General features: G+C 41.6%; 3 protein-coding genes across 5 annotated transcripts; all 3 read right to left on the bottom strand.

The window, feature by feature from the left end:
- Positions 1-30638: 30638 nt before the first annotated feature.
- LOC140200839 (interleukin-8-like) lies at positions 30639-32812 on the bottom strand. Its single transcript, XM_072264470.1, has 4 exons — positions 32679-32812; positions 32400-32529; positions 32224-32304; positions 30639-31193 (listed from the first exon to the last, which is right to left on the bottom strand). The coding sequence occupies exons 1-4, from the start codon at positions 32740-32742 to the stop codon at positions 31178-31180; spliced, it is 291 nt and encodes a 96-aa protein (XP_072120571.1). The 5' UTR covers positions 32743-32812; the 3' UTR covers positions 30639-31177.
- Positions 32813-112066: 79254 nt separating this feature from the next.
- On the bottom strand, positions 112067-119027 carry LOC140200838 (uncharacterized). Of its 3 annotated transcripts, XM_072264466.1 has the most exons (3): positions 118985-119027; positions 118715-118822; positions 112067-116801 (listed from the first exon to the last, which is right to left on the bottom strand). In XM_072264466.1, exon 3 carries the CDS (start codon positions 114356-114358, stop codon positions 113150-113152), a length of 1209 nt encoding a protein of 402 aa, XP_072120567.1. In that variant the 5' UTR covers positions 114359-116801; positions 118715-118822; positions 118985-119027; the 3' UTR covers positions 112067-113149. The 3 variants fall into 3 exon arrangements, with proteins under 3 accessions (XP_072120567.1, XP_072120568.1, XP_072120570.1); XM_072264467.1 differs by lacking the exon at positions 118985-119027 and having other exon boundaries at positions 118715-118839; XM_072264469.1 differs by lacking the exons at positions 118715-118822; positions 118985-119027 and adding an exon at positions 118387-118460.
- Positions 119028-151039: 32012 nt separating this feature from the next.
- On the bottom strand, positions 151040-430855 carry LOC140200468 (A disintegrin and metalloproteinase with thrombospondin motifs 2-like). Its single transcript, XM_072263823.1, has 22 exons — positions 430575-430855; positions 429878-430236; positions 365505-365664; positions 252778-252977; positions 234852-234935; positions 224417-224573; positions 222049-222154; positions 218443-218586; positions 214793-214925; positions 211616-211729; positions 209713-209858; positions 205477-205652; positions 185338-185471; positions 171479-171602; positions 169279-169359; positions 168182-168345; positions 165322-165481; positions 164147-164279; positions 159055-159262; positions 157761-157890; positions 156057-156152; positions 151040-153781 (listed from the first exon to the last, which is right to left on the bottom strand). The coding sequence occupies exons 1-22, from the start codon at positions 430645-430647 to the stop codon at positions 153327-153329; spliced, it is 3537 nt and encodes a 1178-aa protein (XP_072119924.1). The 5' UTR covers positions 430648-430855; the 3' UTR covers positions 151040-153326.
- Between the last annotated feature and the right edge of the window lie 106558 nt (positions 430856-537413).

Raw genomic sequence — 537413 nt, 5'->3', positions numbered from 1 at the left:
GTGGTGTGTTGCGTGCCTTAGCAAACCTGCTCTTTTTATCCCCCTGCTGGGGTATCACCTGTCCATCAAACTTCAAACGGTTCAGGTTCAAAGCAACCGGTCTGTCAGTGTTTCTTTTCCGTTAATCCCTCCCTCTCATTAGCATTTTGAATGTTTCTCCATTGTCTTTCTTATCTCTCATTAGCATCAATCGTCCGATAGCTTTGCCTGGCGTCACAATGAAGAGAGGTGAAAGAGAATGAGAGCACAAGAATAATTGTTATAGGGAATCCTGATGTAGGGTTTTGACCCAAAACCTGGGCAATGCCTTTCCTCCTGTAGATGCTGCTTGACTTGCTGAGTTTCTCCAGCAGATTGTTGGTCTGATCTTCTGCATCTGCAGTTTCTTGTGTCTCCAGTAGAATAACTGATTCTGCAAATAGCAAAAGCACATACAACTGCTTCAAAGACAAAGGGGTTGCAAAATGCAAGAGGAAAATGAACGTAATGTGATGAAGGAATAAATTGGAGTTCAATTTTGATTTTGGATTTTGAAATATTTGCATCTATATAATAAGATACTTTGGGGACAGGACATTACATATGCAACTTGTACATAGACGCTAGAGTTAGGTTTGTATAATATTTTTAATAATTTTGTACATGAAGCACTGTGTACATTGAATCATCACTGCCTCTGCTGGCCAGATTGACAGTCTGGCTGTTTTGCATTGCTGTCATTCCTGACTGAATTTATGTGCTACTGGTAAGCAGTCTTTGTCTTACACTCATTCATCACACGTGTACTAATGCAGCCATTCAGCATGTTAGATTTTCATCACGGACAATTCGGACAAACTTTAATGAATTTCTCTGCTGCTTTGTGATTAGCAGACACTGACACAAATCTTTAAGAATTAATATCCCTTAAATTTCTGCAACCAGCCTTTTGAATATTCACAATTACCTTCAATTTTCAATTCGTCATAGATCATTGCTTGTTTCATGATCAGCATACTGTTAAGTGGCATATGTTCACTATTCTGATGTTCATTCGGTAAGTACAAGATTGAGATGTTTTTTGGTTTTATTCAGTTTTTATTTTTCATTAGGTGTTTATTGCATGTGAGGTCACTTCTCAGAGCTCTGGTGCAGATATGTGCATCACCTGGGAACCTTCCCAGTGCCTTATCACAAATGGAAAATTTCATGTCACGCAAGTGCAAAAATTTTTTAGGTAAGGGATGGTCAACCTGTAAAACATTACAAGGAGAATGAGGCAGTCATAGATGAGAGCTACAGGGAGGTAGTCACACCTAGGCTGTCGGAAGCAGGTCATTGGGTGATAGTCAGAGGGGGGGAAAGCGAAGGTGAGCAGACAGGTAGTGCAGAGCACCCCTGTAGCCATTCCCCTGAATAATAAGTTTACCGTCCTGGATACTATTGGCAGGGACAACCTACCAGGTGTGAGCCACGGTGGCAGGGCCTCCGGCACTGAGTCTGACCCACTGGTGCAGAAGGGTGGGACGGAGAAGAGGAGAGCTGTCGTCATTGGAGACTCTATAGTCAGGGGAGCAGACAGGAGATTTTGTGGACGTGAGGACACCTGCATGGGTTGTTGCCTCCCAGGTGCCAGGGCCCGTGATGTCTCTGACCAGGTGCGCGACATCCTGGTATGAGAGGGAAAGCAACCAGAAGTCATACCTGTTGGTACCAATGACGTAGGCAGGAAGAGGGGTGAGGTCCTGAAGTGTGAGTTTCGGGAACTAGGCAAAAGGTTGAAGAACAGGACCGCAAGGGTGGCGTTCTCAGGATTGCTGTCAGTGCTACGTGACAGTGATGGTAAGAATTGGAGGAGATGGCAGTTGACTGCGTGGCTGAGGAGTTGGTGCAGGGAGCAGGGTTTTAGGTTTTTGGATCATTGGGATCTCTTCTGGGGAAGGTGGGACCTGTATTCAAGGGGGAGCAATATCCTTGCAGGTAGGTTTGCTAGCATAGTTCAGGAGGGTTTAAACTAATTTGCAAGGGGGATGGGACCCAGAGCGATAGAGCAGTGAAAGAAGTGCTTGGAGTAAAGCCAGATCTAACATATAGAGAGGCTTGAGGAAAGAGGAGCAGAATAAACGGTGTAAAGGTAGAAGGGCTGAAGTGTGTGTACCTCAATGCAAGAAGCATCAGGAACAAAGGTGGTGAACTGAGAGCTTGGATACATGCATAGAATTATGATGTAGTGGCCATTACAGAGACTTGGCTGGCACCAGGGCAGGAATGGATTCTCAATATTCCTGGATTTCAGTGCTTTAAAAGGGATTGGGCGGGGGAAGGGAGGAGGGGAGGCATTACTGGTCAGGGATACTATTACAGCTACGGAAAGGGTGGGTAATGTAGCAGGATCCTCTTTTGAGTCAGTATGGGTGGAAGTCAGGAACAGGAAGGGAGCAGTTACTCTATTGGGGGTATTCTATAGGCCCCCTGGTAGCTAGCAGCAGGGATACAGAGGAGCAGATTGGGAGGCAGATTTTGGAAAGGTGCAAAAATAACAGGGTTGTTATCATGGGTGACTTTAACTTCCCTAATATTGATTGGCACCTGATTATTTCCAAGGGTTTAGATGGGGCAGAGTATGTTAAGTGTATCCAGGACGGATTCCTGTCACAGTATGTGGACAGGCCGACTAGCGGGAATGCCATACTAGATCTAGTACGAGGTAATGAACCGGGTCAGGTCACAGATCTCTCAGTGGGTGAGCATCTGGGGACAGTGACCACCGCTCCCTGGCCTTTAGCATTATCATGGAAAAGGATAGAATCAGAGAGGACAGGAAATTTTTTAATTGGGGAAGGGCAAATTATGAGGCTATAAGGCTAGAACTTGCGGGTGTGAATTGGGATGATGTTTTTGCAGGGACTATGGACATGTGGTCAATGTTTCGAGATCTTTTGCAGGATGTTAGGGATAAGTTTATCCTGGTGAGGAAGATAATGGTAAGTTGAAGGAACCGTGAGTGACAAGTGAGGTGGAAAATCCAGTCAGGTGGAAGAAGGCAGCATACATGAGGTTTAGGAAGCAAGGATCAGATGGGTCTATTGAGGAATATAGCGAAGCAAGAAAAGAGCTTAAGAAAGGGCTGAGAAGAGCAAGAAGGGGGCATGAGAAGGCCTTGGTGAGTAGGGTAAAGGAAAACCCCAAGGCATTCTTCAATTATGTGAAGAAAAAAAGATGACAGGAGTGAAGGTAGGACCGACTGGAGATAAAGGTGGGAAGATGTGCCTGGAGGCTGTGGAAGTGAACGAGGTCCTCAATGAATACTTCTCTTCAGTATTCACCAATGAGAGGGAACTTGATGATGGTGAGGACAATGAGTGAATTGATGTTCTGGAGCATGTTGATATTAAGGGAGAGGAGGTGTTGGAGTTGTTAAAATACATTAGGACAGATAAGTCCCCAGGGGCCTGACGGAATATTCCCCAGGCTGCTCCGCGAGGCGAGGGAAGAGATTGCTGAGCCTCTGGCTAGGATTTTTATGTCCTCGTTGTCCACAGGAATGGTACCGGATGATTGGAGGGAGGCGAATGTTGTTCCCTTGTTCAAAAAAGGTAGCAGGGATAGTCTGGGTAATTATAGACCAGTGAGCCTTACATCTGTGGTGGGAAAGCTGTTGGAAAAGATTCTTAGAGGTAGTACCTCTGGGCATTTAGGGAATCATGGTCTGATCAGGGACAGTCAGCATGGCTTTGTGAAGGGCAGATCGTTTCTAACAAGCCTGATAGAGTTCTTTGAGGAGGTGACCAGGCATATAGATGACGGTAGTGCAGTGGATGTGATCTATATAGATTTTAGTAAGGCATTTGACAAGGTTCCACACGGTAGGCTTATTCAGAAAGTTAGAAGGCATGGGAAGCTTGGCCTGGTGGATTCAGAATTGGCTTGCCTGCAGAAGGCAGAGGGTCATGGTGGAGGGAGTACATTCAGACTGGAGGATTGTGATTAGTGGTGCCCCACAAGGATCTGTTCTGGGACCTCTAGTTTTCGTGATTTTATTAACAGCCTGGATGTGGAGGTAGAAGGGTGGGTTGGCAAATTTGCAGATGACACAAAGGTTGGTGGTGTTGTAGATAGTGTAGAGGATTGTTGAAGATTGCAGAGAGACATTGATAGGATGCAGAAGTGGGCTGAGAAGTGGCAGATGGAGTTCAACCTGGAGAAGTGTGAGGTGGTACACTTTGGAAGGACAAACTCCAAGGCAGAGTACAAAGTAAATGGCAGGATACTTGGTAGTGTGGAGGAGCAGAGGGATCTGGGAGTACATGTCCACAGATCCCTGAAAGTTGCCTCACAGGTGGATAGAGTAGTTAAGAAAGCTTATGGGGTGTTAGCTTTCATAAGTCAAGGGATAGAGTTTAAGAGTCGCGATGTATTGATGCAGATCTATAAAACTCTGGTTGGGCCACACTTGGAGTACTGTGTCCAGTTCTGGTCACCTCACTATAGGAAGGATGTGGAAGCATTGAAAAGGGTACAGAGGGGATTTACCAGGATGCCGCCTGGTTTAGAGAATATGCGTTATGATGTGATTAAGGGAGCTAGGGCTTTACTCTTTGGAGAGAAGGAGGATGAGAGGAGACATGATAGAGGTGTACAAGATAATAAGAGAAATAGATAGAGTGGATAGCCAGCGCCTCTTCCCCAGGGCACCACTGCTCAATACAAGAGGACATGGCTTTAAGGTAAGGGGTGAGAAGTTCAAGGGGGATTTTAGAGGAAGGTTTTTTACTCAGAGAGTGGTTGGTGCGTGGAATGCACTGCCTGAGTCAGTGGTGGAGGCAGATACACTAGTGAAATTTAAGAGACTACTAGAGAAGTATATGGAGGAATTTAAGGTGGGGGGGGGTTATATGGGAGGCAGGGTTTGAGGGTCGGTGCAACATTGTGGGCTGAAGGGCCTGTAATGTGCTGTACTATTCTATGTTCTATTACAAATGGTTTGGTCTTGGTAAAAGAACTGGAGGAGCAAAAGCAGGATTGGTGGTGGCAAGGATTTTGAACATTAAATGTAATATACAAAGTGCTGGAGAAACTCATTATAGAAATAAATAAACTGTCAATATTTTGAGCCAAGACCCTTTAGCAGGACTGGAAAAGGGAAGAAGCCAGGATAGGCAGCAGGGAGAGAGGAAGGCATACAATCTCAAAGGTGATTGGTGAAACCAGGTGGGTAGGGGAGGGAGAGTGAAGTAAGAAGCTGGGAGGTGATAGGTTGAAAAAGATAAAGGACTGGCCAAGGAGAAAATTGATAGAGGAGAGTGAACCATAAACCTTGAAGATTTAATGGCAATCAGTTTTGGGGGAGGGGGACCTCATTTTAAGTGAAATGAGTTAAGTGTCATCACGGTATTGGTGCACCTTCAAGCAAAGATTTAGATTAAAACATGTGGGAGTTGTACAGTTGGATCTGGATGGCAAGCATTGAAGGATAACGGTATGATAAACTTTAAATAAGCAGTGAAAGTTCAATGAAGGGTTCAGATCAAATAGAGAAACCTGGGAGGCAATGTGTTCAACAACCTCAGTAGAAAAACTGATGTGGAGAAAGTTCATTAGAAAGAAATTATTATAAAGAAGGTTGTGAATTTTGTGAGCACTGCATGCACCACCAAATGAGCTCATTTCTGTGACGATACTTAGTAACAAATATATTTTGAGATCTTTTTAGTAGAACAGTAGACAAGTAAATGGATTATAATAGAACAGAAGTACTCAATTTTGGTATACTCCAAAGGTACATTAAGTAATTTTTATTTTTCCCTATTTAAACTTGGCTTGAAAATTGTGCATTTGCAAATCCTAGTCTACTTAACAGTAGTTGTAAAAGACTAGAAAAGTAGCATTAATGGACTTTTTAATGTTACTACATGGTTCTTAATTAAATTTTTGATCTTCCGTTACACCAGCAAAAGAACCAATTCTAGCCCTTCCCGCTACAAAAGGAGAATGACCATGGGTGGTGGAGGGTGCTGGTCTGGAGTTGCCAGGTGCATTTCCAGCATTGTTCAGTACTTGAAGGTGTCATCAGGGTGTACAAGTACAGGATGAGAGAATAAAGTGGGGAGTGCAACTGGAAAGTTGCCAGTCCAAGTCAGCCAGCAAATTCAAGACATTTTACGTTCAGGCAGAAATCCTAAAATCCTGTCAGTACATTTTTTAAAAATGACTTAAATTGTTTTAAGTGGGCTTTCCTTGAAGTTTTAATAGCTTATTAATACTCATTTAGCATGTTAAAAGCTGCCCTCTTCCACAAGTTTATTTGCAACACATTGCAATAATTTAAAAAAACACAATGCAGAAATCTAATAAAACAGAAAATGCTGCAAGTATTTAGTGGGTCAGAATATGAAAAGGGATTAAATGCTTTGGGTTAATGGTCTTTCATCAGGGCTATGGAAAGTTAGAAAGTAAGCATGTTTTTATTTAAGTGAGAGTGAATGGTTGAGGTGGGGGGTGAGGAGGGAGCAAAGGGAATGCCTCCGATAAAGCCAAATCCAAGCAAGATGAATGTTGGCTGAAGGAGATGATGAAAGCCTGTTGATGGCAACCGATTTATCTGGAGAAGATGTAATAGAAAATGAAAAAGAATAGGAAAAGAAGCAAATGCAGTGCTGGAGATACAGATCACTTTAGTTTATGGAAAAATGAAAGAACAAGAGAATGCTGGAAAAGCTGAGCTTAGCAGATCAGGTCAGGCAATTTTTCACTCTCAGTGAAAAATGGAGTTAAAATTTCATGTTGATGACCTTCCATTAGATTAGTCAGGAGACACTATGCACAAGTTGTCATGGACACTATGAGGTTTCTTATTTAGGGAAGATCACATTATGAGTATTGAATGTAGTGTGCTAAAGTAAAAGATGTACCAGTGATTTGCTGTTTCATCATGTCACTGGATAGTGGTAAGGGGAGCAGATGTAGCAGTGGTATTGCATATACTGCAATTGTGTGGAAATGCTTTGTAAGACCAGCTAGTGCAAACTTAAGTTCAAATCAACATCCTTGTGGGAAGTTTGCTGATGCTATTGGGGAGAATTTAAGTTAACTCAAATGAAACGTGGAGTGGATGTACAGTTGGAGAGAAGTATTGTCAAATGTAAAAGGAAAATAGTCATTCCAGTAGGTAGAAAAGACTTGGGTGTGTGGAAGAATGTAAGGCTAAATTACATGTTTTAATGCTTTTTTTTAAAGGCAGATAAATAGAGTAATTAGAATTCAATATTGTTTCACAGATCTTTGTGAGAGTGTTTATATGTGAAATGTGTTGCCAGAGGAGATGGTAAAGATGCAATTGCCATGTTTAAGAGACATATAGAGAAGCACTAAATAGGCAAGGCATAGAAGGATATAGACCCAATATGAGAAAATAAAATTAGTATAGATGGGGAAAAAATGATCCGCGTGGACATTGCGGTGCAAAGGGGCTGTTTTGGTGCTGTACAATACTATGACTCTACTATTTCTGCTTCTAAATTTTATCCCGAGAAAAATAACACCCAGGGTGTTTTTGATGCATATTTTTCTGTATTAATGACTTTTGATACAAACACAATCCACTCCACTATTCAGCATATTTTCAAGAGGTGGTACCTTAAGAAGGCAGCGTCCATCACTAAAGGCTCTTACCATCCTGGAAATGCCCTCTCCTTGTTGCAACAGTAGGGTATCTGAACCTTTTGATACCCCCCTACTTACACTTCACTTCTTAATATCTGAATACATTGTGCTACTTGTCAAACTGTACACCCCCAACTTTATTTGAAATTCATTAAATAGCAGGATTTCACTTGTCCTGATGAAGAGCCCCAGCCTGAAATGTCGACTGCTCTTTCTCCACAGGTGCTGCCTGGCCTGCTGAGTTCTTCCAGCATATTGTGTGTGTTGCTAGGAGTTCACTTGGAATGTAGATGTAGCTACATCCAGTGGTGATAAATCTTTCACACATTATCTGGGAATAACATTAAATTTTGGAAATTCACTATGATGTCAAGTTCACTGCCATGGTGTTGACCAAAAAAATAATGACTAGCCTTGGTCATGGGCTTCTATTTTAGTCAAGTGAACTGATTTTAATCAAAAGATCTTTGCATACATTCACACAATCCGTCTATATTTTCTGAACATTTTCTATCATTCAGTGTAAATCGTTACCTTTATCTTTTGTCTGAGCATGAAGATAGTCCAAGTTAATTGTTGGAACAAATAAGTTGCAACCAAAACAAAGCCATAACCAGTGCACTCTAGTGTTCACCTTCTCATTTTACCAACAAACCAGTATTAAGAACATATGTCTAATTTGCCATCCTTACTAATCAAAAATGCTCTTGGTCATATTTGGTTTCCAAGTTGCATCTGGCTGGTGGTTGAAGCATGTAAACCTCTTCTATGAAATTTTCTGTGATATATTCACGTTGATATTATTTCCTAATAGCCAAAATTTCCTCACAGTGGCTCCCCCTTCTGCAAACAAGATCTGTGTTGCATTCTTGGAAAGTTATGTGCAAAATGTTTTGTTAGATATATGGAATGATGTCAGTAATAGTGAACTTTGAATCTGAGGGGTCTGAGATGAAGTTGCATACCAGGACTTGAGCAAGATTTGCTGAACAAGTATTGAGGAAGTGTTGCATAATTGTTGTTTCTGTTGAGGTTTTCTATTTGTTGAAACACAGTGGCAAATTCTCAAGAAGGAATTGACCACCAAAACCACTAAATGGCATTTATTGTGTGTTGCATCTTGCTGCTGCATTTGCCAGTTTAGCAACATTTAACACAGTTTAAAGAAATTGACTGAAGCGATTTAGAATATGTTGAGAACAGGATACAATATAAAGTTGACTTATTTCCATCGGTCACATTAATAAATGAGCTAAATCACATTTAGTTCAAAGTAAATTTATTTTTTTGTGGGCATACCCGATAAATCCAATAGCCATAATAGAATCAATGAAAGACCGCACCATCAGGGCAGCCAGCTGCAAAACACAACAAACTGCAAACAGGAAAAGAAAAAAGAAATAATAATAAACATAAGTAAGCAATACATACTGAGAACATGAGATGAAGGGTCCTTGAAAATGAGTCCATGGGTTGTGGGAACAGTTCAGTGATGGGGCAAATGAAGTTGCATGAAGTTATCCCTTTTGGTTGAGGAGACTGATGGCTCAGGGGCAAGAACTGTTCCTGAACCTGGTGGTGAGAGTTCTGAGGCTCCTGTACCACCTTCCTGATGACAGCAGTATGAGCTGGGTGGTGTGTCCCTGATGATGGACGCTGCTTTCGTGCAACAATGCTCCATGTAGATGTGCTCAATGGTGCAGAGAGCTTTACCAGTGATGGACAGGACTGTATCCACTTTTTTCTCAGGGTTTTCTGTTCAAAGGCATTGGTATTTCCATACCAGGCTATGGTGCAGCCAGTCAATATACTCTCCACCACACATCTATAGAAGTTTGTCGAAGTGTAGATGTGGAGCCAAATCTTCCCAAATTCCTAAGAAAGCAGAAGCGCTGCTGTGCTTTCTTTGCAATTGCACTTGTGTGTTGGGCCCAGGACAAGTCCTCTGAAATGATAACACAGGAATTTAAAACTGTTGACCTTCTCCATCTCTGATCCTCCGACGAGGATTGGTTCAATGACCTCTGGTTTCCTCTTCCTGAAGTCAACAATCAGCTCCTTGGTCTTGCTGACATTAAGAGGTTGTTGTTATGGCACCACTCAGAGAGATTTTCAATCTCCCTCCTATATGCTGCTTCATCACCATCTTTGATTTGGCCTACGGCAATGGCGTTGTCAGCAAACTTCAATATGGCGTTGGAGCTGTGCTTTGCCACACAGTCATAAGTACAAAGTGAGTAGGACGGGAGTGGGGTGGTGGGCTGGCTAGGCTACGGCCCTGTGGTGCATCTCTGCTGATCAGAATCAGTTTTATTATCACCAGCATGTGACATGAAATTTGAACTGCTGCTGCTAAGTTAACAATGTCAATGCAATGCATAATCTAGCAGAGAGAAAAATAAATAAATAAAATAAAACATAATAAATAAACAAGTAAATCAATTACGTATTTTGAATAGATTATTTAAAAATGTGCAAAAACAGAAATACTGTATATTTAAAAAGTGAGGTAGCATCCAAAGCTTCAAAGTCCATTTAGGAATCAGATGGCAGAGGGGAAGAAGCTGTTCCTGAATCGCTGAGTGTGTACCTTCAGGCTTCTGTATCTCCTACCTGATGGTTAACAGTGAGAAAAGGGCATGCCCTGGGTGCTAGAGGTCTTTAATAATGGACGCTGCCTTTCTGAGACACTGCTCCCTGAAGGTGTCCTGGGTACTTTATAGGCTAGTACCCAAGATGGAGCTGACTAGATTTACAACCTTTTGCAGCTTCTTTCGGTCCTGTGCAGTAGCCCCTCCATACCAGACAGTGATGCAGCCTGTCAGAATGCTCTCCATGGTACAACTATAGAAGGTTTTGAGTGTATTTGTTGAAATGCCAAATCGCTTCAAACTCCGAATAAAGTATAGCCGCTGTCTTGCCTTCTTTATGACTACATCAATATGTTGGGACCAGGTTAGATCCTCAGAGATCTTGACACCCAGGAACTTGAAGCTGCTCACCCTCTCCACTTCTGATCCCTCTATGAGGATTGGTACGTGTTCCTTCATCTTACCCTTCCTGAAGTCCACAATCAGCTCTTTCGTCTTACTGACATTGAGTGCCAGCTTGTTGCTGCGGCACCACTCCACTAGTTGGCATATCTCACTCCTGTACACCCTCTCGTTACCACCTAAGATTCTACCAACAGTGGTTGTATCGTCAGCAAATTTGTAGATAGTCTTTGAGCTCTGCCTAGCCACACAGTCATGTGCATACAAAAGATTAGAGCAGTGGGCTAAGTACACACCCCTGAGGTGCGCCACTGTTGATCGTCAGTGAGGAGGATATGTTATCACCAATCCACACAGACTGTAGTTTTCTGGTTAGGAAGTCGAGTATTCAATTGCAGAGGGAGGTACAGAGGCCCAGTTTCTACAACTTCTCAGTTAGGATTGTGGGAATGAAGGTATTAAATGCTGAGTAATAGTCGATGAACAATATCCTGACGTAGGTGTTTGTGTTGTCTAGGTGGTCTAAAGCCGTGTGAAGATCCATGGAGATTGTGCCATTGACCTATTGTGACGATAGGCAAAATGCAATGGGTCCACGTCCTTGCTGAGGCAGGAGTTCAGTCTAGTTATAACCAACCTCTCAGAGTATTTCATCACTGTTGATGTGAGTGCTACCAGGCGATAGTTGTTGAGGCAGCCCACATTGGAGACTGTGGAAGAGATGTTGCCAATCCAAACTGACTGCAAGTAAGGAAATCCAGGATCCAATTGCACAAAGAGGTATTGAGGCCAAGGCCTTAGAGTTTATGAATTGGTGTTGAGGGGATCATAGTAGTGAATGCCAAGCTGTAGTGAATAAAGAGCATCGTGATGTAGGCATCTTTGCTGTTCAGACGATCCACGGTTGAGTGAAGAGCCAGTGAGATGGCACCTGGTGTGGACTTGTTGTGCCAGTAGACAAATTGGAGCGGATCCAAATCACTTCGCAGGCACAGTATGTTTCATCACCTACCTCTCAAAACACTGCATCACTGTGGATGTAAATACTACTAGACTAGACAATAGTCACTGAGGCAGGTTACCACATTCTTCTTAGGTACTGGTATAATTGAAGCCTGCTTGAAGCAGGCGGGCACCTCAAACAGCTGAAGCGAGAGGTTAAAGATCTCAGTGAACTCTGCAGCCAGTTGGTCAGCATAAGTCTTCAGCACTTGGCCAGGTACCCTACCTGGGCCGGATGCTCTCTGTAGGTTCGCCCTCCTGAAAGTTACTGGCACGTCGGCCTCAGAGACTGAAATCACAGGATCATCCGGGGTTCTGTGATGGTTCCTCCATGTTTTAGTGATCAAAATGAGCTTAGAAGGCATTGACATCAAAGTTGCTGGTGAACGCAGCAGGCCAGGCAGCATCTCTAGAGGTCGGCCTGAAACGTCGACTGCACCTCTTCCTAGAGATGCTGCCTGGCCTGCTGCGTTCACCAGCAACTTTGATGTGTGTTGCTTGAATTTCCAGCATCTGCAGAATTCCTGTTGTTAGAAGGCATTGAACTCATCTGGAAGCAAAGACCTTTTGTCGCCTACGTCACTTGATTTAACTTTATAAAACAGGGGTCCCCAACCTTTTTTGCACTGCGGACCGGTTTAATATTGACAATATTCTTGCGGACCGGCCGACCGGGGAGTAGGGTTATGCAGGAACAAGAGTACCAGTCAAATGCGGTTTACCCAAAAGACTACAATGACCATGAAGCCTTGCGCGGGCAGCAATGCGCATGCGCGTCGTAACCTGCCGATTCCTCCCTCCCCCAAGCAAATCTTTTTTGGCGATTCTGTTCGTGGGGGTGGGTGTTAATCACTACCGGAATATAGGTGATAAGTGGGTAATACACTCAATTTTGTTTCTAAAAGGGTTTATCTAACGAATTTAATATTAAACACACAGCGCATATTTTCCTCGCATGGATATAATGCCAATTATCAGGGGAGCTTGAAGTGTTGAACGAACTTCCAGTAGAAGTGGCAGAAGCAGGTTCGATATGATCATTTAAAGAAAAATTGGATAGGTATATGGACAGGAAAGGAATGGAAGGTTATGGGCTGAGTGCAGGGACTAGGTGAGAGTAGCGTTCAGCACGGTCTAGAAGGGCCGAGATGGCCTGTTTCCGTGCCGTAATTGTTATATGGTTATATGGGTCACTTATAAGTCAATAGCATCATAACATTTTAAGTAATGTTTGGATATTAAACACACAGCACATATTTTCTCCGTATGAATATATAAAATCATTGCAACACACCAATATCGCTGAATCAGTGGGAGCCCTGGGCTTGTTTCCCTGCAACAACACCGTCCTATCGAGGGGTGATGGGAGACAGCGATACTCGAAGGGGGTTCCTGATGTCCAGTCTATTTAGTTTTCGTTGCATTCATTGCAGAAAACTCCGCTTCGTAGAAAAATGTTGGAAACGGAAGCAACATTTTCAGTGCTTTCGTGGCTATCTCAGGATAATTAGCCTTGACTTTGATCCAAAATGCCGACAGAGATGTTATGTCAAACATACTTTTCAGCCCGTCGTCATTTGCAAGCTCAAGGAGTTGATCACCTTCCCGCCCTGACACGGATGACGCGCGGGTCATGACCTCGCGTGTGTAATGGCTGATCAGTGGCCGTGACAGGGAATGAGGAACGGTGCAGCTGACCAAATCATATAGCTTCCTCGCGGCCCGGTAGCGCATGCTCTGCGGCCCGGTGGTTGGGGACCACTGTAAAAGAAGTGGTAGCATTCAAGCCCTGCCGCAACTGTCAAGCATCCTTCATTGATTGAAGTTTAGTCTGGTATTGTCACTTCACCAGTGAGTTGGCTTTCTGGAGATCGTACCTGGACCATTTGTAACTTTCTTGGTCGACAGACTTGAATGCCTCAGCAGGTTGTGGATCTCATGCAGATTCTTAAAAGCTGTAGGACAACATCCCTCATATTATAACTCTTCTGGTAACTACAGAGATTAATTGCTTTAGTTTAAGATTTACTCCTTCTTATGAAGTAAGTTGATCAAAGAGAAATTACCTGGTATTGAATATTTTAAGTCCAAAGTTACCATGGATGAAACGTGATTGTTTAGCCTGACTTTTTAAAGGCTCAGTTAGCAGCATCTCTAATTCCAAGAATTTTAAAAAATCATTTGACTTTTTATTTTCATTTCAGTGGCTTTTTCAGTGAATAGAAGATTAAAACATTTTCTGGCAAAGAAAGTGTGCATTGATAGTTGAAAGTATGCATAGAGAATCCTATAGTGCAAATGAAAATAGATGCCACATGTTCTCTATTGTATGATGTATAGCTAATTGATAGCAACTCATATACACAAGAAATTCTGCAGATGCTGGAAATCCAGAGTAACACATATAAAATGCTGGAGGAACACAGCAGGTTGGGCAGCATCTATGGAAAGGGATAAAGAGTTGACATTTCAGGCTGAGCGCCACCTTCAAGACCTGTCTGATATCAGCTCAGGGAGTTTGTACTGAATGCTGAATTGAAAATATATATTGAAAATGCTGCAAACATTCAACGAATCTGGCATCAGCCGTAAAATGAAAAACAGAGTTAAATTGAGGGTGTTTAAAGCTCAATTGCACTGAGCACAGGAAAGGTATGTTCCTGTTAGAAGGAAGGACAGGGATGGAAAGCTAAGAGAAGCTTGGATGTCCAGAGAGGCGATGAATTTAGTCAAAAAGGAAAAGTATGTAAAAGCTTCGGAAGGTAGGATCAAATGGAGCACATGAGGATTATAAAGAAGCCAGAAGTGAACTCAAGAAGGAAATTAGGAAAGTCAGGAGGAGCTATAAAAAGCCCTCGGCAAGTAGGATTAAGGTGAATTGCAAGGCATTCTATACATACATCAAGAGCAAGATAACTAGGGAAAGGGGAGAACTACTCAAGGATAAAGAGGGGAGCATTTGCTTGGATGTGGAGAATGTTAGTGAGGTCCATAGAGAGTATTTTACTTCAATATTTACTAAGGAAAAGGTCATGGAGATCAGTGCTGAGTGTATAAATACGTTAGGATAATTATAGTGCAAAGGGGAGGAAGTGTTGTGACCCCTAATGAGTAATAAAGTGGATAAGTCCCAAGGACCTGATGGGATTTACCACAGGTTATTGAAGGAGGCAAGAGATGAGATTGCTGGGCCCTTGACCAGTATCTTCATGTCCTCTCTAGCCACAGGTGTGGTCCCAGAGGTCTGGTGAGTGGCTGATGTTGTACCTCTATTTAAGAAGGAAACAAAGGAAAATCCTGGGAGCTCTAGATTGGAGAGTCTCATGTCAGTTGTAGGGAGAATTCTGGAGAAAATTTTTAGGGATAGGATATATGAGCATTTGGAGACCCATGGCTTAATCAGGGAGAGCCATCAGGTTATGCCTCACCAATCTGTGAGCTTTTTGACAAGGTGAAGTGAGAGATTGATGAGGGTAGGGCAGTGGATATTGTCTACATGGATTTTAGTAAGGCGTTTGGCAAAGTCCCTCATGGGAGGCTAATCCAGAAGATTGAGATGCATGGGATCCATGGTGATAGTGTAGAAGACTGGCAAAGAATACAGCATGATGTAGATCAGTAGCTGATGTGGGCAGAGAAATGGCAGATGGAGTTTAACCCAGATAAATGTGAAGTGTAGTACCTTGGTAGGGCAAATGGAAGGGGCCAGTACACTGTTAAGGGCATGATCCTTAACAGTGTTGCTGAGCACAAAGATCTTGGGGTCCAAGTTCATAGCTTCTTGAAAGTGGCTACACAGGTCAGTAAGGTGGTTAAGAAGGCTTATGGAATGCTTGCTTTTATTAGTCGAGGCACTGAGTTCAAAAGTTAAGAGGTTATGTTGCAACTTTATAAAACTCTTGTTAAACCACATCTGGAGTATTGCCTACAGTTCTGGTCACCCCACTGTTGGAAGGATGTTGAGGCTTTGGAGAGGGTGCAGAAGAGGTTTACTAGGATGCTGTCTGTTTTAAAGGGATGTGCTATTATGAGAGGCTGGATAAACTTGGATTGTCTTCTGTGGAGTGCCGAAGGCTGAGGGAAGATCTGATAGAGGTTTACAAGATTATGAGAGGCATAGATAGAGTGGATAGAGAGTACCTGTTTCCCAGGATTGAAATGTCTTATACCAGAGGAGATGCATTGGTTCAAAGGGGATGTGAGGGGTAAATTTCTTACTCAGTGAGTCACAGATGCCTGGAATGCACTACCGGGTATGGTGGTAAATACAAATACATTGGTGGCTTTAAAAAGATGTTTGGATCGGCAAATGGATGTAAGGAAGATGGAGGGATTAGTTTTTGGGAGTTTTTTGATTTTGTTTTTAGCTGGTTCGGTACAACTTTGTGGGCCCAAGGACCTGTTCCTGTGCTGTACTGTTCTATGTTCTATGGTAAATATATTGGTAAGTTGTTTTATTTTTATCACATGTACCGGGGTACAGTAAAAAACTTGCTTTGCAGATCAATTCATTACAATGATGCATTGAGGTGGTACAAGGTAAAACAATAACAGTGCAGAGGAGGTGTAATACAGATAGGCAGTAAAATATGAGGTCACAATGAGTACTGTGGAAATTTGAGACAGATTATGCTGCTTCTGCTAAATGCTACTGAGGTCATTCTTTTAAGATATATCAAACAGGCCTGGCTATACTAGTAGTGAGTGAAAACAGCTTTTATCAAAGGCAAGTAGAAATGGCCAGATCTGGCATAGGTAAAAAGAAGAAATGAGACACTTAAAGATAGAGAGTTTGAAATTAACTCCAGAAGGTTCTGATATGCCCTGGCTAAAGATAACGTTTTATTCCGCAAGCCTGTGTTGGGCTTCAGGGTAATACAGAAGGAGGTCACAGATTGGCGCAGAGTATTAAAATGGTAGGCAACCGGAAGGTCAGGTCCGTGCTTGTGGACTGAAAGCAATCATCCAGTCCCTGTTTGATTTCTCCAGTGTGGAGGAGACCACAATGTGAAGAGTGAAAGGAGTACACCAGATTGCAAGAAATGCAAAAGAACCACCACACTACCTGGCAAGACCATTCAGGTCCCCAGATATCAGGAAGGGAAAAGGTGAAAGAACTGATGTTACATCTCCGGTAGCTGCATGAGAAAGTGACAAGACATTTTATGGGGCCTGAAAAGGAAACCACTTATTTTGTTTGCTTTTATTTGACTTATTTGGGGTTTGTCCAGCATATCCCATAACCAGTCTCATTCAGTTAATGTATCTAACGTCTGAGCAATTATACTACTTAAGCTATTAATGGAAATCACAATTAGATACATGAAGGCTCCGAAACACAGATCTTACAGACTTCCAAATTTCTAGAGTTCATTTTGTTTTACCTAATAGTTTGCCTCTCTTATAAATTTTGCAGGGCACACGCTATATAGTTTGATTTCTAAAAAAGGGAAACTAAAGTACAATTTTAGAATATAGAACATAAAGCATTACAACACAGTACATGCTCTTCAGCCCATGATGTTGGGCCAATCTGTTAACCTACCCTAAAATCAATCAAAGCTTTTCCTTCTATATAACATTGCATTTTCTATCATCCATGTGTCTGAGAGTTTCCCAACTGCCCTTAATTTATTTGCCTCTACCACCACCCCTGGCAGGGCGTTCCATGCACTGACCACTCCCTGTGTGAAGAATTTACCTCTGACACCTCCCCCTATACTTTCCTCTGATTACCTTAAAATTATGCTCCCTGGTATTAGCCTTTTCTTCCTGGCAAAAAGCCTCTGGCTGTCCATTCTATCTGGTCCCCTTAACGTCTTATACACCTCTATCAGTTTTGAGTGATAAGTGATTCTATTTAGTTGTGGAACACATTAGCAATATTCTATATGAAATTTAAAACAAGAATTTCCTGCCCTATGGTCATCACTTGTACAAAATTTTGCTTCTTGATTGATTATCAAATGAGTACATGCAACAAAAGTCTTTGCTAATTTCAGACCACTAATTTATCATCAAAGTTGCTGGTGAACGCCGCAGGCCAGGCAGCATCTCTAGCAAGAGGTACAGTCGACATTTCGGGCTGAGACCCTTCGTCACGAAGGGTCTTGGCCCGAAATGTCGACTGTGCCTCTTCCTAGAGATGCTGCCTGGCCTGCTGTGTTCACCAGCAACCTTGATGTGTGTGGCTTGAATTTCCAGCATCTGCAGATTTCCTCGTGTTTGTACTAATTTATCATCATTTTTCTCTCATTTCCCAATAATTTGATTTAATACAACATTCAATAAGTGCCAAATTGAAAACATACACATTGACAAATTAGTAATCCACTGGAGAAAATCTTTGTGATAAAAAGAATCATTCCAGTATTTAATGAAAACAAAGTAACCTGCCTTAATGATGACTGCCCATTGGCTCTGACATTCACCATCAGAGACTGGTCCTCACACATAATAAATCCATCCTCCCGGACAAACTTGACCCACTGCAATTCACCTACTGTTGAAGCTGGTCTATGCCTGATGCCATCTCCCTGGACCTATACATATCTCCGAAGCATTTGGGCAGTAAAGACACCTATGTTGACCACAGGTCTGCCTTCAATACTATAATACCGTGCAAACTCATCACCATACTTCTAAACGTGGGTGTTCACCTCTTCCTTTGAATCATAGCTTGGTGTGGCAACCACTCTGCCAATGATCACATGAAACTGAAGAGAGTTGTGGGCACAGATCAGCCCGTCACAGGAACCAATCTCCCCTCCATGGACTCTGTCTACACTTCTTGCTGCCTCAGTAAAGCCCTGGTACAATCAAAGAACCTACATGCTCAGACATTACACTTTTCTCCCCTCTCCCATCGGGCAGAAGACACAAAAGCCTGGAAGCATGCACTACGGGTCAAGGGTAGCTTCAGTCCCACTGTTAATAGTCTATTGCATGTTTCTCAAGTATGATAAGATGGACTCCTGATCTCACAATCTACTTCATTGTGACCTTCCACCTTACCGTCTCCCTACACTGCACCACTTTATTCTGCACTCAGTTATTGTGTTATCTCAATGCACCGTTTTAATGAATTGATCTGTATGGACGAAATACAAGGTAAGTTTTTTTCACTGTACCTTAGTACGTATGACAATAGTAAACCAATTTACCAGTAAACAAAATCTTGACAATGAGTTGGTATTGTATTGCTATAAAAATAACACTATTGGCCCAAATGTAAAATGGCTTATTTTATCATGATATTAATATAATTAGTATGCTTTCTAACAAACATGAATCTTGCAACATCCACAGAGGAAAAAAACTTTGAAAAAGTTCATGCAGGTAGTGTTACCAACTATTTGGAGGAGCTCCAACATGCATAATGATTTATTTAGTTAAATTCTGCAGAATCTTTTTATGTTGTGCAGTATTCACATGGCAGGTTCTGACCCTTTTTGCCATTGTCTTTGTGCTGCAAAGATAATTTTATTTTAATTACTTATTGAACTGTAGATGAAGGTATGTGTAATCAAAATAATCCAGTCTATAGCAAAGGTATTTTCATGTTTATTTTAATTTTCAGCTTTGAATGCGAAGAGATTTTTGGAAAACTTATATCATCACCAGCTGCTTGGACAAATCATCTATTGACAAGTTGTCAATGCCTCTACAGGAATGAATTAGACTGTCCTGATTTTCTTTGGTGTTATTCAAATAAACAGCAATATACTGATTACAAAGGTCAGCTTTTGTAATTAATACACAACATTATTTAAATCTCATTAAAGCCTGCTAATGTTGTCAAGTCAGAAAGAAGCCAGTTTTGTAAAAATAACGTTACCAAGTGCAAATTAGTGGCAAGTGAGGCAATGCAGTGCTAACATACAGCAATATTTTATAAGAGACTTTACAAGAAGCTTTAAAATGTCAAATGATAGACTGAATATTGTATCTCTTAATATTATTCTTCCTAGTTTCACTTGCTAGTATCCACTTCACAATGTGATAGTGAGGTGAGCACATGAATAATTAATTGAAATTTATTTCCGTATTTCCTTATGTTATGGAAGGGGGCACTTCAGCCTATTAAGTTTATGGCAGCTCTCACTGCAATCCCATTCCCCACTCATTTTCCCTATAATCTTTACTCTGCATATTCCCACCCACTCCATCAACATCTGTTGCTCACTATACAGAAATGTTAAAATGTTGAAGTTTTGTTGAACAGAACTTTGTGATAATGTGGAGCTACTATAAATCATAACAGAACTTAATTGAGATGAAAGGCACTGTGGTGAATCTAATAGAACTGCAGCATCACAGTTCCAGAGACCCAGGTTCAACCGTGATGTTCACTGCTGTCAGTGAGGAACGTCATGTCCATAGGATCATAAGACATAGGAGCAGAAGTAGGGCATTTTGGCCCATTTGATCACGTGATTTATTTTCCCTTTTAGCCCCTTTTTTTGGCCTACCTTTGCGATCTTTACTCAGCAAGAACCTATCAACTTTTGCTGTAAATATATCCATGTCTTTCCTGTGACCACATTAGTTTCGCCAGATACTCCAGTTTCCTCCCACGTTCCAAGATAAGTGGGTTGGTAAATTATCCTTAGTGCGTAGAGGAGTGGGCACAAGCAATCACAGAGAGGAACATGATTGCTCTAAGTACCAGTACAGACATAATGGGTCAAAATGTCTCCGTTCTCTATCAAGGAAAATGAAAAATCTGAGAGTTTCAAGTGTATTGTTATGTAGAGGATATCAACTGGAAAAATTATGCTTTATCATTAGTTCTTAACTACATGAATTTCCACCTCAGTATTACAATTGCAATCATAATAGATGCTACTTTGGGTTATAAAATATCCAACATAGCTTTAAGTTTATCATTATCAGAATTCGATATTCAAAATGTTTTTGGAAAAAAAATTGCAATGATACTACTGACTGGATAATGTATTGCAAACCAATTTATTATACATTTACGCTTTATAAAAATGCTCATTTAAAAGATTAATTCAAGATCAGGATTTTTAATGTCATTTCCAGTACACAAGTGTAAAGGAGATCAAAACAGTTTTGTGCAAAAATCTGAACTCCAGTTTTGTAATTATTTTCAAAATCAAAACAGTGGAATGAAATGTAAAATTTCAAAAACGCATAACACTAAAATACCCCAGAATAACTGCTTGTAACCTGTAATAATTATTTACATCTTGCTTAACATTAATTTATTTTTAGTTAACCACAATGCAAATTGAATGCAAAAATATTGAATATGTTTAAATTGTAAAGTTTATAGATGATATATAGGGGCAAATGTGGGTTACTAGTGCTTTAAAACCAGTTGCTTTGGGCAGATGAGATTCATCAGGCCAGGTTGGCAGCTCATCTAGGAGAAGGAAAACTCTGATCGCAAACCTCTGCTGCCCTGCCGCTATTTCCTCGCATGGGAAAGCTTCAGGAGTAAACCCCCAAGAAAAAATCTGGAGCTGGAGTCACTAAGGTCGTCCTATGTTGAGTTCACTGCTGACTGGCATCTCCTGTGATGCCACTGCTGCGAAACTGGATCGGTCTCTGCCATTCCTTTGGATTCATCAGCTGTATGGAGAGAGGGAGCCTGCTGCAGACCAGTAGATTGCTCTCCATATTGCACCAAGCTGGCTTGCACACCGTCATGTAGACAGCTGGGACATGGTGTCTGTGGTCGAGCCTGGCCAACAGAGGGGTTCATAGATGATAGCTGGGGACAATGCTGCAACAAAAACTTAACTTGTAGTTAAGCACTTCACTGAAAAGAATTAAACCTTCTATTCATTGATAAAAATGTAGTAACATGCATTTTTGTTACATAAATTGTAATATATGTAATAAAAAGTTAAGAACATTAAACTATCTTGCCTTTACTTATTGGTGAAGAGTTAATAGCATATAATAAGAACATAAAGAGCAAAAGGATCAGCATCACAATCAGCTTTAATATCACTGGCATATGTCATGAACTTTGCGGCAGCAGTTCATTGCAATATATAATAATAAAAACTATACATTACAATAACAAGTATATATTTAAAAATAAGTAGTGCAAAAAAGAAGGAAAATTACTGAGGTGGTGTTTATGGTTTCAATGTCCACTCAGAAATTTGATGGTGGAGGGGAAGAAGCTGTTTCTGAAATGCTGAGTGTGTGTCTTCAGGCTCCTGTACCTCCTCCTTGATGGTAGTAGTGAGAAGAGGGCACGTCCTGGGTGATGGGGGTCCTTAATGATGGATGCCACCTTTTGACGGTGTCCTGGATGGTAGGGTGGCAAGTGCCAATGATGGAGCTAGCTGAGTTTACAGCTTTCTGCAGCTTTTTCTGATTCTGTGCAGTAGCCCCTCCATACCAGATGGTGATGTAACCAGTTAGAGTCTTCTCCACATTACATCTGTAGAAAGGCCCAATGAAATAAAGCTGCTTTTGTGCTTCCTTTGTAATTGCATCTATATGTTGGGCCCAGGATAGATTCTCAGAGATGTTGACACCCAGGAGCTTGAAACCATTCACCCTTTCCACTTCTGATCACTCAGTGAAGACTTGTATGTGTTCCCTCAACTATCCCTCACTGAAGTCCACAATCAGTTCCATTTTCCTACTGACAGTGAGTGCAAGGCTGTTACTGTGACACCACTGCAAGCAGGCTGAATAGCACTTGAAGACTGCCCAACTATTTATAACAATCATGACTAATCCTGTGCTGCAAGCTAACTTCCCACCCAATTCTGTGTTTTCGTATTCCTTACTGTCCAAGATCAATCAATCGCAGTCATGAATAAACAGTAAATAAACACCCACAATCTTCTGAAGAAGCCCAATGGCTTATCTCAGTTCTAATTCTGACACATTTGAAATAAAGGCAAGCAATACTATCTGCTTTCCAACGCACTAGACAGATCAGTAGTAATGAGGCCCTGACCCAACTTACAACTGTCAAACTATCAATCTACATAAAATGTTTTGATCACAAATATTTTCAATGACACAATGTTACAAAAGATGTTAAAAATTAGAGAAGAAACTTTAGGGAGTAAAATGCATATCCAATTAAAATAGATGTGAAAGTAATTGAATGAAAGTAAGCCAAATAATAATATCTTTAGCTTCATTTATTCCCAGCAACTGATTTCATGGATTTGTTTCAGTGGGCTGCACATATGCCAGGTACAAGATTTCAATCCACAGAAAACTAGGGAATCAGCAGAAGATCACTGTGAATCATGGACCCCAGGGTGAGTTCAACAAGGTAGTCCATATTATCTGAGGCTTTACTACTGTCAAGCGGAAGGCTGTGGAGAATTGCCCAGTTATGGCAAAAATCTATCATCAGATCCATTACATATTCTAGTGAAAACTTAGATCCATTCATTGTGAAATAAAATTATATAAAATTTACACATACAGATCTACATAAAATATCTGAACGAAATTATAGACCTCTTCCATTGTCCCCTGTAAATTTCCCTCACTCCATTGGCTCTGCTTTATTTACCCAAAGTTTCACTGAGTTTCAATTAATGCCACTCATAAGTAGTCTTTATTTCTTGCAGGTTGAATGAAGGTTTAGACTGGAGTCATATAATTGCTGTTTACAATTTAGATTCTTCTCCCATCTTCCCCAATGTGAGGTTCAGTGGTACATCTAGAAATAACACCTCCTCACAACTCCAGTGACCAGGGTTCAATCCTAACATCATATTCTTCCTGTGAACACGTGGGTTTTCTCTGGATGGTTTGATCTCTCCCCGCATCCTAAAGAGATGTGGCTAATTGGCCATTGTAAATTGCCTTCAGTGTGTGGGTGAGCAGTAAAGACGATGCGAATGTTTTGAGAATACAATGGGATTACTGCCGGATTAGCATAAATAGGTGCTTAATGGATTTATTGGGGCCTATTTCCATGCCTTGTGTCTCTATCACATCTACAATTACTAAAAAATTTGAAGTGTTTGGAAGTCACTGAGATTGCATTTTTAATTAGCAAATGCAAAAAAAACCACACAAAAGACCACATTAAAATCTTCCATTGCATCTCAAAATCTAAAAAGTGACTTCATTGCCAGAACATCAAAATTCATAAGACTAAAAAGACAGATGAGATTTTTGAAAGGAACCTAAGACATGAACCTGTTTATTCATTATCTGAAATCTTGTTGAGTTGCTTAAAAGTAAAAATCTGAAAGAATGGGATCTTTAGTATCAAATAAACATATGATCTGCATATACTCAACAATTTAAACCGTGATACTATAAAAATTATTGTATCATTAAAAAGATATTAATTTCATCACCACAATGTATTAAATTGAAGGAAATGCAAAGCTGTGTGTTCCAAGTGCAAGCATTTTCTGTTTATTCAATAGAATCAAAGTACAAATTAGAGCATATATTGACAATGAATGAATATTACTCATTATGAACATTTTCTTATGTAAGAATAAACCAAATGCCATGTACAGAATTTGCAAGCTATCTCTCAGAATATTATCTAGTACATAATCTTCACAGTTTAAACAAAGGAGCACAGATACGCATACGTGAAATTTTACTTGTGGTTTTCTGGAGATAAAATTGGGTGACATTCAGAGCTCTATTATACATTAGTACTGGTAGAGGGTAGAGAGAGGAAAGATAGATCAGCAGACTATGTGATTCTTCATGACCAGTGAATCTGTTTTTGCAAAAACACATTTAACATATAGCACAGTTGTTGTTTTTCAAAAAAATGTACATGGGGAAAAGCTATGGCAGATAAGTTCTTTGAGGAGAGAATTTGCTACTTTGGATCTGAGAAAGAAAAATCCAACCTTTTTTTCTTCTTGGAGGAAAACTTCTTGGGCTGAAGGGCCTGTATTGTGCTGTAGCTTTTCTATGTTTCCATGAAAACTGATTCCCACCTTCTTCAAAAGAGCAGCAGTTATTCTGGTGCCCAAGAAGATCAAGATAAGCTGCCTTAATGACCTTCACCCAGTAGCATTCACATCTACTGTAATGAAATGCTTTGCGAGGTATGTCTTTGCTGGAATTAACTTCTGCCTGAGCAAGGACCTTCATTCTCTGCAACTTGCCTACTGCCACAACAGGTCCACAGTGGACACAACCTCACTTGCTCTCCCCTCTGCTTTGGAGCATCTAGGCAACAGCAAAACATATATCAGGCTGCTGTTGGTATTAATTACAGATTGGCATTCAACACCATCATTGCCTCAGTACTAATAACCAAGCAGGAAATTTTTACCTCTGTACCTCCCTCTGCAACTGGATCTTCAAATTCCTTATTGGATGATAACAGTCAGTTTGGATCGGTAATTGCAATTCCTTTTTTGCATGCAATCAACATAAAACACCTCCACTGCTCTACCCTCTCTACACTTATGACTGTGAGGCTAAACGTGGCTCACACGCCAACTATAAAATTGGCAGTGCCTTCAGTATTGTTGGTAGAATCTCAGATAGTGACGAGGAACATAGAATAGTACAGCACATTACAGGCCCTTCAGCCCACAATGTTGTGCCGACCCTCAAACCCTGCCTCCCATATAACCCCCCACCTTAGATTCCTCCATATACCTGTCTACTAGTCTCTTAAACTTCACTGGTGTATCTGCCTCCACCACTGACTCAGGCAGTGCATTCCACGCACCAACCACTCTCTGAGTAAAAAGCCTTCCTCTAATATCCCCCTTGAACTTCCCACCCCTTACCTTAAAGCCATGTCCTCTTGTATTGAGCAGTGGTGCCCTGGGGAAGAGGCGCTGGCTATCCACTCTATCTATTCCTCTTAATATCTTGTACACCTCTATCGTGTCTCCTCTCATCCTACAGGAGTGGGATAGATCGAATGGTTGCAACAACCTTGCGCTCAACAACAGCAAGACCAAGGAACTGAGTGTATACTTCAGGAAGGGGAAGTTGGGATAACACACATCCGTTCTCATTAAGGAGTCACTGATGAACAGCCTCATGTTAGACATCGTTTGATTTTCTTTTCCATTAAAGTCAATGGGTAATATGTAATCGGGTGGTTGCATGACAAATGGCTAATTTTGTATCCCCATCAAACTTAGACTTCACTCCTCTCTGTTCAGACCAATTTCTGATTCTGCCTGTGTAATAGACTGAAATCTGTCTCTTTGTTGTGTTATGAATATGTGAAAAGGACTCATGCTTGGCTGCAAGGACACTTTCCTATTTGTTGGCCTGGGTGAGGAGATTAAGTGTAATATAGTCACAATTCTGATGTTACAACTTTGGGTGGCATGGCAGGCCCTGAAGTGGATGGAAAGGTAGGTTGAGGAATATACACTCAATGCCTACTTTATTAAATACAAGAATGCAACCCAATGCTCCTCAGCTGTTATAGCCTATCCACTTCAAGGTTCAACGTGTTGTGCTTTCAGAGATGCTCTTCTGCACACCACCGCTGTAACACATGGTTATTTCCCTTTCCTGTCAGCTTGGATGAGTTTTCCCATTCTCCAGTGATCTCTCTCATTAACAAGGCATTTTCACCCACAGGACTGCCACTCCCTGGATGCTTTTTGTTGTTTGCATCATTCTCTGTAAACTCTGGAGATTGCTGTGTTTGAAGATCCCAGGAGATCATATTCTGAGATACTCAAACCACATCCATCTGGCTCCAACAATCATTCCACGGTTAAAAGTCACTTCAATCGCATTTCTTCCCTATTCTGATCTTTGGTCTGAACAACAACTGAACTTCTTAACCATGTCAGCATGTTTTTATGCATTGAGTTGCTGTCACAGAATCAGCTGACTAGATATTTACATTAATGTGCAGGTGTACAGGTTTAACTAATAAAGTGGCCACGGGGTGTAGATTGGTTAAGTGAATGAACAAATATGTGGCAGATGGATAAATGTGAGGTCATCTGCTTTGGTGGAACAAGAGAAAGGCATCGTAGTTTCAAGTGATGAGAGATTGAAGTTGACGCTTTTCAGAGCAAGTTGGATGTCTTATACATAAATACAATTGAAATCAATTTACAAGACAGTCTGTATGTGGCACTTTAATGCAAGAAGGAAGCACTGAGATGAAAAATCAGCCGTGATCTTACTAAACGGCAGAGCAAGCATCTGTGGTTGGACGGTCTACCTCTACTTCTATTTCTTACATTTGTAAATAAATAATATTTTGTATCATCTTCATATTTGACTTCACAAAATTATTCAGTAGTAGTTAATTCTATTTTTAGAGACAAAGGAAAACATAATAATATTCAACACAAAAAGGTGCATTTCTAGATATCTCTAACTGAATGAAGCAAGTACTGGGAGGCTAAACAGACAGATTAAGTCCTTATTATCATTGTACAACTTTCCAATAAAAAGGTCATGGTTTTTTGTTCCCTTTTTCTTATTGACACAGTAAATAAAGTAGAAGTTTAGAATAGTTCGCACTAAAAAAGGCTATTTGGACTTTGAGTTGTATGGTTCCTATGCTGAGCAATCCAATCAGACCCACTTTCTCATTCTTTACTCATATTCCTGAAGTTTCAACATTGTTTAATGTCATTTCCAGTAGGCAAGTGTAAAGAGGAATGAAATCGTTGTTACTCTGGATGCAATGCAGCACAAAAAAGCACAAAAGGATAAAGAAGATAGTAATAATAATAAAAACACAATAAATATAAACACATAAGATAGCTTTTATACACAGATTGATTGTATCTCCATCGGGTGACACTAGGCATAGGAGAGTCTGTACATTATGTGATAAAGTAGTGGTGGTTGGGGTGTGGAGGGATTCAAGTTCTTGAATCCTGATCTTGAATATTCTTGCAGGTTTACAGAAAAACAAGCAGAATACTAGTAAAATAACCCAGTGACTTCTAAACCAGGTCAGAAATTGTTGGGAATTACCATAGAGTGATGTACTTGTACAGCACAGAAACAACCCGCCATGTCCATACAAACCATTTTATTTAGCTTTTTCTGTTTCACTTACCCCCACTTGGACCCATAAATTTCCAACTTGGTAGCTCGATTGTTTGTCTAGCTGCATGTTAAATGTTGTGAAAGTAATTGCCTACGCTATCTCCTCAGTCAGCGTGATCTGGGTTCCAACCACTCTCTGTAAAACTCCCCTCACCTCGTCTTCAACCTCCTGCCTCTCATCTTATACTCATACCCTCATATTTAAGTGAAAAATATTCTCATTCTCACTACCACACCAAGTGAAAAAGTATTCTCACTACCTACCTGATCTATTCCCCTCATGCCTACTCAATCTCTCCACATAATGGAAACGTTTTGGTCTAATTAACATGCTGGTGAATCTTTTTTCCAGCATAATCACATCTGGTGCAGTGACCAGATCTGGACACAGTCCTCCAGGTGTGGTCTTACCAGTGTTTAATAAAATTGTAATTTGCCATCTTTGCTCTATATTTTGTGCCATGGCTGAAAAGGCAAGACTTTTATAGACTTCCTTAAACACCCTGATTTGCTTTCTTTAATATGATATCATGCTATAGCCTAAGACAATCTACCTTGCTATCCACACCACCACCGATCCTTGTGGTACATGCTGGTCACACGCTTCCTAACAGGAAAACAACTCTGCACAACCAGCTTCTGCCTCTTATTACCAAGCTATTTCTGGACCCAAACCATCAGCTTCCCATGGGCTTTAGCCTACAATGAACCAGCCCACAGTGCAGGGCTTTCTTTACAGATCAGTGCAAACTGCTTGAGGTTCTTCAAATATATAATTGAAATTTGGGATTCTACACTAAATATGAAGTCTTGTAATGGAGCAAAAAGTTAAAGAATTTTGTAGCAACCAAGCTAAGGAATCTGCTTCCTGAACCCACACAACGTTAAACCTGTTGCAGGAATAACAATAAAGGAGCAGGATATAATTTACATTATTAAGTAATTGAATAATGTTAATCATTTTGTATTATAAAGTTTAAAAATAGGGCCTGTATCTGTTCTAAATTGTATTTTTTGTTTTATCAGTATTTAATAATTTTAATAATTAGAATAATTTTAACATAACATTAATTTTAATAACCATTGACTGTTGAATGTCATGAATGGGCTAATGTGTACCAGTTTGCCCCTGAAATCCGTTCCACTGGTTAATAAATTTTACAGACAGTGTACGTTATGGTATTATATGGTGTGTTTAGGGCTACTTTTGGGGCTGAATTTCCTCGGCATCAAAGTTATTGATAGGTTTAACAGTCAATTAAAGCGTGGCTTAGACAGCTGTAAAATGTTTTAGCTGTTTTGTGGGCAAGGTTGTTCTGGGATCGATCTTCCAGCCCCTGTGATGGGTCAGGGCATGAATAGATATCGGGAGAAGGCAGGAGATTGGGGGTGAAAGGAAAATTGGATCAGCCATGATGAAACAAACTTGATGGGCCAAATGGTCTAATTCTGCTCCTATATCTTCTGGTCTTATATAGCATTGGTAGTAACAATATGATTTTGTAATAATTTGGTCTGCATTTCTCACATAATTCAGTGGTCAGGTGGCAAGAAACCGGCTTATTTAAAAAAGTGAAATGGGATTAATTTTCTGGATGATATATTTTTGTGACAATATCCATAAAAAATCCTCCTTGTAATCTACAAGTGATCTATAGATCTATCAGGTAACTTGTTTTGAGTAATTAAACTTCTAAGTGTGATATTAGAAATTTCCCATTACATTTAAGACAAAACTTATCATGTATAATAATTGGATTTAAATTTATTATTAGCTTAATGCATAAATATATACTTTGCATGTTATATGTTTATATGATTGCCTTAAATTGAGCAATCCACCAGCTTTTGTACGGCATCTTTTATATCCTTTTCAGAAAAGCCCAAAGTTTTATAAAAAAAAAGCCCTTTGAAGTACAGCTACGTTTGCAACACAGAAAATGTAGTAGCCATGTGCACTGAACAAGCTTCCACAAACCACAGTGAGGTAGTGATCAGATGCTGTTTAGATCTTGTTTGAGAGATAGGTATCGGACAGAACACCGGGGATAACTGTCCTAATACTCATTGGAACTGTTCTACAGAGTCTCATTTGGGAAATGAGGCCTCAATTTAATGTTTCACCTGGAAAAAAAGATCTTTCCAGAAGGGAAGCACTTCCACAGAATGCAGTGCAACAGCCTAAACTTTTGTGTTTATATTCAATCATAAATTGCTCTGAATTTCATTACATGTTACACCTTGGAAGCAACACTTAAACATTTCTGAAATTGTTGTATTCCTGAGTACTTGCTTAACACATTTCCATTTTTATATTTAATAAGTATGTGAGAGAGAGAGTTACTGTTGTAATTGGAAAATATTGCCTGCTTAAGCACAACAGCTTCAGAAATAACAGAGATAAATAAACAGACCTTCTGCTTTTGCATATTGGTGTAATATTGCTCAGAACACAAGGAGAAACTATAAGTTTCTTTTGGAATACTGTTATGAAAGGGTTTAGCATCCTTTTATGAAGACAGATAAGACATTTTTTTAAAGAGTCAGCCAGTAAAAGATGCTTTCTGTACTTTTAACTCTCTGTCAGTACTGCTACCAAGAAAATAATTCTACACCTAAGGAGTGCTGGAACCCACGATTATATGAAAAAGGGTGAGAATGCTGCACTGTTTAACAATCTGCTTTTCTGCTGAGTTTTGTTTAGAACCTCCTATTGTTATTTTGGCATCAATGGGAAAATATTTTACTGGTAATTTATTTGTAGTCGCAAAGTAGATTTTATTTTCTGGAAGTTAGTGGTAAATCTGCCAAAACTTTCCCCCAGTAAGCTGCAAGAGCCCTCCTTTATTCTTGTTATTTCTTGTGCTGATTCAAATGATGCTGAATTAAGTTCTAAATAGAACTGTGGGACATTGTTACATCATTTTAATTTTCAAGGCACCTTAATGAATCCTGCATTTGTTATCTTTGACTGTTTAGGTATTTAATACAAGAATACAGCACAAACAATTATCAATATTATAATTGCAGCCTTTAATATAGATAAACATTACAACAATTCTGGACTTTGCATTATTTATTTGCGTACATAAACGGCAGATAAATTGATCTCATATAAAAGCATCACTGGTTGCCATGGGCAATGAAATATAAAAGCAGAAAATATCAAAACAAAAAAATCTTTTTAATATGAAATAAACAATAAATGGCAATAGTAACAAATATTTTTGTCAGTTTTTAAAATCAAAAATAGCTTATTTATTTTATAATCAGTATCAGTTCAGTTATGGAACCTCAAACGATAAAGTTTTAAAAATGGGACTAGAAACTGGGTTAATCTTCATTACAGTCCATATATGAAATGATAAGCTGACAGAGTTTTTCTCTGCCTTCTTACTACAGACATTCCAGTTTATTAAATGTATAAAGAAAATTTAAAGCACATAATAAAGCTTTGCTTCACTAATGATGCAGTGGTGAATTTTAAATTTGTGAATCATAGTCCTGTTCAGACAGCAACACGATCCATTGTTTGGTAGAGAGGTTGTTCAATGTCTTCCTTTCCTGTAAAAAAGTATTGTAATCAATATTTGTCTTAAGAAGGGTTGTTTCCTAGGATAGAGAGCATTTTGACTTTTCTGTTTTTATTAGTTCAGCTGAAAGGTTAGATATAAGCATTTTTATAAAGTAAATTTCATTCTTTGAGTTACTCAATTTAAAAATCACTAAAATAGCCTGAAGAGCCAGTTCTGAATCATTTCATAACTTAAACATAGGATCATAGAGCATGGATACAGCCAATCAGCCCTCCCATGTCCACTCTAACTAGTGGCCACCCATAATCTCTCACCCATTGTGAGAGTAAGCGCTCGGCACAGACTAGAAGGGCCGGAATGGCCTGTTTCCGTGCTGTAAGTGTTATATGGTTATAAGCATTAACCCTTTTTCCCATAGCTGGATGCTTGTCTAAATACTTCTTAAGTCCTGTCGGTAACTCTGATTCCACCACTTTCTCAGGTAGTGTGTCCAGGATCACAGCACCCTCAGAATAGAATTGTTCACTTCAGATCCTACCTGAACTTTCAATTCTCTATGGTTCCAAGTGAATTAAACAATTTTTTTGATTCAGTAAGAAAATCTGCAATAGCAATAAGTGAAAGAAAACAAATACAATTTGAAAAGTTTTCTGTTGAGTAACACTGCCAATGGAATCTGCCAATTTTTCTGAATGGAGCTGGGCTTGATTGAATTGTGCACAAATATAAACAGTTATGAAAAATCTGAACATGTTGCATGAACATCAATATGGACAGATGTGTAGACAGGCAAGGCAGAAAAGGATATGGACCTAACACATGTAATAGGGATGTATCACAGTGGGCATGAACAAGGTGGGCCCATAGGTGCTGTTTCTGTGCTCTATAATTCCAAACGCATCTAAAAGTAGGTTGGAAAAGTAAATTACATTTAAATTTCCCAAACTGTTTGTGTTGGATTAGCCTATTTCACCAAGAGTATGCTGACATAAATGACCAAAACTTTCCTGTTTTATATTAAACTTCAAGTGCTTAAATTTGCCGTATACAGTACTTACTTTCTCATAGAAGCAATAATTGCTTTCCCTAATTCAGCATTGGGGTTCAGGCAAACTCTTCTGCTATTTTCCAAATTGACACTAGAAAGAAATTAAGTGCAATTAAAATCAAAGCTATTTCTATATTAACCTCTGTTTCATAAATATTAAAATGTATTAGCAAGATGGTGACTTACATGATTTCAATGTTTGAACAAAAAGGTTGCCTAAAGAAAACTTTAATGTTGGTGACTTTCATGTTCTCCGTCAATGAGTCCATTGAGCTAATGCATTTGCAGCGTTTCTGTTTAGTTAGGCGAGGGAGAGCTGCAAAGAAAAATATAAGTTTTTAGAATTCAATCATTAATTTTGTAATTGACATTTATTTAAAATGCATCTGTATAATAATTCACATGATAGCAAATTTAGCGTTGTTCAGGAAATTTCAAGAAATCTCAATATTAAAGATATCTTACCGTCTGTAAATACAAGACAGAGAGCGATGAGTGAGAGCACAGTGACTGAGGTTTTGCTGAACATTCTGCTATTGATACAGATACTTCCCCTTCAGTGCAAGATGCTCCTAATGTGTAGAAGCGAAAAGAGAGAGACTTTATACAATGTGGTATGGGGCAGTAATGACATCACAGAGAAACAAGGGAGGAAATGGCTGAACTTCTGACCATACTTTTCCGATGCTGTCTGTGCAAAGATATGATGTCAGGTGACTAGAATACTGACAATCAAACGTGTATTTAAAAAGAAAGTGTTAAATATATGTGTTACAAGCCAATCAGCATAACATTGGTGGTAGACATCACAGGATAGTTCCAATTATGTTTTTTATTTGTTAAAGAGAAGCATGTTTAATTTCCTTGACTGAAATTTTAGTGAGGTAAACAGAGTTGTCATAAAGATAATATATTTATTGCAGTCTGCATAGATTTTAACACAGCACTTTACAAATTTTCATATGATAGAAAGGTAAGAAGAGCTCATAAGAAAGTGATGACTGCTTTTGTGATTCAAAGATTCCAAGTTCATTTATTATCAAAGAATATATCAAATATATGCCTTGAAATTTCTCTGCTTACAGGCAACCACAAAGCAAGAGACCTGAATAACCCAATTTTAAAAAGACCAAAAAATCACTACGCAGAAGAGAGAGAGAGAGAAAGAAAAACACACATGCAAGAAGTAGAAACAAGCCAACAGCATCCCGAATCTAGTGTTCCAGCGTGACCTCCACTACACTGGAGAGACCTGATGTAGATAGGGGGAATGCTTTGTCGAGCACCTTCGCTCTGTCCACAACAAGCAGGATTCCCTGATAGCCAACCATTTTAATTCCAATCCCCATTCCTATTCCAACATGCCAGTCCATGGCCTCCTCTGTTATCATGATGTGGCCACACTCAGGCTGGAGGAGCAGCATCTCCTATTTAGTCTGGGCAGCCGATTTATCTGACTTCTGATAAGTTTCTCATCGTTTCCTCTTCTCTTTTCTTTCAATCCCCATTCTCGCTCCCTTCTCAGCCCTTCACCTCACCTGCCCAGCACCTCCTTCTGTTGTATCTCCTCCTTCCCTTTCTCCCGTTGTCGACTCTCCTCTCCTACCGGATTCCTTCCTATTCAGCCCTTTACCTTTTTCACCTATCTTCTCCCAGCTTTTCACCTCATCCCCCTCCCCCACCCACCTACTTACCCCCACTGGGCTTCACCAATCACTTTCCAGCTTGTACTCCTCCCCTCCCCCACTTTCTTATCCTGGCTTCTTCTCCCTTCCTTTCCTGTACTGACCGAGGGTCTTGGCCAAAAGCATTGACTCCATTTCTTTCCAGCATTTTGTACTTGTTACTCTGGATTTCCAGCATCTGCAGAATCTGTAGACCTTATTTATCAAATTAACACTTTTCCTCCACTCTCTTTCAGCCATGGCAAACGTTTCTAAAGTGGTGAAATGCCTTGTGATTCTTTACAGATGTATCAAAACCACTTCTGTGTGGTTTTGATATATCTTGTTTAGGGCAAGCAAATAGTGATAGTATTAATGCTATATAAAATCGGGGTAAGATTGACTCCACAAGAAAATGGCCAAGTACCTGCTGTTACTTTCATTGATAAGTCCCATGTTTTCACAATTTTATATGTCGCTGCTGGCCAGAATATTTGGTCGGGATAAACAAATCAACAACACGACTGCAGGAGTAACACAGAAGTTGCATACTGTGGTATACAGCCCACTTCCAGACTAAGGTGTGTGGAATTTTTCTCAATCCCATGTTTGGTTGTAGGTCCAACAACACTCGGGAAGGTTGACACAAAACCCAAGGTAGACAAATGGAAAGTAAAATAGTTTTGTTCAGACATTGTGGTAAACTGTAACCATGGAACATACATTCATTTGTATCTGACTATTTCCTTTCCAGTTGCCATCTGCAAAAAAAGGTGTGAAAAGCTTTTGCTGCACAGAGCTAGCAATTTTTCTTTAAATATAAAGAGAGGCATCTCGATGAAAAGCTACATTTAAAATTGCTGTTATGAATGTAGCTGCATAGAAATGTACTCATAAAGCAGTATTTATGATATTAAAACAACATTTACACACTTTCTGAAAATTCACTCTTTTGGAAGAAATAGGAGAAACTATTTCAACATAATAGATGCCATAAACAACCAACAAATGAGACTGTTACAAAGGGGATTGCAGAGTCAACCTGCTGCAAAAACCACAATATGTTTTGCACCCACCCTATTCCCCTTTCTCTAATAAGCCTCCTTAAATCACCTCCACACTTCTCTAATGCTTTAGTAAGTACATAGTTCATGAAATCGGCCATAACGTCAGTAACAGACTCACAGAGTCATTAAGCCACAGAGGGAGAAGAGTGGAAACAGGCCTTTCTGCACACTAAATCTGTACCAACCAGTATCCATCCATTTACACTAATCCTATCTTAGTCCATTGCTTATTCTTCCCACATTCTCATCAGCATCTCACAGATTCCACCAAGGTCCAACTTATAATGGCACAAGTAGCTGACCAACCATCATATCTTTGAAGAAATCAGAGCACCCACCAGAAACCTATGCAATCACAGGAAGGATGTAGAAACTGCACAAAGACAACATCTGAGATCAGGATTGAACAACATCTGAGATCAGGATTGAACAACAATCTGAGTTCAAGGTTGATTTGTTTGTGATCAGGATTGGACATCTGAGATCAGAATCGAATAACATCTGAGATCAGGATTGGACAACATCTGAGATCAGGATTGAACAACATCTGAGATCAGGATTGAACAACATCTGAGATCAGGATTGGACATCTGAGATCAGGATTGAACAACATCTGAGATCAGGATTGGACATCTGAGATCAGGATTGAACAACAACTGAGATCAGGATTGGACATCTGAGATCAGGATTGGACAATATCTGAGATCAGGATTGAACAACATCTGAGATCAGGATTGGACAACATCTGAGATCAGGATTGAACAACAACTGAGATCAGGATTGAACATCTGAGATCAGAATTGGACAACATCTGAGATCAGAATTGAACATCTGAGATCAGGATTGAACAACATCTGAGATCAGGATTGAACAACAACTGAGATCAGGATTGAACAACAACTGAGATCAGGATTGGACATCTGAGATCAGGATTGAATAACATCTGAGATCAGAATCGAATAACATCTGAGATCAGGATTGAACAACTCTGAGATCAGGATTGAACAACTCTGAAATCGGGATTGAACAATGACTGTGATCAGGATAGACTATTTGAAATCAGGATTGAACAACAACTGAGATCAGGAATGAACAACTGAGATCAGGATTGAACATCTGAGATCAGGACTAAACATCTTCTGAGATCAGAATTGAACAACATCTGAGATCAGGACTGAACACCATCTGAGATCAGGATTAAACATCTGAGATCAGATTTGAACAACATCTGAGATCAGGATTGAACTACATCTGAGATCAGGATTGAACATCTGAGATCAGGATTGAACATCTGAGATCAGAATCGAACATCTGAGATCAGGATTGAACAACAACTGAGATCAGGATTGGACATCTGAGATCAGGATTGGACAATATTTGAGATCAAAATTGAACAACATCTGAGATCAGGATTGGACAACATCTGAGATCAGGATTGAACAACATCCGAGATCAGGATTGGACAACATCTGAGATCAGGATTGAACAACATCTGAGATCAGGATTGGATAACATCTGAGATCAGAATTGAACAACATCTGAGATCAGGATTGAACAACAACTGAGATCAGGATTGAACAACAACTGAGATCAGGATTGAACATCTGAGATCAGGATTGAACAACATCTGAGATCAGGATTGGACAACACTTGAGATTAGGACTGAACAACATCTGAGATCAGGATTGAACAACATCTGAGATCAGAATTGAACATTGGAGATCAGGATTGAATAACACCTGAGATCAGAATCGAATAACATCTGAGATCAGATTGAACATCGATGATCAGGATTGAACAACTCTGAGATCAGGATTGAACATCTGAGATCGGGATTGAACAATGACTGTGATCAGGATAGAATATTTGAAATCAGGATTGAACAACAACTGAGATCAGAAATGAACAACTGAGATCAGGATTGAACATCTGAGATCAGGACTGAACAACTTCTGAGATCAGAATTGAACAACATCTGAGATCAGGGCTGAACACCATTTGAGATCAGGATTAAACATCTGAGATCAGATTTGAACAACACCTGAGATCAGGAATGAACTACATCTGAGATCAGGATTGAACAACATCTGAGATCAGGATTGAACATCTGAGATTAGGATTGAACATCTCAGATCAGAATCGAACATCTGAGATCAGGATTGAACAACAACTGAGATCAGGATTGAACAACAACTGAGATCAGGATTGGACATCTGAGATCAGGATTGGACAATATCTGAGATCAGGGTTGAACAACATCTGAGATCAAAATTGAACATCTGAGATCAGGATTGAACATCTGAGATCGGGATTGAACAACATCTGAGATCAGGATTAAACATTTGAGATCAGGATAGAATATCTGAAATCAGGATTGAACATCTGAGATCAGGATTGAACATCTGAGATCAGGATTGAACATCTGAGATTAGGATAGAATATTTGAAATCAGGATTGAACATCTGAGATCAGGATTGAACATCTGAGATTAGGATAGAATATTTGAAATCAGGATTGAACATCTGAGATCAGGATTAAACATCTGAGATCAGGATTGGACATCTGAGATCAGGATTGAATATCTGAGATCAGGATTGAACATCTGAGATCAAAATTGAACAACATCCGAGATCAGGATTGAAGCCAGTTCCCTGGTGCTGTTTGTCAGTGCATGGTTGTGCAGTGATTATACAGTGACATGCAAAAGTTTGGGCACTGTTCTATTTTAACTTCATCAGTCTACAGGACTTGTTTCCAAAATTCATCAAGCTTGTTTAGATGTTCCTTTGAACCTTTTGAATATAATTTTTTGGCCGCAATGAGCAAAGGTATGTTTGGAGAAAAAAGGGTGCAGAATTTCATGAAAAGAATCCCTCTCCAACTGTTAAGCACGGGAGTAGATTGATCATGCTTTGGGCTTGTGTTGTAGCCAGTGGCATGGGGAACATTTACTGATAGAGGGAAGAATGAATTCAATTAAATACCAGCAAATTCTGGAAGCAAACATCACACCGTCTAAGTTCTTTGAGGACATAATGATTGCAGTGGGTAGAGGGGAACAGGTGGATGTTGTATATTTGGATTTCCAGAAGGCCTTCAATAAGGTGCTGCACAAGAGGCTTATAAATAAGATACGGATGCATGGAGTTGGAGGAAGTGTATTGGCATGGATAGTGGATTGGTTAACCGATAGAAGGCAGAGAGTTGGTATAAATGTGTATTTCTCCGGTTGGCAGTCTGTGTGAGTGGGGTGCTGCAGGCGTTGGTGCTGGACCCGCAGCTGTTTACCATTTACATTGATGATTTGGAAGAGGGGACTGAGTGTAGCACAGCAAAATTTGCTGATGACACTAAACTGAGTGGAAAAGCAAATTGTAGAGAGGATGTGAAGAGTCTGCAGAGGGATATAGATAGGTTAAGTGAGTGGGCCAAGCTCTGGCAGGTGGAATACAACATTGGTAAATGTGAGATCGTCCACTTTGGAAGGGATAACAGAAGAGCAGCTTATTATTTAAATGGTGAAAGATTGCAGCATGCTGTCGTGCAGAGGGACTTGGGAGTGCTTGTGCATGAATCGCAAAAAATTAGCTTGCGGGTACAACAGGTTATTAAGAAGGCAAACGGAATGTTGGCCTTCATTGCTAGAGGGATTGAATTCAAGAGCAGGGAGGTCATGCTGCAATTATACAGGGTACTGGTGAGGCTGCACCTGGAGTACTGTGTGCAGTTCTGGTCTTCATACTTGAGGAAGGATATACTGGCTTTGGAGACAGTGCAGAGGAGGTTCACCAGGTTGATTCCAGGGATGAAGGGGTTAACCTATGAGGAGAGATTGAGTCGCCTGGGACTATACTCCCTGGAGTTCAGAAGAATGACAGGGAATCTTATAGAAACATACAAAATTTTGAAAGGGATAGATAAGATAGTAGGAAACTTGTTTCCATGGGTAGGTGAGACTAGAACTAGGGGATATTGCCTCAAGATTCAGGGGAGAAGATTTAGGACGGAGATGAGGAGAAACTGTTTTTCCCAGAGAGTGGTGAATCTATGGAGTTCTCTGCCCAGGGAAGCAGTTGAGACTTCTTCACTAAATATATTTAAGAAACAGTTAGATAGGTTTTTACATAGTAAGAGAATTAAGGGTTATGGGGAAAAGGCAGGTAGATGGATCTGAGTTTACGGGCAGATCAGCCATGATCTTATTGAATGGCGGGGCAGGCTCGATGGACCAGATGGCCTCCTATTTCTTACGTTCTTATAAGCAGAAGGCTAAAGCATAGAGCCATAGAACACCACAGCACAGAAACAAGGCCTTCAGCCCATCTAGTCTGTGCCAAATCATTAAACTACCTAGTCCCGTTGACCTGCACTCAGACCATAGGCCTCTATACCCTTCTCATCCACATACCTGTCTAAATTTCTCTTAGGTGTTGAAATTGACCCACATCCACCTCTTGTGCTGGCAGCTCATTCCACACTCTCACCACCTTCTGAGTGAAGAAGTCCCCCTCCTGTTCCCCTTAAACATTTCACCTTTCACCCTTAATCCATGAACTCTAGTTGCATTCACAACCCATTGGAAAAAGCTTGCTTGCATTTACCCTCATAATTTTGAATACCTCTATCAGAGTGCTATATTTACAGAGAACATGCAGAGCAGGTAGAAAAAGTGCAATAGCTGTGGTGAGATAGTTTGAGAGATCAAGAGTTCATTTTTAGCAATCTATGAGGTTCATTCAAGAGTATGGACTTCAAAATCTACCTGGTCAGGGCCTTGCACCTTATTGTTAACCTGCACTGCCCTTTCTCTGTCACTGTAACACTCTATTCTGCATTCTGTTATTGCTGTTCCCTTGTACAACCTGGATGTACTAAAATGTGGTGAAGTTTTCTGTAGGGATGACATACAAAATAAAAGTTTTTCACTGAACCAGTAGTAAACCAATTCCCAATTATAACAGTGGGATAGAAACTGTCTTTGAATATGCTGGCTCATGTGCTCACACTTCTGGACATAAATCCGTGTTTAACAAGTTAAATCCATTTCATACTCTCTAGACACACATGGATGTACTGGCCCAGATTTGGCTATTATCAGATTCTGTATTGGTATCAACTAATGAGTAAAATTCCTCTTGCATATTTAGTTTTTCTTTAAATTTTAGTTTTGTAAATTGCAGGAAGTAAATGTTACTGTTGTGGTGATGGAATCTGGGATTTGTGACTTGAGTGAGCAGTTCAACTAACAGGATTATCTCCTTAATTGATTAAATCAATGATTTGAGAGAATAGTCTATATCTAGGATAGTGTAAACTTGAGTGCTGAATTAAATATTATATCAGGTATGGAAAGAAATAAACAAAGGAGAAATTGGATTAAAAATTGTGAAGAGACAAAAGAGAAATTATTAAAATCTTCCATCACTGGAAGTTAAGAAATGTAAATACTTTCATTGCCACCTGGGTTACTAAGCGCTAGTTAGTGCTTAAGGAAGTAGCCCAAGAAATAGTGGATGCATTAGTGATAATTTTTCAAAACTCTTTAGGTTCTGGACTAGTTCCTGAGGATTGGAGGAAGGCTAATGTAACCCCACTTTTTAAAAAAGGAGAGAGAGAGAAACCAGGGAATTATAGACCGGTTAGCCTAACATCGGTAGTGGGGAAACTGCTAGAGTCAGTTATCAAAGATGTGATAACAGCACATTTGGAAAGCGGTGAAATCATCGGACAAAGTCAGCATGGATTTGTGAAAGGAAAATCATGTCTGACGAAACTCATAGAAGTTTTTGAGGATGTAACTAGTAGAGTGGATAGGGGAAAACCAGTGGATGTGGTATATTTGGATTTTCAAAAGACTTTTGACAAGGTCCCACACAGGAGATTAGTGTGCAAACTTCCACAGCACACGGTATTGGGAGTAAGGTATTGATGTGGATAGAGAATTGGTTGGCAGACAGGAAGCAAAGAGTGGGAATAAACAGGACCTTTTCAGAATGGCAGGCAGTGACTAGTGGGGTACCGCAAGGCTCAGTGCTGGGACCCCAGTTGTTTACAATACATATTAATGACTTGGATGAGGGAATTAAATGCAGCATCTCCAAGTTTGCGGATGACTCGAAGCTGGGCGGCAGTGTTAGCTGTGAGGGGGATGCTAACAGGATGCAAGGTGACTTGGATAGGTTAGGTGAGTGGGCAAATTCATGGCAGATGCAATTTAATGTGGATAAATGTGAAGTTATCCACTTTGGTGGCAAAAACAGGAAAACAGATTATTATCTGAATGGTGGCCGATTAGGAAAGGGGGAGGTGCAACAGGACCTGGGTGTCATTATACACCAGTCATTGAAAGTGGGCATGCAGGTACAGCACACGGTGAAAAAGGCGAATGGTATGCTGGCATTCATAGCAAGAGGATTCGAGTACAGGAGCAGGGAGGTACTACTGCAGTTGTACAAGGCCTTGGTGAGACCACACCTGGAGTATTGTGTGCAGTTTTGGTCCCCTAATCTGAGGAAAGACATTCTTGGCATAGAGGGAGTACAAAAAAGGTTCACCAGATTGATTCCTGGGATGGCAAGCCTTTTATATGATGAAAGACTGGATGAACTAGGCTTATACTCGTTGGAATTTAGAAGATTGAGGGGGGATCTGATTGAAACGTATAAAATCCTAAAGGGATTGGACAGGCTAGATGCAGGAAGATTGTTCCTGATGTTGGGGAAGTCCAGAACGAGGGGTCACAGTTTGAGGATAAAGGGGAAGCCTTTTAGGACCGAGATTAGGAAAAACTTCTTCACACAGAGAGTGGTGAATCTGTGGAATTCTCTGCCACAGGAAACAGTTGAGGCCAGTTCATTGGCTATATTTAAGAGGGAGTTAGATATGGCCCTTGTGGCTAAAGGGATCAGGGGGTATGGAGGGAAGGCTGGTGCAGGGTTCTGAGTTGGATGATCAGCCATGATCATACTGAATGGCGGTGCAGGCTTGAAGGGCCGAATGGCCTACTCCTGCACCTATTTTCTATGTTTCTATGTTTCTATGTTTAACACTTTCATGCAATTGAAAAGATGCTTGAGCCAGTGACAAACTTTTACTTGCTGTGACATATTTAGTTAAAGTAACTACATGCTTAGTCGTGAGACAGCCAATAAGATACTTAATTTGCAAAAATTATCTTAAAGATTAACAATGCATTGACTCCTATCAATCATGTGAAAATATCAGTAAGAGCATTAATTGTTTAGTTGTTCAGCCTAAATGGATGACTTATTTGATTGCTAAAAATAAGGAAGTTTCTATTTACCTTAGGATGTGGTATTGGAACATAGTATTACTTTATGACTACCTCACTAATCACTACTTACATGATTATTTTAATCTTGCAGGTGGTTAGAATTTCCCCTAATCTGTGATGCCAATCAAAGATTGCTTTCTATTTCAGCTCTCACTATATTTCATTATCTTTCAATCCATTCTTTCTTTAAATCAAATTTACACAACCAATTTTAATGCTTTTCCAGCAATGTTTCAAACCATGGTTTATTCACTCATTGTATCTCCATTCTGAGGAACGCTGGGAGACATAAGAGAATGCAAATGCTAGAACGTGAAACAAAAAATAAGCAGCTAGAAGATCTCAGCAGGTCAAGCAGCATCTCTGGAGGCAAAGGGATAGTTGGTGTTTCAAGTTGGGTTTCTCTGTATCTAGATCTTGGACTGCTGGACAAAAAGACCACAGTCAATCCTTGTTGACGTTAAGATCTGTGGCTCAACGATTTTTGAAAGATCATTTCTAATGCCACCACAAACACCATCTCTTTCAGAAACCCAGGGTGCAGTCACTTATATACCTTTAGGTCTTTCCGTTTTTTCTCTCTTGTAATAGTAACTGTACCCACTTCTCTTCCTTCACACACTACAACATCAGGCATATTGCTAGTATCTTCCACTGTGAAGACTGATGCAAAATACTTATTTAGTTCATTAGCCATCTCCTTGTGCCCCGTCATTATTTCTCCTGCCTCATTTTCTAGTAGTCTTATATCCATTCTCATTTCTCTTTCACATTTAACACACTTGAAAAAACTTTTACTATCCACTTTGACATTATTTGCTAGCTTGCTTTCATATCACATCTCTTCCCTTCTAATGATTTTTTTAGTTGCTCTCTGTAGGTTTTCAAAAACTTCCCAATCCTCTATCTTCCCACTAATTTTTGCTTTGTTACATACTTTTCTTTTGCTTTTACAATAGCTTTGACTTCCCTTGTCAGCTGTGGTTGTACTATTTTACCATTTGAGTATTTCTTCTTTTTTGGAATACATATGTCCTGCACCTTCCTCATTTTCCCCAGAAACACACCCCATTGCTGCTCTGTTGACATTCTTGCCAACAGCTCCTTCCAATTTGCTTTGGCCATCTCCTCTCTCATACCTCTATAATTTCCCTTACTCCACTGAAATACTACAACATCAGACTTTACTTTCTCCCTATCAAATTTCAAGTTGAACTCAATCATATTGTGATCACTGGTTCCTAAGGGTTCTTTTACCTTAAGCTCCCTAATTGCTTCTGATTCGTTACATAACACCCAATCCAGTATAGCTGATCCCCTTTTAGGCTCAACAACAAACTGCTTTAAAAAGCCATCTCTTAGGCATTCAACAAACTCACTCTCTTGAGATCCATTACCAACCTGATTTTCCCAATTGACCTGCATGTTAAAATGTCCCATGACCATAACATTGCCCTTTGATATGCCTTTTCCATTTCCTGTTGTAATCTGTGATCCACCTCCCAGCCACTGTCGGGAGACCTGTGTATAACTGTCATCAACGTCCTTTTACCCTTGCAGTTTCTTAACTCAACCCATAAGGATTCAACATCTTCCTATCCTATGTCACATCTTTCTACAGATTTGACGCCATTCTGTACCGGTAGAACCATACCACCCCCTCTGCCTACCTTCCTATCCCTCCAATATAACGTGTAACCTTGGACGTTCAGCTCCAAACTACAACCATCCCTCAGTCACAATTCACTGAGGGCCACAACATCATACCTATCAATCTGTAATAGTGCAACAAGATCATCCACCTTATTTCTTATACTACGCGTATTTAGATACAACACCTTGAGTATGGTATTTGCTCTCCTTTCTGATTCTGCATCCCTAATGTTTTGATACTTATTATACTGCTGGCTGCAACTAAGTCCCAACACCTGCCTGCCCTTCCTGACAGTCCGACTGCATGCTATTTTTACTTTTTTACCATCCGTCCTATCTTGAGTCCTTTCACTCCGGTTCCCACCCCCTTAAACCCTCCCCAACAGCTCTAACAAACCTGCCCGCAAGAATATTGGTCCCCCTCTGGTTCAGGTGCATTTCTGAACAGGTCATACCTCCCCCAGAAGAGATCCCAGTAGTCCAGGAATCTGATGCCCTGCCCCCGCACCAGCTTCTCAGACACACATTTATCTGCCAGATCATCCTGTTTCTACCCTCACTGCTGTGTGACACCAGCAGCAATCCAGAAATTACTACCCAGGAGGTCCTGCTTCTCAGCTTTCTACCTAGTTCTCTAAGTTCCCTTTTCAGGACCTCTTTGCCTTTCCTTCCCATGTCATTGGTACCAATACGTACCAAGACATCTGGCTGCTCCCCCTCCCTCTCCAAAATGTGGACGCGATCTGAGACTTCCTGACCCTGGCACCTGGGAGGCAACATACCATCCGGGTGTGCCGTTCATGTCTGTTCCTCTCACTATTGAGTCACCTATCACTACTGCCCCCTTCTTCTTTCTCTTTCCCTTCTGCACCACCAACCCATGCTCAGTGCCTGTAACCCAGTCACCGTGACATTCTCCTGGGAAGTCATCCCCTACAAAAGTATTCAAAGCGGTATACTTATTTTTGAGGGGAATGGCCACAGGTGTGTGCCTTAGTTATGTGTTGTGTGAGAGTTATATGTATTGTGTTGTGTACTTTGGTCCAGAGGAACGTTGCTTTATTTGGCAGTAGATATGTACATGGTTGAATGACAAAAAACCTGAGCTTGAACTTGATAGCCTGCACCTCGTGCTGGTGGTATGTACTCTCATATTCTGTACCTTCTGTATGATTAAGTGGGGAGATAAAGAATGACAAAGGTAGGAGGGGTCCTTCTAAACAAGAACTCTCTACAGGACTCTGAAAGGGGAAGTGGTTGAGGAGATTACTCTGTTGAGAACCATCATGGGTCCACAGGGCTGAATGGACCTCTTCTATTTCATAAAAAAAATAAGTAAAATGCATTTCACAAATTGCTACCAAGACAAAGTATCAATAGTTTTAGATTGGATTTGAACTGTTGGTTAAACATAGTTCAATGGAATGCTTAGGATTCCACTGAAGCAGATTCCCAAATCCCTCCAGAGCAGAATCTACCACAATGGCCAATAAGATACCCAATTAAGAGACATAATTTGCGATAATGAGAGAAATAATTTTGGAGAACAGCAAACCATTTGTAATAGCCCTTTTTATAGCCTCCCATGGTTTAATCTTCCATCTGGTGTTTGTGGGGTAATACAGTGTGTATGGGGAAGATAGTGTGTATGAGGATACGCTGAGGAATTAGATACCCATAGTTATCACTGATCACCTTTCTGCCTTACGTCCAGTGTCCTCATTGATAGGCACCTGGGAACAATATGGTCCAAGCTCGTTCTATTACTCATAAAGGACTTGTACAGAAGTGGTGGCAAATAGCATTTATTTAGGGTTACATCAATTTTCATTGCACAGAGATACAAAAAGCAATGGTATGTGATGTCAGACCTGAACGTGCTGGCTCCATGCAGCCCATAGGAGACACCTTCCACTCATTTCTAACTCATGACCTGCAGCCCATTTAAACCCAGCTCCCATCCACAGTTCACTCATACAAACCGGCCAGCCTCAAACAGTCGCTCTGAGCCTTCAGTTACCTTGTTGCCTGTGGTGTTTGGTAGCTGTTCTCTTTTGTTTCGTGGCCCCTTGCAGTTTATGATTTTGCAGTTTGTTATGAGAGTTGTCTCTCTTACTGCCTGTTATGCCTCTGGTGTTTAGTGCAGCAATGAAGGTCCTTTATCTTTAGTGGTGTTCATCGTGCCAGTAGCTTCCTGTCAGTTTTCACTACTGTCAGTCATGCAAGTCCTGGCTGGAGACACAGAAATGCCATCACACTCAGATGTAGAAGATTCTCCATTGCTGTTTCTGTAACAATTTTGTTTTACCAGGCAGGGTTGTTAGCCCTGAGCTGAACCCCGAACCTGGAGGACCGGGGGACCACTATTAGTCTGGCCTCTACCCTGTGACCTGTTTGTCATGGGTGAGGTGACCCTACCAAGAGCCAAAGCATAAAGCCCTGACTCCAACCAACATTGGTCTCCAGTCACTGAGGCACACAAGCCTCCAAACTACAACAAGTTTGTGGTCCTCTTGGAGGATTAAGGTTGTCGCTCACTACTAAATTGTCTCCGCTGCTCTGCTTTTGGGTTAAGCCTCCTCTCTATCTCCTGACAGGATGAGTGAATCAGTGATTGACCCAACAGAATTTGCTTGCCTAAAGGAACTCACCCGACCACATAAGCACACGTCCAGCAGCAGCAGGAAACCATTGCCCATCTGCTCACCAATCTCAACCAACTCTCCATCTCATTACACCACCCCACACCAGTAAATCTCCTTCCTCAGAGCCCCAGATGCCCAGAGCTTGGGATCCTCAACCTGACGCTGCAACTTCCTGTCCCAGTGCGTCTTGCACTTCGAGCTCCAGCTATCTATTTTACAGACCAAGCTAAGATTACCTTCATCATCTCTCTCTCTCTCTTGACTGGGTGAGTTCTGACTTACATAGAAGCATAGAAAATAGGTGCAGGAGTAGGCCATTCGGCCCTTATGATCATGGCTGATCATCCAACTCAGAACACCGCCCCAGCCTTCCCTCCATACCCCCTGACCCCCGTAGCCACAAGGGCCATATCTAGCTCCCTCTTAAATATAGCCAATGAACTGGCCTCAACTGTTTCCTGTGGCAGAGAATTCCACAGATTCACCACTCTCTGTGTGAAGAAGTTTTTCCTAATCTCGGTCCTAAAAGGCTTCCCCTCTATCCTCAAACTGTGACCCCTTGTTCTGGACTTCCCCAACATCGGGAACAATCTTCCTGCATCTAGCCTGTCCAATCCCTTTAGGATCTTATACGTTTCAATCAGATCCCCCCTCAATCTTCTAAATTCCAACGAGTACAAGCCCAGTTCATCCAGTCTTTCTTCATATGAAAGTCCTGCCATCCCAGGAATCAATCTGGTGAACCTTCTCTGTACTCCCTCTATGGCAAGGATGTCTTTCCTCAGATTAGGGGACCAAAACTGCACACAATACTCCAGGTGTGGTCTCAGCAAGGCCTTGTACAACTGCAGTAGTACCTCCCTGCTCCTGTACTCGAATCCTCTTGCTATAAATGCCAGCATACCATTCGCCTTTTTCACCGCCTGCTGTACCTGCATGCCCACTTTCAATGACTGGTGTATAATGACACCCAGGTCCTGTTGCACCTCCCCCTTTCCTAATCGGCCACCATTCAGATAATAATCTGTTTTCCTGTTTTTGCCACCAAAGTGGATAACTTCACATTTATCCACATTAAATTGCATCTGCCATGAATTTGCCCACTCACCTAACCTACCCAAGTCACCCTGCATCCTCTTAGCATCCTCCTCACAGCTAACACTGCCACCCAGCTTCGTGTCATCCGCAAACTTGGAGATGCTGCATTTAATTCCCTCATCCAAGTCATTAATATATATTGTAAACAACTGGGGTCCCAGCACTGAGCCTTGCGGTGCTGAGACTTGGGCTGTTGCTAACTGGGACAATAAGACCCCCATTAGCAACATTATGAGGATTTCACTGCTGAGTTGTGTTGTGTTTTGGGAAGTTGAAGGGGGGCACCAGATCAAATACTTCACCTGTGTCAAGTCTTACGGTTCTGGATGACACCATGGAATTCAGAACCCTGGCGGCAATGTGCGGCTGCAATGCAGAAGCATTGCTGGGCCATTACCTCTTGGAATACTTGAAAAATAGCTGTCTACCTGGGAGATGCCCACTGACCTTGAAAGCCTTATCATTCTAGCCTTCTGTATGGACAAGCACCAGGAAGACTCCCAATTCCATTCCCAGAACCATTTCATGCTGCAGGTCCCTCCTCAGCAATGCCTCCAGACCCCAGGGAGCTAGGGAGACCTCCCTTAACACCTCAAGAGTGCTTGCATCGGTGAAGAAACATCTTGTATGCCTACTGCGGAGCAGCCGAGCTCAAATACCCTTTGTGTCAAGGAAACAGCACCACGTGTAGAGACGAGGGACTTTCTAATAGCAAGCTCTCCCCGGCTCCTTGTTCCAGCACCATAGTCTGACTCACTCTCTCTGTTCTCTTCCACACTCCGGCAGCTCTACGTGCATAGAAAGCTCTGGTGGATTCTGGCACAGCAGGGAATTTTCTGGACCAGGCTTTGTGTGTGCAGCTTGGACTTCCTACTATCACAGTCATTGACGGATGTCTTTTGGGGTCTGGGATGGTCAAAGTGTGCGCACAACCTGCGTACGTGAGAACTGGGAGTCCATCCAATCCCTCCTTATCGACTCAGCCAACACCCTCTCATCTTGGGACACTACGTTATCAGACGAGGATGGTGACCTGTGGATTGTTAGTTCTAGTTAAACACAGCAGCCTAGATTTATTAGAAGAGTTTAATTCATCAGGAGGCTAAAGGAGTTACGACCCACTCACGACCCTCACTTCACCTGGTTATCCAGTTCACTGTTGAGTTGGTCATCTACCTGGCTGCGAGCTCAGTTGACTTCACCTCACAAATCCAGAGGAAACCCTCAACCTCAAACTCCCACAGGAATACCACGAATTGGCCATTTCTTTCAGTAGGAGAGAAGTCAGCACCCTGCCACCTCACAGACCACACAACTGCATGATCGGCCTCCCCCAGGGCACCACCTCTCCCTGAAGCTGCTTGTTCTCCCTCACCCCTCTTGAGACCCAAGTCAGGAATGACTACATTGCCGAAGCACTAGGGCACAGCTTCATTCAACCATCCCAGCCCCAGCTGGTGCAAGATTCTTCTTTGTCAAAAAGAAAGATTTGTGTCCTCATCCTTACATCGACTACTGTGGACACAACAAAATCACCATTAAGAAACGCTACCTCTCTCCTTGATGAATTGTACATTTGAAACACTCTGGGGGGCTCAGATCTTCACCAAACTGGATCCACCTGGTACAACCTGATCCTCATCTACAGGGGAATGAGTGGAAGACGGCATTTATAACACCCACTGGCCACTATAAATGCCTGGTGGTGCCATTCAGACTTTTCAACAGACAAGCCACTTTCCAAGCCTTCATTAACAAAATCCTCCAAGACATACTCCACAGGTCTACCTCGATGACATCCTCATTTTCTCCAAGGACCCCAAGACCATGTCTGTCACGTCCGTACAGTCCTTCAACATCTCCTTGAAAACCAGCTGTATTGCAAGTTAGAAAAATGCCTATTCCTGGTTTATGTCCTTTTGCCCCAAGGCATAACAACAGACCCAGAGAAAGTGCACACCCTTGTTGAGTGGACCCAACCGCCCTCCCACGATCAGCTATAGTCCTTCTTGGGCTTCTCCAAGTTCACAACCATTTCATCCAAAACCACAGGCAAATTGGCACTCCCCTCAGCTCCCTCACTGTCACCTACCTCTCGGATAAGCTAGCCTGCTGCTGTGAACCACACTTCCGAGGAGCTCCAGAGTTGCTTCCCCACCCCCACCCCATTCTCCATCATCCGAACCCCTCTGGACCTTTTATGGTAGAGGTGGACACACCTGACATGGGCACCGGGACCATTCTCTCCCTGCAAGGACCAGATGTGTAGAAACACCGTTCTCATGCATTTCAATTTTACTTAACTCTACATGGCACCATTATGAATAGGAGACAGGGAGTCATGCCATTGTTGGTCTTGGAATAATGGAGACTTCGTGATAGGGAGACAGAGACCTTCCTGATCTGGAATGATCACCAGAGCCTTGTATCCATACAACAGATCCATCAACTCAAACCAAGTCAGGCTTACTGGGCCTTCTTCTTGGAGCGATTCAACTTCACCTTCTCTGACTGACCCAGCTCCAAGAACTAAGGTGGACACCCTGTCATGACAGTTTGACACAGCTGAAATGGAGACTGAGCCTCAGCCCCTTATTCCTTCCTCCCAGATCCTCATCCCCATCATCTGAGATTTTGAGAACCAGATCTGCCAGGCCCTATAGCACGAGCTACTCCAGCCAACAGCCCTGACAACCATATGTACATGCTGCTGGACATGCACTCTGAGGCATTCCAGTGGAACCACTCCTCATGTCCCTCTGGACCTCCAGGCACATGGCAGACTCTAGCTTTTCTGTGACTCCAGTGCTGTTGGTCAACCATGATCACAGTTGTACATCAGTTCATCGTTGCCTGCTCTCAATGTGCCCAGTCCAATTCCTCCAATCGTTGGCCGTCTGAGGTCCTACAGATCCAACTACCTTCCACATGCCCTCCCTCAAGCTTGTTGTCCATGGACAACTCATCCCACTTGAGGATGCACGTCCAGAACCTACGAGGGTAGAAGACGGTCCACAGTACATGGTTCACCAGTTGACAGACTTACATCATCGAGGATGGGCTGTATAGTACCTGGTTGACTAGAATGGATATGGAGAGGCTTTAGATGCAGTTCAGTTTCATCTTAAATCCATCGCTCATTGAGGAGTTCCACTGGACCCATCCAGGTTGCCTTGGGCCATTGGAATCTGGCCGTGGGGCTGGGGTGGTGGTGGATCCTGTCAGGTCTGCAAATGCAGGCTCCTACCAGTCTCTATCCCCTTAATAGGAGTCACTTGCCACTCATTTCTAGTTTATCACCTTCAGCCTATTTAATCCCTGCTCTCATCCACTGACTTTGTTCATTCATTAAACTAGCTGGCCTCAACAATTTGCTCCTAGCCTTTATTTACCTTGTTGCCTGTGGTGTTTAGTAGCTGTTTTCTCTTGTTTCGTGGTTCCTCATGGCTTACAATTTTCCAGTTTAATATTAAAGTTATCACTCACCACTAAATAGTCTCCACTGTTCTGCTTTTGGGTTAAGCCTTCTCTATGTTTCCTGATATGTGATGCAATATTTTGGTAACTTTCTGTTAACTTTGCCATAATTCAGAATTACAGCACATCCTGATCTTATTTACTATGTATGTAGATTTATTTAGGTCTGAAGCATGTTCGAAGGATGTTGCTGATTCAGTTTTATTGCTGAATATTCCTCCCCTTTATTTGAAATTAGTCCATTTGTTATCTTAAGGACTTTAATCAATGCATTTTCCAGATCTTCGAGTAATGCCCTGTTCTATTCACCTTTCTCAGCTTTTGCTCTGTTTAGCAAATAATGGCTGATGTCTGGAGCAATATGAGTCAAATTAAACAAATAATTTGAAGGAAATTGATTTTTTATTGTCAGCAGATGTGGTTTACAGGATTAGGTCACAGACTCTACCACTTCTGACATCCCTGATTCACAAGTAACCTTCCCACTATAAACCTTGTAGTGTATGTAATATTGGCTGTGAAAGATTGTTGGTCATGAGGTTGTTATTGCTTTTAGGATTGTGCCATGTGACCAGCTGCTCTATGGGCTACAACAATATTTATAGAAGATTTCAAAGGCAAGGTGAGAGGATCCCCTGAATAAAGAGGACACAACTCATTTTGAAGTCCTTGTGTTTCATCGTAGTCTGGTACTCCATTTAGTACTATCTCATTGATTTTTGATTCCTTGCAGTTCCCTTAGTCCTCTATTCTGAACTCTTACATGCACGTAACTCCCATATGTGGCATGTGCTTGTTACCTCAGGGAAAGCACTGGGCTGGGGAGAGTTGTGCAGCCAAAGAGAGCGGGATCTACAGCTTTGAAGACATCAGATGGTGATGTCCTTCATCACCACCATGGGCCAAATGGCCTAATTCTGCTTCTAAATCTTATGGTCTTATGGACTGTGGGATCTGGACAGTTGAAGGTAACACTACAGTCTTTGACAAAGACCCTCACTCCTCATCAGGTGCAGCCCTGAACTCTTTATCTCAGCAGTGAGCAGCTGCTCCAAATCACGCTGGGCGATGATTCAATGCTGGATGTGTGTTGGATTACCAACACAGCTACACTGGAGTAAAACATTGTGCCATATTTAATGCAGTAATAATAACTTCTAGTGCTGATTCCATTGGTGCTCTCTCTCCTCAACTGTATCCTGCCTGCCGACTGAGGTGTCAATGTATTTGTCTGCAGAGTTTGCTAATGGACTCAGCTGAACACTTGGAACCCATGTCTCAGATAATTAAATGACTAATTCAGAATTGTTTTAAGTACATTTGCAACAGCAAGTAAGATAATTTGGCAACTTTTACATTCCACATTGTTAGTTTTGCTACTGAAATTAATTCAAAGAAATTAAAGGTTTAGTTAAAACACGTAGCAGGAAAGACTTAATTACTCAGAATAATTGGAACAAGCTACCAAAAAAAAATATTCTCACTGCAACTCACAACTGTAGGAACAAATGTATCAAGTAGTGGTTAAACAGGAAATGCTGTAACAGAAGTTAAAGTTAGGGGCAAATTCACAGAATGGAATTTACAAAAATAGACCATAATATTATAGTTACTGGTACACCTAAGTTGACTGAAGTTTTTGAGGAGGTACTGTGTTTTTCATAAGACATTAGATACCAACTTCCAAATTCATGAATTCCCTAGAGCACAGGAGACGAGGGGAGATCTTATAGAAATATACAAAATTACAAGGGGTATACATGGAGTGAATGCAAGCAAGCTGTTTCCCCTCATGTTGGTGATACTAGAACTAGAGGTCTTAGGTTCAGGATGAAAGGTGAAATATTTAAGGGAAATATGAAGGAAAACTTCTTCGTTCAGAGGGTGATTCAATGGGGAACAAGCTGCCAGCAGAAGTGGTAGATGTGGTTTCAATTGCGACTTTTAAGAAAAGTTTGGATATGTGGAAGAGAGGTGTTTGGAGGGATATGGTCTGGGTGCAGGTAGATGGAAATAGACAGAAGATCAGGTTGATTCTTTTAATTAAATGTTGCAGTCGCATCAGAACAACATTCCACAAAATGAGATTTTCATTCTTCATTAAATGTTGCTCTGATGTGACTGTATCCAGATACAATTAAGAAATCTACAGAACATAATGTCCAAAAATAAATCATTCTCTAGGACCTGATGATTCACTTCCCAAAGTTATAAAATATGCATATAGTGACAACAGCGATTATCAAGTTCCGAAAGTCTCTGTATTCTGAAGTGGTTCCTGCAGAATGAAACAATAGGTCTACAGCAGACACAATCTCAATGACTCTTAAAATGGCCCTAGATCGCCTGGACAATATAAACACCTATGTCTGGATGCTGTTCTTTGACTAGAGCTCAGCATTTAGCACCGTCATTCCCACAACTCTCCGGGCCTCTGTACCTCCCTGTGCAATTGGATCCTCAACTTCTTAACTGGAGGACCACAATCTGCGTGGATTCGTGATAATATCTCCATCTTGCTGACAATCAACATTGGCACACCTCAGGGATGTGTGCTAAGCCCACTGTTCTACTCTCCTTATACCCATGACTGTGTGGCTAAATATAGCTTAAATGTCATCTTTAAATTTGCTGATGATACAACCATTGTTGGTAAAATCTCAGATGAGGATGAGAGGGCGTATAGGAGCGAGAAACTGTATACCAGCTAGTTGAATGGGGTCACAGCAACAACCTTGCGTTCAATGTCAGTAAGACCAAGAGCTGGCAATGGACTTCAGGAAGGGTAAGATGAGGGAACACACACCAATCCTCATAGAGGGATCAGAAATGGAGAGAGTAAGCAGTTTCAAATTCTTGGGTGTCAGATTCTCTGAGGATCTAACCTGGTCCCAACATATCAATGCAGCTATAAAGAAGGCAAGAGAGTGGCTATATTTTATTAGGAGTTTGAAGGGATTTGGTTTGTCACCTAAGACACTCAAAAACTTCTACAGATGTATAGTGGAGAGAATTCTGATAGGCTGAATCACTGTCTAGTATGGGGTGGGTGGGGGGGGGGTTACTGCACAGGATCGAGAGAAGCCACAGAAAGTTTTTAAATTAGTCAGCTTCGTCTTGGGTACGAGCCTCCATAGTATCCAAGACATCTTCAGGGCGCGGCGCCTCAGAAAGGTGGTGTCCATTATTAAGGATCCCTATCACCCAGAACATGTCCTCTTCTCACTGTTACCATCAGGAAGGAGGTACAGAAGCCTGAAGACACACAGTCAGCAATTCAGGAACAGTTTCTCTCCTCTGCCATCAAATTCCTAAATGGACATTGAACCCATGAACATTACCTCACTTTTATTAAAATATTATTTCTGTTTTTGCACTATTTTTAATTTAGCTATTTAATATACATATAGATATTTAATGTAATTATTAGTTTATTTTCTATTTTCTAATGTATTTCATTGTACTCCTGCCGCTGAGTTAACAAATATCACGACATACGCTGGTGATATTCGTCCTGATTCTGATTCTGAATGGAGGGTAGCAAATGTGACCCCACGATGTAGAAACAAAGGAGAAAGGAAACAGGGACTATTGATGTGAAAACAGTAACTGGAAAAATCCTGGAATCTATAATAAAGGCTATTTGTAAAAAATATCAAGATAAAGAAAACAATAATGACTAAAGTAAATATGGATTTATGAATGGGAGAAAATGTTTGACTGAACTATTAGAATTCTTGTGAATATCGGTCCAGATTCCATTTCCTTCACTTAGACCTCCCAAACGATTTGGGTACAGGCATTGAGATAGACTTAAAGGGACTAAAATAGTTTCTGTGTGATTTATTGTTTAAATGCATCAACTGAGCAGGATATTATACTATTACTAAAGAAAGACTATGGATAAAATTTGTTTTTTATTCTTATTGTGGTGATACTGCTTTCAAATGCCTGTTCCCCCTCTCCCCCAACACCCCAACTCTAGAACTCTCTTCATGAACTCACAATGTTTTTATCTCACTTTTTAAACACTCTTCAAACATACTTGGGTGGCTAATAGTCATCTGTCCTAATATTTATGATAACAGCAGATGAGTTTTGAACTGACACTGAAAACTGGCTCCCAAGGTCCACATCCCTGGAGTAGTTAGACTGACCACATGGTACAGAAGGATGACCATACCTAAGTATTTGTTTTTTTTTGATAATCCTCCCGTGAAATAGCTTACTACATATTACTATGCTAAAAGTTCTGTATAAATGCACATTGTAAGCATCCAATGTTACTAAAGGATTTTTGGCGATTTTAATCATACCTGCCCCACTGAAACTCTCAAGATCAATTATTTACTGTTTTAGTCTATCTGACTGAGAAGGCCTCAAAGATGAATGGCTCAGCCAGTGGGATCCTGTTCATAAAAGGTGAATCCAATTACCCATTTTACTAAAGTACTGTGAAGGAATTGGTAACAAATTTTCTAAAAGATGAAAACAACGTTCAGGGAACTGGCAAAGTCCTTTACATCAGGCTGTTTGTTAACTACAGTTCCATGTTCAAAACGATCATACCCTCAGTTCTAATTAAAAAGCTCCAAAACTTGGGCCTCTGAACCTTCCCCTGCAACTGGATCCCTGACTACCTCACCAGGAGATCACAGACTACACGGATGGAAAATAACATCTCCTCCTCACTGACGATCAACACTGGTGCACCTCAAGGATGTGTGCTTAGCCCACTGCTCTACTCTCTCTACATTTATGACTGTGTGGTTAGGCACAGCTGAAACACCATCTATAAATTTCCTGATGACACAACTGGCAGAATTTCAGGTGGTGACGAGGAAACGTACAGGAGCGAGATAGATCTTGCAGGAGCAACAACCTTGCAATCAACATCAGTTAACCAAGGGTTTGACTGTGGACTTCAGGAAGGGTAAGTTAAGGGAACACACACCAGCTCTCATTGAGAGATCAGAAGTGGAAATGGTGAGCAGTTTCAAGATCCTCAGAGTCAAAGTCTCTGAGAATCTATCCTGGGTTCAACATATTGATGCAATTACAAAGAAGACATGACAGCAGTTGTATTTCATTAGGAGTTTGAGGAGAATCAGTATGTCATCAAAGACACTCACAAATTTCTACTGATGTACTGTGGAGAGCATTCTATCTGGTTGCATCACCGTCTGAAGGAGGGGCCACTGCACAGGATTGGGAAAAAGCTGCAGAAAGTTTAATCTCATCCAACTCCACCATGGGCACTTTCCATCACCCAGGACACGCCCTCTTCTCATTGCTACCATCAAGGAGGAGGTATAGGAATCTGACGACACACACTCAACATTTCAGGAACAGCTTCTTCTGCTCTGCTGTCAGATTTCTGAATGGACGATGAGCCCATGATGTTTCCCCTCGCTTTTTGCAATACTTCTTTAATTTATTTATTTAATAGATACTTTGGTTTGTAATTTATAGTTTCATTACTATGTATTGCAATGTACTGCACCCACAAAACAACACATTTCACAACATATGCTGGTGATATTAAACCTGATTCTGATTTTAAATGTGTCTAGGATATCCACCCCTTCCTCTCTCTCTCTTGGGAAGTTAGGTCACTGTGTGAGGAAAATTTTCTTTGGGAGCATTTCTGCCATGTTTCCACCTGAAGTAAGCTTTTGTATTAATACAGTTGATTGTTTTCTGTGCTCAGGCAGGAAATATTCTCATTCTTGTAAGGTTAATTCAGACAGCTAGGTTAGCGCTGGTATGAAATATAAATCGGGTTCGAGCTGATTCCAGTTGAAAAAGGAAGTGAGATGCACTGGGGGAAGGAAAATGGAATCACGAGGAGAAGTGTAATAGTAATGGTCTTAAGTATACTTTACAAAGTACTGAAAACATGTTGAAATTATTGAAGAATCTTTGAATAGAACTAAAAATGATATTTTCGTGTTCCTTCAGATGTCCTTCTGAATTTAATTGCTTCAACTCTGGTATCATCTGCCAAGCACCAGAGTTCTGGAATTTCCTTCCCCAACTCTCCAGCTTCCACTCCACTCCTTAAACAAATCTTTTCTACCAAGCTTTTGATCATCTACACTTTAATGTGGCTTAGTGTCTAATTTTGTTTAAAACACTCCTGGGAGGCACTTCGGGAAGCTTTGAGAGTGTTACATGAATGAAGAATTTTGCAACTGTTGTGCTTTAGAGCGTTCAGATGTACAGTATAGAATGAGGTATTTACCGCTCGACATGTGAAAAATACCTAAAATGTTTGTTTGTGCAGAAGATAATAGGTTTTACCATGATGCTCTCTGTGATACTTAAAATAGATTCCAACAGAAAATTGAATTCCGATTGTCTGACAAATGTGGTTTTATCTATAATAATAACCAAAAATACTGGAAGTACAGAGCAAGGTAGGCAACATCTGTAAAAAGAGAAGGAGAATTAACATTTCAGAGTGAGCTGCCCTTAACGCAATTCGTCCCCCCACAGATGCTGCAGACGTGTGCATCTCTTAACAATAACTATAACCAAAAAAAACCCAGAACATTTCTAGCATTTTACTGCACTTTTTCACATTTTCTTGAATCTGCAGCATTTTATTTTTCTTTTTAATTTGTGGTTTTATCTGTTGTGGGTTTTGAGATCATAATCTGTTAGACTTTTATTCCTCACAGAAGTTTAATCTTTAATAGGAACTAGTTTGAGTAATTCTCAAAAATGGATGCAGGGAAGCAAAATGTCTGATAAGTTTGCACCCGTTGCTTCTGACTGAGAGAACAAGCTACCTGTTTGCTTTCTCCGACCATTTAATGCAACTGCAAGTGGCTGGTGCTTTCCTCACTGCAGGGTGGCTGCATCTATCAGGCATGAGTGTGCATGATGTCATTCACACCCTCTTAAAACCAACATGCATTTTAGAGAGGATGTCCTCTTTTGCTTATACCAGGTGTTGGAAACTGTGTCAAAATTTCTGTGGAGAACGGGGTTGAGACAGATAATAAATCAGCCATGATGGGATAGTGGAGTCGACTCAATGGGGCAAAATTCTACTCTTATGTTTTATGGTCTCACTTGTGCATACATCTACTTGTCCATCTGACAATAAACTTGACTTTGAATCAGAATGAGGTTTGATATCACTTGTATATGTTGTGAAATGTGTTGCCTTGCAGCAGCAGTATATTGCAATACATAACAATTACAATAATAAATAATAATAAATATCAAAATTAAGTAAGTAGTGCAAAAAAAAGAAAAAAATAGTGAGGTAGTGTACATAGGTTCATTGCCCATTCAGAAATCTGATAGCGGAGGGGAAGAAGCTATTCCTGAAACTTTGAGTGTGTGTCTTCAGGCTCCTACACTACCTCCTTGACGGTAGCAATGAGAAGAGGGCACATCCTGGATGATGGGCCCTTAATGACGCATGCCAACTTTTTGAGAGATCGCCTTTTGAAGGTGACCTCAATGCTGAAGATGCTAGTGCCCATGATGGAGCTGGCTGAGCTTACAACTTTCTGCAGCTTTTTCTGATCCTGTGCAGTGGTCTCTTCATACCAGTTGGTGATGCAACCAGTTAGAATGCTCTCCATGCTACCTCTGTAGAAGTTCTCAGAGTCCTTGGTGACATACATACCAATTCTCCTCAAACTCCTAATGAAATATAGCCACTGTCATGCCTCCTTTGTAATTGCATCAATATGTTGGGCTCTGGATAGATCTTCAGAGATGTTGATATCCAGGAACTTGAAGCTGTTCACCTTTTTCACTGCTGATCCCATGATGAGGTTTGATGTGTGTTCTTATGACTTCCCCTTCCTGAAGTCCACAATTCTTGGTCTTACTGGCGTTGACTGCAAGGAGTCAATATGTGGTGTAAAATAAGTGACAGAGTTTTTGATGCTGTACTGAATGCCTTGTAGTGGAGATGAAGATGAGGACATCTGATCTCCCTGAAGCAGAGGGACAACAACCCATTGACCCTGCAGGCTTCAAAGCAGCTACCGTTATTTTGGTGCCCAAGAAAATGTTGGGAAATGGCCTAAACAATTCCTACCCAGTGGCACTGACCGAAACAATCATTAAGTGCTTTGAGTGGCTGGTAGTGGATCATATAAAATCCCACCTTCCAGCTACAACGGACCCTTTCCAGTTCACCCACCGCTCAAACCAATGCCATAGCATTGATCCTCCAGTCCCTCCTCTTCCATCTAGAAAACGATGCCTCATGTTGTTCATTGACTTCACCTTGGTGTTTAACAGGATCATTCCACAGAGGCTGGTGGGTAAACTGTCATCGTTGGGACTCAACAGCTCTCGCAGTGACTGGATCTTGGACTTCTTGCCGGAAAGACCCCAGTCAGTCCAGGTTGGCAGCCACATCTCCATCGTGCTCCACATTGGTGCTACCCCACCCCCACCAACCCCAAGAGCTCTGTGCTCATTCCAGTGCTGGCTCACAATTGCACTGTCAGATCCAGCTCAAAGTACATCATCAAGTTTGCTGGTTGGCTTCATCAGCAACAATGATGAGTCGGTATACAGATAAAAGGTAGAGAGGTTTGTCAGATGGTGTGAGAACAACAACCTGAGTTTCAACATGGACAAGACGAAAGAGATGATGCAGTCTTCAGGCAGGCACAGATTGACCTCTCTCCACTGCATATTGACGACTCTGCTGTGCAGAGAGTGAAAAGCACAAAGTTCCATAGTGCACACATAATGGATGATCTAACCTGGACCCGCAACAACTCCTCATTACTCAAGAAGGCATAGTAATGCACCGGTCGTGCATGCAGCCTGGTACAGTCGTTCCGATCTATTCTTACTTTCTTCTTCTCACTTTCTAATTTACGTTATTTTTTGTATGTTTTTTTCTCACGGTAAAACGTCAAAGCTGCACCCTCTCTAACATGCTGGTAGAGAGAGTTTTATTTGGGTTTTCTTTAGCGCTGGAAATGGTTACATCCCGACACGCGGGACAGAAGCAAGGTCGCATTGTGTATTCCACGGACCAGCAAATACCGGCCAGTTTAGCGAACAGAGCGGCGGACACCCCTGCTGAAATCCGGAGGAAAACACACAGAGGATGCAGAGGGGGATCACAAAGCCGAGGAAAGAGGACCGGGTCGAGACAACAGAGACTTTTGGAGAATAGGAGTTCGGTGGGTAATACTGTTCCGGCTGACCGGAAGTGCACTGAGAGCAGTAAGCGTAAAGGAGTTGGGGGCTTACTGATCTGGTTAACAACCGATGGTGCAATCTGGGGCATGTTACGATCGAGGGACGTGTTTGCAGACTGGATATTGAACTTTTTACTGTTGGACTTCGGCCATATTCCACCATGATACAACACTTGGCGGCACCTCCCGTGGAGAGTCAGACACCCTGTGCCAATAGACTGGTCCTGGACTTATTTTCCATCTGGTATAGTTTGCATTTTGTTGTTCGATTGTTGGGGGTTTTTGTATTGCTATATTTATGTTCTATTCTTGGTTGGGGCGGCTGTAAGGAAACCAAATTTCCCTTGGGATTAATAAAGTATATCTATCTATCTAATGTTTACACTTCTGAAACACTGATTATCAAATTCCTAAAGTTAATATATCCTGAAGTGGCTCCTGTAGATTGGAGGGTAGTAAATATGACCCCACTATTTCACAAAGGAGAGAGAAAGAGAGCAGGGACTATTGACATGACAATAGTAATTGGGAAAATTGCTGGAATCTATAATAATTTGTAATAAATATCAAGATACAGAAATTAAGATTAGATTTATGAATGGGGAAAATATTTAACTAACCTATTAGAATTGCTGTGAATATCTGTTCAGATTCCATTTCCTTTAGGGAGGAAGAGGAGAGCCATCTGCAGTACCACCGATGCGGCAGAGAGGGCCTCAAGATGGCTGTGGCTCAAAAGAGGGGAGCCATGGAGTCATAAGTAGCTAGCCATCTGGACACAAGCTGGGGTCTGATCAGCCCCAGCTGGGTCACCTGGAGGAGGCTGTATGATGTTGAAAGACCCGAAACACCCGATGATTCCAGGAACACCACTGAAGGTGTGTCCAGAAGCATCAATAGATGTATGTACTCAGCAGATTCCATTTCCTTTACCTAGACCACCCAGGTATTACTGTTTTGGTTAACTGGTATAGGCAGTGGTCTGTGTTGCCATTACACTGCTGTGCTATCTCTGACACCATGACATTAAATTTTCCACCAGGTCTAGTAGCCATGGCTGCAGGACACCCATTGTGGTGTCTCATTATATGCTGATTATGCCTGTACCTTGCCTAAAAATTACACACAGTGCCTAATGATAGTAAATGTAAAATCGTGGGCAGGTGTTTCTTCATCATTACTGTCTTTTTCCCCCGCTCGGACAGGTTACACTTCTTGGTTATTTGAAATGAGAAAGACTCAAAAGTGATGTTGTCATTCAAGTGTGGGTGGGGAAAATAAGAAATATATCTTACACAATCTGCAGGTTGCAAACCAGAGGGAGTGTGATCAGAGGGGTGTTGGGATGCAGGGAAGATGATTATACATCAGCATACCTTCAGATTCAATAACTTCAGACTTGCCCCCAGCCTTATCAATACTTGTCCTGGTGATAGTCAGCGCCAGTTTCTTATCTAACATGGCAGTTAGGCCAAGCACATTTGCCTGCTCTCCTCTCATTATCTGCCACCTTGTCCTTCTAAACAGAGCAGGAGCCATTGTAGAGAACTGCACAATGTGTCTGAGTGCAGTGTACAACATGGTTGAATACTGAGCGGTGCACAGGCTGCGAGATTTGGGTATGCTTGTAGAAGAGCTCAGTTCATGAGGATGTGGTAGACAATGTGAATGTCTTGTATGAGTCTTCAATGTCAGAGGCTTTAGGTAGAGGTAATGAGATAAGCTGTCGCTGAAGCTAGTAATGCAGTTGGTTGAATATAGCAATTAAAATGTGTTTTCTGACCTTGGCCACATTGCAGTGGGTAACAGCTCCTTCCCTCAGGCTGTGAGACTAATAAATACCCTACCACTACTGAGGTCTCATCACTTGGACAGGGAGATGTTCAGTGTTTACTGTTTACCTGTGCTACAGACTAAATGGACTTTGAAATATTACCACAGGTAAGTTAATAAAATGTATTTTCTTTTATGTGCTATGTGTTATATGTTTTGTGGGTGCACTGCATCCAGGTGAACATTGTTTTGCTTGGTTGTATAAATGTACAATAAACACAAGCTTGAACTTGACAGTTGAGGTGGTCAATGCAGAAGATCTTTATGCAGTGAGACATAACGTTTCAATGACTCCATGTATGTTGTCAAAGTCAGTGAAAGCTTATTCAAATGCCATTGTCATCGGCTGCACCACCAATCTCAACCATAACCTCACAATTTAACTATCAAGATATTTATCAAACCAGATCTAGGGATGAGCATTCATATATTCTTCTGCACCTTCACATACTATGCATTGACATAGTCCTCAGATCTACAACTGTCCATACATCAGCTGGCGTTTCATTCAACTATGTACCAAAGAATTTCTGTCTCAGTGGTTCATCCTAATCACTACCATACATCCTTCTCTTTTACAATTTAAGGAGGATAATAACCAGGGACAGAAACAGCAAACTGATGGGGACAGAATACGCTGTGTATTTAATATTTCAATAATATTTGAGTAATTTTGTAAATATATTGTTTGATTAAACATTTGTTCTTGCTTATATACAGTAATTCATTATGGGCTATATGTAAAAGTACGTGAATGGCATACATCATTGTGCCACCACATCATAAGTGGGTGCCTCACTAAAGTAAAAAAGGAAGTAGACATGTTATCCCTGGCTCCCATGTCCTCTTTCTTCAAAAGGGCTTCCGCCATCAATGCTGCCCTCACCAGCATCTCTTCCATTCCACATATGCACTCACCCCATCCTCCCACCACCACACCAGGTCTTCACCTTCTACCCTGCTAGCTTCACACACACGCACGCGTGCGCACACACACACACACACACACACACACACACACACACACACACACACACACACACAGTACACTATATAATACTACTATATAGAATTTCACTACAGGCGAAATAATATCTGCTCCTAAACCTCCCAAACATTTTTTCCAGGTTAGGCGACACATGGAGAGTGTCATTCATACAGCTGGGGTCATCTATTGTATCTGGTGCTCCCAGTGTAGCCTCCTGTATGGGTTGAACATCGAGTTCTCAAACTTCTGGTAATTGCTCCCCCTCCACCTCTGCACCATTCCCCATTCCCGTTTCCCTTTGTCACCTTACCTGCCCATCACCTCCGTCTGGTGCTCCGTCTCCTTCCCTTTCTTCCAAGGGTCTATCCTCTGCTTTCAGATTTCCCCTTCTCCAGCCCTTTATCTCTTTCACCAATCAACTTCCCAGCTCTTTACTTCTCCACCCCAACCCCCTGTTTCACCTACCACCTACCACTTCTTTCTCCCCTCCCCCACCTTCTTACTCTGACTTCGCCTCTTCCTTTCCAGTCTCGATGGAGGCCCTCGGCCCAAAACATCGACTGTTTACCCTTTTCCATAGATGCTGCCTGGCCTGCTGAGTTTCTCCAGCATTTTGTGTGTGTATGTTGCTTTAGATTTCCAGCATCTGTAGATTTTCTCATGTTTCTGATGCTCTTCTTTTGATTAATATCTAGACTTATAAAACATAAGAGGTGATCAGGAAGTTTTAAAACAACCAGAGGCAACCACCTACCTGTTGAAGTGCAGAGAGATGTTCAAATTAAAAAGAAAGTGCAAGAAGTTTTCTTTTCTATAGAAGCGGATATAGGTGACCAAGTAAAAAAAAAGACAAAATCCGATGAAAGTCATGAGTTCATAAACAGTGAGTACCAGGTAATAATAATTAAAAACAGAAATGGCTGGCCACATTTGGAAAGATAGACATTTTCAATTGCACAACAGGTAACTGGATACTGTATACTGAATTAATTGAGCAGTATCTTGAAGCAAATGAAATATGCAATGAAAAATAAGTGCCAGTTTTTCTGAATGTAATAGATAGAAGAGCACACAGTTTGCTTAGAAGTTCAATCGCTCCAACTAAACCAGCCAAAATGAACTTTGCTGGTATTGTGAACATAATGTTGGAACATTTAGAACCAAAACCATTGTTGATTATAGAATCCTTAGCTTTCATAAGCAGAATCAAAATTCAGCTTATGTGACTAAATTGAGGAAATTATTTGGGCAATGCCAGTTCAATGTTGGGCTCAGTGATACACTGAGAGATCATTTAGTTTGTGGAATCTTCCAAGAAAGCATTCAAAAATGGCTGCTAACTGAAGCACAGCTCACGTTTCAAAGAGCAGTTGAAATCTCTGTATCAATGGAAACATTTGCTACTGATGCTACTGAGTTGCAGTCAGGAATGAAAGTGAGCGTGAACAAAATTGCAACAACCAAACAGAAACCTGCCTGGCTGAACAAATTGTGTTACCATTGTAACACGGGTTTACCCACACCAGACCAATGCAGATTTAAAGGTGAAACTTGCAGAAAATGCAATGAAGTACAAAGAGCATGAATGGACTGCACAGGGAAGAGAAAAAGATAAAAATGAGAATGACACAGGACTGAGTAGCCTTGAGGTTTACTATGTGAAAACCAGTAATAGACAATCAACACAAGAAAATCTGCAGATGCTGGAGGTCCAAAGCAACACACACAAAATGCTGGAGAGACTCAGCAGGCCAGACAGCATCTTTGGAAAAGAATAAATAGTCAACTTTTCGGGATGACACTTTTCTTCAGTCCTAAAAAGGGTCTTGGCCTGAAACATCGATAGTTTTCTTTTTTCTAAATACTGCCTGGCCTGCTGAGTTCCTCCAGCATTTTCTGTGTGTTGCAACAGACAATCAATATGGCTTACACCAGAGGTGAACAGCAAATTAATTCAAATGGAATTGGATATTTGACAAGATTCCACACGGAAGGTTAGTTAGGATGGTTCAATCATTAGATATTAATATTAAAGTAGTAAAATGGATTCAGCAGTGGCTGGATGGGAGACGCCAGAGAGTAGTGGTGGATAACTGTTTGTCAGATTGGAGGCGGGTGACTAGTGGTGAACCTCAGGGACCTGTACTGGGTCCAATGTTGTTTGTCATATACATTAATGATCTGGATGATGGGTGGTAAGTTGGATGAGTAAGTATGCAGATGATACTAAGATAGGTGGAGTTGTGGATAATGAAGTAGGTTTTCAAAGCTTGCAGAGAGATTTAGGCCAGTTAGAAGAGTGGGCTGAAAGGTGGCAGATGGAGTTTAATGCTGATAAATGTGAGATGCTACATTTTGGTAGGACTAATCAAAATAGGACATACATGGTAAATGGTAGGGCATTGAAGAATGCAGTAGAACAGAGGGATCTAGGAATAATGGTGCATAGTTCCCTGAAGATGGAATCTCATGTGGATAGGGTGATGAAGAAAGCTTTTGGTATGCTGGCCTTTGTAAATCAGAGCATTGAGTATAGGAGTTGGGATGTAATGTCAAAATTGTACAAGGCATTGGCGAGGCCAAATTTAGAGTATTGTGTACAGTTCTGGTCACCGAATTATAGGAAAGATGTCAACAAAATAGGGAGAGTACAGAGGAGATTTACTAGAATGTTACCTGGGTTTCATCACCTAAGTTACAGAGAAAGGTTGAACAAGTTGGGTCTTTATTCTTTGGAATCTAGAAGGTTGAAGGGGGACTTGATAGAGGTATTTAAAATTATGAGGGGGATAGATAGAGTTGATGTGGATAGGCTTTTTCCATTGAGAGTGGGGGAGATTGAAACAAGAGGACATGAGTTGAGAGTTAAAGGGCAAAAGTTTAGGGGTAACATGAGGGGGAACTTCTTTACTCAGAGAGTGGTAGCTGTGTGGAATGAGCTTCCAGCAGAAGTGGTTGAGGCAGGTTCGATGTTGTCATTTAAGGTTAAATTGGACAGCTATATGGACAGGAAAGGAATGGAGGGTTATGGGCTGAATGCGGGTCAGTGAGACTAGGTGAGAGTAAAAGCTCGGCACGGACTATAAGGGCCGAGATGGCCTGTTTCCGTGCTGTAATTGTTATATGGTTATATTTGCTCAGCTGTTTCAGTAATTACACAAAATGAGTTTGATTGGCATTTCAAAGATACTGAACTGAAGCCGGGAGATATTCAACTAAGAACTTATACTGGAGAAAAGATAACTCCTGTGGGAATGACATTTGTAACAGTGAAATACTCAAGTCACATTGTGGTAAAAACAAGAGGGCCAGCATTGTGGAGCAGTGATTGGCTGAGACAACTACAGCTTGATTCAAGACCCAACCACTGCCACCCAAAATATCTGGAATACGTAGCAGAAATTCTAGTTCAAAATGAAAGCATTGGCTCGAAGCTTTGTCTGATGGCCCATGATGCCAACAGCACCGTCCCTTCATCTTTAGAAATGTACTGTATTGTCCTGGCAGAGGATTCATGTGGATTTTGCCAGACCATTTCTGGGGACAAGTTTCTTCATCACCGTGGATGTAGCTATGAAGTGGCCAGAAGTGTTTCCAGTAGCCTCCACTACAGCCTCGCACATTGTGTGTGTTGTAGAGCCTCTTCTCAGGGATTGTGTTCCACAACATTTAGTTTAGTGACAATGGACACAGTTTGTTGTGGAACAGTTTCAGTTATGCTTGAAAATGAATGGAATAAGACATATTACTGTACTCTGCACCCATCCAGCTACAAATGGCTTTGCAAAAACTGTTAGTCCAGAGTTGAAAGAATACATTGCAAGCAATGTCAGCAGAACACACTACACTGACACTGAATCAGAAGCTTGCCAATTTCCTCCTTGCATATCACAATACAGCACACTCCACAACCGACAACTCACCTGCTATGCTGTTCCTGGGTCAACTTGCACTCACGCTTGGATCTGCTCAAACCCAATCTCAGAAAGCGTATGCAGGACAAACAGCTGAGACTAACTGAGGGCTCCTCAAACAAGGAGGTTCGATGTTTCAATCCTGGACAAACAGTCCTGGTGAGGGACTATAGAGGTGATCAAAAGTGAGTACTTGGAAAGATTAAGGACAGAATTGAACCACTCTCCTGCATACTGGAGATTACTTCTGATATCATTTGGAGACCATACATTGATTAACTGAGGAGAGCAGAGTCAGCTTATAGAGAAGAAAGGTGCCCAGAGCAGTCAGGACCACTTACTATGCAATGAAAATCTATATAGTAGTATTATATAGTATAATCTGTGTGTGTGTGTGTGTGTGTGTGTGTGTGTGTGTGTGTGTGTGTGTGTGTGTATGTACACAAACACAAAGTAGAGATGCATTCTCTGTTGGGTTGGAATTTATAGTTAAGCAGGGATGCCTGTTGTGTATTAAAATTTCAGTAATATATTGTATGAGTAGCATTATTTATTTATTTAAATAATTCATTACTTGTTATATGTAAAATTATATGAGTTGCATATGTCATTATGCCACCACATCATATGTGGTCTCTCACTAAAGTAAAAGTGGCGTAGACGCATTATCCTGGGCTCACATGGTTTTCTTTTCATGAATTTCTGGAGTTACAAAACATTTCAGATCGGCTGCCCAATCTTAGCACTATGGAGAAGTAAGTGTCCTGACTAACAGTACGGCGGAAGCAACAGATGATTGCAGCACTGTAACTGATTGTTCTTTGCACATACCATTCCGGCTTCCCACACTCTTCTTCTGATTTTCAAACTGCAGTGTAAACATGCACTTCTTGTTTTCTATCACTTCTGCCTCACCAACGATCTTCCCCACAGTCTCAGCTTTATGTTTCCTGCCTTTCAGTTAGTACAGGACTAAAACCTGGTCTGGCAATGGTGAGATACCAGGTTGTAATGAATTATTGTGGATCTGCCTGTCATCTCTCCCCAAATGACCTTGATAAAACTTGGAAAGAACAGAGTAAAGATTCAAGATGCTGAAGGAACCCAGCAGCTCCGGCAGCATTTATGCTGAGGGATAAGGAATTGATGTTTTGGGCTGAGACCCTTCATCAGGACTCCTGATGCTCAATGTGTCATGTTGAGGCCATACACCAATCCTGATGTAGGATATCAACCATCTCTTTGCTTTACCATGCTGCCTGACCCACTGAGATCCTTCCCCAGCATTTTTTTTGCTGCTTCACCACTACATCAGTGTTTGTGGGGAGTAGGAGTCCAGTAGGATCAGGGCATTGAGGGATTTTGGAGACGGAGCCATGAACCTCATCAAATTCTCCTCAGTTAGTCTCAAGCTAATTCATAGTTCCAATCTTTAATATCCCATCCCTCAAAGTACTGACTTTCAATGTCCCATGTGTGCCTCAGTGAAATTATATGCATGCAGCTTCTAAATTATCATTTTAGTAATTGAGCTGAGCTCCTTCACACATTAATGACGGAGGGCCCAGCACTCCAACAGCACCAGTGACTGCTTAGTATGATTCTGCATTGTAAAAACATTATCAGTAGACCTTGTTTACTGATACTTCTCACTTGTTCTTTGACTGTCACCTATCCTAATTTGCCTTGGTTGTAAGGATTAATGTAAAACAGACCTGTGGGATTACATTTGAAATATTCATTAATAATGCAAAGTTTTATGAAAATTATAGTAACTTAACAACTTGAGGCTTTCAGTGATGGAATATAATGGACAATGATATTGTATCACTTTCTGATCTACCAAGGCTGGTATGTAAATCACTCTACCTATAATAGGCTGAGTTGATCACAACGGTAGAGGTAATTACCTTCAGTACTATTGAAGAATAATTTAGCCACCTAATTCTGGTGATGATACTGTTTAAATAGAGAAATTGTGCAGCCACTGTTGGTGTTACCAGGCTCCTCTAGAATCTTTGTTCCTGTGGAAATCTCAGGATTGAAACACAACAGCATGAACTTGTGTTTCTTACTCATGTGATGCTCAAAAACACACCAGAAAAGTTTTGTCTTACCTTCTTAAATATAAGTTATAATTGCTGCCAAGCAGCCTCTTGTAATTGACAACTAGCTTTCTTAATGTTGAGTCTTTTTCCTTCAGATATTGTTCATATTTCGACAGTTAAAATGTCTTATTTAACTCTTTCTTCTTGGGTCTTTTATTTCACTTTATGAATTCCTTTCTTTGTTTTCATATGATATCAGCTGACAATCAATTTGCATTAAAAATAGCCATAAGCAATGTAATTATGAGACCACCTCCGCAACATATTTAATTCGCACCTTTATCTAATTATCTACTTATTTCCCTGACAGCATTATTTGCTGTGAACAAAAATAGAACCTCATTTAAAGTTGCCCACTCTAAGTCTCACAATGAACGCACGTTACGTTTTTTTTTCTTCTCGGACTTTTTGTGACAAGTTTTCTGTGTGATACGCTGTACATTTTGTCACCACAGTAATTTAGCTCCTGTTCCATTTCTCAGTTCCTGTCTCCAAAACCGCTTCTGAATTAATTGCATTGTCTGCTTTAATTAGTAAAGATGTGAATTGTGACTTGCTGTTGATTACTGTTCATGTTAACTTGTATGATTGCTCCCTTTAAAGGCATGGCTGTCTGCTAAAGTTTCTAGAGGATGTGCCATGAAAATATAAGAATATAACAGATCAAAGCAGAATTAAGCCATTTGGTTTCTCATGCAAGTTCCTTCATGTGATAAGGTCATGGTGATCTTTTACCCAAGCACCCCTTTCCTGCACTGACCTTTTATCCCATGGTTCCTACAATATTTGAAAATATAAGACCATAAGGCCAAAAGACATGGGAGCAGCATTAGGCCATTTAGCCCATCAAGTCTGCTCCACCATTCCATCATGGCTGATTCCAGATCCCACTCAACCCCATACATCTGCCTTCTCGCCATACCCTTTGATGCCTTGACCAATCAGGAAACTATCAACTTCTGCTTTAAATATACCCATGGACTTGGCCTTCACCGCAGCCTGTGGCAGAGCATTCCACAGATTCGCTATTCTCAGGCTAAAAAAATTCCTCCTTGCCTCTGTTCTAAAAGGTCGCCTCTCAATTTTGAGGCTGTGCCCTCTAGTTCTGGAATCTTCCACCATGGGAAGCATCCTCTCCACATCTACCTTACCTAGTTTTTTCTACATTTGTTAGATTTCGTCTGCATTCTTCTAAATTCTAGTGAGCACAGGCCCAAAGCTGCCAAACATGCCTCATATGTTAACCCCTTCATTCCCAGAATCATCCTTGAGAACCTCCTCTGGACTCTCTCCAATGACAAAACATCTTTTCTGAGATATGGAGTCTAAAATTGTTGACAATACTCCAAGTGTGGCCTGACCAGAGTCTTATAAAGCCTCAGCATTATCTCCTTGATTTTATATTCTATTCTCCTTGATACAAGTGCCAACGTTACAGTTGCCTTCTTTAACACTGACTCAACCTGTAAGTTAATCTTCTAGGAGTCTTGCAAGAAGACTCCTAAGTCTCTTTGTACCTCTGATGTTTGAATTTTCTCTCCACTTAGATAATATTCCACACTGTTGTTCCTTTAACCAAAATGTATTATCAGACATTTACCAACACTGATTTCCATCTGCCACTTTTTTGCCTATTCTTCCAATTTGTCTGAGTCCTGCTGCAATCACATTGCTTCCTCAGCACTACCTACCCCTCCACCTATCTTCGTATCATCCCCAAACTTTTCCACAAAGCCATCAATTCCATTATCTAAATCACTGGCAAATAATGTGGAAAGTTGCGGTCCCAATACTGACCCCTGAGGAACACCACTTGTCACTGGCAGCTAACCAGAAAAGGCCCCCTTTGTTCCCACTGGCAAAGTATACCCACATTTGTCTTGAGCATAATTGGGTATTGAATTCCAAAGATCCGCTAACATCTGGGTGAGAATTTTTTTTTTGTCATCTGTCTTGAATGTGGGACTATGACCCCTTGTACTAGAAATCCCAAAGAGAGGAAGCACTTTAATGCTGTCAATCCTTGTAAGAATTTTGTAAGTTTGAATGATATTACCCTTTGTAGTCCAAAACAGGCCTACTCTGCTCAGTCTTTCATTAAAAACCAAACCATTCAATCCCAGTACTCTACTGGGTGAATTTTTGTACTCTATCCATTACAAATGTCTTTTCTTCGGTAGAGAGATCTGAGTTGTCTTACCAAGGACCTGCATTAAGTTTATTTTAAATTTAAACTCTCTTGCAATAAATAGCGACAAACAATTTCCTTTCCGTGTATCTCTCTAGATCTGCATGTTTACTTTTCCAGGTTCACATAGGACACAGCCAAATTTTCTGTTTCTGATCGATTCTATAAATCTATCTGCCTTTTCTTTACCGTGTTTTGCTGATCTATCTCCAAGTGGGACTTCACTACTAAGCTTGTATGTGCTGTCTGTACTGGATGGACTCTGGTTATCACCAACAAAAACAAAATGCTGGAAATTCCAAGAAGTGAAATAATAACCTGCGCAGAGAGCAACTGATGTAACATTTTAAATTTACCAACTTTCTTCAGTAGTGGAGAAATGAGAAAACAGATGTGCCATAAATTGTAGAGGGAGGGAAGGGCAGAGAGAAGAAAAGAAATGTCTGTGAAAGAGTAGTGACCAAGATTTCCACATTGTGTAATGTTTTTAATCATCTTAGATTTTATTTAGAGATACAGCACAGTAATTGGCCCTTCTGGTCCAACAAGCCTGTCCTGCACAATGACACCCATGCGGCCAATGTCCCTACTAACCTGTACATCTTGGGATGTGCGAAGAAACCAGAGCACCTGGAGGAAACCCATGTAGTCACAGGGAGAATGTACAAACTCCTTACAGAGAGCGACAGAATTAAACCCAGGTCACTGTTGCTGTAATAGCATTAGGCCCAAATGTACAGTATTATGCACATGTACAAAAACAATCTGCAAAGCAAAGAAGGTTCCAAAAATACTGAAATGATAAGTTTTTAAATATCAAAAAAGTACTATAGAAGAACAGTAAACAGTAAAACAACTAAATAAAATTAATATTTGGTATGACCACCCTTCGCCTTTAAAACTGCATCAATTCTCTTAGGTACACTGTCATGCAGTTTTATAAGAAAATCGGCCGGTAGGTTGTTCCAAGCATCTTGGAGAACTTGCCACAGTTCTTCTGCAGACTTTGACTGTCTCACTTGCTTCTGTCTCTCCAGATCATTCCAGACAGCCTTAACGCTCTGAGGTCAGGGCTCTGTTGAGGACATGCCATCTGAAACCATATAAAAAATCTAGGGTGCCTAAGACTTTTGCACAGTACTGTATTTGGAACCATCAATTTAATAGATGAATAAAGATAATTAGAAAATTAACAAAAATAATAAAATTCCAGAATTGTGAGAGGCAGAAAAGAACAGCTGTTCACAATCCTAGCAAACCAAGCAGAATCTGTTGAGAGATAAAAAATTGAATTAAAGTGAATAAATCAGAGCTAGCCAGTTATGATTCGAACAGTAAAGGCTTGTTATCTTGCCTAGACAGTAGAGGAGATGCTGTTCCTTGAGCTTATTTTGGACTTTGTTAGAGAAGTGTATGAGGGCAGAAGGAGAGTGATCAGAGTTGAACTGGATGGAAGCCAAGAGAGGTGATCCTTGCAGACTGAACTGAGATGTTTTGCAAAGCAGACATCCAATCTGCACTTGTTTTCTCCTATGTGAACGAGACCAGTTTGTCGGCATTGAATGTATTGGGTAAGAGGGGAAGAACAATAAAGTAGACTTGTTGTCATTACCCATCTCTCTACCCTGCACTTTTGCCATATCTCTTCTCTTTAACTCTCTAGATCTCCTCTCAGCTGAAACCTTTTGTCACAATAACCCCCACCACCCAAAGAAATAAAACATTTTTAAGGCCTTACCGATAGCCCTAGATGTTTAATCTGCTGGGACATTAATCCTAGCCTAATTTAGATTGTCCAGTCCTAACGAACATCTTTCTCCTTCCCTGCTGTCGGTATCAGTCCCCCAGGAACTAAAATCCATTCATCTTCTACCAATTTATAAATCTCATTTTATCTTACTAACCCTGTACTAATCTGCTTATGAGCCAGAAGTTGGACATTAGCTAATGTAAGTCCTTTATTCAAAAACAGAAGGAGACAGAAACCAGGAAACTGCAGGCCAGTTATCTTAACATCTGTCACAGGCTAAATTTTAGCAGTTATTGCTAAGAATGTTATAATTAGTTCACTTGAATGTCAAGGTACCAGTTAACGGCTGTGAAAAGGCAACAAAGGCAGATAGCCCTTGAGCCTGTGAGAGTGGGGGCAAGGATGGCTCATGACAGATAACACGGCTACAGACCTAGGAACAAAATCTACGAAGAATAAAGAGAGCGCTGGACAAGAGACCACCAAAACACCAGCAGAAGTACTGGGACACAGGCATCAGGTGTGCAGCTGTGGGTGGGAGGAAGTAACATCAGAAAAGGGGTTGAAGATCCATCAAGGGAGTAAAGGGTGCTGGAGGGAGCAGGGGCAGGGGCCTTGCGTTGACCAGTCCTTCTTGTGAAATCAATCAACTAAATCGAGTGAAGCGCAGCAACCGGACACAAACCAAAGTTCGCAGAGCACCAGCACCCCGTCAATGAAGAGGTTAGTACAGAAATCCCAGCTGAGGGACCCAGCCAACTACCAACACCTCCTGAGGAGAGAAAGATCAAAGGGCACAGTCCGTTCGTGAAGTGGCCCAAAACTGCTAAGAAGAAAGAGTGGGAAGCCGTCAACAACGACTTGATGAAAATTTTAGAGCAATTAAACAGAACAGCAGAAAAGACATTGGATGCAATGGGAGACGTCATCTACTGCTGTGGGGAAGAGCGGTTTGGAGTCAGTGCAAGGAAAAGTGTAAAGACATCATTACCACCAAAAAAGTCCAGGAGGCCACAGGAGATTGAGCAACTGGTTCAAGAAAGGAGACAGCTGAGGAAACAATGGAAGGAAGCCCCAGATAGTGAGAGGGAAGGCCTAAACCAACTTCAAGCAGACATCAACAGCCAGCTGACAAAGTTGTGGAGAGCTGAGAGTCTAAGGAAGTTGCATAGAAAGAAAGAACAAACAAGAACACAGTTCTACAGAAACCCTTTTAAGTTCATTAAAGGTCTCTTTACACTGGAAAAAAAAGTGGAAATTTGAAAATATCAAAGCAGGAGCTGAAAGAGCACTCGGAAAAGATTCACACCAACTTGAAAAGACAGGATTATATGATCATTCCATCCAGCCATCCATCCAACATCCCGCCAGTTCAGCACCCCACCTACCGCCCGGATTCTGACCCTCCACAATGGAGAGAAGTGGAGAAGGCAGTCCGAAGGGCACGAGCGGCATCTGCTTCTGGGCCTAGTGGAGTACCATGGAGTCTTTATAAGAATGCATCGGATGTCTTGCAGTTTCTCTGGAGGCTCATGAGAGGTAGTGTGGCAGAATAATACCCAAAGCGTGGCGAAGGGCTGTCGGTGTCCTGATTCCAAAAGAAAAGGATGCAGAAAACATCAGTGAGTTTCGACCAATCTGCCTTCTGAACGTCGAGGGGAAAATCTTCTTCACTGCAATAGCTCAAAGGCTGGCCAGCAACTCGGAGAGAAATAAGTACATTGGTACATCTGTACAGAAAGCAGGAATTCCAGGCTTCTCCGGGTGTTTGGAACATACAAGCATGATATGGCACCAGATCAAGGAGCTAGGAAGGACAAAATAAATCTCTGTGTGATCTTCCTGGACCTCACCAATGCACTGGGCTCAATTCCCCATGCACTCCTCTGGGAAGAATTTGACTTCTTCCAGATACCAGAGTCCATCACAACACTGGTCAAGTTGGAACTTCAACACCTACAATTGTGCTTCACAACAGCAGATTTTGCCACAACATGGCACAGACTGGAAGTAGGCATTATGGCAAGTTGCACTAGATCACCCCTGGTCTTCACATTGGCAATGGAGGTCACTATCAGGGCTTCAAGATGGGTGTAGGAGGTGAAAGAACAAGTGCTGGACTTAGTCTTCCCCCTATCAGGGCATACATGGATGATATAACAGCACTGACCACTACTGCAGCCTGCACCAAGCGACTACTTGGAAAGCTGCAGGAAAACATCAAATGGGCCAGAATGAAAATCAAACCCAGCAAGTTACAAAGCATCTCCATAGTCAAGGGGTTGCTGAAAGATGAAGTTCTTCATCAGTGATGACCCAGTTCCAACAGTGTCTGAACAGCTTGTCAAAAGCCTGGGTAGATGATACAATGCACCCTCACGGACAAACAGCAGGTACAGCAACAAAAGCAACACATCGCCAGTGGCCTGGATAACATCAACAAGACCATGCTGCCCGGAAAACTGAAGCTCTGGTGCTTACAGTCTGAACTCCTACCCTGAGTGATGTGGCCACTCATTGTCTATGAGGTCCCATTAATAACCATGAAGGAGATCGAGCAAACCCTCATGTCGTTTGTAAAGAAGTGGCTCAGTGTCCCGAGGTGTATCAGTAACATCAGTCTCTATGGTAACGGAGTCCTTGAACTGCCTTTCACCGGCCTTACAGAGGAATTCAAGTGTTCTAAGGTGCATCTACAGATGACACTCAAGGACTCTCATGACAAGACCATCAGTAACTCTGCATGGAACTTATCAGCTGGGCAGAAATGGACCCCAGCTGATGCTCTGCAGCAAGCAATAGCAGCCCTTAGGCACAGAGACATTGAGGGGCTAGTCCAACAGGGCAGGGTTGGCAAGTGGACCCACCTGGCACAAGGCCACAATTCTAGCATGAGGTTGAGGAAGTGAGGCAACAAGAGGAGACAGACAGAAGTGCAAAAGGCTGTCTCCCTGGCTAAGCAGGGGCAATGGGTGTGGACGGAAAGCACTAAGAGGAGGAAAATCAGCTGGAAGAGATATGGGAGATGGAAGTAAACAGACTTATCTTTCTCATCAGAGCAACATATGCTGTGCTTCCCTCACAGAAAAACCTCCGCCAGTGGTTCAGTGAAGACCCAACTCGTTTCCTGTGCCCAATTCTGGCAACCCTCAAGCATATCCTGGCAAGCTGCGGAACCAGCCTCACACAAGGCAGATGCACGTGGCAACACAACCAGGTCTTGAAGAGTCTGCACCGGTAATCAGGACCATGAGGATAGCAGCAACTCCTTACTCCCTAGAATGACTAACACTCTGACCCCAGCAGCATTTATCCGGGAGGAAGGGAACAGACCAACTAATCTCTCTCCTCTGCCAGAAGCAGGACGGATGAACATAGCCTGTTACTGGAAAATGCTGGAGGATGTCAATGCTGGAGGGTAGGCCTCAAAATCCCCGGCCTTGCCTGCTTTTGGCGACCGAGAAGGAGGTCGAATCGTTCGGACAGAGATGGCGCTCAGTACTTGGTGTCGGAGAGCTGACCAGAGCTCGAAGTTTTCGGATGACTCAGAGTCGGATTGTGATCGGCATGGCGGGGAGAGTTTTTCTTCCTTCTCCCGTCTGCGTGAGATGTGGGATATTTGAGAAACTTTGAACTTTACTGTGCTCACGGACTTCTTCATCAAGTTATGGTATTGTTACACTGTTTGTAACTATATGTTATAATTGTGTGGTTTTGTCAGTTTTTTCAGTCTTGGTTTGTCCTGTGTTTTGTGATATCACACCGGAGGAAATAATGTATCATTTCTTAATGCATGCATTACTAAATGATAATAAAAGAGGACTATGTGTCTTCATAATCATAATCATAAACAACTCACCTTTCCATCGGAAATTGCTACCACCAACCTTAGGCCAGACTTGGTTCTCTGGTCCAATTCATTACAGATTGTCCCGTCCTCCCACGGCTAAAGCATAGTGCAAGTGGCTACGCTACGCAGATCCAGCAGCTGAGGCTCAGCAACGGGGCTGGAAAACCAGTTTGTCCTGTGGAACTGTGTTTAGGGGATTTTTTAGCCACACCCACATCAAATTGCTGAAGGAGCTAGGCGTCCATGGTCAGACTCTGTGGCAAACCATCAGAGGTGGCGGAAAGAAGCGGTCACTGGCTTTGGATCAAGTAAAGAGACCTCTCCTGGGCTCCAAGATAGCATCAAGAGAGTGGGAAGACACAACGGGGGGGGGGGGGGCAGGTGACCCTGGGATGCTAGAAGACATCATCGAGTCCTCCAGAGATGTAGTGGGCTATTGGATGAAACATAGAGGAAGGAGGGTTCTCTCTTAAAGACCCATGTGTGTCAACCCTGTGACACTCCCAACATCAAGGCAGTCTCGAGCAAGTGCTCACGATCCATTGGCACAAAGGATATTAACATCTTACCATGTGATTTTTTGATTATTTTTTGGTGACATATATGTACTTTGATTATAAATTTACTTTGAACAATAAGTAATCAGGCTAAGTTTACATGGTTTGGTGAAATGAAAACCATGTTTGATCAATTTATTGGAATTCTTTGAAGGAGGAACAAATTCGCTAGGTAAAAATTGTTTGGATGAGCACTATATTTAATTTTCCAGAAGGCATCTGATAAGGTGATGCATCAAAGGTTATTGTTTTTTTAAAGAAAAACATTTACTGTTTCAGATGTATTGGACTTTGGTGGATAGAAGGTTAGCAAGATGACAGAATACAAAGTGATCATAGAACAGAGAACATTACAGCACAGTACAAGCCTCAAGACGTTGTGCCAAACTTTTAACCTACTCTGAGATCAACCTAACCTTCCACTCCCCCCCCCACCCCGCATTACCCTCCATCATAAATGGCCACAGGTGGATTTCTTTCCAGTTTAGAAAATGTAATAAATGGATTGTGACAGAGGACTTTTGCTGGAGAAACAGTAATTTATAATCTATATAAGCTACTTGGATGAAGGCATCTGTGGCATTACTGATAAATTTGGTGATGACACAAAGATAGGTCTGGAATGGGGAGGTTATCTAATGAGAAGAGGTTGGACAGACTAGGTTTTTTTCTGCTGGGTCTTAAACAAGTGAAGTTCAAAGTTCTGAGGCCTAGTGGTTGCATACATGTCGGAGTGTGTTGGAGCAGGGCATAGAGAGCTGATCACTTAATTTACTCTGCACAATACTGTTCACTATTAACTGAGGACACAGAATGTCATTTATATTTTTAATTTGTTCTTCAGACAAATTTAAGTGAACCGGGGTTTTGAAGAATGAATAAAATTGTTTTGGCTAATTGTTTCCATAAATGAGTTATTGTGATGGTGAGAAAAAATATTCAGGATTTCCATTTATTGTTGATACTTCCAGTTTAGTGAAGGCAAAAGATTACAAATCATCATTGTGTCCATGTATTACATTGACACATGATACCTGTAATTTAAGTTTAGAACTCGACTTACAACAACCGGGCTCGTATGGAAACTTAGCTTGCTGCCGGCCTCGCTAACGGCTATGGGACTCAGTGGTCAGAAGGCCACCCTTCAAAAACAATAGGTGTCTAGGGTCAGTATGGTCTGAGGTTCAACCAAACAGAAATGTTGTGATGTTCTAATTAAAGAAACCTCAATTTGAGTGAAAGCTGTGTAAATACTGCCTATACACAATTGTCAGTGGGCAAGAAATATCATACACTGCATAAAATTATAAAGAAAGTATATTTACAAATTTCAGCTTTATCAAACAATTAATAGGAAAAAGAAAAGGAAAAGAAATAAAAGTGCCCATTACAGTTAACCCAGTCCAATTGTGTCCACTAAATTGGAGCTCATACTGGAGTCTTTAACTCACACACTTTCCCACACCACATTCTGAACTTGGCTCGAAATCCACCTCGAACAAATGGGTGCTCTCTCGGGAGTACTGGCCCTTCTTCCTTGAAGCCATCCATCTGCACAAAGCAGCTTGTGAAACAGGGATGGCATCCTCAGCCATCTTCCCTCCGATCCTCTCCACAGCTCCCGCCAAAAAGGCCCCAGACAACTGTCCTTCAGAAAACTCTTCCCCACAATCCTGATTGGTGGACTCACCTTCCCAAGTTGAATAATATATGAACTTATCTTGGCTGAAGCCAAAACACACCTTCCAGCATGGCACACTGCTTTTACAGAAAACTGCTAATAATGAAATACCTACAACATCTTAAGAATTTTAACCAGGGTATTACAATTGCTTTGCAAGTTATTCTGAGATTCAAAAAGAAGCCACATAAAAATATTTTAAACAATAGATGCATTAACAATATGAACAACACAATAAATCGTACAGGCAGAGGTAATGCACCGATGACCGCCTGCCAGCTACTATCAATGGGCACACCACTATGTTCTTGATATGTGCTAGTGCAGTTAAGTGTGGAGGTCAGGTAAGGTGTATTTGGCCTCCCCTGGACTTACCAGTGAGTTGGGGCATTCTGCTTCACCCAATCTGAGAGGCTGGATACAATTTGTATCTGCTGCTCAACTCTACTCCCTTGTAGCTGATGCATCTGGCCGGTCCCATTCATTCACTTGGGGTTATCGACCTTCCTGAGGAAGATAAACAGCCCACTTTATTTTAATCAATTTTTATCAGTTAATATTTACAGTATAAGTGATTTTACAATTATTATTTTAATTATTTGTTTTTCTAAGTTTCAAGATATCTTTTATAATCAGACATTTGGAAGCAGTAAAAACCTTCTGACAGCCATGGCTCTGAGGCCCCAGGAGCAGCACAGCTCTGTAATGTTAGTGTTGTCATGTGACTAGGTTAAATGATCACTTCGAAGTGTGAGCTGGGTTGACAAAGAACGAGCTGATTTTTACTTATTTGCATATTCTATGACATTCCTGTATTTTTCTATAGCACTCAGGCTGTGACTAGTCATCTTTTCAGTCGATTATCTTTACAAAACCTACTATATGCTGTCAAAAGATGAGTAGGACTTTGGTCCTGCTAAACTTGATTATAATTAATTATTTCTATTTCTTCTAATTGAGTTCTAGCTAGCAAACATGGTTGTAACAAAAAGAAAAAAAATGCAAACAAATTTGACTGTAGTCCACATTGCTATTAAAAATTGTTGACAGCTAGCCTATCACATGACTGTTAATTGACACAGAAGCTTTGCAGACTCACAGCATGTAATAAATTGTCTATATAGAGACAATTAGTTACAGAGGGAAGTGAACCACGAAAAAAGCATTGTGTTTCAAATCAAACAGCCTTTGAAAGCCAAACTTGTTAATACTATGGTAATATGTAAGTTTTTTCTCTGCTTTTGAAATTGCATTTATTGATGGTGATATGATTATAGATGTATATCGTAGATCATTGAAATTCCAATCATGTTCTGATATTTATTACTTAATTGGAAACAGCTAATATATTATGTATTAAATATAAGTTGAACTTTAGGAGGAGATATGTATTAAACTCCAAGTTATCACTATTATTTTTGCAACATTTTGGCAACACGCTTTGATGCCCAAAAAAGTGAAAGGTCACATAATGAATCTCAGGGAAGTATATGCTGACATATATGTACTTTGATAATAAATTTACTTTGAACGTTTAACTCTTGAAATATCTGGTGAAACAAACATGCACCTTTGCCGAGCTGTACGAGCTATGGCTGGACTATACATTTCATGCTATTTCCCTTTCCTGTGGTCAGGGATCCTATTGCTTGTACTCAATGCGAGTATCACTACTTGATGTGGTTTGCAAACTGCAGTTAACCACTGCATTATATGTTATTGTTTAAGGACTGAAGAAACATATCAGCATTAAGACAGTTTTTCAAAATTTGAGACAACTCAGAAAAACATCCTTTACAGAGCAGATTTCCTTTGAATTTTTGACATATTTATAAGAATTCAACGCAGAATCAGAAACAGCTAAAAACAGAACAAGTCCTAAATTAAACTGAAGTACAAACGTTGGTTTGAGCATAATTCTTCCAGCTGAGCAGTGAACATGTTCAATACTTTTCTTAAACTTGCACACAATTTGCTCTATGCATTCAGCATTCATGTTAGCAGTTTTCTATTCTGAGCTCCGCTTGGGGACTCCGGCAGCTTAGAAGTAATCTACTTTGAGATTTTAAAATCAGTAGAGCATATGAAACAGTGGCAGTAGTTACTCATTAACTCCTGGTGGTTGCCTTGAATGTACTCGCTAACCGAGTGTCTTGAATACAGTATTCACTACTCACTGGGTGAATATATTTCTGTTTACCTTTGTCATTAATAGCTGACCCTAATGGTGAGAATGTGCTAGTTCTAGACACCACAGCTAGAGGAAACATCAATACCACACCCCACAATAATTTTGTATGTTTCCTTCTTCTTCTAAACTCTAGGGACAATAGTGGAGCATTAGTGGATGTGAGACGTGCATCCAGTTGCAGCTTCTAACACTCTGAGTTAAAGAACAGAAGCTGGAACTGCATGAAATCATTCAGGAGGCTGAAGGGGTAACAGATAGGACATACAGAGAGGTAGTTACTCCCAAGGTGCAGGACACAGGAAAATGGGTGACAGCCAGGAAGGGGCAAGCTGTTAGAAAGCCAGTGCAGAGTACCCCTGTGGCCATCCCCCTCAACAACAGGTTGGATACTGTTGTGGGGGGGTGACCTAGCAGAGGAAAGTCACAGCGGTCAGGTCCCTGGCACTGAGTCTGACTCTGCAAATCATAAGGGCGGGGGTTGAAGCGACGAGCTGCGGTGATAGAGGATTCATTAATTATGGGAACAGAAAGGAGGTTCTGTGGACGAGAACGAGATTCACAGATGGTATGTTCCCTCCCGGGTGCTAGGGTCGGGGACATCACGGATCGAGTCCTCAGTGTTCTTAAGTGGGAGGATGAACAGCTAGAGATCGTGGTCCATGTAGGTACCAATGGTATTGGTAGGAAGAGTGACGAGGTTCTGCAAAGTGAATTCAGGGGGTTAGGTGCAGAGTCAAAGGGCAGGACCTCCAGGTCTGTGATCTCAGGATTGCTACTCATGTGACATGCTAGTGAGGCCAGAAGTAGGAAGATTATAGAGTTTAATACATGGTTAAGGAGTTGGGTTGGTGTAGGAGGGAGGGCTTAAAATTTTTGGATCATTGGACTCTCTTCCAGGGAAGATGGGACCTGTACAGAAGGGACGTTTGCACCTCTACTGGAGGGGGACTAATATCCTAGCGGGAAGGTTTGTTAATGCGGCACAGTAGGTTTTAAATGACAGTTGCAAGGAGATGGGAACCAGAGTGCCAGAAAGTTAGTGGAGACAGATACTGTTAAGACCTCAGATAAAGTCAGGAATCACAAGGTTGAACATGGTACGACTAGTGTCCCGAGCTGTATATAGTTCACTGCAAGAAGTATCGTAGGAAAGGCAAATGAGAGGGTGTGGATCAATTATAACATGATAGCCATTAGTGAGACATGGTTGCAGAAGGGGCAGGAATGGCTCCATTGTTTTAGAAGTGACAGAGAGGGAGGGAGTAAAGGAAGAGGGGTGGTGTTACTAGTCAGGGAAAATGTCATGGCAGTGCTCCGTCAGAACAGAACGGAGAACTTGACTAGTGAGGTGTTATGGATAGAACTGAGAAATAAGGAAGGTATGACCATGTTAATGGAGCTATATTACAGACCACCCAATGACTGAGGGATTTAGAGGAACAAATTTGCAGAGAGATCACAGACTGTTGCTAGAAACATAAGGTTATTATAGTAGACGATATTAACTTTCTACATATTGACCGGAACTCTCATATTGTAAAAGGAGTAAATCGGATAAAGTTTGTCAAATATGTTCAGGAAAGTTTCCTTAATCAGTATGTTGAAGTCCCAATGACAGAGTGTGCAATACTTGATCTGCTATTAGGGAATGAGACAGAGCAATTGATAGAAGTTTGTGTAGGGGAACACTTTGCATCTAGTGATCATAATGCCATTAGTTTCAAAGTAAATATGCAAAAAGAGAGATCTGGTCTGCGTGTTAAAATTCTAAATTGGAGAAAGGCCAATTTTGATGGTATCAGAAATGATTTGGCAAGTGTGGATTGGGACAGATTGTTTTCTGGCAAAGGTATACTTCATAAGTGAGAGGCCTTCAAAAGTGAAATTTTGAGTGTACAAAGCTTGTATGTGCCTATCAGAATAAAAGATAAAGATAACAGATGTAGGGAAACTTGGTTTTCAAGAGATATTGAGGCCCTGGTTGAGGAAAAAAAAGGAGTTGCACAGCAGGTATAGGCAAGTAGGAAAAATTTAGATACTTATGGAGTATAAGAAATACAAGAAAACACTTAAAGAAATCAGGAGGGCTAAAACATAGAAACATAGAAAATAGGTGCAGGAGTAGGCCATTAGGCCCTTTGAGCCTGCACCGCCATTTATTATGATCATGGCTGATCATCCAACTCAGAACACCGCCCCAGCCTTCCCTCCATACCCCCTGACCCCCGTAGCCACAAGGGCCATATCTAATTCCCTCTTAAATATAGCCAATGAACTGGCCTCAACTGTTTCCTGTGGCAGAGAATTCCACAGATTCACCACTCTCTGTGTGAAGAAGTTTTTCCTAATCTCGGTCCTAAAAGGCTTCCCCTCTATCCTCAAACTGTGGCCCCTCGTTCTGGACTTCCCCAACATCGGGAACAATCTTCCTGCATCTAGCCTGTCCAACCCCTTTAGGATCTTATACGTTTCAATCAGATCCCCCCTCAATCTTCTAAATTCCAACGAGTACAAGCCCAGTTCATCCAGTCTTTCTTCATATGAAAGTCCTGCCATCCCAGGAATCAATCTGGTGAACCTTCTTTGTACTCCCTCTATGGCAAGGATGTCTTTCCTCAGATTAGGGGACCAAAACTGCACACAATACTCCAGGTGTGGTCTCACCAAGGCCTTGTACAACTGCAGTAGTACCTCCCTGCTCCTGTACTCGAATCCTCTTGCTATGAATGCCAGCATACCATTCGCCTTTTTCACCGCCTGCTGTACCTGCATGCCCACTTTTAATGACTGGTGTATAATGACACCCAGGTCTCGTTGCACCTCCCCTTTTCCTAATCGGCCACCATTCAGATAATAATCTGTTTTCCTGTTTTTGCCACCAAAGTGGATAACTTCACATTTATCCACATTAAATTGCATCTGCCATGAATTTGCCCACTCACCCAACCTATCCAATTCACCCTGCATCCTCTTAGCATCCTCCTCACAGCTAACACTGCCACCCAGCTTCGTGTCATCCGCAAACTTGGAGATGCTGCATTTAATTCCCTCATCCAAGTCATTAATATATATTGTAAACAACTGGGGTCCCAGCACTGAGCCTTGCAGTACCCCACTAGTCACCGCCTGCCATTCTGAAAAGGTCCCGTTTATTCCCACTCTTTGCTTCCTGTCTGCTAACCAATTCTCCACCCACACCAATACCTTACCCCCAATACCATGTGCTTTAAGTTTGCACACTAATCTCCTGTGTGGGACCTTGTCAAAAGCCTTTTGAAAATCCAAATATACCACATCCACTGGTTCTCCCCTATCCACTCTACTAGTTACATCCTCAAAAAATTCTATGAGATTCGTCAGACATGATTTTCCAGAAGGCATGAGGTTGCCCTAGCAGTCAAGGCAAAGGAGAATCCTAAGGAATTCTACAGATATGTTAAGAGCAAAAGTGTTGCAAGGTACAAAATTCGTCCTCTGGAAGATCAGAATGTTAATCCATGATTGGAGCCAAAAGAGATGGGGGAAGGTCTTAAACAAATTTTTTGCATCTGTGTTTACTCAGGAGATGGACACAAAGTCTATAGAAGTGTGACAAAGTGGCATCAACTTCATGGAACACACACAAAATGCTGGAGGAACCTTTTTCTACAGTCCTGCTGAAGGGTCTCGGTCTGAAACATCGACTGTACTCTTTTCCACAGATGCTGCCTGGCCTGCTGAATTCCTCCAGCAATTTTTGTGTGCTGTTTGGATTTCTAGCATCTGCAGATTTTCTCTTGTTTGTGACCAACTTCACGGACCCAATACAGATTACAGAGGAGGAGGTGTTTGCTTTCCAGAGGCAGATTAGGGTAGATAAATCCTCAGGGCCTGAAAAGGTGTTTCCTCAGAGCCCGCAGGAAGCAAGTGCAGAAATTGCTGGGGCCCTAGCAGAGATATGTAAATCACCCTTGGTGACAGGTGAGGTACCAGTACATTGGAGGATAGCCAATGTTATTCCGTTGTTTAAGAAAGGCTGTAAAAATAAGCCTGGAAATTATAGGATGATGAGCCTGACATCAGTAATGGGAAAGTTATTGAAAGGTACTCTAACAGACTGGATATATAAGTATTTGAGTAGGCAGGGCCTGATTACAGATAGTCACCATGGCTTCATGCATGGTAGGTCATGTCTAACCAATCTTATAGAGTTTTTTGAGGAAGTTACCAGGAAAGTGGATGAAGGCAAGACGGTGGATGTTGTCTACTTGGACTTTAGCAAGGCATTTGACAAGGTCCGCAAGGGAGGTTGGTTAAGAAGGTTCAGTTGCTCGACATTTAAGATGAGGTAGTAAATTGAATTAGACATTGGCTTTGTGGGAAAACCAGAGGGTGGCAGTAGATGATTGTCTCTCTGACTGGAGGCCTGCGATTAGTGGAGTGCTGCAGGGATCGATGCTGGGTCCATTGTTGTTTGTTGTCTATATCAACAATCTGGATAATACTGTGGCTAAGTGGATCAGCCAAATTGCAGATGAAACCAAGATTGCGGGTGTAATGGACAGCGAGGAAGGCTACCATGGCTTGCAGCAGGAGCTGGACGAGCTGGAAATATGGGCTGAAAAATGGCAGATGGAATTCAATGCAGAGAAGTGTGAGCCATTGCACTTCAGTAGGATCAACCAGGGTACATCTTACACAGTGGATGGTAGGGCACTGAGGAATGTGGTGGAACAAAAGGGATATGGGAATACAGGTACATAATTTATTTAAAGTGGGATGTTATGTTGAAGTTGTATAAGACATTGGTGAGGGCTAATTTGGAGTATTGTGTGCAGTTTGGTCACCCACCTACAGGAAAGATGTAAATAAGGTTGAAGGAGGCCAGAGAAAATTTACAGGGATGCTGCCAGGTCTGGAGGACCTGAGTTATTAGGAGATGTCGAAGAGGTAGAACTTTATTACTTGGAAAGTAGAAGATTGAGAGGAGATTTGATACAGGTATACAAAATCATGAGGGGTATAGATCGGGTAAATGCAAGCAGGTGTTTTCTACTGACTACAACCAGGGATCATGGGTTAAGGGTGAAAGGTGAAAAGTTTAAGGGAAACATGAGGGGAAACTTCTTCACTCAGAGGGTGTTGAGAGTGTGGAACAAGCTGCCAGCTCAATTTCAACACTTAAGAGAAGTTTGGATATGTACATGGATGGTTGGGGTGTGGAGGGCTATGGTCCTGGTGCGGGTCAGTGGGAGTATACCGTTTAAACAGTTTGGCATGGAATAGATGGGCCGAAGAGCCTGTTTCTGCACTGTACTTTTCTATGACTCTATGAACTAGTGGAGACATGGGAGGCTGCAGTTGTGTGAATCTGGAGCATCACACAATCTGCTGGAAGGACTCCGGGGTTTAGCAGCATCAATGGGAGGAATGGAGTCTTGGTGCAGGCCCAAAGCATTAATCTTTTCCTTCCTCCCACTGACGATGCTCGGCTGGCTGAGTTATTCCAGTAGGCTGTGTGTTGCAGCATACTTAATCTCTTCTCCTATGACAGATCTGCCATTTGAAGAATCTGTCTGCTACCTAGCGTTTCAGCAGTCTGCTCAACTGAATAGAGAAGTTGCACAACAGCTCTTGAACAAGAAAAGTGGGCTGGCTATGTGAAGAATGGGATAACATTTAAATAGAATAATGCATCTGCATTTGAATTATTAGTGGATTTGGTTTGTAAGCCTGTGAGTGAAACTTAAACCTAACCTTCAAGATCTGAAGTGTGGCAGAGATATATAAAAAGACCTTCAGGAAGACAGATAACTGAGAGCAGTTGCCACTTTATTAGTTACATCTGTACGCCTACTTGTTAACATTTATGTGGCAGTAACTCAATGCATAAGAGCATGCAGACATGGTCAAGAGGTTCAGCTGTTGTTTAAACATCAGAATGGGGAAGAAGTGTGATCTAAGTGACTTTGACCATGGAATGATTGCTGGTGCCAGATAGGGTGGTTTGACCATCTCAGAAACTGCTGATCTCTTGAGGTTTTCATGCAAAATGGTCTCTAGAGTTTACAGGGAATGGTGTGATATACAACAAACCTCTAGTGAGTGGAAATACCTTGAGAGAGGTCTGAGGAAAATGGCCAGACTGGATGAGATTGCTGGCATTGTAAAATGATGTGCTAACCACTATATTACTGTGCTGCCCAAACTTTTTTGCTGCTTCATCAATGACATTTCTTACATCTTAAGAAAAAATCATAAGACATGGATTGGAAGGAGGCTATAGGAGATGGTCATAAATTGTAAAGGTTATATACAGAAACATTACGAAGGACAGAAGTCTGTGGAACAATCTCAAACAGCTTCAGAAAGATGAAAGCTATCAGGAAATGACCAAGAGTTTGTACATTTCCGTTGAAAGTATAACTATCATCAGTCACGTATATACAGAACTGCATTTAGAAAGATTAGAAGACTTCATTTTATTTGCCTTGGATCATTACTGGATTACATAATGTCATTTAAGTGTTCAAATGTCAGTAATTAATGCTGACAGTAACTCACTAGAGATGAAAAGTCATTTCTGGTAAAATTTGACCTGTATTAGACCCATAATGGTGTTGTGCATCTGCCAATAGTTTACATTCTGTCCAACATTTAGTAATAATGAGGCAAAAAATTGTACAGTAAATGATGGCTGATTAGAAATTACCTGTGCTCTGCTGATAGCCTGTCATGGTCTGGTCCGTGAAGTCTGCATTCCGGTTCACGGTCCGGTCCGTCGATCTGTATTCCAGGTTTTCCGGTTTTCCATTGTTCTGTTGGGTGCTCTAATTAAGGCACATGATTCTCGTTTGGGCAGACACATAAATATCTCCAGAGACCAGGGCTTGGTGGCTGGATTGTTCCTGTCTGAATCCCTTCTCTGCCCCTTCCTCCTGAAGCCTTGCCCTGAAGCCTTGCCCTGTGACCAGGGTCTGAAGCCTTGTTTTGCCTCACCTGTAACTCTCGCCTGCACTGCTGTCAAGTTCAACTGCTGGAGCAAGATAAGGAACTGTCTATCGTTGTTTTGAACTGTCTCTGTGTCCATACCTTTGCTAGGTAGGTCTGGCTGTTTGCCGCTACCTAGTGTTGGGAACTGTCTCTGTGTCCACGCCTTTGCTAGGTCGGTCTTACTGTTTGCTGCTACCTAGTGTCGGGAACTGTCTTGTGTTCAGCATTCTGTGTATGAGTCCCGGACCTACGTCCTGTTCCTAAGGAGGGGTCCCGGCTCTAGGCTCTGTGTTCCTGGCTCCCTCGACCAAGGCTTTGCGTTCCTGCCTCCCTTGACCAAGCAAGGCTTCGTGTTCTTGTCCTGTCCATGTGCCTTGCCCAGCCCAGGAGTACCTCGCCCAGCCCGGTGCTGGGGTTCCCTCGTCCTGTCGAAGCCACGTCCTAGAACCTCATCCTGTCAAAGCCACATCCTAGAACCTCATCCTGTCCAGGAGTTCCACGTTCTGTCCTTGCCAAGATCCTAGTCCTGAGTCCTAGCCTAGAACCAGGTTCCGGTTCTGAGTCAAGACCCAGGTTCTGGGTCCTTGTCCGGGCTCTGGTTCTGGAGTTCTGTGTCACTGTTCCAGACTCCTTGTTCCTAGTTCCTTGTCTGGGTTCTATGTTTCTTGTCCATGTCCTAGCCCAGGCCCTGCGTCCTAGTCTCGTCAGGGCCTGTGTCAGTGTCCGGCATCCTTTCTTCCCCACTTCCCTTGCTTGCTTAACTCTAGTCCTAGTCCTGTTCCTAGTATGTCAGTGTCTGTGTCTTGCATTTGGGTCCGCTCCCAGCGCCCCCCCCACCCCCGTATGACATAGCCATGTAAAGTTGCACAAAAAACAAATCGTGCCAACAGCAACAAGAACATCAAACCCCCTATGCACAAAAAAAATAAAAAATGCAAATGGCAACAAAAACATCAAACTGCAACCCCCCCCCCCACACAGAGAAAAACAAACGAACTATGCAAATGGCAACAAGAAAGAACAGGTGAAAACAAAGAATATAAAAACATAAAACCGAAAAAATCCAATCCATAAATTGCAGACCCAGAACTCCAGTATCATCATCTGAGAGCATCGAGGGAGGAAGACCATTTGAACAGGGCCATTCCTCGGAAGCACCGAGCGGGAGACAATCTCACACACACACACCCCCTGGCAGCAGGGAGAAAGAGGCTGGTAGGCAGCACAGAACACTCGCTCGCCTCAACGTCTCAATCTTCCTCAGCGCTTCAATCGGTGAGATCGGTGCAAGATGGAGTCAATCATGGACTGGGCTCCTGTCTCTGTGCTTCTAGGCCTCGAGGCTGCTTGCCTCCTGGAATCTTCTCAGAGAAGGCAAAGCGCCAGATTGCTCAATTGACCTTCAAACTATAGATTACTTTTAGCCATCAGTCTCAAGAGGGGCTTGGAATAGCATTGAAGGCATCAAGTCCATATGCCAACAGCACAGAAACGCCGAGAGTAAGCGATCTCCTGAGATACGCATCCATGAATCATTAAGCACCTCCTGTCTCACCTGTGGCAGAGACTCTGGTCCCAGCATAGGCCTTATTGATTATTTCAAGACCCACAGAACCTGACTGGAAGCAGACCATGGTTAGTCCCAGTGGAGTCCCTATGAAAAAGGAAGCTACCATTGAAAGAAGATTTATGAAGTGTTGCTGTTTAGTTTGCAGACAAAAGTCCAAACAAAATTACTTTGTTCTCAAATTTTTTACATATTATGATAAGAGGGACTCTTGGCCTCATAATCTACCTTGATATGTTCGTGCACCTACATACACTGCAGTCTCTCTACAGCCATTGCATTTTATTCTGCATTCTGTTATAGTTTTACCTTGTACTACCTCAGTGCACTGTGCAATGAGTCGATCTGAGTCGGGTATGCAAGACACGCTTTTCATTTTACCTCAGTACATGCGCAAATCACAAACCCACTCAATGTCCAATAATCTTTTCAGCTGAAAGCTTTGGATCTACTTGGTAACAGTTGCAACAGGGGCACAGTTCGCCCATGTTGTTTATTTACAGAAGCAGTATAATACCTGCAGCAAAAACTGCATGTTATATTCAGCAAACTGCTCTTGCTGAAATTTAATCTGAATCTTGTGGTGATCCTCAACCCGCTGTGAGCAAGTCGGTTATCACAAGAAGTAAGGTTACTGCTGCCACTGCAGTCATCTACTCGAGGCGATCGTATCTCTATCTCTAAACATGTGCATTACTGGACAGGATTTGATTTCGAAGATAAGCTTAGCTCTTACCTTAACTTGCTGATATCGATTTCAGTTGCTGGATTAACAAAATTTAGAACTTGAAGGGCTCTCAGTTTAAATCGTGCTAATTATATTTTGTATACTGTAGGAGCTCGCTTACTGCTTTGCTCAACCACTGCTGCGGAGATCTGTACTGTGAGGGTAGGGTCCTTCCACTGAATTTCTCTCCCGCCAATCAAGGGAGAAGTTGGCTTGGAGAAAACTGGACAGCCACTTAGAAAATCTGAACTGGATCAATTACAAGTTCTGTGTTTTTTGACTGCAAATAATAACTGCAGTTAAAATAAATAATAATGATTAATTCTCCAATGGTTACTAATTTGCAAATTGCTAAAACTTATTACAAAATTGAATATTTCTTCTGCCGTAAGATTTCATGAACCCTGCCTCATTATTCCTTTCTTTTGCACTATTTATTTTTCGTTTACTGAAGTTTTATCTCTTTGCACAATAATGCTGCCATGAAGCATTGAATTTCATGTCATGTAAGACAGTGGAAATAAACCAGAGAGGCCCGTGCCCGGCTGAGGGATCGTGATGCTGTATTTAGATCGGGAAATGCGACAGCTCTCAGAGAAGCAAGAACTCCGCTTTCCCGCTCTGTCAGGAGGGCGGGACGGGAGCATTCCCAGAGAGTTTACAGCCACTTCTGTGATACCAGAGACACGAAGTCCGTGTGGCAGAGAACTCAGAGGATTAGAGACTATAAGTCTACTCTGTGCGTTAGTCCCTGAGAGGCTGAACGTCTTCTCCTCCCGGTTTGATGCGCTGGCAAAGAAGCACCCCTCCCCCAGGGGAGCAGACACTCCATCTGGCTGAAGCTGAGGTGAGGAAGACCCTGGCCAGAGTCAACCCACGCAAAGTTGCGGGGCCCTATAATATACCAGTTTGAGTTCTGAAAGACTGTGCAGCCCAGCTGACGGATATATTCAACATCACTCTGGGAACGATCCATTGTCCCCTCGGTTTTCAAGGTGGCAACCATCATTCCAGTGCCAAGGTAGGCGACATTAACCTGCCTAAATGACTATCTTCCAGTGGCATTAACATCAACCTTTATAAAATGCTTTGAGCAGCTGGTCACGGAACACATTAAAGCCTTTCTCCCAGCTATTCTGGATCCTTTCCAATTGGCTTAGCGCTCATAATTGATCCACCGATGATGCAATGGCCTTCCCTCCATTCTGTCATGTCCCACCTGGAAAATGGGGTTTCATATGCCAGGTTGCTCTTTATAGACCTTAGTTTAACACTCAACACCATCATACCCCAGAAACTGGTGGGGAAACTGTCCTCACTGGGCCTCAACACCTCCCTCTGCAATTGAATACTAGAGTTCTTAATAGTAAGGCCACAGCCAGCCACGTGGGCGGCAACGTCTCTCATCCCATTACACTGAGCACTGGTGCTCCCCAAGGCTGTGTACTCAGCCCGCTGCTGTTCACACTGCTGATGCATGACTGTGTCGCAGGATCCCGCTCAAACCGTGTCAGCAATTTTGCAGATGACACAAGAGTGGTTGGCCTTATCAAGAACAATGGAGATGGAATATAGAGAGGAAGTGTAGTGGCTGGTGGATTGGTGAGAGAAGAACAACCTTAGCTGAATATGGAGAAGACAAAGGAAATCAATATGGACTTCAGGAAGGTGCAGTCAAATCATCACCCTCTGCAAATACACCGCTCCTCCATAGAGAGAGTTAAGTGCACCAAGTTCCTGGGAGTTCACATCACGGATGACCTCTCCTGGTCCCTTAATATCATCTGCCTGAACAAAGCGGCACATCAACGCCTCCACTTCCTAAGAAGATGGAGACAAGCAAGGTTTCCCCCATCCTACCTGCGTTTTACAGGAGCACCATTGAGAAGTGCTCAATGACAAGTTGTATCTCCATGCAGTCGAACATCGGACAGAAGTCCCTACAAAGGACTGTGGGAACAGCTGAGAGGATCTTAGGGGTCTCCTTACCAGCCGTCTGGAGCATTTATTAGGAGCGCTGCATACGCAGGACCATTAGTATTAGCAAGGATCCCAGCCATTCATCCAGCATCTTCTTTGCCTTTCCACCATCAGGAAGGAGACTACGATGCATAAAAACAAGAACGGTCAGGATGGGAAACAGTTTCTTCCCCCAGGCCATTAGGCTTCTGAACTCCCATAGGCATCATATTCGAAATGTCACTGGTTAATCGGTTCTGTACCTTACACTATTTAATATGTGTGATTCATCTGTAGATTAGATCCTTATCTTCTTAGGTTATTGTGTGTCATGTGTACTGCGGTGCTTTACACCCTGGTTTGGAGAAACGTTGTCTCGTTTCTACAGACATTACAGTGGCATGCAAAAGTTTGGGCACCCCAGTCAAAATTTCTGCTACTGTGAATAGCTAAGCAAATAAAAGATGAACTGATTTCCAAAAGGCATAAAGTTAAAGGTGACACATTTCTTTAATATTTAAGCAAGAGTACTTGTTTATTTCCATCTTTTACAGTTTCAAAATAACAAAAAAGGAAAAGGGCCCGAAGCAAAAGTTTGGGCACCCTACATGGTCAGTACTTAGTAATACCCCCTTTGGCAAGTATCACTGCTTGTAAATTTAAACGCAAACAACAGGAATTCTGCAGATGCTGGAAATTCAAGCAACACACATCAAAGTTGCTGGTGAACGCAGCAGGCCAGGCAGCATCTGTAGGAAGAGGTGCAGTCGACGTTTCAGGCCGAGACCCTTCGTCAGGACTAACTGAAGGAAGAGTGAGTAAGGGATTTGAAAGTTGGAGGGGGAGGGGGAGATCCAAAATGATAGGAGAAGACAGGAGGGGGAGGGATGGAGCCAAGAGCTGGACAGGTGATTGGCAAAAGGGGATACGAGAGGATCATGGGACAGGAGGTCCGGGAAGAAAGACAAGGGGGAGGACCCAGAGGATGGGCAAGAGGTATATTCAGAGGGACAGAGGGAGAAAAAGGAGAGTGAGAGAAAGAATGTGTGCATAAAAATAAGTAACAGATGGGGTACGAGGGGGAGGTGGGGCCTAGCGGAAGTTAGAGAAGTCGATGCTCATGCCATCAGGTTGGAGGCTACCCAGACAGAATATAAGGTGTTGTTTCTCCAACCTGAGTGTGGCTTCATCTTTACAGTAGAGGAGGCCGTGGATAGTCATGTCAGAATGGGAATGGGATGTGGAATTAAAATGTGTGGCCACTGGGAGATCCTGCTTTCTCTGGCGGACAGAGTGTAGATGTTCAGCAAAGCGGTCTCCCAGTCTGCGTCGGGTCTCGCCAATATATAAAAGGCCACATCGGGAGCACCGGACGCAGTATATCATGCCCTTACACTTCCTCCCTTACCACCATTCAGGGCCCCAAACAGTCCTTCCAGGTGAGGCAACACTTCACCTGTGAGTCGACTGGGGTGATATACTGCATTCTTCTGATGACTCTTCCATGAAGGTCATGTTTGTACAGGTGTCGCTGCACAGTAGAACAGTGCACCATCACACCAGAGTCTGTTAAATCTTCCTGAAGGTCTTTTGCAGTCAAACGGGGGTTTTGATTTGCCTTTCTAGCAATCCTACGGGCAGTTCCCTCGGAAAGTTTTCTTGGACTTCCAGACCTCAACTTGACCTCCACCGTTCCTGTTAACTGCCATTTCTTAATTACATTACGAACTAGGAAACGGCTACCTGAAAACACTTTGCTATCTTCTTATAGCCTTCTCCTGCTTTGTGGGCATCATTTATTTTAATTTTCAGAGTGCTAGGCAGCTGCTTAGAGGAGCCCATGGGAGCTGATTGTTGGGACAAGGTTTGAGGAGTCAGGGTATTTATAAAGCTTTGAAACTTGCATCACCTGGCTTTTCCTAACTATGATTATGAACAAGCTGTAGCCCTAACAAGCTAATTAACGTCTGACACCTTGGTAAAAGTTATCTGGGAGCTCAAATCTCTTGGGGTGCCCAAACTTTTGCATGGTGCTCTTTTCCTTTTTTTCACTCTTAAATTGTACAAAACAAAAATAATACACTAATCTTGCTTAAATGTTGAAAAGAATGTTTCATCTTTAACTTTATGACTTTTGGAGATCAGTTCATCTCCTACTCACTTAACTATTTATTCACAGTAACAGAAATTTTGACCAGGGTGCCCAAACATTTGCATGCCACTGTATATGGTTATATACGTTGTATACATATATACAGTTAAATGACAATAAACTTCACATGTCACTTATCATTCTGATAAAATCCAGTAAACTAAAATGTGCACTATAGGTTGTATCTTTTTAAATCAACAATATTACAGTACAGACATTTATTCAAGTTCAAGATTCGGTGTCATTGATAAGGTCAGCACTTTGTTTATCCCATCCCCAGCCACCTTGAACTGAATGACTTGCTTGACCATTTCTGAGTCGATCACTTTGGTGGCTGTGGAGTCCCATGTAGGTTTACAAGTAAGAATTGCAGAATAAAATAACTTTTATTTTAAAAGTTCCAAATTATTGTCTATACTTGAATTCCAGAGCTCCAAGTTTGTGATTTGAACTCATATTCCTGGAATACCATCTAGTACTATACCCCATGCCAAGATAGAAGGTTAGTTGAACTAATTTGCCTTGCCTTTCCCTCCACATCCCCCCCCACCGCACCCAATCACTGAGTAGGAACAGTGCTCCCAATCACTGTTGTTCCAATCCAGCCTGGCCAACTATCAAATGTATCAAATGGGAACTTGCTTCATAACAAGACAGTGAACCATACCTTGATCATGCTGAGAAGAAGAGTAGGCATTACTGAAAAATTTTATGAACCGGAAGTTAGGAGCATGCAAATCATTTAAATCTGGGAATTATACCGAAAGCTACTGAAAATTAAATACTGCAATTGGTCAACTGTGATAAATCTGTGACATTTTCTTAAACAACAGATGGTGGACCAGAAAAAACAGATTTAGGAAACAACAGGGGGGCCTTTTGTTCATTCCACTGGGGGCATTGGGCTGGGAAACAGGAACAAAATCAGAGCAACTTCGATTAGGCTACTGGAGGCATGGACTTTAAAGGGATAAAGAATAATGATGCTTCTTAAAGTGAGAGAGTGGGACATGTATAAATGATTGGAAATCACTCTACTATAATTTGATTAGGTGTTTTGCAGAGAGAATCCCAAAAAATACATCTTGAGAGGATACGCACATCGCCATACTGCAGGAAAATAAATTGCTGACCTGCAAAATTGCAAAAAATGGCAAACATAGAATTGGCAATGTCTCGAGGTTTCACGCAAAACATGCTTGCTCACACTTCAGTCTGGTGGAAGTGTGGTTGATAAGATATAATCAGCCACAGGACATGAGGCTGTATCTGATCACAATGCCATAAAAGGTCTGCTGAAACATTAACAGAGACGACTGAGTGTCTGAGATATGCAAACACAAGAAAATCTGCAGATGCTAGAGATTCAAGCAACACACACAAAATGCTGGTGGAACACAGCAGGCCAGTCAGCATCTATAGGAAGAAGTACAGTTGACGTTTCCGAAACATCAGCTGTAGTTCTTCCTATAGATGCTGCCTGACCCGCTGTGTTCCATCAGCATTTTGTGCGTGTTGAGTGTCTGAGATGTTTGCAGGCTGAATAGGGAAACTATCTCAAGCAACCTATCCTAGGTATTCACACAAAACAGCACATTCAGTGCCTGACTGGAACCCAGACATGAAACAATCATGCAGTTAATGACGTGGAATAATGACAATGCTGCTTTGCTGGGGTGGGATGGGGATATGGAAGAAAAAGGGACTGTAATCTGTAATTGTTTCTCAATGGTAGACATTATGGAGCCTTTATGTAGGAGGATGTTGGGACCAAATATCCTTGGTCAATTCCACAGTGAGTGGAGAGATACTGGAATGAAATTTGTCTCTGAAGAGGGTGATGTAATTGTAAGACTAAGGCAATGTTGTCCCAAGTCAGCTAGTGAAAGCCAGCTCTTTGATCATGGATATGGAGAAAGGGACACAGCAAAGCTTGATGCTTGATTTTAGTCCTGACGAAGGGTCTCGGCCCGAAACGTCGACTGTACCTCTTCCTAGAGATGCTGCCTGACCTGCTGCGTTCACCAGCAATTTTTATGTGTGTTGCCTGATTTTAGGGTAGATTTGTCAATAGACAATAGACAATAGGTGCAGGAGTAGGCCAATCAGCCCTTCGAGCCAGCACCGCCATTCACTGTGATCATGGCTGATCATCCACAATCAGTATCCAGTTCCTGCCTTATCCCCATAACCTTTGATTCCGCTATCTTTAAGAGCTCTATCCATCTCTTTCTTGAAAGCATCCAGAGACTTGGCCTCCACTGCCTTCTGGGGCAGAACATTCCACATATCCACCACTCTCTGGGTGAAAAAGTTTTTCTTCAACTCTGTTCTAAATGGCCTACCCTTTATTCTTAAACTGTGGCCTCTGGTTCTGGACTCACCCATCAGCGGGAACATGCTTCCTGCTTCCAGCGAGTCCAATCCCTTAATAATCTTATATGGTTCAATCAGATCCCCTCTCATCCTTCTAAATTCCAGTGTATACAAGCCTAGTTGCTCCAATCTTTCAACATATGACATTCCCGCCATCCCGGGAATTAACCTTGTGAACCTACGCTGCACTCCCTCAATAGCAAGAATGTCCTTCCTCAATTTTGGAGACCAAAACTGCACACAATACTCCAGCTGTGGTCTCACCAGGGCCCTGTACAGCTGCAGAAGGACCTCTTTGCTCCTATACTCAATTCCCCTTGTTATGATGGCCAGCATGCCATTAGCTTTCTTCACTGTCTGCTGTACCTGCATGCTTGCTTTCAGTGACTGATGTACAAGAATACCTAGATCTCGTTGTACTTCCCCTTTTCCTAACTTGACTCCATTTAGATAATAATCTGCCTTCCTGTTCTTACCACCAAAGTGGATAACCTCACATTTATCCACATTAAACTGCATCTGCCATGCATCCGCCCACTCACCCAGCCTGTCCAAATCACCCTGCATTCTCATAACATCCTCCACATTTCACACTGCCAGTCAGCTTTGTGTCATCTGCAAATTTGCTAATGTTACTTTTAATCCCTTCATCTAAATCATTAATGTATATTGTAAACAGCTGCGGTCCCAGCACTGAACCCTGCAGTACCCCACTGGTCACCGCCTGCCATTCCGAAAGAGACCCGTTAACCGCTACTCTTTGTTTCCTGTCAGCGGTCCAATTTTCAATCCATGTCAGTACTCTGCCCCCAATACCATGTGCCCTAATTTTGCCCACTAATCTCCTATGTGGGACCTTATCAAAGGCTTTCTGAAAGTCTAGGTACACTACATCCACTGGCTCTCCCTTGTCCATTTTCATAGTTACATCCTCAAAAAATTCCAGAAGATTAGTCAAGCACGATTTCCCCTTTGTAAATCCATGCTGACTTGGATCAATCCTGTTACTGCTATCCAGATGTGTTGTAATTTCATCTTTTATAATTGACTCCAGCATCTTTCCCACCACTGATGTCAGGCTAACCAGTCTATAATTCTCTGTTTTCTCTCTCCCTCCTTTCTTGAAAAGTGGGACAACATTAGCCACCCTCCAATCCACAGGAACTGATCCTGAATCTATAGAACATTGGAAAATGAGTGTGTCCACGATTTCTAAAGCCACCTCCTTAAGTACCCTGGGATGCAGACCATCAGGTCTCGGGGGCTTGTTGGCCTTCAGACCCAACAGTCCATGCAACACCATTTCCTGCCTAATATAAATTTCCTTCAGTTCATCCATTACGCTAGGTCCTTTGGCCACTATTATTTCTGGGAGATTGTTTGTGTCTTCCCTAGTGAAGACAGATCCAAAGTACCTGTTCAACTCGTCTGCCATTTCATTGTTCCCCATAATAAATTCATCTGTTTCTGTCTTCAAGGGCCCAATTTTGGTCTTAACTGTTTTTTTTCCTTTTCACATACCTAAAGAAGCTTTTACTATCCTCCTTTATATTCTTGGTTAGTTTACCTTCGTACCTCATTTTTTCTCTGTGTACTGCCTTTTTAATTTTCTTCTGTTGCTCTTTAAAAGTTTCCCAATCCTCCAGAAATTGCCCAGAAATATTAGACAAAATGAATTAATGAGCATTGAATGGGAAGAGAATGATGCGAATGAGAATCACAGATCAATGTGATCTGGTTGATCTATGTTTATCAATAGAACCTGTGTTTCTAAAGAACAAGAAAAACATTTAAAGATTAACTTACAGTGTGATCCTGATTACTGATGGCTATCTCTCAAAAGGGATTTGCAGCCCCATTGAAAAGCTCAGTGCAAGTGGGTAAAATTTGATCAAACTGTGCTCCAGGGCCTTTTTTCTCACCTTCTCTTCCACACCTACCATCTCTTTCTTCCAACTCATACCTCCCCACCCCCTCTAAACCCACACTCTATCCTCTTTACTCCCATCCACTCCTCCTCACTCTTCTCTTTCTCCCTCTCTCGCTAAAAAAATGTTTAAATTTGACAAATCAACAAACCGATATTGATACAGATCACGAGGAAATCTGCAGATGCTGGAAATTCAAGCAATACACACAAAATGCTGGTGGAACGCAGCAGGCCAGACAGCATCCATAGGAAGAGGTACAGTCGGCGTTTCGGGCCGAGACCCTTCGTCAGGACTAAGTGAAAGAAGAGATAGTAAGAGATTTGAAAGTGGGAGGGGGAGGGGGAGATCCGAAATGATAGGAGAAGACAGGAGGGGGAGGGATGGAGCCAAGAGCTGGAAAGTTGATCGGCAAAAGGGATACAAGGCTGGGGAAGGGAGCGGATCACGGAACAGGAGGCCTAGGGAGAAAGAAAGGGGGAGTGGAGCACCAGAGGAAGATGGAGAGCAGGCAAGAAGTTATAGTGAGAGGGACAGAGAGAGAGAAAAAAAGGGAAAAATAATAAATAAATAAATAAATAAATAAATAAGGGACGGTGTAAGAAGGGGAGGAGGGGCATTAATGGAAGTTAGAGAAGTCAATGTTTATGCCATCAGGTTGGAGGCTACCCAGGTACAATATGAGGTATTGATCCTCCAACTTGAGTGTGGCTTCATCTTGACAGTAGAGGAGGCCATGGGTAGACATATCAGAATGGGAATGGGATGTGGAATTAAAATGTGTGGCCACTGGGAGATCCTGCTTTCTCTGGTGGACAGAGCGTAGGTGTTCAGCGAAATGGTCTCCCAGTCTGCATCGGGTCTCACCAATCCAGTATATAGAAGGCCGCACCGGGAGTACTGGACGTAATATATCACACCAACCGACACACAGGTGAAGTGTTGCCTCACCTGGAAGGACTGTCAGGGGCCCTGAATGGTGGTGAGAGAGAAAGTGTAAGGGCAGGTGTAGCACTTGTTCTGCTTACAAGGATAAGTGCCTGAAGGGAGATTGGTGGGAAGGGATGGGGGGACGAATGGACAAGGGAGTCGCGTAGGGAGTGATCCCTGCGGAATGCAGAAAGGGGGGGGGAGGGAAAGATGTGCTTGGTGGTGGGATCCCATTGGAGGTGGCGGAAGTTAGGGAGAATTATACGTTGGACCTGGAGGCTGGTGGGGTGGTAGGTGAGGACAAGGGGAACCCTATCCTTAGTGGGGTGGCGGGAGGGTGGGTGACAGCAGATGTGCGTGAAATGGGAGAGATGCATTTGAGAGCAGAGTTGATGGTGGAGGAAGGGAAGCCCCTTTCTTTAAAAAAGGAAGACAGCTCCTTCATCCTGGAATGAAAGGCCTCATCCTGAGAGCTGATGCGGTGGAGATGGAGGAATTGTGAGAAGGGGATGGCATTTTTGGCAGGAGACAGGGTGGGAAGAGGAATAGTCCAGGTAGCTGTGAGAGTCCATAGGCTTATAGTAGACATCAGTAGATAAGCTGTCTCCAGAGATAGAGACAGAAAGATCAAGAAAGGGGAGGGAGGTGTCAGAAATGGACCAGGTAAACTTGAGGGCAGGGTGAAAGTTGGAGGCAAAGTTAATGAAGTCAACGAGCCCAGCATGCGTGCAGGAAGCAGCACCAATGCAGTCATTGATGTAGCGAAGGAAAAGTGGGGGACCAACACCAGTATAGGCTTGGAACATGGATTGTTCCACAAAGCCAACAAAAAGGCAGGCATAGCTGGGACCCATACGGGTGCCCATAGCTACACCTTTAGTTTGGAGGAAGTGGGAGGAGCCAAAGGAGAAATTATTAAGGATAAGGACTAATTCCACTAGACGGAGCAGAGTGGTGGTAGAGGGGAACTGGTTAGGTCTGGAATCCAAAAAGAAGCAGGAAGCTTTGAGACCTTCCTGAGGGGGATGGAAGTATATAGGGACTGGACATCCATGGTGAAAATAAAGCCGTGGGGGCCAGGGAACTTAAAATCATCGAAAAGTTTAAGAGCATGAGAAGTGTCATGAACATAGGTAGGAAGGGATTGAACAAGGGTGGATAAAACAGTGTCGAGCTATGCAGAACCGAGTTTGGTGGGGCAGGAGCAAGCTGAGACAATAGGTCTGCCAGGACAGGCAGGTTTGTGGATCTTGGGTAGGAGGTAGAAACGGGAAGTGTGAGGTGTGGGAACTATAAGGCTGGTAGCAGTGGATGGGAGATCCCCTGAGCGGATAAAGTCGGTGATGGTGTGGGAGACAATAGCCTGGTGCTCCTTGGTGGGGTCATGATCGAGGGGTAAATAAGAGGAGGTATCCACGAGTTGTCACTGTGCCTCGGCAAGTTAGAGGTCAGTACGCCAGACTACAACAGCACCCCACTTATCGGTGGGTTTAATAGTAATGTTGGGATTAGTGCAGAGGGAGTGGAGAGCAGAGCGTTCAGAAGGAGTGAGATTGGAATTGGAACAAGGTGTGGTGAAGTCGAGTTGGTTGATGTCCCGTCGGCAGTTAACAATAAAGAGATCCAGAGCAGGCAGAAGCCCAGAGCGGGGTGTCCATGAAGAGGAGGAGGGTTGAAGACGAGAGAAGGGGTCATTGGTGGGGGTGGGAGAGTCCTTGCTGAAGAAGTAGGCTCGAATACGGAGCCGGTAGAAGAAGAGTTTAGTGTCATGGCACACAGAGAACTCACTGAGGTGTGAGCGAAGGGGGTAGAAAGGCAAGGCCCTTACTGAGGACAGAGCACTCTGCCTCAGAGCGTTGAAGGTTGGAGGGGATGGTAAAGATCCGGCACGGATGAGAGTTGGGATCAGAGTGGGGAGGGGGGAGGCTGGGGGTGTCAGTGGAGAGGGAGGTTTGGGATGAGAGGAAGATGGAGCCTCTGAGGGCCCAGGAGCTAATGATGGAATCTGAGGGAGACGGGGTTGCAGAGTGGTGGTGGGAGAAGGGGAGACAGGAGTCACAATAGCAGCACATAAAGACCCGGCCTGGAGTTCAAGGCTGGAGTCGCATTTGGAGGTTGCGCAATCGCTTTGAAGGTGTCCATGGTCGTTGGAACCCGCATTGATGGTGCTGGAGTCCGGGTTTTGAATATGCCCTGGGTTGGTAGAGCCGCCGAGATTGACAGTGGGGGCTGCAGTCCGAAGTTCATGCCTGCTAGCGTTGGAGCCAGTAGGCTCTGGGGTCTGCAGATGGAAGATCTTGCGATCCTTGCCTAACATGACAAAGTCAAAGAAACGGCAATTACACGCTTGGATCCGACGGATCCTTCGCTATAGGAAGGATGTGGAAGCATTGGAAAGGGTACAGAGGATACTTACCAGGATGCTGCCTGGTTTAGAGAGTATGCATTATGATCAGAGATTAAGGGAGCTAGGGCTTTACTCTTTGGAGAGAAGGAGGATGAGAGGAGACATGATGGAGGTGTACAAGATATTAAGAGGAATAGATAGAGTGGATAGCCAGTGCCTCTTCCCCAGGGCACCACTGCTCAATACAAGAGGACATGGCTTTAAGGTAAGGGGTGGGAAGTTCAAGGGGGATATTAGAGGAAGGTTTTTTACTCAGAGAGTGGTTGGTGCATGGAATGCACTGCCTGAGTCAGTGGTGGAGGCAGATACACTAGTGAAACTTAAGAGACTTCTAGACAGGTATATGGAGGAATTTAAGGTGGGGGCTTATATGGGAGGCAGGGTTTAAGGGTCGGCACAACATTGTGGGCCGATGGACCTGTACTGTGCTGTACTATTCTATGTTCTATGTTCTATGAAATAACGGGCAGGTCCATTACAAGCGGCGAAGAAAGTGTTCCGGAGGTGTGGAAGGGGCTGGGATAGGGATGCCAGGTACCTCCTCATAGTGGAGAGTGTCGCCCTCAGAGCTCAATGGGAGAAACAACGGGAGGCAGAGTCAATAAAATGTGAGTACCTGGGATCCTCAGAAGGTCCAAATTGAGAGGCTCGAAAACGAATCCTGAAGCCAACTGGAGTAAGTTGACGGTGGAAACACGTTCCAAGGAAGGATATATGGCTGTAGTAGTGGGTCTGGGTCAAAATGTGGTCGAAAGGTTGAAGGGCTGAAGAAATTATAGATGGGGAGCAGTGAGAGAGGGTTTCACTAAACTCCCGTTGAAGAAAGGATTTAAACTTCTTCAGCTTAGGCATCACTGGAAGAGGCTTCGCTGTAGTTAATTTAAAAATGCAAACACGAGGAAATCTGCAGATGCTGAAAATTCAAGCAGCACACACAAAATGCTGGTGGAATGCAGCAGGCCAGACAGCATCCATAGGAAGAAACACAGTCGACGTTTTGGGCCGAGACCCTTCGTTAGGACTAACTGAAAGAAGAGATAGTAAGAGATTTGAAAGTGGGAGGGGGAGGGGAGATCCGAAATGATACATTCTGATATGTCTATCCATGGCCTCCTCTACTGTCAAGATGAAGCCACATTCAGGTTGGAAGAACAACACTTTTTTTCTGTCTGGTTAGCCTCCAACCTGATGGCATGAACACTGACTTCTCCAACTTCCGTTAATGCCCCTCCTCCCCTTCGTACCCCATCCATTATTTATTTATTTATTAATTATATATTTAGTTTTTCCTTTTTCTCTCTCTGTCCCTCTCACTATAACTCCTTGCCAGCTCTCCATCTTCCTCTGGTGCTCCCCTCCCCCTTTCTTTCTCCCTGGGCCTCCCGTCCCATGATCCTCTCCCTTCTCCAGCCTCGTATCCCTTTTGCCAATCAACTTTCCAGCTCTTAGCTCCATCCCTCCCCTCCTGTCTTTTCCTATCATTTCGGATCTCCCCCTCCCCCTCCCCCTCCCACTTTCAAATCTCTTACTATCTCTTCTTTCACTTAGTCCTGACGAAGGGTCTTGGCCCGAAACATCGACTGTGCTTCTTCCTATGGATACTGTCTGGCCTGCTGCGTTCCACCAGCATTTTGTGTGTGTTGATACAGATCACTTGTCTTAGGGTGCTGATGTCACAACTACAAACCCCATTTCCAGAAAAGTTGGGATATTTTCCAAAATGCAATAAAAACAAAAATCTGTGATATGTTAATTCACGTGAACCTTTATTTAACTGACAAAAGTACAAAGAAAAGATTTTCAATAGTTTTACTGACCAACTTAATTGTATTTCATAAATATACACAAATTTAGAATTTGATGGCTGCAACACACTCAACAAAAGTTGGGACAGAGTTAAAATAAGATTGAAAAGTGCCCAGAATATTCAAATATCAGTTCAAAAGGAACGTTTCTCAACTCAAGATTGCAGAGAATTTAGGTCTTTCAGCATCTACTGTACATAATATTGTGAAAAGATTCAGAGAATTCAGAGACATCTCAGTGCGTAAAGGGCAAGGTCGGAAACCACTGTTGAATGCATGTGATCTTCGAGCCCTCAGGCGGCACTGCCGAAGAAACCGTCATGCTACTGTGACAATTATAGCCACCTGGGTTCGGGAGTACTTCGGAAAACCACTGTTACTCAACATAGTCCGTCGCTGCATCCAGAAATGCAACTTGAAACTGTATTACGCAAGGAGGAAGCCATACATCAATTCTATGCAGAAATGCCAGCGAGTTCTCTGGGCCCAAGCTCATCTCAGGTGGACCGAAAGACTGTGGAACCGTGTGCTGTGGTCAGATGAGTCCACATGTCAGCTAGTTTTCGGAAAAAACGGGTGTCGAGTTCTCCGTGCCAAAGATGAAAATGACCATCCAGATTGTTATCAGCGAAAGGTGCAAAAGCCAGCATCTGTGCTGGTATGGGGGTGCATCAGTGCCCACGGCATGGGTGAGTTGCATGTATGTGAAGGTACCATTGACTCTGAGGTGTATATTAGGATTTTAGAGAGACATATGTTGCCATCAAGGCGACGTCTCTTCCCGGGACGTCCATGCTTATTTCAGCAGGACAATGCCAGACCACATTCTGCACGGGCTACAACAGTGTGGCTTTGTAGTCACAGAGTGCGTGTGCTTGACTGGCCTGCTGCCAGTCCAGATCTATCTCCTATTGAAAATGTATGGCGCATCATGAAGAGGAGAATCAGACAACGGAGACCACAGACTGTTGAGCAGCTGAAGTCTTATATCAAGCAAGAATGGACAAAATTTCCAATTGCAAATCTACTACAATTAGTATCCTCAGTTCCAAAACGATTAAGAAGTGTTATTAAAAGGAAAGGTGATGTAACACAATGGTAAACATGCCTCTGTCCCAACTTTTGTTGAGTGTTGCAGCCATCAAATTCTAAATTTGTGTATGTTTACAAAATACAATTAAGTTGGTCAGTAAAATCTTATTGGAAATCTTTTCTTTGTACTTTTGTCAGTTAAATAAAGGTTCACGTGAATTAACATATCACAGATTTTTGTTTTTATTGCATTTTGGAAAATATCCCAACTTTTCTGGAAATGGGGTTTGTTACATGCCACATAAAGTATGAGGAGGATGTCAGAATGGTTGAGTTAAACAGGGTGAGCAGCCCTGGTTCCATGGAAGAGAGAATGGAAATTGGAATATTAGGAAAGAATTAAATGCAACTGAAATTTGAATGAGACAACAGCAATGGTAGTGGTTTAACACCAATTTAAAATGTATATTCAGGAGGAGATATCACTGTGGTTACAAGAATGTCCAGGTACTAATTCAATGTTAAATTGACTGTAGAACAATGATAAAATGCAAAGTGAACTAGTATTCATAATATTCATGACAGCCCTCTTGAAGATGGAAGCTCTTGATGGTCTGGTTAAAATGAGATTTTTGGTGTTGAACAAGAGTCATGGTTGGCCAATTTATGTTGGATCAATAGGAAATATATGACGACATTTGTAGGCACATGTCTGTAAGTAAAGAAACTTTTTCGACCTCTTCAGCATTTTAAATGAAGATACCTCCTACACTGGGATAACCAAAAAATGATCATAAATACTTCAATTGAAGATCAAAGATGATGGTTTACTGTTCCAAACAGATCACAGATCAGAGAAAAAGTGGCCCCAGTACTCAGAGATCTCAATGCATGTAAATCTTTAACAATTTGCTTGTGTAATTTAGAACCTGTGATTGGTGAAATTTCCTTCCACGTAATGAAACCGTGATGTCATTTGGTGAGAATGTTGATTCCAGAACTGCAGGTTTCACCTGGTTACTTTGCTCAAATGAATTGGACAATACAGATGAACAGGTGATATTTATTTTATAAACCATCTTGGGACCAGAGTGGAAATCTTAAATATCCTCATGCATATGAGAGAAGGAAAAGCACAATTAAAGTAAACAGTGATCTGAATCAGTGGCATCAAAACAGAGCAGCCAAATTTAGAAAGATTCTTAAACAGGTATTGTTGGTTCCCCATCTGGGATATTGACAGAATGTTAGTGATGAGATACTGCCAAAGGCCAAATATCATTTACATTCATAAAGGTACAATATATCAAATTGGAATTTCTTTGGAGCTAACCACATCCTGCCACTGTATCTTTCTTGGTAACCAAGTTACAGTAACAGCATAGCTACATTGTTGACACACTGGAAGCTCTCAACCATTATATTCTGAGTCAGTTTGGGTCACTTGACAGCATTAGCATCTCCGCATCAGATGTTTGTGAATTTAGGTAACATGTTTTTTTTATATATCAGAAAGAATCTCTTAGTTTTCCAGGAAATGGGGCATTGCCAGAATTTTGAATTGAATTGCATTGACTTTATTTCTTACATCCTTCACATACATGAGGAGTAAAAATCTTTACGTTACATCTCCGATGCCTCCATTTCTAAAGTCAGTGATGCATGTCTCATCATAATTTAGTTTGTCAATGATCTTCATGCCATTATAAAGTTTAGGGTGTTGGGGAAGCAGAATACTCACTTCCATTCACAACCCCTCAGATAACGAGAGTCCTGTGTGTATGCAGCAAGGTTTGGACATGATTCAGGTATCGCCTGATGAAGTCAAAAGTCAAGTTTGTACCAACCAAGTGCTAGGCAGTGATCTTTTCCAACAAGAGGGAGCGTCATGACCAATGCATACTATCACCCATTATCAATATACACTCTGGCCAATTTATTAGGTATAGGAGGCTACTGAGTGTATCTCTGTATCTTTGTAGTCTTCTGCTGCTGTAGCCCATCGACTTCAATATTCGACATATTGTGTATTCAGAGATGCTGTTCTGCACACCACTGTTATAATGTGTGGTTATCTAGTTACTATTTAAGTTTCTGTCAGCTTGAACCAGTCTGGACATTCTCCTCTGACCTTTCTCATTAACAAGACGTTTTTGCCCACAGGCTGCCACTCACTGCACGTATTTTATTTTCACACTATTCTCTGGAAACTCAAAGGTAATCAGCAGTTTCTGAGATACTCAAACCACCCTGTCTGGCACCAGCAAGCATTCAACAGTCAGAGTCACTTAGATCTCATTTCTTCTCCATTCTGATGTTTGGTGTGAGCAGCAACTGAAACTCCTGACGTTGTTGGCATGTCTTTATGTTTCACCTACTGCCACGTGATCAGCTGATTAGATGTTTACATTAACAAGCAGGTATACAGTGGCTAAAGAGTATATTGATGTGATTGTTGCTGGAAATCCACTGTAACAGTCACAGATATACAATGATTAGAATGCAGAGAAAATTCACAAGGATGTTGCTGGGGGTGTGAGTGTTTAGAAGCACAGAAGAATGAGGGAAGTCTAGGAACATTAGGAACAGCAGATCGGCTGTCAGGGGTTCTGCACTCGATGAATCTCCCACTACCCCTACCCCTACCCCTATCTCTATCTCTCCATCTCCCTCTGTCAGAGAATGTGGTGTGGCAGACTTTCTCATTGCAAATCAGTGAGTTGTTTTGTTATGTCTCCCCTCTCGCTCTGAAAGGGTAACATCTCTCTGTCTCTTGATTTGGGAGAGTGAGAGCCTGCGGTATGTTGAGTTGTCAGGTGAATGATTAGTTTTTGTTGTTCTGCGGATCATGGTCTTTCTTGGGGGCTTTGCTATTTCTTGGTGGGTGGAGGGTGCTGATGCTTTTTGCTGAAATGAGTAGGGCAGGGGGAAGGATCATTGCTTTGCTGCTGCTTGTGCATGGGAAGGCGTAGGGAGGCTTTGGGGTTCTAACATTTTTACTGAAACTCATTCTTCGGGGCACTCTTTTGTTTTTGTGGATGTCTGTGAAGAACAAGAATAAGTTGTATATTGTATACATACATTTCTCTGATATTAAATGGAACTATTGAACTATTGACGATCGGGTTGGCATTGACTAGCTGGGCTGAATGGCTTGTTTCTGTGTTGTAGTACTTTATGGCTCTATGACTATATTAGGAGATGTGACAACTGATACAATTCTTGGCTCCCTATATCTTCTCTACCATTTGCTGAGTACTATATAAAGCAGGAGTAAGGTCTCAAACAACAGGAATTCTGCAGATGCTGGAAATTCAAGCAACACACATAAAAGTTGCTGGTGAATGCAGCAGGTCAGGCAGCATCTCTAGGAAGAGGTGCAGTCGACGTTTCAGGCCGAGATCCTTCGTCAGGACTGACTGAAGGAAGAGTGAGTGAAGAGTGAGTAAGGTCTCGACTGAAATGTCGACCACTTCTTTGCCTCCCACATATGCTGCCTGGCCTATGGAGTCCTCCAGCAGTTTATTTCTTGCTCCAACTTCCAGCATTGTTAGTGCCTTTGGTATCTCCAATAATGTTTTGTTGCACCAACACTCTTGGAGTTCCCTGCCAATCAGAATAAAGCTGTCCACCTGACTGACAACATTCTAAATGTTCAATCGCTTCACGAACAGTGCAATGCGCCAGCTACAGAGTAGACTGCAGCAGCCCAATGGTCCATTTTCTGTGGCACCTCTTCAAAGCTGCAACCTCTGTTATGCAGAAGGTCAAGGGCACTTTTGAAGGCAGGGTGTTGACATGGTTTAAAGGGAATTTATCTGAAATTTTGACGTCTTCCATGGTAGACTGGTCCAGAAGAATAAGGTCTATGGAATCCAATGTGCTTTGGCAAACTGGATCAAAATTGTTCAGTTGGTTATGTGGGCAGTGAGATGGCAGGTGACATTTAATCCAAATGGATGTGCTTTGGAAGACAGATAATGGTATAATATGCAGTGATTTGTTGGGCCTATAAGGTATTAAGGTAACAAGGAGATCTCATTGTACAACTCCTGTGATCTCTGAAGCTGACAGTGCTGGTGACAGACCGTGAACAGCATAGATAGAGTAGAATAGCAAGAATACCCCCCAACCCCCACCCCCACCCCCACCCAGTTGATCTAAGTTTAGGGGGAGGGGGAGGAGTAGGAGGTTTGGTACAGGATCTGAATGAGCAGTTTTTCTACTCAGAGAGCAGCTGAAATCTGGAATGCATTGTTTGAGAAGGTGCTGTAGATAGGTACAATCATAATATTCAAGAAACACCTAGATAAGCATTTCTAAGGCTAGAAAACTACAAATCAAGAGATGATACATGGGATTAGAAAGGCACTCAATAGTTGACGGGCCATTTCTAACCTGTATAAATCTATGAATTAATAAGTAACCTAAATTATATGACTTGAGGCAACAGGAATTTATTTGGAACACTTTAATTTGACCGATATGCTGATTAGAATATGCCCGTTCACCTAAGTGGAAATTTTTATTAATATGGTGGATATTTACAAAGCTCTCAACCAATGTAATAACTGTCTTGTTTCATAAAATTCCACAGTGTAATGAATAACAATGTTGCGCTTTATGAGAGATTCTCTAGAATATAGTTTATAGGGATGACCAGAATCATTGAACCAAAGGGAATATAGAACACAGAACTGAAGTTGGTAAGAAATTATCTTTGAGCTGAAATAATTTAGATTTACCATTCCTACTTCACAACCCACTAAAAGCTCTGACACAATGGGAAAACCAAGTTGGCCACCATTCCTGTCAACACACTATCGCATACTGTATTGAAAAGCCCAGACAGAGTGAATGTGGAGAGGATAATTCCAATCAACACACACAAAATGCTGGAGGAACTCAGCAGGTCAGGCAGCATCTATGGAAAAGAGTATAGTCAACATTTCAGGCCGAGTTCCTTCAGTGGCAGAATGTAGTACAAGAGGGCACAGCTTCAGAATTGAAGGACGTCCCTTTAGAACAGAGCTGAGGAATTTCTTTAGCCAGAGGGTGGTGAATCTGTGGGATTCATTGCCACAGACACCAAGTCATTGCATGTATTTAAAGCGGAGGTTTATAGATTCTTGGCTAGTAAGTGTGTGAAAAACTGTGGGCAGAAGACAGGAGAATGTGGTCGAAAGGAATAATGAACCAGCCACGATGGAATAGCACAGCAGACTTGATGGACCAAACGGCCCAATTCTGCTCCAATGTCTTGTCTAAATTAGTAAAAGTCTATTGTTTTGACAACAGCATTTTTCTTCACCTCTACTGATTGTTTGTGTCTACATTTTGTAGAATTGTTTGATATATTTCAAATGTAGACACTGTATGAATTGGATAAGGGCTTACAGGTGATAAGGTTACCATGTTCCTGCTGCCCTTTTCCTCCATGTGGTAGAAAGGGCTGATTTGGGGAGTACTGCTGGACTAGTCCAAGAGAGTAATTGCCATGTGTTTCGTAAGTTGTGAACACTCCAGCCACAGTGTACCGGTTTAGAAGGAAATGATTGTTTCGGTGGTGAATAGACTGATAATTGAACAGGTTGCTTTGTCTTAGCTGGCACCAACTTTCTACAGTTGTTGGAAGCTCACAATATTCCAGACAAATGGAAGTATATATTATAAAATAGGTTTGTGCTGGACATTTGAACAGCCAACTGACTCTTGTTGTACAGACCCAGTTAATGTACATGTAATGAGCTCTTCAGACCTGTGCAGTTGCCAGAGAGTGTTAGGCTCTGGTTCTCAGAGAACCTGAATTGGTTAATTGTTCAATATTTCAATAGTTCCATTAAATATCAGAGAATGTATACAATATACATCTTGAAATTCTTGTTCTTCACAGACATCCACAAACACAGAAGAGTGCCCCAAAGATTGAGTGACAGAATTAATGTTAGAATCTGAAAGCCCCCTCACACTCCCCACTTCCACACATAAGCAGCAGCAAAGCAATGACCCCCTCTCCCCACCCGTTCTCCCACTTACTTCAGCATCAGCACCATGCAAACAATGGCAACATTTCTAAGAAGAACCATAACAACAAAAACTAATCATTCACCCGACAATTCGACATACTGCAGGGCTTTTCTTTCCCTAATAAAGGGACAGAGAGGTGTCACCCTTTCACAACGAGAGGGAAGACACAAACTACATTCTTGGGATATCGTAAAACAGCCAGTTGATAAGCTGGGTGGGTCCCACCGCCGCAAAGAACTGAAGTTTGAATGTAGCTGTAGGTCAAGGTCTTTGACCGAGCCCCATCCACCTTGAAAAGGAAAAAGAGAGAAAGTAAGCTGTTTCCTCAGATCAGCTTGGAAGGGTCTGTCTGTCTGTATCTTGTTTTACGGCGGTCGGCATCCAGCTTAATGGTGCAATACCACCACCCTCTGCTCCGGAATGTGCACTAGACATACATTCTAAATCCCTTCACCCAATTGCACGCGCGCACACACACACATATATATATACAAACCTACACTTCACCCTCCCATCTTTGACCATTCTAGTATCCTATTCCTGTTTATTCGTCATATTCTATAAAAAACCCCTGTACCCCTTAAAAACGCTAAAAATACCCGGACTTGTGCTCTCTCACCCATGCCCAGCAACCCTTTTAATGTGAATTCCTGCAACCCCAACTCCCTTAATTTATTTCTCATCATCTCCCTCTGTATCCCATACTTCCTGTGTTACGTACCCCGTAACTGGGTTGCCAAACCAGCAGAAATGGATCATTCAGTTGGAGTCTGGATTACTAGAACTAAGAAAGTTTTATTAAAGAAACAAGCAACATAGTAATCGAAAGGATAATAAATGCAACAGTTCAGCAATGATAAACACACGTGCACAGAATTAAGATAACAGGATCAATCAAGCTCTATCGTTGTCTAGGGGTAAATGACCAATTTCAAAGTGACGCAAAGTTCAGTCCAATTTAGTTCAGTTTGCAGTAATCGTTGCCGTGGCGATGGACAATGTGGGGGGAAGGAGAGAGAGAACAAGAACGAATGATCATTCAAAACGGCTTCCACACAGACCTGCGATATTGCTCACAAGCAGCTTTCGGGCGAGTCCTTTGTGATGTCACCTGAGGTCACCGACTGTGACCCCTCCTCCAGATGCGGTCGATCCTCTGCAGTGAACCTGGCACCCAAGCAAGGGTGGACACACACTGGGTTCCCGCTGATCGTACCTTTCCACCCTGTGCGTCTATGGCTTGGTTCCGCAACCAGCCTTCCCAAACGACTCCCGCTGACTTGCGGGGGGGGGTCACCGCTTCCAGGGTCTTGTTACCTTGTGGTGTCGTGTGTCCTGCCTTAGTGAACCTGTCCCTTTTTATCCCCCTGCTGGGGTATTGCCTGTCCATCACTTCAAACAGTTCAGGGTTCAAAGGGGGAGCCGCTCTAGACAGCTCTCTCTCCCGTCCCTTCATTACAGATCTCCAAATGCTGCTCCATTGTCTTCCTTATCTCTCTCTTGAAGGCAGGTGGCAGACCAACTGCTGATCACACAGGACAGCTAACATCTTATCTATGTGTATTCTTGTCACACTTCCCCCCTTTAAGGATTTTTACCGGGGGGTAAAAATTACAAACATGAATACATTATTTGATACACACACAAGTATACATCTTTATCAGCTATTTGGCTAACACAGCGAGTTTGAAGTTGTCAACACCTTGACAGACAGTCAGCAATCACATTTTCCGTCCCTTTTATATGTGTTATTAATAATCCCTTAGACCAGGCTCCAACTCAGCAAACTTCATAGTGGCCAAAAACACTGATGAATTGCGATCAATGTAACCTCTCATTTGGTTTTGTCCCGGACCACAATAACAAGGGTCGTCCCATTCCGACTTAGTTTTCTCTCGCAAGGGCTTAGTGGGGGGGGGGGGTAGTGACCACAGAGTTATTGCAAACCTTCCTACAGTACCCCACCATCTCCAAGAACCTTCTGAGGGCCCTCTTGTCTGTCGGGGTTGGGAGGTCAGCGATAGCCCGCACTGTAGCTTGCATCGCTGCCAGCTGCCCCTGTGTCACCACAACTCCCAGGTAAGTGACCTTCGCGTGGCCGAACTCATTTTTTTCAAGGTTCACTATCAAGCTGGCTTCAGACAGCCGTATTAAATTGCCAATACACACCTCTGTGTTCGTCAGCCCTTTAGTCACTGAATTACTCATTCTATATGAGTGTTGTTTACTAGGCTGACCTATTGTAACAGACACCACCCAACGTCCCAGTTCTTTGCATCGCCTCGGGACAATCAAACACACGGGTGTGAGTCGTTTAATTACTTCTCCTAAAGAGTCGCTTTGTTCGGGGATTAAGGGAGAGACCTTATCAGCAGACCTGGCCAAAACAATAGCCTTCTCCCATCTGGTCGATACCATACGCATCTTTTCAAAGTGGTTTTTCTCTCTTATCGGGGGGACCCTAGCTTCATTGATTTCCACGCTAACCCCGACTAGGTTTGTTAGCATATCAAAAGCCTGTGACCGTCTCAGTTCGCGTCGGCCATAATCAATAACATCCTCCCCCCTGGGCAGCCGGTAAACCTCTTTCATGATTCCACCAACTGTTTCCTCCAGCACCGCAAAATGTCCACCGGGGGGTACCTTGTGGGCCAGGTTAAAAATCTCATCCTCATAACTCTTTTGCACCACCCCCCATTCCTCATCTGCGTGTACTGTACTTGATTTCCCTTTCTTCCTTAGCACTTCCTCCTCCACGCAATAGCCTACTAGTTCCCTTGTTAAGTCTGTGTCAGAGAGAGTTGTCTCTGCCAAAACCATCAGCCCCTCATCTCGCTCCTGCGCTTGCGCAAATTCCTTCCTGGCTACTGCTAAGTCTGTCTCAGCTCCCTCACTACCTCTTGTCTCACTACACTCCTTCTTTTCATTTTCTACCCCCGTCTCGTACAAGAGTGGCAGAAACGTCTCAGCTAAATTCACTACCGCGGTCCCGTGATGAACCTGTGAGTCCATGGGTGGAGCCTCAATGCTGGCAGGCTGACCTGTCAATCTCACGACTGGGAACACGATTCCCCCAGCGATGTCATTACCGAGCAAGACTTCCACGCCTTTCATCGGTAATTCGGACCTCACCCCGATCGTGACTAGTCCAGAGACCAGGTTGCTTTGTAAGTGTATCTGGTGCAAAGGGACTGACTCTGTCCCTTCCCCAACACCTTTGACCTTTACCTCCCCAGTCTGGGTCTCTGAGCTAAACTCTAATACACTCTTCAGTATTAGTGACTAACACGCTCCCGTGTCTCTCCAGATCCACACTGGAACTGGTTTTAACCCCTCCTTCACTGACACCAATCTGGCCGAGATAAACCTCTCGCGCCCTTCCTGAACTTTGGCAGACCTGTCCTTCCCTAGCGGTTCGTGTACCAGCTCGATACAGCCAGTCAAAATTGCCGTTTTCCCTTTTCCCGTCTCCTTCTTTGGGGCAAAGCACCTGGACGCAAAGTGTCCGACTTTCCCCCAATGATAACAGACGACCCCCGGAGACTTCCTGCCAGACTGCTCCCGGTCTACCTTATCCTTCTCACTAGTCCCCGGCTTACTTTCTGACTTTTCCGGCGGACTCTCCCCGCCGCCCTGACTACCCTTCTGGTAGCCTTTACTCGGGGCAAACTTCATTTTATGCGTCAACGCATACTCATCCGCTAACTTAGCAGTTGCGGCTAACGTGGCTGCCTCTTTCTCATCTAGGTAGGGTCTCATACCCTCAGGGACACAACCTTTAAACTGCTCAATCAGGATCAGCTGTAGCAGTCTGTCATAATCCCCCTCTACCCCCTTTGAGGTGCACCAACGCTCACAATATGTCTGCATCTCACGGGCAAACTCCAAATACGTGCGGTCCCACTGCTTCCTCGCATTCCAGAACCTCTGCCGGTATGCCTCCGGGACCAACTCATAAATCCTGAGGATGGCCTCTTTCACCACCTCATACCTCTGGGCATCTTCCGCGGACAAAGCCGAGTAAGCTTCTTGGGCTTTCCCTTTCAGTACACTCTGAAGCAAAACAGTCCACTTATCCCTCGGCCAGTCCTGACTTATAGCCACTTTTTCGAAATGGAGAAAATACCGATCCACATCGGTATCGTCAAATGGGGGAACCAGCCTAACCTCCTGGGTCGCCCGGAACCCTCCACCTTGGTTCGGCACGAGCCCCTGCTCTGCCCTTATCCTTAACTTCTCCAACTTGAATTCCCTTTCCCTCTGTTTCTCCTCTTGCTGCAACTGTCTCTCTCCCTCTCTTTCTCTTCCCGCTCCAACTGCCGTACCCGGAACTCGTGCTTGAGTCTCAGTTTTTCAGGCTGTACCTGTACCACGTCTCCAGCAGGTTTTTCAATAGACACCACCTCCAGCTCGCCTTGGGAAAACACACCTTTAGATACATAGTGCTCTACGATAGCTCTGTGTATCTCCTCTCTCCTCATTGTCGACTTCCCCTTAGCAAGATTCAACCGTTTGGCCACAGCTACCAATTCCGATTTCCTGGCATCCTCTAATGCCTCCAAGGTCGGCGCCTTTATAAATTCCTCAGCCTCCATTTCTGCTGTTTGTCTTTTCTTTCTTTCGGGAATTTTGACCCAATCAATTTACTCCGTCCCAAATTTAGCGTTCAAAATCCCGGACGAGCCCCCACTTATGTTACGTACCCCGTAACTGGGTTGCCAAACCAGCAGAAATGGATCACTCAGTTGGAGTCTGGATTACTAGAACTAAGAAAGTTTTATTAAAGAAACAAGCAACACAGTAATCGAAAGGATAATAAATGCAACAGTTCAGCAATGATAAACACACGTGCACAGAATTAAGATAACAGGATCAATCAAGCTCTATCGTTGTCTAGGGGTAAATGACCAATTTCAAAGTGACGCAAAGTTCAGTCCAATTTAGTTCAGTTCGCGGTAATCGTTGCCGTGGCGATGGACAATGTGGGGGGAAGGAGAGAGAGAACAAGAACGAATGATCATTCAAAACGGCTTCCACACACAGACCTGCGATATTGCTCACAAGCAGCTTTCGGGCGAGTCCTTTGTGATGTCACCTGAGGTCACCGACTGTGACCCCTCCTCCAGATGCGGTCGATCCTCTGCAGTGAACCTGGCACCCAAGCAAGGGTGGACACACACTGGGTTCCCGCTGATCGTACCTTTCCACCCTGTGCGTCTATGGCTTGGTTCCGCAACCAGCCTTCCCAAACGAGTCCCGCTGACTTGCGGGGGGGTCACCGCTTCCAGGGTCTTGTTACCTTGTGGTGTCGTGTGTCCTGCCTTAGTGAACCTGTCCCTTTTTATCCCCCTGCTGGGGTATCGCCTGTCCATCACTTCAAACAGTTCAGGGTTCAAAGGGGGAGCCGCTCTAGACAGCTCTCTCTCCCGTCCCTTCATTACAGATCTCCAAATGCTGCTCCATTATCTTCCTTATCTCTCTCTTGAAGACAGGTGGCAGACCAACTGCTGATCACACAGGACAGCTAACATCTTATCTATGTGTATTCTTGTCACACCTGCAACACAAAACTACATGTTCTACTGACTCCTCTTCCTGACATTCCTCACACAATCCTGTCTGGTGTTTCCCTATCATTTTCAATGTTTTGTTTAATGCACAATGCCCCAGCCCTTAACCTAGTCCACACAATTTCCTCTCTTCTGTTTCCATTACCTACCCTAGTAACTGCAACACTCTTTTGTATTTGATATAAATGCCTCCCTTTCCCCTCCATGTCCCATCTTTCTTGCCACATTCGGTTGACTTTTTCCCAGATTACACACTTAACCTCTGCTTTACTGATACTAATGTGCATTTCCACATTTTCTTTCTTTAACGTCCTCTTTGCCATCTCATCCACCCTCTCATTCCCCTTCACCCCTACATGTGCTGGAACCCATAGAAATTTTACCTGACCTCCCTGATTTGCAATTCTTGTAACTAACTGAAGGACTTCATAAAGTACATCTTGCCAACTGTTTGTGTGAAAAGACCTTAAACTTGCTAGAACTGAGGATGAATCTGAACATATCAATGCTTTGGCTTGTCTGGCTTTCTGCACCCATTGCAACGCAACCAACACTGCCAGCATCTCCACTGTAAACACCCCTAACTTATTAGATGTTCTTCTGCTGATTCCAATTTCTTTTGCTGGTATTACCACCCCAAACCCTGTCACCCCTGTTTCAGGTTCCTTCGCACCATCCGTATAAATGTGAGTATAATCACTATACTTTTCCATCATGTGACAGTTAAATGCATTTACCAAATCTGTTTTATATTTTTCTTTCCTTTTTACCTCTGACAAATGCCAATCTATGTCAGGCCATACAAGCTTCCATGGAGCTACAACCGGATAAACTACTGAAGGACTTATCCTCAGATCAAATACTCCACATTCTTTCGCAATATCATTCCCTACCCGACTAAAGGTATCCCTCTGAAACCTCCCATTTTCCCAGCACTCCTGCAACACTCCTTTAGTAGGGTGAGAATCATTGTGCCCCTGCAAGTTAGCCCAGTAGTTTGCCATCAGTTGCATCCTTCTTAGTTCCAAAGGCATTATTCCCATTTCTACCTGTAGGGCTGACACTGGTTAAAAGCCCCACTGCACACTCTCAAGGCCTGAGCCTGAATCACATCCAGTTTCCTTATAAGAGACCTAGCTGCTGATCCATATGCTATATTTCCATAATCCAACACAGATCTCACTAAAACCACATACATTCTCTTCAACGCTGAACAACTTGCTCCCCATTCCCTACCAGTCAAACATCTCATCACATTTATTACTTTTTTACATTTCTCCTCAACTTTCCTGATATGGTCTGCCCATGTTAATCGTGAATCAAATATAACTCCCAGAAATTTAAATGATGCAACCCTTTCTAATTCAACCCCATACATCCTTAACTTCTTCCCTACCTCAACCCTTTTCCTGGTAAAAAATACAGTTTGAGTTTTATCTACTGAAAATCTACATCCCCAATCATAACCCCACTCCACCACGTCATCAATTGCTTCTTGTAGTTTCCTGATTATATGGTCCATGTTCCTGCCTCTTTTCCACAAGGCCCCATCATCCGCAAACAGTGTCCTACCTATATCCACTGGTACCTTTGTGAAGACATCATTGAGCTCGGAAGGGTCGCAGTCGAGCACCATTGTAGCTCTGCCCCAATTGTTGTTTAACAAGACTCGTTAGCTGTTAAGAGTTCCACACATTTTTCTCAAATGACTCACTGTTTGTAATGCGGTCTCCTGGTGCTTGTGTTTAAGCTTATTAAGTTTTTTGGTAGACTCGGAGATTCTGTGTTACTTGTATTATTTAAACAGACGCCTGATTAGCGCTAATTGTCGGGTCCTAGTTCTGAGAATGTTACTTCTCCTGGTGTCACCTTGGAACTATTATGAATAAATTCTACTTACCTTTCCTCCACACTTGGGTTCCGATATTGCCGACACACTCCGCGACCGTGCAGTTGTGTATGTTACCAGAGTGCCAGTAAAACTACGTATTGTTGTGAATGCTTGAACCTGTATAACAGGGAAAAGAGTGGAGAAAATTGTGAGGAAAAGTAAGCAATATTTATAAATATTAAAGCATTTTTGGTATATGAGCCATTAGTTTGATCAAAAAGTGCTTTGAGTTAATGTGTAGGAACTATATACATAGTTTTTAAATACTACCCTAATTACTTGAAATAGGGTATTAAAGAGAATATCAAGCCCAATCCCCAGCCTCTCCCTGAAGTACAAACAGTAAAAGTGCTGATTTGTGTTTTTTTTAATGAATAGTAATAGTCAGAGATTGCTGAACTAATCAGCAATTTGCATAGTTTCATCTTGAATATTGCATGCCCTAGCTTGCCTGTGAGGACAGACTTAACCAACTATTTAATGACGTAGTCTACTATTCAAAATATCAAGCAGCATGGAATAGTTTTAGATGAGAAAAGATTAATTTTTAGGTAGTAAAGGTAGTAAATCTTCATCACTTAAAGTTAAATGTGATGTTAAACCCTAGCACATAATTACTGTATATTGCAACAGCAAGGAATTTGTGTAATTTTTAAGATAAACGTGTTTTGTTGTAAGGTCTCAACATTTAACTTGAATACTAGTCAAAAGAAAATATACCAACTCCCTAAAGATAGCAGCGACCCAGGTTCAAAGTGCTGTCCTTGAGAAGTTAGCATGTTTTCTTTTAACCAGTGTGTTCTCTCCGGTTTCCCCACTGCCCCTAATGTAGGGGAACTCCTACAAAATGTTGGAGGGGAAAAAGAGTTGGCGTTTTGGGTGAGACCATTCATTGGGACTGGAAAGGAAGGAAAGAAGGATGGAGGGGGGCGGTGGAGGGGAAGGAATACATGCTGGCAGGTAATAGGTGAAGGGGAAGGTGGGGAGATGGAAGAGGGAAAAGACTGAAAAGTAATCTGATAGAAGAGGACAGTAGACTATGGGAGAAAGGGAAGGAGAAGGGGCAACTGATGGAGGCGATGGGCAGGCGAGGAGAAGAGAAGGAGAAGAGTTGGGATATAAGGGAGGCAGAATGGAGAAAGGGAGAAGGGGGAGGGGATGAAATTGCTGGAAATTAGTGGAATTGCTGTTTATGCCATCGGTATGGAGGCTAACTAGTCAGAATATGAGGTGCCGCTCCTCCATACCTGAGTGTGGCCTCATCATGGCAGTAGAAAATGCCATGGGCCGACAAGTTGGAATGGGAATGGGAACTAAAAGTGGATGGCCACGGGGAAACCTTGACTCCAATGACAGATGGAGGGAAGGTGCATAATGAAGCCGTTCCCCTAAACTATGTCGTGTTTCACCAATGTAGAGGACACCGCAATGGGAGCACCAGATACAGTAGATGACAGACCTGCAGGGGAAGTGTTGCCTCACCTGGAAGGACTGCTTGGGGTCCTGAATGGTGGTGAGGGAGGAGGTGCAGGGGCAGGTGTGGCACTTGTCCCACTTGCAAAGATAAGCGCCAGGAGGGAGAAAAGTGGGGAGGAACAATTGGACGAGGGAGTCATGTAGGGACCAATCCCTGTGGAATGTGCAGACTGGGAGGAAGAGAAACTTGTGGTTAGTGGAAGGATCCCACTGTAGATGATGGAAGTTGTGGTGACTGATGTGCTGCATGCAAAGGCTCATGGAGTGGTAGGAAAGAGTAATAGTGAGAAGAGAGCATGTCCTGGGTGGTGAGCATCCTAATTGACAGATGCTGCCTTGTAGAGGCATTGCCTTTAGATGGAGCCCTCCATGCTGGCTGACTTTATAACTCCACAATGTACCTTTTTCTGATCCTGTGCAGTGGCCCCTCCAGAGACAAAGTGCCTACGCCATCTATACATCACTTGGCTAAGTGTGGCATTGGCATGCCTTGGTTACACTGAGGTTAATGTGCTTTATGAGGAAAATACTCGAATGACTGTGTTATATCTTGAACAAAAGCAATTAGCTTCAATGGAGGCCAGTAATTTCATTCCAGGATGTTACTGTAGGACTTACTCAGGGCTGTGTCCTACACCCAGCCATATTTAGCTGTTTCATCAGAGACCTTCCTTGCATCAAAAGGTTAGACAAAGGGATATTCCTTGATAATTGCAAAAACTTCAATTCCATTAGCATTTCCTACTCAGGAAGGACTGGAGAACTCCTAGGCATGGGCTGATAAGTGGCAACTAACATTCACATTACAGAATACCAGGCATTAGCCATCTCCAATAAGCAACAACCTAACCAACCAGCATTAGCCAGCTCCATCATAGGTCCCAGCCCCCATAGTATTCAAGATATCTTCAAGGAGCAGTGCCTTAGAAAGGTGGCGTCCATCATTAAGAACCCCGCCACCCAGGACATGCCCTCTTCTCATTGTTACTGTTGAGGAGGAGATACAGAAGCCTGAAGGCACACACTGAGTGATTCAGGAACAGCTTCTTCCCCTCTGCCATCTGATTCCTCAATGGACATTGAGCCCATGAACACTACCTCACTGTCTGTCTGTCTAGGTACCATATCCGATGTGGACGTTGGTGACCATGGTTTTCCATATGGATCTATGGTTTTATAGAAATATATTTATATTTATATAGAATATGGTTTTATATTGCTATATTTATACTCTATTCTTGGTTGGTGCAACTGTAACGAAACCCAATTTCCCTCGGGATCAATAAAGTATGTCTATCTATCTATCTATCCTTCGTTCTTTGGATAACCTCCATTTCCTCGATGTGTAACCACCTGGCTAGGCTTTTGATGTACATAAGCTGAGATCTTCCTCTAGGTTTGCTCCCCTCGATCTTTCCAGAGAGCGTGAGTTTTTCTAGCTCATCTTTCTTATGTTTCATCGACTACACAAAAGCTTTTGACACTGTCAGACAGCAAGGTCTTCTGGATATGAATATGGTTCAAGATCTTGACATAGATGGGAAAGATATACATTTCTTAAGAAACTTATACTGGGACCAGACAGCATCCATCAGAATACAAGCAGAAGTGAGTGAGTATGTGAATATCATGAGAGGAGTCAGGCAAAGTTGTGTCTTTTCGCCAGACTTATTCAACCTGTAAAGTGAAAGTATCTTGAGAAGTATCAAAGACATCAAAGGATTCACAATTGGAGGCCATAATATAAATAACATCAGATATGTTGATGACAGCGTACTAATAGCTGACTCAGAAACAAAACTTCAAGAACTACTCACTATAGTGGCAGCAGAAGGTAATCGCAGAGGCCTCTCAATCAACACCAAGAAGACAGAAAGCATGGTCCTCTCCAGAAAGACTATCTCACTACTTCATTTATTTCTGTTTCTTATGCACTACTCATTTTAACTTAACTATTTAATGGACAGATATACTTACTGCAATTCCATTTTTTTCTCTATATTTATCATGTATTTCATTGTACTGCTGCCGTAAATTTAACAAATTTCCTGACATATGCTGCTGATATTAAACCTGATTCTGTTTGATTTTCAACAGACTTACTGTGACTCATCGGTGGTTTCCTGGAGCCAGAGTCAAAAGTCAAAGTAAATTTATTATCAACGTACGTGTATGTCACCATATACTACCTTGATATCCATTTTCATCTACCTTGAGGTGGAATACTCACCTCTTGCCTGGATGAGTGAGGTCCAATGACTCTCAAGCAGATCAATGAATTCCAGGACAAAGCAGCTGACCTGACAGGACAAAACAGCCCCATAAACCACCCTGAAATTATGCTCATTTGGCTGTTGGCACATAGTAACTGCAGTGTGTGCGCTGTGGTTATTTGTCCAGCTAACTCTGAAAACACCTCCCAAAGCTGTAACCTCTCACATCAGGAAGGACAAGGGCAGTGGACACACAGGGACACTACCAGCACCTGCATTTTCCCTTCCTGACTTGGAAATAAATCACTGGTCCTTCATCATCGCTGTATCCATTCCTGGAACAACCCGCCCATAAGCAACATGGGAGGACCTTCACCAGAAAAACTTCAGCATCCAAGTTGCACCAAATTTCAGCACCAAAGATGGCAGCTCACCATCTTCTCAAGGGCAATGCAGCATGCAAAGTAAATTTGTACACAGGCATGTAGTTCCTAGAAAGTGGCAAAGTAGTTGTGAAGAAAGTGCTTGGCATAACACTTGCCTTAACTTACCAGGGGACTGAGTATGGGAATTGGTTTCACCTACTAACTGCACAAGTCATTGGTGAGACCACACTTGGAGCAATGTATGGTTCTGGTTGTCCAGCTATAGGAAAGGTTAAGCTGGATAGGGGCAGAAAAGATTAACAAGCATGTTACTGGGACTGGAGCTGGAGGGCTTGAGTTATAAGGAGAGGAGAGCCTTATTCCCTGGACATAAGAAGATTAGGGGTGACTATGTATATAGAGGTACATACAATCATGAGGAATGCAGCAAAGGTGAATAGTCACAGGCTTTTTCCCAGGATAGGGGAGCCTAAAACCAGAGGGCAGAGACTATAAGACCATAAGATATAGGAGCAGAATTAGGCCATTTGGCCGATCGAGTCTACTCCCCCATTTCATCATGGTTGATGCATTTCCCTTTCAGTGCCAGCCTCCTGCTTTCTCCTTGTATCCCTTCATGTGCTGACTAATGAAAACTCTATCAACCTCTGCCTTAAGGATACCCAATGACTTAACCTCTATACCGCCTGTGGCAACGAATTCCACAGATTCACCACTCTCTGGCCATAGAAATTCTTCCTCATCTCCATCCTAGGTGGAGGTCCCTCTATTTTGAGGCTGTGTCCTCTGGTCGTAGACTCCCCCACCATAGGAAACATCTTCTGCAAATTCACTCTATCGGGGCCTTTCAACATTTGATGGGTTTCAATGAGATCTGCCCTCATTCTTCTGAATTCCAGTGAGTACAGATCCAGAACCATCAAACGCTTCTCATATGACAAGCCTTTCAATTCTGGAATCATTTTCATGAATTGCCTCTGACTGTCTCGAATGTCAGCACATCCTTTCTTAAATAAGGGGCCCAAAACCACTCGCAGTACTCCAAGTGAGGCCTCATCGGTGCCTTATAAAACCTCAGCATTACACTTGTGTTGAGAGGAGAAAGATTTAAATGGGAGCTGAGGGGCACTTTTTTCACATAGAGCATGATAAGCATGTGATTGAGCTGCCGGGAGAAGTGGTAGTTGCAGGAGCAATTATGTTTAAAAGATATTTGGATGGTTATATGACTGGGGAAATTTAGAGAGATATTGGCTATATGGGGACAAATGGGATCAATAGGCTACTTGTCTAACATAGATGAGTTGTGTTGAAGAGCCTGTTTTCATATAGTATAGCTCTATGCTGGCCTAACAAGTGGTGTGAAGATCCTGAATGTGATATTAAAAAAAACACATGATTTGATCCAAATTACCGGTAAGCAAGTAGATAGGAAAATCAGAAACTTATTATGAAGCTTATAATTTTCTTCTTAGTCCTCTGTGCATTTGTCGCGCTCTTGTACTGAAGGGCTGAGATATGGAGCAGCATGCAGAACTGTCTGGGGTGTTTGGCCATTTTGCCTTTGCCAGCTTGTGACAAATATTTGGTGGTTTACTGTTCTCTTGCTATGTAACTGACTTCAGCTGGTGTCCTTCCATTTCAAGGCAATTGCCTCAAACCTGATTACATTAACATTATTCCGTGCTTGTGTAGTTTTTCATTGCCTCTATTGTGATTCTTTGTACCTACCATGAATGCCCACAAGAAAGTGAATCTCAAGGTAGTATATGGTGACTATATGTACTTTGGTAATAAATTTACTGTGAACTTTGCTTATATTAAATCTAAGAAAAATCTTCACACATCCAAAGAAAACTATGTGCTTGACAAAATTAGAATAAACTAAGTGGGCAGGTGAACATTAAACAACAAAATTAGAGTAACATAAGTAGGGTATGTGAAACCACAAAGTGACCAGCTGTCTTGTCACTGTTTTATTTTTAGGTATAAATAGGATGAACTGTGAGCTGGACTGGGGTTTCCCCCAATTAGTAAGATGGAGAGTATACTGAATATATTATCCTAATTATACTGAGTAATGAAGGAAGAATTTTGGAAAAGTATCACAAAATAAACCATTCCTTCCTTACAAAACATGATTGGGCAGGCACTTGAGAACAGGAATGTGGGGAAGGAGTGGGGCAATGGAACTGAGATGTTTGCGCCACCAGTTACTGGCAGACTCAGTAAACCAAATAGCCTCCTGGTTTCTTTTAAACAACTCTGTGATAGGATGAATTACAATTCATTTCCTTCTAAATTATTCCTTTTTAAAAAAGTGGATCATTACAACTTTCACAAATTTCAACTTAAGTACAAAAGTTGTAGGAAAAAATTGTTAGATGCAGATCACCAGAACTCTTTTCATTAATAATAATGCTTCCATATTATTAATATATTAAATTCTAGGAAGGGTATGGAGTGGAACTCACACAAAATGCTGGGGGATCTCAGCAGGCCCGGCAGCATCTATGGAAAAGAGTGCAGTTGACGTTTCGGGCCAAGACCCTTTGGCAGGACTGCCGAAGGATATGGAGAGGATCCACTGTAGACCAAATGGGAATGATTCCAGGAATAAATAAGAAAAGCTGGGAATGTTCTGCTTCGGGCAGTGAAAGCTTGTGTGGGGTACAGCTTTTCAAAAGTGCAGCCAAAGCCTTGAGAAATTGGATGTGCTCCTTTGTGTTATTCCATGATTCAATTTTAGGTAAGGACTATCTAGGACAGTGACAGTAAAACACTCTTCATGGGAGTAAACACACGAACCAAACTGCATTTAACAGCATTATTACACGAAATACACATAGATCAATGATTAGTTAGTCTGGAGGGTTGAAAGAGAAGACTTAACTTACGGAAATCCAAATACAGAATCTCCACAGGTCCACTCTGTCCTAGTTAGTTACTTAAAAATCAGTATATTTGCTAAGTATTAATTTCCATTCCATAAACCAGTGTTGAATTTACCCAGATTCTAGAATTATTCTTTCCTTTTTAAATTGTATATTACATTTAAAATTGCTCCAGAGTCTGAAGGATTGTGGAAGATGACCACCAGTGTAGATTATCCACCTTGGTGACCTGTGGTCCTTTAGCCTCATTAACCTCTCTAGCACAATTTTTGTTTTCTAATATGATACTGATTTCATTCAGTGTCCCATTCTCTCTTGGCCTTAATGTATCTGGGGGTGATCTGCATCTTGCTTTGTGAAGTAGAGTATATGCTTAATTGTTCTGATATTTGTTTGTTCCCAATTATAACTTCTGCTCTATCTGTAGGAGACCTCACTTTCATTAATCTTTTTTTCTCCTCATGAATTTATGGAAGCTTTTACATCAGTTTTTATGTTCCTGGCAAGGTTAATCTCATGCCCTCATCTTCCTTCTCTTAATCTTTTAGTTTTTGCACCTTTGTTGAATTCTCAGGTGCATTGCTTTATCTCACAATTTAATGCTTCCTCTGCGGATCTAGTTGCACCTTTAATTTCCTTCATAAACTTAAGTTGAGGCCTATTCCCCAGTTTATACTTGTGCCATACTTTGGCAAGTGTGAACCTTTTCTCACTGGATACCTCTCAGATACTGGGGATGAGTCACGCTGTAATGGCACCCTTCCACATCTACAAAGTTAAGTCTAGAGAGAGAAGGACTGCTGGCATTGAGTCTGGGCAAGATCCAGGAAAATCCATCCTAGCGTTTCATTGAAGTATTACATCAAAATAAAGTAAAAGCTTCCAATGGTTCTCAAGATCACTGGGACAGTATGGAACATTTTTAAAAGTGCCGTATACTGTAACAATGATCACTAACAAAATCAAAATGTCCTGTGCTTCTTATCAAGGCTAATGAAAAGGTTTTTGTTCCTTTTAAGATTGTTTTGCACACCTAATTTTCACTGATCTCCTGTCAGATTTTCACTTCTCTGTTCATCAAGAAGGTAGAACACTGCTGACGTGTAACCGTTGGCTCACTAATGTTTCCCAGATGCTCTTCCTGGGAACTTGCTGTTATCAGCATGTTTCCTGGAAATATGTAACATGCCTGCTGATGGTAAGCTGCCAATTTCTGGATCATAGAGTGCTTCTATTTAATCATCTTGATTTTCATTAATTTGTTTAAAAAAAGTGTTGGCTGTTTTACCTAGTTGTTTTATTTCTGAAGATTAATGACATTATTTTAATAACAAGTGATTGCTTTCTGTGGGACTCTTCAGATTCATAGAGATACCATTTTATTACTGTATATGCATCCTTTACATTACAAATAATGCAGAACCTCATAATCTGACCAGATAAATATATCCCAAAGTGACGATTGCACCTGTGTTTCTTATTTCTGGGTATTGTTAACATTCATTCAAATCAACTTGCAACACACTGATAGAGGATTGTCCATTTAGAAGAGAGATGAGCAGCAATTTCTTCCGCCAGAGGGTGGTGAATTTGTGGAATTCATTTCCATGGATGGTTGAGGAGGCCAAGTCACTGAATATATTTATTGCGGAGTTTGATGGGTCCTTGATTAGGCAGGGTGTTAAGGATTATTGGGAGAAGGCAGGAGAATTGGGTTGAGTGGGATAATAAATCAGCCACGATGGAATGGTGGAGCAGGTTTGTTGGGCTAAGTAGCCTAATTCTTCTTCTATATCTTATGGTCTTACACCAGCATTTTCCCAAGGGAGAATCTTTTCTCCAATTGTGTACCATTTCACAATGTTTTTTTTTGTGCTTGTGGTTTTTTTATTATAGACCACCCAATGGGGAGCGAGAATTGGAGGAGCAAATTTGTAAGGAGGTAGCAGATATTTGTAGTAAGCACAAGGTTGTGAATGTGGGAGATTTTAATTTTCCACACATAGACTGGAAAACCCATTCTGTAAAAAGGCTGGATGATTTGGAGTTTGTAAAATGTGTGCAAGATAGTTTTTTGCAGCAATACATAGAGGTACCAACTAGAGAAGGGGCAGTGTTGGATCCCCTGTAGGGAATGAGATGGGGCAGGTGACAGAGGTATGTGTTGGGGAGCACTTTGGGTCCAGTGATCACAATACCATTAGTTTCAATATAATTATGGAGAAGATAGGACTGGACCCAGGGTTGAGATTTTTGATTGGAGAAAGGCTAACTTTGAGGAGATGCGAAAGGATTTAGAAGGAATGGATTGGGAGAATTTATTTTATGGGAAGGATGTAATAGAGAAATGGAGGTCATTTAAAGGTGAAATTTTGAGAGTACAAAATCTTTATGTTCCTGTTAGGTTGAAAGGAAAGGTTAATAGTTTGAAAGAACCATGGTTTTCAAGGGATATTGTAAACTTGGTTTGGAAAAAGAGAGAGATCTACAATAAATATAGGCAGCTTGGAGTAAATGAGGTGCTCAAGAAATATAAAGAATGTAAAAAGAATCTTAAGAAAGAAATTAGAAAAGCTAAAAGAAGATATGAGGTTGCTTTGGCAAGTAAGGTGAAAATAAATCCAAAGGGTTTCTACAGTTATATTAATAGCAAAAGGATAGTGAGGGATAAAATTGGTCCCTTAGAGAATTAGAGTGGACGGCTATGTGCGGAGCCAAAAGAGATGGGGGAGATTTTGAACTCTTTCTTTTCTTTGGTATACACTAAGGAGAAGGATATTGAATTGTGTAAGATAAGGGAAACAAGTAAGTAGTTATGGAAACTATGATGATTAAAGAAGAGGAAGTACTGGTGCTTTTAAGGAATATAAATGTAGATAAGTCTCCGGGTCCGGACAAGATATTCCCTAGGACCTTGAGGGAAGTTAGTGTGAAAATAGCAGGGGCTCTGGCAGAAATATTTCAAATGTCATTAGAAACGGGGATGGTGCCAGAGGATTGGCATATTGCTCATGTTGTTCCATTGTTTAAAAAGGGTTCTAAGAGTAAACCTAGCAATTATCGGCCTGTGAGTTTGACGTCAGTGGGGGGTTATTTGATGGAAAGTATTCTTAGAGATGGTATATATAATTATATGGATAGACAGGGTCTGATTAGGAACAGTCAACATGGATTTGTGCATGGAAGGTCATGTTTGACAAATCTTATTGAATTTTTTGAAGAGGTTACTAGGAAAGTTGAGGAGGGTAAAGCGGTGGATATTGTCTATATGGACTTCAGTAAGGCCTTTGACAAGGTTCTACATGGAAGATTAGTTAGGAAGGTTCAATCGTTAGGTATTAATTTGGACGTAGTAAAATGGATTTAGCAGTGGCTGGATGGGAGACGCCAGAGAGTAGTGGTGGATAACTGTTTGTCAGATTGGAGGCCGGTGTCTAGTGGTGTGCCTCAGGGATCTGTACTGGGTCCAATGTTGTTTGTCACATATATTAATGATCTGGATGATGGGGTGGTAAATTGGATTAGTAAGTATGCAGATGATACTAAGATAGGTGGAGTTATGGATAATGACGTAGGTTTTTAAAGCTTGCAGAGAGATTTAGGCCAATTAGAAGAGTGGGCTGAAAGGTGGCAGATGGAGTTTAATGCTGATAAATGTGAGATACTACATTTTGGTAGGACTAATCAAAATAGGACATACATGGTAAATGGTAGGGCATTGAAGAATGCAGTAGAACAGAGGGATCTAGGAATAATGGTGCATAGTTCCCTGAAGGTGGAATCTCATGTGGATAGGGTGGTGAAGAAAGCTTTTGGTATGCTGGCCTTTATAAATCAGAGCACTGAGTATAGGAGTTGGGATGTAATGTCAAAATTGTACAAGGCATTGGTAAGGCCAAATTTGGAGTATTGTGTACAGTTCTGGTCACCGAATTATAGGTAAGATGTCAACAAAATAGAGAGAGTACAGAGAAGATTTACCTGAATGTTACCTGGATTTCATCTCCTAAGTTACAGAGAGAGGTTGAACAAGTTGGGTCTTTATTCTTTGGAGCGTAGAAGGTTGAGGGGGGACTTGATAGAGGTATTTAAAATTATGAGGGGGATAGATAGAGTTGACATGGATAGGCTTTTTCCATTGAGAGTGGGAGAGATTCAACAAGAGGACATGAGTCGAGAGTTAAAGGGCAAAAGTTTAGGGGTAACATGAGGGGGAACTTCTTTACTCAGAGAGTGGTAGCTGTGTGGAATGAGCTTTCAGTAGAAGTGGTTGAGGCAGGTTCAGTGTTGTCATTTAAAGTTAAATTGGATAGCTATGTGGACAGGAAAGGAATGGAGGGTTATGGGCTGAGTGCAGGTCGGTGGGACTAGGTGAGAGTAAGAGTTCGCATGGAGTAGAAGGGCCGAGATGGCCTGTTTCCGTGCTGTAATTGTTATATAGCTATATGTTATATGGTTATAAATAAAGGGAAATTCAAAATGATTACAAAACTGACCACAATAGTTGGAGAAGAATTGTTTCTGGGTAAATCTATGAACAGGCAGTATGAATTATCTTTTGGTAGGAAGTACGTAAACTAAACTAAACTATTATAACAAGAACCTAATAATCCCCACTTTAAGCAGACCCAATCACTTGGCCACCACAGTTATCTGTCGTAATGGATTCCATAGATTCCATAAGACCATAAGACATAGGAGCCGAAATAGGCCATCTGGCCCATCGCGTCTGCTCCACCATCAAATCATGGCTGATTCTTATTTTTTCTCCTCCTCAACCCCAGTTCCCAGCCTTCTCCCCTTAACATTTGATGCCATGTGCAATCAAGAACCTATCAACCTCTGCCTTAAATATACCCAACCACCTGGCCTCCGCAGCTGCATGTGGCAACAAATTCCACAAATTCACCACCCTTAGGCTAAAGAAATTTCTCCACATCTCTGTTTTGAAAGGGCACCCCTCTATCCTGCGCTGTGCCCTCTTGTCCAAGACTGTCCCACCATGAGAATCATTCTTTACATATCTACTCTGTCTGGGCCTTTCAACATTCGAAACGTTTCAATGAGATCCCACCGCATCCTTCTGAATTCCAGTGAGTACAGACCCAGAGCCATCAAACGTTCCTCGTATGATAACCCTTTCATTCCTGAAATCATCCTTGTGAACCTCTTCTGGACCCTCTCCAATTCCAGCACATCTTTTCTAAGATGAAGGGCCCAAAACTGTTCACAATACTCAAGGTGAGGCCTCACCAGTGCCTTATAAAGCCTCAGCATCACATCCTTGCTCTTGTATTCTGGACCTCTTGAAATGAATGCTGAAAATTGCATTTGCCTTCCTCACCACCAACTCAACCTACAAGTTAACCTTCAGGGTGTTCTGCACAAGGACTCCCAAGTCCCTTTGTATCCCAGATTTTCAGATTTTCTCCCTGTTTAGAAAATAGTCCACACATTAATTTCTACTACCAAAATGCATGACCATGCATTTTCCAACTTGTATTTCATTTACCACTTTCTTGCCCGTTCTCCTAATCTAAGTCCTTCTGCATCCTACCTGTTTCCTTAACAATACCTGCCCTTCCACCAATCTTCATATCATCTGCAAACTTGGCAGCAAAGCCATCTATTCTATCATCTAAATCATTTATATACAGCATAAAAAGAAGTGTTCTCAACACCAACCCCTGTGGAACACTACTGGTCACTGGCAGCCAACCATAAAAGGATCCTTTTATTCCCACTCGCTGCCTCCTATCAATCAGCCAATGCTCTAACCATGTTAGTAACCTTCCTGTAATACCATGGGCTCTTAACTTGGTAAGCAGCCTCATGTGTGGCAGCTTGTAAAAGGCCTTCTGAAAGTCCAAATATACAACATCCACTGCATCCCCTTTCTCTATCCTACTTGAAATTTCCTCAAAGAATTCCAACAGGTTCGTAGGCAGGATTTTCCCTGAAGGAAACCATGCTGTCGTTGTACTATCTTGTCCTGTATCACCAGGTATTCCATCACCTCATCCTTAACAATTGACTCTGACATCTTCCCAACTAGTGAGGTCAGGCTAACTGGTCTATAAATTCCTTTCTGCTGCCTTCCTCCTTTCTTAAAGAGAGGAGTGACATTTGCAATTTTTCAGTCCCCTGGCACTATGCTGGAATCCAATGATTCAGCACCCTCTGGCTAAAGAACTTCTTCCTCATATCTGTTCTAAATGGATATCCTTTCATTCTGAGGCTGTGCCTTCTGGTCCTTGTCTCTCCCATTACTGGAAACATCCCCTCTACGTCCACTCTATCCCTTCAATATTTGTTAGCTTTCAATGAGATCTCTGCTAAACTCTAGCTAGCTTAGGCCTGGAGCCATCAAATGCTCCTCATACATTAACCCTTTCATCCCTGGGATCATTCTTGTAAACGTCCTCTGGACACTCTCCAATGCCATAGACATGGGGTCCAATTCTTTCCATAGATATGGGGCCTAAAACTGCTCATAATGCAAATGTGGTCCAATCAACAACTCAGTATTACACCCTTGCTTTTACATTCTACTCCTTTTGAAATGCAAGTTAACCTTTAAGGAATCCTTCACTAGAATTTGCAAGACCCTTTGCACTTCTAGTTTCTGAATTCTCTCCCCTCATTTAGAAGATAGACTATGCCTTTATTCCTTCTACTGAAATGATAAACATATATTTCCCTATTTTGTATTCCATCTGCCACTTCTTTGCCCATTTTTCCAACCTATCCAAGTTCTCTGTAGTCTCCCTGCTTCCTCAACACTAGTGCCCCTCCATCTATCCTTATATCATCTGTGAACTTGGCGAGAAAGCCATCAATTTCATCATCCAGATCATTAAGATACAACCTGAAAAGTTGTGGACCCAACACCAACTCCTGTAGATACCACGGCAACCAACTAGAAAAGGCCTCCTTTATTCCCCGTCTTCGCCTTCTCTTTCCGCTGACACCATGGACTTCCGTCTACCTTGTTTAGCAGCCTCATAAGTGTCACCTTGTCAAAGATCTTCTTAAAATCCAAGTAAACAACATCTACTGATTCTCCTTTGTCAATATTGCCTGTTACTTCCCCAAAGGATCCCAGTCAGGCAAGATCTCTTCTTAAGGAAACTATGCTGACTTTGGTCTATTTTATCATGTATGTCCAAGTGCTCCCAAACCTCATCTTTAATAATTGACTCTAAAATCTTAACAACCACTGAAGGTGGTCTAAACAGCCTGTAATTTCTTCCCTTTTTAAAGAGTGGAGTGAAATTTGTCATTTAAAACTTATCTGGAACCATTCCTGACTCTAGTGATTCTTGAAAGATCACTATTACTGCTTCCATAATCTTTTTAGCTACCTTTTTCAGAACCTGGGATGACTTTTCCAGCTTCAGATCTTTCAGTTTCCAAAGCAGTTCTTCTTAGTTATAGTGACTACAATCAATTCAGCCCCCATAGTTCTGGTATGTTACAGGTGCCTACCACAGCAAAGACTAATGCAAAATACTTATTCAGCGCAGTCAGCATATCCTTCTTCCCTATTACTACTACTCCAGCATAGTTTTCCAGTAGGTGCTTCTCCCCTTATTGCTTTTTTAGTTGGTTTCTGTTAGTCTTTAAAAGCTTTCCAGACCTCTAACATTCCGCTAGTTTTTACAATATTTTACACCCTCTTTTGCTTTTATGCTGCATTAGCTTTCCTTGTCAACTACAGTTGCCTTGTCCCCACTTTAGAATGCTTCTTCTTCTTTGAGATGAGATGATCCTGCATCTTCCAAGTTACTTCCAGAAACTCCTAGTAATATTGAACCATGGAGGATGCATTATCAGACTTGATTTGGAGCATTGAGATGGTGACCCAATGCTTAGCAGCATTGGGATGTAACATCTAAGGAATCAGCCAGGTTAAATAAATGGTTAGAAAAGGGTCCCGGAGTTTCAGGAATACCAAAATGATGGAGACAAAGAGTACTGTGATTGACTGCAGGCAATCTGGATGTATCCAATGGATGAAATTTCCATTTGGTTTTAAATTCATAAACAATTGATGTGTTCTTTATAAACTTCCAATTCAGAAAATGTCCTTGAAAATAGTCTGCTGTTTTCAAGCACACTGGCCTTTGCGTAATATCTCTTCAGGATGCGTTTGTGCTGGAAATTGAGGACTCCACTGTGATAACAATAGAAAATGGTGGAAACACTTAATAAACCAGCAGAAGAGACACTGCTTCCGCTTGAAGATCTTCATGAGAACATTTTGTGTTTTAATTGTTGATTTTCACCATCTTCAGATCTTTGAATCTTTCATTGAGGCATTTAATGGGTCAATACATAGTGATCAGAGGATTAGGACTGAATCTTGGTGAAGTTGGGCCCAGACACTGGTTTGTTTGTGGAGGAGGTGGAGGGCAAGAACGTTTCGTGGAACTGGCAGACTTGCAGGAAAAAATGAAAGTAATGTAACTTACCATAGGCAGCACCATCAAAACCCAGTGTTCTTCAGGTTCTCAGCAAGGAACACTCCTGAGAAAACATAGACTTATTTCCCTGCCAAAACTACAGGAGGGAATAGACAGGGAATGGTATCGCTTCAGACAGATCTGGTCAGAAGCGCTTAGCATATTCTGACCAGATCAACCACAAGGCTAGGCGCTTGTCACTATGCTCTACTCACTTTACACTTATGACTGTGAAGCTAAGCACAACTCCATTGCCATATTTAAATTTGCTGATGACTCCATTGTCATTGGCCGAGTCAAAGGTAGTGATGAATCAGCATATAGGAGGGAGATTCAAAATCTGGCTGAGTGGTGCCATAACAACCACCTCACCTCCCAGTCAATGACAGGAAGACCAAAATGCTAAGTATTGACTTCAGGAGGAGGAAACTGGAGGTCCTTGAACCAGTCCTCAGCGTGGGATCAGAGGTGGAGAAGGTCAGCAACTTTGAATTCCTTGGAGTTATTATTTCAGAGGATCTGTCCTGGGCCCAGCACGTAAGTGCCATTACAAAGAGAGCCCTACAAGCACCTCTACTTCCTTAGAAGTTTGTGAAGATTTAGCATGACATCTAAAACTTTGACAAAATTCCATAGATGTGTGGTGGATAGTATATTGACTGGTTGCATAACAGCCTGGTATGGAAACACCAATGCTCTTGAATGGAAAATCCTACAAAAATAGTGGATACAGCCCAGTCCATCATGGGTATAGCCCTCTTCAGCATCCATCATCAAAGGCCCCCAGCTCCCAGGCCATGCTCTCTTTTCACTGTTGCCATCAGGAAGAAGGTACAGCAGCCTCAGGTTCCACACCACCAGGCTTAGGAACAGTTATTACCCCTCAACCATCAGGCTCATGAACCAGAAAGATAACTTCACTCACCCCATCACTGAACTCCCACAACCAACGGACTCTTCATTTCAAGATCTCAATATTTATTGCTTATTTGTGTATCATTGTTATCTTTATTATTTGCACAGTTTGTTGTCTTTTGCAAGTTGGCTGCTTGTCTGTGCTGTTAGCTGTGGTCCTTCATCGATTCTATTGTGTTTCTTGGATTTGCTGTGTATATGCACAAGGAAACGAATCTCAGGGATGTATGTGGAGACATACAGTTTATGTATATTGATGATAAATTTAATTTGAACTTTGGTTAAATTTTTGCAGTGACACAAAATGACCTAGAAATGATCGGTATCTGAAATAAAACTTTCTGAACTCAACTTTGAAGTTTGAAAGTCTGTTGCAAATTAAAGTAACTCTCAATGCCTGTGGGGAATCAGCTATTAATTCAGCTCAAGCTTGCTGATGCATGATTTGTAGGACCTCAGAAGAAGCAAAAGTGTTAGGTGAAATAATATCGAATGAAAGCTGGGAAATATAAACGGAAAACCCTGGAGATCCTCAAACAGCATCTGTGAAGAAAGGAATGGGGATAAGCCAAGAAATTCATCTGCCTTAGACAGATGATAACTCGCAGGTCAATGCATCAACTGTGTGAGCTAGTCCTGCCGCCAAATTCTGTTGCTCATGAGGCCCGCAATAATCTTGCATGTTTTACGTGCACAAAGGGTGCACATCCACTATTCCAAAGCAGTGCGAGGGGAAGAGGCAGAGGTTGAAATGTGATAGCGGGTGGGTGGACTGAGGTCACAGGCAGGCCAGGATATGGTCACGGTAGGCTTGATGATGATTTTATTTTGTTTGAAAATTCATTTTTACGTGAATTTTTTTAATTGCTGCATTGCAGTGGGACGCAGAGTTAAATGAAGAGTCCGTCTTTTTGTTTTTGAGAATGCCACTAACTCTCTTCTCCCAGGATCTGTCTGCGGTTCTACACATTACAGCAGTAGACTTCAAGATTGGCATGAAAGACTAAAATTGTACGCTGCATCTATATTTACTGATGGTGTTAAGTTTGGAAAACAGTAAATGAACTGGATGGGAAAGAATCCTGCAAAAGAACAGGGACAAATAAATTCTGCCAGTTGTGGAAGGATGTGATTATCAATTAGATCTGGGAATGACAAATAAAAATCACCTTCTGAATGATGAATGTACACACAGAATGTGGAGGGCATCAAGTGTCCATGAACATACAATGAATAAAATTTGCTTGTGTAAGCATTTTATCAGAGGGATAACATAGTCTTTTGTCCAAATAAAAGAGAGAAAGTAATGTTTTAGCTGCAAAGCAAACACAATCTGGTGTCTGTAGAGTCTTGGACTCAGTAAGGAATTGTTGGTCTTGAAATTTGAAATGGCACAGATCGACAAGAATTGTTCCAGACCTTTAATGGCTCCATTCCAAGACCGGTTCTATTATAACACCCTGCAGATGTCATATAGAAATGAAATGCTGGAATTCTTCAACAGATCAGGTAGCATTCATGGAGTTAACATTTTCAGGTTTGTACTACCCTAAGCTTAGTAGGTTGAAATAGCAATCTATCATAATGGTAAAATGGATTACACAATTTGACAGAAGAAATACAAAAAAAATTTTTCTGATGGACAAATTCAGAAAAACAATGACATGATTTTAAATGAGAATTATTTTTGATTGAACTTGTGTGTTTCAAACCAAAGGCTGTGGGTATCTGGGATATTTTTTAAATAGGGATATAGTGATGGCACAGAAAGAACTCTCAGAAAAAGGATGCATTGTGGAGCACCAGCATTGTTAGGCTGAATGGCTTCTTGTTGCATCTGGAGAACTTTAACCTGGGAATTCTGTGCACCAAGGAAATGCATGCTATGAATATGGTGCAGGTAGAGGATAGCGTGGCACAAGGGTGTACTGCTATTGTGTTTGTAGTATTGTCTAGTAATTCTGAAACCTGGACTGGGGGATGTTCAAAAACAAGCTCAGCAGCCGGATAATTTGAATTTACCTGAATAAATCAGTAGAGCAAAGCTTGCAAATATTTTATTCCTTCAACGCCAGCTAATATCATCCTACCACTTCAAATAGATTTTCTTGTCACTTTTGCTTTTTGATATTTGTTTTAACTTGATGTAGTAGTCAGGTGCCTGTCACTGATCAATACTGCCATCTTGTGGCTGCTTCTATATCACATTTTGGTTAGTCATTCTATCCATATTTTAATGATTACGACAAAATTGACGACAACAAAATATATCAAACAATTATACTTGGAAGAAATGAATTGAAAATAGCACAAAATTATGCAAGTGAGATGCACGTGGAATGAAAAATGTCAAGCAACCTGTGATTGTGTGAATCAGAGTAATAGATGTACAGTATGTAGCTAAAGGACCTTGCACGTCCTTCAGATAATATCATTTCCAATGAAATATTTTAAATGAAGTGTCAACATTTTCTTTGTTGCTGAATTATTGAAAGGATTGGATTCAAAGTTTAATAGACAAGCCTCCAATTTTGACAGCTACCAATGTAAAAAAAAGAATTAATGCTCTTAAGAATAAGTCTAATTAATGGTAGAAGTTACAAAAATATAGGATGACCTTTACTGGATCAAATACCCATTGAATAAACTCATAATCTTGTCTCTAAATGGAATTTTCTTATTGTCAAGAGATGTCAGTGACAATGAAGGCTTTCATTATCTATCTCTAATCACTCTTGAACTCAGGAGGGCGTTAAAAAGCAACCATGTTGGCCATTCTGAAGTTACACAAGGGGCAAGCTGTATTAGTATTAGGGCGGTGGATATTCTTCTCTGAAAGACATTAATAAAAGATATTTCAACAATAATCCTATAGTTTCATGTTTACCATTACTGAGACAAGCTGTTTTTGAAGAAAACCTCTTTATTTACAGTACTGTGCAAAAGTCTTACACACACACACAGTTATGGTGCCAAAGACTTTTACACAGTACTGTAGCACTGTGCTGCTGCTGCTTCATAACATATGTGAGTGATGATAAACCTGATTCTGATAGGGGTCTCGATTATGGACTGAGAATGGAATCATGGTTGGGAAAAGGGGAAGGGAGAGGGAAGCACCAGAGAAACAATCTGTAATGATCAATAAATCAAATGTTTGGAATCAGATGAGCTTGCCTGGTGTATCAGGGCTGGGTGTGTTCACTCCTGGCACTCATTCTCTGCCACCTGTCTCACACCCCTCCTTTGCTATTCCCAATGTCCTTTCTTCTCACCAGATTTACAAACTCACTCTCCGCTCCATGTGGTCAAATACAATACTATGCAAAAGTTTGAGGCACTCTGGCTATATACAAACTCCATTTCCCGAAAAGTTGGGATATTTTCCAAAATGCAATAAAAACAAAAATCCGTGGTATGTTAATTCACGTGAACCTTTATTTAACTGACAAAAAGTACAAAGAAAAGATTTTCAATAGTTTTACTGACCAACTTAATTGCATTTTGTAAATATACACAAATTTAGAATTTGATGGCTGCAACACACTCAACAAAAGTTGGGACAGAGTTAAAATAAGATTGAAAAGTGCACAGAATATTCAAGTAACACTGGTTTGGAAGACTCCACATTAAGCAGGCTAATTGGTAGCAGGTGAGGTATCATGTCTGGGTATAAAAGTAGCGTCCATCAAAGGCTCATTCTTTGCAGGAAAGGATGGGTCGTGGCTCGCCCCTTTGTGCCAAAATTCATGAGAGAATTGTTAGTCAGTTCAAAAGGAACATTTCTCAATGCGAGATTGCAGAGAATTTAGGTCTTTCAACATCTACAGTACATAATATTGTGAAAAGATTCAGAGAATTCAGAGACATCTCAGTGCGTAAAGGGCAAGGTCAGAAACCACTGTTGAATGCGCGTGATCTTCGAGCCCTCAGGCGGCACTGCCTAAGAAACCGTCATGCTACTGTGACAATTATAGCCACCTGGGCTCAGGAGTACTTTGGAAAACCATTGTCACTCAACACAGTCCGTCGCTGCATCCAGAAATGCAACTTGAAACTGTATTACGCAAGGAGGAAGCCATACATCAACTCTATGCAGAAACACCGGCGAGTTCTTTGGGCCCGAGCTAATCTCAGATGGACCAAAGGACTGTGGAACCGTGTGCTGTGGTCAGATGAGTCCACACTTCAGCTAGTTTTCGGAAAAAAGGGGCGTCGAGTTCTCCGTGCCAAAGATGAAAATGACCATCCAGATTGTTATCAGCGAAAGGTGCAAAAGCCAGCATCTGTGCTGGTATGGGGGTGCATCAGTGCCCACGGCATGGGTGAGTTGCATGTATCTGAAGGTACCATTGACTCTGAGGCGTATATTAGGATTTTAGAGGGACATATGTTGCCATCAAGGTGACGTCTCTTCCCGGGATGTCCATGCTTATTTCAGCAGGATAATGCCAGACCACATTCTGCACGGGCTACAACAGCGTGGCTTTGTTGACACAGAGTGCGTGTGTTTGACTGGCCTGCTGCCAGTCCAGATCTATCTCCTATTGAAAATGTATGGCACATCATGAAGTGGAGAATCAGACAACAGAGACCACGGACTGTTGAGCAGCTGAAGTCTTATATCAAGCAAGAATGGACAAAATTTCCAATTGCAAATCTACTTCAATTAGTATCCTCAGTTCCAAAATGATTATAAAGTGTTATTAAAAGGAAAGGTGATGTAACACAATGGTAAACATGCCTCTGTCCCAACTTTTGTTGAGCGTTGCAGCCATCAAATTCTAAATTTGTGTATGTTTACAAAATACAATTAAGTTGGTCAGTAAAATCTTATTGGAAATCTTTTCTTTGTACTTTTGTCAGTTAAATAAAGGTTCACGTGAATTAACATATCACAGATTTTTGTTTTTATTGCATTTTGGAAAATATCCCAACTTTTCTGGAAATGGGGTTTGTATATATATGCCTAAGTTTATTTGGAATTAAGTTCAATTAAAAGTAAAAGAGATGCATGTTATAACGTAAGTTGGAAATCTGAAGAACTGCTGGTTATCACCTCAATATTATCCTCCACAGAATATAAATAAAATAAATAAACAAATAAATATGTATAATTAATTATTTTCAAGATCAGTTATTTTCTTCTTCTCATTTATTACATCAATGTTTAAACCTGGATGAATAATTGCTGCAGTGTTTTATCTACTGTGTATAGTGGAGACTGTAATCTTCAAATGATAACACCATTTAAAAAAACTGAATCTGGGGAAAAGTAGGTCAAAGGAACCAGTAAAATAGGTAGGATGGACAAAATGTTGCACTTTATCAAGGCAAAAGCTTTATCAGCCTACATTTTGCATATAAATATTAAAATGCAGATTATTACTGGAGCTGAGACATATTATTGAAATGTGTTTGGAACAAGTTCATAAGTAATGCAGTAACTGAATCACATATTCACTTACAAAATCTACGTGGCCTACCCAAAAATCACTTTCACAGCTTCATTAGTGATCATTGCCATCTAGTGATATATTACAAAGCTACAAGTAAACTGAATATATAGTGTGTGTGTGTGTGTGTGTGTGTGTGTATATATATATATACACACACACACACACACACATATATATATATGTATATATATCATACTTTATTTTCTGTTCCAAAAATGGAAATAGGCTCTAGACAAAACTTTAGTACTCTCTGTTCTGACTGGAAGTAAGAAATTACGTTTGCAGTATTCTTGTTAATTATAGCAGCGCAGAAGCTCACTTGGTGAATAGTTGTATTTGAATGATTTTAAAATGTTGATGCCCTTCAGCATTACATTGAGAATGCAAGGAAAAAATGAAATTTGCTTTGACAGTGAGCATGGGTTTCACTCTGTTGCTGTAAAACTTGCTGCCACAGGTGGTAAAGGTATCCTCTTGATTGACACATTGCTGCTAGTCTCACATAAGAGCAATTCTGCCATTTTTGTTTCAGTGTTTGTGTGTGGTATTCAAACTGGCAATAAATACCTGGTTGCTTCATTTCTTCTCTCATCAATCATGATTAATTTACTCAGATTATTCCATTTACACTATTGTTCTGTTATAAAATCATTTAACATTATAATTTTATTAAACAATGCCTCCACGTTAATTGTCTCATTTATGTTTATTATGCAAAACTCTAAATGCTGGTGTGATTGTAAAGGTGATTTCTTTAAAAGCAGGCTTTCAATTCTCATGAATGATCAGTATTCTTCTCCTATGCACATATATATTTTATTGTGTCAAAGAATGACCTAGAGACATTAAACAGTACTGACATATCATTCCCTTGCTTCTTAAGATTATAATTAGTTTCTTCACTAAAACAGGCACAAAAACTTCCTCACACCTTGTACTTAGCTCCTTTTTAAAATTGGTTAAGATATTGAGACCCTTGCTCATCCATCAACTACCTCGAGTAATTTAATTGTACTACAAAAAGGTGTCATGTTTGCATGAAGTAAAGAAAGTGAGTTTCAGCCTCTCAATGTTTCAAATAATTTGTGAAGACCTATCAAGCACCTATCCTCTGACTGCAACGATGCCCGAAGTTGGATGATTTTCTCTAAAGCAGAGAATGCTGACAGTATCTATCATTAGTTTATACTCATATATTCTCATCCTCTTGATCCACACACAAATATTTTCCATTAATCTCTCCTGAAAAGCAAATGTAAGAAAACAACCCTGAAGCCTTTTAGAGTTCTCTCCACACCTATTGCAAAATTTGCAGTTTAGACATGGTGTTGTGCCTCAGAAGCAGGGACTCAAAGTCTTATCAATTCCTTCATTGTGGTAGTACTTCACTTTATATGTAGGCTGCCAAACTTTATGCTTGTATTACCTACTACAAATGTCACAACTTGATTTTTGTTACCATTATTATTTATAAAATCACATAGAGGTGAGCAAATAGTTGTTAGGACATCACCCCAAAGTCTACTCTAGAATCAGAAATTGTGTCCTTGCATCTTGAAATTGCAATCTAACCCAGGCAGCAACTTTCATTATACATTAGTTTCATCATTTTAGACATCAATATCTTCCTATTCCTGGTTGGCACTCCAGTATGGTACTGAAGATTAGTGACAGGTGTTATCTTTCAAATGAAACATAAATTGACTTGAACATAAATCTCATGGCATTGCATTCAAAAAGAGTAGTGCTGCGTTTTAGGGCGATCTCCCCAATGCCCTGGGTGATCTCTGTCTATTAAAACATTGAAAATTACTGTACAGTATAGGCCTTTCAGCCCACAATATTGTACTATCGTCTTAACCCACTCAATGATCAATGTAACCCTTCACTCCGACACACCCTCAATCTTTCAAACATCCATTTGTCCATGTAGGGGATTCTTAAATGCTCCTAATGTATCTGCTGGCAGCAAGTTCCATGAACTCACCATTTATCTCTGACATCACCTCTCTACTTTCTTTCAATCATCTTAAAATTGAGCCCTCTAATATTAGCCATTTCTGCTCTGGGAAGAAGTCCCTGACTATTCACTCAATCTATGCCTCTTATCATCTTGTGCACCTTTAATCACATTTCATCCTCCTTCTTTTCAAAGAGAAAAGCCCTACCTCACTCAGTCTATCCTCATAAGACACTCACTATTCCAGGCAGCATCTTGGTAAACCTCTTCTGCATATCGTTTGGGAACCTTACATATATAGGGAATTTCCTGGAAGAACTCGCACCATTGAGGGAGATTCAACCACTGCTAAATATTTTCTTTCAGCAGTCCTGCCTGATTTTGGGACAAAATTACATTGAGTGGTTGTTTCAGTTTTTGCAACTAAGATGTGGTCTGGACTTCTTCGAAACCAATGCTCAAATATTTCAGTAAGTGCTTACTCTCAAGTAATTGTATTTATTTATAAGAAGGTTGTTATCACTGTTTCATGAGCATTAGATATAGCAACCAACATTCTGCATTGTTAAACCAGAAACAGTCACGATTGAGGAATGGTAAAACTTAGATGAAGAGATTTATACTCAGGCAACAAGGAGACAAGGAGATTTATAGGGAAATGGTGATCTAGGCAGTTGAACACTTGCATGCAATTAAAATGACAGGTACCAGGGAGGAGTTTGCATCAGAGGACAGTCATTGAAATGGGGCCATTGGAGATGGAGGATGGGATGAGGTTGGAGGATTTTAATCATAAGACCATAAGATCATAATTCATAGCAGCAGAATCAGGCCATTCAGCCCACAGAGTCTGCTCCACCATTCCACCATGCCTTGCTCCCCCCACCCTGTAACCTTTGACTCCGTGACTAATCAAGAACCCTGCTTTAAATATTGCCAATGTCCTGGCCTCCACAGTCATCTGTGGCAATGAATTCTACAGATGCAACACCCTCTGGCTGAAGAAATTCTTCCTCATCTCTGTTCTAAATTGGCGTACCTCTATTCTGAGGCTTTGGCTTCTGGTCCTAGATTACCCCCGCCCCCGCCCCATAGGAAACAACCTCTTCACATTCACTTTGTCTAAGTCTTTCAATATTCGATAGGTTTCAATGAGATCTCCCCTCATTCTTCTAAGCTCCAGCAAAAACAGGCCCAGAGCCATCAATCAACCCTCATACATTAACACTTCCATTCCTAGAATCATTCTTGAGAACTTCCTTGGGAACCTCCACAATGCCAGCACGTCATTTCTTAAACAAAACTGCTCAGAATGCTCCAAGTGCAGTCTGACCAATGCCTTGTAAAGCCTCAGGCATTATATCCTTGCTTTTATATCTTCTTGAAATGAATGGGGCCATTGCATTTACCTTCCTTGAAACCAACTTCACCTTTAGGGAATCCTCCACGAGGACTCACAAGTTCTTTTGCACCTCTGAGTTTTGAATTTTCTCCCCATTTAAACAACAGTCTATGCCTTTATTCCTTCGAGCAAACTGCATGACCATACACTCCCCTATACTATATTCCATCTGCCACTTCTTTGCCCATTCTCCCAATCTGTCCAAGTCTTTCTGTAGATTCCCTAATTCCTCAGCACTACCTGCCCCTCAACCTATCTTCATGTCATCCACAAACTTGGCCACAAAGCCATCAATTTCATCAGCCAAATCGCTGACATATAATGTGAAAAGAAAAGGTTCCACCACTTGACTCCTGTGGAACACCACTAGTTATCGGCAGCCAACCAGAAAAGGACTCTTTTATTCTCACTCTTTGCTCCTTCCAGTCAGGCAATGTTCTATCCATGCTGGTATCTTTCCTCCAATACCATGGGCTCTTATTTTTGTTAAGCAACCTCATGTGTGGCACCTTGTTAAAAGCCTTCTGAAAATCAGAGTATACAATATCCACCGACTGGCTTTTGTCTATCTTGCTTGTTATTTCATCAAAGAATTCCAACAGATTTATCATGAAAGATTTTCCCTTAAGGAAACCATTTTGACTTTGGACTATTTTATCATGTGCCTCCAAGTATTCTGAAACCTCATCCTTAACAAAGGACTCCAACATCTTCCCAACCACTGAAGCTGACAGCGATGCAGGTGGATGCTTCCCTGGTATCATGGATTATTGATTACCTGACTGGCAGACCACAGTACGTGTGCTTGCAACACTGTGCATCCGACAGAGTGATCAGCAGCACTGGGGCTCCACAGGGGACTGTCTTGTCTCCCTTTCTCTTCACCATTTACACCTCGGACTTCAACTACTGCACAGAGTCTTGTCATCTTCAGAAGTTTTCAGATGACTTTGCCATAGTTGGATGCATCAGCAAGGGAGACGATGCTGAGTACAGGGCTACAGTAGGAAACTTTGTCACATTGTGTGAGCAGAATTACCTGCAGCTTACTGTGAAAAAGACTAAGGAGCTGGTGGTAGACCTGAGGAGAGCTAAGGTACCGGTGACCCCTGTTTCCATCCAGGGGGTCAGTGTGGACATGGTGGAGGATTACAAATACCTGGGGATACGAATTGACAATAAACTGGACTGGTCAAAGAACACTGAGGCTGTCTACAAGAAGGGTCAGAGCCGTCTCTATTTCCTGAGGAGACTGAGGTCCTTTAACATCTGCCGGGCAATGCTGAGGACATTCTACGAGTCTGTGGTGGCCAGTGCTATCAAGTTTGCTGTTGTGTGCTGGGGCAGCAGGCTGAGGGTGGCAGACACCAACAGAATCAACAAACTCATTCGTAAGGCCAGTGATGTTGTGGGGATGGAACTGGACTCTCTTACGGTGGTGTCTGAAAAGAGGATGCTGTCTAAGTTGCATGCCATCTTGGTCAATGTCTCCCATCCACTACATAATGTACTGGGTGGGCACAGGAGTACACTCAGCCAGAGACTCATTCCACCGAGATGCAGCACAGAGCGTCATAGGAAGACATTCCTGCCTGTGGTCATCAAACTTTACAACTCCTCCCTTGGAGGGTCAGACATCCTGAGCCAATAGGCTGGTCCTGGACTTACTTCATAATTTACTGGCATAACTTACATATTACTATTTATGGTTCTATTACTATTTATTATTTATGGAGCAACTGTAATGAAAACCAATTTCCCCAGGGATTAATAAAGTATGACTATGACTAAGTCAGACTAATTGGCCTATACTTTACTTTCTTCTGACTCACTGCCTTCTTAAAAAATGGACTGACCTTTGCAACTTTCCAGTCCTCCAGAACCATTCCAGAATCTAGTGATTCCTGAAACGTCATTACTAATACCACTGCTACCTCCTTCATAATTTATCCTTTATCTCCTTATGTCTTTTTCAGTTGCCTTCTGTTGGCGTTTAAAAGCTTCCCAATGCTCCAGCTTCCCACTAATTTTTGCTATAATATAGAAACATAGAAAACCTACAGCACAATACAGGCCTTTCGGCCCACAATGCTGTGCCGAACATGTACTTACTCTGGAAGTTACATAGTGTTACACATAGCCCACTATTTTTCTAAGGTCTATATACTCTCTCTTTTTCTTTTATGTTGTCTTGACTTCCTTTGTCACCCACGGTTACCTCATCCTCATTTTAGAATACTTATTTAGGATGTATCTATTCTGCCCCATCCAATTGCTCCCAGAAACTCCAGCCATTGCTGTTCTGCAAATACCCCTGCTAGTGTCACCTTCCAATCAACTTTGGCCAGCTGCTCTCTCATGCCTCTGTAATTCCCTTTACTCCACTGTAATACTGATACATTTATCTTCTCCTTGTCAAACTACATGGTGAATTCCATCATGTTATGATCCCTGCCTCCTATGGGTTCCCTTAACTTAATCCCCCTAATCAAATCTGATTCATTGCACAACACCCAATACAGAATTGCCTTTCCCTTAGTGGGCTCAACCACAAGCTGCTCTAAACAGCTTTTAAAAATTACCATCTCTTGGGATCCAGCACAGACCTGATTTTCCCAATAAACCTGCATATTTAAATCCCCCTTTTTACATACCTTTTCTATCACCCATGGTAGTTTGCATCCCATATCCTGGCTACTGTTCGGGGACCTATATGCAACTCCCATCAGGATCTTTTTGCATTTTCTTAACTCTGCCTACAAGGAGTCTATATCTTCTGATCCTATGCCATCTCTTTCTAAAGATTTGATTTCACTTTTACCCCTCTGTCTAGCTGCTTGTCCTATCAATACAATGTGTATTCTTGGATATTAAGCTCCCAACTATAATCTTCTTTCAGCCTTGACTCAGTGAAGTCCACCACATCATACCCGTCAACTCTAACTACCAGATCACCTACCTTATTCCATATACTATGTGCATTCAAATATAACACTTTCAGTCTTGTATTCATCACCCATTTCGATTTTGCACTGAGGCTACACCAACTCATCCTACTGACTGTAATTTTGCCCTGTCACTTGGCTGTCCTTCCTCACCGTCTCATTACACACTGCATCTACTTGTGTACCAGTTGCCCCATCTTCCACCTTATCACTCGGTTCCCATCCCCCTGCCAAATTAGATTAAGCCCTCCCCAACAGGTTGGCTGGTGGCGCGGTGACATCAGCGCCGGACTCCAGAACGGAGGTTCCCGGGTTCGAATCCAGTCGGGCCGCTCCCGAGTATGCTTTCCATCCATGCTGGGTTGAGTGTTGAGCTCACAACTTGACCCCGTAAAATAAAGAAAAATACTGCGAAATGTCTGTGCAAGGAGTGGCAGCCCACACAGCCTTCCAATCCATGCCTTGTAAGGCATGAAAATGCCCAACGCTAGCCTCTCAGGCCTGAGTCGGCATCATCATCATCTCCCCAACAGTTCTAGTCAACTTGCCCACAAGGATATTGACGCCCCTCAGGTTCAGGTGTATCTTGGCTTGGGCCAAAGATGGAACAGTGCCAAGCATTAGAAATAAATTGCATTTGTGACAAACTAAATTCTGAGTTGAACAGGAAAAAGAATAATTAGAAACATAGAAATACAGGCCCTTTGGCCCACAAAGCTGTGCCGAACATGTCCTTACCATAGAAATTACCTAGGGTTACCCATAGTCCTCTGTTTTTCTGAGCTCCATGTACCTGTCCAGGAGTCTCTTAAGAGACCCTATCATATCCACCTCCACCACCGTCGCAGGCAGCCCATTCCACGCACTCATCACTCTCTGCTTAAAAAACTTAACCCTGAAACTCCTCTGTACCTACTCCCAAGCACTGTGCCCTCTCGTGCTAGCCATTTCAGCCCTGGGAAAAAGCCTCTCACTAAACACACGATCAATGCCTCTCATCATTTTATACACCTCTATCAGGTCATCTCTCATCCTCCGTCGGTCCAAGGAGAAAAGGTCGAGTTCACTCAACCTTTTCTCATAAGGCATGCTCCCCAATCCAGGCAACATCCTTGTAAATCTCCTCTGCACCCTTTCTATCGCTTCCACACCCTTATAATAGTGAGGTGACCAGAACTGAGCACAGTACTCTAAGTGGGGTCTGACCAGGGTCCTATATAGCTGCAACATTTCCTCTTGGCTCCTAAATTCAATCCCACGATTGATGAAGGCCAATGCACCGTATGCCTTCTTAACCACAGAGTCAACCTGCGCAGCAGCTTTGAGGATCTTATGGACTCAGACCCCTAGATCCCTCTGATCCTCCACACTGCCAAGCGTCTTACTATTAATACTATATTCTGTCATCATATATGGTATTGAATGTAGTATTAAAATGAACCACCTCACACTTATCTGGGTTGAACTCCATCTGCTACTTCTCAGCCCAGTCTTGCAGCCAATCAATGTCCCGCTGTAACCTCTGACAACCCTTCACACTATCCACAACACCTCCAACCTTTGTGTCATCAGCAAATTAATCACCCATCCCTCCACTTCCTCATCAAGGTCATTTATAAAAACTACTAAGAACTTCATGCAGAATATGACCAGTCTACAACCACTCTTTGCCTTCTGTGGGCAAGCCAGTTCTGGATCTACAAAGCAATGTCCCCTTGGATCCCATGCCTCCTTAAGTTTCTCAATAAGCCTTGTATAGGGTACCTTATCAAATGCCTTGCTGAAATTCATATACACTACATCTACTGCTCTATCTTTATCAATGTGTTTAGTCACATCCTAAAAAAAGTTCAGTCAGGTTCGTAAGGCATGACCTGCCTTTCACAAAGCCATGCTGAATATTCCTAATCATATTATACCTCTCCAAATGTCCATAAATCCTGCCTCTCAGGATCTTCTCCATTAATTTACCAACCACTGAAGTAAGACTCACTGGTTTATAATTTCCTGGGCTATCTCTACTCCCTTTCTTGAATAATGGAACAACATCCGCAACCCTCCAATCCTCCAGAGTCTCTCCTGTCCCCACTTATGATGCAAAAATCATTGCCAGAGGCTCAGCAATGTAGCCTGGGGTACATCTCGTCTGATCCTGGTGACTTATCCAACTGTCAGAATTCAGTAATAATTCTGACACTTATAAAATTCAGAATGAGCATTCAGTTCCTATTCTTTCCCGTGTGTTATTTTTTACTCCCAATAAGTACAGCTTCATTTTAAATATCTATCCTGTTATTGTTTAGTTTGTAGGTAATTCACAGTAACTTTGCAGGACATGTCTTGGAAAATAAATGAAATCATTCCAGCACATCAATAAACAGTGAGTGAGCTACTGCATACGTTAGTGCTGAATCCATGAAAGAATTATTCCTGAAGTCCATTTTTTAATATTTGGAGAACCCAGTAGATTACAGGACTGAATATGTTTAATTTGGTCTGCCTTGTGAAACAATTTTTTCTGAATGTCATTTTTATGTTTCTGGTTACAACCTGATTCCCTGAAAGCTATGTGAAATCAGCCCTTTGTTATCTAAAAATGGAAAATGCTGGAATATTCATCAAGTCAGACAGCATCTGTGGAGAGAGAAACACAGCTTTTGGTCAACAGCTTTTCAACGGAATTGACACAGTCAGAAAATAAACATGTGTTAAGTTTTAGAAAGAAGGAAGGTGGAGAGAACAAAGGGAGTGTCTGTTATTTTTACAGAGACCAGAAGAATCCAGGCGTTGGCTGAAGGACAATGATGGCTTGTTAATTCTACTGACATATGTTGAAGAGGTGCTAATGGAAGGAGATGACTGAGGAGAAAGGAGAGAATAAGGAACAGTAACAATGCTGGAACTGGGAGATGCAGAAGTGTTAGTAAAATCTGAAATAAAAAGAACACAGTACTGCAAATATTTAGCAGATCATCTAAGAGAAATGAGTTAGTCTTACAGGTCAATGCCTTTGCCAGAATTGACTAGTTTCAATGTAATCAAGATAGACAAGTTATCTGAAATTCTTGAATTCCATCTTGAGTCCTGAGGGCTGACAGATGCCTCGATGAAAGAAGGCGTGTTTTTTTAAACTTATACTTGGTTTCATTGGAATAGTGCAGGAGATGAATGAACTCTTCGCGGGCTTTCAGCCGGGTACAGGTACAGTGTAGGAGACATGATATAGAGAATTTGGTGATTGAGTGGGATGAAGAATTAAAGCAACAGGAACTAGAAATTCAGGATCATCCTTGCAGAATGGAAAAAAATGTCACACAGTCTATGTTTGATTTCTCTGATGTAGCAAGAACTAACTTAAGTGGAGTTTCATGATAATGCTGTGGGAAGTGCAGAGAGAACAGGGAAGTCACAAAAAATGCTGAACTGGGAGGAGAGCGGAAGATGTGTCTGGTAATGAAATCCCATCAAACCTAATAGAAGTTACAGAGGATGATCCATGGAATAAGGAGGCTGCTAGTGTAGAAGATCAGGAAAAGCAGAATTTACTTTTTACTCTGATTGGAAGGAGAGGTGAAAGCAGAAGTGCAAGATGTGTCTGGTGCACTGTCAACTATGGTGCAGGGGAAGATCTCTTTGAATTTCTCATCTTTAAATTGGGTTCCATCACCCAGTTTAAACACCACAAACTGATCTCCAACTGACTAGAGAACCTACTGTTAATGCTCTGCTAATGACTTGAGTGCAAGTGGGTGAGAACTGTGTGAAATAGGCGTCAAATTTGCTGTGTTTCTGTGCAGCAAAGATAGGTTCAGCCAATTGCGTCTTTGGATTGACGTGAGATGTCTAGCCCTGAAATTAGTGGAAATTGCTGGTTACCACACGATGTCACAGGAGACTGCACTGTCTTCACACATCAATCTTAATTTGCAATTTCAGATGACCTCCCTCCTTCTCCAGTTTAAAATAAACAAACATTTATTTATTAATTCCAGTTCCTCTACTGAACCAGATAAATTTAACTTGAAAAAAAAATCTTATACTCACCGGCAAGATTTTATGAGACAACTTACCACCTGCTGAGTGTCCTTCAATCCCAATAAATTCCAATAAGCAAGAAGCTTTTATAATGAAGTACCAAATAAATGACAGGCACTGTAACATCGAGAAGGAACATTAACAAATCAGTTGCAGCTCTGAGACAAAAGGAACAAAATGCCACAAACGTTCAAGTTTAATAAATATTAAAATAAAGATTCTAACTCTTATATACAAATAATGTACAAAAGAGACTCTTCAGTGGGGCTGCTGTATTAATTGCAAGTGTAATTGGTGCAGGTGATGCTGTTCATACATACAGTGTAAAGGCCAGTAGTTAATGAGAAAATTAACATTGCAAAGAAGCACAATAAACCACAACTTATAAAGCGCTTTTACTTTTTAGAGTACAATGTCTGCATTGAGTATGCAACAGAACATTTATCTGTTAAAGATACTCAGTTTGTCAAGTTTTTTTTCTATCGGGAATCAGAGGGTTAAGAAAATATTATTGTGTAACCCATGAAATAGTCAGAAATGGCATTTTATGAAGCTGATTAGACCAATGGATTTCAGTGAGTGATTGAAGAGAGACCGGATTCAGTTTAGATTACGTCTATTTTTGAAGTGAATTGTGAGGAATTTCTGTTTTTCCAGTCCAATCTGACATTCATGCTGCTTTGAACTACAGAAAAGCACTTAAGACACCACCATGCAGTAAATATATGTGCAATCAGTATATTTCAGACAAAAATGGGTTTATTTTCAAGTGTGTCTTGTGTTCTAATGCAGAGTTTCATCCAGAAATACAGACCCAAATTTTGGAAAATCTTAGCATATCATATCTGTTTAGTAAAATCCCGTGGCTGCTCAATGCTCCTGAACTCCTGGAAAATTTGGATAATTATCTTAGTTGTTTTTTTTAGGAGGTTTATTAACCTGTATTCATCATTTTTACTCTGACATTAAATTTGTTTTCATAAAAATACAAATTAAATGTAGAATACAGATGGTTATAATTTTTCTTCATCTACCATGTGACTTAATTGTTTTTCAAATAATAGCCTAGCAGAGGAACAAAGCTAGGGAAAATATATGTTTTTTTTTGTTTTCTGATAATGATCATTTTGTCCTGAAACCAGTTTAGAAGCAGTGAAGATACCACAAAAGTATGAGTAACCTAGAGAGATCTAATGCGGCTTTTAACCTATGGAGGGTATGGCTAATCAGATAACTAAATTAGTCCTGAAGAAGGGTCTCAACCTGAAATATTGATTGCTTACTCTTTTCCACAGATACTGTCTGACCTGCTGAATTCCTCCAGCATTTTGTGTGTATTGCTTTGGATTTCCAGCATCTGCAGACTATTTTGTGTTTGCAACGAAATTGATAAGATGCTTTGACTATAGCCAGAAGAAATGTTCACATTGGTTTATAAAAAAAAGAAATAAATTGTGTAACTGTTTTCTAATTACTGAAATCTAGTTTCTCTTCATAAGATTAGAATAGGAGAAGTGTTAGCATATTATCAGCTCTGTGAAGCTAAATGGAGGAAAGGCTGAAAATGCAGATTAACTTTGTGATCTTTGTGGGCAAATTCAAATGAGAAATTTTTACTTTGTATGAAAATATGCTAATTATAATAGTTACAGCAGAATTGCCTTTCTGCTTTCGTCTCTCAGTAGGGTGCTATAGCTTATTGGAATAACCTATTTATACCAAAAATATTTAGTATTATGTAGAAAGTAGTGCAAATTATTATGTAAAAGCATCCATGTATAAATATCATGGATTTTTTACATATTTATTATGTTCTTCAATTTGTTCAGATTGAGAAATTTACATAATTTTAGCACCATATATTTTGAAAGTTAGGAATTCTAAAAAATTCTGCACCAAAAGGATACTCTGCACATATGCCATCAATGTTTACAATATAACATGTATCTTTTTTACTTCATATGTTCTCATAGTCACAATTTGAACCAGAATCAGAGATGTTCCTGCTGGGTACAAAAGACACAGGACCACCCATCTTGTGTGCCAGTAAAACAAAACGTAGGTTAAAAAAAATCTAAAGCACCATTAATCAGGAAATTTACTGCAATTTCCAAAAATAGTAATGCAAAAACAAGCTACAATGAAGAGGTTGGCAGTGAGAATACTCGGCCAGTATTTTTTTAAAAGAAAGTAATGAAGATTTTGTATGTGTTATTGGGAGGATGAGAGGGCACACGGGGATGTGCACTTGTTCTGTATGTGTTGTGTTGTGTTTGCTGCTTGGCAAAGCTGTGGGGCATATGCTTCATGCTCCATTTTACAAGAGAGATTACTAAAGATAGAAGTGTTTGCATTAGAAATGTATTGATGAATACAGTCTGCCATTCATTTCCAGTCCAGTTTCTGGTCATATCGTGGATGAGCCACTTTATGACATTTTCCTTTTGTTTTTCATTCCAAATGATCCATGCTCAAATCTCCACATGAGGTAAGCTGTTGTCCTTTACAGGTAAAACATCTTTGTCCGAGGAATTGTTCAGCATTTCCTTTATTTTCTGGTCAAGCAGAAACTGGAGTCTATGGTTGCTGACTATATTTGGTCGTCTTGGAATTATAATTTTGTGTCGCAGAGTTTTACTGTTACCACTTATTCCCTTGTGCATCTGCCCAACTGCATTTTTCTCAGGACTGTCTCGTGTTGTATTTAATTTGTGAGAGGTAACAACCCTCGGCATTCTTGTGGTCTCGGGTAACGTGGTTGGTATAGCACGCTTCAGGGAATCAGTAATATTGGCCTTATTTGTAATCTGTTGAGACAGTGAATTGCAGGACTTGCAACAAAGCTTGTTGTAGCCAGGAATAGAGCAATAGCGGAAAAGTGCATCCATACGGCAGAAAATTGACTTGTCCCCATGACATTTTGTTTCTGCGAAGATATTAAGATGAAAAGAAAATTAGAACTGTGAAGAAAATGGAATCATTATTTAATAGGTTTCATTTTATTTGTAGCTGATTTCTTTCAAAAGCTTTCTTTGTTGAATTAGTTGGTTTATTTATTCTTCTAGTATGTTGGTTTCTTAATAAGAAGATTAATTACATTATAAAAGTAATTAAATTAATACATATTATAACTTTCAAAGTATGCCAATATTTTGTATATTTCTCAATATGACATACTTTAACTGATCTGAAAATATTGTTTATAATTTTAAAATTAATTTTGTAATTGACCCAGTGATTTTGCTTCAGAATTTGATTCTTGTCAACAAATGAAACTAATGCATTCATCACTAAGTGCAGGTTGTTTAGTTTCATGAACATATTTTGAGATGGACATTTTCCTTTTCAATTTTAATTATTTTTTCCTGTTTCAATAATGCAAAAACTTCAGATTTATCACAAATATTTTGTTACCTGCTCCTCAGTTGCCAAAAAGAACATCCACTATTTTGTTAGAAAAATGCCTTTAACTTCCATAATATATAGGTTTGACTATTTTCTGTAATGCCTACAAAGTCACTCAATAGATGCCTCATTATTCAATGTTAATAATTGTTTTAAAACGGAGACTGTTCAACAGAAAAAATTAGAATGGGAACACTATTGGATTTTTTTTAGTGACTGGCTAGAAAAACTGAAAATAGACAATATTTTATTTCTTGACATAGGTTTTCATTTATTTGCAGTGACTAATGACAAACTGGAGTAACATAAGACCCCAGATCTCCATTGGTAAGAAAATGCATCTATACGTACAAGATCGCAGTTACTTTGGTAAACATTGCCACCATTCTTACAAAAAAAGTAGAAATGAATGAGAGAAACTGAAATGGCACATCTTCATGATTATATTTTTAATTATCAATAAATTATCCCTGATAAACCAAAGTGCATATTAATATAGTGCATGTTACTGAGTACCATAATTGCACTGTCAGTGACCACGGTTAACCTATTTAAAACCTTCTGACTTTAAATAAACAGAATTAATACTGGAGCGAATCTGTACAAACACCAATTAAGTCACACATAACACTTCCAGTGCAATAGCTGTGGCCCGTCAGTTTTCCTTGTTGATAAGACATCACATCCTAAAATTTCCACTAAAATTCTCACAAAAGTTGGTTATGTGATCACATGACAATGACACAGTCAAAGTGCTTTTAATTTCTCCCTCACAGACTAATTGCATTGTTTCTGGGCCTTTGTTCTCAGCAACTATAAGCTTTAAAATTTCTCGTCCAAAAATAACATTTAAAAGTGATTAACGTTATTGATGGATTTTTATGGAGCATTCCTAGAATTAGTAATTATTTACATCTACAGCCAAATATGGCAATAATTGTTGCTGTGCATCAGTAAAGATGGGAAGATGGGCTCAGTCCATAAAATAATTTTCTGGAGACTGCAGCTGTAGCAAAAGTTGTTAAATTCATCCTTAGATAAGGCATTTTTCTAAACAAAATAAATACTGAGGTACTGTATTATAATTTAGCTATGTCAAATGCGTGTAACTGACCAAATTAGCCAATTAACATACACATGGCAACATTCATTCACACAAAATAATCATCAAACATGCAACAGATGAAAATGAAACCATTCACTTGCTACCTAGAAACAGCTCAAAGAATTAAATTTCCCTAAGTATAATGAAATGCAACAAGACAATGTTAATGAGTAGAAAACTAACCCAGAGTGTAAGGAACGCAAGAGGAGGACAACTACTGTAATCACTTATCATTTAGGTTTAGAGCATTAATTACCATTCAGAAATTCTAACCAAGTAGAAGAGGTCTAGAAAGAAGGGAATATTAGCACGAGAAGATGTCAGTATTGTGATGTGATCACATTCACAATAAATTTCTCATTCTCCATTGAATTGAGACTGTTTCATTAGAGCCTGTTTTCAAGCAAACCAAACAAGCTGAAGACAGCTCCCATTCAGAGACTTGCAACATACTGTGGAATTCCTCCAGCGATTTTTGAAGTCCTTCTCTTTGGACTTCCACCACTAGTGCTGCACAAGCTCTAGAGAAGAGACAGGCTACGCACCAGGACCCAGCAGAAGAATTAGAACCAGGAAACAGATGCTGATCAGAGGAATACATTATGAAGAGAAAGGGACACGGAAAAGGGTACACTCCATGTAAGTAACTGCATGCATCTAAAACCAGGATCAGAGTTGTAATACGATTTACTTGTCGGAACTTTTTGAATAGGATATTGTGGATCTGGTCGTGAGAGCCATTGGATTCCAGACTTTCTTTTGGAGGAAGTTTGCTGAGAGGAGTTTTCTAGAAGGAATGAAAAATAAAGATCAATGTAATAATGGATATATAATCTGTTGATTGGCACACTGTAACACCACTTATTTTTAATTTAAATGCAAAATAAACAGAAAAAATAACTAATTTGGTAAAGGATCTGGAGTGACTATGCACTGTATTTTGGTTAAATAGTATTCTAGTCAGCTTTATTGCATTTCATGGGCTAGGGGTTGTATTTGAGCTAAAACAATGTGAAATATAGGTATGTGCTGGCTTTGTCTATTGCGTCCCCACAGAGATGCTCATTTATGAGGCAACATATGTGATAGAACAGGTTTTACTTGCTAGAGCAAATACAAAGGACCTTTAATTTGAATTATGGTTTGTTCTTGCATGGAAACAGACCCCATGGCTTACTGATTCCACCCTGATTATCAACCAGTCATTTACACCCAATTGCACTCTATTCTCCCCACACATTCCCATAGGCTTTCCACAAATTCAACCCTTCACCCACACAGTCACATGCATGCTATTTAACTTGGGGTGGAGGAGGAAACCAGATCACCCAGCACAAATCCACACAGGCACAGGAAAAATGTGCAAACTGCACACAGATGGTGCTGGGGGTTTGAACCAAAGCCGGCTCACAGAAACTGAGGCAGTAATTCTACCACCTGCACGATTTCGCAGCCCCAAGGTTCTTTCTCTTCAGAAAAGAAGTCTTAAAGTAATGAAAAGATTTGATGAAGGAGACGTAGAGATTATGTAGTAGGGACAATTAGTAGATGATTAAGAATCACAATAACAAATTGAGAACACTTTCACTCAGAGAATGGTGAGTATATGGATTTGCACAGAAGTGCAGGGCCCCCACTGGTGATCTTTTCGACAGAGTAATCTGGGCTGCAAACTGCAGCATCAGGCGGAGCACAGGAGTTTGAAGAGTAGAATGTAATGGTGGGTAGGGAGTGAAAGAGGAGCAAGTTGTGGAGGGTTAGGGATAATTGCATGGGCAGGGAGAGGCCAGGGGAATGACTGGGTTGGAGTTGGGGAGGGGATGAGCTGTCCACGGGTGCTGTAAGTGCAGAATAATTTACTATTAATACCGTCAAAATGTGTAATGCGGGTTATCTGACATTATTATGAATGTTCAGGGTCCAGTGCTCTGTGTACATAATGCATTATTTCATCAGCACATCCAGAAGCAAAATCTGCAAGTATATAGTGCACTCGATCACTAGTATCAAACAATGGAGTTTTTGATAACAGACACAATAAACATATAAAAATATAAAAACATATAAACATATAAGACAACTTCCATTTCCACAAGTTACTGAGCTGTACAATACAATTTCTAAATCTTTAGTCTCAAGAGGTATGGCAAACATTAAATAATGAAATAAAATTAAGTGTCGTCATACGTTGCTCCCTGACTGCAGAAGTTACAGGCTAGAAATAGAGCTAAACCTCTGTAACTTAAATTTTATTTTTGGCTTTTTTCTCCCAATAAGTCCTGATATTTATTGTAGAAACACTAGAATATGAAACATATTCTAATTCTAGATTTCTCTGAAGTTGAGTATCAATTGCCAATTTAAACTTGGACACAGGATTAATTGAGTGACTTACTATGACATGCTGGCATTCTACATATGCGTATGGTATCTGGCTTTTCTTCTTCACACTGTGCGACTATATTGTCCCTTGTCCGACATACGGCCAGTCTCTCTTGTATTCCATTTCCACAAGTTACTGAGCACTAACAAACAACAAATTGCACAGTTGTAAATGCAAACAGGAAAAGCTGAGACCTTGACACTTGCACTGCAAATAAATGCAAGCAATATCTGAGTAGAATAATTCAATGGAAATGGCATAAGGGCAGGAACACAAAGCTTTTGACCCACACATTTCTAATAACACAATATATTTCGAACATTAACAGTAGAAGGTTGGGATGGGTTCAGCACCAGATGAAATCCTACCAGGGAGTAATAACCAGTGGTCAGAATTCCTTGCAAATTAGAAAAAATATTAAAAATATGCACACTGCTGAAAATAGCTGAGAACAAAAATTATCAACCATCGGTGCTCTGCAGATTTTAGCTGCAATGTGAGATTGCTGCTATTCACCCTGTGGTTTAAAATAAGCTCAAATTTACAAAAGGAGTTGTTCTATTAGCCAAGGACAGTGGCCACTTGTGTCTGGTATGAGACCAATTAATTGCTGCCCGTCTTTCTCTTACCCAACACTGCCAGAAAATCTGTACCAGTTTGTGTTCATCCATAGTGCAGGGTGGTAGAAGACTCTAAACTGCCCACTGCATCACTGGCACCAGCCTACTGGCCATCAAGGACATATATGCAGAAAGATGCTGGAAAAAAGCCGGCAATATCATAAAGGATCCCACCCATCCTGTTCTAAGACTGTTTGTCTCACTCACATCAGGGAGGAGGCTACATAGCATCCGTGCCAGGATCACCAGACTCAAAAAATAGTTACTTTATCAAGCTGTAAGGCAGATCAATACCTCCACCTAGTAACCAAACCCGCCACGGATACTTCATCATTACCTGTCAGAGTCACTTTATATACAGACACTCTTATCTATTGTCACTTCATGTACATACGGTACAATCAATCTTATTCATTTATATCCATTGTCCTTCTATTATTGTGTTTTTTATCTTATCATGATTTTTTTAATGCTGCATCAGATCCGGAGTAACAATTATTTCATTCTCCTTTACACTTGTGTACTGGAAATGACATTAAAGAATCTCGAATCTTGAATAATCAGACTTTCAGGCAATATTCATGTCAGGTAGAGTAAGGTGATATCAAATTCCCAGAACGACTTGCTACGTTCTGATTTCCTAGAGTAATCTAATGCAAAAGAAAGAGTGAAACACCTAAGCATACCTGTGACCAAGCCCCTATACTCCACTGTGCAGGACAAAGCTCTCGATTACAGGGTTTTCTAGTCTCAGGCCGATCCCCATTGCAATATTTGCTGTGCATCGAGCGATTGGTTCCATCGTGAAGTGGTTGAACGCATCGCACAGTACGGATTTGATACCCAGACTTGCCACAGGTTTTGGTACATGCCTCCCACTGCCCTGTAATCCACCTGTAAACCACAAATATAAACCGTGTCAAAGTCGGCACTGTATTTTGTCAGCATAGCATTACACTTATTAAACTGAGCCCTCTTCAATAATTTGGAAAATAGCATTTTAAACATGTATCAAGTAAAATGGGGCTCAATGGTATTGCACCTCTGGTAACACAATTTCAAGGCGTTAAATCATCAAACTAATGGCAAACATAACTGTTTAAGTAATACATAATAGGCATGATGTTCCCCCAGGATGAGTGTGCTACAAAATTGCTTTCAAATGTTAATGATTTACAGGAAATAGAGGCAAAATTGTATTTCAAACACAATTCTTTCCAATTCCAGCAGCCTATAATTGAGCGAGAATTTCAAACAATTCTCACGTTTCTAAGCCAGGAACAAGAAACTAAGTCTGATTATTTTGAGAGAGATGCACAGCAGTATGATTTATTTGGAAGGTCCAAACCACAGAGATCGGTCTAGCATTGAACTATTTATCATCTATGTTTTGTATTCATGTACATTTTGACCCTCATGGGCTGCTGTTACACTTCCCCATGTGTTATGTACTGAACATAATGTGAGAGGGCATTCTGGGTAAATGTCTGTTTCTTACCTCTCTATCCCTCGTGTAGTTACTTGTGGCCATTTAGGGTCCCAGTAACCACAAACATAACAACTGGCGACAAGATGACACGTTCTCGCACCAAATTTATTGTTTTGCTCCCCTCAGCAAGGAAAGTCTGTGTGTTCCACTGTGTAATGTGGGTGAGCAAAGAGAAGACACTGCATACCACAAGAAAACAGTCACAGGAATCATGGTGAGTGAAGAATCCAACAGGAGAGCATGAGAATGGGATGGTTAATAAAACAAATGAGAGAGGGGGAAGGAGAGAGAAAGAGCGAAAGCGAGAGACCAGTAGGGCTAGCTAACTTTTCTGGAATGTGATTGTGTTTGAAAATGGTGACAATGTTTGGAAGTTTTGGGCTGTATGACAAAACGACAGAGCAACAGTGTTCATTTACTGAAAGATTTGAATATTGTGCACTGGCAAATCGATTTTCAGATATTTGTGTTCCAACTTTTCTGACTGTGATGGACACAAAAACATTTATAAGCCTTTTGAGGATGTGTTTAAAGTCTTAAAGAACCATTATTCCACACCTGAAACCCACTGGTTTCCTTGGCTGCGTAAGTCTAGGGTAAACACTCTCTAGTCCCAGCAAACTCGTGAGATTGAAAGGGCTCTCCCACTCAAACCCCGGTTTGTGTGGATGCTGTGTAATTTCCTACCCTGTTACAAATTAGTGCCATGAAATGACAGACAGCACACTGCACACAGTTAAAGGGATTATATTTATGAATCTAAAGGGTTAGTAAGGAAAAGCAAAATAATTGAACAGTCAAATGTGCACAAGTTGCAGCTCATCTTGAACTTCTCTGTCAGTCATGCGCTGGGCCATTGGTCTGCGTGAAAGCACACACTACCTTCTGAATGTCGCTCGCAATCTATCTCGTACAAACGGGTCTCCCACCAGATCGTATGCTACGACCGGTTCTCTCCAGCATCTTCTCTCTTCATCTCCCGCTGAATAAAAAAAAACCTAAGACCAACCTTAGTGTCCCTCACCAAGAAAACCTCCCCTTAATTGGATGGCACACATTCCACATCATCCCTTATCTTCAACAATAACCCAAACAGGCTGACAGCAGAACAGACGGCTCTTATAAAACTGCTAAATGAAATACCTAAAGCATAACAGTAAAGATGTGAACCAGGGCATTACATACCTAAACTATTGATTATTGTTAAGAGGTATGGACTTCATAAAAGGAATCAAGAAAGAGAGTCTATTTCACAGTTTGTGGTGGTGCTGAAGCAATTGTCTGAACACTGTGATTTTGGGCAGTCACTGAATGACACGTTACGTGATAGACTCGTATATGGTCTGCGTAGTGAGGCAATTCAGAAAGATTTGCTTACAGAAGACAGATTAATATTACAGAAGGCAGTTGTGATTAGTATATCTATGGAGGAGGCAGCTAAAGAAGCACAGCTATTAAGCACCTCTTCCCAAGTTCATAAAGTTTCTACTAACTTTAAGAATAAGACATCTATTGGCAATGTTATCATTGTGGCAGAACTGGGCATTCAGCAAAGGTATAAGGATTTAGATTGTTAAAGCTGTGACAAAAAGGGACATATTGAACACGCCAGTAAAAGTAAAAAGATACTGTCAACCAAAGCACTAATTTGGAGAAGTGACTTTTGGAAAAACGAAAAGAAACATGTGAACAAGATGGGGCATACCGAGGATGTACTGAGTGACTCTCACTCTGTGGTTGAAGAAGCTTTACAAGCTTTATCTGTTTCAGGACACAAAGATGGTTATTGGGTCACCCCATGGTTGGATGGGGCCACAGTGAAGATACAGATGGACACGGGTGCAGCAGTATCGCTGGTGTCAGACACAGGTTACAAGGAAAAATTGCAGCACCTTAACCCAGAAGGGGCAGGTTGAGTTTAAAGACTTACATTTGTGAGATAGTTCCAGTGAGGGGAGTAGTACGTTACAGTGGAGATTAACGAACAGAGAAAGAAACTTCCACTGTATGCTGTTAAAGGTAGTTATCTAGTGCTTCTGGGCTGCTCTTGGTTGCACTCCAAATAGCATGAAGTGCACTGGATTGGTGGGAGCATTGGTCTGTTACAGGGATTGAAGAAATATACAAAAGCATTCAATGGAGAACTGGGCAGTATGAAAGGAATCGCTGCTAAACTGGCTGTTAAGGCCGAAACAATACCCAAATGCCTGAAGGCAAGACCTGCTCCACACGCCCTCAAACTATAGATATAGGATGAACTAGAAAGACTGGTCCAGAGTAAGGTATTGGAACCAGTGTGTGCAAGTAAATGTGCAAATCCAGTGGTTCCTGAACTAAAAAGGGATGGGTCTTTAAGGCCTTGTGGAGACTTCAAGGTAACCAATAACTGTTCCTTCAGCTGAACAATACCTTCCTCCCCTCACTGATGACCTTTTGGCAGGATTGTCCGGATGACAGACACTTAGCAAGATTGACACATCATGTGTACTTGCAGATGCATGTGGAACCAGAGTCACAGGGAACTGTTGACCATAGTGACTCACAAAGGAACATTCAGACTTCCATTGGGTGTCATCTTGGCCTCCGCACTTTTCCAGCTAGCTATGGACCGGATCCTGAGTGGGTTGACAGGGGAATGCTATTTGGATGACTTACTCATCACTGGGAAAAATGAGCTTAGATGTAAAACTGCAAAGTCTCAGGGAATATCAGCTTGTAAGTGACAATGGCCCACCACTCCTCTCTGAAGAGTTCAAAGCATTTATGGAAGCAAACAGTATTCAGCACATCAAACTAGCACCATTTCATCCAGCCACTAATGGCCTTGATGGACAATTCATTCAAACAATGAAACAAGTCCTCAACACTTCAGAGGGAAGTGGATCCCTCAGACAGTGTCTTAGCAATTTCTTGCTGACATATCCCAACACAGCTCACATCACTACCGAAATGGCTCCAGCCACCACACTGATGAAAAGGCAGCTCTGCAGCCAACTTGACCTGCCTCGACCCCCAAACAAAAAACAGCCCCCTACTGAAAAACGCAGTACCCAAGCCAAGATCTATACACACACCACCAATAGATAAACTTTGGTGTCGTTCCAGGTTGTCGTACCCTCACAGGAACAGGTAGATTGAATTTCCAGTTTAGAAACTAACCCTCAGCACATGGGGCAGAATAATCCTCCGGGTGATGTCTGGGAATAGAGGCAGTCTACCCTCTTTCCCTAGTTTAGAAAAATCAATAATTTTTTTGCTGGCGAATTTGATGATTATTCCATTGAATGTTAATAGTTTAGCAGCTAGTCTGTGTATGGGAAGGGGAAGAAACCTTTAAAATAAGGGGGGAAGAGGCATATATCATGTATTCATGCAGATTTTGACCCTTTCAGGTTATTTTCAAACTACCCTGTGTGTCACGTACTGAACGTAATGTGAGAGGGCAGTCGAGGTGGATGACCAACAAGCAGAATGAACAGCTGTGCATTTGTTTCTCACCTCTCCATCCCTTGTGTGTGTTATTCACAGCCAGCAGGCTTTCCACTACAACAAGCACCACAACCTATACATCTATGACTTAGAAAAAGGGACTGAGTATACTGCTGACAGTAAAAAGATAGGTGGGTTACCTAGACATGAGGAGACCCAAAGGGATATAGAGAGGTTAAGTCAGTGAACTAGATATTGGCAGATGGAACATAATGTAGAAAAATGCAAGGTTGTTAATGTTGGAAGAAATAATGAAAAAACAAGTTATTATTTGAACAGTGAGGCATCAGAAGATTGGAGCTGAAAGAGACAGGGGAATCATAATGGAAACCAAATGATGCAGCAAGTAATTAGGAAGAATATTAGGTTATTTGCCTTTCTTGAAAGCATATATAAGTAGGTATATTTTGATGGAACTTCACAGAGTGCTCAAGAGACCACACCTGGAGCACAATACACCAATTCACTCTCTGTAGTTTAGTAAGGGTGTATTTGCATAGGAGGTAGAACAGATAATATTCACTTGGATTGATGAGGAGCTGGTACATGAGGAGAATTGAGTCTTTCATCGCTGGAGTTTAGAAGAATGAGAAATGATCCCATTGAGTGAGAAGGGACTGTTAACCAGAGCACAGTATTCAGCGAAGCAGTTTGTTTGATTGAAGCCTTCATATTAGCCCAAACTGAGTGACAAGAGCCATGGAGTAACTGGTTCTGGAAACGACATTTATACCCTGTCATCAATGACAGGACACAGGCCGGACACAGGCTGGAGGATCTGCATTTTTCTGGTAACTTACACAGGCTGCGAGCACTCATGCAGGTTGCACATCCTACGGATTGGCTTTGGCTTTTTACTTGCATCACAGAAACTTCGGTGAATCATCTTGGAGTCAGCCTTCCTGCGACAGCCATATCGCGTAAACTGAGAACCTAAGCAAAATCAATTATCTTTATCAGAATAAATGTCATAAATAGCTAACTTTCTTAGAATACTCAATCTTTTAGCTGTTGAGATTAAATATTTACCATCAACCTATTTAAATGGCGATGCAAATATAATTTTCAATAACTGACAACCTAGCAATGAAACTGAATGTGCCTCGATCGAATATTAGAATGTCTTTCATCTTAGAGTAAGATAATGGAAATGTTAATACAAGCTTGTTGAACCTTACTATTACAAATAATGATTAAAGTTTACTAGCTTATCATGCATTTTGCTCCACCAGTAATGCAAAGGCTTATTTCAATTTCAGGTTTGGCCTTGAAAAGATTTTAGTTTAGGTCCCTGGAAACTGAAGCTTTATTAAAATGATGTGCAATTGAAAACATGATCAGTTCCTATCTGATTACTGCTATAAAGTAAATCACCAGTGAATGAAAATGAATCTCAGGGTTATACAGTACATGGTGACCTATATATATTTCGATAATAAATTTTCTTTGAACTTTGAACTAATGTTAAAAGCTTGCACTAGTTTAAATTGTAGTGGCATTCAGAATGCTACGCTGAGGTTATCAAATTTTCCATGTTGAACTATCACCAATGGATACTCAATGCCACAAGGTCATTGAAAACTATCTCCAATAAACTAGAGTTATTCAAACACAAAGCTTTGCTGTAATATTTTGATTGGGGTGGGTCATAGCTAATTGTGCTCTTGTTATTACTTAATTTAAAGAATGTAGTTTGCAGTAACTAGTGACACATTCCTTTACAAATTATTAACTGTTAAATACATACACATATAATAATATGTGCAAGGATGTTTGTTTCAGTTTAAGCCTCATTTTCCTAAAGAAAGCCAACTTTTGCTATTAAGGGAATAATCTGTGACTACAAGAGTGTAAGCAAAATTAGCATTCAGTGAAGTCATGATCCAGAAGCAACTATACAATCATTTTCTTGCAAATAATAAAATCAATATCAGTCATTAATAATTGGTTCACTGAGGTTATGCTTGTGTATTACCTCCTCCACAATGTTTGGAACACTGGGACCATCTCTTCAAAGCCCATTCAAATGTAGCCATATCTTCTTGTAAAACTTCATTAGTCATAGTGGCCAAGTAGTCCTCATGAATTGTGTATTTATAAGTCAGAGATGGTTTGGTATCACCAACAGGCTTTGCCTATTTTGTTTTGTAAAGAAAGGCACAAACACGGTTTAGCAATAATAACAAAACCAAAATACCACTGAAACCTGAACTCTGGGAAAAATCATGATATTTCAGAAAACTCAGTAGTTAAGGAATAACTAAGAGTGAAAGTATTTCAAGTCAATCGGATCCTACGGGAGTCAAGTGCAGAAATTGCTGGGGTCCTAGCCAAGATATTTAAGACATCCTTAGCAACAGGAGAGGTACCAGAGGATTGGAGGATAGCCAATGTTGTTCCACTGTTTAAAAAAAGTCTTTAAACATAAACCAGAAAATTATAGGCCGATGAGTCTGGCATCAGTTGTGGGAAAGTTATTGGAAGGTATTGTAAGGGAACAGATATTTATGTATTTGGATAGACATGGACTGACTAAACATAGTCAGCATAGGTTCGTGCGTGGTAAGTCATATCTAACTAATCTTATAAAGATTTTCGAGGAAGTTGCCAGGGAAGTGGATGAAGGCAAGGCAGTCGATGTTGTCTACATGGACTTTTGTAAAGCATTTGATAAGGTCCCGCATGGGAGGCTGGTCAAGAAGGTTCAGTCACTCAGCATTCAGGATGAGGTAGTAAATTGGAATTAGACATTGGCTTTGTGGGAGAAGCCAGAGAGTGGCAGTAGATGGTTCTCTCTCAGACTGGAGGCCCGTGACTAATGGTGTGCCACAGGGATTGGTGCTGGGGCTTTTACTGTTTGCCATCTATATCAATGATCTGGATGATAACGTGGTTGACTGGATCAGCAAACTTGCAGATGAAACCAAGATTCGGAGAGTAGTGGACAGCGAAGAAAGGCTCTGCATCAGCTGGAAAAATAGCAGATGGAATTTAATGCAGACAAGTGCGAGGTTTTGCATTTTGATTGGACCAACCGGGGTAGGTCTTACACAGTAGGGCACTGAGGAGTGTGGTAGAACAAAGGGATCTGGGAATACAGTTACATAATTTGTTGAAAGTGGCATCACAGGGTCATAAAGAAAGCTTTGAGCACACTGGCCAGCATTAATCATAGTATTGAGTACAGGAGATGGGATGCTATGTTCAAGTTGTACAAGACATTGGTGAAGCCTAATTTGGAGAATCGTGTGCAGTTTTTGTCCTCTACCTACAGGAAAGGTGTTAATAAGATTGAAAGAGTACAGAGAAAATCTACAAGGATATTGCCAGGTCTTGAGGACTGGAGTTATAAGGAAATACTGAGTAGGTTAGGACTGTATTCTTTGGAATGTAGAAGATTGAGAGGAGATTTGATAGAGGTATACAAAATTATGAGGGGTACAGATAGGGTTAATGCAAGCAGGCTTTTTCCACTGAGGTTGGGTGGGACTGCAAACAGAGGTTTTGGGTTAAGGATGAAATGTGAAAAGTTTAAGGGGAACATGAAAGGAAACTTCTTTACTCAGAGGATTGTGAGAGCATGGAATGAGCTGTCAGCACAAGTGGTGCATGCAAGCTCGATTTCAGCGTTTAAGAGAAATTTGGATAGGTACATGGGTAGTAGGGGTGTGGAAGGTTAGGGTCCCGGTGCAGGTCGATGGGAGTAGGCAGTTTAAATGATTTTGGCATGGATTCAACAGGCATAAGGGCCTGTTTCTGTGATGTACTCCTCTATGTCTTAGCTCTAAGCTGACCATTATTTTTTGAAACATTGTACCAAGCTAAGCTGCTGAAACACGGAATAACAATTTACAATTATACATCTATGCAATTATATATATGAAAGAATAGGAATCCATAAATCTCTCAAGACTGGTTCATGCAAAGACACTCTTCTTTGAATTTCACTTGAATTTTATTTGATTTGTTTTCCTTCCTTAATACCATCTGGTTGAGAGGCATGACAAAAAGCTAAACAAATAAAGAGCTTTTAAGAAGGAGTAACAATTCAGTGGTTCCCAGAGTGGGTGATATCACTCCCTGAGGGTAGTGGGAGCTTCCAAGGGTGTGGTAGAGATGAAGGGGGCAGTGGAGGGGGCACTTGTTAGCAAGGGGTGCAGCTGAGGGATTACAGGCTTAATTTAAGAAATAAATTACTTATTATAAGCATTTGATTCTCAGTGCCTTATAATTGATTACAATGATCATGCAATGACCTCACCTCATGCTAAACCACCATTCTATAGACTTTGCTTAAAGTGCGTTATAATTGGTGATCAGCAACGCAACACTTCTGTATTTGGCTAACCATGTGAACTCTGGACTGAAGGAATCATGTTATTTCAGGCCCGGCTCTGTATTTTAATGGGGAGATAGAAGTACCACCCTGATGGAAAGTTTAGGAAGATCGGAGGATCCATGAGCATTTCTTCAGACAACACAAGGCCTGTGTCATCAAATAAGTGAATCAGAAGAGCAACGAGGAAAAGGACTGGGAGGAACCTACACAGGTCAAAATCTCTTTCAATCCTTGTGTTATTATAGCTTACTACACAACTCCCATTCAGCTAGCAACCATGCCCCTAACAAACCACTCGGTAATTAATTAACACTCAAGGGTATACCCAAAACCTTATCGGGTTTTTGACTACTTTTCCTAGATTTTCTCCCAGCTCCTATTAGTCTCCATATTTTAGCTCCCTCTAGTGAAATGCTGTGGAATGTTTCATTATGTTAATATTTCTATACAAACGTACATTCTGAGTCTCGGTATAGTTACTGGAACATAATCTTACCAGCACTACTATTCCATCACGGAGGGGTCCAACAGTTTGTAAAGACTCCTTGTCATCATCATTGGAATACTCCCAAATTATTCCCATTTCAATGAAGGTTTTAGAATCAGGAATATCGTTCTCCCCATTCAATATAAAATATCCTGTGGCTTGGTTCTTGATTGCTTGGTAATAAAAATAAACAATTATTACATTTATTGTAGTACACATTATAATTAGATTAACTTCTAATTATGAAATTATAAATTTTGAACAACAGTTATTAAATTTCCTTAGTAATAGCATTTGAATCATTATATTTTAAAGATACTAAACACAATGCACTTTGAAGCTGTCCTTCACCTGTTACAAGCGCACATTAAATAGAATAGAGTCCTTTCCAATCACAGTGATGTAAACGCCTTTTGACACTTATGAACTTGAGAGAGGTAGTAATTATGCAAAAACTGCATTTATTGAAACATAATTCTTTCTAAATATGAGGTCAACTCAAATCATCTTTCCCTCAATAAGAAGCTGAAGAGAGTCATGGATTCAACCCAATTCATCACAGGTACAACCCTCCTCAACATAAGCTGCATGTGCACGAGGCACCGCCTCAACAAGGCAACTTCCATTATCAAAGGTAGGCACAACACTGTGGGCCGAAGGGCCAGTACTATGCCATAATGTTCCATGTTCTGTCATCTGGACCTTGCCATCTTTTCCCAGTTACCATCAGGCAGGAGGTTCAGACGCCTAAAAACGCACACCGCCAGGTTCAAGAACTACTACTGCCCTTCAATCATTTGGTTCCTAAACCAACCATCACAACCCTAATCACTGCCTCAGTATGATCACTTCGAGCACCTTGCACAAAAATGGACTTTGGTGATTTATCTTTGTTCTAACTATAAACATTATGTATAATTAACTTTTTCTTATGAGTGCTGCTTATATCGTGTTATGTGCCTGTGATGTCGTTGCAAGTAAGCTTTTCGTTGCACTTCTGCATATTTGCACATATAACACTTATGCTTGCACATATAACAATTAAACTCAACTTTGACATTAGCGTTGTGCTTACGTGCTACAGCATTCCTTTGTAGAAGACTTACCAATGAAATGAGGAGATGCACTTAGCTCCTGAATAGACAGGTGACTTGCTCCAGCTGGAATTTCAAACATCTTCAGATAACCTGTCAGAGCAAAGTAGTGACAACATTTCGTTGGAACACACTGAAGAGCAACACACACAATGCTGGAAGAACTCAGTGGTCAGATGGCATCAATGGAGGGAAATAAATAGTTAATGTTCTGGGACAAGATCCTTCATCAGGATTGGAAAGGAAAGGGACAGGAGTCAGAATAAGGAGTGGGCAGGAATACAAGTTGGCAGGTGATACGTGAGACCAGGTGGGTGGGTGGGGAAAGGTGAATGAAGTAATAAGCTGGAGGGTGAAAGATAGAAGTAAAGAGCTGAAGAAATGGGAACCTTATAGAAGAGAACAATATACCATGGAAGAAAGGGAAGGAGAATGAAAACCAGAAGGACACGATGGACAGGTGAGGAGAAGGAGTGAGATGGTAACCAGAATGGGAATGGAAAAAGAGGAGTGGAGCAGGAAGTAATCACTGGATGTTAGAGAAATCAATATTCCAGCTATCGGGTTTGAGGCTACCCAGATGGAATATGGGGCATTGCTCCTCCAACCTGATTATGGTCTCATTGTGGTAGTAGTGGAGGATAGAACTTGGAAGTTGGATTGAAGCGGGTAGCCATCAAAAGGTCCCTCCTTCTGTAACGGACAGAGCAAAGGTGCCTGATGAAGTGATCCCCCAATCTACGTCAGATCTCACCGATCTGACGGTCACACCAGGAACTTTTGATATAATAGATGAACATACAAGACACACAACAGATTGTGACATGAAATAAAATGCCAAGGGATGATCAGCATGCTTGGGCTACTTTAGGTTCATTTAGAGAGGACCAATGTTTGCAGATAAAGCAAAATTCTGTGCAAAACATACAGGGGAAATTGAGAAAGAAACTTTGTTTTAATATACAGGTAACAGTATATTCCAGAGTCTGGAGTTCACTGCATGTAACGTCAGAGTTAATAAAGGATTTCAAAATACAACCTAGGCACCTGCAGGAAAATAATTTGCAGGGCTATTGGGAAAGACATTGAATAAGATTGCGGCTTTATGACTCAGTGGGCTGAATAGCCGATGAGATGATAGTTTTATAACTTGCTTTGAAGTTAATGTCCTCTTTCTTCACCATTTACATTATTATCACACAGTGATTGTCACAAGAACAAAACATAGGGGACATGATCATACACTCCTGTTGCTCTGTTCTACCATTCTGTAAATCATGGCTAATCTGATCTTTATCCTCATTTTCACTTTCCTACCTGATCCTCATAACTCTCAACATAAATAATTGAAAAATGTCAATTTCAGCATACTTAAGTGATTACCACACTCATGGCAAGATTCTTGTCTTTTTTACATTACTGTATAGATAATGCCCATTAGAGCCCCTGTCAGCCCATTGACATGCTGTGCCGGCCAAGCACACAGTTGTGTCAGCCCATTGATATACTGTGCTGGCCAAACTCACAGTTGTGTCAGCCCGTTGACATGCTGTGCTGGCCAAACACACAGTTGTGTCAGCCCATTGATATACTGTGCTGGCCAAACACACATTTGTTTTCCTGACTCATCCCATGCACATAATCTGTCAATAAATGAGTTCAGCAGTTGATTTGTGGAAGGTGAAATCGGTTGTTTTCACTAAAGGTTTCAATTTTTATTTCAACTCTGTTTCATGTTTGTGAATCGGGGGACTTAGATTTTATTATTGGATTGATTTTCCAATTCCAAGAACTGTTTCGGAGCTATTGTTTCCTAATCTTTCCCAGTACTGAGCTCCCTTCCTGTCTAACCATATTACCTTGCTTCGTAATGCAATGCAGCAACAGTTCCCCAAGGGAGAAGAGCTTAGATGGTCATGATGTGTGAGGAACTGCCCTTTATAACTGCTAGCTTCTAAGAAGAAGCAATTACAAGCCAGCCCTTGCGAGTACAGTCCTGAGCAGTTCCTGCCACCATGCACACGCAAAGTACTCTGATTGGCAGGATCCTAACACATTGATTTTATTAAGCCTTTTTATTAGAACTACTTTCAGTGCCAATAGAAGCTTTCCTGTTGTAGCCAGGAATGGAAATGTTGGCTTCTTTATCCACTATGGTATGGGATGGTGCGCTCCTTTTTATTTTTCTAAATTAATCATTAAATGCACTCACCTGATTTCTTCACCGCTCTAGAGAAAGTTCCCTTGATGACTTTGCAGTGAGAATTATCTCCACCGCATACTCCACACTTGTCTTCCTGTTTATTGGAACCCAGAACTTTATCACAGCCCACTTTCTGAAACAATGAAATAGTAATATTTCAAATCTTTTTGGCAATTCTTGTGTTTTGTCAATATATTCTTGATGAAAGTGTACAATAATATTATGTAAGTCCATTACTATTGTTTTGGCAAAAGTAGGCATTTTCTAATGTACTTTACATTCAAGCAATCCTATGAAATTACAGGTACCAAGAATCAGCAATATAATCCCATTAAGAAGATGGGGTAGGTGACTATCCTTGGACTGTGTCTCATTACTTAAATCTTTTAATTATTACATTATTTAAATGAATTACTGCATATACTGATCTGATCTACAGTATGTTACTTTACAATGATCTGAGTTGAAGCTGAAATCTAAAAGTAGTCCTTGAATCTGTTGTAATCAAAGTTGAATTTTCTGCTGGTTATTGAATCACTCAATGTGGATTACTCATCTCATTAGAGCCATGAAACATTCTAAGCAAATAAAATAATAAAATACATTAAGAACTAGCTTCCTGTAATTACTCTTCTCTTTTCCCTTCCCCATTCCGGTTCCCCTCTCACCCCTTCTCTTCTCACCTGCCCATCACTTCCCTCTGCTTCCCTTCCTTTCCTTTTCTCTACTGTCCAGTCTCCTCTCCTACCAGATTTCTTCTTCTTCTTCAACCATTTACCTCTTTCACCTGTCGCCTCCCAGTTTCTTACTTCATTCCCCCTCCCTTAGTTTCACCTATCGCTTGCCAGTTTGTATTCCTTCCCCTCCCCCAACCTTCTTATTCTGATTTCTGCCCCTTTCCTTTACAGTCCTGACGAAGGGCCTCGGCCCGAAATGTCAACGGTTTCTTTCCCTCCATAGACTTGCTGAGCTCCTCCAGCATTTTGTATGTGCTACTCCAACAATGCTGTTTAATCTTATTGTCCCATCGCCTTTAAACTGCAACATACAATAACAGAAGGCCAATCATTGTTACAAACCAAAAGCAAAAGGAAAGCACACAGATGGAGTATTTCAGTAGGTTGAGAAAATTCTAGGGAGGCAAAGGGATGGTCAATCTTTCAGGTTGTGACTTTGCATCAAGACATAAGCATTGATCATCCCTTACTCCATAGATGTGCCCGGTTTGTTGGGTTCTACTGGCAGTTTGTTTTCGCCTCAGATTCCAAAATCTTAAGCCTTCTGTATAATAATCCAACATTATGAGGGGACACCAGCAACATCATGGTGTTTTATTTATCTGTGGAAACAAGTCCAAGTTGGTATCAACTGTGAAAAAGACAATGAATTTCACAAGTATAGCAGGAGTGAAATACCCCATCAACAAGATCTAAAAGAGTCCTTTTAGCACCTATTTAAAAACAGGTAGCTTCAAATGATGCAGATGTGCTGGAAAGATTTGCAATTTGAATGTGGCGGTACTAAATGAATAGGTTTCTGTGGGACTGTGGACTTGCAGTCTGTCAGATAGAGAAGATCAATTTGATTGGATAAAGGAAAACTGAAATTTAAACTCATTAATAGAGAGAATAACAATAGAACAAAATTTGCTTGGCTTTACTGGAACTAAAGCCCACTTACATTTGTAAAGTGCAGGTTATGATGTTAAAATGGATAAATAATATAATTACATAGTACTAGACAACCGGGTGACCCGTTGGGGCACCCTTTGAGAGAAAGGTAGTGCAGTGTGATGTGATGTGGTTTGGAAATTAAAGAAGAAGAACTCAGTGAGTTAAAGAAGAAAGACGTGTAGCAAGACAAATATTGGTCCTCCTTGTTTAATGAAGGACACTTTTGATGACAACATTTCTGGTTGATCTGCCACCTTTCAAGAATACTCTTAACATTTTCATTTCTTTTTCATTTCTTTTTCCCTGGCTTAAAGCCACATACAGCTGACCATGTTGGAATACCGGTTTCTCCAGATAAGTCAACACATTCTCCATGGTTTGGCCTTGCGCCTTATGTGTAGTCATAGCAAAGCATGACTGTATCGGGAACTGGCTTTGCTGAAGGGGGACATCTTCTCCTTCTGATAAACTGACAGTCATCCTTGGGATCATGACAATGTCATTTTTGAACGCACCAATGTTTATCTTTGCTACGATGAGATTGTCGTGCAGTTCTTCCACCATCATTTGCGTTCCATTGCAAAGCCTTGGTGGATCCAAGTTCCTCAATGAAATGACCGGAGATCCCCTCTTCAATTCTCGTTTATGTGGTGACAATCCAGAGAGTTCGACCGAATCAAGGAATTCTGTTGGAAAATGAGTGGCGTTAGCTCCTTCACTTACGGCATTGAAGGAACAGTATTCTTTCATGATTCCAGGGAAGCATCTAATGCATGTGAAGTTTATTTTTCGCATCATTTCATGAAGAGGAACTAAAATAGAATTCTTCGAGAAGAGTTCTGCAGTATTGTCGAATGTCGGGTAGATGAAATCAATGCATTCTTCCATAGTTTTTACTGGCAGAATCATATCCTTAGGCAATTCAATTTCATTGTTTTCATTTTTCTCAGTCTTGTCTTCTCCAACATCCAATAAGAACTGAGAATATCGTCCTTCTCCCTCACTCAAACACGTTTCTCTTCAATTGAAACTTGATGAAGCTTCTCCATCAGTAGGATTTTTTTAATGCATGAATTCTCCACATCAGCATCATTTCCTCGTTTCACAACTGCTAGGAGCTGACGGAAATCGCCACAGCAAATGGTTAAAATACCCCCGAAGGCCTCATTCTTGCCGCATACATCACGAAGAATGTGTGCATGGAAGAAGGTCCACGGCTTCAAAGCTCTCCCTCCTTATCGTGGGGCACTCATCCCAGACAATAAGCTTCGCATTTTGGAGTAAATTTGCAGTATTGGTGTTTTCATTGATGTTACAAAGGGCAACCTCATTGACTTTGAGGGGTATTTTGAATGGTGAGTGCGCTGTCCTACCACCAGGTATCAATGTTGCTGCAATACCTGATGATGCTACAGCAATAGCAACACCTCCATCTCCCCTAACTTTAGTGAGGATCAAGTTGATGATAAATGTCTTGCCCATTCCTCCTGGTGCATCAATGAAAATCATTGAAGAGAGATTCCTCTCCAAGCAGTCGCGCACACATATTCTTACTTCTCTCTGCTCATTATTCAATAGGGGCTCCTTCTGTGAAACAAATTCCTGCTGTTCGTCTCTGTTGTATTGCAGTTCACGCAATAATTCCAGATTGCCAGCACTTTGAGGAATTGTACAGTTTTCTGGTGTTGGCAAGTTATATTCTTCAAATGTTTTGCCCAAGATCTCAAGTTTCTCTTGGAAATAGAGAAGAGCTTGTCCTTGATGCCTCTCATCGATCATGATGTTAGGATCATTGATAGTTCTCCTCTCCACTGGTAAGAAATCTTCAGACATTGCATTCTTGAACCGGTTCCATAGTTGCTGTGGATTGTTGATTTCAGTGTTTGTTAGCAAGACGACAAATAAATCTCTCACTGCTCTGGGCATTCTTGTTCTCGCTGCTTCTTCCATAGTTTGTTGCCAATGATCGTCAGCTTGCAACAATCCTCTCTCTCTCTCTCTGCAGACATCTTTGGATGATGGAAAGATATCTCCATCATGTGTTTTCAATGATTGGAAAGACACTGGTTCCTTTGTGTGATGAAGAAGAAGTCTCAAATAGTAGAGGGCACCACTTCGTGAAGAAACGGTATACACTCGACCCAAAACATTTTCTTCAAAAATGCCGGAGTACTCCTCCAACAACAGGAATTCTGCAGATACTGGGAATTCAAGCAACACACGTCAAAGTTGCTGGTGAACGCAGGAGGCCAGTCAACATCTCTAGGGAGAGGTACAGTCGACATTTCAGGCCGAGACCCTTCGTCAGGGCTAACTGAAGGAAGAGTTAGTAAGAGATTTGAAAGTGGGAGGGGGAGGGGGAGATCCGAAATGATAGGAGAAGACAGGAGGGGGAGGCCCATCCTCTGGTTCCCCACCGCCTTTAACTTCTCCCTGGGCCTCCTGTCCCATGATCCTCTCATATCCCCTTTGCCAATCACCTGCCCAGCTCTTGGCTCCATCCCTCCCCCTCCTGTCTTCTCCTATCATTTTTGATCTCCCCCTCCCCCTCCAACTTTCAAATCCCTTACTCACTCTTCCTTCAGTTAGTCCTGACGAAGGGTCTCGGCCTGAAACGTCAACTGCACCTCTTCCTACAGATGCTGCCTGGCCTGCTGCGTTCACCAGCAACTTTGATGTGGAGTACTCCTCCACTGTTTTCCCCATTCTCCCTCTTTCCCATCTCTTATTAGTCCACGTGTAGAATCTGGGAATATCCGCATAGTCCAGGGTTCTTGCAAATGGATCGCGAGTGCAAAGATCCATGAATTCCATTAAAGTGGTTCTTGACATATCATTATTCAGTAGTACAGCAGCATTATCTCGAAAGTATACTTGACGCTGTTGGGGAAGGTGCACTTGGAGGCGAACAACAGCTGGTTCCCTCTCATCAACTGGAAATCCAAGTATCAATCTGACAGCTTCAGGGGGCCCGATATATCTGCCTGTCAAATACTGTGTGATTTTGTCTTCTCTATTCACTCCAGAAATTACCCGATCACTCCCCTTCATGGTGTACTTGATCACGTATTTGATGGACTTGGCAGATGAGCATATTTCTACATTTAGATGACAGTTGAACAGCTTTAATAGTTGGGCACTATAGGGGACCACCGATTCAGAAGTTATAGTTCGACTTTGTGGCCCTACTTGATGACCTTTGAATCCTCCCATTTCCACAGACCGTCTCCTATACACAGGATATGAATCATCCCCACACCTTGTATGCTCAATAAATGGCTTCGGGTACCTCTTACTGCATGTACCATTTTGCCAGCATGGTGATTTAGTGGTGCAATATGGACCAATGTGCTTCAATACCAACTCATGCAGCTCTGGATCTTCATTTGGGTCTGGTACTTCTGCTTGAACAAATCTATCATAATCTTGTGGTCTTGGCTTGGATGCCTCATCGAGCCACAGCAGACAGTGCAAATGAGACAGACCCCGCTTTTGGTATTCAACACTTACAATGTAAGCGATACACCTACCAAAGAGACCATCTGTTCCAGTGAGGTACTTCACAAACAACTTTCTCTTCGTCAAACACTCTCGCGATTAAATCTGGCCGATCATTTGGTAGCTGATGCCAAAAAAGATGCTGTCGGATTTCGGGCCAGTTTGGATTGTATGTCATTGTAATGAACAATAAGGCATTACCATACTTCCGTATATACATCATGGCGTCCTGACATCATTCCATCGTGTATCTCAGTCCACTGACAAATGTTGAGGAAAGGATGATGCGCCTTCCGATGTTTCTGAAATCATCGTCGTCATTCAATGCATCAGTCAGGCCTCTGTATGTTGTGGATCTCAAGGCTGCTTGATTCATTTGGATGTAGCTCAACTTCTCGCCTTCAATCTTAGTAGCCGTATTGACCAAGTATTGTTGGAATAGACGTCCTCCTTTGAGAAGGTAATTAAACTCATTCTCATGGTTCATTATTTGATATGCATAATAACGCATTGCCGTCGGTTTCTTGTTGTTTGTCATTAGGATTTGATGATGCCAGACATCATCTCCAAGTGGAAAGAAAATTACGTATTGAAAGCTGTCATATGAGCAATGGGACTCTGAAATTATTTGCAAATCACCTCCCAGTTCTTTCAACATAATGTGCTGTGATCTTACTTCAGGTTCGGTGCTGTTCGGTATAATGACAGTGACTTTGTTGGCAATTTGTGCATTAAATCTTCTCTCATGTTCAAATGCCGGTCTCCAGTCAGGATCAATGACAATGGATGCCTCTGGCATGCCTCAAATTTGTTCTTTTGCAAGTTGAAGGGATGCAATGTACGGGTTTCGTTGTCATAGTAGGTTTTCCAATAATTCAACAATCTCACGTTGAATTCCATCATTCTGGAGTATCCCCATTCTCAATTCTACACTGTCTTGAAGATCCATGAAGTAAATTTGAAGGAATCGGGCTTGCTGGTTGGGGTCTGGCATTAAATGTCCGATGTAATGATGGATTTGGCCTTGAATAATCACAGAAGGATTCCATTAACTCCAAGTTGGAACAACTCCTTTGGCACCAAAGGATGTCGTTTGGAAGAGGCAATTGTATTGTCTGATGTTCTTCCTGAACGCGTTTGCAATGGGTGCATCATTGCTGTACAAATTGAGGAGTTCATTGGGTAGAGGCTGCAAATCGCCTATCCTGACCTTTCCCTTCATACAGCAGAAATGTGCGGTTTCTCCAGTGAATAGGAAGGCACGACAGTGAGGGCATACTCTGGTCATCAAACCAACATAGCAGAAATGTGACGGCATGCCAGTCGTGCACTTTGCCTTGCTCTTTCTCTGTCGAGGTATTGTCGTCGAAAGCGGCCACTGTCATCTTCAGCAAGTCTTGGAATAATTACTCTGTGCCGCATATTCTCGAGTTGATCTTTCCTTTTCTCCTCTGTCTCTTCCTCTCTCCTCCTTCTCTGTCTGTTTTTGTCATTCTGGAGACGCGCAGCCCCTTCATCCTTCATCTCTTCTACCATTTGTTCTTTCTGATCCTGGAGTCATGCGGCCCTGGCCTGATCGGATTCTTGTTCTCTCCTCCGTCTGTGCCTATTGTTGTCTTTCTCCTGACTCTTTGCTCCTGGAGTCGTGCGGCCCTGGCCTCATCTGATTGTTCTTCTCTCCCTCTCCTTGCCACTTCTCAACGACGTTTGGCATCATGTCTTGACCATAATGTCCCCCTTCTCTGTCCACGTGGCATAATTAGGCTATCCATATGTTTTTACCCTAATGCTTGATAGAAGATAGGAAGCAGTAACACGAAAGCTTCCAAGATGCTGTTGTTCCTTGATAATGTGGTTGGTGCTCTCCTAAATGGACGTGATAGCCTTGGCCTTTTGCCTGCAGTTGGTGTGGCTGCTGTGAGCATCGTGATTCGCTGCTGAGGCTGGCTGTGCGCAAGCGTCGGGCTGTGGCATCGCAGTCTCCATGGAAGGTGGAAGCAGCTGTGTGAGCATGGTGAGGTGTGGCTGAGGCTGGCCGTGCGCATGCGTCGGGCTGTGGCGTCGCGGTCTCCATGGAAGGTGGAAGCAGCTCTGTGAGCATCGTGATTCGCTGCTGAGGCTGGCTGTGTGCATGCGTCGGGCTGCGGCGTCCCGATTTCCATGATGGCCGATGGGGTCTCGGGTAAAAGGCAGCCTGTTGATTTTTGGCGAATGAGCAACTTTATACGAATATATAACCCTGAACTTTACCTGCATTCTGTAAGTTAGCGCATTTTAATTCAATTTAGCCAAAAAAAGTGCTGCTGTAATGCACCGTTTGCGCTAATTGAAAGTCACAAACAGACAAACAGACAGACAGAGCATGAGAGTTTTAGTAGTATACAGATTGTTCTCATCTTCAGCCACCTTTTCTTTATAAATGAGCACCGAGTAACAATGAACGTCAGTCTCCCACAGGAATTGAGAGGTTGAAATGGTTTTGCATGCATTCTGCCTTTTTTAATCCATAACATTGCACAAAACATAGTTTCCTGGTAAACTGTGTAAAACAGGTATGAGGGACAATGCAAATGAAAGTCTAATGAATATTTAATGAATATAATAACATTCCAAAAATCTGTCCTGCAGCTTTGCAGAAATCCCGATGATTCAGCGTTTGATTCAGCAGCTGATGTCTACACACTCTTTTAATTTACCCAATTTCGGTTACCCACTTTCTCTCTCACTCAGCTGGACTTTAGATCCTGCTCTCCCTTTCAACTGTCTGGGGCCTGACTTTCTCTGTTTGAATACTTCATCCGACCTTTTCCCTAGAAGTTATCAGAGGACCACTGCCAACAGCCCAGTATTGATTTATTTTTTGAGGTGTGAGCTGGCTGTGGAGGTGTGAGAGGTACCATCTGCTCACTAGCACGTATGTAGAACAGGTCCAAAGCCAACTTCACGATGGTCTCTGGCCTCTCTCAGCACTTCAAACCAACTTCATAATGTCTGGAATTTGGGGGAGAAACAATATTGTAGATGAAAAGATGTTTAACATCTTCTGACTTTTGAGTTTGATCGATTTGATTGTTAACAGATCAAACTCAGAATCTGAAAGATCTTTTATGGCTTGTTGGTCAACTGTTGCCTGGATTTGAGAGTTACTAGAATGATTTTACTTCTCTCTTTATTAATTAAAGCTGATGTGGCTTCTATCACATTCTCTTTAAAGTCAATAAACTCCTCTTCCTGCATCTGTTCTTCAGTAACTTTTAGTTACAGCTGGCAAAGTAGCTGACAAGATGTTGAATATACCTGACTCTACGTGAAGTATACACTCCAGACAATGAAAATCTACTAACCCCAAGTCTCAAGTAAGACTTTAAACTGACCAAATTAATTTGTTTTTCTCCACTGAAAATGGCTAAATAGTGCCTCTCTTTAAACTGAGATGGTGTAAATGGTGAGGACTGACCACTTAGTGGATGTAAGGATTAGTCTCTGGTTGTACTTATCTTTTTAAAATCAATAGAACCGAACAATGTACAAAGCTGATTACAACTAATAGGCAACAATCATTGATCTCAGCACAACGTAAGCTAGAAATTCTGTGTGCAGCAGTAGTTGCTGCAGACACAGCCCTTGCTATACAGAATATAATATCTGAGTGCTGAGAAAGGGGAATAACTCTCTCCCTGTCATATTTCTGACAGTTTGAGGTGGGGGTCAGTGGTTAAAATTCCACCTACAATGCTTTACTTTTGACAATCAACCCTGTATTTTCCTTGAAGAATTCCACTAGCTTAGTGAAATACATAATTCAAACAGAAAGCTAATGGATCTATTATGGAGCAGAATAAATATCCCATAAAGACTAAAATCTGTAACAAATAGTAACTGTTGATACTGTGGCGACCCACTTTCTGGCACACACGAACCGGCTCACAACAGCGCGCGCAGGCAGAGGGCCGGCCCCAAAAAGGGCGGCAGGCCATCTTCACCAGCAGGGGGAAAATCCCACACGCAGAAAGGGTCTGGGAATATGCATTCCCCACAGCAATCCCGCCCGGGGAGGGCGGGAACGGGAAGGCTTTAAAGCGGGCCACGAAGTTTGAATAAATCTCTTTCATCGCAACTCTAACTCACCGACCCTGTGTAGTTATTCTAGCACTGTGTGTAGCACATCGCTACAATTGGTGACCCCAACGGCCCAAACGATATTTGGACCAGAGGTGACCGACGCTGCATCTGTTCACGCAGTTTCGTTAAAACTGCCAAGCTTCTGGACGCTGCGACCCCAATTATGGTTCGAACAAGCAGAAGCACAATTCCACATTCGGCAGATAACCTTGGAGTCCACTCGCTACTACTACGTGCTGAGCTCCCTCGACCAGGAGACAGCTGCACAAGTTGAGGAGTTTATACAGTCGCCCCCGGAGAACGGCAAATACACAGCATTCAAAGCCCTGCTCATAAGGACTTTCGGACTCTCACGGCGCGAACGAGCACGCCGCTTAATGCACCTGGATGGTTTGGGAGACAGGCCGCCGTCGGCATTAATGAACGAGATGCTGGCCCTGGCTGAAGGACACAAACCCTGCCTCATGTTTGAGCAGGCATTCCTAGAGCAACTGCCCGAGGACATATGCCTGCTGCTGTCCGACGCAGATTTCAGCAACCCCCGGGAGGTGGCGGCCCGAGTAGATGTGCTGTGGAATGCCAGGAAAGAGAGAGGGGCATCCGTCGCACAGATCACCAAGCCGCGTGCCCAACGACAGACCAGACCAGGCCTGGCAGCAGAGCCTACAAAACCCGGCGACGGGAGTGAGGAGCCCAACGAACAATGGTGTTTCTACCACCAGCGGTGGGGCACAGAGGCCCGCCGCTGCAGACCACCCTGCAAATTCCCAGGAAACGCCAGGGCCAGCCGCCGCTGATGGCTACGGCGGCTGGCCATTAGGACAGCCTCCTGTACGTCTGGGACAAGCAGTCGGGACGCCACTTTTTGGTCGACACCGGAGCGGAGATCAGCGTCTTACCTCCAACGAGTTACGACACCCACAACAGAGAACCGGGACCCACCCTGAGGGCCACAAATGGCAGCACAATACGAACCTATGGCACCCGCACGGTGCGGCTACAGTTCAGCTCCAGCCGGTTCACGTGGGACTTCACACTGGCCGCCGTGGCCCAACCACTGCTGGGGGCAGATTTTCTACGAGCCCACAGCCTGCTGGTCAACCTGTAAGGGAAGCGATTAGTCCACGCCAAGACTTTTCAAACGTTCTCCCTGGGTGAAGCACAGTTGCCAGCCCCACACCTGGACTCCATCACGCTGACCGACGACGAATTCACCAGGGTCCTGGCGGATTTCCCATCAGTACTGACACCGCAGTTCACAGCAGCCATGCCCAGACACGGAGTACAGCACCACATCCCGACCCAGGGACCACCCCTCCACGCCCGTTCTCGAAGGCTTCCCCCGGACAAGCTCCGACTGGCGAAGGAGGAGTTCAAGAAGATGGAGGAATTAGGAATCGTACGACGGTCCGACAGCCCATGGGCCTCCCCGCTTCACATGGTGCCCAAGGCAAGGGGGGGCTGGAGACCATGCGGTGACTACCGCAGACTGAACGAGGCTACAACGCCAGACCACTACCCTGTGCCGCACATTCAAGACTTCGCAGCAAACCTACACGGCGCAAGGATCTTTTCCAAGGTAGACCTCGTCCGGGGATACCATCAAATCCCTGTACATCCGGACGACATCCCCAAAACAGCACTTATCACCCCGTTCGGACTTTTCGAATTCCTCCGAATGCCGTTTGGTCTAAGGAATGCCGCACAGACTTTCCAGCGGCTAATGGACGTGGTGGGACGCGACCTGGACTTTGCATTCATCTATTTGGATGACATCCTCATAGCCAGCAGTAGTCGGCAGGAGCATCTGTCCCACCTCCGCCAGCTCTACTCCCGCCTGAGCGAATTCGGCCTTACAATCAATCCAGCCAAATGCCAGTTTGAACTCGGCACCATCGACTTCCTGGGCCACAGGATTACTAAAGACGGGGCAACCCCGCCGCCCGCCAAGGTAGACGCGGTCCGCCACTTCCCCCAACCCAGCACAATCAAAGGCTTGCAGGAATTCGTGGGTATGGTGAATTTTTACCACCATTTCCTCCCCTCAGCAGCCCGAACCATGCGCCCCCGTTCACCCTGATGTCGGGTAAGGGCAAGGACATTACCTGGGACGAAGAGGCTGCAACCACTTTCGTTAAAACCAAAGAAGCCTTAGCAAACGCCGCGATGCTAGTGCACCCCAGAACGGACGTTCCTACTGCCCTCATGGTGGACGCATCCAACACAGCGGTCGGTGGAGTGCTGGAACAACTCATCGAGGGTCACTGGCAACCCCTGGCGTTCTTCAGCAAACACCTGCGACCACCCAAACTCAAATACAGTGCTTTCGACCGGGAGCTATTGGCACTATACCTGGCAATCCGGCATTTCAGGTACTTCTTAGAAGGTAGGCCCTTCACCGCGTTCACATACCACAAACCGCTTACCTTTGCGTTCACTAAGGTGTCCGACCCCTGGTCGTCCCACCAGCAGCGACATCTGTCCTACATCTCCGAGTACACGATGGACATCCGGCATGTCTCTGGAAAGAACAACGTCGTGGTGGACGCACTTTCCAGACCTACCATACAGGCCCTGTCCCAGGGGATGGACTATGCAGTGCTGGCAGAGGCACAGCAGGCAGACACTGAGATCCCCAGTTACAGGACTGCAGTCTCCAGTTTACAACTTCAAGACCTCCCCGTAGGCCCAGGTGAGAGGACCCTACTATGTGACGTAGCTACCGGCCAACCCCGCCCCGTCGTCCCAGCAGCCTGGCGCCGGTGGGTTTTCGAGTCCATTCACAACTTAGCGCACCTCTCCATCAGGACAACAGTCCGGCTGGTCTCCAACAGGTTTGTGTGGCATGGACTTCGTAAACAGGTCAGTGAATGGGCCAAAATGTGCATGCAGTGCCAAACAGCCAAGGTGCAGCGGCACACCAAGGCTCCGCCGCAGCGGTTCGAACCCATCCGCCGGAGGTTTGACCACATTCACGTGGATATCGTGGGGCCCCTGCCAGTGTCGTGAGGAGCGCGGTACCGCCTAACTATGATAGACCGGTTCACCAGATGGCCAGAGGCAGTCCCACTCACCGACACCACCTCTGAATCCTGCGCCCGAGCACTGATCGCAACCTGGGTAGCACGCTTCGGGGTACCGGCCCACATTACCTCCGACAGGGGTGCCCAGTTCATCTCCAGCCTGTGGTCGGCTATGGCCAGCCTTTTAGGATCTCAGCTACACCACACAACTGCCTACCACCCACAGTCGAACGGACTAGTGGAGCGCTTCCACCATCACCTGAAATCGGCTCTCATGGCCCGCCTGGAGGGGCCTAACTGGGTGGATGAACTTCCCTGGGTCCTGCTCGGAATCCGCACGGCGCCCAAGGAGGATCTGTACACCTCGTCGGCCGAGTTGGTGTACGGCGCGCCCCTGGTCGTCCCAGGAGAGTTCATACCAGCCCCAAGGGGGCAAGAGGAAGAACCCACAGCAGTCCTGGACAGACTACGGGAGAGGCTCGGTAACCTGGCCCCCATCCCCACTTCACAGCACGGACAGAGCCCGACCTGCGTACCCAAAGACCTACAGAACTGTAGGTTCCTTTTTGTACGACGGGGCAGACACCGGGCACCGCTACAGCGGCCCTACGAGGGACCGTTTAAGGTGATCAGGAACAACGGGTCCACGTTCGTGCTGGACATTGGGGGGAGAGAGGAGGTATTCACGGTGGACCAACTCAAACCGGCCCATGTGGACTTGGCGCACCAGGTCCAGGCTCAGGCACCGCGGCGCAGGGGCAGACCTCCCAAACAGAGGCCGATCCAGACTGTGGACATTGGGGGAGGTATCGCCGGTTCTGGGGGGGGGGGGTTATGTGGCGACCCACTTTCTGGCACACACGAACCGGCTCACAACAGCGCGCGCAGACAGAGGGCCGGCCCCAAAAAAGGCGCCAGGTCATCTTCACCAGCAGGGGGAAAATCCCGCACGCAGAAAGGGTCTGGGAATATGCATTCCCCACAGCAATCCCGCCCAGGGAGGGCGGGAACGGGAAGGCTTTAAAGCAGGCCGCGAAGTTTGAATAAATCTCTTTCATCGCAACTCTAACTCACCGACTCCGTGTGGTTACTCTAGCGCTGTGTGTAGCACACCGCTACAATACCTTATACCAAATAGAAACTGTTATAGGTGTTGACCTTGTCTCTGATCTGTACCAAAGGCAAAATTCTCTTCAGCTTAGTAAGATGTCAGATTTTCTTCATCTCTTGGTATGTAATGAGTTACAGTTACTAGTTGTGCATTATGCTCTGGAGAGAGGGGTATAGATTCACTTCGACCATATACAGAATAAATCCATTAGGAATTTTCATGTGTTTCCTTGCTTGTGGTAACAATATGTTCAAGAACTAAAACGCAACTGCTCAAAATAATTATCTTCAGCTTTATCAATGTTATGAAGCTACATTAGGGAATGGAGTTTTTGGTGAATTTTGTTGAAACAGTTGGATTGCATATTTAACATGAACCCTAGAAAAGTTTTCTAACTTCTATTATTTAATTCTACTTCAATGCAAAGTTTGGATCACTCACCACACAAGCACCTCGAACACAAATGTCATAGCGATTACTGTAGGAACAGCGAGTTCCATCGCGCACCATTTTCTTCATGTAGACAACTTCCCGAGTTTCTTTAGATTCACAGGTGAGGAAGCACCTCTGTTCGGCTGTTAGGAAATAATTATCATCTTATATTTAATTTATCCTTACTGCAATTTTTATCTTCTTTTGTTTTTATAACCACATCTTAGTTGGACTACAAATTAATTCCTATCTGGACTGTTCTTCATAGGATGATTAGGAACAATCAAATACTTCATTGTCAGAATACTTGGTTCAGACCTAAGATGGCACAGACAAAATTTCTGAAAAGATATGAAAATAGAGGACAAAATATTCAAATCTGTGAATCCTATTTATTTGATATGATGGGCACCATTTTAGTTCCAAAACAGCTGCAACATGTGGCCACATTTGTGGAGTGAGTTCACTGGATCGCAAATGTGTTTGTGCATATTATTGCAAGTAGCAGATCATGGCATCAGTCATTGCTGATCTGAAGCCAACATTTCTATTTCAAAATTCAATATTCCAATTAATTGTTGTTCCTGAATATGAGCGTGGCAGCAGTAAGTAGCCTCTACCAATGAGGTCGAAAGGACTGATTTTTAGCCAGTTGTCGATTGAGTTTGATTTGTTAGTGCTTCACTTCTATAAGCATCTGAACTTCTTTTCTCAAAAGTTCTTTAAAGTTGTTAATCTATGGAGAGTGGTGTGGCGGGTGTAGAAAAACTTTCTGCTACCTTTGTGGTCCTTGCGGAAACCAGTTGCTCCCAGACATTCACAGATTGGTTGGAACAGATTTTTGAATATAGCAGAGCTGAAGAGGAAACTGTGCTCAGTGAGGACTGGGATACACAGAGCCCATATTCACTCAGAGTATCCAGGGAACAATTCTTCCTCAAACTCAGTGGGGCATGGTGGGGAGACGTCTGCATTTCAGGAAGGAAGGATGCTCTGGAACCTAAGACTAGTGGCAGCAAAAACACACTTCCTCCACTGGCTCTGAGATGTTCCGACTAGCATTGATATCACTGGCCTTGCACAGTTTTGCCTACAGAGCTGAGCTGCAGTCACTGAACAATACAAATAGCACCATAAACACAAGAAACTCTGCAGATGCTGGAAATCCAAAGCAACACACTCAAAATGCTGGAGAAACTCAGCAGGTCAGGCAGCATCTATGGAAATGAATAAACAGTTAATGTTTTGGACTCTTCCCTGGAACAGAACAGTCCCAGATGCACACTGCAATCATTATTTAGCATGCAGAAGGAAGTTGCAATGCTACCAGATGCAGCAGCTGATAGTTAGTTCTGTATTGTGATCTTCATGTTGACCTTCTAGCCTGTCTATCCACTTGAGATCACATAAAAATGAGGGAAATAGGCATCAGTATTTATGAAGTCAAGTCTACCAAGGCTTGAACTTCCTTGAATCTGCAGGAGACCTTCTGCCTGTCCCACAGACTCTGCTCTGACCTCATAAAATCCCACACAGCAGTCATACTTCTGGATTGTTGGCAGGTTTCCAGCAGCATTTCCCAGCCCCTGGTTTGCTGCCTCTGCAAGGGCAGAAAAAAATAGTTCAAGCTCCTCCTGCAGTATTGTATAGCTGGCTTTGCTGGCAGAAGAAATGTTGCTTTAAAGTGATTATAAATCCCTTGTGTTCTTTTATATAATTAACCTGTCCTTTTGTTTCAGGATCCTTCTGCCTCCACTTCCTTAGCGCTGCTGCACATCGTTAATGGCAGTAAGGCTTCAATAACAAGAAACACACATCCTTTTTTAAACCTATAATTTTCAAATGCCTTCAAATGTGTGTAGTTGCTCTTGTTATTTGAATTAAACATCCCAGATGCCCAAGAACATAAACAGAGAAACAGAGCAATCTATGTCCGTTTTCCACAGGAAAGTGGAGTTGCGCCAGTAACTTTATTTTGAAGAATCAACTCTGGCTGTCCTGACTGAAATGTACAGCATTTTAACGGTGGCTTGAACTGGATTACGTTTTCAATGGATGGCATCTATTATGAGCCAGGAATTTCCGTGCGGGCAGAGAATGCTATTCCACTATTACTTTTTCTGAGACTGGTTGGGGCAGAACCTGAAGTACTTCAGTCTTACTGCCTCCATTGGAAGTTCTAGGATTCCTGTGGATGAGCCAATGTAACCAGAGATGAGCATGCTATAGTGTCATATAAAGATAATGTCAGTCATCTGATAGCAATGGAGGTACCAGGTTGATAGGGTGGTTAGGAAGACGTGGCATGTTTGCCTTCATTAGTTGAGGCACTGAGTTCAAAGGTCAGTATATTGCAGCTTTATAAAGCTCTAGTTAGGCTGCATCTGAAGAATTGCATACAATTCTGATCACCCCATTATAGGAAGGATTGAGGCTTTGGAGAGGATGCATAGGAATTTTAACAGGATATTAGAGGGCATGTGCTATAAAGAGAGGCTGGACAAACTTTGGGGATGTCTTCTCTGGAGCAGCAGAGGCTGAGAGGAAATCTGATAGAAGTTTATAAGATTATGAGAGGAATAGATAAGAGTAGACAGACAATATCTTTTTCCAAGGGTTGAAATGTCTAATGCCAGAGGGTATCCATTTAAGGTGAGGTGGGGTAATTTCAAAGGAGATGTGAGGGGTAAGTATTTATTTTTACACAGAGAGTGGTGAGTACCTGGAATGCATTGCCTGGGGTGGTGGTGGGGACAGAGACATTAGAGAATTTTAAGAGATGTTAGATAGGCACATGAATAAGAGGAAAGTGAAAGGATATGGACATTGCGAAGGCAGAAGAGATTAGTTTAGTTAGTCATTTGATTGCTAATTTAATTGACGTGTCAGAACATTGTGAGTTGAAACATCTGTTCCAGTGCTGTACTGTTCTAGGTTCTAAGATCTATAAGTATGCTAAGTATCAGACATCCAGTGATTCAGGAGCACTGGTGGAACAGTGTTAAAAGTTACTACATGGAGGATTAGCCTTACCAAACTTTAGATTTTATTATTGGGCAGTTAATTATTTCTCTTCTTGGATCCTTACTTCCTTTGTCTTTGAGTAAGTTAACTGATAATCTGGTAGTTAAACACACTATGAGGATTTGGATACAATTCCGAAAATATTTTGGCTTATTGAGATTTTCTCTTTCGAGCCCCATTTTTTCTAATTATTTTTTTAAACCCTCTATGATTGATGTGGCTTTTAAAGAATGGGATAGATTAGGTATTAAATGCTTTCAGCACTTGTTTGTAGAGGGAATCTTTTTTCATTTGAACAATTGTCAACTAAATATAGTTTACCCAAAACGCATTTTTTCGATATCTACAAATAAGAGATTTTTTACGGTCTCAAGTAAGTATATTTCCTAAAAGTCCTGATAAGAATTTACTAGATGTAATCTTTAATCTGAAACCTTCTTATAATGGATCTATATCTAATATTTATAATATGCTGTTGGGAATGAGAACTGTTCCTTTAGATAAAATTAAAAATCTTTGGGAACAAGATTTACAGACTTCAATCTCTGAGGAAACTTGGAATCAAATTTTTAAATTGGTCAACACTTCATCGTTATGTGCCCGTCACTCTCTCCTTCAATTTAAAGTGGTCCATAGGGCCCATATGACTAAGGATAAGTTGTCTCGTTTTTATTTAGATATATCTCTGTATTGTGATAAATATAATAATGGAGAAGCTTCACTCATTCATATGTTTTGGACATGTCTGAGTCTTGGAAAATATTGGAAAGTATTTCAAACCTTTTCCATACTTTTTAAAGTAAATTTCAAGCCTAATCCTTTGACTGCTTTACTTGGTATTGCAGGAGGAAAGGATATTATTTTGGAGCCATCTGATTTGCACATTCTGGCTTTTATGTCTCTTATGGCCAGAAGGACGCTCTTGCTTAAATGGAAAGATGTGGCCCCTCCTATTCACGCCCAATGGTTACATGATGTGATGTCACGTTTAAATTTAGAAAAGATTCGATGTTCAATTTTTGAATCTAATCAAGACCTTCAAACATTGTGGGGACCCTTTCTGAATTATTTTCAAAATCTTTGATTTGCTGTTAAAGCACTGATGATGAATAACAATCTTTTTTCATTTTTTTTCTATTAATCAGCTTTGGTCTTGGTAGTGGGTTAGATTTTTTTTTATATTAAAAAATATTATTTTTCAATGTTACCAACTAATTGATTTGTACGAATATAGGGTAAGGAGTCTTTGTATGCGATTTAGTTTAATGTATTGACATATATTTTTTTCCTGTACTCTGTATTCTTATATATAAATTAAAAATATTGGAAAGAGAAAAGTTACTACTACACTTTCACAGTGTGAAGTTCATTGTGGATCTTTTGAAACCTGGAGCTGTTGCCCACATTCAAAAGATGGTATCTCAATACCGTTCATTCTCCTATTACTCTGTTACAGATAGTGATGTGAGTGGGGAGTAGGGTAGCTGGGGGAGGTTTCACCCCGCTGTAAAATTCATGCTAGTGAACCCTTACAATTGTTTAAACATACATACACTGGCTCCCTGGAGTGAAGTATGCTTTCCACTGGCTTAAGCAATTAAAGTTGCCCTTATTTACTCCTCAGACACACAAGAATTACATCCTACATAGGGTACTGCCCTGTGTACCACCAACACAAGGCCCAAGGCAAATCCTGCAGTGAACTTCATCTATGTCTTACTGTGGGCCACCCACAAGAATCTCAGGACTTCCAGTGAAGGCAGAAAGGGACAAAGACCTTCAGGATGAGAAAGTGGCAATGCCTACAGAAGCATCAGGGCCATAATATTGCTATGCCATTGAAAACATAGACAAGTTCAGTCCACTGTCAAAATGTTTCTTACTTAAGTGACTGTTCCAAGGTCACATGGGTATCAGACATAGGAACAGAATTATGCCACTCATCCCATCGAGTGTTCCACCATTTCATTATAGCTGATATATTATCCCTCACAAACCCATTTTACTGTCTTCTCCCATAACCTTTGATGCCCTGACTAATCAAGAATCTGTCAACCACCGATTTAAATATACTCAATCACGTGACCTCCATGGCTGTCAGTGGCAATTAATTCCACATACTCACCAAACTCTGGCTAAAGAAATTCCTTCTCACCTCTATTCTAAATGGACATCCCTTTATTCTGAGGCTGTGTCCTCTGGTCCTGGACTCATCCACTATAGGAAACATCCTCTCTGTCTAGGCCTTGCAATATTCATTAGGTTTCAATGAGATCCCCCTCATTCTTCTAAACTCCAGCCAGTACAGGCCTAGAACCAAACACAACTCATGTTGATCCTTTCATTCCTGGTTCATTCTTGTGAACCTCCTCTAGACCTTCTCCAATGCTAGCACATCTTTTCTTAGATAAGGAGCCCAAAACTGCTCACAATACTCCAACTGCAGACTGACCAATGCCTTATAAAGCCTCAGCATCACATCCTTGCTCTTATATTCTAGTTCTCTCAAAATGAGTGCTAACATTACATTTCCCTTCCTTACCATTGACTCAACCTACAAGTTAACCTTTAGGGAATCCTGCACAAGGATGCCCAAGTCCCTTTGTACCTCTGATTTTTGAATTTTCTCCCCATTCAGAATATTGTCTATGCCTTTATTCCTGCCACCAAAGTGCATGACCATACACTTCCCTACACTATAGTCCATCTGCCATTCCTTCGCCCATTCTCGCGAACTGTCGAAATCCTGCGGAGTACTTGCCTTCTCAACACCACCTGCCCTCCACCTGTATATGTCTGCAGACTTGCCCACAAGGCCATCAATTCCAACATCCAAATTGTTGACAAATAACGTGACAAGAAGCGGTCCCAATACCAACCCCTGCAGAACGCCACTAGTCACCAGCAAATCTTCTATGCATGCTACTATCTTCCCTGTAATACCATGGGCTCCTATCATGTTAACCAGCCTCATGTGCGGCACCTTGTTAAAGGCCTTCTGAAAATCCCAGTAAACAACAACCATTGACTCTACTTTGTCCATCCTGCCTGTTATTTCCTCAAAGAATTACAAAAGATTTGTCAAGCAAAATTTCCCCTTAAGGGAACCATGTAGACTTTGGCCTAATTTATCATGCACCTCCACGTATCCTGAAACCTCATCCTTAATCATGGACTCCAATAACCTCCCAACCATTGAACTCAGGCTAACTGGCCTATAATTTCCTTTCTTCTGCCCTCCCCCCTTCTTAAAGAGTGGAGTAATGTTTGCAGTTTTCATGTCCTCTGGAACAAATCCAGAATCTAGAGATTCTGGAAAGATCATTATTGATGATCTCCTGGCACAATTAGGGATTGGTTGGTATGGTGCTGTGGGCATCACTGAGTCGTGGCTGAAAGAAGGCTTAATATGAAAGGATATACTTTGTATCAAAAGGACAGGCAGGAAGGCATAGGTGGTAGAACATAGAATAGTACAGCACAGTACAGGCCCTTCAGCCCAGAATGTTGTGCCGACCCTCAAACCCTGCCTCCCATATAATCCCCCACCTTAAATTCCTCCATATACCTGTCTAGTAGTCTTTTTAATTTCACTAGTGCATCTGCCTCCACCACTGACTCAGGCAGTGCATTCCACCCACAAACCACTCTCTGAATAAAAAGCCTTCCTCTGATATCCCCCTTGAACTTCCCACCCCTTACCTTAAAGCCATGTCCTCTTGTATTGAGCAGTGGTGCCCTGGGGAAGAGGCGCTGGCTGTCCACTCTATCTATTCCTCTTAATATCTTGTATACCTCTATCATGTCTCCTCTCATCCTCCTTCTCTCTAGAGAGTAAAGCCCTAGCTCCTTTAATCTCTGATCATAATGCATACTCTCTAAACCAGGCAGCATTCTGGTAAATCTCTTCTGTACCCTTTCCAATGCTTCCACATCCTTCCTATAGTGAGGCAACCAGAACTGGAACTGGTGTGACTCCATTGGTAAGAGATGGAATTACATCTTTAGAAAGAGGTGACATAGGGTCAGAGAATGTCAAATCTTTGTGCTTGGAGTTAAGAAACTTCAAGGGTAAAAAATACATTATGGGAATCATATATAGGCCTCCAAATAGAAGCTAAGATGTAGGGTTGAGATTGCAAAGGGACCTAGAAAAGGCATATAAAAAGGGTAATGTCATAATTGTAACAAGGGACTTCAATATGCAAGAGGATTGGGGAAATGAGATTGGTATCAGACCTCAAGAGAGGGAATTTTTTGAATGCCTATGAGATGGCTTTTTAGAGCAGCTTGTGCTTGAGCCTCCTTGGGCAAAGGCTATCTTAGATTGGGTGCTGTGTGATGACCCAGATTTCATTAGAGAGCTTAAGGTAAAGGAATCTTTAGGAGACAGTAACTGAATTCATACTGCAATTTGAGAGGGAGAAGTCTAAGTCACATGTATCAGTATTGCAATGGAATAAAGGGAATTACAAAGGCATGAGAGAGGATCTTCCCAGGTGGATTGGAGGAGGATACTGGTAGGGATGACGGCAGAACAGAGACAGCTGAAGTTTCTTGGAATAGTTTACAAGGTACAGGGTGGATATGTCCCACAGAAGAAGTAGTTTTCAACTGGCACGGGCAGGCAACTATGGCTGACAAGGGAGCTAAGGACTCCATAAAAGCCAAGGAAAGGGCTTATAAGATAGCAAGAGTGAGTGGGAAGTTGCATGATTGGGAAGCTTTTAAAATCCAACAAAAAGTAACTAAAAAAAGCTATCAGACGGGAAAAGATGAAATATGAGGGCCAACTAGCCAATAATATAAAGCAGGGTACTAAACATTTTTTCAGTTATATAACGAGTAAAGGGAGGTGGAAGTTGCTATTGGACCACTTCAAAATGATGCTGGTGAGGTAGTAATGGGGGACAAAGAAATGGCAGATGAACTTAATGGGCACTTTGTATCATTCTTCACTGTGGAAGACACTGGCAGTGTGCCAGAGGTCCATGAGTATCAGGGAGCAGGAGTGAGTGCCATTGCTATTACAAAGGAAAAAGTGCTAGGCAAACTCAAAAAAGGTCTCAAGGTGGATAAGGCACCAGGACCAGATGAACTACATCCCAGAGTCCTGAGAGAGTTTGCCGAAGAGATAATGGATGCATTGGTCATGATCTTTCAAGAACCACTTGATTCTGGTATGGTCCTGGAGGAATAGAAGATTGACAATGTCACTCTACTCTTTAAGAAGGGAAATTATAGGCCAGTTAGCCAAACCCCAGTGGTTGGGAAAGTATTAGTCTATTATTAAGGACGAGATTTCAGGGTACTTGGAGACTAATGATAAGCTAAGTCAAAGTCAGCATTGTTTCTGTAAACAGATATCTTGCCTGCCAAATCTGTTGGAGTCCTACAAGAAGTAGCAAGCAGGGTGGACGAAGGAGAGGAAGTAGATGTCATTTACTTAGATTTTCAGAAGGCATTTGATAAGGTGCCACACATGAGGCTACTTAACAAGATAAAATCCTATGGTGTTATAGGAAAGATACTGGCATGCATAGAGAAATGGCTGACAGGCAGGAGGCAGCAAGTGGGAATAAAGGGTGTCTTTTCTGGTTGGCTGCCAGTGACTAGTGGTGTTCTTCAGGGGTCAGTATTGGGACCACTAGTTTTCACATTGTTTGTCATGTTTTGGATCATGGAATTGATGGCTTTGTGGCAAAGTTTGTGGATGATACGAAAATAGGTGGAGGGGTAAATGCTGCTGAGGAAGCAATGTGATTGCAGCAGGACTTAGACAGATTGGAAGAATGGGCAAAAAAGTGGCAAATGGAATACAGTTTTGGGAAATGTATGATAATGTATTTTGGTAAAAGCAATAATAGTGCAGACTACTATCAAAATGGGGAGAAGGTTCAAACATCAGAGGTGCAGAGGGACTTAGGAGTCCTCGCACAAGACTCCCAGAAGGTTAATTTACAGGTTCAGTCAGTGGTAAAGAAGGAAAATGCAGTGTTGGCATTTATTTCAAGAGGAGTAGAATATAAAAGCAGGGAGATAATGCTGAGCTTTTAAAAATGCCAGTCAGGCTGCACTTGGAGTACTGTCAACAGATTTGGGCCCCATATCACAGAAAGGATATGTTGTTTTTGGAGAGAGACCAGAGGAGGTTCACAAGGATGATTCCAGGAATGAAGGGGTTAACATATGAGGCGTGTTTGTCAGCTTTGGGCCTGTACTCACTGGAATTAAGAAGACAGTGGGTAATCTCATTGAAACCTACTGAATGTTAAAAGGACTAGATAGGGTGGATGTGGAGAAGATGTTTGCTATGGTAGGGCACAGCCTCAAAATTGAGGGTTGACTTTTTAGAACAGAAACAAGGAGGATTTTTTTTTAGCCAGAGAGTAGTGAATCTGTGGGATGCTCTGCCACAGACTGCTGTGGAGGCCAAGTTCGTGGGTATATTTAAGGCAGAAGCTGATAGTCTCCTAATCAGTCTGGGCATCTATGGCGAGAAGGCAAATGTATGGGGTTGAGTGGGATCAGCCATGATGGAATGGCAGAGCTGAATTGATGGACTGAATGGCCTAATTCTGCTCCTATTATGATCTATTACCTCTACAATCTCTTTAGCTGCCTCTTTCAGCACCCTGGGATGTAGTCCATCTGGTTCAGGTGACTTCAGATCTTTCATCTTCCCAAGCACCTTTTCATTTGTAGCAGCAACTACCCTCACTTCTGCCCACTGACCCTCGAAGTTCTGTTATATTGCTAGTGTCTTTCATAGTAAGTACTTATCAAGTTCATCCATCTTTTTCCAGGAGTCCAACATCCACTCTCATCTTTCTTTAAATCTTCACATATCTGCAAAAACTTTTAGCCTCCTCATTGATGTTTTTGGCTAGCTTACTTTCATATTTAATCTTTTTTCTCTCCTTATGTTTTTTAAGTTGCCTTATGTTTTTTTTTTAGTTTCCTTGTGTAGTTCTTTTTAAAAAGTGTCCCAGTTCTCTAATTTTTGCTATACAGTATTATATGCTCACCCTTTTGCTTTTATGCTGTCTGTAACTACCGCTGTCAGCCACAGTTGACTCATCCTCCATTTAGAATAATTCTTCATCTTTGGGATGTATCTATCCCGCGCCTTCCGAATTGCCCCTGAATACCCCAGTCATTGCGGTTCTGCCATCATCCCTGGTAGTGTCCCCTTCCAATCAGCTCTGGCCAGCGCCTCTCTCGTGCCTCTGTAATTCACTTTACTCCACTGTAATATTGATACATCTAATTTTGTCTTCTCCCTCTCAAATTGCAACGTGAATTCTATCATATTATGATCACTGCCTCCTAAGCGTTCCTTTACCATAAATCCCCTAATCAAATTTGTTTCATTACATAATGTTACATCCAGTCCAGAATTGACATTTCCACAGTGGGCTAAACTTTGAGCTGCTCCATAAAGCTATCTTGTAAGCATTCTACAAATTCCCTCCTTTGGCATCTAGCGCCACTGATTTTCCCAATCTACCTGCATTTTGAAATCCCCTACAACTATTGTAACATTGCCCTTATTGCATGTCTTTCCTATTTCCCATTGAAATTTATATCCCACATCCTGGCTACTGGTCAGGGGCCTGTATATAACTCCCATTAGGGTCTTTTTACGCTTGCAGTCTCTTAACTCTACCCAGAAGGAACCCGCATCTTCCATCCTATGTCACCTCTTTCTAATTTGATGTCATTTCTTACCAACACAACCAAGCCATCACCTCTACCTACCTGCCTGTCCTTTCGATACAATGTGTCCTTGAATGTTAAGCTCCCATCTGTGATCTTCTTTTCGCCATGACTCAGTGATGCCCGCAAATTCATACCTGCCAATCTCTAACTGCTCCACAAATTCATCTACCTTATTCTGTATACTGCGTGAAAATGTAACATATTCAGTCCTGTATTCATCACCCTTTTCAATTCCCTCCCCCCCATGTTACACACCAACTCATCCCACTGTCTGAAGTTTTGCCCGATCAACTGTCTGTCCTTCCTCATGGTCTTGCTGCATACTGCATTGACTTGTATGCCAACTGCCCCGTTATCAGCCCTATAACTCCAGTTCCCGTCCCCATGCCAACTTAATTTAAGCCTTCCCAACAGCTCTAGCAAACCTGTTCGCAAGAATATTCAACCCCTTGGGTTCAGCTGTAACCCATTCTTTTTGTACAAATTATACCTTACCCAGAAGAAATCTCAATGATCCGGGAATCTGAACCCCTGTTCCCTGCACCACTCCCTCATCTCTATTATCATCCCAGTCCTGCCCTGATGAGCACATGGTATTGGGAGTAATCTAGAGATTACTACCTTTAAGGTCCTACTCTTCAGCCTCTTCCCTAGCTCCCTATACTCATTGCACAGGACCCCTTCCCCCTTTCTGCTTATGTCATTGGTGCCAACGTGCACCACAGCCTCTGGCTGCTTACCCTCCCTCCTGAGAATCTTCCGCAGCTGCTCTGAGACATCCTGGATCCTAGCACCCAGGAGATAACACACCATCTTGGCTTTTCTTTCATGGCTACAGAATCTGGTGTCTGTTCCTATAACTACTGAATCTCCTATCACCATTGCTCTGCCTGACTTTACCTTTCCCCGCTGAGCCTCAAGAGACAGCTACATTGCCACTGGCCTTGCTGCTGTTGCTGTGTCCTGCTAGGTCATCAGCCCAGCAATATCCAGAAGGATATATGTGTTTCTGACGGAAATAACCATGGGAGAACCCTGCACTGACTGCTTACTTCCCTTATTTCTCCTGTTATGGTAGGCTGGAACCCAACTTTTAAGAAATTATTTTCAATAACTTCCTTATGATTTCAGGAAGGAGATCACAGAACAAATTTAACTTTCTGCCACCCTGGATCCATGCTCTGGTGTTTCACCAGGGGTTTTGACTAGAAAAGAAGACTTTCTCTAACTAGTATTTCCACTGTGCTTAATAGAGAATTCTTTTTCTTTGAAGTTTACAACTGTGTTTTCAGTACATTGTATTTCATTACATTGAGTCTCATCAAACAGTATAACATATAAAAGTAAATAATTTTCACAGGAACAGAATGTTCTAACATCTGATTTAAACTGCTTGTGGATGAAAGTATATGGTGCTAGATGAAAATTATATCAAAACAAAGTTTTTTAAAAATTCTGTGACTAATGACTAACTCAAGCAACTGATGTGGCTACAGAGACAGCGTAGAAATCTGGGAGAGGTTGATTGCATGATATTTGTAATGGGGTTACTGTGTATGCTTTTCCACAATCCAACCCACATCAACTTCACAGAAAGAAGACCTTGAACTTTTAAATGCCGACAAATAGGATATAAAAACCATGACAATCAGAGCAGTCTCGGCTGTGGAATTATAGTGCAAAGGGAGCATTTGCAGGTGTGATGGGTGCATTTGCAAACTCATTTTTCAGACTACTGATAACCTTTCCTAAAGTTTAGTCACTTAGCTTTGCCATTTGTTGTCATTTTCTTTAAAGACTGTTGTAGTAGCCTTAGATGTTAGCGAGTTGTGCTTTAATTACTTCTTGATTTGTTTATGTTGTACTTTGCTTGGAACATGGTTTTCTTAATATTTTATCCTTTATTTCTGTGCTTTTATTATTTTAATTTTTTCACTTTTCTTTCCATAATTGGGATAAATGATACTGTGACTGTGTAGATTGTATGACAACTCAGAGCTGAATTATCCAAAGGACTTTCATTCTGACAAAGTTTCTTCAACTTGAAATGTTGAAGAAACTTCATCATTTCTCTATTTCTCTTGCTCCAGATGCTGTCAGACCCAGTGAACAGTTCCAACAGTTTCTTTATTTATCTCAGATTCCCAGCATCTGCAATTTAGCTTGATTTTCAGGCCTTTGCAGTATATAATGTTTCGGAATTTTGCCATTCTATTGAGTCTTGACTGCAAACTTCATTTTCAACTGGGACAGCTCTTTCCATGGTAGAGAAGGTTATTATTACCATTCTCTGTAAAGATCCTTTCAGGCTACCTTGGCTGATGACTAATATATCAATCAATCTTAGTGTAAGAGCAAAATCAAGAGAGCTTGGAAAGGGTCCAGAATCCTACTGTAAGGGTTCCTCTTTTTGGTGGTAGGGCAATCAGTTCAGTTAATGCACGAACTGTTTCAGGCCTTGGCTGCTGCAAATATTCAGCAAGTCAGGCTGCAACTTGCACTCATGTTTCATCAGACTGGTTCTTCAACTTGAAATGTGAACTCTTTCTCTCTTCCCATATAGATGTGGCTTGACCTATTGACTATTAGTAGTATTTTCTCTTTCTATTTTGGATTTCTAGCATCTGCAGTTATTTTTGATTTTCCAATGTGATGTAAACACAAGACGGTTTGCCCCACAGTCTGTGTGTGTGTGTGTGTGTGTGTGTGTGTGTGTGTGTGTTTTCATCCATTTCCTCAACAGAAGTAAGTTACTGGCTCCAGATAACACCCATTTGGCATGGAGCCATTTCTGCATCTGAACTTGCTGGAACGATACAACCTTGAACTTGCATGACACTGTCTTAGATGTCTGTGTCCTTAGATACAAGATAGATCACTCCACTGGTGCAGAAATGTGATGTGAATTTCTGTGTGTGTTGATCATAGATATATTGGAGCTTCTTATATGACAAGACACGAGAGCAGGTGGAGGAGACATGCATGATCTAAAGTTCTACCAAACACCCTCTAAGTCACTAAATTACTTCATATTGGCTGCCATTCCTTACAGACCCTCTGAATTGAAGACATTTAGAAAGCAGTAGGATGAGGCAACGAAGAAACTGGTTGCCCCTACCTAGGTCATGATGTGTGTCTTACACCATGGAGATACTTGTGTGATTCTAGGTACTGTGGTGTGAATGTTAGCTTCTGCAGGAAGCAGTATTCTCTAGGCATGCAAGCTACAGTCCTGCAGGGGAATAATAAACAGGAAGAAGATTTAAAATGTATACTTCTCTCTGCTTAAAACATGTGGTCTCAAAATGATTAACAGACTCTAAATGTGTGTAAGGTTAGGGGGACAAACTTCCTTTAAAGTTCAAAACACCCTCCTCCACAAATCCTTCCAGTGACTTCATCTATTCCCAATTTAACAATCTGAAGCACAATTTCATCAAGATGGATAATGGGCTTGGGATTAAGATCGTTATTTCTCACTGCTGTGTTGCCTGCAGCAATGAGCTGGAGTTGTGCGATTTAAAGGGTTTGCTGATGTTTTGCACTCCTGGGACAATCAGAGCTGCATCTGATTCAGCAACCAAAGGTAACAATTTTTGATCTATTCAATACAGGACATCTGGAGGAAGACACAGGTTCTCAGTCTACAAATAGAACACATTTCTTCCATTCCCCTCTTTTCATTTGCACATGTATTTGGAATGTCCTTCTAGTCATGAACCTACAATTAATTTCACTTTGTTAGTTTTGAGCTCTTCGCTCATGTCTTTCCTCTTCCAGTCCTCAAATGGAAATGCTCGTTGCTCTTTTTGTACACCTCCTTCAATCACAACTGCTCTGCCTTCTTGACATCCAGGCAGGCTCAGAACTTGAAGCCCCTTTCAATAAGCTCACAGCTGCCCTCTGTGCCCAGGTGCAAGCCAGAGCCCTGCTGTTGCTTCCTTTAGGATCAGCAATCCAACAGGCCACAATGCCGACTGAAAAGCTTGAGCATATAGATATTAAGAACGAGGATGTGCTGGAGCTTTTGGAAAGCATCTAGTTGGATAAGTCACTGGGACTGGACGAGATGTACCCCAGGCTACTGTGGGAGGCAAGGGAGGAGATTGCTGAGCCTCTGGCGATGACCTTTGCATCATCAATGAGGACAGGAGAGGTTCTGGAGGACTGGAGGGTTGCGGATGTTATTCCTTTACTCAAGAAAGGGAGTAGAGATAGCCCAGGAAACTATAGACCAGTGAGTCTTACTTTAGTGATTGGTAAATTGATAGAGAAGATTCTGAGAGGCAGGATTTATCAACATTTGGAGAGGCATAATATGATTAGGAATAGTCAGCATGGCTTTGTGAAAGGCAGGTCATGCCTTACGAGCCTGATTGAATTTTTTGAGGATGTGACTAAACACATTGATGAAGGTAGAGCAGTAGATGTAGTGTATATGGATTTCAGCAAGGCATTTGATAAGGTACCCCATACAAGGCTTATTGAGAAAGTAAGGAGGCATGGGATCCAAGGAGACCTTGCTTTGTGGATCCAGAACTGGCTTGCCCACAGAAGGCAAAGAGTGGTTGTAGATGGGTCATATTCTGCATGGAGGTCGGTCTCCAGTGGTGTGCCTCAGGGATCTGTTCTGGGACCCCTACTCCTTGTGATTTTTATAAATGACCTGGATGAGGAAATATGGGATGAGTTAGTAAATTTGCTGATGACACAAAGGTTGGGGGTGTTGATAGGGTGGAGGGCTGTCAGAGCGGGACATTGATAGGATGCAAAACTGGGCTGAGAAGTAGCAAGTGGAGTTCAACCCAGATAAGTGTGAGGTGGTTCATTTTGATAGGTCAAATATGACAGGATATAGTATTAATGGCAAGCATGGAAGGTCAGAGGAATCTTGGGGTCCGAGTCCATAAGACACTCAAAGCTGCTGCGCAGATTGACTCTGTGGTTAAGAAAGCATATGGTGCATTGGCCTTCATCAATCGTGGGACTGAGTTTAGAAGCTGAGAGGTAATGTTGCAGCTATATAGGACCCTGGTTTGACCCCACTTGGAGTACTGTGCTCAGTTCTGGTCGCCTCACTATAAGAAGGATGTGGAAACCATAGAAAGGGTGCAGAGGAGATTTACAAGGATGTTCCCTGGATTGGGTTTTAAGGTGCTTGGAAGTAGATACAGAGGAGATGTCAGGGGTAAGTTTTTTTAAGCAGAGAGTGGTGAGTACATGGAATGGGCTGCCGGTGACGGTGGTGGAGGTGGATACAATAGGGTCTTTTAAGAGACTCCTTGACAGGTACACGGAGCTCAGAAAAATAGAGGGCTATGGGTAACCCTAGGTAATTTATAAGGTAAGGACATGTTTGGCACAGCTTTGTGGGCTGAAAAGCTTGTATTGTGCTGTAGATTTTCTATGTTTCTAATTACAAGTGTTATAGACTTCAGGTGAGTAAGTTTAGAAACCATATAAGGTTGACTGTGCAGTGCTGTAGGATGAGTGTGGGATTTGGTAGGTGATCAGCCCATGGCCAGTTGTCCTTGAGCAGACAGTATGTACGCTCTCTGCTGTCTGCTCTCTGATAGATTGTAATGCCCAGCAAAAGACAGCAGTGTTACTGAGATGTGAATGTCTTGATAGGGAGCTGTGGTGTGGGAATAGTTAGCAGCAGTTGGAACTCTTTAAAGAGGTGCATTTGGCTTAGGGTCTGGTGGAAGTAAATTATAAACTGCAGTCTGTTGAAGCAACTATGCACAGTACTGGGAAAAACATGCTTTATGCTTTCCTGATACTTCATCACAGGCACTGCTGGACAGGAGTGCTGCTGGTTATGTCCTTTCTTGGTCGAACTATGAGTCCCTCCAGTCAGCATACCTTAAGGCGGAAGTTACTTGACAGCTATATATCCAGAGGCAAACCCTGGGAGAAGCTGGAAATGATCTGATTGGACAGAGAGTTCCTTAATTTTGTATGCACTTCTAAGGTCAGTGAGTGCAGTATCAAAAGCCCTCTCAACAATTACACCACAAACAAGAGAAAATCTGAGCAACATGCACAAAATGCTGGAGGAACTCAGCAGGCCAGGCAGCAACTGTGGGGGGAAAAAAATACAGTCAACGTTTCGGGCTGAAACCCTTCGGCAGGGCTGAACGTCGACTGTACTCTTCTCCTAGATGCTGCCTGGCCTGCTGAGTTCCTCCAGCATTTTGTGAGTGTTGCTGAACAATTACACCACTGACCTCACACACAGCTTCAACGCAGCATCTCTCCATCAGTCACCACCTAACAATCTCTATTAACAGAGTACACTCTGCTACTCTAATATTCATATGTTACTGTTACTGCTGCAGTTATGTGTACTCGTAAGAATGTGTGAGTCACACCTGTACACCACAGCTTACACACATTGAAGTCGGCTTACAGGGAGCATCTTTACATGGCAAGAGGGACTGCCCTTGAGACCAGCACAGCCCAATGTAGTATCAATAGCCTTTGTAAACTTGATGTCAATGGCATAATGGGAAACCATCTTAATAACCACGCACAAAGGAAGATAGCCGGGCTTCTTAGAGGTCAATGATCCCAGTCCTAGGACACCACCGCAGGTGTTCCTCAAGAACTCTTTTCTGGTTCCAATCATCTTCGGTTGCACATGAATAACCTTCTATCCTAAGGTGCGAAGTGTAGATGTTTGCTGATGATTACAGAACATTCAATTCCATTGGTGAATCCTCAGCAAACGAAAGAGCTGAGGCATTTACACAGCACGACCTTACCCATTTCCAGCAAGAGAGGACAGTAGCATCATAAGGTTCCCCACTATCAACATGCTGGTAGATGTGAGTGGGGGGAGGGTGATATGACCCAAACAGAAAAACTACATGAACATCATGGTTGCAAGAGAAGGCAAGACATTGCCTACTGCTAAATGCACTGTATTTGCTTTTCTCAGCTTCTTTGGCAGCACCCCCAAAAGCAATATCACCGAGGACATGGGCAGCATCTGTATCTGCATGTTTTTGTACAACACACTCCCCATTGATTTATCACTTGGAAACGTACTGTTAGTCCTTTATTGTGGTCTATATTACCAGAAGGACTTCAGCAGTTCAAGTTTGGCTCACCATCACATTTTCAAGGGCAATTTGGAAGGGGCAACGTATGTTGGCCTTGTCAGCAACACCCAAATCCTAAAACTGGGTGAGCGCAATAAACACCTGCAGCCAGGGCCCAGGGGATGAGAAGCCCAGATGCCCGTGTTCAATTTACAAATGAATTCAGCAGTTGAAGACTCAGCTGAGAAAGGCTGAGGGACATTCAGGATAAAATATTTGGTTACATCGATTTCTCTTTCTGGTAAAATAATTTTCCCCTCCCTCGACCCGTCTTCTTCTATTCTCCACTCAAGCCTCTTAGCTCTTCTCACCCACCTATCACCTCCATTTGGGTCCCCTCCTCCTTCTGTTTCTCCTATGGTCCACTCTCCTCTCCTATCAGATTCCTTCCTCTGCAGCCCTTTATCTGGTTTCACCTGTCATCTTTGAGCTATCCTCCTTCCCCTCTCCAGACCTGTTTACTCTAGCAGCTTCCCCTTTTCTTTCCAGTCCTGATGAAGGGTTTTGGGCCGGAACATCGACTGTTTATTCATTTCCATGGATGTTGCTTGACCTGCTGAGTTCCTCCAGCATTTTGTGGGTGTTGCTTTGGATTTCCAGCATCTGCAGAATTTCTTGTGTTTCTAAAATACTTGGTACATTGGCTTCTGAGCAATGTCTGGACACAATGTCAGGGAGCATGGAGTCTAATTTCAACCTCAGAAAGATCTTTTCATAGAGACCATTTTGTTCAGCATTGAAAGTGTTTGGCTACTCTATGAGCCATGATGCAGCAGTTGACAGCTCAGCTCCACTGCACTGGAAGCTCAAACTTCTGTTGCCATGGCTCCACATGCAAATATTCACAGGAGTTACAGCAGTTCAACAATCTGCCCTCGATGCCAGCTAAACTGAAGCAAAACCCAGCAGAAACCGTTCAACAACTAAACTGCAGTTCATAATTTCAAGACTCTACCTGCTGCCAAACTTGATCAACTGTGCAGTTTACGCAGCGTGACGGTTGCACCAAGGTGGTTCAGTTTGCAATACTGACATCAATTCTGTGACTGTCAATGTTAGAATCAGCCTCCTCTGCTTACTTCCAGCAGGCACTGCCTGCACTAATGTCTTTCCGAATTCTCCAGTCAGCATGATCCCTGTTACAAATGTGTGCACGGACATACATTTGTATTTGGCTCTTGAAGTGATTTATTGTAGACAATATTTACAAATAAAACGTTCTTAATTTATGTTGTTTGACAGCTACCATTATTATTAAAATTCCAACCAGAAAGTCCTTGAATGGTCAGGATTATCAGTAGAAATTATGGCAGAATTATTGGTGTTTGATGTTATTACTTAGTGAAATTGACACAAACATTATTTAATGTTAAACTGTCAGTGATTCAGACTACTTTCATGGGCTGTACTCTGCTGGTTTCTCTGAGTGGTAAAAGAAAATTCTTAAAGTACGTGAATTTTAGATATTTATGAACAAGGTGTTAACTGCCCTGAAAGTCTTTTGTTTTATTGTGAAATATTTAAAATGTTAATTAAGAACTCTGTTATTTTCTTCCTGGCTTGCAGTGAGAATTATTTAATGTAATTGGCTGCTCTACCAACTTGATGACATCACAGCTGCAGGAAGCCCAAGGTCCTTCCAACTCCTGTCTGAAAATGACAGGTCAGAAATGGGGAGGTTCACACTTCAGCGAGAATGCTGGAGCTTCACTGGTGAGTGCAATTTCTGAGCCATCCGCTCAAAATGTTTAATGTTATATTGTAGTTTAAAGATAAGTTTTAAATTCACTCCGGCCTGACATAACTCACGTACATTGACATACTGGGTCATAATGCAGTTTATCAGCACATGCCTGTAGTTTCGTTGGTTTCCTCTCATATTTGGATGTTTGTAGCATTATCTGGGGAGCAGACATTCACCATCTCCTTTACAGGTAGTCTCTAGACCTCTCAAAATGAATGGTGTGTTTCTGGCCCAGCGCTCTATCGAAACATGCGAATCGCAACGTTTACTGCCTTAGCAGGCAGGTTCTGGCTTTTCCAAGTGACAAGTGGACACTCCAAATGCCCTTATAGTGAGCCTGCACCAGAAGTTACCACGTCCAAAATCGCCTGGGCTGAGGAACGCTGGAGCAAATGATAAAGATAGCTGCCTACTGATTTTTAGGAATCGATTTTATACTAGTAGTTCATTAAGTTCATTAAGTATCTCATTTGTTATGCTTAATATTATTAGCTGAACAAGCTTTATATATCAACCACTGGATAAAAATAAAAAATAAAACAGCTTTCTTACGGTCGCGGTGCTCGTGCGGCAACCATTCATGCTTGTAGTTGTTATATTCAAAGTTGTTATTTTGTTGCCGGCACTGTTGTTCTCTAAAGTCTTCAAAATGCTCTGGGCAGTCTTCTGTATTACAAAGTTGATACTCATAGCTCGATCCTGAGCACTCTCGGCCGCCATTGGAAGGTCTGGGAGGAAAAAGGTGAATAGTTTATCTTGAAGGTAATTATTTCATCAAATTAGAGTCATAATGAATGATTGAAGAAATTAAACATACTCTATTATTAATAATGATGCTTAAATCACTCCCTTAGGTAAAACATCGGGCAGGTTGGGCTCGTCAGCCTTGGACAGCAGCCCACCTAGGAGAAGGAAAACTCTGCTGCCTTACGGCCAAACCCACCCATGGGAAATGCTCTGGGAGTAAACCTGGAGGAAGAAATCCAGAGCCGGGGTCCCTAAGGCAGCTTGATGTTGTTTACTACTTCACTCTGGCAACCTCTGTGACGACACTGCTGCCAAGCTCTTTCAGAGCTTGCACTTCCCTTGGACTACATCATGACGTGGAGAGGGGGAGCCCACTGCACGGGCAACAGCCGATTCTTCAAATCTTCCCACCCTGGAGAGGACACAGTCCACCAGAGGCGCAAACCCATGATCCCCCAGGATCGACGGCTGCCTACTACTAGGGAAAACAAGACCTCAACTTATTACTTAGATTGTTATGTTGCAGAGTTAATGGCTGAGAGTGTTCAATTACTCAACATTAACAGTAACAAGTGAGGAAAAAAGACTATTGACGTATTTTGCACTGTATGTAAATCTGCCATTAATGAGAAGAGCATTATTTCTGAAAAATGTTTTGAGCAAGACATAATCTCTGCTTTGGAAAACTATATTTTGTTTTTTGTCTAAAGTACTCTCAGCAATTCAGCAACATCAATACTGCAGACAGTTGCCAACCAGTGTGGCATCTTGCAGATACACGATGCACGCTTGAATTCTTATTGGCCAAGGTTTTATAACATGGTACTCACTGCCTGCACTCAGTGTCACCATTCCCCACCGCCAAGAACTCCAGAGCTTTCCATGCAGGACAAAACAGTTCTGGAGCTGAGTGGTAAGGCTTTATCAGCATTGCATGGGCCTTGAACTCAGTCATAAGGTCATACAGGTGAGTCAAACTAAGTTCCACCTAACAATCTCCTCTGGAATTCTTTGATACATGGCAATCACCACACCTCCAGCCTTGCCAGATGACAAAGCAGTCAAGCTTTTATTTCCATTTCTTTCAATTGCCCTTAACATTCAGAAACATTTAAAAACTATTATAAATATTAACTATTATAAATTATGACCATATCTTATTCTTAATTTTCTTTTTTACAACTACATAGTTATCATTGAAGTGATCGGGCTCATAGATTCAGTGTCAGATCTAAACCGGAGCTGAATCCAAAAGCAGACTCCCTGCTGAAGTGCTGGGAAATTCTACCACGCTTCTGCTCCACCCCATGCATTATCTAGAGGAAGCATACAGCTGGAATTTATTGGCAAACCTCAGTCAGCAAGATAAGGACTTAAACATTAGTATGGGAATTATGAATCTTGCTACTGTAAATGTCTCCTGGAAAATGACCCACTGAAGCTGTTAAAGACGTAAGCCGTCAAATTTACTTTCTAAGTGTCTGCAAAATCAGCGTGTCTCGGCTACTTAGCAACTACTGTGGTCAAGTTTCTTTCTATTTGACAGAAAATTACAGGCAGCATTTTGTTTTGTAACTGAGACAGAAGTTTGTTTTATTTTATTTAGATAGCACGGTAACAGTCCCTTCAGGCCCAATTACATCCATGTGACTGATTGATTAACCTGCCAGTTACATCCATGTGACTGATTGATTAACCTCCCAACTTTACATCCATGTGACTGATTAACCTCCCAGTTACATCCATGTGACTGATTAACCTTCCAGTTACATCCGTGTGACTGATTAACCTCCCAGTTACATCCGTGTGACTGATTAACCTCCCAGTTACATCCCTATGACTGATTAACCTTCCAGTTACATCCGTGTGACTGATTAACCTCCCAGTTACATCCGTGTGACTGATTAACCTCCCAGTTACATCCATGTGACTGAGTAACCTTCCAGTTACATCCATGTGAGTGATTGATTAACCTCCCAACTTTACATCCATGTGATTGATTAACCTCCCAGTTACATCCATGTGACTGAGTAACCTTCCAGTTACATCCGTGTGACTGAGTAACCTCCCAGTTACATCCGTGTGATTGATTAACCTCCCAGTTACATCCGTGTGACTGATTAACCTCCCAGTTACATCCGTGTGACTGATTAACCTCCCAGTTACATCCGTGTGACTGATTAACCTCCCAGTTACATCCCTGTGACTGATTAACCTCCCAGTTACATCCGTGTGACTGATTAACCTCCCAGTTACATCCGTGTGACTGATTAACCTCCCAGTTACATCCGTGTGATTGATTAACCTCCCAGTTACATCCGTGTGACTGATTAACCTCCCAGTTACATCCGTGTGATTGATTAACCTCCCAGTTACATCCCTGTGACTGATTAACCTCCCAGTTACATCCGTGTGACTGATTAACCTCCCAGTTACATCCGTGTGACTGATTAACCTCCCAGTTACATCCGTGTGACTGATTAACCTCCCAGTTACATCCGTGTGATTGATTAACCTCCCAGTTACATCCGTGTGACTGATTAACCTCCCAGTTACATCCGTGTGATTGATTAACCTCCCAGTTACATCCCTGTGACTGATTAACCTCCCAGTTACATCCGTGTGACTGATTAACCTCCCAGTTACATCCGTGTGATTGATTAACCTCCCAGTTACATCCATGTGATTGATTAACCTCCCAGTTACATCTGTGGAAGGTGGTAGGAAACTGCAGCAGCCGGAGCAAACACTCATGACCACGGAGAGAACAAAAAACTTCTTACTGACTGCTACAGCATACAAGAATTCAGCTTAATTAGCCAACACGTACCAAATTACACTCTTATCTGCTCTGTAATATTTTGAGAGTCTTTGTATTGCTTCTATTTTCTGTTGTCATACAAGTTCAATAATCTTATTTCTGAGATATGTTGGCGTTTGCTTTAAGTTGTAAGATGTGTGTAAAGGATTTATTAATCTAACTTATATTTATCTTTCTGATCAATATTTGGCAGTGTAATTTCTCCATCGTTCATCAGGTAAGTTTCCAGCTCAGTGTTTGGACACTAGCTTCATGTTATGCTGGTAAGAAAAGGTGGAAAGACACCCCACCACTTCCCTCCGACCTCCCAACACCGGATAGACTGGATCTACTTGTGTCCAACATTTCCATGTGCCTTGCAGTAATTGTGGTAGCTGTCATCCTCTCTCATGTGACCACCATGACAGCAAATAAATGTGTTGCATCTAGTGCCACAACGAGCCATGAAATTAGATGAGGCCCCATCAGGATTCATAAATGTTTTGTTTTCGTGCTATTTCAGGTTGCAAACTATCCCAAAAGCTGTTCATCACAGCCAATTTTGTGACTTTTTTTTACTGTGAGCTTAATTGGATATTAGTGCTGATAGAGTATTGTGTCCACTCTAAATGATTGCAGAAAAAAAAATTGAACATTTGGCTCATTCTGAAGTTACATTGAAATTCCTTAATCATTTACAGAGATTTTTCTAATTTTAGCCAAATTGTGACTGAAATGCCAGTGAAACATGATCTAGGCCACCCGGTCCTTAACTTATCAAGTGGAATATCTCAGAAGATCCATCTCATTTTGGTTTTTATTCTATTCTTGACAGTTTTTTATTGCTTGTGGTATCATACTGATGGGAAATAGGCTCTCGTGATCAATTAAACATTTGGACTGCAGTAATACTATTTCAGAGGTTAATCCTGGCAGGAAGCTGATCATTTGACAATAATTCATGAAAATAATAAATGGGTAAGTATTTTAAATTTCTAATTGCCTGAAAATAGCTCTAAGATCACAGACAAATTCAGATGTTTAACTATTTCATATAACCATTTCTATTGCATGCATTTTATGGATTACATCAAAAAGGGCTGCTGGCAGCAATTCCAGAATGCATGGTACATGCTCTATATTATTAAGTTGTATGTTACCAGATGGTCCAGTCTTCGCCCTTCAAATATCCTCAATAGCAATAAAATGAAACAAGTTATTTGTATCAAAAACCTACTTACAATGGGTTATCACACTGTCGGGTGCGGAAACGGACACCAATTCCACAGGTTCGAGAGCAAGAGCCAAAACGGCTCCATGACCCCCAATTTCCATCATGCCGTAGTATGTCGGGAGTTAGCCAAATGCAGTGACCTTTAAAGCAATGCTGTAAAAGAAAAAGTAATCACATAACTTAGGCATAACTATTCACTTCTCCAATTTTGATCCACATCTTGGAGACAGAAGAGACTGCAGATGATGAAATCTGGAGCAACATACAATCTGCTGGAAGAAGTCAGCAGGTTGAACAGGTCGGTGGGGGGCATGGGGAGGAAATAAATATATTCTTCAGCTGTGATGATACTTTATACTTGATAGTGCAATCTCAGATGGCCAGTGTTGTTAGACACAGTTCAGATTTATGGTCTGCACGACGGGGGCATTGTATATCACTGCAAGTGGCCAGTGCAAGTAACACAAAGACTAGACACACCTTGAAAATAGTTAAATTGGGGAGTCTGACACTAATTTGATTAGATATGCTGTTGTGATATACACTAAATGATAACTTGGATACTGAATATTGATCATGGTTTTTCACTAATAATCTTTATCGAAACATAATATTTGTATTGATCATAAACCAGTTGACTTTATCATGGGGCAGTGTTATTGATCATAGAACCCCTCAACACATTACAAGCTCTTCAGTCCACGATGTTGTGCCAACTTTTTAACGTACTCTATGATCAATCTTACCCCTCCTTGTACATAGCCCTCCACTTTCCTACCATTATATGCCTATTTAAGAGTTTGTTATATGTCTCATCTGCCTCTACCATTGCAGGTCGTTCCATGAACCCACCACTCTCTGTGTAAAAAAAAAACTTGGCAGCAGCCTCTATTGACCAACAAAAATAGTGCTCACTGCTCAAGAGTGAACATAGCAGTGAACGTGGATATTTCCTCAGAACGGAATTTCAGACTGTCACAATGAAAGGCACCTTAGGCATCCAGTTCATTTCAAAACTCACACATTCACTCACATTCACGGCCGGCTTTGTTTGTCTGATGAAGCTATTCCTCTTGTTGATTACTCCATTTCTATGGACAAAATGTCATTGTCTGCATGCCTGCAGTTTCCTGTAATGTGCTTCTGTTAGCAGGACTTCCCCTCTGGGAGCAACAAATCTCCAAATCTCCCTCTACTTGTTATGCTGAATAAATAGAAATACACCAAAGTGTCCCACTGACACCACTTTCAGCAATTGTCAATCCTCAGTGTAGACAGTCTCATACTCTAAGTGAATACATACTCTGGATGTGAATAATAACAATAGCTATTTGCTAGGAAAAGAGAAAAATAGACAACAAAAATGTAGAATGAATCTTGAATATTAAGATGGTAATCTCACCTCAGGGTGCAGAAACAGTTGCAAATTGAAAGGTTTGCTTTTCCACCTCATGACCCCAAATCTCCTTGAGGACATTCTTGCACATAATTACATTTCTCTTCCTAATACAATTTTAGTAGATTATGTTGGTGGTGAAGATAATGAAGAGCAAATCTCATTTTAATGTAAACATGAGCCATGTTGATTACATGAGGAACATAAAGTCCAACCATGGCATAAAAACTCAGAAAATGATAGTACTAAGCAAGTATTTGACCCCTGTAGTCTTTTGGGCAGAGCTCTCCACTGAAGCTTGTTATCCCTATGGAAACTGAATGTTTATATTGGCTTCAATGTTAAATTTTCCAGCGTTTCACATCCTTTCACACTGCTAATGAAATGCAGCAGTGTGATACCCATCATGGACTTGCAATTGGCAGGAAAAGAACCCACAGCTAGATATAAAGGCAGACCCTCCATCTTGTAACTGTGTACGTGAATTTCTAATTCTTAACACAAGTCAACCAACCTTGCCAAGAGCACACATTGTCCCATCTAATGGAGGTCCTTTCTTAGTTTTGCAGAAGTATGGATTATCAGGATGGCTGCACCACAGCTGCTTGCAGGGGTCAAAGGTGCGGAACTGAAACCACGAAAATACAATAGTTTTAACAAATAATGCACTTACTCCAATATGCTGTCATATAATGAAAATAGTACACAACATACTGAAAACAAATTTAGAATCAGTTAAAGGAAGATTAACTGAAATTTTTATAATAACTAAAACAAAATGAGGTGTGGGTTGTTGGCAGGATGGCTTTGAATATCTCAGGTGCTGCAGCAGCTTCACATCCAAATGCTCAGCCACATGCCTCGTCGATGGTGAAAGAGAGTTAGAAAGTGCGTCATTTTACACACAATATCCAGCCTCTGACATGTTCCAGGAGGCAGTGTATTTAGGTCACAGGTCCCAGATCTAAAATGCTGACTGCTCGTCCTTCCAGAGACACTGCCAACCCTGCTGAGCGTGATCGGTTCCATCGAGTTTCCAATCAAATAATGGTCAACAGGATGCCTTTGGTGTGGGAATCAGTAATGGCAAAGTCATCAAATGACAATGGGATCAAATTTCCTTTTGTTGGAGATAACAATTGCTGGGCACTAATGTGACATGATAGTTAATTGCCAATAATCAGCCAATCCTGAGTGTCGTCCCTATATTGCTCCCTGCAGTCAGTCATCAACTGCTTCACTCTGACTAGCTGCAAATAGAAATGCACTGATTGGTTCCTTGGAAAGGATGTTGGATGGAGGAGAGAGGTGTACAATGTGAGATGGAGAGAGGTGGTTAAATTCCTTCTTACGTATCAATTTTCAAAAGAAATCAGTATACAAAAAAGATTATTTTTGTTATATTTAGGATTCCTCCTCAAGCATAAACCTGTCATTAGCTAATTGCCAGCAATTTCCAAACTGTGTTCTGTTTTGCATCATGTGAAATCACAGCAATTCCTCAGCACATATGCTGGGAATCTAGTCAAGGACTAACTCCAGAATCTGCTGTCAGGAAGAAAGTATAGGAGCCTCAGGACTCACACCACCAGGTTCAGGAACAGTTACTACCCCTCAACCATCAGGATCCTGAACCAGAGGGAAAACTTCATTTCACTCATCTTCACTTGCCCCATCACTGAACTGTTCCCACAACCTACGGACTCACTTTCAAATTTCACCTCGTTCTCGATATTTATTGCTGATTTATTTATTTATTTTTTTTCTTTCTTTTTGTATTTGCATTGTTTGTTGTGTTTTGCACACCGGTTGTACAGTTGTACAATTGGTGGTGTAGTGGTTGCTGCAGTCTTTCACTGATTCTATTGTGGTTATTGAATTTATTGAGTATGACCACAAGAAAGTGAATCCCAGGGTTGTATATGGTGACATATGAAGTATGTATACTTAGATTACATATTGACTTCAAACTTTGAATGGTGTTCTTGTTATAGTTTTTTTTCCTCCCAGTAACGTTACATAAAACCACTCAAATAAGCAACTCATCATCATCTTTAAGCGCTGTGTTGTAAGACATGGGCGATCATAGTCTTATGAGTGAAGTAACAGAGCAGAATTAGGTAGAAAAAGGTTTATCTTGATTTTTGTCGATGTTCACCCAATTTACAATTTGGAAATAAATCAGCTCCTGTATGTTTGCAGAGGACTAGTTTATTATTATCACATGGATTTACAAAGCTACAATTTACAAAACAGCATTAGCTTGACTATGTAACCTACAAGTGTACAAAGAAAATAAACTAATAGAATACTGTTTAAAACAAGGTTGCATGGGACATTTGGAATAAATATCATGAAACCGGATTGCTATTGTCAAAAGGCAGTTAACTTGGTACTCTGCAAATTGAGAGGGAGAATTTTCATCCTATTTAGCTGCTGACTTAAAGCTGTAAAATACTAAAATGCTTTAAAAAACTTGTTTTCAGTAGTTTTTAAAAATGAGCAATAATGAAGCATCAAAACAAACCAAATTAAAATTTAAGCATATAGTTATGTACAATATAACATATGTAATATAATGTTCTGTAATGATTGCTAAATATATGCACAGTATATCCACATAATTTTTATATGAATTTTTTCTAACAGAAGAAATATAGTAGAATTCCTTGGTTTTTTTTGGCAGAGATTACTATAATAATGCTGAAATGCACTCTATTTATGTGAATGTTATCAGCCCATGTCTTGCTTCACCACTCATGGTTGCCATTGCCACACAGTTACTGGGTGGCCAGGCTTGCTGGCCGACACCATCCATGAACAGAAAGTCCCTCGAGTTATGCAAATTGGCCATGTGAGTGCGCCTGAACAATTCTGCTTACAACATTCATCTGGAAACCCATGATGGCTACAAAGTTGTGCACTTAGCTTAGCCTAGCCATCTTCCTCAGCTGTCAGTCTTTTCAATGCTTCTGAATATTCAAATATAGAAACAAGAAAATATCAAAATTGAAAATTTCACGCTAAATGATTAAGTATGGATAACATGCATATCTTTCAAATATTTAAAGCATTAAGGTAAATACAAGTCATAAAATTGTAATTTACCTTGGTCCCTCAGAAGTACACAACTGCCATGTAAGTTATGGGGCTAACAAATCAGGTGATATAGGATGCAAGAGCATATCACCCAGCAGAGGTAATGGTTCTCTGCAGGAAACTGTTGCTTTGCTACTGTCCTCTATATGTGGAGTCTAGCAGCAGAGTGCAGTTTGAAATTGTATTCAGAACCTGGTCAGTGAGATCAGACCTTTAGTATTTTGCATTTTGTCCTGAGATTCAGCAACAGCTTCTTCCACTCTACCATCTGATTTCTAAATGGACAGTGAACCCATGAACACCACCTTACTACTTCTATTGTTTTTAATTTCTGGCTTTGCATTATTTAACTAAACTATTTAAAATGCATATATATGCTTTCTGTGACTCAGATTTTTGTCCGGTATTTATCATGTATTGCATGGTACTGCAGCCGCAAAGTTAAAAAATTTCACTACATACCCGTGATATTAAACCTGATTCTGATCTCACATGGGTAAAAATGTGGCAACCCAGCAAAATGCAAGCCTTTGCATTTTATGCACCTTCTTAAATGATACAGTGACTGGGAAATGACTCTGGTCACACTTACTGCTGTGCACATCATATAGCCCACTCCAAAGTCAAAACGACATTGTTCATTCATAGAGTAGTTAATGCCAGGAAGTTGTGGAAGCAAAGGCCAATCATGTTCAAATGGATTGTCACGAAGACAGTCGTAAGAACTGCAAAGAAAAGTATATTTTCAAACAAAATATTTTCATCTAGAAAAAATGATGCAAAATATCTAAATGACTTTGTATGAATTACACCTCAGTAGAAATAACCACATTTTCCATTGTCTGTCTTCACCCACTGTGTCCTGACACACTTTCTTAGGTCAGGTCATTGAGAATCAACCACTCAGAAGATACCTTCTAACTATTGGAAATCATTGGTTATGGCCAAGCAAAAACCTCAGGAGTCCTGCATTGGAAGTAAAGTTAAAGGATCTACATGCCATTACAATCTGAGCTACATTAATCTCAGGCCTTGGTACATGTTGTAATGGATTTAAGGTAAAATAAACATTTTTGTTTTCCAGGTTGACATTTAATGCATTAGAAGTGTGAGGGGATTGAACTTTCTTCTGTTACAACGAATTTACTGTGACAAGCCTTTTCTCAGCTTGTCTGACTATATCACACTGGATGAGCTCACAGCAACAAAGCTGCCTGTCATTAAGTTGCTATGGAAACTGTTTAATATGGAAGTACATTATTGATTGTAGACCCTTCAGTGGATCCCTTATACTATGATGTCAATATTTTTTTATTTATTGGATAAATGCTGCTGAAAATTTTTCCAAATAAAATTCTCATTCTTTATTTTTATTTTATTCTTCCAAATAAAATTCTCAAAGGGCAAAACAGAATTATAAATAGACAAATAGCAAGGGCTTAAATAGCTGCTCCGAAATACTCACTTATTTTAAAATCCCTTCTTGATTTCACCCCTTCTGACCTCTAAAACCTTCTCCTGCCCTATAACTTTTCAAGATCTCTGCACACTTCAGTCTCTGAGTTGATTTTATTGACCCCTCAAACTAGCAGTTTTCTTTTTAATGAGAATCCTAATTGCACACAGGCACGGTATTTCAGGGAGTGACTTCTGGAGCTCAGCTGCAATGGACAGCAATAGATTCTGGATCACTGTGGATGATGTTGTGCTCTTATTCAATGCATTTTCATATCCCACATCAAGTTCAAGTGCAGTTTGTTGTCATTCAACTGTACACACGTGCAGTATACTGCCAACCAGACCAAGGTGCACAACACAGTACATACAGCTCACACACGCAACACATGAAGTAATATTACCACAAATAAATTAACAAATAAAAAGATGTATTTATGACACAAGTTAAACAGTAAACAGTATAACACTACTGGTGCTTCATACATGACATAACCGGGTGGTGGCATGGAGTTCAGTAGTCTTACAGCCTGGGGAACAAGCTGTTTCCATCCTAACAGTTTTTGACTTAATGCTACAGTACTCCCGCATGATGGTAGAGGATCGAAGAAATTGTTGAATGGATGGGAGCGATCACTGATACTGCTAAGAGCCCTGTGTATGCAGTGCACAGTGCTCCTGATATTTTAAAAAATTTATTCACTTATGGGGTGTGGGTGTCACCAGCTAAGCCCGAATTTATTGCCCATTCCTAGTTGCCCTTGAGAAGGCGGTGATGAGCTGCCTTCTTGAACTGCTGCAGTCTCTGTTGGGTCGAAGAGAGACCCTGATGATCTTCTCAGCAGTCCTTGCAATCCTCTGTAGGGATTTGTGGTCAGATGCCTTGCAGTTCCCGTACCAGACCCTTAATAGTGCTCCTGTAAAAATTGGTTAGATTGGAGACGTGGGAAGGAGGGGAGCCTCACTCGCTTCAATCTCCTCAGAAAGTGGAGACGTTGCTGTGATTTCACAACCAAAGGGGTGGTGTTGAGATTGCCTGTTATGTGCACTTCCAGAACTTCTCTCTCATTTCAGAACTTTTTTCTGTATTGTTGCATCCAGATGGTTCGAACTCAATGCACTGTGTGATGATCTGATCTGAATGAACACTGTGCAAGACAAGCTTTTCACTGTATCTTGGTGCATGTGACAATAGTAAACCAATTCTAATACCAAGCATACTCCCCTTGGCTACTCTCACAAGTCACCTTGTTCTTATATCTTTCTTACTTCAAATACACATAAAATTCCATCTGGCCAGCCCTTGGCAAGGGAGTTATAATAACCAGAGGAAGAAGAGGGGGACAGATAATCTCGGCCATCATCACTTTCTCCGATCTCCACCTCAGATTTGTAAGAGGTAGAGCATAATCTGGAGGTTGCTCTAGAAGTTGGTCTTTTGGCACTAACGCAGTGTTGTGGATCACCTTAACTCAGTGGAAGTTATGTGAGAATTGAGAACTATGAAGATCAAAGCATCTGTTGTCAACTGAAGCTGACACACAGTAGTTGCCATCAGTACAAAATTCTGTCCTGACATTTGCAAGTTCTCTTAATTTTCACTATGCAGCATAGCATTATGAAGCGAGTTCTTAAATGGATATCACAGAAAAAGCAACACTGCTGCCGAATAAATGGATGCTACATTGATGTGAGACATTGATGGGATTGAAGAAACTTGAATGGCCGGCTTTCTTCCTGCATTATTGTTGTGCAAGTGGCCTAGGGAGAGAACATTCAGTTGCAGGCATTTTCTCCTGGATTGAGGCATGGTGATCTGTGCAATGCAATCTATGAATGGATACATTTTGAAGAAACCTATAATGCAATGCAAATAAATACAGTATCTATTCGATCTGCTCTCGAGGCACAAAGTAGATGATATTTTCTCTCCGTAAAATGGAGCTTTGTGGTCTCTCTAATTAAACAGTGAACAGCAAACTGAAATGTGGTCAAGACTTGGAAATGGTCCTGAGAGTGGCTATGATCTTGACCATGTGTCCAAGGCACAAACATAAGGTTATATTTAAAGTCGTAGAAGGTTAAAGATCTCAGCGATTTCCATGAATGTCGTTTGAGAGTTGGCCATTGGAAATAGCTTGGTTTTAGGAAAAATGAAGCAAGTTAAAGTTGCATTTTCTGTGAGAAAGTAAAAACCAAAGATTTTATCAGTGAGATGGAAAGTCTCACAGCAAATAATTTTCATGTATTGCATTTATTTTGACATGATTTGTGAAGTTTTATAATAGACAAAATATGGAACTCACTGAAGAATCAGAAGCTAGATTTCCCAATGGATACTGGGATAGAAAGAAACATACACAAAGCTGCCTTATGCCAGATGGCCTGTTTTCGGCAGCATGGTGCCACTTGCTTCAGAGCTGTGTGAATGTATTTCTAACCCAGGGTTGACAAAAAGGAAATCATCAGACAAGAGTGATCAGGGGAAAAGGGTAGTTCCGTGCCAATTTCTCAGTGGAGAATATCAGAATGCTCCAGCTTTGTCTCTTTGTAGAGTCCTTTTGGAAGACAGCTGAAGTAAAATGGATGTCTGGATACCTGCAGTTATTTCTCAGTTGTGCAATGGAAATCAGATCTATCTATAATACTTTTGAATACAGAAACAATAAAATATCTCTTACAAAGAACATAAATGAAAAGCTAGGCATCTTTCAACTCGGAGAACTTCATATCATTCACTTGCATGCCAATCAAACTATCGATCAAAGTTTAAACTCTCCCACTCACTGTAGGTATCGGCTCAGTTCCTGTTGACTACACCGTGACCAATGGAATCGATGAAATGCAGCTTGAACCAAGGGTGCCATGATACTTCCCATTTTGATCTCATCTCCACAATGATTCCCTTGGCCATCATGTTCCATGCCCAACCTAATAATGAAGAAGAAATGAAAAGCATTGACCATATTACATTTGAATACAAGAATTGGCTCTCTCTCTGTCTGTCTGTCTGTCTCTCTCTCTCTATACACACACACACACACTTCTGTACACTGGTACTTGAGCACAAAACAAAGTATGAAAAGAGACCCTGAATCTAGGATAGTGTTGTCATCATTTGGTGGCTATCTAGTTTGGTATTTTGGTATACTTGTTTAATTTTTTTGTTTTTTTTCCCTCTTTGTCTTTGTTTAGTAACTGCAAAGATAGTTGTGATACTCACCATTCCTTTAGGAACAGCTAGTGAGTGTGGGAGGGGTGAATTTACAAATGAAAAAGTACCTGGCCTTTACCTATTTTTGCCAATTTTTCAGATTTTCTGCAAGTGCTTAATGGTGAGGAAGGGACTCCTAAAATTGATGTCAAAGGGTAAATAAATACTGGAAGGAGGAAATGATGGTGTGGGATGAAAGCTTGGTAGGTGAAGAGCCAGTGAGAAAATCTTAATGTCAAAGCATGGAATAGGTTTTCTTACAAGGGAAGGATTATTGTAGTCCCAAATAATTGCATAATGTCTGATGACGTTGCGTCACCCTGAACATCTTCTCCATTGGAAGCTGATTTTATTGCATTGAATAGGAGGTGCTATACAGGTGACCAGATGAATGAACTGATGGGACATATTTATGTCTTTGGGCACACATGTTAAATGCAAGATACAGAAGCCTATCCATGTTATGCTCCAGTTCTTAAAGTTGGTTCAGTTGTCTTCAATTCTGGTGGCACGTATCGTGCACATTTGCAGCTAAAAGTGTTTAATGTATGCCACAGAGGACAAACTTATATCCCACTACCTGATTGTATAAAATGTGGCAATATAAAATTGCTTAACAAAACTATCTATTTATATAAAACTGATGCAAGAAATGTCTCTCATACTGTAGCACTTATACAGTTTTCCTGTATCAAGTCACAATTTAGTTCTTTCACTCTATCGGAGAGACCTGATAAAAGTATACAACATCATGCGAGTTATAGATAGAGTTATAGGGGACTACAGCTGTGAAACAGGCCCTTTGGCCCATCTAGTTTGTGCTAAACTAAAAAAAAAATTAATCAATCAAACCATGGTCACTCAGGGAGGATTTTTAAATCAGCTGAATGGCACTCATGGCTAGAATGTTGTTGACACTCAGACTAGTAAGTGGTTAACACAGTCCTTATTGACAGGTGTAAAATGAATGATTTGGCATGCAATAAGATGCACATTCTTCCATAAAGCAGTCGGAAGTGGATCAAATCAAAGCTCAATGTCTCTGTCACATTCAGCAATGTATACAGGCGGAAATAACAAAGCTCATCAGAGGAGGCGGCCCCCACCACTCAAAGTTGGCCATGACTGCGTATCATCGTCTTTATTGGCTTGTAAATCAAATGTATTGGTTGTTAAGTATTTGATGACATGAAAAGTCTTTGGAAAATGTGTCTCATTTCCTCCTATGTTGCTCAGAGGGAGGATAGATTAGAGTGTGAGATGTACTGTTCAGGCAACAGTTCCATCCATATGTGAGTGCCACATTGGCTGATATTTAACGTTCACCAGAAAAATGATAACTACTCTGTCTATGCTAGAACTTGCTTGCAGATTAGCTGTCAGCTACAGATGGCAAAGCTCTGCCACTGGCACTCTGCTGACCCACAGGAAGCTGAAGCAGTTAAATGCAGCCCTTTGCAGATTGGCTTGCTGGGGTGCAAATACCTTCAGGGCCTGCCGTCTGTCCAACACCCACCGTTCGTCTTGGAATACCAAGACTAAAATATTGTCGTTCAAGTCCATTTTTAAACAATGCTTAGCTTAAAGAGCAGAAGAGAATTGTTGCCAAATCTGTTTCTGCAAATAAATTTATGATGGTAATGTTAATAAAAGCAATACTGCACCACGTGTCCTGCAAATGTTGAGGAAATACAAATCTTCTGTCACTTTAAGAACTTCTTTCTCAATAGAGCCTCTCTTACTTCCACTAGAAATGCTTCCAAAGGAAAGAGAGTTCTACTGAAACCTCTGTAAATATTGTGTAATGATCTTTTCGGGGTGGGTGATCTGTTACTTTTTGTGAGTGGGAGGGTGTTGGGGATTTGGGATTTGATGCTCGAGCTGCTGTGTGGGCAATCTGTTAGTTTTTTATGCCAGGAGGGGTGAGAGGTTTGGGGTTTGTGAGTTTTGTTTCTTTTTCTTCCTCATGTGGGGATGGTTAATGGCTTTTCTTTCAACAACCCCCCCCCCCCAATGGTTTTTCTGCATTTCATGGCTATCTGGAGAAGATGAATGTCAGAGGTGCACCAAACATGGATGCTTTGACAATAAAATGAACCTTTGAACATTCTAGTACATTTTTACAAGTTATCTAGTGCTTACAGAGGCTCGCCAATGACTGGTAAGCATGACTCTCTTTAATATAGTTCCCAAATCACCTCAGAAAAGCATATTAGATCATGACTCTCCCTTCACTTTATGGTAGAGTCCAAAATAAATAACCTAGTTCAATCTTTCTTATTTTACATATATACATATGGAGCATTAAATTATCACTAAAACACCCAGCAACAATATACTTACAGATTAGCCTGCACCCTTCATGGAGTAGATATATTAGCACCATATAAGACAACAAGATTCAGAGCAGAATTGGGTCATTTGGCCAAGAGTCTGCTCCATCATTTGATCATGGCCGATCCATTTTCCCCTTCAGCCCCAATCTCCTGCCTTCTCCCTGTATTCCTTCATGCCCTGACTAATCAAGAATATATCAACCTCTGCCTTAACTATACCCAATGACTTGGCCTCCACAGCTGCCTGTTGCAACAAATTCCACAGATTCACCACCCTCTGGCTATGTAGTAGAGAACCTCACAAATCACTACAACACTTCTGTCAGCTGCAAATTCACTTTTGATAAAAATTTCCTAAAGCCTTCTTTTCACCATTATCTCTTCCTCCTTAAAAACTCAGCTATCTGTGCCCTATCCTTTATCAAGTTTCATCTGCTTGTCACTGCGACTGGCTCATTTCAAAACATCAAATCCTTGTGTTTATTTCCATTTCTAGTTTTGGAACTTGCTCCAGCCTTTCTTCTCACACATTTTCCAATCTCCTGTCTCTGATCTTCCATTCAAATTCTATCTTTCATTCTATTGCTCATGGTACAGTTTGTAATATATCCCCCTCTTTGGGATAACTTCCTACACTTGCCCACCTTCCCATCACCCGTAAATGTCATCTGAAACACACCCTGTTATTGATCCAAGTTTCATTCCTGTTTCCGAACTGACCTGGTAGAACATTTTCTACTGGAGCAAATTTCTGTACTAACACTTATCTCTGTTAATCTTGACAGTATGCTTTGTTTATAAGCATTTTCCATTTGTGGTGGAACAGCAAGAATGAAGACTTACACATGTCCAGTCTCGTGAGCAATTACAAATGCAGATGAAAAGCCATCCTCATGATTCAGTGTGCAACTTCGCACTGGATGGCACATACCTGTAACTGGAGCATAACCTGTAAAGGTAGGAAACTATAAATACCATACAGGCACAGAAAAATGATAATATTATTTCTTTTTAGCCATGTCAATAATAATTAAAACCTTCTCTTAAGATTATACAGATCCATGTTACTTTTTTCCCAGTTGACAGTTATATTCAGATTGTCCAAAGGTCTTTTACACTTCATACTCCTTAACTTGTAAAATAATCCGTGTTATATAAGATGGCAGTTGTCACGAGAGAACTGAAAACAAATACAGAGGAATCATGGAGATACAAAAAAATGAAGAAGCTGGAATCTGGAGCAAAAAAAATAACAGTTAAATGAACTTATAACCAATTATCATGTTAAGCAGCTTAAAATATACAAGATCATGATTATGTACTGATAAAGCAACAAACTTTAAAATCTGGATTCTCTCTAACACAAACAAAATGCTGGAGGAACTCAGCAGGTCAGGCAGCATCTATGGAGAGGAATGAAGTGCCGATGTTTTGGGCTGAGACTTCATAAGACGAAGAGTCCTGAAACATCAGCTTTTTATTCCTCTCCATTGATCCTGGCCTGCTGATTTCCTCCAGAATTTTGTGTGCGTTGCTTCAGATTTCTAGCATCTGCAGAATCTTGTGTGTTTTAGATCCTCCTCTATCAATCTTAGAATCTTACAATAGGCAAACTTTGTGCAGCTCAGTTATTCAACTTTTATATTTCCCAGCAACCTTATAATTTATAAACTTGCAGTATGCTGACAGTGGGCATGGCTGTAGCAGCCTCTCCAGATTCAATCAAAGGTGTACTTGTTTGTCTTTTACATCTTTTTTTCATAATTGCAAGACACTGCTGCATATTGAGAAACATCAAATACAGCAGGTCTACCCCACTGGCGAGTCGCTCGATAGTGGAGGAGCTGGACTTATTGTGCACTATGCTGTTGCCTGCTACTGGAGGGTGCTGGAATTGGTGCACAGAAGCAGTGCCCGTCTAAAAAATGGTGCAAGTGATTGTCTTGGATGTTTCTCTTGTGATCAGAAGACCCTGTTGGGCATCGGTAATGTAGAATACTGCAAGCCTGATTCACTGGTTCACTGGCGAGACCGACAGCGGGGGAGCTGTGTGACCTTGGCTGTGGCGCGGACCAGGACCTCGTGCTCTGGGGTCGCCTCTTGCAGGCACCCTGGGGCGGTGTGGTGCCGCGTCCAAGCTGGGTTAGGGGCTGGCCCCTCTTATTAGTGCTGCCCTCAAGTGTTCGCTCGGTGGAAGACAAGTTGGATTGCATTTGTCTGCAGCTGCACTAGCGTGTGATGATTGGACTGTTGCAGGCTTGTTCTTGCCAACAACATCCCATGCACCATCATGGCACTCGGGGACTTGGGCTACATTGTTCTTTGTGTGACTGTATGTTTACTGCTATCGTAATTATTTGTGCTACATGTGCCTTGTCCTGTGTGTGACTTCTTGCAACTTGGCCCCAAAGGAATGCTGTTTCATTTGACTGTATTCCTGTGTAACCATGTATGGTAGAATGATAATTAAACTTGAACTTGAGCCCCTTATTCTTCCAAATCATTTGACAATTTTTTTTTTGTGAATGGACTTGGCAAATGAATGAACAGAGGCCTAGACATTTCTTATGGTCTGGATGTTTTTGATAAGCATTCAATAGGCAGCAAAGTGTCAACTTGCCTGCCAGTTTCTCAAATATTTTCGGAAATGGAGGTGGCCACTAACCATATCAGTATTTTTACCCCGAATGCCATATTTTTAATCAACATATTTAATGGCATCTTTAGCTTTCAATGCCATTAAAGTAAACCTGGTGTACACGAACCCAGCCTTTGTAATGTCAGACTGCCACTTGATGTATGTTCTTCTAAGAATAGATTGGAATATAGGGCTGGGAATGGCAGACCGCATTGATAAAAAGAGTCATTGCTAACCTCTCAATCCTGATTACCTCTTACACCTCACACTCACCTCCACATTCTCAATACATCTACATTGTTCCCTTCCATCTGCCACTCTCAAACAGAATGGCTGGCAGGTTGCCTGTGGATGACCTACCAGACCTTTAGAAGCAATATCAAATGGCCTTCATTTTCCACACCTAATACTCCTTCTCAGCAGATTTTCCATCATTCTACCTTTCACTTGTCAACTAGCAGCTAGAAATGGAATACTAATAACTTTAAAGAGAATTATTTATCAATATGATATTGTACACTATATCTGAGCAAAGAAATAGAAACTATTGCCAGTCAAAATTGAGTACAATACCTTGCATTCCCGATGGACCGAAATCTTGCCTTGTTAGATAGATAGCGTGGTCATGATATTCTGCGTGACTTATATCAGACTTCCGCTGGGAATAGGCCCATCTGCACACATTCTCCAGACTTTGAGAGGGATTTCCAACTTCAATCAGGCTAATGGACTTTGAAAAATAATGACTTTCTTAAAACTTTGGTGCAAATTCAATAGCCTTCATCACAAGAACATTTATAATTTTTAACAAAAATACAGTTGAAAATAAGGCATTATTACAAAATACTTTCTGAGCCTATAATTAGGAATTTGTCTTTCATTTTCATGAGATACTTTTCAGTGAGCTTAGATACATTTAATATATTAATTTATTTTCCATAGTTTTGCGTGCACAGCTTTTTCAGCTTGTCTTCCAAGCCCATTGCTCTCAGTTTCTCTCTGTCACTGATTAGTGTTCCAGTCAGCCTGACTCCTGCTTTCTCTCATACAGATTCCAGACATCTTGGCACTGGAGTTACACTGTGGAATACTAACACAAGAATACTTGAAATTCTTCTCTTGTCTTTTTCAGTGCAGATCTTAAACCAAAGGGCTAAATTTTCATTTTCAGTTGATGGCAGTAATTAGAGTAGATTCTCTGCCCAATGTAGAATTTAACGGACTAAGCTATTGCTCCTGGTCTGGAACTTTGCCTGCTTGCTGTGGGTATCAGAAATTGGCATACTGTATATCCTGCTTGGACTTTGAGCCATAACTTAAATAATTGGAAGATCATAGGCAGTGTGTGCCTGAAATTCTCATAAGTGTCTCCTTGGCCTAAATTCCTCACTTGCAGAATAAAGTTGGAAAATTAGAACTTTAATTCTTTTGAAAACGCTTGCTGTTGGAAGCTTTGAAGAACTTATGATTTTATAATACTGAGACCACCCAAAGGGTAATGACAAGTTGACAGAAGTGGGGTGGTTTGAAGGAATGATTCAATAAAGAGCCAAGTGCATCTACTTGGGGGCGGGCATGTCAACAGCAATTATGCGTTAAAATACAGACAGGCAGCTGAGTTATCAGTCACCACAACACATATGCAGATAAAGTAAGAAGTTTTAAAACGGTTCTAATAGCTCCCATTGAACCCTTGCTCTTCATATAAACTCCTCAATGCAAAAATTCTAAATGTAACATATGAGTCACAGGTACAGATATTTCAAAGCTTTTCCATGCATTATGTACACTCCATGCATGCATCCCCTGACCACCATTATATTGTTGCCGATATCCAACATTTATGGATTTATGGAGCTTTGCATTAAAGGATTATGTGCAATTTTCTTCAGTGACCTTGGTTTTCAGTTTGGTGCTACAAAGTATCTATGTCTTCCCTCAGCTTCCTGTGTCTACCATTATCGGGATCTGCCTCAGATCTACGACCATAACAGCAAACTAACAATGCTATTCTGTTTTCTCGCCTTTCCATTCCAGTCCTGATGAAGGGTCTAGGCCCAAAATTCTGACTGTTTATTCCTCTCCATAAACGCTGCACAACCTGCTGAGTTCCTCCAATATTTTGCGTGATTGGCTCTGGATTTCCAGCATCTGCTGAATCGCTTGTGTTTACAACCAAAGCTATAGTCTGAATTGATAAAGCAGAACCTTGCTAGAGGCAGAAGAAGGACATTGCCACGGAATAGTGAGTGCAGGGCACCATGCTCCCAAGAGTTGGTGTATGCTCATGCCACTCCTTGCCCACGTGGTCACAAAACTCCTATCTTCCTATCTATAGGCCCACATCAAGAGACCAGCCATCCCCATTTCAAACCCCTGCACAAGTAGATCGATACAGATTGTTGACAGATGATAGATTTCTGTTAGGCAAAAATGTACGGGCTTCAGCGGGATAGTTAGCTTTGATACAAATTAATCATAATCTAACTGAATAATTGATTTGGTTTAAATGGCTGGCTATGTTTCAAAGATCCCAAACGATACTCCTCCATATTTTCAGGCCACTCTTTGTTCATTCACCTCATCTCATCAGTCACAACGGGTCCAACTGGAAGTAGAAAGTAAGCTTCAGGAACTGCTCAAGAGTAAAGATGGGATGGCCCAAAGCCTTCAATAGAACACACTTTAAAACAGATTTGGCTTCCTTGCTTAGATTCTGACCCATTTTATATGAGAAATCCAGACTGATAAGGAGCCAGAGGCTTAGTAACATCTTCTCTAGCACATAACATAGAGTAAATGGCCACAAGAAGTTTAATTCCTCATCATGAGGCAATGGAGGACTGAAATTAAAGGCCTCCACACCTTCTCCATCTTCTTGACAGAGAAAGAATGTTTCTACAGGGTAAATTCCCTGAAATTTGCCCACACAACCACAAATATAGTAACAATTTATCTGTCAGATCTTTATGGAACCTTTAGAAAGTCCAATGATCTGGCCAAAGTGAACTGATTGTTTCCTCGTGCACTTCACCAGTGCAGATCCCTGAAACAAAGTCAAGCAAGTTGAGGGGCCACTGATGGTGGGGAATGGATTACCTGGGAAAAGGAGTAGAGGGAGGGGTGTGATGAAAACAAAATGGAGACAGGGCAGTAGTCAGCTGCCGTCTGTCTGTAGTACTGGGAGACTGGTACTATGTTTATTGGTCAGGAGTGGTGGAGTGGTGGAGTGGGGGTTTGGGTTGGTGAATCAGGGATGGGGGGGCTGTAATAACAAATCAGGGGTGAGCAGGATGCATAATCGTTCAGAAGACTGCGGCAGACAGCTGCAATTGTCAGTCAGTAGTTCTGAGGTGCATTTGAAATTTGGGAGGTGTCATCTCAGGCTCAGGGTTAGGGCAGGCAAAGGTTGGGGGGTGGTGTTGTTGGCACAGGTGAGAGTTTGGAGGAAGATTTGGTCTAATGGCCTGCTACCACTTGTGTTGAAAGGAGTGGGTGCCCAAAAGAAAGTTGGATAAGCAAGTAACTTGAAGACCCACCTGGGCCAGTTTCTCAGTGCAGAGTTTGAGACCTGCTCAGGAAGGTTACCTTTAAGCCACGTGGAAGCTGGCTATACAGGCAATTCTACAAGAACAGCCTGTGGATGGCGTAGGCCACTCAAACTGGGTGTGGAATCCAGCTACGGGTCGTTCATCATTGGACACCACTGCACGCCGGCGGTTCTCCACATATGATGCTTCAGAGCCAAGGGGGACCTGGAACGGAAATCACAGATTTCGCGATCCATGCTGCAAGTCCCTGCTTTTCATTCACCTCCTACTTTTCATTGGAATGGGATCAAACAGCAAGCACGGCACTAGATGATCCAATTTCGAGGCATGCATCCTAAAACTCCAAACGTATTTACAGAAGAAATTCCACAGATGTTCATCTCCTTATTTGTGGTAAACTTTTACAAGCACAGTGTTGCAAGTAAAGGATTGAAGGATGTTCTACTATTTATTCCCCTCTCTTACATTTCCTTGGTGCACCAGAAATTATTTTAGAGTCATAGTCATAGAGCACAGAAACAGGCCCTTCAGCCCATCTAGTCCATGCCAAATTATTATTCTGTCCACACCTTGTTCATACCCCTCCATCCATGTGCTTATCCGAACTTCTCTTAAATGTTGCAATCAAAACTGCATGCACCACTTCTGTTGGCACAAAGTGTGCCCAGGGAATACTCCTACCCCAGCGCAACCAACACCGCCTTGCTGTAGTACTAGCATTGCCTTAATAAGCTGCAGCAGCTTGAAACATTTTTAAAGATATAATGTATAGTTCATTGAAATTGGAGATGTATTTGAAATATTTACCGATAGAATTTTGGAATGAGCAAAAGTAGCTATGTTTATATTTTCTCCTTTTCTCTGCTTTCTGTTCAGAATAAGATGGAGAATTAGGAACTCTGTAGCTCTCTTCTTGGAGAATAATTTGTCTACAGTTCAGTTCTGGTAACAGACATACTGTACAATCCTCAATTCATGATCATCATTACATCAACCTAAGATATCTGGTTCCAAAAAACTTTGCCATGGTACGGGATGATCATTAAACTCCTAAGGGGATAAAGGCTTTCCAGCTTAGCTGGTGAAAGCTCAAAAATTGTTCAGCCTGTTACAACCCAAAAAAGCTCAAGAGATCATCCATTTGGCTTCATTCTGCAGGCTTTGAATCAATTTGGGAAAGGAGATTCACAATGACTGAAAGTGTAATATGAAATGATCCAAAACACCAGCTGGAAGACTTCCTGAACCTCTTTCATGGAAATAACTGGGAGGCTGTCCATATGCCAGTTTCAATTTTAGACTGCTGAGAGCTAAACTTTTGGATTTTGAAATCATACCTTGGCTTCACCATGAAAAACATCTCTTTTTTTTGATTCTGAATACTGGTAATGGTGAAAAAAAACTGGGGCAAAAAGGTATATTGGTTCTTTATACCAAGATTTCCATTAGATGTTGATTTCAAGCTCATCCGAAGAGAACATTTTTGAAAATCCCAATAGCATCATTCAATTATTTTCACTGGTTTTAGATAAAATCCGAGTACAGATATCCACTGGCAAGGCCAGTTTTTACCTCATCAGCAACAAAAGAATTTAGAATTTCTCTTACTCTTCCATTTTATTGCATCTTTTTACTATGCTTATCTATTAATTGTTGATGTTTGTTTCCATAAATTATGAATGGATAACTCAGATTTCTTTTCTGGAAATTCAAATGCACACAATATGTGAGCTGGGCGAGCTTTTAGCAAGGAGGCCCATCTAGCTTCTATCAATGACCATTTGAAGTACTGGTACCGAAAGCAACTGGACATCCATGGGAAAGAAAATTTGCCCCAGTATTGTGGTCTAAAGTCAAATTCTCTTTGTGCCTGTGACTGAGGAAAGGTGTATGGAGGTGTAAGGGGTGGTGGGTGATGCCTGGAGGTTTAATGCTCTGACAAAGGGTTGGGAAGAAACATTGGAATCATGCGCTGTATGGGGGGTGTACTTGACAAGTGTTGCTATCCAGTGCACCTTTGAAAGGACCTTTGATGTTCCCAGTGGCGAGTGCTCCTTATACAGCATTAAGATTTGAATGCACAGGAACATAAGAAGATGCAGCAAGTAATAGACTCAGCCCAATACATCAGTGTGACATCCATCCCCATCAGTGGAAGTACCTACAGGAGACACTGTCTCAGCATAGGCAACATGTCCTGCTGAAGGGTCTCAGCCCAAAAAGTCGACTGTATATTCATTTCCAATTGGCATGCCGACTGACCTGCTGAATTCCCCCAGCATTTTGTGTGTGTTGATCTGCCCTCCAGGCCATGGCACCTGCCCACCACTACCATGGGGCAGAAGGTACAGAAGCCTTAAGTTCCACACCACCACGTTCAAAAACAGCAACCTCCCTTCAACTATTTAGTTCCTGAATCAACCACCTCAGTATAGCACCATCATGAGCATTTTGAACCACAATGCATTTTGTTTTGTTTGGTTCTAATTGTGTTATTTCTTAGATAATTTATGCTAAATTTTCTTATGTCTCTGATAGTACATACCTGTGAGGTTGCTGCAAGTAACTTTTTCATTGGACCCGCGCATACATGTACTTGTGTAGATAATAATAAATGTGGCTTGAACAAAGATACTGTAATGTGGGGAATGACATGACTCCTTGCATTGCTAATGTGAAAGCTATGTCAGGGTAACTATAATGATTCAGACCCACAGTGCCAAGTTCAAACACTGGAGAAATGTGAAATAACTGGAGCCATCAATATCGTGATTTACTGCAGGAAACATTAACTGCAAACCCGAGAAAACAATTAGAGCTTTGCGCTTGAATTTTAGGTGCTTCAGTTTCTAACAAAAATGCAAAATTTGAACAGTCGAATACTTCCTAGTCATTCAAAGAGACATTGACTGTAATTAAGCACTTAAAGAACATCAACAGAGTCTGTTACAAATTCTGCCAATATAAACATTCACTAGATACAAAATATTTAATGAGGCATAACAAAGGATTTCGCATAGAGTCAGTAAACATAGTTAAAATTAATTTTGGCAGCTGTGGTAAAGTTAAGAAATACAGGTTTAAAACTGCTTTTGTTCAGTGCCATATACAAGCAGATAAACATTGTCAGAGTGGGACACTAAAGTTAATCTTTATCTTTCCTTTACTGCACTGATTTCCAAGTCAAATTGTACACATCTGAAAACTTGACTGAATTACCCTTGCATATGATTTTCACCTCAAATGTATAGGCATTGCTTGAGAAATTAGCTCAAGTTGCTCAAGGAATGTCATGTTTGGACACCCTTGGTTTTAATAGCATTGGTTTGGCAGATCCCAGTGCATTGCTGTCACCTAACGCGACTTTCAGACCCCTGACCTTGGACTCCATTCTGATTAATACTTCAGTTCAAAATCCAACTCCCAACTAAGCCCCTGCCTTGACTCCTGATACTTGACTCCTCTACCCGCGTCTCTCTAGGTTCAGTCCCAGAGTTACCCAAGACTTTTCTTCATAACTAGCAACAACCCATAATGCCCCTGTCCAGCTCCGTCATGAGTACATTTCTAGGCCACGTAATAACAACAACTCATTAGACACAATCATACTGCTCGCACTGTCACACAACATATCTGCCCTTGCACCAAGCCTCTGCTAATGACCTAGTACACTTGTTCTACATCAACACCAGGACAATTGCATGACAGAGCCATTTCCTGCCAGGATTGCTGCACACAGCAGCCATCGAAAGGGTAGTATTCTGACAGCTAAGGTCAGCTCTTCCAGTTACACTATGCCGACAGTTTCAGCCAGGCAGACTTCTGGGCAGCCTCTTGCAAACACACCCGTGGAGCTCCAGTGGTCCATGAGCTGCCTACATTCACAGCACCAAGCAGCCAACTGAAGATTCTCCTGGGGTTTCCAGGTGGAGTTTATGGAGTCTGGACTGAGCCTCGTGTTAGGTAGCTTACAGTCAGGAGACAGGGGAAGGGTGGGGTTGAGAGGGAACAGGAGGGGGAAGGATCTGAGAGGGAGGATCCTCTAGTTGGTCGTTCATCTGTGGGATCTTTCTGCCACACTGATGCGCACAACAGGTCCCCCTGTGCCTATCACGGCACTTGCCTACCCGAGGCTGCTGCCATCAGCCAGCTGCACCCACCCCCATCACCTCCTCCCACCCTGTTGGTAAGCATGTTTTTTTTCCCCTTCAGGAATGAAGATGGGTATCGGGGAGAGTTGGTGGAGATCAGTGGCGGGGACAGGAGGAGTTAGTGCTGAGTGTCACAGCAGAGGGCGAGAGGAGGAGTTCCCATACTGAGATAGAAGGAGAGGTGCAAGGAAGTTGGGTGTATGAGAGAGGAAGCTGGGAATACGAGTTGCAGGAAGGGGGACAGAGTGAGTGTGGGAGAAGTCTGGGAGGGTGGTTCAGTGGACACCTAAGTAGAGACAGATCCAGGTGAAAAGGTTCGGTGCGGAGACGAAGAGCAGGAAATGCACAAATGCACATGCTTATTTGTATCTTGGTGTATACATGGTGACAGATGCCTTTCTGTGTACGTTCATGCAGCACAGCGTAGCACCCCCCCCCCAATCAGCCTAGACCCAGACCTTGCTCTGACAACCCCATGCTACAGCTGGTTTGCAACGGCTGCTCTGTGGCATAAAGATAATTTCCACTCCCCACTGAGACATGGAATTCCATGATTTTCTCAGAAAATCGAATGACCACAGACCTTGCATCATGTTCTTATCATAGCTCAGAAACACCTACACTGACATCTCAAAGCATGGGCAGGCAGCTCAGTGAACAAGCAAACGTTCCCTGGAAAGACTGACCAGAGACAAACACAACTGCCCTGGGCTGCAAAGTGCCACCAAGAATTAATTAGTCTGCTGTCTCAGTAACCCTGATGACTCTCTGGCTTAACATAGAATTACACATGACAATTAGCTGATGCATCCCAACACTGGAAAATATGGTTTAGGCCAAAGAGGACTTCTATTCTGACCTCAAATAAAAAACAGGGTTTACGTTTTTGAGAAAGACAAGCTGATCCGCATTGGTGACAGTGACTTCATTTCCATGTTCTGGAATTCCATGGTTAGCAAGGAGAGAGTAGGAAAGGTTAAATATAACGGTGCCCTGCTCCAACAAAATGCTGGGCTTTGTCACAGTGAACACCTTAGTCCACCATAAAGATGAGCACGAGCTTACTGTAAAACTCCATGATCAAGTTTCTGACACCTAGCAGAATATGTCATCATCCAGGTGAGGAAACAGAAAAACGTTCACAACGTTCACACTTATACAGATACTGGTGATTGATAGACTTGACTGTCGCCTCACCTACTGTTACCTGCATCAAAACACAAAATACAGGAGGAACTCAGTAGGTCGGGCAGCTTCTATGAAAATGAGTCGGCATTTCAGGCTGAGACTCTTCATCAGGACTGGAAAGGAAGACAGCAGAATAAAAAGGTGGAGGGAGGGGAAGGAGAACATGCTAGAAGATGATAGGTGAAGCCAGATGGGCAGGAAAGATAAAGGGCTGGAGAAGGAGGAATCTGATATGAAAGGAGAGTGGACTATGAGAGCAAGGGAAGAAGGAGCAATAAGGGGTGAGGACAGGCAAGTAGTCAGGGGCCAGACTGGGGAAGGGGGAGGGGAAAAGAAAAAAAGAAAGAAAGAAAAAAATCACCAGAAGGAGAAATCGATAATCATGACATCAGGTTGGAGACAACTTAGACAGAATATGAGGTGTTGCCCCTTCACCCTGAGAGCGGCCTCATCGTGGCAGAAGGACTGACAAGTCAGAACGGGAATGGGGATAGGAATTAAAATGGCTGGCCACCGGGACATATTGACAACTGCATTGGTGCTGTTTCATGCACCCATACTAAGTCTGTCAATTTCATCAACTTTGCTTAAAACTTCCACCCTGCCCTTAAATTCATTTTTGACTTATCTTTCCCCTTTCTCGATTTCTCTACTTCCATCTCTGGAGACAAATTGTCTACCAACATCTTTTACAACCCGCAGTTATCTTGACTATACCTCTTCCCACCCTGTCTCCTGTGAAAATACTATTCCCTTTTCTCAGTTTCTTTGTCTATATTGGATTTGTTCCCAGAATGATGCTTTCCTTTCCAGGACATCAGATAGAGGGGTAGAGTTCCTCTTGTCCTCACCTACCTCCCATGAGCCTCCACATCCAACATATTATTCTCTGCAGCTTCTATCATCTTCAACAGGATCCTACAACCAAACACATCTTTACTTCTTCCCCCTCCCCCCACTCTCCACTTTCCACAGGGATTGCTCCCTCTGTGATTCCCCTTCCCATCTATTACCCCCCACCAATCTCCCTCTTGGCACATATGCCTGCAAGTGACAGAAATGCTACATCTGCCCATTCACCTCCCTCATCTCCATTCACGGCCCCAGACAGTCCTTCCACCTGAGGCAGCAAATTCAGCTGTGAATCTGCTGGGGTTGTCTATTGTATTCTGTGCTCCCAATGTGGCCTCCTCTATATTGGTGAGACCGAACATAAATTGGGGAATTGCTTGGTCAAGCACCTCCACTCCATCTGCCAAAAGCAAAATTTCCCGGTAGCCAACCATTTCAATTCCTATCCCATCCCGACATGTTGGCCCCTGGCCTCCTCTTCTGCCAGGAAGAGTGCATTCTCAGGGTAGAACAGCAACATGTCATATTCCATCTAGGTTGTCTCCAGACTGGTGGCATGAACATTGATTTCTCCTTCTGGTAATTTATCTTTCTCCTTTTTTTTCCTTTTCCCCTCACCTTCCGCTTTTCTGCCATTCCCCTCTCTGGTCTCTTACCTCTTCTCCTCACCTGCCTATCACCTCCCCCCGGTGCCCCTCCTTCTTGCCTTTCTCCCATGGTCCACTCTCCTTTCCTATCAGATTCTTTCTCCTCCAGCCCTTTACCTTTCCCTTTACCTGGCTTTACCTATCACCTTTAGCTTGTCCTTCTTCCTCTCCCCCCCCCCCACCTTTTCATTCTGGCCGTGTCCCCCTCCTTTCCAGTCCCAATGAAGGGTTTTGGCCTGAAACATAGACTTTTCATAGATGCGGCCTGACCTGCTGAATTGTGTGTGCTGCTCTGGATTTTGAGCATCTGCAAAATTTCTCCTTGCTGCTAATTTGCTTCACCATGGTCCCAAAGCAATGGCAGTAAAAGAAACCTTGCCACAAGAATATAATAATAATCGGCTCAAGGCTAACTCTTTGTAGGCAACTGCTCTCAAATGGCTACCAACAGGAGCCTAGAGCATCCTCAATGTCTGGACTCCTCTGTGAACAGAAACTTCGGAATTACTGTATGTTTGAAAGAAAGTCCCTGATTTGAAGCAACCATAAAGCATACAGAACATTTTTACTTTACCGAAGGCTACATTATGTACTCAGACAGAAATAGATTTTCTATTACCTTTTCATAACCCAGCATGATCATTCTCACCACCACAACATTGACATGTGCTCCCAGAGACTCATCATGGTAAATCTCATTAACCTACAAGAAAATAAAAACAGATTTGACAGGAGCTATTAGACAACAATAAATTGTTTATATGAAAGCACTTCATACACAAAAATTCCTATCTAAAGATCAGATTTCATTTTCAGCTATTCCTTCTGGATCCAAAAGAGAACAACAATCTAAAAATTATCACATCATTATCCCATTACAATTCCTAAAGGAAATTAATAAAATATAAACTACCCCACTCAATAACAATAACATGCTCATAATAATCAATAAGCAATATCCTGAAAGGTCATTAAATAGAAATTTTGCTAAATGAATAATCAAAAGAAATGCACTCTCATTAATAGTCGTCTTCATCGTACTGTGAATTTGTCCAATTATCTTGAGGGTCACTATAACATTTAAAGAGTACTGTTATTTAATATTTCCATAGTGTCAAAAATGAATGATATCCTACAGTCTTAAGTTTGTCTAAAAAGGAGCCTACAACCCATGAAAAAGTGGCTTTGACTTTCTGGTGTCAGTAAACTGAGAAAATGGAGTTAAAACCACCTCTGTTCTATGAAACCAAGAGTTGTGTAGGGAAGAAGTCATTATTATAATTAACTTTAGTTGACACATTTGACAACTTTGGTGTCAAAATTGAGTTAAGCATTGGGCTATATATTGGTGTCAAAGCTAATTTTGATTATTTCCACTCTTTAAGATTACTCAATACTAATATTGCATCCAGCTTACCTACAGCTGACATCCTTGATTTCTGCTTGATAAATCCAATAATACGCCCAGGGCTTTTATTTCCTTTGCTTATTCTCTGCAAACCTGAAGAAATCCAAAACTCCAGTGCTTTTGCCTGACCTCACACTAAGATCTCTGCTTGCTAACCTATACTAAGATTCACACTAAGATTCACCAAAGATCTCTGCTTGCTAACCTATAACGACTCCCATAATGACTCTTCGCAGTTCAACTATTCATACATATTTTAGCATCTTGCCTTCCTGAGCCAAATAATTCATTTCAGACTTAAACTCCCCAAGATATCTGAGTTTCTCTCATCGTGGACTATTGGCTATCCCAAAATGTAATCGTCCCCTATTTTTTTTCAGACATCTCATCAGTCACCGGCTCCTGAGCTCTGAGATTCCTTCCCTTCTTGGCTCACTTTCCTAGCCCTAACCCCGCGTGACTTCCCCTCAGTATGCTTGATAACTCTTCCACAGAACTCTTGAAATACTTTAGCATGGTAATAGCATTGAATATATGGAAGTTGTTGTTCTGATTTAAAAAGCTGTGTGTAACTCAAAATGTTTGTAGTCTTTCCACTTTCACATTGTTTCACAGTGATTAAGGTAAAGCACAATTTTATTCATTACCTACTTAGCACTTTCTAATGTCATTCTTTTCAAAATATCAAGAGAATGAAGGCAAATTTTAAATTAATATCTGTATGGTCTGGAGTCAAGCAATAGGGACTGATTGATAATGCCAGCCACGTCTACAGCACATTGGATTATCTGCAGACTTAAAGAGCAGCTGCTTTTCATTAAATGGCAAAACCAGTTGGAAGCTAAGAACTGTACAATAAAATTATAGTGCATTAGGGACTTTTCATACTGTGTACAGAAATAAGTCATTTTTTCAACTATATATTAAAAAATCAGATTTAAGCTTACCAATCTGTGACCTTTCCAAATAATATGACCTTTCCAAATAATATTTAAATGTGGCAGATTTCTTCAGATCTAAAATTAAAATTGTACTTACCTACTAAATCATACAAAAAAGAACCTTAAGTGTTCTGCTCATATCATATTGTACTGTTTGCTAAGATAAGCGCCACAAGCGATCTTTAATCAATTGCAATAGAAACATGGGCAATTCTATAAAACTTCAAAAATGTGCTAAGGTGGGTTAGGATCACTGATTCTGATGTAACTTTGTCAATAATTCACCTCATTGCAAATGTTGCTGTTTAAAATGCGTTCATAACCGTTTTTGGATAAGGAACAGCAAACTAAAACAAAATTTTGGCTTATATACAGGAAACACACCTTTTGCCTAAAATATTGAGCATACTGAGTATCCAGGAGATATGTAGGAATGCAAATAATGATCTCATCTCACTAAACCACAGGGGAAGCCAAAAGATTCGTTTTCACAGTAAGGAGAAAACTAGAAAGATAATGACTAGTCTAGATAACAGAACACAATAAAACACAAGTGTATTTATGTTAAACATATTACTTCTGTACATCTTAAGGAACCTATCTCTCAATGTTTTTTTGACAGCTAGGTAGCTCAAGCAATAATTATGGCCGCAAACTTTTAGTTCTGAAATATTATAATGGGGAGATTTCTGGCTTTTATTCCTCAACACTCCTAGAAACAAACTGCTGCTTTATTTATTTCATTACAATACTGAATGTGTTTCAAGAGTGCTTTGTCAGTTGTTAAATGTTTTGTGAGTTTGCAAAACCAAAATCAGGTAATTTCTTTCCTTTTACAGACACCTTTTTTTTTAAATTCTAGGAAGTAGGTTAGAAGGTCCAGGGAATTCTAATCTGGCCACTCATTCTGAACCTAACAGAACACAAAATATATTGGCTTAGGGGATGTTTTTAAAAAAAATCAGAAGTCCTTGAGATCAGATCAGATTCTGATTCGAAGTGTTTAGTGAAAGACAGATTTGGTTTAATTTTATCTTTGGGAATTCTTTAAGAAGGAATTCTTTAAACCTGGTAACTTCTCCAGTAATTTTTTTTCACTATTTAAGTTGTTTAGTCTCATGTCCCTGATTTGCTATTATTTCAAATATATTCTTTATGGGCCAGTGGGATGGGTGGGTGGTGAAAGGGCAGGCGATGGTCAGCTGGCACAGAAGTATGTCGTTTACAAGATGAAATGTCAGTTAGCAGATCCGTGCTCAGTGGTCATTTTCCTGATCGCAGTCAACTGTTGGGAAGTTAAGGATCCAGTGGCAGAGGATAGTGTTGAGTCCCAGGTCTCAGAGTTCAGTTATGAATTTGCTTAGAGTTATAGTATTGAAGGTGGAGCTGTAGTCACTAAACAATAGTCTAACGTAGGTGCCTTTATTATCCAGAGATGAAAGCAGAGCCAAGAATATGGTGTCCACTGTAGATCTAATTCTGGTAGGCAAATTGGAAAGGGTTGGGATGCAGGAGTTAATGAGTATCATGACCAGCCTCTCAAATGGCAGATGACACAACCATTGACTGTAGTTATTAACGCACATTTTCTTGTTTTACTTCGATACTAGTTTGATAGTGATGTTATTAGAGCTTCTTAAACCTATCCTCTTATTATTTAAAAGTATCTTCCGCATGTAGTCTTCATCACTTTAACAATCCCTTGGTTTTAACTAAGCTGAGAGTCACAAAAGGTGCAATGATGTTTTGAATTGTTCTCAAATTCACATTGTCTATACCTTGCTGCAATAATAATAACTGTGATGCTATAGTCCTTTAGCTTAAAACCAGCTTTCAATAGTGGTTTATGTTCAAGGCCACTGTAAATTCTCCTGACATTTCTATGTCCTTTCACAGTTATTCTCCTGAGGCTCTCGGTCCTCTTCTAGGTCAGCGCCAATCTTTGTTTTTGTCAGCAATTGACAGCTTGTGCAAGGAGGACTTTGATGAAAAGTACACTGCATCACTTTGCTTTTACCAAATCTATTGTCCTTTTTAATCACAGTTTTCGATGTTCTCTAATTTATTTCCATCTAATGTACTCAGTTTCCATATAAAATCTGCATTTAAAAAATAAAAAATCTGTTGACAGTAAATTTCCTCTCTCCATTATATTCAAGATTTCTTCAGAAACTGGAAAAATATTAGTGATGGAGCAATATTAGTTGATTAAGCAATTAGCGTAAACTATTGAAACGATACATTTCGGACTCTGACACAGGTTGTTATTGCGATACAGTGGAGGCACTTCTTACCTAAAGACATGTTCCATAACCAGCTACTAGCTATCAGTTTATCATCTGGATGTGAGGCTTTATTAAATCTCAAGGGAAATGAACTAGTCACTCCTAAGTACTAATGTTATAATTTAAAGAAACCAAGTGACCCTTCCTAAATTAAAAGCATTTCATTGGATTTGAAAAGCCAGGTAGCTTTGAAAATGTGTGTATTTAAAATACAGGTTTTTACTTCCAATATTTTTATTAGAACCTTACATAAAATACAATCGAATCAAGGCTGTAAGAATGGGAGTATCAAATAGCAGTGATCCATCTTTGGATTATATACCAGGATCCTAAACTGGGAAGTTGGAAATCAATGAAAATTAATAGTCACATCAGGCATATCCCTGCTACAAACCATGAAATATACATTAGCCAAGCAGCATACAGGGATAATTTTATAAAAGGAACTGACAAAGTATTTAGTAATTTCAATATTGTGTATATTTTATGTCATAATTGGAGATTCAGATTTAGTTTTGGGCTTACATAGAAAACATAGAAAATAGGTGCAGGAGTAGGCCATTCGGCCCTTCGAGCCTGCACCACCATTTATTATGATCATGGCTGATCATCCAACTCAGAACCCCGCCCCAGCCTTCCCTCCATACCCCCTGACCCCCGTAGCCACAAGGGCCATATCTAACTCCCTCTTAAATATAGCCAATGAACTGGCCTCAACTGTTTCCTGTGGCAGAGAATTCCACAGATTCACCACTCTCTGTGTGAAGAAGTTTTTCCTAATCTGGGTCCTAAAAGGCTTCCCCTCTATCCTCAAACTGTGGCCCCTTGTTCTGGACTTCCCCAACATTCGGGAACAATCTTCCTGCATTTAGCCTGTCCAATCCCTTTAGGATCTTATACGTTTCAATCAGATCCCCCCCTCAATCTTCTAAATCCCAATGAGTACAAGCCCAGTTGATCCAGTCTTTCTTCATATGAAAGTCCTGCCATCCCAGGAATCAATCTGGTGAACCTTCTTTGTACTCCCTCTATGGCAAGGATGTCTTTCCTCAGATTAGGGGACCAAAACTGCACACAATACTCCAGGTGTGGTCTCACCAAGGTCTTGTACAACTGCAGTAGTACCTCCCTGCTCCTGTACTCGAATCCTCTCGCTATAAATGCCAGCATACCATTCGCCTTTTTCACTGCCTGCTGTACCTGCATGCTCACTTTCAATGACTGGTGTATAATGACACCCAGGTTTCGTTGCACCTCCCCTTTTCCTAATCGGCCACCATTCAGATAATAATCTGTTTTCCTGTTTTTGCCACCAAAGTGGATAACTTCACATTTATCCACATTAAATTGCATCTGCCATGAATTTGCCCACTCACCTAACCTACCCAAGTCACCCTGCATCCTCTTAGCATCCTCCTCACAGCTAACACTGCCACCCAGCTTCGTGTCATCCGCAAACTTGGAGATGCTGCATTTAATTCCCTCATCCAAGTCATTAATATATATTGTAAACAACTGGGGTCCCAGCACTGAGCCTTGCGGTACCCCACTAGTCACCGCCTGCCATTCTGAAAAGGTCCCGTTTATTCCCACTCTTTGCTTCCTGTCTGCTAACCAACTCTCCACCCACACCAATACCTTACCCCCAATACCGTGTGCTTTAAGTTTGCACACTAATCTCCTGTGTGGGACCTTGTCAAAAGCCTTCTGAAAATCCAAATATACCACATCCACTGGTTCTCCCCTATACACTCTACTAGTTACATCCTCAAAAAATTCTATGAGATTCGTCAGACATGATTTTCCTTTCACAAATCCATGCTGACTTTGTCCGATCATTTCACCGCTTTCCAAATGTGCTGTTATCACATCCTTGATAACTGACTCCAGCAGTTTCCCCACCACCGACGTTAGGCTAACCGGTCTATAATTCCCCGGTTTCTCTCTCCCTCCTTTTTTAAAAAGTGGAGTTACACTAGCCACCCTCCAATCCTCAGGAACTAGTCCAGAATCTAACGAGTTTTGAAAAATTATCACTAATGCATCCACTATTTCTTGGGCTACTTCCTTAAGCACCCTGGGATGCAGACCATCTGGCCCTGGGGATTTATCTGCCTTCAATCCCTTCAATTTACCTAACACCACTTCCCTACTAACATGTATTTCGCTCAGTTCCTCCATCTCACTGAACCCTCTGTCCCCTACTATTTCTGGAAGATTATTTATGTCCTCCTTAGTGAAGACAGAACCAAAGTAATTATTCAATTGGTCTGCCATGTCCTTGCTCCCCATAATCAATTCACCTGTTTCTGTCTGCAGGGGACCTACATTTGTCTTTACCAGTCTTTTCCTTTTTATATATCTATAAAAGCTTTTACAGTCCGTTTTTATGTTTCCTGCCAGTTTTCTCTCATAATCTTTTTTCCCCTTCCTAATTAAGCCCTTTGTCCTCCTCTGCTGAACTCTGAATTTCTCCCAGTCCTCAGGTGAGCCACTTTCTCTGGCTAATTTGTATGCTTCTTCTTTGGAATTGATACTATCCCTAATTTCTCTTGTCAGCCACGGGTGCACTACCTTCCTTGATTTATTCTTTTGCCAAACTGGGATGAACAATTGTTGTAGTTCTTCCATGCAACCTTTAAATGCTTGCCATTGCATATCCACCGTCAATCCTTTAAGTGTCATTTGCCAGTCTATCTTAGCTAATTCACGTCTCATACCTTCAAAGTTACCCCTCTTTAAGTTCAGAATCTTTGTTTCTGAATTAACTATGTCACTCTCCATCCTAATGAAGAATTCCACCATATTATGGTCACTCTTACCCAAGGGGCCTCTCACGACAAGATTGCTAATTAACCATTCCTCATTGCTCAAAACCCAGTCCAGAATAGCCTGCTCTCTAGTTGGTTCCTCGACATGTTGGTTCAAAAAACCATCCCGCATACATTCCAAGAAATCCTCTTCCTCAGTACCTTTACCAATTTGGTTCACCCAATCTACATGTAGATTGAAGTCACCCATTATAACTGCTGTTCCTTTATTGCACACATTTCTAATTTCCTGTTTAATACCATCTCCGACCTCACTACTACTGTTAGGTGGCCTATACACAACTCCCACCAGCGTCTTCTGCCCCTTAGTGTTAAGCAGCTCTACCCATATCGATTCCACATCTTCCCGGCTTATGTCCTTCCTTTCTATTGCGTTAATCTCTTCTTTAACCAGCAATGCCACCCCACCTCCCCTTCCTTCATGTCTATCCCTCCTGAATATTGAATATCCCTGAACGTTGAGCTCCCATCCCTGGTCACCCTGGAGCCATGTCTCTGTGATCCCAACTATATCATAATCATTAATAACAATCTGCACTTTCAATTCATCCACCTTATTACGAATGCTCCTTGCATTGACACACAAAGCCTTCAGGCGCTCTTTTACAACTCTCTTAGCCCTTATACAATTATGCTGAAAAGTGTATTCCTCATTTACTGTATTCCTCAGAAGATAGAGAATGACTTCGCACAATTTGAGATCATAAATAAAAATAAATAATGAGCTGGTTTTGGTAAATCTGATAATACAGCTAAATGTCAACAGCAACAAATACAGCATCATCAAGATAGGTGCATTTAATAATTGAACTTATTCTCTCCTGTTTTGCTACATTAGTCAGATTTTGTAGCTTTATGCAAAGGACTGATAGTTATTGAGACATGAAAAATATGGCAAGGTCCAAGACTGTGTTAACAATATCGTAAACTCTTAGCTTTGACCAGGCTGTCACATGGGGCTAAGCATTTCCCAGGAGGGAGGGTGGGAAACTTCTAGTCACTCACAGCCACTGTCAAGCAGTTGACGGTCAGTTTCTGAACAACATCAGCAAAAGTTTGTAAACAGCTGTTCCTGATTACTTTCAAATGCAACAAGAACACCACAGAAGATAGGTAATAAATTCACATGAGTCTTTAAGGTAGAATGCCATTCCTCAGGATCTTATCATACACACTAACCTGAAGTGAGCCTGATTACTGTACTACCATTCAGGCTTTAAAAATTATGTGATATGCAAGACCTGCAAAATGCATGGGAACCAATAGTATAATTATTTTAAGTACTACGTACGAGTATTAATTATATTAATTTATCTTATATTTCATTTTAAGTCATTTCAGTGTGATGGCCACACAAGATCATTTCTACTCCACCTACCATTAGCCAAACATCTTGAGACACAGAGGGAAGTCAGCTGTTGAGGCCAGACTGAAGAAATATGGCATTAAATTTAATTAACAGTTCAGACAAATTTCATAAGGCAGTAATCTCTGAAATTTTACTAGGTCTGGCCTGAAATAAGAATCATACGTTGCGGTTGTGAGCTTTGGCTTTTCCATCATCATCTCAAACTGGCTTATGTGCAGACAGCTGACTTGCCTGCATTTCAACCAATACTCCAAATCTCCCAGAGGCAAGTAGCATTGTTTTATGCTCAATAAACCAATCTACAGGCACTGATGCTCTCAAGAGTCTTTTAGATCAAAATTTCCTGCATGCACATTGGAGCAGAATGCAAATTAATCATCCACAGTGAATAAGAATTAAAATATAACTTTTACAAGTTCAGAATGGTGCAGCAGCAGCAAGCTAAGAGGGCAGTAGGTGACTGAGGAAATAATTCTGTCATAAAATTGACTGGATGTCAGAAAGAGCAGTTTCAGGGATCCCTTCTGAATTTGGAATGACCAGTCCTGAATGTTAGTAAAGAGGGTAACTATTAGACCATAGATTCCTAAAGTATATTCACTCAAAATTATGAAGGAAAATTCAGCACGCACTTGCTCTAAATATAGCATAATTGGTGAGTTCCAGACTAATAGTCAAATGTCTGGATTATTCATTTAGAGGTATGGGCTCAAATCCCATCATGTCAGCTGGAAAACCTAGATAATAAATCTTAAAAGTATGGTTATACCAGTAATAGATGTAGGAAGTGATAGGATTGATATAAAAATATGCCTGATGTACCTCTCCTCACTGGGAAGCAAATTTGTCACCATGACCTGATTTGATCCATGTGTGACTCAGACTCACCAATATAATGGCCTCTTAGCTAAAATAACACAGCAAGCCACATAGTTCAAAGGAAAGTTACTGACAGGTAATATGATATCCATCTGCAGTGAATGAATTGTGGCATTTGTTGTAAATGAAGCTTCAGTCCACTCTCCTATTGTGCAGCTTTGGGCCCACATCTTTGCATGGGTATCATGTAGTTCAAACTGCTCCTAGCTAATATCAATAGGTTACACAGTGGCATGCAAAAGTTTGGGCACCCCTGGGCAAAATTTCTGTTACTGTGAATAGTTAGGTGAGTAGAAGATGAACTGATTTCCAAAAGTCATAAAGTTAAAGATGAAACATTCTTTTCAACATTTTAAGCAAGATTAGTATATTATTTTTGTTTTGTACAATTTTAGAGTGAAAGAAAGGAAAGGAGCACCATGCAAAAGCTTTGGGCACCCCAAGAGATTTGAGCTCTCAGATAACTTTTACCAAGGTCTCAGACATTAATTAGCTTGTTAGGGCTATGGCTTGTTCATAGTCATCGTTAGGAAAGGCCAGGTGATGCAAATTTCAAAGCTTTATAAATACCCTGACCCCTCAAACCTTGTCCCAACAATCAGCAGCCATGGACTCCTCTAAGCAGCTGCCTAGCACTCTGAAATTTAAAATAAATGATGCCCACGAAGCAGGAGAAGGCTATAAGAAGATAGCAAAGTGTTTTCAGGTAGCCGTTTCCTCAATTCGTAATTAAGAAATGGCAGTTAACAGGAATGGTGGAGGTCAAGTTGAGGTCTGGAAGACCAAGAAAACTTTCCGAGAGAACTGCTCGTAGGATTGCTAGAAAGGCAAATCAAAACCCCCGTTTGACTGCAAAAGACCTTCAGGAAAATATAGCAGACTCTGGAGTGGTGGTGCACTGTTCTACTGTGCAGCAACACCTGCACAAATATGACCTTCATGGAACAGTCATCAGAAGAAAACTTTTCCTGCGTCCTCACCACAAAATTCAGCGTTTGCAAAGGAACATCTAAACAAGCCTGATGCATTTTGGAAACAAGTCTTGTGGACTGATGAAGTTAAAATAGAACTGTTTGGCCGTAATGAGCAAAGGTACTGTATGTTTGGAGAAAAAAGGGTGCAGGATTTCATGAAAAGAACACCTCTCCAACTGACAAAGCACAGGGGTGGATCGATCATGCTTTGGGCTTGTGTTGCAGCCAGTGGCACTGGGAACATTTCACTGGTAGAGGGAAGAATGAATTCAATTAAATACCAGCAAATTCTGGAAGTAAACATCACACCATCTGTAAAAAAGCTGAAGATGAAAAGAGGTTGACTTCTACAACAGGATAATGATCCTAAACACACCACAAAATCCACAATGGACTATCTCAAGAGGCGCAAGCTGAAGGTTTTGCCATGGCCCTCACAGTCCCCTGACCTAAACATCATCGAGAATCTGTGGATAGACCTCAAAAGAGCAGAGCATGCAAGACGGCCCAAGAATCTCACGGAACTAGAAGACTTTTGCAAGGAAGAATGGGTGAAAATTCCCCAAACAAGAATTGAAAGACTCTTAGCTGGATACAGAAAGCGTTTACAAGCTGTGATACTTGCCAAAGGGGGTGTTACTAAGTACTGACCATGCAGGGTGCCCAAACTTTTGCTTTGGGCCCTTTTCCTTTTTTGTTATTTTGAAACTGTAAAAGATGGAAATAAAAAAGTAATCTTGCTTAAAATATTAAAGAAATGTGGCACCTTTAACTTTATGCCTTTGGAAGTCAGGTCATCTTTTACTCGCTTAGCTATTCACAGTAACAGAAATTTTGACCGGGGTTCCCAAACTTTTGCATACCACTGTATCTGTCAATGTTTGAAGATATCTGCAGGCCATTCTCACTTCAAGCATATTCTGCAGATGCTGGAAATCTTGAGCCACACACACAAAATGTTGGAGGAATTCAGCAAGTCAGATAGTGTCTATGGAGTGGAATAAACTGTTGATGTTTCAGGCTGAGACACTTCATCTGGGTATTTCTACATATTTCTGTTTGCATTCTATATTTTTCAGCGAAGGTGCTGATCACCACAATACATTGATATCATCCATCAAGCAGCTTGCTTGCTCCTCTGATATCTTTATTTCTTTGTTGATAAAGATAGCAAAGGGCATCAGGCCAAGCGGTGCAGTGACTAACCTCCTTCACGTAACCTTTACTATTCCATCTCTGAAAATGCATTGACTTGCTATCCAGCCAAAGGTGCTGTTGTCCATCTCATAGGATGTAACATTGCTCATCAACATTTCATAAAACACTTCCTAAAAAATTGAAATGCACCATCTTCTTTGGACTTCAACAATGTGACAACCCTGTGATGCTCTCAAGCAACCCCTCACCTTCTGCAACAAGGAGATAGGCTACAAAAGAATGCAAGCTCCACAGCTTCAGTTAAATGATTAATAGTATTTACTCGCTAAATTTGGAGCCAATATTCATTGTTAAGAGCAAACATGACAGTGTTATAAAATGTGCTGAATGTCCAGTCAAAAAAACAAACCTATTAATGCTGAAGGGAAGTAAAATATCAGTATGAGGAAGAAGACAACAGCAGAGAATGGATTAGTTCAGGTCATTCATGCTGTACTTTACAATGAATAAAGCTTCTGCAGTACAAGAAGAAAAAGCAGATTTCATTTGTAAAGCATTTGGCCTCAGGTTGTTCTAAAACACTTTACAACCAACAAATTACTTTTGAAGCGTGGTCTCTGTTGGATTGGCAAACATCGAAGTGGATGGTTGAGGGAAATGTTTTGGTTCCTATTTAAAATATGGCAGTCAATTTTGCGTCGGAAGACAAGTGGTCAAATACTCTGCTTCATCAGCTGAAAAATAAGTATAAGCCTGAACGTTAGAACTCCTTAATCTTCTTTGAGTCAAGGCCATTGTAACAGGCAAGCTCACAGTGTAAGATTTTATCCTCCAACATCTCAAAACACTCAATTCTGCACTGAGGTGTTTAAATCATGTGATGGTGCTTAAATTCACAAACTTGGTTAGGAAACAATCATTGAACCAAAGAAATAAACAAGGTGGACACTGATATTCCTGGATGTAATTCAATAAGCTTGTCCTTTGAAGAAGGTGCCGGAATTTGGAGAAAATTCAAATTAGAAATTCCAAAAGGAGACAGTCAAGATGTGAGAGTCAGTCTCCCCCTTTCCTACTACCCATTACTTGCTTTCAGACTGCCTGCAGCCATCCCAGCCTATCCCATGATCTCCACTCAGCATCACCATTTTAACTTTAATGTGAGCCAGATATGTTAGGAAAATGTATCCATGGGTCTCAGAGAATTCAAGGAGGAAATTTCATTAATTAACCTAAGAATGCAGGCCGCAGTTCCCAATAGGAAATTGTTCACGTCGCTATATTATTTTTTGTCTCATCTCTACTATCCTTCTCCCACCCTAGTCAGAGCAGCAGGGTAATCTTTGAATTTTAATTTCCTTGAGGCAGGTACCACTAACATTCTCCTGTATATCTTTTACCCTGATTATTGTTATTACATGTGTAATTTAGATTAAGTTAAGACTTATGTAACTGGGAATTCCTTTTCTATAAAACGTCTAGCAGGAGAAATGGAATCTTTAGCTTTTGCTCCACATCTTTTTGATTAAACTGATAAAAGGTGAGTCACAGCATATTGTCTTTTTGGCAATATGTCTTTTGTCTTTTTACTAATGGTACAAATGCATAGTCTGACTGTGCTTTTCATTAAAGCTTGGAAGATCTCCAGTTAAACCACATTCCCAAGCAATTATAACTTTATCTGTCGGGTGCACTAATGACTATGCCGATAGCACTCATCAAAACAAAGTCCTGATGAAGTGTCTTGGCCCAAAACTTTAATAACTGTTTATCCATCTCCATAGCCTCACTTGCAGAGTTCCTCCAGCATTTTGTGTGTGTTGCTCAAGATAATAGTCAAAGTGGTGATCAAGCAGTTCTGCTATCAACCAAGGTTGGTAACCATACTGCTGTGAGAAACTAAGAATAATACAATGCAAATAAATTAAACACAAATCTTCTATTATAGCTGTCATTTCTTTAAACATGATTTTGCCTAAAACAGTATTTGATCTCCTAAGGTGCATTAAGACATGCCTACATTTAGTTCAAGTGGTTAACTGATCTCCCCCACACACAAAAAATGTGGTCTTAAGACCATAAGACATAGGAGCAGAATTAGGCCATTCGACCCATCACATATACTCTGCCATTCTATCATGGCTGATTTCTCATCCCTCTCAACCTCATTTTCCTGGCTTCTCTCCCTTTAACCTTTGATGCCCTGACTAATCAAGAACCTATCAACCTTTGCTTGAAATATTCACAATGACTTGGTCTCCACAGACATCCATGATAATGAATTCCACAGATTCACCACCCTCAGGCAAAAGGAATTCCTCTGTATTTCTGTTCTAAATGGACGTCCTTCTATTCTGAGGCTGTGCCATCTGGTCCTAGACTCCCCTAATATAGGAAACATCCTTTCCAATTCCACTCTATCTAGGCCTTCCAATATTCGCTAGGTTTTACTGGTCACCCTTATTTTTCTAAACTCCAGTGAGTACAGGCCCAGAACCATCAAAGTCTCCTCATACTTTAATCCTTTCATTCCTGGAATAATTCTCATGAACCTCCTCCGGACCCACCCCAATGCAAGCACATCTTTTCTTAGATAAGGAGCCCAAAACTGCTCACAATATTCTAAGTGCAGTTTGACCAATGACTTATAAAGCCTCAGCATTACATCTTTGCTCTTAAATTCTAGTCCTCTAAAAATGAATGCTAACACCGCATTTGCCTTCTTTACTTTCAAGTTAACCTTTTGGGAATCCTGCACAAGGACTTCCAAGTTCCATTACACCTCTGATTTTTGAATTTTCTCCCCATTTAGAAAATAGTCTACATCTTTATTCCTTCTACCAAAGTGCATGACCATACACTTTCCTCCACTATATTCCATTTGCCACTTCTTTGCCCATTCTCCCAATCTGTGCAAGCCCTTCTGCAGGCTCCCCACTTCCTCAATACTACCTGCCTCTTTATCAATCTTTGTATCATCTGCAAACTTGGTCACAAGGCCATGAATTCTGCCATCCTAATCACTGACGTATAGCGTGAGAAGAAGCGATCCCAATACCAACCCCTGCTGGACACAACTAGTCACCAGTAGCCAACCAGAATAGATACCCTTCATTCTGACTCTTTGCCTCCTGCCTGTGAATGGAACTTCTAACCATGCTAGTATCTGTCCTGTAATACCAAAGCCTCTTATCTTGTTAAGCAGACTCATGTGCAGCATTTGGTCAAAGACCTTCTGAAAATCTAAGGAAACAACATCCATAGGATAGACAAACATCATCTTTGTCTCTCCTGCCTGTTATTTCCTCAAGGAACTCCAGCAGATTTGTCATGCTGACTTTGGTCTATTTTATCGTGTGCCTCCAAATACCCCCAAAACCTCATCCTTAGTAATGGATTCCAACATCTTTCCAATCACCAAATGGCTTTGGGCTGATTGACACCAAGGACCAAACCCTAAAATGGGACCTGATGAACTCCTACCAAGCCTCTAGCTAACTTTGCACACCTCCAATTGGTTTATTGTGCAGCACTTAGGAAAGGTTGCCAGTCCTTAAAAGTACATTCCTCACAGCTGCCATATATGTTGCTGTCACATTGGGGATAGAACTTAGTGAGAAGAAGGAAGTCTCTCCCACAATTGTTCAAAGTCCCAATGAATGAAATAGAAACAGCTAGAAATACTCAGTAGACCAGGCAGAAATTTTGAGTTAACATTTCAGATTGATGACATTTGATTTAGAATGAGGCAAAATTACAAAAAAAAAACTTGTATTAAGCTGCAAAGAAGGAAAAAGTTGGGGGCAACAAAGGGAATATCTGTGATAGGATGAATGTCTTGCAAATGGTGGCAACTTTGGCTGATAGGTGGTGGTGGTGATTAGCCTTTGGGAGAGCAAAGTACCGTAGATGGAGATGAATAAGGATAAAGACGAGAGGAACAAAACAATGCTGGAACTGGAGACTGCTGAACGCTGCAGCAGCTGGAGATCCAAAATAAAAGAGAAAGCCTGGCATCTTTAGAGAAAGAAACAGAGTCGAAGTTGCAAACTAATGATTTCTCGCATCTACAATTTTTTGATTTTCAATACATGTCAGGAGAACTGTCCTGAGTTCCACCAGAACAGCCTGGCACAGGATGCCTCCCCACACAATGTTATTTTGTTCAATTAAGCAGTGTTTTATTATCACCTACAATTCGAGAAAGTAAAACGAACAGCATCGTTTGCGGCTGCAAAAAGTAGCCTCATTGGGAACCAGCGAAGCCTGCAAGAATGAGAAGTAAAACAACAGAACCCAATGTTTGGACAATGATTTAAGCGCCAGGGTGAATCGAAGCAGCGGGATACAGGGCCCAGAGTGTATCAAAGTGACGGAACTCGAAGTCTGGATGATGATTTAAGTGATGGGCCAGACTGAAAAAGTCAGAGTGTCAGGGCCAGAGGCAAGGGGCGGGTCGGTTCAGCTTGCTGCTCAGCTCTGCACTGAACTGAGGCTGTGGCTTCATGTCTGTGGACACACTCTCTTTCGTGGACTTCAGTTCTAAATGCTCAATGCTTGCTTTTATTGTTTGTATGATTTATTTTTTTTCTTTCTGCACTTTGGGTGTTGGACAGTTTTTTTTTAAATGGGTTCTTTTGGGTTTCTTTGTTTAGTGACTATCTGTAAGGAGACCGATCTCAGGGTTGTATAATGTATATATACTCTGACAATCAATGTACTTAAAACTAATTGGAACAGGGATTCATTCATTTATGTTATATTCAACATCTGTGGATTTGCACAGCTGTACGTAAGAGGGTTTTATGGATCATATGGGTTCCCAAGCTGATAAACAAACTATGTTGAAGTGAAGAATTACTTTGCATAAGGGAATTTCACTTGCAGTGAGATTTACAAAAGTTATTTTCATGACCTGTGCCTTATAGCGCCACATTGCTAATGCCTTCCTGATTTTGCTCAGCTGAGAAACAAGGCCATGGGAGCTGAGCAGAGAGTTTTCCAGTCATTTTCTTCCTCCTATTCATGAGGCCCAGCACTCCTTATTCCTCTTCTTATACTGGCTAATGTGTCTACTCTGTTAGATTGTGCAGAATAGAGCACAAGACAGGAGAACATCTACACTGGCTTGTTAGGTACCCCATGGTGCCCCTACACGGATGAAACCAAATCTCATTTTAGGGAGACCAATGATGCTTTTCATTTAATACCTATTTCAATTTAAAACCTTTTAGCTTTTGTCTTGCTGTGTTCCAGGAGGCCATGGTGAAATTATGCCTTGATGTCAAGGGCAGTCATTGTCACCTAACCTCCAGAATGGTCTTTGGTCCAAGTTTGAATCATGGCGGTGATGAAGAGAGGCCTTGGCTCTGCATCTCATCCTAGTTAAATAGCAAGTATTCCTAGCACGAATGACCATCTCTAACAGGGGTGACTCTAACCACCCAGCAAGTGACACATCTCCTGATACCTCAAAGTTTTTCCACCATCTACAAGACTCAAGTTGAGAGTGTGATGTAACACTTACCGAGGAGTGCATTGTGCTTCTTTGTTGCTTTCACTGCTCTTTAAAGGAAAACTCCACTGCCATTGAAAATTCTAAATGAAACACACTTAGAAATTAGGCCTGTTCAAGCCCCTGCTGAAGGTTACAGAGTGTGCTAAAACAGCAAATTTCTCCTCACCAAAATCTAACAGATGAATTCATATCTACATAAGCACAGAGACTTACCTGATGCTGCAGTGAGCAGAAAATTAGGATACGTGGCAGCAGCCACTTGGGAAGATCCTGTAGAGAGGAAGTTTAAAACCAACGTAACTTTGACTTTAATGTAGCGACCAGTCCAGGCATGAAAGTGCAGCCAAAGGACTTACTGCTTACAGCTTTGGGAGACCTGACACAACAAATATGTTGTTTATTGGAGAGGTTCATTAGTATGCAGCATCTCTCAATATCCTGTGGGATAAGATGTTACTAACGGACACACTTTTGTCTCATGTCACAAGGTCCTTCGCCCATCATGTGTGGCTATATCTGTTATCTGAACAACTCCTGTAATAGATGCTGAGAGTGCTGTCAACACTGAGGCATCTTTTCAATGAGCAACTCAGCTACGAAGTGCAAAAGAAAACACTACCTGCTATTTTAACACACCTGTGTACTTTGGTAGGAGTCTGAATGTCCCAAACAATTTCTAAGGGTGTTCTGTCCAATCTCCCAGTGCCAGCATTGTGTTCTGATAAGAGAGATAATAGCAACAAAGAAACACAACATATTCGAAGATATACTGGGATGGTTCCACATAACAGGCTGCACCTTTAATCTCCATTTTATAATGTTAAAGGTGGAAGTGAAATATGCATGGGTATTAACATCAGTTCTTCATATGAAACCAAACTAACATGGACACCAATAAGCTTTGTGCATGAGAATGCCTGGTTCAATTTCCCAATTTCGCACAAAATAACCACTAACAGATATACTTTAACTCAACTTTTGAATTACTTGCTTATAGAAAATACATGCTAATTGATCCACTTTCTACACAATTGCTTCCAAAAAATGATTTTATCTTCTATGCAATAGATTCCATTGTGTCCCTACCTGAACTACAGAACTTGTATTTGACATTCTTCATTCCTATAACTATTGAGGAGTTGACAATAAATGCTCAGTTAAGAAATTAGCAAATGCACTTACTATATTCATTAGGGTCAGGAGATACTCCTGCACGTGGTCCTTGTCATGGAATCGCACCACTGTGTCATCAACTCCAAGAAGAACTTCGATGTTATAGTCATCATCTCTATCATGTCTTCGCACCCGCTTGGTTCTGTTCACCTGTTGCTCAACACCTTTGTGTAAGGCTTCAAGATCACGCAGTCCACTCAGCTCAGGGTCTGCCAGGCAGAAGGCAACGTAGAAAGTCAACATCTGGACAAATGCCTCTTAATAGTGTTATTACTAATAGTACCAAATAACGATAGTTTTAAGTTCAGTATTAACATTAGCAATGGATTGATTCCATCAAGGGTTATGCATTTCCTTCAAAAGTTTATTTGTGCAGATTAACGAGGGTTGCTACTGTTGAGAAGGAAATGTCTTTCTGTTCAGATTTTCCTGAGTCCATCTTACGGAATTCGGATAAGCCTCTGATTACTGTCTCAGCTGCATTTTGCCTGACCCGGGAGGGAGGGAGAGAAAGACAGTTCACTTTATCTCCATTTGCAGAATAACTAAGGGGAGGTGGGTGAGAATAGATGCAAGTTAACCCTTAGCCATCAGGCTCTTGAACCAAAGGGGAACCAAAGTTCACTCAACTTTACTTACCTCATCACTGAGCTATTCCCACAACCTATGGACTCACTATCAAGGACTCTTCATCTCATTTTCTCAATATTTATTGTTTATTTCTTTATTATTATTGGTTCTTCTTTTTGTATTTGCACAGTTTGTTGTCTTCTGCTCTCTGGTTGAACACCCTAGTTGGGCAGTCTTTCATTGATTCTGTTATTGTTATTATTTATTGATATGCCCACAAGAAAATGAATCTCAGGGTTGTATATGATGACATACATGTACTTTGATCATAAAATTTACTTCAAACTTTGAAAGAGGATTAAAGGGAGGTTCAGAAAATATTTCATTTGATTAGTGTTAGAGATCTGGAAATCGCTGCTTAGATTGTGATGGAAACAGATACCCTCAGTGTGGTTAAAAGGGACCTGGAAGAGCACTAGAACCATGAACCGCAGAGTTGCTGAGAAGTCAAATTAAATTGAAATCTATATTTGTCTGCACATAGTGGGCTGCAATGCGCTGACGGTGAGTTTCAGATCATCAGCAAGGTGGCACATCCCCCCTGTATCTTACGAGCATCATTTAAAATGTGTCCCTAGAGCTATCCATCAATATAAGCAATTTACTTGAACTGAGCTCCTCTTGTATACATCTATGAAGTCTCCTCTCAACAGTCTTCAAAGGAAATAACTACAGTTTCTCCACTCTAAACCTCCTAAATCTTATCTACTCTATATCTTGTCTAGGAACTTCACATCCTGCCTGGAGTGTGGTAATTAGAATTGTGTACAATAGTCCCCAACCAGTGTTTCCATAAACTTCCTTAATAACATCCTTGCTCTTCTACTGTATACCATAAACACAAGAGATTCTGTAGATCCTGGAAATCCAGAACAACACACACAAAATGTTGGAGGAACTCAGCAGGTCAGGCAGTATCTATGGAAATGAACGAACAGTCAGTGTTTTGGGCTGAGACCCTTCATCAGGTCTCTATGAATTCATGAATTCTACTGTAAGCCTCTACTTATGAAGCGCAGAATTCCATTTCCTTTATTAAGATATGCTGCTGTTTGCAAAGGTGTACGTAATTTATACCCATATCTTTTGTGCTCCTTTTAGGACTGTACTTCAACCTACATTGCTTTTCTTTGGTCATTCTGGCAAAGTGGATCAACATGAATGAGAAACTCTGAAAGTTCATTCTGTCTTGCCTTGAGCATGAAGCCAGTATCAGCAGAAGAAAAGCAAATTCTATTGGAGATAAAGAAATAAAACAGTCTCATTTACATAGCACCTGCTCTGTCACTTTCAGGACATCTCCAGGTAGTTTGAAATATCAGTATTGTGATAATAGGATGGAACAGAATGTAGAAGAATTGGCAGCCACCTGCACAATTCAGTGAGAATGACAATATCATAGAGTCATAGCACAATACATGGATAGACACCCTTCAACCAAAGAGTCCATGCAACTATTCTGGTCCCACTTTCTTCTAAGCCCTGCCCCTGCATGTACCTATCCAAGTGCTACTTAAATATTAGTATCGTACCTTCCTCAGTCACTTCCTCTGGCAACTCGTTCCATATACTCATCACCCTCTGCATGAAAAAGTTGCCCTCTCAAGTCCTTTTTAAATCTTACTCCTCTGATCCTAAATCTACAGTATGAACCCCCCCCCCCCCACATTTGGACACTCCTGCCCTGGGGAGTGTTGGGCACGTGGCCAAGTGGTTAAGGTGTTCATCTAGTGATTTGAAAGTCGCTAGTTCGAGCCTTAGCTGTGGCAGCGTGTTTGTGTCCTTGAGCAAGGCACTTAATCACACATTGCTCTAGTGTCTGTGCGAGGAGTGGTGCCCCACACAGACTTCCAATCTGCGTCTTGTAAGGCATGAAAACACCCAACGCAGGCCTCTCATGGTCTGAGTCGATGTTCCCTCCCCGTTCCCTCCCCTTCCCCCCCTCCCGCCCTGGGGAAAAGACCATCTCTCTCCACCTCATCGATGCTTGCTATCATTTTATAGACTTCTACAATGCCACCACACATTCTCCTCTCCTCTAAGGAATAAAGACCTACCTGAGCCAACCTCACCTGATAACTCAAGCCCTCTAGTCCTAGGAACATTCTCATAAATCAGTTTTTGCAATTTTTTTCCAGCTTACCATGACATTCCTAAAACAGGGTGACCAAAACTGTAGTCAATATTCCAAGTGTGGCCTCACCAGTGACTTCTAGAAGAGCAACATAATGCCACATCTCATGTATTCAATGACCTGACTGAAAGGCCAGTATGATAATTGCCATTCCTATGATGCTGCTTTCAATGATCGATGCATTGGTACTCTTAGGTTCCTCTGTTCCTACCATTCACAGTACAAGTTCTACGCTGGTTTGATTTTCCAAAATGCACTCTCACACCAATCTGTTTTGATTTTTTTGAAATCCATTTGCTACTCGTTGGTCCACTTCCCTAATTGATCAAGGTCCCCCTTAATCTCTGATAACCTTCTTCACTATCAACAATTCCTCCTAATTTTGTGACATCTGAAAACTTATTGGTCTACAGCACACCACTATTCATTGACCTCCATTTTGAGAAGCAACGTACAGCTGCCACCCTCTGCTTTCTACCTCCAAGCCGTTTTGAATTCACCTGACCAGCTCTCCCTGGAATTCATGGGTCCTAACCTTCCAGACTAGCCTAGAATGCAAGCAGTAGTTGAAGGCTTAATAAAGCCCAAATAAACAACATCCTCATCGCCTATCCTTAATCTACTGTACTTTTTTAGTTACCTCTTCATAAAAATAAACTCTAAAAGGTTTGTCAAACAGAAATTTCCACATGCAAATCCATGCTGATGCCTCTGTCAATCCGAATGCTGACAGACCCCATCCCTCAGAATTCTTCGTGGTAACTTCCCCACTACTGATGTCAGACTGACCAGCCTGTAGTTTTCTGGCTTGTTCTCACTATTGTTCTTAAACAGCAGAACATTAATTATGTTCCAATCTTAAGTAACTTCACCAGCAGCCAACGATGAAGCAAATATCTCCACGAGGGCCTCCACATTTTATTCTCTTGCTTCCCATGGAGTCCAAGAATACACTCAGTCAGGCACTGAGGATTTATCCACCTTAATGCACTATAAGGTTGTAGATTCCTCCTCCCTGGTAATATGGATGTTCTCCAATACATCTCTACTATTTCCCCCATCCCATGACCAACCACGACTTTCTTCTCAATAAACACCAAAGAGAAATATTCGTTAAGAATCCCACCTATCTCCCGTGGCTCACAACATATTCAGCCCTGCTGATCTCTAATAAATCCTACTCTCCCCCTAACCATCCTGTTACTCTTAATGTACCTGTGGTACCTCTTGGGACTTTCTTTAACCTTACCAGCCTGAACCATTTCCTACTTCTCTTTGCTCTCCTGATTTTCCTCTTAAGAGTATTCTTGATTTTTTATAGTCATCAAGCTTCTGGCTCGTCCCCAACCTCCTCAACCTTCCATTTTTTTTCTTGACCATTGCTTCAATATCTCTCATCATCCAAGGCTCTCTAAACTTGACGATGTCCCTTCACCCTAACAGAACCGTGCTGCTCCTGAACTCCTGCTATCACACTCTTAAAATTCTCCCACTTACTATCCATTCCTTTCACTTCAAATGGGCTCACCCAATCCATCTCTGCTAGATCCTGCCTAATTTCCCCAGAGAGAAGAGATCCTGTAGATGCTAGAAACCTTGGGGAAGACACACAAGATGCTAGAGGAACTCAGCAAGTCAGGCAGCAACTTGGAGGGGCATAAACAGTCGATGTTTCAGACTAAAACCCTTCATCAAGGGTCCCGATGAAGGATCTTTGCCCAAAATGTCAACTGTTATTTCCCCAGAATTAGGCCTGCTCCAGTTTAGGACACTAACCTGTGGACCTGTCAGTTAGGTTTTGTATTTCCAGAAACCAATTGAAAGAAACACACAGGAGCTGGGATACTTGCCTACTTAGTTTTTTTCAGCATGACGCTCATATGACATGGTGGCATAATGACATATGCCATTCATGTACATCTTACATATAACCGACAATGAACTAAGTGAACAAACAAGGAATGGCTAATCAAGCAATACGTTTACAATATTAATCAAATATTACTGAAACACTCTACGTTCCTTCCTGCTTAGTGATAAACTCCAACTCAATATAGAATACATCTCAATTCAAATATGTAGCATATTACTCTCCAGTCATCATATATAACATTTTTCCTGATGGTGGGGTGGGGGTCACTCTGTGACTGTAAAACAATCTCAGGTCCTGGGGCCTCCTCCCTGCTGCTTGTAGTAGTTGATCCTGGGATTGCAGGAAGTGGTTCTGACAGCTCTGGACTCTTTTCTTCCCTAATAATTAACACTGCTCTCCTCAACTGATCGATGTGCTGTCTCTGGATGACACCAGATGTAATCTCCAATATGTAGGAAGCTGGTCCAGTTCTGTCTTTAATCTTTCCAAGTACCAACTTTTCATCATCTCTGTAGTTTCTTTGCCAGGACTGCTTGTCCAGAAGTGAAACATCAAACTTGCTTGTTTGAGGAGCCCTAAATTTGTCTCAGCTGTTTGTCCTACATACTCCTTCTCAGATTGGGTTCGCAGAGGTCCAAGAGTGAGCGCAGGGGATGACCCAGGAACAGCATAGCTGGTGAGTCATTGGCTGGGGTGTGTGCCACATTGCAATATGCAAGGAAGAAATTGGAAAACTTCTGATTCAGTGTCAGTGTAGTGTGTTCTGTTGACATTTCTTGCAGTATGTTCTTTAGACTCTGGACGAACCTTTCCTCCAAGCCATTTCTAGCTGGGTGGTATGATTAGATTTATGATTTCCTGTACCGGAGATAAAAATTCACCACCCTTGCTGAAAAATAATGTACATAATGAAGCTGTCTTATCAAAAACTAAAATGTACATTGTTCTTTCCTAAATGTCAATTTCATTCAAAGAAACCACAATTATAAACCCATTATTACTTCACAATGCACTGTTTCTTTTTTTATTCTATGTACAAAAGCTCAGTCACTAATTGAACACTACACGATAATCAGGCTTCATAAGCTATTTACAGTTTCAAATTAAAATATGATAGTTACTATATATAACATATTCAAGCTCCTAAGGGGACAACCATTTTTGGAAAACCCCCCCCATTGTGCCCAAAGATACTGCGTGTCCCTTTTCCAAGGACTCCCAGGCACAGATGTTAGGCATTGTCTCTTTCTTACTTTTGTAAGTTTTTAGCTTATACTTTCAAAGTGCTTTCATTTCTGAGTATCTAAATTTCCTTTTGCACTGATCTGATGGTGTGTGTGTGTGTGTGTGTGTGTGTGTGTGTGTATGTCCAGTCATACCTCCAAGAGCACTTAAACCTTGTCGTAGGGTTTGGAGGATTTAGAGAGCCATTTTGGCTGGAATCAGGACCTTGTGCTTTGGCTCTTGGTAGGGTCACCCATGGCAAACAGGTCAAAGGGTAGAAACTAGACGTAGAGTTGTCCACCGATCCTCCAGGTTAGAGGGTTCATCTCAAGGCTAACAATCCTGAATGGTCAAAAACCAATTGTTACAGAAACAGCAATGAAGAATCTATACAGACAGAGATAGAGGTCCTTTATGCTGCTCTAAATGCCAGTGGCATAATGGGGAGTGGGTAAATAAGTAATCCAGAGTCATAGGCAAACACATGGCAGGCTTCACTCACAACACAGCACTGATACAGTAACGAAGAGTGTAAATGGGTACAACAGTCTCAGCACAAAATGGGTGAAACAAATGTCTGATTAAAACAAGACAATCTCAAAAATCAATTGCATTTATTGAGAACTTTACATTGGATAAATCATCTCAAAGCACTTCACAGGAGCATGATCAAACTAAACTAAATACCGGGTCACATAAAGCATTAGGGTAGAGGAAGTTTTAAGGAGCTTGATTGCATTATGAAATTTTAAATTCCATATCCCAAAGACCTTGGCATTTCAGAACAGCAAGGAGGCAAACATTTAATTTAGAAAATGCAAATGTAAATGGCAAAAAATACATCAAATTACATTATTCCCTGTGCAATGCCTACAGTGTAAATTAGACCATATTGTTCTGGGAACATACATCATTAGAAATTTCCAGAACAATGAAGGAAATAAGGTCTTTGTGTAATGCCAGACTTGAATCCCACTGAGGTAAACAAGAGAAAATCTGCAGATGCTGGAAATTCGAGCAACACACAAAATGCTGGAGGAACTTAGCAGGCCAAGCAGCTTCTATGGAAAAAAAGTACAGTTGATATTTCAGGGCAAGACTCTTTGGCAGGACCCCACTAAAGGAACATTTTTTCCTTCAAGTCCTTGTATACAGAGAGCACCCCCACCTCTCCCACTTCTATAAACAAACCTCTGGTAACTTTCACATCAGTCTAATCCTTCATAGACTACTGATTCAAACCCCACCCATCCACCCCAGGATGGAAACCTGTGATCCCTAATACCCCAGAAAGTAACCCCAATGTCCAGTCACTCATCACATCTCTTGCCTAGACCCTGACATGTTGCCACTCCCTACTGCAGGCCTCATACCTGATAAGAAAATCCCCACCCAGATTCAACTTGTTCAAAAGATCCTCTCCCAGATCCTTTGACTGATCAATGGTTTAGATGATTCCAATGCTTCCCTCCCTCATGGCCCTCCATGCTTTTTATTGATTCAATCGATCCATCTCCCAATCTTTTCCCTGATCTACTATCCCACCACTAACCCTGATCCTGTCTTACTGTCCCAAATCCAAGGCCATAATTCTGATCAATAATCTAAGCCTGCACCATCCTACCCCCATCTTCCTCCGCCTCCACGTGGCTGATGATTTGCTTGGCAATCTGATTCCAGGCAGAGATCAGGCCTAGGACCTCTCTCCAACCTCCCCTATCCTGGGGTCCCAATCTTGGTCTGGAATGGCAGATTTTCATTGAGAAAATTGATGGTATTCAGTGGTGCCCAATTTCAGACCCAATGAACTCTGTCACAGCAGGCCGACGTCAGAAAGAGCTGGTGCTGTGTGCACACCGGCAGTGTACAACCATCAGGATGTGCAAAGATTTGTGCTGTAGTTCTTCTTTCTGTGGATTTATAAACTCACATCCTTTTTCCCAAGGCAGCCGCTTTCAATATTTCACAACAGAGCACAGCAGTATAAGATACTGTACTTGTTTTACTATCTTGTTACTTTCCTGAGAGAATAGTTATGTAGGAAAAAATCCATGTAAATGCAATTAGAGATATATTCATCAGGCCTCCTTTTCACAACTTGCAGTTATACAGGTTGACCACCACAAATCTGGAATGATTGGGAACTTGTGCAGTGCCAGTTACTGATTCCCAGATTTGAAATGGTCGACCTGTATTACTAAGATATCACCATCATTAAATGCAAACTTCACCGACTTCACCAAAGTCACTTTATGATTTCGCTTGACTCTATATCTGGAATGACGACATTAATTAGAAAAGAAACTATAAAACCAAAGGCACTATGGTCAACGAGTAAGAGAATTCTGAATAGATACTCTGAAGAGAACCAAAGACCAGGTGACAGGAGGGAGATACAAGGGCATATTCCTGGACAACTTTAGCATTCTAAGTATTGATGTAGGCTTTGCCGTACAGTATATAGAACTAAAAATAAATTATGCATGAGTTCATAAATGATTAGTGCTAAATAATAAAGTCCATCATGGGCTCAGAATAATCCCCTTCAAAAAAAAAGTCCTGGGAAAGTCGCTTCAGTAAAATTGGAAAGTAATTCAACTGTAACGCGAAAACGCATTCCTTACTATTGCGCAATTGATTTAAACTTTTAATTTCTGTTAATTTATTTAACAACAGTTAATCAATATTTTTAAGTTAGAAGTTGTTTTTGATTTCAGAAAGTAGAATTGGTTAAAGAAATTATGTTCTTACTGTTATATAGTATCTCATAACAGTAAGTGAACAGATGATTGAATCATGTACCCCAGAGGAAAATTGTTGGGCTTTTCAAGCTACAGTTCACCTTAGTCCTACTGACCTTATAAATAAGGGAATATTGAGTGAATGATTGATATTCTACAGTGGTAACAAAGAAACCGATTCATCTGTAGCAGCCATTAACAGAGAGAAAACTCTTCAGAATAGCCTATGGCAGCTTATCCACTTATAACAGAAGCTAAGCTGTTGTTGAAAGAAATCACTCAATTAGAAAAACTATTAACACATAGTAAATTATTAAGGACATAATTAAAAGTCACTGGCACAATATATTTTTGGAATGCTTCAGGATGAGCATTTCCAAAAGAGCTGGCATATTCTCATTTGAAAAGTTGGTATCTTTCTACTGAAATATTTAAAGTAAGATATTTTAAATTAAAATTCTCTAAAATTAAAGAAATGTTCACAGATGAAAAAATATCAAGGGGGTATCTTTCCCTTTGCTTTTCTTGGTAGTGGGGTAGTCGTGGGGGATAGCCAAGCAATGCCACATAATATGGGAATGTCACTAAGATTTGAAATCAAATATCTTAAAAATTTCATAATAAATAAATCATCTGAGTGTACCTGGTAAAATAGTAAGACTGTCGTTTGAAATGATTAATACACTGAGTCATTCCATAGTTAATCAATACCATTGTACATGGCTCAGTAAGATATTATTAAGGTTTCACTCCTGAAACAACTTGTTAGGGTTTTTTAAGGTGGTTAACTGTCAATTGGAAATTTAGTTGAATAAAAGTCGGTTCTCCTTGATCCAGGGATTTAAACAGGAAACGCTTTGATCTAAACAGCTCACACAAAAGCTATATTTTGAAAGTAACATGTCTGTTATAAATATCTTGAATATAAAACGGTAAAGTGTAGTTAGAATGTGAATGAAATTCCTGGTGAGTGTGTACCTCTTATGAGATCAGGGGGTTCCCAACCTGGGGTTCGTGGACCCCTTACTTAATGGTATTGGTCCATGATATAACAACGTTGAGAATGTCTGCATTAGATCGACTGAATAGAAAGACTTTAATTGCACTTCAATACTCAATAGATATGGAAAAGAAACACCTATTTAAAAAGAACAGAATGTGATATTTCATATATAATAATTGTTCAGATAGAATATTTACCTGACGTTTAATCACATAGCACCGGTTATTTCAGTTCTATGCAATTGAAATTCAACTTAATTCCGAGTAAGTTGTTAACTTATCCAATTTAAATCATGCCAGTTGTGAAATTTAGTTGGGCACTTAAGGCACATTCTGCTTGTGACTCCAATGTGATCTCTACATCAGGATGCAAGTGATGAATCAATTCCTGGTACAATTTTAGGACATCAGTAGTAGGATGTATGGTTTTAATAAACAGTGCTGACCTGGGAAACTTTCAAGTAAAGCATCTACCTAGCTTGTCACCTCTCATTCCCTTGTTAGACTTGCCACAGGATCAATGACTCCATTTGTTTCAATATGGAGGAATGGCTGCAAGGGAGGGAATGTTAGATAATACAGTACATAATATCTTTAAATTAATCGAGTTTAAGCAACTGTTTTTAATTGTTTAAAATGGCTTTGTGTTTTAACCTTTGCTTTAATTAAGAAATTTAAATACTCTGAAAAGGTTTCAGATAATTCTCAATAGGTTTTGAATGTTTCCAAATGCTAAAGGCTTGCAAGGACATTTATAATTCAGCTGTGACAGCTGACTCACCCAGAGGCTATGTACAGCCAGCTATTAAGGGTTTTAAGATTGTTTTCAGCTGGTCAATGAGCGAATGAGCGGGTGCTTGTTCTGGTCTCCCTCCATCACCACACACACACACACACACACACACCCACCCACCCTAAACCTGCGTAACGGCATTCTATCTCACCACGACAAGGTTCTACCCTCAAAAATCAGATAGTTTGAAGGGCGATGGTGTAGGTAACAGAGAGGGGCATGCAGGAACACAAAATATGATTTTTATGTGGAGCAGGAAGAGTCCAAGCAGATCACTGCTTGCTTTAAACAAAACTGATAGTGATGTATAATTTTCACAGAAAGGATTGAAGCAAAGGATACGTTGGCATAAAGTGCTTAAGCATTGGGCTTAACAGCAACAGCGGGCTAGTAGCTGGGATAACTACAGGGCATCCTAAACAATCCTATGAGCACATAGGTTCCTACTCCTTGCACAAAAAATACCAGAGGAATGCTACACTTTAAAGGTCTCCTGCCATGCATACTAACTCTAATTGCAGAAAACTGTGTAAATACCCGTCAAATTGTTTACCCATGGAGATTAGATAAAATAAAATCTGGTGAAATGGTCATATGTAAAGACCAGGAAACATTTTAGACCGCTTCTATCCATTCTTGGTATCCTTTTAATAATAGGGTAGCATAATTGAAATCTACCTTCAACGATAGATGGATCACCTTTGTATTCTCTGAAAACAGTACAGAATTTGTCATATTAGGGAAATGAGAGTATGAAGCAACCATGTGACATGCAGCTAATAAATTCTGTAAAGAAACTTCACACTATAGATATGAAAATAGTTGAAAGTAAGAGTACTCAGCAGTGAATTCTTTAACAATTTGAAACTGTCATCTAAAATTAGATATTATAGGTAAAAAATTTAACACAATAAATTAATGATTACTTTTCTTTTCATGTCAGCACAGAAATTGTACCTAGGCTCAACTAGTCCATGCTGAGCAAGATGCCCATCTAATTGAGTCCCAGATTTAACCCAAATCTATCTAAACCTTTACCAGCCACATACCTTTCCAAATATCTGCTTAATGTTGTTACTGTAACTACTTCAACCATTTCATCCCACAGCTTGCTCCTGTTAAGTTTTATAACTCCAAAAACTAATCAAAAGAAAGACACAGGAGCCGGGGATGACTCGTGTACTTAGTTTCATTTCTTTAGTAAGGCATGCACATGTGATATGGTGGCATGATTACGTATGCCATTTACGTACTTTTACATATAATCTATTATGAATTATGCAAAGACTACTTAATCAAATATATTTGCAATATTACTCAAACATTACTGAAAAATTAAATACACTACACTCCTTCCTGCATTGCTATAAACTCCAACTCAATATAGAATGCATATTACTTCAAATTCTGTATTTAATGTATTGCTGTTATGTATTCTATATAATAGAACTACTACATAGCCATCCACAGCACAGCAAGTTTTAAATTGGCCCATTCAGGCCTAAAGATTTAATTGCTGTGGAGGATTCCTTACTCCCGTGGGATAATATTTTTCCTGAGGGTCATTCTGGCTGTAAAACAATCTCAGGTTCTGGGGCCTGCTCCATCATGATTGTAGGAGTTGACTCTGGAACTGCAGGAAGTGGTTCTGTCAGCTCTGGGTTCCTTTCTTCCTTAACATTTATCTTTGCTCTCCTCAACTGATCAATGTCCTGCCTTCAGATGACATCAGACACAATCTCCACTTTGCAGGAGAGTGGTCCAGTTCCATCTTAGTTTTTCCAAGGACCCACTTTTGATCACCTCTGTAATCCCTCTCCAGGACTGCTTGTCCAGGGACAAGCAGTGAAGCTCCTTGTTTGAGGAGCCCTAAATTTCTCTCAGCTGTTGGTCCTGCACACTCCTTCTGAGATTGGATTTAATGAGATCAAAGTATGAGCACAAGGGAGGACCCAGGAACAACTTAGCTGGTAAATTGCAAGTTGTGGAGTGTGCAGCGTTGGAATATGCAAGGAGGAAATTCGTGGTCACCAGATTTAGTGTCTATGTGGTGTGTTCTGCTGACATTGTTCACAGCGCGTTCTTTAGACTCTAGACAAACCTTCCTGCCAAGCCATTCGTTATGGTGTAAATCCAATACGTCTTATTCCATCCATTTTTTTTAGATTATGAAGACACGCAGTCCCCCTTTATTGTCATTTAGTAATGCATGCATTAAGAAATGATACAATATTTCCTCCGGTGTGATATCACAAAACACAGGACAGACCAAGACTGAAAAAAACTAACAAAACCACATACAGGTTTCCCCCGCCATCTGAAGGTACAGCGTTCCTATGAAATGGTTCATAAGCCGAAATGTCGTAAAGCGAAGAAGCAATTACCATTTATTTATATGGGAAAATTTTGTGAGCATTCGCATACCCAAAAATAACCTACCAAATCATGCCAAATAACACATAAAACCTAAAATAACAGTAACATATAGTAAAAGCAGGAGTGATATGATAAATACACAGCCTATATAAAGTAGAAATACTTCTCTACAACGATTGCCTGCACAGATCTCCGTAGCGAAAATCTCACGCAAACGCTCTCGGCAGAAGATCTCATGCAAGCGCTGTTGGCATAAATGGGCTCTCCAGTAACCTTTAAACTATGAAGCTGCCAAATCTACCAAATAACATGTAAAAATACACAGCCTATTGCATCGCCTCTGACCTGGGCCGACAATTACGTGCTAGGCGGCACCTAATTAATTAGCATGTTTATTTCGGTTTTTTTCTTAAAGACGTGCTGTGTGCCTCCCGGCTACCGCTGCATTCTCCGCGAATCGGTACAGTATCTGTCCGGGGCCCAGGGGTTGGGGTGGTGGGACACGGGGGTGTCATCTCATCATCGATCAGGGCAGGCAGCTCATCTTCTCCTATGACTGCCTGCTTCGATGTCAAAGGTCAAGGTTCGTCGTCTACTGTGGCTGATGTGGAAGGCTTGCTTGACTGCTGAGCCTCGCGCATTTTTCTATCATACAGTTCTTTGTAAGCACTCAAACTATCCTGCAAATATCCCCTAAACCTACATACCCTTTCAAAATTAAAGTTGTACTTTATTATTGCAGTGAAAATCTCACGCAGTTGCTTCACTTTCGCTACTGCATTTGGTTTCGATTGTTATCCTTTCCTCTTCCAATTGCATCAGCTCTTCATCTATCAGTTCTTGGTCATGGGTTGCCAAAACCTCTTCAACATCATCTTCATGGATAAATGTGAGGTTATCCACTTTGGTGGCAAAAACAGGAAAACAGATTATTATCTGAATGGTGGCCGATTAGGAAAAGGGGAGGTGCAATGAGACCTGGGTGTCATTATACACCAGTCATTGAAAGTGGGCATGCAGGTACAGCAGGTGGTGAAAGACTGGATCGACTAGGCTTATACTCGTTGGAATTTAGAAGATTGAGGGGGGATCTTATTGAAACATATAAAATCCTAAAGGGATTGGACAGGCTAGATGCAGGAAGATTGTTCCCGATTTTGGGGAAGTCCAGAACGAGGGGTCACAGTTTGAGGATAAAGGGGAAGCCTTTTAGGACCGAGATGAGGAAAAACTTCTTCACACAGGGAGTGGTAAATCTGTGGAATTCTCTGCCACAGGAAACAGTTGAGGCCAGTTCATTGGCTATATTTAAGAGGGAGTTAGATATGGCCCTTGTGGCTAAAGGGATCGGGGGTATGGGGGGAAGGCTGTTACAGGGTTCTGAGTTGGATGATCAGCCATGATCATACTGAATGGTAGTGCAGGCTCGAAGGGCCGAATGGCCTACTCCTGCACCTATTTTCTATGTTTCTATGTTTTGATGTCAGCTTCCACAAGCCAAACTCACTTTGTCCTTGCTTCGTTCACCATGATCGAAACGCTTAATTATGTCTAGTTTTACGCTAAGTGTAACACCCTTACAAGCTCTTTCAGGCTTTTCCGACACCTTAGAACACATCTTGCTAACGGCTGCTCAATGCAACGTGTTAAAGCAATGCCGTTCCGAATCCAGGGGAGAGCGGCTGCTTGGTGCACGCGCTGCCTTTCTTCGTAACAGTGAAAACACCTTCTGAAAGCGAAAACAGGGTACTAATGTAGGTGCTTCGTAACAGTGAGGTTTCGTAAAGCGAACGTTTGAAAAGCGGGGGACACCTGTAATTATAACATATAGTTACAACAGTGCAACAATACCATAACTTGCTGAAGAAGTCCATGAGCACAGTAAAAGTTCAAAGTCTCTCAAATGTCCCACATCTCACGCAGACGGAGAGAAGGAAGAAAAACCCTCCCTGCTATACCCGACCGCGGTCCAACTCTGAGTCATCCGAAAACTTCGAGCTCCGATCAGCTCTCTGACACCAAGTACTGATCGCCATCTCTATCCGAACGATTTGACCTCCTTCTCGGTCGCCAAAAGCAGGCAAGGCCGGGGATTTTGAGGCCTTCCCTCCAGAAGATTCCCGACAGTGCAGTAACGACAGCAGCGAACGAGCGTTTCAGAAATTTTTCCAGATATTCCTCTGTGCTTTTATGTCTAAATCTAATACGTCTTATTCCATCCATTTTCAGGAATAAGTGAAACTGTTCTACAACAAACTGTTGTCCGTGGTCACTGAATGTATTCTGGAACACCAGTCCTTGAGAAGAGGCTTCTCAGCACATCAACAGTGCACGGGGCTGTAGTGGAGGCTATTGGGAACACTTCCGGCCACTTTGTGGCTGCATCCTCCACTACTAAAAAACTTTTGCCCATGAATGATGCGGCAAAATTCACGTGAATCTTTTGTCAGGCCGTTGCCAGGAATGGAGAGGAGCTGCTCATGGCACCTTCTGGACTTGTTGGCCTGAACTTGCAGCTTGATCTGCTGGTCCAGTCCAGGCCACCAAAGCTTCAAGCCAATGCTTCCAATTTGACCACACCTAGATGACCAGCATGTAGCCACTTCAACACTTCAGCTCTCAGCTTGGATGGTACAACAACTCTAAATCCCCACACAAGGAAGCCCCCTTCAAGGGCAAGCTTATCCTGACTCTGGTAAAAAAAAGGGGAGAACTGGATTTTCTGTTGCACGTTCCAACCATTCTGGGTTGGCATACAGACCTGAGACAGTGTGGAGTCTTTCCTGGATTCTGTTTCGATCATCTCTGCCATAACAGGGAGACGTTTGATTTGCATTAGGGAGAATACATCAAGTGGAGTGTCCTCTTTTCCGAATTTTTCAGGCATTTCCTTTTCTAAGGGCAAACAGGACAAGCCATCAACATTGCCATAACTAGTTGTCATCTTGAATTGTGTCTTCCAAGAAGCAGAGCCCATCTGTGCACTCACGCTGCTGCTGCTCGTGGAACACCCTCTGTGGATCAAAAATGGACAGTAGTGGTTGATGATCAGGAATGAGGGTAAATTCTCTCCCATACAAGTACTGGTTGAAAGGTTTTACACACAAACCAGACTCAAGGCTTCTCTGTCAACCTGTGTATGGTTTTTCTTTAAGTGGTAAGGGAACGTGGTGCAAAGGCAGTGGGGCGTTCACTTCCATCACTCATAACATGTGACATTGCTGCACCTACACCATAAGGCAAGGAATCACAGGCAAGCTTCACTGGACAATGTGGATCATAATGTGTGAGCACAGTGTCCGACGTCACAATTTCCTTTCTCTTTTGGAAAGCATCCTCACGCTAATTTGTTCATTGCCATTTCATCCCAGTCTGCAGTAATGACTTCAGGTACTGGAGCACAGTAGGCAGGTTTGGCAGGAACCTGTTACAATAACAAATATAGTATAATTAATAAATCCTCCAAAGGACCGCAACTGTGACCTGTCCTGGAGGCATCCACCACTGCTTGAATTTTGTCAGCACATTTACAAGACATAATTCTTGTATGTCAATGGCGTGACCACAGTAAATGATGCTTGGTTAAGAATTCACACTTGTTGCATTGTGCTTTGAGCCCATAATTGTCTAATCTTTTTAACACTGTCTTGAGATTTTGGAGATGTTTCTCATTATTCTCACCAGTAAAAATGATGTCATCCAAGTAACACTGTGTGCCTGGGCAGCCTTGCATCACTTGGTCCATAGCTATCCACCAGATTGCAAGCACAGATGCTTTAAGGAAACGGGGTTCTAAACCCCCAATACCGGCTATCTTGCTGACAAATGTGCAGTCTCTGGTGAATAAGATTGATGATCTTAGAGCTAGGCTGCTGAATCAGAGGGACATTAGGATTGCGTGTGTCCTTTGTTTCATGGAATCCTGGTTAACCCCTTCCGTACCAAGGATTCAGATTGATGGGTTTACTATACACTGTCAGGATCGATCTATAGAGTCTCTCAGAAACAGAGGTGGAGGAGTGTGCCTCATGATCAACTCTTCTTGGTGCACAAATACATCAGTGCTGTCCCAATTCTGCTCACCAGGGAAAGGGACTGATGAAGCGAGGAGCGAGCTTGCAGGAATCCACCTTGAGGGGCAGGTCCCGTGTTGAAAGCCACACATGCTGTCCCTGGCGGTAACGTGGGGCCTTGGAGTGATGGCGGTCAGCTTGACGCTTGATCCTGGCAGAGGCACGAAGAAGGGCAGAGCAAGTGCGCCTCCACGTCCGCTGACAATAGCGGATGTATGCCTCGGCAGATGGAATGTCAACCTCCTCCTCCTCCTGGGCAGGAAACAGTGGAGGTTGGTAGCCAAGCTGTAATCGATAAAACACCCCTCTGTACCAGAATCGACCAAGATGGAGACTGCTCGCCGTTGGATGCCCCACTCCAGAGAAACAGGTATGAGAGTGAGTGGTGTCGAGGAGGGCCAGACAGGGGTCATGCTTACCAGTACTCCTCATCCTACTGGTGAGTGTTTGGCTTTTACTGGGCAGGTGGAGATGAAATGGCCTGGTTAGCCACAGTACAGACAGGAGCGGGTGCTGATTCTCCTTTGTCTTTCAGTCAGCGTCAGGCGGGTACGGTCAACATGCATAGCCTCGGGCTCTGGAACGGGAATTGTAGATGGGGCAAACGGCAGGGCAATGTAGACTGACAAGGAGCTTGGAACTCACCCAGTGCCCCCAGGGACCCTCTGGAACCCCTCCCTCTGCAGCACTGCTGAAGGCGAACATCAATACAGAGGGCCAAATCCACCAGGGCTTCAAAGGTGACAGGAAGGTCCTGGGTGACCAGCTCATCTTTGATGTCTTCGGACAGACCGTTCAGGAAGGTGTCGTACTGTGCCTCTGAGTTCCAGCTGCTGGAGGTGGTTAGGGTCTGGAACTCTATGGTGTGATCTGACACAAACCTGCACCCCTGGCACATGTGCAGCATTTCATGGGCAGCCTCTCTCCCATGTTCGGAGCAATCAAACACTTTTCTCATCTCCTCAGAAAATAACTGAAAATTACTACAGAAAGGGGAGCCTGCCTCCCAGACAGCTGTCCGCATTCTCTCGCCCAACCAGACAGTTGGGTGATGACGTAGGCTACCTTGGCTCGATCAGTCGGGAATGTTGTTGGTTGCAATTCAAAAATGAGGGTGCACTGGGAAAGAAAAGAGCGGCAGGTACCGGGTTCACCTGAGTACTTTTCTGGAGGAGGCAGACGGGGGTCTTGGACAGGAGGAGCATGTGAGAACGCAGAGGGTGGGGTGGAAGATGCAGTCGCAGAATGTTGATGGACGCTCTGGGCCAGCTGGAGTGACTGAGTCTCGGCCACAAGATTGGTTACATTGGCAGAAAGCGACTCCACTGCCCTAAACACAGACTCCAGCTGGTTCTGGTGTCTCCCCAGCATCACTCCCTGTTGTTCCAGGGCAATTCTCAGACAACCGAGGTCTGTTGGATCCATTGTGGCCAGATTGTACTGTCAGGACGCTGCAGCAGGGATCCAGTCGCAGACCTAGTACTGTGCACACAGTGATACTGATTGAGTAACAAATCCCGAGGTGCAAACGAAGTCAGTGTCAAAGTTCAGGCAGAGATCAAAACATCCAGAGAAATCCAAAAACCAGAATCAGTGAACAGGTAGAGTCGATATTCAAACGGACAGAGTTCAGATACAAATGCTGGAAAGACTCAGGAAAACTCACTTGCACAATCTGGCAACAAACAGGTGAAAACACAGGGCTGAAATACACTGAGCAATAAACAGAGAGGCAGATGATAGGTGGAGCACAATGAGACACAGGGGCAGCAATACAGGTAATGATGGGAAACAGATGAGAGACGGAGTACTCAGTAATACAGGGGTCGGAGTAGAGCAGGAGTGGGGACAGAAGCACATGACAATACAAAACCACAGACTGACAGTTATGGAGAACCAGACAAAAAGACAGATTTCAGCTGGAGGTACTGAAAACTTCATTAGGAGTTTGAAGAGTTTGGTATGTCAACAAATACACTCAAAAACATGTACTGTGGAGAGCATTCTGAGAGGCTGCATCACTGTCTGGTATGGGGGGTTGGTCTACTGCACATGACCGAAAGAATCTGCAGAGGGTCATAAATTCAGTCAACTCCACCTTGGATACTAGCCTACAAAGTACCCAGGACATCTTTAGGGAGTGGTGTCTCAGAAAGGCAGCATCCATTATTAAGGACCTCCAGTACCCAAGGCATGCCCTCTTCTCACTGTTACCATCAGGTAGGAGGTACAGAAGCCTGAAGGCACACACTTAGCGATTCAGGAACAGCTTCTTCCCCTCTGCCATCCGATTCCTAAATGGACGTTGAACCCTTGAACAGTACCTCACTTTTTTAATATATATTATTTCTGTTTTTTGCATGATTTTAATCTATTCAATATACATATACAGTAATTGATTTATTATTATTACTATTTGATTTATTTCTTCTGTATTATGTATTGCATTGAACCGCTACTGCTAAGTTAACAAATTTCACGACACATGCCAGTGACAATAACCTGATTCTGATTCTGACTTCAAAAATTAGCCTATTATAGTGATAAAGTCCTTTCTGAGCGTTTATTGTAAGAAACACTTTGAACTGTTCCATCTCCATCTGTGGATAAACCTGAGCTACGTCCACTTTGCTTAAGTGTTTCCCTCCAGAGAGATTTGCAAAGATATCCTCCATCCTGGGCAGAGAGTATTGATCTACTTTCAGTACTGAAAATTACCACAGATCCTGACAGACCTGTCCATCTTGGCTACTGGGAACACTAGCATTGCCCATTTCTACTTTTATTTTTAGTTATTATTATTATTATCATCACCCAATGCTCACTGCTGATGAACATGTGAATTTAATCCATTTCCTGTCTTTTTTTTACCTCAAACGTCTCTGACCTCTTCCAAAGAAACGTGCTCTGCTTTGTTTCTTTTCCTAAAACTCGGACATCTCTCTCCCCTTCCGAAGAAATTGTGCTGTGCTTCAACTGGTAGGTAGTCGTTTCACGCTCATTTTAAAACTTCCTTATTACCACAATTATGTTTTGTAACTTCAAAAAGTAAACCATGCGAGCTGGGGAGATTCGTGTCCTTAATTTCTTTTCTTAATGAGCTGTGTACATATGACATGGTGGGTAATGAGGTTTGCCATTCACATACTTCTTACATATAACCCATAATGAATTATGTAACTAAACAAAGAATGCTTAACGAAACAACATATTTACAATATTATTCAAATATTACTGAAATATTAAATACAGTACAGTCCCATATACATATCATCCTCGGATTAAATCTTTTCCTACTAACCTAATCTTCCCCTCTGTCATTTACCAACTTAAATACTTTGATGATTTGATATTAAATTGGGAAATAAATATCTGTATGAGTAAGGGATCATAATGGATATCTGAAATCTAAAGCAACACACACAAACTGCTGGAGGACTCTTAAATCTAATTTTACATAATTTTGGAGTGCTGTTTTTGATTTTCCAATTACTTTTAATTATCCCTTAATGATCAAAATTACTGAACGTATCAATTCAGGAGCATTGTTGGGAAGTGAAAATTCCTTGGTATGGGAATTAAATGATTGAAATGTATAATATATCCATCACATTAGATTAAATGTATAAAATTCCAATTACTTGAGAGGAAGTGAAATTGTTAAATGGTTTTGCGAAGAGCATAATTTAGTGCTGATCTTAAATCTGACCCATTTCCAGACCCCACAACTTCCTCAGTGTAATATACTACAGACTGAAACATTCTCTGCCGACCAAGGATAACAACAATGGCTGTGTTTGCAGGTATTCCTGGGCTTCTCTGGGAATTCTAACTAGCTCAACACTGAAAGCTCCAACAAGAATCACATCTGCTAAAACTCATCTAGTTCCTAACCTGAGATTCAAACAAAGAAAAGAGTAAACAACCACGGAGAAATTGATTACCTTTTCTTTAAAGAAAACTGCCCTTTGCCCTCAGTAGGAAATGTAAATCCTGTTTGCCATTTTTCTTCAGTCCTTTCACTGCTCTACATCTCCCCTAACTTCTAATTCACATAAGTGGAATATCCTAGACACACCAAACTTGGGACTTGAGGTGAGGTCAAGAAGAGGGCAAGTTACCATGCAAGATCACCATTCAAATACTCCACAGACTTCACTAACTTCTAAATATCATTTGTTTATATTACTAAATTTGAAAACTTTGGTTTTAGTGCAGACTCACTGCATCATTACTTTAACTACATTTTGTGAGTAGCAGGATTTATGTTTTGTAAAGTTCACGACCATCCATCAACAAGATTCTCCCTGAGGATTTTCCCTGTGACTGGTTACAAAACACAATACATTTCCCTGAAGTATACTGTAGATTGTATTGATCAAGCTCTGCCAATAGTAGCGAAAATAGGACTGTGAAACTAATAATACAATCCTTTGATTTATACAATAACTGAAAGTAAACCTCACTGAGTAGAACCCAGTGTCAGGACAAATGACAAGTTTCTGCTTACTTGGGCTGGAACTACTAAACACTAAACACATACACCCAGTGGCCACTTTATTTGGTACCTTCTAAGAAAGTGGCCACTGGGCGTACGTTTGTGGTCTTCTGCTGTTGTAGCTCATCCAGTTCAAGATTAGACGCGTTATGCATTCTGAGGTGCTCTCTAAATACCACTGTTGTAACACATGGTTATTTGAGCTTCTGTTGCCTTCCTGTCAGCTTGAACCAGTTTGGCCATTCTCCTCCGACCTCCCTATTAACAAGGTGTTTACACCCACAAAACTGCTGCTCGCTGGCTGTTTTTTGTTTTGTGCACCATTCTGAATTGACTTTACTTCTTACATTCTTCACTTACTTAAGGACTAAAAATCTCTATATTATGTCTCAGTCTAAATGTACAATGTGCAATGAATAGTAATTTGTAATAAATAGTATGTACAACAGGACAATCAATATAGCATAGAAATATAATTGTATCAGCGTGAATTAATCAGTCTGATGGGCTGGTGGAAGAAGCTGTCCCAGAGACTTTTGGTCCTGGCTTTAATGCTGTGGCACCGTTTCCCAGATGGTAACAGCTGGAACGATTTGTGGTTAGGGCGACTCGGGTCCCTAATGATCCTTTGGGTCCTTTTTACGCACCTATCTCTGTAAATGTCCTGAATATTGGGAAGTTCACATCTACAGATGTGCTGGGCTGTCCACACCACTCTCTGCAGAGTCCTGTGATTGAGGGAAGTACAGGCAGTGAGACAGCCAGTCAGTGTGCTCTCATTGGTGCCCCTGCAGGAGTCCTTAGGATTTGGGGACTTATACCAAACTTCTTGAACCGTTTGAGGTGAAAGAGGTGCTATTGTGCTTTTTACACCACGTAGCCAGTAGGTACAGATTACGAGAGATCCTCGGTGATGTGTATGCCAAGGAACTTAAAGCTGTTCACCCTCTCAACCCCAGATCCATTGATGTCTCCATTCATCCTGTAGTCCACACCCAACTCCTTTGTTTTTGCAACTTTGAGGGAAAGGTTGTTTTCTTGACACCACTGTATAAACTCCTGTGTTCTCTGTAAATACCCAGGAGATCAGCAGTTTCTGAGATACTCAAACCACCCCACATGGCAGCAACAATCATTCCACAGTCAAAGTCATTTAGATCACATGTCTTCCACCTTTTCATGTTAGGTCTGAACAACAACCGAACCTCTTGACCATGCCTGCATGCTTTTCTGCATTGAGTTGCTGCAACATGATTGGCTGATTAGATACTTGCATTAACAAGCAGGGGTACAGATGTACCTAATAAAGTGGCCACTGAGGGTAAAAGAACAGCAGGGAAAAGCACACACTTCAGCCACTCCTGCATTGCCTGATATTGATAGAAATGAGTCACGCATGACCAGAAATAATTTCAGACAATTTTATTTTTGTTCTGTATATTCACACTCAGATTGTTCATAAGCTTCAATATTAAAGATTGCTGCTGGTTACATTAAGTTCTTTAAATTCACCAACATCAGTATTCACAGTTCGAAACTTTTTCTGCAGCAGCTTGAAATTGACAAAGCTGTGCTCAATTGGACAGGCATAACTTATCTATTGCTCTACCTTTGTTAAACTGCCAGGCTAAACAGGAACACACATCAAAGTTGCTGGTGAACGCAGCAGGCCAGGCAGCATCTCTAGGAAGAGGTACAGTCGACGTTTCAGGCCGAGACCCTTCGTCAGGGGTCTCGGCCTGAAACGTCGACTGTACCTCTTCCTAGAGATGCTGCCTGGCCTGCTGCATTCACCAGCAACTTTGATGTGTGTTGCTTGAATTTCCAGCAACTGCAGAATTCCTGTTGTTTGAGGCTAAACAGGAATAGCCCCACTGGATGAAAATATAGTCAAGTCCAATAATCACACTGGAATCCATCACAAGCCATTTGTTTATGCTTTAAGTGTTGGAGGAGCCATGTCTAAGCAGTTTTGAACTGTCAGCTAGAGGAGATCTGTTCTATAATTGTTTGTAACATAACTCTGGGAAATCTATTACACAGATAGACAACAGATTTCTCACTTGGAATACTCCCTCTCTAGAATTTAGGGTAAAATACACTATTGTAATGTGACTGAAGAGAAATTTCTATCTTATAATTTAGTACCTTATTAGGTAAACAAGAACTTACATAAAGAATGTATTATTAATTACTTTAATATGCTTTGGTAATTTTGTAAAATTGTAAATCCCATTAATCAAGCCTTAGGTATACCACCGGTGGACTAAGAAGAGACACTGCAAATGCATGCCAGCCTTTAACTAGGCAGAAGACCAGGCCTGAATATTTCATCCTATAAGCCTGAATACTTGTGCTGACTTCCAGCATTAACGTGTGCACCACACATTCACTATACAACATTACTGGTAGATTAATTTAGTTATTTCTGAATCCTCTTGAAGGCAGAATACATTCTGTCTGCAAAGAACAAAGGAGTGTTCATTTGAGCAAAAATTTGGTCTGCTGCTACTTTGAAGGCCTTATTTTGTCAGTATAGAGGAGGTCAAATCAGAGCCAAACCGATGACATTAATACAAGCTCATCATCTTCTGCTTCCCTAAGCCTTCTAAGGGCACCATGCATGCAACTGTGTGTCCAAGCTAAGACAAAAGCAGAAAATGCTGGGAAACAACAGCAGGTCAGGCAGCATTTGCGGAAAGCAAAAGTCAAACCTTTGGGTAAACAATCCTCAGTTTTGATCTTCATTTTGTGTCTTGGGTTTAGATGAGTCTCTCTTTATTAAGGCCATATTAGCTGCAACTTTTGCCTTCAGTAAAGTGGACTCTTAAAAATTGCCTTAATATCAATGATAAAAAATATGGCACTCTGGGAAAATAACAGGGTTAGTGCAAATTCACAGCATTTTCACCAAGAACAGTCAAGTCCACTAAGGTCACCAGGCAGGTTTAAAGCAGGTAATATACCAAGTGTGCTTAGCCCACTTTTCTACTCTCTCTATGCTTACAAACGTGTGGCTAGGCACAGCTCAAATGCCGTTATAAACTTGCCAGTCTTGTTGGCAGAATTTCAGATGGTGACAAGGAGGCGTACAGGAGTGAGATAGATCAGCTGGATCAGTAGTTTTGCACATCCACAGTTCTACCTCCAATGGCAACAAGAACAAGGAATTAGTTGTGGATTTCAGGAAGGGGAAGGTGGGAGAATATGAGAAATTGAGGGAAAAGTTTGCTGTACCACTTGGTGATTATCTTTGTGTTCTCACTGACCGCAGGAGTAGTACCAGAAGACTGGAGAGTGGCAAATGTTATTCCTTTGTTCAAGAAAGGTAACAAGGATAATCGGAATCAGGTTTATTATCATCGGCATATGTCAGGAAATTTATTAACTTAGTAGCAGCAGGGCAATGCAATACATGATAAATATTGAAAAAAATCTATTACAGTAAGTATATACATGCACATTAAATAGTTAAATTAAAAATAGTGCAAAAAATAGAAATAATAAGAAATTGAGATAATGTTCATGGGTTCAACATCCATTTATATTTCAGATGGCAGAGGGGAAGAAGCTGTTCCTGAATCACTGAGTGTGTGCCTTCAGGCTTCTGTACCTCCTTCCTGACAGTAACAATGAGAAGAGGGCATGTCCTGGGTGATGGGCGATAATCCTGGAAATTATGGACCAGGGAGTCTGACATCAGTGGTGGGCAAACTACTGGAACAGATTCTTGGAGACAGGATTTACGAGGATTTGGAGAAGCATGGTCTCATTAGGTATAGTCAACATAGCTTTGTGAGGGGCCTGATTCAAGGAGGTGACAAAATAAAATTGAGGAAGATAGATCAGTGGATGTGGTGAATATGGATTTAAGTAAGGGATTCAATAAGATTCCCTATGGTAGGATCATTCAGAAAGTCAGGAAGCATGGGATCCAGGGAAATGGCTGTGTGGATTCAAAACTGGCTTGCCCACAGAAGGCAGAGGATGATAGTAGATAGAGCAAATGCTGCCTGGAGGTCTGTGACTAGCGGTGTTCTGCAGGAATCAGTTCTGAAACTCCTGCTCTTTGTGATTTCTCGCTTTACACTTGTAACTGTGGTAAGCACAGCTCCAATGCCGTATTCAAGCTTTCTGATGATATCACTGTTATGGGGAGAATCAAAAGTGGTGACGAATCAGCATACAGGAGGGAGATTGAAAATCTGGCTGAGTGGTGCCATAACAATAACCTCTTACTCAATGTCAACAAGACCGAGGAGCTGATTATTGATTTCAGAAGAAGGAAACAAGAGGTCCATAGCCTGGTCCTCATCAGAAGATCAGGGGTAGACAGGGTCAGCAACTTTAATTTCCTCTGTGTTATCATTTTGAAGGACCTGTCCTGGGCCCAGCACACAAGAGCAATAATGAAGAAAGCACAGCAGCACCTCTACTTCCTTAGGAGTTTGTGAAGAATTGGCATGACAGCTAAAACTTTGACAAACATCTATAGATGTATAGTGGTGAGTATATAGACTGGCTGCATCACAGCCTGGTATGGAAGCACCAATGCCCTTGAATGGAAAATTCTATGAAAAGTAGTGGATATGGCCCTATGCATCATGGGTAATGCCCTTTCACCATTGAACACATCTACATGAAGCGTTGCCACAGGAAAGCAGCATTAGTAGAGATCTGTTTACACTTTGACACGAAAGAGTCTTTTACTGTTGATCAGTGTCAAAACAGCCAGATTAACTCCTCTGTGATTCAATGTTGTAAAACAATGAAACATGAGAATGTGAATACTTTTTATAGGCACTGTATGTTCTGTGTAACACACATCAGTCTTCATCAAGTAGTCAGCAGTAGAAAGTGGGAGCAACTTCAAGTTTCTGGGCACCAACGTCTCAGGGGATCTATCCTGGCTCCAACATATTGATGCAATCATGAAGGAGGCATGCCAGTGTCTATACTTCATTAGGACTTTCAGGAGATATGAGATGTCACCAAAGACACTAGCAAATTTTTACAGGTGTACCGTGAAAAAGCATTCTGACTGGTTGCATCACCATCTGGTATGGACACTCCAGCGCACAGGATTGAAGAGGTTGTAGACCCAGCCAGATGCATCATGGGCACAACCTGAGGACATCTTCATAAGGTGGTGTCTCAAGAAGCCAGCATTCAACATTAAGTACCCTCGCCACCTGAGATGTGCCCTCTTCTCATAACTACCATCAGGGAGCCTGAAGATGAACACTCTATGCACTAGGAACAGCTTCTTCCTCTCTGCCATCAGATTGCTGAACAGATAATGAACCCATGCACACCATCTCACTATTCAGTTACACTATTTATACATTTTTTAAATATATAAATAAATTTATGTCTTGCACCATATTGCTGTGACAAAAGTAATTTCACGATATATGTCAGTGATAATAAACCTGATTCTGAAGGAAAACTTGGTAATAGAGCAGAGATTGATAGAAAGAAAAACTCTGTATAGTCTTCAGAGGATTCATCATTGGCAGTACCCAGTAGCTAGTTAGTTACTTGGATTCTGAAACCATATTAAGTACCTCTGGATGCAAAACTAAACATCAGGATAGTGAGTGATGATGGGAAGTAGCAGTGCCTAATAAATTAGCAAAGACAACACGGAAAGTCCTATCACTTACAAATTAATAGAACAAGATTGATGAAAGTGAGTGCTGTGTATCAGAAAGCTCTGAAAATGATTTGGGTATGTGAAGCACCTTCAATAACTCCAAAAGACTGAGGTTGGGTAAAATACTGAAAGGCTTTTTTTCGCTGTACAATACGATCTCCACGTTGAGTGTCTGCCCCTGGACTGAGGGGGAGGGGCAAGGTGAAACACCTTTATACAGGACTCTGTGGGAGGAGCCACAGGAGCAGTCAGCAGAGGGGTGTGTCCAGACAGTTAACCCAGTTACAACATGTATATATATATATATATATGGTTTACCATATTCACCCCTCCTTTTTTAAAAAGAGTCCCGCGGGGTAAAGTGACTGACAATATTTACAACAAGTATATTTACAGGTCAAGTCTATCAGGCGGTCGAGTCCGTCGCTGTGATCTACGTAGCACCAGTGGTGATTGCGTTGGCGATGGCGCTTGTGCTGGTTCCGGCCTGACTTGAGGTGCCAGCACATTAGGCGTTGTTAATCCCTCGTGTGTGTGCATCGCACCCGGTATGGGAGTGTCGTGTGGTGTCTGTGTAGGGTTTAGAGTGCGCAGTGTCTCATGGGTACATACATCGGTGGGTACGGGGTCAATAGTCACCACAGAGTGTTCAGGGTAGGGGCCCGGTGCTCCTGCGGGCACCAGGTTGCGGATGGAGACCGTGTCCTCCGGCCCATCAGATAAAACCACATAGGTGTACTGAGGGTTCACATGAGGTAAGTGAACCCTCTCGACCATCGGGGAGTATTTATTGCTCTTTGCATGTTTCCGGAGGAGCACTGGCCCCGAGGATGTCAGCCAAGTTGGTAGGGTGGTTCCAGTGGTCGACTTTCTGGGAAAAGAAAAGAGCCGCTCATGAGGGGTGGCATTGGTGGCCGTGCATAACAGGGAGCAGATGGAGTGGAGTGCCTCGGGAAGGACCTCATGCCAGCGGGAGACCAGCAGTCCCTTTGACCTGAGGGCTAAGAGTGTGGCTTTCCACACCGTGGCATTCTCCTTCACCTGTCCATTCCCCCGGGGATTATAGCTCACGGTCCTACTAGTTGCAATACCCCTAGCCAGTAGATATTGGCGCAGCTCGTCACTCATAAACGAGGACCCTCTGTCACTGTGGATATAGCATGGGTATCTGAACAGTGTGAAGAGCTTGTGCAGGGCTTTTATAACTGACGTGGTAGTGGTGTCGGGGCAGGGGATGGCGAAGGGGAACCGTGAGTACTCGTCGAAAACATTAAGAACGTATACATTGCGGTCGGTGGAGGGAAGGGGGCCCTTAAGGTCAACACTCAGTCGCTCAAAGGGGCGGGTGACCTTGATTAGTTGTGCCTTTTCGGGTTGGTAGAAGTGCAGTTTGCACTCTGCGCAGACTTGGCAGTCCCTGGTCATCGTCCTGATCTCCTCAAGGGAGTAAGGCAGATTTCGGGCTTTCACAAAGTGGAAAAGCCGGGTGACCCCCGGGTGGCAAAGATCTACATGTAGGGCGTATAGCTGGTCGATCTGCACGCTGGCGCATGTTCCCCGGGATAGGGCATCGGAGGGCTTGTTGAGCTTCCCAGGCCTGTACATGATGACATAGTTGTAGGTGGAGAGTTCGATTCTCCATCTCAGAATTTTATCGTTTTTGATTTTGCTCCGCTGTTGGTTACTAAACATGAATGCGACTGGGCGCTGGTCAGTCAGCAGGGTGACCTCTTTGCCAGCGAGATAGTGCCTCCAGTGCCTAATAGCTTCCACTATGTCCTGGGCCTCTTTCTCCACTGTGGAGTGTCGAATTTCAGGGCCTTGAAGGGTACGGGAGAAGAATGCCACTGGTCTTCCCATCTGGTTGAGGGTAGCAGCCAGCGCAAAGTTGGAGGCGTCACTCTCTACTTGGAAGGGAATGGCCTCATCCACCACATGTATTGCTGCTTTGGCAATGTCCCCTTTGATGCGGCTGAAGTTCCACGCAGGCCTCGGCTGAGAGGGGGAATGTGGTGGACTTGACCAGGGGCGGGCCTCGTCTGCGTAGCTAGAGACCCATTGGGCGTAATATGAAATGAAGCCCAGGCACCTTTTGAGGGCTCTGAGGGTGTTGGGAAGAGGGAGTTCCAACAGGGGGCGCATACGGTCGGAGTCAGGGCCAATGACTCCATTCTCCACGACACACCCAAGGATAGCAAGTCGGGTGGTCCCAAATACACACTTGTCCTTGTTATAGGCGAGATTGAAAGCTTTGGCCGCTTGGAGAAATTTTTGGAGGTTGTTGTCGTGATCCTGCCGGTCGTGACCGCAGGTGGTGATGTTATCCAGATATGGGAACGTGGCCTTCAGTTGGCACTGGTCCACCATCCGGTCCATTGCCCTCTGAAAGACAGGTACACCATTCGTGACACCGAAGGGGACGCGCAGGAAGTGATAAAGCCTGCCGTCCGCCTCGAAGGCGGTGTAAGGGCAGTCCTCCCAGCGGATGGGGAGCGAATTTTAGGTCTATGGTCGAGTACACCTTGTACTGTGCTATCTGATTGACCACATCCGTGATGCGGGGTAGAGGGTACGCATCGAGCTGTGTGAACCTATTGATGGTCTGGCTATAGTCCACGACCATCCTATTTTTCTCTCTGTTCCGAACAACGACCACCTGCTCCCTCCAAAGACTTGTGCTTGCCTCAATGACCCCCTCCCTGAGCAGCCGCTGCACCTCCGACTTAATGAAGGCTCTGTACCCCGCGCTGTACCTCCTGCTTTTAGTTGCCACAGGTTTACAGTCATGGGTCAGGTTGGCGAACAGCGGTGGGGGAGGGATCCTGAGGGTGGAGAGGCCGCAAGTGGTGTCGGTAGTGCGGCAGTTGGCATGGTGTTGGGTGGGATGTGCAGGTCGGTGTGTGTGTGTGCTCAGTAGTGGGGTATGTGACATATCTCTACAAAACTGGGGATTTACAACAGTAATTGATGGGAGGGGCCCATCATACTCCATTGTCGCGCTTTTCAGGTGGCTCTGGAAGTCGAGCCCCAATAGCACAGGGGCACACAGCTGAGGCATGACCAGTAACGTAAAGTCTCGATATTCTGTGCCCTGCCCCACTGGCGTCGCTACACAACCCCCCCCCCCCGGATGTTTGTTGTATGCGACCTGGAAGCCATGGTGACCCTCTGACTTACCGGCCATATCACGAGTCCGCAATGCTGCACCGTGTCCGGGTGGATAAAACTCTCCGTGCTGCCTGTGTCAAACAGGCAGCTTGTCCTGTGCCCCTCCACCAGGATGTCCATCATTGACCTTGCGAGCTGGTGGGGAGCGCTTTGGTCGAGGGTCAATGAGGCCAGGGTGGAGTCGCTGTCTTGGTCCGGCGCGGTGGGGTGCCCCGTGAGCACCCGTTGGTCGTAGGCGGTGGGAGGTGGCGCTGACCAAGATGGGCGCCCCCATGTCTCACACGTGGTGGCAGCGTGCAGGAAAGATGGCGGCAGGGAAGATGGCGGCCCCCACGTCTCGCATGCGGCACTGCTCGATCCTGCTCGCGGTTTTGACTTACAGACCTTGGCAAAGTGGCCCTTCTTTCTGCAGCTGGAGCAGGTAGCTTGTCGGGCCGGGCAGCGTTTCCGGAGGTGCTTCTCCAGTCCGCAGAAGTAGCACTTTGCGGACTCGCAACTGGCGGCAGCCGAGGTCAATTCTCCGGGGGGTTGTGGGGACTTGCGACTGGCGGCAGCCGAGGTGGATTCGCCGGCGGGTTGCGGGCTCTGCGGCGCCCACGAGGCCATCGGGGGATCGCGTGCCTGGAGAGCCTTGGAGTTATGCAGAGCAGCCTCCAACGTATCAGCCAGCTCGATTGCCGAACTTAGGGTAAGATCGGCTTTTCTCAGCAGCCGCTGGTGCACGTACACTGACCTGGTCCCCGTGACGAAGGCATCTCTCACTAGGAGCTCTGCATGCTGCACCGCCGTCAGCTCCTGGCAATTGTAGGCCTGCACGAGCGTCTGTAGTGCCCGGACAAACTCAGCACTCGATTCCCCGGGCCGCTGTTGCCGTGTTGCTAAGTGGTGCCGAGCATAGACGCTGTTTACCGGCCACAGGTATTGTCTTTTGAGTGCACTCATCGCGCCGTCGTAGCTCGGCTGGTCTCTGATCAGCAAATAGACCCGTGGACTGACCCTGGAGAGCAGAACTCTGCGCTTCGCTACGGGGTCGATCGCTTTAATCTCCTCTAGATACGATTCGAAGCAGGCCAGCCAGAGTTCGAAAGCGTTTCCAGCTTCTGGTGTTCGTGGATCGAGGTCTAATTTGTCTGGTGTAAGTGCGTGTTCCATGCTTTAACATGTAGAGCGAATAAAATTGAAGCACCTTCAATAACTCCAAAAGACTGAGGTTTGGTAAAATACTGAAAGGCTTTTATTCGCTGTACAATACGACCTCCACGACCTCCGCGGTGAGTGTCTGCTCCCGGACTGAGGGGGAGGGGCAAGGCGAAACACCTTTATACAGAACTCTGTGGGAGGAGCCACAGGAGCAGTCAGCAGAGGGGTGTGTCCAGACAGTTAACTCAGTCACAACATATATATATGGTTTCCCACAGTATGTTAGAAGATTGACACCAAGAAAGCCATTCAATCCAAAGCAGTAATTAACTCAGCGGACGCTGAAGTATATCGGCAATCATTTTCATTTTAGTACCCAAATTCTGAAAGTGCATTGCCTGGTGGAAATGGTGATAATTCACAGACTCAGAAAATCAACCTTGTAAACTGAGGCTGTCACATTGAAGCTGTACATTCCAGAGATCAGATTACAACTTGGATGTAACGCTTACTTCCAGCCATCACACAACGTGAATTATATCAACACCCTGGAGGTGGTGCCGAGAAAGGCCAGAGCACACTACCACAGGGTGAAAACTCTGCACCAAGCACAGATGCTTGCTTGACTTCCAATGTGGCAAAAATTTATGAATCAGTGTTAGATACCGTTTTTTTGCCCCTTGGAAATGTTAAAGCTGGAAATAGAGGTCAGGATAGTTGTACTAACCTAATTTGAATGGAATTGACCAAGAGAGATGATCCTGGAGGCATATGCAAAATTTAGTAAAGTTTAATCCTAAAATTTAAAGTTAAAATGTAACTGCCGTGAAAGGCAATCATAACAAAACCTAGTAGAATTGCTCTGGGACTTTGGTGCAAATCATAGTGAAGAATGAAGCACAAAGTCAAGGAGCACAATGGAGGACGCAAGGTTTTATAGTTACTGCTGAATACAGGTGCCTCAGTACTCACACTACCACGTTCAAGAACAGTTACTACCCCTCAACCATCAGGCTCTTGTACGAAAGGGGATAACTACACTCATTTAAAGACTCTTATCTTGTTATTTCATGGTCATTGTTTATTGCTATTTATTATCTGCATTAGCACAGTTTATTTACAGTTTACAGTTCCAGTTCTATAGATTTGCCAAGTATGCCCACAGAAAAAGAATCTCAGGGTTGTATGTGGTGACATGTAGAGTGGCTTGCAAAAGTTTGGGCACCCCTGGTCAAAATTTCTGTTAGTGTGAATAGTTAAGTGAGTAGAAGATGAGGGAGGGAGGGACGGAACGCCGACTCAGACCATGAGAGGCCTGCGTCGGGCATTTTCATGCCTTACAAGGCGCATATTGGAAGTCTAGTCTACGTGGGGCGCCACTCCTTGCACAGACTAGAGCAATGAGTGATTAAGTGCCTTGCTCAAGGACACAAACACGCTGCCACAGCTGAGGCTCAAACTAGCGACCTTGAGGTAATTAGATGAATGCCTTAACCACTTGGCCACGTGCCCAAGTAGAAGATGAACTGATCTCTAAAAGTCATAAAGTTAAAGATGAAACATTCTTTTCAATATCTTAAGCAAGATTAGTGTATTATTTTTCTTTTGTACAACTTTAGAGTGGGAAAAAAAAGGAAAGGAGCACCATGCAAAAGTTTGGGCACCCCAAGAGATTTGAGCTCTCAGGTAACTTTTACCAAGGTCTCAGACCTTAATTAGCTTGTTAGGGCTATAGCTTGTTCACAATCATCATTAGGAAAAGCCAGGTGATGCAAATTTCAAAGCTTTATAAATACCCTGACTCCTTCAACCTTGTCCCAACAATCAGCAGCCATGGGCTCCTCTAAGCAGCTGCTTAGCACTCTGAAAATTAAAATAAATGATGCCCACAAAGCAGGAGAAGACTAAAAGAAGACAGCAAAGCGTTTTCAGGTAGCTGTTTCCTTAGTTCGTAATCTAATTAAGAAATGGCAGTTAACAGGAATGGTGGAGGGTCAAGTTGAGGTCTGGAAGACCAAGAAAACTTTCCGAGAGAACTGCTTGTAGGATTGCTAGAAAGGCAAATCAAAACCCCTGTTTGACTGCAAAAGACCTTCAGGAAGATTTAGCAGACTCTGGAGTGATGGTGCACTGTTCTACTGTGCAGCGACACCTGCACAATATGACCTTCATAGAAGAGTCATCAGAAGAAAACCTTTCCTGCGTCCTCACCACAAAATTCAGCATTTGCAAAGGAACATCTAAACAAGCCTGATGCATTTTGGAAATAAGTCCTGTGGACTGATGAAGTTAAAATAGAACTTTTTGACCGTAATGATCAAAGGTACTGTATGTTTGGAGAAAAAGGGGTGCAGAATTTCATGAAAAGAACACCTCTCCAACTGTTAAGCACGGGGGTGGATTGATCATGCTTTGGGCTTGTGTTGCAGCCAGTGGCATGGGGAACATTTCAGTGGTAGAGGGAAGAATGAATTCAATTAAATACCAGCAAATTCTGGAAGCAAACATCACACCGTCTGTAAAAAAAAAACTGAAGATGAAAAGAGGATGGCTTCTACAACAGGATAATGATCCTAAACACACCTCAAAATCCACAATGGACTACCTCAAGAGGTGCAAGCTGAAGGTTTTGCCATGGCCCTCACAGTCCCCTGACCTAAACATCATCGAGAATCTGTGCATAGACCTCAAAAGAGCAGTGCATGCAAGACAGCCCAAGAATCTCACAGAACTAGAAGCCTTTTGCAAGGAAGAATGGGCAAAAATCCCCCAAACAAGAACTGAAAGACTCTCAGCTGTGACACTTGTCAAAGGGGGTGTTACTAAGTACTGACCATGCAGGGTGCCCAAACTTTTGCTTCAGGCCCTTTTCCATTTTTTGTTATTTTGAAACTATAAAGGGTGGAAATAAAAAAGTAATCTTGCTTAAAATATTAAAGAAATGTGTCATCTTTAACTTTATGCCTTTTGGAAATCAGGTCCTCTTTTACTCGCTTAGCTATTCACAGTAACAGAAATTTTGACCGGGGTGCCCAAACTTTTGCATGCCACTGAATGTACTCTGATAATAAATTTAACTTTGAACTTTGAATAGTCAGGGCCTACCTTTGTGACCAGCAATTTTCAAAGTTAAAAGTACACCCTGAGAGATTCTCATGGACAAAAATTTGCAGCACAAATAATGGTGAGCATATTGATCCTTGCCATTCTCAGCAAATTAAACCACCAGCAATTTCTACTGTGCATACACAGCATTTAAAAATAGAAGCTCCTGTCACTGATACAATATTCCTCCACTTGCTCTGTTGGCCTGCAGTGGATGAGTTCCAGAAGCATCTGTACACACAACCTGCCGGCAGTGTGGAAGTTAAACTGGGATCTCAAGGCATTCATGGTGATATGCTCCACCAGTCAACCATCTGATACTTAAAATGGCACTTAAATTGTCAAACCAAACATGTACGTATTGGTTATGGCCTTCTATACCATGATGAGCTCTGGATACAAGTAGTCAAGAGCGGAAAGATACCTGGGCATGATATTGACAGCAGGTTATCACATAATGAATTAGGACATTGTAAGTATGCTTACAATAGAAAAATACAGATATGAACAATGATTTGGACCCATAATTTCTTGGACAGCTGGAAGAAATGTTAAATGTGTAAAGTAGGCCAATTAATTTTTTTTGAGAATCTGGCATTGGCAAATTGAAACATGCACAAAGCAGAGGGATACTCTTTGCATGCTTAACCCACTCAAAGTCTTTTCTTCCTCTTCCTTCACTGCAGCAGTTAGATCATGAAACTACATTTCACATCCCAAGATCAAAAGTGCACTCAGTCTCCAAACAAAGAAACTCAGGGAAGAGCCATGGTCAGGGTCAGCTTATCAGTTGGTGGGAATTGATAAGAATCTCAGGTTGAGATATGGCTGAGGTCATCTCCAGTATCACAAATGTGTCAACTATAACTTTCACCATTTCTTTCAGTACCCTGGGATGCATTCCATCAGGACCATGGGACTTGTCTACAATATTTTAAAGAATTGGCTTTGGCCTATGTTATTATGTGCATACAAGTACCCCAAAACCTCATCCTTAATAATGGACTCCACCATTTTCACAACCATTGAAGTGAGGCTAACTGGCCAATAATTTCCTTTCTTCTTCCTCCCTCCCTTCTTAAAGAGTGGAGTGACCGTTTTGAGACCCAAGTTTTCTCATCACGACCTCTTTAGTGACAGCAATTGTATCACCTCCCATAACATTCACCTCTGTAGGAGCACAATGGATGTGATTCACACCATATTTCCACCTTATACAACTATGATGACTTGAGAACAAGTCAAGAAGCAGTATCAATCACCATACAGAGCCTTCCAGCCTTTGAACTTTACAAAAGACCATTGAGTATCCCTCTCAAATCTGGGTGCTGCAGAAATTCATCTCCGTTATACCAGTATCATAATATGATACAGACCTCATCTTAAGACAGCGTCAAGTCATGAAAGGCTGCATTATCGTCCAAACATCTCTCTCAATCTTTGAATGCTGAAGATGTACACCAATACTTTATCAACAACATCCTCCAAATCCTCTGACAGGATGATAGCAACATCAACCTTCCTTTCTGATACTGAGGCCCTAACTTCATCTAGACAGCCAAATACCCAATACCACAATGATGGAAATTACCTCAAGAACTTTGGAAATTATTTAAGTATGTTTTAAGCACCCTAGGAAAATGTATCATCCTCATCGATTAGCTAGAGTTATTTGCTCACAATGACTCAATATGAAGAAATATTTGTTGGCATATGAAAATCCAGATCTCTTTCATAGGGGACATGTGGAAGCACACTGTAAAAGTAAATGATATAAAGAGCTTATCTTCTTCCAACCCATCTGCTGCATTTAGCAATTCCTGCCCCACTTGTGGTAGTGTCTGCAGGTTACACATTGACCTGATCAGCCACCGCAGAAATGGAGTGAAAACATGTCATCCATGACCCTAAGAACCTGCTACAAATGAAGACAGGTTTCTACCTTCCAATTATACTGCCTGTGTTCTCACCAGTTTTGTTTTTATCTTTGTGAATGGAAACAAAGCAGGACTTCAGAAACCAGATAGTACTGCTTAGTCAATATGTGCAAACTCAGCACTTTCAGTCCTATTTTTGAATAATGGATAGAAAACTCAGAAACAATTTTGGCATAACTAGGCTGACTTCAGTTCCTTGATGACAACTCGGTTCATTTCTGGCCTTGATAAAACAGAACAAGTTTTTGCCTGAGATAAATCTTGCAGCTTCCAATTTGGATATGCATTTCCGCTATGCCATTGTGAGCAACCAAAGATCTGCATTTCAACTAGCATAATAACATATCCCTTGGGAAGCTGAATGGTCTGAAGGTAGTATGGACTAGACCCTATGTGATATGAAAGAGGTAGATAAAGAGATTGTGGAGCATTAGTAATGATCTTTCAAGAGTCACCAAATTCTGGAATGGTTCCAGAGGACTGGAAAATTGCAAATGTCACTCCTCTCTTTAAAAAGGGAGAGAGGCAGAAGAAAGAAAATTATAGACCGGTTGGCCTTACTTCAGTGTTTGGGAAGATGGTGAAGTCCATTATTAAAGATGAGGTTTTGAGTACTTAGAGGCGCATGATGAAGTAGGCCAAAGTCAGCATGGTTTTGTTAAGGGAAAACTTTGCTTGACAGAAGTGTTGGATTTCTTTGAGGAAATAACAGGCAGGATAGACAAAGGAGAGCCAGTGGATGTCGTTCACTTGGATTTTCAGAAGACTTTGACAAGGTGCCTCACATGAGTCTGCTTAACAAGATAAGAGCCCATGGTACTACAGGAAAGATACTACCATGGATAGAAGATTGGATGTTTGGCAGAAGGCAGAGTCGGAATAAAGGGGGCCTATTTTGGCTGGCACCAGCAAAGATCGCGACCAAAGTTTACATCCTTTGGACAGTTCACGGAACTACTTCTTTCGCATCTTTTGCTGCTTCTTTTTCTTTCAAATGTGATTCTGCTGCTGTTGGAGCCTGTGGTCTACATTGCGATGTTGTGTCTTCAGGCCAATTGAGCGATCCGGTGCTTTGCTGGCTCCAAGGGAGTTTGGTGAGACCAGGAAGCCAAGAAGCCTGGAGACGGGTGTGAGCGCACGTTCGACTCCATATCTCACTGATCTCGCTGAATGAAGCATCGGGAAAGATTGAACTCAGCAAGGACAAGAGTGGATGGTGAGCGGGTGTACAGTGCCACCTACCTGGGGGTGACTGTTCATACTCTCATTCTGCCTTGTTGCTCCTGGAGGAAGGCACCTGCATTCAGTCAGTCTGTCTCACCCTCTCGCTTGATGCTGCCGGAGACTTGGGTCCTAGGTAGGGTTTGATCGATGAAGTTTGAGGAATGGATATGGTAGTTCACATTGTTGATGTGTTTCTGATTTACAGTGCTTCTTTTTGTTGCTATATTGTGTGACTTTGATCAGGGTGGAGTGTCTCTGCGGTTTGCAGTCAACAAATCACACAGCGCTTGATTGAACTGAAGTGAGCTGAACTGAATATGCCTGCTCTGTTTTGATGATGTCTTTGGGGTTTAATGTATTATATTCTGTGTTCTTTACAATTTTTTGTGCAATTTGTTTTTTTTTTACACATTGGGGGTCTGATGTTTTCCTTGAATGGTTTCAATGGCTTTCGTTGTTTCATGGCTGTCTGTGGGAAGACGAATCTCAGGGTTATATACTGCATACATAGTTTGATAATTAACACAATTGAATCCTGATCTCGAGTCTTGTTACTAATGGTGTTCTGCAAGGCTTGAGCAATACAGACACGGGCTCTAAGTTAGTTTCTAGGAAGTTTTTTTTCCTTTTAGTATATAGTCAGTGTACTGAGAATGGGTCTAGAAGTAGTGGTATGTTCTTTGTGAGAGATGTGTGAACTCTGGGAGACCTCCAGTCTCGCTGATAACTACATCTCCATGAAGTGCACGTATCTGCAGCTCCTTAGAGACCGTGATAAGGGACTGGAGCTGCACCTCAGTGACCTTTGGCTCAAATGGGAAAATGAGGAGATGATAGATAGGAGTTACAGGGAGGTAGTCACCCCTGAGTTGCAGGAGGCAGGTACCTAGTTAGCTGTCAGGAGAGGGAAAGGAATCCGGCAGCTAGTGCAGAATACCTCTGTTACAATCCCCTCAGTAACAAGTATATTGCTTCGGATACTGTCTGAGGAGGGAGGAAACAACCTACTAGAGGGAAGCTGCAGCAACCTGGTCTCTGGCACTGAGTCTGCCCTGTGGCTCAGAAAGGAAAGGAGGAGAGGAGGAGGAGGAGGAGAGTGCAGTAGTGATAGGGATTCCATAATTAGTGGTGCGGAAAGCAGACTCTGTGGACATGAAAGATACACCCAGATAAAACATAGAACATAGAATAGTACAGCACAGTACAGGCCCTTCTGCCCATATTGTTGTGCCGACTCTCAAACCCTGCCTCTCATATAACCCCCCCCACCTTAAATTCCTCCACATACCTGTCTAGTAGTCTCTTAAATTTCACTAGTGTATCTGCCTCCACCACCGACTCAGGCAGTGCATTCCACGCACCAACCACTCTCTGAGTAAAAAGCTTCCTCTAATATCCCCCTTGAACTTCCCATCCCTTAGCTTAAAGACATGTCCCCTTGTATTGAGCAGTGGTGCCCTGGGGAAGAGGCGCTGGCTATCCACTCTATCTATTCCTCTTAATATCTTGTACACCTCTATCATGTCTCCTCTCATCCTCCTTCTCTCCAAAGAGTAAAGCCCTAGCTCCCTAGATGGTATGTTGCCTCCCAGGTGCCAGGGTCAGGGTCTTGGATTGGGTCCACAGCATTCTAAAGGGGAAGGGTAAACATCAGGGAGTTGTAGTACATATTGGTACCAATGACATAGGTAGGAAAAGGGATGAAATCCTGAAGAGAGAATATAGGGAGTTAGGTAGAAAGCTGAAAAGCAGGACCTCCAGGGTAGTAATCGCTTGATTGCTACTTGTGCCATGTGCCAACAAGGGTAAGAATAGGATGACTTGGCAGATGTATATGTGGCTGAAGTATTGGTGCAGGGGGCATTGTTTCAGATTTTTGGATCATTGGAATCTCTTCTGGGGAAGGTATGACCTGTACAAAAAGGACATCCTGAAGGGGGCCAATTTCCTTGCGGGCATGTGTCTTGAGCTGTTGAGTAGGGTTTAAATTAATTTGGTGGGGGATGGGAACCGGAGTGGTAGGGAGGAGAAAGGGGCAGCTGCTATACTGTGAGGAAGGACAGGCAGGCGATAGAGCAAAATTGTAGTCAGTGGGATGAGTTAAATCTAAAAGGTTGATGAATCCAGGACTGAAAGGGCTGAATAGGGTTATATTTAAGTGCACGCAGAATAAGGTAGATGATCTGGTAGCGCAGTTAGAGATTGGCAGGTATGATGCTGTGGGCATCACTGAGTCATGGCTGAAAGGAGATCATAGTTGGAAGCTTAACATCCAAGGATACACATTGCATCAAAAGGACAGGCAGGTAGGCAGAAGGGTTGGGGTGGCTCCATTAGTAAAAAAAATGAAATCGAAGTCTTAAAAAGAGGTGATATAGGATCAGAAGATGAGCAATCCACATGGGTAGAACCAAGAAACTGCAAGGATAAAAAGTTCTTGCTGTGAGTTATGTACAGGTCTCCTAACAGCAGCCAAGATGTGGGCTACGAATTGCAGCAGGAGATAGAAAAGGCATGTAAAAAACGGCAATGTTGCAATAATCTTAGGGGATCTCAATATGTAGATAGATTGGGAAAATTGCTGAATTACAAGAGAGGGAATTTGTAGAATGCCCAAAAGATGGCATTTCATAGCAGCTTGTTCTTCAGCGCAACTGGGGAATGGCAGTTCTGGATTGGGTGTTATGTAATGACATAGATTTGATTAGGGAGTTTAAGGTAAAGGAACCCTTAGGAGAGAATGATTCCAATACAATAATTCACCTTGCAGTTTGAAAAGTAAAAACTAAAATTGGATGTATCAGTATTATAGTGGCGTAAAGGGAATTACAGAGGCATTAGGGAAGAGATGGCCAAAATTGATTGGAAGAGGACACTAACAAGGATATCAGCAGAACGGCAATGGATAGTGTTTCTGGGTGAAATTCAGAAAGTGCAGGACATATACATCCCAAAGATGAAAGAAGTATTCTAAAGGGAGGTATTTGTGGCTGACATGAAAGCTAAAGAGACAGTACATAATATAGGAAAAATTAGTGGAAAGTTAGAGCATTGGGAAACTTTTAGAAATGAACAGAAGGCAACTAAAAAAGCAATAAAGAGAGAAAAGATGAAACATAAGGTAAGCTCAGCAATAATATAAAAGGGGATACAAAACTTTATTTTAGATATATAAAGATTAAAACAGAGATGAGATTGGATATTGGACCACTGGAAAATTACTTTGGGAAACTAGTAATGGGGGACAAAGAAATGGCAGATGAACTGAATAAGAATTTTACATCAGATTTCACTGTGGAAGACACAAGCAAAATGGTAGAGATGTGAGAATGTCAGGAGCAGAAATGAGTGGTATAGCTACTACTAAGGTGAAAGTGCTTGGGAAGCTGAAAGTTCTAAAGGTATATAAGTCAGCTAGACTAGATGGACTAGATCCCAGGGTTTTGAAATACATAGCTGAAGAGATTGTAGAGGCATTAGTAATGTTAGAATTCGGAGATTTCCTGGTGGTGGCTGATGGAGTAACAACAACCTGCCATTGCTCCAACTTTAATTATCTTACTATTTCCCACCTGTCTTGAAACTTCTTTTTTTAAGTGTGATATTCTTTCATTATGGCTGGAAGGAGTGTCAGAGGTACTAAAGAGGATGATTTTCCTGCCTCTTTGGATCCCACTATGGAATTGCTGCAAAGTCATACACGAGAAGCCTCTGAGAAGTTTCAACAATTCAGCACTGAATTTAAACAAATAGATGGTAAATTTTACTCTATCCAACAAACTCCTAATGAACACGATAAATGTACTAAAAATAATGAGGAAAATTTTTTGTTTCTGGAAATGGAAGTGGATGAATTGCAGAAGCTTTGTGAAAAGCAATCGAAGTCCAACGAAAAGTTGAGACAGAAGATTATTGACCTAGAAAATAGAAGTAGAAGGAACAACTTATGGGTACTAGGTCTTAAAGAATTAATCGAAGGTAACCATCCTATGGAGTTTTTGCAAACTTTTAGCAAGAATTATTTCCAGAGACTTTGAAGTCTGCACCTATGATCGAACAAGTTCAGAGATCTCCTGCGTTTAGATATCCTAATGCTCAGAAACCAAGATCAGTTATAATCTGCTTTCATGAATTTAAAACAAAGGAACTCTTAATTCGCGAATCTCGTCGAAGAGGCATAATTGACTATAATGGTTGCAAGATTAGAACTGTTGAAAATTATTCACCTGAGGTTATGCAGGAACGTGTTAAATTCAAAGAAGTTATGTCTGAGTTTTTTAATATGGGTTTCAAGCCTTCCCTTCGCTACCCAGCCTGACTCAGAATCACACTTAAGAATGGTTCTTTCGAATGGTTCCACTCGACTACTGAGGCACAAAAGTTTTAAAATCTGAAGGTTAAATCCGAAGGCTAACCATTTAGTTTCTCCTTACATGAAGACACAAGATTAAATGAGAAACTTTTAATTTGCAAATCCCATCGAAGGGGCATGTCTGGTTATAGGGTGGAATATTAAGATTCTTGAAGGCTATTCGCTTGAGGTTATGCAGGAGTGTGCTAAATTTAAACAAGCTCTGTTGGAATTTTTTTTAACAAGGGTTTTAATCTGTCCCTTGGCTAACCAGTTTGACTGAGAATCTCATTAAAGATGGATCCTTCGAATGGCTTTGTTTGAATGTTGAAGCACAAAGATTTTTTAAATTTGAAAGCTAATTGCTTAGTCTATTTTTCCATGAAGATATAAGATTAATGTTTAATGTCTATCTGTATGAATAATTGTATCTTTTACTTTTGGTAAACCTTTGTAACTAATTTCCTTTTGTATTTTTAATACTATTTTTTGATATACGAGAGCTGAATCTCTTGTCTGGGTATTGTTTAGTCTAGGTTGGAATATAAATAACTTTGAAACTAATTGGAGCAATCACCAAGATTTTGCGGGGGGGTGGGGTTGTCAGTAGTTTGTAGATGCCGACTTTCTATTGGTTGGTTTTCCTTCTTTGGGAGGTGGGCAGGGTTATAGTTTTTTTCCCCCTAGAAGCTGTTTTCAAATTTTTAGCCAACTTGTTGCTTGGTTACCATTTCTCAAATTTTGTGGCTTGTTTTTTAACTTACATTTTAACCCTTCCTTTAAATAATATTAAAAATGGACCAAACTATTAATTTACTCAGTTTTAACGTGAAAGGGTTAAATCACCCTGTTAAACGCAAGAAGATTTTTGCTTATATTAAGAAATTTAAGATCCCTTTTTTTTAACAAGAAACTCACATACGCAAATGTGATAATCTATGGTTTTTTAGCCGTTGGAATGGACTTTGTTTTCACTCTTCCTTTCAGGCCAAATCTAGAGGAGTTTTGATTCTTATAGATAATACACTTTCCTTTGTCCAACACAAAGTAGTGTCTGATACTAATGGACGTTTTGTTATAGTCTCAAGAAAACTAGATAATAAGTTAATAGTATTTGCCAATGTGTATGCCCCAAATGTAGATGACCCAGGATTCTTTGACCGCTTTTTTTCGTTTTTACCAGATCTGAATCTTTATTCTTTGGTGATGGGAGGAGATTTTAGATGTTGGCTAGACCCAATCTTAGACCGATCATCTTCTAAACCAGTGTCTCTTAGTAAATCAGCTTTGTTTATTCAATCCTTTTTATTGAAGGGTGGTATAGTTGATGTTTGGCGTTTCTTACATCCCTTAGATAGGGAATATTCATTTTTCTCCCCCATGTTCATCACACATATTCCAGGATTGATTATTTTTTTTAATTGATAGTCAAATGATCTTATCAGTTTGTTCCTATGAATATAAAGAGATTGCTGTTTCAGACCATGCTCCTATATTTTTATCTTTAAAACTCCCTGGTCTTCCTCAAACCAACAGATTCTGGCATTTTAATACAACTTTGTTATCTGATAAGGAATTTTAAAAATTTCTAGAGGAGCATATTATTTTGTTTTTTGAAGAGAATAAAAAGGAAGAGACTTCTAATCTTATTGTACGGGATACTTTCAAGGCCTATAGTAGAGGACAAATTATTTCTTATACTGCGAGTGTTAAGAATACAACTAATAAAGAAAGAAGTAAATTAGCCAATCAATTAAAACAATTAGATCAAAAATATGCTATAGCTCCAGATCCTGTTTTATATAAAAGACATGTTGAAGTTAAAACCAAATATGATCTTCTATTAACATATCCAATTGAAGCTCAACTTCTGAAAGATAAAACTCAATTTTACATTCATGGAGATAAATCAGGCAAAGTATTGGCCAACCAATTAAAAACTTCTGTAGTTAAACGACAAATTAAAGAAGTTTGCAAAACTAATGGTGATAGGACAAATGATTACTCTGAAATAAATGATACCTTTAGAGAATTCTATTCTAAACTTTATAGTTCTGACTCCCCTAAAGATAATACTGTAATGAACAACTTTTTTAGATCAATTAAATATCCCTGCACTTTCTGCAGGTAATTGTAAAAAGATGGATCAACCCATTTCTTATGAGAAAATCACCGAGACTATATGTTCATTACACTCGGGGAAGGCTCTGGGTCCAGATGGATTTTCTGGAGAATTTTATAAGGCTTTTTCTTCATTAATTATACCGCAGTTACACCTAGTCTTTTTGGACTCTTTCAAATTGGGTAGTTTGCCTCAATCTTTTTATGAAGCTTCTATTTTGCTTATCCTAAAAAAGAACATGGGCCCAGCTGAATGCTCTTCATATAGGCCAATTTCATTACTTGATGTAGATACTAAAATTCTTTCTAAAGCTCTGGCTCGTAGGATTGAAAATATTTTACCTTCTATTATTTCTGATGATCAGACTGGATTTATTAAAAACTGACATTCCCATTTTAATATACGCCGTGTGTTAAATGTTATTTAATCTCCTTCTCGGGAGGTATCGGAATGTGTGATATCCTTAGATGTAGAGAAGGCCTTCGATCAGGTTGAATGGAATTATTTATTTAAAACCTTAGAAAAATTTAATTTTGGACCAGATTTTATTCAACGGATTAAATTACTTTATTAATCTCCTTCTGCTCGAGTTCTTACTAATTTTCAAAATTCCAAACAATTTAAACTTCACCGTGGAACTAGACAAGGCTGTCCGTTGAGTCCTTTGCTTTTTGATCTAGCTTTAGAACCCCTTTCCATTGCTTTTCGAGAATCTAATGATATCTGTGGTATTTTAAGGAGAGGTATCATCCACAAAATATCACTTTACGCTGATCGCTTTTTATCTCTAATGTTGAGATTTTGTTACTTTGTATACTTTCTTTACTCTCCCATTTTAGCCAGTTTTCAGGATATAAATTTAACCTACATAAGAATGAGTTATTTCCTTTAAATAATTTGGTTCCAATTAATACTAATCTTCCTTTTAAAATTGTAAGGAATCAATTTACTTTTTTGGGTGTAACAATCACTAAGAATTACAAATACCTGTTTAAAGAAAACTTTCTTACTTTATTGAACCATGTAAAAAAGATATTATTAAATTGGTCACCTCTTTCAATATCATTGATTGGACGAATTAATTTCTATTAAAATGAATATTCAACCTAAATTTATATATCTTTTTTATGCTTTACCTGTTTTTATTCCTAAATCCTTTTTTGACTCTCTTGAATCTATTTTATCCTCCTATATATGGAAAAATAAACGTCCTCATTTACAACAACTTATATTCCGTCTGGGTAGCCTCCAACCTGATGGCATGAACATCGACTTCTTTAACTTCCGCTAATGCCCCACCTCCCCCTCGTACCCCATCTGTTACTTATTTTTATACATACATTCTTTCTCTCACTCTCCTTTTTCTCTCTCTGTCCCTCTGAATATACCCCTCGCCCATCCTCTGGGTTCCCCCGCCCCCCCCTTGTCTTTCTTCCCGGACCTCCTGTCCCATGATCCTCTCGTATCCCTTTTGCCTATCACCTGTCCAGCTCTTGGCTCCATCCCTCCCCATCCTGTCTTCTTCTATCATTTTTGATCTCCCCCTCCCCCTCCAACTTTCAAATCTCTTACTCACTCTTCCTTCAGTTAGTCCTGATGAAGGGTCTCGGCCTGAAACGTTGACTGCACCTCTTCCTAGAGATGCTGCCTGGCCTGCTGCATTCACCAGCAACTTTGATGTGTGGTTGTCGTTTAAATAAAGTTCATCTTCAAAAACTTAAAAAGTCTGGAGGTTTAGCTTTACCTAATTTTAGGATTTATTACTGGGCAGTTAATATACGATATCTTACGTTTTGGATATATTATATTAATCATTTAGACTGTCACCCGGTATGGGTTTCTTTAGAAGCTAATTCTGTTAATAAATTTTCTATTATTTCTCTTCTTCGATCCTCACTTCCTTTATTTGTAAGTAAACTAACTGATAATTTAATAGTTAAACATACTCTGAGGATCTGGATATAATTTAGAAAACATTTTGGTTTATTGAGATTTCCCCTTTCTAGTCCCATTTATTCTAATTTTTTTAAACCCTCCATGACTGATTTAGTTTTTAAAGAATGGGACAGGTTGGGTATTAAATGTTTTTGGGATCTATTGGTTGGAGGAAATTTTTTTTCATTTGAGCAATTGTCAGCTAAATATAGCCTACCCAAAACTCACTTTTTTAGATATCTACAAATTAGAGACTTTCTAAGACCTTAATTATGCACATTTCCTATAAGCTCAGATAAGAACTTACTAGATGTAATTTTTAATTTGACACCTTCTCATAATGGTTCAACATCTAATATTTATGGTATTTTACTGGAGACGAGGAATGTTCCTTTAGACAAAATTAAAAATCTCTGGGAACAAGATTTACAGACATCAATATCTGGTGAAACTTCGAATTAAATTTTTAAACTGGTTAATATGTCATCGCTATGTGCTCGCCATTCCTTCATACAATTTAAGATGGTACATAGAGTCCATATGACTAAAGATAAGCTATGCAGACATGAGGAAATCTGCAGATGCTGGAAATTCAAGCAACACACACACAAAATGCTGGTGAACGCAGCAGGCCAGGCAGCATTTATAGGAAGAGGTACAGTAGGAAGATAAGCTATCTCACTTTTATTTGGATATATCTCCCTACTGTGACAGATGCAATAATGGAGAAGCTTCATTAATTCATATGTTTTGGACTTGTCCATGTCTTGAAAAATATTGGAAGCAAGTTGCAAATGTCACAACACTCTATGTATGAGGCAGAAGAAAGGAAATTAAGGCCAATTAGCCTGACTTCCGTGACTGGAAAGATGTGAAGCTCATAAGACCACATGACATAGGAGCAGAACCAGGCCATTTGCCCATTCAAGTGCACTCTGCCATTTCATCATGGCTGATCCATTTTCCTCTCAACCCCATCCTCCTGCCTTCTCCAGGTAACCATTCATGCCCTGGCTAATCAAGAACTTACCAATCTCCACCTTAAACACAACCAATGATCTGGCTTCCACAATCACCTGTGGCAATGAATTCTACAGATTCACCACTCTCCGGTTAAAGAAATTCCTCCTCATCCCTGTTCCCAATGAGGGTCCCTTTATTCTGAGGTTGTGCCCTAGACTCCCCCACCACAGAAATCATCCTCTCCACATCCACTCTATTGAGGTATTTCAACATTCGATAGGTTTCAATTAGATCCCCCCTCCCCCCCAATCTTTTAGATTCCAGTGAGTAAAGGCACAGAGCCATCAATCGCTCACCATATGCCTCAAGTCTTCCATCCCGAGAATCATTCTCATGTTCTTCTCAACCCTCTCCAACGTCAGAACATCCTTTCTTAGATAAGGGGCCCAAAAGTGCTCACAATGCTCCAAGAAGGGTTTCGCTAGTACCTTGTAAGGCCTCAACCTTGCTTACATCCTTGCTTTTATATTCTAGTCCCCTTGAAGTGAATGCTAACATTGCATTTGCCTTCCTCACCACTGATTCAACCTGAAAATTAACCTTTAAGGAACCTTGCACGAGGATTCCCAAGCCCCTTTGCATCTTGGATTTTTACATTTTCTCTTCATTTAGAAAATTGTCTATGCTTTTATTTCATCTACCAAAGTACATGACCATATATTTCCTGACATAGTATTCCATTTGCTGCTTTTTTGTCCATTCTCCTATTCTGTCTAAGTCTTTCTGTAGCCTCTCTACTTCTTCAAAACTACCTTTCCCCTCACCTACCATCATAGCATCCACAGACTTTGCCACAAAGCCATCAATTCTGTCATCCCAATCACTGACAGACAACATAAAAAGAAGTTCTCCCAACACCAAATCCTGCGGAACATCATTATTCACCAACAGGCAATCAGAAAAGGCTCCCTTTATTCCCACTATTTGCCTCCTGCTAATCAGCCAATCCTCCATTCATATTAGTATCCTTCTTGTAATACCACGGGGTCTTATCTTATTAAGCAGCCTCATGTGCAGCATCTTGTCAAAGGCCTTCTGAAAATCCAAGTACACAATGTCCACCAATTCTCCTTTGTCCATCCTGCTTGTTATTTCTTAAAAGAACTCTAACAGATTTGTCAGAAAAGATTTTCCCTTAAGGAAACCATACTGATTTTGGCCTATTTTATCAAGTGCGTCCACTTACCCCAAAACCACATCCTTAACAATCAACTCCAAAATTCTTCCCAACCACTGAGGTCAGGCTAATGGCCTATAATTTCCTTTCTTCCGCCTCCTTCCCTTCTTGAAGAGTGGAGTGACAATTGCAAATTTCCAGTCCTCCAGAACCATTCTAGAATCTAGTAATTTTTGAACTAGCATTACTAATGCCTCCACAATTTCTTCAGCTAACTATTTCAGAACCTTGCAGTGTACTCCATCTAGACCAGGTGACTTATTTACCTTCAGACCTTCCAGTTTCCCAAGCACCTTTTCCCTAGTAATAACAACTGCACACACTTCTGTCCCTGACACTCTCGAACTTCTGATATACTGCTAGTGTCTTCCATAGTAGACTGAATACAAAATACTTATTCAGCTTGTCCGCCATTTCCTTGTCCCCCATTACTACCTCTTCAGCATCATTTTCCAGCGGTCTGATATCTCACCTCTTTTACTCTTTATATATCTGAAGAAACTTTTGGTATCCTCTTTAATATTATTGGCCAGCTTCCTTTCCTAATCCATCTTTTCCTTCTCTATGACTTTTAAAAATTGCCTTCTGTTAGTTTTTAAAAGCTTCCCAATCCTTTAACTTCCTATTAATTTTCACTTTGTTTTATAAGCTTTCTTTGGCTTTTATGTTGGTCTTGACTTCCCTTGTCATCCTACATCATCCTGCCTTTAGTATACTATTTCTCCTTTGGGATGCATCTATCCTGCTTCTTCTGAATTGCTCCCAGGAATTCCAAACATTGTTGCCCTGCCATCATCCCTGCTAGTGTCCCCTTCAAATCAATTTTGGTGAGCTCCTCCTTCATGCCCCTGATATCCCTTTACTCCAATGTATTACTGAAATATCAGACTTTAGCTCTCCTTCTCAAATTGCAGGGTGAATTCTATCATATTATGTTCACATCCCTGAGGGTTCCTTTACCTTAAGCTTTCTAATCAATTCCAGTTCATTTGCACAACACCCAACCCAGAATAGCTGATACCCTAGTGGGCTCAACCATGAGCTGTTCAAAAAGAGTCATTTTGCAGGCATTCTACAGATTCCCCCTCTGGGGAGCCAGCACCAACCTGATATTCCCAATCTACTTGCATATTGAAAATTCCCCATGACTATCGTAACATTGTCCTTTTAACATGCCTTTTCTATATCCTGTTGCAACTTGTAGCTCACATGTTTGCTACTGTTCAGCGGTCTGTATACAACTCCCATCAGTGTCTTTTTACTCATCCAGTTTCTTAACTCCACCCCCTTCTTTCTAAGGATTAGATTTCATTATTCACCAGAGCCACCCCATCCCCTCTGCCCACCTGCCCGTCCTTTTGAGATAATGTCTATCCTTGGAGGTTAAGCTCCCAGCTATAATTTTCTATCAGCCACAAGTCAGTATAAAACCTTCAATCCGATATCCAACATCCTTTTTGATCTTATCCCCTTTTTACAATGCAACTCATCCCACTGACTGAAATTTTGCCTTGTCATCTGCCTGTCCTTCCTGACAGACTCACTGCACCCACCCCCCCCCCGCCAAATTAGTTTAAACCCTCCCCAACAGCTCCAACTAACCTGCCAGCAAGGATATTGGTACAGGTCATACCTTCCCTAGAAGAGATCCCAATGATCCAGACAGCTGAAACCCTGCTCCTGTACTAGTATCACAGCCACACATTCATCTGACAAATTATCCTATTCTTACCCTCGCTGGTGTGTGGCACAGGCAGCAATCCAGAAATAGCTACCCTGGAAGTCCTTCTTTTCAGCTTTCTACCTAGTTCCCTAAGTTCTCTCTTCAGGACCTCCTTGTTTTCCTACCCATGTCATTAGTGTCAATATGTACCTAGACATCTAGCTGCTCACCCTCCCCATTTAGAATGGCATGGACCCAATCTGAGACGTCCCTGACCCTGGCACCTGGGAGGCAACATACCATTCGTGTATCTCTATCACATCCACAGAATCCCCTGTCCACTCCTCCAACGATGGAATCCCCTTTCACTACAGCAGTCCTCTTCTCCCCACTTCTTCCCTTGAGCCACAGTGCCAGACTCAATGTCAGAGACCCAGTCAGTGCAGCTTTCTTCCACCCCCCTGCACTAGCTGCCTATTCCCTTTCCCTCTCCTGACAGTTACCAAGGTACCTGCCTCCTGTAACTTAGAGGTGGATACTTTCCTGTAGCTCCTATCTATCATCTCCTCAGTTTCCCGAATAAGTCGATGATCATCCAGCTGCTGCTCCAGTTCCTTAACATGCTCTCTGAGGAGCTACAGTTCAGTGCACTTGGTGCAGATGTGGTTATCTGGGAGGCTGGAGGTTGTCCAGAATTCTCACATCTCACACAAAGAACACAACACAACTCCTGGAGTTATTTGACTTTGCTAGGGCGTGATGCCTCCTGTGCTGATTCGACTGCAACTGTGTCGCCAAAATTTTGCAAAAACTCCTTTATTTAAATCTCGCTCCTTGACTTTCATGAGTCCTCTTTGAATGCAATTTGAATGCAATTGCGCTGAATTGGAGTCTATTAATAAGGACCTAAATGGGGTATCTAGCCTGACAAATCTGTTGGAATTCTTTGAGGAAATAACAGGCAGGATGTTTTTTATTTGGATTTTCAGAAGGCTTTTGAGAAGGTTCCACATGAGGCAGCTTACAAGATAAGAGCTCATGATATTATAGGAAAGGTACCAGCGTAGATAGAAGATTGGCTAACTGGCAGGAGGCAAAGAGTGGGAATAAAGGGGGCCTTTTCCAGTTCTCTGCTGATGATTTGTGGTGTACCACGGGGTTTGGTGTCGGGACAGCTTCTTTTTACATTATATGTCAATAATTTGATTGAAAGCATTGATGACTTTGTGGCCACGATTGCAGCCAATATGAAGACAAATAGTGGGCAGGTAGTGTTGAGCAAATGGGTGTCTGCAGAAGGATTTAGACAGATTGAGAATATGGGCAAAGAGATAGCAGATAGAATATAGTGTAGGGAAGCACATAGTCATGCACTTTGAAAGAAGGAATAAAGGTGTGGACTATTTTTTTAAATGGGAAGAAAATTCAAAAATCGGAGGTGCAAAGGGACATGGGAGTTCTCTTGCAGGCTGAGTCAGTGGTAAGGAAAGCAAATGCAATATTAGCACTTATTTCGAGGGGACTAGAATACAAAAGCAAGGATGTAATGCTGAGGTTTTATAAGGCATTGGTCAGACTAGACTTGGAGCAGGTTTGACCCCTTATCTAAGAAAAGATGTGCTAACATTGGAGAAGGTCCAGAGGGAGTTCACAAGAATGATCCCAGAAATGAAAGGATTAACATACATTTGATGGCTCTGTGCCTATACTGTCTGGAGTTTAGAAGAACAAGAGGGGATCTCATTTAAGATTGAAAGGCATAGACAGAATGGATGTGGAGAGGATGATTCTCATAGTGGAGGAGTCTAGGACCAGAGGGCACAACCTCAGAGTTGAGGGATGTCCACTTAGAACAGAGATGAGGAAAAATTTCTTTAAGCAGAAAATGGTGAATTTGTGGAATTTATTGCCACTGACGGCTGTGCAGGCCATGTCAACAATGTTGATGGGGGTAATAAATCAGTCATGATGGGAAAGCAGAGCAGACTCAATGGGTCAAGTGGCCTAATTCTTCTCCTATGTCTTATGGTCTTAATGACATGTTGTTGCCCTTTAAGACTGTTGCTTACATAAATTTTACACCCGAGCCCAGAGTCCTTCAGGGCACAGTCTTTTTTTTAAGTGCCAATATCATGTTCAAATGGGAGTATCTAAATCACCTGAACTACCTGTCCCTTTGAACAGCTTTTGCCCCTCTTGACATATCCAAAGAAGTAGATACGTTTATATCTTCCAATTAGACAAAAGATCTTGGTTACAAGCTTCTGAAAACACCTGTCAATCACGTTTAAGAGTTTAACTTCTTGGGATGAAAATATGTTTCACTCTGTTAGTCCCTTCAATACTCCCTCAAGTATTAACGCAAAATGATTCAATAAAATTGTCCTGATATTTGAATTCAAAGGATAAAAGTTTGGCAAGGATAACAATACAAGCAGCTTTTGTCTTTTTAATGAAACCACATGATATGCTGACTGATTTGCTGTTTGCGTAAAGAATTGTTCTTGCAAATTAGCAAAAAACTGGCAAATTTTACATGCAGAAGTGGAAGAGCTACTCCCGATGCCTTAGCAATACTTCATGGAACAAATTCTCATAATCAAGTTTCAGAGCATTAAAACAATCATTTTTTCAGAATCACATTCTAAAACTTAATATTTGCATGAGATCGAGTTAATATTCTCCAAGTTTAACTCGCACCAATCAGTAGATGCTGACTCAAAACTAAATTATTGTGCCATCATATTTATGTGTGTGAACCATTCACATTTACTTCCACTGAAGCAAATGAAACTGTGGCCAAGAAAATCCTCTGTGTTACACTGGGCAAATTACCCTACAAGAGGTGTGATGGAAATCCCATTTATGCATGTTAAACTGCGTCTCTGATGCCTTTCCAATAACAGAGCGGGAGGAACCCAGAGGAATAGTGTAACAATATTTTCTCAATGGATGCAAGAACAGTTAGAATTTTTATTTTTACTTCCTAGGACGCTGACAGTATAGGCCAATATTATTTTCAAATGTTGGAGGAACTCAACATGTTATACAGCATCTGCAAAAACAAATAAACAATCGACGTTTCAGAACAAAACCCTTCATCAGGACTGGAAAGGAAGTGGGAAGATGCCAGAATAAAAAAGATGGGTTGAGGGGAAGGAGGACAAGCTAGAAGATGTTAGTTGAAGCCAGATGAGTGGGGAAGGTAAAGGGCTGGAGAAGGAATCCGATAGGAGAGGAGAGTGGACCATGGAAGAAAGGGAAGAAGGAGGGGCACCAAGGGGAGGTAATAGGTAGTTGAGGAGAAGAAGTAAAAGGCCAGAGTGGGGAACAGAAGAAAGGGGGGGGGGAATCAAAAAAGAGAAAGAAAAATTACCAGGAGAAATCAATGTTCATGCCATCAAGTTGGAAGCTTCCTAGGAAGAATATGAGGTGTTGCTCCTCCACTCTGAGAGTGGTCTCATCATGACAGAAGAGGAGGCCATGGCCCAACGTGTTAGAACAGGAATGGGATAGGAATTAAAATGGTTGTCCACCAAGAAATTCAGGTTTTGGCAGATGGAGCAGAGGAGAACGACGAAGCAGCCCCTAGTTTACATCAGGTCTCACCGTTGTACCGGAGGCTGCATCAGGAGCACGAGATACAATAAGGGTGACCCCAAAAGATTTGCAGGTGAAGTGTTGCCTCCCCTGGAAGGACTGTTTGGGGCCCTGAGTAGAGGTGAGGGAGGAGGTGAATAGGCAAGTGCAGCATTCCTCTCACTTGCAGGGATAAGGGTCTGGAGAGAGTTTAGCGAGGAGGGTCGAATGGAAAAGGGAACCATGGAATGAGTGATCCCTGTGGAAAATGGAGGAGGGGGAGCAAAGATGTGTTTTCTGGTAGGATTCCATTGAAGGTGGCAGAAGTTTTAACAATATAAGGAACTCTATCCCTGATGTCCATGAAATGGAAGAGATGTGGTTGAGGGCAGCATCAATGCTGGAAAAGGGAAATTCCATCATTGAAGAAAGAGGGCATCTCTGATATCCCGGAAAGGAAAGCCTCTTCTCGGGAACAGATGCGGCGGAGACAAAGGAACTGAGGAAAGGGGCTAGCACTTTTACAGGAGACAGAGTGGGAAAAGGTATAGTCAAGATAGCTGTGCGAATTGGCAGGTTTATAAAACATGTTGGTAGACAGTTTGTCTCTAGAGGTGGAGACAGATTGAGAAAAGGGAGAAAGAGATGTCAGAAATCGACCGAGTGATTTTAAGGGTAGGGTGGAAGTTAGAGGTAAGGTTGAGGAAATTGACAAGCTCAGCATGGATGAATGAAGCGGCACCCATGCAGTTGTCAGTGTAGCGCAGAAAGAGTTGGGGTGTATTACCAAAGACGGTTCCACATAGCCAACAAAAAGGCAGACATAGCTGGGGCCCATGCAGATCCCACAGCTACATGGCTACAGCTTGAGCTTGTAGAAAGTGAGAGGAGCTGAAGGAGAACTTGTTGAGGGTGAGGAGCTGTTCTGCCAGACAGAGGAGGGTGGTGGTGGAGGGAGACTGGTTGGGTCTTTTGTAAAAAATAAGTGACGAGCTCAAAGGCCATCCTGATGTGCGAATAGAAGTGTATAGGGACTGGACATCCATGATGAAAATGAGGCGGTCAGGGCCAGGGAACTGAAAGTTGCTGAGATCGAGAACATGTGAAATGTCATGGGTGTAGGTGGGAAGTAAAGGAACACTTTCATCCCTTAGCAGTCATTTTAAACACTGGACACATGACATACCATAAGCTTTTAACTGCTAGTTAATTTTCTTCACAGCACCAGTGAATATAACTGAGACCTACTACATATTATAAGAACAGTTAATTTACCCTGCAAACATTTCCCTTTACACAATTACACAGAAAAATCCATCCACAAAAGTCATCTTGCTGAAAATACGCTGCAGGAGGTGATGCAATGGTTTTTCCCTGGATAGGTAGAGTTACGTCATGTAGTCACAGAGTGAATCAGTTTACTATTTAACATAAGGAGACTTGGCATCCAGGATAAGGTATCACATTTTTTTTAATATTTTAAACATGCTATTAAAATAATTAGATTTCAATCTAGGAATGATTTTCCATTTGACTTTTAGCTGCATTTGTGTTGCTTTTATTTCTTCAACAAATTAAACTGTTAAAATGCTTTTGCTGGTTTAAAAAACTGTCTTAAAATTACCTACCTTTAAAAAACATTTGGGGAAAAAGTAATCATTTATAAATGGCATAGATTGCGTCATCTCTCTCCAATCACTCCAAAATAAAGCCACATGGAACATAAATATTCATCTCCTGCCTTGTCATATATAACATTTAACCAACAGAAGGAAGCCCAAGTAATTATTCCCACATGGCAGTGTTTCACCTCAGCAGAAAAATCTCAATCAGTGGAACAGTTTCTGATATTTACCCTACAATATTGGTTGTTCAAAACTAATCTTTAATTACTGTACAATGAATAAAATGTTACTTTCTATATTTAACAAATGGGATTGCAGAAATGTTACCAATGTTCCATACTTAATGTAATTCCATCTCGTTTTTCTGCACAACTGAAAACAAATTCAGGTGGTAGCCAACATTGACACTGAAAATACTTTGGGCAAACTCAATATTTTATTGTTTTTTATTGATGAAAGTAAATGGCTGAATAAATGAAGGTACCAGGAGTGCATTTTCCTAATTAAGGATTCATTAAGTTCTTAACCTGATGGCGTGACTTACCTTTGCAATTGACGTTTGGGTAACCGAAACTCAAATAAACTCTTCTCCACAAACATTGCCCTAAAAGCTAGTCAATACAGTTGTTTACATCTGGGCAGGCCCAGCCATGCTAGCATGACACTATTACACCTCGAGGTGTTCCGGAGTTCAGAGTTCAATTCTGGAGCCTTCTGTAAGGAGTTTATACGTTCTCCTCGTGAACTGAGAGTTTCCTCCAGCTGCTCCAGTCTCCTCCCACCGTCCAAAGGCGTGCCGGTTAGTAGTTTAATTGGTCATTGTGAATTCTCCTGTGATTAGGCTTGTGTGGGTTGCTGGGCTGTGTGGCCTATTGGGCCGGAAGGGCCTGTTCTGTGCTTTATCTCAAAATAAAGATAAATAGTTGTTCACACAAAGTTGGGTGTCCTTTGATATAGGGTCTCCTGAAAAACCAAGCAAGGTTCTAACTGTTCAAGCTTTCTACATATGTCAGTTGGTTGTAATATCCTTGTTCACACAGGGAGAAGGATGGTCTATGTGCCAAAGTGATAACAGTTTACCTCCGTCTGCAGATGCAGGGGTACAGTTACTAATGAATGGAAAGTAATCCCAGGTGGAAAAACTTGATAAGATATTGTATTACACCCTCTCAGAAATCCCATTATGATAGTAACCCCACTGCTTGCTGGAGAAATTGTGGAAATCAAAATGCAAACCATTATTATATTTTCTGGGAATGCCCTGTTATCAAAGACTACTGGAGTGGGATACATAATGCCCTACAAAACATCTTTAAATGTGAAATACCCTTAGAGAGTAAGACCATATATTTTGGGTATATACCTCGAGAATGGTTGAAAAGGGATAAATATTTAATGAATGTACTGCTGGTGGCTGGGAAAAAGACCCTTACCAGGAAATGGTTATTACAGGAGAGCCCAACTTTAAATGTATGGATGGAAATTACAATGGACATTTACAAAATGGAGAAGATAACAGCGTCTGTTAATCATAAGTTGGAACAATTTTACTCATACTGGAAAAAATGGTTTAACTACATAACACCTCATAGGCCTGATTTTATTCTCACAAGTCAATGAATATGTTGTAAAAAAAAATCACTCCCTACTTTGTACATAGTTTTCTTCTTTCGATCGTTCTTTCTTTCCTCTCCTTTCTATAAGTGTATACCTCAGATAAGTATTATGTGGAGATTTGTGACAAATATGATTATATGATATATATGTACAGTATCTGAAATACATCTGATAGAAATGTTTGTTTGATGATGAAATTCAATAGAGAATAAATTACAAAGAAAGGAAAGTAATCCCTTGCTAAGCAGCCGAACGTGCCAATCTCTCTGAATCTAAATATTATATGGAAGATTCCTTCAGTTGATATCCAGCTGTAATGTGATGGAAGTGAGAGAGAGTTAGGGTAGGAATTTAAAAAAAACACAAAAAAATGTATTCAATGCAATCAAACATGAGCAGAAAATAAAATGAGGAACAATACTTAACATTGATATTCTATTTCCTTGATAAGGAATAGAAGAAAACATGAAGCTTACTGCTACCTGGTAAGCATAGGCACCCATTGCACATGGTTGTGATTTACAACAGGAAATGGAGCCTGGACATCTCCACCCTTCCCAGAAAACTCTGATGCAGAGCTGAGCTCATGGAGTTCCAACAAAATAAAATCCTTGCCAGTTTTCAACTCCGAATCATTAATTTACACCAGCCGAACAGCCAGCAGATGTTCAGGTCACAGTATGTTTCTATTACACAAAAATAAAGATTTATATGACATATAGAGAAAGCACTTTGATTAGAGAAATATTTATGCAAAATAAACGAAAGAATAATTTGGTTGTTTATTCATTCATGATTGTGTGCGCCAGCAGCGAAAGGAATTCCACGCGAATCTCTAATTGTTCCTGACAAGACCCATTTTGTTTTTGAACAGCTGCTATGTGGTGACTGTATCCCCACAGTTTTTGTTTACTTACTTTATACTTTATTGTCGCTAAACAATTGATACTAGAACCTACAATCATCACAGCAATATTTGATTCTGTGCTTCGTGCTCCTTGGAGTACAAATCGATAGTAAATATTAAAAATTTAAATTACAAATCATAAATAGAAAATAGAAAAGGGAAAGTAAGGTAGTGCAAAAAAACTGAGAGGCAGGTCCAGATATTTGGAGGGTACGGCCCAGATCCGGGTAGTAGTAGGTTTTAGCATTTTTGATAGATGAATTACACCAATTTTCCAAGGCAGGATGATGTGCAACTTGCAGCTGGTGGTATTCCCATTCTTGTGTGAACTACATGTGCAAAACTCTACTGATCCACTCAAATGAGAGTACTCTGCTCGCAGTCCTAATTTACCTGAGAATGACGAAAAGGCTTGGGAGAGCCATTTGCAGCAGAATATGCAGTCAAATCTGTTTTATTTTGTTTAGCAACCTCATTTACAAGACTGGTTAATTCAAGGCTCTGGTGAAAGATGATTTAGGGACATTTCTCGTGCAATATTCAACGCCAGTAATGATGTAGAATATCAAGGGACTGTGATTAGAAATGCATGTGGCTGAAGTGGTGTTTTGAATTGATGAAATTCAGTGTATATTACAAGTATATTGATTTCAACTTTAAAAATTATTTGCACATTATTATTTCAGCTGCATTATGGTTTGAGCCACAGTCGGTATCTCTGGAGAATCCGGACATTGTTGATGTCCATATTTCTAAAGGAACAGTCTTTCCATTCCATAGTGAATGCAAGCAGGTTTTTTCCACTGAGGCAAGGGGAGAAAAAAACCAGAGGACATGGGTTAAGGGTGAGGGGGGAAAAGTTTAAAGGGAACATTAGGGGGAGCTTCTTCCCACAGAGAGTGGTGGGAGTATGGAATGAGCTGCCAGACGAGGTGGTAAATGCGGGTTCTTTTTTAACATTTAAGAATAAATTGGACAGATACATGGATGGGAGGTGTATGGAGGGATATGGTCCGTATGCAGGTCAGTGGGACTAGGCAGAAAATGGTTCGGCACAGCCAAGAAGGGCCAAAGGGCCTGTTTCTGTGCTGTAGTTTCTATGGTTTCTATGGTTACCAATACAAGAGAAAAACGGTGCTCTCCCGTACTTTACAACTTGAATTAGCATTGACGTGCGAAGTAAGTATTACATGTTTTGTGATTTGAGAAAGTAGTTGATTCCTTGTTGACTAAATGTGAATTGATTTGCCAAAGTGCGCAGTTGCAGAACCATGACACCTCTTGACCTGAAATTCCTGCAGCAAAGCTCTGAGAATTCTCTCCTTCATCTGGGTGCAGTTTGTCAAAACTGATGAAAATAAATAATTCCTTGAACATTAAAATGTACTCTCCTCTGCACGAACACCAGTACTGGGAGTTTAGTCATTTTAAATGAATTTGAGATTAGCCCAGTCATAAACAAGAGAAAATCTGCAGATGCTGGAAATCCAAGCAACATGCAAAAATGCTGGAGGAGCTCAGCAAGCCAGGCAGCATCTATGGAAATGAGTAACCAGTCAACATTTCGGGCCACGTCCCTTCATTGGGACAATGGGAGTCCTGATGAAGGGTCTTGGCCCGAAACGTCCGTTTACTCCTTTCTGTAGATGCTGCCTGGCTTGCTGAGTTCCTCCAGCATTTTGTGTGTGTGTTGCTTGAGAATAGCTCACCTGATTTTCTCTTTGGCACCTCTGCAATCTTACCATACTGCGCAGTTACGCTGTACTAATCACACTTTCGGCCTACTGCAGGTGACACCATTTGACCCCAGATATGTAATTGTCAGATTGTGTTGCTGTCCTAAGGGGCGAAATGCCTGGAGATGTGACTTTACTTCAGTAAATTCTCTAGTTTGGCACATTCACTGATATCACTAAAGAGGGCAAATCATATACCGCAATTGAGAAATTTATCAATTCATTCTAGGTTGCAATCATACCAATATTGCTTGCTTTATCTGCCTGCCCAAATCCAAGTTCAATCCCCATTTCAAACCCTCCCTTCACCTCAGGTTTCCAAATGTACTGTTTCCATTATAAGAATTACTTGATTTAATCAGTATCCATCTTCAAATTTCCAAGGGTAAATCATTTTGAAGGGAGGGGAAAGAACTCTGGAGTTTATCAGCACCCTGAAAAGTTCTTACTTCAGTAAATGTCTGCTGAGCATGTAATTGTTTGGAAGTTCTATGGATGGTCATATGCCATAGAGAGGCTTTATGGAGAAGTCAGAAGAGCACATTGTTCCCTGAGTTAGTTTTGTATGTACCCCTGTAAGAATGGCTCCTTTTGCGAATCCTTTAGACCCAGTCAGTTTCCAATGGCATGCTGAGATGAAAATTTTGGTCAATTTTATTCAGAGTTGGTTCAGGGTAGAATGAAATGCTTCCTCAGCTGCAGATTGGATGGGCTATATCAGTGTTATAAAGTTAGAGATTCTGTTGCTTATTTCAGTTCAGAAACAATAGAAATTTGAACTGCAGGTTCTTGCTACATGCAAGTGCTGCTACAAGTACCAAAATGGCTCCAAAGTGGTGTTCATTACCTATGCAAAGAGCTTGCAGAATCTACAGTTTTATAAGAGTGATGAAGACAGGCCTTGATAGCTATTTGACTAATCACTACCTAATTCACTCTGTTAGCATTGACTTGATTCTACAACATGAGTGACAACAGGAACTCTGCCATTGAAAAATCAATGCTGAACCCTGCAAGGATAGGTTTTCTTGGACAGCACCTCACACCAGCAGTCACAGTGAGTCCCTGGTGTATTCATTGCCCTGGTTTACCATAATTATCACTGTCAAAAAAAGCAACAGTTTCTGACCACAGATAAGTAGCATGGATTGGTGAGAATGATCAGGTGATCTAGGGACTGATCAAGGGCAAGGCTTTCTTGGATTAGACAGTTACCAGGTATAAAAGGGATAAAAATAGTTCTAGCGGTACCTAAAAGCTAAGATCCAGCAGAAATCCAATGACTTAGAGAACGGATGATGTGTGCAAATAAGCACAAGACATACAAAAACAAATTGACAGCCATTCTATGTGCAAATTCTATCAGGGCATAAGGGCTTCAATCTAAAATAACTGTCTTAATTCAAAATAATGTAACCTGTGAGACGTGTTGGTTATTCTAATTTGAAAAACAACCTTAAAAAAAAGGCAGTAAACCAGAACTAGAATTTAAAGAATTAAAGCTTACAACGGAACAGTGGATAGAATTTAAGTCAGTCAAGTGTGGTGTGTTGCCTTTTGGGAAATTTAACTGGAGGAAGATGCATACATGTAACTACTGAGTCAGTACTATGAGCAGGTTCTGGACCTCTTTAAGGCAGGCAGTCCGACAAGGTAGTTTAAGGTTATAACAAATTTTATTAACAAACAGAAGTTTTGTTAATAACATTGTACATACAGAGGTAAGTTAGATTTCAAATAAAATATAGCCCCTGAGTTATCATCAGGCCAAATAAGGTGTGTTAGGTAAAGTTACTACACCAAAGTAATACAGCGCATCAGTACTGCAGGTTCACCTGGAGATTTAGAGCTAGCCAAACAAATACTGTACCACAAACTCAAGTTAAACAAAAAGCACTAAATAGAAGGCTAAAGCAGTGGCTCACACAAAGACCTACACCATCCTGCAATTTACAAAGAGTACTGCATAAATAACATACCGCATGCAGGCACACATGGTCGCTAAAATAAATCAACCAAAAGCACAGGCAATGCTGCTGCTTGCCTCCCCTTGTGGACTAGACAATGGCCACGCACGTGTGGGAGAACGCTTCTGAGGCCACCTGTGGAGGAAGGTCCCACACTATTTTCCCTCCCGCCAGAAACAACAGGCACAACTCTCTGTTCTACCTGACTACATATCCTAAATGGCAGGGCCCTGGAGAGTGTTGTATAACAGGTAGACTCAATGGTACAAGTACATCGTTCCTTGAAAATGGTGACACAGCTGGACAGGGTGCCCAGTTTGCCCTCATTGGTCAGGTACTGAGTACAAGAGTTAGGATGTCATGTTACAGGTGTACAAGAAGATGGTGAGCCTGCAGTGGAGTATTGTGTGCAGTTCCTATTTATAGGAAGGATATAATTAAACTGGAAAGGATGCAGGAAAGATTCACAGGAATGTTGCTGGGACTGGAAGGATGTTTTTAAGGAAAGACTGGATAGGCTGTTGTTGTTTTCCACAGAGTGTAGTAGGCTGAGGGGTAACCTCATAGAGAAGTACAGGAAATCATAAGGGGGAGTAGATGGTGAATGGTCATAGTCTTTCCCCCAGGGTAGAGGAGTCTAAAACTAGAGGGCACGGGTTTAAGATGAAAGAGGAAAGAGTTAAAGGAGACCTGAGGGATATACTCTTCACACACAGGGTGGGTGGATGGAACAAGTTGCCAGAGGAAGTGGTAAAAGCAGACACACACGTTCAGACATTGAGCCAGAGTTTGCAGATGATGCTTACATATGTGCATGTTTGGAGAGCCAGCTCCAAAGCAACATGGTTTATTCACCAGCAAAAAAAAACAAACAAAAATTAAATCATGCTGTGTAATTAGGCACAACTCAAAAATTGCAAAGGCTCAACATCTTTCAATTTCATCATAACTGAAGGAAGAAATTATGATAATGATCTTCGTGAATGTGTAACTCATAGCAGTTTGAATAGCATTTAAAAATAACAAGTACAGCTGAGAGAGTTAATCGGCAGTTAAGTGTGGGAAGCAGGATACTGATTTCTGTTACATGGATGCAACTCCACCCCAACTCATCCACCACACACACACACACACACACACACACACACACACACACACACATACACCCCAATCCAAACAATGCAAAAAAACATACTGGTCTTTATGATGTGAAATGTTATTGTTCCCCCTTCAAATCTACCAAATCATGGTCTATCGCATAAAAATTCACAATTTTAAGCCTACAGCTACACGTCAAAAAGTCTGAAAATTAACCTTTGAGAAGTTTGTTTTCCATGAATGCCATATCTTGAAAATCTTTATATTTACAATACAGTAGTTCCACAAAGAGTAGGAAGTGAGGAAGTGCACCCAACACCTTCTGAGAATTTCTTTCCCATTTGTAACTATGCTATCATGTATTAGAACTTTCCCTTCAACTGTTTTTTTTAAACTCTGAGATAGCCTCAAAGCCAAAGCAAGTAAGCTTTATTCAGAATTGGTCAGATGCAGTTTCCAAGATTTCCCATTTGTTTGGTAAATACTTGTTTAAATTTCTCTTGTGGCTACTGCAGTCCTGACTGAGGATTGTAGCTTGGCTGGGTTACAACCCAGTTGCAGTTTCAGGGAAGCAACTGTGTGAGTGGTGGAGGAAGGGCTTTATCTGATGGCAGCAGCTTAGGTTATTCTGTGGTTTTAATGAAACTCAGGTCATCCAAGTATAATGTCCTGGTTCATATTTTTACTGTTATGTTGTATGTATTTCAGTTTATGCTGTTCTGTGACAGCCGCTTGTTTTCAGCTTATGGTTGGGTTATTGTTGAAGATAAGAGATGAGGAGAAATGTGCGCCATCCAATTAGGATGGTCAAATTGAAGGGGAGGTTTCTCTGGTGACGGACACTAAGGTTGGGCTTGATGTTTTTGTTCAAGAGGAGATGAAGAGAGAAGACACTGGGGAGAACCTGTCGTAGCATACGATCCGGTGGGAGACCCGTTTGTTCGAGATGGATAGCTAGTGATGTTCGGCAGGTGGCGTGTGCTTTCATGCTGACCGATGGCCCAGCGCATGACTGACACAGAAGTTCAAGATGAGCTCCAACTTGTGCACGTTTGACTGTTTCATTAGAATGCACCCTTTTCTTTTTGTTATTCTTTACTGACCCTTTATTTAAGATTCATAAATATAATTCCTTTAATTGTATGCAGTGTGCTATCTGTTATTTCATGGTAATAATTTGTAACAGGGTAGCAAATGACACAGCATCCACACAAACTGGGGTTTGGGGTGGAATCGAGCGCACCTCAATCTCATGAGTTTGGCGGGGCCGGAGGCTGTCTTCCCTAGATTTACGCAGCCAAGGAAACCAGGGTGTTTCAGAAGGGTTATTAAATAATCTGAACCATCATTTTTGCCTTCTCCTATTCTACTAACACATGAAATTACTTAACTACACACAATGATATTTATCTCCAAAATTCAAAGTTTACAAAATAAGGCCAAGTTTCAATAGAAATTGGTCTCCCTCCTGAAGGGCAAGAGTTTGAAATGGATTTGTCTCTGCAATCATTGTTAATGGGCAACATGATACAATCTCCACTCTAGACAAGGATAATGAAAACTGACTTCACTAACAAAGATAAATGTAAGGCAGTTTACAGAAACAAGTGATTTTTTTAAATAGTAATGTAGACACTTGTATGGGCAGAAGAATAGAATCACCAAAAGATCGGTGGAAGATAGGTTGTAGTCGAGGGTCAATGCAGCCCATTGTCCTGGAATGGGGAACAAGGGGAGCCCTAAGGAGGAATCATCACTTGTAAATACTTAACAAAGTCATACCTGGGGCAGGTTCTGAATGCCAGATTCCACAGTCTGGGATGGACAAGCTGTCAAGTATAAGTAAAAACAAGGCAAATCTGCATAGCATTTGTGAAGTCTGCTTGTTCCTGAGTGGCTTGTGGAGAAATACTTACCTTCCCTGATGAATCAAGTCACCAGTCAAGCAGAAAGGTTCGCGAAGATTGGTGGCTTATTTTTAGGTAAAGAGAATCAAGGGATATGGAATTAATGCAGCAAAGTGTGACTGGAATAGAGGATTAACCATTAATTGGCTGAAGGGCTGAATACTGTCACTTAATGACTGTTGTTCTAAAACTTGACAAAGGATTGAAAACAACGCACCTCCTTACAACTTGCTATTGATTGTTTCTACTATTTCCACCCCTCTTAACTCCACATTAATGTTCATTATGTCACAATTTTTCCAGTTAAGAACTGTGGTAAACCATATATATATATGTTGTAACTGGGTTAACTGTCTGGACACGCCCCTCTGCTGACTGCCCCTGTGGCTCCTCCCACGGACCCCTGAATAAAGATGATTTCGCCTTGCTCCTCCTCCTCAGTCCAGGGGCAGACACTCAGCATGGAAGTCATATTTTATGGCGAATAAAAGCCTTTCAGTATTTACCCTACTTCAGTCTTTTGGAGTAATTGAAGGTGCATCAAAAATATTTCCCACAAAATGAGTTCCCTCAGCTGAACCTGAAAGCCAACCACCTGCCAAACATAGGAACATTCCTCATCATTCATTGTATTAAGATGATATCAATTTGTTTAACTCCTGAGAGTATGTACAGAGAATAAAATAGATATTTTCAAAACATATTAAACTTCTTAAATAGAGAAACATCGATTTTTTTCATTCACTAAGGCACTCAGCAACACAAATTATTTTTATTCTTTATTTCAATCATGACTGAATAATATTTCACTATTGTAAATACTTTACTGTTAGTAGATCTAGGTATAAATCAATAAATTATCTGACTTCAGTTTTATGAAAGTAAGTTGCATTTTAAGTTCTTTGTCTCATTTGATCCTGTGGTTTTCCTAATTTGCTCTGTTCTTTTGGGAGATACTGGAAGGGAGGTGACAATAGACCTGTATATCCGCATTAACCTCTTAGACACTCTCTTCTTTCTTGTCGACTGCTCGAGACAGTGCATCAGCAGCAAACATACATTTTCCTGGTATGTAGATCATCTTCACATCATATTTCTTCAGCCTTATCAACATGTGCTGTATACACACGAGACAGTCATTCAGTGGTTTGGACATAATTGAGACCAGTGATTTATGGTCTGTCTCCACTTCCAAATCTTGTCTGTTGATATACTGATGGAACCTTTCGCATGCACATGTGCAGCCAAGATGCTCTTTCACTATTTGTGCATAGTTGGCTTCCGCACTCGTTTAAAGCCCTTGATGTATTGGCCACAGGTTGCTATGTGTCATCGTGCAGTTGCAGTAGTACTGCTCCAAGGCCATACCAGGCCTCATCAGCTGAGGTTCTAGTACCCTTTTCCAGATCATAAAACTTCAGCATGGGCTCTTCAGTTGGGATTCTGTTAAGTGTCTAGAAACACTCTTCCTGCTCATGAATCCAAATCCACTCATTTTGCTGCTCAAGGAGTGACTTGAGTGGTGCTAACACAGTAGACAGTCGAGGGATGAGCTTAGCCAGGTAACTCACCATTCCAAAGAGATGTCTCAGCTCTTCTGTTTAGGGTCTCACCATGTTTTCAGTGGCTACCATTTATCATGGGTCAGGCTTCACTCCCTCTTCAGATATGACATCTCCTATGAAAGTCAGTATCTTAACACCAAATTCATACTTTTTTTAATTTAATTTCAAATTGACATTCCATGTCACATCAAACACCTGTCTCAGTCATGAATCATGTTCATTCTTGGTGGATCCACCCCCCCAGATGATGATGTCATCCATCATGGTCTCAACATGAGGTATGTGCACAAATATCATGTGGATGATAGACTTCTGGTGTGGACAGAATCCCACACAGTAGCTGAAGAAAACACTATCTTACCTGTGGTGTATGAAAAGTACACTGTCTTGAGCTTGCCTCAAGTTTCATCTGTCAAAACCCAGATGGTGCATTGAGCTTGCGAAACCACTGGCACCAGCAAACCAAGACATGATCTCCTCCTATGTTGGTAATTTAAAATGCTTTCTCTTGGTGGCTTTATTGCACATTGCAACATTTGCAAAATTGTTCTTTTCCCACAGCTGCAGGACTTTTCATAAGCAGAATATATCTTTGGAATGTGACTATCTCCACATTTGCTGTTGGATACTTCCTCTTTGCTTTACTGTTGCTTTGGCAAATGCCTTGTGCGCTGCTCCTCTGCACTGTTGTGTCTACCCTGTGCAACTCCTTAGCCTGTGCTCGAGTGGTCTCTACTGCCCTACACATATTCACAGCTTTTTCCAGCATCAGATCTTTTTCATGCAGCAGTCTTTCTCTGAATCCATTATCTGGAATTCTGCACACTATTCTATCTCTAACTAGTGAGTTTCCCAAATCTCCAAATTCACAGGACTTACTCAGTATTGGTCGAAGTTACCACTCTGTTTCTGGTCACAAGGAAAAAGATAAACTTGGTGTTTTTACTTGGGACAAAATATTCCTCAAATTGTGTCATTAGAATGCCTAATGTCAAGGATGTCTTATCAATTTGAAAGCTGTTATAGATGTCCAAAGCATCTTTCTTCATCAATTACATGCAAAAAAATATAGACACTTTCAATTTTTCATCGGTCCCTTCCACTTCCGAGCAGCTGAATATACTGTATATTGAATTGCTGTTTGAAGTGCTTCCAGTTATCAGTCAGATAGCTAGTGAACTGCATAGGTGCAGGAGGACTTGGCCTATCCATAACAGGAACTCTCGGCCTCTCACCTGAATCTCTCTTGGTGAATCCGGTGACTGTCGAACTTTGGGAACAGTGTGCTCTCTCACCTCAAATGGCAGCTTCTCATTGTCAAAACTAGCGCCCAACTTCACTTGCTGCCAGCACCTTACATTCCTACACAATCTCTTTCTCAGTTGCACACCATATTCATCTGCTCTTCACATTTAGACCTCATGCCATCTTCTGGCACCATGTTATGTTTGTTCTTAATAAAGACAAACTTGGCATGGGTTTATATTAGAACACTTTATTGCAGAAATGCTGCCCAACCCCGTGCACACACAAACAGATCACCATTGTAGCTTTCGGTTCCGGGTTAACCTGTCACATCGCCCACTGGGCAAATTCGTTTTTTATGCACAAATAACAGCACACTAATTTACAGCAAAGTCTGGAAGCTTGACTTGCTGGAATAAATCAAATTCCACTTTGTCTTTACTATCTCAATTATCCAATAATTCACATTATTTACCACCCCCTTCTGCTGAACTGATTTTTTTTGGTAAAAAGACAAGATGGGCCTCTCCCGTTCTCGTCTTTCCTCAGTTATGAATACACATTCACTGATTTCAGTAACCCTGTTTCATTCTTATTCTTCAATGTGCTCATGTAAAGAAAAAAATAAAACATACAAAAAAAAACAAATTATAAACATGAACAATCCAAAAGAAAAAAAGTTAAAATTGGTAAATAGTGGTTATTGTACCAATGAAAGCTTTCTAAAATATATAAAATAACATAAGTTTTATGGCAGAGCAAAATTCATAAGGACAAGAAAATCTGAGGCAGAAGATCAAAGTGAAAGATTTATTTTGCTGAAAATTGTGTGAAGTTCATGCAGGTGTGGAAAAGATAGATAATAGACATTGATACTGACAGGACATTAAAAATTGAAATGCCTGAATAAGACAATAGGGCCAGAGGTGATTCATCAAAAGTACAGTGATGTCAAAAATAAGCACGGAAGCAAGGAAGGTGTCGACTGCATTTTGCACAGTTCATACATTGTTGTACAGGAGAACCAACTATTTTCTAAAGTGTATTCTCTTTTAAGTTAAATTTGTACTAATTCTGAACCATTACTTTTCATCATTATCCGGAGTACATCAAAGGTGTTACTGCCCTTTTCAGTTCTGACTTTCCTCTCTAATTTATTTTGTAAGCAAATTTTAAAAACGTATTTTAGATTCCAAATCTGTCGACAGTGCGAACAGCATTAATCCTTGTAAGATCTCACTTTGCACCACACTAAATTATTCTCCTTTATTTCTACTCACTACCTGTTAGTTATTCATTCTGCTCCTCTTTCAGTGTCTTCTTTATCTGTCTATTCTGCAGCCGGTGTTCAAAGGCTTTTGAGAATTCCAGATATATCACATCTATTTCATTAACCTCGCCTCATCAATGAGACTGATCAGGCAAAGCTTTTTATTTGGAAATTCATGATTTTTGTTGTTAAACTAATCGCCTCCAGGATATGTTCAATCCTCCCTGTTAAATATAAGCATAACGTTAGCTATTGTACAATTCACCCATTCCAATTAATAAATATGCTTAATAGCATTTCTACCCTCAATTTCCTAGAATCCTTCAAACTATGAGGCGGAAACAGCTTAAACCAGGAGCATTAAATGCTTTGGGTTTGGGTTTATTATTTTCTCTTCTTTTTAAGTGCAGATTTAAAAAAAAATTATCTTCTTGCCAACACGAGGAAATCTGCAGATGCTGGAATTTCAAGCAACACACATAAAAGTTGCTGGTGAATGCAGCAGGCCAGGCAGCATCTCTAGGAAGAGGTACAGTCAACGTTTCCGGCCGAGACCCTGACGAAGCAACTTTTATCTCTTCTTGCCGAAGTTGTTTGCTTCAAAGTGAACAAGTACAAGTCAATTTGCCAACTTTTGCTGAATTCCTTTCTGCTGCAAGATAGCTCACCAGAGGGGCTCTCATTCACGGCTGCAGAAGTTGATGACTCCCTTTCTAATAAAATATTTCCTTTGTCATATTTGTGTTTGGTTTTCCCACCACCTCTAAACATAGCCACAATCTGAACAGGACCCCGAGACACAGCCTGTATTGTGACTGTATGATACATTTAACATAAAGGTGACAAATGTATCATACATCATGGGCAAGGCCTTAAGGTCCTTCTTCTCAACCCCTTTCTAAATTACTGTAATCCCTGACAGTCCTTCTTGAATCTGTTCTTTTCAAAGAAAACTCTGGTCTGTTTAGGTCTATCAGAAATTCCTCCCACACTCCTATGGCATTGGGCTGCCATTGACTCTGTCCCTAATTGAAGACATAAAAACATGGGAAACCTACGGCTCAATACAGGCCATTTGGCCCACAAAGCTGTGCCGGATACGTCCTTACCTTAGAAATTATCTAAGGTTACCCATAGCACTCTATTTTTCTAAGCTCCATGTACCTATTGACCTTTTCTGCCAATTCGGGAACCTGGAAGAGTTTAGTCCATGCCAGGCTTACACATCTCAGAGTCAAGATTTAGTAAACCTGACATGATGGTCATTGTGAGCCTCTTGATGACAACTCTCAAGTGAATGCTGTACAGCAAAATTTACAGAATTTAAGGACAATAAAGAAAGTTGCACTAGTATTCAGTATTTGCATATCTCTTTTTAGCTCCAAAATGAGCACTGGATGAACAGCAAATGTGTGAACCAAATATTCTGGAACTGGCAGCATTTTCTACAGTATTCCGCCTTTTCTATATTTTCTTGGACTCTCTTGATTTTATAAACCTGCCGGTAAAGTGCTAGTTTAGTTTTGTTTTCTGTTCACGAGCATGCCCATTTTACTGCTGTCCTGGTGTTCTTTTACACTTGTGTTCTGCTTCTCTGATGTTTGCATTTGCTACACAACTTCATAACTTACTGCTGCCTGTGCTTTCAAAGCACAATTTCTCACAAAGTTATTGTGGACTTTCAGTAAGCATCTGTTTTTAGAAGTGTAGATTTTTTTAATGGTTTTTCTTGTAACAGTTTGGATTATATTCAAAAATATATTTTAAATGAATCTATTACATTAAAAACACTCTGTGACAGTAGTCAGGAAAAAAACATGCTAGTGGTTCAAGACGATGAGGGTCAATCTTATGTTAGCTTTTATCATAAGAGGATTTGAATACGTGACTAAGAATCTCTTACTGCAATTGTCTTGGACCTTTGTAAGACTGCAAGTGGAGTACTGTGTACGGATTTGACCTCCTTATTTAAGAAAGAATGTATCAACCTTAAAAGGAGAGCAGTGAAGTATTATCAGACTAGATCCGGAGATGGTGGATTCGCAATTTCAGGAGACATTGAACAGATTGGAACTGTATTCTGTAAAACTTACATGAATGAAAGGATTTCTCATTGAAACCCACAAAATTCTCAAAGGGCAAAGAAAGGAGGGAGAGAGAAAACAGGCACTTATAGACCAGTTAGTCTGACATCAGTGGTGGGGAAGATGCTGGAATCAATTATAAAAGATGAAATAGCGGCATATTTGGATAGCAGTGGCAGGATAGGTCCGAGTCAGCATGGATTTACGAAGGGGAAATCATGCTTGACTAATCTTCTGGAGTTTTTTGAGAATGTAACTATGAAAGTAGACATGAGAAAGCCAGTGGATGTAGTGTACCTGGACTTTCAGAAAGCCTTTGATAAGGTCCCACATAGGAGGTTAGTGTGCAAAATTAGAGCAAATGGTATTGAGGGTAGGGTACTGACATGGATAGAAAATTGGTTGGCAGACAGGAAACAAAGAGTAGGGATTAATGGGTCCTTTTCAGAATGGCAGGCAGTGACTAGTGGGGTACCGCAAAGCTTGGTGCTGGGACTGCAGCTATTTACAATATATATTAATGATTTAGATGAAGGGATTAAAGGTAACATTAGCAAATTTGCAGATGACACAAAGCTGGGTGGCAGTGTGAAATGTGAGGAGGATGTTATGAGAATGCAGGGTGACTTGGACAGGCTGGGTGAGTGGCAGATGCATGGCAGATGCAGTTTAGTGTGGATAAATGTGAGGTTATCCACTTTGGTGGCAAGAACGGGAAGGCAGATTACTATCTGAATGGTGTCAAGTTAAGAAAAGGGGAAGTACAACGAGATCTAGGTATCCTTATTCATCAGTCACTGAAAGTAAGCATGCAAGGTACAGCAGGCAGTGAAGAAAGCTAATGGCATGTTGGCCTTCATAACAAGGGGAGTTGAGTATAGGAGCAAAGAGGTCCTTCTGCAGTTGTACAGGGCCCTGGTGAGACCACACCTGGAGTATTGTATACAGTTTTGGTCTCCGAATTTGAGGAAGGACATTCTAGCTATTGAGGGAGTGCAGCGTAGGTTCACGAGGTTAATTCCCAGGATGGCGGAACTGTCATATGTTGAAAGATTGGAGCGACTGGGGTTGTATACACTGGAATTTAGAAAGATGAGAGGGGATCTGATTGAAACATATAAGATTATTAAGGGATTGGGCACACTAGAGGCAGGAAACATGTTCCCGATGTTGGGAGAGTCCAGAACCAGAGGCCACAGTTTAAGAATAAGGGCTAGACAATTTAGAACGGAGTTGAGGAAAATTTTTTTCACACAGAGGGTTGTGGTTCTGTGGAATGCTCTGCCTCAGAAGGCAATGGAGGCCAATTCTCTGGATTCTTTCAAGAAAGAGTTAGATAAAGCAGGGTGAAGGGATATGGGGAGAAGACAGGAAAAGGGTACTGATTGTGGATGATCAGCCATTATCACAGTGAATGGTGGTGCTGGCTCAAAGGGCTGAATGGCTTACTCCTGCACCTATTGTCTATTGGCTCGACAGGCTAAATGCAGAGAGGATGGTTTCCCTGGCTGAGGTGTCTAGGATCAGGGCACACTTTCAGAGTAAGAGCTTAGATAACAATGGCAGAGCATATTTGAAGGGCCAACTCCTCCCTCTGGAACATAGAACACAGAGAGCACAGTAGAGGAAAATGCCTTTTAGCCCACCATGCCTGTGCTGACCATGATGGCAATCTAAACTAAAGCCACTCTCCTGCACATGGCCTGTACCCCTGTAACCTTCTACTCCCTGCCTTTTCATGTACCCGCCTAAACGCCTCATAAAGCATTGTTATAATATCCGCTCCTGTCACCTGTCTGGCAGCACGTTCCCACTCTCTGAGTGAAAACAACTGCCTCATAACCTCTTCTAATCCCTCTCACCCTAAATGTATGCCTTCATCTATTTGACATTTCTACCCACCAAGAGAAATCCAAACAATTCCACCACTCTTTATAGCACACACACACACACACACACACACCGATCCAGTAAACATGATGGTGAACCTCCTCTGCATCTTTTCCAGAGCCTTTACATCCTTCTTATGGTGTTGCAACCAGAACTGCAAGTGTGGCCTCATCAATTTTTTGTTTACGGTTGGAACGCGATTTTCTAATTATTTTTATACTCATTGGCCTGGCGAATGAAGGCAAGCATATGCCTACTTTGCTGACCTATCCACAGTGTTGACACTTCCAGGGGACTATGGGCTTGCGCCCAAATGTCCCTGTGTAATCAGTGCATCCGAGGGTCCTGCCATTTATGCCATATTTGCATTTGACCTCACAAAAACAAAGGAGCTGGTTGTGGACTATAGGAGGAATGGAGACAGGCTAACCCCTATTGACATCAATAGATCTGGGGTTGAGAGGGTGAACAGTTTTAAGTTCCTCGGCATACACATCACTGAGGATCTCACATGGTCTGTACATACCGGCTGTGTGGTGAAAAAGGCACAACAGCAACCTCTTTGACCTTAGACGGTTGAAGAAGTTTGGTATGGGCCCCCAAGTCCTAAGAACTTTCTATAGGGGCACAATTGAGAGCATCCCGACTGGCTGCATCACTGACTGGTATGGGAAATGTACTTCCCTCAATCACAGGACTCTGCAGGGAGTGGTGTGGACAGCCCAGCACATCTGTAGTTGAGAACTTCCCATGATTCAGGACACTTACAAAGACAGGTGTGTAAAAAGGGCCTGAAGGATCATTGGGGACCTGAGTCACTCCAACTACAAACTGTTCCAGCTACTACCATCCTGGAAACGGTACCGCAGCATTAAAGCCAGGACCAACAGGCTCCAGGACAGCTTCTTCCACCAGGCCATCAGACTGATTAATTCATGCTGATACAATTGTACTTCTATGTTACATTAACTGTCCTATTGTACATACTATTTATTATAAATTACTATAAATTGCACATTGCACATTTAGATGGAGACGTAACGTAAAGAGTTTGTAAGTAATGCAAGGATGTAAGTAATAAAGTCAATTCAATTCAAGTGTATCATTATATTTTTGATCTAATCCTGTACTTCCATATTATCAGTCACAATAAATACCCTGCTATCTAGAATGACACAGCAGTACTGTAGGCATGATTAAAGGCACTAATAATTAGTAATAATTGATAACATACTAGTAAAACACTATACTTGATATGATAACTAGCAGGTTTTTTAAATTCCAGATTATCTGGGTATTCCATTTATAAATCACAGATAACACAAAAAGGACCTGGGCATTTGTGGCTACTGCAGTCAGTGTGAAAATCTACCAATAATATTCAAGCTGATATTCAGTCCCACCTGGTCCCTCGACACCACCTTTTTAGCCAAGTCAGCACAGCAGCACCTCCACTTCCTGAAGAGCCTGCGGCAAGCAAGGCTCTCCCCCCACCCTCAATGTCACCACATCCTACCAAAGCACTGTCAAGAGTGTCCCAACCAGCTGCATCACCGCCTAGTACAGGAATTGCAATGCATCAGATTGTTAAAACCTGCAACAGATAGTAAGGAGCAGCAACTTTGATGTGTGTTAACAGATAGTGAGGACTGCTGAAAACATCATTGGGGTCATTCTCTCTCCCCCCCCCTCCCATTCAAGACGTATATCAAAAGTGCTGCATACACAAGGTGCACAGCATTATCAAAGACTATCCCTACATCCTTCCAAAATCTTTTTGGCCCCCTGCCATCAGGCAGAAGGTACCACAGCACAAGACCATTGTTTCTATTATCGTTCTTGACTTACTAAGTATGCCCACAAGGAAAGAAATCTCCGGGTTGTATACAGTGACATATTTGTACTTGGATAATAAATTTATTTTGAACTTTGAACACTTTGATTGATATAAATGCTAACTGATATGAAGATGCTGAAACTTGAAGCATAAATTCAGGGATAATATATCATTTATACTGAGAAATCATATCTTAGCCCCTTTGCTAGGTTAACCAGCTGCACTAACCTTGACCCCATGAATTTCAATGATTTCATGGAATTTTGTAGGACTGGGAGTAATTAAACAAAAAAGGAGATAAATTATTTATGAACACTATTTCAGTATTCTTCAAAATTTTAATTGATTGTGCATTATAAATATTTTTTAAAATTACTTCATTTTAATAGTTTTCAAAATAACTCACTGTCAAAAGCATTCAAGGATATTTGAAGCCTCATGCAGCTTTTACAGCGAACATTCATTCCTTCTGAAGGCATTGCTACAGCTCAGGGAACATGCCTCTGAAGTCTGGGACACCAGGTCAGTGGGATAGGTCTCTGCATCTGGACAAGACAAGTTCAGTAGCGTGGTGACCTGGGCAGTATGTCCATGCCAGCCCAAGAGCCCAAGGTGTTTAGTTATGTAAAACCACAAATGGACATTTATCAGGAAAGTCTTCATGTTTCCATATCATATCACCTAAATTCACAACGTCCTACAACCAAGTATAGCAATTATTCAGGACATTTTCAACAACAGTACTTTATTTTAGAAGAATAGTGAAATTATTAGGCTGGTACCACATAGAAACATTATCAAACAAAATGGATATGGAATTGTGTGGGGAGTTATTAGGTCAGAAGGCCAAAAATGTGGTGAAAGAGCTACAATTTAAGGAAAACCTTAAATGCTTAAAAGAGGATTTAAAAACGGAGAGGTTTAGGAAGAGAATTTTCAAGCTTGGAGTTCTGGCAGCAGAGGATATGAATGCTGATGGTGGAGCAATTTAGGTCAGAGATGTCCAAAATTGGAGGAATGCTTGTATTTCAAAGGGTCGCTGGGCTGGAGACAGAAAGAAAACAATAAACAAACTTCTGTGAAAGATGAAATCCAGACAGCTGCTTCGGGCAGCCCTTCACCTTATGAAACATTTACTGAAGTCCAGTAACAGAGCAATATACATGATCTAACAATTAATAATTTTTGATAAAATCAGATAGAATCTTGGAAAATGCACGGATCACGTAATTGCACAAGGCTTTTGGCTTGCAAACAGTGTTTGGTATTTGAAATTCATTTTGCACTGCATGTATATAAAGCAGATGCAGGTCAAATTGTTAGCTGGCATTGCTACTTAATAATTATCAAGGTATAATATACCTTGAACAGGGTAGTAACATTGATCCAAATGGATTTTCACATGGCTTTCCAGGTAAAAGAATTAACAAAATTATATCTATTGCCCAACTCTTAAACATAAGAGGGAAACTAAAACCTGTCATAACTCTGCTGAATATTCTAAACCTTTTAAGTAGGAAAATAAAAGTGTCAAACTAAATTTATTATTAAAGTACATATGTCACCATATACACCCTGAGATTAATTTCCTTGTGGCCATTCAAAGGAATCAATGAAAAACTATAACATGAGGAAATCTGCAGATGCTGGAATTTCAAGCAACACGCACGAAAAATGCTGGTGAACACAGCAGGCCAGGCAGCATCTATAGGAAGAGGTACAGTCGATGTTTCGGGCAGAGACCCTTCGTCAGGACCAACTGAAAGAAGAAATAGTAAGAGATTTGAAAGTGGGAGGGGGAGGGGGAGATCCGAAATGATAGGAGAAGACAGGAGAGGGAGAGATGGAGCTAAGAGCTGGAAAGTTGATTGGCAAAAGGGATATGAGGTTGGAGAAGGGAGCGGGTCATGGGACGGGAGGTGTAAGGAGAAAGAAAGGGGGAGAGGGGAAGCCCAGAGGATGGGCAAGGAGTATAGTGAGAGGGGCAGAAGGAGAAAAGAGAGAGAGAGAGAGAGAGAGAAAATTATTAATAATAAATAAATAATGCATGGGGTATGAAGGGGAGGTGGGGCATTAACGAAAGTTAGAGAAGTCAATGTTGGGGCATTTTTGGAAGTTAGAGAAGTCACTGTTCATTAACGAAAGTTAGAGAAGTCAATCCATGGGCTCCTCTACTGTAAAGATGAAGCCACACTCAGTTTGGAGGAACAACACCTTATATTCCATCTGGGTAGCCTCCAACCTGATGGCATGAACATTGACTTCTCTAACTTCCGTTAATGCCCCATCTCCCCTTCATACCCCATCCGTTACTTATTTATTTATTATTAATTTTTTTTTCCTCTCTCCATTTTCTCCCTCTGTCCCTCTCACTATACTCCTTGCCCATCCTCTGGGCTTCCCCCCTCCCCCTTTCTTTCTCCCTAGGCCTCCCGTCCCATGACCCTCTCCCTTCTCCAGCCTCATATCCCTTTTGCCAATCTACTTTCCAGCTCTTAGCTCCATCCCTCCCCCTCCTGTCTTCTCCTATCATTTTGAATCTCCCCCTCCCCCTCCCCCTCCCACTTTCAAATCTCTTACTATCTCTTCTTTCAGTTAGTCCTGATGAAGGGTCTGGGCCTGAAACGTCGACTGTACCTGTTCCTATAAATGAAAAACTATACACAAGGACAGTCAACTAACGAACGGGCAAACAACGACATATTGTGCAAGTACAAAGAGAAAAACAGATTGATAGTAATAGTAAGTAAGTAATAAATAAATAATCTTTAGAACTTGTTGTAGGGTCCTCAAAAGTGAGTCCACAGGTATGGAATCAGTTCAGTGTTGGGATGAATGAAGCTCCTATTGTTCAGGAGCCTGAGGATTGAAGGGTAATAATTGTTCGTGAACCTGGTGGTGGGGAACCTAAGGCTCCTGTACCTCCTTCCTGATGGCAGCAGTGAGAAGAGAGCATGGTCTGGATGGTCCGGGTCCCTGATGATGGATGCTGCTGCTGCTTTCCTGTGATAACGCTCCATGTATATGTGCTCAATGGGGGGGGGGGGGGGGGGGAGGACCGTATCTGTGATGGACTGGGCCATATTCTCTACATTGTGCAGGATTTTCTATTCCAGGGCATTGGCGTTTCCATATCAGGTTGTGATGCAGCCAGTCAATATACTCTCCATCACACACTTATAGAAGTTTGTCAAGGTTTTGGATGTCATACCGAATCTTCGCAAACTCTTAAGGAAGTAAGGGTGCTGCCGTACTTTCCTTGTGATTGCATTTACATGCTTGGCCCCTGGCAGTACCTCCAAAATAAAAACACCAAGGAATTTGAAGTTGCTGACCCTCTCCACCTCTCATCCCCCAATGAGGACTAGCTCATGGACTTCTGGTTTCCTCCTCCTGAAGTTAATAATCAATTCCTTGGTCTTGCTGACATTAGGTAAGAGGTTGTTGTTGTGGCACCACTCAGCCAAATTTGCAACCTCCCTTTTATATGCTGATTCACCGCCACCTTTGATTCAGCCTACAACAGTGGAGCTGCCAGCTCACTTAAATACGGCGTTGGAGTTGTGCTTAGATGTTCACATGGCCAAAAAGAACACTACATAAATACAATATAAAAGCAATGGAACTCTGTTAATGTACTGGCAAAAACGTATCCCTCAGGTAATAAACCTGAAGCAGGCCAACTCATTAGTATTCATGGCACTTACTGTTGATGTGTGAATTTTAGCTGCTGTGTTTGTTTATATAACAAAAGTGATAACTAATTAAAATACATGAAATATTTTGGGCACCTTGAGGAAATAAAAAGTAATGTAAGCAAGTTCCTTTGACTTCTCTTCAGTATATGGTTGCATGGAAGAAGGTAACGTAATAATAATCTGACTTAAACACGAGGAAATCTGCAGATGCTGGAATTTCAAGCAACGCACATAAAAGTTGCTGGTGAACGCAGCAGGCCAGGCAGCATCTCTCGGAAGAGGTACAGTCAACGTTTTGGGCCGAGACCCTTCGTCAGGACTAACTGAAGGAAGAGTTAGTAAGAGATTTGAAAGTGGGAGGGGGAGGGGGAGATCCGAAATGATAGGAGAAGACAGGAGAGGGAGGGATGGAGACAAGAGCTGGACGGTTGATTGACAAAAGGGATATGAGAGGATCATGAGAGGCCTAGGGAGAAAGAAAAGGGGGAGGGGGGAAGCCCAGAGGATGGGCAAGGGGTTTAGTGAGAGGGACAGGGAGAAAAAGGAGAGAGAGAAAAAAAGAATGTATGTATATAAATAAATAAATAACAGATGGGGTACAAGGGGGAAGTGGGGCACCAGCGGAAGTTAGAGAAGTCAATGTTTGTGCCAACAGGTTGGAGGCTACCCAGACGGAATATAAGGTGTTGTTCCTCCAACCTGAGTGTGGCTTCATCTTTACAGTAGAGGAGGCCGTGGATAGACATATCAGAATGGGAATGGGACGTGGAATTAAAATGTGTGGCCACTGGAAGATCCTGCTTTCTCTGGTGGACAGATCATTTTCAATAATCCGACTTAATACATTTTCAAAGATACTGGCATTTGAGCCTGTGTTGCTGCACCCATAATTTAAGGCTACATGGCAGATTCTTGTGCTGGGGAAGCCAAATGGCCAATAAATACTCAAGTCTTCCCAATGTATAAGGTTTGGCCTTATTGGTTTATAACTTTGTATTCTACAACTAGAGATGTACTGGGTTCAGGGCACAGCATATATACTACACTCTGCTCTGTGACACGGCCAGCCAATAAGCTGAATGTTTACTGCTGCACTCAGATTGTGGTTGGCATGGCAGGGAGAGTTTTTCTTCCTTCTCCCGTCTGCGTGAGATGTGGGACATTTGAGAAACTTTGAACTTTACTGTGCTCACGGACTTTCTTCATCAAGTTATGGTATTGTGCACTGTTTGTAACTATATGTATAATTATGTGGTTTTGTCAGTTTTTTCAGTCTTGGTTTGTCCTGTGTTTTGTGATATCACATCGGAGGAAATAATGTATCATTCCTTAATGCATGCATTACTAAATGACAATAAAAGGGGGCTACGTGCCTTCATAATCTGAAAATCAATTATTCTGTAATCCTTTCAAATAAACTTTCACTTCTCACACACAAAAGCCAAAACTATAAAGATGCTACATTCTGAAATTAAAACATTGAATGCTGAAAATATCCAGCAGACTAGATCAGCGCCTGTCGTGAATCGAACAAAATTAATGTTTTATGTCAATGGCCCAATTAAAGAACTGGAAATTTTAAAGGATAAATCATGCTTTAAGTTCCAAGAAAGTGCAGAGTGGAGAGTACAAAAGGGATTGCAGGCAGGAATGATTAAATGGCACAGGAGACAATGCTCCTTGGCATGCAGGAAGCATTACGTAGGTTACTAGGAGATTTAGTCTACAGAAAGAGTAAATGGGAGTAGCAGGATCATTATCTGAAATTATCAAGGCATGGAAATGTAGAGGAACTGAACTTCCACAGTGAAAATTAGAGTACTGGGACCAGAAACCTGATCAAGTGCTGAAGGATATTGAAGAGTTGTGGAAATAAAGAGACTGCCCAAGTGACAGGAAGAACTGAGATAAGTTAAAGAGGAATTGGATGGATGAACATTATGGCTCACCAGGGCAATCCTCTAGTTTGTGCATCTCAAGATAACAGTGAAATTGGATTCTGCTTTGTTATGGGGTTGGGTTTGGGGAACTATGTTAAATTACAGTCTGGGGAAGAATGATTTTATATTCAGTGAGGAGGGGTTTATAGATGTATCATGAAGCTAGCCTTCTGCCTCCAACCGCAGAGGGTCGATTCCCGAAACAACAGATAATCCCACTCAGCAGAGCTGATGACAATTTGCACTTGACTGAGGTTCAAAGTAAATTTATTATCAAAGAACATGTATGTTACCATGTACTACCTTGTGATTCATTTTCTTACAGGCATTTACAGGGGAATGAATGTGACACTGTGGTTAAATTACTAGGTTTCTATTTTAGAAGCTTGTACTAATAATCCAGGGACTAAATGCCCAGGACACAAGGACAACTCATCAAACCCTCCTCAAAAATTCCCATTGCAACTAGTGCCTATTACATGTACCCAAGAAGGAACTTCAATCGAACTTTACCACGTCTAACAGTACAATCCTCCCACACTGAGGTTCCAGCCTAGGTAAGGTATTTGAGTCTCTTAAACCATGACCTTTGGATTTAGAATTGTGTTGTTACTAAGTCATGGCTGAATTAAAACAATTGTTTGATTAATAATTAAACATATCTTCAAAGTAGAGGTTGAGCTTTAAACATCTTCAGCTGAGTTTAGGAGTAGGATGGTTAACTCATTACAGCGGCAGACTGAGGTCTCCACCATTGATCCAGAAAGACCCAAGTTTCAATGGCACAGTGGCAGCTCAGGAATTCAAATTCAAGCAAGCAAATACAAACGTAAATCGATATGCCAATGTCAATGATGGTAACCACAAAGCCACATAGTGGCTGTAAAAATCTCCAGTTTACAAATGCCCTTCAGGGTGGAAAATCCTGTCTGGATTATAAAATTTCCCCAAACCCACCTATGTGGTTCAACTTCAAGTGTAACCTGGGATGCACAATGATTCCAGCACCACCAGAAATGTCCACATCTCATTACCGAGTAAATAGAAGTTTTTTTTATAAATGAAGCTCAGGTCAGTGGTGGAATATAGTAATTGTATGTGTCAAGCAATAATCTATAGACAAATGCTGCAGCTATTCTCTGAAAGCATAAATGTCAAGTGCAAAAAATTGACTTCCATTTATATTGTGCATTTCTAAACCTTAGCAGTTCCCATCATGCCCTGCAGCCAAAACACTTTGAAGTGTATTCACACTTGAAATACTGCAGCTTTGTAATTAATAGAGGGGAACACATATTAAACCCATATTGATTACTTTTGGTGAAACTGTTATTTCCTTATTGAACTGTTCCTCTACAAAAAAAAATGACATCAGTTATTTCAAACAGCATTGGCAAAGAGCCAGACTGCAGCTTGCCTGTCAGTGTAGACACCAAACGCAATGAGATGAACAATGTGTGGGGGGAGAAAGGAACTAAGAAATCAAGGTCAAAATTTTCTTTAAAATTCTAACACAAAACTTTGACATTAAACAGTAACAGGTAACAGATGATAGCACTCACTAAATCTGCATACTGTCTGGAAGATCTCACAATCACCACTAGAACTGTCATTACTGTTAATAAACACCTAATGGATTTTAACTCAGTAAATTGGAGCAAAACTGTAGGGTTTGGTGAGCAAACCATTAAAACTCAACTTTTAGACCGTAAGACCACAAGACATAGGAGCACAATTAGGCTATTTGGCCCATCGAGTCTGCTCAACCATTCAATCATGGCTGATCCTTTTAGCCCTCCTCAACCCCAATTCCCGGCCTTCTCCCCATAAGCTTTGTTGCCATGTCCAATCAAGAATCTATCAATCTCTGCCTTAAATACACCCAACGACCTGGTCTCCATAGCTGCCTATGGTAACAAATTCCACAAATTCACCGCCCTCTGGCTAAAGAAATTTCTCCACATCTCTGTTGTAAATGGACGCCCCTCTATTCCGAGGCTGTGCGTTCTTGTCCTAGACTCCCCCACCATGGGAAACATCCTTTCCACATCTACTCTGTCTAGGCCTTTCAACATTCAAAAGATTTCAATGAGACCCCACCCCGCCCACCATCCTTCTAAATTCCAGCAAGTACAGACACAGAGACTTCAAACATTCCTCCAATGATAACCCTTTCATACCCAGAATCATCCTTGTGAAATGCCTCAGGACCCTCTCCAAGGCCAGCGCATTTTTTCTTAGATGAGGAGCCCAAACCTATGCCTTATAAAGCCTCAGCATTACATCCCTGCTCTTGTATTCTAGACCTCTAGAAATGAATGATAATATTGCATTTGCCTTCCTCACCAACGACTGAACCTGCAAGTTAACCTTCAGGGTGTTCTACACAAGGACTCCCAAGTCCCTCTGCATCTCAGATTTTTGGATTTTCTCCCTAATTAGAAAGTAGTCACCACATTTATCTCTTCTACCAAAGTGCATGACCATGCATTTTCAAATATTATATTTCATTTGCCACTTTCTTGCCCATCCTCCTAATCTATCCAAGTCCTTCTGCAGCCTACCTGTTTCCTCAACACTATCTACCCCTCCACTAATCTTCATATCATCTGAAATCTTGGCAAGAAAGCCATCTGTTCCATTATCTAAACCATTGATATTCAGCATAAAAAGAAGTGGTCCCAACACCGACCCCTGCAGTACACCAGTCATTGGCAGCCAACCAGTTTTACTGGAGATTCTTCTGTTCAAATCAACATTTTAGTTCAAAAGCTGAAAGTAAATTTTGGAAACTGAAGTAGAAAACCTCAGTTTATTAAAGAAGAACGACGCATAGCAAAGCAAATATAGCTCCTCCTCGTTTAACAAAGGACACTTTTGATGGCATCATTTCTGGTTTATCTGCCACCCTTGTGCCTCTCGTTGTCATTCTGGAGACGTGCAGTCTCTTCATCTCTTCTGCTATTTGTTCTTTGTCTCTGATCCTGGAGTCGTGCATTTCTCAGCTCCTTTGTCTCTTTCTCTCTCCTCCTCCTGTGCCTGTTTTTGTCATTCTGGAGACATGCAGCCCTTTCATCCTCCGTCTCTTCATCTCTTCTGCTGTTTGTTATTCGTCTCTGAACCTGGAGATGTGCATGCCTCTCCTCCTCTGTCTCTTCTTCTCTCATCTTTCTTTGTCCTGACTCTTTGATCCTGGAGTCGTGCGGCCCTGCCTCATCTGATTCTTGTTCTCTCCCTCTCATTGCTGCTTCCTGATGATGTTTGGCGTCATCTCTTGACCATAATGTCCCCCTTCCCTTTCCATGCGGCATAATTAGGCTGACCATTTTTTTTTACCCTAATACTGGATAGAAGATACGAAGCACTAACACCAAAGGATGCTGATTATTCTTGATGATGTGGTTGGCGCTCTCCTAAATGGACGTGATATAGTCATCGCTGTCCTTTGACTGCAGCAAAGGGGTTTATGGTTGTCTCAAGGTACATCATTACAATAAGATGTAATTATCTCTTACTGATGGATGGCAATTAGATCTGTCCCAATCCTGCACATGCTGATGGTGATTAGCAGAATGCGACCCCTCGAAATAGAGCTGCCCAGCCCTTTTGCTCCGGTAGGTGTTGCTGCTGAGGCTGCCCGTGTGCACGCATCGGGCTGTCGCGTCCCGATTTCCATGATGGCCGATCAGATCTCGGGTGGAAGCCAGCCTGTTGATTTTTGGCGAATGAGCAATTTTATACGAATATATAACCCTGAACTTTGCCTGCATTTTGTAAGTTAGCGCATTTTAATTCGATTTAGCCAAAAAAAGTGCTGCTATAATACACCGTTTGCGCTAAACTGTTCTCCACCGTTTGTGGAGGTCACCAACAGACAGACAGAGCATGAGAGTTTTAGTAGTATATATATCACCATATACAACTCATTCTTTTTCTTGTGGGCCTCCTCAATAAATCTGTAACAGAATAATAACCATAACAAAATCAATGAAAAACTATACAACTTGGGCATTCAACCAGTGTGCAGAAGACAACAAACTGTGCAAATACAAAACGAAAGAGAAAACAGAAATAACAAATACATAAAGAAATAGGCAATAAATATCGAGAGCATGAGATGAAGAGTCCTTGAAAGTGAGTCCATAGGACGTGGGAACATTTCAGTGATGGGACAAGTGAAGTTGAGTGAGGTTATCTACTTGGGTTCAAGAGCCCAATGGTTGAGGGGTAATAACTATTCCTGAACCTGGTGGTGTGGGTACTGAGGCTTCTGTAGCACCCTCCTGAGAAAAGAGAATGAGCTGGGCCTGTGACGTTTCATGTAGATATGCATCATGGTGTAGAGAGCTTTACTCGTGATGGACTGAGCCATATCCAATGCTTATTGTAGGATTTTCCATTCAAAGGCATTGGTGTTTCTATACCAGGCTGTGATGTAGCCAGTCAATATACTCTCCATTACCCATCAATAGAAGTTTGTCAAAGTTTTAGATGTCAGGCCGAATCTTTGCAAACTCCTAAGGCCGTAGAGGCGCTGCTGTGCTTTCTTTGTAGTTGCCTTACATGCTGGGTGCAGGACAGGTCCTTTGAAGTGATAACGGCAAGGAATATTAAGTTGCTGGCCATCTCTATCTCTGATTTCTCCCAAAAGGACTGGCTCATGGACTTCTGGTTTCTTCCTCCAGAAGTCAATAATCAGCTTCCTGGTCTTGCTGATATTGAGTGCAAGGTTGTTGTTGTGACACCACTCAGCCAGATTTTCATTCTCCCTCCTGTATGCTGATTCCTCACCACCTTTGATTCAGTCTACGACGGTGGCCTTGTCAGCAAACTTGAATTTGGCATTGGAGCTGTGCTTAGCTACACAGTCAGAAGTGGAAAGTGCGTAGAGCAGGGTGCTAAACACACAACCTTGTGGTGCACTGTGCTGATAGAGATTGTGGAGGAGACGTTGTTGCCAACTGAACTGAATGGGATCTGCAAGTGAAGAAATCAAGGATCAAATTATGCAAGGATGTATTGAGGACAAGGTCTTGAAGCTTACTGTATAGTTTTGAGGGGATTGTGAAGCATCAGCCCCAGAGACTGAAACTAACGGATTATCGGGTGCTGTGGGAGTTCATGATGGTTCCTCAGTGCTTTGATGGTCAAAGCGAGCATAGAAGGCTTTGAGCTCATCTGGAAGCGAAGCCCTGTTGTTGCCGATGTCACTTGATTTCATTTCATAACAGGTGATAGTACTCAAGCCAGGCCACAAATATTGAGGATCCTTCGTTGATTCAAGTTGAGTCCAGAATGGCCATTTTGCCCACGAGTTGGCTTTCCGGAAATTGAACCTGGATCTCTTGTAACTTTCTTGGTCACCAGACTTGAAAGCCTCTGATTTGACCCTCTGAAGATTGCCGACTCATGGTTCATCCAGGGCTTCTGGTTAGGGAAGACGCCGAATGATTTTGTGGGAACACACTCGCCTATAACTGTTCCCTGACAACCATGGTGTATTCATTCAGATCCACATATGAGTCCTTGAACGCGGCCCAGTCCACTGACTCGATCAATCCCATAGTCACTCCTCTGCCTCTTGCAACCATCTCTTCCCTTCCACCGTCAGATTTCTGAATGCACAATAAACTCATGTTCATTACCACAGTATTTTTTCTCTCTTTTTGTATGACATTTAAATTAGTTTTTATAATATATTTCTATTTGTAATTATAGTATTTTTAATTGTGTATTGCAATGTACTGCTGCCACAAAACAACAAGTTCCACAATGGTATCAAACCTGAATCTAATTCTGATTCTGGCCATCAGTTTCACACAATCAATAAAAATTGATGAGAAACATTATGAAATATAATTGTGGCTCCTAGCAGTTAATGTGGAAAAACACAATTTAATTTACATGAGTAGTTTCTATACTAAAACGTCTTGAAGATATTAACAGTGTATAAGTTTATAAATGTACAAAATATATTGGTAATTAAATCATTGTGAGAATATTTAATTTGCAGATACAACAGGTTTTTTGTGCTGTGATAACCTGTACTTTGCAGCTAAAGTAACAGCAAATCAAAAGAAAATCAAAAATACACAGATGTTAGAAAACTAAAATTAAAACACAAAATGCTGTAAACAGTTAGCAGGTGAAGAAGCATCCTTGGAAAGAGAAACAGTCTCTCAGGTCGATGGCTGGAAGAGTGTAAAGATGAATTGGAACTTGCAAAGATGAACAGAGTAAACAAAGGAGATATCTGCATGAGGGTGAAGACTAAGGTTTTCCAAGTGACTCAGTGCTTTCAAATGCAGTCTGCATAATCAATGAATGAGGTCAGTCAGTGTGAGAATGTGCTGGAGCTGAGAGATGCAGAATTTAGCAATTCTTTGAAATCTGACACCAAACAGGACACTAGAAATAGCCAGCAGACTCAATATTTAATTCAGCAATCTAGACAACCAGCCTTTTTCTGCTTGTATCAGAACAGGCCAATTCTGAGGCAAGTCATCCACCTGCGATATTATCAATGTTTTGCTCTCTCCACAGATGCTGCCTGACTTGCTGAGTATTTCGTGCAAATCTCTGGAGTTGATCAGGTCGGTGTAAATTAGACAGTAATTACACACACATGCACACCATTAAAGACTAAAATCATGAATTAATTATGAGCTTCCCTGCTTTGTGATGAAGTGACTAAGGACTGAAATATATGAAGTTGTCGGGTACGCACTAACTTTGACAGAAGAATGTGCTACTTGCCCATTCCAGTGCTCATGTATTTTTAATAGCATAAAAACTCTTCATTCCTGTCAAACTCTCTGGCCCCAGCAAAAATCAAAATGTTTGGTTGATCGCCTCGAAAATACTCTGCTCAATGTCACCTTCAAATACAGGTTCAGTGTCTCTGAAGATCACAGCTCTTCAAATGTGATGAAGGCTTCTACCTCTATCACCTTCTCAAGCAAAGAATTTCAGACAGGCACAGAGTCGGCAGATGCTGGAACCTGGAGCAAAAGACAAATTGCTAGAGGAACTCAGCAGGTCGAGAAGCACCTGTGTGGGGAAAGGATCTGTCGGCGTTTCAGGTTGAGACTATGTATTTGGACGGAAAGTGGAAAGGAAAGGTGGCCAATATAAGGAGGGGATTGGACAGGCTGAGACAGGGGCCAGAAGGTGCGAGGAGGACCAAGGAGGAATGAAGGATGATGAACAAACGGGAGTCAGGTTGGGGAGAGCGGTGGAGTTCAGAGACAGAGGAAGTGGATTATGGATGAAAGTTGATAAAAAGACAGATGGAACTAGGTGGGAGGAAGGGAGGGTGAAGGAGACAAATGCTGGAGAGTAATAAGCAGGAGCACACTATTCTCTGTCACTATTATTGTTGTATTTGTATTATCCGGGTCATCAATCCGGGTATTCCCTAACCAGAAACCTTGGATGAATTATGAGGTCAAGTCCCTTTTGAAGGCTAGAGCTGTGGCTTTTAGGTCGGGGGATACCAGTCGCTACACAGAATCCAGGCGTGAACTCCGGAAAGCCATTAAGGGCGCCAAGAGGCAATATCAAGCCAAGCTGGAAGCCCAGGCTAACCACAAGGATGCCAGTAGACTATGGCAGGGTCTAAATGAGATCACTGGGTGCAAAGAAAAGGCTGGGAATATCAATAACTGTGGAGCTTCTCTTCCTGATGAACTTAACATATTCTACGCAAGATTCGAACAGAAGAGGAGCATCCCGCTCCCTCCGGATGAACCGGACCTGGTGGCATCGAGATTCATCGTCAGCGAGGAGGACATTAGAAGGGCCTCCCTGAAGATAAATCCAAGGAAGGCGACAGGCCCAGAAGGCGTCCTGGGACGGGTTCTCCGGGCCTGTACAAGCGAGCTAGCTGGAGTGTTTGCTGACATCTTCATCTGCTCCTTGCTTCAGTCTAAGATCCCCTCATGTTTTAAGAAGGCAACGATAATCCCAGTGCTGAAGAAGAGCAAGGAGGCATGCCTGAATGACTATCGACCTGTGGCTCTGACATCAATTGCTACAAAGTGCTTCGAGCGATTGGTTATGGCACACATCAACCACAGTCTACCGGTTAACCTCGATGCTTTGCAATTCGCCTACCAGAGCAACAGGTCAACGGCAGTTGCCATCTCTCTGGCCCTACATTCCTCCTTAGAACACCTGAAGAATAAAGTCGCTTACGTAAGGCTCCTTTTCATTGACTACAGCTCTGCCTTTAATACCATCATTCCAAATAAACTGATTCCTAAGCTCCGGAACCTGGGCCTTAGCACTCAGATCTGCAGCTGGATCTTCAACTTCCTCACAGACAGGACCCAGGATGTAAAAATAGTGAACAAGCTCTCCTCTACAATCACTCTGAGCACCGGTGCCCCACAAGGCTGTGTACTCAGCCCCCTGCTGTACTCACTGTACACCCATGATTGTGCAGCCAAGCTTCCATTGAACTCAATATTTGTTTGCTGATGACACCACAATTGTAGGCTGTATCTTGGGTAATGATGAGTTTGAGTACAGAGAGGAAATTAAGAACCTGGTGGCATGGTGCAAAGACAATAACCTATCCCTCAACGTCAGCAAGACAAAGGAATTGGTTGTTGACTTCAGAAGGAGTAGCGGACCGCACGACCCCATTTACATCGGTGGTACGCAAGTGGAACAGGTCAAAAGCTTTAAGTTCCTCGGGGTCAGTATCACAAATGACCTGACTTGGTCCACTGCCAAGAAGGCCCACCAGCGCCTTTACTTCCTGAGAAAACTAAAGAAATTTGGCCTGTTCCCTAAAACCCTCACTAATTTTTAGAGATGTACCGTAGAAAGCATTCTTCTAGGGTGCATCTCAACCTGGTACGGAAGTTGTCCTGTCCAAGACCGGAAGAAGCTGCAGAAGATCGTGAACATGGCGCAGCACATCACACAAACCAATCTTCCGTCCTTGGACTCACTTTACACCGCACACTGTCGGAGCAGTGCTGTCAGGATGATCAAGGTCACTACCCACCCAGCCAACACACTTTTCATCCCTCTTCCCTCTTCCCTCCAGGAGAAGGTTCAGGAGCTTGAAGACTCATACGGTCCGATTTGGGTACAGCTTCTTTCCAACTGTGATAAGACTGCTGAACGGATCCTGACCCGGATCTGCGCCGTACCCTCCAAATATCCGTACCTGCCTCTCAGTTTTTTTGCACTACCTTACTTTCCATTTTTCTATTTTCTATTTATGATTTATAATTTAAGTTTTTAATATTTACTATCGATTTGTAATCCAGGGAGCAGGAAGTGCAGAATTAAATATCGCTGTGATGATTGTACGTTCTAGTATCAATTGTTTGGTGACAATAAAGTATAACGTATCATGAATGCTGTTTACTTTGCAAGCTTCATGGGAGGAAGGAATTTCTTTGCACCCTGGTGGATATGGCGGTGAACTAATCTAGACCTCGAAGGAGGGAAGGCGATAATGGCAACCATTAGGTCAAAGTTCAAAGGGAGATGGAAACAGAAGAGGGCCAAAAATGTGAGTTGGGGGCCAGGGAGGGATCCATTTTCAAACAACTTTTACCTCCTGTACTCCCCTCTCTCACTTCTTCCAATTCACCTCTGGAGATCCTTCCCACAGCCCCCCTTCAGTCCCCAATCATTTATTTCTGTCCCCCTCCCAGTTCCATCCACACGTTTCACCAACCAGATTTCTCCCTCTGTCTGGTTACACCCACCCCTCATAATCGCTTTAATAGAAAACCTTCCATTCTTATATACAGACTGCAACATTGTTAACTCCATCAACTCAACCCACTTCCACCCTCCCCTCATCTGGCCTGATTTTAACTGCCACCTTTGTCTTCCCTTGCCTGCTTCCACCCATCACCCACCTGCCTGGCTCCTCCAACTCCAACACCCTCACCTACCTGGCTGGCTCCAACTGCCCATCACCCTCCTCGGTCCACCTACTTCCTCCTCCCTCTCCCCCTCTCCCCATCCTGATGTCTCTCTCTCTCCATTCCCAGCTTTGATGCAGGGTCTTGACCCAACATACTGATAATTTCTCTCCCCAACAGAATCTGCACAACCTGCTGAGTTCCTTTTTCCCATAGACTTTCAGACTCCTTCCACAATATGGCTGAAAACACTTTTCATCACCTCTCCTCTAAACCGAAGGTTTCCAACATTTTTTATGCCACGGACCACTACATTAATGGAGGGGTCCATGGACTCCTGATTGGGAACCATTGCTCTAGACCTTCTAACTACTTTAAATCTCTACCTCCCCTCCCAATTTCTGAACCCTCTGCTTATTAGGCCTTCCTATTTACTCTAAGCTCCAAATAGCTTTACGCACCTCAAATAAATCTCTTTCTCAGCCTCCTCTGTTCCAAAGAAAACAGTCCCAGTCTATTTAATATTTTCTCATGGCTTCAATTTTACAGCCATTTATAAATCTCCTCTGCATCTTCAATAGAGTAATAACATCCTTCTGTCAAGGGGTAACCAGAACCATTCACAATACTCAAGCTGCAGTCGAAGTAGTGCTATACGTAAGGATCTGTGATGTCAGAATCAGAGTTACAATCAGGTTTAATATCACCGCATACGTTGTGAAATTTGTTAACTTTGTGGCAGCAGTACAATGCGATACATGTGTAAGGGGTTTCTTCTTTTATGTCACTGCGCAGGCTAATTAAAATGGCTCCTTTGTTATGTTAACTGCTGAGAAAGTCCTTCCGCGAGCAGTTTGTTTGGATTATGTTATTGATAAGAGAGCGAACGAACCAATTGGGATAGGTGTTATTCTTTCTAGTGTGTCTGTAAGTTATGGGTTTTGGAGCAGAAGGCACGAGAGAGTGAGAGAGGATGGACAAGGTGCTGTGAGTCGGCTAACGAGGTCGGACCCCGAGCAGGACTCCGAGGTCCAGGGTGTTCGGTGAGGAGAGGAGATGGAGACGGACTTGTGTGGAGCATCTGGTTGACCACCATTGTTGGTCCCGGGCAGCAGGTCGAGGTGGTCTGAGGGGATCGCAGGGTGAAGGAAGAAAGTCCCGAGCTCCAACTCTTTGTGCACGAAGAGATCGAACTTTGATAAGTGTGGCACCTTTTATCTTGCTTTTATATTTTAACTCTATTAATTATATAGTTCCAGTAATATCTATAAACTGTAATTCATTTAATCGTATCTGGTGTATTGTCTGTTATTTGGGCGGGGTGGGGTACATCACACAGCATCCACACAATCTTATTACCAAGTTTTGGTGGGGCCGAGGGCTGTTTCCCTAGACGACAGCGAGCTGTGCAACCCTGAGGCTTGCCGGGGGGGCTACACATGGTAAATGAACAAAAAAAAAGGATTACTTTAAGTATGTAGTTGTACGTTATTAAATAGTTCAATTAAGATTAGTGCACAAGCAGAAATGAGGTTGTGTTCATGGATCAATGCCCATTTAGAAATCGATGGCAGAGGGGAAGAAGCTGTTCTTGAATCACTGAGTGTGTGCCTTCAGGCTTCTGTACCTCCCTCCTGACAGTAACAATGAGAAGAGGGGAGGGCACGTCTTGGGTGATGGGGGTCCTTGATGATGGACGCCAACTTTTTGAGGCACCGCTCCTTTAAGATCTCTTGGACGCTACCCATGATAGAGGTCCAATATTCCTTTACATCTCCACATACTCAATATATTCCCATTTATTAAATATTTCCTTGTCCTGCTGCATCTTCAAAATCCAAACATCAGGTCACAGATTTTTCTGGATTAAATTTAAATTTATTTTTCCCTCCAACTGACCAAGCATCATTGTCCTCCAAACAAGAGAAAATTTGTAGATCCAGGCAACACACACAATGCTGGAGGAACTCACAGGCCAGGCAGCGTCTATGGAAAAAAGTACAGCTGGCGGTTCAGGCTGAGTCCCTTCAGCAGGATAGTCCTTCTACAGTCTCAAGCTCTCCTCCTCATGATTAACCAAATGGCCAATTGTGTACTCTCTCATACAAGTCTAAACAATTTATGTATATAGTACAAAAAGTAAGCAACCTAATACTGAGCCTTGTGGAACCCTACTAGTAAAAGTGTAGACTCTCATCCTTTCAGATTTATAATCAATATTATAGTCAACTTTAAAGTAATTAAAACCCTAATTGTTTGAAAACCCTTCCTTTTTTATTCTCCTAACCTTACTTTGCTCTCTTTTTATTTTGGATTCTTCCCTAACATTGAACTACATTTTAATTTTAATTTCTGAATTTGTACTGCACCCTTTGTTAGTCATTCATCATGCTGGTTGGTTTTCCTTGTTCACCACAGTCCCACAAGCCCTATAGAGGGCGCCGTACCAAAATATTGTTCCAATCACAGCCAACTTCAGGATTCAAGATTGTTTATTGTCATTCTTCAGTACACAAATGTAAAGGAGAATGAAACAATTGTTACTCCCGATCTGATGCAGCATAAAGAACACAATAAGCATAAAATGTATAATAAATATGAATGCAAAAATATAAAAGCAGTCCAGTAAAAAGCAATAAAAAGCAAACTCCAGTGCTAGTCCTCACAGAAAATCTGTGGATACGTGTGAGTGCAATGACTGGCCGGTGCCTTTTATTTGCTTCTTCAAAATCTGGCTCCATGCCCACTTTCTGAGAAGGAACCTAACAAATGGAAACAACATTGCAGGAGTCCTTCGTTGCCCACCATTGTGTTATGCTTGCTTGGATCCTATATAGTAATGACTATGAACAAGAATAACTACTTCGTCATAGAAAAGCATTTTATTCTGACCAGATAATTTCATGGTGCTTTTCAACTGCACAACATTATATTAATACATCAAATTTATAGCAAGGTTAATGACCATTATGAATGTGATACTACAAATAAAATTCATATTATAAAATAACTCTAATTAGTAATCTGCTGTAAGCATCCGATGAGCAAAATTTACAACTGCAATCCAATTCTTGATTTCCTCAAAGAACTTGCAAAAAGACCAAAGCTACTGAATCACTAATACACATCCCTACAGCATGAGCTTGTTGGACCAGAAGGACCTGTTACCATGTCATATCTCTAAATAAACAAATAAACAAATAAATAAAATACAACGGAACCTACTAAAATAATTCTCCCAGCCCTAGTGCAAAGATCAAGGAGTTGTTCTTTATTAAATATTATCTCACCTATAAACACCAAAAAGTAACACTGAATGTGGTTTTCATCATTTCATCGATATATCAATAATCAATAATGCTTGTCAATATAAAGGATGATAACAAACTATCATGAAGCAAGGGTCAATATTAAGTGCTGTTATGTTTCAGCTCAAACATAACACATCAAAATGCAGAATAATCCTCCCTCTGCCCCCTCCAGAAACATGCCACAGCACTAGCCACCAAACAGCACTTTCAACTACAATATGACAATTTCAGTTTTCCATATCCAGCATCCTAGTATTTCACCGATTGAAGAAAAATAAAAAAAACATTATACATCCTAAAAATTTTAAATTAAAACAGAAAATGCTGGGAATATCCAATGAACCTGCACTTGCTGAGAGCTTTTCCTCCATGGTACTTTTGTGAAGAAGGGAAATTCACAAACGGAACCAAGGAATTTAGTCATAGTACTGCCCTGTTAGCCCTTGTCATCTGGAGACCATTAATAGCAGTTGAAGTGAATTAGTCCTAGTGTAATAACCATCTCCAATAAGAATGAGTCTAACCAACTATTCTTCATATTCAATGGTATTACCATCATACAGTCTCCCATTATCCACATTCTGGAGGTCAGCATTGACTGGAAAGTCAATTGGTCTTAAAAACTGTGACTACAAAAGTAAGCCAAGGACTGGGTGTCCAGTGGCATGTGAATGCTTGCCTGGCGTCATTGTGTTGCATTGTTTTTACAAGCCTGGAATTTGCTCCATACTGGTTTTGCAACTAAAAACAGCATTAGAGATCAAAGCAATGCCGTTTGTAAAAGTTGTATAAAGAGCAAGATGTTCAATTAAAAAATTCACAGGAAAGTACTGTTGGTGTCAAAAAGAATTTAATGACATAAGAAACGGGAGCAGATTGGCCATTTGAGCCTATTCCACCATTCAACAAGATCTCCTTAGTGCCATTATCCAGAACTATCTCCATTGAGAATGAGAAGATGCCGTTCCCATTCATCTTACAGAGGAGACAAGCAACTCAGATGCTAACTTTCAGATATTTACATTTAACTTGTCACCTCCACTCCAAGTTACTGCCCAATATATGCATCAAAACAAAGAATGCTGTTAACCATATCAATATCATTCTGAAGGTGTTCCTAGAAATTCAATTCCTAACCATGTTTTATTCAGCATTATGCAATTGAATATAGATTTTTTTAGCATGAAATACAATAACTACTTCCAAACAATTACTTTGTATTACTCCAGAACTTTGATCAGGCATTTCCTGGCCTGAGACATTCTTGTGAACCTGAGAAAATTTCCTCACTGGGACACACATGATGACGTCACTGTCTCTGCAAAGTTCCTTTTGGAGCATAACAGGGGAACTTGGACTACATTGAACTGCAGGTGCCTATCACTGGGCACACTGGGACAATGGGGACTGCCTGACACAGTAATACAGTGCCAAGTGTGGTGGGGATGATAAGAACTGACACATGCAGGTTTACCATGTTAGGGGTGGGTTACAAGTCCCAAATATTCCCTTTGATCTCCACCAACACCAAGTGCCAAAATCACATTCCCAAACCCTTTTCATTGTTTCAGGCCAATCACTCACTCCTGGTCCCTAGTGTAGATGGTGAAAGGCTTTAATAAACCAGATCGGATTTTAAGATACATTGGTAGTATTTTTTATCATTATTAGTAACTATTTCTTTTTAAAATTTCATTTATTAAATTAATTCAAATTCTACAGCTACCTTGAAAGATTGTTAGTCTAGTCCCCAGATAACTAGTCCAGTGAGTTAACCATGCACTAGCAATGTTCTACGCTGAATGGAGCTACAGTACGTTATGCTGGGGCGAGATGGGGATTAGGGCTGAGTTTATCGTGGGCAGGGCTAGATGTGTGAGATCAGGATCAGAAAAGTAGCACAGTGTAGTGGTGGCTGGAAGGGTTGTGTATGCAGAAGAGGAGTCTAGGTAATGGGGAAGATCAGGAGTGAAAGACTGGCACCTGCTGATGTGGAAGAATCAACAACGGCCAATGTGTATCTCCAGACACATCAGTCTGGTTGACCCTAAAATAGCCTTGGATATGGCCTATCAAGCCACAAAGTACAAAGATTATTAGAGATCAACAGCAAATGTTGGCTAGTCAAAAAATGTTTGTTTAAAAAAGGCCAGTATGGGAATGAGATTGTTATGAGCGAACATGGAATTGACAGGTTGAATGGCCTCCATTTACTCATCAGGAAATATGGGACTCCTGAGCTTCACCATGGCAGAGAATGCCCAGCAACACATTTTTAGCAAAAGACTAATGACCAGCATCGTCATCAGTGCCCTAACGCTGTGTTCTATAAGAAAACAATGCCACATTTCAGGCTTGGACACCTGTATGATAACAGATCCAAGAGTTCTGGAGGGAATGTTGTGCTTGAGATTGCAAAGGAAGCTTTAATAGAAGGAAACCAGATAAGCTGGCACCAATGGAATGCCATATGCATAATGAAGCAAATAAAATGCTTCTGTGCTGATTCATTAAACGCTGAACATAAACACAAGAGATTGTACAGATGCAGGAAATGCAGAACAACACACACAAAATGCTGGGGGAATCAAGACCTTATGAAGGGTCTTGAACCAGAATGTTGACTGTTTATTTCTCTCCATAGATGCTTCCTGGACTGTTGAGTATTTAGTGTGTGAATGCTTAATACCTATGGCATCTGTGACAATTTCATTGCTGAGATGGTAAAGCAGACCAACCACTCATTACAGGGCTCATCTGATTTTCATCTCAATCACTACTCTTTTGATGGAAGGCTGAGCACATTGCCTCCCAGGCGTCAAAATGAAAATGATCCCCTCTGTGTCAGCAGCAATCATCTCCACATTCTAGCTACTTTCTCTCTTCAGAAAGCATTCAAACCTCTCATTTCTTTCCTTTGGGACTATCTTAAATTAGTGGCAGCTTGTTACCATCTTAGTTAGTAATATTTACTTTATAAACCACATTAGCATTCTAATGTGCCACAGTAGTCTATAATTTAATGTGTTCCACTGAAGAACATTACTCTCCAAGTTTCTGCATGGCTAACCCTTTATTGTGAGAACATGCTAATAAATTAACACTGGAACTTAAATGAGCTGTGTATTTAACAGACAAGGTACCTTTCTCCTAACAAAATCATAGGATTTACACAAGAAAGTCTGCAGATGCTGGAAATCCAGAGCAACATACACAAAATGCTGGAGGAATTCATAGGATTTACAGTAGGTTTCTCCATTTTCATTCTTTCTGATAGAGATTAATCCCATGTTCTAATCGCTTACTTACCTGAAGATTCTCAGTTTTCTCTTTGCATATCATCAGTTCTATAATGTGGTTCAGATTAAAAGTTTGTAGTTTAACATGAAATATGAGCCAAAATCATTAATTTCTTGACAGTCTTCACTTTGAAGCATTCACTTAAAACTTATGCCTTATTACAGCCGCTCAAAGTATTTATTTCTAAATTATTCTGCAAAGGATCACTGTCAATGCTTAAACAGCTGAAAAGATATTTTGCCTTCACAATTCACTCTCTACTCTTCTTTCATCCTAAGTTGTTTTCTACAAATTTTCGCATTAGTACATTTCATAGCCACCCACTTGTTTGTTTATTTTATTTAAAATAATATGTTTCCTCTTTAGGTTTCTCCTAACTCGGGGGCCTGGAATTCCTTCTGAGAGTAGAAGATGGACAGATCAGAAAGCAGTGACGAGAATACTGAGCAGATTTTATCTTTTCTGAAATCCCCTTCTGCTTCATTAATTTCCTGGATTCCAATGAGGGTGGGAGGAAAGATTCCATCCCTTGGTCTCTGCATGAAACAGGAGGGCAAAAGGAAGTTCCCACATTAGCTATTGAACTGCTGTCTTTTATGCATTTAGAACACTACAGTGACAAATCCTCTAGTTTAGAGAAAATATTATTCATTCTCAGAATATGGGTTCACTGATAGAGCCAGATTTTCTTGCCCACCCCTAATTACGTTTGAGATGCGCTTTCTTCTTGGGTTGCTGTATTCCTTCTAGTGGTCCTTCCGTGCTAATACTGAGACTGTTCCAGGACTTAAATCTAGAAGAAATTCTGGCAACATCTTTCCCAGTCAGAATGAGATGCGACTTGGGAGTGGAATCTGCAGGTAGTGCTGTTTACATACATAAGTAAACACACAAGAGTCTCTGGCCACTTTGATCTTCAAGCCTGTCCCATCATTTACAATAATGATGGCTGATGTGCTCCAGACTCAAACTGCTAATCTGTGCCAGTTCCAGGTGGCGTTCAAATCTCCAGTCTTTCAATAATTTACCTACGGCCTCTTTAAATGCCTACAGTAATCTAGTCTGCACAACTCTATAAACCAATGAATTCCAAAGATTCCCATGAAGGTATGCCCATGGAAAATAATTTCAAATAACTGCTTCTTATCTTGTGTCCCATCATTCAAGGTTCCTCTACCAGTAGCAATATCTTAACATCTACCCTGTTTTGTCCCTTCGGATCTGGGCTGCTTCAATTAGATTACCTTATATTCTTCTACACTCCCAAATATTTAAGATGTTTGTGATAAATTAATCCTCCCATTCTAACATTAGTGTGATTTTTTTTCAGGACTACCTCCAATGCTCAACTATCCTTTCTTTAGAAATGGATGCCTCACTACCACCCTGTGCTATTATAGAGGTACTTCTCTACTTTTTAACTCCAAACCCAAGCAATAAGCTGCACCTGCATTCTAACTTTTTGTGTTACATGTACGAGAACACGTATTCACTTCTATAGTCCACTCATTTGCAGCCTTAATCTTCTAAATTCCAGAGAGTATAAGCCTAGTCGATCTAGTCTTTCATCATATGAAAGTCCTGCCATCCCAGGAATCAATCTGCTGAACCTTCTCTGTACTCCCTCTATGGCAAGAATGTCTTTCCTCAGATTAGGGGACCAAAACTGCACACAATACTCCAGGTGTGGTCTCACCAAGGCCTTGTACAACTGCAGTAGTACCTCCCTGCTCCTGTACTCGAATCCTCTTGCTATGAATGCCAACATACCATTCGCCTTTTTCACTGCCTGCTGTACCTGCATGCCCACTTTCGATGACTGGTGTACAATGACACCCAGGTCTCGTTGCACCTCCCCTTTTCCTAATCGGCTACCATTCAGATAATAACCTGTTTTCCTGTTCTTGCCACCAAAGTGGATAACCTCACATTTATCCACATTAAATTGCATTTGCCATGAATTTGCCCACTCACCTAACCTATCCAAGTCACCCTGCATCCTCTTAGCATCCTCCTCACAGCTAACACTGCCGCCCAGCTACGTGTCATCTGCAAACTTGGAGATGCTGCATTTAATTCCCTTGTCTAAGTCATTAATATATATTGTAAACAACTGGGGTCCCAGCACTGAGCCTTACGGTACCCCACTAGTCACTGCCTGCCATTCTAAAAAGGTCCCGTTTATTCCCACTCTTTGCTTCCTGTCTGCCAACCAATTCGCTATCCACATCAATACCATACCCCTAATACCGTGTGCTTTAAGTTTGCACACTAATCTCCTGTGTGGGACCTTGTCAAAAGCCTTTTGAAAATCCAAATATACCACATCCACTGGTTCTCCCCTATCCACTCTATTAGTTACATGCTGAAAAAATTCTATGAGATTCGTCAGACATGATTTTCCTTTCACAAATCCATGCTGACTTTGTCTGATCATTTCACCACTTTCCAAATGTGCTGTTATCACATCCTTGATAACTGACTCCAGCAGTTTCCCCACCACCGACGTTAGGCTAACCGGTCTATAATTCCCCGGTTTCTCTCTCCCTCCTTTTTTAGAAAGCGGGGTTACATTAACCACCCTCCAATCCTCAGGAACTAATCCAGAATCTAAAGAGTTTTGAAAAATTATCACTAATGCATCCACTATTTCTTGGGCTAATTTCCTATATTAAATGTAAGTTTTTGCATACTCAGTCAGCCCATCTGTATCCTGTTACTGAACTGCCATATCTCCCATGCACCTGCTGCCTTTGTCCTTCATGGTGGAACATGTCACCTGTTTAGCAGATAGCCACAATGCACTAGATGTTCACTCCAGTGAACTGTTTGCCAGTGCTCTAAAGTTATAACATTTACTTTCAATTTTAAAAGTTCAACTGCCCTCTCCAGCATATAATCTATCATGAAAAAAGAACAGCTTACTGATCTGTTACTTCACTGGGTAACTAATTCCAGGGAGATGTAATCCAGCAACCCACAGATCAAAGTTCACTCAAAATGGAAAAGGCCTTGCTAAATTCAATATTTGCATTGATAGCTGATCAAGTTTAGGAATTCACAGGGAAGGGACTTCGTATAAGAACAAAAAGTATTTGAAATGAACTATCAAAATTTGGAAAATGTACCTTCACCTCACCTCAAACTCAATGTCAGCAATACTAAGGAATTGATTGTGGATTTCAGATAGAGGAAGTTGAGAGAACACACAGAGTCTTCACTGAGGGGTCAATAGTTAAAACAGTAAGCAGTTTCAACTTCCTGGATGTTAACATCTCAGAGCATCTATCTTGGGCTCAAAATATCCTTGCAATCATGAAGAAGGCGTGCCATGGCTCTACTTCATTAGGAGTTTGAAGAGATTAGGTATGTCACAAAAGACTTGCAAATTTCTACAGATTTCAATGGAGAACATTCTGACTGGCTGCATCACAGGCTCGTATGGAGCGTCTAATGCACAGCATCATAAGAGCCTGGAGAGGGCTGTAGACTTTGCCAGTTCCATCACAGGCACAACCCTCCCAGCCACTGACATCTTCCAGAGGTGGTGCTTCAAGAAGGTGGCATCCATCATTAAAAACCTTCCCTCTCCGGAACATGCCCTCTTCATGTTACTACCAGGGGTACAGGAGCCTGAAGACACACACTTCAATTCAGAAGCAGCTTCTTCCCCTCTGCCATCAGATCTTTGAACAGTCAATGAACCCAAATTCAAGTTTATTGTTATCTGACTGTACGTACATACATGCAAACAAAGCAATGTTCCCCCAGACCACAGTGCACCCATGAAACATATACACAGCACATAAAATAAAATATTATATTTTATTAACTTGTTTAGAGTAATTTAAAAAGCAGGTAGTGTACAGCACAGATAAACAGTAAACAGCTCATTGTCCTAGTGACTAGATCTCTGTGGTGGCAGGGTATTTATTAGTGTCAGAACCTGAGGGAAGAAGATTTACCCTCCTAGTCCTGATGCCTCTGTACTTCCTTCCTGGCAGTAGTGGATCAAAGAGATTGTGGGATGGATGGCAGGGATTCTCAACAATGCTCTGGGTCCTTCACCAACAAACTCTTGGTAAACTAGGGGGAGCGAGACCCCAGTGATTACCTCAGCGGTTTTTACTGTCCTATGTAGCGTTACGTAACCAGCAACAACGAATATCAATCGGGTCAGATTATATAAAAGCAATCACACATTTATTAAACACGGATAAGCAATTTAAAAAAATGAAAACCTTAACCGGAAGTTAACCGCTATGCGGCCATTCAACAAGTCGCCACTCGGTACTGGTTCTTAAAGTGATAAATGCGAAAATAGTTCTTAAAGCGGTAATGTCAAATACAGTTCTTAAAATGGTAAATTCGAAAGTCCAACAGATTTATACATTCAATTGGGAGAGACGTCTCTGGAGAAGGATTTCCTGCTGGTTCTGTCCAAAGGATTCACGATGAAGTAAATAAGTGGCTTAAAACAACTGACCTTTATTTCTAGAGAGCAAACCTTGCATGAACTTCCTTGTTCTTTTGGCAGGAGTTACCTTCGATGCAGGTCTCTTCAACGAAGACTTAATAAGGTCGATCCTTTATTAAACTGCCGAGCGTTACCAACTTCTCTTAACCCTTCAGATCCTGTACTTCGATAAAGTCTTCACTCTCCAATACTACTGAAAAGGTACATCAACAAATCTGGCAAAAATGGGTAAACTGCCAGTCCAGCACTATTGTACCTTACAATAGAACGTAAAGCTCCGTTTTAAAAATGAAACTGCGTCATAAAGCAAATACGTAACGGAACGGAGACTCTGACTAACGTTCTAGCTGGAAAACTAATCTGCATCACCAGGGGTCTTCTCTTTTATACCCGTGGTGATCATGTCATCACGTGACCTCACATCGGCGGGAAAATTACATCAGGTGACCTCCAAAAGACCATTACATCATTCTCACAAGAAAGTCACAAGATCTCCTTGAGGTATGTAACAGTAGGGTCTTGTGTTCTGATGCTTCATAGCTTCCACACCACACAATGATGCAGCCAGACAGGACACACTCATGGAGCCTTGCACATCCATGAACGACACTGTCACATTCTTTGTCTATTGCACTTTTAACTCATTGTTGTAACCTATAGTAATCTTTATATCTCACACTATACTGTTGCTGCAAAACAACAAATTTCATGACATATGTCAGTAGTAATAAACCTCACTCCAATTCCGTCCTCATCTGCTGTTTGTGACAACTTCCTGTGAACTATTGCGTTTCTCTCTGTTGTAACACTGAATACATTAATGTACTTCATTGGATATAAGGCATTTTGGAACATCCTGAAGACACAGAATACATACAATTTACCATGTAAAGTCAAGCTAATCAACCCAACCATATAATACCATCACTCATTGTCCAGTTGAATAGCAACTTACTTTTACCATTTACACATGACCTCTTTACCTTCTCTGTATCTAATTTAACTTGAACTTTCACAGAATTTTCACCTCAATCATATTCAATGGTAGGGAATACTATTAGCACCCACAACTCTCTTGTGTGTAGAGGTTTTGCCTTCCTACTATTCTAAGCCTCTTGCATCTTAAACTTATGAACCTTGTTCATGATTCTCACCATTTGGAAACAAGTGTGCCAGGCTCACAATTCAATACAGTCCCAGAACAGTAGATGGTCTTTTGGTTGTCTCTAGATTGGTGCCTGTTTGTGTGGGTGTAATAATTCACACTTTATATAAAGAGTAAGGAAGTTTTTTTCTGCTACCTTGACCAACTGTATCCCTCAACAAATCTCCCTTAAAAAGTGGATTAACTGGTGATATATCACTGCATTATCTAAAACTGTGATGTATGCAGCCTAATTGCTGCAGTTCCCCATTGTGACTACTGAAGTGTGCATGAAAAGTGCCAATGAAAAAATAACAAAACCTAAGAACTTCCACATTTCGAACTATTCGTGTTTAGTGATGAGTGGATTATATAAGACCATAAGACAAAGGAGCAGAAGCCAGTCATTCGGTCCATCAAGTCTGCTCCACCATTTTATCATGAGCTGATCCATTTTCCCATTTAGTCCCCACTCCCCCGCCTCCTCACCATAACCTTTGATGCTCTGGCTACTCAGATACCTATCAATCTCTGCCTTAAATACACCCAATGACTTGGCCTCCACTGCCGCCCGTGGCAACAAATTCCATAGATTCACCACCCTCTGACTAAAAAAATTTCTTCGCATTTCTGTTCTGAATGGGCGCCCTTCAATCCTTAAGTCATGTCCTCTCGTACTAGAGTTCCCCACCATGGGAAACAATTTTGCCACATCCACTCTGTCCATGCCTTTCAACATTCAAAATGTTTCTATGAGGTCTCTCCTCATTCTTCTAAGCTCTAAGGAATACAGTCCAAGAGTGGACAAATGTTCCTCATATGTTAACCCTCTCATTCCCAGAATCATTCTAGTGAATCTTCTCTGTACCCTCTCCAACGTCAGCACATCCTTTCTTAAATAAGGAGCCCAAAACTGCACACAGTACTCCAAGTGAGGTCTCACCAGCACCTTATAGAGCCTCAACATCACATCCCTGCTCCTATATTCTATTCCGCTAGAAATGAATGCCAACAATGCATTCACCTTCTTCACCACCAATTCGACCTGGAGGTTAACCTTAAGGGTATCCTGCACAAGGACTCCCAAGTCCCATTGCATCTCAGAACTTTGAATTCTCTCCCCATTTAAATAATATTCTGCCCGTTTATTTCTTCTGCCAAAGTGCATAACCATACACTTTCCAACATTATATTTCATTTGCCACTTCTTTGCCCATTCTCCCAATCTATCCAAGTCTCTCTGCAGGCTCTCTGTTTCCTTAGCACTACCGGCCCCTCCACCTATCTTTGTATCATCAGCAAACTTAGTCACAAAGCCATCTATTCCATAATCCAAATCGTTGATGTACAACATAAAAAGAAGCGTCCCCAACACTGACCCCTGTGGAACACCGGCAGCCAACCAGAAAGGATCCCTTTATTCCCACACTCTGTTTCCTGCCAATCAGCCTACACTCTATCCACGTATGTAACTTACCCGTAATTCTATGGGCTCTTATCTTGTTAAGCAGCCTCATGTGTGGCACCTTGTCAAAGGCCTTCTGAAAATCCAAATATACAACATCTACTGCATCTGCCTTGTCTAGCCTACTTGTAATTTCCTCAAAAATTTGCAATTGGTTTGCTAGGCAGGATTTTCCTTTACAGAAACCATTGTCATATGCCTCCAGGTACTCCGTAACCTCATCCTTGACAATCGACTCCTACAACTTCCCAACCACTGATGTCAAGCTAACAGGTCTATAACCGGTCTATATCAGGAGCTAGAATAAACCTTTCTTTAATCTGCTGCATAAAAATATTTTTTTAGAAATATTAAAATATCACCTTACCAGATACATAGCACAACATTATAGAGGAGTTTTCCCATTAGCAGAATCATGGCAGGTAGTCAAGATCAGTCAGGTAATTTAACTGTTAATCAGCTTTGCACCTTCAGAGAAGACATATTCCGATTTAGCTCATTCTAGATTACGAAGAAATATTAAACCTGACCAGTTGCTATGGTGACAATATGTTATTTTCAGTAAATTAGTGTTATTCCATCAGGTTGGTCATATTTCACAAGGACTTGCAACTGAATTTCCCTTTCAGAGCTGTGCCAGTGCATATTCAATCTCCAAAAAACGTAAAGTCATTCTATAGCTATCATTGCAAATATTTAGAAGCTCTGGCAATAGTTCAGTTAACTGCAGAGGAATTCCAAGTCTTAAGCTAGAAGACTCAGTATTATTTTTTGATATTACAGCTGAGCTGATTATAGTTTCTTAAACTCAATTTAATTTAACAATCACTTTGGAAAGATGGTTCACGTAGCTTGAAACTGTGTGAAACTATATTCATAATTTTTAATTTAAAAGTCTGTAATCCTTATTGAATGGCGGGCAAACTTTTCATGCCTGAAGTGTGACCGAATGAATAATACAAAGGGCTAAAGAATGCAACTGAATTTTTATACAGTGGATTACGGACACACCAGGACCAATACATTTTGACCCAATTAAGCGACTGCCCCAATTTGCTGAAGTTTCATGGAAATAGTTAGAAAGGTATAAAAAAGACAAACTACCATTTAACTACCATTAATAAATTATGCATTTAAATGAAATGCCGAACAAAGCAGGACACCATCAATACCACTAGAGTACTATAAAACTGTGTACTGGTTCCTATTAGTTATCAACAGAGGAATATTCTTCTGATTGACTGTAAATGAACAAAATCAATGCAGACACCTAGTGCAGATAGTGAACTGGCATCAAATAGTGCTTTTAGTGACTACAGTCTCCAAATCATCATTTTTATTGTAACATTTAAGATGACTTTTGATACCTTCAAATTTTTCATAATTCCTAACTTGGAGAAGTAGTGAAATAATTTCATTTTCACTCCTGGCCAGTTTTGGCATCTCCAAGCCTGAATGCTTAAAATCACAGTGAGCAAAACAGTTCTGAATTGTCTTACTGATTATTCCTCGTCAACTATCAGCCACAGCTTTTTGAACGCAAACACACAAGTGACGCCATTTGAAAAGTATTCACTCTAAGAATGGTGTCATGTCTAACGGCCACATGACGTACATGCAATTGACACTAGTTAGAAAATGTTCAGCAACAGTTTCCTGCCCCAATTAAGAGGCATAGTGTCTCAGAAAAATAGGGGAATCACGGCTATTTTCTCAAGCAAAAGAAAATCTGATGTTGGAAGTCCAAGCAACACACACAAAATGTTGGAGGAACTCAGCTGGCCAGACAGCATCTACAGAAAAGAGTATAGTCAACGTTTCAGACCAAGACCCTTCATCAGGAGCAGAGGAAAAAAAAGATGAGGAGTCAGTTAGAAGGTGGGGGAAGGGAGGGAGAAACACAAGGTGACAAGTGAAACGGTAGGGGGGGGTGAAGTAAAGAGCTGGGAAGTTGATTGGTGAAAGAGATACAGGGCTGGAGAAGAGGGAATCTAATAGGAGAGGACAGAAGACCATGGAAGGAAAAAAAGGGGGAGGAGCACCAGAGGGAGGTGATGGGCAGGTAAGAAGATAAGGTGAGAGAGGGAAAAGGGGAATGGGGAATGATGAGGGGGGAGGGGGGCATTGCCAGAAGTTCGAGAAATCGATGTTCACTAGGTTGGGGGCTACCCAGACAGAATATGATGCATTGCTCCTCCAACCTGAGTGTGACCTCATAGCAACAGTACAAGAAGCCATAGACTGACATGGCGGAATAGGAATGGGAAGTGGAAGTAAAATGGGTGACCAGTAGGAGATCCTGCTTTTTCTGGCAGGATGAGTGTAGGTGCTCAGCAAAAGCAGTCTCCCAATCTACATCGGGTCTCACGGATATACAGGAGGCCATATGGGGAGCACCAGACACAGTAGATAACCCCAACAGTCTCAGAAGTGAAGTGTCGCCTCACCTGGAAGAACTGTTTAGGGCACTGAACGGCAGCGAGGGAGGAAGTACAGGGGCAGGTGTAGCACTTGTTCCACTTGCAAGGGTAAGTGCCAGGAGGGAGATCATTGGAGAGGAACGAATGGACAAGGGAGTCACATAGGGAGCAATCCTTGCAGAAAGCAGAAAGTCAGGCGGAGTGGAGGGTAGGGAGATGTGCTTGGTGGTGGGATCCCATTGGAGATGGCACTGTTGGAGATGAAATTTTCTCAATTTGTTTTTGTTCTTTACAAGTCATCCCAAATAAGCAGCTGCTCTGATTAAACAATGGCCCAATTTACAGTGATCCACTGTATTCAAATCTAAACTAAAGGACTGAGCAATTAAATAAAATCAGTAAATTCAAAAGCTAATATCATTATGCATCAATTTACCATCTGACCTTCTGAATACTCAATCACTTTTAATCTATGGGAAAGAATTTTTTTCGGATGAATCTTTAAATGTTTACTTATCTGTCTATAATTCTAGCATTTCCTCTTTTTAATTTATGTTTCCAGTATTTGTAGTTTTGTGCTCATGATAATTCAATGGATAAATTTTCACAAATGCAATATTTAAGAAATTGGAAGTGTTTTTTCTTTAGGTATGTATTTTATCTTTGTTATCTCAACTATAAGGTTATGGTTTTCGGCAAACCTACGGTTTCTGATACGTTTGGTTGGTCAAAGGCAACTATAATCACCTCTACACAACAGAGGGTCCATTTGAAGGGTAAAGAGAGATTTTTGTCTCTTATCCCACAAAGTTTGATATAGCTAATACCACCATTCTTGCTGATCCACATTTGCTCCCAGATCCCTAATGCCTCAATTGGTTTTGACCCCTCTAGCTCCGCACTCTATTCTAACACAAACATCAAAACTATGACCCTCATGCTCTCCTGCCCCTTCACTTCTATCTCACCTGCTTGGCTAACATTTATTGACTTTCCCTAATTGTACTTCAGTGGATTGATTAGCTGATCAATTTCAGGGGCCACTTAAGAGTCACCTTTGTTTTGGTCTGAAGACACATACATGTCAACCTAATAAGGTTTTAAAAGAACAGATGGATTTTTATAACAAATCAGTATTTCTAAGTTGCCATTCCTAGTGTTAGCTTTTGAATTCCTTTTTTTGTTTAATTACATGAACTTATCTTTCTGTGTGCTCATAGATGGATTTAAATATTTCCTTCTGATTAGCACTCAAGGCTAGTAACATTAAGCACTATGCCATAGTATCAATGGATGAGTTATGATTCAGTCCAACTAAAGAGAGACCAAACAATATTTCCTTTTCCTTCCATAGACTTCCATACAACCTTTAATTCCTTTTTGGCTGAACTAAAGTTTAGGATTCTAGTTGACCTTAACTTCTAGATTCTATTGGTTTCAAAACTGAACTTATTTCCTCATCTTTACAAAGACAGCGTACTTTCACCTTAACAATGTCATCCATTCCTAACTTCCATCAACCTCTAAGCTGATAAAATCTTTGCTACCTCTGTAGGCTTTTGAACAAACTCTCCAATATGTTTTATTTGCCCACCCCTCTCCCTTCACTGCTTACATTTGCCACCATCCATAAACTTCAGTACATTGAAAACCATGACATGCAAATACCCCAGTAATTATCTAGTGCCAGTTGCTCATGGCCCTCATCTTTTGCTTGATTACCGGATACAAAATGCCACAAACAATGTTTTGATTCATTCTATACTTCACCTCCTTAGCATTAGCTTTAAAATGCTGTTGTCCTGATGAAGGGCCTCAGTCCAAAATATTGACTGTTTACTTTTTTCCATCAACACTGCCTGGCCTGCTGAGTTCCTCCAGCATTGTGCGTGTTGCTTTGGATTTCCGGCATCTGCAGATTTGCTCATGTCTGAATTCCTCGTAAAGTCTTTCTATTTGCTCATTCTCTTCCTGTACAACCCTACTTCCTCTCTGAAGCCTTTGCTGAAGATTCACTTACTTCAAACAGCCTTTCACATCCATCCATACTGATACACCATAAATATCCACCCTTCGTTTCAGACATTTCAAATGGTTCACGGCAGTGGGATGAGCCAGTAAATTGGGAAAAAGTGAACTCTCGTTGCCTCTCTCTGGGAAATTCTAGGGATTCCTTTGTGCGTCTGAAAATCCCATTAGATGACATTCTCAACAACTGCTTTTGCATTAATCCGATGTGCTGGTTTCCCCATGAAAGATCAAACAGAGGACCGCCACTGAATGTATAGTCTACACAAAAGTTCTCATGTCTTAGGGGCATCTTCATCAAACTGGTTTCTATCCTGACCTCCAGTAACATCTATGTAGAGGTTACGTGATACCTCCTTGGTGGCATGGCTCTTCCCTGAGCACTCCATTTTTGTTACACTTTCCAGAAGGTACACAGGGTTGTTGGTAAATTACCCTCTGTAAATTGTCCCTAATATCTAAGTGGGTGGTGAAATCAGGTGAGAATATGGGGAGAATAAAATGGGAAAATGATGTGAATGGTAGACGGATGGTCATTACTGAGTCAAAGGTCCCAGTTTCATGCTGTACTCTAACTTGCCCCCACCACTACACCCCGGTTTCAGTTCTGCTCCGTGTGTGCTCTGAACATTCAACTCGAGATTTTGTGGTAAATTCATTGAAGAGGTAATTAAACGACTGAAAATTTTATTAGTACACATCAAAACACAATAATGACTGCAGTTTAGTTGGGAAGTATTTCTCAACATCCTGGAGAAAGGTAGCATACACGCAATTTTCTTTAATAAACCAGAAATGTTATAAACATATGCACTTTCTAGTAGTTTTTTCACCATTACTATCACTGAGATAAGAAAATGTCACCAACACTTTCATGTGGCTACTCATTTCAATTGGTGGAATGATACAGTTGTCATTAAATGAAAAAGAAACATATAACTGAGTTTAAACGAAGTAATTCAGTAATCTGCTTCAATATAAATTGTAGTGTTAATGTGAGTTCTGTAAAAATTTCTTTGAAACAAGTAAATTGTGAAATGCACTTATTCACTGAAATAAATTCACACACTCTTCTACCTACCTTGAATATTCTAATCTGGTGTTCCTATATACAGAAATACCAACAGGCAAAATGTTGCAGATACATACACAATAATCAGAAAGATAGATGCTTACAAAAAGGTTTATGACTGCCACGTGTTTATGCTCTACAAGATCCACTTAAAATGAAAAGTGAAACCTTATTGAAAACCAGAGTCTTCATGTGAATTGTACAAAGTGTGCAATTTTCACTCTGGCTCTTTCATACTAATACAACAAGATTCAAATATGAGAGGAGCATTCAGATAGGCATATGAATATGCAGGAAACGGTAGGATATAGAAACTGTGTAAGCAAAAGGTATTAGTGCAGTTGGGCATTTCTTTTACTAATTTAATTAGTTTAGTACAACATTGTGTTTAGCACAGCATTCTAATTGCAAACGCTCAGTCAATGCCTAGAGTATACTAGAAAAGCAGAAATAGGTTTTCATGATAAGATCATAAACCATAAGATGTAGGAGCAGAATTAGGCCAGTCAGCCCACTGAGTCTGCTCTGCCATTCCATTATCCTTCTCAACCCCATTTTCCTGCCTTCTCGCTGTAACCTTCGACATCCTGACAAATCAAGAACCTATCAATCTCTGCTTTAAATATCCTAGATCTGTCTAGGCCTTTCAATATTCAATAGGTTTCAATGAAATCCCCCCTCCCCCCATTCTTTTAAACTCCAGTGAGTACAGGCCAAAGCTATCAAATTCTCCTCATATATTAGCCTTTTCATTTCCTGATTCATTCTCATGAACCTCCTCTGGATCCTCTCCAAAGCCACTACATCTTTTCTTAGATGCACAGCCTAAAACTTCTCACAACATTCCAACTGATACATTTGGCTTTATCTTCTCCCTCTCAAACTGCAGAGTGAATACTAGCAAATTATGATCATGGTCTCTCAAGGGTTCCTTTACCTTAAACTCCATAATCCAATCTGGTTCATTACACAAAATACCCAGTCCAGAATTACCTTTTACCTAGTGGGCTCAACCACAAGCTACTCTAAAATCCACCTTGTAGATATTCTATAAATTTCCTCTCTTGGGATCCAGCACCAACCTGATTTTTACAATTTACCTGCATATTGAAATCCCCCATGACTATCACAACTTTGCCCTTTTTACATGCCTTTTCTATTTCCACATTGAAATTTATATCCCACATCCTAGCTACTGTTTGGGGTCTGTATATAACTCCCATCAGGGTTTTTTCAGCCTTGCAGTTTCTGAACTCTATCCACAAGGACGCTACACCTTCTGATCCTATGCCACCTCTTTCTAATGATTCGATTTCATTATTTAACCAATAAAACCACCCCACCCACTCTGTCTACCTGCCTGCACTATCAATACAAGTTCCTTGGATATTAAGCTCCCAACTATGATCTTCTTTCAGCCATGTCTCAGTGATGCCCAAACATACCTGACAATCTCTAACTGTGCTACAAGGTCATCTACCTTATTCCACACATTCTGTGCCTTTAGTCCTGTATTCATCGATTTTGCCCCCATGTTACACTTCATCTCATCACAGTGACTGCGATTTTGCCCTACCATCCGCACAGTCTCACTACATGTCATATCAACTAGTATACCAACTGCCCATCATCATCCCCATCACTCTGGCTCCTGCCCCCCTACCCAAAGCTCTAGCAATCCTGCCTGCAAGGATATTGGACTCCCTTGGGTTCAGGTGTAACCCATCTCTTTTTGTACAGGTCACACCTTGGCTCCCTGACTCCTTGTTACAGCCAGAGGTAGTAGTAAGGATAAGCTCCCACTATCTATTAAATGCTCTCAATGGCATGCATCTCAAATAGCCTCTGACAACCAAGTCCAGCTCCTAGCCTTTATATATGGCTTAGCCACTAAGCTGTGCTGAACAATATCTATTGACTGGAGAAGGGTCAAGAGTGGGTTACTGGCCCCTTAAAACCTGTCACTTCAGACAGATGGGGCTCCCCAACCATGGTTGGCAGCTCATCTAGAAGAAAACTCTGATCTCAATCCTCTGTTGCTTTGTGACTACTGTATACCCATTCATGGGGAAGGCTTTGGGAGAAACCCTGAGGAAAGCTCTTAAGATTGAAACCCGAAGGCAGTCCTATGTTGAGTTCAACAGTGATGGGAAACTTCTGCGATGTGGCTGGTGCCAAACTGTACCAGTCTCTGCCGTTCCTTTGGATTCATCAGCATCAGGGAGAGGGGTGCCTGCTACATGGTACTGGGAGTAATCCTGAGATCACTACCTTGGAGGTCCTGTTCTTTTGTTTATTCCCCAACTCCGTATACACACTGTGTAGGGCTTCTTCCCCCTTTCTATCTATGACATTGGTGACAATGTTCACCAGAGCCTCTGGCTGCTCACCCTCCCTCTTGAGAATCTTCTACAGCTGCTTTGAGACACCCTGGACCCTAGCACCTGGGAGACAACACATCATCCTGGCTTCTCTTTCACAGCCACAGAATCTGCGTCTGTCCCCCTAACTATCGAGTCTCCTGTCACTACCACTGTGCTTGACTTTACCCTTCCCTGTTGAGCCTCAGAGCTGGCCACAGTGACACTGACCTGGCTGTTGCTAGGATGCCCTGATAGATCACCCCCCCCACCCCCCCAGCAGAATCCAAAGGGGTATAAGAGAATGGCCACAGGGGAACCCTGTACTGACCGCTTAATCATCTCCCATCTTACTTCTCCTGGTGTTCACCCATTTACTTAACATCTGGAGCCTCCACTCTGGTGTGCTCACCTCAGTAAAAGACTCCCTTATGAAGTTTTCAGCCTCCCGGATGGTCCTGAGTACATGCAGCTCCAGCTTTACTTCCTGTCAGTCAGGAGCTGAAGTTGGGTGCACTTTCTGCAGATATAGTCATGGTGGAGACCATTAGGTACCCTGAAATCCCACGTCTCACAGGAGCAGCATTCCACTACCTGAACTACCATCCTGCTTACAGTTGTTATAACTCTGACTTCTCAAATTTAAGTTTTAGCCTGTGCTTGTTCTCGCCCAACCCTGTTGAGCCAAAGCCTGACCACTCTAATACTGCCCACTCACACAATGGCCACTCTGCTCAAGCCCCACTTCTTTTTATTTGTCATTGCTAATTGACCCCAGTTTCTATTAATCGAAACAATCTTCCACTCTGTAGATAAGTTTTGATAGTCCCAACTCGCTTTTTAAAACTGGTGCATGAAGTCCACAAGGAACTGTCTCCAACTCACTCCATGATCTCACGTTCCACAGGCACGATGCAAAGCTTCAAGAGCAATTGCTTGAGCAGGTCCCAAGCCAGCACTTCAAAATCAACTCATCCAGACCCTTTTTAAAGAAGGCTCACATTTTTGGGTAAGAAGTTAAAATAGAATCCCTGTGATAAAAAAATCATAAAGCAATAGTTCAGTGAAGATCAGGGTTTTATCCCTGGCTAATAATTAACATTGCTAATAAACATTTCATATACAATATATATTGTCATTTGTTTTCTGTGGGAATATTCAATGAACAATATGGCTGCTAGATTTCCTGCACCATAAGATGAATTTTTTTAAAGAAATTCATTGCTGTTGGAATAGCTGAGATCAGAAAAAATATTATAAAATCACAACTTATTTTTGCCTTTTAACAGCAAGGTACAAACAAAACTCGAAAACTCTTATTTCCCAAGTAGAATTAAGCTTTGCCATGTAGCACATCTCAAATGGTACAGCAATTAAGCTATATTAAACCTCCCCTTCATTCAAATTCTTTTAAAAGGAAATAATCTTTGGAGAAAATAATCTTATATTTACTGACCTTTTAAAAGGACATCATTGATTGATGCAGGAAGTGGTTTTTTGGTAGCTGACCTCCGATATACCACATGAACTCTCCCATTTTCTTCCTCCTCCTCCACTTTGTTTCTCTCTAGTGGTTCAATAAAGAATTCATCCTTGTCTGTCCGAATCATGCCAGCCTGAAGTGACAGGACCAGAGATTATACACTCTTAATTGCCGGAAAAATGCTCACGCAGATCCGCTACCCTTGTGAAGCATTCACATACTGTACATATGCCCACAGGACTTTTGTCGTTTTAGAATAGCTGAAGTTAAATACTTTATGAGAAATAATACAACTGCTATCCTTCTGACTGACATTAATAGCAACATTAAAGCAAGAACACATTTTCATTATAGATGCCATCCCATCCCAAAGAGCACAGAAAAGTTGATGGACAGCTTTGAAAAATTGCTGACCATCTGCAAGTGAAAGTCATTGCTGAGCAGACCCATGGCCAAGGCCATTGATTGAAAGTGACTGAAGAACTTTTACTCCTTCACATCATATCAGTTTTCAGGACTTTTGTTATCAATAAGACACATATTCAGCTTGTTTCATCATAGGAACTGAAACACTATTGTCTTCATGTATGACAATGAAGCTTTATAGAAAATTCACCGGAATATGCTCATCTTATGACAAAAGCTGCATTTAAAGTCAGTGTTAAATCAGTTACATTAATGGTGAAAAAAAAACAGAAAGAAATGCCATTTTGATAGCGATTGACCTAATTTTCAGAGCTATTCATTTTGAAACAGGGAAGATACAATACAATAAACACGGGGCCAGAAATCCTAAAAGATAAACAAATAGTGTAGTGAAAGTTTTGTATGAGGCCCTCCTCAGACAGTGATTTTTGTTCTCATGCATTCCAAAGCGTGAGTCATATGGAGCAGTACTCATTCTACCAAATAAGTAATCTGAATATTGAAAGAAAGAAGTCTTGAAATTATTGTGGCTTTCTGATATCTACTAATGCCTGCAGTTCCAATATAATGATTAGTGATTACATTGTGTTATTGCTTCTGCTGAAAATGAGTTTCTAAGTCCTGTACTGAAACATCATTAAATCAGAATCAGGTTTATTATCACCGGCACGCGTTGTGAAATTTATTAACTTAGTAGCAACAGTTCAATGCAATACATAATATAGAAGAAAAATAAATAAGTTACAGTATATGTATATTGAATAGATTAAACCTATTTAATCTATCCAATTAAATAGAGAAAATCTAATCCCCTTCTATATTAGGCCAAACAACTATTGTCAATTGATGGTTGTTTCACACTCCCTCACCCTCAGCAGCTACTTGCTTACCTTCTCGTCTCCTCCAGAACATATCTATAGGGCATTTTAGGGCTCACGACTAAAGGTTTTACAATGGCACAAAGGCTTCAAATACAGCCTGTATTGGGACACACAACAGAGATGTATTTTTCACAGGTATAATGTTGAGGCTTTTAATCAAATTCGGATTAAATTTGGGGGGGTGGCTTTCTTAATGCATAATCCTATAATTTCTTTGCTGACGATAAAGCAAAGTAGCTTCAAGTGTGTGCCAAATAACAATATCAAAAACACTATATTTGAGCTCCACCGTTTTGCCGTGAGTTCAGTGAAAATTATATGGTATTGTCTGCCGTTCGTTGAATGGTGTGAAGTTTCTGTAGATACAAAATATTGATATTTGTTATTTAAAGTCCAAGTGCCCTTGCAATTATGCGAATTTTGTTCAATACTGTCCATCTGGAAGGAAGGAAATTGCCTTTTAAACTCACAGGGAGCATCGGCCATCAAGTTTTTGCTGTTGATGTTTCTGTAGCAGGCAACTTCTTTTTTACGAGGTCGAGTTGCTAGCTCGACGCTTAACCCAGCACGGATGGAAAGCGTGCCTGGGGAGCCGGCTGGGTTTGAACCTGGGAGCCTTCGCTCCGAAGTCCGGCGCTGATGCCACTACGCCACCAGCCATCTACTACACTGTTAACTATTGTAAATCTAAGAATTAATTGCTCAGATATTAATTGCTGGTGATAATTTTAAAAGAACTAAAATTTTAACATGCTCTTAAAACTTTATGTTTTTATCTTTTTACCCTATCTGCTAATCCAATCTTCCTCTCCTGTTTATTTTTGGTTCTAACCACAACAACATTGGATTCACTCACAATGATTTAATCTAAGTTCTGAGTCTTTCTGTTTTTTTTATTTAACAATTCTTCAATCTTGCAGTTTAATCTTAAGTCACAGCCTCTTGGCCCATTAACCATGGATGCAATGGCAAGTTGAGGAAATGGATCCAAATACACCGCATTTAGTTTAAGAAGCATTTTGATTATATATATATATATATATATATACACACACACATACATACACACAAACAACAAGGGTATTATCAACACATCATTATTCAGATTACAGTTTCCACCATAAAGTCAGACTCTCCAGCCTGTTTGACTCTAAACTGTGTTATAATAAGAGGGCAGTTAATCATGTGATACAAGTGGTGCCAACACATGCCATATATGTTTTATTTCTCCTTTAATCTTCATATCCAAAATAACTGTCCAATTTCTGTGGTACTATGCTTTGGAATATGTTGGGTAATTGCTGGTTGCAGTTCTCCTGAGCTTGTTGTCAACTTGAGGTGCTTTCATTCTCATGCTTACAATGCATCCATTAATATCCCCATTTCTACTTCTGTCAAGCCCCTTTGGTTGTCTTCCTGACCTGTCGCTGGTTCTTCTGGTGGGAAGTGGCCTCATTATCTCATATGACCCGATACCTGTCGTATATTGAGTCACCACTGCCTTCTAGTGTCAGTCTAACATGGAACTGTTCTTCCAGATCTTTGTTGTGACACTCGTTAGCACCTTTGTGATTATCGAGAGCCTGTCCCTTTCACTGGCTGCCTCCATTTGTTTTCCTGCCCTACTCTGCACTTGCAGTTTCCCTGCTCTGTGAACTTTCATCAGAGTGTCGCATGGCCAAAGCAACTTATTCCATTCAAGCTTCAAGGTGCAGTTAAATTTAATGAGTCACATGTTATCTACAAACAACTAGTTCACATGAAACCGGTTAGGACAAACTCTCTCAAAATGGTGAACCCTAAAACAAAGAGATATGATATAGATTTCACTGCAATTACTCACTGTTCTCAAGCCAAACTGACACTGGTTGTTACTGCATCTGTATTTTGTATGTTGAAGCCTCAACGAGCTAAAGCCACAAGATCATCACTCAGACTCTGTCCACTCAAATGACAGCCACTGTGATGATGGCTGCTGTAACTGCCCCTGCCTTTTTTTAAAGCTTGCTCTTCCTAATCAATCTCAAACACAGATTGGTCGCTGGTCAAAGCTGTTATGCTGCCGCGACCCACTGCTGCCTTTTCTACTCGGGCAGCAGACCCAAGTGAAATCTCCTCCTCTCAAAACTTCCAGTGTCTAGATTGGTGTCTGCTCAAGGCTCTGTTACACTGCTGCAACCTGCTGCTCCCTTTTCTACCCAGGCAGTGGACCTGAGCCAAATCCCCTCCTTTCAAAACTCCTGATGCGAGGATTGGTCGCTGGTCAAAGTGGTGTGCAGAAGAGCATTTCTGAATGCACAACACATTGGACTTTGAAGTGGATGGGCTACAGCAGCAGAAGATCACACCGGCTTCCACTCCTGTACCTAATAAAGTGGACATTCAGTATATCTAGCCTGGCCCTGAGTATCTCTGCAACTTTACACGACTGTAAGCCTTTTTCTAGCATTATCGTGTGGTAATTGTTCCCTCAGGCTACTCTCCAAGAATGTATAAATCGATTCATTCTGATGAGTGTTTCATTCAAATCTATGCAACTGCAATTGTCTGCTCAGTCTTAGCTCTGTTTGAAAAAAAAAAACACACAAACGTTTGTCCCTGATCCTGGTTTGTACAAATGACTGGTAACATTCAACGGATTCATTTCTAGAAGAATGTAATTTGCTCGCACTGCAGGAAATGCATTCTCCAGATTTCAGTATGGTTGATTCAAATCCCTCTCCTTGTGACCAATAATATATAATATCATCATCACTTCGGTTTGCTCTTGTTTATCCACCATAGTGCCTTTGGAAGGCAGACTCTATAAGGTGCATGAAGATAAAATGAGTTTTGTAAGCGGAGTCTGATAGGTCCATTCATTTATCATGACATGGGCCAAAAGGATGCACTATGTTTAAGAAAATATAGGACAGTGAGGGGACCTATGCTTTGTGATGCATTGTTCCCACCCAAATAGATCGCTGTCAGGTAGCTTGATAGACACTAGGGAAGTTTAAACAAACAACCAGACCAGAATCACCCACCTTTCTCTAAGAGAAATATCATGGCAAGGGAGAAGTGAATGATTAATGTCTTCTTACCTGAGAAGACAAAACAAGTAAGGAAGAATATGGATAAAGTAGGTCATTCCCTTCATATGGGCAGGTGTAGTGATCAATTAGGTACAGCAATACATTGGCACCACTGCAGGGTCTGATGTGGATGCCCTGGCGGAGAGGGTGGGACAATCAACTAACAGTACATACTAAACCTTCTTGGGAGAAAGTTAGCCAGCAAGTTGAGCTAATTTAGAAATGGTTGCATGTCAGTGAGATTGAAAACATTGGAATACCAAGAGTAGTGGTGAAATTGCATGGAAAGATGATATTCCTAGAGGTGCAAGTTGGTGACATGAAAGAAGATTTTAAAGATCATGGATTTGCATGCTCACAAGAGCTACCCATGTGTTTTTTTTTCAAACAGCAGGACAACAAGTAAAAGAAACATTGCATTACCATGGTAGTGAAATAATTGGGCAGAGTGTGTCGATCGCAGAGGTGGCTGGAAAAGCAAATCCGTGGAACAAGCATCATGTGAGCCAGGAAAAGATAATATGGTCCAATTTGGACATCAGCCTATTTTTTTAAACTGTCTAGGCAGTATTTTTTTGGACAGCAATGTTGCATTTTCAGAATAATTAAAATACCCAAAGTACTGACAGCAAGCAGATTGAAGGAAGATTATAAAGTATCTGCAAGCTTCCCTATGTTTATGAGTTTGTAAAGTTTGTTTGGACAGTACGGAATTCTGATCTGCCACTGCATTGATCCACCGATAAGCTGAAAGATACAAAAGTCACCCCAAACTGTTATATGGAGGTCATTTCAATTATGTCAATTCACATCATGGCAATTGATGAGATTGCACAAGTCCTGGGAAAGAGTTTAATGTCTGCAGAGCTATCATTAATAGAGTTACTGAAAGATTTGAGTCTAGCTCAGACTGTCCTAGGTGACATGAGGAACCATATATGGCACTCTGATTAAAACATTCCAGAGATTCTATCTCAGTTTTATAGTCTTTAATTTCAACCATCCTCCTCCTCACCCCCACCCCCTTAATTTTGTGTGTAAAGTATGTTTTTATTGTTTTTTTTAATTAACTTTATATAAAACATAAACCAAAGAGCAAAATTAAAACATCATCATTCTGGTCCAGAGTGCATGCCAGTTTCTGCAATGTCCACGTGTCCTGGATTGTCTTCAGTAATCCAGCAGATATCATACCAGGAACATAAGAAGTAGAAAAGATTCAGGGTCTAAAAGAAGTCATGATGGCTGAGCAGAGGCATAAATGTTGAAGAGCCTTAAATAGGTATAAAAGAGATGGTTACATTTAGTTTGCAGCATTTTGTGATTATGTGTGTAAATGTGTGGTGTTACAATTGGTGTGCAATGTTGTTAGTCATGCATAGATAATGTAATAATTACGCATGATTTGGAGAAATAATTTATGGCGATTTTCTACAATGTAAGTGGAAAGGTAATTAGGTTTAGCTTAAGAGTTTATGGTCAATAGGACACAGAAATTTGTAAATTTATACCTTACTAAAATTTCTATATGTAGGTTGTTGGTGGTTTGCATGTATTTAGCTTGTATAGGTGATGCAATGTGTGTGCCATGTGGTATGTCTTTTGATACATTGTTGTAGCAGATTCTACGAGCAATTGAGTTTCAACTGTCTTCAATAAAGGATATTTTAGTGGTAGCTTTATTCATGTTACTTGCCTCAGTGAACAGTAGCACACCAATGCTTAAATGTTGTCCAATCTTGCTGCACTTAAGATTGAATTCACTTCATCAAAGGATAGGAAAGGAATGTCACTAAACATGTGATTCCATGTTAAAGTAACAACTTGGATTAGACTCACTGCTCCAAGGCATTGCTTAAGTAACAGACAAGTGAACAAGTTCAGCTGTAAAATTAAAAAGGACTTTTGCATATTTTTCCCATATTCTGTCCTCTTTGGGGCAATAGATTTTCTTACTATTTAGGGATTATGCCATAAAACTCAATACCCATAAACAAATTCACTTCTTGCTATTACTTCACCAGAAGCAAGCAAAACAAGCAGGAAGGGAACTTATCTGTGATTTTCAATGGCGTGCTCACATTAAGAGAAACTCTATGGTATTACTTTGCTTTGATCTACTACCTGTGCTGGAGCCTACTCTTACAGTAACCATTACTATTCTAATTCCTAACCATCATTTACGTAGGGCATGTTTGTTTTATTTAAAGCTCAACATACAGTATCTTCTCCTAATACAGCAGACCACACCCCACCCATTCCCTCGGCCCACACTAAAAACATCCTCCTGACCACCAAAACACCAATTCAAGTACGAAGTAAATTTATTATCAAAGGACAATATGTCACCATATACAATCCTGAGAGTGGTTTTCTTGTGGGCATACAGAGTAAATCTGAAAAGCACAAGAGAATCAATGAAAGACCACACCCAACAGGATAGACACAGAACCAATGTGCAAATGACAGGAAACTGTGCAAATACTAAATAAATAAATAAGCAAGCAAGCAAGCAATAAATATTGAGAACCTGAAATGCATAGTCCTTGAAAATGTGGGAACAGTTCAGATATGGAGTGAGTTTAGTTATCACTCAACCTGATGGTTGTGGCTCTTGAACCAAAGGGAACGGTTCTTGAACTTGGTGGTGTGGACCCTGAGGCTCCTGTACCTTCTTCCTGATGGTAGCAGCAAGTAAAGAGCATGGCCTGGGTGGTGGGGGTCCTCAGTGGCAGACTACAGAAAAGGCAAGACCTGGACTATGCAAGACCATTTAGTAGCACACAACCTGTAGCTCGTGCGGTATCCAGTTTCTCAGTTCAGCGAGCATTCATTAGCCTAGCATGATCTTGCTTAGTGTTATGTTTTCTAACTCCAGCACCTAATTGAAAGAAAAACACAGAAGCTGTTTTGCCTACTTCATTTTACTTTCCTTTAGTGAGGTGATCAGAGGTGATCACATATGACACAGTGGTGTAGTGTCATAGGCCATTCACGTACATGGTACACAAAACCCATAATAGATTATATAAACAACAAAGAATGCTTAATCAAACAATATTTACGATATTACTCAAATGGTACTAAAATATTAAACACACTACACCCGTCCCTGCTTAGCTATAAATTCCAGCTCAATATGAAATGCATTTCAACTCAAATATCTAACGTATTGCTCTCTAGTCATTGTCGGAGCCATGTATTCTGTGTTGCGCAATTTTTAATTTATTTTTTCTTTTCAAACCTTTTTATTATTATTATTATCCAAAATTAACAAGAGTACATAGAAGTAGGCAACACTTACAATGTCTCAAGAAAAAGAACATTGTTTTAAAGATTGAAAAAATTTTGGTGACAAAAAAAAGAAAAAAACCCCTACTAAGAAAGAAAAGGTCAGGGAAAAAAAACCCATTAGGTGTACAACCCCGGAGCCAGGCGTCATACAAAAGCTTCTAAAAATAAACATCAAACCGCCAGCAAGAAAAAAAAATACCAAAAATTTACAATTAGATCATGGAGGAAATCTATCAATTAACTCAAATGATAGTAACGAGCAAATGAATCCCATCTTTTCTCAAACATAGGTTCAAAAGTTCACCTTCTAATTTTCTCCAAACTAAGACATAGCATCACTTGAGAGAACCATTGTGACAAAGTGGGAGCTGATGTATCCTTCCACTTCAACAAAATGGCCCTCCTAGCTATCAATGTAACAAATGCAATAACATGTTGGCCAGACAAAAAGATACCGCGGATATTTTGAGGAATTATTCCAAAAAGCACAGTTAATTTGTAGGTTGTAAATTAATTTTAAGTGCTTTAGAAATTGTAGAAAAAACTGACTTCCAGAACTGTTCCAGTATAGAAAAGGATCAAAACATGTGTGTCAGTATGGTTGTCTCAGTTTTACATCTATCACAATAACGATCAACATCAGGAAACAGTTTAGACAATCTCTCCTTCATCAAATAGTAACGATGTGCAATTTTAAATTGAATCAGTGAATAACTAGCACAGATCGAAGAAGAGTTAACCAACTTCAGAATCCGCATCCAGTCTTCTGACATAAAGGTCAAATTAATTTCCTTTTCCCAATCCTGTTTAATCTTAAATAAAGGACGCTTATCCCATTGTAATAGTAAATTTTAAATTCTTCCAATGGAACCCTTCATGAAAGGGTTCATACTCGTAATAGTATCTAACAGGTCGGCATCCAATATTATGTTTCTTAACATAAGTCACATGAGTGGGTGTGGTAAAAGCAAAGGGAATAAGTTTCATATTCTTGTTATTTTGTGGCAGTTTGTAGCGTGGGACCAGTGGAGGTCACATCTTTGCTGACCACTGAGATAATACTTAATATCACTTCAAGATTGTACGTTGCTAATAAAGGATCGAATTCAGGTTTCAAGTTTTGGAGCAATTATATATAATACAACTACTATATAGACATCCAGAACAAAGTAATTTTTTTAAATTGTCCTATTCAGTCCTAAAGATTTAATCATTGTTGAGGATTTCTCACTCTTGTGGAATAATGTCTTTCCTAACAAGGGGAATCACACTGCTTGGCAGGTGAGGCTTGTGGCTGTGAAACAATCTCAGGTCCTGGAGCCTCCTCTGTGGTGGTTGTAGGAGTTGACTCTTGGACTGCAGAAAGTAGCTCCCACGTCTCTAGATACCTTACTTTAGACACGTTGGCATCCTGAACAGTGCATGGCAAGCTACTTGTCTGTGCCTAGATGATCAGCACGTTACTCCTCCAGCACTTTAGCTCTCAGCTTGGATGGTACAACAACTCTCAATTACCACAGAAGGTGACCCCTGTCAAGGGTAAGTTCATCCCGGCAAGGTAAATATGGAATTTCTGCTGCATATTCCAGCCATTTTGGAATGCTATGTAGACCTGACACAGAGAAGGGTCTTTTCTGGTTTACCGTTGGATCACCTCTGCCATAACACAGAGACTTTTGATTTGCATTATGTCAAGAGGTGTGTCTTCTTTTCTAATTTTTTCAGGCATTTCCTTTAACAAGGGTAAACAGGACAATCCATCAGCATTCACAAGATTAGTTATCCCATTGAATTCAATTGTGTATTTGTGTCCTCAAAGAAACAGACCTCGTCTCTGCTTTTGTGCTGTTGCTCTTAGTGGAACACCCTTCTGAGGACTGAATAGGGACACCAGTGGTTGGTAATTAGCAATAAGGATAAACTCTCTCCCATACAAGTACTGGTTGAAAAGTTTTACACAACAAACTAGACTCAATGTCTCTGTCAATCTGCGCATATTTTTTCTCTGCAGATGTAAGGGAACGTGATGCAAAGAATATTCACCTCCATCACTCATAACATATGATATGACTGGAGCTATGGGGTGTCACAAGCAAGCTTCACTGGATGATGTGGAGTATAATGTGTGAGTACAGTGTCTGATGTCACCATTTCATTTTTGAAAGCCACTTCATACTGTTGTCCATTGCCATTTCTTCCTGCTATGCAATAATGAGTTCAAGGGGTGGAGCACAGTAGCCAGGTTTGGCAGGAACCTGTCATAGTAATTGACAAATCCTAAAAAGGACCACAACTCTGGCATGCCCTTTGGCCTTGGACCATCCATCACTGCTTTAATTTTTGTCAGCACTTATGTAAATCTTGTGCGTCAATGGTGTGACCACACTAAGTGATGCTTGCTTTAAAGAATTCAAATTTGTTGCATCATGCTCTGAGTCCATATCTTCTCATCTTTTTTAGCAACTGTCTTGAGGTTTTGGAGATGTTCTTTGTCATCTTCACTGGTAACAATGATGTCATCTAGGTATAGATGACATTCCAAAAACAAGCCTATTATAGTGATAAAACCCTTTCTGAGTGTTTATGGTGAGAAACACTTCAGCCTCTTCTTCCATCTCCATCAGTAGGTAAGCCACTTTGCTAAATGTTTTCCTCCAGAAAGGTATGCAAAGATATCCTCTCTCCTGGGCAGAGGGTATTGATCTACTTTAAGTATTGGGTTGATGGTGACCACAGATCCTGACAGACCCATTCTTCTTGGCTGCTGGGACGACTGGCATTGCCCATGAGCTCCACTCAACTTTGGAAAGAGTTCCTTCAGCCTCCATGCAATCCAGCTCACGGTAGTATAAAGAGCCGACAGGCTTTGTAAAACTTGAGTGTGGCATTTTCATTTAACACTATTTCACCCTTGATATGTTTGAGTTTTCCAGTGCCATCCTTCAACACTGCTGTGGCATCATCAAGTACCTTTCTTAATTCAACTACAGTTGACACTATTGCAGCAGATGTGGCATACAAATGGTGGATGGATCTCTAATCAAGTTGTAGTTGTCTCAGCCAATCACAGCCCTACAATTCTCACTCTCCAGTTTCTACCACATAAAAGCCCAATGTATCTTGTTTGTTGTATTTCACTGTTATGAATTTCATTCCCACAGGAGTTATCTTTCCTCTGGTACAAGTGCTGGCTTCAGTTCAGGATATTTGAAATGCCGTTCAAATTCATTCTGTGTAATGACTGAAACAGCCAAGCCAGTGTTCAATTCCATTTGAATTAATTTACCATTCACACCTGGTGTAAGCCATATCGCTCGTCTCTTTTTCTCCATGGATGTTCGGTCCCTTGACACTTCAGTTCACCATCAAGAAGGCCCTGATGTTTTCTGTTTCTTTCTCAATAAAAGAACCATCCAGTTCCCATCCACCACCATCCTCAACAATTTCTCTTTTGGTTCCTCCTACTTTCTCTGTACTCGAGAGATAGCTATGGGCATCCCAGCTATGCTTGCCTTTTCGTTAGCTAAGTAGAATAGTCCATGTTCCAATCCTTCCCCAATAAGGCTCCCCAACTCTTTCTCCACTAAACTGATGACTGCATTGGTGCTGAGCTCATCAATTTCATCGATTTTGCATCCAACTGTTGCCTTGCCCTGAAATACATTTGGTCTATTTCTGACCCCTCCTTCGCCTTTCTTGATCTCTCTATCTTCATCTCCAGAGATAAACTGTCAACTGACTTTTTTTTTTAATAGAACTTCTAATTCCTGTGACTATCTTGATGCTTCCTCTTCCCACCCTGCCTCCTGTAAAAATGCTATTTGTTTTTCTCAGTTCCTTCTCCTCCTTTGCATCTTTCCCAGGATGAGGCTGTCCTTTCCAGGTCATCAGAGATGTTCTCCTTCTTCAAAGAACTGGGCTTCCCTTCTTCCACCATTGATACTGCCCTCACCCGCATCTCCTCCATTTCACGAGCATCCACGCTCACCCCATCTTCCTGCCACCTTACTCGTGATGGAGTTCCTCCCGTCTTCACCTACCACCCATGAGACTCTGCACCCAGCACATTATTCTCTGGAACTATTGCATTTGCAAAGGGATCCTACCACTAAACTCAGCTTTACCTCCCACCCACCACTTTCCACAGGGATTGCTCCCTCCATGATTCCCTTGTCTATTCATCCCTCCCCACTAACCTCCCTCCTGATATTTATCCCTGTAAACAGCAAAAAATGTTACATCTGCCCATTCACATCCTCCCTTGTCTCCATTCAGGGCCCCAAACAGTCCTTCCAGTTGAGGAAACACTTCACCTGTGAATCTGCTGGGATCATCTATTGTATCCAGTACTACCAATACAGCCTCCTCTATATTGGTGAGACCCATCATAAATTGGGGCACCACTTCATTGAGAACCTCCACTCCATCTGCTAAAAGTGGAAATTCCTGGTGGCCCAACATTTTAATTCCGATACCCGTTCCCATTGCAACATGTCAGTCCATAGCCTTCTCTTGTACCACAATGAGGCCACTTCTGGATGGAGAAGGAACACTTTATATTCTATCTGGGTAGCTTCCAACCTGATGGCATGAGTATTGATCTGTTCTTCCTGTAGAAAAAAATTTCACTCCCTCTCCCTTCTTCTTTCCAACTCTGTTCTCTTATCTCTCCTCACCAGCTTATCGCCTCTCCTCAGGCTCCTCCTCCTTCCCTTTCTCCTATGGTCCGCTCTCCTCTCCTATCAGATTCCTTCTTCTCCAGCCCTTTACCTTTCCCACCCATCTGGCTTCACCTTCTAGCTATCCTCCTTCTCCTCCCCCTATCTTTTAACTCTGGTGTCTTCCCCTTCCTTTTCAGTCCTGAAGAGTCGTGGCCCAGAAATATTGACTGTTTTTTCATTGTCATGGAGACTGCCTGATTGCTTGAGTTCCTCCTGGCATTTTGTGTATAATGCTTGTCTCATTTGTTTTCACAATGTAAATCTTAAGGCTACTCAGTCCTGTGTCACTCTCCTCATTATGTGATTTTACATCAACCACATGGAGATCAGTGCTCTTTTTGAAACTGTAACTTGACTTTTTATCTTCCCTGTGTGGTTCATTTATTTTTGTCTGCCCAACATGTTATTTGTATGTGTCTTACCTTGTTGCATTTTCTGCAAGTTTCATATTTATAGCTACATTGGCTTGGGGTATGTGAACCCCTGGCATAATGGTAACATAATTTGTTCAGCCAAGCAGGTATTTGCTTAGACATTGCAATTTTGTTCATGCTCACTTTCAGTCAAAGCTCAAAGTTCAAAGTAAATTTTAATTATCACTTTTTTGCCCATTCTCCTAATCTGTCCAAGTCCTTCTGCAGACTCCCTACTTCTTCCATATTACCTACGCATCTACACATTGTATCATCCACAGACTTGGCCACAGGCCATAAAGTCATTAATTCCATCATCCCAATCTTTGACATACAATGTAAAGAGCAGTCCCAACGCTGACTCCTACAGAACATCACTAGTCACCTGCAGCCAATCAGAAAAGGCTCCATCTGCTCCTGTTCTTTGTCTTCTGTCTGTTATCCAATGCTCTATCCATGCTAGTATCTTTCTTGTAATACTATGGGATCTTATCTTGTTTCTCAGTCTCATGCGCAGCATCTTGTCAAAGACCTTCTGAAAATCCAAGTACACAACATCTACTGATTCTCCCTTGTCTCTCCTGCTTATTAATTCCTCAAAGAACTCAAACAAACTTGTCAGGCAAGATTATCCCTTAAAGAAACCACACTAACTTTGGACTGATGCAAAATATTTATTCAGTTTGTCCACCACTCTGAGGTAGCCAGCAATTTCTATATTTTTTAAATTATTATTGTTATTATCACCTGGTACTCTGTTTTTAAGAAACTAAATTTCATCTGTTCTCTGCTTTAAAAAAAAACTTGAACATCTGTCTCCCCTTCTAAATAAAATACGCTGCGCTTTTTTTTAAAAAAAGCTCAAAGGTCTGTCTCTCCCTATTCTGAAGAAAAACATGCTGCTCTATTATTAAAAAACTCAAATGTCTTTCAACAGGTAGATAGTCGTCTCAGGTTCGTTTAAAAACTACCTCATCCCACTATGTTGTAACTGCAAAAACTGACTGAAAGAAACACACAGGAGCCAGGATATGTTTTGTCTTCTTAGTTTTACTTTCCTTCAGCGTGGCACACACATATGACATGGTGGCGTAGTGATGTATGACATTCACATACTTCTTACATACAACCCATAATGAATTATGTAAACAAAGAATGCTAAATATTTTATTACCAAAATATTAAGTACACTACACTTAACATACCAGTTCTTATGAAACCAATTTCTAGACATATTTGTTTTCTTATTTCACTGATACTGAAGAACAAAAGGTATTAAGTATTTGATTGGTGAGGACAATGCTGAAGATATCATTTTATTGTGTTGGTATGATTACCAGAGTCAACCAGTAGCCAGAAGTAATAAAATTATCCTTAGATTAGAGGTCGAATCAGGTCATTCATTTTATTTTAAAATATTTCAGTAGAATTGCGGACAATTGAGACAGCCAGTGTATTGATTTTATTGGTGACTATAACCAATTACATCGCAATATTTGGTCTAACACTGGGGAATCCATGTTCAACCTCTGAAACTCTTTTTACTTATCAGGGTGCAAACCACATATAATAATCACATTCTCTAGTCCCCAAGGAATAATTTAGGGTTAAGCTCACATTTCCAGCACATATGTTCACCAGACGCCAGTTATTGAAAAATCCCGTATTAAATAGGATGCATCATGATTCTTTATCATAGTACTTGAATTAAATATCAAACTGAAAATAATACAGAACCACAAAAGATTTTGCACCAAAAATTCCAATGCACCCAACCTTCAGTTATAAAACATTTGCACTCTAAAAGCTGTATAACTCCAACCATTTTTGCTTTAATTTTTCTTTGGACAGAAGACAAACTCTATAAACCAAGCTAGAGAAGACTGATGTTATGCCAAATGAAACATATGGTTTATATGAAGCAGCAGCTTTCCGACCACATCATATGCTTTGAAGGATTTGAGAGTGGGGGAATGTGGAGAGAAAACAAGGTTTATTTGTACATACAGTACATGACAGGAGTACTGCTGTTGTGGGATTTTTCAGTCTTCACTGTGTGACAGCAGCAAAAGAGCAAGAGTTGGTCACTGTCACAGTGAGATTATTTGGCAACCAGTGTCAAATACCTACTTATAAACTGAAGCTGGACGGCCCATGATTTCAAAACGGGCGAGACTCGGCTATTAGAAAAAAAGTTTGCCAAATTCTACTGTGGTGATAAGCAATGTAGTGGAGAGGGGACATGTTTTCATACTGTATAAACATCTTATAAATCACAATTGAAAAGAATTTTGCATAATTTTGCCAAGTATTTTTAATACCAACTTTCCTAAATTTACAACAAAAGATGTTTTCAATTATTTTGTTTTCAAAGTGCTAGTCAGCCAAACCACAATACTGATAATATTACACATCATAATTTTACAAAGCCAAGTACTGGATCATAATTTTACAAATAAAAGTCCTGGAAGGGGAGAAAAAAACCTCTGCAGCCCATTAGAATTCATATTTTAAAGCCCTAATGCATAAAAGAACATGTGCTGAACTACAAATGTAGAAACTCTATTGATTTCTTTTTTGTTCTTTTATTTTGAAATCACATTTTTGTGGAATCACAAGCAAATTTTATCTAAAATTGATCAGCCATGCACACCATTCCAGAAGTTTGTCTTCAGCATATATGAGTCATATACACAGAGATCATCAAACATACACAATAACGTCAAACGGGAAGCAAGACACATTTATTTATACTTGCACAATTGAGGTCCATGATTCACAAGGAAGCAAGCCTTCACTGGAGGACTAAAACCAGTTTCATTATTAGTTAAAATGGGACCTTGCCACATTGGCTGCCAAGAAGTCCCAAGTGTCTGTCAATTTACAAGTGTGACTTTCTTTCAGCATTTTCTTTACATTGGTTCCCAGAACCTCATTCCACACCAGAACTGCCTTAAAGCTCTTTTACATGGACAGCAGAGCCACCCAGCTCACAAGACCAACACCAATCGACCACTTAGTTGTACATTTGACACTTGCACATCTCATTATCTTGTTGGCACATCAAAACCAAAGCCTCATGCCTCTAAGCTTCATCCCCTCATGCTTCATCCTTCAAATGTCCATCCTACATGCCCCTTCCCTACACCTCACTGAATCATCCCTCAAACTTTCATCCTTCACTTCTCATCCCTTAACCTTTCAACCTTCAACTCTCCATGACATATGCCCATCCCTCATTATACCACACACATCAAGCAGAATTAGGCCATTTGGCCCATAGAGTCTGCTCAGCCATTTGATCATGGCCGATTTATTTTCCCTCTCGACTCCATTCTCCTGCCTTCTCCCGATAAGCTTTGGCACTCTTACCACACTGGCTGTAAACCATTTCTGACAATCCTGAAAAGAACATCAAGAGTTCTACATAAATGCACGCCTCTTTTTCGAGGAGGTCAGAATCAGCTCTCTCCTCGTTAATTCTCCCAATACCCCATCCTTCAGCCCTCCATCGCTCAAAGCCCATTTATTTATCCTCCTGACCAAATAGACATCTGCTGACCCTCTACTCACTGATCTTTCATCCCCCAAAGACCAATTCTTCAAACCTCCATCTCACCTATTGGCTAACTGCTCAGTCCTCCATCCCACAATGTCACATCCTTTAACCTTCCATCCCATAATACCCTATCTCTTTATTATCCAACTATCAATCATCCATGTCATGTTGCCTTTGTGAGGGACCATTCTGGGGTTATGACATTATGGAGAGCATACTTATTTATTTATTCAGATACAGTGCGGAATAGGCCCTTCTGGCACTTAAGCCGTGCCGCCCAGCAACCCTCAATTTAACCCTACCTAATCACGGGACAATGTATAGTGACCAATCAACCTACACTGGTACAACTTTGGACAATGGGAGGAAATGGAGCACCCAGAGGAAACCCATGCAGTCAGAAGGAGAACGTACAAACCCCTTACAGTCAGCGGCAGAATCTAAACCCGGGTCACTGGTATTGTAGAGCATTACGCAAACTGCTGTGCCATCCCAATTGAGGAAATAAAAATGAGCACAACTTAACTTCCAACTAACACTTTGTGACTAGTGAAACTAATCATTCAGGTCCTGCCCCATTGAAACTACATCGGGAAAGACAATAGATCTGAAGCTGGGGAGAGTTCTTGCTATTAGTGTATTTTAAATGTGTATCCCTGCCACACAAGGCAGTTCAAGACCGGTCTATTTTGTTGTACATTCATGGAACCATCCCTCAACACTGACAAAAGGGTATATCTTGGATGTCTAGTGTTTGACTCCCAGGGTTTTAAAACAGACACCAGTACTAAACATTCAAAGGGGTTCTGCTAGTTGGGATGTGCTACCATCATACATTTGTAATTTATTTAGGGATACAGCCCTGCCAGCCCTTCAATCTACACCGCCCCAGAAACCCCCGACAAACCTGTTATACCTAACCTAGTCATGGGAAAATTCACAATGACCAAACCGGACTATGTTACAAAGTTTAAAGGTAAGTAGGTGGTTATAGCAATTGTAACTATAATTACGTGTTTGTTGTCATCCTTGTGTTAAAGTAGTACAACGCAGCCCGTCAGGAGAGTGATATTCCGCCGTACTCTCCTGGACTCTCTCTCCCTCTCCTGAAAATTTTCGGTGTGAGTAAAGACTTTGATATTTCCCAGTTACATCTTCCATCTGGCTCAGCTTTAGTCAGTCACAAAACCCTATTTTTAAACTTTCATAGAAACATAAAAGTATATGAATTGAGAACAGAAATAATCCGGTTGGTCTCTCATAACTATGTCTCTGCACCCCAAACCACATTCTTCCATTACCATTTCCTACCTCCACAATGCACCACTTCTAGTGTCCCATTCCTCCGTCCTTCATAATCTGATAATTCACTTACCCAGTGTCCTACCCCTTGAGGGCCCATTTTCTAAAGCGCCAATTTAGGCCGAGTCAGCACAAGCTCTACCCAGCTTTAGATCCTTTCAATCCTCCTTGCCAGTATTTTACGCCTTTCGAGTGCATGCCTGTTCTGATTCACATGATGCCTTAGGCCTAGTGCGCTTCAGAAGTTTGATGCCTGACAACTTTGCACATATTATCACGAAACAGTACAGTACCTCTGAAATATGCCTTTCGTAGCACAAGAGGTTTTCTCAGCCCACTGTTTTTCTTAGGGACAGAGGAGAATTGAGTAGAAGACAGCCAGACTACAAAATGATCGTCAGCATACTCTGAATCAATTATAGGGCATTTCTACACTTGTAATAAATTCCTTTCTAGCATCAAAATAGAAGGCTTATTGATTGCAATAGCTGAGTAGAAATCCAGAATGCAGAATGACCAAAAGGGTACCAGTCTTAACCTTTCAGACATCTACCAGCAACATCACCATGGATGCAGAGGAGAACAACTGCTCAACTAACATGAAACTTGATTTGTAAGAGAATTTAAAATGTTTTATCAAGGAAAGCCAATTCTGATTTATGAATAAGGTTTCCTGATTTAATGGGGCCTGTTGCATAGTGTGTATGATTGGAGAGATAAGAGCAATCTAATACAAACTGCAGAAATAAACTTTTATATGTTATCTGATCAAGAACAGCCAGACCAACAAATAAAGTCATCCAGTCAAAAAAACTCACAGGCAGGAAGATAATCAACCCCAGGGCAGAGCTCAAATGGTTTTGCGTGATGTGTGTCAAGCTTCGTTGCATCATAACAAATATCAGATAATATACAATTTTTTGTTTTTAATGAATGTGAAATTTCAGCAAATGGTTCATTACGGAAGTTTATATCAAAAATAAAATGGCATTAAATGACATCATTTTACAGTTTTAAAATTCCTAATTAGAAATTAGTAATTAATAATCATTAAGCTTCCACTAAGAAGGGGGGGGGGGAGAGAATGGAGAATAGTAGTTACGGAAGCATTTCCTCCCTCAGAATCCTTTCAGTACGCAGTGACCAATTTTAAAAAAGCATCATTAGTGTCTCCTTGACAGAAACATAGAGGTTAAATTTCAACTTTGCTCATGGTTTCCTCACTGGTAACACATCTCAAAAAAGAAATGGACATATGCTCTGATAATCTGAACATTAATTTTCACCCAAAAGATGAGACTTTAACTATAATTATATAGAGATGAGATTATAATTAACTTTGCTGGATTCAAAATAGATCCGGTAAGGTTTGCATTTGAAGCTTGGAAATTAAGTTTTAGATTTCCCCTGTCACACAATCACAATTGAAACTACACTACTTGCAAACTAGCATGGAGCAACTTATAGTCCATATAGTCCATCCATATTGATTTAGAGATGCAGTGTGGAATACAGCCTCCTGGCCCTTCGAGCCATGCTGCCCAGCAACACCCTATTTAACCCCAGCCTAATCATGGGGGAAATTACCATGACTATTTAACTACCTAACCTGTAGGTCTTTGGACTGTGGGAGAGAACCAGAGTGCCTGGAGAAAACCCACGCATACTGTGGGGAGGACGCACAAACTCCTTACAGAGGACGCCGGGATTGAACTCTAAATTCCGAATCCCCAGACTGTAATATTGTCGCACTAACCACTACACTACTGTGATTTCCATGGTGCGGTCGCCAATACTTCCTACAGCTTTAACATAGTGACTCGTGCTAAAGAACACCAGAAACAAAGTGGCTCGAATCCAGGAGGTGCTTCCCCAATGCCCCAGGACTGTCTGTGCTGTGTGTTGCAATATTCCATAGCCATATTCCTCTCGGGAGCGTGGAGGCTGCCTCTATCAGGAAGCCAAGGCATCACTGAAGACAGATTGCAATTCATAAAAGGGGATATGCATTCCAGTCATAAAACTTGTACCAAGTTCAGAAAGATAAAGCTGAAAAAGTCAATGAAAGATGTGAATCTCAGGTTTATGATTGACATTAGAGAAAAGGAGGAACTCCTTTATTCCCCGGCAGCAAGGAACTTGTGTCAAAAACATCAATGCCAGGAGCACGGCCAAACGGAGACCACTGCAGAGACCATAAGACTTAGGAGCAGAATTAGGCCATTCAGCCAATCAAGTCTGCTCTGCCATTCCAGCATGGCTGAAACAAAAATGAATATTCCAAGTAGAATAATCAAAATTTTCATCTTCGTATTCTAGTGTCCAATATATCCAATTATTGGCAGCTGAGTTTTTGCTACCAAGATCCCCCTGTCTCTTTTTGCTTCAGGTTACATAAAGCCTCAGGAGAGACAAAGGCTACATCAGTAAACCCAGACAGAAAATCCAGAGTGGAGCCCGTAAGGTGGTTGGACGTCATTGAGCGTCCTTCTGTCAGCTCCTGCAACCAAGCTGGTGCCAAACGCATTGCTTCATAAGCTTTCCTTTGGACAACACTGGTGAGGCCACAAGGGGGATCTTGATGACTGGGCATCTCAGGCTTGTGATAATGATCATCATCACCCATTGTTCTTTGAGACAGACAGACATCAACCACATAAAGCTGTACAGTCATAGAGCACTACAGCACAGAAACAGACCCTTCAGCCCATCTAGCCAGTGCTAACTAATCTTCTGCCTAGTCCTACCTACCTGCATCCAAACCCTATCTCTCCAAATCCCTCCCTCTATGTACCCATCTAATCTTCTCTTAAGTTATTATTGAGCCTGCAGCGACCATATCTGCTGACAGCCCCTTCCACATTCATTTATTTATTGAGATACAGCACAGAACAAGCCTTTCCGGCCCTTCAAGCCATGCCACACAGCTACCCTCAATTTAACCCTTCTCTAATCATGGGACAATTTACAATGATTAATTAATCTATCAACCGGTATGTCTTTGACCAATGGGAGGAAACTGGAAGAAACCTACATGGTCACGGGGAGAATGTACAACCTGCTTACAGACAGCAAGGGGAAATGAACTTGGGTCGCTGGTACATTAAAGTGTACTAACCACTATGCTAGTGTGCCGCCCCATTCACACCACTCTGAGTGAATAAGCTTTTCTTTAGATTCTACTTAAATATTCCACCTTTCACCCTAAACCTTTGACCTCCAATTCCAGTCTCAACCAGCCATAGGGGAAAAAACCCGCATGCATTCACACTATCCAATCCCTCAATTCTACAAAATCCTTCTGTTCTCCAGAGAATAAAGTCCTAATCTATTCAACCTTTCCCTATCACTCAGGTTCACAAGTCCTGGCAATATCCTTGTAAATTTTCTCTGTACTCTTCCAAACTTATTGATATTTTTCCTATAGGTAGGTGACAGGAACTGCACATAATACTCCAAATTTGGCCTCGCCAACATCTTCTACAACTTCAACATAATACTGCAACTCCTATACTAAGTACGCTGATTTATGAAGATCAATGTGTCAAAAGCTCTCTTCACAACCCTATCTACCTCTTTCAAGGAATTATGGATCTGTATTTCCCAGGTCCCCTTGTTCTTGTGCACACTGCAGAGTTCTACCATTCAATGTGAAAGTCTTACGCTAGTTGGTCCTCCCAAAGTGCAACACCTCACACTTGTCTGTGTTAAATTCCATTTGCCAGTTTCACTCCAAGATCACAACGCAAGCTTTGACACCCTTGCTCACTGTCTACTACACTCAAAATCTTGGTGTCATCTGCAAATTTGCTGATCCAGTTTACCACAATATCATCTAAATTATAAATATAGATGATAAACAGCAACCAGCACCAATCCTTAGGGTCACACCACCAGTCAGAAATACAACCCTCTACTACCACTCTTCGGCTTCTCCTGCTAAGCTGATTGGCTCCTTCATCCTGAATGCCAAGCTACTTAACCTTCTGGATCAGCCTCCCATCTGGGACTTGGTCAAAGGCCTTGCTAAAGTCCATGTAGACAATATCCACTGGGGAATGTCATCAACCATCCTGGTTAAGGTAGAGCAGTAGATGCAGTGTGTATGGATTTTAGAAAAGATATTCACAAGGTTCCCTATGGTAGGCTCATTCAGAATGTTAGGACGCATGGAGCTGGAGGCATCTTGCCCACAGGAGGCAGAGAGGTGGCAGTAGATGGAGCGTATTCTGCCTGGAGGTCGTGACCAGTGGTGTTCTGCAGTGATCTGCTCTTTGTGATTCTTATAAATGAATTGGATGAAGAAGGGGAGGGGTGGGTTATTATGTTTGCAGATGACAGGAAGGTTAGTGCTGCAGTGGACAATGCAGAAGGTTGTCACAGGTTAAAATGGGGTATCGATAGGATTCAGAGCCGGGGTAAAGTGTGGCAAACAGAATTCAATCCAAAAAATTGTGAAGTGATACATCATGGAAGGCCAAGCTTGAAGGCAGAGTACAGAGTTAATGACAGTGTGGAGGAATAGCAGGAACTTGGGGTCTTTGCCCATGGATCTTTCTAAGTTGCTGCGCAAGCTGATGGGTGATTAGGAAGGCATATAGTGTGTTGGCCATCATTAGGTGGGGACTGATTGTGTGAAAACTTTAGAGAGGGTGCAGAGGGGATATACCAGCAACCTGCCTGGGTTAGAGAGCATGTTTTATGAGGAAATCATGGCTTTTCTCTTTGGAGGGAAGGAGGATCAGCGGTGACTTGACAGAGCTTTATAAGATGACAAGAGGTATTGATAGAATAGATAGCCATAGACTTTTCCCCCCAGGGCATCAACAACTAATCAATGCAACTATAGTGGGTGGAGGGGGGGGGGGAATGTCAGAAGTAGGTTTTTTTTTTTACAAAGAGAGTGGCAAGTTCAGATTCTGATTCTTCAGTGTGTGCCAGTGGCCCGCCTGGGGTAATGGTATAGATGGATATACTTAAAGAGATTTAAGAGGCTCTTAAATAAGTATATGGCTAAAAGAAAAATGCATGGCTAACTGGGAGGGGGTGCGCGAGAAGGGTTAGATTAATCTTGAAGTAGGTTAAAAGGTCAGCAGAACATTCTGGGCCGAAGTTTCTGTACTGTGTTGTGTAGTTCTACGTACTATATTCCATGTAACCTCTTCTAAAGATTGGTTAGATTTGGCAGACCACACACGAAGTCGAGTTGACTATACCTAAATTAGGCTCTTGCCTTTCTAAATGCTTATATATCCTGTCCCATAGAATACTGACCAGTAATTTACCCATGACTGACATCAGGCTTAACAGGTCTATAATTTGCCAGTTCATTATTCTGAGAATGATCTTACATATCAAATTTTGTTTGATTACTCCCCTCTGAAAACTATTTGATATTTTACCATGTTAAAAGACTGATGTGAATTTAAATGGTTGTTTCCAGCTCTGACATATTTTGTTATCGTGGCTGCACCACTCAAAGCCTCATTAGTTGCAACACACGTACACAACTATAAATGATGCTCTACTGTACCTAGATTGCATATTTAGTGAGAAAATTATTAGAAACTTGCACCCCACTGCATCTTTGCAGTCAAAATACAACTCAGGCTATTGCTAATGTCCTTTGGTTTGCTTCGATCCCTCTGTTTTCAAAAAATGCATTAGCATTTAAATAATGGTGCATCAAGTATATCAACACTAATGCACTCAATTACCTATTCTAAATATTAAATGTGTAAATTAACAGCAAATAAATGCTGTTTAAGCATTTAAAAGTAATCGCTCTGCATGCTGTCTCCACGTTGCAATTTTAGGCAGTATTTCAGTTTAGATCACATTTGCACCCAGCATCTGGCTCAGGCAACAGGATTACTGGGACCTTACAAGGCTCCAGGAAGATGCACTTCAGCTGCAGTCTAATTTTGTGGTTTGCACAGAGCCCCAGCCAGGTTTTTGGCAGCCAAGGTATTTGGCAACCGGAGCTAAGCTACAAAACTGCACCTTGTGCTGCCTCCTCCTTCTCGTCAAGAAGTGAGGAAAAATGGTGCAAAGCTGAACTTCACAACATGCTAAAGACCACCTACCACCTGGTCAGCCTGAAGACAAGCACAGCTCAGACAACAGAGGTTGCGATTGCGGTGGGGTGGGGGCGGGGGGGGGGGCTAGTCAATGGAGACTTCTGTCTCTGTTTCCTTATTAAATCCTAGACTATACATGGTACTTCGGGCATGGTTAGCCTGAATTACTTGCCAACATAGTTTAACCCAACAATATCAGTAGGATCAAAGTCAAAGGGTCCTCTTTCCTAAAGAAAACAAGCACCTGTGAAGTTCCTGCCACTTGAAATATTGATAATCACTGGTGATGAATATCTTTGAAGGTAGGAGAAAAGGTATCTGTGCTATTTGAGAAATTAGGGATCATTAGAAATATTAGAGATAAAAACATTTATAATTTGAGTACAGGTGTTCAAACATGAAGGCAACAACCATTAGGACCAAAATATTGGCATTTTATATTTTAACAGTATGATTAAAATAGCACAGTGATTCAAATAACTAACTAAAAATAAGCAACTCACAATTATTACAGTATTTTTCTACCATATAGCCACTGTTGAAGGACCAATATAATTTTTCCCACTTGTGATTTTGTTAAATCCTTGTTTTATGTATCTCCAGCCAAATCAATTACTTACTACAATCTCATCATTTATTAACAGAATCAAGTAGCCGAATGATCAGTTACAGCCTTATCTCTATAATGGCTATCAGATCACACCTACTTATTTCTATTCGAGCTGACAACTCATTTATCATGTAATGAATGTTGCATCCCTTCAGATAAAGAGCTTTCAAGTTTTTCATTTATTATTACTCTGATACTCTATACTTCCTGATTCACTCTGGTTTTCCTCACCTCTATCATTGCCTGCATTATCGCCTTCCCTTTTTGCTTGCATTCCTAAATATGGTTTTATCTGAATTCCGTTCTTCCACTTCGTATCTTTTCTCCATTCTGAATCAACATTCAGGTATCCATTCCCTTGCCAGGCTAGTTTAACACTACTTCAAATAAGTCTTTATAGGGTTCAGCAAGGACACAATTCTGTTGCAGCAGAACATAGTACCTATATTTACACAATGTACCATGGTGTAAATGAACCCTCAGTCCAGGGCAAGAAAGGTGTTGAAACTGGACAGGTTTCTGCAAATCCATATTCACTCAATCAGCTGCTCTTATTTGAACAACCAGGGTTTTTAACCCTTAGCTCAGCTGATGTCTTAATCAAAGTTAGGTATCAAATATTATGGATAACTATTAATCAATGCAGAACTAATAGAATCATAGCATAGGCTGTAATTATCCACTGCCCGGCAGAAGGAGCTCCGTACACAGGGAACAAAATGACCCAAAAAAAAACAAGTCCAATACAGTCCAATAATAAAAAAAGAAACTCCAACAAAAGCATTCAATTCATACCACACCTCACCCATGACCTGTCAACTTTCAGAAAAAAATTTAGAACAATAAAGTTCTTGTACAACATAAAGTGAACATTGCTGACAGGAAAACAGATATACTATTTATGAATGAGCAACAACAGACTGTACTATTGACTTACAGTAAATCTCACAGCCAAACTTCACTGTTAGCTACAATTCTTTCTCTACTGCGACTGACAGAGAGTTGAGATTATTTTTTTTAAATTGCATGTTGGAACTAAAGGGGGTAAATAATGGCCAAAATTGAAAAGCGGAGAAATTTGTCAACACTTAGTTATAGTTCGCTGAAAGTGACGTCATAGGCGGTGAAGGGATCTGGTGCTTTGCTGTCTCCAAGAGGGCTCAGTGAGGTTTTGAGTGAAGTGAGCAGCCTAGAAGCTAAGAAGCCTGGAGACGGGGCGCGAGCCCATGATTGACCTCTTTTCTCACCAAGATACCTGATTAAAGCATCGAGGAAGATTGAAATCAACAAGGATGAGAGCAGAAGGTGGGCAGATGTTCAGCGCCATCTACCTGTGTGATCCCTTTCCCTTCAGTCAGTCAGGTGTTCAGCACCATCTACCTGTGTGATCCCTTTCCAGTCAGTCAGTCAGGTGTTCAGCACTATCTACCTGTATAATCCCTTTCGAAGTCCTGACGAAGGGTTTCAGCCCAAAACGTCGACTGTACCTCTTCCTAGAGATGCTGCCCCGCCTTCTGCATTCACCATCAACTTTTATGTGTGTTGCTTGATCCCCTTCCAATCAGTCAGTCAGGTGTTCAGTACCAGCTACCTGTGTGATCCCTTTTCGGTCAGTCAGTCAGGTGTTCAGCACTATCTACCTGTGTGATCAGGTGTTGAGCACCAGCTACCTGTGTGATCCCTTTCCCTTCAGTCAGTCAGGTGCTCAGCACCATCTACCTGTGTGATCCCTTTTCAGTCAGTCAGTCAGGTGTTCAGCACCATCTACTTGTGTGATCCCTTTCCCTGCATCCTCTCCCTCACCCCCACTCTGCCTTGATGCTGCTGGAGCCCTGTGTCTTGGGCAAGGTATAATTAATGCAGTTTGGGGACTGGACTCTGTAGTTCACATTACGATCTGTTTCTGCTTTCTGGTCTCTCCTTTTTTTTGTTGCTATTTTGTGCGATTTTGATCAGAGCGGTCTGGCTCTGCGGCCTGCAGATAACGAAACACACAGCACTAGACTGAACGCGACGGAGCTGAACTGTATATGCCTGGACTTCTTCGATAACTTTGGGGTTTGGATTTTTATATTCTGTGTTTTTCACTCATTTTGTTTTTGCAGTCTGTACAATTTGTTCCTTTATTTGTGCATTGGGCTTTAATGTTTTCCTTTGAACGGGTTCCATGGTTTTCTTTGTTTCATGGCTGTCTGTGGGAAGACAAATCTCAGGGTTGTATACTGCATACATACAGGCAACCGTTAGTCTTGTGAAACCATAGATTTGCGCCTTGGAAGGTTTCCAGGGCGCAGGCCTGGGCAAGGCTATATGGAAGACCGGCAGTTGCCCATGCTGCAAGTCTCCCCTCTCCACGCCACCGATGTTGTCCAAGGGAAGGGCATTAGGACCCATACAGCTTGGCACCAGTGTTGTCACAGAGCAATGTGTGGTTAAGTGCCTTGCTCAAGGACACAACACGGTGCCTCAGCTGAGGTTCGAATTAGCGACCTTCAGGTAACTAGATCGACGCCTTAACCACTTGGCCACATGCCAACACTGCGTACATAAGTTGATATTAAATGTAATTTGAATCTTTGAAATAGCCATTTAGCACACTGGACTTTATCAGTCAATATTTGAGTATAGGAGTCAGAACATCATGTTGTAGTTGTACAAGATGGTGAGACTACACTTGGCAAGTATGGTGTACAGTTTTGTTTACCCAATCATAGGAAAGGCATCATTAAAAGGGAAACTGTGCACAGATTTATGAGAATGCTTCAAAGATTCAACAGCCCATGTAACAGAGAGAGGCAAGTTAGTACATTGTTCCTTGTAATGCAGGAGATTGAGAAGTGATCTTATAGAAGTGTATGAAATCACGACAAGCACGGATAGCATGAAATCATATAGTTATATTCCCAGGGTAAGAGAACAAAATCTAGAGGACATAGGTTTATGGAGCGAGGTGAAAGATTTAAATGGACCTCTTGCCTCCAGAGACGTGTGGTTGCTATTGTGGCTGGAGCTCTGCCTGGAACAATTTGTCCTACTGACCCTCCAGCATGAACAGCAGCAAGGCATCCATATTTAACCAAAACAGCAGCCTTCATCTTACCAAATGCGGAAATGATTTGTCTCCCCAAAAATTCCATAACAGTCAAATGTCAAGTACAATGAAGCCTGCTCCATCTCATTCTCCATAAAGACATTAAAGCTGTCTTTAGAAAAATGCAGAAATGTGGCTTTGGCTATCGATTGAAGCTGGTTTCCTGCAGATATATCAAATGTTATGTTAATACCAATTGCACAGCCCTATCGAACAGGACAGGCATCATACGAGCATCACGAAAGAATTGACAACACATGCACTTGCCCATACTGAGTATGTACGGAGTGTGTAAAATTTCACTAAAATAGTGTCAGATAGTCCATAATGCATGTATACTTAAAACACCAAATATAAGCACATTGAAATCTATACACTGAAAAGATACAGTAATTTCCACATTGAACTGAACGAATCTTAAAACCTTTGGGATTTGAATATTTGAGATATTTTAAGATTAGAAATTAAAGCCTAACAAAAAACTGAAATGTCAGATTCTTCTTTCGGTCTACTTACATAGAAACATAGAAAACCTACAGCACAATACAGGCCCCTCGGCCCACAAAGTTGTGCCGAACATGTCCCTACCTTAGAAATTACTAGACTTCCCCATAGCCCTCTATTTTTCTAAGCTCCATGTACCTATCTAAAAGTCTCTTAAAAGACTCTATCGTATCCACCTCCACTACCGTTGCTGGCAGCCTATTCCACTCACTCAACACTCCCTGACATCTCCTCTGTACCTACTCCCCAGCACCTTAAACCTGTGTCCTCTTGTGGCAACCATTTCAGCCCTGGGAAAAAGCCTTTGACTATCCACACGATCAATGCCTCTCATCATCTTATACACCTCTATCAGGTCACCTCTCATCCTTCATCGCTCCAAGGAGAAAAAGCCAAGTTCACTCAACCTGTTTTCATAAGGTATGCTCCCCAATCCAGGTAACATCCTTGTAAATCACCTCTGCACCCTTTCTATGGCTTCCACATCCTTCCTGTAGTGAGGCGACCAGAACTGAGCACAGTACTCCAAGTGGGGTCTGATCAGGGTCCTATATAGCTGCAACATTACCTCTCGGCTCCTAAATTAAATTCCACGATTAATGAAGGCCAATACACCGTACGCATTCTTAACTGCATAGTCAACCTGAGCAGCTGCTTTGAGCATCCTATGGACTCGGACCCCAAGATCCCTCTGATCCTCCACATTGCCAAGAGTCTTACCATTAATACTATATTCTGCCATCATATTCGACCTACCAAAATGAACCACTTCACACTCATCTGGGTTGAACTCCATCTGCCACTTCTCAGCCCAGTTTTGCATCCTATCAATGTCCCACTGTAACCTCTGACAGCCCTCCACACTATCCACAATACCTCCAACCTTTGTGTCATCAGCAAACTTACTAACCCATCCCTCTACTTCCTCATCCAGGTCATTTATAAAAATCACAAAGAGTAAGGGTCCTAGATCAGATCCCTGAGGCACACCACTGGTCACCAACCTCCATGCAGAATATGACCCATCTACAACCACTCTTTGCCTTCTGTGAGCAAGCCAGTTCTGGGTCCACAAAGCAACGTCCCCTTGGATCCCATGCCTCTTTACTTTCTCAATAAGCCTTGCATGGGGTACCTTATCAAATGCCTTGCTGAAATCCATATACACTACATCTACTGCTCTGCCTTCATCAATGTGTTTGGTCACATCCTCAAAAAATTCAATCAGGTTCATAAGGCACAACCTGCCCTTGACAAAGCCATGCTGACTATTCCTAATCATATCACACCTCCCCAAATGTTCGTAAGTCCTGCCTCTCAGGATCTTCTCCATCAACTTACCAAACACTGAAGTAAGACTCACTGGTCTATAACTTCCTGGGCTAACTCCACTCCCTTTCTTGAATAAAGGAACAACATCCACAACCCTCCAATCCTCCGGAACGTCTCCCATCCCCATTGATGATTCAAAGATCATCGCCAGAGGCTTAGCAATCTCCGCCCTCACCCCCCACAGTAGCCTGGGGTACATCTCATCTGGTCCTGGCAAATTATACAACTTGATGCTTTCCAAAAGCTCCAGCACATCCTCTTTCTTAATATCTACATGCTCAAGCTTTTCAGTTTGCTGCAAGTCATTACTACAATCACCAAGATTCTTTTCCAGAGTGAATACTGAAGTAAAGTATTCATTAAGTACCTCTGCTATTTCCTCCGGTTCCATACACACTTTCCCACTGTCACACTTGATATGTCCTATTCTTTCACGTCTTATCCTCTTGCTCTTCACATACCTGTAAAATGCCTTGGGGTTTTCCTTAATCCTGCCCGCCAAGGACTTCTCATGGCCCCTTCTGGCTCTCCTAATTTCCTTTTTAAGCTCCTTCCTGTTAGCCTTATAATCTTCTGGGTCTCTATCATTACCTAGCTCTCTGAACCTTTTGTAAGCTTTTCTTTTTTTTCTTGACTAGATTTATTATAGCCTTTGTACACCACAGTTCCTGTACCTGACCATAACTTCCCTGTCTCATTGGAACGTACCTATGCAGAACTCCACACAAATATCCCCTGAACGTTTGCCACATTTCTTCCGTACTTTTCCCTGAGAACGTCTGTTCCCAATTTAAGCTTCCAGTTTCCTGCCTGATAGCCTCATAATTCCCCTTACTCCAATTAAACGCTTTTCTAACTTGTCTGTTCCTATCTCTCTCCAATGCTATTGTTTTTTTTTGGGCGTGTGCGTGCGCGTGTGTCTGCGCATCTGTGCGATGTTGGTGGGACAATGTCTTTTTCATGCCTTTACAAGGCGCAGAGCGAGAGAGAGAGAGACTGTGTGGCATGCCATTCCTCACACAGGCATTTCGCAGTATTTTTCCCTTTATTTTACGAGGTTGAGTTGTGATCTTGACACTCAACCTGGCACGGATGGAAAGTGTACTTGGGAGCAGCCCCGACTCGATTCGAACCCGGGAACCTTCGTTCCGGAGTCCGGCGCTGATGTCATTGTGACACCAGCCGGCCTCTCCAATGCTATTGTAAAGGAGATAGAATTATGATCGCTATCTCCAAAATGCTCTGCCACTGAGAGATCTGACACCTGACCAGGTTCATTTCCCAATACCAGATCAAGTACAGTCTCTCCTCTTGTGGGCTTATCTACATACTGTGTCAAGAAACTTTCCTGAACACACCTAACAATCTCCACCCCATCTAAACCCCTTGCTCTAGGGAAATGCCAGTCGATATTTGGGAAATTAAAATCTCCCATCACAACAACTCTATTATTATTACACCTTTCCAGGATCTGTTTCCCTATCTGCTCCTCGATATCCTTGTTACTATTGGGCGGCCTATAAAAAACACCCAGTAAAGATATTGACCCCTTCCTGTTCCTAAACTCCATCCACGGTGACTCTGAAGACAATCCCTCCATGACGTCCACCTTTTCTATAGGCGTGACACTATCTCTGATCAACAGTGCCATGCCTCCACCTCTTTTGCCTCCCTCCCTGTCCTTTCTGAAACATCTAAGACCCAGCACTTGAAGTAACCATTCCTGTCCCTGAGCCATCCAAGTCTCTGTAATGGCCAGCACATCATAGCCCCAAGTACTGATCCATGCTCTAAACTTATCCGCATTGTTCACAATACTTCTTGCGTTAAAATAGACACATCTCAAACTGTCCATCTGAGCGCGTCCCTTCTCTATCACCTGCATATCCTCCCCCACACACTGTCTCCAAGCTTTCTCTATTTGTGAGCCAACCACCTTTTCCCCAGTCTCTTCAGTTCGGTTCCCACCCCCCAACAATTCTAGTTTAAACTCTCCCCAGTAGCCTTTGCAAACCTCCCCGCCAGGATATTGGTCCCCCTGGGATTCAAGTGCAACCTGTCCTTTTTGTACAAGTCACAAAAGAGGTCCCAATGATCCAGAAATCTGAATCCCTTCTGTCTGCTCCAGTCCCTCAGCTATGCATTTATCCTCCACCTCAATCTATTCCTATACTCACTGACTCGTGGCACAGGCAGTAACCTCGAGATGACTACCTTTGCCGTCCTGCTTCTCAACTTCCTTCCTAACTCCCTGTAGTCTGTTTTCAGAACCTCCTCCCTTTTCCTACCTATGTCATTGGTACCAATATGTACCATGACCTCTGGCTGTTCTCCCTCCCACTGCAGAATACCTTGGATGTGATCTGAAACATCCTGGACCCTGGCACCTGGGAGGCATCTGAGTTTCTTTCCTGCATCCACAGAATCATCTGTCTGACTCCCTAACTATAGAGTCCCCTATCACTGCTGCCGCCTTCTTCCTTTCCCTACCCTTCTGAGCCACAGGGCCGGACTCTGTGCCAGAGGCACGGCCACTGTTGCTTCCCCCAGTAGGCTGTCCCCCCCAACAGTACTCAAACAGGAGTACTTATTGTCAAGGGGTACTCTCTAGTACCTGACTCTTCCCCTTTCCCCTCCTGACTCTTACTCACTCGTCTGTCTCCCGTGGCCCCGGTGTGATCACCTGCCTGTAACACCTTTCTATCACTTCCTCGCTCTCCCTGATCAGTGGAAAGTCATTGAGCTGCATCTCCAGTTCCCTAACGTGGTCCCTTAGGTGCTGCAGCTCGATACACCGGGTACAGATATGGCCGTCCGGGAGGCTGGGAGACTCCGGGACCTCCCACATCTGACACCGAGCACAGAGAACTGGCCTCTCATACATACTACTTCCTTTCCGCAATTAACACAGGTAAACCTACCTCACCTCATCCCGTTACCGCCTTAGCCCGTTGAGCCAAAGCCCTATCACTCTGCTACCTCTCACTCTGCTGCCCGCTGGATATGGCAGTCTTCTTTTTAAATCTTTCCCACTCTACTGGCTGACGTCTCGTGCCTGCGCAGTCTTGCCTCTCTTTACCCCGAGTAGCAAAACTGCCTTCGCTCCGGAAATCCTTAGCCGTTCACCCGCAGCCTTCTTGCTCCGAATCTTCTTCCAATCTGCACCAACACAAATAGTGTTTGCAATATGGCCTCCTCAACCCTGGAGAAATCAAATGCAGATTGTTTGGTTTCTTTGTGAGCACCTGTGCTCAGTGCTCTGGGTGATCCTGAGTTGCTGTTACCTGCCATGTTCTCAATCCCACTCCCTTTCCAATCGGTCTCCTTCCCATAACTACAGTGTGGGCTAACATAAACAAATACAACATCCATCTAGGCACTTCACAGCCTTCTGGTATGAATGAATTTCAGATAAGGTGCTCAATCATCGTTTACCAAGTTGCACTGAGTTGAATTCATCGTTATATGCACACATATTACATGGATAGGTGTAATGAAAATCTTACTTGCAGCAGCATTACAGGCACATAGCTGTAGAGGTACAAATTTCAGAAGACGAATACAAATTAAATGTAAATTATACAAGAAAAGGACCTACTATCATTGTTGTTAAGCTTTTGCACCTCTCTCATGCCATTTCTTTAAAATCCCTCACTGGAGGTCAGTTTTCAAGCTCTTTATCATCTGATGTGTCTTACTCTTTCTCCATTTAATTTTTTTGTATTACCACTCACTCCTTTTCCTAGTTCTGCTTTGGAAGCTACAAACTCTCCACCCTTCCCCAAGTACTAAAGGAGGATTGTGAAACTGAAACATTAACCGGTTTCTCTATCCACGGATGCTGTTCAACAGCCTGAATTTCGTGTGTTTCTGCTTTCTGTTTCCAATAAATTGCACACTTAGACAGAGACATAATGTAAAGATGTTTACTCCTCATGTATATGAAGGATGTAAGTAATAATGTCAATTCAATTCCAGCATCTGCAGTTTTCATGATTTTGATTAATAATGACAGAAAAACAGTGGAATAAAACTTTAATTTTCAAATAAGCTCTGGCACAATTACAGCAGAAAATAAAATTCTTTTGCTCTTCTTCATCCTCCCTGTCTGGTGAACACTTCTATATTTAGGTCTTTTTTCAGATTTACTTCAATTAGGACTTTGATAGTTCAATTACACAGTGTGAAAGTGTCTAGCTCAAGTGCCAGTTTAATATATCAGGAAGGACATTCTATTTGAACTATAATTGATTGTTTTTGTCCTCTTTGAATGAGGACTAGGGAGCATCTTCTATTTCAGCAATTACTATCAGCTTCTAACAACCTTACGTCACGTTCAGTTGCCAACAGGCCTCAACTTAAATCTGGAATGCATCCCTACTTCCGCAACATTACACCAGGAGTCTTTTTAATACAGTTGAGTACTCCTGATCCGAAATTACATGTAACATGCTGTAACGTTTCAGTGCTAATTCTCTGTAGCAGCAATGTTTAGGTTATGACCAGAGATAACAGGGTTTGGAATGCTGGGGCTATCCAACCAGAGAAATGTTCTTTCTTGTGAGTCTGGAAGAGAGATTTTCGCAGTCTTTTGCTGGGGAGTGATGAGAAGAGAAGATGTGAATGGAGAGAGTTGGTTGACCGCTGGACGAAGTGGATTTGGAGTGAGGGTCTGAAAGTCAGCGACGATCGGAGGAGGTCGATGGTGGACGACCGGCTTATCAGTGAGCTCCATCCTTGCGCAATACACCATTTCATGAATGGGCCCTTTTCCTTTTTTTTTTGTTTTCTTTACTAATCATATAGTCAAAGTAAGAATTATAAAGCTCAATTGTTTAATCGCATATTGTGTACTGTTTATTATTTCAGGGTACTGATTTGTAACAGGAGACACATCACGCAGCATCTACCCATACGAGATTTCTTAAGTCTGGCTGGGCCAGGGACTATCACCCCCTATATTAAGCCGCTAGCTGAAGCGAGTGTTACATACAAAACCTGGAAACCTCAAATTTGAATTTTTTTAAGCACCGGCATGCTGTCACAATGGAAAATTGCACAAGGCGCTGGGAAGGTTCGCAGGCAATGTGCATCTCTCTGTGCACCACAGACACTTCTGAGAAGTGACCTCACATATGAAATGAACAGAAGTTAATGAAAAGTAGAAAAACAGTGAATCAAGTGAAAAATTAAGATCTCAAATATGTATTGAAAGAGTGGATTCATCAGCGGAGTGAACATATGCCGCTTAATGCTATGCTGATCATAAAATAAGCAAAGATCTATCTTGCCAATCTGAAAATTGAAGGTAGTTGTGAATATTCAGTAGGCTGGTTGCAGAAACTTTAAAAAAAAGACATAGCATTATATTTTTAAAGGTTTAAAAATTTTTAAAGATAAAGCATCTGCTGATCATGAAGATCAGAGAAATTCATTGATGAGTTTGTGAAGATCAATACTGATGAAAATGCAACACGAGAACAAGTTTACTGAGAAATGATTCAGAAGTACCATGATACAATAGAAACTCTGAATAACTATTTATGAGTAATGCCCAGACAGAGTGGTAAGCATCTTGAAAAGTATATATAGCAGCTAACTGCCAGTGAAGGAGCAAACTGAAAGATCACATGGAGTTGGTGTTTGAAATAACAGGCGATTTACTAAAATCTGGTGCACACCAGAAAACCAGCTAAGACTGAGCATGAATTTGATAGATCTTTCACATTCTCAGTTGACGTGATTACCAGTGAAACTACCTTTTGACAACAGAATGGTGGTTACAGAAAGACTTAAGTAACAGACTAGGTCCTGATTACAGAATAAAATGATTATCCACATGTCCAACAACAAATCCAATTTTCTGTTAAAATAAAGGGCATACACTATAACATAATTAGTGAAATTCCTGAAACTTGGGTTTTGTCACTTCTGCGTTCCATATTTTTACTTTTGTCTATGGTTCCCTGTTAGCACGTTAGTACAATCTACATTCCTATTTACCAGTTACTAATCCTCACTATTCTTTCCTCTGCAGCAGCCAGTATTTAGGATTTCTCCTCAAGCATAAACCTGTCATTAGCTAATTGCCAGCAATTTCCAAACTGTGCTCTATTTTGCATCGTGTGAAATCACAGCAACTCCTCAGCACATATGCTGGGAATCTATTCAAGGACCGACTCTAGAATCTGCCATCAGGAAGATAGTACAGGAGCCTCAGGGCTCACACCACCAGGTTCAGGAATAGTTATTTACTCTCAACCATCAGGCTCCTAAGCTAAAGGGGATAACTTCATTCAACCCATCACTGAACTGTTCCACAACCTATGGAGTCTTTTTCAAGGACTTTGGATCTCATGCTCTCAATATTAATTGCTTACTTATTGATCATTATTTTAATTCCTTTTCTTTTCTATTTGCACATGGTTGTTTGTTTGCCCTGTTGTGTGTGATCTTTCATTGACTTTATTATGGTTCTTGCAGTTACTGAGTATGCCTGCAATAATTATTTATCTATTTATTTAATTATTATTATTTCCTGTTTTTGTACTTGCAGCTTGTTGCCCTTTGCCCATTGGTTAGGGGCAGTCTTTCATTGATTGTTATGTTTCTTGTATTTACTGTGAATGTCCCCAAGAAAATAAATCTCATTGTACAGTTATATGTACGTTGATAATAAATTTACTTCTGCAATACGTTTTGAATCATTTAAGCTTATTTGATGTTTAATTTTTTTAACGTAAAATAGTTTTATAATGTTAAATAAGACCATAAGATATAGGAGCAGAATTAGGCCATTTGGCCCAGCGAGTCTCCTCTGCCATCAATCATGGCTGATTCTTTGTTTTTCCTCCTCAGTCCCACACCCGGCCTTCTCCCCATAACCTTTGATGCCGTGTTCAATCACAAACCTATCAAGCTCTGCCTTAAGTACACCCAATGACCATAGCTGCCTGTGGTAATAAATTCCACAAAGCGACCTCCCACTGGCTAAAGAAATTTCTCCACGTCTCCGTTTTAAATGGATATCTCTCTATCCTGAGGCTGTGCCCTCTTGACCTGGACTCCCCCACCATGGAAAACAGCTTTCCACATCTACTCTGTCTAGGCCTTTCAACATACGAAAGGTTTCAATGAGATCCCCCCTTATCCTTCTAAATTCCAGTGAGTATAGACCCAGAGCCATCAAACGTTCCTCATATGATAACCCTTTCATTCCTGGAATCATCTTTGTGAACCTCCTGTGGACCCTCACCAATGCCAGCACATCTTTTCTTTGATGAGGGGCCCAAAACTGTTCACAATACCCAAGGTGAGTCCTCACCAGTGCCTTATAAAGCCTCAGCATCACATCCCTGCTCTTGTAGTCGAGACCTCTTGAAATGAATGCTAACATTGCATTTGCCTTCCTCTCCACCAACTCAACCTGCAAGTTAACCTTTAGGGTGTTCTGCACAAGGACTCCCAAATCCCTTTGCACTTCAGATTTTTGGATTTTCTCCCCATTTAGAAAATAGTCCACACATTTATTTATTCTACCAAAGTGCATGACCATGCATTTTCCAACAATGTATTTCATTTGCCACTTTCTTGCCCATTCTCCTAATCTGTCTAGGTCCTCATCTGTCAAGGTAACATGTCTGAACGACTGGCGTCCTGTCGCACCAGGCCATCAGACTGATTAACTCATGCTGATACAATTGTGTTTCTATGTTATATTGACTGTCCTGTTGTACATACTATTTATTACAAATTGCTATAAATTGCACATTGCACATTTAGATGGAGACATAACACAAAGATTTTTATTCATGTATATGAACGATGTAAATAATAAAGTCAATTCAATTCAATGCAATTCTGCAGACTACCCATTTCCTCAACACTACCTGCCCTCCACCAATCTTTGTATCATCCGCAAAGTTGGCAACAAAGCCATCTATTCCATTATCTAAATCATTGATATACAGCATAAAAAGAAGTGGCCCCAACTCTGACCCCTGCAGAACACCACTAGTCACTAGTAGCCAACCAGTAAAGGATTCTTTTATTCCCATTCATTGACTCCTGTCAATCAGCCAGTGCTCTAACCATGCCAATACGTTTCCTGGAATACCATGTGCTCTTAACTTGTCAAAGGCCTTCCGAAAACCCAAATATACAACATCCACTGCATCCCCTTTATCTATCCTACATGTAATCTCCTCAAAGAATTCCAACAGGTTCATCAGGCAAGAATTTCCCATAAGGAAACCAAGCTGACTTTGTTTTATCTTGTTCTGTGTTACCAAGTACTCCATAACCTCACCCTTAACTATTGACTCCAGCACCTCAACCACTTAGGTCAGGCTAACTGGTCTATAATTTCTTTTCTGCTGCCTTCCTCCTCTCTTAAAGAGTGGGGTGGTATTTGCAATTTTTCAGCCCTCTGGCACTATGCAAGAATCCAATCATTTTTGAAAGATCATTACCGCTACCCCTTTTAGACCCACAGAGTGCAGTTCATCTGGCCAAGGTGACTTATGTACCCTTAGGTCTTTCAGCTTTTTGAACACCTTCTCCCTTGTAATAGTAACTACACTCATTTCTCTTCCCTTGCATCCTTCAACATCTGGCATACTGCTTGTGTATTCCACAGTGAAGCCTGATGCAAAATACTCGTTTAGTTCATCTGCTATCTCCTTGACCCCCATTATTATTTCTCTGGCCTCATTTTCTAGTGGTCCTATATCCACTATCATCTCTCTTTTTTTTTAATACACACTTGAAAAGGCTTTTACTATCCACTTTGATATTGTTTAAAACATAGAACATAGAATAGTACAGCACAGTACAGGTCCTTCGGCCCACACTGTTGTGCCGACCCTCAAACCCTGCCTCCCATATAAGCCCCCACCTTAGATTCCTCCATATACCTGTCTAGTAGTCTCTTAAACTTCACTAGTGTATCTGCCTCCACCACTGACTCAGGCAGTGCATTCCACGCACCAACCACTCTCTGAGTAAAAAACCTTCCTCTAATATCCCCCTTGAACTTCCCACCCCTTACCTTAAAACTACGTCCTCTTGTATTGAGCAGTGGTGCCCTGGGGAAGAGGCGCTAGCTATCCACTCTATCTATTCCTCTTATTATCTTGTACACCTCTATCACGTCTCCTCTCATCCTCCTTCTCTCCAGAGAGTAAAGCCCTAGCTCCCTTAATCTCTGATCATAATGCATACTTTCTAAACCAGGCAACATCCTGGTAAATCTCCTCTGTACCCTTTCCAATGCTTCCACATCCTTCCTATAGTGAGGTGACCAGAACTGGACACAGTCCTCCAAGTGTGGCCCAACCAGAGTTTTATAGAGCTGCATCATTACATCACGACTCTTAAACTCTATCCCTTGACTTATGAAAGCTAACACCCCATAAGCTTTCTTAACTACCCTATCCACCTGTGAGGCAACTTTCAGGGATCTGTGGACATGTACCCCCAGATCCCTCTGCTCCTCCACACTACCAAGTATCCTGCCATTTACTTTGTACCCTGCCTTGGAGTTTGTCCTTCCAAAGTGCACCACCTCACACTTCTCCAGGTTGAACTCCATCTGCTACTTCTCAGCCCACTTCTGCATCCTATCAATGTCTCCCTGCAATCTTTGACAATCTTCTACACTAGCTACAACACCACCAACCTTTGTGTCGTCTGCAAACTTGCCAACCCACCCTTCTACCCTCACATCCAGGTTGTTAATAAAAATCACGAAAAGTAGAGGTCCCAGAACAGATCCTTGTGGGACACCACTAGTCACAATCTCCTCCAATCCGAATGTACTCCCTCCACCACCACCCTCTGCCTTCTGCAGGCAAGCCAATTCTGAATCCACCTGGCCGAACTTCCCTGGATCCCATGCCTTCTAACTTTCTGAATAAGTCTACTGCGTGGAACCTTGTCAAATGCCTTACTAAAATCCATATAGATCACATCCACTGCACTACCCTCATCTATATGCCTAGTCACCTCCTCAAAGAACTCTATCAGGCTTGTTAGACACGATCTGCCCTTCACAAAGTCATGCTGACTGTCCCTGATCAGACCATGATTGTCTAAATGCCTATAGATCCTATCTTTAAGAATCTTTTCCAACAGCTTTCCCACCACAGACATAAGGCTCACTGGTCTATAATTACCCGGACTATTCCTACTACCTTTTTTGAACAAGGGGACAACATTCGCCTCCCTCCAATCCTCCAGTACCATTCCTATGGTCAACGAGGACATAAAGATCCTAGCCAGAGGCTCAGCAATCTCTTCTCTCGCCTTGTGGAGCAGCCTGGGGAATATTCCGTCAGGCCCCGGGGACTTATCTGTCCTAATGTATTTTAACAACTCCAACACCACCTCTCCCTTAATATCAGCATGCTCCAGGACATCAACCACACTCATATTGTCCTCACCATCATCAAGTTCCCTCTCATTGGTGAATACCGAAGAGAAGTATTCATTGAGAACCTCGCTCAGTTCCACAGCCTCCAGGCACATCTTCCCACTTTTATCTCTAATCGGTCCTACCTTCACTCCTGTCATTCTTTTTTTCTTCACATAATTGAAGAATGCCTTGGGGTTTTCCTTTACCCTACTCACCAAGGCCTTCTCATGTCCCCTTCTTGCTCTTCTCAGCCCCTTTCTTGCTTCCCTATATTCCTCAATAGACCCATCTGATCCATGCTTCCTAAACCTCATGTATGCTGCCTTCTTCCTCCTGACTAGATTTTCCACCTCATTTGTCACCCATGGTTCCTTCACCCTACCATTCTTTATCTTCCTCACCGGGACAAATTTATCCCTCACATCCCGCAAGAGATCTCTAAACATCGACCACATGTCCATAGTACATTTCCCTGCAAAAACATCATCCCAATTCACACCCGCAAGTTCCAGCCTTATAGCCTCATAATTTGCCTTTCCCCAATTAAAAATTTTCCTGTCCTCTTTGATTCTATCCTTTTCCATGATAATTATAAAGGCCAGGGAGCGGTGGTCACTGTCCCCCAGATGCTCACCCACTGAGAGATCTGTGACCTGACAGGGTTCATTACCTAGTACTAGATCTAGTATGGCATTCCCCCGGTCGGCCTGTCCACATACTGTGACAGGAATCCGTTCTGGACACACTTAACAAACTCTGCCCCATCTAAACCCTTGGAACTAATCAGGTGCCAATCAATATTAGGGAAGTTAAAGTCACCCATGATAACAACCCTGTTATTTTTGCAGCTTTCCAAAATCTGCCTCCCAATCTGCTCCTCTGTATCTCTGCTGCTACCAGGGGGCTTACAGAATACCCCCAACAGAGTAACTGCTCCCTTCCTGTTCCTGAATTCCACCCATATTGACTCAAAAGAGGATCCTGCTACATTACCCACCCTTTCCGTAGCTGTAATAGTATCCCTGACCAGTAATGCCACCCCTCCTCCCCTCTTTCCACCCTCTCTATCCCTTTTAAAGCACTGAAATCCAGGAATATCGAGAATCCATTCCTGCCCTGGTGCCAGCCAAGTCTCTGTAATGGCCACTAGATCATAATTCCATGTATGTATCCAAGCTCTCAGTTCATCACCTTTGTTCCTGATGCTTCTTGCATTGAGGTACACACACTTCAGCCCTTCTACCTTACTGTCTTTACACCGTTTATTCTGTTTCTCTTTCCTCAAAGCCTCTCTGTATGTTAGATCTGGCTTTACTAGCTTGCTTTCATACCTCATCCTTGCCCTTGTAATGATTCTTTTAGTTGCTCTCTGTAGGGTTCTAAAATCTTCCCAATCCTCTGTTTTCCCACTAATTTTTGCACTAATTGTTGTATGCCCTCTTTTTTGCTTTTTCATTAGCTTTGATTTCTTTTGTTAGCCACAGCTGCACTATTTTGCCCTTTGAGTATTTGTTTTTGGAAACCATCTATCCTGAACTTTCCTCATTTTTCCCAGAGACTCATGCCATTGCTGCTCTGTTGTTATCCCTACCAGTATCTCCTTCCAATTTTCTTTGTCCAACTCCTCTCTCGTACCACTGCAATTTCCTTTACTGCACTGAAATACTGCTATGTCAGATCTTACTTTCTCCCTATCACAGTGTGATCACTACCTCCTAAGGGATCCCTTACCTTAAGCTCCAAATAGTTTTGGAATGTTTTGAGAGTTTCTTAATGAACAATACATCACTGTGCATTGACAGGCTTGACAACCTGCAGAGTCATGGGTTATCAAGTTTTTCTGCATTTTCCTGGGAGAAGTTTGTTCTGTTGCTCCACTTAAGACATAACAAGATTTACTATTGGAAGATTCTGACACAGTTCAGGGCTTCTTCGCTGAGATTGCAGCCAAAACCTTGCAGCAAACTGAGTGTAGGAAGATCTTCTTTCAGAAGTTAGCAGTGAGTGTGAGTACTTAATACATAAATGTCAAACCTCATTTTAAGAGGATCACACAGAAAACACTGGAAGAACTCAGCAAGTCAGGCAGCATCTTTGGAGAGGAATAAACAGTCAATATTTTGGGTTGAGACCCTTCATCAGGACTGGACAGAGACCAGTCCTGATGAAGGGTCTTGGATTGAAATGTCATCTGCTTATACATCTCCATAGATGCTGCCTGTCCTGCTGATTCCCTTCAGCATTTTACAGGTACGTGTCGCTTAACGTTCATGATACGTCTTGTGAAATCGGACATTATGTGATTTGGATGTTGTGCGAACATCATACTTAGCAAACCTATATGGTGTAGTGTAGTGTACCTGTATTGACTAAATCCATGTCATTAGCAATTTCTCCATATCCGATATAGATCCCTCTCACATTTTCGTGAGCCTTGTAGTTTTCAGTGAAGCCGATCCTTTAACAGCTTTGAGAATCTTTTCTTTGTTTTTCAGGATCGTCGTGACTGTCGAGTGTGGCATGCCTAAATCCTGAGCAATAGCATTCACTGGTTCTCCACCTTCATATTGTTTAATAACCTTTTGTTTCACCTCCGAATCAATACTTTTCCTTTGCCTCTTGCTGCTGCTATCACTAGGAGTGGTTTTGCTGCGTTTGGAAGCCATGATGCACTTTACGGTAATATTTTCGAAAGAAAATTAAACAGAGAGATAATGCTACTACACTCAAGAGACGTGCGATACACAAGATTGGTTACGTCCGCTACGTCATGTTCTCCGATCAGGACTACGAACGTATATGCGATCGGACGTTAAGCGGCACACAGCTGCATGTGCATCACTCTGGATTTCTAGCATCTGCAGAACCTCGCGTTTAAAATATCACTTTGAATTGTGCTGGTCTACAGTAATGTAGGGTACAGTTAATGAACAATCAGAGAGCTCGGTTTACTTAAGTAACCTTGAAAAGAAATGCTCGTTGGAAAGTTGCGATTCTCTTCACTTGGTTCCAAGTTACCTTTCTGAGAAAAACTCAAATGGTTAGAAAGCAGTGAGCTGAGGGGTAGCAAGATGCACAACCAGGGAAAAGAAGGGACTATCAATATGCCATCACTTTGAAATGAGATAGTTATAGTAAACAATGGAGTCTCTGTACATCCTCCCCATGGACTGCATGGGTTTTCTTCAGGTTCTCCAGTTTCCTCCCACAGTCCAAACACCAGGTAGGTTAATTTGTCATTGTAGATTGTCCCGTGATTTAGGTTAGGGTTAATCAGGTTTGCAGGGGTGGCATGGCTCAACGAGCCTACTCAGAGATAGATAGAGATAAATATATAGATAGATAGATAGATAGATAGGTTCCAACCTTCTCCCCTCAAAACTGATTCCCCTTGAATACTGACATAAAGTAACTAACGCTTCTTCTACTCTCTAAACATGATGCAAAATAGAAAATATTTAAATGAAGAACATGGGGTATCAGATGCAGAACCAAAATACCTTCCCCCAATATTTCACCTCTAAAAGGAACATGTGCTTCCCATTATCTGCCTGTATAGACAGGATTTGATCATGATCTCATTGTAAAGAGCAACCAAGGAAAGGACAAAGGTTTACCATTGCAAAAAGACTGGAAGATTCAAACAGCCACTCTGTTCTGTGGCATTCAGAGTTTGCACAAACCTAGCATCAGAATTTATCTGCTGAATAATATTTATATGGGTAACAATATCAAAATGGGAAAAAGAAATGAATAAAACAGTAACCCAAAAAAATGGCAGCAAGTATGTTATTATTCTCTAGACAGGCTTCAATTCAATTGTAATTCTTCCGCAGCCGCACTCTGATTAATACCATTCTTTATTTCTAATCATATCTTTCCACTCTAATTAAGAAAGCAGCATTTCATTTGTGCATGAGGAATGTTCTCATGTTTTCTTCTGGCAGCTCAGACAAGCTTCTGTGCAACCATTTAAAGTATTTTTGCTGTTGCAGCAAATCATCCTTGTTTATGCTAACAGAAAATACAGTACATACCAAAGTAACAGGCCTGACATTAGGAAAGAGCCAACAGCAATGTTATTACATACCTAATGCTTATAAATCAATCAGAAAGCAAAAATAGTAACGTCACAGTAGCATTAGTGTATAAGCTAATTTGGTATTTGTCAAATCCTTGACTAATGAACTCACAGTTTGAAGACTTTTTGCTGCCATATATCATCCAAATCTCACTTGATGGTGCTTCTGATCATATCAGCAACAATCCCCTGTAACCCTACAACCAATAACACAGCAATTTCTTGCTCTGACCGCCCAGGAAGCAACAGGCTTGGAATCACCGCACTAGTATCTTAATACAGTTAAAACAATCTCAACTGTGATAAAAAGGAAAGAGCAATCATTTTACCATGACTCTCTTTTCTTAATGCTCATCTTTCATACCTGATTATTAATATGCTCCTCAAAGCTTAAATATCTGATACAATAAATCATGTTACAAATTCTGTTTTCAATGCTAAAGAACCTAAACTATAATGTATGCACCTTACACACTCTATATTCCTCAAGACATTCAATCGATCCCAGTTTCCTACACCTGCCTATGTTTCTTTCTCATTTCATGAGCAAACCTTCAATATTTTTGTCATTCAAGGCTCTCTGGATTTTGTCATCTTTGTCTAACCCTCTTTCCCAAACTTGCTGATGCTGAACGCTCACTAACTCTCTTTTCAAAGCAATACCTTTTCCAGTTTTTAATTCATATTCAGTCAACACACAGGTCTCACAGTTCAGCATCTTAACAAACAGAAAACAAGAATCTTGACACAATAAAACGGTCTAGCTGAAAACTATTCACATGTACTTATCTTTGGCCCTTTCCAAGGGAAATATTTTGATAAGAAATGATTTCCATTTTCTTCTACCCGCCCCTTACCACTCCCAATATGCCTAAGAAAATCAGCCACTTAATATAGTGGCACTGATTCAAAAGTCTGAGTGGCCTAGTCCCATCTTTCATCTTTCTAGCAGAGATGCTTGTACTTTTCTCTGACTCTATGGCTGCAGGTCAATGGGAGTGGGAAGTTTAAATGGTTCAGCATGGACTGGATGGGTCGAAGGGCCTGTTTCTGAGCTGTACTTGGTCTCTATTTTATCATGAGAGGTGTTGCTGTTTTTCAGTGGGCAGTTTGCCTTTTTTGATTCCTTGCCTGTCAGAAATAGCAGAGGGGGCAAATTATAATTTGTCGTGGGATGGATTCAAAGGTGCTCACAGCAAGGTCAGATTGACAGCAAAGGAGTTCTTCAACGTGTTATTTCCAGCAGGCTCTGACTACTTTTGTGCCCTTGATAAATTCACCTTTGTTCCTGGCTTATACAGTAATGGACGTTGGGTACTTAGGTTGGAGATTGTCTTGACAGCACTTGAGTCTGCACATCATGGCTATCAGTCAGTAATGACATTTCTTGCACCTTTTCCATCCACCATCTATTTTAGGTTATGGGTTTTCACTTCAACCTCAACCTTCGGGTGGCTTCTTTTCCCCAAGACCTAATTTCTAATTCCAGCATGCCTTGCTTTATTCCTCAATATTCTGGTTATCCTCAAAAATGAGCTTGTATTTTCAGGTACAGAAGCCATGAATCTCCTCAAATGCTAATCATATGGGAGTTCAGGGCAGCTGAGATGCTATGCACAGCCTGGCTGCTCCAGTTGGCTGGGGATTGTTTGGTTGTTGGCAGAGAAGAGCTTTCTTTGAGGCCTTCAGCATTTACTTGCAGCAACATCTCTGTTGCCACTGGTTTGACGTCAAGCTGATAGAGATACTGGAGTGGGTCAGGCAATAGTACTGGCATACGTCACAGCTCAGCTTGGGTGCTGAGGACATCTTGTAGTCAAGTGCTACATTGCTACATTTCTGCTTGTTGCCAAGGAATCTAGTGCTTATTGCTCTTGTAAAGCAGGGTATTAGTTATGACAAGAGTGCACTGCAGGCATATTATCAGGATAATCATTCCCACCAAGTAGCCTCCCCCTTTATAAATAACATCTTGCTATAAGATTGTGTTTTTTCTAATACTGATCCTGTAACCAGTTGTGTGCGATAGGCCTGAAGAATCAAACCTCTCTTTAACTATATGGCATTGTTATTAGCACATTCATTTTTAGACTGAATGATCTTTCTCATTCATAATTATTTTGGGATTCTTTGAAATAACGGGCTGACTAGATGGTACCCAAGTTAACAGTGAACCTTAGTTGGTCTAAAACATTTATTATAATATCAGAGGGGGTTGTCATCACTAATTGAAATATTTTTCATCCATGGAAAAAAAAAGATTGCGTGTAGCTTTTGTCTCAAGAATGGAAACTACCTGTTAGCAACACATACACCTCTCTACAAACTGTGCTCTACTTCCTTGTCTATATGGAGCTTAGTCTACCATTATCTGTATAGATCTAAATAGAAAAATTCAGAAATTAAAATAGAAAATGCAGGAAACACATAACAGATCAAGCAACATCCATAGAATGAGAAACATTTAATGTTTATTTTTATTCCCTGTTTCAACCTAATGAATCAACATCTGAAAAAAACGATATGAAGTCCAGTTGTGTTCTGTTACCTACACTCTTTGTTGCCGTGCAAGTGTTATTTCCTGTAAAACAGACAAACTCAAATATGGCAGCGTTGACTATGGCTATTCTAACATTGGTGAATCACATCTGCATCATGCAATCAAACAACAAAAACATTTCAACTGATGTGTTAATGAACTTTACAAGTACTATAAAATCCCATTTAGATTTTCAAAAGTAATTGTGTATTCCACCTCCACCAGGCCCTTCTAACAATAATTAAATGCTGAAAATATTTTTGTGAATTGAAAACACAAGAAAAACAATTCATTTATGGTCATTGAGTTATTTGGAATAAAAACAGGCTCTTAAGCCCACTGTGAAGGCAGGGGAATGGAGATGAGAGAGAAAATAAAGCAGCCATGATTGAATGGTAGAGCAGAGTTGATAGGCTGAATGGCCTAATTCTGCTGTTATGTCTTACGGCAAAATGGACTTCTGCTCTCTCCATAAATGCTGTCAACTAGCTGTAAATTTCCAATATCTTGGGTTAATGTTTCCAATTTCCATCTTCACAATTTATTTTAATTTTGCTCCAGTGTTATTGTGTCAACTGTGAATAGACTGGATGTTTACTTGGCAACATGAAGCAAAGATCTCATTTTAGCATATACGCAAGAAAATCGTGTTGTTTCCTGCCAATATGTTTTTTTTAAAGCACTTTCCAAATTCTGACTTCAAAAGACATCAGACTTTGTTATTGTTTGTTTTCAATTAATTTCCATAGTTATCTAATTAACTATGGTCTCTGGTTGGTAGAGTTAAACTAGATAATATAGATGCAGCATAACATCCACCCCACAAGCCTCCACATCCAGCACATCATTCTTTGCAACCTCTACCATCTTTAATAGGAGCCTACCACCAAACACATCTTCACGTCTCCCTCTCCCACTCTTTGCTTTCTGCAGGGGTTGCTCCGTGACTTCCTTGTCCATTTGTCCCTCCCCTCCTGGCACTTATCTCTGCAAATGGGATTGCTTTGAGTCCGTGGACTGGACAATATTCAGGGATTCATTTTCAAGTCTGAATAAATGCACCGCAGTTGTCAGAGACGACTTCAAGATCTGTGTAAGTGTGCGCCTTCGAGAACATACCGGACATACCCAAAAAAAAAGCCATGGATGAACCAGGAGATCTGTAGTTTGCTAGATCTGCGGCATTCAAGACTGGTGATCCAGAACTACAGTACACAGTAAGTCCAGGTACGACCTATGGAAGGTTATTATAAGAGCAAAAAACAATTCCAGTTAAGGTTAGAAACGAGATCTGATGCACGTCAGCTCTGGCAGGGTGTGCAGGCCATTACTTCCTACAAAGAGAAACCTAACATCATGAATGGCAGTGATGCTCCACTCCCAGATAAGCTCAATGCTTCTAACGCATGCTTTGAAAAAGAGAATAAAACTATACCAGTTCGAGTCCCTACAGCATCTGGTGATTCTGTGACCTCTGTCTTGGAAGACAATATCAGAAGGTCTTTCACGGGGATGAACCCTTGTCGGGCCCCGAAAACCTGTGCTAACCAGCTGACTAGAGTGTTCATGAACATCCTCAATCTTTCACTGCGGTAGTCAGAGGTTTCCACCTGCTTTATAAGGGTGACAATCATACCAGTGCCCAAGAAGAGCTACCTCAATGACTATTGCCCTGTGGCACTCTCATCTACTGTGATGAAGTGCTTTGAGAGGCTGGTCATTTCCAGGCCAGCTCCTGCCCAAGCGAGAGCCTGGACCCACTGAAATGCACCTATTACCACAATAGGTCTACAGCAGATGCAATCTTACTGGCACTCCACGTGGCCTTGGATTACCTGGACAATAGTAATACATACAGCAGGCTACTGTTTATTGACTATAGCTCAGCGTTCAACACAATCATACCCTCAGTTCTAATCAACAAGCTCCAAAACGTGGGTCTCTGTAACTGAATCATTGGCTTCCACACCAGGAGAACACAATCTGTACAGATCGGAAATAATGTCCTCCTCACTGACAATCAACACAGGCACACCTCAAAGGTGCACGCTCAGCCCACTGTTCTACTCCCTATACAATACACCCACAATTGTGTGGCTAGGCACAGCTCAAACACCAGCTATAAATTTGCCAAAGACACAATAATTGTTGGCAGAATTTCAGATGGTGATGAGGTGGTGTACAGGAGTGAGATAGTTCAGTTGGTTGAGTGGTGTCACAATAACACTTTGCACTCAGCATCAGTAAGACCAAGGAATTGATTGTGGACTTCAGGAAGGGGAAGTCGATGGAATAGATACCAGCTTCATTGAGGGATCAGAAGTGGAAAGGATGGGCAGTTTCAAGTTCCTGGGTGTTAACATCTCTGAAGATCTATCCTGGGCCCAACATGTTGATACAATCACAAAGAAGGCACAACAATGCTATATTTCGTTAGGAGTTTGAGGAGATTTGTTATGTCACCAAAGACTCTCGCAAATCTCTACAGATGTACAGTGCATTCTAACTGGTTGCATCACCATCTGGTATGGAGGGACCACTGCACAGGATCTGAAACTTGTAAAATCAGCCAGCTCGATCATGGCACTTGCCTCTCCAGCATCCAGGCCACATTCAAAAGGTGGTATCCATCATTAACGACCCCCGTCATCCAGGACATGCCCTCTTCTCATTGCAACCTTCAAGGAGGTGGTACAGCAGCCTGAAGACACACACTCAGTGTTTCAGGAACAGCTGTACACACACTGTACTTGCTATTATAATTTATATTTATTACATATTGCATTGTACTAGTGCCACAAAGCAACAAATTTTTCAACGTGCCGGTGATAATAAAACTGATTCTGAGGTGCTACACCTGCCCATCCACCTCCTCCCTCACCACCATTTAGGCCCCCAAACAGTTGTTCCAGGTGAGGCAGCACTTCACCCAAGAGTTTGTTGGGATCATCTATTGTATCCATTTTCACCATTGTGGCCCCCTCACCATCGGTGAAACCTGATGTAGATTGGGAGACTACTTTGTCAAGCACCTTTACTACATCTGCAACACGCAAGATTTTCCAGTGGTAAACCATTTTAATTCTACTCCCATTCCCATTGCAACTTGTTGGTCCATGGCTGCCTCCACTACCACAATGAGGCCATTCCTAGGTTAACAGCTCATATTCTATCTGGGTAGCCTCCAACCTGAAAATTGCTTTCTCTAACTTCTGGTCATTTCTTCCCCTCCCTCTTCTTTCTTTCTCTATTCCCCATTCTGGCTCCCTTCTTGCCCCTTTTCTCCTCACCTGTCTATCATATTCCTCTAGAATCCCTCTTCATTCCTCTTCTCTGATGCTCCACTGTCCTATCCTACTAGATTTCTTCTTATTCAGACCTTTAGCTTTTCGACCTATCACCTCCCAGCGTCTCACTTCATCCTGAATCCCCATCCACCTAATTTCCCCCTCACCTAGCTTCACCTATCAACCTGCCACCTTGTACTCTCACCATCTTATTCTGGCTCCCTGCCCCTTCCTTTCCAGTGCTGACAAAGGGTCTTGGCCCAAAACCGAGTTATTGAGTTCCTCCAGCATTTTGTGTGTATTACCCTGGATTTCCAGCAACTGCAGAATCTTTTGTGTTGATAATATTAATGCAGCGGACATAGAATATAGTACATAGAACAGGCCATTGGGCACACAGTGTTGTGCTGAACCAGCTAAAAAGCGAATCAAAAACACCCAAACACTAACACCTACACCATGCCCATATCCCTCCATCGTCCGCCATGCATCCACGTGCCTATCCAAACGTCTCTCAAAAGCCTCTAATGTATTTGCCTCTACCACCACACCAGACAGCGCAGTCCAGGCATCCACCACTCTCCGAGTAAAAAAAAACTTATCCTTCACATCCCCTTTGAACCTACTCCCTCTCACCTTGAATGCAAGCCCTCTGGTATTAGACATTTCAACCCTGGGAAACAAACACACTCTGCCCACTCGATCTATACCTCTCATAATCAAGAACAGAACAGGAAGGACTTGCAGCGGTTGGTGAGGGTAGCAGAGCGGGTTATTGGCACAACATTACCCTCTCTCAGAGACATTTATACTGGCAGACTTCAAAAGAAGGCTACTTGTATTTCAAAGGATCCCACTCATCCTGGACATCACCTGTTTTCCCCTCTACCTTCTGGGAAGAGATACAGAGCATTAAGGACGAAATCAAAGAGACTCCTTAACAGCTTCTACCCACAAGCAGTGAAATGTATAACACTCCCTTCCCTTCTCCTGCCCCCCTCCTAAGACGGCGGCAGCTAAATGCATCACACTTCCAGGAATGGCAGGTGTGCAATAGTCCTACCCCACCCCCCATCCATATATTATTAATTTTGGACTGCACTCCTGAGGTTTTAGAGTTTATTTTATGTATATATTCTTTGTCATGCTGCAAAACATTGAGCTGCTAAACTGTATTTCATTGCTCCACAACAATGACAATAAAGATTTATTCTATTCTATCTTGTATACCTCTATCAGAGCTCCTCTCAACCTCCAGCACTCCAGAGAAAACAACCCGTTTATCTAGCCCCTTGTGATAGCACAACCAGGCAGCACCTTAGCAAACCTCTTCTGCACCTTCTATCCATTCTATCCTGTATTGAAATTCACTTCCATTTATTTTAGTGACTGGGAAGGAATTTCTAAGAAATCACAACATAATCAGAAACCAAACCTTCTGAGACACGTGAATCTGAAACATCAGCTCCTGGATAGAGGTAAAAAATATATTTAATGAAAAATGTATCAAATATTAGGCATCAGAATCCTGTGACAATGGGACTCATTCTACTGAAGGAAGGATCAGATAAATGTATAGCAATTGGACAGAGCAGTGACCATTATTCTTAATGACGTGCCAGAAGTTTCAATTAATTTGCTAGAGCATCAAACAAAAAAAAACAGAATTGAGTATAAAGAGGATTGGGAGCGGTGGACTTGGAAATAATAAATTATGTAACGTTATAGAAAACACAAATGTTAAAACTGGGTTTACAACTTATCTGTGTGACTTCATGACTAGGACACCAAACAACAGAAAGATAGAGGAGCTTATAAAGAAGTTTGAGAGTACAGAAACTATGGAGCAGTTATAATTAGAGGCATTTTGAGCACAAGAAAGCTTCTGGAATCAATAACTCAGAAGAAAATTAGCAGCCACTCAGATAAGCTTGAATTTCCACGTCAAAGGCAGGACATGAAAGTGCCATTTTTGTTTGACCGAAAAAAATAAGTTTTTAAGATAACAGATAGGAAGCTTATGGGCAATTTATCTTTTCTGCAAATACTCTTCCAGAAACATTTGATTAACTATTGGATATTCAGCTTGTTAGCAAAATTGAAGGAAATGCATGTCAAAAATAGCAGCAGTATGGATGCAACATTGCAAAACAGTATAGACAGGGAAACAGACATAGCTTTTTTTTAAACAATGGGTGGTGGTAAAGGAAAATCATTGCATCTTATTGTGTATTTTGAGCATGCACTACAGAATGAATGTCAGGCAAAAATATATTCAGGACTGAGGGAATTTTCCTGAATCGATGTGAAGAGCTGCTAATATAGCCCTCTGTACCCTTCTTACTGTACTGCATTCTGTGACCACCAGTATCAAATAAGATGGTCACTGAAAGCACGTTTATGGTCTTGTGTGGCTGTATCCCGTCCACTTTAAGGTTTGATGGGTTGTGTGCTCAGAGTAGCTCTTCTGCACACTACTGTTGTAATGAATGGTTATTTGAGTTCTTATCAACTTCCTGTCAGTTTGAACCATTCTCCTCTGACCTCTCTCATTAACAAGGCATTTTTTGCCCACAGAACACCCACTCACTGGATGTATCTTTGTTTATTGCACCATTCTAGTAAACTCTAGAGACTTGCCTGAGTGAAAATCAATTACTTAAAACTAAGAGTCAATTTTATATACATGATGATAAATCAGGTAAGTTATTGGCAGACCAACTGAAAGCTGCTTCGGGTAAATGTTTGATTAGTAAAGTTTCTAAACGGGATGGTACCTTGACGGTTGATCATGACGGAATTAATAAATCTTTTCAAGAATTTTTATCTCTCTATCTCAATTGGAATTTCCTGAAGAGTCTACCATGATGCATGAATTTTTAAGGAAATTGAACATTCCGAAATTACCATTTAATGAACGCTTAGAACTAGATGCATCCATTACAGAAAATGATATTAAGAAAGCAATTTTTACGATGAATTCTGGAAAAGCACCAGGTTTGGATGGATTTACAGTAGAATTTTATAAATCTTTTTCAAATTTACTTTCACCATGGCTATGTAAAATTTTTAAGGATGCCTTACTTGTAGGTAAATTACCACAATCCTTTTATGAAGCATCCATTTCTTTAATTCCTAAAAAAGATAAAGATCTTACTGATTGGGCATCATATCGACCTATATCTTTGTTGAATGTAGATTCCAAAATTTTTCTAAAATAATAGGAAATAGATTGGAAAAGGTACTGCCACAAATTATTTCTGATGATCAGACAGGATTTATTTAAAATCGTTTTTCATATTTCAATGTTAGGAGGTTAACGAACATTGTATATACTCCTTCACCTAAAGTTCCGGAATGTGTTATTTCACTCGACGCTGAGAAGGTGTTTGACGGAGTTGAATGGAAATATTTATCTAATGTGCTTGAGAGATTCAATTTTAGCCCAAAATTTATTTCTTGGATTGAACTGATATATCATTCACCTTTGGCTTCCATATTTACCAATAATCAGAGATCCCCCTTTTTTAGGCTTTTCAGAGATACTAGACAGGTTTGTCCGTTATGTCCTTTGTTACTTGATATAGCTTTGGAACCCTTGGCAATTGCCTTTTGTGATTCACCCAATATATTTGGAATTACTCGTGGGAATAAGACGCATAAGGTATCATAGTATGCAGATGACCTGTTACTATTTATCTCTAACCAAGAGAAATCCATCCCGGCAGTTTTATCACTACTAGCTCAGTTTAGTAGTTTTTCAGGTTATAAACTAAATCTTAATAAGAGTGACCTTTTATCATTAAATATGCAAGTTCCCATTTATAGACAATTACCATTTAAATTAATTACTGATTATTTCACTTATTTAGGTGTCAAAATTACTAAAAAAAATAAAGATCTATTTAAAGTTAACTTTTTACCTTTAATTGACCATGTTAAACATTTGCTTACTAAATGGTCCCCACTGTCCTCATCATTGATTGGTTGAATTAATGTTATTAAAATGACTGTTTTACCTAAATTTCTGTATTTATTTCAAATGGTACCAATTTTTATCTCTAAATCCTTTTTTGATATTATTGATTCTAAAACTTCTTCATATATATGGCAGAATAAAAATCCTAGATTGAGTAAGAAATATCTACAGAAATCAAAAAAGGATGGCAGCTTAGCATTGCCGAATTTTAGATTTCATTATTGGGCAATTAATATCTGATATTTAATGTTTTGGATGCAAGATTGGGATGAAACTCATTGTCCACGATGGGTGAACCTGGAGGGTGAGTCTGTGCAGGGGTTCTCATTAGCTTCTATTTTAGGAGCTTCACTCCCCTTTGCAATAACCAAACTGAATAAACAAATAATTAATCCAATAGTTAAACATACAATACGAATATGGTTTCAATTTCACAAATTTTTTGGATTGAACAAATTTATTTTATCTAGTCCTATTATATCTAATTTTTTCTTTCAACTTTCTAGAATTGATCAAGTTTTTTCCTTATGGAAAACGAGGGGAATAGCATGCTTTCGTGATTTATCCATGGATAATTGTTTCATGTCGTTTCAACAATTATCTAATAAATATAAGTTGCCTAGCTCACATTTTTTTGAGATATCTGCAGATTAGAAGTTTTTTGAATATTATTTTACCTAATTTTCCAAAATTTTATCCAACTAATATTACAGAAAAAAATTTAGGTTCAAATCCCTATCAGAAGCACTTAATAGCAGTTTTGTATGATTTAATTACGAAAATACATCTAGGTACATCTGATAAAAATAAAAAAATGAATGGGAAAGAGAACTTCAGGTATCTTTACCTATAGAGAAGTGGGAGAAAATTCTTCAACTAGTTAATACTTCCTCAATGTGTGTTAAACATACCGGCTCATATGTCTAAGGACAAATTAGCTCGTTTTTACCGACATATGAATCCTGTGTGTGACAGATGTAATTCTAAGGTGGCCTCTCTGACACATATGTTTTGGTCTTGCCCTCTTTTAGATAAATATTGGAAAGATACTTTTGATATTATTTCAACAGTTTTGCATATTACTTTAAAACTTCACCCTATTACTGCAATTTTTGGATTACCAGTGACACATGTTGGTCATTTATCCTTTCCAGCTTGGCGTTTGATTGTGTTTGTTACACTAATAGCTAAAAGATCCATTTTACTTAAATGGAAAGATTCTGATCCTCCTACTTCTTTTCAATGGTTTTCTCAAACTATATTATGTTTAAACCTGGAAAAAATTAGGAGTGGTATGGTTGATTCTTCAATTAAATTTGAAGAAACCTGGAGACCATTTATTTAACACTTTCATATGATGTAAGTTGTCCTTTTCAGAACCCTTTTGTAAAATAATCTTTAGTTTATCTATAGAGGAGCGGAGTTAGTGACAAATAATGTTCTTATCCGAGGGAATAGGACATCCCAATCCTCATTTTATATTCTTTTAGTTTAGGGGGTTCTTTATAAAACTCTTTTTTCATGTTCAATTACTCAGAAATTGGGAGGCTTGAATTATATATTTTACTCGAATTATGTTTGTATATGTTAACCATTATATGTTAACCGATCTCTTTGTATCTTTATGTATAATTAATCTGAAATCTAATAACAAGATTGAAAAAGTAAGAGATTTGCATGTGAAAATCCCAGGAGATCAGCCATTTCTGAAATACTCAAACCACTTCATCTGGCACCAACGATCAAAGTCACTTCCCCATTCTGGTGTTTGGTCTGTTGAATTAGACTGCACTGTTGTTATTTTCCTTATAGTTTAACTTTTTTATGCTTGTTTATATTCTTAAAGTTACCCAAGTACATGTAATTGTTCAGGGGGTTTTCTACAGCTCCAGTTACATTTGTAACTGTAGTTGTGGGTATCATATTACTTGAATGTAGGCTATCTTACTGTAACAGAACTCAAGTAACAGAATTTGAATGGAATGTCTGTTATCTATGGAAATCCAGTGGAATTAGCAAACTGGTAAAAGAGGGCTAAACTATGCTGGTTCAGTCTTTTTTCCCCCTTGGGCTTTTCCCTGTCTCTCTCCCCCGCCCACCCCCCCCCACCCTTACATTTGGCTTCCTGCATTCAACTTCTTTGTTCTTGTAATGCTTAATAAACAAATATAAGCAACAAATTCTATGTCTCATTCTTGACTTTTGAAGAACCTCAGATCAAAAACGTCAGTACCAACAGGTCCTAACAACAACCGGACCTCTTGACTATGTCTGCATGCTTTTACACACTGAGTTGCTGCCACATGAATGGCTGATTAGATATTTGGCCACTGAGTGTATACACAGCACAGTGAAGTTCCCTGACACATGTACAATCATGTTGATGATCTCCCAATTCCCTTAATGATGAAATTTAGCACTGATGAACCTTTATTAGCCAATGATTACAAATGGCTGCCTACCATATTTGCAAAATAACCTGAGACTATCTCTTTTCTCTCTATTCCTCATGATTGGCTTTGACTTGCTTATGCTCCTATGCTTAGGCGAACTTTGAAGTGACAAATGAGGCCAACATTGGAACAGTCAGAGATGGGACAGAATATAGCTGATGGGATAGGTACATGGGCAGTTTATGAGGGAACCTAACAGCACTTCTGAATGCTCCCAATGAACAAACGTAGTTCTCAGTGCCATCCCAAAAGCTTTTCCTAGTGTGATGAGCAAGCAATTCCCAGGGGTTCACAATCTGCTGCATTTATGTAAGGCAGCTTTCAACATATTCTTGAATCTTTTCCTTTTTTCTACTTGGGAACCTCTTTCTGCCTGATCTCTTGACTAGCACTGTTACAATAGAGCTAGAGCTTATGGGTTCTAGTCTGATACAAGATTCTTGAGCACGTAATTCATTGCAGCACTTCAAGTTTCTTTATGAGTGGCAGCTGGCCAAATCAGAAATCATTGGCCAAATGAGACCTACAGCTTAAACCTTTTGGTACAGCTGCATAGGTATCTTGAGGGCCATTATGTGCATTCTGAGAATGCACTTTAATGACCTTCTCCAGAGTCTAATTAGCAGCTCTAGAGTCACAAAGGGGGATATTTTGTTTTTTAAATATACAGCAAATGTGGCATTGTCAACCACAATTCAAAAGTGGCCAATAATTGTCCACTCTTTGATGGCGCAAACTGACCTTTCAGGTTGCACAATGGAATCCACTAGGAGGAATTTATTTCCTGTTTACCAGTACTTGCATTGATCCTAGGCTGAAAGAAATCCCTGCTAACAAAACCTGGACAGGTTTTCTTTGATACAAGATTTATATGGCTTTGAGACCTGGTCTATCTACAGCAGGCATCACAAGGCACTGGAAAGATATTACCAATACTATCTATCCAAGGTCATTAATATTCACCAGAAGGATAAGCAAACCAACATCAGTTTCTTTTCCCTGGTCCAGATATTCCTGTATTTTATCAGCACTTCATCCAATATCCCTTTGTGTGTCTTATCCAGGAGCTTCACATTTTCAGGCAAAAAAGTCACAGATTGGATTCAACACAAATGTAGTTTTATACACGCACACCCACATTCTATCTGAGCCCAAACACTGCCTGTGCTACATTTGATGCTGTCTTCATTGAGCTCCCAGAGTCCAGGGTTCTCTACTCTTCTTGAAGGCTGCTTTGTGTGAAGCCAGTGCCGTCAACTAAGCCTTCCCTGCTCCCTGTCACTACTGATGGTGAGGACATGGATGTGGTGAGGGCCTACAAGTACCTGGGGGTGCACCTAGATGACAGACTTGAGTGGAGCACCAACACAGAGGCTGTGTACAAGAAGGGCTAGAGTCACCCCTACTTCCTGTGGAGACCGAGGTCTTTTGGAGTATGCAGGCCTCTCCTTCACATGTTCTACCAGTCTGCTGTGGCAAGTACAATCTTCTATGCGATGGTGTGCTGAGGCAATGGCATCAACACGGGTGATGCCAATAAGCTCAATAAACCGATTAGAAAGGCCGGCCTTGTTATAGGAGTCAAACTGGACACACTGGACGTTGTGGTAGAACGAAGGACCCTACGAAAATCCTGGCAATTCTGGACAACGTTGCTCACCCTTTGCATGCCACTTCGGCTGAACAGAGGAGCACTTTTTGTAATAGACTATGACAACTGCACTGCTCCAAAGAGCACTACATGAAGTCGCTCCTACCCTCAGCCGTTAGGTTCTATAATGAGTCAACCTATAGCTGGGGAAGTGATGATCCCTCCTGTTAGACTGCTTGAAGCAACTTATTTTTTTATATTCTTTCTTACTTCTCTTCTAATATTTGTATATCTGTAACTTGTAATGCCACTGCGACACTGTCATTTCTTTTGGTATCAAAGAAGTATCTATCTATCTAATCCCTTGGTTAGAGTCCTCAAAAAAGGCCTTTGCTGGCTACCGTCAAAGTTCTTCACTGCTGACCATCATTGCAGATAGGGGGTAATTATTACCTCTGCTGACACCTTTCTGAAACTTCTCTTGATTCAACAAATCAGATAGTGAAGTGATAGGCCACCATTAGTCACTTCGAAGGATAATATGGTTGGGGTGGGGGGGAACGTTGAATGGAACTCTCCAAATGCAGTAGGAGCGGGAACCCAAGCTCACTTCAATCTGTCTCTCTCTTGCTTCTCTGTCCATGGACTGCATATCATGTCAAATATTCATTCACTAATTGACAGGCCTGCTCAGTTATGTGCTCAAGAATCTTATGCAAGATAACCTTCTAGCTCAGTTGTAAGAATACTAGTCAAGAGTTATACTGTACAGGGAATGTCACTGATCTTGCTTTCAATGTGCATAGCAGCCATGTTAAATTGATTTTCTTTTTAAGAGAATTGTAGAATCTGAGGCTCAGAAGAACTTTATACAATATAATCACAGTAAAATTATTAATTAAAAAAATGATAGGCATTATTGCACACCTGAGCTGAATGTAGCTTACCCAGTTGTTCAATACAGTGAATTAGTCTAACCTGATTTGACAGGATAACAAAGTGTTAACTGTGCCTGAAGTTTCTTTACAAATTTCAGTTGCAAATACATGACCTGTTTTCATATTGTTGAGTAGAAGCAAAGCTGCTACTGCAGCAACAATGTCAAAAGCAGCGTCTGGTCACCGGGGAAACAATGGCTGCTTTCTAGCTCTTCCCTTTGAATGCAAAGATTTATAAAGATATTAAGATCAAGGAATTGGAATCAGGTTAATGATCAATTCAGGATAAGACGATCAATGGAAATATTATGATCATAGAGCTATAAAAAAGTGCAGCATAGAAACAGGTCCTTCTGCTCATCTACTCCATATCAACCCATTTAATCTGCCTATTCCCATTGACCTGAACCCAGATCATAACCCTCCATACCCTTACTATCCACGTAGCTATCCAAATTTTGCTTAAATGTTGAAATCAAGATCGCAAGCACCACTTGTGCTGGCAGCTCCTTCCACAATCTCAAACTTCCAAATGAAGAAGTTTCCCCTCATAGTCCCCTTAATCTTTTCACCTTTCACCCTTAACCCATAACCTCTAGTAATAGTCCCACCTATCCTTAGTGGAAGAAACCTGCTTGCATTTATCCTATCTGTACCCCTCAATTTTGTATACCTCTATCAAATCTCCCCTCAGTCTTCTATGTTTTAAGGAATAAAGTCCTAACCTATTCAATCTTTCTTCATAACTCAGGTCCTCCAGCCCCGGCAACTTCCTTATAAATTTCCTCTGTACTCTTTTAAACTTATTTACATCTTTCCTGTAGGTAGGTGACGAAAACTGCACACAATACTTCAAATTAGGCCTCCCCAATGTCTTATACAACTTCAACATAACATCCCATGTCCTGTACTCAATACATTCATTTATGAAGGCTAATGTGCCAAGAGCTTTCCTTACAACACTATCCACCTGTGCCACTACTTTCAATGAATTATGGACCTGTATTCCTAGGTCCCTTTGTTCTACCACACTCCTCAGTGTCCTACCATTCACAGTGCAAGACCTACCCTGGCTGGTCTCACCAAAGTGTACATCTCACACTAGTCTGCATTAAATTCCATCTGCCATTTTTCAGCTCATTTTTCCAGCTGGTTCAGATCCACTGCAAGTTCTGATAGTCTTCCATGCTGTCCGCTACACCCCCAATGTTGCTGTCATCCACAAATTTGCTGATCCAGTTGACTACATTACCATTCAAATCATATTAATAATTATCTAGTCACCTCAGTGTTTGTCCAGGAATTTTATTACAGAAATTCAGAAAATATAAATTGGAGTTGTACAATACATATTTGTTATTGGTAATATAGAATACAAATCTAATTATCTGAGTTTCTGATAACAAGAATAAGTTGCCTTTCTTGCTTGTAATATTAATAAGATATGCAAGTTCAGATAGAAAGTACATGTTCTGCAGTATATTAAGTCTTCAGGGCAAGCAAGAACAAATCATTTTGATGCAAAATAATATCACTGCTGCAGAAAGCAAGGAAATGGACAAAGCATGACCGCCAACCAATATTTAAAGTTTACGAAAACTTGACCTGCACCACCAATACTCTCTCCCCACCCAATAGTCTTCTAAGTGTAACTCACTGCTAACATAACTAGTGCAATGCCAAATATTGATATACAATGTACAACAAAAATAGCAGATAACTGAAGTGGTAATTTTGTTAAAATTACAACAATTTGAATGTAAGCAATACTATTTTTGTTCAATTAATGCTCTGGTTATTCCAAGGGAATCATTTTCTTCAACCCAATTGTAACATTTACCTTTTGACAGAAGCTTCCCTCTTCAACCTGGTGCATGATTGCAAAATGCCAATTTTAGCATAGTGTAGTCAGGTTTTTAAAAAAAAATTTAAGATACAGCACAGTAATAGACCTTTAGCCCATGCCAACCAATTTCATCAATGTGACCGATTAACATATTAACCCGTATAGCTTTAGGATGTGGGGGGAACAGCAGAGCACCTGGAGGAAACGCATGCGGTCATGGGAAGAACGTACAAACTCCTTGCAGACAGCAGTGGGAACTGAACCCATGTCTTTAAACGCAAACAACAGGAATTCTGCAGATGCTGGAAATTCAAGCAACACACATAAAAGTTGCTGGTGAACACAGCAGGCCAGGCAGCATCTCTAGGAAGAGGTACAGTCGACGTTTCAGGCCGAGACCCTTCGTCAGGACTAACTGAAGGAAGAGTGAGTCTGTTGCGTTGTAAATGGTCTTACGCTGACCGCTACGCTACTGCGCCACCCTTAAAGAGCTTCATGAGAGAAACTAAAAATGGACTTCTTGTGCTTGCTTGAGTTTCCTTTCCTTTCCACTTATATTGAAAGGTTATCTTTAACTAACTGCTTCACCCGCCAAGCTTGCTGTCTGATATACTATATGTTTCCAGCTTCCTCCATTCTTATTTCACATCTGCTTTGTTTCATAAATAAAGTGTAAGATTTAATGGTGTCTACAATAATTTGTAAGCGGACTAGGAAGTACTGTATATCGAATACAAAGTGTTTTGAAATGCTATCAAAATGAATAAAGCACGATGTGACATTCCCATTTTAATACTTTTGCCGCAAGAGCCTTGATACTTATGAGCTGTCAAATTGTTTATTTTTCAAGGATTTTGCCAGAAGGACGAAAACTATTTATTAATGGACATTTGGCTAATAAGGCATGGTTGCTTACAAACCTAGTTCTTGTAATATTTGTAGTCTTAATTGCAGTTTACCATATTTTGAACTTGTCTGGAATGATTAAACAAAAGACCTCATCAAATTTAGCACACCAGGACTGATGGGATGCAGTTTCCTGTGTGGGCTGTGCAAACCCATTTCATCCACTGATGAGTGAAGTGAGCTGGCTGACATGCAATGCATGCAATGACATCTTTCAGTTTGATCACAGATCTCAATCTTTGAGATGCGACTTCGATGGTCCTGGTGGAAGAGATCAGGAGGAGGAGAGTTACCCTGAAAGTGGAGAAGGAATCCATCTCCCACTTTTCCTCTTTCCCTACAATAACTGGTACTGCTTTGCCTCACCTCATGCTCTTCTCATATTCCTCCTGGAGACCAAACAAGATGCTTTGACCATTTTTCCCTTCTACTTTTCAGTACTGCATCAATGGGCAGTAAAGTGGATCAGGACAGGATATTTATTCTGATTGTGTGGGATCCTCAGACAACTTCTAAATCAAATGCTCAAATGTTAGTGAAGTCTCACCTAAATGTTTCCAAAATCCCCTTCAATGCTTCTGCATCAAATATACAACAAAAGGTTATAAAATACAAAGAATTATTTAAATCTCAGTGTCTGCAATGACTTGTGAATGCTAACATTACCATTTACCATTTGGTGAAGGCAAAAGAACAAGACTTATTTTTATTGGCTACTACCAGACAATTAAATATTAACCTGCCACATATAAAGCCCCCGGTCACAGTTCCAGCTTCAATCTTCTCCCAAGGTAGTTTTATGATAAATGTAATATTCTACATAGCAACTCAGAATAATACTTCCCTTGTTAGAGAGGAAATTACAAATTGATTCTATCACAAGCATCAAAGAGAAGTTCCAGATATTGAAAGTATGCTTTAAAGGGATAAACATGGCACAAATTTACAATTTTTCCATCAGTCATAAAATGTTATAAACATAGCTGAAATTGTTCCAAGTTTGATCATTATCACATTCATCATATGTTCTCTTTCAGAATGTTTCATTCCTCCTCAACAAAGATTCTTAAACCAAGGGCTATGTCTACTACTTCTTAGTCTGATACAAAACCACACCTTTCAACTCATTAACACTCGCTCTCTCTCTCTCTATATATATATATATATATATATATATATATATATATATATATATATATATATATATATATATATATATATATATATATATACACACACACATACATACACACACACACATACACACAAGACATTTGTTTGGATCTAAAGATATATGTTAGAATAAATTTAATCTCTCAGATTTTGCAATTTAGCTTCAACTTTAACACCGTGAAATTTGCAATACCTTTCAGTGTTAAAATTGAAACGAAGATTTCAGTTGGTATCTATGCAACCATACGAAAGCCACATGCATATTGTATATTTTGAAATCACAGTTTAATTCAAACATAGCCCAATTTTGATATGTAATTATACTATCTCCAATCTTCATTGTTGGAAATGGTTTAAGGAAGTATTGCCACATAATCATACTGCTGTGGTTAAGCTATAAGAACCGGTGGTCCAGAAGGCTGGAATCAAAATCCAGAGATGATACATGTGGATTTTCAATTCAGTTAATTAAATAAATCAAAGTTTTTAAAAAAACTAATTTAGGCAATTCTGATCATAAAATAACTAGACTGCATAAGCCCATTTGGCTTCAATCATGTCTTTCAGGGTAGTTTCTGACTTGACTTGTATGTCACTATATGTAGTTGGCTCATAATTGTCCTCTGAAGTAGTCTTGCAAGTCTTTGTTTAATACCTACCACGTTAATATAGAATAAAGAGTACCTTTCCTAGCAGAACAAGTATACACAGGAAATAAGTACTGCCTTACCAGCAACACCAAAACCCTGAGAAATTAATAAATAAAAACACAACTCCACAGACGGATATGGTCCAGACACTTATTTCCTGAGAAGCACAAGGTGCAGTGATACAGTGTTATATGCAGATATTACTAATAGACAGCCAAGGGAGTAATCCAGAGGTGACAAATTTAGACATGATCATAGATTATCAAGAGAGCTAAAGTGGTAGATTTAAATAGATCTTGTGAACAGAGAAAAGAGTAACAAATGCCAGACAGAGAAAAAGACTCAAAATGCTACTTCAGAACAAAGATCCGAACAGCTGGAACAAGATACTGAAAATATGGAGTTTATTTGTTGTGTTCTTAATGTTTGATGTTAGATGAATAGTGAAATCTTAAAGTTTATTTTTCTAAATGCACCATTAACTTTGTCTAACATGGCAAGAAAGTCAAGTACTGAAAGGGGAAAAATGCAAAGAAGTGCCAACAACAAAATAATTCTGGCAAAGAGCGTGTGGTTTACTGAGCTGAGGGGGTGACAGACACCATTTCAGTGCATTCATAAAGCTGAAGAATTTTCGGAAGAGCATATCACCCAGAGAGGGTGTGACCATCTGTCAGATTGGCAGGCATAGACAGGAACCCCTCAGTCCTGGTACTGTATTCACAAAATGGTATTTAAATACTGTATGCCATTAGATGATAAATATGTTCTCCATTAAATACCAAGACAGCTAAAGTAAATTAAAGTCCTTTCAATAGCTATCAATTGAGAATAAAAATAATTCTTTTATCATAGTTTGATAGTATAAGCATATCCTCGGCCATAATATATTTTCTATGAATAAGTGATCCACTACCTATTAAGTTGAATATGAAGTTAAATATCGTTTAATGCTGGCAGTGGGGGAAGTTTGAATGTACCAACACCTATACCGCTGGAAAACATTCAACATACAATTTGGATATCTTCCGGAGTTTTAACAGCAACCAAATAATATCCTAACCGGCGTTTTAAATGATCTATCTTGCCCATCACGCAGGTTGAATTTTATGCTGCAAAATAGATTGAGGATTCGGTGCCGAAGGGGTTAATGTTTGAGTGAGTGGACCCGCTCGTTGAAGGCGTGTCGGAATGTTGCTTACCAGCCCATCGCAGTTGCTGATGGCGACCGAAGTCCCCGGTATATCAGTGATATCGCCGGAGTAAACGCAGTCCCCACGCAGAGGCTCCTTGCGAGTGACATTGGTGTCTTGCCACTCCACTGTCGCCCCAGGTGCCACCAGCTTCGAATTCAGCTTCAGCCGGAGGTGAAATTTCTGCCCGAACACAGTGACATTATAGTATAACTGTCCGTCAGCTGGAGCTTGCTGAGAACTCCCGCTATGCCTTTTCCACCGTCTTTTGCCAGATGCTGACACAGCGAGGGACAGAAACCTGCCCTGAACATCTGAGCTGCGTGGAATCACCAACTCGTAGCTCGTTAATTTCTCCTGAAGTAACTCTGCAACAAACAGAAACCGTGAAACCTCTGGACTACATGTGTGATTAAACTATCAACACGAGTGCATTAGTTCAGTCATTATTTTACAGTAGCTTTAGAGTTTGCAACGGCACAGCCTCATTGTTACAGTACTTCTCCAATAGATAATTCGATTATGATGCGTAAAAATATATATTTTGTTACCGGGGTATATACATTTCTCGGTAACAAAAGATCCGAAGCCCACAGACACAAAATTACACTGTCCGCGCGAAATCCCAATGGAAATCCCGGAGCGTTCCCTCTTATAAAACTATATATGAACGGACATAAAAGCAAGCCAAACCGCCCAAACATACCGGCTACATAAAGGCCTTCAGCTCGAATAAAGAATATAAAGACAAAGTAAAATGTTCCACGGAAGTAATCCATTGCACACTTCAAAGTGTCAGAAACTTGTCCGGTTTTCTCTTTAAAGTTAAGAGGCTACTGTGGACTGCGGCTTTGCGTTGTGCCAGCACATCGGGGCTGCCAGCGAAGGTGCGGACAGCGCTGCTCACTGCCTTACTCAGCTGGTCCTCACTTCGTGTCACTGAATCGGAGACAGCGAACCAGGGGCCAGGAGGTTGGGAAAATTATTGAAAACACGGGACGTATTTCATGAAGTCACTGTGATTGGCAGAACGTTGCCACTGCACAGAAGAAAGAAACTTGCGGGAGGAGACTGTTTAGTTTCACCACGTGTACAAGTGGATCTTGCGAAGGAGGGAGCGCAAGATTGGGATGATCCTGTGTTAGAAGTTGATCATTCCGTTTCTTTTGCATTCCGATTACTGAGCAATGGCTCCCTCTAGGTTCCAATAGCACCTCATCCAAAAGCTGCAAAGAATTACAGAACGCTACATTACCGCACAAATCCGAAATCTAGAGGCTCGCCCAAGACATCAAATACAGAAATGAAAAATGCCCGGTGAAAACCATCAAAACCCTCACAAGACTGCCATACTTCTTTAGAAACAACGAGCTAAACGTCTGTAATCCTGTGAAGTAAGTAGAAAATCTCAAAACTAGTCTAGCCTGGAATGGGTTTCCGAATAACAGGAAATCTGCAGATGCTGGAAATTCAAGCAACACATATAAAAGTTGCTGGTGAACGCAGCAGGCCAGGCAGCATCTCTAGGAAGAGGTGCAGTCGACGTTTCAGGCCGAGACCCTTCGTCAGGACTAACTGAAGGAAGAGTGAGTAATGGATTTGAAGGTTGGAGGAGGAGGGGGAGATCCAAAATGATAGGAGAAGACAGGAGGGGGAGGGATGGAGCCAAGAGCTGGACAGGTGATTGGCAAAAGGGGATACGAGAGGATCATGGGACAGGAGGTCCAGGAAGAAAGACGGGGGGGGGGGGGGGGGGGGAACTCAGAGGATGGGCAAGGGGTATATTCAGATGGACAGAGGGAGAAAAAGGAGAGTGAGAGAAAGAATGTGTGTATAAAAATAAGTAACAGATGGGGTACGAGGGGGAGGTGGGGCATTAGCAGAAGTTAGAGAAGTCGATGTTCATGCCATCAGGTTGGAGGCTACCCAGACGGAATATAAGGTGTTGTTCCTCCAACCTGAGTGTGGCTTCATCTTTACAGTAGAGGAGGCCGTGGATAGACATGTCAGAATGGGAATGAGATGTGGAATTAAAATGTGTGGCCACTGGGAGATCCTGCTTTCTCTGGCGGACAGAGCGTAGGTGTTCAGCAAAGCGGTCTCCCAGTCTGCGTGGGTCTCGCCAATATATAAAAGGCCACATCGGGAGCACCGGACGCAGTATATCACCCCAGCCAACTCACAGGTGAAGTGTTGCCTCACCTGGAAGGACTGTTTAGGGCCCTGAGTGGTGGTAAGGGAGGAAGTGTAAGGGCATGTGTTGCACTTTTCCGCTTACACGGATAAGTGCCAGGAGGGAGATCAGTGGGGAGGGATGGGGGGGACGAATGGACAAGGGAGTCGCGTAGGGAGCGATCCCTGCGGAATGCAGAGAGACGGGGGGAGGGAAAGATGTGCTTAGTGGTGAGATCCCGTTGGAGGTGGCAGAAGTTACGGAGAATAATATGTTGGACCCGGAGGCTGGTGGGGTGGTAGGTGAGGACCAGGGGAACCCTATTCCTAGTGGGGTGGCGAGAGGATAGAGTGAGAGCAGATGTACGTGAAATGGGGGAGATGCGTTTAAGAGCAGAGTTGATAGTGGAGGAAGGGAAGCCCCTTTCTTTAAAAAAGGAAGACATCTCCCTCGTCCTAGAATGAAAAGCCTCATCCTGAGAGCAGATGCGGCAGAGACAGAGGAACTGTGAGAAGGGGATGGTGTTTTTGCAAGAGACAGGGTGAGAAGAGGAATAGTCCAGATAGCTGTGAGAGTCAATAGGCTTATAGTAGACATCAGTGGATACTCTTAATAATTTCTCCTTTGGCTCCTCCCACTTCCTCCAAACTAAAGGTGTAGCTATGGGCACCCGTATGGGTCCTAGCTATGCCTGCCTTTTTGTTGGCTTTGTGGAACAATCTATGTTCCGTGCCTGTTCTGGTATCTGTCCCCCACTTTTCCTTCGCTACATCGACGACTGCATTGCCGCTGCTTCCTGCACGCATGCAGAACTCGTTGACTTTATTAACTTTGCCTCCAACTTTCACCCTGCCCTCAAGTTTACCTGGTCCATTTCCGACACCTCCCTCCCCTTTCTAGATCTTTCTGTCTCTGTCTCTGGAGACAGCTTATCCATTGATGTCTACTATAAGCCTACTGACTCTCACAACTATCTGGACTATTCCTCTTCTCACCCTGTCTCTTGCAAAAACGCCATCCCCTTCTCGCAATTCCTCCGTCTCCGCCGCATCTGCTCTCAGGATGAGGCTTTTCATTCTAGGACGAGGGAGATGTCTTCCTTTTTTAAAGAAAGGGGCTTCCCTTCCTCCACTATCAACTCTGCTCTTAAACGCATCTCCCCCATTTCACGTACATCGGCTCCCACTCCATCCTCCCGCCACCCCACTAGGAATAGGGTTCCCCTGGTCCTCACCTACCACCCCACCAGCCTCCGGGTCCAACATATTATTCTCCGTAACTTCTGCCACCTCCAACGGGATCCCACCACTAAGCACATCTTTCCCTCCCCCCTTCTCCCTGCATTCCGCAGGGATTGCTCCCTACGAGACTCCCTTGTCCATTCGTCCCCCCCATCCCTCCCCACTGATCTCCCTCCTGGCACTTATCCGTGTAAGCGGAACAAGTGCTACACATGCCCTTACACTTACTCCCTTACCACCATTCAGGGCCCCAAACAGTCCTTCCAGGTGAGGCAACACTTCACCTGTGAGTCGGCTGGGGTGATACACTGCGTCCGGTGCTCCCGGTGTGGCCTTTTGTATATTGGCAAGACCCAACGCAGACTGGGAGACCACTTTGCTGAACACCTACGCTCTGTCCGCCAGAGAAAGCAGGATCTCCCAGTGGTCACACATTTTAATTCCACACCTCATTCCCATTCTGACATGTCTATCCACGGCCTCCTCTGCTATAAAGATGAAGCCACACTCGGGTTGGAGGAACAACACCTTATATTCTGTCTGGGTAGCCTCCAACCTGATGGCATGAGCATCGACTTCTCTAACGTCCGCTAATGCCCCACCTCCCCCTCGTACCCCATCTGTTACTTATTTTTATGCACACATTCTTTCTCTCACTCTCCTTTTTCTCCCTCTGTCCCTCTCAATGTACCCTTTGCCCATCCTCTGGGTTCCCCCCCCCCTTGTCTTTCTTCCCGGACCTCCTGTCCCATGATCCTCTCGTATCCCTTTTGCCAATCAACTGTCCAGCTCTTGGCTCCGTCCCTCCCCCTCCTGTCTTCTCCTATCAATTTGGATCTCCCCCTCCCCCTCCAACTTTCAAATCCCTTACTCACTCTTCCTTCAGTTAGTCCTGTCGAAGGGTCTCGACCTGAAACATCGACTGCACCTCTTGCTAGAGATGCTGCCTGGCCTGCTGCGTTCACCAGCAACTTTTATGTGTGTTGCATGGATTTCTGATTGAAATGTTCATTTCTAAACTGGATTGTTAGGTATATATTGGAAAACAAGTACATTATAAGAGAAAAATAAAGCAAAATACTTGTGGATGCAGACAAAAATAATTGTAAATACTTAGTATGTCAGGCAGTAGCTGAAGAAATAGACGGTTCACATTTCAAGCCATCTACTGCCAGGTCAAACCACTCTCAGGTTGGAGGAACAGCATCTCATATTTAGTCTGGGTAGCCTCCAATCTGATGGTAGGAATATCTATTTCTTTAACTTCTGGTCATTTCTACACCCCCACCCCACCACCACTCTCTTTTTGCCATTCCCTATTCTGGCCCCCCTCTTACCCTTTCCCTTCTCCTCACCTTCCTATCATTTCCATCTGGTGCCCCTCCTTCTTGCTTTCCTCCCGTGCACCACTCTCCTCTCCCATCAAATCCCTCCTTCAGCCCTTTACCTTTTCCATCTAGCAACTCCCAGCTCTTCATTTCATCTGCCCTCCCCTCCCCTCTAACCTACCTAACCCTTCACCTATCACCTGCCAGCGTGATATGTCTTCCCCTTCCCCCACCATTTTATTCTGGCTTTTCTCCATCCTTTCCAGTCCTGATGAAGGGTCTTGGTATGAAATGTTGCCTGTATATTCCACTCCATAGATGCTGCCTGACCTGCTAAGTTCCTCCAACTTTGTGTGTGTGTGTCTGTTACTCTGAACTTGCTGCATCTGCAGTATCTCTTGTGTTATATTTCAGGTTCTTACCTTTTAGACCAGGGCAGAAAAGGACTGCTCTTCTTTATGCTGTGTTATAGGCATATTTACAGTAATCCAAATTTGCAGAAGGAGCCTCTGAGTTAAATCTCTCTCTTATTTGTCTAATAATGCAATAAGAATATCTGGGCATAATTCTGTGAGTCTATCCAAGATTACTGCTGATGTTCATTACAGAATGAATTACCATTACCATGAAATGTTCATCATAATAACTCAGAGGCCAGTATGCTAACATTTTTTAAATCACTTAAGATAATACTGAGGGGTTTTATTATGACAGACCATACTCCTCAGCTGAATGGCTATGCAAACATATCTGGGACAATTAATTTTTTGACCATATTAAGACATTGAAGACAGTGTGAATAGGAAAGATTATTAACTCTAGGTCGAAAACCAGAGAAAAAGGATTATCTATTTGAAATTGCCATCAAGAGAGTGAGGAGAGAGATTATGAGAAACAACTGTTGTGTAGAAGCTTGGCAGAGTATGAAATATCTCAGCATGGGGAGTAGGTGAGCTCGGGACCTGTTTATATTAATGGGGAAATTAGATAAACAACTGAAGCAGAGGAAGGCACAGAGCTGCAGACAGAAAATTGGATTGTGGAATTAAAAGTTAGTAGTTTCTGAGATACAGGCAAAATGGGCATGATTGATAGAGCGGTATCTCGATAGCTGTACTCTTTACTATTAACAGCAAGCTGAACACAACAAAACTGTTGATAGGGGTAATGTTATAACAAAAAACAAATGGTGGAAGAACTCAGTAAGTCAAACAGCATCTGTAGAAGCAAAAGGTGTAGGGCTACATTTCAGTTCAAGATCCTATATGAGGACACATCCTGATGAATGGTCTTAATGTTTCAATCTACTGAATTCTTCCAGCAATCTGATTTTGTTTTATAATCCCAAGAGCTGCTACAGATATGCTAAGAGCAGAAGGACAGCAAAGGATAAAATTGGTTCTCTTGAAGATCAGAGTGGTCATTTATGCATGGAGAGATCTTAAATGGATTTTTTTGCATATATATATTTACTCTGGAGACAAACACAGAGTCTATAGAAGTGAAGCAAAACAGCAGTGAGGTCATGGTCTCTATGCAGATTACAGAGGAGGTGTTTGATGTCTTGAGGCAAATAGGGTGCACAAATCACCAGGGCATTCAAGGTGTTCCGTTGGACCTTGTGAGGCCGCTAGTGCAGAAATTACAGGGGCCCTAACAGAGATATTTAAAATGTCCTTAGCAATGGGTAAGGTGCCAGAGGATTGGAGGATAGCCAAAGTCATTCTGCTGTTGAAGAAAGGCCCTAAAAATAAACCGTGAAATTATAGGCTGGGCTTGACATCAGTAGTGGGAAAGTTATTGGAAGATAATCTAAGGGACATGGTATTTAAGTATTTGGACAAACAGGGACGGATTAAGTGTAGTCAACACAGCTTTGTGTCTGGTAGGCCATGTCTAACCAATTATATAGAGTTTTTCAAGGAAGTTACCAGGAAAGTTTACGAGGGCCAGGCAGAGGACATTGGCTACATAGACGTTAGCAAGGCCTTTGATGAGGTCCCACATGGGAAGTTGATCAGGCTTGACATTCAGGATGAGGTAGTAAATTGGATTAGATATAGGCTTTGTGGTAGAAACCAGAGAGTGGGAGTAGATGGTTGCCTCTCTGACTGGAAACCTGTGACTAATGGTATGCCGCAGGGAATGGTACTGGGTCCATTGCTGTTTGTCATCTATATCAATGATCTGGAAATAATGTGGTAAAATGGATGAGCACATTTGCAGATGACACCAAGATTGGGACATAGTAGACTGCAAGGAAGGCCAACAAAGCTTGCAGTGGGGTCTGGACCAGCTGGAAAAATGGCAGATGGGATCTAATGCAGACAAGTTTGAGATGTTGCGCTTCGGGAGGGCAAACCAGGGTAGGTGGTGTCACAAGTAGACAGAGGCATAAAGAGAGCTTTAGGAAAATTGGCCTTTGTAAATAAAAGTTATGGATACAGGAATTGTAATGTTATGTTGAAGTTGTATAAGATATTGCTGAGGCCTAATTTGGAGTATTGTTGTTCTGGTCACTTATCTACATGAAAGATGCAAATAAGATTGAAAGAATGTGGAGAAAATTTACAAAAATTTTGCTGGACTTGAGGACCAGAGTTATAGGGAAAGGTTAAATAGGTTAAAATTTTATTCCCTAGAGCATAGTAGAATGATGGGAGATTTGACAGAGGTATACAAAATGATGAGGGGTGTACTGTAGATAGGGTAAATGCAAACAGGCTTTTTCGACTGAGGTTGGGTTAGACTACAACTAGAGGTCATAGGTTAAGGTTGAACAATGAAATGTTTAAGGGGAACATGAGGGGAAACTTCTTCACTCCGAGGTTGATGAGAGTGTAAAAGGAGCTGCTAGAAGAAATGGTGGATTCGGGTTTGATTTCAACAGTTAAGAGAAATTTGGATAGATACATGGATGGAAGAAATATGGAAGGCTATGGTCTGGATGCAAGTCAATAGGACTAGGCAGATTAATAGTTTGGCATGGACTAGATGGGCTGAAGGGCCTGTTTCTGGGCTTTAGTGTTCTATGACTCTATGAGGCTATTCAAGCATCTGCAGTCCCTTTTACCTTCAAAGAATGTTACAGCTTCTCCTTCCCTTACCGAAGTTCAAAGTTGAAGGTATATTTATTATCAAATTATACTACCTTGAGATTCATTTTTGCAGGCATAACAAAATGCAATAGAATTTATGAAAAACTATACATAAAGACTGACAAACAATCAATGTGCAAAAGAAGACAAACTGCAAATAAAATAATGCTCAGAACATGAATTGTAAAGAGTCCTTGAGAGTGAGTCTGTGTGTCATAAAATCAATTCGGAGTTGTGTTGAGTGAAGCTATCCACACCGGTTCAGGAGCCTGATGGTTGTAGGCTAATAACTGTTGTTGAACCTAGTGGTGTGGGACCCAAGGCTTCTGTACATCCTACCTGACGGTAATAGTAAGAAGAGAGTATGGCCTGGATGGTGGGGGTCTTTGACAATGGTTACCGTTTTCTTCCAGCAAAGCTCCATGTAAATATACTCCATGGTGGGAGGGTTTTGACTGTGATGCACTGAGCTATATCCACCACTTTCTGTAGTCTTTTCCGTTCCATACCAGGTCCTGATTCAGTTAGTTAAGATACTTTCCACTGCACATCCATAGAAGTCTGACAAAGTTTGAGATAACATGTCGGAGCTATGCAAATTTCTAAGAAAGTAGAACTGCTGCTGTGCGTTCTTTGTGACGACACTTAGATGCCGGTCCCAGGACAGATCGTCTGATATGTTAGCACCAAGGTATTTAATCATCTGCATTTTCATTCCCCTAATGAGAACTGGCACATAAACCTCCAGCTTCTTCCTCTGTAGTCAATTATACACTTCTTTGTTTTCCTGATGAAGAGTATGAGGTTGTTGTTCTGGCGCCCTCAACCAGATTTTCAATCTTCCTCCTACATGCCGATTCATCGCCACCATTGATTCTGCCAACAGTAGTGTCATGGGCGATCTTAAATATGGCATTGGAGTTGCGCCTAAACATATAGTCATAGGTATAAAGTCAGTAAGGCAGGGGGCCAAGCGCACAGCCTTGTGGTGCAGCTGTGCTGATGGTGAGTGTGGTGGAGATGTGTAACATTCAATCAGGTTCACAGGTCTGGCAAGTGAGGCAGGAAATGCACTGACTTCGAATAGCTATAGTAATAATTTATTTACCAAACATTTGCGTTCCCCAAGTTACAGACAATATAGAGCTGAATATTCAACAAACATACGCACATTCATGAACATACTTAGTTAAAAGTTCATGTAGAGTATCCCTTCTCAATCGTCTTCTGCATCCTTGCTGTAAATGAAGGAAGAAGAGAGCAAACCCCTTCTACATGCTTTTTTATATACACTGGATATTTGAAACTGGACACTAGGTTGCCATCCAATGGGAAAAGCAGCCGCAGTTTCTAAACTAACCAATCACGATGGAAGCGACTTTCAACAATCAGAATAAGGCACCCTCCCCCCCCCCCCCCCACAGGATAAGATGTTGCTGATTCGTACTAACTGGCCTCTGCAAGTGAGGAAATCTGGGATCCAGTTGCACAGGGAGATATCGGGGCCCAGGTTAGTAGAGCTTAGTGATTAGTTTTGTGGGGATGATAGCGTTAAACACTAAGCTGCAGTCATTGAAGAGCATCCTGATGTATATTTCTTCATTGTCCAGGTGTTCCAGAGCTGAGTAAAGAAACGATGAAATGGTGTTTGGTGTTGACCTGTTGTGACTGTAAGCAAATTGGAGTGGATACAGATCATTCCTCAGGTGAGAATTAATATGCTTCATGACCAACCTCTCAAAACGCATCATCACAATGGATGTAAATGCTACTGGATGATGCTGAACCCACCCAAGTCTACCAGACGGAAGGCCAGACCTTGTGCGAGGTATTACAAAAGAACACATTCTACAACAGACATTTCTAAATCTTTTATATTACTACTTCAATCATGTAATGACAAAGCAGTAGTAGGATTCTTAGTGGAATCAGTCAATCCCAAATGTGATTATTTCTTGTTCTTCTCATAGCGATCCATTTAATTAAAACTTCATGTGGGTTTTTATCTGAAAATAATATTGATAGTGCCACTGGCTTAACAAAACTAAGCATTTTAAGGAACATTATAATAATTATAGAATTTTACTTGTATGATGTTGACATTAACGATGAATCATATTTCTTACTTGAAATTCTTTCCATCAGAATAATGATAGGTTTAAGACCCTTCTGAAAACAGCATCTCTATTTCATAGTCCATAAAGTAAGTGCATTCTGTAGGATGCAAGTATGAAACATAAAGACCTTTACTGAATGTTGTATACAAGCTTTGACACTGGAATTTACACTATATTATAGTTATACAGTTAATGCTCATTAGATAATGACATCATAGAACCATACAGCCATAGAACACTACAGCACAGAAAACAGGCCATTCGACCCTTCTAGTCTGTGCCAAAACTTTATTCTGCTAGTCCCATTGACCTGCACCCAGTCCATAACCCTCCAGACCTCTCCCATCCAGGTATCTAGCCAATTTATTCTTAAAACTTAAGAGTGAGCCCACATTTACCACATCAGATGGCAGCTCGTTCCACACTCCCACCACACTCTGAGTGAAGAAGTTCCCCCTAATGTTCCCCCTAAATCTTTCCCCTTTCACCCTAAAGCCATGTCCTCTCGTATTTATCTCTCCTAATCTAAGTGGAAAGAGCCTACTCACATTTACTCTGTCTATACCCCTCATAATTTTGTAAATCTTTATCAAATCCCTCCTCATTCTTCTACGCTCCAAGGAATAAAGTCCTAACCTGTTCAATCTTGCCCTGTAACTCAACTGCTGAAGACCCGGCAACATCCTAGTAAATCTTCTCTACACTCTTTCAATCTACTGATATCCTTCCTATAGTTAGGTGACTAGAACTGCACACAATACTCCAAATTTGGCCTCACCAATGTCTTATACAACTTCACCACAACATCCCAACTCCTATACTCAATACTTGAGTTATGAATGCCAGGATGCCAAAAGCCTTCTTTACAACCCTGTATATTGTCTGCATTAAATTCCATCTGCCATTTTCTGGTCCATTTTTCCCAGTTGGTCCAGATCCCTCTGCAAGCTTTGGAAGCCTTCCTCACTGTCCACAATGCCTCCAACCTTAGTGTCATCAGCAAACTTGCTGATACAATTTACCCCGTTATCATCTAGATCATTGATATAGACAACAACAACAATGGTCCCAGCACAGATCAATGAGGCACACCACTAGTCACAGGCCTCCAGTCTGAGAAGCAATCATCCACTACCACTCTCTGTCTTCTCCCACACAGCCAATTTTGAATTCAGTTTGCTGTAGTTCAATTCTGTGCTGTAGTGTTCTATGGCTGTATGGCTCCATGGATATCTAGTGTCTAAACCTTCTGAACTAACCTCCCATGTGGGATCTTGTCAAAGGCCTTACTAAAGCCCATGTAGGCAACATCCACAGCCTTTCCTTCATCTACTTTCTTGGTAACCTCCTCAAAAAACTCTACAAGATTCGTTAAACATGATCTACCATGCACAAGGCCATGTTGACTATCCTTAATCAGCCCTTGACTGTCCAAATACTTGTATATCCAATCTCTCAGAACACCTTCCAATAATTTACCCACTACTGATGTGAAGCTCACTGGCCTGTAATTACCTGGTTTACTTTTAGAGCCTTTTTTAAACTACAGAACAACATGAGCTACCCTCCAATCCTCTGGCACCGCACCCATGGCTAAGGACATTTTAAATATTTCTGCCAGGGCCCTTGCAATTTCTACCCTAGTATCTCTCAAGGTCCGAGGAAATATCATGTCAGGCCCAGAGGATTTATCTACCTTTATTAGTCATAGTCATAGTCATAGTCATACTTTATTGATCCCGGTGGAAATTGGTTTTCGTTACAGTTGCACCATAAATAATAAATAGTAATAGAACCATAACTAGTTAAATAGTAATATGTAAATGATGCCAGTAAATTATGAAATAAGTCCAGGACCAGCCTGTCGGCTCAGGGAGTCTGACCCTCCAAGGGAGGAGTTGTAAAGTTTGATGGCCACAGGCAGGAATGACTTCCTATGACGCTCAGTGCTGCATCTCGGAGGAATGAGTCTCTGGCTGAATGTACTTCTGTGCCCACCTAGTACATTATGTAGTGTATGGGAGACATTGACCAAGATGGCATGCAACTTAGACAGCATCCTCTTTACAGGCACCACCCTGAGAGAGTCCAGTTCCATCCCCACAACATCACTGGCCTTACGAATGAGCTTGTTGATTCTGTTGGTGTCTGCTACCCTCAGCCTGCTGCTCCAGCACACAACAGCAAACATGATAGCACTGGCCACCACAGACTCGTAGAACATCCTCAGCATCGTCCGGCAGATGTTAAAGGACCTCAGTCTCCTCAGGAAATAGAGATGGCTCTGACCCTTCTTGTAGACAGCCTCGCTGTAAGGCAGCAAGCACCTCCACCTGTTTAATCTCTATATGTTCCATGACACTACTGCCTGTTTCCCTTCCTTCCATATACACTATGCCAGTTTCCTGAGTAAATACTGATACAAAAGAACTGTTTAAAATCTCCCCCATCTCGTGATGCTCCACACATAGACAACCACTCTGATCTTCTAGGGGTCCAATTTTGTCCCTTACTATCCTTTTACTCTTAATAGAATAGAGTAGAATATCTTTATTGTCATTGTTGTGGAGCAATGAAACACAGTTTAGCAGCTCAACGTTTTGCAGCATGACAAAGAATATATACATAAAATAAACTCTAAAACCTCAGGAGTGCAGTCCAAAATTAATAATATATGGATGGGGGGGGCGGGGTAGGACTATTGCACACCTGCCATTCCTGGAAGTGTGATGCATTTAGCTGCCGCCGTCTTAGGAGGGGGGCAGGAGAAGGGAAGGGGGTGTTATACATTTCACTGCTTGTGGGTAGAAGCTGTTAAGGAGTCTCTTTGTTTTCGTCAATGCTCTGTATCTCTTTCCAGAAGGTAGAGGGGAAAACAGGTGATGTCCAGGATGAGTGGGATCCTTTGAAATACAAGTAGCCTTCTTTTGAAGTCTGCCAGTATAAATGTCTCTGAGGGAGGGTAATGTTGTGCCAATAACCCGCTCTGCTACCCTCACCACCCACTGCAAGTCCTTCCTGTTCTGATCTGTGCAGCTGGCAAACCACACTGCACAGCAATACGTCAGGAGGCTCTTAATACACTTGTAGAAACCCTTCGGGCTTACCCTCACATTATCTGCCTTCCTGATTTCCTTCTTTAGTATTTTCTTACATTTTCTATACTCTTCAAGTACCTCATTTGCTCTTTGTTGCCTATACTTGCTATACACCTCTCTCTTTTTCTTAACCAGATCGCCAATATTCCTTGAAAACCAAGGTTCCCTATGCCTTTAATCCTGGCAGGAACATGCAAACTCTGCACTCCCAAAATTTCACCTTTGAAGGCCTTCCACTTACTGAACACATTCTTGCCAGAAAACAACCTATCCCAACCCACTCTTCCTAGACCCTTTCTCATTTCCACAAAATTGGCCTTTCTCCAATTTAGAACCTCAACTCGAGGACCAGACCTATCCTTATCCATAATTAACTTGAAACTAATGACATTATGGTTACTGGACCCAAAAACATCAGTAGCTGAAAATGTTTTTTCCAACTAGAATTTACTTTTTCCCTCAATTAATTGGATCGCATTAACAAAAATAATTTTTATATACAACCTTGCAAAGAACGTGAAAAGCTGGGAAATGGGCATTTGAAATATATAGGCAGCTTAAGTAATTCCAATGTAAGGAATCTGATGGTAATCACACGCCAACTCACAATGTAATTGCATAATTTAACCCTATATTCTGGCATTTAGTCAAATCCATTTTTTTAATTGTGCAGCAGTTTGTATCCATTTGAGTAAGTCTGCTGGGCAGCTTACACAAATATCATAAGTGCACAAAAATTCTCAATTGTCTATACCTATGCCATGTTTGATATGCTAAATGAAAACATCCATCTGGTTTGCCAGCTTGAACTCAAGTCACAATGGTGCAAATAACTTAGCCATGTTGCCCGGTTTGATGCAAGCCCGTTGTCTAACATTTGGCTCATGCATATGCAAACATCTCATCGTCCTGTTTTGCAAACCATATCTCCTAGTCTGTGGCCCAGCCTGTTTTTTTGGCAAAAGTGTGCATTTAACTACAATTTACTGCTTGCAATTTACAATCCACATTAAGAACTGAAGACTGTTTCTCGTTTGAACTGATCACTGCTATACTGTATTCACCTAAGTCCAGAATACACCCTAACATTACCTCCTCTTGGCCCAGGACAGAAATCTGTCCCAGAAAGGCCAAACTTTAAAGAGGATCTAAAAATGGGCAGCAAGAATCCCTTCCCCTGTTGTTAACCTATCATGTCCCTATGTGCATCTACAGCTACACTATCATCCCTAATTACAAGACTAAGCTGAGATGGCAATAAAACGTTCCAGAAATTTGATTACCTCTTCTTGGATACTTTTGTCACCTCAATGTCAACCATTCTTTAAATGCAACTTTGCCAGTTGTGGGCTTGTTGTCTCCTTCCCTGCTGGCTCGATACAGTTAAATCACATCCTTATCTTCTCCCCTTTATTCTCTGAGAGCTAAGACTCAGCAGTGGCTATCAGTACTTACTCTGTGGATAGGTTCACAGCAAGGTAACTTTGTTTCAGGCTCACAGGCAATAGTTCATATTCCCTGCCATGACAGTACATTATCAGAATGATCTTGACAACCACCCTTTTTGATCGATCTACTGAAGGGTTTGGGATGGTCCGTATTGGAATGGGGACCTTGCCCTGACGGCACCCTGTCACAGACTGTCCTTTTGATCGCTGGCTCAACTACTAAAAAGGCCCAGCCTATTTGTGTTCACTTCCCATTCAGCTGGACTGGCTGCCTTCCGGCACTGTGTGCCATTTCTTCTCTCTTTCTCGCCATGGAGGTTGTAGAACTTGACGTCTCTGCCTTGACTTGGATCTATACAGCTAATCACTGACCTCCAAGAACCAGCCTTCATTACAAACTATAGTTACCGTTATACTTAAAACTTTATTCACGGCTCGCTTTGTCCTGTCGTCGGCACACTCATTCCCTTTCTGTCACTCACTCTCCCCTTTCTGGAGGTCTTTACTTTAAAAGCTGATACCTCTGCAGGCAGCTGCACTGCTTTTAACACTTCCCAAGCATGTTTGGCCCTTACCCTTATGTGTTCCTGACAGGATTCATACTCACTGTCCCACCTCCTATCCCTGCTTGGGGCTGCCGTCTATCTGTAAGCCATGTTGTCCGCTCTGGGGATCATACATGTTTGCTATCCCCATGTTGTCCATGTTTTTTCTTCCTTTCCTGAGTCTATGCTAGCAGCAGCTTTACTTGGACAGTTGTGTAACCCAAACATCCACAGGAAGCTGCACTCTCTCAATCTCAAGCACCTGAGGCTGACTTCTCTCTGCCCTCCAAGTTTCACCCCATGCACTGGTAATGTAAACCTCCTGCCCAGTCGTGGGAATGGGTAGATCAGTTATCGAGAGTGAAGACCCCATGTCCATTAACATAATGCTTTGCTGGTCTCCTAATAAACCTTTTTTGTATATATATATATATATATATATATATATATATATATATATATATATATATATATATATCCGTGTGTGACCAGCACTGCCAATGACTGTTTGTCTGACCTCAATGCTGACCTCACCAGCTCTATAATGTAGTCAGACAGAGAAGACACTGCTCTCATTTCTGCTTGTTTTGGTGAGTGATTCTCACACACTATTCTCCTTTCAGAGCACTGCCTCCAAGCATGGCCCAATAGGCCACAGATATAACAACTCATCTCTTTTACCCTTCGGTCTCCATTCTGGCATTCCCTTGCTTGGTGCTCTGGTTGTGGCACACAAAGCAAGGCCTCTGTGTCTTTGCAGCAGCTACTTTATGACTTCTCTCCCCCTCCTCTCGTCTATCTCCCTGGCCCATGATACTATCTCACTGCTATTCCCAAATCTAAAACTTCCTGGTGGCCTGAGCTCAGGCCTTCCTTTGGTATTTTCAGGAAGACTGGGTCATCTCTCCCTGGATCATTCAACCCTGAGTATTCCTCATTGGTTTGACATCCATGCTCTGCTAATTCATGGCAGGCTCATCAGTTTTCTGATCTACAGACATTATCATCACCGCGTTACTCTCACCCCTAGTCACCACCTCACTACCCCCTCAAAACAGCGATATCTCCTTTCATTACTTGCATTTGTGGTGGTTACCCATGTACCATCCTTCACTCCTGGGTCCATACTGTCCCACATATTCCTTGGGCATTTCACTTCTACTCACACATGCATATCTTTTGGGTGCTCTGGTGAATTTACATCACTCTTTCAAGCTTGCACCAGAATTTTGAATTCCCACAAGTGAATTTTATTAAGGTTCAGCTGGTGAGAATACTTATCTTTTCCCCTGGTGTGAAGGGCTTATGAACAGTAGTAATCAGGGTCAAGGGCTAGCTGGGGTCATCGGGATTCACAACCTGCAGTATCTGACCTCAGTAGGTGCCGTCCCAACAGATATACCTGGGTATAACCTCTCCCTCCAATACCTCCACACTAATTCCCATACTAAGCAAAACAAAATAAGGGATGGATAAAAATTATACAGTACATACTTAAAACCACAGAGTATGTACTCTGCAATCTTCCACTTATGAGCTGCTGAATTCATGCCTGTGGTATTCGCTTCCATTTAAAACTCTGTTACCCAAAGTTTCAAACACTTACACACAAACAAGAATATTTCTATACAGTACCTAACTTTTAAATCTAGCACTGTGTTCTTCGCTTCTTTGTGATCCCATAGTTATTGACCTGAACAGATCTTAACGTGGCTCCTGGAAATGGTTAGTTGTTGATTGATTTTGTTGCATTACGTCAGTGTGGGCATTTGTAATATTGAAGAAGGATGAGAATTCCTGTATGTTGGTTTTTGTGTAATTGTTCAGGCTCATGGTAACAATACCACCCCCCACCCACACATTCAAAAGGATGGACTATCCCTTTACTGCTAATGTGAGAAGATTGCTGATTACAGTTCTCTTTTGGAAAGTGAAGAGAGAAAGAGAGTGTGGCAAGGCGTATTACTTTCAGACTGAAATTTTGGAGCTATGTTTCTAAATGTCTGATGGTATATATCCGTATTTTTCCCTTTTGTCATTTTTGTTATTTTTTTCACTAAATATTTTTGCACTTTTTCTAAAGGTTTTCCACCTTTTGGCACACAATAAACACACTTGCACTGAATTTGCTACTGCAGTCTGTTGTCTGTGTTTTTAAAGTCCACACCTTCATAAGGGCACATGACCCTACCAAAACCCAATGGTGTGACAGTACTATTCTTTAAAATAGTGCTTAAGTCACTGTCCATACTGCATGTCACAAACATATCCTAGACGAGCCCCCAAAATGTTGTCACTGAAGATACAGTGAAGTTCAAAGTACATTTATTATCAAAATATGTATACATTATACAACAAACAACAGGAATTCTGCAGATGCTGGAAATTCAAGCAACACACATAAGAGTTGCTGGTGAACGCAGCAGGCCAGGCAGCATCTCTAGGAAGAGGTACAGTCGACGTTTCAGGCCGAGACCCTTCGTTAGTCCTGACGTTAGGCCTGAAACGTCGACTACACCTCTTCCTAGAGATGCTGCCTGGCCTGCTGCGTTCACCAGCAACTTTTATGTGTGTTGCTTGATACATTATACAACCTTGAGATTCATCTCCTTATAGGCAGCCACAAAACAAACTCAAAAGAACCCATTAAAAAAGAAGACAATCAAACACCCAACATGCAAAGAGAGAGAAAATAAAACAAGCAAAAATGAAAGCAAGCAAACAGCGCACAGAATGAAAGTGAGTCTACGTACCCGAAGCCAGGGTACACTGCAGCCTGAGCAGGCCACAGCACATTTCAGTGCAGAGCCGAGTAAACATCGTGGAGCAGCAAGCAGAACTGGCCCAACTCCAACCTCCGGTCCTGACAGTCAGACCCAGCCTTTAAATCATCCAAACATCGTGTCATTTTTCACTCTAGGACCTGGACCCTGTCGATTCAATACACTCCAGGCTCCAAATCATCCTGGGGCTTAGATCGATCAAACGTTAACTTTCTCACTCTCTTGAACGAGCCATGCCTTTGCTTGCCTCAACTCCACCTCACCTCCATTGTTTGCTGTGATCATTTACCAGAAAGAAGTGTTATTAATAAAAGTATTTTGCTGTATTCTTTGTGTTGTTTGCTACCGATAAGTTGTCACTGGGCTTCACCAGCACCACCTTAAACCTGGTGATATAGAAGTCTTTATTCAGCATAACAAGCATGCATCATTCTGGAGACACTCTTGGTAGAAGCTCACAAACCCAAAGGTACATCACATTTTTATGCCCTTAGATCAAAGGAAATAAGGTGAGCTTTTAACTTCAATTTACTGCTTGCAATTCACAATCCACATTAAGAACTGAAGACTGCTTCATGTTTGAATTAATATCTGCTATATTCTCATAATTCCACAATACTCCCTAACAGTGATAAAGAGGATGGCTTTACCTTAACATCAATGCTAAGCCAAATGAAGAACAAATCAGAGAGGACTGTTTCATACCAAGAAAATCACTTCCTTGAAAGGTTGTCTTTGCACAATCAAATTGGGCCTTCAAGATGGAGATAAAGTTTTGCTGGTGAAAGGATCAAAGGGTTTGCAGCAGAGATAGATAAGTGGAGGTGCTGATCAGCCATAATCCAATTGAAAGCAACAGCAAGCTGAAGGGCTAAATAGTCTGTCTTGTTCCTAATATAATAATGTTTCAATTCCTGAAGCATTCAAAAAGTAAGAATTTTACTCAAGGACAAGCTGAATTTAATAAACTTAATGAGAATTTGAATCATTTTACAGTGCTCTTTGTGTTCTCTGTAGGAACAGGCAAGATCCAAGAGGTCTGGAGAATAGTTATTGTCGTTCCTTGGTTTCAAACAGGGAGCCTTGCCATTATTGGAAATTATTGTAGAGGTCTCTTAGGGATTGGCCATACTCACATACAGAAAAGCACAAACTTGTTAGGGAAAGTTAGCATGGCTTTGTGCAGGGGAGGTCACATTTTATAAATTTGACTGAGTGTTTTCAAGAGGTAGCAAGCATGATGGATGAGGACAGAGGAGTGGATATTATCTACATGGACACCTCATGGTAGGCTGATCCAGGAGATTAAGATACTGTACATAGGATCCAAAAGATTTGGTAAAATGGATCGAAACTGCCTTGGCTAGAGAAGACAGAGAGTAGTGGTGGAAGGTTGTTTTTCTGATTGAAGGTCTGTGGCTAGTGCTGTTCTGCAGAGTTCAGTGCTGGGATTTCTGTTTGTGAGATACAAAGACAAAAGTGTAGACGGGCTGATGGGCAATTCTGCAGACAACACAAAAGCTGGTGGAATTATTGACAAAGGATATAGATCGGTTGGAAATATGGACAGAGGAATAGTACGTGGTGTTAAATGCATACAAGTATGAGAAGTTGCACTTTGGCAGCCAAATATAAAAGAAAAATATGCATTAAATGGCAGGACCATTCAGAGTATGGATGTACATAGGGATCCAGGGATGCAATTCCATAGCTCTTCGGGAAAGTGGCAGGACCAGTACATAGAAGTAAAGAAGGTGTGCAGCAGATAAGCCTTTATTGTCTGGTTCATTGGGTTGGCAAGTCATGTTGCAGCTGCATAAAGCTTTGGTTACCACACACAAAATGCTGGAGAAACTCAGCAGGCCAGGCAGCATCTAGGAAAAGAGTACAGCCTATGTTTCAGGCCGAAACGTTAACTATACTCTTCCGAGAGGCTTCCTGGCCTGCTGAGTTCCTCCAGCATTTTGTGTGCGATGCTCGGATTTCCAGCATCTGCAGATTTTCTCTTGTTTGTGTAAAGCTTTGGTTAGGCCATATTCGGAGTACTCTGTGCAGTTTTGATTGCCATAATATGGGAAGAGTGTTGAGGTTTTGAACAAGGGTGCAGATAAAGTTCACCAGGGGACTGCTTTGTCAAGCACCTCTGCACCATCTGTCAGAAGTGGCCAAACAGTTTAATTCCCATTCCAACATGTCAGTCATGGTCTCCTGTTGTGCCACAATGAGGCCACCCTCACGGTGGAGGAGCAACACCTTATATTCCATTGGGATAGCCTCCAACCTGATAGCATGAATGTTGATTTTTAACCTTCCAGTTAAAGAAAATTCCCTCCCTCCTCCCCTCTTCTATTCCCCACTCTAGCCCCTTACCTCTTCTCACCCTGCCTATTACCTCCGCTTGGCGTCCTTCCTCCTTCCCTTTCTCCTGTGGTCCTCTCCCCTCTCCTATCAGATTCCTTCATCTCCAGCCCTTTACCTTTCCTACCCAGCTGGCTTCACCTATCACCTTTGAGCTGTCCTCCTTCCCTTTCCCCCACTCTTTACAGTTATGGTCACTCTATTGTAGGAAAGACATGGTTCACCTGGAAGGAGCACAGAGATGATTTTTGTTGGTTTCCAGGACCATGTTATAGGGACAAGATGGCCAGACTAGGTCTTTATTCCTTATAATGTAGAAAAATGAGGGGTAGCATTATATAAAAGTGTTTAAAATAATAAGAGGCATGGAGAAAGGGGATAGTAAGAGTATTTCCCCCAGGGTAGGAGAGTCCAAAACAAAGGAGTATAGGTTTCAGATGAGAGGGGAAGACTTAAAAGGTACCTTTGGGGGGGGGGGGGTTGCGGTAGCTTTCCCACGCTGAGGATGGCAAGTACTGTATATAGAATGAGGTGCCAGAGGAAGTGGTTGAGGCAGATACAATACAGGTTGTATCATTTAAATGACAAAATTTGAACACCAAAATGAAAATTTAAAGTGAGACCTTAATGGATTGGGAATCGTTTTAGGTCGGTGAGCATAGAGCAAATGGACAAGTGATACTGATTAGGATACAAAGAGCACACAAGTCAATAAGCTACAGGTTATTGGGAATAGAAGTATGGAGTCAGCTAAGGGAGCGATGGAGAAGACGCTCTAGAGGTAACAAAAGAAGGGGCTGAGTGAAAGCATTTGATTGTCTGAGGTAGCACAGGAATGAGTGATGTTACCATAACATAGAAGCAGCAGGTCTTTGTGATGGTGCAGGTTTGGGGCTGTAGGCCCAGTTCAGTATGAAACAATATGCAAAGAGTGGGAACAGTCTACTTCAGTCTGGAAATGTGGCTAGAAGGCGAAGAGTCAGGAAACAATTTATAACAGAATGTCATGCCTTTCCAAGAATGTCACCTTGATCAGTGTTGTGCTGAATTGCTCACTTGGCTGCCATTTCTGCTGCAGAGATTGTGTCTAAACACAAGGAGCAGTGTGACTGTATCAAGAAGCTCTCAGGCTGCAACATATGTATTTCTCACACAACACTCAAATTCATCCAGTTTTGCATCATCAATGTATAAGTAGACTTTGCAGGAATCAGTCACCAAAATGTCATCACGCCTTTAAAGCTGCTGAAACAGCAACTATTGATGTTTCCTAATAGAACGATATATCAATCCCTGGATATCCAGATCTTCTATATCAGACATAGGGCAACATCTTCACTTACTGCTGCAAGCTGACATCAATGCAGATCCCTTTGGTCCAGTAAGATCTTGTTAGTAATCTCTATCTAAGTGGAGAAGTCCCAAAGCAACAGCAGAGTCTGTTTTCTGATATTCTATAAAATGAAAGAATAATGACATGGTAAGTACACATTATATTTAAAACCAGCATTTCTTTTATTGCCTGCTAAACATTGCAAGATTGTGTGGATGAGGATGAACTGTCAATAAAGCAATGTGGAGCACATTATGAAATAGTATGTATTGTGCAACTTGAGAATGTGCAGATGTCGAGTGGAGGAATGTGTTTTCATTTTATTCAAGACAGTTGGTGGGGATCATTGGAGTTTATGGGTGCCCTTAGCCAAAGTCTTGTGTGAGGGATTAGTTGTGTGTTAAAATTCAGGATACACAACCTAGAGAGACCAATGTCCAGTGCAGTATCTTTTACTACTTCCCACATTATTGTGTGTGAGAGAATAGAGTCAGATCAGGAAGCAAGCAAAGATGGTGTCCTGCATGATGAAAAAAAACTAAGGTGCAAGACTTTATAAAAGACTTTGTCAGGGAACCAGCTTGTGCTTCATTTTTTTCTGTCTACCACCTTAAGGAGGCCCAGCAAAGCCTGTCTGAACTGATCTAGTGAATGGAGGAAGGGATAGTGAGTCAGTAAAATCTACCAGGATAGATATTTGCTGGATGACGTTCTGATGCTGTAGAGAGACTGGAGTCTGAAGTTGCACGCTGTTTGCAAAGAGATGATTTCAAAGGGGAGGTCAGTTGCCAGTGACATACACCGTTTCTATTTTCAAGTAACAGTATTGTTGGACAGGAATATTTAAGTTACTTTACACATGTGCAAATTTGAATGATATGACTTTTCAGCAAAGTAATAGCAGAATAAATGATGCAGAGAAAATTAACTACTTTAGAAACCACTCCCATGACGGACAATTTTTAAAAAAACGATAATAAAATGCAATTTATATTTGAAGTTTGTTCCACTTTTACTTTTATTTTTAAAGAAAATATAATTACAATTAACACTCAGTGGCCACTAGACTGTATGGTCATGGTCTTATGCTGCTGTAGCCCATCCACTTGATGGTTCGATGTATTGTGCATTCAAGGGTGCTCCTCTGCACACCACTGTTGTAACTCCTGGTTATTTGAGTTACTGTTGCCTTCCTGTCAGTTTGAATCAATCTGGTCATTCTCCTCGGACTTCTCTCATTAGGCATTTTCAGCCACAGAACTGCCACTTACAGGATTTTTGTTTGTTTTTCACAACATTTTCTGTAAACTCTAGAGACAGTTGTGCATGAAAATCCCAGGACATTAGCAGCTTTTGAGATACTCAAACCACCCTGTCTGGCACCAACAAATATTCCACAGTCAAAGTCATTTAGATCACATTTCTTCCCCCATTCTGATGTTTGGTCTGAACATATCTGAACCTCTTGACCAAGTCTGCATGCTTTCATGCATTGAGTTGCTGCCATATGATTGGCTGATTAGATATTTGCATTAATGAGGTGTACAGGTGTACCTAATAAAGAGGCCACTAAGTGTAGTCTTTTCCTAATGAATGCCAGACTTGTAGATACAGGTCACTGCTCTTCCCTGTCTTTGCTTTATGCTATCCAACAGCCACCATTATCACCACCCTTATAACTACCTGCATATGAGAGTGCACACACACACACGTGTGTATATGTATACATATGAAACTGCAGTGTATATATTTGAAACTGCAAGGATATACAGTAGCTGGAAAAAGAAAAGCATCTTTAACTTTTACAACCACTGCAAATTTTATTTTGAAATGCTTTTCATATTTTTGGAATCTATGATTTATTTTCTTTTACAGATTTGTTTAAACAATATTAGCAGAGAAAATACCTAGTCAATCACATTAAAAGCTCTAGAAATGTAGAATTTGATGGCCTGTATTAAAATATTGACACAATGCTTATGAATAGATTATTGGCAAGCCAAAGTTTTGCACACTGGTGTAACATTTCTCTGTCTGATATTTCAGGGTATATATTAACTGATTTAAAACAAGTAGGTAACACCTTCAGCAGAGAGTGTAAAACATTTGCATTCTGTTATCTCAGAGCATAATTTCAAGGCCAGTACTTTTTTTTGTTGTTCACCAATACTGTGCATTTCCTAAATTTGAGCATTGAAGGCTGCTGGTCCCTGCCTAACCTCAAAATTGAGATAAAGTCAGACAAACATCAGAAGATGAGATTTTTAAGTTCTCAGTATTCACAGAGTAAAGGACAAGACAGTTTAAATCAGAAAATAAAGGAATAACAAACAATTATTCTAAGAGGATTGAAGTCAATAGAAGTAAATAGATTTCAATATCAGGAAAGATAACTGGATAAGCGGTGCTTCAAAAAGGTGACGTCCATTATTAAGAACCCCAATCACCTAGAACATGCCCTCTTCTCATTGTTACCATCAGGAAGGAGGTACAGAAGGTACAGAAGCCTGAAGGCACACATTCAGTGATTCAGGAACAGCTTCTTCTCCTCTGCCATCCGATTCCTAAATGGACATTAAACCGATGAACTCTACTTAACTTTTTTTAATATATATTATTTCTGTCTTCACGCTATTTTAATCTATTCAATACACTTACCGTAATTGATTTACTTATTTATTTTCTTTTTTTGTCTTTCTATATTATCATGTATTGCATTGAACTGCTGCTGCTAAGTTAATAAATTTCACGACACATGTCAGTGATAATAAACCTGAATCTGATCCTGATTTTGATTCAGGAAACCCATGAATAAACAAATGACAAATTCATCAACTTTACTAATATGGTTACTGATTAAAATCGGAAGTTCTTGTCAGTATCCATCATCCTCAGACAGATTATATCAGCAGTGTGTGGTGCCTTTACAGTCCGTCATGTACCCACATCTGGTGGCCTGATTCCCTGGAGAAACTTGCAGCCTTCAGGGTCTTGCACACAAATTCAGGACACAGCTGCAAGTCTGACAGGCTTGTGGCAGCGAGCACAAAAAGCAGCTTTGAAATCTTCTGGCTGCTTTTCTCCAGGTTCTTCAATTTGACAGAGTTCAAATGCAAGATATCCCTTGGGCTTCCTTACTCTAGGAGAAGGTTTCACTGCAAATGTACACCTATTGAAGAGATGAAGGAAAAGAGAACTTACTGTAGCTGCTGGTGTTGCAGTTCCAAAAATAACACTACAGGACTACTTCACAATTTTCTCACATTTCTTGGGAGAATGTGGAATGCACTTTCTTCCCAGTTAACTGTTATCAGCACGGTAATGACACACTTCTATTTTTCATGGTTAGTCATAGTTCAAATGTTTTACTGCCAGTCATTAAATACTGATTGAACTAATTATTACAAAACGGGTCTGGATAAAAATCATCCAAGATTTGTGCAATGTTATGTATACAAATCACTAAAGTCTCCCTGTGAGAGAAACACCTTTTCATTAGTCTGACATCTGGATTGTTACATACGTACAAAAAAACAGTTACTGTTGAGTCCTATTAAAGGTTAAGTTTTATTGACTATAATGCAGTCATATAAACAGTTTGGTATTTTTCTGCGTGCTTTGCACTGCAATGATTATTAAAGTGACTTAAAGGATGAGTAGCAAATTTTGACATAAGACATAGTAGCAGAATTAGGCCATTCTTCCCATCAAGTCTGCTCTCCATTCTATCATGGCTGATTTATTATCCCTCTCAACCCGATTCTCCTGCTTTAGCATAACCTTTGACATCCTGACTAATCAATAACCTATCAACCTCCACATTAAAGATACACAATGACTTGGCCTCTACAGCTGCCGGTGGCAATAAATTCCATAGTTTCACCACTCTCTGACTGAAGAAATTCCTCCTCATCTCTGTTCTAAAAGGACATCCCTCTATTCTGAGGCTGTGTCCTCTGGTCCTAGACTCCCCCACTATTGGAAACATCCTCTCCACATCCAATCTGTCTAGGCCTATCTATTTATTCCATGAATTGTCTGGCAAAAAGCATGCTAAAATATTTTCATAAATAATTGGACATAATATTGTGATAAATTTAATAAAATACTGAGAATTGAAAATGATAAACACAGGTACATTTTATCTTCTTTTCATATTACAGTCAAGCAGTAAGGAAACTCGGCCATCAGCCCAATTAATCCATGCTAACCAAGATACCCAGCTAAGCTATGCTCTGTTGACATTTGGCCCACATTCCTCCAAATTTTCATATCCAAGTACCCACTCAAGAGCCTTTTATAATGTTGTTAAGAGATCTGCTTCAACAACTTCCTATGACAGCTCATTCCATGTACAGACCATCTCCCCCTTCTTGCCTTAAGCCAATTCCCTCTAGTTCTTGAATCCCCGATCTGGGGAAGAGACTGAGTGCATTCACGCTATCTGTGTGGCTTAGGAAGGGGAAGTCGGGAGAACACGCACGTATCCTCACTGAGGGGATCTCTGGTGGCAAGGGTGAGCAACTTCAAGTTCCTGGGCACCAACATCTCAGAGGATCTATTCTAGGTCTAACACATTGATGCAAACGTGAAGAAGGAGCCTCACTAGGAGCTTGAGGAGATTTTGCATGCCACCGAAGACTCGTGCAAATTTCTGCAGATGTATGGTGGAGAGCATTTTGACTGGTTGCATCAGTGCGTGACATGGGGGTTCCAGTGCACAGGATCGCAAGAGGCTGGAGGTGGTTGTATACTCAGACAGCTCCATCATGGGCACAACCCTCCCATCATCTTCAAGAAGCAGAGCCTCAAGAAGGATGCAGCTATCCTCACCATATAGGAATGCTCTCTTCTCATTACTACCATCAAGGAAGACGTTCAGGAATCTGAAAATGCACACTTAACAGCTTCTTCCCTTCCATCATCAGATTTCTGGATTGTGCATAAACCTGTGAACACAACCTCATTATTCCACTTTTTCACTACTTACTTCTGTAACTTGGAGTAATATTATGTCTTTCTTGGTTATTGGTTGCTTGTCTGTCAAATCTGACGATAACAGATAGATTTCTGCATTCTTCTTCATGTGAACTGCACAAGCAAATCTGCGTGGGAGAGTTTGTAAAGTGGAAAACTCTGCGCTGGGACAGTTCCACTCTTGCAAACTTGGAAGTCTGGGTCCAGTGGTACAAGTGGATGTCACAACTGAGGTCTTCCTTGGTTGCTGTGGATGACTATGACTTCCTCTGTGCCTTGCCATGCCCTTCATTCTCCACAAGCATTGCAGAACTGTCCTCCGGGCTTCAGTCTGCCAGATCTTGCTAGGACAGGGATGTCCTTATCTCACTGGGGTATGAAACCTGCCAGCTTTCCTAACCTGGTTTATTTAGAGCCTGCCTGTTGTAGCAGCATACCAGTGTGTGGCCATGGTCACATACAAACATGCGACATAAGGGGTGTCCAGGGAGGTGTCACTTTTCTGGTGAAAGGCCTTGTTGTGTCCATTCTGCAGCAGATCATTCAGCTTTGGTCCCCTCTGGACACTCAGCTCTCATCTGTGACTCCAAGTAGCTTGCAGGCTGCAGTCATTGTGGGAAAACATTCATTGCTGAGCAGCGCGAGTTTTAAGAAGAGCTCGGAACCTTAGCAGGCTGCAATCATCATGAGAAGCATTTGGTAGTGAGACTGCGCGAAGTTTAAAAAAAAGCTCAGGGCCTTTCGGAACTTTTCTGTGGGCTGTGATTGTAGCAGGAAGTGATTTGTTGGTGAGGCAAGGCGAGGTTTGAGCAAAGAGCTCGAGGCCTTTTGGAACTTTTCAGTGGGCTGCAATCATCACGAGAAGTCATTTGTAGGTGATGCATCACAAGGCTTAAGAAGAACCGGGGGCCTTTCAGATCTTTAAAGTCATCTGTTGATGAAGCAACACGAGGTTTAAAAAAAGCTCAGAGCTTTTCAGAACTTTTCAGTGGGCTGCAGTCACAACAATCGCTTGGCACTCAGCGGCGACCAGTAAAAAGAAGTGAGGTAGAAGCTGAGTGGCCATTGTTAGAATGGGCAGTGTTAGAGTGACCAGGCTTTGGCTCAACATCAGTGAGAACAGATGTAGGTGAAAACTTAACCTTGAGAATTAGAGGTATAACAAGTGTCAGGTTCCTTGAAATCCCACATCTCACAAGAGGAATATTCCACTGCATTAACTACCATCCTGTCTACATTTCATGATGATTACATCTGTGGGAAGTGCATTCAACTGCAGCTCCTGACTGACAAGGTGAAGGAACAGGAGCTGGAGTTGAATGTACTCAGGATCATCGGGGAGGCTGAAAACCTCATAGATGAATTTGTTACCAAGGTGCTCACACCGAGAGTGCAGGCTTCAGGTAGAAGATGGGTGACCATGAGGAGAAGGGGAGTAAGCAGTCAGTGCAGGGTTCCCCTGTGGCCATTCTCCTAACCTGTCTAAGTCCTTCTGTAGACTCTCTACTTCCTCAAATATACCTGCTCCTCCACCTATCTTCATATTGTCTGCAAACTTTTCAACAAAGCCATCAATTCCATCATCTAAATCATTGACAAATAACATAAGAAGAATCAGTCCCAACACAGACCCCAGTGGAAAACCACTAGTCACCAGCAGCCAGCCAGAAAAGGCTCCCTTTATTCCCACTCTTTGCCTCCTGCCGATCAACCACTGCCTTATCCATGCTAGAATCTTTCCTGTAATACCATGGGCTCGTACCTTGTTAAACAGCCTCGTGTGGCACCTCGTCAAAGGCATTCTGAAAATCCAAGTACACAACATCAGACGATTCTCCTTTGTCCATCCTGCTTGTTATTTCTTCAAAGAATTCCAAAGATTTGTCATCCAAGATTTTCTCTTGAGGAAATCATGCTGACTATGGTCTATTTCATCACGTGCCTACAAGTACCCCAAAACCACATCCTTAATAATTGACTCCAACATCTTCACAACCACTGAGGTCAGACTAACTGGCCTATAGTTTCCTTCCTTCTACCCCTCTCCCTTCTTAAAGAGTAGAGTGACGTTTGCAATTTTCCAGTCTTCTGGAACCATTCCAGAATATAGTGATTCTTGAAAGATCATTACTAATGCCCGCACGATCTCTTCAGCCACCTCTTTCAGAACTCTGGGGTGGACACCATCTGGTCCAGGTGACTTATCTACCTTCAGACTTTTCAGTTTCCCAAGAACCTTCTCTCTCATGACCCCTGACACCTGGAACTTCCACCATACTGCTGCTGTTTTCCACAGTGAACAATGATGCAAGACACTTATTCAGTTCGTCTGCCATTTTAATATCCCCCATTACTACCACTCCAGCATTGCTTTCGAACTGTCTGATATCCACTCTTGCCTCTCTTTTACACTTTATGTACCTAAGTAAACTTTTGATATCCTCTTTAATATTATTGGCTAGCTGACATTCGTATTCCATTTTTACCTTCTCAATGACTTTTTAGTTGCCTTTTGTTGGTATTTGAAAGCTTTCCAATCCTCGAACTTCCCAGTAATTTTTGCTCTATTATATACCCTCCCTTTGGCTTTTATGTAGGCTTTGGCTTCTCTTGTTAGCCCAGTTGTGTCATCTGTCATCTTTCCTTTGGAATACTTCTTCCTCTTTGGGATGTATTTATCCTGTGCCTTCCACTTGGAAGTATTGTGAACAGTTTTGGGTCCATTATCTAAGAAAAGATGTGCTGCCTTTGGAGAGGGTCCAGAGGAGATTCACGAGAAGGATTCGGGGAATGAAAGGGTTAACATTTGATGGCTCTGGGCCTGTACTCACTGGTGTTTAGAAGAATGAGGGGAAATCTCTTTGAAATTTATCGAATATTAAAAGGCCTAGACCAAGTGGATGTGAAGAGGATGTTTCCTATAGAGGGTGAGTCTAGGACCGGCCTCAGAATAGAAGAACTTCCATTTAGAACAGAAATGAGGAGGAATTTCCTTAGCCAGAGCGTGGTGAATCTTTGGAATTCATTACCACAGATGGCTACGGAGGCCAAATCATTGAGTATATTTAAATCAGAGGTATATAAGTTCTTGATTGGTCAGGGAGTCAAAGGTTACAGGGAGAAGCCAAGAGAATGGAGTTGAGAGGGATAACAGAACAGCCATGATGGAATGGCAAACCAGACTCGATAGGTTGAATGGCCTGATTCTGCTCCTACGTCTTATGGTCTTATACTGCCACAAAACAACAATATCACGATATGTCAGTGATAATAAACCTGATTTTGAGTGATCAACTTTTTAACAGCACTATAAGATCAGTCCTTACTCTCCTTCACTCCAATTAATAAAATCTTAGCCTGCTTGACCTCACTGCTGCAGTTGGATGTTCACACCTGCTTCAAAAGGGCAACAATCATACCAGTGCCCAAGGAGAGCAGGATGAGCTGCCTCAATGATTTTTGCCCAGTGGGACTCGCATTTACGATGATGAAGTGCTTTGAGAGGTTAGCCATAGCGAGAACCAACTCTATCTAAGCCAGGACCTGGACCTGCTGAAATTTGCCTGTCACCACAATAGGTCTACAGCAGATGCTATCTCCCTGGTTCTCCACTCGGCCTTGGATCACCTGGACAATTGTAGTACCTACATCAGGCTGCTGATTATTGACTATAGCTCAGTGTTCAACACAACCACACCCTCAGTTTTAATCAATGAGCTCTGAAAGCAGAGCCTCAGTGCATCCCTCTGAACTGGATCCTTGACATCCTCATGGCAGACCACAGTCTTTGTGGTTCGAAAATAACATCTCCTCGCTGACAATCGGCACTGGTGCACCTCAAGGATGTACACTTAGCCCACTGCCCTACTCTCTCTACACCCATGATTGTGTGGCTAGGCACAGCTCAGATACCATCTATAAATTTTACTATTGAACGATACAGTGCTGAGTTGGCCCTTCCTGCCCTTCGAACAGTGCCCCTTCAGCAACCCATGACAACCACAATTTAACCCAAACCTAAACACAGGACAATTTACAATGACCAATTAACCAACACAGTACGTCTTTAGGCTGTGAAAGGAAACTGAAGCACCTGAGGAAACCCCACACTGTCCATGTGCAGAATGTATAGACCCCCTAACAGAGGGCGCCGGGGCTGAACTCTGAACTCTGGCACCCCAAGCTGTTTTGTTACCATGGCACCCATAAATTTGCTGATGACACAACTGTTGTTGGCAGAATTTCAGATAGTGTTAAGGAGGTGTACAGGAGCGAGATAGATCAGCTGGCTGAGTGGTGTCACAGCAAAACCTTGCACTCAATGTCAGTAAGACCAAGGAACTGATTGTGGACTCAGGAGACTCAGATTGTTGAACTGCAATCATAGATTGGAGGGGATGATGAGACGTGGCTTAGTTTATAAACTTAGATTGATCCACTCAACGGGAGCTGCTCAGTAAGAAGAAATCAAAAGTGAACTTGGAATATAGCAGAGTGAGTAGATTTGCTGCAGAATTCAACACCTAGATTTAGATGTTCAGAGATCCATAAAGACCTTTGCATTGGGTTCTAAAGAGAACATATGATAGGAATCACATTTGCTTAGAGACACTCAGAACATTTCAGTGGGCTGAAGTCGAGCAGTGGGATAAATATGGATTAAATACTTAATACATACTTGCCTACACCCTGAGGGGTTAATTGTTCCAATGTGAGCTGTAACAAAATTAATGTTTCTGATATGGAGGTATTGATTTCTACCCTCAGACTATGGGATAGCATTAAGAGCTGAAATCCTTGAGGTTTTTTAAATGGCTTGCATTATCTAAGTATATAACCATGAAATTTCACAGTTCAAAGAAAATTTATTATCAAAGTACATATATGTTGCCATATACAACTGAGATTCATTTTCTTGTGAGCATACTCATTGAATCCATAATAGAATAATTACCATAATAGAATCAATGAAAGACTGCACCCACTTTGGCATTCAACCAGTGTGCGAAAGAAACAAACTATGCAAATACAAAAAAGAATGAAATAAATATGATAAATATCAAAAACGTGCAATGAAGAGTCCTTGAAAGTGAGTCCAGAGATTATGGGAACATTTCAATGATGAAGTGAAGTTGAGTGAAGTTTTTCCCTCTGGATCAAGAGCCTGATGGTTGAGGAGTAATAACTATTCCTGAACCTGAACACAATATATTAAGTGCAGCCTCACCAGCATCTTGTATAACTGCAATGTAACCTCCCAGCTTCTGTACTTTTACCCTGATTGATGAAGAGAAGCATGCTAAAAGCTGCCGTTACCAACCTGTCTATCTGTGGCCCCACTTTCAGGGAACCATGTACAACTCCAATGTCCCTCAATTCTACAACATTCCCTAGGTCCCCAGCATTTGTTATGAAAGTCCTGTTTTGATTTGACTTTTCAAACTGCCATACTCATGTGCATTAAACTATTAAACTCACTTCGTGATTTCCCAGCTGATCATGATCCCTCTGTAATTTTTAATAATATCACTGTCAAAGATACCAGTAATTTTAATATCTGCAAAATTATGAACCATGCCTTGTACATTCTCATCCAGACCATTGATATACAGTAGGCGATAAACAATGGCCCCAGCACTAATTCCTGAGGCACAGCACTATCACCAGACTTCAGTCAAGAGACAAACTTCTAACATAATTCTCTGCTTCATATCGTCAAGCCAGTTGTGTATTCAGTTAGCCATCTCTCACTGGATTCCAAGTGATCTAACCTAACATAGCAGCATGCCATGTCCTTGGACTGGAGAAGGTGTAGCAAAGGATGGACTTGACTTTAACAGCCAACCCAATTAACGGCGGACCAATTGATTTGCAGAGAGAAAGAGAGAGAGAGAGAGAGAGCTTTGCACAGGTCAGGGAGAAGAGTTTAAAATAAGAAGTGTTTCACGGGGCTCGGTGAATTAGTGGCAGACCAATTGATTCGTAATTCATTAGCAGGAGCAAATAAAAGTACTGCAGGGTCAAAGTAGAGCGGCCATTGTGGGAGTGGACCAGTATAGGAGTGGGAACGTGAGGCTTTGGCTCAAGAGGCACAGGTAAGGCTATTGTAGTGGTCACTGAATTACAACTAATTTAATACAGTAGGGATGATGCAGGATTAAGTGATGTGCTGTAGCTGCATGATGTGGGGGCTGGTGGTTCCTGGTGACCACATCTGCAGCAGGTGTTGGCTGCTCGAGGAACTCGGGCTCGAAATTGATGACCTGGAATCTGAGTTTCAAACACGTCAGGGAGGGGGAGAGTTTCCTGGATTCTCTGTTTCAGGAGGTCATCACACCCATTCGATTAGCTGCCTCAAATTTGGTCTGTGGTCAGGGACAAGAAGGTGTGACTTTGAGTGAGGCGGGAGGAGGGATCCAAGAAGCAGTACTGAAGGAGCCTCAGCCCTTGAGATTGTCCAAGAGGTCTGAGATTCTTACTTTCCGTATCGATGGAAGTGGGGGCCATAGGAAGGATGAGCAACCTTAACTGTGGCGCCGTAGTTCAGGGAGCCATTCGAGAAGCGGGAGAGAAAAGAAATAAAGTGGTAATTGGGGTAGTATAGTCAGGAGAATAGACAGAGTTCTCTGTCGCGACGATAGGGCGTCCTGAAGGCTGTGTTGACTGCCTGGTGCCCAGGTTCGGGATATCTTAGGAGACCTGCAGAGGCATTTGCAGTGGGAGGGGAAAGATCCATTTGTCGTGGTCCATGTGGGTACCAATGACATAGGCAGAACAAGAAAAGATGTTCTGCTGAGGGAATTTGAGCAGCTAGGGACTAAATTTAAAAGCAGAACCAAAAAGCTGATAATCTCTGGATTACTACCTGAGCCACATTCAAATTGGCATAAGGTCAAGAAGATTAGAGAGTTAAATGAGTGGCTCAGGGATTGATGTGGGAGAAGTGGGTTTGAATTCATGGGAAATTGGCACCAGTATTGGGGAAGGAGGGAACTGTTCCAATGGGACGGGCTCCACCTGAACCGTGATGGGACCTGAATCCCAGTGAATCACTTAAGTAGGGCCGTGGATAGGGCTTTCAACTAAATAGCAGCGGGGTGGGTTCAACAGATTGGTGAAGTATGGATAAAGTAAAAGAGAAAAGTGTGGATAAATATAAAGAAATAGCAAAAGATAAAAAAGAGAAGAGTAAGAGTGGAGAAAGGAAAAGTCAAATGCAAAAGCGAAAAAGATTACAAGATTTTAACAGCACAATGAGTGTAAGAGCACTTTATTTTAATTGCCTGTAGTATTTGAAACAAGGTCAATGAATTTGTGGCACGGATCAGTACAAGGGGGTATGATTTGGTGGCCATTTCAGAAATATAGTTGCTGGGTGGAGAGGATATATAATCCAAGGATATCAGGTTATACGAAAGGATAGACAGGAAGGTAAGGGAGGTGGGGTAGTGCTCTTAATTAAGGATGAGATCAGGGTGATAGTGAGAGATGATACAAGATCTAAGGAGCAGAATGCTTAATCCATCTGGGTAGAGATTAGGAATAGTAAGGGGGAAAAAAAAAATCACTGGTGGGAGTTGTCTATCGGCCACTGAATAATAACATTACAGTGGCACACGCAGTAGATAGAGAAATATCTGAGGCATGTAAGAATGGAACAGCAGTTATCGTGGGGGACTTTAACTTACACATAGATTGGTGAATCACGTTGGTCGAGGCAGTCTTGAGGAAAACTTCATAGAATACATCCGTGATGGGTTTCTTGAACAGCATGTTACTGAACCTGCAAGGGAATGTGCGATCTTAGATCTAGTCCTGTACAATAAGACAGGTAAAATTAATGATCTTGTAGTTAGGGATCTTCTAGGAAAGAGTGATCACAGCATGATTGAATTTCTCATACAAATGGAGGGTGTAATAGTTCAATCGAAAACCAATGTATTATGCCTAAACAATGGAGACTACAATGGGACGATGGAGGATTTGGCTAGTGTAGATTGGGAACACGGGCTATATGGTGGAACAGTTGAGGAATAGTGGAAGATTTTCAAAGAGATTTTTCACAGTGCTCAACAAAGAGGATTGGGAATTAAATATCGAAGGATATCAGGTTACATGAAAGGATGGACGGGAAGGTAAGGGAGGTGGGATAGCGCTCTTAATTAAGCATGAGATCAGGGTGATACTGAGAGATGCTTAACAAAAGTATATTCCAGTTAATAGCAAGGACAGTAAGGATTGGGAAAGCCGGCGTTGGATAACTAAGGAAATAAAGAAAGGAATCAAACTAAGAGTTTGTGCATACAAAGTTGCCAGGAGTAGTAGAAAACTGGAAGATTGGGAAAACCTTAAAAAGCAACAAAGAACCACTAAGCAAGCAATAAAGAAAGGGAAGATTATGAAAATAAAGTAGCACAAAATATAAAAACAGATAGTAAAAGTTTTTATAATTATATAAAATGGAAAAGGGTGGCTAAAGTGAATGTAGGTCCCTTGGAGGATGGAAAGGGGGAATTGATATTGGGTAATGAGAAAATAGCAGAGGCTTTGAATGACTATTATGTGTCCGTCTTCACGGTGGAGGACACATCTAACATACCAAAGAGAGATGTTATGGATGCGATGGGAGGTGAGGATCTCAATAGAATAGCTATCACTAAAGAGGTGGTGCTGAGCAAACTTGTGGGCCAGAAGATAGGTAAGTCCCCTGGTCCTGACGGAATGCATCCCAGGGTACTGAAAGAAATGGAAGAAGTTATAGTAGAGGCTTTGGTGATAATTTACGAAAATTCTCAGGCCTCTGGGCAGGTCCTGGCAGATTGGAAGACAGTGAATGTCACGCCACTGTTCAAAACAGGATGTAGGCAAAAGGCAGGTAACTATAGGCCAGTTAGTTTAACATCTGTAGTTGGGAAAATGCTTAAAGCTGTCATTACTGAAGAAATAGTGAGGCATCTGGAAAGAAATGGATCTATCAGGCAGATGCAGCATAGATTCAGCAAAGGCAGGTCCTGTTTGACAAATTTACTGGAGTTCATTGAGAATATAATGAGTGCAGTGGATAGAGGGGAACAGATGGATGATATTTACTTGGATTTCCAGAAGGCATTAGATAAGGTGCCACATAAAAGACTTATCCATAAGTTAAGGATGCATAGAGTTGGGGGTGATGTATTAGCATGGATAGAGGATTGGTTAACTAATAGAAAGCAGAGAGTTGAGATACATGGGTGTTACTCTGGTTGGCAATCAGTGGTGAGTGGTGTGCCACAGGGGTCGGTGCTGGGCCTGCAACTGTTCACGATATACATTAACAATCTGGAATTTATTTAATTTATTTAAATGGTAAAAAATTGCAGCATGCTGCTGTGCAGAGGGACTTGGGAGTGCTTGTGTATGAAACTCAGAAGGTTAGTTTGCAGCTACAACAGGCTATCAAGAAGGCAAATGGAATGTTGGCCTTCATTGCGAGAGGGATTGAATTTAAGAGCAGGGAGGTTATGCTGCAACTGTACAGGGTACTGGTGAGGCCGCACCTGGAGTACTGCGTGCAGTTCTGGTCTCCTTACTTGAGAAAGGATATACTGGCTTTGGAGGTGGTGCAGAGGAGGTTCACCAGGTTGATTCCAGCGATGAGGGGATTGGGCTATGTAGAGAGATCGAGATGACTGGGACTGTACTCACTGGAATTCAGAAGAATGAGAGGAGATCTTAGAGAAACATATAAAATTATGAAAGGAATAGATAAGATAGAGGCAGGAAAGTTGTTTCCACTGGTAGGTGACACTAGAACTAGGGACATAGCCTCAAGATTTGGGGGAATAGATTTAGGATGGAGATGAGGAGGAACTGCTTTTCCCAGACAGTGGTGAATCTGTGGAATTCTCTGCCCAATGAAGCAGCGGAGGCTACCTCAGTATATATATTTAAGACAAAGTTAGATAGATTTTTGCATGGTAGGGAAATTAAGGGTTGTGGGGAAAAGGCAGGAAGGTGGAGATGAGTCAGTCCATGGCCAGATCAGCCATGATCTTATTGAATGGTGGAGCAGGCTCTATGGGACAGATGGCCTACCCCTGCTCTTATTTCTTATGTTATGTAAATCAATCAAATTTTATATCCAAGTTTCATTGCCCCACAGATTGAAAATAACAATTGACAAAATTTGCTGTTTCTCCTATGTGTCTTGTCCATTCCAAGAGTTTAATGTTGGCCTCAGCAATGAACTAACGGTTATGGGGCACTTTAATATTGCTGATAAAAAGGCTGAATGAAAGAAAAACATCCCATGGGTACAATTCTCCACCTGTAACCTAGGACTCAATGGAAAAAGAGGGGTTTGTCTTAACAGAAAATAGTGATATGAACTAGTTTCTAGGGATATTACCGCCCCCCCCCCCTAATGTTACCCCTATTGCTGGTTGAAGCAAAATACAGAGACAAAGGATTAATGATTCATAAACTTTGGTACTGGGTTTGGTTCTGGACCCCACACTTTAGGAAATGCACAGTTGATAGAGATAATACAGAAGAAATTTACTAAATTTATTCCCAGACTGAGGGAAGCTATGCAGATGGACTGAGGCTGGATTTGTGCTGCTAGGAACAGACGACATTGTGAAGGGATCTTACAGAGGTGTTTGAATTTATGACGAGTATAGACAGAGAGAAACTGTTTCCCTAATAGAAAGACCAAGAACCAGGGAAGATAAAATAGAGACGCAGGAATGATAATCAGGAAAAAATTCTTTATAAACTGCATGATTTGGGTCTGGATACATTGACGAAGTAGTACTGGTGCAGATTTGAGTGTAGAATTCAGATGAGAGCTGGGTAAGTATCCAAATCTGCAGGTCTGTGGGGAATAGACAAGGTTTTGGAATTAGCTGGATTACTCTTCAATAAAGCCAGCATAAACTTAATGTGTCAAGTGGTTCCCATCAATGCTGCAATCTTCTTGTATATGTTCGTTGTCCTGGATTGTGCTTCAACCAACTCATCACCAGAATGCAACCTAGCTGTAAATGCGTGGCACAGTTTACACATGGGATGAACTATGCTGGGGACTTGAACCCTTCCGCCTCTCAATGAGGCAGAGTATTCCATGGGTAGCGATCTGTAAGGCATCCACACCTGAGACCCTGCTCCGAGCTCTTGCCTTATGCGATTTGGCAGTGAAAAGCATTTCCACTGTTATTAAATGACTCTGATATCCACAGACACTTAAATTGCTTAGAGTAATTTACATAGTACATGTCAGAAAATGTTATTTGCATTTCTCTTAAACTTATATCAATATCAGTTTAATAATAAATACTTATTTTTGTTCATGCCCTATTAAATTTGAATGTTTCCACAATATAAAGAGAATTCGATACAGCTTAAGAGTACTTTAACATTTGCTCAAATTCAAAGTCTTTTCTTTGAAGTCATTACTTTAAGAATACAGTATAAAATTCTTTTACATTCAATCTCTTCAATCAACTTGGCTGCACTTCCAGTGCTATTCTGTTTCAGGTCCTTTTTGGCCTGAGCTTTCTGTGGATTTGAAATGGCTTTGCAGTGAATTTCCATCTATAACCATCTGGTATAAAATAATGCACTGCTAAATTATATCACAATGAAAATAATAACAAATCTGTCCTTGCAAGTCTTACACTTTGTAATGAATCACACCTCTCCAGTTCCAGCTCAGCAGAGTTACCATGGAGCAATTTTAAAACATTCATCAAAACATTTGTGAGGTCAGAGGCTCCTCTAAATTCTTGAGCAACATGTCAGTAACATATTTGGTTTGGGTCACATTAGTATATAGTTGATTGATGGCCAGCTCATCCAACAAGAGAGTGAAAGCCCAGAGGCTGCATGAAAGAGTTAACCTAGCGGGTTGTAATAAAAGGGAGGATTTGTGGTGATGACTCTATCCCCACTTCTAGTTTTACATGAAGGCTCTTTAAAATATTTCTATGCCACCTTTGAATTTGCTTCCGGCGTTTCCTTTAAAGATTGTTTACTGCTTGTAGAAATGTCCACATTTCTGCTAGATAATTGCAAACTGAATCCTATAGCAGACACTTATTGTAGGTTGTTGATGAAAGCTGCCTTCCACTACTGTAGCTGTGAATTCTGGAAACAAATTTACATGGCCCACGTAAAAATTACATCATAGCTTTGGGCAATGAAAAAGTAAGCACTGTTTTCCTTCCATTTTCAAATACCGTATGTCATATAGAGGGAAGGATGCCAGGTGAAAATTGAATCCCATGGTGTTAACTTTTTCCTCTATGTTTCCATTACAAAGAAATATTATTTTGAAGAAAAATATTCTTTTGCAACCATCATAAAACTACTTTTAAAGCACTAATAGATCTGCTTCATTGCTCTCTGAGGAAAAGGGCAAGGTAATAACTGGGGCCATGGACTAATGGCAGGCCATACGGTAATTTTTTTAAATAGGTGACATTAAAAGATAGAACATTACTGCACAATACAGGCCCTTGGCCTACGATGTCATGCTGACATTTAACCTACTCGAATTTCAATCTAACCCTTCCCTCTGACATAGCCTTACCAGTTTTCGAACATCTATGTGCCTATCTAAAGATTTCTTAAATGTCCCAGATTTATCTGCCTCTACCACCACCCCTGGCAGTGCATTCCACACACCAACCACTCTCTGTGTAAAAAAAATTAACCTCTGACATCCCCCCCAATACTTTCCTCCAACTACTGTACCTTTGTTCTGAAGGGTATAAACATATTATGTAATTTGTGTTTGGGAGACTCTACCGAGAGGTCCTCCTGAAGCTAGTTGTGATGAATAAAGATAACTACATCATCAGCTTCAGTGTCTCTCTGGTTACTTTGATCACAGACGCAACACCAATTTTAGAGCCAAGAATTAAGATGAGATATGGAATTGCCAGTTCAAGCCAAGGTGTCCTTTCTCAGAAAATCTGCACTCTTCGTGCTCAGTCAAACCTACCTTCACTCATTTTGGAAGGCAATAAAATAACCTGACTTTATGGGATAAAAACCTGGCACAGGAGTCCATCTTCAGCTTTCAGAAAAATAGTTGTATTCAATCTTACCAAAGGTGCAAGAGAGGGTCAGGAAGAAAAAGAATGCCCCCTATCAGAATGGTATGTGTCTTTTATGGTGAAAAAAATCCATATATCTACAAGCATCAAACATATGAATGCATAGCTGGAGAGAAGATGCAGGAGGGATGGCTTTAGATTTCAGAAGCATTGGGATCATTCTGAAGCAGGTGAGACAGGTTACACACAGCAGATTAAGATCAGGACCAATTCCTCCCAGTGTAGCTTTTGCTACAGATTTTGAGAAAGTCTAAACTAACTCAAAAAGGGACAGGAACCAGCATGGAGAGGTAAGGGGGAAAGGAGCAAAGCCAAAGGTGAACAGTGGAAATGCAATGGCAAAATAACTAAAGAGCAGAAACAAAAGAAATCAACAAATAGAGTCATACTATGGAAAAATGTTAAAAGGTCAGCGTGCGCGGCCTCTCTGGTGAATGATGTCTGTAATCTGTCAAGTAGGGGACCGTGCACAATTCTGATTTGATGGAGACAGACACGAGAGTATGGAGGAACATCTGGAAAACTTCTGAAATGCCCACTTTGCTGCCGCTGCTACTGTGTGGTAACCAGAATCTCCGGAGCAAAAGGCCCCGAATCCTCGCCTTGCTTGTTTCAGTGGCCAGGGCTAGGTTGAAGGCGCTCAGCAGAGGGTGGCGCTCAGGAGGCTGTATCAGAGGGGCTGGTCGGAGGCTCGAAGTTTTCGGACAGACGGACTCAGTGTCGGCTGTGGTCGGCTGCTTCCAAGGCATCGGCAAGTTGACGGTGCCTGGAGGTTTATGGCAGGGAGTTTCTCCCTTTCGCCGCCTGCTATCGGAGACTCAGGAGTCGATCGACTTGGGGACTTAGAGACTTTTTTTTTACCGTGCCCATGGTTTGTTCTTCATCAAATTATGGTATTTCTTTGCACTGCTGTAACTATATGTTATAATTATGTGGTTCTGTCAGTGTTAGTCTTTGGTTTGTCCTGTTTTCTGTGATATCACTCCGGAGAAACATTGTATCATTTCTTAATGCATGTATGCATTTCTAAATGACAATAAAAGAGGACTGAGTGTTCTCATAATCTAGTGGCCCTGTGTATAAGTGCAAAAAGGTTAACAGCACCAACAGCTGTAAATGGAAAAATCATATTTTCATTGCAGAAACATGACCACAGAGTGATGAAAGCTGGAAACTAATTATTGTAGGGTATTTGACATTTAAGAAAGAGGGGCAAAAAGAAAAAGAAGGTGGGGGTCATGCATTATAGTGACGAATAAGGATCCAATCTCAGCATATCATATATGGTAGAGAATTAGAATCTGTTTTTGATGGAGCTAAGAAGCTGTAGAGGGCACTGATGCTATGAATGTTGAAGTACTGTGTACAATTTTGGTCTGCTTATTGGAAGACGTAAACTCACTATGAAGAAAGCGCTAAGTTCACCGGACAGGGTACTTGTGGATTCCTATTACTTCACCTTTGATTTGGATGGAGCAAGAGAAGAATGAGCATGTGAAGAATGAGCATGGTGGTGAAGAATGAGCATGTGAAGAATGAGCATGGTGGTGAAGGAGGGACTCCTTTGGGCTTATTGTCAAGGAAGAGGCACAGCAGAATATGAATGTGACAGGGGTGTTAGCCAGAGCCTGCAGAGGGGAGATATCCAGAGAAGATATCAGTGAGTACCTTGGAGACAATAGCTTGATGATAGGTTGTAGAGTCATTACCCAACGAGGGTATGAGGTGGTGTTAGAGAGCAGTTTCTAGAAGGTGAAAGTTGGTTCAACAAAGCACGACAGCTCAACAGGTTTGATGAGTACTTTGAGGTGAGCCTTTAGCGAGCAGAATGCTGTAAGGTAAGACTGGAAGTTAGAAAGATTAAGGAAAATCTCACACTAGTGTTAGCAGTGAATAGACCTACTAAGGGTAACAACCCTGAAGGAGTAAACTGGGGGGGGGGGGGGCGGTGTTAGGAAATCTGAAGGTACAAGAAAAGGTGCACAGTCCAGCTTAAGGACTGAGTAATGAGATTTTTCCAAACTTGAAGTAATCTTTAAATTTGGTAACACTGAGAAGTACATATGAGCTGGACCAACTGGAGTTTGGCAGACCCCTTAATCTAATATCATGAAGTACAAACAGTACAGAATGTCATCTCTCTCTCTCTTGCACAAAATTATTCTTGTTTTCCTGAAAGAAGGTTTTGAAATTTGTCTTCCAGCTTTTATCTAAATAAATCTGAAAACTACATTAAGTTGTATTGCTGTTTGTGTTTTATTTCATCTTTGTTTATTCTTTCTCCCTGGCACGTTATTTGAAGACCATCCCCCTGCACCTCTCCCCTCACCGCCATCGCCACCACCATCACAACAATTATGTGTCCAGCAAGAACACTCCTTTCTACATGCATAAGGCTGAAACCATCCAAAGTGTGTAGCCTATTTGTTCCCAGGTCCCGCCTGTGCCTCAGCTATATCAAATCTTCGCAGGAAGCAAGGACATTCCATTCCACTAATCAGGTTCTCGAGATTCACACTGCAAAGTCCTGGAAAATGAACATGCTAAATTATACAAATATAGTTCAAGGCTCTTTGCAAGTGTCAGGAGATTAAAAATATCCAGCCAAAGCCTACCTTTTTGAGAAAGCTTGTGCAAAAATACTTCAACAAAACATACCAAAAAGCAAAAAAAAAATTTAAAGACTAGATGTTATCACAGTTATATATTGGATATTTTAATTATAATTACTACAGTTTTCAAATATCTGTAATTATGTCTGCTGTACTAGATTTCCTATATCACTATGCTATTATTCTCATCAACAGTAATAAAGTCAGTCCATTGCACAGTGGCTGCCTTTATTCCATATTTTGATCTGCCATATCATAAACCTTTCCCATTAACCTTATCAAACTCAGCAGTGCTGAAGATCATTTGCAGGTGTTTTCTACAAACTCCATTTCCAGCAGAAATTTTCATAAATTTTATTATTGAAGATCTGCTTAATACACACAAAAGATTTTGCTTTAAATATTGTTGATTCCATATTTTTATTTACATAGGCTCTTAATTGTTTAAAATGTAATCAGAATATTTGAGAAAGAGGCGAAACATGAGACGAGGGTTAAATGGTATTTCCACCTGGTTCTCTCACGGGTAACTCCTCAGAAGCAGGAAGACCACATGCAGAGGAAATAAAAGATAATATCATCATGAATATAGGAAACTTTATTCCAGTTCATTATAGATGGAGTTCTAAAGAATAAAATCAGAAAGCTTCATTTTAAGTTAGAAAAGTAAGATGAGCAGAAAAGGGCCAAAAAATCTTTTCTCATTAAACTTGGTCTTTAAGAAAATCACACACAGTTTGCACTGTCATGGAGTCTAGTCGACATAATCTGTCTTTTGAAAGAAGTGAATATTGGCCGAGGTAAATGCTCAGATATAGAAACCTTATGAAATGTCCCATAGACCCCCAATGCTAATCATGGAATATTCCAAAATATGATTCCAGCATTACAGATTTTACTCTTCAAAATTGTAAACAGTTTTCCTTTGCTTGTGTGTTCAGTCACAATAAAACTGGAACTCTAGGTTGCTGCACACAATTCGATTTTATGAGACTGTGTTTACCTCATTCTGGAGAATGGAAAAGGAAAGTTCACATCATATAAACTATTCAGACCACCTCATTTCTATTACCAATATGGTCCCGCCATTCTGAAAGAGGCCAAGTTCCCGACATCCTGAACATTTGGTTTCAAATAAATGCATGAAAGTTGGGCTACTAGAGGATGGGTAACCCATTTGACATTTCAGAGAATGGGTCAAGATCCATCCAGTGCTCCACAAGGGCAGTGCAAAAGGAGGATCTTAACATCATATAATTGAGGAGGATGTGATGGTCAGGCTGCTTCAGCACCCCTTGGAAATAATTATGCATTTCTTAATACGATTTCAAATCAGCTGAACTAATCTGAACAACAATGAATTAGCTAACCAGAACTCTGTGCTGGAGGCATTGATTGATACTGCTCTGATACAAAACTTCATTAAAGTAAATGAAGCTAGCGAATCTATCAAGTTATTTAAAAGGAGAGTTAGAATCTTGCATTTCAGTAATTCACTGCAATAGTATTACCCCTACTTCTAAACTACATTATGGTGAGAGTTTGGTATTCTTATACTCATCAGTCCATTTCCAAAGTGAACTCAAGATAAACTCACTGTATCAAGGATTTTAAGTAAATTGTATAAATGCTATGAATTCACAGTTTTCATGGAATGGTTATTAATTAAGTAATAATGTTAAATAACAATAGCTAAATATATTTTCAATGATTTTTAAGCCAATGCAAATCCTCTCAGTCATATTCACAACATAGTAACACAAAAAATAATGTGAGGAATTACAGTTATATTAACATGGGTTAGCAAACAGAGGTGGATAAATTTGATGAAAGAGTATCCTGGTACGAAGAACAAAGGGAAGGAAACAGAGTTGAGGAAAAGATAAGCCAATTATTTAATTGCGTGGTAGAGCATCTTGAGGGGCTGAATGTCAGAATCTGGCTTAATATCATTGGCATATGTTGTGAAATTTGTTAACTTTATGACAGTGGGGGGAATGTCAACTCAGACCATGAGAGGCCTGCGTCGGGCATTTTCATGCCTTACAACAGTCATTGTCATGCCTTTATGACAACAGTACAATGAAATACCTGATAAATAAATATAGAGAAAAAACTGAGTTACATTAAGAATATGTATGTCCATTAAATAGTTGTTAAAATAAGTAGTGCAAGAGAAAAAACAGAAATTAAAAAAAGTAGTGAGGTAGTGTTCATGGGTTCAATGTCCATTTAGAAATCAGTTGGCAGAGGGTGAAAAGCTGTCCCTGAATCACTGAGTGTGTGCCTTCAGGCTTCTGTACCTCCTTCCTGATGTCAACAATGAGGAAAGCGCATGTCCTGGGTGATGGGGGTCCTTGCCTTTGTGTGCATGGCTCTTTGAAGATGCCTTGGTTTCATTGGAGCCTAGTACTGATGATGGATATCAAATGATGATATCAAATCAATAGAAAGAAGGGACATAGGATCAGAAGAGGTAGAATCCTTATGGGTAGAATTAAGAAATGGCAAGGGTAAAAAGACACTAATAGCAGTTATATACGGGCCTCCAAACAGCAGCCGGGATGTGGACTACAAGTTGCAGCTGGAAATAGAAAAAGCATGTCAGAAGGAAAATGTCAAGATAATTATGGGGGATTTTAATATGAAAGTGGATTGGGAAAGTCAGGAAGGTAATGGATCTCAGGAGAGGGAGTTTGTAGAATGCCTACAGGATGGCTTTTTGAAGCAGCTTGTCCAGAAGCCCACCAGGGGACCGGCTGTTTTGGATTAGGTGCTGTGTAACGAACCTGAGGCAATTAGGGAGCTGGAGGTAAAGGAGCCCCTTGGAAGTAGTGATCATAATATGACTGAGTTCAGTTTCAAATTTGAAAAGGAGAAGCTGGTATCAGGTGTATCGATATTTCAGTGGAACAGGGGAAATTACAGTGGTATGAGAGAGGAACTGGCCCAAGTCGATTGGAAAAGTAAGCTAAATGGAGCAGAATTGGATGAAATTCCTACAAGAAATAAGGAAAATGCAGGAAAAATATATTTCAAGAAAAAAGAAAATCATGAATGGAAAAATGGCACAAGTGTGGCTAACAAGAGACGTTAAGGCTAAAATAAAAGCAAAAAACGGCGTACAAGGAAGCAAAAATTAGTGGGAAAAATGACGACTGGAAGACTTTTAAAAACTTACGGAAGAAAGTCATTAGGAAAGAAAAGATGAATTATGAAAGGAAGTTGGTGATTAACATAAAAAAGGGTACTAAGAGTTTTTTTAAATATATGAAGAGTAAAAGAGTGACAAGGGTAGATACGGGACCGATTGAAAATGATGCTGGAGAAATTATATTGGATAACAAAGAGAGGGCAGAGGAACTAAATGAGTATTTTGCATCAGTCTTCACAGTGGAAGACATTAGTAACAAACCTGATAGCCAGAGGTATCAGGGAATAAAATTATGTTCAGTCAAGCTTACTAGAGAGAAAGTGCTTGGGAAGCTAAGTGGACTAAGAATAGATAAGTCTCCTGGTCCGGATGAGGTGCACCCAAAGGTTCTGAAGGAGGTGGCTTTGGAGATTGTGGAAGCATTGGAAATGATCTTCCAGGAATCAATAGACTCTGGCATGGTTCCGGAGGACTGGAAGGTCACAAATGTAGTTCCGCTATTTAAGAAAGGAAGGAGGCAGCAAAAAGAAAATTACAGACCTATTTGTCTGACATCGGTAGTTGGAAAGATATTGGAGTCAATCCTCAAGGACGAGGTTATGAAATACCTCGAGGTGCATGACAAGATAGGCCGAAGCCAGCATGGTTTCATGAAGGGAAGATCCTGCCTCACCAACCTATTGGAATTTTTTAAGGTAATCTCGAATAAGATTGACAAGGGAGAGGCTGTGGATGTTGTGTATTTGGATTTTCAAAAGGCCTTCAATAAGGTGCCGCATATAAGGCTGCTTAATAAGATGAGAGCCCATGGAATTATAGGAAAGATATTGAAATAGGTGGAGCATTGGCTGATAGGCAGAATGCAAAGGGTGGGAATAAAGGGATCCTATTCTGATTGGTTGCCGGTTACTAGTGGTGTTCCGCAGGGGTCGGTGTTGGGGCCGCTTCTTTTTACGACGTATATCGATGATTTGGATTATGGATTAAATGGTTTTGTGGCTAAATTTGCGGATGACACCAAGATAGGTGGAGGAGCAGGAAATGTTGAAGAAATGGAAAGGTTGCAGAGAGACTTAGTCAGTTTAGGAGAGTGGGCAAAGAAATGGCAGATGAGATACAACGTTGAAAAATGTATGGTTGTACATTTTGGAAGAAGAAAAAATCGGGCAGATTATTATTTTTTTTGGGAGAAAATTCAAAAATTGGAAGTGCAAGGGGACTTGGGCGTCCTCGTGCAGGATACCCTAAAGGTTAACCACCAAGTTGGATCAGCAGTAAGGAAAGTGAATGCTATGTTGGCATTCATTTCAAGAGGAATAGTGTATAAGAGTAAGGAGGTGTTGATGAGGTTGTATGGGGCATTAGTGAGACCTCATTTGGAATACTGTGTGCAGTTTTAGGCCCCCTATCTTAGAAAGGATGTACTGATGTTGGAGACAGTTCAGAGAAGATTTACAAGGATGTTTCCTGGAATGCAGGGGCTAACATATGAGGAGTGTTTCTCGGCTCTTGGATTGTATTCATTAGAGTATAGAAGAATGAGAGAGGATCTCATAGAAACATTTCGAATGTTGAAAGGGTTGGACAGAGTAGATGTGGAAAGGTTGTTTCCCTTGGTGGGTGAGTCCAGGACAAGAGGCCATAGTCTTAGAATTAGAGGGTACCCAGTTAAAACAGAGATGAGGAGAATTTTTTTTTAGCCAGAGGGTCGTGGATTTGTGGAATTCGTTGCCACATACAGCTGTGAGGCCCAATCATTGAGGGTGTTTAAGGAGGAGATTGACAGGTATCTAATTAGTCAGGGTATCAAGGAATATGGGGAAAAAGCTGGAAATTGGAACTAGATGGGTGAATAGTTTAGCTCATGGGGGAGCTGCGGAGCAGACTCCATGGGCCGAATGGCCTACTTCTGCTCCTTTGTCTTGTCTTGTGATGGAGTTGAATAATTTTACAAGCATCTGCAACTTACTTCAATCTTGTGCAGTAGCAACCCCCACCCCACCATACCAGACAGCTTTCGTTTCAATCACCATTAGAATTCATTTCATTTTCCTTTAGAACCAAAGAACATTTTTTCTCTTTAGTGATTACATTAATATTGTACTTCAAAATACTGTATTTGTTGGGCTCTTTGACTCTTTGATGGGAATCATTTACTGCAATACCGAAGCATTAATGAACAGAGATCCTGAGTTTCAAGTCAGATGTAATCACCAATTACAATTGTAGGAAATTCTGGATAAACACTTAGCTCAAGCCTGAAAGTGAATACAGGCGTCAATGAGCGTGATTCATCTGTGCTCCTTCACACTGTTCTAGGTGGCACATTAAGTTCATTGTTGTTCCTTAACTTCATCAATGGCAAGGGGATTAAAGGCAGCCGAACCAAAGGAAAAGGTGTGCAACATTGCTACAAGTGGCAGCTTTTCTTCTCTAAAAATGAATCCTTGCTGCAGTATCTGAACAGGGCGAGGAATTCAGAGGGCGCACAGGAAGCCACATTTTCCAGAGGCAGTCGGAATATGTAATGGGCATAAACAAAACCTCTGCAGGTATTCATATCATCTAGGAAGTATCTTAAAGATATCACAGATAATACCATTCTCATCCAATACTGACACACATTTCACAACCTCCATTAATCATGCTGAACCCTAATACTATTATGCATTGTCTAGTCTTCATTCCTCTTATCCATAGCTTACAGATCACACTCAAGAGCAGGTATTTGCCAATAACAGGTCATCCATATGAACTCACATATTGCAGGAGAGGGTGGGACATTACAGCAAGAAAAAGCATCAATTCATAGAAGAATCCCAGAACTGCATGGCTTATTCCATGGGGGAGCTAGTGCTGACCATCGTGAGAAGGTACAGCACTGAGGATCTGACTAGAGTTGTTAGTGAAACAAGCTATGAAGAGAATAAACACATGTATAAACACCAGAGGTTCTGCAGTTGATGGAAATCCAGAGCAACACACACAAAATGCAGGAGGAACTCAGCACGTCGGACAACATAACAGTCAATGTTTGGGCTGAGACCCTTCATCAAGCGTGGGATGGAAGCGGGGAAAAGCCAAAATAAGAAGGTAGGCGGAGGGGAAGGAGAACAAGCTAGAGGGTGATAAGTGAGGCCAGGCGGATGAGGGAGGGGGAATGAAGTAAGAGGTGAGAGGTGGAAAAGGTAAAGGGCCGGAGAAGAAGGAATTTGATAAGAAAGGAGAGTGAATTATGGGAGAAAGGGAAGGAGGAGGGGCACCGGGAAAGTGATGAGGAAAAGACAAGACGTAAGAGGGGGAAATTGAAGAAGAGGGGAAGGAGAGGGGGAAAATTACCAGAAGTTGGAGAAATCGATGTCCATGCCATCAGTTTGGAGGCTACCCAGAAGGATTATGAGGTGTTGCTCCTCCAAACTGAGAATTGACTCATTGTGTCAGTAGAGGAGGCCATGGACCGACATGTTGGAATGGGAATGGGGAATGGAATTAAAATGTTTGGCCACCGGGAAATCCTGTTTCTTGCAGATGAAGCAAACGTGCTCAACAAAGTGGTCCTCCAATCTACGTCGGTTCTCACCAATGTGGGAAGGCTGCATCAGGAGCACCAGTTACAGTAGACGACACCAACAGATTTGCAGGTGCAGTGTTGCCTCACCTGGAAGGACTATTTGGTGCACTAAATGGAGACGTGGGAGGGGGTGTATGGGCAGGTGTAGCATCTAGGCCAATTACAGGGGAAGTGCCCGGATGGAGATTAGTGAGGAGGGATGAATGGACAAGGGAATCACAAAGAGACCAATCTCTATGGAAAGTGGAGAGGGGCAGGTAAAGATGATAGTAGGATCTATTGAAGATGGTGGAAATTTCAGAGAATGATGTGTCAGAATTCAAGCCTCGTGGGGTGGTAGATAAGGACAAGAGGAATTCTATTCATATTAAGATGGTAGGAAGATGGGGTGAGAGTGGATGTTCAGAAAAGGAGGAGATGTGGGTGAGGGCGACATCAATAGTGGAGGAAGGGAAACCTCATTCTTTGAAGAAGTAAGACAGCTCTGATGTCCTGGAAAGGAGAGCCTCATCCTGGGAACAGATGTAATGGAGACAAAGGAACTGAGAAAAAGGATTGGCATTATTACAGGAGACAAAGTGGAAGGAGGTTTAGTCAAGACAGCTGTGGGAGTTAGTAGGTTAATAAAAGATGTTGGTAGATGGTTTGTCTCCAGAGATGAAGACAGATCAAAAAAGGGGAAAGAGGTCTCAGAAATGGACCAAGTGAATTTAAGGGATGTTGGAGTAAAAGTTGATGAAATTGATGAGTTCAACATGAAGCAACACCAATGCAGTCATCAATATAGTGCAGAAAGAGTTGGGGAGCATTACCAGGGAAGGATTGGAACATGGACCGTTCCATGTAGCCAACAAAAAGGTAGTCATAGCTGGGACCAGTGCAGGTGCCCATGGCTATACCCTGAGTTTAGAGAAAAAGGGAGGAGCCAAAAGAGGAATTGTCGAATTTGAGGACCTGTTCCACCAGATGGGTGAAAGTAGTAAGGGAGGGAACCTTATTAGGTCTGTTGTTGAGAAGGAAGTGGAGAGCTTTAAGAGATAGAAGTGTTTAGAGAGTGGACATGCATGGTGAAAATGAGGTGACTGGGGCCCAGGTATTGAAACTTGTTGAGCAGATTGAGAGCATGTGAAATGTCGCAGAGCTAGGTGGGAAGGGACTGAACCAAGGGATAGTCTTTTAACTCTGCCATGGATGGTCCCAAGCCCAGCTGCGAAAAGAGAACTGGGCAAGGGGCTTGCAACCCCATCCCATAAAACCCAGAGCTACAGAAACACTGACAGAAGCTCCAAGGGACCTCATCCCTGGGAGAGGAAGGATCTTCAGCTGGAAGTGAAAGACTGGCCGAGTTCAGAGGACTCTGGCAAGCTGCTGTCAGCAGCCTATGCCCCAGTAGAGGTGAAGGGGTTAAATAAATAAGCAATAATACTCCTCTGAGGAGAGACTGTTCAGACTGGGTGTGTTTCCATTACCATGGGTGGGAAGACACCTGATTGGGATTTATAAAATTAAGAGAGGTATTAAGATTAACTTTTCCCCTTAGCAGATGTCATTATAACCAATGGGTATAAGCTTAAGTTAAGGAAGCATTTTTGTTCACACAGACCATGGTTGAAATCTGGAATGCACTGCTTGAGGGGGTAATGGAGTCCAGTACTCCCACAACATTTAAAAGATATTTTTACAAGCTCTTGAAACACCATGGCATAAAAGGCTACTGGCCAAATATCGAAAAATGAGATGATATAGATTGAAACTTGGACATAGCAGACCAAAGATCTTTTTTCCTGGGGGCATTACTCCATCACTAGGATGTCCTACAATATCCTAACAAATGGTAGATGATGTAAACCTCTTACACTTTCCCCTCCCTTCGTCATAATCTATGCCTTGTTATGTCATAGATTTGCATTCAGAGGAAGGAGACATGTAAAGGACAACAGGATCAGAGGTAAACTGGAAAGTTGGGTTAAAGATTGGCTCAATAATAGCAGAGAAGAGTGACAGTCAACAGGAATTTTAGGGCTATATGTAATGATGTTCTATCGCATTCAGTACAATGTCTCCTTCGCCTTCATTGTGCTGCTCCTGGGTATCAGTGCTTGACTTCCACATAGGTGCCATCATCTTTAACAAAATAATGTGAGTGAATAGAAATTTAACAAATTGCAGGTGCTGGAAAAGTTTGAAAATACCAAAAAACGCTGGAAATACTTAGCAGGTCAGGCCAAGTCTGTGGGAAGAGAAACAGTTAACAGATTGGGTCAAAGACTTGCTGTGAACAGTCTGCTTGCAGGAAAATCTTTATTTTTTAGCCAACACCCAAAAAGGAGAAGAAACTCAGTAGGTCAAGCAGCATTTATGGAAAAGAGTAAACAGTCCAGTCGACGTTTCGGGCCTTTATCAGGACTGGGAAAATGGATAAGAAATTAGAGAAAGAAGGTGGGGGGAGGGGAGGAAAGCGATAGGTTAAACCAGGAGAGGGGGAGGGGTAAGGTAAAGAGCTGGGAAGTTGATAGATAAAAGAAATAAAGGGCTAGAGAAGCGGCATTCTGAGAGGAGAGGGTCAAAGACCATGGAAGAAGGCGGAGGAGCACCAGAGGAAGGTGATGGGCAGGTATGAAGATAAGGAGAGAGAGGGAAACGGGATTGGAAATGTTAAAGGTGGGAGAGCAACTACCGGAAGTTTGAGAAATCAATGTTCAGGTAGGAGGTTACCCAGATGGAATATAAGTCATTGTTTCGACAACCTGACTGTGGCCTTATCGCGGCAGTAGAGGAGGTCATAGACTGACCTGTCGGAATGGGAATGGGAAGTAGAATTGAAATGAGTTGCCACTGGGAGATCCCACTTTTTTTGGCGGATGGAGTGTAGGTGCTTGGTGAAGTGGTCTCACGATCTATGTCGGATCTCACCGATATACAGGAGGCCACACTGGGAACACTGGATACGGTAGATGATCCTAACAGACGCACAGGTGAAGTGTCGCCTCACCTGGAAGGACTGTTTAGGGCCCTGAGTGGTAGTGAGGGAGGAGGTGTAGGGGCAGGTGGAGCACTTGATCCGCTTGCAAGGATAAGTGCCAGGAGGGAGCTCAGTGGGGAGGGACGAATGGACAAGGGAGTCGTGTAGGGAGTGATCCCTGTGGAAACTGGAAATGGGGGGGGAGGGTAGGGAAAGATGTGCTTGGTGATGGATCCTGTTGGAGTTGGTGTAAGTTATGAAGAATGATATGCTGGATTGGGAGGCTAATCGGGTGGTAGATGAGGTCAAAAGGAACCCTATCCTCGGTGGGGTGGCGAGAGGATGGGTTGAGGGCAGATGTGTGCGAAATGGTAGAGACGTGGGTGAGGGTAGCATTGATTGTGGAGAAAGAAAGGTCCTTTCTTTGAAGAAGGAGGACATCTCATTATTTCTGGAATGGAGCAACACCTTGCTGCCTGGGTAGCCTCCACCTAATGGCATGAACATTGATTTCTCAAACTTCGGGTAATTGCTCTCCTCAACTTCACCATTCCCATTCCTGTTTCCCTCTCTCATCTTACCCGCCCATCACCACCTTCTGCTGTTCCTCAGCCTTTCTTTCATGGTCCTCTACCCTTTCCTATCAGATTCCTTCTCCTCCAGCCCTTTATCTCTTTCACCTATGGACTTCCCAGCTCTCTACTTCACTCCTCCCCTTTCCCAGTTTCACCTATCACCTCCCACCTTGTACTTCTTCCTCCCCTCCCCTCACCTCCTTGCTCTAACTTCTCCTCTTCTTTTCCAGTCCTGATGAAGTATGTTTGCCCAAAATGTTGACTGTTTACTGTTGACTGTTAAAGATTGGCTCAATAATAGCAGAGAAGAGTGACAGTCAACAGAAATTTTAGGGCTATATGTAATGATGTTCCATCACATTCAGCACAATGTCTCCTTTGCTTTTTGTGATCCTTGCAAATGACTTTCACTTAGATGTAGGGGGCACAATTGAGAAGTTTGCTTATGATACCAAACATTCTTATTACCAAAATTTTGATACCAAACATCTTGATACTAAGCAGCATCTATGGAAAAGAGTAAACAGTCAATATTTTGAGCCGAGAAGGGTTGAGAAGAGTCAATGTTGACAGTTCACTCTTTTCCATAGATGCTGCCTGGCCTGCTGAGTTCCTCCAGCAGTTGGTGTGTGTTGCTTGGATTTCCAGCATCTGCAGATTTTCTCATCATTTTGATACCATTTTCATTAACAAGAGGTCTTTTTTTGGGCTTCAAAAAGATATCAATAGATTGATTAAGTAGCACAAAAATGGTAAATAGAATTTAGTCAGAGAGAATGATGTACTGCAGAAGGGGAAGCCAAACAAAACAAGCAATTTCATGATACACAGTAGTGTACTATAAAGGGTGGATAATCTTGGAATGCAAGTCCACAAATCACTGAAAGAAGTATGATGGCTAAACAACCTGGTTAAGACAACATGCAAGATTCTTAAGCATATTCACCATGGTGAATCCTACAAGAGCAGGGAAGTTGTGGTAGAATTGTATAAAATGGTAGCTGGGCCACATTTAGACTACTTCTCATTGTACTACGGAAAGAACATAATAATTCTGAGGAGGGTGCACAGGAGATTTGGAAAAACTAGAGAATTACAAGAATAAGGACAGACTGACTAAGCTAGAATTGTCTCTCTTGGAACAAAACAAACTGCTGGCAGTCATCAAAAACCCATAAAGTTGCAGAATAAAAACCAATGCAGGAAATTCTTAGTAGGCTAGGTAGCCTCAGTGGAGGAGTAAAACAATTTAGGCTGATGACCTTTAATCAGAACTGAAGGGTGATTTGAATCAGGAGATTAATTCTGGTGTATAAAACAAGAAGATAAGAAATAGGAGCAGAAATTGGCCATCTGGCCCATCAAACCTGCACTGCTATTGAATAAGATCAGGGCTGATCTGGCTGTGGACTCAGCTCCAACTACCTGTCTTTTCCCCTTAATCTTTAATTACCCTACCATGCAAAAACCTGTCCAACTGTGTTTTAAATATATCTAATGAAGCAGTCTCTACAGCTTCCCTGAGCAGAGAATATCAGGTAATCACTGGCTAGGAAAATCAAATTGCCCCTGAATCCTGAAGCTATGCACCCTAGTTCTCGTCTCACCCGCCAGAGGAAAACGCTATCCTGCTTCTATTTTATGTATCCCTTTCATAATTTTTACATTTTGCTATAATATCCTTGTTCATTTTTCTGAATTTCAGTGAGCATAATCCCTGGGGAATCAATCATTCTTTATAGACTAACCCCTCAGCTCCATAATCAACCTGGTGGACATCCTCTGCATTGCCTCTAAAGCCAGTACACCTTTTCTCATGTAAGGAGACTAGAACTACATGCAAATTAATATGATTCTATGATCATCTTGCAATCTCAAAACCATCAGCATATATCTATCCTGGCTCAGGATTTCAAAGCAGATTCTCCTACATAAATGCTGCATCCTAAACTTGCGAGAATTTACAAGTAACTACCGGAAAAATTCAGGCTATTGCAATCACCGCAGTCCATACAATATGAAGAAAAATAGAAAAAAAGTAAGCCACTTAGCCCCTTAATTCACTCAATAAAATTAAGGTTGATCACTATCTAACATACCATACTCACTCTCTTCTCATATGCCCAATGACTTTAGCATCCTGAAATGATTCCATCTTGTCCTAAGTATATTTAGCAACTTGGTCATTACAGCCCTCTGTGGTAGCAAGTTCCTTAGGTTCAGCAACCTTTGAATAATGAAGTATCTCTCCAATTTAATCCTAGATGTCTTGCTCTGAATCCCGAGACTGTGACCTTTTGTCACAGACAGCATAGCCAGAAAAAACATCCTCCTTGCTTCCAGTCTATCTGGCCCATCAGAACATACGAAGTTTCAATTAGATCATGTCTTTAAATCATGATTTTTTTTTGCTCGTTAATTACTATATGTTCTATGATAAAATGTTTTATTTTTGTTACTAGGTTAATGTTCTGGCCCAATTTAAGTTGCAGAAAAACAATGGCTCACACTGACCAATCATCCACCTACTGTCCTGTGACATCACTCCTCAATTTGCTTTGCAGTTATGGGCAATTCCTTTATTACTGTTCTGCTTTTTCAGCTCCTGTTGTTTTCTGCTCTCTTTGGATAGCTCCTTTAATCCAATTCTGCACACTCAGATCTTTATCTCTGCCTTTTTTTCTCTTGTGTTACTCCTTTGCTCTACATTCTCAGTTCTTGGATAATCACTATTAATTGATCCTATGCAGCAACCCAGTAGTTCATTAAGTGAACCAATCCTTATCTCTTTCTTCATCCTGCTTCTGCTATCTTTAGTCTTGCTAGCTAAGGACTTTTATTTAAAAAGATCCCAGCACTTCCAGCTCAATATTTTCTATTCTACGCAAGATTTGTGCAGAAGTACCCATGGATATTTAACTATACAGGTACTACAAATTCCAGATCTGCTAGGCAGCAATAGGGTGCAGATTTAATTCATTTATGCAAATCCAGCATAATCACCATATGGACCTTTGAGAGCTATGTGAACACAATTAATTATTACTCAAAAATAGACATTCAGGTTTCCAAAATATATATGGATTTAAAACTTTAAAAATCTTTAGCTTAATCTCAACCATTTTTTACATGACATCTAGATTCATGTGGTTGAAGCAAATGAGGTTAACTTAACCATCTAAAGATTAGATATGATTTTCTGTAAATAGAATGCAAATGTTATATAAGATTTCACTTTACATAGGTTAATCTGAATTGGAAAAATAACTTAACTAAAGTGTTGAAAATGACAGTGATTGATGGATTAAATACAATACAGTATTTTAATCAGGACTCATTGGGGACTATGCTTTGTGAAAAGTTTCATTTCTATGGGGGAGTGGGTTATACAGCACACAAATATTAGATGCAATTGCACAGATTATGGAGGAATGAATCGCAGGACACTGTATAGTGACATATTCATTATGCACTTTGATAATAAAGTTCACTTCAAAATTTGAACATCTATTCGTGCCTTAAGCATTATCACGTCATATACACAACAGCAAAACTAATATTTTGTTGAAGTCAAGTTTACAGTTAATTACATTTTTTTATGTTGATAATGAATTAGTACAGCAAGCACCTAAAAAATCAAGACAAGAAAATCTGCAGATGTGGAAATCCAAGCAACACACACATTTTGCTGGAGGAATACAGGAGGCCAGGCAGTATCTATGGAAAAGAGTAAACAGTCAACATTTTGGGCAAAGATACTTCATCAGGACTGGAAAAGAAGATGAAAAGTTACAGCAAGGAGGTGAGGGGAGGGGAGGAAGAAGTACAAGGTGGGAGGTGATAGGTGAAACTGGGAAAGGGGACGGGTGAAGTAAAGAGCTGGGAAGTCCATAGGTGAAAGAGATAAAGGGCTGGAGGAGAGGGAATCTGATAGGAAAGGGTAGAGGACCATGAAAGAAAGGCTGATGAACGCCAGAAGGTGGTGATGGGCAGGTAAGGTGAGAGAGGGAAACAGGAATGGGAATGGTGAAGTTGAGGAGAGCAATTACCCGAAGTTTGAGAAATCAATGTTCATGCCATTAGGTGGAGGCTACCCAGGCAGCAAGGTGTTGCTCCATTCCAGAACTAATGAGATGTCCTCCTTCTTCAAAGAAAGGACCTTTCTTTCTCCACAATCAATGCTACCCTCACCCACGTCTCTACCATTTCGCACACATCTGCCCTCAACCCATCCTCTCGCCACCCCACCGGGGATAGGGTTCCTTTTGACCTCATCTACCACCCGAGTAGCCTCCCAATCCAGCATATCATTCTTCATAACTTCCACCAACTCCAACAATATCCATTACCAAGCACATCTTTCCCTACCCTCCCCCCCCATTTCCAGTTTCCACAGGGATCACTCCCTACACGACTCCCTTGTCCATTCGTCCCTCCCCACTGAGTTCCCTCCTGACACTTATCCTTGCAAGCGGATCAAGTGCTCCACCTGCCCCTACACCTCCTCCCTCACTACCACTCAGGGCCCCAAACAGTCCTTCCAGGTGAGGCGACACTTCACCTGTGCGTCTGTTAGGATCATCTACCGTATCCAGTGTTCCCAGTGTGGCCTCCTGTATAACGGTGAGATCCGACATAGATTGTGAGACCACTTCACCAAGCACCTACACTCCATCCGCCAAAAAAAGTGGGATCTCCCAGTGGCAACTCATTTCAATTCTACTTCCCATTCCCATTCCGACAGGTCAGTCTATGGCCTCATCTACTGCCGCGATGAGGCCACAGTCAGGCTGTCGAAACAATGGCTTATATTCCATCTGGGTAACCTCCTACCTGAACATTGATTTCTCAAACTTCCGGTAGTTGCTCTCCCACCTTTAACATCCACATTCCCGTTTCCCTCTCTCTCCTTATCTTCATACCTGCCCATCACCTTCCTCTGGTGCTCCTCCCCCTTCCCTTTCTTCCATGGTCTTCAACCCTCTCCTCTCCGAATCCCCCTTCTCTAGCCCTTTATCTCTTTTATCTATCAACTTCCCAGCTCTTTACCTCACCCCTCCCCCTCTCTTGGTTTAACCTATCACCTTCCTCCCCTCCCCCCCACCTTCTTTCTCTAACTTCTTATCCTTTTCTCCAGTCCTGATAAAGGCCCGAAACGTCGACTAGACTGTTTACTCTTTTCCATAAATGCTGCTTGGCCTACTGAGTTTCTTCTCCTTTTTGGATGTTGGCTAAAAAATAAAGATTTTCCTGCAAGCAGACTGTTCACAGCAAGTCTTTGACCCAATCTGTTAACTGTTTCTCTTCCCACAGACTTGGCCTGACCTGCTAAGTATTTCCAGCATTTTTTGGTATTTTCAAACTTTTCCAGCACCTGCAATTTGTTAAATTTCTATTCATTCACATTATTCTGTTAAAGATGATGGCACCTTTGTAGAAGTCAAGCACTGATACCCAGGAGCAGCACAATGAAAGCCATTTGACAAAGGGAGGTAGCACTAAGCAAGTCTTGGACATGCTAGTGATATACTTCGAACTTCTTCCAACAGGGATTTCATATTGTGCAGTAGTGTAGTTCAGAACATCAGAAGAGTAAACTAGACTGGACAAGAGAAGCAGCTCAGGAGATTCCAAGAAAGAAGAGGAAGTGGTAGAACCAAGGCATCATTAACAATACTCACAATTCCTGAGATACCCACTTTGCTGCAGAGTTACAGAATACCAACCTGATGACTTTATAGAAAATCTACTTTCTCTCACCCATAACCCACCAACACAAAGATGTTTAAAAACAAGAGTAATGTTCACACCTTCAGCAGATACAAATCTCCTGGCTCATCCAGAGAAGTGTTTCCCAACCTTATTTAGCCCAACTCCCCCCTAAAGCACCTTCATACTTGCCCACACCCCTCTTAGGCATAGTATGCTTTCTGACACCCCTATAGTGTAAATACATGTCTACCATATGCTAACATGAGAAAAATGATTCTGCTTTAAATTTTTATTTGTCTTTAAACCTAGACTACACAGTATCTGTGCACTGTGCAACAGCTTCGATATCAATGTGATCCTTGAACTTGATGGTTTTTACCAAGAGTTAAAATATCTGGTTCAGAATCCTGATGAAGGGCCTTGGCCCAAAACGTCGACTGCTTTCTCTTTTCCATAAATACTGCCTGGCCTGCTGAGTTTGTTGTTTGGATTTCCAGCATCTGATGATTTTCTCTTGTTTATATCTGGTTCAAGCTGTGACAGCAAAAGCCTTAACTCCCCACGCATAACAATGTCCAAGCAGTTTCTATTTTTTTTGAGTATGTGTTTCATTGCACTGAAGCCTCTTTCAACAATGTAGGAGGATGGAAATGCAATGAGGAGCAGTTTGACACTTCTCCAGAGTCCAGGAAACCTCATGTGACAGTGTAACCACATACCACAAAAGCTGACATTTTTGAAAAACATGTTTTGCTTCTTCATCATTCTGAATTTTGATAGTTACTTCTTGTAAGCTGTCTTCTTGTTTTTCCACCTTGCAAAGAAATGTGTTAATTACCCAGGATGGAATTTCCAGTTCATTCAAATCCTCAAATCGATTCTGAAAACCCTTCTTCAGTGACTGCAGGAGTAAGCAGTACTCTTGCAAATCACTATCTGTGAAAACTATGAAAACATTATTCCCCCAATGTTTTGCTTATATATTTCTAATTTTCTGATAAAAGTGGGCACTGCACTTTTTGCCTGGATTAAATTGAAATTCTCACCCTACAATTTCGTATGTAGAATGTTCATTTTGTCATACAGATGGCCTGGGTATGGCACATCTCCACACAGAAGTTCAAACTTATTTCCCAAACTCTTGTCAACTTTGAGCAAATATTCAACCACAGTGTCAAAAAGATCAAAGAAATGTTTGAAATAGCAGCCTTTTGACAGCTAACTCATTTCAGTGTGCAGAAGCAAGCATTCAAACTCTTCACCATTATCTTGACATAACTGGTGAAACATTCTGCTATTTAATGGATGAGCTTTAACTTTGTTGATAGCAGATATTACAAGAGTCATGCTTGAAAAATGTCGCTGGCTGAGGTTTTTGGCTGCAAGATGTTGACAATGTATTACACAATGGATTGCAAAAGGACATGGAATTCCTTTTTTTCATAAATGCCACTAAACCAGCATGGTGACCTGTCATATATCGTGCTCCATCTGTTGCACAAAAATCAATTTCCAAATCAAAATACTTTTATCTATCCTCAATATACATTTTGAGCTCAATGTAGATTGATCCTCCGTTGCTATTTGTTTTTAACTTTTTACAAAAGAGAATCTTCTCATAAACTTTTCCATTTCTGGTAAAGCATACACATGCCATTAGCAATGCCTTGTTTCACACAGTTGACTCATCCATATGTAACCCAAATTCTATCTTTTGTAGCTCTGCGCATAGTTGATGCTCAATGTCTTCACTTATTTTGCCAATACAATGAGCTACAGAGTTATTACTAAGATGAATTGATTTTAAAATACAAGTATCCATTTTGAGAACAGTGGTGAGCACTTCTGATACAGCAGACATTAGTAATCTTTCAACAATTTTAATGTTATTTTCCACACTTTGCTATCATTTTGGAAATGTTATAAGAAGCAATGAGACCATTATCAAGGTCATTTTTTAGCTTTCTTAGCAAATGACTCGAGTGTGCAACGCTTTTCAAATGCTTCTTTCATCTTCTGGAACTGTGTAACACCATAAGTAGCCTTTTCAGGGTGTCTTTTATGGAAGTGATTCTGCAATCTTGATGGTTTCATGGCTTCATTAGACGGCACAGTATTACAAATAGGACACATGGGGCATCACTGATCTGACAGGAACAGAATAAAACCATTCTCCAAGTATGTAACATTGTATTGTTGCACTTTCTGTAGTTTCTGTTTCCTAGCGGGATTAGAATTCAAGGCTTCACTGCCTTCAGATTCATAGAGATCACACTGTACATACGTATCCATCATTAATGGGGCTAAATTAAAATAAAATTTAATACAAACTGGGAATGGCTATCGAATGTTAGCAAGGGAACAGAGAGACAAAGATAAAGATGATCTCAACAATGAAAATTACGTTCACCAAGATTCAAATTGGAATCTGAATCTTATTCAGGATAGAGCTGGTGCTCGGCAAGCTACATTTATACTATCAGCACTCACAAAATATGCTGGTGAACACAACAGGCCAGGCAGCATCTATAGGAAGAGGCACAGTCAACATTTCAGGCTGAGACCCTTCATCCTGGTAAGCCTCAGGCTCCTCAGCTGGCTTTTGTCTAGGGGGAGCAGCCTTCGGCCCCGCCAAACTGGGTAATCAAGTTTGTGTGGATGCTGTGCGATGTACCCCACCCCGCCAAACAACAGACAATACATCATATGCGATTAAATGATTACACTTTATAGATCTTACTGGAACTATGTAACTAATAGAGATAAAATATAAAAGGAAAATAAAAGGCACCAAACTTATCAAAGTTCAACCACTTCATGCACAACAGTTGGAGCTCAATTAACGGAGTCTTCTTTCCATCATTCGATCCCCTCCGACCCCCTCAACCCGCAGCCTGGGACCAACCATGGTGGTCGACCAGACACTCCACACGAGTCTGTCATTGTCTCCTCTCCTCACCAAAGACCCTGGGCCTCGGACTCCCGCTTAGGGTCGGTCCCGCTGCCCAGGGTCACAGCATCGCGTTTCCTCTCTCTGCCCCCATCCACCTTCTGCCCCAAAACCCCGCAAAACAATAGCTTACAGACACACAAGAAAGCATGACATCTATCCCAATTGGTTCGTTTCTTATCTTATCAATAATATAACCCAAACAAGCAGAGAGAGAGAGAACTCCTTACATCGCAGTTATTATTACGGAAAAGCCATTTTAATTATAACATAACAAAGAAGCCATTTTGTTAGCCTTCGCAGTAACATGAAAGAAGAAACCCCTTACACTCTCGCCCCACCAAATATAGTGATGTCCTCATGACTTCTAAATTACTCGCCAAACCTTCCTGCAGACGTAAAAACCCTGTCCGGGTACAAACAGTCACATTTGCTCCCCAAATAGTAGATCTTACACCCTGTTCCACAGGCGCTACATAGGCCAACCTATCTGGGAGTTCCCTAATCCTCCGAGACCTCCATATCCCCTCACCTAAACTCTTAAGGCTCGGACACTACTAGGGATACCTCGGGTCTGCTTGGCAAATCCTCTCTCAATCTCTTACTCATGCCTCCACTGCAACTCGGAGCCCCTATCCCGTGTCCGGGGCCCCGCTTCTTTTCCTTCCGGGCCCTGCTGTAACCCAGGCTGCCCACAGCTAGCCCTCCCCACTACACCTGACTCAGTGGGGGAAGGGCCAAAAGTCTCTTCCTCAATCAAGGGGAAGTCAGCGAAAGGCAGCATATACCACACACCCAGCATATTCTGGTCAATGACAGTGCGCCTGTTCAGAGTCCTACAATCCACACACACGCTGCCTATCTCTTCCATGGCTACAGGGTCCAGTCGCCATGACCTCTCTCTCACCGAGGTGTCTTCAGCGGTCAACTCCCGTCCCTTGTGATATACTTCCCCCAGGCTGTACCACAATTGGGTCTCGATTAAATTACAGTACCGGCCCAAGGCTGCTACACACGTCCTCACAAGCAGCTCAAAACACTGGGTGCACAGACAATGCCCCCATGAACTCCAGTTTCACTGACCAATAATCGTCTTCTGGATAATCACTGGCACTGGTACCCCAAATCTCCAGTGCCCTTAATATTGTCAAGGGTAAATGCTTCAGAAACCAGTTGTAAAATGAACTGTACAACAACTTGACCTGCGCCCTGGTGTCGAAGGTGGCTTTAGCATAGCTTCCATCTATCCGTAACAACACACTGGGATGTGGTCCCTCTAAACCTTCAGGAATAGGGTCTTTTCCTTTCGGAAGTTCCTTGGTACATTGCTGGGAACGTGCTCCCTCTGAAACCCTGAGCCATTCCCCGACTGGGCCTCCACTAAGATTCTCGACACCTCTGTGATCAGCGGAACAACTGAGGGAGGTGCCGATCCCCTTAAATGATCCCCCCCGGCACTGCAAGCAATTTAGCTGCCCTCCTAGCCAGAGAAGATACACTGAAAGCTTTCCCCAATCTCCTGACACCGGTATGGAAAGCTCCGCAGGTGCTGCATTTTACTTCCAGTTGAACCAGATGCATTTTCCCCCACTTTCAGATAACTGGCAGCTGTCACTACGGGGTAATTGAACCTGACAGTTTTAACACTGTCAGCAGCCCCCCCTACTCAAACTTTCAACCAATCCCTGTCGCTCTCCTTCAACCGAGCACTGCCACTCATCTAACAACTGAGAGATCCACTCCACCCACGTCTCGTACGCCTCCGACCCTTTAGGGGTGGACAATATCCCAAAAGCCAGGGGGAGCCTGCCATAGCTGGAACATTTATTTGCAGACCACCAGATCAGACCACTCTTTCCTTTCTCTCCTAACAGTATGGACAGCCCATGGTTCCGCCTTACCTGGGGCACCAATAGACACTGGCAGTCCCACCACAAACTCGTCAGCGCTAGTCTGAACTCGAACAAAGACCACCCAACACGCATGCAGTAATAACCAGCAATTCCACAATGACCCACATTACTAACCGCAATCCCACAGAGACACAGTAGCACTGATTTAAAGAGGGCAATCACACAGCACCCCATTGAACAAATCCCCAGACAAAGCCCCCAAATTTAGCCCCCTGGTAAGCCTCAGGCTCGCTCAACTCGCTTTCGTCTAGGGAGAGCAGCCTTCGGCCCCGCCAAACTGGGTAATCAAGTTTGTGTGGACGCTATGTGATGTTTCTCACCCCACCAAATAACAGACAGTACACCATACAGGATTAAATGATTACACTTTATAGATCTTACTGGAACTATATAATTAATAGAGATAAAATATAAAAAAGAAAATAAAAGGCGACAAACTTATCGAAGTTCAGCCACTTCGTGCATAACAGTTGGAGCTCAATTAACGGAGTCTTCTTTCCACCATTCGATCCCCTCTGACCCCCTCGACCCGCCGCCTGGGACCAACCACTGTGGTCAACCAGAAGCTCCATACGAGTCTGTCTTCATCTCCTCTCCTCGCCAAAGACCCTGGGCCTCGGACTCCTGCTCAGAGTCGGTCCTGCCGCCCAGGGTCACAGTATCTCGTCTCCTCTCTCTGCCCCCATCTGCCTTCTGCGCCAAAACCCCGCAACACAATAACTTATAGACACACAAGAAAGAATAACATCTAGCCCAATTGGTTCTCCCTCTTATCAATAATATAACCCAAACAAGCAGAGAGAAAGAGAACTCCTTACCTCGCAATTACTGTATTATTACAGAAAAGCCATTTTAATTATAACATAATAAAGAAGCCATTTTGTTAGCCTTCGCAGTAACATAAAAGAAGAAACCCCTTACATTTATACTATTCCAGTTAGTGCAGTTGACCAATCATGTAAGGTCTCATAATCCCTAAAGATGGTTTTTGTCTGCACATATGAAGTCGAGGCCGCTTTGAAAACTTCAAGAGCAATCCTCAGGGTCGGCAGGAACACTGATTGGGCTCTTTTTCACTGCCTCCACAGCAATGGTTCTTCCTGTGTTCCAGTGCCTAATCCTTTATTTTTGGAAGTGCCTGCTCTACTAATGGTCGGTCAGGTCTCATGCCTCAAGTTAGGGTGCCGCTTACTACCCCCCCCCCAAAGAATCTTGGACACCCCTCAACAACTTCTTTTTCCACTAATGCCCCCTTAGGACATGTAACCACTCCCATAGGACACGAACTGTCCCCACTGGGAATCACTGATCTAGAGCTTCTGAATGGGGAAAACTTGGAATGTTACTGTGGGGTCACACTTGTGCACACATATCAATATGAAGTCAGTTGCACATGTAGCCATTGCTCTATTTTTCTCCCCTTTTTAATTTCACGTTCATATATGTTTTTTTATAAAATGGCTGATATTCTGTTCATTGAGTGCTACAATATTTGTGAACATGGTGAAACCTAGCATCATGGGATATTCTCAAGTCATTGTTAGCTGGGGGATCTTAGAGGAGACCAATTCAACCCAGGAAGATGGAAAAATCATAAAATTAATTTAACTTATTGTGGGCTCTTGATTTATTAATTAGTCCCATTTGTTCAGCAGCACACACTTTGTTTCTCATGTACTTTAGGAAAGGTCAAGCATCATCCTCTAATAGTTGCCAGACCTCATTCAGAAATTTTATTACTCTTTTGAATCTTATATAACTTTTTAAAACTCAGAAATGTAATAATATCTACAAATCATTCAATCAGTAAAATTATAACTGTTTAATATTACTTTCATAAAAATGTCAATTTTATGAAACTCAGGTGGTCAGGCAGAGCATCTGTTTCACTACAACTCCACATAAAAACAGGAAATACTGAACAGACATATCTCAACTTAATTATTAAAATCAAGTTCTATCCAGCTAGAACTAAGTCTTGTAAGCCTAAATAGAAAGAAATACCTTGGAATTTCAGTCAAGAGCCAGGAAAGCATTCATTGATTAATGCTTGAACATGCAGCAAATTCCATCTGTCGCATGTAAATAATAATCCTGCATTGGGAACTCAAGAAAAAAGAATCCAAACTATTTAAACCAAGTATTACTCAACCAATTCAGATATTATTGTGAAGATAGAGACTTATTTAAATGTTTTCTATTCTGTTTTGAAATGATCAGCGTGCAAGTTTTGTGCAAAATTATTCTTAAACAACAGAAAATTCGACATTAAATCCAAGCATTTAATAACATGAAATTCAAGAGGTAAATCATTTAGTACAGGTAGTTAGAGAATATTTTGTTGCTCTGTTAAAAGCAATGGAATCATAAAATATTTAACAGATTATAGAATGTGATTTGGCAATTTATCCAATCTCTCCCCAAAGTAAGTGTCTTTAGTGCGTTTCATTTGCTAAATCCCAGCTGAAAGTCAATGTGAAGGAGCTAGTTATGGGTTAAGACAATCCAAAAACCTGCAATATTTATAAAATTTACTGCAGTCATTGAAATGATTAAAGAGGTTAAAGCTTTACAAATGGTATCAGGTTTTGGGAGGCAGAGTGATTATGTATTATTTTGATACGTGACATTATGATAACATTGTGCAGTATAAGAAGTGCATTATATTCCCAAACACTAAAAAAAACTTAGACAAAGCTGTTTTATGAAGGCAAAATTGCCTTAATGACACTATCAAAAAAACATACCATAGCATTGTTAGGATCTATGAAATAAAAAGAAAATTGGTTTTGCTCCAGACTTAAAAAGTGTCATTATTAAAGAGGAAGTAATCAAATAAATGACAAACACTAGAATGTATCTTTGTATTAAAAGTAAAGATTCTCCCTCAACTTTTTTTTCCAAAAAAATGCATTTAGAATCCTTGCTTTTGTTACAATAATCAGCTCTAAAGATTCTATAGATTTTGCTGCACCATGAGAGAAGATCCAAACCCAGACAACTCCACTGTGTACCACAGTAACTGAAAACTCCAGCTTGTTGGTTGACCAGAACGCAAGAGCCAAATGGAAGCTAGGGACTGGGGAAACACTAATTCAATCTATAACCCTTCAGTTATGTGTTGCAAGCATTCTCCTACCTCAGGTTTTGAACGTATTTAATGGAAAATTGCAAAACAAAGAATGAATGCAATCAAAAGCAGGTTCTCCATAATGAATTAGAGATCATGTCATCTGTGAAACAGAGTTATACATTATATGGCATGCAGATCAGGAAGAAAAATATATAAATCAGACTTTACTTGGCATAGCTATTCCTAGTCAGGAAAGTGAAGATCTGTCAATGGCCATGAAGAAATGAAAGGAATATGTAGAGTCGGAGGAATAGTGGGAGCCACAACTAGTGAGATTTGCCATCCTGTTTATTGGATCAGAAACTATTTTTTTTTTTTTAGTGAGCATATTAGTTTCAACTGGTTGGCTTTCAAGGGCAGTAGGAAACTAATAGGTACTATGTGAACCATATTACTGTGGAGAAAGACACTATCTGGGATGCCATGGTGTAGAAGGACTACAAAAGTATGTGAATTAGAGGGTTGGACAGATATTCCAGTGACAAAGCCATGGAATATAAATTATGTTTTTATCTTAAAGTGGGGGAGATCAAGCAGGAGGAATGTGTGGAGCATTGCTTAAACCATGACAGGTCATGGTTTCTATGCCAACGGGCAAGGGGACTTGATTCAAGGAAGGGATCTTATATTGGAAATTCAAAAACCTAGGAGAAGAAGTGCAAAGTAACATCTCAAGGCTAATATTTGAGATAGTACTGTCCCAAACCAAGATGCAGAGTAATTTTAAATATTTGTGTACAGATGGAAGCATAATCTTTAAGCATTTAAAGTACATGGGCAACAGGTACTAGTTCTGAAAGAGAAGGTGGAGGGCCAAAGGTGTACAGCTGGCCTAAAAACGTGGCAGAGGTCTGAGGAACGGGATTGAGGAATAAGTAGGGAGGGAAACAATACTAAGAAGGAACAGAAAGAAGAAGAGTGGCAGACGTAATGTGAGACATGAATGAATTCCGTACATTCTAAAATACACCATCTATTAGAAATCCGGTCAGGATAACACAAACATTAATTACTGCAGGAAGCTGCAGTGCCACGGTGCTGATAGAAACTTGGCACTAAGCAGAGCCAAGCTGTAGAAGGTTCAGAAGGTTATAAATCATGTTGAAAGGAAAGAGCAGGACATGATGAACAAAACCTGAAATTTACAGCACGAGAACAAAAACGCATCACTAAAGGTAGTGTTCTATCAAGTATCACCAGATTGATAGAGAGCAACCTGTTACCTCTACATACAATCAAATGCTGGGAAAGAACTTGAGGAGGAGATTTTTTAAAAATGGTAAGTTTCCAGAAACAATAAACTTTTAATAAGGGAAATGTTTAGTTATTCCAAGATGGTTTGTGATCCACTCTGTGATTTATGAAATATAATTAATTCTCCTTTCTTCTTCTTGAACCCTTAGCTCACAGTGAAGCAGAGGTCATCGATGACCTCCCATGTCCATCATCATCGATGGTATGGTTGGAGTTCATTAATGTTTCTGTAATCCACTGCATCCACTGTGCAGGGGATTGGCCTATACAGCTTCACCAGAGCCCTGTTGGCCAGCTTTACCCATTCCAACCTCTCACAATGGGTCATAGGGATGGACTTTGAAAAGTAAGAGCCCTTTCCAAATCACCTTTTTAGATTATGAAGACACGCAGTCCTCTTTTATTGTCATTTAGTAATGCATGCATTAAGAAATGATACAATATTTCCTCCGGTGTGATATCACAAAACACAAGACAGACCAAGACTAAAAAACTAACAAAACCACATAATTATAACATATAGTTACAACAGTGCAACAATACCATAACTTGATGAAGAAGTCCATGAGCACAGTAAAAAGTTCAGTCTCTCAAATGTCCCACATCTCACGCAGACGGGAGAAGGAAGAAAAACTCTCTCTACCATACCCTGACCACAGTCTGACTCTGAGTCATCCGAAAACTTCGAGTCTCCGATCAGCTCTCCAACACCAAGTACTGAGCGCCATCTCTGTCTGAACGATTCGACCTCAATCTCAGTCGCCAACAGCAGGCAAAGCCAGGGATTTTGAGGCCTTCCCTCCGGAAGATTCCTGACCACGCAATAACAGCAGCGAACTGGCGTTTCAGAAATTTCTCCAGATGTTCCTCGGCGATTTCACGGCTGTATCCATCAAATCAGAATTGTCCACGGCCCCTATTTAACGGATACAATATCATTTTTCACCGGAGGGCTGTGCACGCGCGGCGCACTGCTCTCTCTCCTCCCACCTTTATTGCAGTTATGAAAAAATAAAGACACAATATGGTTCCTTTAACGGGGTGGATCAAATAATGAATTTAAGAGAATATGAGTATCTATATCCACACTTCGTAATGCCTACAAAACAAGGTGGGCTTTTCTCCCCTCTCCAACCCCGTTTACAGCTGTAGATGTAGCTGGGGCTAAATTTTATGATGTATGCCTATCTTCTTATTTATCCAGATATCAGGCAGAAGAAACTCTTGCCCAGAAAACCCTTGGCCACTTCACACTTGGCTGCAGAATATAAAATCTAAAGTTGGAAAGGAACAAATGGCACTGTGATACATCCTAAAATGTTCTGGGACACATCATCAGTGATGGAACCTGGGGTCACCGAATCTTTCAATGTCAAACACCCTTGCTCAGGCGACACAGCCAGGGATGATCAGGCCCCAGCTTGTGTCCTAGCGGCATTAGTCCACGAGTCACACCTCTCAATCCATAGTCATCTGAAGGCTCGCTTAGCAGCCTCTGTGACCGTCCTGATGGCTCTTCTCTTTGCAGCCCCCATAATGCCAAGGAGAGAGTAGATTCTGCAGATCAAGCAGGCAGCAAAACTTCTGCACACCATCTCTTCGGAGTCTGACCGTGCCCTCCGCCTCTGTCTCCAGCACTACTCTATCACTTCCTGGTATTTGGCCTTCTTATGCTCGAACCCCTTCTCAATCCAGTCTTCCCATGGCACTGCCACCTCTACCATGACCACCAGCTTAGAGGTTTCTGACTGAATGACCATGTCAGGCCTCAGTGATGATAACCTAGCAAAATCATGAAACTTTAATTGCTTGCCAAGATCGACTTTCAGTTGCCAGTCAGTGGCCTTGGTGATCAAGCTTGCTTGTGAACTGGGCCAAGGTTGTAGTTGGTCTCCAGCTTTGACAAAGGCTATGGGTTTTCTGGATTTGGCAAAAGTGCTCAGGGAAAACGATAACAGCCAGAGGAAAGTTCAAAACTCTGTTACAAAGAAGGTTTTACTATTAGTTATTCCCTTTCTCAACCATAGGACTACCACACAGTGCTTTGGAATCAGCTGAGTGCTTCTCAAGTGAAAGCCACTGTTACAATGTAGGAAGCATAGCAGCTGTCACAAATAAGGACATGCTAGTAACCAGGCGATCTGTCTGAGTGATTTTAAATAGGGAATAAATATCCATGGCACTGGAAGTCACTCCACTGCTCTTGTTCAAATTAATGCTAAGAGATATTTTGCGTCGCTTTTAGGGGTTAAGCTAAACCTCAGTATAACTTCTCATCCAAAGCAATTTCTTTGTCATTACAATACATCTCAGTCCTTCCTTGGAGGAGCAGCCCAGCATTACCGTACTCAATTCCCTGGAGAGGAACTTGAGTCCAAACTAAACAGTGCATCTGTCTGCGATTACGTAACACTGCTGCATTCCACTCACGTTTCCTGTGAGAAATAAGCATTCTGACATCATTTTATATTGAAACCTCCTGCAAATACTGCTGCCCTCCCCTTCTCCCAGATCCTGGAAGCACAATTTCAATTTTTCTATTCATATGTCGCCTATTTGGTTGTGCATTTTCTTTGTGCCTAAGATGTAGGCCACACGCCTGTTTTTTGAAGTTGGAGATGTCAGCCTAGGACCAACCACATAGATGTTGAGTCCTTGAAGCTGTTGCTGCTGTTTCTCTGCAGGCTCAGCTGTTATGGTACAGAGTATTATTATACGGTACAGAGATAACAATGAGTTATCTATCCAGTGTTTCTACCAAACAAATATTTCTGATGGATTGGACTGCTGTACAAAGTAAACTTCCTGGATAATATCTGATAAGGGTAGTGATGCTTCTTTGGTCAGGTAATTTCCAAATATTACTTGCATGCAAATATTTTCTCTCCACAATGACTTTCAGATAGATAGTTGACCTTCTGATAACTAAAGTTGTCTTAGGAAACCTTATCAACTGCAACAAGTGTGCATCTTGACCAATAGAAGTGAGCATGACTTACTTAATAAATATGCACTACGGGCAACTGGTTGTGGAATCATCCTGAAACAAGGTATACTCCCCAGAATGTTCAATGCTGCGGTTTGAATCAAAGGAGACAAATAAATCTGGACTATTCCTCTTCTCACCCTGTCTCTTGCAAAAACGCCATCCCCTTCTCGCAATTCCTCCGTCTCCACCGCATCTGCTCTCAGGATGAAGCTTTTCATTCTAGGACGAGGGAGATGTCTTCCTTTTTTAAAGAAAGGGGCTTCCCTTCCTCCACTATCAACTCTGCTCTTAAACGCATCTCCGCCATTTCACATACATCTGCTCTCACTCCATCCTCTCGCCACCCCACTAGGAATAGGGTTCCCCTGGTCCTCACCTACCACCCCACCAGCCTCCGGGTCCAACATATTATTCTCCGTAACTTCCGCCACCTCCAACGGGATCCCACCACTAAGCACATCTTTCCCTCCCCCCCTCCCTCTGCATTCCGCAGGGATCGCTCCCTACACAACTCCCTTGTCCATTCGTCCGCCCCATCCCTCCCCACTGATCTCCCTCCTGGCACTTATCCGTGTAAGCGGAACAAGTGCTACACATGCCCTTACACTTCCTCCCTTACCACCATTCAGGGCCCCAAACAGTCCTTCCAGGTGAGGCAACACTTCACCTGTGAGTCGACTGGGGTGATATACTGCGTTCGGTGCTCCCGATGTGGCCTTGTATATATTGGCGAGACCAGACGCAGACTGGGAGACCGCTTTGCTGAGCATCTACACTCTGTACGCCAGAGAAAGCAGGATCTCCCAGTGGCCACACATTTTAATTCCACATCCCATTCCCATTCTGACATGTCCATCCACGGCCTCCTCTACTGTAAAGATGAAGCCACACTCAGGTTGGAGGAAAAACACCTTATATTCCGTCTGGGTAGCCTCCAACCTGATGGCATGAACATCGACTTCTCTAACTTCCGCTAAGGCCCCACCTCCCCCTCGTATCCCATCTGTTACTCATTTTTATGCACACATTCTTTCTCTCACTCTCCTTTTTCTCCCTCTGTCCCTCTGAATATACCTCTTGCCCATCCTCTGTGTCCCCCCCCCTTGTCTTTCTTCCCGGACCTCCTGTCCCATGACCCTCTCGCATCCCCTTTTGCCAATCACCTGTCCAGCTCTTGGCTCCATCCCTCCCCCTCCTGTCTTCTCCTATCATTTTGGATCTCCCCCTCCCCCTCCAACTTTCAAATCCCTTACTCACTCTTCCTTCAGTTAGTCCTGACGAAGGGTCTCGGCCTGAAACGTCGACTGCACCTCTTCCTAGAGATGCTGCCTGGCCTGCTGCGTTCACCAGCAACTTTGATGTGTGTTGCTTGAATTTCCAGCATCTGCAGAATTCCTGTTGTTTGAGACAAATAAATGATATTTTAATGGTATTTGCTTTAAAAGGAGGCTTTGAAAATAAAGGAATCCTTTCTAGCAGCTTAAAAAATGGAAGAATTGCAGATAATTAAAGGTAAGACAGATTAAATATGAAATACAAAAAAAAGCAAAAATTCCAGGATAGATCAGGAGCTCTGCTTAACAATAAATCATTTAAAGTTCAAAGTAACATTTATAATCAGAGTACATACATGTTACCACACACAACCCTGAGATTCTTTTTCTGCAGGCATACTTAACAAATCTATAGAACAGTAACTGTAAACAGGAACTGTAAACAAACTGTGCAAATATAGATATAAGTAAATAGCAATAAATAACAAGCATGAAATAACAATAGAACAGAGTCCTTAAATGAGTGTAGCTATCCCCTTTTGTTTAAGAGTCTGATGGTTGAGGGGTGGTAACTGTCCTTAAATCTGGTGGTGTGAGTCATGAGGCTTTTGTACCTTCTACCCCTGGGTGGTGAGGATTTTTGATGATGGATGCTGCTTTTCTACAGCAATATTTCATGTAGATGTGCTCAATAGTTGGGAGGGTTTTACCCGTGATGTACTGGGACAAATCCATTATCTTTTGCAGGATTTTCATCTCAAAAGCATTGGTGTTCCCACACCAGGCCATAATGCAGCCAGTCAGCACACCTTCCCCCTGTCTGTAGAAGTTTGCCAAGTTTTTTGATGACATGCCAAATCTCCACAGACTCCTGAGGAAGTAAAGGCGCTGTTGTGCTTTCTTCGCAATTATACATATATGATGAGACCAGGACAGGTCCTCTGAGATAGTGACACCCAGGAATTTTAAGTTACTGACCCTCTCCATCCCTAATCCTCCAATGATTACTGGCTCATGGACCTCTGGTTTCCTTTGTCTGAAGTCTACAATCAGTTCCTTGGTCTTATTGACATTGAGTGAGAGATTGTTGCTATTACACCACTCATCCAAGTTTTCAATCTCCCTCCTGTATGCTGATTCATCACCATCTTTGATACAGCCCACAACAGTGATGTCATCAATAAAATTATATATGGTGTTGGAGCTGTACTTAGCCACACAGTCGTAGGTATAAAGTGAGTAGATGGGGGTTAAGTACACATCCCTGCGGTGCTGATGGAGATGGTGGAGAAATTTTTGCCAATCGAAACTGACTGGGGTCTACAAGTGAGGAACTTCAGAGTCTATTTACACAAGGGGGTATTGAGGCCAAGGTCTTGGAGCTTACTGATTAATTTTGATGGGATAATAGTATTAAATGCTGAGTTATAATCAATAAAGAGCATTCTGATGTATGCACCTTTGCTGTCCAGATGTGTGACAAGCCAACAAGATAGTACCTGCTGCAGACCTGTTGCTTTGGTAGGTGAATTGGAGAGGATCCAAGTCACCACTCAGACAGGAGCTGATATGCTTCAACACCAGCCTCTCAAAACACTTCATCACCATGGATGCAAGTGCCACTGGCCAATAGTCATTAAGGCATGTTAACACGTTCTTCTTGGGCACTGGTACGATTGAAGCTTGCTTGAAGCAGGTGGGTACCCACACACAGGCAGAGCAAGAGGTTAAAGATAGCTGTGATTACACCAGCCGGTAGGTCAGCACAGGTTTTCAGTACTCGACCAGGTACTCTGTCTGGGCCTGGCGCTTTCCTTGAAACATGCTCAAGGCTGATAACACAGAAGAAAATCAAATCAAATACCAATTTTTTTCAAAAAGGTGATTTGCAAATTAGATTTGTGGGCAACATAAAATGATTCGTCAAACATATTAGAAACACAAAAGGACAACGGTGAAACTAAGCCATCTTTCAGAGAAAGGTGATGAAAGACCTGCAGAAATATCATCAAAATTTAGAAGAGACACATAAAAAGGAGCAAATATCATAAATGTGGATAAAATTTCGATTACTCAATGATACTCACTTCCAAATAAGGAAGTTACGGAAATACTAATTAGTTTTCAAAACTACTCATTAAACTGAACTTTTCCACTCCACTTTCCACTTACACGACCAGTCTATTTCTCTTTGTAGTCTCATTCTATCCTCCTTGGAGTTTATTTGCTCACCCAGTTTGTACTGGCAACATTGGACATGAAATACATTCGTCAGTTGCCCCTTGTCTACTTTGCTTGTTACCACCTCAAGTTATTCTGTTATGTAAATGTAAAACAGGCAGAGTAAGTAAGCCAAAATTTTGAGATTTCATAAGAATTAAAAATGTACTAAAATTGCTGTAGAGCACTGGCAGTTAAAGAGTTAGCATTTAATTAGAATCTGATTTCTTTATAAGGGAAACAAAATGAGAAAGACTAATGCATTGTGTTTCAAGCCAGTAATCTCAGCAGGCTGGGAATTTAAAACCCAGTGCTTTGGAAAACAGATGGTCTGCATGGCTCCTCAGAAATCTCTGGTACACAACTCAACTTTTGGTATCGGAACAAAATTTTCCTCTACTTCCCATGATGATGATAAACTTAATTAAATACTGCCTAGAACTTCCTGAGACATTGTTGCTTCAGGTACGATTAATAAATTAAGTTCAGCAAACCTGACAAAAGCACATTATGAATGCCTTTCAGTTCCAATTAATGTTTGCATTTAAATTGGCAGTTGTAGTGTTTCTACTTGAGATAAAGACACAAATGAAATGTGAACTGAGATACTGTTGCAAATCAGTATCTGCAAAGCATTTTTTAATTTGACTAACATGCATGTGCTATGTTGCAATCAATATAAGATGGTGTCATTTGTCTCAACATTAAGCATTGCATAGTAAGTGCTTAAATAAACAAAAAGCCCTCACTGCAAATTAGTTATCTTTCTGTCAACATAAGACGATGCAAACTAAAAAGGTATTCATTACGCGCCTGGATTGAATAAAATTCACAAGTGCATGACTGTGGGCACTAACACAGTGAAGAAGATAACTCCAAAATGAGTTTGTAATGCATGGAGAAAGTCAGGCCTTCACCATTCAGAAAGATGCAAGTCAGACATATAGGCCAAACCACTTTGCAATAGTCTAGTAGTTCCTGTGGTCATCAGTACAAAGACTAGTTGTTTCTTGTTCTAAATTCCACATTAGTAACTGAATTTAAACTCCACAGCTCTCGGTGGATTTCAGTCTCTGGCCCAGCAAGGCTAGCTTAATTATTTAGCCCAGGAAGTCTAGCCTATTTATTTAAGCATTGCACCCCCACCAGAATGCCATTTATTCAGACACCTTAGAGACCAAATAAGAACATTTGCAGATTCTCAGAAGCATCTGTGAAGGCCCTGGTTGAAGAGGACAATTCTGTACCTTGACAGAGGTTGACAAAGATAACTCATGACATTGAAGCAACACACATCAAAGTTGCCGGTGAAGCAGCAGGCCAGGCAGCATCTCTAGGAAGAGGTACAGTCGACGTTTCGGGCCGAGACCCTTCGTCAGGACTCATAACATTGATGTTGAACAATATTGGCATGAAGTTTAGTGCCAACCACAATCACTCTGGGCATGAGTTTCATGCCACAAAATATCTAATGATTTGACATAATTCTATTAATGTCTCACCAAGATATTCTTCTACACCAGAATGTGATATACGGCAACTGTCTGAGGTCCTACTGCAGCAAAATTGTATTATGCACAAAATCTTTAGGCAAGGCACCCACTGTGGAACGAGCTGAAGAAAACAAGCCACAGGCTGTTGACTCTGGGGAGGCGGCAGAAGAACGGGCTTGAGAGGGGTAATAAATTAGCCATGGTTTAATGGCGGAGTTGACTCGATGGGCCAAATGTCTTAATCCTGCTCCGCCGTCCTATGGTCTTATGGTTGCAGTAGAGAAACAGCAGGTGAGCTTGGAGGAAGAGTGGGTTGGGTGTTGGTATAGAGTTGTGACTGAGGACCAGAGGGTTCTGTTCTGGAGGGTTGGGGGCGGGAGAATGAAGGGGGCAAATTTGAAATGTGTTGATAGGCTTTGTAAAGGGTATTGGCTTATTATTGTCACATGTACCAAGATACAGTGAAAAGCTTGTCTTGCGTACCATTCATACAGATCAAATCATTACCCAGTGCATTGAGCGAGAGTAAGGTTAAACAATAACAATGCAGAACGTAGTGTAAATGTTACCAAAAGAATGCAGTGCATCTAAACAATAGAGTGCAAAGTCATAACGAGATAGGCTGTGAGGCCGAGAATTCATCTTATCATACAGAGGTTCATTCGCAAGTCTGATAACAGTGACAGAGAAGCTGTCCATGAGCTGGCGGTACGTGTTTTCAGGTTTTTGTATCTCCCACCCGATGGGGATTATGATCTAACAATGGGGTGGGAAGTCCCAACAACAAGAATTAGGCTTTGAACTGAATTATTTACTAGTAAACAGTTTGGTGCACCGGCAATACTAAAACCGGCCCACTTTAAGTATCCACAAAGTGAGTCTTCTAGCATAGTGAAGTACTGGCTTTACATGAATGGCCCTTGTCCATGCAGTCATCAATGAATGCAGTTGCTTTGCAAGCCATTACACATCATGATACATGACTGGGTGCCTGCATGAGTTAGTGTGACATACACAAACATGACTAAAGTAAAACTGCAAACTTTGGAATAAATTGAGTAAATAACTGACAACACACAGTGGTTTGTTTCACAGTAAATACTAATTTATCTTAAATTCTAAAGGAAGTGAGAGAGCAGCTGAACTACCACTAGCATTGCAACATTAACACAATGCATTCACCAACTAACTAGACACTAACCTTCCCACAGCTTCACCAGGACCAGAGGTTCCTGAAAGCCCTACAACCATACAAAACCTCACATAACACACCTGCTAATCCATTCACTGGCAATTGCCAGATCTTCCTTTTGAACTCTATAACTAGAAGGGATTAGCAACCCTGGCCAGAACAGAGGACATAATGCTGAAAGGAATGAAGTCATCCCTCTTACAATTATTTGTGATTGCTGAGACTCCAAGCTTATCCTCATGACATGCAGACATTCTCAAAGTACTGTACACCAATCCCCAGAAACAGCCCAGACTATCCAGTACTGTACATCCATAGAACATTACAGCACAATATAGGCCCTTCGGCCTACAATGTTCTGCCCAATTTTTAACCTACTCCAAGATCAATCTAGCCCTCCCTCCCACAGAGCCCACTATTTTTCTTTCACCCATTTGCCTATGTAAGACTCTTAAGTGACTCTAATGTATCTGCCTCTACCACCACCCCTGGCAGCATATTCCATGCACCCACCACTCTCTGTGTAAAAAATGTCTCTATTATTCCCCCTGTACTTTCCCTCAATCACCTTAAAATCTTGAATTAGCTATTTCCACCCTGGGAAAAAAGTTGTTCGCTGTCCACTCTATCTATGTCTATTATTATTGTCTAAACTTCTATCAAGTCACTTCCCATCCTTCTTCACTCCAAAGAGAAAAGCCTTTGCTCGATCAAACTATCCTCATAAGGCAGGCTCTCTAATGCAGGCAACATCCTGGAAATCTTCTCTGCACCCTTTCTAAAGCTTTCGCATCCTTCCTTTAAAGAGGTGACCAGAACTGAACACAGTACACTAAATGTGGTCTAACCAGAGTTTTATAGAGCTTCAACCTTACCTTACCTTGAACTCAATCCCCCAACTATTGAAGGCCAACACACCATAAATCTTCTTAGCTGCCTCAGCACAGACGTGTTACATACAAGAGAAAATCTGCAGATGCTGAAAATCCAAACAACACACGCAAAATGCTGGAGGAACTCAGCAGGCCAGGGAGCATCTATGAGAAAGAGTACAGTCGACGTTTCAGGCCGAGACCCTCCACCTCGGGCCAAGACCCTTCGTATCAACTGTACTCTTTTGCATAGATGCTGCTTGGTCTGCTGATTTCCTCCAGCATTAGATTTGTCACATAGCTCAGCAGTTAAGTTCACTGATTTGACTTCATGGGCTGTACTGACTACCTTTCTCCTGTTACACACATCAAAGTTGCTGGTGAACGCAGCAGGCCAGGCAGCATCTGTAGGAAGAGGCGCGGTCGACGTTTCAGGCGGAGACCCTTCGTCAGGACTTCAGTTAGTCCTGACGAAGGGTCTCGGCCTGAAACGTCGACTGCACCTCTTCCTACAGATGCTGCCTGGCCTGCTGCGTTCACCAGCAACTTTGATGTGTGTTGCTTGAATTTCCAGCATCTGCAAAATTCCTGTTGTTTACCTTTCTCCTGTTTCTCTTCTGGACTCCTAGCAAGATCCCCATGACCAGCTCTCCCTGATGACTCATGCATTTTCCTTTTTAGTGGCACTCATACATACAGGCAGAAAACTTCCAGGCAAAAAAAAACTGTCGAAAGGTGGTCTTGACAAAATGCCCCAGAAAATCTGGCAGTCCACTTTTGAAGTAGTGTAGATAATCAATCTCACTCAGCAAGTGAACGATGAAAGCTGGATGTGGCTTTAATTAGCTCACAATCCTAACTAATGGCTTCTTTCACTCCAGTTCAGCTGTTAGGAGAAGTTATTAATTAGACTGTTGGCCAGCGAAATACAATGCGGACTCATTAAGGAGCATTAGGAGGCAATTAAATTCCCGATTACTAACCAAATTGTGCTTGAGGTAGCACAAACATATGTTTAAACTCCTTTATCAGGATGGTGCCTTATACCAAGGGCAGTCTCAAGACCCTGTCTAGGTCATTCTCAAGATTCTCCAACATAGAAACCAGTCCTTGAAAGCAAGAATTGAGCTTAATCAATATCTAAGAGAGATGTATGTCAGATGGTACGTAGCAGGACCAGCAAGACCTAATTTAACCATCTCTCCATTTATTTTAGGAAGAGATTTTGAAGTTATTCTTGGAGGTCAAAGTCAATGCAGTTAAGCAATGACATTGTGATTAAATTGTAAGTTGTTCCGGAGTTCAAAATATGTAAAATAATAATGTTTACAGACTGGGAATGATTCTCTTAAAAAGATTATTTCTTTAAAAGATATTTTTTCATATTTTTAATCTTTTCCTGTTTTCTTACAACATAGGAGCAAGCCTTTTGGCCTGTTGCATCAATGCCGCTTTGAGAGCAATCCCATTAACCCACCCATTTCCTGCTGCATTCTCAATCACACACTGCCAAATACCTCTTGATTCTCCGACCACCCATCCAAGGCTAGGAATCATTTAGAGTGGCTGGTTAATCTACCGATCCACAAGTGCGTAGGATGTTGTTAGAAACCAGAGCACCTAGGGAACTCCTTGCAGTCAGCGAGTGAACGTTCAAACTGCACACAGAAACACTGGTGGTCAGGAGTGAAGCCCAGCTTCCAGAACTGTGAGGCAATCGCACCAGCCGCTGTGCCAATGTAACAGTAAATCAATGCCCAGATGGAAATCATTGGCATATATCAGACATTGAATCACATCGACTAAGGAAAGTGTTCTGTAATTAAAAAGCCAGTGGTTCTCTAGGGAATACAAACTTTTACAGTTAGCTTGTAAGAGTATGTACTTCACTTGCTGCCAAGTAGTTATCTATTTTCTGGCTATTAAGACTGTCCTCTCACCAACTCTGATCAATTTGTATCTGATCTATCAGGTTTAGATTTGGGGAGCAGGGAATAATTTGATGGAAAATATGTGTCTCTGTGTAAGAAATGTGTAAGAGTAAGAGCCCAATTCTGAGCTCTTAAGGCTTTTCAGACTGAGGACAGATTTGAAGTAGCAGTGAGCAAATGTCTGTTTTTGTTATCATTATTAGTGCAAGGTTCTATTTATATTCCCAGTTGGCAAATGGACATTTAGCCACTTACTGGTGGAATCATATTTTCTTTTCATGAATGTATGAAGTCAAGAACCTCAGAAACTGCAACTGAGTCAGACTGGTTACAAAGACCTTCATCCCTAGAGGCTACTGTTCTGCTATTATAATCAACATCTTTTTTCTTCTGAATGTTAAGCTAATAATAAATTACTTTAAAATAAACTGCTCTATGAATTCCCCAACATATCAACAGAAATATTTCACCAGAGTTGTTCTATTAAAAAATATTCTTACACACAAACAGAACAGAAATTTGAAAAAAACCTTCACTTTTGATAATATATATATAAAGTTGATTTTAATGATGATGCTTTCAATTTTTCAGCATCCACATATAAGCCACAATTTTCTAAGGGTCTCTAAGACACTCAAGGTCTTGTATCCCCAGACAACAATTCAAGCATCTAGCTTTAAGCCCTACCTTCATACTTCATACCAATTTCCTTTCGGTAACTTTGACTCTGAAGAGTTAGTTGCTATAAGTATGTTAAATCCTGCATACCATTGTTACCCCAAATGTTTACTTGTCAAGCTAGACCACCCTCAGTCATTGAACTAACCTCCTCTCTTGGAAACAGGACTGGCTTCCTTTTGGAAAATCATTTGAGGAAAATAGGATTTGCTGAAAAAATTCTAGAGTTTTGCTTTTGCATCTTTGGTAAATTTTTGAAAGCTTCCCTTTTTGCTCCTTTGGGCTCCAACAGAATCCTGGCTCACCACATAAGTATCACACAAAGCTTTTATATTGTGCAAATGCCATGCAAAGATAGAACAATTCTGCATACTGGTTTGTAGGCAGGTGGTAAAGGCAACCGGATTAGAACCATAGAGCAAGAAGGTAATTACATTTTGTCTGAAGTTGAATAAGTTGGCACGCTTACTAACTTGGAACATTAATTCAGAATCAGAATCACAATCTGGTTTAATATCATTGGCATAATTTGTGAAATTTGTTGTTTTGTGGAGGCAGTACTTTGCAATACATAACAAAATAAACTATAAATTACAACAAGTATATATTAAAAATAAATTAAATAAGTAGAGCAAAATAAAGTAAGGTGATGTTCATGGCTTCATTGTCCATTCAGAAATCTGATGGTGGTGGGGAAAAGGTGCACCACTGGGGCCTGATGCCTTGCGAAGGTTCACCCTCTTGAAAAATGTTCAGACGTCAGCCTCCGAGACAAAGATCTCAGGGATACCGGAAGCTGCAGGGATTGGCATAGGTGTAGTTTATTCTCCCTTTCAAACCGTACATAAAAGACATTGAGCTCATATGGGAGTGAAGCGTTGCAGCCATTCATGATGTTGGGTTTCACTTTGTGGGAAGAAGTGCCTCGCAAAACCCTGCCAGAGCAGACATGCATCCAATTCCGTCTCTAGCTTTAATCGGAATTGCTTTCTCACTCTTAAAGTAGCCTTCCATAGATTGTACCTGGTCTACTTGCATAGTTCTGGATCACTGATCTTGAATACCGCAAATCTAGCCCTCAGTGGAATATGAATCTCCTGATTCATCCACAGCTTTTGGTTTGTCTGGTATGTCTGGTATGTTCTTGAAAAATTCTTTTTCTCTCCATGGATGCTGACCAACCTTATTAAAAAATTACAGAATTCTCTGCTTACATTTCAAATTTATAACATCCATGTATTTTCTTCTATAGGATCAGGTTCATATCTTTAAGAAAGGAATTACAGGAATGAATATAAAGACACCAACATTTATACTGAGTTTTCACTGTTGCCAAAGCTACATGATCCTTGCTCATAGATCCCATTACCTCCTCCCAGGTGACTCACTGTTTCAAAAATTTATGGATGGCGTTTGAGCTGTGCCTAGCCACACAAATGTGGGTGTAGAGAGAGTAGAGCAGTGGGCTAAGCACACATCCCTGAGGTGTGCTAGTGTTGATTGCGAGAAGAAGATGTTACGTATGATCCACACTGACTGTGGTCTCCGGGTGAGGCAGTTGAGGATCCAGTTGCAGAGCGAGGTACAGAGGCCCAGTTTTTGCAGCTTGTTAATTAGAAGTGAGGATATGACTGTGTTGAATGCTGAGCTGTAATCAGTAAACAGCAGCCTGATGTAGATCAAGCTTCCTCCCACCCCCAAAAGGCCTTTCTCTCTCATTGCAACACTTGCAAAGAAGCTTTGCTGAAGTTGCCAAATCTCATTTTCACGATCAGATTTATTTGCAACGAGTTCATTATCTTGCAAAAGTCATGTCTGTGCATGTTTGAAACATAGCAGTTTTAGGTGGTATTAGTACAAAGTCCAAATATGCCTAAATTAGTTTATATAGTGGTGGCAGTGAAGACTTAAGAGTGGTTGTCATCGCACCCTGACAAAATATAACATGGCCAACACTAACAGCCAGAAGATACAAAATAATTTGATTCATTTTAGAAATGTCAAAGTTCCTGAGTCTACAGACGGAGAGTTTTATTCTACTCATGAAAAACCCTTGGCATCACAAGAAGTCAAGAATGCATCACTACTTAGAAGCACATTTACTAGGATGCAAATGTTGGAAAATAATTGGGAACAAATAATGTAATTGTGATAAGCCTAGTATACCATCAACAGAATTTTCAGTGGGAGATCTAAAAAAGTTACAAGTGTGGGCACTGCAGATTTTCTTTTCACCACACCCGAGATTAGATACTTTTTCTGATGTTACCATACAAGGAGATTGGTCCACTTTCAATCCAATTACTTCAAAGTTTGTGCATCTTTTCCCAACTGTGTTATAGAGGTTTCCTAAGTGACAATTAAGTACAGTCAAAAATATGAAAAATGTAAAATCATGAATATTATTAGGAAGCAGTTGTTCTAATTATTTATATATTTCTTATTTAACCTAAACAATTTAAAAACTTTTCATAAAGTGATTGCCTAATGTTTGTAGTAAAAATGAAAAAAAAATTATATTTATTATAAAGCTTTCATGCCTTTAGCACTCTAGTAACTTCAAAGCCATTGAATTAATTTTGTCATTATGTAGGCTAAAATATATCAGAAAATCTGCACCAAGTAAATAATTAAAGATGAAGGACAGTGATTATTTTTATTAATATATGAATAGTATATTCATATCATGCTTCAAATTTCCTCGCTTCCTGATATAGTGTCAGAAGTGCAGATGATTTTCTCAAGAAAGCTGAATGGAATTCCTGGAGTCACTTAACTTTCATAGACCTGGCAAGACAGGGAACTATTTCCTACTTGCCTGAGGAGATTGAGAGAAAAGTTTGGAAAATTATGGGAAAGAACAGAATAAAGCCAAAACGCCCTCATAACAGATTCCATATTTTTAATCAGAAACAAGATATGTCATGAACTCCTTGGTAAAGTACAGTACCTTGTAGACTGGGAGGGTTATGGCCCAGAGGAGAAATGCAGGGTTCCCTCCCATAACATTTTGGATCCTCCATTAATTATGGACTGTCATAGCAGATATCCAGATCACCCTGGACCATCAGGGGCCGGCCATAGGAGGGGGGGTCCTGTCATGAATTCTTCGGACCAGGGCGGGGTGCCAGAGAGCATTTGGACTCGGTGTTCCAATACTCCTGAATATCATTTACTTGTTTTAACTAGAACTTGTTAAGTGATTGGTTTAGTCATCAAGTTTTCCTTCTGTTTTTTGTGCCACTTGATTTTTGAGTGCAGGTTCCTCATACACCCTGTTTTTAGTTTACTGAGTCTTGATTTTGATTCACACGGGGTTCTCGTACTAGATGCACTATTTAAGTTTGTCACAACTAGCGTTTATCGCTGAGTCCTGAATTCAGGTTCTGAGTGGACAAACATTCTCTGTACTCTAGCCCTCTCGAGTAAGTATGCTCTGGGTCATTTGTTATTCTTCTGTTATGTCCTTCAAATAAATCCTCGTTATTACTTTCTACTTTCGAGTCTTGATTTTACTCTGAGCCTGGGTTTGTTTGCCTCAAGATTGCATTACAGCAGGACTCAGCTATCATGCACCCAGTGGAGTTTGATCAATTACATATGGCATTCATCTGCCAGGGGGCAGCAGAAGGATGGCATGAACCAGATTCTATTGCAGCTCCACTTACCAACCTCACTAAAAGGTCTGCAGGGCCTTTCCGTTGAACTCCAGAGGCAGAAGCCATTTTATGTGATTTTAAAAACAGATTTAGCACAGCACCTGTACTTGCTCCCCCTGATCTGGACCTACTCTTTGTAGTGGAGGTCGATGCCTCGGACATCAGAGTAGGAGCCGTGCTCTCCCAATGAGCCTCCTCTGACCAGGAGTTACACCCCTCCATTGGGACGTCACACATTGAATGTCAATTCGGCTAAAGTCTTCCTCTATTCCCAGAGCAAGAGTCCAAGGTGGGTGTCCCGGCAGCCAATAAGTTGCTTAAGAGTTGCAGGCAGACATGGTCAAAGGCCAGATCAATTTTAATGGCCAACTCCCAACAGCAGCAGCGTTAGGCCAATCGTTGATCAGAAGGAAAACTTAACACTAAACCAATCACTTAACAAGTTCTAGTTAAAACAAATTAATGGTGCTCAGGAGCATCGGGGCACTATCTGCTAATCAGTAATTAACTGAGGATCCAAAATGTTGCGGGAGGGAACCCAGTATCTCTCCTCCAGATCATAATCCTCCCAGTCCACAAGCTACTGTACTTTACCAGAAGAAAAATGAGAGTCAAGCAGTCACTGAACTGTATACCAGGTTTCCCCCACCATCCGAAGGTAGAGTGTTCCTATGAAACGGTTCGTAAGCTGGAATGTCGTAAAGTGAAGAAGCAATTACCATTTATTTATATGGGAAAAATTTGTGAGCGTTCGCAGACCCAAAAATAACCTACCAAATCATGCCAAATAACACATAAAACCTAAAATAACAGTAACATATAGTAAAAGCAGGTATGATATGATAAATACACAGCCTATATAAAGTAGAAATACTTTTCCACAATCATTGCTGAACTGTTCTCCGTAGCGAAAATCTCACGCAAGCGCTGTTGGCAAAAACACTGCGCAAGCGCTCTCGGCAGAAACACTCTCTCCAGTAACCTTTATACTATGAAGCTGCCAAATCATACCAAATAACACGTAAAAATACACAGCCGATATAAAGTAGAAATAATGTATGTACAGTGTAGTATCAGGTACCGGAATTGGGACAGCGCCGAGCACATTGATGATGGTGTGTTAAGCTGAGTCATTGGAGGTTGGGGTGGTGCAGTGGGCCCAACCCTCCTGGCCGCTGACTGATACCGATCTGCAAAGTATGCAGGGGTACAGCGGTGGCTGGGATGCACCCAGCACATCTTTAAGAAAAAAGCCGAAATAAACAAGCTAATTGATTAGGTGCCGCCCGGCTCGTAAATGTCAGCCCAGACCAGAGGCGACGCAATCGACAATCGCCTCTGATCTGGGCCGACATTTATGTGCAGGGCGGCACCTAATTAATTAGCTAGTTTATTTCGGCTTTTTTTCTCAAAGATGTGCTGGGTGCTTCCTGGCTACTTACTGCTGCATTCTCCACGAATCGGTATCTGTCAGCAGCCCGGAGGTTGGGGTGGTGGGACACTGGGGTGTCATTTCATCGTCGTCTGTTTCCATCAGGGCAGGCAAGTCATCTTCTTCTATGTCTGCCTGCCTCGATGTCGAAGGTCGAGGTTCGACGTCTTCTGTGGCTGATGTGGAAGGCTTGAAAAATGACAGTATGCTTGACCGCTTAGCCTCGCACATTTTTCTATCATACAGTTCTTTGCAAGCACTCAAACTATCCTGCAAATATGCCCTAAACCAATGTACCCTTTCAAAATTAAAGTCGTACTTTATCATTGCAGCGAAAATCTCACGTAGTTGCTTCATGTTCAGTTCCTGGACGACTTCACTTTCGGTCCGTTCACTACTGCATTCGGTTTCGATTGTTATCCTTTCCTCTTCCAATTGCATCAGCTCTTCATCTATCAGTTCTTGGTCATGGGATGCCAAAACCTCTTCAACATTATCTTCGTCAGCTTCCACAAGCCAAACTCACTTTGTCTTTGCTTCGTTCACCACGTTCAAAACACTTAATTATGTCTAGTTTTACACTAAGTGTAACACCCTTATGAGCTGTCTTAGGCTTTTCCGATACCTTAGAACTCATCTTGCAAACGGATGTTCACAGGCATGTGTTTAAGCAATGCCGGCCAGAATGCAGTTCTGAATCCGGGGGAGGAGCGGCTGCTCGGGGCGTGCGCTGCCTTTTTTCGTAACAGTGAAAACACCTTCTGTTAGCGAAAACAGGTAACTAATGTAGGTCTTTCGTAACAGTGAAGTTTCGTAAAGCGAACATTCGAAAAGCGGGGGACACCTGTATACTTGTTGACAGTCAACAAAATGAAGAGGTCCAGGAGATTTGGAAACAGGGACCAAGGGACTAGAAAGCCTGGGTTTAAGGAGGGAAACATGAAAGGTAGGATGAACACGCAGAGTTCATGGTAATTGTAGACAGCATGACACTGGATTGACTCTCCATAGAACTTTAAAAGGACTGATAAGCCAAATTCTGAGACACCACCCATATAGGAAGGTCGCAAGTGGAAAGCCAAACCCACTGGTCCGACAGTCCTGAACATCATTAACTTGTTTTAACTAGAAACCATTACGTGACTGGTTTAGCCTTAAGTTTTCCTTCTGTTTTCATGCTACTTGTCTTTTGAATGTGGGTGTCTTGTGCATTCATCTCTGAGTCCTGAGTTTGTGTTCTGAGTGAACTATCAAAAAGGCAGCACCATCATTAAGGACCCTCATCACACTGAACATGCCCCCTTCTGATCGCTACTGTCAAGGAGGAGATACAGGAGCCTGAAGACACACAATCAACATTTTAGCAACAGCTTCTTCCTCTTCACCATCTGATTTCTGAATGGACAATAAACCCATATACACTACCTCAGTTTGTTTCCTTGATCTTTTTGAACTACTTATTTAATTTAATTTTTAAAATATGTTTTTTATTTTAATTTATGGTTTTCTAATTATTATGTTACATTGCTGCTACAAAACAACAAATTTCACAACATATGCCAATGATATTAAACATGTTTCTGATTCCGGTTCTGTAAGAAGAAAACATTGATAATTCTGGCACAATATTTAATCTATATCCCTAGGGTATTGTGGCATTTTCATTCTAACCCTGAACATAATACGGTTGGTACTTTATAATCTCACATCCTATAGTCTGCTCTCTTGTTTCTACCATTTCTGCTATCGTTCCATGAATCCTGGAAGATTAATACTACACTTTCCTCTACAGTAGGCTATGCACAAGGTTAAGGAACAGCAGACTAGAGGAAAGAATGTGCACATGAATTTGTATGAGGTGCAATAATTGGCTATTCTTTGATTCAACGCCAAACTGATTGTTGGAAATGGAGATGTGGAAATCAATGTGGCTTCACATTTTCATTTTGTTCTTAGCTAGTGAATCTTCTCAAACTAACAATTTCTTACGAATGGGTCTACAAAGATTTTTAAGAAAGACTCCTGAAAGGCAGATCAAAATAAACAGTACTTTATTTTCTTCCTGAAGCTGTGAAGCACAGATTCTAAGCATCATACAGAATAAAAGACTGCAATTGCAACACCTCCAACAACATTAACAGCCATTCACACACTCATTACAACTAATCTTTTCCACTGCTGTCAGCCGCACAGACAACCACTTGAGAAGGTAGAGAGAGGGTGCTTGAGGTATTGACGTGGTGAGTCATAGCGTCTAAAAGAACCAGTGGATGTACAGTAGATTTATTTATTTAGAGATACAGCACGGTAAAAAGCCTTTCTGGCCCAATGAGCCCATGCTGCTCAATAAGACCCATATGACCAATTCACCCATACGTCTTTGGAATGTGGGAGGAAGCTGGAGCTCCCCGAGGACAGGGGTGGACATCAGCGAGTCTGACCGGTGGGAAGAATTTAAAAGAAGACAGTCTTTTCCTCAGCGGTTTGATTAAGGCATGGCTGCACAAGTGCGTGGACGTCAGCGAGTTGACCGACGGGAAGGATTTAAAAGAAGACAGCTTTATAGAGCAGGCACCAGAGTAGAGGGAGTCAGAGGAGGGGGGCTTTGGTTCAATGGGGCTTCAGCGATAACGGTTCGAGGCGAGGTAAGCTACTTGTGAGGAATAGGATGTCCATTTGCGAGGCCAGTGTTCTGCACTGGGTGTCAGATGTGGGAAGTCCTGGAGACTCCCAGCCTCCCAGACAGCCACATGTGTGCCAGGCGTGGCGAGCTGCAGCTCCTTAGGGACCGGGTTAGGGAACTGGAGATGCAGCTCAATGATCTTCGTCTGGTCAGGGAGAGTGAGGAGGTGATAAAGGGGAGCTATAGGCAAGTAGTCACACCGGGGCCTCAGGAGACAGAGAAGTGGGTAACAGTCAGGAGAGGGAAGAGAAAGAGTCAGATACTAGAGAGTACCCCTGTGGCTGTCCCCCTTAACAATAAATACTCCCGTTTGAGTACTGTTGGGGGGGATGGCCTACCTGGGGAAAGCAACAATGGTTGTGCCTCTGGCACAGAGTCCGGCCCTGTGGATCAGAAGGGTAGGGAAAGGAAGAAAATGGCAGCAGTGATAGGGGACTCTATAGTTAGGGGGTCAGACAGGCGATTCTGTGGACGCAGGAAAGAAACACGGATGGTAGTTTGCCTCCCAAATGCCAGGCTCTGGCATGTTTCTGATCGCACCCACAATATCCTGAAGTGAGAAGATGAACAGCCAGAGGTCGTGGTACATAATGGTACCAACGACATAGGTAGGAAAAGGGAGGAAGTCCTGAAAACAGACTACAGGGAGTTAGGAAGGAAGTTGAGAAGCAGGACTTCGAAGGTAGTCATCTCAGGATTACTGCCTGTGCCATGTGACAGTGAGTACAGGAATAGAGTGAGGTGGAGAATAAGTGCATGGCTGAGGCATTGGTGCAGGGGGCAGGGATTCAGATTTCTGGGTCATTGGGACCTCTTTTGGGGCAGGCGAGACCTGTACAAAAAGGATGGGTTGCACTTGAATCCCAGGGGGACCAATATCCTGGCGGGGAGGTTTGCTAAGGCGATTGGGGAGAGTTTAAACTAGAATTGCTGGGGGCTGGGAACCAAACAGAAGAGATGGAGGAAGAGGCGGTTGGCTCACAAATAAAGAAAGCTTGGAGACAGTGCGAGAGGGAGGATAGGCAGGTGATAGAGAAGAGATAAACACAAAATAATCTGCAGATGCTGGGGTGAAAGCAACACTCACAGCACGATGGAGGAACTCAGCAGGTCTGGCAGCATCCGTGGAAAAGATCAGTCAATGTTTCGGGCCGGAACCCTTCATCAGGACTGTAGGGGGAAGGGGAAGGGGCAGAGGCCCTATGAAGAAGGTGGGGGGAAGGTGGGAAGGAGAAGGCTGGTGGGTTCCAGGTAAAAAACCAGTAAGGGGAAAGATAAAAGGGTGGGGGAGGGGAGGCAGGGAGGTGATAGGCAGGAAAGGGGAAGAAAGAATAGGAGAACCGGAGCTGGAATCCCTGCAGTAACAGATGGTGGCGGAGACACATTCCTAGGAAGGAGACGTGGCTGTGGTAGTGGGTCTGGGTCAGGATCTGGTCGAAGAGTCGGAGAGAGGCAGAGATCACAGAAGGGGAGCAGTGAGAGAGGGTTTCACTGAACTCCCGTAGAAGAGAAGATTTAAACTTCTTCAGGGTAGGCATACCTCGAAGAGACTTTGCAGCAGAGTAGGAATCATAAACAGAAAATACTCTGCAGATGCTGGGGTCAAAGCAACACTCACAACATGCTGGAGGAACTCAGCTGGTCGGGCAGCATCCGTGGAAAAGATCGGTCAACATTTCCGAAACATGGACCGATCTTGTCCACGGATGCTGCCCGACCTGCTGAGTTCCTCAAGCGTGTTGTGAGTGCTGATAGAGAAGAGATACGCTCAGACTCAAACCGAGGAAATCTGCAGATGCTGGAATTTCAAGCAACACACATAAAAGTTGCTGGTGAACGCAGCAGGCCAGGCAGCATCTCTAGGAAAAGGTACAGTTGACGTTTCGGGCTGAGACCCTTCGTCAGGACTAACTGAAAGAAGAGCTAGTAAGAGATTTGAAAGTGGGAGGGGGAGGGGGAGATCCAAAATGATAGGGGAAGACAGGAGGGGGAGGGATGGAGCCAAGAGCTGGACAGGTGATTGGCAAAAGGGATTTGAGAGGATCATGGGACAGTAGACCTAGGGAGAAAGAAAAGGGGGAGGGGGGAAATGCTCAGACTGATGGTTTGAGATGCGTCTATTGTAATGCAAGAAGGATCATGAACAAAGCATATGAGCTTAGAGCATGGATCAGTACTTGGAGCTATGATGTTGTGGCCATTACAGAGACTTGGATGGCTTGGGGCAGGCTTTAGATCAGAAAGGACAGGGAGGGAGGCAAAAGAGTTGGGGCTGTGGCACTGCTGATCAGAGATTGTGTCACAATTGCAGAAAAGGAGGAAGCCATAGAGGGATTGTCTATGGAGTCTCTGTGGGTGGAAGCTAGGAACAGGAAGGGGTCAATAACTCTATGGGGTGTTTTTTATAGATCACCCAATAGTAACAGGAACATCGAGGAGCAGAGAGGGAGACAGATTCTGGAAAGGTATAATAATGACACAGTCGTGGTGGAGAGAGATTTTAATTTCCCAAATATTGATTGGCATTTTCCTAGAGCAAGGGGTTTAGATGGGGTGGAGTTTGTTAGGTGTGTTCAGGAAGGTTTCCCGACACAATACAGTATGTAGATAAGCCTACAAGAGGAGAGGCTGTACTTGATCTGCTATTGGGAAATTAACCTGGTCAAGTGTCAGGTCTCTCAGTGGGAGAGCATTTTGGAGATAGTGATCATAATCCTATCTCTTTTACCATAGCATTGGAAGGGGATAGGAATAGACAAGTTAGGAAAGCGTTTAATTGGAGTAAGGGGAAATATGAAGCTATCAGACAGGAACTTGATAGTATAAATTGGGAACAGATGTTCTCGGGGAAATGTACGGCAGAAATGTGGCAAATGTTCAGGGGATACTTGCATGACATTCTGCATAGGTATGTTCCAATGAGACAGGGAAAGAATGGTAGGGTACAGGAACCATGATGTACAAAGGCTGTTGAAAATCTAGTCAAGAAGAAAAGAAAAGCTTACGAAAGTTTCAAAAAACTAGGTAATGATAGAGATCTAGAAAATTATAAGGCTAGCAGGAAGGAGCTTAAGAATGAAATTAGGAGAGCCAGAAGGGGCCATGAGGGGGCCTTGGTGAGCAGGATTAAGGAAAACCCCAAGGCATTCTATAAGTATGTGAAGAGGAAGAGGATAAGACGTGAGAGAATAGGACCGATCAAGTGTGACAGTGGAAAAGTGTGTATGGAACCGGAGGAGACAGCAGAGGTACTTAATGAATACTTTGCTTCAGTATTCACTACAGAAAAGGACCTTGGCGATTGTAGGGATGACTGAAATGCTTGAGCATACAGATATAGATATTAAGAAAAAGGATGTGCTGGAGCTTTTGGAAAGCATCAAGTTGGATAGATCACCGGGACTGGACGAGATCTACCCCAGGCTACTGTGGGAGGCAAGGGAGGGGATTACTGAGCCTCTGGTGATGATCTTTGCATCATCAATGAGGACAGGAGAAGTTCCGGAGGATTGGAGGGTTGCAGATGTTGTTCCCTTATTCAAGAAAGGGAGTAGAGAAAGCCCAGGAAATTATAGACCAGTGAGTCTTATTTCAGTGGTTGGTAAGTTGATGCAGAAGATACTGAGAGGCAGGATTTATGAACTTTTGGAGAGGCATAATATGATTAGAAATAGTCAACATGGCTTTGTCAACAGCAGGTCATGCCTTGTGATCCTAATTGAATTTTCTGAGGCTTTGACTAAACACATTGATGAAGATAGATCAGTAAATGTAGTGTATACAGATTTCAACAAGGTATTTGATAAGGTACTCCATGCAAGGCTTATTGAGAAAGTAAGGAGGCATGGGATCCAAGGGGACCTTGCTTTGTAGATCCAGAATTGGCTTGCCCACAGAAGGCAAAGAGTGGTTGTAGATGGGTCATATTCTGCATGGAGTTTAGTGACCTCAGGGATCTGTTCTGGGACTCCTTTTTGTAATTTTTATTAATGACCCTGGATGAGGAAGTTGTGGGATGGGTTAGTAGATTTGCTGATGATACAAAAGTTATGGGTGTTGTGGATAGCGTGGAGGACTGTCAGAGATTACAGCGGGACGTCGATAGGATGCAAAAATGGGCTGAGAAGTGTCAGATGGAGTTCAACCCAGATAAGAGTGATGTGATTCATTTTGGTAGGTCAAATATAATGGCAGAATATAGTATTAATGGTAAGACTTTTGGCAGTGTGGAGGATCAGAGGGATCTTGGGGTTCGGGTCCATAAGACTCAAAGCTGCTGTGCAGGTTGACTCTGTGGTTAAGAAGGCATATGGTGAATTGGCCTTCATCAACTGCGAGATTGAGTTTAAGAGCTGAGAGGTAATGTTACAGCTTTATAGGACCCTGGTCAGACCCCACTTGGAGTACTGTGCTCAGTTCTGGTCACCTCACTTCAGGAAGGATGTGGAAACTATAGAATGGGTGCAGAGGAGATTTACAAGGATGTTGCCTGGATTGGGGAACATGCCTTATGAGAATAGGTTGAGTGAACTTGGCCTTTTCTCCTTGGAGTGACGGAGGATGAGAGGTGACCTGATAGACATGTATAAGATGATGAGAGGCATTGATCATGTGGATAGTCAGAGGTTTTATCCCAGGGCTGAAATGGTTAACATGAGAGGGCACAGTTTTAAGGTGCTTGAAAGTGGGTCTTTTAAGAGTCTCCTGGATAGGTACACTTTTCCTCCAAAATTCTATCTCTCAAAATATTGTGGTTCTCCAAGAGCGGGGTGGTTGACAGCTTGCTGCAGTATTCCTGGCGGCCGACCAGCACTATTTGCTGTTCTTATTTTCAAATGCATTCATGGAATTATGGTGAGACATTTCAGTTCATTTATTGTTAGATTTTAGTTTGTGTTATACAGCTGTGTGTGTGTGTGTGTGTGTGTGTGTGTGTGTGTGTGTTCGTGTGTGTGTGTGTGTGTGTGTGTGTGTGTGTGTGTGTGTGTGTGTGTATGTGTCCCTGACCATAACCGGGGTGTGTAATAATCACTTTCCCTGTCTTTATGTGACTGGGTTGGTTCTTACCAAGTGATGGCGCTCTGTTATTGTGTTTGTCCCAATAAAAACGGCTATTGAGATAAACGAGCTCTTTCTGTCTGTCATCATGGACCAAAAGCTCGCCACTTTGGTGTCAGGAGTGGGATTAGAAATTGAGGGAGAGATTGAAGAGGAACAACATTGGATGGAGCGCCTTAAAACCCAGGGAATAAGTCGAGGGACCGAACTGTATGCCTTCCCACACCCCTAGGCCAGGCTCCCAAAGATGGGACGCTGACATGGAGAGAGGACCTGGGAGCTGGGCATCGTGCTTTCCCAGAGAACCCCGACAGGGCAGGCATACCCAGTTTCCCCAACATGGGGGACACACCGGAGGGCATCACCACCTCCCTCGTGGCCCACAACGGGGACCCTAAGACACCGCAACCATGGGAGGAGAGGCAACTTTGTAGGCACCACTGACACCACCAAAGCAGGAGGAGGACCTACAGACCTCAGCAGTTAATGGCACGAGGTCCACGCTGAAGCTCCCCAGGTACAATGGTGCCAGCCGCCTGGAGACGTATCTGCTCAAGTCAAGCTTGACGCATGGCACAAAGGATGGAGCCCCATCAAGGTGGCAGTGGACCTTACCCTGGCATTGGAGGGAAATGCCCTGTGGGTCCTCCTTGACCTAATGCCAGTGGAGCAGCGTGACTACAGGCTCTCGTAGTGGCGCTGGTGCAGCGCTTTGAGGAGAGGCCGTTGGAGGAAGCAATTAGGAAAGAACTGGGCAGCAGATGGTGCTAGGTGGGAGAAAGTCTGGGGGCATTCACAACAGATCTCCGCCGCAGTGCTCAGCATGGCTACCCACAGCCCAGGAAGAGCTTGCACTCCACGCCTTTGTAAAGGTGCTGATGTTGGAGTGCTTTTGGCAGCATGTTCCCCTGATGATATATGGCAAGGCGGGCCACGTGGCCTGGGACTGCCCCACACCAGTGCCATGCCACAGCCCAGCACGGCCATTGGGAAATGCCGAGCAGGCGGTGCTGCCCGAGACCTCCAACAGAATCCCTCTGTCGTTGCCTCTCTGAGTGGACCATTTGGGTAAAGAGCAAGGCTTATACAAGGACTACTTAGTGGAGGGCATCAGATGCCATGTGTTGGTGGTCACGGGGTCAACCATCACTATCCTCCGTCCCAGTGTTCTCCCCAACACGGACCAGCCATCCCCACCTGGGTGGACAACGATGGCAGTCCAGCTGGCGACTGTCACCGGTGACTGTGTGGCGATGTGAGGGAAGTGGAGGCTGTGCATCGCAGTGGAGAAAAACACAGTGGAGCACGATCTGTGGCTTGCCGACATCCAAGAGTCCTGCATCATTGGCCTGGACCTGCTGTCCCGCTGGGGGGCCTGTGTGGGTGTGTCGGGGGCATCACTCTACCTCGGTGCCGAAGCCGTGGCTCTCCAGCTGGGAAGCTCCAGGAAGCTGACCAGGCGGGCGCAGTAACAGCCACCACCAGTCTCACAGCAGCCCACCACAGTGCAGCACACCGTGCAGCGGCCCGATGCAAGACAGCGGAACCAGGGGCAAGTGGTGGTGGCAGCTGACGGCAAGGTAGACCTCCACTCCATTGACCAGCAGCCGCAAAGCAGGAGAGCAAAACCCGCGCTGGCCCAGGTGAGGGGACGGAGGCCGGAGTGGGCAGAGGTCTCACCCTGGATCGAGACCAAAGGCCTGTACTCTCCGGCTGGAGGTGCATCACGGGTTGCTGTTCTGGTGGTGGCAGTTTCCCCACGGTGACAGACATCTCCGGCACCCGATGGTCCCCCAGGGACTCCACAGCATGGTGCTGCAGTTGGTGCACAGGCTGGTGGGAGCCAGCCATTTCAGGGTTGCAAAGACATTGGGCAAGCTGCACGAACGCTTCTATTGGCCTGGGTGCCGTCGGGATGGGGAGAAGTTCATGCACATCCCAAGAGGGTTCGGGCCGCCAGTCTGGGATGCCATTGCAGCAGTACATGATGGGGGCCCCAATGGAGTCAGTAGGGGTGGAAATCCTGGGCCCGTTCGCCCCCCCCCATGACACCAGGAACCGCTATGTCCTCATGGCCATGGATTATTTCACCAAGTGGCCAGAGGCATACGCGGTCCAGGACCAGAGCGCCACCACCGACAAGTGAGAGGCTCGTGAAGTTGTTCTGCTCCTGAGGAACTCCACAGTGACCAGGGGCGCAATTTTGAGGCGCAGGTATTCAATGAGGTCTGCAGGCAGCCGGGAATCGCTAAATGGCGAACCACCCCACTTCACCCGCAAAGTGGTGGTCTGGGGGAGCGCTTTAACCACTCCATGGCTACACAGCTTGTCATCCTCATTAGCTGGCACCAGTGCGAATGGAATCGCCACCTTCCCCTGGTATTGTGGGCATACCGGACAGCAGTTCAGGAGAGCACCAGCTGTACACCAGCCATGCTCATGTTCAGGCAGGAAGCCGCGCATGCCAGTGGATCTGTTGTTTGGCCCTTCTCCCGAGCCACAGATTCCCGGGGAGCCCAGCCTGCAGTCCCTACAGCACCCCAGAGGGTGCCTGTGGGCTGTTCATGACGTGGCTTGGCAGAACCAAAATGCAGCTAGCGGCCACCAAAAACAGACTTATGATGCCTGCAGTGGAGACAGGACTTTACTGGGGGGGTGGTGCTGAATATGGGTCTGCTGCCCCTCCCAGAAGAAGTTTGCCTCATCAAACAGTGCCTCCCCTCGGAGAGGGCTCCAGACACCCCCAGTGCCCCAGGCGGCAGTGTCGGCCAACACCAGGACTCTTGGACTTCGTTGTGGACTCTGGGGTTGCCGGGGATGGCTGACCCCTCAGGTGGGGGCAGTGTGGTGCTCTGGGGGAGATATGGTCAACTGCTCACCCCAGCATTCCTGGCAGCTAGCGATATTTATTGTTCCTATTTGATTTTCTATTTATGATTTATAATTTAAATTTTTACTAATTTTAACTATTTTTAATATTTAATATTTGTAATCCAGGGAGTGTGAAGTGCAGAATCAAATATCGCTGTGAAGATTGTACGTTCTAGTACCAATTGTTTGGCGACAATAAAGTATAAAGTATAAAATGTGTTTGTGGAATTATAGTGAGGTTCAAGTTCATTTATTGCGACATTTTAGCTCATGTTATACAGTTGTTCTCTTGTGTGTTTGTGTGTCATCCTGACTGTAATCAGGGTGTGTAATAATTACCTAGGCCTGTCTGTATGTGACTGAGCTGGTTCTCACTGAGCGATGATGCTCTGTCTGTTATTCTGTTTGTCGCAATAAAACTGGCTGCTGAGATTAACGAGCTCTTTTTGTCTGTCATCATGGACTGAATGCTCGCCACTTTGGTGTCAGGAGTGGGATTAGAAATCGAGGGAGAGATTGAAGATCAACAACATTGGACGGTGCACCTTAAGACCCAGGGAATAAGTTGAGGGACTGAGCGGTATGCCTCCCCCGCACCGCCAGGCCAGGCTCCCGTGGATGGGACGCTGACCCAGAGGGAGGACCTGTGAACTGATCATGGTGCCTTCCCAGGGAACCCCAACAGAACAGGCATACCCAGGCTCTCCAACCCAGGGACAGGGTGGAGCACACCACTCTCCTCCCTCATGGCTCGCACCAGGGAACCCAAGTTGCCGCAGCCATGGGAGGACGGGCAACTTTGTTGGCACCACTGATACCGCCGGAGCAAGAGGAGGACCAACAGGCCTCGGCAATTCGTGGCACAAGGTCCATGCTGAAGCTCCGCAGGTACAGAGGTACCACCTCACCTGGTGCAAGTCAGACTTGCCGCACAATCGGAGGAGCCTCACAGAGACGGCAGTGCTCTTTTCCTTGGCGCTGGAGGGGAATGCCTCGCAGGCCCACTTCAACCGAACGCCGGCGGAGCAGCGTGACTACCGGGCCCTCCTAGCAACGCTGGAGCAGCGTTTCAGGAAGAGACCGTTGGAGGAAGCAATGTTGGACCTCATGTATTACAGAATTTTGCAGGAACGAGCCCTCATATCAAGCCTTAGCTGGCCCTTCAAACACTTCGAAATTAACATCCCTTTGTAGACACAAGAGACTTTCCAGGCTAAAAAATAAATTAAAACAGCAAATATGAAAGAAACCATTTTTCTGATCTTTTCAGTTCATTGGCTCAACAAATCCTGTGCCTTGAATCTCTAGAATCAATTTTGAATGTTGAGTGTCCAGCAACTCAAAGCTAGACTGCATTGCTTAAAATGAGTCTGTTCCTCTTAAAGAAGCCTCACTGAAAATGTGTTTGATATTCCAGTGACCCACATAGATCTTTTCTAATTTTTTGTTAATTTAGCTTGTTTTGCTTTGTTTGTTTGCTCCAGCTGCTTTATCCTACAGTTACTATTAGGATGCTCAGCCTTCAGTCGTGTTCTTAACTCAACCTCTTTCTTAGCTTCTCCCTTCAACTTGTCATCAATCATGGTCTTGATGCCACTAACACATTGAAGCACAGCATGCAGTTTACACTGAAGTTCCTCTGGCATGTTGTAAGTACCCACTGGTGGGCTCAGAAGAGTTAATATGCTCCTTTTCCATCCAGCTTTACATGCCAAAGTCCCTACTTTGCAAATGCCAACATGCAAATTGCTGCAAAGTACCTTCATTGGGTATGACTACTTTTCAAAGCATCATTATGGTTTCTTGGAACAAGGCAGATTCTAAGATTGTCTCTTGATTTTTCATTATAGACCAGGATAGATAGCCATAAAGTATCATTGCTTTAGTTGGTTACCCCAAATCCACTTCAAATCTCTCTTCAAGTACCACTGACTACTTTCGCTTATCCAAGAGAAGTTGTTATTGACCTTTTCATTTCCTTGATCGAAGAAAGATATCCAAATGTTCACCCGTGAACCACACAGCTGAAATGATTGCTTGCATCAAATCAATCTACATAATCTTGTCATGGTCTACCTGGGAAATTCATAAATGCCGTACTATACTATTTCCTAAAAAATGCATGACATCTTGTTCATTTACCTTGATGAAATCTACATTATATCTTCTGACATTTTTCTGGATTCATTGCCTTCTGTAACCTCACCAATCGTGTCACCTCAAGTGGGAGTTGCCTGCATAGAGTTCACTCATTCTTCCTGTGACTGCATGGGTTTACACCAGGAATTCTGCTTTTTCCTCTATCCTAAGAGCATGTAGGAGTGTCAGACCAAGTATCAAAAGTATTAAAAGTTGATGGTTGTGTGAGAGGGGATGGGTACAGGGTCACAGGGAACTAAGAGGGGCTGATGAGATTGCTCTGCTGGATGCCAACATACACCAACTTGCTTCCTTCTGTGCATTGTCCAACCATTTTCAATCTACTCTTGTTGCATACTCACAGAACAGGGCATGTTGCTTTCAAGTGCATCAGCTCAAAACTGATTTTAAAAAAGCAACATAGTAAAATGCTGGAGGAACTCAGTAGGTCAGGCAGCATCTATGGAAAAGAGTATAGTTGATGTTTCAGGCTGAAACCCTTCATTGAGACCCTTCATCAGGGTCTTGGACAAAAATGTCAACTGTACTCTTTTCCATAGATGCTGCCTGGCCTGCTGAGTTCCTCTGGCATCTTGTGTGTGTTGCTCGGATTTCCAGCACCCGCGGATTTTCTCTTGTTTGTGATTGGACCTCAAAGCTGATAGTTTGCTCGAGGCAGACATTACAATTTGCTCCCAGTTGAAATATTAATGGTTGTCCTTGCATCAACATCTTTATATAGATATATCTGTACAGCATTGCCCTTTCAGAATTCGCCTTGATTGGCACTAGGTACATTATGTTCAAATACTATTCTGATTCTGTCCCTGCACAGGTCACCTTATCTTCTTTGTGTTCTCTCAATGTCCATGTCATCATACACTGTTTGTGCAAATACTTTTCCAATACACGCTACTTGCACTTTACACTTACACAAGCATCTCCTGTTCAGAACCTTATGTTACTGTCTGTAATACTGGCATCATTTAAGGATAAATTGCTTAGCTGGAAGTCCAATATCCTGAATAACTTTACATGTTCTATTCTGTACCATTACAACTGAACCACACAGCTCATTGACGCTACACCCATATATTATTTGATTTGGTGGGGATTAAAACCAGTATTTTATTGTATGGGGTCTAAAAGGCATGGTTTCAACAACTTGTGATTCCACGTCTCAGTATGGCCCTTATTCATTCTCTAAGACAACCCGTACACTCACCTATCTCCCTAAACCCCCCACAGGGACGAAGTTGGATGAAACTAGTGCAATGGACTTTACTAATCCCTCCCCAACACACGTTAAGTACAATGAAAGCAGAAGATTTAAACCGTTTCCAAATGTTGTTCATTTATGGTGGAAGCTAACTATGAATTCAAAGAAAATATTTACAGTTAAACACAATTACAGATATTTACCAGAGCCATCCTTACTAATGTTTTCCTTAAAACATACTCTTTCTGCAAGCTTCTTTAACAAACCCTGTTGCAACCCTAGTCTACAGTTCATAGAAACATAGAAACATAGAAGATAGGTGCAGGAGTAGGCCATTCGGCCCTTCGAGCCTGCACCGCCATTTATTATGATCACGGCTGATCATCCAATTCAGAACCCCGCCCCAGCCTTCCCTCCATACCCCCTGACCCCCGTAGCCACAAGGGCCATATCTAACTTTCATATGAAACATTCCATCAAGGAGTAAAAGCAATAAAGAAAAAATTGTCTCCGACCTTGATATTACATTCCTTGACACCTAGGTTACAAGGAATCTTCTTTCAGGTACCATCCCTGAACTCCATTGGAACCATGGACACAGAGACTCAATTCAGCTAATGACCAAACAAAACAGCCTTCAGAACCTTGGTCCGAAAATCAAATACATCAAAGAATTATGTTGTTCCTGTTTGAAGTTTATCAGTTCTAATAGGAAAGGTACACATTGAATAACTTAGAATTTATTCAAATTTAGAAGAAAGTCCATTTGATATTAGCTTTAAATGAAATTACACCCTACATGGAGCAACTTAAAAGCACTCCAGTGAGTGGGAGCCTCAGAGCAAATAGAATATAGTTCTAATCATAGTCTGTACATACCAGAAAATAGCTCTCAGATTCAGCTTCTAAAATCAAAGCACAATATCTATATTGACAATAATTTACTATTTCTGTAAAAAGTTCTGAAATGAACAACTAATTTATATTTTTCTGATCATTTTTATTTGCATATAACCCATGCACTCATCTCTCCAATCCCCACTCAGGCACCTAGCTGGATGGAGCTAGTGCAAGGAACTTCTCTGATATCTCCCCCATGCATGTGAAATAAAATCAATCCTGCAGGAATTTTAAGCTGTCTCCGAATACCATTGTTCATTTATGGTAGAAACTAAAATAATAATTCAAAGAGAAATGTATAGTTAAGCACACTTACAAGTTTTTGCCAGAAACAGAATTGTACATACAGTGTGAAAGACAATAAATCGCTAAATTGTTAACACTTTTCTCTAGCCAACTGGAGACAGATTTTCCAACTAAAAAATGTAAGATTTAAAAAATTTAAGAGTTACAAATCTGAAATTTGTATTTCTCCCAGAAATGCAAAATAAGGTTTTGAACTAAGCTGTAAAGTCAGTGAAACAAAGCAACATAGCATCTACTACCTAACTTTACATCATCATACAGTCCAGATAAAGAGCTTGTGAGGTACTTTAAGTTAAGGCACAGCAAGTTTAAGAACACAAATTACACTAATGTGCGATAGCTGCGATTGTTTCACAGAAAAAATTCATTTTAAATTGTATTTTGTCATTCTTTCCATTTATTGTACATGATTACCTAGTAGGACTAACCCAAATATGTAGTCAATATTGTATAACATGGCATTTAATTTTGCTTACATATTGTAATTACCAACTCAAGAAAATTTGGTTACAACTATCCTTTTTTTTTGTTCCAAATTATTTCTGGCACAAAAGTGGTAACTTTGTCCTTCCCAGTTAGCAGAAACCAGGTAGGGAGACAACAGCTGACAGCAGGTGAGCACAAAATGGAGTAAAACACTACAGCACAGAAACAAGCCCTTCAGCCCATCTAGTCTATGCTGAACTATTAATCTGCCTAGTCTCATCAACCTGCACCTGAACCATAGCCTTCCAAACCACTCCCATCCATGTACCTATCCAAATTTCTTTTAATTGTTGAAATCGAACCTGCATTCACCACTTCCGCTGGCAGCTTGTTTAACACTCTCTCCACCCTTTGAATGAAGTTCTCCCTCATGTTTCCACTGAACATTTCACCTTTAACCCTTGACCCATGATCTTGAGTTTTAGTCTCATCTGCCCTCAGTGGAAGAAGACTGCTTCCTCTTACCCTATCTATACCCTTCATAATTTTGTATACCTCTATCAAATCTTCTCTCATTCTTCTACACACTATAAAGTCCTAACCTAATCAACCTTTCCCTGTAACCTAGGTCCTCAAGTTAAATTCCAGGAATTTCAGTTAACATGATTAAAGTGATATCAGACTATATTGCACAAGTTTTCAAGCATAAACTTGGTTGCTGGGTGTCAGTCCTTTGAATGGGCAACAAACATCATATATAGGTATTGGAGGGATTCACCAGATATATAGTATTGGTAGATCAAATTATCAAGTCATACATACCAGTGATTCAATATTTAGTTAGCTGTGGCAGATCCATTCTGTAGAAATGGTGCATAATGCCATAATTAGACTAAAAAGTTCCATGATAACTACATATTATTGGACTTATTGTTATATTAATGCTTACATGCAGTGTTTGCTATTGATACAGCTGGAATCAAAGTGCAGGACATATACTTTCATAAAAAGAAGGCAAAGTAATATAAGCCACTTTTGAATTTTCAAAGCCGATAAATAGTGAATCTCTGGAATTCTTTATCCCTAAGGGTGTTGGAGGTCAGATCATTAGATGTACCCAAGGTGGAAATGCATAAAGATTGGGAAGATTAAGGAATTGAGGAGAATGGGAACTGGCACAGAAGAGGAATTGAGTCCAGCATAGATTAGCCATGATCATATTGAATGATGGGGCAGATATAACAGGCTTGGTAGCCTCCTCCTATTGTTATTTCTTTGTGGTCTAATGATGATGCAGAGGAGAGTAGAAGGGTGATTACAATATAGGAACGGTTTGCTTCTTTGCTTCAGATTACTGCATCTTCAGTCTATTGCTTCTCTATGTCCCCCCCCCCGCCCCTTTCTCAGTTCTAATGAGTAACTTCAGCCAGAAGTATTAATTTTGTTTCTTTCTATAGATACGGTCTGACCCGTGGAAATCTTCCAGCGTTGTCTAATTTTCTTTCTGTTCACATTTCCTATGCTACTGTTTTCTATGTTATTAGTATATAAAAGACGCTCATGATTAATTGATCGCCTGTCACTCGCTGAGGCTGATATGGTATAATTCTTAAATCTTGTTTCAGTCTCAAGACCTACAATGGATAACCAAGCACAAAAATCCAGACTGAGACCAAGAACTACACTTGAGGGAGTGTTGCAATGGAGGAGCTGCTATCACTTGGATCAGACGTTAAACCAAAACCCAATCTAGTCTCCCAGGCAGATTCAAAATAATTTGTCCAAGGACTTTTAAAATGTTCAATATTTATCCTTTGTTCAACATTACTAAAACCAGTTTACTTAGAAATTGCAGCAATGCTGTAGGCAAGTTATGTTGTCACTACATGGTACAAGAACAACTATTTGACTCCATGTCCACCACTGCAAATTCAAAGAGTAGGTTTTGGGAAAGACCTGACAATTTAGAATAAGAACCAGATTCTGGTTTAACATCACTGAAATGTCGTGACATTTGTTGTTTTATGGCAGCAGTATATTGCAATCCATAATAATAAAAAACTGTAAATTACAATAAGTATATATAAATATATATAATAAATGAAATAAATAGAACAGAAAGCAAGAAAAAATAGGTCAAGTATGATGGCAGAATATAGTATTAATGGTAAGACTCTTGGCAGTGTGGAGGATCAGAGGGATCTTGGGGTTTGAGTCCATAGGACAGTCAAAGCTGCTGCGCAGGTTGACTCTGTGGTTAAGAAGGCGTACGGTGCATTGATCTTCATCAATCGTGGGATTGAGCTTAGGAGCTGAGAGGTAATGTTGCAACTATATAGGGCCCTGGACAGACCCCACTTGGAGTACTGTGCTCAGTTCTGGTCACCTCACTACAGGAAGGATGTGGAAACTATAGCAAGGGTACAGAGGAGGTTTACAAGGATGTTGCCTGGATTGGCGAGCATGCCGTGAAAATAGGTTGAGTGAACTCAGCCTTTTCTCCTTGGAGCGGCGGAGGATGAGAGGTGACATGATAAAGGTCTATAAGATGATAAGATGATGAGTGTGGATAGTCAGAGGCTTTTTCCCGGGCTGAAATGCTAACCCAAGAGGGCATAGTTTTAAAATGCTTAGAAGAGGAGACGTCAGGAGCAAGTTTTTTATGCAGAGAGTGGTGAGTGTGTGGAATTGGCTGCCGGCGATGGTGATGGAGCTGGAAACGATAGGGTCTTTTAAGAAGCTCCTGGACAGGTACATGGAGCTCAGGAAAATAGAGGGCTATGGGTAACCCTAGGTAATTTCTAAAGTAAGTACATGTTCAGCACAGCATTGTGGCTGAAGGGCCTGTATTGTGCTTTAGGTTTTCTGTGTTTCTGTGAACCTTGTCTAGCTGCAGAATTGTGGTTTAGAGAGAGTAGGGCAGTGGCTAAGCACACATCCTTGAGGTGCACCAGTATTGATTGTCAGTGAGAAGGAAGTGTTATTTCCATTCCACACTGACTATGGTCCCCTGAGGAGGCAGTCCAGAATCCAGCTGCAGGGGGAAGTACAGAGGCCCAGCTTTTGGAGCTTGTTGATTAGAACTGAATGTATGATTGTGTGAATGCCGAGCTGTAATTAATAAACAGCAACCTGATGTAGGAATTACCATTTTCTAGGTAATCCAAGGCCAAGTGGAGAGTCCGTGTGATTGCATCTGCTGTAGACCTATTGTGGTTGTAATGTATGGATCTATTTCTTTTAAAACAATGACCCCCCTTCCCAGCACTATGTAATGATCTGTTGTCTGTGCATGTGCTGTTGTCTACACATGTGTATTGTTCTCACTCTCTCTCTCACACTCTGTCTCTCTCTCTCTCTCTCTCACGAATACACCAGTTAAAGCCATCAGCCGCATGCGTGCTTTTATTTAATTGATATGTAGTTGTGCACAGACACAACAAATTGGCGACGAGTGTGAATCTGAATGTCAGAGAATATCATGAACTGCACCGACAGTTGCGGCACGATTACTGGATGAAATAGCGAGTGTTAAACAGTACAGAGAAGGTCCTCACGGATGCTAACAAAGGCATGAGTACAGTGCATAGTAGCAGTGAAAGGTGCACTGAATTTAAAGTGAAAATAACGTGGCGATGGCTTCAGTTGAGAAAGTTGACGAATTGATAGCGCTAATGAAGGCTGGGAGTCATATATCGAGAGAGTTGAACAGTATTGAAAAAGGGAACAATGTGGAGATGCAAAAGAAAGCCCTTATACTTCTTAGCTTAATGGGCCCAAGAGCATGCGGTTTCTTACGCAACTTAGTACCCCTGCAAAGCCAGCAAGCAAAACCTTTGCTGAAATTGTTACAGTTTTACAAAATCACTTGACCCCTAAACTGCTGGTAGTAGCTGAGAGATTTAGATTTTACAAAAGGAACCAGTCAAAAGATGAAAGCATTTCTGAATACTGTATAAACTTTCCCGATACTGCACCTTTAGAGATGGACTTTCTGATGCATTAAGAGACAGGCTTGTGTGTAGCATGCATAGTCAAAGCACTCAAAAGAGGCTATTATCCGAAAAAGACCTAACTCTAGAACGGGCATTGACCATTACAATATTGTTAGAGACTGCAGCAAAGGATGCAGCAGAACTGTAGAAAAGGAGGTTAGAATGTGAAATGCGGTGGAAAAAGCCAAAGATGTTATCAATGAGGCAAATCTTCCCATGAAGCAAATGACTGTTGGTTCAAAGAAAAAGTGTGCAGAAAGGTATCATAGACAAGGTCACATAGAGAGAATGTGCAAGGTAGACAAAAAGCACAGCCGAGTGAAAAGACTCAGACATAAAACAAAGCAAATGCATAAAGTTGCCGAATGTGAAACAGAATGGGACAACATAGAGTCTGACAAAGGTAAACTGTCATGCCTAGAACTGCATAGTATTACTGAAGCAGATCACAAAATTATCCTGGATCACTATCGATGTGTCTGGTGTAAAACTGAAAATGGAGCTGAATACAGGGTCAGCTTTGTCCATAATTCCAGAGGCCAACTACAACAGACTGTTTTCTAAGATACCATTAGGGAAGACCTCAGTGATGTTAAAGATTTACACAGGTGAATAAGTGTCTCCCAAAGGCAAACTGAAAGTAAACGTTACGTATGGAGGCCAAACACACAGAGCTTTACATATCAAAAAGTGAAGGGCCAGCACTTTTCAGATGTGAATGGTTGAGAAAAATCCAACTAAATTGGCACTCAATCAAAGCTCTCAATGTGACATCAACAGGTAATGGCAGCCCAAATGGTAGTACTAACCAGAGATTGTCTCAGCTGCTTAACGCTAATGAGAAGGTGTTTGAGAAGGGGATTGGTAAACTCAAAGGCATTGAGGCCAGAAATGAACTGGATGTAACAGCAATGCCAAGATTCCACAAAGCGTGTCCAGTGCCTTACGCATTACGTTCTAAAGTGAATGCTGAACTGCAGAGCCTGGAGACATCTGGAATTCTCTCCAAGGTTGAATGGAGCAATTGGGCCATGTCCATTGTCCCAGAGAACAAGAAAGGAAAGGCCGGTGCCATTTGTATATGTGGGGATTTCAAGGTGAACATCAACCTGGTGCAGTGTGCTGTGCAGTATCCCCTCTCACAAATAGAAGATGTTTTTGTACCTTTGGCAGATGGTAAGAGATTTTCAAAGATTGACTTGTCACAAGCCTTATCTACAAATGGAGATTGAAGAGTCAAGAAGGAAGATCCTCTCAATCAACACTCACAAAGGACTGTTCCAGTATAATCATCAGCTCCAGCAATTTGGCAAAGAGTAATGGACCAAGTACTCCAAGATATCCCAGGAACACAATGTTACCTTGATGGCATCATCGTGACTGGCAGAAATGATGAAGAGCATCTCCAGAACCTTGGTAAAGTGCTTACCAGGCTGAGCGAGTATGGTCTGTGCGCAAAGAGAGAGCAATGTAAGTTTTGCAAGATTGAAATCTCATATTGTGAACATGTTATTGACAGGCATGGTTTACATAAGTCACAAAAGAAGATTGAAGCAGTGTTACAGGCACCCAAACCAGAAAGTGTGTTGCAACTCAGGTCATACTTGGCCTTGTAATCAACTACCACCGATTTCTCCCAAGCTTTGCTACAGTGCTGTATCCATTGAATGCTCTGTTACAGACAGGAACAAAGTGGGAATGGTAAGAAAGATGTGAAAAAGCATTCAAGGAAATGAAGAGAATAATAACATCCAATGAAATACTCACCCATTACGACCCATCCCTGCCCATCAGACTGGCGTGTGATGCATCCCCTTATGGCATTGGAGTCATTTTGTCACACATTATGAAAGATGGATCTGAACGCCTGATTGTATTCACTTCAAGATCGCTGACAAGCGCAGAACGCAACTACGCACAGATTGACCGAGAGGCCCTTGGTCTAGTATAAGGAATAAAGAAGTTCCACCACTACTGCTACAGATGAAAGTTTACACTACTGACAGATCACCAGCCCCTTGTGTCCATTTTCAATCCCAGGAAAGGAACGTCAGTGATGACTGTTACCCGGTTATAACGTTGGACACTATCTCTAGGAGCCCACTCTTATGACATAGAGTTCAAGGGCACCAAACAACACAGCAATGCTGATGGCTTGTCACGTCTTCCACTGTTGGCAAATGAAGAAGAAAAGTCTTCATACTGTGACCCAGCAGAAGTGTTCCACACCACATTGGTGGACCAGTTGCCAGTAACAAATTCTGAAATACAGAGGGAAACAAGGAATGACCCGACATTGTCAAAAGTCTATGAAATCACCACACAAGATTGGCCAGCTCATAGTAACCCTATGTTTCCAGAGTTCTCAGTGAGATGAGACCAACTGTTGGTATGACAAGGAACACTGATGTGTGGATCTCCTGTTGTGGTTCCCTCTAAACTACATACCAGAGTGTTCGAGAATCTGCATGAAGGACACTTGGGTACAGTCAGGTGAAGAGTTTCACCCGGAGCTACATTTGGTGGCCGGGAATAGATAAACAGATTGAAAACTTGGCCAAAAGCTGTTTGGGATGGCAAAAAGTTCAAAATGCTGACCCTCAGGCACTGTTACACCCATGGGAGTGGCCGTCGTCACCATGGCAAAGAGCACATATATTGATTTTGCTGACCCATTCATGGACTCTATATTTCTGATTACTGCAGATACTCGTTCGAAGTGGCCGGCAGTTATACCAATGAGGTCAACCACCTCAGCAAAGATTGTCTCTGT

This window comes from Mobula birostris, chromosome 7, assembly GCF_030028105.1.
Source record: "Mobula birostris isolate sMobBir1 chromosome 7, sMobBir1.hap1, whole genome shotgun sequence".
NCBI lineage: Eukaryota > Metazoa > Chordata > Chondrichthyes > Myliobatiformes > Myliobatidae > Mobula > Mobula birostris.
Note: the sequence above shows the minus strand (reverse complement) of the source record. Positions and strands in the feature narration are given on the sequence as shown.

Coding starts and splice junctions, on each gene's coding strand:
- LOC140200838 (XM_072264466.1), bottom strand. CDS start 114,358: ATGAAAGGCGTGGAAGTCTTGCTCGGTAATGACATCGCTGGGGGAATC.
- LOC140200839 (XM_072264470.1), bottom strand. CDS start 32,742: ATGTTCAGCAAAACCTCAGTCACTGTGCTCTCACTCATCGCTCTCTGT. Junction 32,530..32,678: donor CTGTCTTGTATTTACAGACG/GTAAGATATCTT, acceptor TTTTCTTTGCAG/CTCTCCCTCGCCTAACTAAA. Junction 32,305..32,399: donor TGTTCAAACATTGAAATCAT/GTAAGTCACCAT, acceptor ATTTCTTTCTAG/TGTCAATTTGGAAAATAGCA.
- LOC140200468 (XM_072263823.1), bottom strand. CDS start 430,647: ATGGATTACTTCCGTGGAACATTTTACTTTGTCTTTATATTCTTTATT. Junction 211,730..214,792: donor GCTATATGATGTGCACAGCA/GTAAGTGTGACC, acceptor TCGTGGTTTCAG/TTCCGCACCTTTGACCCCTG. Junction 171,603..185,337: donor GTGTTCGAGGTGCTTGTGTG/GTGAGTGATCCA, acceptor TCATTGTTTCAG/AAAGTGGGCTGTGATAAAGT.